A 513,621-nucleotide genomic window follows, 5' to 3' on the forward strand; every position below is an offset into this window, starting at 1 on the left:
ATCCTTGTCACCGAAGGCCCTTCATGGCCAGGCCCCTGCCCACCTTTGCTGCCCTTGCACCCCGTACTCCAACTCTCTGGAACCATTTGCAGGTGCCCCATGTGCCAAGCTAGAACACGCTACTTCCTCTTTGCAGAACGCCTCTCCTTAGTCAGCCTGGAAAATGCCACCTGCCTTTAATACCCAGTTCACTGGGATGCCTCTATCAGGACCCTCTTCCTCCTCTGCAACTCACTGTGCCCCACCCTGTGTGTATCTCCATCACAGGCCCTATAACACTTTACGTCATTTATTTGATCACAAGTCTGTCTTCCCAGCCAGACTATAAATCTCATGACACATAGTAGGCTTTCAGGATATGTCCCACGAGTGGATATTACGCACATGCGAACTCCAGGATAGGGAGACTTTGTTGTTTTGTACTCTGCTGTATCCTCAGAGCCTAAAACAGTGCTGCTGTGTAGCAGATATTCAACAAATATTTGTTGAACCTGTGAGTGAATACAAATAAAAATATACATACTAAATGTATATCATATACATATTTTCTAGAGACTGACTCTTCAGGAGTCTATGAATCTATGGGATTTTTCTTCAAAGCAAGCCCAAGGAGACATTACTATTCCTCCTTCCCCTCAATGGCCAGATACCAGCCAAGCAACCATCGGCTTCTTCCTGGGCCTCCCAGATGACTCATGAGAGCTTTCTTGGGGAGGCGTGGGAGGAGACGATGGTTGACAAAAATAACCACAGGCACTTGAAGCATCATCAAGCCTCTGTCTGTAGAATGAACAACAGGGGCAAATCCAAAGGTTTCTCCCAGGCAGGGCAAGGCAGGTACCCATCCTTCCAACACCAGTGGTTATCAAACACTTACACGGTCAGAGAGTTGGACAAACTTGGGGTAAATGAAATAAAATAGCCGCTGCTCCTGAGCAGTCAGCTGCTAGTGTTATAATGTGAACATTCTTTGTAAATTGTGAAGGAAACATTAAACATCAGTGATTATTAAGCATCATTAAGTTGATCATTCCCTATGCGTGTCTTTTTTATTTTTTACAAACAGCTCTCCCGTACATAATCTCATTTGACGGTCACAACAACCAGGAGAGGAAGGCAATCTTACAGATGAAGAAAAAGATGCAGAGAATCAATGACTTTGCTTAGAGCCTGATTTTCAAAATGGTCCAAGGACCAGCAGCATCACTATCACCTGAGAACTTGTCAGACAGGCAAATTCTGGGCCCCACCCAGATCTACCCAAATCAGAAACTCTGGGGTGAGGCCCAGCAGTGTGTTGTAACAAGCCCCCCAGGTGATTCAGATGCATGCCAAGTTTGAGAGCCACTGACTTGGAGTCAGGCAGGTAGCAAGTTATAGACCCTGGGTGGAACCAGGATATCCTTAGGCACTATCCTTCCCTGAGCTACTTGCATGTTAATAGCTAACAGTTTCCTGCTCCTGTTTGCCCCATGAAGCCCTGCACAGACCAGTTCCAGCTACATCTCCAACCTCTCTCCAGTCCACTCTCCCTCCCACTGGCCTCCTCTGTTCCTTAGACATGCCAAGGTCTCTTCTGCCCCCAGGATCTTTGCACATAGTTTCCTCCACCTGGAATGTCATCCCTCCTGGCTTGATTCTTCTCACATTAAGTCTCAAGGTGAGCATCCTCTCTTCAGATAGACCTTTCTAGGGCATCCATAACCCTGTCAGATCCCTCTATTTATTCTCATCATAGCATTTGACACCTGAAGTTACCTTGTTTGTTTGTTTACTAGAAAGTAAACTCCCTGAGGGCAGGGTCCTGTCTTTCTTATCTACTATTAGCTCTGTCTCCAGAGCCCACTACAGTGCTTAGCACATGGTAGACACTCAACAAACATTTACTGAATAAATAAACCACAAACTAGAGGTAACTTGGAAGAAGAAAAAGGCAATTTCCTCCATTCCTAGCTCCTGTAAGAAAGGCCGGTCTAGGCTATCCTTTGGGGAGGTTGAGAGGGCAGTTAACAGTTTCTCTGACTATTAGGGGAAGCTGGTGAAAACGCCCACACAGCACTTGCTTCCCAAGGACCCGCATAGCAATGAATTAAGCTGCAGTTGCCACAGATGGGGAGGGGAGGGAAGCTGGTTCTAGATGGGAAGAGTGGAGTGGTGGGACCCAGGAAAAGGTGTGGCTTCCCTAAGACCAGAAAGGGGGGCAGCTCTTTTTTTTTGTGGTAAAAAGACACACAACATGAAATCTGCCCTCTTAACAAATTTTTGTGTGTGTGTGTGAGGAAGACTGGCCCTGAGCTAACATCCATGCTGATTCTCCTCTTTTTGCTGAGGAAGACCAGCCCTGAGCTAACATCTATTGCCAATCCTCCTCCTTTTTTCCCCTTTTTCTCCCCAAAGCCCCAGTAGATAGTTGTATGTTGTAGTGGCACATCCTTCTAGTTGCTGTATATGGGACACGGCCTCAGCGTGGCCGGAGAAGCAGTGCATCGGTGTGCGCCTGGGATGCCAACCCGGGCCGCCAGTAGTGGAGTGCGCGTACTTAACTGCTAAGCCACGGGGCCAGCCCCCTCTTAAATTTTTAAGTGTACAGTACAATGTTGTTAGTATATGCACATTGTTGTACAGTAAATCTCTTGAAATTTTTCATCTTGCAGGACTGAAACTCTAATATTCACTAAACAACAACTCCCCACTTCCCTCTCCCCCAGCCTCTGGCAACCACCCTTCTACTTTCTATTTCTATGAGTTTGACTATGTTAGATACCTCCTATAGGTGGAATCATATAGTATTCGTCTTTTGTGATTGGCTTATTTTGCTTCGCACAACGTCCTCAAGGTTCATTCACGTTGTAGCATGTGTCAGGATTTCTTTCATTTTTAAAGCTGAATAATATCCTATTGTATGTATATACCACATTTTTTAAGCCATTCATCCACTGATGGACATTTAGGTTATTTCTACCTCTTGGCTATTGTGAATAATGATGCAATGAATATAGGAGTGCAAATATTTCCTCCAGATCCTATTTTCAATTCTTTGGATAAATACCCTGAAGTGGGATTGCTGGATCATATAGTAGTTGTATTTTTAATTTTTTGAGGAATTTCCATACTGTTTTCCATAGTGGCTGCACCATTTTACATTCCTACCAACAGTGTACAAAGGTTCCAATCTCTCCACATCCTCACCAACACTTGCTATTTTCTGGGTTTTTTGATGATAGCCATCCTAACAGGTGTGAGGTGATATCTCATGGTTTTGATTTGCATTTCTCTGATGATTAGTGATGCTGAGTATCTTTACATATACCTCTTGGTCATTTGTATGTCTTCTTTGGAGGAATGTCTATTCAAGTCCTTTGAAAGGGCAGCTCTTTTTTGGAGGGAAGTTTTGCAAGAGGTGGAGGCCCATTGGTGTCCCATTTACCCGGAGTGCTCTAAATGAGGGATGGTAAATGGTTGCCCAAGGAGGGAAGGAGCAGGTGACTTGCCTGGGAGCCCTAGACACAATCCTAGCGCTCAATCTTGGCGCAGAGTAAGAGCCTTCAGAGGAATCAGGCAGGCCACGTCAGCTGGAGGATCAGCCAAGACACTATGGTGATGACTCCCATATTCTGGACTGCATAACCCCCTGGGTTGCAGGTCAGTCTTAAGGAAGGCACTGCCCTGAATGTGACTAAACTCCTGTGGCTGTCTATTTTTGTTTAAAATGAGGTAAAATTCACATAACATAAAATTTACCATCTTGGCCATTTTTAAGTGCACAGTTCAGTGGTGTTAAGCACATTGACATTGTTGTGCCACCATCACCACTAGTCACCTATTCACAACTTTTTTGTCTTGCAAAACTGAAACTCGGTATCCATCAAACACTAACTCCCCACTACCCTTCTTCCCCCAGGCCCTGGTAACCACCCTTCTACTTTCTGTCTCTAGGAATTTGACTGCTCTAGGGACCTCAGGTGAGTGGAATCATACAGTCCTTTTGTGTTGGCTTATATCACCTAGTATAATGCTTCATCTGTGTTTTAGCATGTATCAAAATTTCCTTCTGTTTTAAGGCTGAATAATATTCCATTGTATGTATATACTACATTTTGTTTATCCATTCATCTGTCAATGGACACCTGGGTTACTTTGACCTTTTATGAATAGTCACCTATTACGAATAATGCTGCTATGAAGATGGATGGAGAAATATCTGCTGGAGTCCCTGCTTTCAATTCTTTTGGGTATATACCTAGACGTGGAATTGCTGGGTCATATGGTAATTCTATTTTTAATTTTTTGAGGAATTACCATACCATTTTCCATAGTGGCTGCACCATTTAACATTTCCACCAACAGTGCACGAGGGTTCCTGTTTCTCCACATCCTCATCAACACCTGTTATTTTGTGGGCTTATTTTTGATAGCAGCCATCCTAACGGGCATGAAGTAGTATCTCATTTTGGCTTTTATTTGCATTTGAAGTGATGTCCAGCATCTTTTCATTGGCCATTCATATATCTTCTTTGGGGAAATGTCTATTCAAGTCCTTTGCCCATCTATTAATCTGATCATTTGTGTTTGTGACTATCTATTAAACTTTCTATCTGGCTTTCGATTCTGCCATTCATGAAGTAGTATAGGTCAGGTATTGTGTAAAGCCAGTAACACACACAATCCATTTTATCCTCACAACAACCTTGAAATGCAGGTACAATTAGTATTCATATTTTATAGAAGAGGCCCAGAGAGGTTAAACTACTTGCCTGAGGTCACACAGCTGGTAAGTGGTTGAGCGGGAACTTGGACCAGGCCTGTGTGATTCCAAGCCCTGGTTCATAAACCTGGAACTCTCACCACCTCTCATCACCGTGCAGGTTGATGGGGAGGCTGGGACAGGGCTCTCTCACAAGTCACATGGGTCTCTCCTCTAAAGCCCAGCATGCTAAGAAGAATCCCAGGTTGGGGGTTAGGAGCCTGGGATCTGCTAGTCTCAGCCTTGCTCCAGCTGGCCAGGGGGAAGCTTCCAGCATAGTCACCCCACGGCACTTGGCCTGTGACAACATTGAGATTCAAGGGAGATTACAGATGGGAAAGTGCTTTGAAAAATCACAACATCTCAGAAAGAAGTGCAGCACTATTAGGATTCACAAGACGGGTGCATAAATTGTGCCTGTGTCTCCTGGCACCTCAGAACCTGGGATTGTCTCCTGGCCAGTTGTTCACAGAGGGTCTAGGGTGGCGCAGGTCCTGCTTTCTGGTGTATCTTTTCTCAAACACCCACAGGCGCCCAGCAGAGTGGGTGGGGAGCAGTTGCAGCCCGGTGCTGGTCTCCTTGTGGGGACTGGCCTCTATTGCCAGTGGTATTCAGGAGGCAGAGTTATCTTCTGTTACGAAAAAGACAAGAGGACAACTGTGGCAGCATACCAATGGTCTCCCAAGGATGTCCACGTCCTAATCCCCAACAATTGACTTTGTTTCCTTACATGGCAAAAGAGACATTACAGATGTGATTAAGATCTTGAGATGGGGTGATTATCCTGGAATATCTGGGAAAGCCCAATGTAATCACAAGGGTCCTTGTAAGAGGGAGGCTGGAGGGTCAGAGAGAGAGGAGATGTGAGGTCAGAGTGATGCGATTGCTGGAAGGGGACATGAGCCAAGGGAAGGAGACGGCCTCTAGAAGCTGAAAAAGGAAAGGAAACAGATCCTCCCCCAGAGCCTCCAGAAGGACTACAGCTCTGCCAAAACCTTGATTTTAGCCAGTGAGACCCATTTCGGACCCATTCCAGAACCGTAAGTTAATAAAGTTATATTCTTTTAACCCACTAAGTTTGTGGTAATTTGTTACAGCAACAATAGGAAATGAATACTCAACAGAAAATGGACAAAAGATGTGACCAGGCATTCAACAGAAAAGGAAATACATGGGCCGGTAAACAGAGACAGTCAACATGGTCAGTGGTCTTGGTCAACTTCGGGCCGAGTGGCTTAGAGTGGCCATTCTCATTCTGAAAGAGAGAAATAGGAAAGAAGGAAGGGGTGACAGGTTCCAAGCAAGTCCAAACCTAGTCTTTGTTAAGGCAGCCTAAGCTGACTAAGACACCAGTTATTGAGGAAATGCAAATTAAGGCCTCAATAAGATTCCATTTTAATTGGCAAAGTAATTGGAAAAAAATAAGAAGCCTATCAATAACAAGCATTGGAGAGGAGAAGAGGATATGGACGCGGGGGAAGGATCTCTCATAGGATCCTGAGGGTGGGCCAGTAATTTGGTGGAAAACAATCCAGCATTAATCCTAAAGTTAACCATTCCACTCCTAGAGCCATTCCAGATGTACAGCTAGAACGTACAAGAATATTCATAAGAGTACTCTTCCCAGTGGCAAAAGGCTAGAAACTTCCTGAGTGACTGTCAGTGGGAGAATGGAGAAATAAACCACGGTCCACTGTACAATGGACTATTATACAGTCAAATGAATGACCTACAGTGACATGCAGCATCAAGGATAATTCCTACCAATACAACGTTAAATGGAAAAAGTAGCTCTGAAAAAAATCCCGTAGAGCAAGATATCCTTTTATGAAGTTAAAAACAACCAAAATAAAAAATGGATACCCTTTAGGAACAGACATAAATGCAACACAACTATGTAAAGAATGTGGAAACAGAGGAAATGGGTGGGAGTTTGGCTAAAACAAGATTGGGCATGATTTGAAAAGTTACAATCTGGACAATAGAGACATGCGGGTTCGCTACGGTAGTCTCTAGAGCTTTGTGTATGTTTGAAATTTTCCATTGTGAAAGAAGTTTTAAAGTAATATAAAGAGGAAAGCAAGGAATGATGAACACAGGATTCAGGAGGCAGGAAGACGGAATGGAACCCTACAATGAAATATCAGTTATAGCCAAGGGCATGGCTTGGCTGTGTTTTGTTTTGGATGGTGAGTTCATGGGCAATTATTACATAACTAACTAAATAACTAAACTAAAGCAAGCCATGCATGGAGCCATGAAGAAATAATTGGAGAAGTAGAGGGAAGAAAAGCATGCAGTCAGCCTTGTACACAGTTCTCAGTGGCACTAGGTGGACGGAACACAGGATGTGTCCTTCTAGGGCTCTGTTTGCATGGAGAGAGCCTGGAGACCTGGATGCAAGTTCTCCTCCTGGCTGGCTCTTCCACTCCTCTCATCTGTGTTCCTGACTATCTGGGAGCATCCTCTCTGGCACAGGCCCGGGCAGGGTATCTGAGGGCTTTGGGGGTCCTGATTAAGAGCTGGTCTGATGTTTGGGATGTCACACGGGGGGTCTACCCGTCCCGGCAGACTTTCAGACTAAAACGTAGGGGTTTATATTCATCCCTGGCACATGTCATCATTCAGAAATCCTGAAGCACTTAGCTGGTAGCGAAAGAATGTACCAGGTATTGGAAGAGCTGCTTAGAGAGAAGTAGGCTAAGGGGCACCCTAGAAAGGAGGTGGGTCTTCCTCTGGGAAGAAAATGAACTAAGATACAGGAACCACTTTGTTGCTGTGTGTGTGTGTGTGTGTGTGTGTGTGTGTGTGTGTGTGTGTGTTTTCAGTGTTCCCTCAGGGTCAGTTCTTTCAGTGACGCCCTAAATTCCACTGAGTCCAGAAATGGTTCTGTCCCCTGTGCAACCTTAATGAAACCTCAGGAGAGAAAAACTCTTACTCGCTTCCTCCCCAGTCCCAGCTCACTGGGCTCTTTTCAAAGTGTGGTCCCTGGACAGACCAGACTGGCAACTTCAGGATCCCTGGAAACTCATTAGAAATGCAAATGCCCCTGATTTACGGAATCAGAAACCCTGAGGGTGGTGATGGGGGAGCTGTGTATTAACAAGCCCTCCAGGGGATTCTGATGCGTGCTCAAGTTTGAGAACCACTGGTTGAAGTACATTTTATCCCACCCCTAGACTCCTTCTGGCTTCACCTCCTTCCCTGACAGTATTCCACAGGTCACTGCTTCCAGGATTTAATGTCACCTATTTGCTCTAAGGAAATCCAACTCTGGTCATTCTAATCCCTCACTTCTTGGCTCTGATTCTTGAGCTGCCAGGAGCTGCTGGAGCAAACCTCATGGAAACAGGATGCTGTTCCGAGCTCCTGTCTCCCACCTCAGCAGAAGGCTCTCCACACCGCCCATCCTGCCTCCCCTCCCCTCCATCTGTCCCAGCAGCTCCCTCTCCCATTCCCCTCTGCTGCTGTCACATTGTCACCTCTCTCCACAAGCCTGTGCCCTGCCTTCTCCCCTGGCATTAGCAGGTGGCTGTCTATGTCACTGAAAAAAAGTAAGACCACGGGGCAAGAACTCCTCCAATTTCTCTCCCCTCTGCAAACTTATTTGCCTCTTTCCTCCTCTTTCCCGAATCAGTGCCCAAGTCTACCTGAAGCTTGTCTGAGGCTCATCCCTCCAGCTACGTTCTGGCCCACCTCCCATCCACCTCAGCAGGGGCCTCAGGCCACCTGCTCTCCCTCTCTGGAGCTCCTCCTTGCTCAAGTCCATATTCAAAGACAAACAGCAGCTACAGGACAACAACATTTTCAAACAAAAGTGTTTTAAATATATATTGAGCATCTATATTCTCTAAGGCAGCGCAGACTTGGTTTTGAATTCCAGGTCTCCAATTACTGTCAAGGAGGCATTGGCCAAATTGTTTATTTTTTCTAAACGTCAGCTTCTTCCTCTGTAAAAAGGGGTATTATAAAACTTTTTGCATAATTATTAAGGATTAAATATTGTCAATGTAAAACGTATTGCAGCAACAAGAACTTGACATATTGGATAAAAATATTTACTGTTTGATCCATAGATTAGATGTGTTTTTTTTAAGCTTTTTTTTTTTTGAAGAAGATTGGCCCTGCGCTAACATCTGTTGCAATCTTCTTTTTTTTTTTTCTTTTTCCTCCCTAAAGCCCCAGCACATAGCTGTGTATCATAGCTGCAGAGTTGTAGCTCCTCTATATGGGACACAGCCTCAGCATGGCTTGATGAGCAGTGAGTGGGTCCACGCCCAGGATCCGAACCAGCAAACCCAGGGCCACCGAAGTATAACATGTGAACTTAACCGCTGCGCCACCAGGCTTGCCCTGAGATTAGATGTTTTTATTTAAATATTTATGTAATCTGAATGATCTTTAAATTTCATTAAGCATCTTATACTTCAAATTCCTACAACATGAGCAGAAACTGAAGGGAACGTTCAAAGGAAAATCATGACGAGAATTCCTTAATTCCAGGTTTGATGGTGAGAAAAGCCCAAGGCTTCCTGTGTTACAAAAATTATTTGCTTAAAAGAGAATGACCAAAATAATAAATTCCATGATTCCCTCTTAATAAAATGTTCTATCTCCCTTGTAAAAAACAACAAACAGCGTCTTCTCTGCCTGTGCCCCTCTGGCTACTGTCCTATTCACAACCAAGTTTCTTGCAAGAACAAGCTACCTTAGCTCTCAACTCTCTTACCTGCCTCCCATTTGCTCCTTAACTCCGTGCAAACTGATTTCCTGAAGATCATCAGTAGCTTCCATGTCAACAAATCCAGCTGGCACTTTAGTGCTCTGGTTCATTCAATCATCTTACCGAGTGCCTGCCAGGGACTGAGTTCCTGGCACTAAGCTAACACATTGGAGGTAGCTAAGCATTGTTTTCATTCAACAAGTATTTTTTGAGTTCCTTCAATGTGCCAGGCGCTATGCTCTGTAGGCACTAACAGACAACCTGCCCTTGAGGAGAATATAGGCCATTACAGCAGCATCTGGCACAGGCAGTGAGACTTGAATAATACACGAGATGTACACCTCATGTTAGCAGGTGGGAGGCAAGAGAATCCCAGAAGCCATCCCTGAGGAAGTGACACCTGAATTTAGTCTAACGGATGAGGAGGGATTGACCAATGACGGGATGAAGAAGGATGCTGCAGGCAGAAGAACAGTATGTGCCAAGCAACAGTAGAAACATAGTACAAGGTATGCTATCATATTCACAGGGTACCATAGTCACAGAGGAGGGCATAGGAAACATTCAGAGAAGGCTTCCTGAGGGAGGTGACACCTAAACTGAGTCTTAAGGGATCACTAGGCATCTGTTAAGGAGGTGAAGGACATCCCAGGAAGATAATGCTGTGTGTGCAAAGGCACAAAGAATGGCATCTTGGGAGAGGTGTAAGTAACATGGGATGATGGCTGAAGTGTAGGCCAGGAGGACAGGGTAGCACCTGGGGGACATCAATGCCATGTTAAGCAGTTTGCACTGAAAGTGATAGCAACCATTGGAGAGGGGAGAGTTTGTGTGTGTGTGTGTCTCTGTCTGCTTTTCCCCTTTCAGAATGATCGCTCCAAATGCTATATGGAAGATGCATTAGAAGGGGCAAGACTGGAGGTAGAGAGACAAGTTAGAAAGAAGGCTATTGTAATGTAATGACTGGGGTGAAAAATGACAGATCCTCAACAAGGCAGTGGCTGTAGGATGTAATATTTAAACAGTAGGATCAATGATATAAAGTAATATCAACATAGGCTTTCGAGTCAGACAGACCGAAGTGTGAATCCCAGCTCTGCCCTTACTATCTGCGTGACCTTGGGCAAGTCACTTAACCTCTCTAAGATTCCATTTCCTCACCTGTGAATTCAGGACAGTAATAAAACCAACCTCACAGCTGTAGAAAGGATGAAAGAGCATAATATATGCAAGGACACAGCCCAAGACTGAGCACATGGTGAACGTGCACAAACGAGAGCTCCCGTCCTCAGCGTCATTGACTGGACTTGTTGACCAGATGCAGATACTGAGGGAGACCAGAGTGCACAACGACTCCAGGGTTTCTGGCCTGCTGTTACTAACAGAAAGCAGGGACAGGAGTAGGCAGTTTGGGAAGAAGGCCTGGAAGAGGATGCACTCATTTCTTGGGTATGAAGTGCCCACTGTTGGAAGAGCTCATCCTCCACGGGTCTCTTCACATCTTGCTGTGTGTGCCAAGAATGCAAGACTCTGAGCACTTTTTACCTGGGCCACTTCTCAGTGTTGTGTTTGTAGTGAGCAACCTTGAGGGATGAGGTATTGTTTCTCTCCACGCTTGCTTACTGCTTTTGATATAAGCAGTCGATTCCCAAGGTCGGTGTTCCTCAGCTGTGATGCAAACCCACTGCATGTGGAACATCCATCTGGGCCCATCACACTGCCCCTGTGGGACTCAGAGGCAAAGGGAACTCATGCAAATACGCTGATGCTCATGCTATGCGCTGTGCGTGCCTGGGTAATAAAGTCCTACGTCTCTGACCCAGGAGTCTCATGTCTTCTGTCAGCATCCATGAATCAGTGACAGGTTAACTTATTAGCCTATGAGATGGAAAGAGAGACTTGGAGTCATCAGTGTGTGCATGGTGGGTAATGACTGGGAAGAGGTCTGGGGCCGCACCCTGGGTGACATCAACAAGTACAGGATGGGGGTAAGGAAAGGAGCTCCCAGAGGACCTCACAAAAGAAACCTAGAGGAGAACATTTCCCTACAAGCCAAGGGAGTAGAGTTCCAACCAAAACAGAGTAGGCAACAGGATCAGATGCTGCTTAAAAGTCAAATAATATAAAGACTGAAAGTGGCCACTGAATTTAGCAACTAAGTCACTGGCAAGAGACATTTCAATGACATGGTGTGGCCAGAGCCAAACTGGAGTGGGTGACAAATGAATGGAGGTAAAGAAGGTGTGAAAATCAATATAAGGTATTTCCAAAAAGCTTAGCTGAAAAGAAAAGAGAGAGGTGGGGCATAGGTCACCAGAGGGGATAGGAGCAGATGCAAGTTTTCTTTCTAAATAGATGGAGGAGATTTGAGTAGATTACATACTGAAGAGAATAAGCCAAAAAGAGGGTAAAGTGGGGGGAAAAAAAGAGCAAGGAGAAGACGGATGGAATCAGAGCTCTGAAGACGAGGAAAGGGATGACCTTCAGATCGCAGGTGAGGGACTGGCCTGGGCCTTCTTTCACTGAGATGGCCTTTGCCTCAGCCACACACCCTCAAGCAGGCCAACCTGCCAGCTTGGGTTGTGGTCTGCCTTCAGGTGGGTGAAGCCCACTGTCCCTAGGGAGGGGCCTGGTCAGCAAGTTTCCTGGTGGCCACCCTTGCCTGGTAGTCTTGCAGACCAGAGATGAGAGGCACTGAAGTATTTCCCAGCCTCAGTTCTCTGGAGATGCCAACAGGTGTGTTCTACACACAAAGGGTCCCGGAGAGTCTGGAATGTGTTGCTCTGAGCCCTGTGAAGCCAGCTTGCAGGAAGACTGAGTGTTCTCTGCCAGCAGAGATGGGCATTTGGGAGTGGGGAGTCCAAAGGGAAGAGAAAGCCTGCTGGGGAGACACAGGGCCTCCTTCTCCTGGTACTCAGGTTGACGGAGAAAACACCTACGGAAAGACCCAATGATCATTCACAATGTAGGAAAAGGAGCTGTCCTTTGGGGAACACCTGTACTCTGCTTGGAGTTTCTGTATCCCCGTCATCTCGCTCTCCCAGTTCCTGACACAGTGTTCTCGTCCCCACATGACAGAGGAAGGAGCTGAGGACTCGCCTGATGCTCAGGGCTCAGTACACGGTCGGCTCCAGCTCTCTATGATTTGGGATCTGGCTCTCCTGCCCCTGCAGCCTGCACTGTCCTTTCCCCCTAAAGGCACCCAGGGCCTGGGTCAGAGGCCAGTGCACACAACTGCTGCCCCTCCTGCAGCCCTGCAGCTGAGACCAGAGCAGCTGCCCCAGCCTACCAGGGTGGTCTGTGGTCTGTGACAGGAAAGGTCCCTCAAGTGCCTTAGCCTTCTCTCTCGGGCCCAGGTTGGCTTTCCAAGCACCATCAGACCCCAGGGGGTCTGGTCCCTGATGGCCAGGGAGGGAGGGGGCCAGTAGGAGTGTGCATTTGGGCCTATTCGCAGGCATGCCTCTGCTTTTCTGTACCGAGATTACCCCCAGGAACCTTCTCCAGAGGTGTGAGAGGGAGAACAAGAGAAGACAGCAGTTCTTTACCTTGACGTCCAGACCCTTTGAGAGACTGACGGAATCAAGGGACTCTTTCCATAAAAGGGCACACACACAACACACAACCTTGCACATAGTTCCCGGGTTCACATACCAACCAGCACCGCCAGCACCTGCCTCCCCGCAGGCCAAGCGTCAAAGGACAGTAATCAGCCGAGAGGCTGGCTAAAATTGCTGATTCCCACGCCCCACCGCGGAAATTCTCACTCAGTGGGTCTGGGGCGAGGCCCGGGAGTCTGCGTTTTTAACCAGCGCCTCAGGTGACTTGGGCGCTGATGCTTAGCGGAGCCCACTTTGAGAAACCCCGACTCTGGGACTGAGAGACTCCCGCCCCGCCATGCTCCAAACTTCCCCCATCCGGCCGGGCGCACGGGCCTCACCCTCGCGCGCGATCGTGGAAGCATCTGGGGAACGTGGTGGGGACCGACAGCGAGGGCCCTTGGGGCCTGCCTGTCAGCCCCTGTCGTCACCGTGCCACGGCCCCGAGAGGCGCAGCGCGGCGGCCGGCAGGGGGCGCGGCGGTAGGGACGACGCCGGAAGGGGGCGCCCAGCAGCCCCTGGCCCGGAGCGGAGGGGCGGGAAGGAGGCGGGAGGGGAGGGCAGAGAAGGGAGGGAAGGAAGGAGCGAGGCGCGCGGCAGCGGCGCGGAGGCCGGGCGCGGGCGCAGGGGCGGGAGCGGGAGCCCGAGCCGGGGGCGGGGCGGCCGGGGCGGGGCCGCGGGCTGGCGGCGAGCGCCGAGGGAGCGCGCCCGGGGAGCACGGAGGGAGGAGCGAGGGGAGCGCGGGCAGCTGCCCGCTCCGGCCCCCGCGCCGCCCGCGCGCAACAGTTCCCCCAAAGTTGCAGCCCGGGAGGCGGGCGCGCCCGGGCAGCCGAGGGGCGGGCAGCCGGCCGGGGACGCGGCGTCGCGGCCCAGCGCGGACGGTGCCAGCGGGCAGCGGCGGCATGGGCACCCGGCAGACCAAGGGCAGTCTGGCGGAGAGAGCCAGCCCCGGCGCGGCGCCGGGCCCCCGCCGCGAACGGCCCGACTTCTGGGCGTCGCTGCTGCTGCGCGCCGGGGACAAGGCGGGGCGCGCGGGCGCCGGCGCGGGGCTGCCCCCCTACCACCGGCGCGTCGGCATGGTCCAGGAGCTGCTGCGGATGGTGCGCCAGGGCCGGCGGGAGGAGGCGGGGACGCTGCTGCAGCACCTGCGCCAGGTGAGCGCGGGGAGGGTGCGCGGGGGGCGCGCCTGCCTTGGGAGCGCCCCGCCTCTTCCCGAGGAGCCCAGGGACCGCCGAGGGGCACCGCCCAGAGCCCCCTCTCGCGTGGATGGAGCCTTGTCTGGCAGCAAGTGCCCTGGCGCTCCGGCTGAATTTAAGGGCCTCAGGGCAGAGCGGAGGACGGCTAGCCGGGTGAGGCCCGGGTGAGGGAGACCTGTTGGAATAATGTCCCCGCTGTCTCCCTCGCAGGCAGAGAAGGAGGCTGGTCCCGGGGATAGTTGGTGGGCGAGATGCAGGGAGGGATGCTTGGTCTCGGTCAGGGTGCTGTTCTTCCTCTCTTCCCGTTGATAGTCACCCCTGCCAAGGGTCCTCAAGGAATGCGCAGTTGTCAGCTGAACCCGGCTTCCTCAGGGGAGGTCCAAGGGCACAGCCCTAGGGCTGGTAAGTGCCAGTCCCTAGGTCTTTTGCCCACGTGGGAGGCATCCTGGATTGCGGTTCAGGTGGGAGACAGTGTTTCATCTCCCCTGACTAACTTTGACAGGTGCTCAGCCATGAGCCCCTGCTGTGCAGTGGAGAGAGGGAGAGGGGAGCTAGATGTGGTTTCCTGTGTGACTGCCCGGCTGGCAGGACCTTCAGGAGGCTGCCAGCACTCTGCCTTCGGCCTGTTCTGTCCCTATCCCACTGGTTAGGTATTGACTTTGCAGATGTGGCTGGTCCCCGCTGCTTTGGGGCTGCCCTGGGGCGGACGCTGTCATCCACCTCTCTTTGGCTTGTTTTCCTTCCTCGCTGTCTTTTGAGGGAGGGAGTGGCCTGTTCCACGCATTATGTTGAATAGGAGAGAGGCAGGAGGGTGCAAAGCTGCCCTTCTGCATTACCAAACAAGGTGTCTTGGCCCAGCTTTAGGGGGTAGCCAAGGGCAGGCCCCATATTCTTGTTAGATTGACACCATTAGTGGTGGAGTCGGCTGCGGATGGGGGAGGGGGAATCTCAGGTGGCCTTTCTAAAGTTTTCCCGTCGCTGATGAAAGAGGCTGTGGGAGCGCCTTCCTGGGAGGAGCTTCCAAAATCTAATCAGAGGCACATCCCTCCTGGATTCTGTAGCAACCCCTCCCCACTTGACATCCGGTGTGCTGTTACCCTGGAGCGTGTGTTCCCAAGGTGTGCACTGGCCAGGGAGAGGGAAGCATAGACTTGAGAACTTGGGAAGACTGGGGCTTCTGCTTGCCTCTGCTTTTCCAAACAACATCCAGAATGATGCCTGAAATGCCACTGGATCCCCAGTGGCTTTTCTGACTTGAATCTTCAAAGAAAGGTGACGTTACACACCACCCAACTTTAGCAGTGTATATTTCTTTGTCTTTCAAAAATTGGAAACCAGTGTATGGCCTCTGTGGAAACTCTTTTGCTTTCAAACAGAATAATGGATTTTCCAGACCATCATATCCCCTTTGCACCAGACAGTAAGAAGGTTTTACTGATCATGTGCTATTCCCCCAGCACCAGGGTGGGTGCTTCGGGGGATGCAGAAGAGTAGAGGAGGCTGACAGGTAGGGGTCAAGACAAGCCCTCCTTGGAGGGTGAAAAAACAAAGTGAAGCCAGAATTCTTAAGGGCCAGTTGGGTGGGGCCTGCAGGAGGAGGCAGACACCTTGAGCTCCTTAGTCCCTCTGGGGCTGAGTGTGATTCCACATCTCAGGAAGCTGAGTTTCTCCCTCATTTTTGGAGAGTAGATAAGCCCCTATGGCTCCCACAGGGTCTCTGAGACAGGGAGCATTTCCTGAGAAATGTCAGTCATGTTGGTGTCCTGACGCCCTTCTTAGTGGCAGGACTGGGAGTGCTGCTGGGGGCAGGAGGGGGTTAATCAGACTTTCCCCTTCTCTCTGAATGCAGAATAGCTTGCCCTCCAGCTCCGGGGTAGTGTGTCGGCCTCCCTTAACCTCTGGCTGGTGGGTGAGGTCTGTGGGCCTCTCTAGAGCCAAGGATGGGCCTGCTCAAGGGGCCTAGAGAGCTGCCCTGTGTTGCTTGGAACGTACAGATCAAGGCCCCTACAGGAAATGGTTGTGGGCCCTGGGCCGTGTGTGAGGAGAACACTGGGTGTCCAAATGTCCATGAGAAACAGGCGGTGTTCTAGGACCCTGAGGCTGTTCAGAGGAATGTTGAGCTGGATCTGTGCTGTGCACTGAAGTGGCTCCTTCTCCCAAACTGTGTTTTCCTTTCTAGTTTCCTTCTCTAGTCTGGAGGTGGTGATGTTCAGAAAGGGAATGAGCAGTCACTGAGAGACAGGAAAACACCCAGGGCGTCACCAGGGGTCAGACAGGGAGAGCCTCTTTCAGCAACGCAGCAGGCAGAGACGGGTGTATGCAGAGCCCAGGTGCTGAGTCCTGCTGGGAGGCTGTCCAGGATCCGCGAGGTGGGCGTCAATGAACAAAGACAGACTGAGAGTAATAGCAGCCAGGAGAGTAACAGCCACCCCCATTTGCATGTCACTGTCTCCTGTGTTTGATAATGTGTGTTTGGCTGCCGGATTTGTGTGTGTCCAGAGCCCTGGGTTGGAGGGGACTTGAGATACTCAGTCCCTGTGGTTCTTAACCTCCTTGAGTCCTTGAGCTTTTTGTGGCCACAAAAGAGCCCTAGACACTATTCCCAAACAAATGCACCAACATGCAAAATGTTGCAAGAATTTCAGAGGGTTCACAGACCCCAAGAAGAGAATATGTTCCAGTCTGGTACCGTGCCTCTCCCCCTGCTCTGTGACGTGCTACAGGCTCGGGATATGGAAACAGGGACTCTGGGACCATGTGTGGCAATTCATGGTGGCTGCTGGAGCGGCTTCTTCTGAATGCCCTTCTTTCTCATCTAAGATTTCGGGGGTGGTTTCCTTGATTGGAGACTCTCCTGCCTGTCTGTGCTTGTCACTTGCTGGAGAGGTATCTGGAGGCCTCCTAATGTTAATGATCCTCAGCTGCAGCCAGAGGTGCAGGCGGGATGCCAGGAAGCTGCCTTAAAGGAGCAGAGAGCAATCTCCTTCCGTTTAGGAGCAGTGTAATCATGAGAAGAGCCTGGGGCCAGCAGTCAGCTGTGGCGGCTTGCCTTCTGGTCTTCATTCTGCTTTGACCTTGGACCCGGAAGATAACCTCTGAGTTGTGTTTCCGCATTTCCCAAAGGGTATCTGGGATACTGAGCAGAGCAAATGCTACAAAGTATGAGAAATTGCGTTGGCTCTGCAATCAAGACACTTTCTCACAGTGACGATGATAAGAAACAGGAGGATCTGCTCTACTTTGGGCCTGGCCAGGCGATGGGTAGGGTCTTGATATCCTTTCTCAGGCTGGGGCCAGGATTTTTTTTTTTTTTTTTTTTGAGGAAGACTAGCCCTGAGCTAACATCTGTCGCCAATACTCCTCTTTTTTGCTGAGGAAGACTGGCCCTGGGCTAACATCCATGCCCATCTTCCTCTACTTTATATGGGATGCCGCCACAGCATGGCTTGGCAAGTGGTGCATCAGTGCGCGCCAGGGATCTGAACCTTGGAACCCCAGGCCGCAGAAGCTGAGCACACGCACTTAACTGCTGCGCCACTGGGCTGGCCCCTGGGCCCAGGATTTTTGGGATTCTGTCTACCTGCCCAGGGCTCAGTCTGGATCAAAAGCTCACTGCCAGTTCAGGAGCAGTCTGGGGCAGTGCTCATGGGGATAAAAGATGCCAGCTATGGATAGAAGAAGCCACTCTCCCCTCCCCTGGTCCCCATTCCTACAGGCCTCACCCTTCCCCAGATGTCTCTCCCTAAGTCTTGGGGTCAGGTTTGCCATCTTTAAGGAGCCCTGGGGAAGAAGTAACATTTAGTCATGGAGAGAGGGCAAGTGCCAGGCTACATGGAGGGTGGGGTGTCAACTCCTCAGCCCAGCGGTTTCTCTAAGTCCCAAAAATCCCAGACTGGGTTGTCAGCCAACTTCATGGAGCACCAGAATAAGGGATCAGTTTCCCTGCGATACACCAGGCTGAAGTGGCCCAGCCTCCCTACCTTCCCATAAGGAAAGTCTGAGCAGGTTGGTTTACTGCCACTCGATATGGTGCAGCCCTTTTGTGCAGAGCTGTTCCAGTGTTACCCTGCTGAGCCCCACCCAATGGTGTGGCTCGGGCATGGACTTCTGGTTCCGTCAGCTGTGGCCAGCGTGGCAGAGCTGGCTTTACACCTGGGAGCATGAGCCACATCAGCTAAAGCAAAAAATAACCCTCTGGGACCTAGGATGACTTGCCTCCCAAGGAGGGCTGGATGGATAATGGACAAGCACTTGGAGGCTCCCTGGGGACCTGGAGACTGGACAGTTCTTTCCTACCCAGAGACAGAAAGATGAGCAGAGTGACCTTTGAAAGTCACCTTTTTCCTCTAACAGCCCACCTAAGAAAATCTCTTCAGGCGAGCAGGTTGCAAAGTCACCAGACACTGAGTAGGGATTTCCCGCACCCTTGGCCCTGATCGTCTTCTTCCTCCACCTGGAATGCATTTCCTTATTTCCACGGAATGCTCCTTACCTTTCCAAGGCCACCCTCCTGGCCGTGTCAGCCCATGCCTCTGAGATCCAGTTGCCTGTTAGGGACTGCCACACTGGGTGGCATTTAATCATCTGTACACAGTTTTTCCTCTGATGTCCATTTCGTTTGTCAGACCAAGTCATATCCTTCCTGAGGGTGGAGACCCCACCACCACCGTTGTCCCTGGCATGGTATTGAACACCCACAGGCCTGCAACAATCTTTAGTGAGTCTGTGTGCTGTGAAGATGTGCATCTGTCACCGCTGGCACTGTGTGTCCTCAGAAAGCACTTGGATCCTGGCTGCGGCTGTGCATCTGGGGGCTTATTTACCAAGGTTGCCAGTACTGTCATGAGATCTGGCGAGTTTGCTTTCAGTGTGGTTGGATTCCTGGGAACCATGTCCCCGGGGCTTGGCTGTTCCTAGCAGCCTGCCAGTTGGTGGTGTTCTTGGAGAGAAGAGTGGCATGGTGCCCAGCCTCTGTGGGCACCAGGGGATCCCATCCGGCAGGTGCAGTCTGGGGCCTCTGCTGAGGTGGCGGGAGGGGAGCAGAGCCTGATGGGAGAGCCTGGCCTCCGCATTCCTGATCTGCTGCTTGTGCTGAATCATGTTTGTTCCATCCACAGTGAGAAACCTTCCTTTTTAGAATCCGCCGCTCTCTGACTGGGCTGGGCACAGGTATTTCCAGTGATAAAGATGCAGAAGGAATCTGATGCCAGGGCCTGCTTTGCTGGTTTCCAAGGTCGGGGACATGGCAGCCTCTGTGTGGCCAGGCATGACTGCAGGGCCTGGGGCTGGGCCAGCTATCCTGATTTCAGGTCTGGTGGGATGGGGGCCTTCTTTCTGGAACAAATGTCTACCTCCTTAGAGATGACCAGAAACTGCTTTGCTGTCTCTATTCATCTCCTAATATACCCTGGGCGCCACCCATGGACCGCCCCCTTGGTGGAACCCCCCTTGGTGCACTGGTGCAGCCCCCTCTCCCCTTCCCCCAATGTCATTTCGTTTCCATGTGCACTTTTTTCGGGCAGAGGCCATATGATCGTATACTGGGCACAGCAGGTTTTCAGGAAATCCTTATCGAATGGGTTTTAAACTTCTCCTCAGGCACACTTCCCCCTGGCCACTGCCCTAGGTGTCTCTCTCAGGAGCCAGTGGGGTCTGGCTCGGACTTCTCCAGTCAAGCACGGGAGCAAGTCATCCTTCCAGTAACCCTCAGAGTTGGCACCATCACTCTTGCCCATTCTCAGGGTTCTAGCGGCTGCGCTCTGCACCCACAACACCTCCTGCAGGTGAGACCCACCTTGCAGAAGGGTTATCCAGGTGATTAGGGTCTTTCTCTGGCTTCCCCAGCAGGATGCCCAAGGAATGGGGTCAACCTCGGAAGAGATCGCCTACCCAAAGTGGGGGTCTCAACCAGCCATGTTCCCCTGCCACCCTCCCGCCAAGAGCAGCGCTGTGGGTGACTAGGAGAAAAATGGCACACCCCCTCTGTGCTCCATCCCCTAGCCCCTGCTGGCTGTATCATATTCTTTCTCATTAGGAGAAACTGGAGGGGTGGGAGAGGGGCCCAGTTGTCTAAAATGGCAGACTCAGTGGCTGTATCTTGGGCTCGCTGTCACTAAAAGAGTTGGCTGTTCTCATGAGAACAGTGACCTTGGCACGTGGAGCAGGGGCAGGGGGCCTGCTCTCCTCCCCACCCCACCCACCGGCCCTGAGCAGTGCCCACGTGGCTCTCTGGGAGCATTTCCCAGCTTTTTTTTTTAACTTTTATTAGCTCAAACTCCTGGCTGCTGCAGCCATATGGAGTTCTGCCGACGGCTGCTGCTCAAAGAGATGTGGCATTTTGATGTTTCTAACTTTGTCTTAATCAGGAGAGACGCAGGAGTCCAGCTGAGGGTGGAGAGTGTCAGTGTGTTTGCCTGCAGAGGTGCCTCACTTTGGGTCTGAGGTCCGTGCCCACCTCCAGAGCTGTCCCCACCCCTGCTCTGTCCTCCAGGTCCTTGACGGTCTTTCTGCCTGTCTCCCTCCCACTTCCTGCAGCTTCTCTTTGTGTCTGTGTGTTTCTCTCTCTGTCTCTCCCTTCCCTGGGTGAGAAGCAGACTTTTCTCGTGAGTCTGCCCGACCTCCGTCAGCTTCCCTCTGCACCCCCCAGCCTCCGCAGCAGGAAGAGGGGCCTCTGGGGCCCGTGAGAACTGGAAGGAGTTGGTGGTGGTTGAGAAAAGGTCCCGGCTCGTTTTGGTTGTCTAGGTGGTGCCCCGGCACCTGGGGCGGGATGGCAGGCACTGGAGACACCCCTCCCGTCTGCGTGTTGCTTTCTGGTCCATAAAGCATGTTTTCATGTTTATTTTTCTCCTTGAATAGTCTTGTGAGGTCGGCAGGATACCGCTTCAGGTAAAAAATGGTGGGTTTTTTAAAATATTATAAAAGCAGTGTATAATCATTGTAGGAAAATGAGAAAATACAGAGGAGCCAAAATAAGACAGTAGGAATTAATTCATCTGTTCCACCATGGAGGGCCTGTTCTTCCAGGCACTGGGGACGCAGCAGGCAACCAAACAGGAAAAACGGTAGTAATAATTGTTCCCCTACCACATGGAGGGATTGTGAGCATCCAAGAGGCTTATGCGAGGGCTTGGCATGGCCCAGGGTAAGGATTCTGTGGTGGCGGTGGCTGTCTTTGCTGCAAACCAGGAGCCCTCAGTTCTGGTCCCAGCTCAGACCCCAACTTGCCCAGCTCTGTCCCTTCTCTGGCCTCAGTTTCCCCATCTGCAAAATGCAGGAGTGTGTGGTTGAGATGAACGCTGAGGTTCTCTGCCACTGCTCAGGTTGCACCGGGCTCCTGTGGCTTCAGAAACATGAGTGATCATTCATTCCCATGTGTGGTCAGTTATTCCAGGCCCTGAGCTGGATTCACATTTGTGCCCTGAGGTCACTCCTTTCTCCGCTGCTGGGACGCAGGGAGAGGGGCTTCCAGAGGGAAGCAGACCCCTAGGTCCTGGGGCTGATCCACACTCAGCCCCACACTGGCTCTCCAGGCTGCAGAGGCCAGCCTGCCTAGCTGACAGCAGTCCTAGCTAACCTACCCCTCATCTGACAGAGGAGGGTAGAAGGCCAAGTCACATAGCGTTGGGGGCAGAGGCCAGAGCAAGGAGCTTGTAGACTTTCATGTCGATCCAGGCTGCAGTGCGTGAGCAAAGAGCCTGCATTGTCCCTTGAGCCGTGGGCCCTTCACCCAGGGTGTCAGGGAGGAGAACGAGGCCTGTCTCCAGCCTTGGGCAGGCCCTCCTGGGACCCACTGCTGGCCTGACTCGTCGTGGGCTCCCTCTCCTTCCCCTCCACCCTGGGGAGGCTGCCTGGGCCCCTCTCACATCTGTGTCTCCCCTCTCCCTCTCCCGAGGCCCACCCCACTTCGTGCTTCTCACCTGTCCACAGAGATCCAGACCTCCCAGCCCAGGCAGAGCCTCGGGGGTCTTTGTCCTCAGAGCAAGAATGCTGCCCTGTGCCTTCTGCTACCTGGCCATGCTAGTACTTGGTTCTTTCATTCGGCGGACACTTCTGGGCACCTGTGGGTGGATGGCACCGGTTGGAAGAAGGGGGAAAGTAGAGCCTGCCACCGTGCTCATTACTAGACGGGATCAGAGAGGCAGCCGGTGCTGTAGATGGGTGGTGAGTGATTGTAGAGCCAGACAGAGCCACTTGGATTCTGCCTCTGCCGTTGACTCTCGCCACAGATGCAGAGTAGCCAGGCTGGGCAGAGAGCTACAGGAGTGGCAGTGGGGGACAACAGTGGAGGACATTCGCAGGTGCAAGGCACACAGCACACATGCTGGCTGCTGTGCAGACTCCTCCCCACGGGGCTCCTGAGTGGACATGGGCACTGGGCCTGGGAGCTGCGGGGAGCCAACCCTTCCCACTTCCTACTTGGGGCTTTGCCTCACTTGCGCTGAATGGCCCCTCCTAGGTGCTCGGGCCTGCCCGTCTCCTGTCCACACCTCCTGCCTGCCCTCAGCCCAGGGTTCCCCAGAGCACACCAGTGCCCTGCACGGAGTGCCGGCTCTCTCTGTGCCCACGCAGGACACCCCGCCCCCACCTCACAGCTGCTCTCCCTGTGGAGCCACCACCCACAGCTACAGGCTGCCCAAGGGGGCTTGCAGGACCGTCTCCCACTGAGGGCCACCAGGCAAGGGGTAGGACCCCAAGGAAGCCCTGCCCACTCAAGCACACCATCCATCTGCAGGGATCTGGGACTTGTGGCCTGGGAAGGCGGCAGCCTGGGACCCCAGCCCCTGCTGCCCTTACTTCTGTGCATGCAGTCACTGCCCCCAGTGCTCTGGGCTCAGGCCCCACAAAGAGGGGCAGGATTCCCTCCCATGGTGCTGGTGTAGACAGGGGCCAGGAGAGCCCACCCCACCCTGGACCTGGACCTGGACCTGTCTGGCCAGCACATGCTGTACCACAGTCAGCTGGTCCCAGCATATCTGGCGGCCCCTTGCCACCTCACACCCCTCTCCATGGCCTGGCTTGCCCCCTCTGCACCGGCCTCTGCCTTATCCGAGACCCGGCCCATGGAGCCATGGGTGCATATCGAGGAGAGGGCTGTGTGTAGATCACAGCAGGGTTGGGGAGGAGGGGACAGGAGCTGCAGGTGCTGCTGGGGAGGGAGGGCTCTGGTCAGCTGGGTGTTGTGCAGGCTCCTGTGGTCCCAGAGGAATCCCAGCGAGGAACAAAACCTGTCTTTCTGATTTTCCCTCCTGGTAAATGGTCAGATGGGAATTGCTTGGCCCACTGCCCCAGGGGCCAGTACCTGTAGCTCAAATGCAGGACCAGGACAGGCATTTCTCTCTTCCTCTGCTGAATGCCAGGCTGCCTCACCCCGCCCGGCCTGTCCTAAGGATGACACCCACCCTCAGACACCTGCTTGGGTCTGGCCATCCCTGGGAGTGTCCTCCTCCGTTGCACCTGCCGGGGCCCAGGTGTTGAAGCCTCAAGCTCCAGGATCCTGCAGTAAACTCAGCATGGCTGTGAGGTGTTTGCCAAGACTGGTTTATAATCTCTTAGTTAGGGCTCTAATGCCCTTCCTGTGGGATGTTACTTCCTCAGTAGGTACGTGAGAGAGCAAGGGCTACCGAGGAGGTGGGGGGAGGGGGGGCTCTGGGCCCACCTGTACCAGGTGCTGGGCTAGGCTTCAGGCTTTTTAATGGGCTGCCTGACCATATCATACATTGTGATCTCACTGGCCCACTCCTGGCAGTGGTCCTTGGTCCCGGCCAGCAGAGGATAGGCAGGGCTGGGGTTTGAGTGTCCTTAGAGGTCCAAGGGGCCTGGATCTGCCCCGTCTGCCTCCCGGGAGAAGTGCGAGGGAGGGAAAGGGGCTCCCTGGTTCCTTTTGGTGAGAAGCCTTCTGCAGTCAGAGCTGAGAAGCTCTAAGGCTGTGCACAGGGCCCAGAGAGGAGTCGTGGTCTGTGCAGGTCACACAGGACTAGAACCAGGTCCAGCCTCCCGAAGCCCTGTCTCACCCAATGACCCCTGGAGAAGCATCGGAAGTGAGGCCTCGGTCTGTCCCAGTGCGTAACTTGGTGCTTTCTGAGCTCCCTCAGGTGGGGCAGGTGGCTCAAGTCCCATCCTTAGGGGCACGATGAAGGAAGGGCTCTGGGAGTCCATACGTGGCGGAGAACGCCTGCCACCCCTTCTCTGTTGCATGACCTGGCAGGAGCAGGAGGTCGGGAGGGGCAGACCTCGGGAGAGGGGAAGGGTGGGAGCGTCGTGCCCCTGAGCACGTTCTCTCAGTAGCACTTTTTCAATAGTTTGTATTTTAAAGTAAGATGTTGAGACAATGGTGGCTAAGGTGAACTAATGTTGGAGGAAGCAGAGAGCAGGACCATGACCTGAAGAGAACATGGTCCCAGGAAGGGGCATGTTTCATGAGTTCATTGACCCCACATTAGAGCTTGGCCACACCTTTGCTCCTGGCAGCCTAGGGAAACCAGGGACTTTGGAGGCGTGTAGACCATTCAGTGAGTGAGTCCGGGTGACCCAAAGATGCCTTATCACCTCAGTTTCCTTCAGTGAGATGTAGGACAGCTCTTAGCCCATACAGTGCCTTTGTGAGAAATAGAAGATGACACCTTCTGGTTGGCAGAGCCAGAGTAAAGACTTGGTGAGTTCAGCCCCACCCAGACACCCTGTGCAATGCACGTCCTGCACAGCTGTACTTGGCAGCCTTGGTGAAAGTGCACAGGAGGGGCCGGCCCCGTGGCTTAGCAGTTGGGTGCGCGTGCTCTGCTGCTGGCGGCCTGGGTTCGGATCCCAGGCGCGCACGGATGCACCGCATCTCCGGCCATGCTGAGGCGGCGTCCCACGTACAGCAACTAGAAGGATGTGCAACTATGACATACAACTATCTACTGGGGCTTTGGGGAGAAAAAGGGGAAAAAATGAGGAGGATTGGCAATAGATGTTAGCTCAGGGCTGGTCTTCCTCAGCAAAAAGAGGAGGATTGGCATGGATGTTAGCTCAGGGCTGATCTTCCTCACAAAAAAAAAAAAAAAAGTACACAGGAGATCAGAGTCTTTATCAGCTGAGGCCAGTCAGGAGCCTCATGCCTTCTCCCACTCAGCTCTTGGGGCATGGCCTTCCCAGATCATCCAAGGCAGGGAAGAGTGACATGTCAGCCAGAACATGCTTTCTGCCTCTGAGCCGGATGCTTGCCCTCTTCCTCCTGAATCAGAGAGCTAAAGCAATTGGACATCTTCTTCTAGAAGGTTCTGGCTTAATATTCCTGCCTCGCTAAAGGCATCAGACAGAATCAAAGACATCCTGAGTGGGTCTGGAGTCAGGCCCAGTCGGGAGCACCAGGGGACAGCAGGGGCATCGTGGTAGCCTTCCTTGCTGGGTTCCCCGGGGCTCCGGCCCCAATGTCCCAGGGATCCAGGAATTCCCCTCAGCTTCCCAGACTGTTTACATTCCTGCCTCTACCAGTTCTGGGGGACATAAGGTCTAAATGCTTCCCACCCCCTGTAAATAACGTCCACATCTCCGGACTAAATAATTCCATTCCATTTAATTTCTTCTAGGACATGCCAGTCTTCTGAACTTTTATTATTCTTCTCAACTGCAGACCTATGTTTTCACTTTTTTCTGGAGTTGTGGAATATCGGGGTAAAAGCACTTTTAGGCAAGATCCTTGCCCCTGGGGTTTCCAGACAGCTGCCAGCCCAGAGACCATCGGGCACAGAGGGGGCCGGTTCTTGCATACGGAAACTCAAACACAACAGGTTCCAGGCCGCCTGTTCCAAGAATTCCCATCTCTCCAGAAACCGCCTGCTGGTTGAGAAGCGGCCCAGTCAAGCAGGGTGAGAACAGTGGAAATGTTTTTAGTAAGATACGTCTCAGAGAGGCTGGTCCACAAGCCAGGACCTAGAAGAAGGCACTCTGAAGGGTGTGGGGGACACGAGGGAGTGGAGGGATCAGGCCTGAAAAGAAGAGAGGGTATTGGGATGGAATTAGCAAAACTGTTTTAGAAAACTGGTGAGGGCTGGTCAGGAACCCAAAGGAGCAGGGCAGCTGGTTGGGGACGTGAGAGCAAAGCGCCCCGGCGTGTTCGCTCCGGGCTGTGCTCTTGAGGGAAGAGGCCCACGGAGTGAAATCCTGGAGGCAGAATCCGGGGACGCTGGGATGGAAAGCTCTGGGCCTTCACTGGGCCTTTGGCTGCCCTGTCACCTCTCCCACCTCCACCTCCACCGCCCCCCCCCGACCGGGTCCTCCAAAGCTGTGGACAAACTCAGTGACCTCCTAGAAGCCCCTCCCTTCCCCGAGGACACTGCCCTCACCCCTTCCTTTGCAGCCTGTAAGTCTCACCGGTTTCTTCTTCTTGCTGCTGGTTGTGGCCCTGTTCCTTCCATCTACTGGGAGAATGAGGCCCCGAGGAGGAGCAGGGCCTTGAGATGGGGAAGATTCCACCTGCTGCAAAGTCCTCAGAGAGGGCATCTGTGGCTCCTTTCCTGGGCCAGCTCCTGCCCTCCCCACCGCCCGGAGGATGACATGCAGCTCCATAGTAACAGGCCACCGAGCTCACTGATTCTGGTTTGAAAGGTCTTGGGGAAATTGGCTGAGTGTGGAGATGCAGGCAAGGCCTTGCCTGCGGCCACGGATCCTGGGGGATCTCCTCCTCGCCCCCCCCCCCGCCCCCCCCCCTGCACCACTGCCTTCCTGGAGTTGGGAGTGGGCTGGATTCCTCGTCCAGCGTGACTCATCCCTGCTCACCCAGATTCTTGGAGGCTCTCCTGGGCCTTGCCTCTGACCTAGAGATTTAAAGTGGTAAAGACCGTTCATTTGTTGTGAGGATTAATTTTGTGTCAACTTGGCTAGGCCATGGTACCCAGTTTTTGGTCAACATGAGTCTAGATGTCACTGCAAGGTATTTTTTAGATGAGATTAACATTTAAATCAGTGGACTTGGAGTAAAGCCGATGACCCTCCATAATGTGGGTGGGCCTCATCCAATCAGCTGAAGACCTTGAGAGAAAAGATTGGAGGGAATTCTGCCTCTAGAATGCCTTCAGACTTGAGACTGCAGCATCAGCTCTTCCCTGGGTCTCCAAGCCTGCCGGCCTGCCCTACAGATTTCAGACTTGCCGGATCCCACAGTCACATGAGCCAATTCCTTAAATCTCTTTCTCCCCCCGACCCCCAACAAACCTTATTGGTTCTGTTTCTCTGGAAAGCCCTGGCTAATACACTTGTCCTCCAAGGGCTGGTGGCTGGGAGAGACAGAGTTAGAAACTTCTGGGGCTCTGGGGCCCTCCTGTCCCTGCCACTTGCTCACTGTGTGAGACAACCCTCCAGTCCTCAGCTTCTCCCTCTGAGAAATGGGCTATTCCCAGGGAGTCTGTGCTACTGGAAAGCAGGTTGTCGGGGAGTCTAAGTCGTTCCTCCACCTCTTTGTTGTTACCTTCAGTTCCTTTGACAAGAGACCAAACCTTTCATTTAAAATGGACAAAATATGGGCCGGCCCCGTGGCTTAATGGTTAAGTGAGCGCGCTCCACTGCTGGCGGCCCGGGTTCGGATCCCGGGCGCGCACCGACACACCGTTTCTCCGGCCATGCTGAGGCTGCGTCCCACATACAGCAACTAGAAGGATGTGCAGCTATGACATACAACTATCTACTGGGGCTTTGGGGGAAAAATAAATAAATAAAATGGACAAAATTTACCACAGAGAGGGACAAATGGGCTTCAATGCCTTCGCCGGAAGGCATAAACAACTGATTCAGATTATTTCCCAAGCAGAGAGATCAGGAGGGCACTGAGATGGATGACAGAGTGCTGAGAATTCGTGGAATGTAGGAGCCGGTGGACCTCAGGGACCCTTTGGCCCCAGATTTCTGCGGAATCCCAGTCCCACAAGATGCTCTCGAAGGGGAAGGAGGAGCTTGGGAAATAAGTTTGGGAAACAGTGCAGATGCCACCACCCTTTCAAAGAGTCGTAAAGCACAGGGGCTAAAACGTCTGACAGGAGAAAGGAGATGGTTATGTGTTGAATTTCTTGTGTTTCAAACTTCTGTGGTCCAAGGCCCTCTTCTGCTGACCTCTCCGGCTTTCTGCCTGCTCTGTGGGAAGAATGAGCTGATGCAATCCTCTTTGGTAGGTGGGGTTGCTGAGGCGTGCAGGGGTGACTTGCCCCAGGCCACACACTGACTCAGGGACCTGGGAAGTCTCCTGCGCCCACCCTGAGCAGAGTATGCATGGAGCTGCGACCACGGGGAGCAGACCAAACCGTCCTCAGGCTTGCTATGCCTCCCAGCTGACTTTATATTTTTCTAAAGAGAAAGCATCCTTTTGGTATTTATTTGTTGCTACTGCTGTTTCTTAGGCTTTAATTAAATTACACTTGGCAACAGCCAGGCATCTGTTTCCAGAGGCCTGTTTCATGCAGAGGGTGTCATTTTTAAAGACTTCAAAGTTAAAAGACAACACACAGCCATGAAGCCCCTCGCCGAGCAAAGCTGCCGCCCCGCCCACCGCATCCTGGCAGGGAGGGCAGACCACTTGTCACAATTAAGGAGGACCAGCCTGCTGGGATGCCTGACTTCAAAACCCTGCAGGGGCCAGGTGGCCTTGGAGGAGCCGGAGAGTCACCAGGTGCCCCTGTGGGACGGCTGCCCGGAGGCCACTCCTTGCCCCTTGCCCCTTAGCCAGCTGGGCAAGTTGGGCAGGGGGCAGTAGGTGGCCAGTAATCTCCATCAGCACTCTCTTGACTCAGACCTCTGCAGAGTGGCCCTGTCCAGTAGTGTCTGGCTGGTGTTGGTTAGCTGGGTGCTCCTGGGCATCTCCTTGGGTGCCAGCTCCATGGGCCTGTGGGGGTGGCAGGCACCAAGCCAGCCTGCCCTCAAGAGGCAACGTCCAAGGCTGCGACCAGGGGCCGAGCAGTGTTCACCCTGGACACAAAAGGATGAGAAGGCCTCACCATCTAGCAGGGCTCCAGTGCTGTTGGGTGTTTCTTTTAGGGATAGGGCCGTGTAGTGGTTGCTTTTATGACTGTTGTGTGTTAGCTTTGCCCTTTCGGTGTTTTCCAAGTCTGAGTGGTGTGCCTCTGGCTCTTAGCTTCAGTAGCCCTCCCTCTCCCGGGGCGCCAAACTCCCCGGCCACAGAATAAGAGTTGCTGCTCCTGGACCTCATCTGCATAATTGTGTTCTTGAGACGTTTTTGGTGTTCTTGAGGGCGTGTTTGTACACACATGCACACACACCACACATATATACACACACCACGCATGCATACACACACACATACCCCCACACACACATGCTTACATATGCACACACATACCACCCATACAGACATGCATATACACACCGTGCATACACAGTACACACACACCACACATACATACATACATACATACACACACCACACATGCATACACACACATACACATACATACGTACACACCACACACAGTACACACACCACACATACACAGTACACACACACACCCCACACACAGTACACACACACATACACATACCACACACACACACACACACACACACACACACCCCTACACCCCAGACTACTTATGGCTACTTGGGTTTTCTCAGATACTAGTCAATATATTGAAGTGGAAATTTTAAAGCCTAGTGTTTCCCTAAGACTTTAAGTTTAACCTACAAATTTCATTATTCTGCTTATGAATCTAGTAGATTTAAACAATCACATTTAAGGGTGGGGGGTTTATGACTTCATTACCTAAATTTCTTTAAATATCTTAATGATTTTACAAATTTAACATATCCAGTTTTCTTAAGTTATAAATACCCATCCTGAAAAGCAGGACTTTGCCAAGTTCCTAAACAGTTCTTAAAATTTAACACATTAAGCTATAAATAGGGTGAATTTTAAGTTCTCTTAAATATTTCAAAAGTGTCACAAACTCAGCCAAATCCTCTTTCAACGTTTTGCTTAAAATCATAAGCCTCAAGTCAATTATTCAATTACCCGTTTTAAATTGGAATGGCACGGTTAATCTGTTGGGTACTCTGATATACCTACTTCTCTCAAACGTTACAAATGTGTGTGAAATACTAGATTGATACGTTCTTAACTTTATCTGAGGTTGATTGACTTCAGTATCTCCTGGGTTAATTGAACCCTTTCTGGGTTAAGGACACTGTCTTGAGGAAGCAGTTCGACTCTTCAGAGCAAATGAGCAGGGGCATGGTTGCTGGAGCCTTCGCACTCCCAGTGCCCACCTCCAGTGGGTGATCTCGCCCAGCCCTCTGGCACAAGTTGGTTGTTCCCTCCTTCTCCAGTCCTCAATCTCTCCCACCCCCAAACTCCTCCTCCTCCTCCCCCATCCAGGCGGCTGCATCACTGGATGAGGTTCTATTTATTGCCTGATTCACTCCGAGTTCCTTCTCTGTTCTTCCTATCCTCAGGGCCCCACGTCTTGCAGCTATTAGTGGCATCCTCTTAGATGGTGCACCCCCTCACACCCTTGGCTCCGGGATCTTGCATCCAAGGTCTTGCTAACGATGAGAATCACAGGGAGCCAGAAGGAAGATTCCTTAGTGGCTACCTTCCTTCATGGTACAGAAATCTTGCTACAACAGTGCTGAGTAATGAGCATCTCTCTACTGCTTACATACTTCCAATGACTGTGAGCTCACCACTTGTTTTTTTTATTGTGGTAAAATATACATAACATAAAATTTACCATTTTAACCACTTTTAGATGTACAGTTCAGTGGCATTAAGAACACTCACATTGTTGTGCAACCATCACCAACCTACAGAACGCTTTTCGTTTTCCCCAGCTGAAACTCTGTACCCATTAAGTCCCCATCCCCATCCTCCTAGCACCTGGCAACCATCCATCTACTTTCTGTCTCTATGAATTTGACTCCTCTGGGGAGCTCATATGAGTGGTATCATACAGTCTTTGTCCTTTTGTGTCTGGCTTATTGCACTTACCATAATGTCCTTAAGGTTCGTCTGCATTGTTGCAGGTGTCACAATTCCCTTCACTACTTGTTCTAAGATGATCTGTCTCATGGTGAGTTGAGAAGCATCTTAGGGCAGGTGGTCCTACAGGATGCATTTCTGACAAGACCAGTCTCACCTCTGGAGCAGACAGCAAAGGAACGTGTGCTGGGGATAGCTGCACCCAGAGAGGACCCAGGCTGGCGAACACAGCAAGCAGATTTCTGATAATAATGGTCCTTGGTTGCCCACCACTGTGTTCCTGGCTGAGGTCCCCACTAGCCTGAGTAAGGGAAGGGTCCCGGCCTGCATCTCCTGACCTTTTCTCCCTGGTGTATCTCCTGGGGAAAATGCCACCTGTTTTGATCTGGTGTATTAGTTTCTAGGGCTGCCATAACAAATGACCACCAACTTAGAGGCTTAGAACAACAGAAATTTATTCTCTCACAGTTCTGGAGGCCAGAAGTCCGAAATCAAGGTGTTGACAGGGCCATGCTCCCTCCAGAGGCTCTAGGGGAGATTGCGTTCTGTGCCTCTTCCAGCTTCTGGTGGTTACGGCTGCTGCATCCATCACTCCAGTCTCTGCCTCCGTCTTCATATCGCTGTCTTCTCTGTGTGTCTCTTATATGGACACCTATCTAAATCCACCTATCATTGGATTTAGAGCCCACCTGGATAATCCAGGACGATCTCATCTTGAGAACGTTAACTTAATCACATCTGCAAAGACCCTTTTTCCAAAAGGTAATATTCACAGGTCCTGGGGACTAGGATGTGGACATGTCTTTTGGGGGCGCCACCATTTAGCCCAGTGCACCCCTCATCTGTTTCTCACATTCGGTGTGTACATCTACCCCAGGTGTCCTCTCCCCCGCAGCACTTTTAAGACTTTGCCCACCTTCCTAGGAGGCCGTTGTCTTCATTTAGCAAGCAGCTGCCTAGAGTCTGCACCAGGCCCCTTCACTCGGAGCTGTTCTGGCTTCTCTTCCTGGTGGCTTTCTGGGACATTTCCCTAACAGCACCTGACAATTCCCTTCCCTCCCCTGGGAATCCGCCGGAAGGCAAGCCAGAATGTCACCCAGCCGAGGCCAATATTCTAGACTGTCCCTTCCCTCAGGAGGAGCCACCTGTGATGTTCTAGAGGCAGAGGGAAAAAAGAAGCCTTTTCCACTTCCTGCTTGCCCTCTGGACTCTAATTAATTTCCTTCTGGTGGACTGTGTTTGATTAGAACCTCATTAAGTAGCTTTGCACATTCGGGCCCTGCTGGTTTAAATATTGAAGCTGTCTGCCTGTGCCGGTTAGTGTTCAGATCTTGCTGCCTCCCTCCTTTCTTTGGCTCTGTTGTTGCAGAAGCTGTGTGGTCACGCCTGGAGGAGAGACAGGTACAAGCTGATTTCCCACGGGGCCTTCCTTCTGGGAATGGGTTTAAAACCTCGAGTGTAAAAGAGAAGGGGGTGGTTGTGGTTTAAAATAGTGTATGCCCAGCAGCCTCATGTGGCTTCCCCCACCTTTCCCCTAAAATACCTAAGAAGACACCAAAAAAGGATGAAAAACACTGAAAACAAAGACAGGTGGACAGTCTGGGAGGAACCTCCTCTCGCACTCAGACAGATGGAGCTGGTCCCGGCTTCCCCTCAGGAATCTGAGACCTCCCAAAGGAAGAGAGGAAATCCCTTTTTCCCTCAATCTGAGGGCTTCACCAATCGGGAAGTCAGGCAGTTGCCTTTGTCCCACCCGTGATCATTTTGGGGTAGAAAGAACCCTGCCTCCACCCTCCCCTTGCTGACCCCTCCTCCCGGCTCCTTTCTGCATGCATTCACAGAAAGCAGCTCTCGGAAGCCACCACCACCTGGCAGGGCAGGAGAGAGGGTAATTTGAGAGGTATGCCACCAGAAGTCCAGCATGGCCAGTGGGCTTGGCCAGGGACGGGAAAAGTCCTGGGATACGGACACTGTTGTGGCTTTCCATGGACTCCACTGTTGTGAGTATCAGAGACCCAGGCCATGGGGGTGAGTGAAGATGTCCCTTCCCAAGGTCAGAGTCACATTAGCTCAATGTCCAGGGCTGGGCCCTGAAGTGGTGGACTCAGCTCTTACCCAGAGAGGCAGCCATAGGACAAGGCCACGACTCTGGTCACCAATTCCAATGTATGGGTGTGGTTTTCCACACCAACAAGCAATTCTCTGACACCAGCAGGGCATCTTACAATTCAACTCAATTCTGACACTATCCACCTGGAGATTGTGTCAGATCTCACGTATTAAGGGCTCAGTTCCACAAGAATGCCCACTCCTCCTTCAGACTGTAATCCCAAGCACAGTTGTCACCTGTGCTTCTGACCGACCAGCAATAGATTGGAGTTTCCCATAAGCCCCTCCTTGGGTTCAATTAATTTTCTAGAGCGGCTCACAGAACTCAGGAAAACATTTCACTTACTAGATTACCGGTTTATTATAAAAGGCTATAACTCAGTAACAGCCAGATGGAAGAGATGCACAGGGCAAGGTGTGGGGAAAGAGCTTCCCCGCTCGCTGGGCATGCCACTCTCCCTGAATCTCCACGTGTGCGCCAACCTGGAAGCTCTCTGAACCGTATCCTTTTGGGGTTCTTATGGAGGCTTCATTTCGTAAGCATGATTGATTAAGTCATTGGCCATTGGTGATTGAACTCAACCCCCAGCCCCTCTCCCCTCCCCGCAGGTCAGGGGGTGGGACTGAAATTTCCAACCCTCTGATCACGTAGTTGGTTCCCCTGGCAACCAGCCCCCATCCTTAGGTGACCTAGGGGCTTTCCAAAAGCCACCTCATTAACGTAACAAGAGATGCTGTTGTCACTGTCATCACTTAGGAAATTCCAAGAGTTTAGGGGCTCTGTGCCAAAAATGGGGACAAAGACCAAATATATATTTCTTATGATAAATCATAATATCACACTAGACAGATGATGGATGGGGTCTCACTAGATCACGCCTCCCTCCTTCAAGGGTGAGCAAGTTGGGGGATAAATACTATGGGAGCTGAACCCTGACCTCTGAAAATGATCTACAGCGGGATCCAGAAGAAATGAACTTTGTGGGAAAGGAACAAAATGCCACAAAAGGAGGCCAAGCTGAGATGGGGAGAAAAAACAGAGTGAGATGAAAAGGGAGATTAATGAGGAAAATAAGAATTGCAAGGATATGAACTGCGGGCTGATTCTGAGACCTTACTGGAAGCAGCGGGAGTGGAGTTGACGCTGCAGCACGTGAGATCAGCAAAGGAGACTCTCTGCAAGGGTGTGCTATGGAAAGACCGTGAAAAAGATAAATTCAGAAGGCACTCAGAGCCAGCGTCGGTTTCCTGATGAAGAGACAGGCTGTATAAAGGTCCGTGTTTGTAGAGGAAAAGACCCCAACACTGAAGATCAATTCAAAGAAAACATGCACAACTGGACACACAGTGACAGAAATTTTTAATAACCAAGTGTGATGGGGCAGAAAAACATGGCCAGATGCACATACCCCCTTCTTTTGCTCCCTCCTGTCTCAGGAAGGTGTGTGTATTTGCCTGCCTGGTGCTGAGAGGGTTTGCGGGATAGAGATTAGAAATTGAGAGACAGTTGGGGTCATGGGAGAGATACAGCGAAGGGATTTTAGGAGTTTTGGGGAGTGTCATGAAGGGATGCCCTTTTGGTGACTTTGAGAGATTGTCATAAAGATATTAACTGCTTCTTAGGCTACTCTGTATGTTGAACTAATGGTCCTGGGAAGGGGACTGCCCAGAAGAGGCAGCTAGAGCTTAGTGACAAAGACAATCCTATGGACGCCTGGGCACAAAAAGCGGCAGAAGACAAACACCAGGCAGCCTCAGTGCTGTCTGCGGGGCTGAGTACCGAAGGCCAGCCGAGGAACGAGTAACACTGTGGCATTTGGAAGGGCCTTGCTCTCCAGCTAGGTTGTGTTCAGGTGCGACTTCAGCATAAAGGATTTTTCAGATAGGCAAGAGAGCTGAGAAAATAAACCACTCGTGTATTCCTTCTGAGGGGAAAGCTCGTTCTGGGTGAAGTTCTCCAGCACAGCAAGAGCACCAAGTACAAGTGTGTGTCTAGTCAGGAGGAAGGCCTGAGGGGTGGCAGACAGCATGCCAGCTCAGTCCCAGTGACTTGCAAATCTGTGTCCAAACCTGAATGCAAAAACAATGAGAGCAGTAACCTGGATCTAAAAATCTCCAGTTAGACCAACAAAGGCCAAGAAGGGGAGGAGCTGGCAGGCAGACAAGTGTCAGAATCCCCTGCTGACCCTTCACCCCAGCCACTGTCTAGGTCGGGGTTTGTCCCCTCAGAGTCGGTCCTGGGTCCACAATGTGCCAGCTCGCGAGTCTGGAGCCAGCCCCTTGGATTGAATGCTGCTCTTTCTCCCAGACACGGGGGCCAGCTTCCCTCTCCTGGACCCCTCAGCACCACCACACAAAGCCACACCTGCATAGTGGGGGGGCCTCACTGAGGGGTCAGGTAATGGAAGAGAAGAGAGAGAAGGCTAGCTGTGTGTCCAGTAGGAGTTCTCCAGGACCCAAAGGGAAGGCCTTGGGAAGATAAACCTTTCCCAGCAGCTCCCCAGCTCTAACCTGTTTCCCTACCCTCAGTTTGGCCCCTTTCTCTCAGAGTACCCCATTCTTCTAACCCTGAGGTTCTCAAACTTCTTTTGGTGTCAGGATTCCTTTATACTCTTTTTTTATCTTTTGTGTGTGTGTGTGAGGAAGATCAGCCCTAAGCTAACATCCAATGCCAATCCTCCTCTTTTTTTTGCTGCGGAAGATGGGCCCTGGGCTAACATCCGTGTCCGTCTTCCTCTACTTAGTGTGGGACGCCGCCACAGCAAGGCTTGACAAGGGGTGCGTCAGTGCACGCCTGGGATTCGAACCTGCGAATCCCGGGCTGCCACAGCGGAGTGCGCACACTTAACTGCTACGCCACCGGGCCGGACCTTATCTTTTTTTGTTAATTGAGATATAATTGACATAGAACATGGTGTAAGTTTAAGGTGTACAACAGGTTGATTTGATATATTTATATTGCAACGTGGTTGCCGTACATGTTAGCGTTAGCTAACACCCCTGTAGTGCTACGTAATTATCATTTCTTGTAGTGGTGGGAATAATTAAGATCCAGTTTCTTAACAAGTTTAATGTTTATAATACAGTTTTGTTGTCTGTAATCACTGTACTGTGTAGTAGATCTCCGGGATTTATTTGTCTTCTAGTTGTAAGTATGTACCCTTAAACATCTCTCCCATTCTCGCACCCCCCAGCCACTGGTAACCACCATTGCAGTCTGTTGTTTTCAAGTTTGGTTCTTTTTAGATTCCACATACAAGAGATATCATCAGTATTTATTTCTCTGTCTGATTTATCTCACTTAGCATAATGTCCTCAGGGTCCATCCATGTTGTTGAAAATGGTGGGATGTCCTTCTCTCTCATGGCTGAATAATATTCCTTTGTATGTATATACTGCATCTTCTTGATCCACTCATCCATTGACAGGCACTTAGGTTGTTTCCTTGTCTTGGCTATTGTAATAATGCGGCAGTGAACACAGAAGTTCAGATTTCTCTTCAATATCCTGTTTTCATTTCCTTTGGATATATACCCAGAAGAGGGATTGCTGGAACGTATGGTAGTTGTATATTTAATTTTTTGAGGAACGTTTATACTCTTTAAAATTATTGAGGGGGCTGGCCCCATGGCTTAGCCGTTAAGTGCGCGTGCTTCACTACTGGCGGCCCGGGTTCGGATCCCGGGCGCGCACCGTCGCACCGCTTGTCCGGCCATGCTGAGGCTGCGTCCCACATACAGCAACTAGAAGGATGTGCAACTACGACATACAACTATCTACTGGGGCTTTGGGGAGAAAAGGGGAAGAAAAAGGAGGAGGATTGGCAATAGATGTTAGCTCAGGGCCTGTCTTCCTCAGCAAAAAGAGGAGGATTGGCATGGATGTTAGCTCAGGGCTGATCTTCCTCACAAAAAAAAATAAAAAAAAATAAAAAATAAATAAAATTATTGAGGACCTCAAAGAGGTTTTCTTTATGTGGGTTATTTCTGACGAATGCTATTTACTGTATTAGAAATAAAAACAAAAATATTTTAAAGATTTATTTGTTCATTTAAAATTAACAGTAAGCTCACATGTAAAATAAATTTTTACAAAAATAACTATATTTTCCAAAAGAAAAAAAACTTTAGTGAGAAGTGTGGTGTTGTTTCACAGTGTTGTGAATCTCTTTAGTGTGTGGCTGGCTTGACAGAAGACAGCTGATTCTTGTACCTGCTGCTGTGTTCGGTCTCGTGATGGGTTGTTTTGGTTGAGGTCTACGAAGAAAATGTAGCATAACGCTGATGTGTCACTGGAAAAGAGGACTTCGCAGAGTCCTTGAAAGGGTCTCAAGGGCCCCCTTCACCCTTTGAGAAATGCTGTTCTCACCTTCCTATGTGAATCTCTACTCACTTTTTTGAAAGCCACACCCCTCACCCCAAGCCCATCATCTTTCTTCCCATCGGAACAAGTCCCCAAACCTAGTTCTTCAAATCAGGTAACATGGGGCCCCCACTTCTTCAAGATGACATGCTGGCCGTTGGCCCCCTTGGTCCCAGGAGAGTGACACTCTCCAAGCCAAGCTGCCCACAGCAGTGACTCAGGCACACCTGCTGATGTCCCTAGGTTTTCTGATGAGGAACCATCCACATACACAGTTCCTAGAGGTGATACCATTTAGACTCATAATGGGAAGCTAGGATTTTCCTCACTGCCTGGTATTTGCAAGGCAGACCAGCCCCTCCAAGGCCAAAGCCGTGGCCAGCGCAGCCTGGAGGAGCCACCTGTGGAATTGATTCTTCCTCTTCCCCTGTATACAGCAGGCCCACCCCCGCTTTGTCCCTTCCTAAGAGCTGGGGCAGAGCAGAGCGTTGGAGGCCCCTGTTGGGTAGCATCAGTAAGGCCGTCAGTGCAAAGTTGTCCCACAGTTATCCCCAATAAACTGGCTTGGAAGTGGGACCATGGCGAGGACGCTAAGGAAGCCGGAGGTGGCCGGAGCTCCTCGGGACATGAGAAGCGTCCTAAAGCAGCATGAGCATTCCGTGCGCCTAGGTGGGGTCCAAGTAAAGAAATAAAGCAATAAAATGTGCAGCAGCCTTTGTCCGGTCCCCATCTGGTTTTCCTTGTTGCAGCTCCTTGGAGCCCTGGCACCTTCGGGAGCCCCACCCCAGCTGGAATTCACAGGGAGGGCGGTGGCCATGACTCACAGTTACCCAGAGCGCAGCAAGCAGGGCCACGTCTGCCTTCCTGGGGAGACCCTCCTCCCCGCCCCCTTCCTTCCTTCCCACCTCTTGCCCCTCCCAAGCAACAACTAAATGAACCCAGACAACAGCAGCCCGGAGAGGTGGAGCCACCGTCAGCAGGCTGGGCACCCAGAGTGAGGGTGAGGGCCAGAGGACTTGGGGGGAGGGAGGCCCTGGGGAAGGACATTTTGCATCTTCCCAGACCTGCCCCAGCCCCCTGGATTAGCAACTAGGGTTTTCTTGGTCCTTCTAGGATGGGATGGCCTCTACTGGCCTGGAAAGGAAGACAGGGCAGGGCTGGTAGGAACACAAGACATGAAGCAATCATCCAGTCCAGGGTCTTCAAGCTTTTTTTTTTGGCAACAGAACTACTTTTTTTTGACTGAAGGGCGGCCAGCAGAGCTGCTCTGCTGAGAGCTGGGCCCACAGCCTGGCTGACTCTCTGGCCTCACTCTTGTCACCATCAGCCCCCAGATCCTGGAACACAGTTTGGTGTAACTACTAATGCGGTTCATCTGCCCATTTCACAGATGGGGAAACAGACCCCAAGACAGAAGTCTCTTGCCCACAGACTTAAAGTGAGTTGGGGGTTGGGTAGAGCCTAGAATCCAGTGCTTTCTCCAAGGGGCATTCAGGGACAGGGAGCAGGGGCGGCTGTAAGAGGAGACCACTAGGCACGTGTCGTGGGGCAGGGGTCCACACTGAGGAGAGTGGTACCCAGGGCGAAGTGGAGGAGGGAGGAGGCTGGCGTTAAGTCGACACCCCACAGAGGGGCAGCCCAGCCTGCACGACAGACAAGAAAGTAAATAAATCCATCTCTGTCCTCCTCCAGTGGCCACAAATCTGGCCTCTGACGTTGGGAATAACCACCCCTCCATCTCCACTCCTGGACTCTGCCTTCTGCCCCACCTCCCTGCCCCCGGGCAGGGGAGCCCCAGGGCAGGGGAGCCCCGGCCCTTTGACACATGGGCCTTCTGAGACCCTAGAACGTGAGCCCTTGACTGCCCACTTCCTACATGCCCAGCCTCCTCCTGCCCCAGGGAGGGCAGAGCTGTGGTTTTGCACATTATTGGGTGATAATTAGTGTCTTGAGGTCACGCATGTCTGCATGACCCCGATACACCCTGCTGACCGTGAGGCCAGTGTGGACTGTGCACCAAGCTCCCGTCCTGCCCTGACTCCTGGGTTTTTCTAGAGAGAGAGGTTGTGGTTTTTGTCACGTTCTCAAATGGGCCTTTGGTCCAAAAGAGGTGAAGAAGCACTGATGGGGGGAGGGGCCTTCGGTGGGGGGGCTGCGGAGGAAAGGCAGTGGGGTGGGGGCGCTGTGTTGGTGACTCTCCTCCCTGCCAGAGGCTTTACAGACGTTACCTGGTTTTATTTCTCTCACCTACCTGTGATGTAGGGTGCCTGCCCCCATTGTACGGATGGAGAAACTGAGACTCAGTGACATTAGGTGGCTTGCCCAGGACGCAGCCTGGCTGAGGGATTGAACAAGCCAGGGCAGGGACAGAGGTCCAAGGCGGTGTTGCACTTGGTTCCCCTAGGCCCTCAGCTCCAGAATGTAGCAGGCAGCACTTCAGAAGCCCCCCTTCCCCTGCATCCACACCAGACCTTGAGCCCCCGGACCTAGGGCCCCAGTAGATTATTCCAGCAGCCAGAGAGCCTGGCGCAGGGCATGGCAGCTTGCCTCTGAGGTTCATTCCTGCCGAGTGGAAAACAAAGCCCCCAAGACTGGCACCTTGGTGTCCTCGATGAAGCTTGAAACCCATTCCTTTCTAACAAGGAGGAGGGAGCAAAGTGCCCCTAACAGTCGCCGCAGGTAGGACCCGGCTGGAGCATGGGCTCAGTGAGTTTCCCTGTAGGGCAGGGGCATGGTGTCCTGGCCCCTCCAGATCCATCCAGCAAAGACCCTTTCTTTTCTCTGCTCTTAGAAATGTCAGCCACGAGGGCCGGCCCAGTGGCGCAGCAGTTAACTTCACGTGTTCTGCTTCAGTGGCCCGGGGTTCGCTGGTTCAGATCCTGGGCACGGACTGACTCACCACTCATCAAGCCACGCTGAGGTGGTGTCCCACATAGAAGAGCTAAAGGGGCCTACAACTAGGATATACAACTATGTACTGAGGACTTTGGGGAGAAAAAAGAAGAGGAAGTTTGGCAACAGATGTTAGCTCAGGGCCAATCTTCCTCAAAAAAAATAAAAACTAAAAAAAAAAAAGAAGGAAATGAAGGTACCTAAAAAAGAAAAAAGAAATGTCAGGCATCAAACCACAGGGCAGCATCCCTGCCCTCCAGCCTCTCCCCTGCCCTGCTCACCTGCCCTGGTAGAAAAGGCAGACCAGGCCCCAGGCTGAGTCAATGGCCCACCCCTCATTCCTGAAATTCTTTTTTTTTTGAACATCTTTATTACATGTGATTTTTTTCTTCCAGTGTTATTGAGATACTGTATAAGTTTAAGTGTACAGCATAATGACCTAACTTACATCTATTGCAAGATGATTAACACAATAAGTTTAGTTAACATCCATCACCTCATATAAAAATGTTTTTTCCTTGTGATGAGAAATTTTAGGATATACTCTCTTAGCAACTTTCAAATATACCATACAGCAGTGTTCACTATAGTCATCAGTTGTACATTCCATTCCTGAAATTCTGACAGTTAAAGAAGTCAACCGTTCTGGGCCTTAGTTTCTTCATCTGTAAATTGGGAATAATGATGCCCAGCCTACTTGCCTTATAGGGATTTCTAAGAATCACATGAGGAAGGCCTTTAGAAAAGCTCAGGATATCCCACCGAAATGACAGAGAGCAAACCCCTGCTAGGATGCACCTGTCACCCACACATTTCCTGTCCCCAAGTCACTGGACCCTGGCAACCCAGTCTGGGAGCCTTCCTCTCTGGGCTGTGCTGGGGCAGCAAAAATGGGTGGTGCCTGCTTTCCTTGCCTACCCTCAGTGCCCCTTTGGCCCTCATGGTGGGGTGGGGGCAGTCCCCTGGGATGGGAATGTCGTCATTGCGTGGTCTGTGCAAGGCATCACACTAGGAGCAGGAAGCACAGCCCCCACCCAAGGACTACAGAAACTGGGCAGAGGGGTTTGAGAAAAGACAGAAGGTATAGCCACGCTCTTTCACATATAGAGAGTATGAAGTTGAGTCCAACACTAGAGTAGAAAACCATGGTTCTTTACTTCTCTAAAGCAATTAACTTCATTTCCAGCTCCCACCAGCTTGGCTGGTGGGACATTCAAGCTTAGTCGTGTTTGGGGGGCCTGCCCTTTCCCTGGTCTTGTGCGAGAATCTTGGGATCTTACACAGAACATTTGGAGCAGGGCCCTTGGGTCCTAATCCGCACTGGGCACTGCTCTTGGCCAAGCCCATGGGGTCCCTTGCTGGTGGGCAGGGGTCTCTGCAGAGGCTCCTAGCTGGGGCTGTCAGTGTGTGGTGCCCCCAAACCCCTGACCCTCGTCAGGCTTGGGGAACCTCTGCCCCAGCCTCACCCAGAGCCCCTTGCCTCCATGCTCACTCGCCTGCTGTTAGGAGGACCCCACTTGATATCGTTCCTTAGGGAGCCCTGGTGGGGTTTTCTTCTGGGTGCCTGGCAACTTCTCCTTTCAGCCCCACAACTCGGAAACCCCCCAAGGCAAAGGAACACCAAGGTTGGGTCATCTATAGAAGGAGCAGTAAAAATGTCCTCAGAAGCAATAAGAAAACAAATAAATATCAATACATGATCACAAGGGAGGGGAATTTTACTATGCATGCCGTTTCCAAATTTTGCCCTGGCTGGAGAAGCAGCTATCAGCACTGTGCCAGCCCCGCTTGGCTTCATCCTCAGGGGATCCAGAGAGGCGATGGTTGGGAGGCTATCCTGGGAGAGGTCCATAAACGGGGAAGGCTGTCTCTACGGGGGCTTGTCCTGGCCCCCTGGGGGAAGTTCTGTAGATGCTTCCTTGCAGGTTGGGAAACCTTTTTGAAGGGGAAGTCCCCTCCCTTACCAGGGCTCTGGGGGAGGCTGAGCTGCCTCTAGGGGGCTGTTCGGGACATATTGGGTGGGACTCAAGGGTAGGGCGGGACCGCCCCTGACCTCTGGGCATCCTTCACTCTTGCAGGACCTAGGCATGGAGTCAACCTCGCTGGATGACGTTCTGTACCGCTACGCCAGCTTCAGGAACCTGGTGGACCCCATCACACACGACCTCATCATCAGCCTGGCCCGCTACATCCATTGCCCCAAGCCGGTAGGGCGGCTGTGGTCTAAGCCAGCCAGGTCCGGGGTGTGAGGCAGGGCCTTTCTGGGCAGAGCAGCTCAGTGCCCAGGAAGGGCTGGAGGATGAGCATCCTCATGCAAGCACTGAGGGGATGGGCCTGAGGTGCCCACCCTGTCCTGAGGCCCAGCATCCATGGCAGAGGCTGCATATGGGCACCATCAGAAGAGATTTTCTTTGGCCCCACGGGGTGGCTTAAACCTGGATTCATTGCCAACATTTAAAAATCAGAATATTTCAAAAAAAAAAATCAGAATATTTCACACAATCCCTCTATTGAAAAATGTGAAGCTCCAGCAACATGAAGCTCTCATTTCTATAGGGCTGGAGCTGAGTAGCCACCCCTATTATGTGGGGCTAGGGCCACCATGTACAGTTGTGTAGGTTGCACCCTGCACAAAGACTTGTAAACACAGAGGTGGCATGGGGTGGGGGGTGAGGGGTGGGAGACAGTTCAAATCCAGCCCTCTCTCTGCCCACCAAGCCATGGGCACTGGTGCAAGACTGTGTCCACCTAGAGGTAGACTTTTTCTCATTTGCACAAAGGTCTCATATAAGTCTAGCAGTGATCCAGCATGGTGCTCTCCAGTTTGCCTCAGTCCCCACCACTCCCAGTTGTCTTTCTCTCTGAGGCTGTGTCATTTTACACCCACCCACTTCACTCAGGTCTACTTCCTGCCTGGCTGCTGGAGCTGAGAAGGAAAAGCTCCAGGGCTCTCCGGGCTCCACAGGCACTGCTCTGCCCCTTCTGGATGGGAGGATCTGCCCCTCTTCTTGCTGGCTCCAGGGTCCAGGCTGGCTTACCCAGAGCTGCCCATGGGGACCTTGGCGGGGAAGGAGAGGGCCAGGGTGGGGCAGCTCCACACTTGAGCTTTTCTCTCTGTTTTGGTGTCTTTACTCCCATTATTCAATTTCCAGCAGCTTCCAAAAGAAGCACTTCTTCTGGCAGGGGCAAGAAGCCAGAGCAGGATGGAGGAGTGAGGGAAGCTTCTGCTCTGAGTAGGATCTAGAATAAGAGGGAGCAGGTGGTTCCCAAGCCCAGCCCTCGCTTGGCGCAGACTTTAACATGGTCGCCCAGGGTGCTGGCCCCGTGCTCTGGGGCTGAGCCTCTGTGCAGGGCTCTCTGGGGCCGAGGCTCTGAGGAGGGTTAGCTGTGGGGGGCTGGGCCAGTCGGGAGCAGGTCGGTGGTGGATGCAGCAGAAGGCGGGGATGCTGGGCTCAAATGTGCGACGGCAAGAAGCCAGTGATGAGGGTCGGTGGCCTGGGACCCTCAAGGCATGGGGAAGAGGAGCCAGTGTCAGGAGCCACAGAAACCGGCTGGAGCTGGACCCACCGTGGCTTCTCATTCAGCTGACACCTGGCTCAGCCTGGGCAAGCTGAGAGCAAGCCCTGCAGGTGTCAGACCCCGCCTTCCCTAGGGCGTGAATTGAGTCGCCCCAGGTGAGAGGGGTGATAGAGTACAGGGCACTCAAAGCAGCGAGAACATTTTATGCCCAATTTAGTGTCAATTTAGTGTCGAGGAAGACGAAGTTCGGGTAATGAAGTGATCTGAGAAAAGTCACATCCCAGGCCAGAAGCCCGGGTGTGGTTTGGGCCCCAGTGCTGCACAGGGTGCAGGCCAGTGCTCAGGGGCTAGCTCTGGGCCATCAGTGCTCACGTGGGGTTCGCAGGGCTGCGCAGGCTGGGGGTGGGGGGCCTGTGTGCGAGCAGCTCGAGCACCCGCCTCCCTCCCCACAGGAAGGGCCTGCAGGGGGTTACCTGCCCATGTCGGACCCCAGGAGACAGGACAGGGCCAAGAAGGAGAGGAGGGCCAAGGGACCCTGCCCTGCGATCCATCCTTTCCGTCTGGGTGGGGACCAGAGGGCCATACGTGGGTTGTCTCAGCTCAGGCTGCTGTAACAAATCACCACAGATGTGGTGGCTTATAAACAACAGAAATTTATTTCTCACAGTTCTGGAAGCTGGAAGTCCGAGAGCAGGGTGCCAGCGTGGTTGGGCTCTGGTGAGAGCCCTCCTCCTGGTTTGCAGATGGCCGCCTTCTCACTGTGGCCTCACATGGCAGAAGGAAAGAGAGCTGGCTCTCTGGCCTCTTGTGAACCCTCATGACCTCATCTAATCCTAATCACCTCCCAAAGGCCCCACCTCCTGACACCATCACATTGAGATTGAGGTTCAACATATGAATCTGGGGAGACATTCAGTCCATTGCACAGTGTAACCTTTCTCAGGTCACTTAATTAGCCGAATTTCAGGGGCCAGCCCTGTGGCTTAGCGGTTAAGTGTGCTCGCTACACTACTGGCAGCCGGGGTTCGGATCCCGGGTGCACACCGACGCACCGCTTCTCCGGCCATGCTGAGGCCGCGTCCCACATACAGCAACTAGCAGGATGTGCAACTATAACATACAACTGTCTACTGGAGCTTTGGGGAGAAAAAGGGAAAACAATAAAAGGAGGAGGATTGGCAATAGATGTTAGCTCAGGGCTGATCTTCCTCACCAAAAAAAAAAAAAAAAATAGCTGAACTTCATTTTCCTCAGCTCTAAAGTGAACATAACAATACTCTCTCCTGTAGAGCTGCTTTGAAAGTTCAGTGAGATGATTTACGAGAAGCACTGGTGTGTGCCTGTCACAGCTGAGTGCCCTATGCGCAGAGGCAAAGGTGGAACTAATCAGTGAGCACCAGCCACGTGCCACGCAGGTGCTCAGACCTAGCAGGTCAGCTGTGGGACACGGAGGAAAGGAAGACACAGCCCCGGGCCTCGGGCCCCGGACCCTGTGGGCTCAGAGTTTTGGACCATAATGGGCTGGCCTCCGACCCAGATTTCCAGAGCCAGCCAGAGTATGGTCAGCCGTGCTGGAGGCCCAGGGGCCTGGCCTGTCCTCTACCCATACCCAAGGCCATGTGGCAGGAGAGGCCCTTTTGAAGGACTCTCTCAGCTGTGGCTGAGGCTGTAGTCGGAGGTCCTGGCTATGGGGTCCCCAAGCTGGTGATAGGGGCAGGCCCTGCACCCACCCCAGCAACCTTAGCTGGCTCAGGGCTGGCCAAGACGTCTGCTCTTAGCTCTTTCATCTGAGAATTTCAGACCAGCCCAAGTGTGGGCCTAGACGTCATAGACAGAGATGTCAAGACCATCAGCTATGTAGGGGGATGAGGGGGTCTCCCTCAGCTTGAGATGGGGTGAAGGAAATGACCCTCTCTGGTCCAATCTCAGGGTGAAGTATCCACAAGACAGATAACCTTCCCACTGCTACGATGACCACCTCGAATGAATCCCATCTATTTTTTCAACCTACCAAACACCAAAAACCCTCTCCTGTGTCCCAGCAGAGTGTGGGCCAAGGCCCTAGAAAGAGGTGGGTCTGTGCCTGCCCCAAGAAGGAGGGACAGGCCCATGACTGTGTATTGATGAACCCCAAATCTATATCTGCAGCCTGGCTTCAAATTCTAAAGTCACCCACCTCTGGGACATTTCCACCCGAGTGTCCCTCAACTCACCACCCCTCCCCTACCCAAAACTCATTCCACTTTTAGCACCCATCATCTGTCAGGAAACTTTAGAGACTCTTTCCTTCCCTGCACCCCAGCCCCACCCCAGCACATCCATTCCATCATGTCTACAGTCAGGTTCCCCACAAGCAGACACTAAAATGAGGGTGTGCGTACAGTGATTGTTGAGGAAGTCTCCCGGGGAAACCAGGTGAGCTCGGGCGCGGTCCTGCGGAGGGCGGGCAGCTTCCACGTGGTCCCTGGGGTACTCTGTGTAAGCTTCTCCACAGGGTTGTCTCCACCCGAGGCGGAAGGGCTAGGCTTGGCAACTCCTGCTCTGGTCAAAATGGAGGCAGCCCAGGGGATGAATTCCCAGCAGTTCTGTCTCCCTGAGCTTGCCTGAGGGAGGCTGCTGCAAAGCAGAACTGGTGCCAGCTCTCCAGGCAGAAGCACATCGCAGAAGAGAGGTGCACAAAATTGGGAAAAGGGGATCCAAGGGGATTCGGATGGAGCACCGCGGGACAGTCAGCAAGTCCTGACAATCCTAGCTCCCTAATGTGTCCAGGCCATCTCCACGGCCTTCCTAGTTCCAGCCACATCCTCCTCCTCCAGGGCTACTAACTGGACTCTGGGCCTCCCCTCCTGCCTCCCTGCCCTCTATACTCTGGGAGCAGCCAGAGAGCAATCTGCAAAGGTAAATTGGATCATTTGTGTACCTCGCTGGAAAACCTTCCACGTGGTGTTGAGTTGTAGTTTAAAACCTAAACTCCTTCTCTGGCCCTGCCTGAATCTCCCATCTCATCTTATCATCTCATCTCTCCCACTCTCCACACTGCTCGCTCCCCCTCCAGCCACGTGGGCCTCCTCTCTGTTCCCAGAGCATCCAGATCCTCTCCTACCTTAGGGACTTTGCTACCTCCTCTGTTTGAGCTTCCCTCTCCTCCTTTCAGACTCAGCTGAAAGGTCACCTCTCAGAGGCCTTTGACCACGGAGGTCTCCGGATCAGCCTCTGTCTCACGCCCTGTTTATTTCTTCATTTATTTCTTCATTTCACTCCCTGGTCTCTGAAATTATCTTGCTTATTTATTTGTTGGCTAACTTACGGTCTGCTTTCCCCACTAGAATATAAACTCCAAAGGCGCAAAAGATGGCGTCTGTCTTGTTCACGGTTATGTCCTGCACCAGGCAGGGGAAGCAGGCGACCCTTTCCATTGTGAATTTTTAAGAGAGTTTAATAAGGGACTATTTCTAGGGTTGTGGGCAAGATTAAGGAAATGAACAGGGGACGTTGAGACACCCAGAGACTAGCAGCAGCAGGAAGTTGTTACTACAGAAGGGGCTCCGGGCGGAAGCTGTGTTGCTGGAGCCGGGATGAGAATGCCTCTTCCAGAACTGTGTTGTATTTTCTATTGCTGCATAACAAATTACCCCAAGCCTTAGTGGCTTAAAACAACAGACATTTATCTTTGTACAGTCTCTGTAGATCAGGAATTCTGGAGCAGCTTAGCTAAGTAGTTCTAGCTTACGGTCTCAAGACACTGGCCGAGGCTGCAAGTATCTGCAGGCTTGACAGAGGTTGGCAGGCCCACCTCCAGGATGCCACATCCATGGTTGTTGGCAGGAGGCCTCAGTTTCTTGCCATGTGCGCCTGTCCATAGGACTCACATCATAGCAGGTGGCTTATCCCAGAGCGGGCGCTCCAAGAGAGAGCAAGGCAGAAGCCACAATATCTTTTATGACCTAGCCTCAGAAGTCACACACCATCGCTGCTGCCATATTCTATTGATGGCCCAGATCAGCCCTGACACATTGTGGAGGGAGACTACACAAGGGCACAATACCAGGCGGCCAGGGTCAGTGGGGGCCGTCTTGGAGGGTGGCTCCCCCACATGCTGAAGCAGAGAAAGAATGAGAAGAATAAACCCCTCACCCCTTCTCTGCTTCTGCCCTCTGATCTCGTTCCAATTGCTCCCATTAGCTGAACCCACCTGGAAGCCAGTGGCAAGAGGGCTGGGAGATGCTGTCTGTAGAGCTCAGCCTTCCAAGCACAGAGAAGAGCAGAGAATGAACTAGCAGAGAGGGAGTAAATGGAAAACCCAGCACACAGTCGCAGTATCTGGAGCAGCGTCCTGCTGGTAGTAGGCAGGGCAGTCAATATTTGATGAATGAATGAATTTACGAACTAGGGAAGCCTTTGGGTGCAGAGCAGTGGAGGGCTATGCCTGCTTGGGTCCTGGGGGCAGCATACAAAGGTGCCTGGGGAAGTGAAGGTGGCAGGTGGGCGTCACCATCTGACAGTTGAGAGATGGAGCAGTGTGTGGGGTGGGGGTGGTGCTGAGACCCCCTCCTAGAGGGGCCTGCAGGTCTGCCTCAAGCGCCTTCCCTGACAGGTCAGTGTGAGTCCCTCAAACAGATTCTTCTCCAGGGCCTGCGGTCAGCAGCACAGGGCGGTCTGGAGGCTGCTGCTTGGACCCGCGCTCTGCCCTGCGGTGCCGAGTCACCCCGACTTGCGCCATGCGTCCCTCCCTCCTTCTTCCTTTTCCACGGTGGGAGGAAGAGCTGCAGAAAGTTGATTCCACAAACTGCCTTTGAGCCTCTGGTGTGGGTTAGGACTCTGGTGCAGGTAACAGAAGCCCACTGGGGCTGCCTCAAGCCAGGAAGAGCATTTATCCTTCGGATACTGAAGGGTCTTGTGGGGACCAAAGGAAGCCCAGCTTGAGGCGCTAGAACCGCAGGGAGACACAGTGCAGGCATCTCTCCCTGTCTGCTCTCTGCTCCCCTCGCTTCACTCTCCATTCCCTTTCCCACACCACAGGGCAGTTTACTTGTCATGGTTCATCCTTGGGAGGAGTTGGGGGTGTGTCTCCGTCTCAGGTTGGGAGTCCCAGGAAAGGGCTGATTGGCTGCGCTCTGCGGGTGCCCGTGGGGTCTGGTTACACAAAAGGACTGCTGGGCCACACCACTTGGAGAAGAAAGTTCCCAGAGGAGAGGGGCCAGCGGACCATCCGAGCGCTGGGTGCAGGGCCCACGTAACATCCGGTGCCTGTCGTCGAAGCCCTGGCCAAAGGGCACTTGGCTGCTCTGTACCTGGGAGGCAGCTGTTTTTCTACTCTGAAACCGCACAGAAACGGCACTTGCTCCTCCTTTCCCCACCTTCTCTTACTCCTCCCCGTCTGGGCCAGTCCTGCTTAGCCCTGGTCTCTGCAGGAGGAAGGTCTGGGGGGCTTCAGAAAGTGATGGAGTTGGGAAAAAATTAGATGGGCTTGCTTAAGGCTGTTCTGGTTGCAAAGGACAGAAACACCTTGAACTAACCTAAGTGAAAGCTTTGTCACCAGGAGGGCGGAGCAGAGCACAAGGCGGGATGGCAGGTCAGGAGTGCCAGCCTCAGAGCCGCACTGAGGTTTGGATCCTGATTCCTTAAGTTGCGTGGCTTGCCAGTCTATTCAGCTTCTTTATGCCTCAGTTCCCTCGTTTGTAAAGTGGGGGTGATAGTAGCGCCTGTCTCCTAGGATTATTGTGGGTTACAGGACTGTGATGAGCTCATGCATGCAACGCACAGGGGCCATGCCTAACGTCCAGGAGATGCTCTGCATGTGAGCTGTTGTTAACTTAGTCCAGACAAGCGGAGGGGGCTCTCACTTCTGGGAGGACGTTAGCTCACGTTTGGTCTCAAGTCAGCTCTGGTAGGTGACCATATCTATTGTCCCTGTTTGGCGGATGAGGAAACAGGCTCAATCCGTCTCCCAGGTGGGGGCCCCAGTGCCTGCTCAGCCTGTGCCTCACCCTGCGCACGGCTGCCCCCTTGCGGCAGTGCCAGCGCACTGCTTTGCTGCCTCTTTTCTTCTTGGTTTCTCCCTTTAAGGCCCAGCTGCCCAGGCCTAGAAGGTGGAGGGAGAGTCCCTGGCCCTGATTTTGGAAACCCTGGGAAGTGGCTGGAGGAGGAGCTGGAGCTGAGGAGCTCAGTTCTCAGCTTTGGAGCAGGTGCTGTGGGAGACTGGCAATGTTCTGTCCCGGGGTGGTCCCAGGAGTGATGGTGGGCAGACCACTGGATCCCACCCTCTGGTCCTTCTTGTCTTTAAAGTGTGTCCACCTTGGCAGCACAGGGGGACCACCGGGGGAGCTTTTAAAAATCCCTGTGCCTGAGCTGCCCACCCCATTGCTGGGGGTGGCCCAGGCAGCGGCATTTTTTAAAGCTCCCCCCACCCCGATTCCTGCATGCAAGAGTCCCAGGTGGACAGCCGCTCTCTATGGGCTGTCACCTCCCATTCTGCCTGTGGCATCCAAAGTTGGCCTTCACCCCAGCCCCACCATGACCGCCCCTCCTTGAGCCTGTGCTGGCCCAGGCCTCTTCACTGGAGTCCACCCTTCTCCTTGGCGCCCATGGCTCCGCTCTCTCCTGCTTCTCTGACTGTGCCTTCTCCACCCCTTCGTGTGCCGTGTGTCCTCCTTCTGCCCCTACGATGTTGCAGCTGTTCCCTTTGCCTTCCTCCTCAGCTCATTCCCCACTCAGGCCAGGGGGTTTAATCAGATGCTGATGAACGTGTCCAGCTCAGACCTGTCTTGAGCCCCAGCCCCATAAATCCAATTGCATCTCCCAGCTGGAGGTCCCACAGGCCCCTCAAATTCCACATGGCCCCAAATGAGCTGGTCGTTCCCTTGTCCTACCTTTCCATCCCCTTCTCCTCTGCAGCCCCTTGCCTTCTGCTCAAGGCAAGCCCAAGGTCCCAGCCCAAAGCCTAGAGCCCTCCTCATCCCCTCCCTGCCCACACCCTCTCCATTCTGTGCACTGTCAGTCGAGTGTGGTGGCCTCCACCTCTTTCAGCCCTGTCCTCAGGCCTGGCCCTGAGTCACCCTCTCTGCCTACAGTCCCCCCTTTCTCCATCTCCCAGTCAGAGGGATGGTCCCAAAATGCAAATGTGATCCTACCGTTCCCCCCCGCCAGCAACTCCCCTGCCACCCCCATGATGGAGCCCCTGCCAACTTCACCACCTGCTTCTCGTCACACACCCCCACCTGACTAGGCTCAGCAAGAAACTAAGTCTAGGAATCAGAATATATCAACTCCAGGTGTTGCAAATGCAATTGCCTGGACTGACACGTGACATTCATTTCTCTCTCGACAGGCTTAGGCAATAGGAAGATGAGTTCGTGGAGAACTAGAGACCAGAGGTTTCGTCTAAACCGATCCTACTCAGTCTCGGGCCTTCCTTTGTCTCCTGGATCCCTGCTCAGATGCTTCATCTCTTTAGTCACTCAACCTCCCTCTTCCTTCCTCCTCTCTCATCTCCCTCCCTCAGTCTCCTTCTCTTGCCTTTCTATCAGCCCTAGCCCCTGACCCTCTGAGCTTCAGTTTCTTCCTCTGTAAAATGGGGGTAAGGAAAGCATTTACTGCTCTAGGGTGTTGTGGGAATTCCATAAAGTCCTAGCATAATGTCGATGTGCAATAATCCAGGTGACAGACAATAGTGACTTGGACCAAAGTGGTGGCTGTGGAGGTGGTGAGGTGGTCAGGCCCTAGATTATCATCTGCTACATGTCTGTAACACCCCCTACACACACCCAAGCCCTTGCACAAGTTGTTTCCTGCTCACTCAGAGATGCCTCGTGTTTCCTTTCTCCATCCAAAAATCACTAACTCATCACCCCGTAAAAGCTCATCTCAGATCCGAGCCTGGGTGGCAGCAATCTTCCTTCTTTACCCTGCCCAAGTTCCGTGTGTCTGTACTGCTCTTATACAGCACAGTATGTATTTAGCGAGCATTCCTGGAGAGCTTACTATGTGCTATGTTTCACAAGTAGTTACTCTTCATCCTCACAAAATGCCTTGTGAGGTTGGTACTGTTATCTCTTCACAGACGAGAGCTGGAGGCAGAGGGATCAAGTAACTTGCTCAAGGTCACACAGAAGGTGACAAAGAGAGGATTTAAATCCACACTCTTTGGCTCCAAGTCCATGCTCTTAACTACTCAACATGCTGCTTCTCCATTAGCAGAGTGGTGGTGATGATGATGATGATGGTGGTGATGATGGTGATGATCAAGCTGGCCTTTACTGAGTGCTCACTCTGTGCCAGACACTGCTGAGCACTGGACGTGGGTTGACGGTTGAACCTCACCACGTCTGCGTCGCTATCCGCGTGTGGCTTTGCATCTGAGCCCTGGCACTTGCTGGCTACTCACTTGCCCAGGGCTCTTGGCCACTCACTCGCCCAGGGCTCAGTGACTGTTGAATTGGCTTCCCTTGGGGTGGAGTTGGAGTCCCTCTAGTCTCTCTCTGCTGCACCCTTTAACCCAGAGTATTAGTTTGCTAGGGCTGCCCTAATGAAATACCACTTAAACAACAGAAATTTATTTCCTCACAGTTCTAGAGGGTGGAAGTCCAAGATCAAGGGTTGGTTTCTTCTGAAGCCTCTCCTTGCTTGTAGATGGCTGTCTTCTGTGTCCTCACATGGTCTTTCCTCTGTACATGTCACTGTCCTATTCTCTTCTCATGAGGACACCAGTCATATTGGATTAGGGCCCACCCCAATGACCTCATTCTACCTTAATTACTCTGTGGAGGCCCTATCTCCGAATACGGTCACATCCTGAGGTATTGGGGATTGGGACTTAAGAATTCTGGGGGGAGGGCCGGCCCCGTGGCGTAGCGGTTAAGTGCGCGTGCTCCACTGCTGGCGGCGTGGGTTCGGATCCCGGGCACACACCGATGCACCACTTGTCAGGCCATGCTGTGGCGGCGTCCCATGTAAAAAAAAAAGTAGAGGAAGATGGGCACAGATGTTAGCCCAGGGCCAGTCTTCCTCAGCAAAAAGAGGAGGATTGGCATGGTTGTTAGCTCAGAGCTGATCTTCCTCCCCCAAAAAAAAAAAAAAGAATTCTGGGGGGACACAATTCAGGCCATAACATCGAGGGTTTCAAACTCAAATGCTTATGGGCCAGACAAGTAACACAGATGAATGAACTGGGCTAGGAAAGACTTTGGCCCTCTCATTATTTTATTTTCCCCCTTTTGACATGGGTAAAAGAGACATGGTAAAAATATTTCACTTTCCCCTTTACTATGTGAAGTACAAGAGCCAGGACATTTGTTCGTGGTGGATCCTCAGCTCCTAGAACAAGTGCCTGGCGCCTAGTAGTGCTCAGTAAATGTTCGTTGAGCGAGTGCATGAGCAGAATGGCCCTGGAGGCTGGGGAGTGGCAGGGACCGTGGTGAATTCTGGCTAAGGGGTCAGCTGACACTCAGCTCCAGTCAATTGTTGTCAGATCGCCTGGCATCAGATTTTTATATGAATTTCATTTTTTCAACCATAGCAGCTAATTCACAGAAACTAAAACCATTGTGCAGATCAGTTTGCAGCCACTGCTCATTTTTTCAACCATAGCAGCTAATTCACAGAAACTAAAACCATTGTGCAGATCAGTTTGCAGCCACTGCTCTCTAAGGGCACCCAGCTTGAGCCAGCAGAGCAGGCCTCCCCCGGCTCTGCCTGGGGTGCATGCTCTTCCCGTGGAGACAGGAAGCTGGAGGTGGGGGCCTGGGCTCCCCTGCCTGCTCCAGAGACTCAGGGCCCGATGCCTGTGGTTGCCTCTACAGGAAGGCGATGCGCTGGGCGCCATGGAGAAGCTGTGCCGGCAGCTGACGTACCACCTCAGTCCCCACTCCCAGTGGAGGCGGCACCGGGGGCTGGTCAAGAGGAAGCCGCAGGCCTGGTGAGTCGCGGTCGCCTGAGGTGGGTCTGCGCTGGCCAGCCCGCCTCCTCCCCCTGCCAGCCTCCTTCTACAAGGGCAGCCCAAAGCAAGTCTGTGCCAGGCTGGGCGTGCAGTGCACAGCACCCCCTCCCAGGGCAGGGGGGGTGAAGGAAAGAGCTGGAACCAGAGGGGGTTGTCTTGGAAGGCTGCCTGAAGGAGGTGAGATGGAAGGAGAATTCAAGGGCTGGGGAAAGCAGCCAGGAGGACATTCCAGGTGAGTGTCAGCCAGGAGAGAAGCTGGAGGCAGGGCCCTGGTCTGAGTTGAGAGCTGGAGAGTGTGGGCCCATTCAGATGGGGTGGGTGGGGAGAGGGTCGTGAGGAGTTTCTAATTCCTGGTGTGCTGAATGTGAGCACTCCCACTGAACCCCCCAGTTCTCCTGAATGTCCCCTAGGGGCACCCAGACCCCTGCTATGTCCCTGGCCCATGCAGCAGTGAGGACCCTCAGGGCCCCCTGAAGATTGGGGGGTGGAGGCACACGGGACACAGAACCTGTGGGCCAAGACAGTACCATAGGAAGCAAGTGGAAGGGAGCCTGGAAGGAAGGCTTTCTGGAGGAGGACGCAGCCCTGCCTTTCTTGCAAATGCCCAGGGGGCTGAGTGGCTTTGTTCTGAAAGACTGGCCCGGTCTCCATGCTGCTGGCGGCGCACCCTTCCAGGTGCTGAGACCGGGGAGGCCCCCCACCCGACAAGAAAGAGCTCTAGGTCCTCCTTCCCTTCCGGACACCCAACCCCCAAAGCCTGGAGAGGAGACGGATCCCAGAAAGACTTTCCTAGGTGGAGGAAGAGTGTGAGGTTCTCACAGCGCTAGCCAAAGAGTGGGGCTCCACCTGCACTGAAGGCAGGGCCCACGTATGGGGACAGAGCAGGACAGGAGGGAAGGGCCCATGGAACCTGGAATGCCAGGAGGAGACTGCAGGAGTTAGTTCTTTAGGATTGAAAAGCTGGAAATTTGAGCTCTGCTGGAATCTAGGGGCCTCCTCTTCTGTCTCCCCAACACACACACACACACAGTCCATTCTTCACTCAGAAGCCTCACCACCTCAGGTAGCTTCCCATTACACGTGAAAGAAATCTAAACAGAACTATATGTGATGGGCCTTCAGCCTGCTCTGGTCTCTCCTCTCCCACTTTCCCTCGCCTAGCCACACAGCCTTCCTGCTGGTTCACAGACACACCAAGCTCTTTCCAGCCTGAGGGCCTTTGCACTTGCCCCCTGCTCTGCTGGAACTTTTACCAAACTTTTCTGATGGCCTGCTTTTTCTTCCAGTGCCAGCTCAAATGTTATGTCCTCACAGAAGCCTTCCCTGAGTAGCTATGCCCTCCAAGCTCCTCTCTCACTTCACTCTCACACTTGTTTGCTATCTCCCCTCTGGTAGAATGAAAACAGGGATCTTGTCCATCTTCACCACTGTGACCCCAGTGCCTAGGACAGCGCCTGGCACACAGCAGGAGCTTAACACACACTGTTCAAGGATTGAACAAGGTAGGGGACATTGCTCTTGCCATTTGACTGGCCATGATCATGCAGCTGGTTAAATGGCGGGTCTGGGCCGGCCCCGTGGCTTAGCGGTTAAGTGCGTGCGCTCCGCTGCTGGCGGCCCAGGTTTGGATCCCGAGATCACACCGACGCGCCGCTTCTTTGGCCATGCTGGTGCCGCGTCCCACATACAGCAACTAGAAGGATGTGCGGCTATGACGTACAACTATCTACTGGGGCTTTGGGGGGAAAATAAATAAATAAAATCTTTAAAAAAAAAAAAAAAATGGCGGGGCTGAATTCAAACCCTAGGCTCAGGCTGTTAACCACCATACTACCTATTTCCAGGTGTAACAAGCCTGCTTTATTAGTGACATTGATAAGAATAACAGCCAACACTTAAATCACACTGAACAAGTGCCAGGCAGTGTTCCAGGCACTTAGATGTCATGCCTTGAGAGCTTTACCTTCAAACTCCTTGGAGTTGCCCCCCCATCAGAGGCGAGATGAGCAACTGTGGGCAGCCTTCCAGCTTCAGGAGATCCCAAGGAGAGGGACTTACCTTGTTTTGCCAAGAGGAAGTCCAAGCTGTGACCTTCAGGTGCTGATGGTTAAGGTAGGCTCTTGGAGCAGGCTGTGAGCCCCCTCTACCTTCCTCTCTCCTTCCAACGACTGGGGCCTCCGGGCTTGCCTGGGGTACCTGGAAATGCAGAGCTGTGGCCCCAGAGCAAGGAGCAGGGGAAGAAAGCAGAGCAAGGGGTGGCAGGTGGCAGGCAGTGGAAGGGGGTGGACAGCACTCAGCCTACAGGAGCCAGCAGCTCCCACGAGACTCGGAGCCCTGGTGCCTCCCCTGCCTGCTGGCCTGCAGGCTCATCTGGTGGCGAAGATGGCCTTGAAAGGGGGACCTCAGAGACCTTGCGCCGCTCGTGGGGAAGCAGTAAGCTCAGCCCAAGTGAGTAATAATGACAGCAGCAACATCGCTCACCTATACAAGGCACTGTTCTAAAGGCTTTGCATTTATTAACTTAGTTCACCTAACAACCCTGTGGTACTCAATCAGCTCCACTTCTCAGGTAAGTCACTGAGCCGCAGAGAGGTTAAGCACTAACTAAAGGTCACATGACTGGGAAGAGAAGGAGTTAAGATGCAAACTCAGGCCTTTGTGGCCCCATGTACCCTTAGTCACTGCAGAAGCACTTGGGCCTTTCCCTTGTGGGTCCTCAGGCTCTGGCCAGCTGGGTCCAGCCAGGCTGAGATGTGAGGTAGGGCCAGGGAACCAGAGGTCTCTGGTTTCTCCCATCCCTGGAGTTGCAAGGCCGAGCAGAGGCCAGCTCTTTGGTGGTGGCCACTGCTGCCTCTGGGGAAAAGGCTTGCCCCACTTTCTTGAATCTTGCTTGTCCTTTCTCCCTTCAGCCTCAAGGCTGTCCTGGCCGGGAGCCCTCCAGACAACACAGTGGACCTGTCAGGCATCCCGCTGACCTCCCGAGACCTGGAGCGGGTGACCAGCTACCTGCAGCGCTGCGGGGAGCAGGTGGATAGCGTGGAGCTGGGCTTCACAGGCCTCACAGACGACATGGTCCTGCAGCTGCTGCCAGCACTCAGCACACTACCCCCGCCTCACCACACTAGCGCTCAATGGCAACCGGTTGACCCGGGCCCTGCTGCGCGACCTCACCGACACCCTTAAGGACCCCAGCAAGTTTCCCAGTGTCACGTGGATCGACCTGGGCAACAATGTGGACATCTTCTCATTGCCCCAGCCCTTCCTGCTCAGCCTGCGCAAGCGCTCCCCAAAGCAGGGCCACCTACCCACCATCCTGGAGCTGGGCGAGGGCCCAGGCGGTGGGGAGGAGGCCCGGGATGGGACACTGGGCCAAGAGGACCCTGGAGGGGGCCCTCTGGCCCCTGCCAAAGACCACGAGGGCAAGGAGACTGTAGGTGCAGCCCAAACGTGATACACAAGTGGGGGACCTCACCAGGGAGCCCCTGTGGAGTAGGATGGCTGAGGCAGGCTAGGAGCTCCTACCAGGGGACTCAGGCTACCACCCAGAATTGGCCTGGGCAGCCCCACCCTTGGGAAGCCAGCATGTAGGATCTGGGAAAGGGGGATTGTGTAATACTTCTCTTTGGTCCTCTGCATTTCCTTGTCAATCCCATTATCTGCCTTTTGGCTCCTAAAGAGTCATCACTGGCTCAAAGGGCATCAGCCCCTAGCCACCCCCAGACTTGTGGGCACAGTGTACAGTTTGGAGATGCTGGAAGCTTCAGTTAATGTGAATCCTAAGAGCCTTCCCCCAGAAAAGGAGTGTAGTTCAGGTCCTACATCCACCCCAGGATTTCCCAATTCTGCATTACACTTGTTCTATTCAGAGCAGCAAACTCCAGCCAGATGCTAAATGTGCTCCTGCTCGAGGCAAGTTTTCCAACCTTTACCCTAACTTCTGGCTGAAGGCTGGGGTAGGGGTCTGGCTGCCCGAGACCCCAGGACCTAGTCCATATCTGGACTGAAGGCTGTCTACCTCCTCCTTGTGGAGACCCAAGTACCTTAGAACCAACTTCCCAGCCTCAGCCTTCATTTGAGGCCCACCCCTCAACCTGTGATTCCAGGGCCTGCCCAAGGGACCAGCCACCCTATACCCTTCAATATTTAGAGCATCCTAGGGTGCCTACACACAGGCACACGTGCCAAGTCCCATTCACAAACCCTGCCAGAAAATCACGAGGGTTCCAGTGTTGCTCAAGAACAGGCCTGAGTGAGTTGCTTCCTTTAAAAATTCCTCCTCATGGAGTCCCTGAAGTAATCCTTGCTATTTTGAGCACATTTCCAAAAACCTACTAAGGAAGACTCTTATAAACCCAGGACCATTCGATGAGATTAAGAGCATTTCCCCCAGTTCCTGGCAGATGTAGTGCCTCCAAGCCAAGATGGCTGGGAGAAAGGGAAAAATAAACCTGAGGTTCCCAGAGGGAGTAAGCAAGCAAGTTTTCACCCAACCTTCCCCTTGCCCAAGGCCTACCAGTTAAAAAAAAAAAAATCCCTTCTAGGCACAATAAGCCCTAGACCCAAGTACAGACAGCAAGTCCAGGGAGACTGGAAACCAGTCTTAAGCTGGAGAAAATTGGTCCAGGCGCCCAAAGTTGGTGAACCAGACCCCTCAGGCAAATGTCAGCGATGGCTAGAGAAGCACACAGCCTGACAGGCCTCTAGCCTCATGCCAGGTAAGCGAGATGCCAACACAGCAAGGCAGCGACGCATGGGCTAGGTTAAGAGCCGCACTATGGGACCTTGCCTGCTACTGCCAAAGGGTTTAGCTAGGCAGGTGTAGAACTTCAGGAGGTAGAGGAAGGCTATGGGAAGGGACAGAAACTGGAATCAAGTGCGTGGATGCCTTAAATGCTTTGGAATTTTTACCCTCAAAGTCTGAAGTTGTTACAGAGGGGAAAACAGCTTAGACTGACCATAGGGAAGCTGACAAGTACTAATACCTGGACTGCTACTATCCAACAGCAGTAATCAAATTTAACTTTTTCTTCAAATACACATTTTTAAGAACCAATACCACAGACCATCCTTTATTACAGTATTAGTTTATGGTAACTGCATGGGAATATTTCAGCAAGAAATAAGTCCCCAGCTTAAAGATAACAAATTTATACAGTATTAAATAAAAAGTACAGAAGGAAGCTCCTTTTGGGCAAGGGACAAGACTAGAAAACTCATGAACTTAACACCAAATGTGCCTGTCCCAGGAAAAGGTTGCTAAGAACAGCCTCTCTGATACTCAACACAAGGTGAGCGTGTTTCTACATCAAATGTTGAAAGCGAGGTTTTGAAGAGTCCAAACTGATGCTGGCCACTTCAAATTCTGCCCCTGCCACAGCATGGCTGACCATCGTCTGCGAAAATAACCTGCAAAGAAACTAAATGTCAATCTCACTTTCTAGTCCAAACAAGTCATTCTCAGCATAAAAGATATCTTCAGAAAACCATAAGTTCACCACCACACAATCTGCCGGTAATTCCAGCTATTTTTGGGTGATTTCATCATTTGATATCCTTTTCTGCAAATCAATTTTTAGCAAAACTGCTTATTCATTCATGCGGGGCGGGGGAGTGTCATTGTCCAGATCAAAGCTTACCTTTGCTTGGGCTGAGCTGCCCCCGCCCGTAGCTTTAAGACTCTACTGCTGATCACCATTCTTCAGCACTCAAAACATGGGGGAATGAATTAAGGCACCCCTAGACAGACAGCAGATGCCAAAGGCATAACAGTAGTCAGTTCTGATCATGACGACAGCCTCTACAAATTTACAAACTTAAGTCCATCCTAACAGGAATCCTTAAAAACCTACTGGAGGTGCTTTTTTGTAAATTAAGCCATGTGAGCCTACAAGTCCTAACTGGCTTCTTTGGGTATTGTAACCTCCATTCAATCACATTATTTTAACTATCACAAACCTAAAGCTATGATTTTCAAGGATGAAGAAAATTACCATCTCAGCAGATAGGCAATTTACTCAGGATTATAAAGCTGTTGAGATAAAAAGGAACTCCTGCATTTGCCTTGCACTTTGTTCCACTGCCATGAACCAAAAATACGTATCTCTGGGATACTGTCAATAAAGGTCAAGGGATATACTGATACCAGGTATTCGGTTAACCAGACCCAACTGCCAATATCTGACCCAACAGTAATTTCACATGATTCAACTTAACAGGTAGGCATACTCCATCACTAACTTCTCCACAGACCAAAGCTTACCTCATAGCAGGCCATGGCGCCTCACCCCAGTACTCAGCTGTTGGTGATCACACAATGGCAACCCTTCACTAATTTGCAATCTGCGTGGATATAGAAATTAAGGGTCACAGTTCACACCAGCTTACACCTGGGCACCAGCAACTCGTGAGGACATGTTGACTGCAGTCAGCCAGGAACTGTTATCGTCAGTTATCGCTTCTGACGGCACTTCCTATTAGTGGTTTCATCAGAGCAGTCAAGCACCTCACCACTCCCTGGTACTGCTCCCGAGACCTGGACATTCATTGGAATTAAACTCCAAATGCCTTAGAAGCAGCCAGGAGACATTTTAATGGAGTTTGTTTCTGAGTATAGCTGCGGCTTAAACACAGTTCTGAGCTAGGAGCAGCCATCTCCGATCTCTATTTGAGGTCCACCCTATGCAATGCGGTTGTGCGTCATTATGTTCAATGCCTTCAAAGTGCAACTGTAAGCACCAGGCAATGTCAGTGCACTCGAGGCAACAAAAACGATAGAACTCAATTACATATTCTACCTAGACGAGGTCTTACCTCAGGGTGGGATGCTGTTCCTGGTACGCTCAGCAGCGGGTCTGCCATCTGAAACACAGAGCAAGACATGCGTTTAGGGCAGATTCTGGCAGTTACATTCAACTGTCGAGGTCTCGGCGACTGCGGTCAGATAAACATAAAAGTCGTCAGTTATCGCTTCTGACGGCACTTCCTAACATTAGTATCATCAGGACAGTCAAGCACGTCTTCCTCCGAGCCCATTGCAAACCACCCCCCGCACGTGTGGCGCCCCGGGTGCAGGCAGACCCCCCACTCACCCAGTTCTCTCGGGGCTGCGCAGTCCCCGCGACGGGCCCGGGTAACGGGGGCCCGGCCTTCGAGGACCTAGGCTCCCGAGACGGCGGCGGCCCTCCCGGACGCACACACACGCGGTCCATGAGCTTCGGCCCACGGCGGCCCTGCGAGACGATCCAACACCGGCCACCGCGCCGCCCCGAAGCCCACGTGGGCGCAGGCGCCGGGAGACACGCACTTACAGAGCCGCCCGCCGCCCTCAAAGTGAGCGTCCCGAAAACATTTTTCTACAAACTAGAGGTTCTAGCTCATTTACCCTCACCGCCCGCAACTAGCCCCAGATACACACACAGCCTACCTCACCGACAACTATAATGGAAAGGTCGCTGTAGCTGGGTTCAAGGCCCTTAAGGAGCCAGAACATTCCATTCCTTATAGAAGAGAGGGTGGCACTGGCAAAGACTCACGGGAACTTCCAGCACATTTAACGTACAGACTCCACCGCACCACCCAAGGACACCCCCTCTTTTAGATCCTATGGTCTCTTCCAAGGCCCGGGGAATTCTGGGTCAAGAGTTCCAGGGCGCCTGCGCGGGGGCTTGAGCGCGGTTGCAGGAATAGGGTCCCGCCTCCGCCTGTTAGCGCCCAGGTCTTGATCAAACTACTCGTCCTTTGTGAGCTTCCGATTGCTCATCTGGTAAGTGGAGCTATCGCACCACAGAAGGTGTTTGTGAGGATCACATGATACAACACACTTGAAACCCTGCAGAGCTTGGCACGCAGCGAGCATTCATAAATAGCAGCTGCTCCTCCCCACAACTATTTCAAAATATCCATGGAGCTTCTCAAAACCCTGCTGCACTGACAGCTCGCATCACTCTTTAGAATGACTTCTAAGGAGCGAGCAGACGTCTTATCTGGATCCACTTGCTCCCCTTCTCCTCTCCTGGTTCCTCAGGACTCCTCCATCCGTGCCCCTAACTCACCAGCCATGGAAACCTCTCCTCTGAATGCTTTCCTTTCAGCATATGAGCATGCTCAGATCTTTCCGACCGAAAACATATTCAATCCATGCGTACACGTTTTATAAACACACGTTACACAAAAGGAGAGCAATTCATTTTGACTGGAGAAAACTGGAAAAGATAGTGAAACAACTTTCGAGCTGGTCTTAGAATTTGAAAGATTTTATAGGGGGGGAGGGGGAGCTTCTAGCAAGAGACAAGTCAAGGGGTCAAATACACATGAGTTCCATAAGCTTGCGTGGAGAATTTAATGAAAATGCTAAGGAGAGCGTGGGAGGCAGCAGGGGTATGGGGGAAGAGGGGTCTGGAATGCCTGGGCAAAACCATGGTGGGCTGGGGATGCCAGCTGGGGCATCCTGGGGGCACTGGGGGAGCCTCTTAAGCCTTCAGAGTACAGGGGTGACTTGTTTCTTATCTGTCTTAGGAAGGCCCCTCTGGCTGCCCCACAGAGAACAGCTTGGAGGGGTGGAACTGAGCAGGCAGCCCGGAAGGGAGAGAAAGTGACAATCCAGAGCCTGAACTAAGCCGAGGAGCTCAAAGGCTTTGAGACACATCTTGGGGTGGCTTTAAAGGGTGTCTGGAAGGTGGGGAGAGGGAGGAGAGATGGCTGTGCTTGCTGGCATCCACCGCCATACAGTGAGCATAGCACCTCAGCCTGTACCCAGGCAGAGGACAGCCCTGAGGCTGAGGGCAGCAAGTGAGGGTCTTCTGTGCCCAGGCAAGGGCGGGAGCAGCCTAGCCCCAGACACAGACATGTGCTCACAGAGACATGCAGATGTCAACCGGCCCAACGGCCCAGTAACTTTGCTCAAATAATGTCTCCAGGAGAATTAGTCACAAGACAATATTTATTTGCCACCAAAGTTCCCCAGATCCAGCAGGTAGGGCTAGAAAAATTCTGTAGCTCTGTCTGCCGGCCTCCTGCTGCATCTGGGCCATCAGTGGGACTCCAGGAGCTGGAGGGGCAGACAATCTTCCTCTGAGGCATTGTCCTCCCCTGGTTGGGAGGTCAGGACTGGTTTCTTCATGGTACCTGTAAACAGGATGAAGAGCACTGTGGCTTGGCCCTTGGGTGTGTCTCCAGGAGGCAGGTGCCAGGGAAACAGGAGGAGGCCACAGCTACGAAACCACATCATGCCCTGTGAACAGTAGGTGAACCTGGAGTCCCCAGCAATCCCTCTCCCTGCCTCCCTCCTTCCACAAGCATTTCCTGAACCCCTGCCATGTGCCAGTCAGGGGCCTCCTCCCAGGAGCTTAAAGTCACTGGAGGTGACAGGCTTTTGTGTTAGAAACCAGAACATCTGAGACTTGCTGAAGAGCTGGAGGGAAGTGAGAGTTAGGTGCTCAGGGAGCTCAGAGGAAAGAGGGGACCCAACCCGTAGAGGAGCTGGCAGATTTGGACACCCAGAGGAGCAGGAAGGGCACTTCCGATAGAGACAGAGCCAAGGAAATCAAAGAACAAGGAGCACTGTAGAGGGACCGGCTGTCACATGGAGGGAGGTGTGGGAATGAGTGGACAACAGCTTTCGGCCTTGACCTCCACACTGAGGCGTGTGGCCTTCCAGGCAGTGGGAGGCGTTGTATAGTGTGGGCCGTGTGTAATTTTTGTCTACATTAGAGAGACTGGAGTCATAAGACTGGAGCAGAAAGACTTGTCTGAAGGTCTGGATACAGGCTGAGCAGCCCTGCAGTGGTGCAGAAGTGGGAGAAATGAGGGGCAGGGGCAGAGGGGTGAGAGGCTGCCTGGCAGGTCCCGAGGATACTCAGCACCAAGGCGGGACAGAGGCAGAGAGCCTCAAGGCCTCCCACCTGGGTGAGAAGGAGGTGGGATTACATACATGTTAGCTGGTAGGGCAGCCCTAAGGCTGTTCCCGTTGGGGATGTTCACTTGGAGGCTCCAGCAGGCAGTGGGGTATGGGATTGGGGTGTGGAATGCTTGGGGCAAGATGAGGGGCAAAGTGACTTCCAGAGTCTTGGCATTCAAGCGATGGGGTCACAGGACTCGGAGGAAGGGAGACAGAGAGGGTAGGCAGGAAACCTATCGGTTTATGAGGGCCATGGTCAGGGACCCAGGAGCCTGGGAAACCAGGCTTTGGAGCAGGAGGCCAGAGGAACCTCCCTCTACAGGGGTCATAGGTAGCTGTTGTGGGGAGGGGTCAGGGCCACAGGCACAAGCAAGTGAAGTCTGTCAGAAAGAGAATGAGAAAGGAGAGGAGGAGAGCCAACGAAAGACTTGAGGTGGGGCTATTGAAGATTCCAGAAAGGGTATGCTGTGGAGAGAGCTAATCCTCGGAACATGCCTCTGGCAGGGAGGAAGGAGTCAGTCTTGGTGGGAGGCAGCAGGGTGGAGACAGGAGGGGCCATCACCACACTAGAATGGAGAGGCCGCAGGCCATGAGAGGTGCGGAAAGGCATAGGGAGCAGCTTCTCCTCAGAGGTGTGGGGGCTGGGGTCACAAAGGGGCTGGGGGCTTGTGTAGTGGGGGAAAGCTCGTGGTCAGCAAGGCTGGCCTGTCAGACACGGCAGAGCCAGTGGGGACTCAGGGAGATATCACCTAAGCTGTGGGATAGGTAGGGGGTCCTCCCTAACTTGTTCCCTTGCTGGGTCCCCAGACTCAGCCCAGGCCTGGCACTCAAGGACCGACTGAATGGGCAAAGGATGCAGCCGATTGGAACCCGGCCTGGAGGAGGTGATGGAGATGAGGAGGCGGGAGGTGAGGGCAGGGCGAAGGCTGGGCTGGAGGAGGCACTAAGAGCCCCGGAGGTTTTCCCAGATGACTGACTGCCTGAAGACAGGCCAGGGAGGAGGTGGGGGTGGAAAGGAAAAGAGAGGAGCAGCATTTTAAGGGGGGCGATCCCTTTAAATGAGTGGAGATGGGGAGTGGCCATGGAGGAGGTCCTGCCTTACTCCCTGTAGCTGTGTGACCAAGCACACACACACATGCACACACGCACACGCACACGCATACTCTCCAGGGCAGGGCTACTCACCAGGAGCACCTGGCCCTGATGGCTCCTCGCACACTGTGGGCAGCGTCTGCTCCCATGCAGCCCAGTTCACTTCCTCCACCCTGAGGGCGACAGAGCAGCTCTGAGGCTCCAGGAAGCCAATGGTGCAGAGGGGGGTGGACACAGGACAGCAAGGAGGATGGGGCTTCTCTGCCCTTCTCCACAGGACACTGGGCCACCCACCACCCCACCTGAGCCCTGTCCTTGCAGCGATCAGACTGCTGCCCCCTGGGTCAGGTGCATCCTGAGTTGCCCTGAACATCTAGAGAAGAGTTTAGATCAGGCGTGTCTCTGTGTTCCTGGGTTCTGGGGCCCTTTTGTGGCTGCTCCACATGCCCGAGACCCTCCCCTCTCCGTGTTTAACTGCTCTCTAAGGATGTGTGTTTCTGGCTGTGCATTAGTCACCGGGTTCCCTCTCCCATGGAAGAGTTTGTTCTCCGTGGAAGGGCTGTAGCCTCCGTGGTCAGGCTGGGGGTGTTGGGAGGGCAGAGCAGACCAGCCTGGGCAAGGCTAGTGTGCTGTAACCTGAGGGTCCCTCTAGCTTCTTCGCCTCCTGACTGTACCCTATTTCAGACCAGAAGGAGTAGGTCAGGGACCACCAGGGAGGAACCTTCAGTTTAAGCCAGTGGGACAGGCAGATGGCCAGACAGGCAGAGCGACAGGTAGTGGCAGCCCCGGGCCTATGAGGTCCAGCATCCCTGACCTCACCTGCCCAGGGCAGAGTCCCCTGGTGCTCCTAGGCCCTGCCTTTCCCATCGGACCTGGCTCCTGGCAGCCATCCCTGGCATTCAGGAGAGGAAGGCGGGCCTGCACTGTGGGCAGGCTCTAGGGATCCCTTGGTCAGCAAGGCCCCCAGGCCGCCCTCCCCCGCCTGCTCACTCACCTGAAGCACCAGCGCTCGTCGGGGCTCCCATCCGGCCTGGTGCCGACTGTCAGCAACACACCTGCCCGCTGCTTCTTCCTCCTGCACCACCAGTAGCCATTCTCCATCTCCAGGACAGAGATGGCTTTCTGGGGACAAAGGACACATCAGACAGAACAGCCAGGAAGATGCACCACAGCACCTTACAGTATACCCCAAAGTCCCCTAAGCACATGGATTTGAATCCGGCTCCAATGTTTGATTAGCGGTGCGATGCCTTCAACCCCTCTGACTCTGAGTTTCCCCTTATAGACGGATGGGTGCTGGGAAGTCAGCACATCATGGGTGCTCAACAGTCACTTGTTATTGCATGGTCACAGGTTCCAGAGTTCCACACCACCAGGTACACATCTTCATTTGCTCTACCCCACACACAATGTGCCTGCCCATCGGCACATGAGCAAGTTAGGTGGGACACAGAAATTTGCAGAGGAGGACATGGAGGCTCAGAGAAGGTAAGGGGCTCGCCCAAGGTCAGAAGTGAATTGAGGGGCCGGCCCCGTGGCTTAGCGGTTAAGTGCGCGCGCTCCGCTACTGGCGGCCCGGGTTCAGATCCTGGGCGTGCACCAACGCACCGCTTCTCCTGCCATGCTGAGGCGGCATCCCACATACAGCAACTAGAAGGATGTGCAACTACAACATACAACTATCTACTGGGGCTTTGGGGGAAAAAAAGGAGGAGGATTGGCAATAGATGTTAGCTCAGGGCCGGTCTTCCTCAGCAAAAAGAGGAGGATTAGCATGGATGTTAGCTCAGGGCTGATCTTCCTCACAAAAAAAAAAAAAAAGTGAATTGGTAACAGAGTCCAGCCTCCTGGGCAAGGATCTCCTCGCACCAACTACCCAGACCCACCCCAACCCTCCTCCAGTTGAGAAGCAGCTATTGCTTCCACCATAGGTAGCTGTCATATCAGCCCCCAGCTACAGGGGCCTCTGCTCCCCCAACTCTCCCAGCCTGGGCCAGCCCCAGGATTGCACATCTTGCCTGCCTCGCCACTAAACTGACCCCATGTAACATACAATGAACACAGAATGGATGCTGCATGAGGGCAGGGACTTTGTCTTGTTCTCTGCTGTGTATTTAGCACCTAGAGCTGAGCCTAGCCCCGTAGTAGACACTCAGGAGATACTTACTGATAATGACAATGATGATCACTAACACACTGAGCCTACTATGTGCCAGGCACTGTCCTAAGGGCTTTAGATCTATGAGCTTATTGGATCCTCACATCAACCCTATGAAGGAAGGAATGGATAAGGGAGACTTCAATAAGGGCCCGGGACCTACTCGGGAGGCCCAGCTCAGCTGGGTCCTGCATGCTCCTCATGGGGCCCAGAACTTGGGGAGGGAGAGGGGGGCCTCTCTGTGACACCTGCAGCTTCCAGATGCTCCAGCTGTCGGTGGCCACGCTGTTGACGGTCTCGCTCATGAGGGCGATGAGCATGTTGAGCAGCAGGACGTAGGTGAGCAGCACATAGGCCAGCAGCAGCAGCAGCACCACCTCACGGAAGCGCAGCTGGTCCTGGAAGGCCAGCTCGCCCATGCCGATGGTGAATTTGAAGAGCTCCAAGGAGGCGTCCAGGATGCCCCTGTATGGGGCCGTGCTGCCCTCCTCATCCTGTCCCGTCCCAGACCGCACTGCTTCCGTGACATTGGAGCCTGTGGGGTCCTGGGGGACCCGGGCCTCCCGGCTGAGGCTCACCAGGGCTGCGGGAGGGAGGAAGCAGAGTCCTCAGCCTGGGGAGGCCAGTGGGCAGCTTTGAGGGTATACAGGGTGGGCAAGGGATGGATGGGGCCAGAGGGGGTCTTTACCTACAGTGAAGCCGAAAAGGAAGACTAAGTAGACCAGAAGGAAGCGGAGCAGGTCCCGCAGGATGACCTAGAACACACGCCCAGGAGCTGGGTGGGTGGCTGGGCCACTGGGCATGATGCCAGACCCCCGTCTCAGCCCCTAGCATGGTTCCCATGTACACCCCCCAACGCACACACACATACACAAACGTGCATACACGAGACTGTGGAGCCACACTGAGCAGATGAGTCTTTAAAAAATCTACATCAGATCACCTTATTTTCCTGCTTAAAACCCTCCAGGGTCAAAAATTAAACACAGAATGGCCATATGATCCAGCAACTCCATGTCTGGGTCTACACCCAAAAGACCGAAAGCAGGGACTCAAAGGGATATTTGTGCACCATGTTCACAGCAGCACTATTCACAGTAGCCAAAAGGTAGAAACACTCAAGTGTCCATCACTGAATGAATGGATAAACAAAATGTGGTATATCCATACAATGGAATATTATTCAGCCTTGAAAAGGAAGGGAATGCTACAACATGGATGAACCTTGAGGACATTACACTGAGTGAAATAAGACAGACACAAAGGGACAAACACTGTATGATTCCACTTATATGAGGTCCTTAGAGTCGTCAGATTCATAGAGACAGAAAGTAGAAGGGTGGTTGTCAGGTGCTGGGGGAAGGGGGTGGGGAGTTAGTGTTGAATGGGGACAGAATTTCAGTTTGGAATGATGAAAAAGTTCTGGAGATGGATGGCGGTGATGGTTGCACAACAATGTGAATGTACTTAATACCACTGAACTGTGCACTTAAAAATGGTTAAAATGGTAAATTTTGTTATATGTATTTTACCACAATTTAAAAAAACAAAGGAAAAATCCTCCAGGGGCCTCCAGACCCCTCCCCATGGCCAAAAAAGCCCCGGTCCCCTACCTTCCCCCCAGCTTCCCTTCCCTTCCCCTTCCCCACCCTCCCTCACTCCCGCCAGCCGCCTCACTCCGGCCCAAACGCTCCAGGCTTGTTCTGGCTTCTGGTCTTTGCTGTTCCCTTTGCCTTGAATGTTCCTTTTGCCTTCTTCCTTGAGTGTAGGTGACTGAATCATTCTTTCGAGTGTCAGCTTAAACGTCACCTCTCCAGAGAGGCCTCCCAGACCATCTTATCTAAAGCACCCCCTGCCCAAGTCATTCTCCATCACACTCTCCTGTGCATTTTCTTCATAGAATTTAGCAGTCTGTAATGTTCTCATTTGTTTTCTTAGTGTTTTTGTTTCCTCCACTAGAATGTCAGCTTCAGGAGAACGAGGACTTGTCTATTTTGTTAGTGAACAAATAGTGTATTCCCAACACTTAGAACAGGGCCTGGCCCATATCTAGTATGCACTCCTAAACATGTGTTGAATAAATAAATGAATGCAGACACATACCTATGCCCGGATGTCCCAGGGCACAGGCAAACAGATGAGCTTATGTGCACAGTCTCTGCTCCTCTGGTGTGCAAGGATGCATATGCCCCCGTGGGGACACTTGCAAACACACACGTTTGCTTGCTTACCCGTGCAGAGCACAGACCCCTGAGAGCAAGTGTGTACACACCCATACTCCTGCTTACATCCAGCGAGCCTCGGGGTGCGTGGTGCACAGGCAGACACGCTCATGTCCTCCTCTGCCCAGGTTAGCTGTGGAGGAAGGCGCCTCCCTGCTGAGGCCAAAAGGAGTCCTGCTGGAGTGTGGTGTCCAGCCCTGCCCAGTCTGGCTGCATGGAGGCCACCCTATCTCTCACCTTCTGGATCATGACGCTGTAGATGCCTGTGTGCTGCAAGCCACGTGTATAGTAAAGCAGGTTCAGCCAGCACAACACCAGTGAGGACACAAGCAGCGGCAGGTACCACTCGACAGCCAGGAAACACAGCACCTGGGACAGCACTGTGAGCAGGGCCTGGACCAGGCTGCGAGGGGGCAGGGCAGGGTCAGCTTGCAGGCCGCTTGGCAAGGCTCCCCTGGCCCCCACTGGCCACTGCTGACCACCACTGCCTCTCCCACTGCAGTCTGATGGATGAGAAGTTCCCCATTTATCTGGGGCCGGACCCAATCAGGTCCTCGCCTCCATCTTGGGCAGGTCATATAACTCCTGTGGGCCTCAGTTCCCTCCTCTATAAAATGGGGTGACAGTAATAACGCCTGACTCATAGAGCGTTAGTGAGATTCGAATGAGACACGACATGTAAAGAGCTCAGACTCCGCTGGTGCATAGCAAGGGCTCGGTAAACATCACTCTCACCATCATGATCTACAACGACGGGAGCATGGAGAGCCCCAGGCTGGACGGCCCTGGACTCCTGAGTCTGGCCTGCACTCTGGTCCTAGGTGCCTGGAACTCCATGGTCCCAGGTCCTCGCCTCCGAAGCCAGCCTGGTGCCCTCTGCCACACCCGCCTTTCCCAGGCCTGAGACGGGGGAGGAAGAGTGAGGCCCCACGTACAAGAGGATTTCAAAGTAGCTGTCCATGAGCGAGATCCAGATGAACAGACGGCGCCTCCAGAAGTACCACAGCTGCGGGGAAGGGAGGGGGCAGGGGTGTACAACTTGCTCTCCAGGCACAACTCGGCCCTGCTGCCCTCAGGAGCTGGGCCAGGGATTCCTGTCATGCTCCCTGCCTGCTGGCCTGGCCGTGGGGGAGCCTGACCAGGACCACCTCGGGGACTCAGGCAGCAGCTTTGACTTTTGAGGGGGGATCATGAATCCTGCTGATAGCTGAGAAAGCTCTGGAGCCTGTTTCCAAAAAGTGCAGCCCCCCCACAGATACCCAGACAAATCCAGGGGCCTCCTGGGGATCCAGATGAAGAGCTCTGCACTACATACGGTGAGGCGAGAGCTCCTTTCCCTCCGAGGGACCACCCTGTACTCCAGCCGACCTGGATTTGGTACCCCAAGTTCTGCCCACTCTGAGAGTCTCAGGGTCAGAGTGCCCAGCCTATCTCCTGCAAGCTTGCAGCATTTTCTACTGAAGAAGCGCTGCTGGGGGAGTTGGGCTGAGACCCACCTGCCCCCACCCTTCTGTGCTCTCCAAGTGAGGAATGCCCCAGCCAAGGGACCTGGGGGCAAGGGCTTCCAGCTCGATTCCTGGGGAGCAGAGCCAGCACTGGCAAGGAATCACAGGAGCCATTTGCTACTCCATGGGCACCCCAAAAGTCACAGCAGGGAGGGCATCCAGCCCCAGAAGGCAAGGCCAGAACCCATGGCCTTCCACTGCCCTGAGGCTGATCAGTGTGGCCCTGGGTATGGGATTTGGTTTCCCCGTAGATGAAGAGGTTGTGGTTAACTCGCTCTAAGGCTCCTTACGGAAGAATTCTAGGTTTGCTTCTGGGGGGGCTGGGAGCCACGTGGGGTGGGGGAGTGGGAAGAGCCCTCACCTGGCCCACGAGGAGGTAGACCCCCCCAAGCAGGATCAGGATGTGGCCCAGTAGCAGCATGGAGTTTCCGGCTGTTCCTCTCATGAGGGAGAAGGCCTGCTGAAGAGACACTTGGGTAGGACCTAGAGGCTTGGGTCCTCTCCCAACAACTCACTCTTAGAGATAGAGCCAAGGGCCCGTTCAAAGCCTGAGCTGTGGAAAGGCCACTCAGAGCAGCAGAGGGAACATGAGCTCCAGGGCAGGATTCCAGTCTATTGAGAGGCATGCTGTGTAGTGGTTGTGAGCGTGGGGTCTGCCAGACTGTCTGGGTTCAGATCTCATCTCCACCACTTATAGCCTGTGTGACCCTGCATAAGTTACTTAACCTCTCTGTGCCTCACTTCCCTCAACTGTAAACTGGGGATGATAATAGTTCATCATCTCAGAGGGTTGTTGTGAGCAGTAAATAAATTAACATGTCAATGACTTAGAATACTTTCTCACATATGGTGTGCACTCAGTAAGTAGTAAGTACTATCATTGTTATTACTACGGTGCTGGCTTCCATACTACCTGCGGCTGTGTAAGAGCCTGGGTGTATCCCTCAGGCAGTCAAAGCCTCCGTCTTATCATCTGCAGGATGGGGGTGGTAATCCCTGCCCCTTCTTCTTCCAGGACACCTCCCCAGGATGCGCCCTCTCCCGGCCTTGCCTTCTCCAGGGCAGGCTGGTGGTGGGCCACAATGGTGAAGATGAGCATGTAGATCAAGTGACACAGGAAGTTGAAGAAGAACCTGGGCTTGAGCAGGTCCCATTTCGCCTGCAGTAGCTTGTTCAGTGGCTCCAAAACCACCATTCGGTGTCGGTGCTAGGGTGGAATGTGAGAGCCAGGGGGACATTCAACAAGCAGATATTGGGGATCCACTCATGTCGGGCTCAATGCAAGGGCTGAGGGAAACAGAAGGGAGAGGACGGGAGCCCCCAGTGACCCCTCCCCACCTGCCTCCACCCCACCCTCACCCTGGAGTGGGTGGGCTCTGGAGTGACCCAGGGCCTCTCCCTCCAATTCAGAGCAGGTGCTGGTCAACAGGCCCTCAGTGCTTGCCGCCAGGACCCTGGCATGATTCTCGTGTCGGGTGGGACCCGTGTGTAGAATGAGTGTGGGCCCAGCGGCCGGGGTCAGGACCTGCAGCCACACCCCCACTGGCACAGGAACAGGGCAGGTGTTCTCCAGCAGACAGCCCCGCATTGTGGGCCTTGCAGGGAGCTGTGCCAGGCCCCCTATGCATATCCCCGCCCCAGCAGGCTCACCGGGCTTCTGCAATGAAAGGCGATGATCTCCAGCACTGAGTTCTCCTCCCAGCTGTCCACAGAGGCCAGGTCATACAGCGACACCCGGACAGGCCCGTAGCACCACTCAGTGAACTTTCGGGAAAGGGGCTGGCATGGCCCCGGGAACTCCCGCTGCAGGATGTGTCTGAAAATCTGCAGGGTGGGCCACGTGAGCTTGGCCACCCTCCCGGCACTGACTGGAAGGCTGGGAAACACTCAGTACCCTGCAGAGCTGGCCACTGTCTGCAGAGCTGCGGCAGACACGTGCACACGCCCCATACATATGGGTTCTAGCGTGTATAAACTCTTACATATATCCACACACACTCAGGCACAGTGTAGATATTCCCACCCACCCACATATGCCCAGGCCTGCCGGCCAGCCTGGCTCTCCCTTCCCCACTCATGCTCCGAGGCCTGTTTCCTGGACTCCTCACATGGCAGAGGGAGCCCCAGCCCAGGGGTCCTTAAGGCCCCTTGACATCAGAGGCTACCAGCTACACACGTGTGTGCACTTCAGTGGTCAGAGTCCAGAGCTTTCAACAGACTAGAAAGGGTCCCTAACTCAAACAGGTTAAGAAACAATTTGGTTTCACAAATGAGGAATGGGGAGACAGAAGGGCCAGACTGGGGAGCTGCTTGCATGGGCCACACAGCCATGCGTCTAGACAACAAAGGAGGTTCCCACAGCCCAGGAACCTTGGAGGGCAGGAATAAAATAGTAAGGCTTCTATTTATGTTTATTTTTGTCTTAACCTTTAAAAATCCCTGTGTTCTAAGCATGGCGTGCTATATAAACTGCACAGGTTGGACACCCATGAATCCCCCTTATAATAAGGATCAAACAACTGGTAAGCCATTTGGAAAAAAAGTAGAGCTGGATCATGCTTACTCTTTGTACCAAAATAACTTCCAGATAAATCAAAGTTTTAGGCATTAAAAATGAAACTGTAGGGCCGGCCCCGTGGCTTAGCGGTTAAGTGCGTGTGCTCCGCTACTGGCAGCCCGGGTTCGGATCCCGGGCGTGCACCAATGCACCACTTCTCCGGCCATGCTGAGGCAGCGTCCCACATACAGCAACTAGAAGGATGTGCAATTATGACATACAACTATCTACTGGGGCTTTGGGGGGAAAAAAAAAAGGAGGAGGATTGGCAATAGATGTTAGCTCAGAGCTGGTCTTCCTCAGCAAAAAGAGGAGGATTAGCATGGATGTTAGCTCAGGGCTGATCTTCCTCACACACACACACAAAAAGATAATAAAAAAGTTTAAAAAAAAAAAAAGAAACTGTAGGGCCGGCCCCGTGGCTTAGTGGTTAAGTGCGCACGCTCCGCTGCTGGCAGCCCGGGTTCGGATCCCGGGCGCGCACCGACGCACCACTTCTCCGGCCATGCTGAGGCCTCGTCCCACATACAGCAACTAGAAGGATGTGCAGCTATGATATACAACTAACTACTGGGGCTTTGGGGGAAAAAATAAATAAATAAATAAATAAAATTATAAAATGAAACTGTAGGGCCAGCCCCGTAGCTTAGCGGTTAAGTGTGTGCGCTCTGCTGCTGGCGGCCCGGGTTCGCATCCCAGGCGCACCCACGCGCTGCTTCTCCAGCCGTGCTGGGTCTGCGTCCCACGTACAGCAACTAGAAGGATGTGCAGCTATGACATACAACTATCTACTGGGGCTTTGGGGGAAAAAAAAAATGAAACTGCAAAGGTCTGGAAGAAAATATAGACATGGAATATACATGTGTATGTGTGTGTATACACATACACATATATACAAGGTTATATATATATAACTTTGTAGAAAAATTAAGCCATAGCAAAACCAAGTAACCCTAAAGGAAAAGATAATTACACTTGTATACATAAAAATGTAAAAATTCTGTGTGGCAAAAAATACCCTCCCAAAATTTTTTTAATGTTGAACTAGGAGAAAATTTTGCAACTGTTATAGTAAACAAAATGCTAATATTATAAAGAGCACTTACCAATCAATATGAAGAAAACCTAAGAGCAAATCTAATAGCAAAATAGGCAAAGGATAGGAAAAATCTGTCTCCTAATAAAGAAACCCAGTGACTTAAAAAAAAATTCCTGCATTTTATAATGTAACATATTAGTTCAGTAGTTCACATATAATTTACCAATAAACATACATATATTAGAGGTGCATGCTGAAAGTGTTCTTACCAGTTGGAGCATTCACTTGAAAAGCGGGGAGACCACTGATCTAGACCACCACCCCAGGCTCCTTCCGCAAAAATCTCAGGGTGAGTCCTGCTGCTTCCTGGAAAGGGGGGAAGGGGGGGCCCGCCACTCACCTCGATTTTGCCCTCCTTGGCGGCCAGCTTCAGGGGCGTGAGGCCCTGCCGGTTGGGGATGTCCTCGAGCTGCACGGCGGGACAGAGGCGGGCCCCGGCTCGGAGGAGCCCGTCGTACATGTGGATCACCAGTGCGCTGTTCTCCTCTGAGTTGTCAGCGATCATCACCAAGGCGTGCAGGGCCGTGTTGCCCAGGGAGTCGGCGGCCTGCAGGTTGGCTGGCTGGTGCGGGTTCTCCAGGAGGTAGGTCACCACATCCCACTGCTTGGTGCACGCGGCCAGAGACAGGGGCAGCTCACCTGGGGGCCGAGGGGGCAGCTTGGGCCTTGGGCCTCCCAGCTTCCACGTGCCTACTCCTCAGGCTCCTTGGACAGAAAGCCAGGCCTCCTCGCAGCAGGTCAGGCACCCACAGGAGACGATGGAGCACTTACTCGGGGTCCCAGGCTCCACTTAGGGCAGCTATGCCTTCTCCTATGAGCCCGGTAAAGGTGGCCTTGCCTGGCTCTGACCCAAGAGAGAGGGGACCAAAGCTCCTACCATCTAAGGGAGCAGACAGGGGCCAGTTACCAGGGTGCCCGTCTCCCCTGCCTCTTTCTCTTTTCTTCAACAGAACCCAGGCCCACTGCCACCTGACATAGACACTCCTTTATTCAGGCTCTGTCTGGTCTGTTCTCGTCATATGCCAGTGCTAGAGGCCATCCCCCAGTCCTGGTCTGAGCTTGGGTATGTGGTGAGCCTCCTTGACCAGACAAGGATATAATGCCTCTTAAGACAAACTGCTTTTGCAGGCAGCATAGTGGTTAGGAGCACAGGCATCGGGGTCAGACAGACCTAAGTTAAGAGCCAGCTCAGCTGTCCATTAACCATGTGACCTTGGTCAAGGCCTTACCCCCTCAATTTATCCAAGAGAGGCTCCTCACCAAAATAGAAGCAAGTCCCTTGGCTCTTTTTCTGGAAGAAGTGGCCGCAGGCCCTGGCATGCACATCTGCCCCATTCTCCACCAGGAGCTTCACACACTGCAGGCTCCTCTTCTCGATGGCGATGTGCAGGGCACTGTGGCCTCGGTAGTACTCATCTGAGCATTGGGCATTGACCAGGGGCCGGGGATTGCCAGAGTCCCGGTCGATCTGCAGCAGCGGCAGGATGCAGGCGTTGGCCCCGTCCTGAAGGTTCAGCACAGCCTTCATCAGGCATGTCTTCCCTGTAGAGCCCTCTGTGGGGAGGAGGTAGGGGGAAAGGGACACTGGGGTGCTCAGGCTTGGAGTGGCTGCGCTGCCCACCAGGCTATACAGTGAGCCCAGGCTGCAAAGTATCCCTTGGGAGGATAAAAAAAGATTGCCACACCCAACTGGTGGGAGCACAGCTATGCCACGAGGTAGTTAGGCTCCAGCCAACAAGTGTTAAAATACCAACAGGTATGACTACAATTTCTGCCCTAGAAATTAAGTTTCTAAGACATAATTCATCATATGTGTAACACTGTCTATACAAGAACATTTGGAGCACTATTTGTTAAGTGGCTCCACCACTTAATGGCTCTGTTTCCTCAGGCAAGTCACTTGGCCCCACTTAACCGCAGTTTTCCTCACTGTAAAATGGGAATATTCCAGGGTTATTGTACGGATCAAATGCTTGGCACAGAGAAGGCCTGGCACACAGTATGTTGAGGCCGAAAACTACAAACAACCTAACTGGCCATCAGTAAGGAATGAGTTAACTAAATGATGGTAAATCCACACAGTGGTAAACTCTGCAGTTGTTAAAGTGACAGAATTAGAAGTCTATATACTGAAATGGAAAGTGCTACAAGATGTAGTAAGTGGGGGGAAAAAAGCACATTACAACTTAGTACAAATGACATGACCTCATTTATGTAAATATATACCTAATGTATTTAAACAGTTTGAAAAGATGTATCCCAGATCATTAAGATGACAGACTGTTTTTACTCCCAGCTTTATACATTTCATTACTATTTGAATCTTCTAGAACATACAAATGTTATTTTTTCTAATCAGCCCAAACAATTAAGATCTAAATTTAGGTTTTCGGCAAAGAGTGCTCTGAGATGGGTGAAGTGTATGGTATGTGTATTATATCTCAACAACGCTGTTGTTTAAAAAAAAGAAAAGAATGCATCGAGGACGCCCACAAGTATCCATTCGGCTGCTGCAGTGGGCTGGGGGTGGCAGAGGTGGGCTGGGATCTGGTGGGGTGGGTGGAAGCGGGAGGCACAGGCACTACCGTAAGGGGGCAGAAGGGCTGCTAGGAACACTCCACCCCTTGGCTCCTGGCCACGGTCAAGGCCCGCCCAGTCACCCAGTCTGAGGACAGGCAGCAAGATGCCTCGGTTCTGGCCCGCAGGGCAGGCCTACCTGTGTACTCTGAGTCAGTGAGGTACTTGCTGGTCCGGCGCAGATATTCTGGTAGCCCAGCCAGGTCCTCGGGGACACCCCGGGACACCACGCTGAAGAGCCGGTCACGGTCAAAGCGGTTTGGGTCTGGCTGGCTGTGGGGGATGTGGTTTGTAACTGATGCTGTACAAGAGCCACAGGCCTCCCAGGAAGCCCCCATCCCAGGAAGCCCTTTCAGGGAGTCCTGTGAGCACCGTGCAACCCCAGGCTCGGGAGCCCTATGGGAGCCTTTCTGAGGGCCTCTGCCTTCCCAGAGCTGACTGAGGACACCCCAAGTAGTCAGAGCCCCAGGAGGAGGAGGAGGAGCCTGTCCAGGGCACCAGTCCACAGCATCCTCATGACTCCCGGCATCAAAGATGTGTCTCAGCGTCAGGTGCTTATCGTTTGCTAAGTGCCTTGATGATCTCGCCACAGGCTCATGATCTCACAGGGTCTATTTCAGCACAGGAACTAGCAGTGGCTCTTGAGCTGGGGTCCAGGTCAGGACAGGGCTACAGGAGGTGCCCACAGACTGTTAGGGGCTGTATGCACCGCGGGCCTTGACAAAGGAACCAAGAAAAGCCCCTCATCCTCTCAGAAGCCATCTAGGGACTAACAATGGAACGTCTGTACCTTCGACCTTCACTTCAGCCCTGGGGTCAGGGGTCACTATTTTCTCCATTAGACAAACAAGGAGATAAAGTAACTTGCCGAAAGTCACACAGTGCAGAACTGGGGCTCTCATGGGGGCTAACTCCAGACTCTGACTCCCAACCCCCAGAGAGATTCTAAGCTGGGTAATCAGAGGTTTCTAAGAGACATGCGAACCCAGTGCTGAAACCTATGAGACACCGTCCACCAGAGTTTTACTGAGAAGCCACACTTCTGGGAAACGCACCAGAAGGGGCCTTGTAGCTCTCCAGAATCTAGCAGTGTCTGTGATGGGAAAGGAGAAGGGGTGTGGGATACCCCTCCTGGGCATGTCATTATTCACAGAGGCCAGCCTGACCCTGGGGCAGGCTCCTGGCACCACGACCAGCAGATGTGAAGGGACAAACAAATGGGGTGCTATTTGACTCCTTGAGGACCCTCAGATCCCAGCTTCACATCTGCTATGGAATGGGCCAACCGAGTAGGGGTTGGTGACGCTCTGATGAGAGGGGAGATTGTTGGGATCAGTCATGTTTGAAGCCACATCCTTGGGGCTGGCCCTGTGGCTTAGCGGTTATGTGCGCGTGCTCCGCTGCTGGCGGCCCAGGTTCGGATCCCGGGCGCGCACCGATGCACCACTTCTCCGGCCATGCTGAGGCCACGTCCCACATACAGCAACTAGAAGGATGTGCAACTACGACATACAACTATCTACTGGGGCTTTGGGGAAAAAGAAATAAATAAATAAAATTATGAAGCCACATCCTTGTGACTGATGGGGCCAGGCCCTGCTTCCTCAGTACCAGGAAGCTGCATGACTGCCTGGCCTGGCCAAATGCACCATCATCCGCCCAGCAGACCACGTGGCCACAACATGACCAAGAGCACTCTGCAGCTGACTAGGGAGCCCTGTGGGCAGTCCAGCCAGGAGAAGTGGTCATTTGGACAAAGTACTTCCTGTTGCAGGGTAGCATCATGGTCCTGGGGTAGGGAAGCCCAACAGGGGCACAGATTGAAGCACCGAAGGGCATTGAGGGGCCCATTCTGCCTGTCAGGCAGGCTACCCAGCTCCCAGAAGCCTCACAGGCATCCTCTCCTGCCCTGGCCTGAATCTGACAGCAATCCCCCAGCACAAACAGTACAGGGGTCTCTGAGGTAGGAGGCCAAACCTGGTGGCTGCCTCCCAGGTGTGAGGAGGGAGGAAGGGGCTTCCCTGGCAGAGTCCCGCCTGGCTCACAGAGATTCTTCAGCTTCATATGTCAGGCTTCACACTTGGGGGGATGCTAGGTGCACCCCACACACACACCCGCATGGCTGGAAGTCAGACTCACGGCAAGAGTGGGCTCACAGAGCCTGAACTGGTAGAGATCACAGGGAAATCAAAGCAAAGATGACTCCCAGCAGAAGTCCATCATCCTCAATCCTAAGTCCACATCCCCTGGGTGACAAGTTCAGCCTTGGAACAGAACCCAGGAGCACTCGGGACATTTCCAGATATCCTGGACTCGAGTGTGGATCCTGCTACCATTTCCCACAGGGACTGTGACATGGGTGGGGGCCAGGGCACAAAACAAGGGGGATGCAAGGGTCAGCTGAGTACTTAGAGCTGGAAGAGTATGTCCCTATGAAGAATAACATGAGTTCAGAAGGCAGAGGGCCAAGAATAGAGAAGGTTCCAGAAGGAGCAACCCCAGAGAGCAGAGCAGAGTTCAGCCTATTGGGCCCAGGAGCCATCAGAGCCAGACTGAGGACCCTGCAGGCTATGAGGAAGTGGCCCTGGGGCTGGGCTGGGCCACTGAGTCTGACGAGGTCGGCTCCCCTGGAGGGCAGGGGCCCCGGGGGCACCACCACCATTTGCTGCCTCACCTGGCACCTGCACCCTTTCTGTACTTGAGGTTCACTTTGATCTGAGGGGGGAAGTTCTGGTCCTCGCCCTGGAATGGTGACTCCATGGGGGGCGGCCCATCCCCATGGCCCAGCTTTCCTTTGTCCACTTTAGCATCCTCTTCTTGGACTTCATCCAATGTCTCAAGCCTGAAAGCGGGAGGGCTGGAGGGCGAGGTCATCCTAAGGAGGCTGCTCTGTTCAGCTCCAATCTCTGTGGAAACAGAGATGTCAGAGGCCCCTCCTTCCTCCCAGACCCAGGTCAGGGTGGGAGGTCTGGCTGGGGCCTGCAAAAATAGACGTTTAGGGGGCTGGCCTGGTGGGTAGTGGTTAAGCTCACGCACTCCGCTTAGGCGGCCCGGGGTTTTCAGTTTCAGATCCCGGGCATGGACCTACGTACGCACTGCTTATCAAGCCATGCTGTGGCAGGCGTCCCACATATAAAGCAGAGGAAGATAGGCATGGATGTTAGCCCAGGGCCAATCTTCCTCAGCGAAAAGAGGAAGTTTGGTAATGGATGTTAGCTCAGGTCTAATCTTCCTCACACACACAAAAAAGAGAGCTTTAGAAGGTGAGTACAAGTAGACCCACCCACTGTTCGAGCTGAGCCCAACAGGAGGGGGAGTGAGAGAAAGGAGGAAGGCAGAGGTGAGGAGCGGGAGGAAGGCTCCTGGCATGAGGATGGCGCCGTGTCCCAGAACAGGGAGGAACAGGGACCCAACAGGTCTGCTCTTTGACGCTGTCCCACAGGGAGGGCCCTGATAGTCCCTGACTTTCCCTCCAGGATTTCCTGATATCTGAGAGACCACAGCCCCTGGTCCAGGGTAACAAACATTTGCATTAACAGCACAACCGTTTCTCTATACAACATCTTGCCCAGTGGCCAGTATTCACAACACATAAAAGTGTAGTTTTGGGTGGGGGTGGGTCACTCAACCTGACGACAGAGGGAAACACTCTGGGGGAAACCGTTGGAAAACCACTGGTCTATCAAACCCCTCATTTTGCTGCCAGGACAACTAAGGCTCAGAAAGAGGAAGTGACTTTCCCAAGGTCACAAGTTGTTGGCAGAGCTTGGTCTAAAACCACCTCACCCTACCACGATGTTCCTCTTCAGTTCTCAAAATCTTTTCAGTCTTATTCATCTCTGAGAGCATCGAATGCCACCTCTCTGTGCCTCGGTCTCTAGAGGCTTCAGAATGGAGAGGAAGACCCCTTGCTGGCTGCCAAAGCTCCCTCTGACAGGCAGCCCCACCTCAGGCCCTAGGCAGGGCTCTGGGAGCTCAGCTGACAGCACCATCTCACCCTCACAGGAGAACTGAAACCACAACCCCCATCACATGGCAAGGGGTGAGCCCCAGGAGGCGGGCGGGGGGGGGGGGGATCTCCTATGCCCCCAGTGGGTAGGAGCAGAAAGAAGGAAAAAGAGTCAGATGGGAGGGGAGACAGCAGAGTGCGGCGAGACAGTGCAGAGAGGAACAGGGCCAAGGATGGGAAGTGGTGAGCGGCGGGATGGGGGCAGGGCCTGGGCCCACTCCTGTCCCTTCAGGCTCCCATAGCCCGGGGCCACCTGAGTGTGGCATTTTCCCAGGAAGCAAGGAAGGCCTGGACCTGGCTGACTGCCTCAGCTTGCAGTTTTGACCCATCTTTATGCCCACACCGGGGCGTCCCTCCAGGGCCACATACCATTTAGCCCAGCTTATGTCCCCAAACCCCTTTCCACCCACTCTGCCTCCCAGCTGCCCCCCAACCCACCACTCCCAAACCTCAGCAGCAAAGCTGTCTGTCCAGCCCCTACCCCCACTCCTGGACCCCGCACCCACCCTGGCGTGGGAGGAAGGGATCTGGCAGTCCGGGTAGAGGGAGCCGGCCCCCACGCAGACCCTGGCTCGGGGCTGGAAAAGCAAGGAGCCCACTCAGGTTTCCCCACCCTGATGATCCACTGTCAGGTTTGGGGGCCCGGCCCCTCAGACCCCGGAACTGCCCACCTACTTACCCCGCACGGCTGAAGCAAGGGCGTGGCGGCCTCCGGCTGCCGGCCGCTGGGTCCCCGAGCCTCCTGGGCCGCGGGGGCTGGGGAGGAAGTGCAGCCGGGAGGGGCGGCGGGCGCTGACAGCGAGGAACGGAGGAGCCGCAGAACCTCCCCAGGCTGCTCGCAGCTGCGGCTAGCGGGTCATGCGCTCTCGGTGTTCCACACCCTCAGCCCACCCGGCCAGCCGACACGGTGGGGAGCGGGCGTTGACTGTCCCCTGTCAGGACAGGTTGGCCATCAGACACCGACCATCTGGACCATTGGCCACACCCTGCTCTGGGGAGACACGCCCCGCCTCCCCACCCCCCTCCCCACCGCACCCCACCCCCACTGTCTAGCCACAGGGGCCCCAGATGGGAGTGGGGACAATCAGAAGCAACCCTTAGTGCTGGGGCCTTGCCTCAGGTGGGAGCTGGCACGGGGTGGGGTATTTTTACCCCACAACACTGACTTCTACCCCCTCCCTTTCCCCACCACAGCCTCCCAGCAGCCATGTGGCTCAGACTGGGAAGTGACTGACCCATCACATGGCAGAGATAGCTGATGTCGACGGCCCCCGGTTAGAGGAGAGGAGAGGCTCAGCCCAGCACATGCCCCTGGGAATGCACCTCGCCCACGCAACCAACAGTTTGAGGGGGATTTCCCCCCCTCCCGGGGCCTCCCCGGAGCCGCCTAGCCCTCTAGCCAGGGGCCCTGATGCTCCCAGACTCTTTAGTTAAAGACGCTTCCAGCACCAGCCAGCAGGGGGGGACATGGAGGCCGGCATGTACTGCCGGAACCAGACCTCCCCGCCCTGCCCTGGTCTGGACTCAACCTTGGGACTTGGGGACACAGCACCCAAGTAGCCCTAGGACTCCTCTCTCTCCCTCACTCCCTCAAATCCAATCCATTAGCAAACCCCGCCCCCGCTTCTACCTCCCAAATTTGTCTATATCTCTGCCTGGTCCAAGTCGTTATCATCTCTCCCCTGGGAGACTGCAGCCACCTCCAAACCAGTCTCCTTCCTTCACTCGTGCCCCACCCTCACCCTCATAATCTATTCTTACAGCATCTGGAGTGATCTTTCAAAAATAAAAACCAGATTGCCTCACTCCCTGGCTTAACCCCCCCTACTCCCAAACAATGGCTTCCCCTGGTGCTTAGAATAAAATGCAAACTCCATCCCACACCCCTGTCAGTCTGGATGCCCTTCTCCATCCTTCCACCATCATCTCTCATTGCAACCCTGTCTTGCACACTACACTCTAGACCTGCGCTGTCCAATATGGTAGTCACTAGCCACAGTGGCTATTTATTTATTTATTTATTTTTATTTTTCCCCCCAAAGCCCCAGTAGATAGTTGTATGTCATAGCTGCACGTCCTTCTAGTTGCTGTATGTGTGACGCGGCCTCAGCATGGCCAGAGAAGCGGTGCGTCAGTGCGCACCCGGATCCGAACGCCGGGCCACCAGCAGCGGAGCGTGCGCACTTAACCGCTAAGCCACGGGGCGGCTCAACAGTGGCTATTTAAATTTAAATCAGTTATAATAAAATAAAATCAAACATTCGGTTCTACAGTCACGTTAGCCACATTTCAAACGCTCAATAGTTACATGTAGTTAGTGGCTACCATGTTGGACAGCACAGTTATAAAACTTTTCCATCATCACATAGAATTCCACTGGACAGCTCTAGACTTTTTTTGTGTGTGTGTGAGGAAGATCAGCCCTGTGCTAACATCTGCCAATCCTCCTCGTTTTTTTGCTGAGGAAGACTGGCCCTGGGCTAACATCCGTGCCCATCTTCCTCCACTTTATATGGGACGCCATCACAGCATGGCTTGCCAAGCGGTGCCTCGGTGCACGCCCGGGATCTGAACTGGTGAACCCCGGGCCGCCGCAGCGGAGCGTGCTCACTTAACCACTTGCACCACCGGGCTGGCCCAGCTCTAGACTTTCTGAAGACACTTCAGTCTCTTCAATATGCCATGCTCTCTTCTATTGCCTCCAAGTTGTTACATAAGCTGTTCCATCTGCCAGGAACACCTCACACCCACACTCACCCACACCCTGCTCCACACACACAGCCCTTTCTCTAGCCAGCTCCTACCCAACCGTCACCTCTCCATTTAAACATCACTTCCTCTTGAGTAGCCTTTCCTAGACCCTGGACTGGGTCGGGGGTCCTCACTATGTGTTCCTGTGACACTTTGTACTTCTCTGATCATAACTCATTATCCATTACTGTTTGTATTTAATTGTCTGGCTTCACTTTTAACAATAACAAATGCCTACTGAGCACTCACTGTGTCAGACGTCGTGCTAAGTGCTTTACATGTAACTCTCAGAGCAACCTTATTTCACAGATGAGGAAAATAAGGCTGAGCAAAGTTAGGCACCATGTCCAAGGCCACATGGCTGGGAGGTGACAAAGCAAAGATTTAAGTCCAGAGCCACACTCTTACCCATCAAGCTCCCCAAGAGGTGAGATCTTGCTTTTTTTTGCTATATCCCCAGCACCCAGCACAGTGCCCAGAACCCAGTTGGTGCTCGAGAATGCTTTCAATGACTGGGTGGCTAATCATAATCACAATACAGAGGGTATGACTGTGTTGTTGAGAAAAAGTTGAAGAGTTAGTGGAGACCCTTAATTCCTTCAGAGTTGTCACCATATCAGGTGACAAGAACAATTGGGTAGACAACCCTAATTGCAAATGCAGTTTATAAAAAGTCCTCAGATCTTTAGACATCAGGGAAATGCAAATCCAAAACCACAATGAAATACCACTTCACGCCCACTAGGATGATTATAATCAAAAAGGCAGATAATAATAAGTATTGATGAGGATATGGAGAAATGGGAATCCTCATACACTGCTGGTAGATTGTAAAATGGTGCAGCCACTTTGGAAAACAGTCTAGCTGTTCCTCAAAAGATTAAACAGAGAGTTACTACATGACCCAGCAATTACTCCTTAGGTATGTCCTCAAAAGAAATGGAAACATATGTCCACACAAACACTTGTACACAAATGTTTACAGCAGCATTACTCATAATAGCCAAGTGAAAAAAACCCAAATGTCCATCAGCTGATGAACGGATAAATTAAATGTCTCTCCGTACAATGGAATATTATTAAGCCATAAAAAGGAACAAAGTACTGACACATGCTACAACATGGATGAACCTTGAAAGAACTAGGCTAAGCGAAAGAAGCAAGACACAAAAGATCTCATATTGTGTGATTCCACTCATATGAAATGTCCAGAATAGGTAAATCCATGGAGATAGAAAGTAGATAGCGGTTGCCTAGGGCAAAGGGATTTGGGGGAAATGGGGAGCTAAAGCGTACTGGGCTTCTTTTTGGGGTGATGAAAATGTTCTAAATTTGATTGTGATCATGGTTGCACAACTCTACAAATACACTAAAGACCATTGAATTATACACTTTAAATTGGTGAATTGTATGTGACTTATCTTTAAAAGAAAAAAAAGTGCTCTGTGTGGAGAAGAATGCCTGTGTTTTCAGCAGGAAATGGATCAAGCAGAGAAGGAAGGCTTCCTCAATCTCAATGCCACTGGAACCATATTTCAAGAAGCTTCATCCAGTCCAGTCTCCATGCAAGGAAAATCTCCCCCAAGCAGCCTTTCTGCCATATCTTTCCTATGTCTTTCATTTCACACCTAGTAACTTTTTGTAAAGGCATGTTTCTTTTATTTGAATTTATTTTCAGAATCAACTTTAATAAAAAACAAGAGAGGGGCCAGCCGGGTGGCGTAGTGGTTAAGTTCACGCACTCCACTTCAGCGGCCTGGGGTTCCCAGGTTTGGATCCCGGGCGCAGACCTACGCACCACCTATCAAGCCTTGCTGTGGCAGGCGTCCCATATAAAGTAGAGAACGATGAGCACGGATGTTAGCCCAGGGTCAATCTTCCTCAGCAAAAAGAGGATGACTGGCAACAGATGTTAGCTCAGGGCTAATCTTCCTCACCAAGGAAAAAACAAAGAGAGAGAGAGAGAGAAGTCACAAAAACATGAAGGAGAGGTATCCTTTGGAGAGGAGAACTAAGGGTCAAGGATGTGAGGGCAACTTCCTTTTCAATGTGTATCCCTTGTACTATTTGAATTTTTACCATTGGCTTTAAAACAAGAAATATGGCATCTCTTATAGTTAAAAAACATCCAGGGGCCAGCCCAGTGGCGTAGTGGTTAAGTTCGGTGGCCCGGGGTTCGCAGGTTCAGAACTGGGGCGTGGACCAATGCACCATTCATCAAGCCATGCTGTTGAGGCATCCCATATACAAAATAGAGGAAGATGGGCACAGACGTTAGCTCAGAGCCAATCTTCCTCAGCAAAAAAAAAGAGGAAGATTGGCAACGGATGTTAGCTCATGGCCAAGCTTCCTCACACACACACAAAAAATCCAACTCAAATGTGCAAGAGATGTCTAAAGCCTGTGCATAATTAACATAAATTCTAAAGAGAAGCAGGGGGTAGGGTTCAGAGTCTGGAAGGCAGGAATTGCTCTGGCTTTAGAAGGAAGGAAGGGAGGGACTTGGGGAGAGCGAGGTGGACAAGTCAGGGCCTGGGCCTAGAGCCTTTGCTTCTTCTTATACCAACTCCAAAACTTGGTCCAGAACCTGGGCTGGGCCATGTTTACTGGCCAGATGGAGCCTCCCTGAGCAGCTCTGTGTCTGAGACTGACAGAGAAGAAACAGAAATGAGCCAGCTTAGTAGGTTGGATAGACTTCCAGGAACAAGGAAGACAGAGGCCAGAGATGAGCAGTCTCATAATGGGAAGGAAAAAAATGCTAGCTGAGGTGACGCTGGTCCTCAGAGAGGCCAAGGGCGCCTCCTAGAGGAGAAGGGGACCAAAGTCCTGCTGGTGTGAGCACAGCTTGCCTGGAGGGAGAATTCTCACGCTCATGGAAAGTGAACCGCCCCTTCCCACACTAACCCAAGGAGCCCTCTGAGCCCCAGAGGCCACTGTTCAGCCAGGCCCGGATGTGCGGCCTCTTTCTCCCAGGACCCAAAATAGCCACAGCCAGGCCCCAGGCCAAATCTGAGCGCGCATGTCAAGGCCGTAGCCTCTGGGGAATTTCCCCAACCTCTGGCTGGAGCTGGGCCCAGTCCCAAGAGCCCCCGTCACTGGCTAATGGAGATCTGATTTCCCTACTGGAAAGACTGGGAGAGAGGGATGTTCCGTCATCTAGGAGACCAGAACAGAGAAAAAGGGTGGGAGAAAGATGACTCGAGATAAAGATGAGGCAGAGAAAAGAAAGCGTTGGTCACAGAGACACTATCGGGACAGAAAAGAGCGACACAGACTGAGGCCAAGAGCTCCAGAGACTGGGCAGGCCAGAACCAGCGACGGAGACGAGGAGGAAGACCAGACGCGGGCAGAATCGGTCGGGGCCAAGGACGCATCCGACGGCCCGGACTGAGACAGGACGATCCGGGCAGCACCGGAGTTCGAGCCAAAGAACCCGCGGCGGAGAACCGAGGGATGAATGCGGCCCAGGAAACCGAGCTGGGGACGCGGAGCGCCGGCCGCCGCGCCCCTCCCCCCCGCCCCCACCGCGCCCCCCCACGCCCCTTCTCGGGACTCACCCCACCGCGCCTTTCCTCACCCCCCGCACCTCCCCCGGGTCTCCCCGCCACCCCCTCAGCCGCACCCCCCCACCCCGCGGCACGCGCCTCAGCCACGCCCCCACGCCCAGTGCCGGGCTCCTCTCCCCGCCGCGCCACCCCCGGCCCCCGGGGAGGCCCCGCACCTTCCCCACCTCCCCACCTTCCCCACCTGCGCCCTCTGCCCCGCCGCGCACACGCCCTGCGGGAGCTGCGAGCGCTGCAGGTCCGTTGTGGGGCTGTTGCTCCCGGGTCACGGGTAGGAGGGCGGCAGGGCTCCCCCTGGGACGCGGCTGCCTTTCTCCTCTTGTCCCACTCCTCTCCCGAAGTCGCAGAGCAAGACAGTGAGAGTGTCAGAGCCTGTGGCCTCTGCTTCCCCTCCAAGGGATGCACCGAAGGGGTGGGAGCGCAAGTAAACCTGCGAGCGGGCGCTTGAGCCGTCGGCCAGGCGCTTTACGGGCACTTTCTTTTTTTAATCTTTACCTCCACCCTCGGAGGTAGATCCTGTTGGTATCTTCTGGGAAGCGGAGTCGGAGAGATGAAGTAACTTGCCTGCTCTAGACTACAGCACAGTTCGCGGTGGGATTTGAACCCAGGTGGTCAGATATCCCTGTGCCTTCCCATCTCTCTCTCTCTCTCTTTTTTTTTTTTGAGGAAGATAGACCCTGAGCTAACATCTGCCAATCCTCCTCTTCTTTTGCTGAGGAAGACTGGCGTGGGCTAACATCCATGCCCATCTTCCTCCACTTTATATGGGACGCCATGACAGCATGGCTTGACAAGTGGTGCATCGGTGTGCGCCCGGGATCCCAACTGGGGAACCCCGGGCCGCCCCAGCGGAGCGCGTGCACTTAACCGCTTGCGCCACCAGGCAGGCCCCCCCCATCTCTCTTTTTTTAAGTCAGGTTTATTGTGGTATAATTTATACTCTTTAACATTTTTACTCACTCTGTAATCTTTAAGGATTTACACCCTTTTTAAGCCGACAGTTCAAAGAAATTTGATGAATGTGTATATAATCGGATGAGCACCACAGCTATCAAGATATAGAGCATTTTCATCACCCCAAAATGTGCTCGAGTGCCCCTTTGCCCTCCCCTCCCCCACTGCCAGCCTCTGATAACCACTGATGTGAGTTCTGTCTTTTTAGATTTGCCATTTCCAGAATGTCATGTGAATGGAATCACACAGTATGTATCATCCCTGTGTGCCTGGCTTCTTTTAAGGTTCCATATATCTTGTTCTCGCTGCAGTTCCCCTTGGCAGTGTCTGACCCCTCTCCCAGATCCCTAGAGTTTGAGGAAAGTTTGTTGCCACTGCCTGGAGGTAGTGCAGACCTGGAAAGGAAAGGATGGGCTGGGTTTGTGTTTTGAAGGTGTCTTACTCTGTCCTGGCTGCTATAATAAAATACCACAGACTGAGTAGCTTATAAACAACAGATATTTATTTCTCATAGTTCTGGAGGCTGGGAAGTCCAAGATCAAGGCACCAGCCTGGCTGCTCTCTGGTGAGGGTCCCCTTCCTGGTGCATAGCCAGCGCCTTCTTTCTGTGTCCTCACCTGGTGGAAGGGGCGAGGGATCTCTCTGAAGACTCTTTCATAAGGGCACTAATGTCACTCGTGAGGGCTCTACCCTCATGACCTATGCACCTCCCAAAGGTCTCACCTCCTAATACCATCAGACCAGGCATTAGGATTTCAACATATGAATTTGGGGTGACACAAACATTCAGACCATAGCATGGGGGATGACAAGTTGACTGAAGAACCAAGGGCAGGAATTCAGAACAAGAGTTTAAGAAATTTCAGAAATGCCACTCAAATTTAGATTTTATCATGTAAGTAACAGAGAATGATTTAGGTTTGAGTGTTAGACGTTCCCTCAGAGCTCTAGGATCTCCAGGGCCTACCTCATTGCCACAAAAGCCTGTCTTGGACGAGAAAAGTTGTTGGCCTGTCCCCTCCAGGCCAGGGTGCCCAGGCTGAGCACTGCCTGAAGGTAGCCCTTGGGGTCAAGAGTTAGAAAGAGAGTGGGAAAACTCATGCGTCCGAGTTTTCTTCGTTTTTCTGCATTGTATGCTTTTGCCCCAGTTCCACTTTTTCTGTTCATTTTTGTGGGTCTCTGTCTTTTATGGTAGAGGCTTTCCTCAAATGTTTGGTACCAAAAATCCAGATGCATGGATGGGGCTTCACTAAGCATCCCCCAAAGGTGATGTCATGGTTCCCAAAGTTTTGAATGCAAGCATCCGCTTCCTTCCTTCTGGTCAGTGGGGTCTCATCTGGTTGTGGGTCCCCAGGGCACTAAGGTCTCAGCTTCTCTCCTGAGTTCTGAGTGGTCATCCACCGTCATTGGCGCAAACACTGCTGGCCGTGCCTCTGCTTGGTCTCCTCCCCCACTCTCTTCGTTCTTATGGGTTTACACTTTTTTTATTCTTTTTTTGTGTGAGGAAGATCGGCCCTGAGCTAACATCTGCCAATCCTCCTCTTTTTGCTGAGGAAGACTGGCCCTGGGCTAACATCCATGCCCATCTTCCTCCACTTTATATGGGACGCCGCCACAGCATGGCTTGCTAAGCGGTGCGTCGGTGCGCGCCCGGGATCCGAACTGGTGAACCCCGGGCCGCCACCGCGGAGCGCGTGCACTTAACCGCTTGCGCCACTGGGCCAGCCCCACACCTTTTTTATTCTTTTATGATCATTTTAGAAGGATTTGAGGAGGAAGCGATTTTTAAACTGGAAGCCCAACCATAACTGTAATGTTTTATTTCTTTTTTTAAGACAATCTGGAGCCAAAACAAAAAAGTGAAAAAGTTGAAGTTGAGACAATGTGCGGCCCACCCTTTGGAGGTGTTTCATTACATAAGGGGCATGAACTGGAAGGAGATGTGGGGTCAAGGCTGGGAGGATTGTTTGTTTAAAGATCAAAGATACATGAAATGAAAGATTCTATTTGTATGCTGATGGAATGATCCAGTAGTAGAGAGAGAATGATAATGCAGGGAAGGAAGCTCCCAGCAAGAACAAAGTCCTTGAGGAGGTGAGAGGATGGCGCAAGTGGAGGCGTTCATCTCTGTTTACATAAGAAAGAAGAAAGAGGGGCCGGCCCCGTGGCTTAGCGGTTAAGTGCGCACGCTCCGCTGCTGGCGGCCCGGGTTCGGATCCCGGGCGCGCACCGACGCACCGCTTGTCCGGCCATGCTGAGGCCGTGTCCCACATACAGCAACTAGAAGGATGTGCAGCTATGACATACAACTATCTACTGGGGCTTTGGGGGAAAAATAAATAAAAAAAAAATTAAAAAAAAAAAAGAAGAAAGTAAGGCAAGGCGAGTCCAAGTGTGGACAGACTTCAGGCTGGTGGGAAAATCTGACAGCCTCTATTTTCCCAAAAAAGTGTGAGGTTAAGGTCACCAGCGGAGAGTAAGGGGGAGGGTGTGGGAAGGTTGAAGAAAGAAAAGAGAGCATATCACCTCTTAGACAAATGGAGTAGAATTGCAGGACAATGTTCAGAACCCCTTTGAGTTTTGCAGTCATAAATGTAAAGTGAAACCAGTAACTGGCTGTGTGATTTTTTTCCCCTCAGCAGTTGGGTGCAGGTAGGGAGAAGGCAGGTGTCAGACTCATCCGGGCTTGGGTTTTTGCTAGGTAACTAAGAAAGAAGAGATGTATTTCCAAAAGAGGGATTATATTGATGAATCGAATCATCTCTTCCCTCCTCCACACAGAGGTGCCATCCCAGAAGTTGGGGATCATCTGCAGCTCCCCCAGGGTCCTGTATACTCCAAGGTTAAAGGAGTTCCCAACCTGTCTTGTAAGCAAGCCAAGTGCCACATGACAGCTGGTGCACAAAACTGCCTGAGAAATGCAGGGAAAATTTCAGAAAAGGAAAAAGACTAAAGGTGCTTTCCAAAGGCTGAAGTGGGGCATTAATCTTGAACTGAGAGAATGGACACTGCCAAACAAAGGGGCTCTCCTGCCTGGGGATGGGTGTGGGGGGGGGTGTTGGGGCTCTGAATTCATTTCTGTACCTCTAACCTACAGAAGTGCAAAGGCCCTTGCCTAGTATATTCCCACCTCTGAACCCACCTGGGTAAAAATTATTTTTAATTCTGACTTTATTGGTTTTATGGACGCATTTCCTCTTTTTCTTTGGTCTTAGCTATTTTTAACACAATAATAAATTTTATAAGATTTTGATTACCTTTATATATGATTACCTTTTCATCTGTTTCTTGCAGTATCTTCTGAATTTTATCTTCTTTGATTTATATACTTTGTCCAAAACTGTTTTTAATGTGGATCTTCTTAGAGCAAACTTCCTGAGGCCTTGTCTACCTGAGAATACTTTTATCATGCCCTCACGTTTAAATGATAGTCTGGCTGGATGTAAAATTCTAAGTTCTAGGATCTTTTCCTTCATTACTTTGAAACACTACTCCATTGTCTCCTTGTATCTGGTATTACTGTTGGAAGATCTAATGTCAGTAAGCTTCTTGTTCCTTTATTTGTGATCCACTTTTTCTTTCTGGAAACTTTTAGAATATTCTCTTTGTCTCTGATTATCTTAAATTTCCCCCAAATGTTTCTAACCGTAGGGTTTTTTTTTCTCTCTCCTCTTTGACGTATTCCACCTTTTTAAAAGCATTTTTTTGATGAGGAATAATTTAGGATCTGTGAAATGCACAAATCGTAAGTGTTCATGTTTCATCTTTTTTTTTCTAATTTTGAGAAGTTTATCTCTATTATTTCTTCAACTATTTCCTCCTCTCCTTTTTTTTTTAATAATTTTTATTTATTTATTTATTATCTCCCCAAAGCCCCAGTAGATAGTTGTATGTCATAGTTGCACATCCTTCTAGTTGCTGTGTGTGGGACACGGCCTCAGCATGGCGGGAGAAGCGGTGCGTCGGTGCGCGCCTGGGATTTGAACCCCGGGCCGCCAGCAGCGGAGCGCGTGCACTTAACCGCTAAGCCACGGGCCGGCCCTCCTCCTCTCCATTTTTATCTCCTTCCAGGACTCCTATTTTCTAAATGTTATGACTTCTACTTTTATCCTCCATATCTCTTAGCTTTTATATATATATATTTTATATATATATAATATATTTTTTATTATATATATTTTTATTTTATATATATATATTTTATTTTATATATATATATATTTGTTTTGTTTTGTTTTGTTTTTTTACTGCTCCAGTCAATGAAAGGGAAACTTTATTGAGGCCCCAGGGCCGCAGGGCTCAGGCAGGAGGCTGCCCTTCGGGCAAAGGAGGAGCCAGAGGCGGGGCCTTATTTGACCTTCTTGGGGCGCAGGTTGTTGGCATGGCCGCGCTTCGTCTTGCAGCAGTGGACAGCGCGGGGATGCAGGCGAGCATAACACTTGGGGCAGATCGTCTTGTCGCAGCTGTATTTCTGGTCGAGCTGACGGAGGGAAGGCTCGATGATGCCACCCCGCAGGCGAAGCACCGTGTGCAGGGTGGACTCTTTCTGGATATTGTAGTCTGAGAGAGTGCGGCCGTCCTCCAGCTGTTTGCCGGCAAAAGTCAGACACTGCTGGTCAGGTGGGATGCCCTCCTCGTCTTGGATTTTAGCTTTGACATTCTCAATAGTGTCACCAGGCTCGACCTTGAGGGTGATGGTCTTGCCCATCAGGGTCTTCACAAAGATCTGTATCTCTGTGTCCACAAGGCCGTATATTTTCTGTTTCTTTGTTCTTTCTTTTTTCCTTTGGGGAATTTATGTTATTCCAGTTCACTAATTCATTTCTCAGCTGTCTCCATTCTGCTGTTTATTCAACAGAATATTTCTGTTCTTCAGTTCAACTATTATGTATTCAACCTAGTATTTCTTATTGGTTCTTTTTGATGTTTTTGTGTTATTTTATGGTTCCAATATCTTTCTTATATATTTTAACATGTTTATTAGTCTAATTTAAAATTCTTATTCTGAAGATGATACAGTTTACAGTTTTCTTTTGAAAGTGGTGATGGCCTTAACCTGTGGGATCTGATGCTAACTCCAGATAGTGTCAGAACTGAGTTCAATTGTAGGACACCCAGCTGGTGTTGCAGAATTGCTTAGTGTAGGAAAATCCCACACACATTTGGTGACCAGAAGTGTCAGAAATGAAGTAGTGAGAGTAGAGGAGAGTCCTCTACTATATCCTCCGGGAGTATATTCTGTTCTGCCTGGCAGGCCCCAATGAGCTCGAGACGTGGGGAGTAGATGCGCTCCAGAGAGAGGCACCAAAAAAACATGGCTAGTCACTCCTCACCCCACGAAACAACTCCTCAATTCATGTTTTCATGCTTTGCTCTCTAGAGAGGAACATTGGGAGTACTCACCCCTAAAATGTCATTCCCCAACCTGGGTGTCTGGAGGGAGTGATGAGTAGGCAACTGCTGGAAGGCAGTTAGTCCCCACCTGTTCTTCTCAGCATCTCCCAAACACAGGGAGGTCTGGGCGGCCCTGATTTGTGCGCCTGGAGCAGAGATCTGGTCATTGCAGAGTTGGAGGCAGGTACTGTGTGTTCCAAGGCAATCGAGAGGGAGAAGCAGGAGCAGAACCCCACTCCTCCATTTTATTCCCAATTCAAAACAGCACACTCCCCCCATCACCCCAAGAGATTTTTCACACCTTTCCCTCTCGTGAGGAGGCGCTGGCAGTTGTGTTTGACCCTGACCTAGCATTTTATTTATCATCCCATGTTACAAGTGTCTGTTTCCATTCGATGACTATGCTTATTTGTCTGGGTAGCCTTAGCACTTTGCACAGGGTAAGAAAGACCAATTTTCTGCAAATATATGAGGCTTTAGAGTAAGGCTTAGAACAACATACTCTTTTCCTCAGGAGATGTTTGGGGCCTGGATTCACACAGAGCTGTTTGACCTCAGCTTTCCAGAACAGAAGGGGTCTTATCTGCCTGTTTCTGGGCATGCCCAAACCATTCCCCACAGAAAGTTTGTGTCTCCACCGTTTCTTCTTTACATTCTGTGGTTTGGGGTCAGCCGAGAGCCTGCGCAGATGTTATATTTACTCTGTGGTATGTCTTTAAGCACAGGCCCCCTATTTCATTATAAATTTCCATGTTAGAAGAACTGTTTCGGGCCCTGCTTGTCTGAGCCCAGTGGACAGAGCTTGGAGCCGCGCTGTGCTACTCTGGCCTCAAGTACAAATGGAGAGCCTAGAGCTGAAAGTGAAAGTGAATTATTATAGGTTGGTGAAGTCGGTCTGCAAGGGAGCAGCCACTTAGAGGAAATTATCAGCACATTACTAGAAGCTTTTGAGCAGTCTCAACCTGCATTCTTGTGGTTTTGCAGAAGAGAAGAGACAGCAGAGATATCAGCAGCTCCAGGAAGGCCGAGGCCCAGACAAGAGAAGAGGATGAGACACACTGCTGTGCACAGTCTGCAGACTCTTCCAGCCCCTGCTTGTGCCCCTTCAACCTCTATCTTCTTGTCTCTGGAGGTCTCTGTTTTTCTAAGCTCCTCTGGTCATGCCCTTGCGTGGCTCAGTGCCTTCTCCCTTCACAAGGTCATGGCTGGTGTTGGGGCAGGAGCCATATTGTTCCAGTAAACCTTGGCAAGCTGCTTCCAGAAAAAGCTGGGGGAGGAAGGAGAGGAATAGGTTTATCTAAAAGGCCATCAGGGGCCGGTCCCGTGGCTTAGCGGCACCTCCGCTACTGGCGGCCGGGGTTCGGATCCCAGGCGCGCTCCGACGCTCTGCTTGTCCAGCCATGCTGAGGCCGTGTCCCACATACAGCAACTAGAAGGATGTGCAACTGTGACATACAACTATCTACTGGGGCTTTGGGGGGAAAAAAAAAAAGGAGGAGGATTGGCAATAGATGTTAGCTCAGAGCTGGTCTTCCTCAGCAAAAAGAGGAGGATTAGCATGGATGTTAGCTCAGGGCTGATCTTCCTCACACACAAAAAAATAAAAATAAAAAGTAAAACGCCATCAGAGCTTCTGCATTGAAGTATTGGCTGCAAAAACAGAGCAAGCCTCTTCAGCTTCCAAAGGAGATTACATTCAGGCCTGATGCTCAGAAAAACAGCTTTTACAGGGGTGGGAGGGGACGGGAGCTGCTTTGCAGGAAGCCAAGGGGAAGCAGGAGGTGTTGGAGGCTGTCAGCTGATCTGCAAGGTGGGGGGTGGTAGCCTTGGTCTGTTGAAAAGCCGCTGGGCATGGTGGGGAGATGGCATTCTTCCTTGGAAGTGAGGCCTGCCTCGGATAAGCCTGAAAGGCCTTTTTCTCCTCCAAGTGCTAAAGCATCCCCTTTGCTGGATGCAACAGTCAGTATTTTTCACTCTGACTCAGGGTGAGCAGAGTGGGAGCATGACCTCCCATTCCAAAATTGGGAGCACTCCCTCCGTTCCTCAAGGCCAGCGTTTGGGACGCCTGGGTCACATATTGAAGGAGTCGAGGGGCTTGGCAGCTCTGCCTGCTGTTCCCACCACAGCCACCTGGTCCCAGAAGTTACCCTGCCCCCTCGCAGCAGCACGTTCACATGCATCCTCACAGCAGGCTCCAGAGCAAGGCTGATGGATGCCTGGCTGTGCTAAGCTTCACCTATCTTCAGGCTTCTTTTGATGCCAGCTGTTGACCTGGAGTCTACACCCTTGCTCCAGTGCCAGGAGCAGGAAGGAATGGTGCAGCTCCAGGATGACTCAAGAAGCTGGGAAACAACACCTAACTGTGCAAACATACATCTGTGTGGATGGAAAACTGCGTAAAAAGATGGGAACACGTCTTTAGGATCCTGGCAAACTACCTTAAATGCCTCATAATTATGGGGAAACTCATGAAATTCTAAAATTCAACCACTAAACAAAATTGCAATATCTGCAGCAAAGAGTAAATGTACTTAATATATAATGAGCTCTTAAAAACCAATAAGATAACTGAGCAAAGTTTTAAAAACTGAGAATATGAACAGAGTTCACAGAAGGGAAAAAAGGTGCTAAACTTCATTCATCAAATAGATGTGAATTTTTAATTATTTATTTTCTTGAATAGATAATGTCTACCCATTGTGAAAATTTAAGCAGTTCAAAAGATATTATATAATGAAAAGGATGTATCCTTTCCCACCTCCCTTCTTGGAACCAACCGTTGTTAGCAATTGCTTACGTATTCTTCTAGAATTATCATACCTGTATACAAAATCATTAAAATATAAATATCCTCCTGTTCACACAAGTGGTAACACATATACTCACTGCTATTCATGTTTAGGTTGTTTTGAGTGTATTGCTATTATTAACAATACAGCAGTGAACATCTGTGTTCATGCCTCTTTGTTCACATCTGTGAGAATATCTGAAAAAGTCCTAGAAGTGAAATTGCTGTGTCAAAGGATATGTGCATTTAAAATGTTCTTAGCGGGCCCGCCCCGTGGCTTAGCGGTTAAGTGCACACGCTCCGCTACTGGCGGCCCGGGTTCGGATCCCGGGTGCGCACCTATGCACCGCTTCTCCGGCCATGCTGAGGCCACGTCCCACATACAGCAACTAGAAGGATGTGCAACTATGACATATAACTATCTACTGGGGCTTTGGGGGAAAAAAAAAAGGATGAGGATTGGCAATAGATGTTAGCTCAGAGCCGGTCTTCCTCAGCAAAAAGAGGAGGATTAGCACGGATGTTAGCTCAGGGCTGATCTTCCTCACACAAAAAAATAAAAATAAAAAAAATAAATAAAATGTTCTTAGCTACTTACCCAATTGCCCTCCAAAGAGGTTTTACCAGTTTATGCTGACCAACAATGCATGAGGATGTATTTCTCTACTCCATTGGAAATAGTGTATTAACAGTCTTGTTTTTATCTTTGTCAAGCTGAAAGATTAAAAAATGCTATTTCATACATTTAATGGTCATTTTTCTTACTATAAGTAAAGCTGCAGATCTTTCCATGTGTTTAAGAACCATTTTTTAAAAATCTTCTGTGAATTCTCTGCTCCTATCCTTTGCCCATTTTTCTATTGGATTACTAATCTGTTTCTTGTGTATTTGTAGAAACTCCCGGTATTAAAGAAATTAGCCTTTTATATATGTTGTAAATATTTTTTCCTAGTTTGTTATTTATGTTTTGACAAATGTGTGAAGAGATGAATTTATAAAGGTGTTGATCGTCAAGTTGTTTACCCACGTGCAATTAATGTGGATTAAATAAATTATGATATATATAATAGAAGGCTATGCTGCTACGCACGTGAAGATTTATATTTATTAAAATAATATCTATGTATAATATGTAGAAAAAACAATATAAAACAGAATATTATATGATCCCCCTTTTTAAAAAAATCGATGTTATCAATTGTTACCTCTAGTTGGTAGAAATTTGGGAATTTATTCAGGTTATTTTACTTTCCCCTTTTTACATTCTAGATTATTTGAATTTTTTTTTATGATGAACATCTGTTGTGTTATTCCTTTAACAAAATAAAAAATATGAATCAAGCTATTTCCATTTTGAGAAAAATAAAGGTAAAAATTCAAACACAAAACATCAATAAGGACAAGACAAATTTACCAGTTTCATTAACAAAGGACTGCACTTTTCTCCCTAAATATTTGCACATCTCCAGAAATATTTGCACATTTGAGATGAGACATTTACAAGGTTGTTCACTGCAGCATTGTTTTAATAGTGAAAAGTAGAAAGCAATCTAAACATCCATCAGTAAGGAAGTGGGTAAAATGTATATATCCATACAATGAGATATATTGCAGCAATTCAGAAAAACCGAGGTAGATTTATATGTACTGGTGTGGAAATGTCTCCAAGCAATATGAGTATGTTCTGTATGATTCCATTTATGTATAATTTTAAAAAAATTTTATATATAATACATACATATGTAAACACATTGAAAACAATCTAGTGGTCAATACAGGTACCAAACTTTTACCTAGATTATTGTGGGAAGAGGAGGCTCTTGGGAGGAGCACTGGAAAAGGACTTTCACATTTTATTCTTACATACGTATCTATTGATTGAGTCTTTACAACTAATCATACTCATTGTTATTTAAAAAACTGATACTGGGAATATAGGAAATATGCCAAATTGAGTATACTTTGATGTAAGGTTAATGGATGCTTTCTTTTTTCTATATTTCTCAAGTTTTCTACATTGAGTATGTATTACTTTTATAATTAGGAAAGCAATAAAATTATTTTAAGGAAAAAATGGTACATCTACTATAAATTACTATGCCGACATTAACGGAATTGAAATAAATCTATATAAGGGGACATGTGTACACATATGTGTGTTTGTATTGGCACAGAAGTCCAGAGGGACACCTACAGTGTGTATCTTTACAGTGTCCTTATAAACTGATAAATGATGTTCCTATTACCTCTGATTTAATTTCATTCTACTCTTCTGCTTGCTCGTTTTCTGCTACACAGGCCTTGAACTTAAGCTTTCTCCTACCGCAGGACCTTTGTATATGATGTTCCCTTTACCTGGAACACCCTTCCCCTAGATATCATGAGGTAAGTTCCTCATTTCCTCCAGATCTTTGTCATCTTATACCTGAGGCCTTCCCTGACCACCCTAAGTCCTTTATTCTGCTTTATTTTTGCACTATAGCATTTTCATTATATAAAATATGATGTACTTACCTATTTGTCTGTCTCCTCTCCACTTTAGTGTAAGTTCCACAAGGGCAGGGACTTCGTCAGTTTTGTTCATTACTGCATTTCCAATGCTGGAAACACAGTAGACATTTAACAAATATTTGTTGAAAGAATAAACGAATGGAAAAATATTCTCATTAAATGGTTTCTTTTGGGGGTGTGAGGAGAGGTGGGAGGAGGTTTTTCACTCTTTACTCGATACTCCTTTATATCATTAGATGTAGTTTATCAAGAGCTTGTATCACGTTTGTATTTTACAAAATCAATCAGATAATTTTTTTAAATATGTCCAAATTTACTATTTTTACTAAATTTACTATTTTTACTATTTACAAGCCATAGCAAGTGCCAACTGATTAAGAACAACTTTTTTTTTTATAATTTTATTTATTTATTTTTTCCCCAAAGTCCCAGTAGATAGTTGTATGTCATAGCTGCACATCCTTCTAGTTGCTGTATGTGGGACGCCGCCTCAGCATGGCCGGAGAAGTGGTGCATCGGTGCGCGCCCGGGATCCGAACCCGGGCCACCAGCAGCGGAACGCACGCACTTAACCACTAAGCCACGGGGCCAGCCCTTAAGAACAACTTATGGAAGAAAAATTTAACCTGAAAAGAGTTTTATCCATGTCCCTATGAATTGGGAAAATATTTATGTTTATATTATATGTTCTATTATATATTTGTGTTGTTCCATTCTAGCAGCACAATATCCGGGCCCAGTTTTTGGCATGCCTCAAGTCTACAGCAGCACATTTCTTTACTTGAAGAGGCATGGAACCAAGCGCAATCAGCAGTGCTGGACAGGGGAGAGGTCATGGCTGAACAGTGTTTCTCAAAATGTGAGGGACATTCACTGATCAAAAAGGAAAGTAAAATAAAAAGTGAAATTGGAAATTAGAAAACACTGGATTAAACAACATTAAGCCAGTTCCTTTAAGGCAGAATTTCTTGGAGCCTTTAATTTGCCATTGCACATAGTATATCTCCAGGAGGGAGACAGACAATTTTCTGAGCTCTTGTGACCACAGCATCTTTTTCACAGTGGTTGTAATGTTTAGAGGACAAAGTTTGGGAAACACTGATAGCAGAAATTTCTGAAGGTAAAGGTGTTCCTTAAGAGGAGTCCTGGGGGCCGGCCCAGTGGCATAGTGGCTAATCGGCATGCTCCACTTCGGTGGCCCAGGTTCTCGGGTTCGGGTCCTGGGCACGGACATACACCACTCATCAGCCATGCTGTGGTGGCAACCCACATACAAAATAGAGGAAGATTTGCACAGATGTTAGCTCAGGGCGAATCTTCCTCAGCAAAAAAAAAAAAGAGTCCTGGTAGGTGTTGCATCATCAGAGGAGTAGGTGCTAGAATAAATTATAGGGGTTGGCTGAGACCTGCTAGCTGGAGAGTGAACTTCACTGCTCAACTTCTTTTTTGTGTACGTGTGTATGGAAGATCAGCCCTGAGCTAACATCCATGCTAATCCTCTTCTTTTTGCTGAGGAAGACCGGCTCTGAGCTAACATCTATTGCCAATCCTCCTCCTTTTTTTCCCCCAAAGCCCCAGTAGATAGTTGTATGTCATAGTTGCACATCCTTCTAGCTGCTGTATGTGGGACATGGCCTCAGCATGGCCGGAGAAGCGGTGCGTCGGTAAGCGCCTGGGATCCGAACCGGGGCTGCCAGTAGCGAAGCTCGCACTTAACCACTAAGCCATGGGGCCGGCCCAACCGCTCAACTTCTGATGACCAAAAAAAAAAAAAAAAAGATGGGAGGATAAAGCTGGCAATGAAATCAAGAAAGTATGAAAAGGAAGGAAAACGCCAAAACTTATTTCCCTATTAATATTGTTTCACTAAGTGCAAGATCCTTTCCCAGAAATCAACATTTGTCTAAAGCTTAAATTTGGAGTCAGCTGGGGCCGGCCCCGTGGCTTAGCGGTTAAGTGCAAGCGCTCCGCTACTGACTGCCCGGGTTCAGATCCCCGGTGCACACTGACGCACCGCTTCTCCGGCCATGCTGAGGCCGCGTCCCCTATACAGCAACTAGAAGGACGTGCAACTATGACATACAACTATCTACTGGGGCTTTGGGGACAAAAAAACAGGAGGACGATTGGCAATAGATGTTAGCTCAGAGCCGGTCTTCCTCAGCAAAAAGAGGAGGATTAGCATGGATGTTAGCTCAAGGCTGATCTTCCTCACACACACACAAAAAAATTTGAAGTCAGCTGGGCCCAGTTAAAAGGGAGCCGTGGCTTGCCCTGTCAGATTATTTCAAGAATAAGCAGAGTATAACTAAAATGAAGTGCACACAGTTTCAGGAAGTGTCGTCAGATGTAGTTACTAGAGGCCCTGGCAGATCCATAAAGAATGAACCAGATACTTATGCAAAATGTCTACTGTATCCAATTCGGGAGCACAGTCTGACTTCAGGACAGAATTACACTGCTGGCTCTTGGACAGGGGATGCTTGTGAACAATGCTGATACTATGTTGTCAGTAACTGCAGTCCTCCTGGAAGCCTATTGGTGGCAGATTTGAAACTATCTAGAAAGGAGTTGAAATATGTCTCCCTTCACAATCACCCCTTTACTCTCCTGAAGCAACCAATGTTAATCAGGGGCCCACCATTCTGGGTGCTTATGCACACAGACGCATTTTTTCTGTAGCATTTTTCACTGTCTTGAATATTGTTCCATGCCAGTTCCTATCTCCTTCATTCTGTTTAACTATTGCATTTTCATAATTGAACCACTCTTCTTGGATAGGTTTGTTATTACAATAAATAGGATTGTAAGCACTAACGAAGTTTTTGCCTTTTTTTAAGCACTTCACGTGTAATCCTCATAACCACTCTGAGATAGGTATAATTAACCCCATTTTTATAGATGAGGAATCTGATGTACTGACAGGATAAATTAGTTGACCAAGGTTACAAGCCAGTAAGTGGTGAAGCCAGATTTGAACTCAAGCAGACTTGTCTCCAGAGCCATACTCTGAGTCATATCAGACTGCAACATTTTCCTACAGAGGGCATATAATCTTTTAAATTGAATAGACTTAATTTTATGTAAAATCCACAGTGCTGTTCTCATTTTTTTCACTTCACTGAAACTGGAGAAAACTTCATGATGGAGTGGCATCAGGCTACATAGACCAGCACCTGGGACTTTCTGCTTTCAGTATAACAACCAAGTATTCTTTTAAAACAGCTTTGCACGCAGCTGTGAGCATTCTTTCAGGAAAGATCACAAGAAACAGATTATCAGAAACCCTTCTTTTATAAGTTCCTAAGTAGAAGGGAAACAATGAAGATTACAATTGGGGATGGTTAAGTGACAGCTTGTTCCAAAAACTCTGGGATCTCAAGGCATATAATGATGTGCAATACAAGTAGTTCTGATAAACACATGGAATTTGCTTTTCGGAGATAGCACAGGTTCAAAATAAAACGAGTTTAAAATAAATTTTTGGAAGACTGACCCACATACTTTGGACACAAGCCTACCGAGTCACAAAGGTCCCATAAGCAACCCTCTGTGGCATTGTTTCTGAGGTTTCTAACGGGTGGGCAGGTCCAGGGAGACAGTTCCTTAAATGAAGGGCAGGTGAGGTATTTGCACCACGGGCTCTAACAGTATGTATGTCTCTTCCTTCCTATGGGCTCTTCAGCTTCTGGACCAACACTGCAGTTGAGAACTATAATCCCGGCAGTTACATGAGAAGCTAACTGGACGATGAACATTAAGTGGAATAGTTAACAGGACTGAGTTATCTTGGATTCAGATGCATGAACAATCTTTGTTAACTCTCCCACCCCTTTCCAGGTCATCCCAAATCAAAGCTCCACTCCTAGTCACATTTCCCCATGGCATTGCTGGCCCCTCACGAGCATTCATGAGAAGTGAGCAGGAACCACAAACGACTCAGTTTTATTCAGTGTAGAGCAAGGTTTAAAGCCACGAGTGATAAACTCACTTCCAAAAATCAACTGAAAGCACAAGTTATTGAAGACACGTTTAGAGAGCCTTTTCCTTGCTCAAATTTCAAGTCGTGTGCAGAATGAATTTGCTGAGATCCATGAATACCTTAGGAGATCCCCATGGAAGAGATTCCCAGAGAGACTTAGAGACAGCAACAGCTGCAACTTTTGTCAAGGGATTCACAAGACGACAGACCTGGGAGCCTAAGTCAGATAAAGAAGATTTGGGAGAAATGACAACACAATTGTGCAAGTCCTATTGCCCAAACCACCACTAGTCTTAGCTATTCAGTGAAATGCTCTTCTTCTCCAGATTTATTAATCAAGGCTTTTATTTAAGTGTTAAGGAAAGTGTGGCAAAGAACAAGTATCTTTAAACCCCAGCTTTACTAGCAAAACACTTTTTTTTGAATACTCTGCAAAAAGCCTGCTTCTGCTTAACATCACTAGTTTGAGGACATCCACAAGAGGAAAGAACCTAATAAAACTTCAAGGATTTTATGAGCTGCTTAAGTCAGAGTTGATAGGATGCTTGGATTCCAGTCCTTCGGTTGCCCATAAGAACTAGGTATTCGGGGACCAGCCCGGTGGCACAAGTGGTTAAGTGCGCGCGTTCCGCTGTGGCGGCCCGGGGTTCCCTGGTTCGGATCCGGGGCACACACCAACGCACCGCATGTCAAGCTATGCTGTGGCGGCGTCCCGTATAAAGCAGAGGAAGATGGGCATGGATGTTAGCCAAGGGCCAGTCTTCCTCAGCAAAAAAAAGAGGATTGGCAGATGTTAGCACAGGGCTGATCTTGCTCACAAAAAAAAAAAGAAAAAAAGAACTAGGTATTGAGCAAGTCAACTGTACAATGTTGGGACTGGAGAGGACCTCACCTTCCAATGTAATGGTGAAACGTGTGCCCTTAAGTCTAAGGCAGGCTTGATTTTTCACTACCACCTACAAGGGTTTAATAGAAGCAGTTATTCCCCTTTCTGGTCCACTCCAAGGAGTTGAGGCATTCACTAAACAATCTAAAATTAAGTACTATCTCCAGCCTCTAACTTACCAAGAAAACCAAAGTACTTTAATTTTTATATTCAAAATTAAGTGGATTTCTGGGACAGAAGTTTAAGAAGACATTGCTAAGGCAGAGCTCCTAAAATTATGCACCATGCCATTCTCAGGTACACACAGAACATCAAAAACTATTTCTAGACATGATGCCTGGCTTTCTGCGTTCTTATAATGTACCTCTGGGTGATTAAGATGTTCTTACTCGTAAAAGCACACATGTGATCACCCGTTTTAGTACCAGAGAAGTTATTCCCTTTCTACAGGATACTTTTTGAGAAAACCAGGCGAGCTTCCAACTTCTCCCCCTTACATGCACTCTTCACACCATATCATTTTGTCCCAAGTGAGAACCACCATATTTATTGAAGTTACACTACAGGGAATTGACTGTGAGAGGGTTAAAAGGTTGAGAACTTTAAGAATAAAGGTTACCTTGTGTCCAGATTCTTAACCCCCCCCCCCCGAATTTCTTCTATTAGTATCGGAAATATCTACACCTAGCATTTACTGGTATGGCAGCGGGAAGAATTACTTGGCTTGTGTCAGGGTTGGCCAAGAATAAACTTTTCCATCAAGTCCCAAATTGGAGTTATCTCACTGACTGTTGTAATCTTACTTTTTCCCTTACACTAAGTTAAAGTTGTTAGTCATTAAGAATCAACGGTTGTTAGGGACCACCTTCATCTGCTACCTAACACATCCAAGTTAGCAAGCTGTCTTAGACTAGGATACCCTTTTATCTCTAGTTTTTTCAAGCAATCTTTCTCCCCAGCCAGCCTTCTTTCAAACTTGACCAGGGCTCCACTTGATTTTTGGCTGAGTTCACACAGACAACAGGGGATTATGGGTCTATTCCACTACTTAAACACTTCAGTGTAACCCACCAGAAAGGAAGAAAAGCACAACAGATGGTCAACTGATAATTAGGAGACTTCAAAGTGCTTACAATTCAACAGCCTTAACCAAAATTTCGTTTTGTAAGTCTTGATTAGCTTAGTTTAGCCCACCATTTGAGGTGAAGGCAGGGAAGTTTGTTTTCCTTCACTATGCCTCCGTATTGAATTTTTAATTGCTTACACTTCTGAAACGATTTGCCTTTTACACCAGAACCCTAACTTGTAAATGACCCTGAACAAACGACAAAGTTCCTACACCTTCACACGTCCAATGTTTACCCAAGTCAACTGACGTAATTTTGGTCACACTGACGTTCTCAAATCCTTTCCTTAAATACCATTTTAACCCCTTAGCAGTCCCCACATCACATAATTTCAAGACAACAGACACCAAACATGCTACCATGCAACAAAACCTTTATTAACATTTTGAACAGGTTCAGCTATTACTGAAACTGGTAACTTCTAAACTTAAATTGGGGCAAATGGCTAAAATGCAGAGTAATGCCATCACTGGGCACTATGAATGCAAGACTGAAGAACTAACAGCCACCCCTCAGACGGAGCACCAGGTGCAGGGTCGACTCTTTCTGGATGTTGTAATCAGAAAGAGTGCGGCCATCTTCCAGCTGCTTGCCCGCAAAGATGAGCCTCTGCTGGTCAGGAGGGATGCCTTCTTTATCCTGGATCTTGGCCTTCACATTCTCAATGGTGTCACTGGGCTCCACCTCCAGGGTGATGGTCTTGCCAGTCAGGGTCTTCACGAAGATCTGCATACCACCCCTAAGACGCAGAACCAGGTGCAGGGTCGACTCTTTCTGGATGTTGTAATCGGAAAGAGTGCGGCCATCTTCCAGCTGCTTGCCTGCAAAGATGAGCCTCTGCTGGTCAGGAGGGATGCCTTCTTTATCCTGGATCTTGGCCTTCACATTCTCAATGGTGTCACTGGGCTCCACCTCCAGGGTGATGGTCTTGCCGGTCAGGGTCTTCACGAAGATCTGCATACCACCCCTAAGACGCAGAACCAGATGAAGGGTCGACTCTTTCTGGATGTTGTAATCAGAAAGAGTGCGGCCATCTTCCAGCTGCTTGCCCGCAAAGATGAGCCTCTGCTGGTCAGGAGGGATGCCTTCTTTATCCTGGATCTTGGCCTTCACGTTCTCGATGGTGTCACTGGGCTCCACCTCCAGGGTGATGGTCTTGCCGGTCAGGGTCTTCACGAAGATCTGCATACCACCCCTAAGACGGAGCACCAGGTGCAGGGTCGACTCTTTCTGGATGTTGTAATCAGAAAGAGTGCGACCATCTTCCAGCTGCTTGCCCGCAAAGATGAGCCTCTGCTGGTCAGGAGGGATGCCTTCTTTATCCTGGATCTTGGCCTTCACATTCTCGATGGTGTCACTGGGCTCCACCTCCAGGGTGATGGTCTTGCCGGTCAGAGTCTTCACGAAGATTTGCATTTTGACCTATACAGTTCAAAAGACAGACAATATATCATCCCAGAATCTTTATATTACTTTATATCTAATCAATTCCTCAAAACAATCAACTCTATTCTTCCCAAACGCCTTAAACTACATTAACACCTCTCAACCCTCCCGACTTTTACTAGACTAAGCTTAAATTACTCATTGAACACAAAATTCTTCAGTCCTGGCTTCAACTTAAATAGGCTGGAGGATCAAAAGCGCTAAGGCTGATACCCAGAGCTTTCTTTCTTAACTGTTCCCGATACTCCGCTAAGTGCCCCCTCAGTAATTTTCCCAAAACCTAAGCATAAAGTACGCAAAAACCGGAAAAAAAAAAAACTCGCAAGAATAGACGGGGAAAAAAAAGCCACGTTTAAACGGAGGCGGGATGAGACGCGTTCTCCACGCTGGGACTCGAAATTAAAAGGTTCCCGAAAGCCACACTAGACTACCTCTTTTCCGCCTTCCCCGTCTGAAGCAGACACGATGGACCCTCCATCGGTTAAGCGCCCGTTGGTCTATGTCCGCGCGCGCGCCAACCGCCCCCGCTCCCCATACGTAAACAAGGCCCACTCTTCCGGAAAGGCCCGGCCGCGGCGCCGCGTCACCTCGCCTTCCCCTCCCCCACCCGTCTCACAGACGCCCACTCAGCCGCGGGAATAGCCCAGCTTGCTCACGCTTAAGCCCCCTCTCCACTCCTCCCGGATCCGGAAGGCTGCAGGCCAGTACCTGCTACCGCGAAGAACTGCGAACCCACGCAGGTCAAGCCACCTCACGAAACACACAACTCCCCTCGACACAGCCAGTCGTCTCTGAACGCTCCGCCTCGGCGCAGCTGAAATTTATGCAACGTCTGTTGCGTACTCACCACTTCCTACGTAGCCGCTGTATTCGTTCGCCGCTGAAAGTAGTTCGCTCGTCCCCCTCCTCCCGCGACTCACTTAGGCCCCTCCACTGAGCCCCAAATTCCTGAGAGTGGGAAAAAAGAATCCTAACAAATCAGCTCCCCTCTCTTCCAGACGATCCTTATCCTCCTTTAGGAAAAGGCAGGAAGATTATCAGGCGGATGAATTCGAGTTAAGGGGACCTTCCTCGAAAGCTCTGGAAACTTCGTTGCGGCGCCGGCGCTGATTGGTGAGGCGTGTGAAGGCGAGGCCGGCGCTGATTGGTGGGGGACGCGGCGACCTGGTTGTTGCTGAGCTCCTGGCTGGGGTGGTTTAGCGCCGACGTTGCTAAGTAACTGAGTGCGCGTGCGCGGCAGAAGCGCGCCTGCGCAGAAAAAGGGGTACCTCCGGCCGGAGTTGGAGGAGGGGTTCCTTGTTTCCGCCTCTAGAGCCCCGCCTGCCTCCCCCAAGCTCGTGTTTTGGGATTTTCGGCAAGCAAGCAGCGGGCTCCGCGGCGACTGTCTCGGGACGGCCGCCCCAGTCCGGGTTTGGATGGGCCCAGGAGCGGGGCGGCGCGGCATGCAGCTGTTTTTCCCAGAGTGTGGTGTGAAGCGCAAGCCCCCCATTCTCTGGGAGCTTAGAAAACGCGCGCCCTTCACACCCTGGCGGGTTTTTGTTTTTGCTATTGGTTAGAGCAGCGTTGTGGAGCTTTAATGGCGCTTCTTTGCAGTTAGAATGCTTTTATCGTTCTTGATCCTCATAAGGGCTCCGAGGAGAGTCTGTAAAGTTAGACTCTCCTGGGGGGACTCCCTGCTGTCCCCTACGGCGGAGGCTCCTCGCCTTAAACCCCAGAGCGGCGAGTCTCCGGCTCTAGGGGACTTGGTGGCCGGGCTTAGGTCTGGCTCCGGGAAAACCTGCAAATCCCTTTCCCTCCTTGCTGTTTCTCCAAACTCTGGTAGGGAAAAAGAACTGTGGATTAGGGAGCTGAAATCTCCCTTCAAGAGACGGAGAATTCATGTAACAAGAGAGTAACTAATTTTTCTCCCATTAGTGTGTTTGTTGTGCAAGCGACACTAAAGGTGGGGTTAACTAGCTAGGACACCGCGGCTGGTTTCCTACACCCCGGGTGTGGCCGCTCGTCCCGCAAGAAGATAACCCAGGGAACTTGAGTAAGGCAGGGTTGTTTGCGTCTCAGTGCCGCTCGGCCCTGTGTCTGAGTCATGGAGGTGGGGTTGTAAATAAACATGCAAATAGCTGTTTGCCACGTAATACCAACCTTCCTAAGTAAGAAGTAGTCTAAAGATTTGAACATTCATACAAATTAGCTAGATATCACTTAGAAAAGGTCGTTAGTTATTAAATTACAACATTTGAAAGCATAATATGTAACTGTTGATTAATGTTCCATATAGACAGGTATATGGTGAGTTAACACCTAGACAGCTTTAAGTTAAATTTACTAAAACTTGGTAAGATGTACGTACTTGAATAATCAGGAGATAGAAATAAACAAGTTTTTCAAGGTAATTTTGGACCTGGAGGTAGTTGATAAAATGTTTATTTTACGAAGGACACATTTTCATTTTTGTTAACCTAACAGTGAATCTGAGCTTGTTTCACCAACCAGCAGCTCCCAGTGAGTCATACATGTTGATTGGTAGAATGATCTAGAATGGAGAGCTCATGATTGATATGATGACTTCGCTGGGAGTTCCAGCAGTTGCCAGAACTGAGTCATACAGCTTCCTGGTTTAATGTTTTCCCAAAGTGGGTCATTTGGTAACCTCAACAAAGCAGAATGTTTTCAGAAGAAAAGGGCATGCTGTCCCTGTACAATAAACAAGATGAATTTTTGGTAGTCTGTTTATAAATGAAACTTTTACTAATAACATCATTTCTGATAATAAATTGTAAAAGGTAATTTGTAAACAAAGAATAGAGCAACAAAATCCCAAAGATTAGGAATTTGGTAATTTAGCATGATACCTGGCATTGTGCTCAATAAATGTTCAGTGAAGTGCAATTTTCCCTTTTGTTCAGTTGGAAAAAAAAAAAACTGTGGGCCGCCCCGTGGCGTAGCGCTTAAGTGTACAGGCTCTGCTACTGGTGGCCTGGGGTTTGGCGCACAGCTATGCACCGCTTCTCCGGCCATGCTGAGGCGGGGTCCCACATACAGCAACCAGAAGGATGTGCAACTATGACGTACAACTATCTACGGGGGCTTTGGGGGGAAAAAAAAAGGAGGAGGATTGGCAATAGATGTTAGCTCAGAGCCGGTCTAGGCACTAAAACACAAAGCAAAAATACAGTACTTATTTAATCTCCATAGGCAAATGGTTTTTGCCTAAGCAGTTCTTTTGAAAGAAACAAAGAGTAACTGATTCTGAGATTCTAAGTGATTTTACTTGGCTAGATGTCTTTTAATAAAAATCTGTGAGAAAACTATGGTTACAATCATAAATTCATAGTTGTTTCCTTACCAGCTATATTTAAAATATGGAGTTAAGGGCCGCCCCGTGGTGTAGCGGTTAAGTGCACGCGCTCCACTGCTGGCCTCCGGCTTCGGATCCCAGGTGCGCACCGATGCACCACTTGTCAGGCCATGCTGTGGCAGCGTCCCACATAAAATGGAGGAAGATGGGCACAGATGTTAGGCCAGGGCCAGTCTTCCTCAGGATTGGCATGCATGTTAGCTCAGGGCTGATCTTCCTCACACACACACAAAAATAATAAATAAATAAAATAAAATATGGAGTTAGTCTGTGGTTTGTGATTTCCTTATTTGGCTATCTAAGCAGAATTAGGAGACTAACTCCTAATTTATTACCAGCTAGTTAGAAACTTTTGATGTCGAATGCCCAAATGAACACAGAACAAGATTCTGTATTCTCCAAATTACAGAAATATGTCCATTTAAAAATAGCTATTTAGGGGGCCGGCCCGGTGGCGCAAGCGGTTAAGTGCGCGCACTCCGCTGCGGCGGCCGGGGGTTCGCTGGTTCGGATCCTGGGCGCGCACTGACGCACTGCTTGGTAAGCCATGCTGTGGCGGCGTCCCATATAAAGTGGAGGAAGATGGGCACCGATGTTAGCCCAGGGCCGTCTTCCTCAGCAAAAAAAACAGGAGGATTGGCGGATGTTAGCTCAGGGCTGATCTCCTCACCAAAAAAAAAAAAAAAAAAAAAAAAACTATTTAGGGGCCGGCCCCGTGGTGTAGCAGTTAAATGTGTGCGCTCGATGTTGGCGGCCTGGGTTCAGATCCCAGGCTCGCACCCATGCACCACTTGTCAGGCCATGCTGTGGCGGCGTCCCATGTAAAGTGGAGGAAGATAGGCACAGATGTTAGCCCAGGGCCAGTCTTCCTCAGCAAAAAGAGGAGGATTGGCGTGGATGTTAGCTCAGGGCTGATCTTCCTCACACACAGACACAAAAATAGCTACTTAAAAATGTTTTTATTGTGGGGCCGGCCCCGTGGCTTAGTGGTTAAGTGCACGCGCTCCGCTGCTGGCCACCCGGGTTCGATCCCGGGCACGCACTGACGCACCGCTTCTCCAGCCATGCTGAGGCCACGTCCCACATACAGCAACTAGAAGGATGTGCAGCTATGACCATACAACTATCTGCTGGGGCTTTGGGGGAAAAATAAATAAATAAAAATTTTAAAAAAAGATGTTTTTATTGTGAAATATAACATACATCTATGAAAGTTAGAGATAATATAACAAACGCCATATAACCACCACACAACTTTATTAAATCTTAACATTTTGCTGTTTTGCTTCAGCTTTTAAAATTATTTTATTGCAGTAAAAAATACATAATATAAAATTTACCATCTTACCATTTTTAAGTTCAGTAGTGTTAACTATATTCACATTGTTGTGTAACAGATCTCTAGAACTTTTTCATCTTGCAAAACTGAGACTCTATACCCATTGAACAGCTCCGCATTTCTCCCTACCCCCAGTCCCTGGTAACCACCATTCCACTTTCTGTTTCTATGATTTTGACTACTTTAGATACCTTATATATGTGGAATCATACAGTATTTGTCTTTTTGTGACTGGCTTATTTAACTTAGCATAATGTCTTCAAGGTTCATCCATGCATGTGACAAGATTTCCTTCTTTTTTTAAGGCTGACTAATATTCCATTATGTGTATAGACCACATTTTGTGTTACCCATTTATCTATCTATGGATATTTGGGTTGCTTCCATCTCCTAGCTATTGTGAATAATTCTGCTATGAACATGGTGTACAAATATCTGTTTGAGGTCTACTTTCAAATCTTTTGGGTATATACCCAGAAGTAGAATTGCTGGATCATATGGTAGTTCTATTTTTAATTTTTTGAGGAACCACCATACTGTTTTGCATAGCAGCTGCACTATTTTACGTTCCCATGTAAAAGCATTCATATGTATCCTTATATACATGTGTGAGAATGTCTCTAGGAAATATACTTAGGAGTATAAAGTTGTGGGATGCATCTTACACTTTACTAAACTTTGCCAAACTGCTCTCCAAGTGATTGTACTAACTTACGCTCCCATCAGCAATGTAGGAGAGTTCCCACAGTTTTATATCCTCAGCATCACTTAGTATTGTCAGACTTTTAAAATTTTGCCAATTTGATGGGAAGATTTCTTTTGGAAAACAAGATTTGCAAAGTCCCCTTCGAGTTGGTAATGGAGGGGTGTGAGGGTGTGAATGAATGTTGGGTTAGCTCCTACAAACAAGTTGCCTTTACAATTTTTGTAATTTGTTTTTAATTTAAAAATTTGGTATTTATGTCAACTTTATCAAAAATCCTTTTAGGAACCTTAAGCAGTGTGCTGCAGCAAAAAGAGCATGAGATTTGGAATCAAACACAACTGTTTCAGATTCCCAATTTGGTTTTGCACCAACCCTATGAATGTATCTATTTTACTTGACATTTTTAACCTTTGGTTTTCCTATCTGTAAAGAAAAATTGTGGACCAGATATCACCCTACCTTGTCAAATTTGTTGAGTCTTAAATCTAGGTTAATCACTTGGCACTGAGTAGATGTTAAGCAAATGTCATTTCCATCCTTTTCTCTTTGCCTTTTTGCTTAGTTTCCTTTGCTTTTTACGGAGATGCCCTTTGAAAAACTGGTATATTCTTTTTTCCAATACTTTTCTAGGGAATTCTCAAATTTAGTCAATGAACCAAGACACTGAGACTTGCTGTATCAATTTCCCAACCTGTTAGAAAATTGTATTAGGTATCCAGAACTGACTAGGCAATAGGGGTTATTATTTGAGTGGATAAATAATTTTGTACCATTCTCTTAGACTTTAAGGAGTTGTTCTTCACTTCTTTTTCTGATTACCTTCAACTACTTCCCAATTTGTTTTTTAGGGTCATAAACTTACTCTGAGATTTAAATGACATTTTAAACTTTTATTTATTGTGTTTAATATTTGCTGTCAAGTGAAAGAACAGAATAGCTAGACAAAAGATGTAGATGGTTTTACAAGTTGATATGTTATTTTTATTGGCTGTGTCACATTTAACAAGATTAGATTTATTATGGGAGCTATCTTGATAGCAGCCCTTTACCCCTCTTTTGCTGTCAAATGAAAGAACAGAATAGCTAGACACAAGATGTAGATGATTTTATAAGTTATGTTATTTTTATTGGCTGTGTCACAGTTAAACATAAATTAGATTTATTATGGGAGCTGTCTTGATAGCAGCCCTTTGCCCCTATTTTGCTGTCAGAGGGGTTGGTTAATACATCTTCTAATACATAATACAGTCTGATACCTAAAGGAATTTCCTTATCTCACCTTTGAAATGCAGCAAATATTCATAAGTCAGCCTTTATATTAATCAGTTGTCATTGGTGTACAACAGATTTGTAATCCATTGTCATAATTTTCTCCAACAAACTATTCCCGGGCACTGTATGGTCTTGAGGTTTGAATCCTGAGCCAAGAGAAAGACAGTAGGTCTGCCAGCTCATTCATTCATTCAGCAGATTTTTTTTTTTTTATGAGGAAGATCAGCCCTGAGCTAACATCCATGCCAATCCTCCTCTTTTTGCTGAGGAAGACTGGCCCTGAGCTAACATCTGTGTCTATCTTCCTCCACTTTATGTGGGATGCTGCCACAGCACGGCCTGACAAGCAGTGCGTCGGTGCGCACCCGGTATCCGAACCCGGGCCGCCTGCAGCAGAGTGTGGGCACTTAACTGCAACACCACGGGGCCGGCCCCCATTCAGCAGATATTTGATGAGCAACTTCTGGGTGTGGGAGTCATTGGGATTGCTGACTGGGACAGGGCATGCACCCCACCCAAGAGAGATCTTAGGGCCAATAAGATGGTTGTTGTGAGAACTGAGAGTATTTACTTCAAAGAGTTTTTGGAGGATTCAATCAATTAATTCATATCAAGAGTTGAGAAGAAAGGCTGGCATTTAGGGAGTGCTTGATAAATGTTCGATATTATGTGTTATCAATCTTGAAAGGCAAACGGGTTAGTGGTTAAAGTACAAACTACTCTTTCTGGGTTGAAATCCTTACTGTACCATTTACTCATTGTGTAACTGTGGGTGAATTAATTAACTTCTCTGGGCCTCAGTTTCTTCATCTCTATGGTAGAGATAGTAATAATACCTAGCTTGTAAAGTTTTTGAGGGTTAACTGAATCTGCCTCATAAGGTTGAGTTTATAGAGGTAGAGTGCTTAGAACAGTGTCTGGCACATGGGAAGCATTCACTAAATGTTAGCTATATAAAAAAGGAGCAATACATGTAGACTCCTGTGGAGACCTAGAGGAGGAAGGAGCAGTCTAGCTCCCTGGGTAGGAGAGGAACCCAAAGGTTACGATGAAGGTATTATTTAGAAACCCAATCACGAGGAGGAGTAGGATTGTCCAGGCAGGAGGGAGGAGTTGAAAAATGAGAGGGCATGGTGTGTTGAGGAAATAGTGGGTAACTATGCATGTTTGAGATTTAGGATGGCTGCATGTGGACCTAGGGTTTGAGAAATGAGGCTGGAGAAGCAGGCAGAGCTCAACTCTCTGGCAACCTCACTACCTCCAGGCATAGTGGCCGTCCCAAACTTTCCCCACTTCTGGACCTTTGCACTTGATGTTTTCTTTGCCTAGAACTCTTCCCATGACCACTTCTGTCTCATGTTTTAGGGAGTATAAATGTCACTTCCTCAGAAAGGCCTTCGCTGACATCCACTCTTGCTCCCAGACTCAATCGTAGCACCTTGGTTGTTTCTTTCATAACAATTTCATGTTTACCCAGTTCATAATTATATTGCTTATGTGGTTGTTTATCTCTTTGTTTCCCCTACTAGAATATAAATTCCGTGAGAGTACAGGCCGTGTCTCTCAGGTTATCAGCATACCTCCATACTTAGCCAGCTAGCATAGAGCCTAGGACATAATCAGCACTTAGTAAATATTTGTTGAAAGAATGAATGACTAATGAAGGACCTGCCTTGCTATGCTAAAGAATTTAGATTCTTCCTGTAGATGTTCTACGTGGGAATGACATGATCAGATTTGTATTGTAATTTTATTTATATTTATATTTTATTTATTTATTTTGTGTGTGTGTGTGTGTGAGGAAGATCAGCCCTGAGCTAACATCCATGCCACTCGTCCTCTTTTTTTGCTGAGGAAGACTGGCCCTGGGCTAACATCTGTACCCATCTTCCTCCACTTTATGTGGGACGCCGCCACAGCATGGCCTGACAAGAGGTGCATCGGTGCACGCCCAGGATCCGAAGCCTGGCCCCCAGCAGCGGAGCGCGAGCATTTAACTGCTACGCCACGGGACCGGCCCCAGATTTCTGTTGTAGAATGATAACTTGGTGACATCATAGCAGGTGAATAGAAGAGGGATGAGATTAGAGACCAGCACTCTAGATATGGTGGCAGTTGTTCAAGCAGGATATGATAAGCGTCTGTAAGTAGACCAAGTCAACAAAATCCAGCATCACTAAAGAAAGCAGAAAGAAAGAACTGATAAAATCAAATAAAAACAGAGAATTGTTTACTTGTACTTGGTCGTTTTTTCAGAAAAGATCCAAGACAACTGACTTAAATGTATATAATATAACAAAAGAAAAGAAAAGAAATAAAAGTGGATGGGGAACTTACAACAAAAAGAGAAGAGGAAAGAGAAAATAAAGTTAGGAGTGAGATTAGTATACAAAATGCTGGCTTTGAAGTCTGTTCTTTTGCTAGAGGTGGGCCATAGATTTAGTGTTTTGGTGTTTTTTTCCCCCTGGCCAGTGCAGAGAGAGACACAACCAATTACATAGTTAATAAGTCCATATTATTAAAAAATAGTATAGCCATACAATGGAATACTACTCAGCAATACAAAGAAATGTGCTAATGATACACATAACAACATGGATGAATCTCAAAATAATTATTCTGAATGAAAGAATCCAGACAAAAAAGGGTACAAACTGTATGATTCCATTCTATATAAAATTCTAAAAAGTGCAAACTAATCTATTGAGAGAAAAGTCAGATCATTGGTCAGTTGGGGATGGAGGCAGGGAGAAGGAATGAGGTGGGATGGATTATTAAAGGCAGGAGAAACTTTAGGGGTGAGGAAAATGTTTATTATCTTGATTTTGGTGATGGTTTCATGGATATAAGCATATATCCAAACTTATCAATTTATATCTTTAAATATGTGCAACTTATTGTGCATCATTTATACCTCAATAAACCTAAAAAAAAGTTAAATTAGACAAACATCTGGCAAAGTAATCCCTGACCTAGCTCAGGTAAATCTTTGATGAGCGTGAAGATATTTCAGGAAGTAAAAGTAAACTGACTTCAACAATAAAAATTTTTAAAAAGATTTTTAAAAGATAAATATCAGAGTCTCCTTTTATAAAATATAAAGATATATTTACCCAGTTTGAGATTTATTAAATAATGTTAATGTATGAGACATTAATGTCGCTCTAATAGATCCCCACTGTTTGAATTTAGTTGACCCCAAATGGAAGCTAAAGAATACATTCCTTAATTACTTTGGAATTAAGTGCTGCCCTCTGAATCCAAACAGATACATTGTCAGAAGATGTATCAGAAGGCATTAATAGTAATGAACCTGTGATGACCAAGGGTCACCCTAAGTAATGAATACCTCAAGCAGGACACACATCTTTTCCGTGTTTTCCTAATCCTGTCAGACATATAAGATATGCTCCTTTGCCATACTGTGTTGAGAGAGAGATCCTCCCAGATGCAGATTTAATTATCTCTATGGCAAGTTTTCCAGAGGCTCTTATCTGTAGGGTATGTATAGCAGATTAAAAAAATTAGCAATCAATTTACACAATTCTGAAGTAGAAAAATTGTGTATGTCATGTGTGTGTATCTGTATCTTAGGGACCAGAAAATACTAAAGGTAGGAGGAATATGAGCACATAGAACTGGTTACCATAAAGTGAAAATGATTACAATTGTGTTGATTGTTGTGCCAGGTCCTATGCTTGGTACTGTGTCCCTCAATCTTCCTAACAAAATAACTTCTCAAAGTAAATAATGTCATTATGCCCGTTTTATAAATACTTGGAAAAAAATAGATAGGTGGCCTACAGTCACGCGGCTAAAAAGTGGCAGAAGTGAGATTTCAACCCAGGTGTGCCTGACTCCAAAGCCCAAAGGCTTAATCCCTATGCTGATTGTCCCCAGTGGTCCTTTATGGTTACTAGAAATAGGCTGCAAATTTAGCGCTAAACCACCTAAGTGGCCAAAGCAAAGAGAGAAACATGATTAGACATATATCACACTGTCCCTAAGATACAGACAAATTGATTGTTCAAGAGAAACAGAACTTTTTCTGAGAGAAATGTCTGTGTAAGTTCTTAAAAAGAGTATGCTCTGTAATGAATGGATAAAGCCCTCTGTTGCATCCCTCCAGTGGAGGGAATCAAGAATTTTACTACAGTAATATGAGTAAGTTCCAGGGATCTTAATGTGGAACACGGTGACTATTGTTAACAATACTGTATTGTATACTTGAAAGTTACTGAATTGTATACTTGAAAGTTACTGAATTGTATACTTGAAAGTTGCAAAGAGAGTAGATCTTAAATCATCTTAATTTAATCATAATCATCACGGTGTATACCTTAAAGTTTTGTTGTTGTTAACGCCCTCAAGTTGATTCCAACTCCTAGCGACCCTGTGTGCAGCAGTGTGGAACCCTGCCTGGTCTTTTTGTGCCATCCTCTCACCTTCCAGTGCTGTATCAGGCAATGCTCCGCTGCTATTCATAGGGCTTTCATGGCCAATTTTTTGGAAGTGGGTGTCCAAGTCCTTCTTCCTAGTCTGTCTTAGTGTGGAAGCTCTGCTGAAACCTGTCCACCATGGGTGACCCTGCTGGTATTTGAAATACAGGTGGCATAGCTTTCAGCATCACAGCAACACACAGCCACCAGAATATGACAAACGACAGACTGAGGGGTGGTGTGGTTCTCTGACCAGGGAATGAACCCAGGCCGTGGTGTTGAGAGCGCTGAATCTTAGCCACCAGGCCACCAGGGCTGGCTTACCTTAAATTTATACAGGATTATTTGTCAATTAAATCTCAGCTAGAAAGAAAAAAATTTTTACTACCGCTGTTTCCTGTGCTGGCCCTTGATATAGACTTGTGCCCAGCTGCTCTGTAAGGGTCCAACCCAGTTTGTCCAAAATCTCAGATGATGTGGCTTGGAAGAAGGAAAAAAATATCTGGACAAATAGATGGGCCACATGCCCTCTGGTCAATCCACCATCAATACTGTGTCTCAACAGCAGTTTTTGTTAAGGATGGAACAGCAAAGAATTGCTTCAGGAACAAATCCAAATGCCCATAGATATTCAAGGCTGTCCTCAACTGCACCCCAGGCAAATATCCCCCCTAGCAGTCATCTGTGTCCCCAGCACACAGCAGGATTGAACAACTTGGTGCCTGTCCTGAAGTAGTTCATTATCCAGTTAAACAGAAAACATGTAGGGCTGGCCCCGTGACTTAGCGGTTAAGTGCGCATGCTCCTCTGCTGGCGGCCCGGGTTGGGATCGCACTGACGCACCGCTTCTCCGGCCATGCTGAGGCCGTGTCCCACATGCAGCAACTAGAAGGATGTGCAGCTATGACATACAACTAACGACTGGGGCTTTGGGGGGAAAATAAATATATAAAATCTTGAAAAAAAAAAAAAGAAAACATGTAAATAAATAACTCCAATACCATGTGAGAAACACTATAATAGAGGAGCTTATGAGAAACAATGGACACATAAAGGATGTGCTCAGCCCCAGCTAGTAGGGATGGGGGAAGTTTTCCCTGGGCAGACTCTTGGGTTGGATTAACCAGGATCCCAAGGTAGGGTTCAGACCTCCTAGCTTCGACACACAGCTCCAGTGCAGGCTGATATCCATATAGGTAGCCATGGGCTTTGAGGTCTCACTGTTTATTGGGCGATCTCCCTCATCTCACCATTGCTGGATTCCCTAGCCATGTAGAAGATGGTTTTTCTGATGCATCTTCTGCATTCAGGCCTCCCAGCCCCAAGCCAAGCACAGTGCAATGTAGAGTGTGTATGTTTCATTGCCGGAGAATCCAGGAACTCAAATCACATCACTCATTGCTGGTCACTCCTCTGCTTCCTATTATACCTAGAATAAAATTCAGATTCCTTACTGTGGCCTACAGGCCCAGCATGGTCAATGTATGCCTCCCTCTCAACTTCAACCCCTTCCACATCCCCTTCAGTCACTTTAATTCTGCCGTGACAACCTTCCTTCCACCTCCCAGACATGCCAAGCTCATGCTGGTCTCAGGGCTTGTCCTGTTCCTTCTGCTTGGCCTACTCTTCCCTTTTTCTCATCATTCAAGTTTCAACTCAGGAGTCCCCTTCTCGGAGAGGCCTTCTCTGACCACCCGGCCATACTACACTGCAATGTTCTTTTAATGTCTTCAGAGCACTTATCAATACCTGAACTTACTCAATTCATTCATTTTTTTTACCCTTTATACGGTGGAGCCCCATGAGGTCAGAGACTCTGTCTTATTCATGGCTGCCCAGAGTGCCTGGCACAGAGTGGGTGTTTAATGAGCATCTGCTGGCTGTCTGACATACCGCCTCCCAGACCAACCAACAGGAACTGTTCCTTCAGCAAATAGGTCAATGTCTGGGCTCCAACAGAGGGCGCTGTGGCACAGGAGACTGTGTGGTTCCCAACTATGCCTGGATGAGGCCTCCAACACACAAATGTTCTCCCTCAGACACCAGAGGACATCATCAGGGGCCAGTGACCCTTTTGGTGCAGAGAGTCAGTCCCTTACTCTAAGGAGACACATCCAGCTCTGGTTTCAGCAGCTGTGGCCCTTTTCTGGCTCACTGGGAGAGCAGGGCTCATTGCCCTGCTTCTAACCCTCCGAGTATACCCCAGAACAAAAAGAAAAATGAACAAATAAGATGGATAGATATTTGGGTTGTGATTCAGGAAAGAAGGGTTTAAAGCACTCTGTCCACAGTACTGAGGATGTAAAAAGCCTTGGTGACTGATTGAATGAATTAATGTGGGGTAGAGAAGTAGGAATCCGTAGGAGTCCAAGGGAACGCTCTAGGAATATAAAAAGGCCAGCTCACCAAGGGGGAAGAGTTGGGGTTCAGGCCCCAGAATGGCTCCAGAGAAACCCCAGGCACTAAGAAACAAGAAGGTGTTTCCAGAGGAAAAGGAAACTGTAGCCTGTTTTGGTTTTTTTTTTTTTTTCTTTTTTAAATAACAAAGCCAAATGTTCACTATTAGACATCTGTTGAAGTGAGGGATGAAAACAGAAATAGTTATAGCCCAATAAACCCTACCTATCAGCCCCTAAACAAGCTGGAATAAGAATAAGAAAAAAAAATGTATTAATTTGCCCAAATGAAGAAACATACCATGTTTACGGATTAAAGTACTCAATATTATTAAGATGGCAGTTCTCCCCAAATTGATCTATAGATTCAACGCAATCACTATTAAAATCCCAGCAGGCTTCTTAAAAATAGGATTTGACAAGTTGATCTTAAAATTTATATGGAGACAGAAAGGACCTAGAATAGCCAAAGCTATTCTTTGGAAAAAAATGAACAAAGTTAGAGTACTTGCCCGATTTCAAACTTACTGTAAAGACACCATAATCAAGACAGTGTGGTGCTGGCATAAGGATAGACATATCGATCAGTGTAACAGAATAGGGAGTCCAGAAATAGATCTCCCTATTTAAAGGCTGGCCAGTGGCGTAGCAGTTAAGTGCACGTGCTCCGCAGCGGTGGCCCGGGGTTGATCCCAGGAACGCACCAATGCACCACTTGTCAAGCCATGCTGTGGTGGCGTCCCACATAAAGTAGAGGAAGATGGGCACGGATGTTAGCCCAGGGCCAGTCTTCCTCAGCAGAAAGAGGAGGATTGGCGACAGATGTTAGCTCAGGGCTAATCTTCCTCACGCACACAAAAATCTTCCTATTTATTTACAACTGATTTTCACCAAAGCCACCCAGGAAATTCAGTGGGGAAAGGATAGTCTTAAATGAATGGTGCTGGAGCAATTGGATATTTGTATGCTAAATAAATAAATAGAAAATAAACCTAGATTTTTGCCTCATACCATAACACAAAAATTAACTCAAGGTGGATCATAGCCCTAAGTGTAATGAAAAACCATAAATCTAAAAGAAAACAGGGGGGCCCATGGCGTAGTGGTTAAGTACACGCGTGCCACTGCTGGCAACACAGGTTCGGATCCTGCGCGTGCACTGAGGCACTGCTTGTCGGGCCATGCTGTGGCAGCGTCCCACATAAAGTGGAGGAAGATGGGCACAGATGTTAGCCCACGGCCAGTCTTCCCTAGCAAAAAGAGGAGGATTGGCATGGATGTTAGCTCAGGGCTGATCTTCCTCACCAAAAAAAAAAAAAAAAAGAAAACCCAAAAAAAAATAATTGTGACTCTGGGTTATGTAAAGACTTCTTAATCATGACGCCACAGATCTAATCCATAAAAGAAAATATTAATAAATTGGAATTAGTTAAAATCAATCTTTCCAAACCCTCATATAGAAATATGATGGATGACATATTTGCAAATAGGACTCTAAAATCATTAAGTGCTTTAATACTATTCTCCCTGGGAAATCTTCAGGGATTGTGGCCAGTTTGGATGGCGTTTTTATTAAAATGGATAAGCACTAGCCAAATATTTCTAAGACTTTAGATGGCTGTAGCTACATGTACCCACACAGAGATCTTGCCTGGGTTTTTTCAAAAGCCTCTTGATCATTTGTCTGGTCTTGCTTCTTTCATTCAGTCAACAAATTTATTAAGTGCTTACTATGTCCCAGGAACAAGTCAAGGCCTTGAGGTCATAACACTAAACAAGACAGTCAGAGTTCCTGGTTCACGGAGCTTACTTTCTAGTAGGGAGCAGACAAAAAAACCCAAAACCTTCTTTAATCGGTTAGGTAGTGATGAGTGCTATGGAGGAGAATAAAGCAAGGGTTGCAGAGATATGCTGCAGCTATTTTAGATTGCATGATGGCCTCTCTGAAAAGGTGATTATTTGAGCAAACACCTGCTTAAAGTGAAGGAGCCTGTCAGGCAAATAAGGGGTGTAGGGAGGGGGGCAGATTCCTGCAAAAATACAGGGGAAGAATTGTTGGTTAGTTCAAGGAATGTGAAGGAAGATGTGACTGGAGCACAGGGGGAGAGGGAATAGTGGAAGATGAGCTGGGGGTGGGGGGAAGTGCAGATCATGCGTGGATTGGTTTCTAGGCAATGGTAAAGAGTTTGGATTTTATTCTAGTTTTGATGGTAAGACCCCTTGTCTGTCTTGTTTACTGTTGTATCCCCAGGGCCATGAACAGTACCTAGCACATAGATATTGAAGGGGAGGAAGACTATCCTCTACCCAGTCTGGGTCCTTTCTGGCTGGGCTACAAATTAAATTGACATGAGACTGAATAGTAGGAGAAAATCAAACAAAGCTTTATAACATGTATACATGGGAGAGACCCACTGGATAATTCAACAAGATGGTGGAGGGTCTCATCTTAAATACTATCCTTAGCTAAAGACAAAGAAGGATTTTGGGGGTCAGGGGAGTCAGCTATGGGAGATTACCAGAAAGCACAGTAAATAGGACTATGCAGATTTTCTTTTTTTTTCTCTCTTTCATTTTTTGTGAGGAAGATCAGCCCTGAGCTAACATCCATGCTGATTCTCCTCTTTTTGCTGAGGAAGACCGGCCCTGAGCTAACATCTATTGCCAATCCTCCTCCTTTTTTTTCCCCCTAAGCCCCAGTAGATAGTTGTATGTCATAGTTGCACATCCTTCTAGTTGCTGTATGTGGGACACAGCCTCAGCATGACCGGAGAAGCAGTGCGTCGGTGCACGCCCAGGATGCGAACCCAGGCCGCCAGTAGCGGAGCGTGCGCACTTAACCGCTAAGCCACGGGGCTGGCCCAAGACTATGCAGATTTAAGTCCTCCCCTTCTTCACTGATAAGAGTTTCTAGAGATAAGGTCATCCCCCCTTCTTCCTGGTACAGAGAGGGAGATACCTTTACAAATGGAGATTTCCCTTAAAAATGTAAATGTCTCTTACAAAGGATAACTTCTACTTTTACTTGGAATGGGCTGAGCAAGGACCCTCCCAGTCTATCCATACCCAGAGTTAAATTCTTTTAGTCAGTTAGTTGTGGGGGGGATGGGGAGAGGTCAAAGTTTCTTTCAGAGAAAATAATCAAGGTAAAGAGACATATTTTGAGGTGGCCAATTCAGATCTCCCACAGCATCATTTTTTTCCAAATCAATCTATAGATTTAGTGCATCTCCAATCAAAACTGCAACAGGATTTTATGGGGGATTTGAAAAGAGAACCTAAGATTTATATGGAAATGTAAAGGGCCAACAACAGTCAAGACACTCCTGAAGAACCAAGATCTTGAGCCTTTATTACATTATAAAGTAGTAATAATTAAGACAACGTGGTTGGCTCAAGATTAATGAAACAGACTAGGGAGCTCAGAGAAAGAGCCATGCATATATAAAAACCTAATATACAAGGAGTGGGGAAAGGATGGTGCTGGGACAATCAGAAAAAATGAAGAGAGATCCCTACTGTACACCACACCCAAAACTAAATTCGGGATGGATTCAGGCCTTAAATGTGAAAGGCAGCACTTTATATTTTTTAGAAGGAAATATAGGCAAATATCTTTATGACCAAGGTAAAGAGGTTTGATAAATCTTGCATAAATTTAGCTACATTATAATTAGGGACTTTTGTTCGTCAATATACCCAATAAAGACAGAGAAAAAACCAGCCGTGTGCTTGGAGAAGATACTTGCAACACATAGTTCACAAGAATTATCAGTATTTGGAGTGGGGCTGTCCAACAGAGCATTCTACAAGGATAGAAATATTCTATGTTTGCACTATCCAATAGCCACTAGCCACACATAGGTACTGAGCACTTGAAATATGGCTAGTGAAACTGAGAAACTGAATTTTAAATTGTATTTAATTTTAATTACAGTTACATGTGACTAGTGGCTACTGTATTGGATAGCAGAGACCTAGGATATATAAAGAACATAAAAGAGGAAATAGGATGGAATAAACATAAAAAATTGCTCAACCAGATTAGTAATCAGGAATATACAAATTAAAACCATGATGAGATACCATTTCACAACCCCCAGATGTGCAAAAAGTAAAAAGTCAGACAATATCAATTGTTGGATAGGATGTGGAGCAACAGGAACTCGCATCCACTGTGATGAGAGTATAAATTGTTACAACACCTTTGGAAAATAAAATTGAACATATGCGTATCCCAGAGCTAGCAATCTCACTTCAATTATTATGGAAGAAAAATTGTCCTAAACCTGGTGAGTGAGGTGATGTAATTCACAACCTCCTCTGGGAAGATAGCATTGCTGATAAAATATTTAAGCAATGTTATGATAGGTTGTAATCAAATTAAGATCTCTTCTGAGAAACTAGATACCCAACTAAGTTAACTGTCAGCTCTTAGTCAAGAGTATGAAGATTTTTAATTAGACATTGCCTTTGTATACGATCTAAACGATTACTGTGATGTTGTGATTTATGATAAGAAATTGGTCTTAGTCCTCATTCCTATCACAGAGCTCCTAAAACCCTTGAGTGATAAAGATGTCTTTTGTTATTCATGACAAGCCCCTTTCAACCACCCCGGAGTTTATGTTAATGAGGTGACTTTTGGAAAGCCCCTAAATTTGGGGCTGATTGCCATAGGAATCAAGCATATGATTAAATGCTTGGAAATTTCAGCCCTACTCTCCCACCTCCAGGGAGGGGAGAGGGGCTAGAGGTTGAATTAATCATCAATGGCCAGTGAGTTCATCAATCATGGCTATGTAATGAAGCCTCCATAAAAATCCCTAAGGTACGGGGTTCAGAGAGCCTCTGGTTGGTGAACACGTGGAGGTGGGAGAGTGGCTGGGAGAGTGGTGTGCTGAGAGGGCATGGAACCTCTGCGTTCCTTCCCACATACCATGCCCTATGCATCTCTTTCATCTGGCTGTTCCTAAGTTATATCCTTTGTAATAAACCGGTAATCTAGTAGGTAAACTGTTTTTCTGAGTTCTGTGAGCCCATCTAACAAATTAATCAAACCCCAGGAGGGGTTCGTGGGAACCTCCGATTTATACCCAGTCTGTCAGAAGCACAGGTGACAACTTGGACTTGTGATCAGCATCTAAAGTGTGTGTGAGGGGGACAGTCTTGTGGGACTGAGCCCTTAACCTGTGGGATCTGATGTTAACTCCGGGAAGATGGTATCAGAATTGAGTTAAATTGGGCCGGCCCCGTGGCTTAGCGGTTAAGTGCGCACGCTCTGCTACTGGCGGCCTGGGTTCGGATCCCGGGTGCACACCGATGCACCGCTTCTCCGGCCATGCTGAGGCCGCGTCCCACATACAGCAGCTAGAAGGATGTGCAACCATGACATACAACTATCTACTGGGGCTTTGGGGGACAAAAAGGAGGAGGATTGGCAATAGATGTTAGCTCAGAGCCAGTCTTCCTCAGCAAAAAGAGGAGGGTTAGCATGGATGTTAGCTCAGGGCTGATCTTCCTCACAAAAAAAAAAAAAAAAGAATTGAGTTAAATTGACACCCAGCTGGTGTGGGGGAATTGCTTGGTATGGAAACCCTCCCTCCCCCCCACATCTGGCGTCAACAGTAAAGGTTGAGAATAGAGGAGAAACGTGGAAGAATTTTTTCTTTTAAATTAGCTAGTCATTTTTCTCCTGTGGGAGATCAAAATTGGCCACCCCAAAATATGTCTCTTTACCTTGATTATTTTCCCTGATGGACATTTGACCTCCCCCACTAACTGCCTAAATGAATTTGAGTCTGGGTATGGATAATTTACATTTGTAAGGGAAATCTCCATTTGTAAAGGTGTCTCCCTCTCTGTACAGGGAAGAGGGGGGATGACCTTATCTCTAGAAACTCTTTTGAGTATGGAAGGAGAGGACTTAAATCTGCATACTCTTGATTACTGTGATTTCTGTCTCCCTCCTTTCTCCCTCCCCACCCCCAACATCCTCCTTTGTCTTTATCTAAATCTATTTAAGGTGAAAACCTCCGCCATTTCTTGAGAAACTCAGTTTCCCTGGTTTCTCCCATGTATACATGTTATTAAACTTTGTTTGATTTTCTCCTGCTATTCGGTCTCATTTCAATTTAATTTGTAGCCCAGCCAGAAAGGACCCAGAGTGGGTAGAGGACACTCTTCCTCCCCCAACACCCCCTTTAAGTGTTTCTGCTGTCCACTGAAATAAAATCTAGGTGATATTAGTGAAAGGAGTTTATTCAAGCATCAGCGTGAGGAGTTCAAACCCAGGGAAAACAGTTCAGCAGAGCGCTCTGATGGAACTGCTCCGAGGGGTGTGAGTTTAAGTGCAGCTTATGTCTCTTTCACAAAACAGTGCACATGCAGGGTAAAGGAAAAGAAAAAAAAAACTTACAATGACATTTCATATATGTCAAAAAAAAAAGGGACAGAGTACATCTGGGCTTTTCTCCATACAATGAAAGTAACATAAACAAAAATTCCTTGGTTATACATCAAACTAGTTCAGAGATGCTGATGTTAGCTATGTGTGGAGGGAGGCAAGGACCAGGGTCGTAAATTATTCCCTCAATCTCTAAGAAATGCAGCTGGGAAATGTGAGAGCGAGGTACCCTTTATCTTTTCTGGTTGTGGATCTGTCCAGCTGACATCTTTGGTTGTGAGGTGGGGTTGCAAGGTTTTTTTTTTTTTTTTTTTTGGTGAGGAAGATTTGCCCTGAGCTAACATCCATTGCCAATCTTCCTCTATTTTGTATATGGGACACCGCCACAGCGTGGCTTGATGAGTGGTGCGTAGGTCCGCACCTGGGATCCAAACCTGCAAACCCTGGGCCGCCAAAGCAGAGCGTGAGAACTTAACCACTATGCCACCAGGCCAGCCCCAACACTTTATGATTTTTAAACACTTTAAATCCCTTGCACATATGCACCAGGAGATATGAACAAGAATGTTTATATCAGCATTGTTCATAATAGCAAAAACTAAATATATATATATATATATATATATATATATATATATATATCAACAGTGAAATGGACATTGTGGAATGTTCATACAATGGAATCCTATTCAACAACGACCACATGTCAGCTCTACTATACACATCAACATGGATGGATGAATCACAAAAGAATAGTCTCAGAAGAATGCATACAGTATTATTTCATTTATATAGAGTTCAAAACAGCAAGACTAAATAACATAGTGTGTGTATATATAAATATATGATAAAGATTACCACAAAAGTCAGGATGGTGGTTACTTCTTAGGGGGCAGGGGGGAGGGAGATGTCAGGAAACAGCAGAGAAATTGATAAAGCTCCATTCCTTAACCTAGTTGGACATTCTTTTATTATTATTTGAACCTACATATACCCTATGTTCATTAGTTAGTATAAAAATAAAGAGCTAAAAAATCACTCTTGCTGCTCTGAGGGAGTAGACTGGGCGGAGGGGCGGAAGCAGAGAGCTCAGTTGAGAGGCATTTGCAGTAGCTGGGACTCCAGTGAGTGCCATGGATGTAGGAAGAGGTTTAGAGCAACCAAAGTCATTGCCTTTCCCTTGGGCACGAGCTCTACCACCTGCTAGCTGTGTGAGCGTTGGTGAGTTTCTCACACTCACCCTCAATTTCCTCATCAGAAAAATGTGGATAATAATAGTGGCTGCCTTGTGAGGATTATTAGACAAGGTATGCAAAGTGCCTCTCAGCACAGTGCCTGGGACTTAATAAGCACTCAGGACCACTACATAAGGCTGCTCTGGAAGAAGGGATCTTTTTTTGTGTGTGTGTGAGGAAGATTAGCCCTAAGCTAACATCCGATGCCAATCCTTCTCTTTTTGCTGAGGAAGATTGGCCCTGGGCTAACAGCCGTGCCCATCTTCCTCTCCTTTATATAGGACATCACCACAGCATGGCTCGCCAAGCAGTGCGTTGGTCCGTGCCCGGGATCCGAACCCACGAACTCCAGGCCGCTGCAGTGGAGAGCACGCACTCAACCACTACATCACTGGCCCGGCCCCAGAAGGGATCTTTTTCTAACTCATTCAGAAGCATCAGTCAGCTAGCCAAGTCCTGTTCCTCCTAGCGTGTTTCTGCCCAGAAGAGACTTCTTTTTCTGATTGGCACAAAAGTTAGGGGTGCCACTGCAAATGCTCAGAAAACAGAATTTATCACCAGCATGTTAGTAGGAGAGATGTAGGTATTGAGGCAAATATCAACAGAGAAAGAAATTAGGCCTGTCATATGAGCTGAGAAATTTGGGTGCTCCTCCCATGGTTGAGAGAGGACAGAGTGGCCAGTCCACCCTAACCTCTGTCAAACGCCTTTCCCACTTGCAGGTAGCTGGAGTTTCTGCAGGCCTTTCAAGCCTGAGGGTACAAAATGGTACCCTTAATAGTATTCTCTTTGTGGCTGTTCCTACCCGGTCTGTACGACACAGGGACTCCTGCCCCCTCCTGGCCAATGTGGATTCTGTACACTCCCAGGAGCTAAACAACACCCAATTCTATTGGCTGGGGAGCAGTACCAGGTACTATTAATCTCAAGCACAGGCAAATCATATCTGAAAAGCATACTTGCATACAAGGGCACTGTTATTTAATCTCTTATCCTTCTATATTTCTAACAATTCTGTCCCAAATCATGGGAATTTATGCTTTAGAAAAGAGCAAATCAAACACACTATGCTATTTTCAGATTTCCTTTTCTTAAAATCCTGTACAGATTTGCCAGGGTTTTTTTGTTTTCCCTTTAGAGTTGACTGTTACATCTGTTCTCCTTCTGTGAGCACATCACATACTAGATCTGTTTCTCTACATCCTGAGTTACTAGAGACCTCATCATGTTGGTTTTAGGGCCTAAGTTAGAACCAAAAATGCCCACTTAAGAAAAAATTTTTTTAAATTATGGTAAAATATACATAACAAAAAATGTACCATTTTAACCATTTTTAAGTGTACAGTTCAGTGGCATTAAGTACATTCACATTGTTGCACAACCATCACCACCATCCATCTCCAGAACTTTTTTTATCTTCCTCGACTGAAACTTGGTACCCATTAAACAATAACTCCCCATTTCCTAGCAACCACCATTCTACTTTCTGTCTCTATGAATCTGACTTCTCTCGGTACAAGAATTCCCACTTTTGATTTTCACAGGTGGGATTTGTATTGTAAATCTGCTGTCATATTTTCTTTTTTTATAATTTTATTTATTTAGTTTTTTTCCCCCAAAGCCCCCAGTTGTATGTCATAGCTGCACGTCCTTCTAGTTGCTGTATGTGGGAGGCAGCCTCAGCATGGCCGGAGAAGCGGTGCGTGGGTGCGCGCCCCGGATCTGAACCCGGGCCGCCAGTAGCAGAGCGCGCGCACTTAACCGCTAAGCCACGGGGCCGGCCCTGCTGTCATATTATGTATCTACGATGTGCAAATTATGAGGAGTTCATGCCTTTATATTTTTACTTTTGCTTTAAAATCTTGGAAGAATTTTTTTATTGTGGTAACATATACATAAAAATTTGCCATTTTAACCCTTTTTAAGTATATAATTCAGTGGCATTAGTACGTTCACAATGTTGTACAACCATTACCACTATCCATTTCCAGAACTTTTTCATCATCCCAGACAGAAACTCTATACCCATTAAACAATAAGTCCCCATCTTCCCCTCCCCTCTTAGCCCCTGGTAACCTCTATTCTACTTTCTGTCTCTATAAAGTTGAATCCAGGAAGAATTTAATGTCATTCTAGTAGGGAAAGTTGCTCATATTAGATTGGCTATAGGAGTGAATAAGTTTCCCATTGTCTACATATGACACTTTAGTTCAGAAAACAGTCTATATTCAATAGAAGTTATGATTTCTTTATTTTATTTTGTGTGTGTGTGTGTGTGAGGAAGATCAGCCCTGAGCTAACATCCATGCCAATACCTCCTCTTTTTGCTGAGGAAGACTGGCCCTGGGCTAACGTCTGTGCCCATCTTCTTCCACTTTATATGGGACGCCGCCACAGCATAGCTTGACAAGCGGTGCCTTGGTGCGCACCCGGGATCCGAACCCAGGCCGCCAGCAGCGGAGCACCAGCAGTTAACCGCTATGCCACGGGGCAAGCCCCAAAAGTTATGATTTATTAAGTCTTAACAAAACCTACCCAAACTCACGGATGCTACTAAAAGGGTACAATAGCCGGAGATGAAGAAAATGCTTTCCAATGAAGGGCCTAAGAAAGCATATAAGATCCTGTGATGAGTCTTTGAGTTCATTCTGTTTCTGTGGTTATATTTTCTTTTTCATTTATAAAGTATAAATGTGTATTTTGTTTTCTCTTTTTTTCTTTATCAGGCTTGATAAACTTAGATCAGGTGTTTATGTTTTTGACACCCAGACAGGAGAAATTTTCACCCATACACGTATCCTAGCAAAATACCTGAGCTCCATGGGTCAAGGCAGAAGCATACAAGTTTTCACACCGAAGGAAGAGGCACTTTTTCAAAAAGAAAGCAAATAAAACCAGCAGTAGAATTCTCATTTGCCACACTGAAAACTAGAAGACAGTGGAACAATATCTCCAAACTGAAGAGAGAAACTGCAGCTAACAGCCAAGAATCTTGTTCCCAGAAAAAATGTCATTCATCTTTTGGGGACAAAGAAAGATAATATTAGGCACTCAATGGCTCAACATATTGCCCATGGATCCTAGCTGAGGAAAATACTTAAAGTTCTCTAATCAGTTGATAATTATATTAGAAAAGAGATCTCAGTACAGGGCAGATGAAGAGTACACTACTTGTGAACAATTAATTTTGTAATAAATATAGTTATATATTAATGGATAATTTATTTATTCAACAATTTTGATTGCCAGGCTCAGCAGCAACTCTTGGAGCTGATAGTATGTTATGATATTAATGAGATAAGATATACATGGTGTTGATGTGGTTGAAACCTTGTTTATGACTCGTTTTACAATTTCCATGAGACTCCACTCAGTTTGTGTTACTCAATTGCCTCTGGCTAGGAGCGAAGGAATTTACCTCAGGAGGTGATCAATGAGTTTACTCTCCTGCCTACGTGTTCCTTGAGGCATATGGTACCTTGGAATGCAAAGACACATCTCATTCATCCGCCCCCATGCCATAATCTTTGAGACTAACCAGAACCCATCAACTTGCTTAACCAGATCACCTAATACTTTTTCCTTTGACATTTCTTTAGAGTAGTAAAAATGGTTAAAATCTTATATAACGGCCCCACACAGACACTTGCACTGCAGCTCTTTATTGCCCATGGGTCCTGTCCCCATGCTGAACACAAAATAAAGGTGCACGAACTAACAAGCGGCTTGTGTCTGAAAATTCTTTTTTGACTCATGACGCAGCAACCCCACATCAGTGTAAATGTTTAGTAAAGAGTCTTCAATTAGAAGACACACTTAAGAAGAGTTGAGCATGGGGGTCAATGGGAAAGTGAGGAAGTAAAATTACAATTTCTAAAATTTTCATCTAGCTGAAGGGGTCGGGGTGTGAGCAGGTAAAATGTTTTGGGAAACATGTTTATTGATCAATTTTGAAATATTACTAGAGGAATACAGGTTTCCTCATAACTATTAGGTATGGAAAGGGAAACACTAGCATTATGGAGACAAACATTAGAATTGCCAAATTAACAGGAGGGCAAAAAAGGAATGAAGAGAAACTTTTCCAAGCCAATACAAAGAAAAAAATCAACAAAGTAAGATATAAAATAGACATAAAGGAATAGATAGAATAAAGCACGAAGATTCCAGTTCAATGATAATTGCAAAGAATTCAATTCTCCTAGTTAAAAAAAAAGATAACAGATCGAGTTCTTAAAAATCCACCTATTAATTATTTGCATTTGAAAGTGTTAAGAGTTGAAAACAAAGGAATGGGTAGATATAGATTGTATAAATACAAACAAAAAGAAAGCAGGAAAGGGATCGTTTCAAGAGATAAAATTGAAATCAAGGCCGCATACATTAAAAAGTGCAAAAAGGCTATTATTTAATAAAATCACATAATATTGTACATGTATGTATAATGTAAAATAATATACATTTTTCATACTTGTAATTAAAATTTATAATTATATATAATCTACAAAGACAACCTAAGAGTCATAGATGTTTATGCTCCAAATTTGGCCAAATACATAAATAACATTCATTTACAGCATTTAACTAATTAGGCAAAAATAAAGCAAATCATAGAGGAATTATATAACAGTTTATAAGCTTGATTTAACACAAAGAGAACTTCCTAATCTACAGAGAATATATACCCTTTATGTCCATAGAAATTAATTATATATCTGGCCATAAAGAAAATGATTGGGGCTGGCCCAGTGGCATAGCGGTTGAGTTCGAACGTTCCACTTCGGCTTCCCGGGTTCCCTGGTTCGGATCCTGGGTGCGGACCTACTCACTGCTTGTCAAGCCATGCTGAGGCAGCGTCCCACATAGAAGAGCTACAACTCAACAACTATGATACACAAATATGTACTGGGGCTTTGGGGAGAAAAAAGAAAAAAAAAAACCAGGAAGATTGGCAACAGATGTTAGCACAGAGCCAATCTTCCTCAAAAGGAAAAAAACAAAAGAATAGTGGTCCCCTCTGTTTTCTTTTACCTGAGAGAAACTCTCTGGAGTGCTAAAAATGTTCTATATTTGAACTGGTGGCAGTTACATAAGCTGTACATTTAATATATGTGCATTCTGCTGTATGTAAACTATACTTCAAATAAAGAAGATGCCAAAAACTGAAACTACAGATTATCTAGAAAATTTTAAGAGAGAACACTTCATATAAAAACCTAATGGATACAGATAGAGCTACACTCAGGAAAATTTACAGTCATTAATATTTTATCACCAAAAATACTAAAAATAAAGGGACTATATTTAATTCAATAAACTAATGATAAGATAAACAAAAACAATTAATAAAGAGGAAAGTTGAAATTAAGGCAGTAGAAAACAAAAAAGTAGAAAATTAGCAAAATAAAATGTTATTTCTTTGAAGATACGGACAAAATAGAGCAACTAATAGGTTTAGAAAATGTCTGGGTTCAATCAGTGGTTCTTGTGATTTTTGTCTTTAAACCTTGGTGCTGTGTTCAACAAAACCGTAATAATGGAATTTAGTGTGGGGTTCATTCATTTATTAAATTAAAAAAAATCTGTTGACCATCGATATCCTCAAGACATTGTTTTTTAATTTGGCAGGAAAGACCCAGTTTAAGAACGATGATTTCGGCCGCTATTTGTCCAGCAGATAGCAGGTGTCTGCCCATTTACACAAATCAGCTTATTTCAGGCGCAGTGATGGTTCCTGCAATGTAGGTACGTCCTCATCTTGGAGATGAAGTTACTCCAGGCTGCCCGCTCGGATGTGGCTGTGAATTCAGGGCTGACCCAGGACTGCCCAGGTCAGGAAAGGAGAAAGAAGCCCTCGGATTCAGAGGCCACCGAGGCGCCTCCGCAGGTGCAAATGGGCTCTGGGTGTCGGGAGCGGAGGCCTCACGCGCGGTCGCGTTAGGCCTGCAGGATGGAGGCGGGCAGGTGCAGGCCCGGAGGAAGGCAGGCGAGCTGGGTCTTTCTCCAGGGCACAGCTGGGCGTCAGCCAGGTGTGGCAGACCCGGGCCGCGGCGGGCGGGCGGGCGCAGCGCCCCCTGAGCAGGCAGGTTGGTTGGCGGGCGGGGGCGCGCGCGGGGCAGAGCGGGGGCGCGCAGGGCGGCGGGAGCGCGCGGACGGCGAGGCCTGCGCGCCCGGCTGCGGGAGCCATGCGGCGGCTGAGGAACAGCGGGGCCGACAAGCTGCGTGGGCAGAAGCGGCCTGGCGCCTCCGGGGTCCCCGCGGCCGCCGCCTCGGCCACGGGCGGCAGCCGCACACGGCGCCCCACGGGCCAGGTCGGGGGCGGGAGCCGGGCGGCGGCCAGGCAGCCGTCGGCGAAGCGGCCACCGAGGCAGTCGTCGCCGCGGGCCCAGGAGGCGGGCTCCGGGGAGCCGCCGCCGGAGCTAGCGCCGCTCCCGCCGCCGCCGCCGCCGACCCCGGCTACCCCGACGTCCTCGGTGGCCACGCTGGACCTGGGCGACCAGCGGGAGCGCTGGGAGACGTTCCAGAAGCGGCAGAGGCTCACCTTCGAGGGCGCCGCCAAGCTGCTGTTGGACACCTTGTGAGTGTGGCCGGGCCGGGCGCGCAGGAGCCGGCGCCCCGCGGCCGCCCCTCGGCGCGGAGTCGGGCTTGCCGCCGGCCGGCGCGCCCCCGTCTGCGTGCGGGTCGGGGCCGAGACCCGCTTCTGCGTCTCCCCCGTAGCGTAACCCGCGCGCCTTCCCTCGGTGGAGCGGGCTCGCGCGGAGTTCTAACGGCTGCCTGGCTTGGCTGCGTGCGGGTGTGCGGCCGTGTCGGGAGAGGGGGCCTCGCCCCGGGGAGGCTGGGGTCGCCGCCCGCGAGCGTGAGGGACGCGCCGCGTCCTGGCACACAAAGGGTCTCTCCTGGCACAGCCACACTGCACGGGCCATTGTCTTTTGTCTTGGCGCCCAAAGGGTGTGGGGGCCTTTCCAGTGAAAAAAGGATAAATCCCACGACTTTCCTCACATCTGAGTCGCGTTTTACATTTGCGCACGTGGTTTTGGAGAGCGGGTAGGGGGTTGAGAAAAGCGTCAACATTTTGAACCAACTGGGAGGCGAAATCCCGTTATTCCGGGCGCTCCCGGTGAGGGAGCGGGTGGGGGCGGGGTTAGTGATCCCGCAGAGGAGCGCGCGCCCTGAGGCTTGGGATTCGGAGCGGCCGCGCGGCTCCCCGAGCCGGGAGAAGAACCTCCAGCTCCTTGGATGGCCCCGGAAGGAGTTCCGAGCGTCTGTGATATTAGGAATGAGCTCTTACCTCTGGCAAGGGCTGCCGTGTTTTCTCCAAATGTGGTAGCATCTAGATTCCTGCCCTCTAGAACAGTTGTGCTACAGAGAAATATTTTAACACTCTAGTAATATCTCTGTGTCGATTATTTTATGAATTACAAAGCGCAATCAAAATCCTGGAAAAAACAAGAACAGCCTAACAATTGCGTAACAACGTGAGGATTACTTATTTGTTTGAAAAAAAATATTTCTTTTGTCCTTATTCCAGAAGAAATTCTCTTAGGATGAGTTCTCAGAGGTGGAATATTTGGTTTTCTGTGTGCTTCACTTTTTGATTTATCATCTTGGACTATATAGGCTGAACATTTTTTTAATTCACCATCAAACATTTTTGAGCCCTATGATGTGCCAGCTACTGCTAAATGTAGGGGATATAAAAGTCCTCAGAAATATAAAACTCAAATTTAAAGTAAATCTTTACTTTAAAACAACTTAATGAGATATAATTGGCAAGACAAGAAATAACAAGTATTGGAGAGGATGTGGAGAAAAACCCTCATACACTGCTGGCTGGGAATGTAAACTGGTGCTGACACTATGGAAAATAGTATGGAGATTCTTCAAAAAATTAAGAATAGAACTACCATATGATCCAGCTATTCCACTGCTGGGTATTTATTCAAAGGACATGAAAACACTAATTCGAAAAGATATTTGCACCCTTATGTTCATTGCAACATTATTCACAAAAGCCAAGACTTGGAAACAACTTAAGTGCTCATCAGTGGATGGGTGGATAAAGATGTAGTATGTATACACAATGGAATACTAGTCAGCTGTAAAAAAGATGAAATCTTGCCATTTGTGACAACATGAATGGACCTTGAGGGTGTTACGCTAAGCGGTACAAGTCAGACAGAGAAAGTTTAATACTGTGTGATTTCACTTATAAGTGGAAGATAAAAACAACAACAAACACATAGATATAGAGATTAAATTGGTGGTTACCAGAGGAGAAGCGGGGAAGGAGGAGGATGAAAGGGGTAAAAGGGCACATGTGTATGGTGTTGGATGGTAATTAGTCTTTGGGTGGTGAACATGATGTAGTCTACACAGAAATAGAAATATAATGATGGGCCGGCCCGGCGGCTTAGCGGTTAAGTGCGCGCGCTCCGCTACTGGCGGCCCGGGTTCGGATCCCGGGCGCGCACCGACGCACTGCTTCTCCGGCCATGCTGAGGCCGCGTCCCACATACAGCAACTAGAAGGATGTGCAACTATGACATACAACTATCTACTGGGGCTTTGGGGGGAAAAAAAGGAGGAGGATTGGCAATAGATGTTAGCTCAGGGCTGGTCTTCCTCAGCAAAAAAGAGGAGGATTAGCATGGATGTTAGCTCAGGGCTGATCTTCCTCACAAAAAAAAAAAAAAAAAATATAATGATGTACACCTGAAATTTATATAATGTTATAAACCAACATTACCTCAATTAAAAAAAGCAAAAGCAGTACCTGCTAAAAAAAAATGTGATTTTTTTTTTTGCCTATCAGATTGGTGTATGTACGTTTATTAAAAAACCAAAACCCACTAAATTAACTTATATGCAAGAAAGAATGTATAACTGCACGGTTTTTGTTAAAATATTATTGTATGGAAAAAAGTCTGGAGGAATATTTAGCAAATAGTTAACTGTGGATCCCTCTGGGTATTAGCATTATAGGAGACTTTCATTTTTAACATTATCAAATATTGTAATGTTTGAATTTTTTACAATAAGCTTTATTTGTGTATGCAGAAGAAAATTTTAAATACATCAAATTAACTGATTCAACTTGTAAAGAAACATGAAAAAGCATTCAATCTTTTTTTTTTTTGTGAGGAAGATCAGCCCTGAGCTAACATCCATGCTAATCCTCCTCTTTTTGCTGAGGAAGACTGGCCCTGAGCTAACATCTATTGCCAATCCTCCTCCTTCCCCCCCCCCCCCCAAAGCCCCAGTAGATAGTTGTATGTCATAGTTGCACATCCTTCTAGTTGCTGTATGTGGGACGCGGCCTCAGCATGGCCGGAGAAGCGGTGCGTTGCTGTGCGCCCTGGATCCGAACCCGGGCCACCAGTAGCAGAGCGCAGGCACTTAACCGGCTGGCCCTAAAGCATTCAATCTTAATGACTAAATAAATGCAAATTAAAACTGCAACAAGCTGTTTTTCCTGTAATTGTTGCATGAGAAGGTGCAGTGAAATGTTTTGTCATTCATTACTGACAAGAGTGTTCAGCTCTTTTGGAAAGCAATTTGATGATATTTATCAAATCTTAATAATATTCAATTAAGGGCCTGGCTTATGTATAAGCTTTAAAAGGATTGAAGTTGTATGTAATGTGTATGTTTAGCTGTGTAAAAATTCATGTATGTGAAAAATACTGGAGGGGAATATAGCAAAATTATAAGACTCTTTGTTACTTTCTCAGAAGGCTTTTCTGAACCGCCAGACTCGGTCAGGTCCCCTTGTCTTATTTTTTCCCAGCAGCCTGTACTTCCTTTATCACAGTCATTTGAATATTATTTGGGTAATTTATTTGATGGCTGCTTAAGGTCTGTAAGGCCAGGAACCATGTCTGCTGTATCTTGTTTACTGCTTCCTCCCTGGTGCCTGTCTCATAAAAATTCCTAGTAAGTATTTGACATATAAATAATGTTTGAGTAGTGGGATTAGGACAGCACCCCTCACTTTCCAAAATTTGGAATGCTTTCTTTTGCAATTTAACAAAATGTAAGAAATGGAAAAAGAGCTCATAGATAAAGAAGGCATTGAATCCTGTCTTTTATAAAATTGACCTTACCTCCTCAAAAGCAGAAATGCACCTGGTTGTCATGTAGAGAAAACTTTTGTCCCTGTCTTGCTTCTTTCTTTCAGCAAGAGAGAGAAAGAGGGAGCTATGCAATAAGGTCCTGTCTGACTATTCAGAGATCCTTATCTTTCTGATTTTTTTGTTTCATTTAGTGAATACCAGGGCCTGGTGAAACACACCGGAGGCTGCCACTGTGGAGCGGTCCGCTTTGAAGTTTGGGCCTCGGCAGACTTGCACATTTTTGACTGCAAGTGAGTGTTTTCTCTTCCCAAATTGGCTTTAAAGGACTTAAGAGTTAAAACACAATGCTTCAAAATCGTCTGGGGAGTTGGGGTATAGATGAAATAACATCAGCCATGAGCTGATAGTTATTGGAATCAGGTGATGGGTACATAAGGATTCATTGTTCTATTCTTTCTCCTTTTGTATGTGCTTTAAGTTTTCAATACTAAAAATTTTTACAAAGAAGGGGGAGGCTAAAAATAACTAAGTCTGCCGTGTGTATGTGCGTGTGTGAGAGAGAGTGAGCTCACTCCTACAGCACAGCCCCAGGTGACACAGCAGGGTCCTCCAGCTTGTGCCTGGCAGAATCACCCCTCAGACTAATTCTGCTGGTGGATGAAGGGAGTGGTTAGCTGGAGGTGGGTCAGGCTGGGCACTGAATGAAAGCCCTTGGGCAGAGCCTTCCTAGGAGTCCAGAATTGGGGGGAGATGGAGGGTAAATAAGAGGGATGTGCACTCCTGGAAGCTCACCATTCTCCAAGCCCTCTGGTTCTGTTCTAGATGAGACAGGTGGTTCTGCCAGCATCTGCGGAGGGCCTGCTTTTTTAGTACCTTCCCAGGCATTGTGATAGAACAGGGACTACAGGCTCTGACTTCTGGACCAATAGTTGACATATAACTCATTATTCAACAGTATCCAGTCCTTTTTGCCCCTAGGTGGTGTGATACCTGGATGATGTATAAATAATAAATAAATACCATGGAATTACTCAAATGGGGAACTGACCAGGCTACTAACAGTGGAGCCCAGATTGGAGAAGCAGCGCCATGGAATAATTTGTTAGAGGATTCTATACTAAATTAGAATTTTTTAAAAGGTGGACTAAAAGAGGGGACTTAGATTTAATTCCAAAGATGGTAATTCTGAGGACCTGTTTTACATGGAGCTAGGCTTTTTGTGATGTACAGATGAGGAAAGAGGGGAACCTAAGCTTCTTTGTCCATTTTTGGTGTGGATATCCCAGAGGCATAAGATTGTAGCTATGCTTGATATTTGTTTTCTAAGTGTCTCTAGGATCCAACAGTTCCCTTCACTGTAATAAACTGGGGCGTGGGCAGGAGAAACATGGTTCTGATGGCCCTGGTTTTCTGAGGAGTGGATGGCCATGACTGCTGGCTGTGGGACCTGCAGGCGCTTCTGCACACGCAGAGCAGAGGCCCCAGGTGACCAGTCCATGTGCCTGAGCTTCTTCCCTGGATGTGGTGAAAGAGGCTTCACTTTTGGGGTCAGCTGGCTCTCAGCACATGTCAGGTTGGGCCCCTTGGGCACTCAGAGAGTGCAGACGGTTGTTCACAATTTGGGAATTGCTCTGTCTCTCTGTAGCTGCAGCATTTGCAAGAAGAAGCAGAATAGACACTTCATTGTTCCAGCTTCTCGCTTCAAGCTCTTGAAGGTTAGTGCTAAGAGCAGGGTTGAGGAGCCCCGTGTGGATGCTCCCTGTAGAGTTCCAGGGGGCAAGGAGCACAGTAGAGCCTCTCACGGGACTTCAATTTCCGTTTTCACTCAAGTTTCATGCTTATTTTTAAAAGGTTATATTTCCTCTCTATGTTTTGGATGCATATCTGATATTACTGTGGAAATATTTTCAAATATAGAGAATCAAGAAATAAGTAAGATCATCCAAATCCTATCAACCAAAGGTAACCACTGTTATATTTTGGTGTACTATTTCCTTGTGCATTATTTTATACATAGATAAATACATCTATTTATATTGCAAATGTTTTTATCAAAGTAGGATTTTGCCTTTTTTTCCTGTTTTATAACCAACTTTTATCATTTCCCAATGAAAAAGTACATGATTTGAAAATTTTAACTTTATTATTTCGGGAAATTTTTGTGCTTGGCACAAAATTTGAAAGGTATAAAATGTGTGTGTGTATGTGTGTATATATATAAAGTCTTCCCTCCACTGTCTCTCAGCCACCTAGTCTCTTCCTCCCCTACAACCATTTCCTAGTTTAGTATTATTAGTAATAATACTATTGCTTTACACTGTTACTCCTGTATTTGCAGCATATTTTCTTATATGAATATCCTAAGCAGTTTTCTATATTTGAACTTGTAGGTTGAGTGCAATTTTTTTCCGATTACAAACAACACTGTGATGAACCTCCCTGTGTATACATCTTTGACAATTTAGAAATTATTTCTTTAGGATTAATTCTCTTAGAAATAAAGTCTCTGGGCAAAGAATACGAACTTTTAAGAAAAGGCTTTTAACACACTATTGCTAATGTGAGGTGGGATGGGGCTTTAATTCCATCCTTGGTTCCTGTTGCCCCCATTGTGGTCTGACAGACCTCTCTGTGCTTTGGTGTAATGATCTGTTTCCATGTCTGTCTCCTTTACTAGATCGTGAGGGTCTCCAAGTACCACCTTTTGTCACGTCTGACCAGCTCCTGGCCTCGTAGGCTTGGCATTGAGTAGGCACTCAGTGAGTGTCTGGGAGGAAAGACTAATGGAGTGAATGAGTGCATGAGTCCTGGTCTTTCCTAGTTAGTGAGATTTAATCTCAGGTGCTTTGGGCCAGTTTGTCTTCTTTTCTTTGTCTGCCCTTTGGTCCTTCATGTGGGTGTCTGGTGGGGGAGGTGGGACAGGTGGGCAGCATACCTGTCCCTTGTCTTTCCTGTAAGCCCAGAAGAGTGCCACTGTGCTCTCCTCAGATGCCTGCTGGAGTCTGTGGCCCCAGTTCGTCTTTGCCCCTGAGTACCCATGACAGATGGTTCCTGAAGACACCACCAGGTGCAGCCATGGGCTCTTGGGTCTCGGAATTGATACTTTTTCCCTTTTTTTCCTCCTTGGGCCTGTTTATCAATGCATTTTCCTGGTGCTCTAGAGCATCATTCTCTTCTTTACACTAGCCTGTTGAAGGAGCAATTTTCTGTTTGTTTTTTTAAATTATGTACAAAATTTATTCATTTAGCAAATATTTATGGGGCGCCTACTGTGTACTAGGCACTGTTCCACTGAAACCCAGCAGTTAACGTGACAGACAAGGCCCTCAGAGCTTACAGTATGCAGAGGGGGAGACAAATAAATAAGAAAAAATCTGATAGTGCTGTTTAGAGAGTTAAAGCAGAGCAATATGATAGAATATAGCTGAGTGGCTAGTTTAGGTTGGAAAGGGAAGGTCCCTCTGGTGTTTAGATGAGGAAGATGTGGGGCTGGGGGGTGTGGGCAGTAAGAGTGTCCCTGGCAAAGGGAACGCATCATGCAAAGGGGCGCACGCTTGGTGTGTCTGAGGAGCTGCATAGTGGCTGTGCTGGCTGGAGGGTGGTCTGTGGTTGGAGGCGAGAGAGTAGACCAAGATGGGGTTAGAGGGATGGCAGGACCAGACAAGGAGATGGATTTTATTCTTTGTGGAGTGTGAAGCCCTTGGAGGGTTTTAAGCAGGGTAGTGACAAAACCCGCTTCAGTGTTTTAAAAGCTCCCTTTGGCTGCTGTGTGGAGAATGGATTATAAGGAGGTAAGTGTGGAGACAGGTTGTTGGGTGGGCCAGGTGTGGTGATGGGAGCTTGCATTAGGATGATAGTCATGGAGATGGAAAGAAAATAGATAATGGGAGATAGGTTTTGAATAGATAATTGGACATATGTTTTATTTATTTAATTTTTTGTGAGGAAGATCAGCCCTGAGCTAACATCCGTGCTAATCCTCCTCTTTTTGCTGAGGAAGACCGGCTCTGAGCTAACATCTATTGCCAATCCTCCTTTTTTTTTTTTTTCCCCAAAGTCCCAGTAGATAGTCGTATGTCATAGTTGCACATCCTTCTAGTTGCTGTATGTGGGACGCGGCCTCAGCATGGCTGGACAGGCGGTGCGTCGGTGCACGCCCGGGATCCGAACCCAGGCCGCCAGTAGCAGAGCATGCGCACTTAACTGCTAACCCAAGGGGCCGGCCTAGGACATATGTTTTAGAGAAGTGGTTTTCAGACTGTAGTATGTGCACAGTCACGTAGAGGGCATGTTAAAACAGAATGCTGGGCCCCACTCCTGATTCTCTAGGTCTGGGGTGAGGGCCTGAGAATTTATATTTCTTACACGTTCTCAGGTGATGCTGATGCTGCTGGTCTGGGGACCACACTTTGGGAGCCACTATTTTAGAGGAAGGGTGAACAGAACTCTATAAAGGATTGGGTGTGGAGAAGGGAAATGAGAGAGGAGTTACATCCACAGTGTTGGGCCTGAGCAGCTAGTGGAATGGAGATGCCAGATCCTGGGGGAGAAGCAGTTGTGGAGGGGTACTGGAATCAAGAATTCTTTTTGGAAAAAGTTCAATGAAAGATGTGTTTTGAATATTCATGTAGAGATGGGAAGTGGGCAGCTGGATATGCAAGTTTGGAGTTGTGGAGAGAAATCAGCTGGAACTATCAGTTTGGGAGTTCTTGGCATCCTGATGCTGTTTAGAGCCATGAGACTGAGTCAACTGGGTAGATGGTGTAGCCAAAAAATGGAGAGGGCCGAGGACAGCCCTGGGGCTTGCCAGCATTTATAGAGAGTTGAACAGAGGGAAGAGAAGCAAGCAGAGGGATGGCCAGTGGCGAAGGAGGAAAAAACAGCAGGAGAGTGTGGTATCCTCAGAGACAAATGTTTCAAAATGGGAGGACTGGTCCTGAGAGGTCAAGTTGAGAAGAACAAGTTAAGAATCCAGTGATCAAGAGAAATGACCATTAGATTTGTGAATATGGTGATCATTGGTGATTTCTGATTAGGCAGGAAGACAGAAGAAATGACCAGAGAGGTCAGATGATAGGCCCCAGGAAGCAGGCATTTTCACTCCCTGACATCCACAGGACATGCCATCTTGCCATGGATCAGGGAAGGCTCAAGGCTGAGTTCTCTGTGCAGTTGACCTAAGAGAAGCTATGAGCTGTTGTGCTCCATACTGACTGTCTCCCGGCAGTTTAGATGGGTCCCTGCCCTTGAGAAACCTCTAGTCTCTTGTGGGAAATTGGATTGTCCTCATAATCCTGAGAGCCCTACAAGAGGGCTTCCCCCCATTGAACCGTTTAAAAGATTTATTTTTTAAATGAAAAAAATTCCTGTAGAAAGAGAATACCTATTTGTCTGTTTTCCCTCAGGGAGCTGAGAGCATAACCACATACACCTTCAACACGCACAAAGCGCAGCATACCTTCTGTAAGAGATGTGGCGTTCAGAGCTTTTACACTCCCCGCTCAAACCCCGGAGGCTTCGGTAAGTGAAGGGAATGGGCCACAAGCTCAGGAGGGACGCGGAGAGGCCCTGGGGCTGCTCTGGGTTAAAATGCTGGTTGGAAAGATGGGCACTGGCATATTTGACTTGCCTACTGCTTGGCTTGGCCTTTTCACGTGCATGTTTTAGAAGAACGGGCTCTTCAGCAGAGCTCTTTTCAAATGATGGAATGTAAGATTGGCTATGGTCATTCGGAGACCGGCTAGATCCTGGTTCTCATTTGCTGGTGCTGCCTGAGCTGTATGTTGCTGGGACTGACACTGATGATAGAGAGAGGAGTTGGGGGGAGGTGGGCCTGTGGGGTAGAGGAGGGAATTTGAACAACGATGGTGGTTAAGGGGGTGAAGAAGGCAAGAGTGAGGAGTGTTGATAATGCCATTTAAGAAAAATTTGGTTTGTTCAAAACACAAACAACACCCAAGCCCTTCTTCAGATTCTACTTGGGTCTAGGGGGAAAAAACAACCCTTAGACAGTTGCTCACAATGACACCAGTTGCAGTGTGAACTGAGTGGAAAGTAGTGGTTGAGGATGTTCCTGAGGAATCTTGTCCCTGTATAAATGCAGCCTCCAGAGCTGCGTTGGGGCAGCTGTGACTGACTGTCTTGTGCTTTATGGTGGGGGGAGGGCAGGACATGACCCTTGCCCTCCACATCCCATTTCTTTAGCAGCTCCTGTTTGTTCCTCATCTGTCATGTGGAGAGTCCTTCCTGCCCTCCTCGAGGATCAGGAAAAGTTTTTGGAAAGAATAAAATCTTGTACAGATGGGGAAGTATTTAATTCTTAGAAAATTATCTATCTAAACCCTGGAAAAGGCCTGTGAATTCTTCAGGCTCCCGAATGGAGATTGCTCTAGGCTTGAGTCTTGCTACTCTTTGTGCTCTCAGCTTAGTTTTGAATCATGTCCAGCCTTGGCCATCCCTGGTTCAAGACGTCTGATCCCCCTGTGAGGTGAGGACAGTATGCCAGGAGGCTGACGATGTACCACTCAGAGAGCCTAGGACGTGGTGTTTACAGGTGTAGGTTTGTCCAGTAGCCAGTGCAGTATCTGGTCTCACTCTTACTTGGGACCCCCTTTCTCTGTGCCACTTCCCTCTAGGCATCGCCCCACACTGCCTGGATGAGGGCACTGTGCGGAGTGTGGTCATTGAGGAATTCAATGGCAGTGACTGGGAGAAGGCCATGAAGGAGCACAAGACCATCAAGAACATGTCTAAGGAGTGAGCTCCTGCTTCTCTCTGAAAAGAAGGGATGATTCCGGCCGGCAACTTTGCTGTCAACACTGCACCTCGATGGTGCTCAGGAATGTGGCTGACCCAGGCTGCTGGTTCCGTTGACCAGTGGCCATCTTGATCTCTGCAGTTTGCTCCGGCTACCAGTTTTTTAGGCAGCTCTTTGTCCTTCCTCAGTGCAGATTTTGATGTAGGCTAGTTGACATCCTCCTTTCTCTTCCCAACTTTTGTGTGATCTTTTAGAAAGATAAATATTTTTAACATTAAAGCAGTTACTATGGTTTTAACATTTTCTTTGCACTTTGATTTTGCTTCTGAGGCCATTTAATAGCAGATGTTTACTGAGCACTGTTAAGATGCTTGTAACCAAATTGGGAGGGAGAGATAAGACAAATGAATAGTTATTAAAAATGTAAGATTATGAATGATCACAAGCCACGTGAGTTGTAAAGATACCGTGAGCTTTAGGAGTTCAGAGGGGAGAGAGGGGGCTGGTCTTGGAAGACTTGGGGAGGGTATGATTGGAGTCTTTTTTTTTTCCTAAGGTAAATCAGCTTCTAATTACTTTTTTTTTCAAATTGCGGTAAAATACACATAACAAAATTAACCATCTTAACCAACTTTAAGTGTACAGTTCAGCAGTGTTAAGTACATTCACATGTTGTGCAGCCAATTTCCAGAACTCTTAATCTTGCAAAACTGAATCTCTATACCCATTAAACAACAACTTTGAGTCTATATTTTTAAAGGAAGTAAGATTTAGGAAGGTGGAAGAAGTAACTGTGAACAGAGGTGTGGACACATAGTAAAGACAGACTGAGTTGGAGGCTTGTGATGGGAAGAAGTAATAGAAGAGATCAGAAAAATATGTTGAAGCTGGACTCTGGACGGTCTTGGATATTAGGCTCAGGACTTTGCCCTTTATTTTACAGGCATTGGGAAGCCCTGCACAGCTTCGAACAGGATGAATAATGCCTGGCCTGTTATGCAGTCTTTTGACTGGTTCACCTTCACCCCTGCCACTGCCACCCCCCGCCCCCCCACCCTGCCTCCTTGTTTCGCGTTGCTGCCTATTACAATCAGATTAACTGTCATAAAACATTCCGTTCATTACCAAATACTGAGTGTGTACCCGATGGCAAATGCTTAATAAATATTTGCTTTTTGCTTTAGGAAAATTAATCATGAAATGATTTGTAAGGTAGACTAGTCAAGGGAAAAGAACAGGGAGGGGAAACACAGATGGACTGGTGTTCTGTGTGGTCACCACCTCTTCTGAGTTGTCTGTCTGTCAGCTGACAGCCGTGTTCAGACTTTAAGGTTGGAAGGAGCTGGTGAAAAATTATACAGGTAAAACATGCATATATTCTGATACAGGGAATGTCCCCTCTGATCTGCCCTTCCTATTGCAATATTATATTTTTAAAAAACGCATAGTTTAGGGGCTGGCCCGGTGGCGTAGTGGTTAAGTTTGTGTGCTCTGCCTTGGTGGCCAGGGGTTCACAGGTTCAGATCCTGGCTGCGGACCTATGCACCGCTTGTCAAGCCATGCTGTGGCAGGCGTCCCACATATAAAGTAGAGGAAGATGAGCGTGGATGTTAGCCCAGGGCCACTCTTCCTCAGCAAAAAGAGGAGGATTGGCGGATGTTAGCTCAGGGCTAATCTTCTTCACCAAAACAAACAAACAAAGAAAAAAACCTCATAGTTTTGTGTATCTTTTAAAAACATAAATGGCATACTGTACCTTTTGTTCTACAACTTGTATTTTTGTTTAATAACATCTTGATCTTTTCATATCAATATACATATCTTCATTATTAACAGTTACATGGAATTGCGTAGTATGGGTATAGTTTATTCATTCTTTTTTTCATAGAAATTAAGATTTCCAGTTTTTGCTTAACAATGAGTATTGACAGTGAACATCCTTTTACACGCTTCTTTATACACGTGTATTATTTGAGGATATAGAAGTGGAATTGCTGGGTTGAAGATATGTGTATTTTAAATACTAGAAATGCTAAGCTGCAGAGCTGGCCCCATGGCATAGCGATTAAGTGCACGTGCTCTGCTGCTGGTGGCCCATAGTTTGCAGGTTCTGATCCCGGGCGCACACCGATGCACTGCTTGTCAGGCCATGCTGTGGCAGTGTCCCATATAAAGTGCAGGAAAATGGGCATGGATGTTAGCCCAGGGCCAGTCTTCCTCAGCAAAAAAAGGGGAGGATTGGCATGGATGTTAGCTCAGGGGTGATCTTCCTCACAAAAAAAAAAAAAAAAAAAGCTAAGTTGCCCTTACAGAGTGTATATACTTTGTCTAAAATGTCTGTCTGCCCCGTATGTAGCAGAGTGCCCTCACCAACCCTTGATGTTATCAATATTTTTAATTGTGACCAATCTCTTGGGCAAAATTTTTCATTTTTTTAGTTTCTGTTTTCCTAATTACCTGAGATTAAGCATCTTTTTATTTATTTATTTCTTTTGGTGAGGAAGATCAGCCCTGCGCTAACATCTGCCAATCCTCCTCTTTTTTCCTGAGGAAGACTGGCCCTGGGCTAACATCCATGCGCATCTTCCTCCACTTTATATGGGATGCCGCCACAGCATGGCTTGACAAGTGGTGCTTCGGTGCACACCCGGGATCCAAACCGGCGAACCCCGGGCCGCGGGAGCGGAGCGCGCACTTAACCACTTGCACCACCGGGCCAGCCTCTATCTTTTTATGTTTTTTGACCATTTTTATTTCCTGTCCTGTCAGTTGCTTGATCATTTCCTTTGCCCATTTTTCTTTGGAGCTATTTTTTCATCTACCTATTAAAAAGTATTAGTAAATATGTGTTCCAGATACTATTATTAAAAACAAATTTTTGGAGCTCTTTATATTCAGGATATAAATCCTGTTATAAATTTTGCCAATGTTCTTTTTTAATCTGTCGCTTGCTCTAACTTGGTTTATTAAGGTTTTAGATTTTGATGGGTTCAAATTTATCAGTCTTTTTTTTTTCTTTTCTTCATGGCATTCTGACTTTTGTGTTTTCTGACTTTTTGTGATTTATGTCTTATTTGAGAATACCTTCCTTATCAAGCTTATAAACATATTTACCCGTATTTTCTTCTACTTTCATGGTTTTTTCCTTTTTACATATAGCTCTTTAATCTATCTGGATTTTTTTTTCTAAGTGGTTTTTATTTTTTATTTTTGTCAGTGGTAGGAGGTAGGGGTTAGCTCCCCACCCTCACAATGGATAATCATTGCATCAACACTTCTATTGACCAATCCATCCATTTCTTAATGATTTAAAATGCTGAGTTGACTAAATGAGGTAGTTTCTGGACACTTCATTTTGTTCTTTTAATCTATTTTCCTGTAGTTCTACAAATATCAACTGTTTTAAATCCCTAAAGCTTTATGATGTGCTTAATAAATCTGATAGGGTAAATCCCCCTCATTATTCTTTTTTGTTCATTTGGATATTGATTGAGAGCATATTGAATTTATAAATTCATTTGGGAAGAATAGGCTCCTTCACAATACTCAGTTTTATCATCTAGGAAAGTGGCACGTCTCCTCAGTTGGTTTGTTCTTTTATGCTCGTCAGTCAACTGTCACGCTGTTCTCCATATAGAAGCAGTATAAACGGCACATTTTGTGTTAGGTTTATTCCTGGCTGTCTTATTTTTTTTGTTATTCCTGTGAATGGGCTCTCTTTTTACACTTTGCAATTGGTTACTGCTGGAGGAGAGAAATGCTATTGTGCTTGGTATGTTAAACTTTTATCTGGCCACTTGTTGAATTTCCAGTGACTTTCTAAGCTAGCCCATTGAAAGTATCCCTCAGCAATGAGGTCACTAGCAGAAATTGGAACAGTTAATGGGCCCCTGAGTGGGAAATGTCCTAGCTTGAGTCTCTTTAGTCATCATCTTAGAAATTGCTGTTTTCCCTCATGCTTGGGGCTCAGAGATAGCAAGGGTGTGATACTGGCCAGGAGGAGCTCTGGCAAAGTGACTTGGAATGGCAGATGCCATCAGGAACAGCCTAGCACCTATGGAGGGAGCCCTCCACTGGGGAGCAAACCAGCTGGAGTCCATCTGCGCGGTGCCACTGCCACCTCTGGTCTCAGCCAGGAAGCTGGCTGGCACACAATATTCCCGTACACACCCTGCTGGGGAATTTTAGGGGGTATTTGGCACAACTTTTATATCTTCTGAATTCATAAAGGGAGGAAACAGTTCTAAAGACTGCAAGAACTTTCTAAAGCCAGATTCAACTAGCCATAGTTAGTGGAAATCCAAGCGCTGGGACTCTTTGAGGACTCTTTCTTTCCTGAGATTAGCCTTCATTTCTTTAAAGCTCGAGGTACAAGCACCAGTGCTTGCTTTTGTGACTAATGAAAAGTTCAAGGATGATCTGTCAACCCCCTGTTCTTCCTCCATCGCCCTTCTCAGGCAGGAAGAGAAGAGCAGCCTTGCTGATAGAACACTGCAATTGCTCAGTTCCAGGCTAACATACGGATCTGAGAGAGCACTCTTTTGCTGTTTCCTGGGGTTTCCTTCCAGAAAACAATGCTGCCACCATGTGATTACCCACATGGACTTGACCCAAATCAGTAGGAGAAATAACACTGACAGTTCTGAGCTCATGGGCTCTGATTAACTCTTTATAGATAACTAGAATTTTTTCCCTTATGACCTCACTTATCTCAAACTCCTCCCTTGTCCATTCCCTGAGGTGCACTTAATTAGACCACATGTCGTTCAGCTTTTAATTACTGTTGACTTCACTTCCCTATGGATTTTCCTTGTAATATCATCATGGGACAGGAGCCCCCCTGGCAGAGGAAGAGTGAAGGTGGTACATGCAGGATTCAGCCTTGACCAAGACTTTAACACTCTGATCAAACTAAAACTATGTCTTTGTTCCCCAACCTCTTGTGTCCCAAGAACATAAACATTCTATAGTTCTAGTAGTTTGTCTGTCTCTCCGTAGGGTTTAACTGCTTTACTTCTCATAGAATTCACTGATTCCACACGTTATCTTGCAACAACTAACCTCGATGCTTTTGTTAACCGAAATGAGCAGCTTTATGAGGCAAAGATAAGTTTTAAAGAAAAATGAGGCTTTATTAAAAGGTTTGCAAACTGGGGAAGTACACCTCACCCTGCAAGTTGATAGGTGAGCCGCGGCCTTGGTCTTTGTGTGGCTGGTTTTTAAAGGCAAAAAGTGCAGAGTGTGAAAGGCTAAAGCTGAGTCCAGTTCTGATTGGTCGCCCTTTCCAGTTACAGTGTATCTTGTGCTCAGGGCTTTCTAAATGTCTTAACTACAGGGAAAGACTACTGCATTGTCCTCCAGCCATCTGGTGACAGTTAAGGTTAAAATGTAATTTTTTATTTCTGTCCATAGTTCAGCCTTGAGGTGGTCATGGTAACCATCACGTTAACTCTGGTCTCGTTCTTACCTTTTTCTTTTATCATTTCCCTTTCTTGATCATAGGTTCCCCAGGGCAAGACCTTTGATCAGTTCAGGGAGTATTTAGTTCCCTTGATGCCCAAGGGCCCCTTTAGCTGCTTGGGTTCCATCTAGTCCCACGTGGGAGGCATCAGAGGGCAGCATGGGCTGAACGTAGGTGGTGGCTTCATCCAGCATCATGTGGGTTGCCAGTGGCGGGGTGGCATCCAGATACCACTGCAAAATGTTTAATCAGGTGAGGGGGGAACTGTCAGCAAGCTGCTCTCTTATCAGCAGTCTTCCTGTTGTTCTGCAAAACAAGCTTAGAAACTTTGGTTACTTTGTTGCCCATGTCAGCCTTGTGGGTATGAGGCATGTTTTTACCCTAATCCAGCGAAAATTTTAACTCCTTCATTCTCAGTTTCAATCCCACTGTCTTATGATCATTTCTCAATCTTGGGGAAAGGGGATGGGGGCAAAGACCTCTTTAGCTTACTTCCTGCTGTGAAACGGTGAATCTCAGGGTCAGAGGAATGAAAACTGTTCTACCTTTATTTTAAAATATTTTGGGTACCAGGTGGGGGGAGTGAGGAATGTTTACTGTGACTAATATTTTAATACTCTGATCAGTTGCTTTGGAACAACACTTAAGTTTATACTTTATAATTACATAGATGACCACACAAATTGGCAAAATAGCCCAAATTTTAGAATCCCTTCCATAATGGACTTCAATCCTTGGGGAATCCAGGCTCTAATCAAAGTTAGAGCCTGGAAACTCAAGTGAAATCTGATGAAACAAAGAAAAACAAGGTTAATGGTTGGAGCAAATTATAAATTAGTTCTTGAGCCTAGGGGATGGCCCGTCAAGAAGATTTCTAATTTTATTTGTTTATTTATTTTTCCCCCCAAAGCCCCAGTAGATAGTTGTATGTCATAGCTGCACATCCTTCTAGTTGCTGTATGTGGGACGCGGCCTCAGCATGGCCGGAGAAGCGGTGCGTCAGTGCGCGCCTGGGATCCGAACCCGGGCGGCCAGCAGCGGAGCACGTGCACTTAACCGCTAAGCCATGGGGCCGGCCCAAGAAGTTTTCTAGATGTCAGGGTTGAAGCATCTTTTGCAGTTTGAAATGTCTCTGATGATGTCATCAGGTGTTCAGGTAAACTTTTTGAGTGGCTTATACAGCAACAGGCATGAAGATTGTTTACACATAGGCCATCATGATGATCTCTCTTAAATTTATACCAAGCCATCCGGTTTTAGTTTGCAGGGCCTTGGAAAAAAAGGGTGGTTTCAGTTCTCAATGATTCCTAATGAAAAGGATGGAAAAAATTGAAAATATCAGGGGCTGGCCTGGTGGCATAGTGGTTAAGTTCATGTGTTCCACTTTGGCGGCCTGGGGTTCACTGGTTTGGATCCTAGGCGCGGACCTACTCACTGCTCATCAAGCCATGCTGAGGCGGCATGCCACATAGAAGAACTAGAAGGACCTACAACTAGGACATACGACTATGTATTAGGGCTTTGGGGAGAAAAAAAAAAAAGAAAAAGAGGAAGATTGGCAACAGACGTTAGCTCAGGGCTAATCTTCCCCCCAAGAAAAAATTTGAAAAAGTTAGTTTGGAGATCTGTACCAGATATTTGAGGAAACTAGAAGAATTCAGGATCCAGTCCAGTTTACAGGATAAAAACAAAAACCTCAAAGACAATTAACAGAACTAGAATATTATTCACCGATGTGTATTGTAGTTTTTACTGAAACATTTTCTTCTCTATAATCACCTTGACCTTTACCAAAGATAGCCAATTAAGACTCACTGGTTTATAAAATAAGTCTAGTTTTAATAAACGTGGCCCAATTGTTTACATAAGTACAGTAAGAATAGCAATTGATCATATGGGCTCTTTTAAATCTGCTTTGCTGGGACTTTTTATAAGGAATCGCAGATTGAACTTTAAAAGCCTCTTGAGGCCAAGAAAGCCAAGCCAACGACTTGTCATCAGACTCCACCAGTTATACCTATAGATTGGGTGAAAAGAACCTCCCTCTTTGAGGTTCCCAAAATATCCTGAGGTTTTTGTACCTGCCAGAGAAGTGACCTTCTTTACTCACCTGGTGAGGTTGTTAGGAACTCCGTAAGCAAAGTACCAGTCCAGTATTTCTAAGTGGCTTTATTTATTCCATACAGGCAATCCTTGTTCCTCAAAGCTGTTTGGTCATATCTGTGTTTATGGATGTTTTTCTCAAATATGACATTCCAGTCAAAGCCTTGGTAATATAACCAGTGTTCCAATTGTGTCCTGCTATAAGGAGAAGAGATTCTTTTATTTATTTATTTATTTATTTATTTATTTATTTATTTATTTATTTATTTTTGTGAGGAGATCAGCCCTGTGCTAACATCTGTCAATCCTCCTCTTTTTTTTTTTGCTGAGGAAGACTGGCCCTGGGCTAACATCCGTGCCCATCTTCCTCCACTTTATATGGGACGCTGCCACAGCATGGCTTGCCAAGTAGTGCGTTGGTGCGTGCCCGGGATCCGAACTGGCGAACCCCGGGCCACCACAGCAGAGGGCACGCACTTAACCGCTTGTGCCACCGGGCCGGCCCCAGGAGAAGAGGTTCTTACTGAATTTATGGAAACAACTATATTGCCATGAAAAGAAGGATACTCACTTATCAAAAGTTTCCAAATTGTGGAGGGATCAGGTAGGGAGAAAAAGCTAAATGCTTCAATTTTGCTTACAAATTGCTATAAGTCATAGTTAGCTTAAGAGACAAGATTTTTTTTAAATCTGGAAAAACAAAACAGAGCATCTTCCTCAGTTCATATAGTCCCACATAGTTTCTGTTTGAATCCAGTTTTTCCATTAGTTTTCTTAACTTTGTCTGATGATTGAGAATGATAGTAACCGAGTTAAAAGAAGTTTAAAAGTCCAAGAAGTTTAAAAGGTTTTTGTTAAGGTTCGTATGATTTGCCCTGTGACGTGAGTGCCTCAATCACTGGAGACTGTGGAGGGTAAACCCCAAGTGGGAAATACATTTTCTAGTAATTTCTCTGCCATTGTGAGATTATCAGCTTTGTAGCAAGGGAGGGCTTTAACCTATCTGGAAAACATACATACAATAACAGGAACATAATAACAATCCATACTAAGTAGCATTTGAATGAAATCCAGCTGCAGGTGCTCAAAGGACCCAGAGGGAAGAGTCCTGAGGCCTCTGGGGACAGAAATGGCTTTTCTTAATGCACCATGGTGGGTGAAGGAATATAAAAACAAAAAAAATAGGGTTTGCCGGGGAACTGGGAAGAACCAAGCAGCCATTTTGGGTTTCCCATAGCCCTGACTGTTTAATTTACAGCCATTGTTCACTCATCTTAATTCCTCTGATCCAGGAGCAGACTGTTGTCATGTTACAAGGACATCAAGGTGGCAAAAGTCTGGCAATGAGGGGTCTGTTTTTTTTTTTTGCAAGAGAAGAAGAATGGACTTCATTCACGTGTTATAACCTTTACAGATTTATTGTTGCTGCCTTTGCATGAAAGTCAACTAAGGGTACTTTCCTGATATTCAATGTGAGCTTCAATGATGACAGACAACATTTTATACAAGGACATATTAGATTTCCAAGAATTTTGTATAATTATGGAACTCTTAAAATATATATAAAGACATAACAAAATGTAATTTAACATACCAAATAAGTATAATTAGTTTAATATTTGCCTCTTTATAGAAGGAGAGAACAAATTCTTTGAGAAATCTCAGGGCCTATTGGAAACACCCGAAGTTCTTTTTAAGTCAAAAGAAAGATTGTACCCAGGATTTGAACCCTGGGAGAAGTTTATTAAAAATATCAAAAGGTTTTAAAACTTGATCAAAAAGGATCACAGATTTTTATTAAACAATACTTAATTATCCATTTAACCAAAGTTGCAAAGAGATTTTAAAGGCAAACACAGAAAGTTACATAGTTCTGAGCAAAACCCAGCTTTTCTAAGTAATTGAAGACTTGATAAAGACAAAACACAGCATGTGTGTTTCCTAGGCAGATTACATTAAAGGTAAAGAGACTTTGTTTAGAGTTTCTTACTAAGAGCAGACCAACAATCTGAGAAGACTTTGTCCTGAGAAAAACCAAATTTTAATTTTGTACCAGTGTACTTTTGATATTAAAATTTATTTTTAAATAAATTTGTTTTAATCTTAGCCAGCTTGACCATATACAGAACTCTTTTCTCAGGGTTTTACTTCCACAAACCTTTTGTCACTTGTTTTTTACATTTAGAATTTGTCCCCTGTCTTCTTTTTTCTTTTTCTTCTCTAGTGCTTGAGGACAAATTTATCTTTTTTAATAAAACAAACAAATATATTTCCATTCTTTATACCTTCTTAGTGAAAACATACATCCTATTGTCTACTTTTTGTATACAGTTATTTTCTCAATTTTAAAACTTATGAAGTTTATCTAGAATAGAAATGATGTGGGGCTGGCTCTGTGGCTTAGCGGTTAAGTGCACGCGCTCTGCTGCTGACAGCCTGGGTTCGGATCCCAGGCGCGTACCGACGCACCGCTTGTCCGGCCATGCTGAGGCTGCATCCCACATACAGCAACTAGAAGGATGTGCAGCTATGACATACAACTATCTACTGGGGCTTTGGGGGAAAAAAATAAATAAAGTTAAAAAAAAAATTTAAAAAAAGAAATGATGCAAGGCAGTTGTTACAGAATAATTACATATTTTACTCTTAGAGAATAGCATAATTGCCTTTGCATCACATTAAATGAATATAAACTGTGTAATATAGTTAAAATAAATTGTATGTTTTCTGGAAATTACAGTATGAGATTCACTTGTGTCTATAGGTTCAGCCTGACATTGCTCTGCCAAACCAGGAATGATAGAACAGGCAGAGGCAACGACACCCCCACATCATTGCTGAAGACAGTTGTTCTAGGTTGAGTAAGCAGAATAAAGATTTGAAAGATGGAACAACTTCTAGACTGATGGCAGAGCTACAAACATCTGGGAAGCCACTACCAGAGTTTTTGGCTCTGCAAGTAATTATAAGAAATGGGGGAAGTTCTTTTAAACAAAGATTGTTGCTTGGCTGTAAATCTGAAAAGACAAGGCAACAGAGTGGCGTGGTCTTGAGGAGTTATCATTGTGTGTGCACAGAACAGAAAGAGTGGTTGCTCTTGTATTGGTTTCTCCATCTGGCTGCATAGACCCTTCTGTTGGTCAATTTACTGTGGTGTAAGAGCAGTGGCCTTCAACATGTTGGATCATTTCATAGCAAGAAATATACCATATATTTTTGTCCAGCATATACCTACATATATAATATCATATAAGTAAGAGAAATAAAAATTTAATAAACTGACATGTATTTTTTTAATTTAAATGTTATTTATAATTTATCAGTGGTCTGTGACCATAGTTTCAAAAATAAGAAGCTACAGTAAATCCTTCCATGGTAGGAGAAAGCTCCATGAGAGTTCCATTGTTTCTCATCTTTCAAAGGGGTGCCTGCTGCTTTGCCTGCACTCTGTCTGCGTCAGTGCGCCTAGTTTGCATAGAGTTAATTTACGTTTATTACTCTAAGTGTTCTGACATTTTCGCTTTGATTCCTTTTGTATTTTTAGCTCTTTTTCCAACTCTTTTTTTATTTTAACTAATTGTAATCTTTGCTTTCCAGTGAAAACTGGGAAGCAGGCAATTGTGAACTTCTATCGTATATTAGCATCCTGTAATAGATTAGCAAACTCATTAACACATTTTATAATTTCTAGAAGCATATTTCTCTTTACAGAAAACTTTTCAATGTGGCACAATTTCAGTGTGGCACGTGTCTGTTGATAGGCCCAATATTGTTTTTCTATATAAAAATAAAAAATTAGAAAGACAAAACTAGACAAACTTATGTTTAGCAATTAACGTCTCAGTATACCATCCTAACCAGAAATGATTTAGATATTTAATGAATATCCATTATTTAGTTTAACTTACTATAAGCTTTTATCTTATTTGCATTTATTTAACCATTTGTTTTTAACAATTTTGTTTAGAGTAGACATTAAATAGTTAACCATCATCCCAAATGATTTTCCCTGCTGACAGATTCCACAATAGAAACAGCGTGAGTCCATCTGACTAGTAAACCCAGGTAGAAAAAGTTGTATGTTTCCATTATATTTATTTATTTATTTATTTATTTATTTATTTATTTATTTATTTTTAAAGGAAACCTCTCTTTTTATTTTATTTTATTTTATTTTTTTTGTGAGGAAGATCAACCCTGAGCTAACATCCATGCTTATCCTCCTCTTTTTGCTGAGGAAGACCGGCTCTACGCTAACATCTATTGCCAATCCTCCTCCTTTTGTTCCCCCAAAGCCCCAGTAGATAGTTGTATGTCATAGTTGCACATCCTTCTAGTTACTGTATGTGGGATGCGGCCTCAGCATGACCAGAGAAGTGGTACGTCGGTGCATGCCCGGGATCCAAACCTGGGCCGCCAGTAGCGGAGCACACACACTTAACCGCTAGGCCACGGGGCCGGCCCTCCATTATATTTAATACTGATAACTCTGAAGACATGCCTGTTTTTATTAAACCAGCAAACTTAAATAAGCTTTTAATTACCAGGGATCATTTTTATATCATGTTAACTTGAAAGATATCTGGGCTAGTTTTTTGTGTGTGTGAGGAAGATTAGCCCTGAGCTAACATCTGTTACCAATCCTCCTTGTTTTGCTGAGGAAGATTGGCCCTGGGCTAACATCCATGCCCATCTTCCTCTACTTTATGTGTGGGATGCCTGCCACAGCATGGGTCAATAAGCGATGTGTAGGTCCGTGCCTGGGATCTGAACCCAAGAACCCTGGGCTGCTGAAGCAAAGCGTGCAAACTTAACCACTACACCACTAGGCTGGCCCCCTGGGCTAGTTTTTATTACGTTGAGAAATAATTTACATAAGCACTTACTTCAAGCCAATTAAATAGAGCTCCTTTAGAAATATTACCATCCGGAAGCAGACAAATATATATAGAGGGAGACTTATACATATGTAAATATTTACATACAGCTAGACACAAACAGAGATCTTTAAAATTTTAGCCGTGTCTCAGGCATAAAACGCAAAAGAATAGTTGGAACCAAATTGCTCCCTGGCAGATGGACCTGCTCAGATGGCCAAAGATTTTTACTAAAAATTCTTTTCTTTTTGCTGTAAGGATCCTTTTTAGAGTTGTTTTTCAAGTCATTTTGTCTTTTAGAAGCTTCTGCATATTAACTAGAGAATGCATTCCATTGTTTCTGAAGGGTTTTGAATCCTCTCTTTTAAGGGTGACTCTTAAGGTGGACTTATTTGAAACAGAGGTTTCTTAGAATGGCCATTATAATTTTAAATTATCTCAAAAGTTTACCCATTTTCACTTGTTTAATTTTAGATCAGGAATTTCGGGAGGAGTTGAAGCAGGGCAGTTCTGACAGATCAGGGTAGAGGAGGTGGTGGTAGGAGAAGAGCTGGGGAAGGAGGAGAAACAGGTGGGTCTTTAGATTTTTTTGCTTCTGTCTGGTCATCACCAGAGTTTGAAGCTTCTAATTGATTCTTTCCTCTACTTTAGAATGCTTCTCTCTCGGAGAAGCAATAAGGATTCATTTCCCCTTTTTGGAAGCCTCTAGCTACAAATTAAAATAGGCTTCTTGTTGTCTTTGAGAGGTGTAATATCCCCCTTTTTCCAATTGACCGTGCAAATAAACCAGTTTGGTAATATCACAGGAGCCCCATTGTGGCCAATGTAATTTTAGATCATCTGTAGTAATTTGGACCCAGGTGACAAGGAACATGCAAATATTTGGTCCATAATTTTTGTACATAAAGGCTGCAGGAGTGGTGGCAGGTGGCTGGCCATTTGCTGTTTTTCTAGAGCAATCTTTAGGACACAACATGCCCACCCTGAATGGAGAAACCTCCCTGTATTGGAGAAACCTCTTGGGAGAAACCTCCCTATAAACCAGCTGCAGCTGAACTTTATAAGGGATTCCCATCCTTAGAAATTGAGGGATTCCACTCCTTAAAGAGCCTCTAGACCTCTACCAAAGCGTGGGAGGTCGAGGATGTGAGAAGGCCTTACCTTGATCGTCCTCCTGAGGCCGCTGGAGATGCGGAGGAGCAGTCAGCCGGCTGCAGGTTGTGCTGGCACGCAGTGACCAGGAGATCAGGCAGTCGCTTCACATCCCATCCCCGTCGCCAGAAATGGTAACTGAAATGAGTAGCTTTACAAGGCAAAGATAAATTTTAAAGAAAAGTGAAGCTTTATTAAAAGGTTTGCAAACGGGGGAAGTACACCTCAACCCCTAAGTTGATAGGTGAGCCCCACCTCGGTCTTTGTGTGGCTGGTTTGGAAAGGCAAAAAGTGCAGGGTTTGCAAGGCTAAGGCTGAGTCCAGTTCTGCCTGGTAGCACTTCCCAGCTACAGTGTAACTTGTGCCCAGGGCTTTCTAAATGTCCTAACTGCAGGGAAAGACTACAGCGTTGTTCTCAGGCTGTCTGCTGATGGTCAAGGTTAAAATGTGATTTTTTGTTTCTGCCCATAGTTCAGCCTTGAGGTGGTCGTGGTAACTGTCATGACTCTGGCCTCCCTCTTATCTTTTTCTTTTATCACTTTTCACCACTGATACACTAGTCCAGTGGTCTGCATGGTAAGGTGTGCATCATTCAGGAAATGCTCAAGGTGATCTGTTGATACGTGGGAAGAAAATATTCGAATTCGTATTTTATCCTTTTAAGATTTGTTTGTGTATGTTTTATAATGTATATATTAGCACTTGGAAATATATATTATTGAAAAATCAAAGTCAGGAGATGATAGCTCTAGGCTATTGATTCTCTGTTTTCCCTCAGATCAGTGCTACCCATCAAACATCTGTCTGTGCGTTCTTGTAATAGTTTGTTTCCTGAGGATAAATGCACACCTGTGGAATTACAGAGTCAAGGGATATGTTCATTTTAAAGATTCTTGACACGTTGATATCCAGAATATTCTACCATCTTATGTTTCCTCCAGCAGTATATATGTGTCCATCCTCTCACCTACAGAACACTGGGAATTATTATTTATAGAAATCTTTACACATTAGATAAGTGAAAATGGCATTTTCTTTTAATCTGTTTCTTTAATTAGTAGTGTGAGTTATTTTTTCACATTTATTGTGTTTGCATGTGTGTGTGAGAAATACATATTCACATCCTCTGCAGTCTTCATTTTCCTCCCTTCTGAGGTCCTCTGAAAACCTCTCTCACTCTCGTCCAACCACCACCTTCAGTGAAAAACGGATTTCCATTTTTGCTTTAGTGCGCATGGCCTGGCTACTGCTGAAGTGGAATCGTTTTCCCTGTTCATGGGCCATTTGGATTTCCTCTTTTGTGAATTTTTCATCCTTAATCCATTTTGAGAGGGATATTATTTTATCAATTTTTATATAAAAGGGATATTAACACATCTGTAATACATGTTACAATATTTTTAAAAACTGTTGTTGTGAATTATCTGTCTTTTCCTTTACAGCTTATGGATTTCAGCCTGGGTGGCTTGGTAAGGTCTGCCCCACTCCAAGGTGTATATGCATTTAGTCTCCCAAATTTCTTAAATGGTATTTTAATTGTTTTGATTTTTACATGTAAATCTGTAATTCATCTCGAATGTATTTTTGTATTTGGTATAAGGTAGGGAGTCTTTGTTTTCTTCCAAATGCCTGACCAACCATCCTGAAACTGTTTATTAAAAGATTTCTCCACTGAATTAAAATGTCACCTTTATCGTGTAGTAGTTCTCATATATTTTGGATCTGTTTCTGGATTTTCTTTTCTGTTCAGCATCTGTTTACTTCTGTGCCTCTATCTTACTGTTCTGATTGTAATGGCTTTGTGTTTTAATATATAGAAAGGCAGGTCTCACATCTCTATCCTTTTTAATATTTATATTTTGGCTATTGGACGTTTCTTTTTCTTTCTTTTTTTTTTTTTTGTGAGGAGATCAGCCCTGTGCTAACATCTGCCAATCTTCATCTTTTTTTTGCTGAGGAAGACTGGCCCTGGGCTAACATCCATGCCCATCTTCCTCCACTTTATATGGGACGCTGCCACAGCATGGCTTGCCAAGCAGTGCATAGGTGCGCGCCCGGGATCTGAACCGGCGAACCCAGGGCCACCGCAGCAGAGCACAGTCACTTAACCACTTGCGGCCCCGATATTTCCTTTTCTAATATATTTTTATTTTATTTTATTTTTTGCTGAGGAAGATTTGCCATGAGCTAACATCTGTTGCTAATCTCCCTCTTTTTTTTTTTTTTTTTTGCTTGAGGAAGATTAGCCCTGAACTAACATCTGTTTCAATCTTCCTCCACTTTATATGTGGGTCGCCTGCCACAGCATGGCTGACAAGTGGTGTAGGTCTGCGCCCGGGATCTGAACCCATGAACCTGGGCCACTGAAGCGGAGCATGCCAAACTTAACCACTATGCCATGGGGCCAGCCCCTCTAATATATTTTTAAAATAATTTTATCCAGGTCCAAAGACAAGCCATTGAGATTCTGACTGCAACTATATATTAACTTTGTAAGAATGGGAATTGATACATATATAAATATAACATGTAAATATGTAAATTTATAAACTGGAACTTGTATATACTATATATATTTGATATTTAATTTTTAACTTTGTAAGGATTTTTATATTAAATCTGTCTATCAAGGAATGTGGTACAGCTTTCCATTTATGCAGGTTTTATGTCTTGCATTAAACTTTTTTTTAACTTTTGAAAACTGTATTTAAAAGAAAAGCAGTGAGCACTAAAACTGGGTTAAAATACAAATAAGATTTGTGCTCTGTGGTATTCACTTTGTATTTACTAGGCTCACATGTTACTAGGCTCGCATGTCACATGAGTATTACCAGGTTCAGAGAGCAATGTCAAGTTTATCATACGTGAATTTTTATAGTGAACCTAGAACACTTTAATGTAATCTTATTTTCACGCTATTCTTTGAATTGAGATAGAATTCACATACCATAAAATTCACCCTTTTAACTCGTAGAATTCAGTAGTTTTTAGTATATTTGCAAGGTTGTCCAACCTTCACCACTATCAATTCCAGAACATTTTCATCACCCCAAAAAGAAACCCCACATTTTCATTAGCAGTCACTCCCTTTCCTCCAGCCCCCAACCCCTGGAAACCACTAATCTACTCTCTGTGTCTGTGGATTTGCCTATCTGGACATTTCATATAAATAGAATCTGACAATATGTGGCCCTTTGTGCCTTGGCTTATTTCACTTAGCACAATAGTTGCAAAGTTCATCCTGGTTGTAGCATGTGTCAGGACTTCATTTCTTTTTATGGCTGAATAATAAACAAAATGCCATATTTTGTTTATCGTTTCATAAGTTGATGGGCATCTGGGTTGTTTCCACTTTTTGGCTATTATGAATAATGCTGCTATGTACACTTGTGTACAAGTTTCTGTGTGGACATATGTTTTGTTCTCTTGGGTGTATACCTGGGAGGGGAACTGCTGGGCCATATGGTAACTGTTTAGATTACTGAGGAACAGTGAAACTGTTTTCCACAGCAGCTGCACCCTTCTACATTCCCACCAGTGATGTATGAGGGTCCCAGTTTCTCTGTATGCTCACCAACACTTATTGTTTTCTGTGTTTGTTTGAGTTATCGCCATCCTAGTGGGTGTGAAGTAGTATCTCATTGTGGGTTTGATTTGCATTCTCTTAATGACTAATGATGTTCTTGTGCCTGTTGGCCATTTGAATATCTTCTCGGAGAAATGTGTATTCAAGTCTTTTGCCTATCTTTTAATTAGGTTGTCGTTTTGTTGTTGAGTGTAAGAATTCTTTATATATTCTGGATACTAGGCCCTTATCAGATATATGATTTGCAAATACTTTTTCCCCTTTCACTTGCTTGATAGTGTCCTTTAATGCACAAAGGTTTCTATTTTTTCTTTTGTTGCTTGTGCTTTTGGTGTCATATTAAAGAAACTGTTGCCTAATCCAAAGTCACAAAGATTTACATCTGTGTTTGCATCTAAGAGTTGTATAGTTTTAGATCTCACATTTAGGTCTTTATAGTAGTTTTTGAAATCAGGATGTGCGAGTCTTCCAACTTTGTTCTTTTTTTTCTTTTGTGAGGAAGATCGGCCCTGAGCTAACATCTGCCAATCCTCCTCTTTTTTGCTGAGGAAGACTGGCCCTGGGCTAACATCCGTGCCCATCTCCCTCCACTTTATATGGGACGCCGCCACAGCATGGCTTTCCAAGCGGTGCGTCGGTGTGCGCCCGGGGTCCAAACAGGCCAACCGTGGGCCACCGCAGCGGAGCGCCAGCACTGAACCGCTTGCGCCACCGGGCCGGCCCCCAACTTTGTTCTTTTTTAAGGTTGCTTTGGCTTCTGAGTCTCTCGCATTTAATTCCACGTGAATTGTAGGATCACCTTGTCAATTTCAGCAAAAAAGATGGCTGGAATTTTAATAATGATTATAAAATTTAGATAGATTTTTTTTTTAATTTTTATTTATTTTATTTTTTTTCCCCAAAAGCCCCAGTAGATAGTTGTATGTCATAACTGCACATCCTTCTAGTTGGTGTATGTGGGACGCGGTCTCATCGTGGCCGGAGAAGCGGTGCGTGGGTGCGCGCCCAGGATCCAAACCTGAGCCACCAGCAGCGGAGCTCGCGCACTTAACCACTAAGCCACGGGGCCGGCCCTAGATAGATCTTATATCTTTTATGTTGAACTTATTGCTAGATATTTTATAGTTCTTGGTGTTGATGAGAATGGGATTTTTTACCCCGTTTTCATTTCTGTCACATTATTGTCAATTAAAGAAGCTTGGTCGGTTTTTGTAAAGATATCTATTATCCAGCTGCCTTACCAAATTCCCTCGCTTGTTATAGATTTTATTGACATCTCTTGGGATTCTAAACATAGCTGTCTCTTCCAATACTTATACCCATTATTTTATTATTCTGTCTTGTTTCATTAGCTTCCCCCTTCAGAACAACCTGGATAATAATGATGGCAGCTTGCACTCCTACCCTGTCCACTTAGTTTTACACGGCTGGATTTTGGTAAATAGTCTTTATTATACTTAAGTTGTATTCTTTTCTCTTATTTTTCTTAAAATTGTTATTAGGAATAGTGACTGAATTTTATCTTTCAGTACTTATAAATAAAAGAATATGATTTTTCTTCTTAATTTGTTGATGTGATGAATTATGTTGATGGATTTCCCAAAGTGGAACCATTCTTGCATTCCTGGAATAATACCCTACTTGGGCATGGAGTAGTAATTCTTTTGATGCCCTGCTGGATTCAGATCGCTACTGTTTTCTTTTACATTTGTGCATCTATATTCACAACTACAATTGTCAGTATTTTCTTTTTTGTGCTATGTCATGTTTTGTTGCTATGTCTATGAATTGGAGTGCTTTTCTATTTTATGGTCTAAATAACAGTGGAATTAACTTTAGATAGCTGTAAAACCATCTAGACTAGGAACCTTTTAAAAATCTATTATAATTACCTTTCTGATTGCTTCTGTGGTTACTGGATCTGTTCTCTTTTCAAGTAAGTTTTAGTCATATAAAATCCCATTAATAAGATGCCCTGCCATTGGATATAATCCACTTGTCACTGGCACCAGTTCCCTGCCTAGTCCCTAGTCTCATATGTGGGCAGGCCAAAGCTCCTACTGGGGTGTGGGGGTGGAAGAGGATTTGGAGTGACCACCTAGTTGGGACTTGCTCAGTTTAATGAGAGCATTTTTTACTTTGCAAGGATTCAACAAAAGGAGCAGTGTGCAGCTTTTCAGTGGAAGGAGACAGCCATCACGTCAACATCAGTCTGTCCTGGGGTCTAACCCCTGTACAGAGCTGGCTCATCTCCCTTTCCTCCCACCCCTGCCTAGCTTTATGCCCACCCCCACCTTGCAGGTGGTCTTGAGCATCTTGCCGCATGGGGTTTCCCTCCCTCCCTCCTAGATTTGGCCGAGAAAGCAAAACAGCTGCCTGCCTAGGAACCCTGATGGGGCAGCACCACCTTCGGGTCTTGGATGCATAAGCTTGATGCCAAGACCTTGGAAGATTAAAAAATACTGGTTTTCATTAATCTTGCAGTGATGCAATCCTGCATTTTATGGGATGGAAATGTTTGAACCCTATTTATGACATTGTGGTAGGGTTTGGCAGTAGTCCAAAATTTACTACGCAGTCATCCATTTCCTTTAGATTTTCAATTTTGTTGCCATGGACTTGTGCATCATGTCATAATTTTTTCTGTCTTTTCCATTTTTCTGGCTCTAATATCCATTCTGTTCCCAATAACAGCACTTTTGTTTTCTCTTTTTCTGAATCGGACTTGCCATGTGTTGGCTTACTTGATTTTTCAATGAAAGCTTATTATCCTTTCCACTATTTTTTGCTTCATTTATTTTTATCTTTCATCCGTATTAAATCCCTCTTCCTACTTTCTCTTGGTTTATAGTATTGATTTTCTTAAATTGAATAATGTAGTGCACTTATTTTCAATCTTTTTTTAAAAAAATAAAAGTATTTAAGACTATAAATTACCTGAATAAGGTCCCATGTAAAGTGTAATTTTTATTACTTTCTCGATAATTTGAAATTTCCTCTTTGATCTGGGGGCCATTTAAGGGGAGATTTCTTGATTTCTAAGTAGGTTTTTTTGGTTGTCATTTTATAATTTTATTGAATCTTATTTGATTATGATCAAAGAATGTGGCTTGCAAAATCTACTTTGGGGAATTTATTGAAGATTTCTCAGTGGGGGCCAGCCTGGTAGTGTAGGGGTTAAGTTTGTGTGCTCTGCTGCGGCGGCCTGGGGTTCGTGGGTTTGGATCCTGGGCACAGACCTATGCATTGCTCATCAAGCCATGCTGTGGCAGCATCCCACATACAAAATTGAGGAAGATTGTCACAAATGTTAGCTCAGGGACCATCCTCCTCAAGCAGAAGGAGGAAGAATAGCAAGAGATGTTAGCTCAGGGCCAATCTTCCTCACCAAAAAAAAAAAAAAAGGTTTCTCAGTGGCCGATAAATAATTGATTTTTGTAAATGTTCTATCACATAAAGAGTGAATGTTGACTTTAAGTTCCTTATATTATTCAAATGCTGTGTCTTTACTTTTGCCAACTTGATTTATCAAAATTCTGAAAGAATATTGAAGCCTTCCATTATTATTGTGGTTTTTATGAAGAACTTGAATTTCTGAGAGATTTTGTTTCCTATATCTGGCTGCTGTGATATTTGGTGCCTATTTTCTCACAGAGTGAACTGTTATCACTACAGAACTCCCCCCATTGTCCACGGTTTAGTGCTTTTGATGCTGGGAGGTATACTGTCACTCTTCCTTCTCCTTGCCTTCGCCTGGTAGATGGTGTATGGCTCATCCTTATTTTTAGCCTTTCTTAGTCACTTTTAGATGTCAATAGATTTTGTTTTCTTAACTCAATTTGATAAGTCTCTTTTTGATAGGGGAATTAGTCCATCTGTTATTATTATTATTTTTTTTGGTGAGGAAGATCAGCCCTGAGCTAACATCTTTGCCAATCTTCCTCTTTTTGTTTGAAGAAGATTGTCCCTGAGCTAACATCTGAGCCAGTCTTCCTCAATTTTGTATGTGGGACGCCGCCACAGCATGGCTTGACGAGTGGTGTGTAGGTCTGCCCCTGGGATCCAAACCCACGAACCCTGGGCCATCAAAGCAGAGCACGTGAACTTAACCACTATGCCACTGGGCTGGCCCCATCCATTATTTTTTTTTGAAATAACTGATACCTGATTTTATCCTTTTCATATCATTTCTATTATATTTATTACATTTTAAACTTTGTTTCCTCTTTACTTTTTTTTCTTACATTTGCAGGCTTTTAAGTTTCTCTTCATTTCCTGTTTTCCCCTTAGTTAATTTGGATTCTATGCCTTTCCTTGCTGCAGGTGGTTACCTTTCCGGTCCTGACAATCCAGACGAGCCCTGTATTTGTCTGCCACTTGTTGCCTCCACCAGGATGCGTTAGCTCCTGAACCTGCCCTCGAGTCCAGAGGCGATCTTTACAACACTCTTATCTTCTTCCCTCATTTGAAATTTAGGAATTTCACCAGCATTTTTGTGTATCTTTTTTAAAAAATCAAAGCTGGCTAAGATATGGTGGGCCCTTCTGATGTGCCAGCTCAAGTCTCTTTCCGATTAGGAAGTTCTGTATTATCCCCTGTCTGTCAGTTTTTCTCCTTCTGGAATGCCCATTATTCACGTTAGGTCTCCTAGATGTACTTTTCAAGTTCCTCTTCCACCATGATTTCCATTTATTGGCTTTTTTTTTCCTCTTTGTTCAGAGATATATCTTCTACCCGATATTCCAGATTACTAATTTGGCCACTGCTGAGAAACATCCTTTTTTGTCTGGGCCAGGGCCTGAGCTATCATAATCGTTTTTGATGACATCTCTTCCATTTATTGCTCCTTCAGTGAGGGTTGCCCCCTCCAGAGAGTGGAATTCTCCCACCCTCGGAGCCTCCGCGGGGGAGGGTTCCCCCTTTGTGCTGTGTCTGGTCGCCCTTGGTCCTGAGCAGTGGGTGGCAAAGCAGTGAGTGGTGGGTGACCCAGCAGTTTCTGCTCTTCTGGGCTGGGGGTGAGAACTGGCAAACCACCAGCCTTCTCTGAAACCACGGCGAGGGCTGTTTGCAGGTCTCTGACACTTCAGGGAGTAGGAGCAGCACCCCTATTCCCAACCAGCTGGCCTCCCAGGACTCTGGGTGAGTGGGTACAGCCCCTCCCCAGGGAATTCTTAGTTAAGTGAGATTGTGTGTTTGTGTGTGTGTGGTTTCCATTTCTTTTTTTTTTCTCCCTGCTCCTTCAAGAAACCATGAACTTCTGATCTTTGCTCCAGGCTTCAGGGCTGCTACATAGTTTTGCAGGTTAATTACACAAGGGCATGGCTAAGGGGGCTAGAGATGGCAAGCTGTGTTCCCCTTGCCACGCTGTTTGTGCTCTGGTGAGGGAGTGTGTCTGCCTGGAGGAGGGGCCACCTTCTGATAATTTGCACAAAAGGCTTTCTTCTGGCCAAGTGTCCCCAGGTCCGCATTCCACGTGTAACTCATGTAACTCACACACAGGCACTACTACGGGGCTAGTGGCAGCCATGCTGCCTTGAGGGGCATCCTTCCCTCCTGTGCCACTGTCCCTTGTTCTCTCCAGGCACCAAGGAGAACCTAGATGTGTTCTGAGTCTGCAGGCTCAGGTGCACCCACCTTTGCAGTGCTCCCTGGGCTGCTGTGCTGCTCCCAGGAGGGTGCTGGGATGGAGAGACAGGTAGGGGGAGCTTGCCCTCCAGCGACATGGACCAGAATCAAGCATAAGGCATCCAGTAAATAAAAAGGTTTATTTTGAATTTTACTCTCAGGCTTTTATTTATTTAAAAAAATAGTTGGCATGTACAGTAAAACAAAAGAAGCAGAAAATAAGTCTCAAATACCACCACTGTGAAGCAACAATATTGATAATTCTACACATCTTTCTAACCTCTAAGATTTAAGAATATTTTTGAATAGGTAATATATGCACATGGTATAAAAATCAGAAGGGACAAAAGGTATCCATTGCCCTCCTCCCACCCACTTCCCTTTTTCAGAGACAAGCACTATTGGCAGAGATATCCTATTTGTTTACACACATTTGGATGTGTGGACATATATCTTTTTCCCTCATAAATGGTTGCATTCTCTAACACAGTTTTACATCTGGCTTTTTTTCACTTAACAAAAAACCTTGGAGATCTTTCCAAATCAGTGTATTGCCTTATTAATTTTGATAGTTTCATGGTATTCTGTTTTACTGGTGTACCCACAATTTATGTAACCAATCCTTAATTGATGGAAATTTGGACTGGTTCAGTATTTTACTAATATAAAGTGTTTCACTGTCTATCCCTTACATACCTCTTTTGCACGTGGAGTAAATCTATAGTGTAAATTACTGGAAGTAGACATGCTGGATCAGAGGGTATGTAACTTTACTAGAAATTGCCAAGTTCCCCTCTACAGAAGTTGTACCATTACATGTCTACTAGCAGTGTATAAATGGCTAGCTTTTCTTTAATGAGTCATTTATTTACATAATTGAGATTATACTGGCTATACACATTTTTTTATCTTCACATTATATCAGAAGTATCCTATCACATCAAAACTATTCATAAACAGGGGGCTGGCCCCGTGGCTCAGCGGTTAAGTACGTGCTCTCCGCTACTGGCGGCCCGGGTCCGGATCCCGGGCGCACACTGATGCACTGCTTGTCTGGCCATGTGGTGTCCCACATACAGCAACTAGAAGGATGTGCAACTATGACATACAACTATCTACTGGGGCTTTGGGGAGAAAAAGGGGGGAAAAAAAAAAAAGGAGGAGGATTGGCAATAGATGTTACCTCAGAGCCGGTCTTCCTCAGCAAAAAGAGGAGGATTAGCATGGATGTTAGCTCAGGGCTGATCTTCCTCACAAAAAAAACCAAAACCAAAAACAACAACAACAAAAAACTATTCATAAACAATAACAAAAACTTTAAAGGTATAAATGTTCATTGTAGAAAGATCACCTTACTAATTAGTATTTACCTTTTGTATATATATCCTTTGATATATATATTCATTTATATACCTTTATTTGTGTGTGTATATACACACACATATATATTTATGTGTATGTATGTTTATTTAACTAAAATGAGACTGTACCATTCCTAACCTGCTTTTTAAAATTGAATATGTCATGAACATTTTTCCTTGTTATTAAATATGATTGCATCACTGGATTTTTCTAATTTTGCTATTATAAATAATGCTGTGTTAATATCTGAGTATATAATTTTGATTTTTAAAAATATTTCCTTAGGTCACAGAATATATGTGTTTTGAGCTCTTAATACATACGGCGAATTGCTGTCCAGAAAGGCTGGGTCAGTGTCTGTCTTCCTAGTAGCAGGATAGGAGTCAGCCTGTCCCACCACACTCAAACCAGTGTTAGTGACTTATTTCTTGTCACACTTTCATATGAAGGCTATTAGGAGCTATTGACAAATTTTAAGTAGACAGACAGCATAACCAGATTTGCCTTTCCGATTCCAGCTTCAGGACCTAATAGCTCTGTCAGTCTCGTGTGGCCCGTATGAGGCATTTAAGATAACGGTGACCCTCAGCAATGTGGAGCAAGTTTGGGTGGAGACCCAACAAGCAGATCTGTAACCTGTTGCTATGGAGATAGCAGTTCAGGACAGGCAGAGAGAATACTTACTGGACAATGCTCACAAGATCTTCTCTGTGTCACAACTTCGACTTAATGCTAGTCCTTCTGCTCAGCGCCCTCTTATTCTTTAGGTCTCAGAATACCAGCAGCTCATCTTTTTTTTTTTTTAATTTTTTAAATTTTTTTCCTCCAAAGCCCCAGCAGATAGTTGTATGTCATAGTTGCACATCCTTCTAGTTGCTGCATATGGGATGCGGCCTCAGCATGGCCGGAGAAGCGGTGCATCGGTGCGCGCCCGGGATCCGAACCCGGGCCTCCACCAGCAGATTGCGCGCACCTAACCGCTAAGCCACGGGGCTGGCCCCAGCAGCTCATCTTGAGTACTGCGTGCCAGATGCTTTCCTATGCGCCTTCCTGCATCATCTCCTCTGAGGTTGGTATCATTACTGTCCCCTGTTTTGCAGAGGAGAGAATTGAGGCAGAGAAAGATTAAACACCCAGCCTGTGGTTATGTTGCTGGTAATTCAGGCCTCACACCCAGAGTCACCAGTCTGCAGGGCCTGTCCTCTTCACCGCTGGGCTTCCCAGCCGTGGGCCACTTCCCTGGACCATTAGCTGGACTCTCGGAGTAGCTTCCAAGCCAGACTTCTCAGAGCGCTTTTGTTTGTAGCACAAAAACACTCAGGTTCTTGAGTGTTTAAAAAGAAAGTTCCAGATTTCTCTTCCTATTTCCTACTTCCCCCGAAAGACAGAGCTGAGACACTTGGTTGTAAGCTCCTTCAGGGCAGGCCCACATCATGCTAGTCTCTGAAGGAAATGCTGGGCAGTGACTGGACCTGGGGAGCTCCACTCAATGCCTGTGATGTTCAATAAAGCAAGTTCCCGAGATTCAAATCGTCTACGTAGGCCACAAAGATAAATCAAAGGAAGTACAGTTGGACTCGTTCAGTACAGACTGATCTGGCGGGTGAGCCTGTGTTGGTGAGCCTGCTTTGGAAACAGTGTAAACGTCCTGCATCAGGGCATCTGTGAAGTGACATCAGAGCACTTCTGCGTTCACTTGGAATAACAGCAGGCTCTGTGTCCGTGTTTGACATCCATTGTGTCATCATGTAAATTGTTTTTCACAAGAACTTGAGAAGCTAGCAGTGTAGCTATTATTATCCTGGGGTTTGATGGTTTTTGGTTTTTGTGGTTTTTTTCCCCAGAGGAAGAGACGGAAGTTTGGACAGCCCGTTGTCCTGCATGGCCTCCCTTTCATTAGAGTCTGACCATGTGGATGAGCAGAGCTCTGGGAGGCGAGCTCTGGGAGGCCACCCTATGCTGGGATCTCCTTTGGCTCAGGGAGATAAGCCAGCTCCAGCTCCAGGACAGGCCCCTGGGCTTCCTGGTCTTTCTTCTCCTTTTGTTCCTCAGGTCTGAAAACTCTTCAGGGCTTCAGAGGAAGCTCAGCGAGTTGATCCTCATGTAGCGGGAGAAGAGCACATAGAGGCGGCGGAACCAGAGGAGCTGGCTGCGGTGGCAGGACATGGCTCTCTAGAAGAATCAGAGGGCCAGTTATGGAACACTTGCACTGGAGCTGTTTCTGTTATTTTCAGTTCTGCCTTCCTCACCTTAAATCCTTCCTCCCACTGACACACCTCATGCTGTCGCCTCATCTGGCTTCTCCCTGTAACCCGAGAACCTCTCAGAATTGGCCTCTAATCACTGCCTCCCCTCTCCCATCTCCTGCTTACTCCCCTGTGATAATAGCAGATGGTGCTCATGGCAGCTAGAGCGCTCAGTCTTCATATTATCCAGATTTTAACAACCCTGTGAGTTAAGTACTATTATTATTGCTTTTTTTTTTTTTAATAGATGAGGAAACTCATCTATCTCAAATAGCTAGTAGGTAGCAAAGCTGAGATTTGACCCCAGAGTCATCCAATTGACTCTGGAGCCTACATTCTTAATCACTGTTCTCCACTACCTCGAATGTATAACACATGCTGCGATGTTTTACAGGAAGCAAGCTAGACCTCTATGGTCCAACTCCTGAATTAGGTAAGCTGGAAAGATACAGTCACTATTAGAAGAAGAAGGAAACAGAATGATACACACAGGTATGGGTTCCCCTTGCCATCTAGTGGGGAAAATGTTTATAATCTTGTTATTCAGACCTGGGGTAGTTCAGTTTTTAAACAGAATAGATCATAGATGGGCCGGCCCCGTGGCTTAGCGGTTAAGTGCGCGCGCTCCGCTACTGGAGGCCCGGGGTCGGATCCCGGGCGCGCACCGACGCACCGCTTCTCCGGCCATGCTGAGGCCGCGTCCCACATACAGCAACTAGAAGGATGTGCAATTATGACATACAACTATCTACTGGGGCTTTGGGGAAAAAAAAAAGGAGGAGGATTGGCAATAGATGTTAGCTCAGAGCCGGTCTTCCTCAGCAAAAAGAGGAGGATTAGCATGGATGTTAGCTCAGGGCTGATCTTCCTCACACACACACAAAAAAAGAATAGATCATAGCAACTGATCTAACTAGATAGAACATATATAAATCGTTCCTGCCTGTTTTTCTGTAAGTACCATAATTAAACTGCCCCTCTAAGCTAATATCATTACAAACCTTTATTAATATCATTGCAAACCTTTATGTAAAGAACTTAATTTTATATTCCTTGTTGGACCATCCATGGCTTTAGAGAGATAAATACACCTATAATAACCACAAGCATTAAATGATAAACTATCACCATAGGATATATTCAGGCAAAATATTATATAACATTGTTTCAACAGGAAATACAAGTAAATTTTTTAAATAAAAATTATTTTCAGACGCAAAATGGATGTGTCAACTCACAGAATAGCGTTAAAATTTTGAAGACCATAGTAAAAATAAAATGTTCATTTTAGAAAAACTTTGAGAGAAGAGATGATCTTTGTAGTGCAAACACACTTGATTTGTCTCCTTTAATAGTTACCAACTTACACGAGTTTACCACATCATGCTGCCCAGGTAGCCTGTTTATTTAGATCCCCTCATCTTTCAGTGACATTTTAGCACCCATTCAATAAGATGGGCACTTAGAGTAATTATATATTTATTGCCACTAATTTGGTTTTTTACAAACTTTCTTTTTCTAGTACTATTTATTCAAATTTTTCAAGTGAATACCACAAAATTTCAAAATTGTTTCTACTTTCTCTCCCCTTTTGGAGTATTTTCACTACATGTCTTTCAAAACTATGATTTTACTGGTTATACAGTACTACATCATTCACCTGCTGAATATTAGTTCCTTTTTTGGCCATTATAAATTATATTAATGAACATTCTTGTACGTAAATCATTGGACACATTTTTATTCATTTCTTTAGGATAAAATTCTAGAAATAAAAATTATTGGGTCAGCACATGTGTACGGTGACGGGTGGTAATTAGTGTTTGAGTGGTGAACATGATGTAGTCTACACAGAAATCGAAATATAATGATGTATATCTGAAATTTATATAATGTTATAAATCAGTGTTACCTCAATATAAAAAAAATTATTGGGCTAGAGTAAGTATAAATTTATTGAATTATACAAGTAATACCTGATTATTTTATAAATAGTTTTAAAAATTAAAAAAAAAATTAAACTCACCTAAAATCCCACCACCCAGAGGTAATCAAAATTCATATTTTGCATGTTTTTTGACTTTTCCATGTATATGTGTGTGTGAAAAAATGTATCACTATCTATATTGCTCTGTAACCTGTTTTGTTTTTACTTAATGTATCAAGAATATCAAAAGGTAGGGCTGGCCCCATGGCTTAGCGGTTAAGTGCCCGTGCTCCGCTACTGGCGGCCCGGGTTCGGATCCCGGGCGCTCACCGACGCACCGCTTCTCCGGCCGTGCTGAGGCCATGTCCCACATACAGAACTAGAAGGATGTGCAGCTATGACATACAACTGTCCACTGGGGCTTTGGGGAAAAAAAAAAGGAGGATTGGCGATAGATGTTAGCTCAGAGCCAGTCTTCCTCAGCAAAAAGAGGAGGATTGGCACGGATGTTAGCTCAGGGCTGATCTTCCTCATACTCACACACACAAAAAAAATATTCTCAGAAATTGTAATTACCTTTTGATATTCTTTTTTTTTTTTTTTTTGTGAGGAAGATCAGCCCTGAGCTAACATCCGTGCCAATCTTCCTCTTTTTGCTGAGGAAGACCGGCTCTGAGCTAACATCTATTGCCAATCCTCCTCCTTTTTTTTCTCCCCCAAAGCCCCAGTGGACAGTTGTATGTCATAGCTGCACATCCTTCTAGTTGCTGTATGTGGGACGCGGCCTCAGCACGGCCGGAGAAGCGGTGCGTCGGTGAGCGCCCGGGATCCGAACCCGGGCCGTCAGTAGCGGAGCACGGGCACTTAACCGCTAAGCCACGGGGCCGGCCCTGAGAATACTTCTGACATTTATTACTATTGCTTCCCAGAAGGGTGGTAGCAATTTACACACCTATTTCATTTAATGGTCCAACAATGGGTTCTATCATTTGACCCTTTACACTTTGCTAGCAAAAATGTGATCACTTTTTATTTATCTTTTATATTTAATTGTGGTAAAAAAACACATAATATAAAATTTACCATCTCACACATTCTCAAGTGTACAGTTCTGTAGTCTTAGCCATATTCACATTGTTGTGTAAAAGCTCTCTAGAACTTTTTCATTTGCAAAAATAAAACTCTATACTCACTGAACAAGAACTCCCCAGTTCCCCTTCCCCCCAGCCCTTGGCAACCACCATTTTACCTTCTGTTTCCATGATTTAGACTACTCTCGATATCTCATATAAGTAGAATCACACAGTGTTTGTCCTTTTGTACTGGCTTATTTCACTCAGCAAAATGTCCTCAGGGTTCATCCATGTTGTAGCATGTTACAGGATTTCCTTCTTTTTTTAAGGCTGAATAATATTCCATTGTATGTATAGACCACATTTTCTTTATCCATTCATCTGTCGTGGACATTTGGGCTGCTTCTACCTATTGGCTATTGTGAATAATGCTGCATTATCTCTTGTGCAAATATCTCTTTGAGTCACTGCTTTCAATTCTTTTGGATATATACCCAGAAATGGGGTTGCTGGGTCATATGGTAATTCTATCTACTTTTTATTTTCTTATTCTCAACATAATTGAGGTGTTCTGACCTGGTCAAGAAGAGGCAGTAAATTCATGCTTCCTGTTCCAAACACATAGCAATGATAGGGAAAAATGCTAAGAGGATACAAAAAAGACAAGGCTGGGTCAAAACAAAAACCAACAGCACCATGAACCTAAAGAATGAAACACAGGTGTGAGAGTGGCTAAAGCAGAGGGCTCCCTGGCTGAAGGCCCAGGAACATCATGGTGGCTGGGAGTTCTGCTTTGAAGGGGACTCACTAAAGGGACTCTGCTGGACAGGGGACCCAAACCCACTGCTTAGAGCCAGCGCCAGGGGCTCCCTCATCTGTGAAAAGAGGCTGGGAGAAAAACGTTGCCCATTATGCAGCTCGTTGCTACCCTTTTCTCCGTGGTGGACTTAAGTCAACTGGGGGTTGCACCTGGAGACAAATTGGAGTGATTCTCCTCAACTGTCTTCTCCTTAACTCAGTGGTTCTCAGAATCACCTGCCTCATGGACAGCTAAGAGTTTTTGCTACGAAGGCTCACTGCGCCTAACTTCCTCAATAAGCAAACAGCAGTCTGCCCCTGGCTCTTTACAGAGGCTCCTGGCAGGTCTGAATTCTTCTTAGACTCAAGCTGGGAGCACTACACCATGTATAACTGTAAAAATGTAAAAAACTGTAAATCAAATGTCCAACAGTAAGGGGTTTGTGGTACATTTTATGGTACATCCATACAACGGAATATAGGCAGCCATTACAACTTGAATATGTAATGACATGGGAGAAAAATGGTCATAATGTTGTTAAAGCAGGTTTTAAATAGGAGGCACTGTGTGATCCCATTTTATATATGTATATATATATATAATATTCTTTATAAGAGAAGATATAGCTTTATATAGAGGATATATGTTAATAATGATTACCTTTGAGTGGTGGGATTGCAGGTAATTTTTATTATTTTTATCGTCTTCTTGATGCTTTTATGTATTTCCAGATTTTTCTACAATGAGCATGTACTATTATTTACTTTTTTTTTTAGCATGTATTATTTTTATAATCAGAAAAAAAGGTGAAAGTCCTTGAAAATCTATGACTCCCAAGGTCTAGCTGCAGTGCTAACTCTCAGGGACAGAAGTTGAACCACTGTTCACTGTGGAAGGGCTTCGTTTGGGAGTTTTAAGGAGCTAGGGGGTCTGGGGCACAGATCTGGAGTTGGGGGGTCCAGGAATTCACAATCCTCACCTTAGCTTGTGCCACTTCTTTGCTGGTGAGCATGAAGAGGACATCCTGGGTATGAAGCAGAGAAAAGGGCAGGTCCAGAAGGGAGATATACTTGCGCAGCACATTCACAGACTGAAGCGTGAGCACAGAGCACCCTGGTGGGGGAAGGGAGATGGAAGAAGTGAAGAGTCTTGTTGCTTCCAGACAGATTTCCCCTGAGCAGGCTACCTCTCATCTGGGGTGCAGGGCAGGGCATGGAGTTGCCACATGACTCCATGGCACCAGAGCTGCTCTTTGCCCATCATTCTCGTAGACGGGAGAGTGAAAGGGCCATAGGACACCTGGCTGGCTGCCCTCTACCCGCTGTGTGCCCTAGCTAGAAAAGGGTGGGATCTGGCCACCTTGAGGCCAAGGGAATGGTGCTGGAGACAGGAATTTCTGTGTTGGGAGGTCAGAGACCTGGTTCCTGCTCTGTCGCTAAAGAACTGATAGATGGGAAAGTCCTTTAACCTCGCCGAGCCTCAGTTTTCTTGTCTGTAAAATAGTGTTGGTAAGTGTAGGCCTGCCTGTCTCGCCAGGTTGACATAAGAATCAAATAAACTATAGTCATGTTCTAAAGACCTCACAACTTGGTAACCTCAGTAAGCCTATTCAGAAACGGCACACGCTACTTATGTTTTCATTCATTTAATCATCATAATCACTCCTGAGAGAGATGTACATTATCCCCATTTGACAGACCAGAAACTGGCTCAGAAAGGTTAAGCATCAGTGTCATGCAGTAAATGGCCAAGTGGAGTCAAACACCTTCCTTTGAGTTAGGAAGAGTTTCTAACTCAAGCAGATTACCCCATCAAGCACCCATCAGTCATTTACAACCTGGCTAATTAATTGGAGGTTCGGATGTGACTTTGGATGGACAGACTGAAAGAATACCAGAGGTGGAAAAGAGCTAGCCTATGAGAATGCTAGACAGGTGAGGGGGCAAGGCCTAGTGTGATGATTAATTTTATCTGTCAACTTGATTAGGTCACAGGGTGCCCAGATATTTGGCTAAACATTATTTCTGGGTGTGTCTGTGAGGGTTTTTTCCAGATGAGATTAGCATGTGAATTGGTGGACTCAGTAAGGCAGATGGCCTTCCCCAATGTGGGTGGGCATCATCCAATCCATTGAGGGCCTGAATAGAACCAAAGGTGAAGGAAGGGGGAGTTCATTCCTTTCTGTCCTACTGCATGAGCTGGGACATCATCTTCTGTCCTCAGACTGAGATTTACATCATCAGCTCCCCTGGTTCTCAAGCCTTTGGACCAGACTGAATTATGCAACCAGCTTTCCTAGGTCGCCAGGTTGCAGAAGGCAGATCATGGCATTTCTCAGCCTCCATAATTGCATGAGCCAATTCCTTATATACAAGGATCCCATACTATAGGATCTATCTATCTATCTATCTATCTATCTATCTATCTGTCAGTCATCTATCTCCTATACCTATATCTCCTATTGGTTCTGTTTCTCTGGAGAACCCTGACTAACACACCCAGTCTCCCCTCACACCTGGAGGCTGCCTGGCTGGCAGGGTACTTCCCAATAGATACAATCTGATTTTGAGACCTGAGCTGAGTCAGGAAGAGTGTGGTCTGGCCTCCCCCTGCCAACCTCTGCTTGGCCTAGGGCAGCTCTCTGTATATTTACAAATTTCACCCTAATAAGTTTCTTAGAGTGATAGTAACTAGTAGCCTTTTTCAAAAAGGCCCAACCTTACCTTTAGGTAACTTCCCTTCTGAGTGCAGGATCCTGGAGGAGGAAAGGACAAGAGTGAGAGCCAGGAAGAATTCCTTTGTAGTTAATAGGAAGGATCTTCAGAGTAAGGCCTGCTGCACCCTATGGTCCCTCCAGGTAGGTTTCTAGGTCGTTTCTTTTGCATAAATCGCCATATAGGTTTCTGGGATTCCACACCTCTGGCTACAGCTGAAGGGACCAGGGTGGGCACCTTACCTAAGGACAGCCAATCTGGAGGCTGTCAATGGCTTATGTAGTGCCCTGGCCCAAGCTTGCCCATTAGAAATGAAGGTAACTACAGTGGACTCTTCAAAATTTTTCTCTTGAAATTGTAATTGAAATTGAAATTGTGGGTATAGTGGGAGAATATTTAAAAATATTAATTGATATTTCTTCCCTGATAGTTCCTCTCTCCTTTTTGATCTCCCCTCTCCCACCTTCTGACAATGAAGGCCTTCTGCACTCACTGCCTTAAAAGGGGGGTGAGGCAGGTCCAACAGCACTGATCTCCAAATCTCTTGCCTGCTTTGTTGTTTTGAAAGCTGAGGGATGGAGAAGGGTGGAGTAGATAGTCCCCATCCCACCCCAACACACAGACACACATATTCACATGAAAAGAGATTCTTGGGAGCAGGGTTAAAAAAGAGAAGTTGGGAGAGAATTGATAAACTTATGGACCTGACTCCCTGGTAGAGCCCTGAGAAGTAAAAAAACCTGAAAAAGGTTTCTGGGATCCTGAGATAAGAGGCGGCTTGTCTTGCACTCTGGGTAGAGTCCCAGGGATATTCTGAGTTTGAGGTGGTCAGGGTCTCCAAAGAAAGAGTTGGGAATGCAGGATCTAAGTTAAGGAGAGAGGTGAGCACTGGAGACACACGCTTGAAAATCACACTTAAAATACTAAAGCCAGGAGGAATCTGCATGGAGAGGATCTGGGGTTGGGGAGGGCGCCCTGGGAAAGAGCACTGAAGCGCCTTCTGCTGGAGGGAAGTCAGGAAGAGACTGAGAAGAGGCCAGAGAGGCCACAGAGGGAGGACAAGCTGGTGTGTGGTAAAGTTAAAGCAGCATTTCAGTGAGTGACAGGCAGGGTCAAATGCCATGGAAAGGTCAAGACAGATGAGGACCGAAATAAACCTAGGGAATTTAGCAGCCAGAAGGTGACTGTGGAGAAAACAATTTTAGTAGATTGGTGGGGAGCAGAAGGCAGGCACAGAGGGAAGGAAGGACGGAAGTGGAGGGGAATTGTGGCCTGCTCAGAGGGGCTTGAGGCCTTCTCTGTGCACAAGAGGACACGTCATCACCGTAAGTATTAGTGCCTGAGGTCGGAGGGCTGCCTAGACTGAGGAGGGCCCTGCGGCCACAAATGGAGCCGAACCCGTGGGGGGGGGCGGGGGCAAAAGAAGGGGATGCTTGAAGACAAACCTTCTCCCCTTGGCATTTCCTCTTGGAATCTAAGGGGCTGTGGCTGCAGAGGGCAGCACTAGGTGACCAGCAGAGGTCACTGAGGGCCAAGGGAGCAGAGCCGCAGGGTGGGACGGAGGCTTGGGGTCTACCATGGAGGTGGGCACCAGGCAGCTGAGCCTGCTGTGAAGCTGTGAAATGTGTTTTGGGGCCTGGGAATGGAATGCCAGCCCATGGGCTGCTGCTTCTAGGAAGTGCTTCCTGCAACCTTTGTAGCCGCTTCGTGGCCAGCAAGCATCTCCCCTCCTTCTGTGACGTTTGCTTTGGTTCTCCTGGCAGAAGTGCTCTCCTGGGAGCTTCCACAAGCAACCGTCTATGGCCACAAGAGTACAAAAGAAAGGGCCAGAAGGGCACCTGGAAAGGAAGGGAAGAGGAAGACGCGTTGTCATTGTGTGCTAGATACTGCTCTGTTAGATGCTTTGTTTCATCAAAACAACATGACAGATCAGGTGTGAATGTTCTCATCTTTCAGGTGACAAAACTAAGGCTCAAAGAGGTCAGCAATTTACTCCAGTTCACACAAACTTGCTTACTAAAGGAAAGTGGCAGTGAGGTGCCATTCAGAGCACTAGAAAAGACAGGAAACCTGAGTTCTAGTTTCTGCTTTGTCTCTTGGGAGCTACGCAGCTCTGGATAGATCACTCCTATTTCCTGACTAGATCTGTTCAGCAAGGACTGCAAGAAACCCCAATTCTGGAGCCTTCCCCTCTACCGTAAAGTTAGGTGACCACAGAGGGACCTCACTGCTGCATAAAGCTGCCGGCCACTTGGTTTCAGCTGTGGGAAGGACACAACTGACTGAGGCCGAGATAAATGGCCTACCTGGGGAGGTGGGGGAAGAGCAGGAACAAGCCCAGAACGAGGAGGAGAGGATATTTGAGGATGAGGGCCTAGCAGCAGTCAGGGCTGAGCGGATGGAGGGTGAAAGGGTAAGATTATAGAAGCAGATTTCTGCTTCTGGATGTGGTCATAGGTAGCCTCAAAACAGCTGTGGTGCCAGCAATCAGAGAACTATCTGAGAAAACCAGAAATCCAAACTACATTGGAGGACAATGCATATGGGGGATGAGGAACTACAAACAGGCAGGGATGAGAGCTCAGGGGGCTTTCCTGGAAAACAATGTAAGATGCTGGCACAGGAAGACTTTTTTAGGGATGAGAGGCTCCTGGGGGAACTGGCAACTGTGAAATTCCCCAGGAGTGTAGGTGTTGGGGGGATAAGGAAGGCTGTAAGGTCATTTTCAAAGGGGTGTGGACAGTAAGTCTAACAGATATTGGGCCTGTCAGACTATCTCAAGCACAGTGACCCTCGCTGTGCATAGAGAGGACCCAGAAGTATTAAAAGCCTGTGGCACTCCCGCCTCTTCTGAGGAAAATGGCCCCAGGCAGTTCTGGCTGCATAAAGCTGTCCCCTGGGGTTCTCTACCCTGAATGAAGCCCTCCCCAATGCCCCACTTCAGTGCTGGGGCCAGGGAGGGGGCCCAGCCACATCAGCCTCAAGCGCCCCTCCATCCTGCCTGTCGAGGTACCCTTGGGGTGTTTGATCTTCTCTCTGGTGCAGTGTAAATGCTTGGTGAAAAATGACAAGGCTCAGTGTGCATCCAGAATGAGGCGGAGCCACTGTTCCTATTCTCCACAGGACCTGCTGTGCACTCCCATCTTGGAAGCCCAAGGCCTCAGAGTAACCACATGGTTGGAAAGACCACACCTGGGCTACCTCATTTTTCCATGTATCTTCACAAAAATTGCATCTCTGACTGTAGCTGGTAGATGTGTCTTTCCTGAACCTAATTCAACTAGCAACAGGTCTCCTCTACAGGTGTGGCCTCTGGCTGGGACAAGACATGAACAGTCTTTATAGGAGAGGAGAGCATTCTTGCCTCCCCTCATTACACAGTCAAAGAAATAAGAAGAGCTGTCTGGAAAGAGTGCATAGGTAATAATTTCTAGCATCTTCCTAGCTGAAACACAATTTAGGGACAAGGCTGGAGGGTCCTAATACTGGATTGGTCTTCACATTGTAGCAGACAGACTAATGAATGGAGACCCAGGATTCCTGGATTCTCCTTCTGCCTCTGCCATTGTTCAGCCTGGTAGTGCTGGGCAAACCACTTCACTGCCTTGGTAAAATGAGGCGGGTGGACTTCATGATAGGTGAGGTCATTTCCAACTTCACATATTTCCCAGCTCCGGTCTGAGAATGTCAGCATGTTTAGAAGAAGGTTACAAAATAAGTCCTTTACTTCAAGTTGCCCTTTTCCTTCCTTAGTAGCTAGGCCAGGTCCACCACACTGCTGCCCATGGTGCCCAGGAGAAGCATTTCTCTGGAGAACAGGAACATGGTGTATGTTTGTATGACCCTGAGTAAGTCCTTCAATATCTTTGAGGTTCAATTTTTTTTTTTAACTGGTAGAATGCAAATCTATATCGGTAAAATAGGGTGACTATGAAGAACAAATGAGATATCATATTATATATGTATATCCTCCTTATCCAAAGAAATATTTGAGATAGTCCACAAAATATACAATGGAAGATAAACAACATAAATGAGAAGAGGAGGAAAAAGAAGATGAAGCCAGAAGGCACACTGATTCACAGAACTCAATCCTTCAAGTCTCATATATGTGCTTCAAGGGGTTGCAAATTTGGCCCTAAAGCTTTCTGTGGACAAAGCAAAGAAAGAAAGAAAATCAGTTACTCCATTTGCTGTATCCATGGGGTAAAAAACTCAGCCATATAGGACATGAAACAATAATAAGACTTGAGAGCGATTTCTCACAGGGAGGCCATGGTGAGATGTAGTGAGCAATATGGCCAACGCCGGCTCTCTAATATAACTCAGACGTGAGTTTCACAGGGCTCAGATGATGCGTGGGAAAGTGCTTTTGAAACCGTCCACCCTGATGAACAATCCCTCTCCCACCTCCGTCACCCAGAGAATCGTACCTCACGGCCGCATACAGAGCAACGTGATTGCTGTGACCACTCACTCCCCCGGCATCAAAAGTCACCACCTGGAGAGAAACACAGGGTTTTTTACTCACGCCTGTCCCAGTGCTTTCTCTACTGCCTTGCCTTCCTGGTAGCGTTCCCTGGGGAAAGAAAGGAGCGAGCAGAACCCTGAAACTCTTCAAATTCTGAGTGTACCTGAACTGACTTCGGAGCAGATCCGTGTGCTATTGGTTTGGTCGATTGTGTGGAGAATGTTCCATGGGTTTTACTGTTTACAGTACTCTTGTTCCTGGCCAGTGGAGCAGAGTGGAATTCAGCCATGAGAGAAACCTGGGTTCAGAATATCTTTTTTTCTTATCTGTCTGGCCAGTTATTAGCACATTTAGTTCTCCGGGCTGGCTTGTGTATGAACTTTGTTCACGTAGATGCTACCTCATTTATTTGGTCTCTTTTCCTTGTGCTATACTGAGAGCACAAAAGCTTTGAGGGACAATGTCCACCATGCCCTGGTTAAGTTCACAGAAGAAGCCTATTTACTCGTAGACTGCCTCTGTTTCCATTTTCACAGATATATCATCTGTTTATTAACTACTAGCTTAGTCTAGTTTCCAACATTTCATTTCTGCACAGACTAAAAAAAAAAAGAAAACCCAAAGAATAGTTTCAATAATAATAATAAAAGGATAGCTTGAATAATAAAAGAAATACAAGAAAGAAAACAAGGACTCAGAAAAAGGAATAGAAGTGGTTGGTTAGGGGTGTTGGAAAGAGGCAAGCTGTCCCTAAGGAAAGAAGGTGACCGTGCAGCATGGATGCAGGGACCTGGAACTGGGATTGCAACAGGCTGGGAAGGGATTCATTATTGGTCTTTCTATATTAACCATAAAATGTTGACTTCACATATAGAAAACTCTCTGTTACAATAAGAGCAGCTAATATTTATTGAGTACAGCCTGGGGGGTGGGGCTATAGATTAAAAGAAAATTTAAAGTCCTGTCAACTGATCCTGATTCAAACAAGCTGTAAAAATAAAAACAAAATAAAAATACATCTATGACATGAGACTATTGGAAATGTAAAACACTGATATTAATGAATTATTAACTGTTAGGCATTATAGTTGTTAATAAAAGACTCAATATCTTTTAGAAATGCATACTAAAATATCTAAATATGAAATATGATGCCGAGCATTTGCTTCAAAATAATACAGGAGGTGGGGGAGGTGAACAAGTGTTTAAATAAAAATAATATTGACTATGAGTTCATTATTGAGGCTGAGTGATAGGAACACGGAGGTTCATTAAACTGTTCTACTTGTGCATGCTTGATATTCTCCATAATAAAAAATTTGAAGAAAAGAGTTAAAGGCTTATAAAAAGCTAGTCATATAATGGTGGATACATGGCACTATACATTTGTTAAAACCCATAGAATGTACAAACCAAGAGTGAACCCTAATGTAAATATGGACTTTGGATGATGATGATGCATTGATGTTGGTTTACTGATTGTAACAAATTGTGGGAGACGGGGGCATGTATGTACTTTCTGCTCAATTTTGCTGTGAACCTAAGTGCTCTAAAAAATATAGTCTACTAAAAAAAAGTTAACCACATAACTCAAGTACCTGGTTCTGACCCCATCCTTCCATGCAACACAGTCGGGGAGACTTGAGTCTACTCTCATCTCTGTCACTAGATCACCCCAGCCCCTTGGTCAAGCCATAGAATTTACCACTGGAAGTTATTTCAACTTTCAATGCCTTGGTTTTCTCATCTGTGAGATCAGAAAAGTAACACCTGCCCTACTTCCCTCACTGGGTTGAGGTGAAGATAAATAAAACCACATGTTAAGAACCATCTGGCAGCAAAGGCGAGGGTGTCTCAACCCCAAGTGAGCCGCCATCAAGCAGAGCGTGAGGCTTGGGGCTGGGCCGCCACCACCATCGCAGGCGTGCTGGAGGGCACTCCCTTGCTTAGGGGATTTGGGGCCACATGGAGTTCAGCCCAATCACTTCTGAAATTCTCTAAGGTCTTTGTTTCTTCCTCATCGTGCATCTTCTTATAATCTCCCTCTTTCTTTCTGTGGCAAGGAGGGCTGAGCTGAATTGTATCCAGCTCCCTGAACATCTGCAAATTCATACATGACAACAATGGCACCTGTAGTTCTTTACAGAACGCCACCCACTACCCACCCCTCCCGTGCTAAACTGCAGAAATCTCTGTCCAAATGAAATCTTACCCAGACCCCAATAAACAAGAGATAACAGTGGGGCTGCTCTGGTTTCTCTAAGACAATGGTTCTCAACTTGGGGCAGTTTTGCCCCAGGGACATTTGGCAATGTCTGGAGATATTTTTATTGTGAGCTCTGAGGGGGGTTGCTACTGGGTAGAGACGGGTTATCTAGTGGGTAGAGGCCAGGGATGCTGCTAAACATCCTACAATGCACAGGACAGCCCCCACAACAAAGATTTATCCAGCCCCAAATGTCAATAGTGCCCTAAGGGAGCAGGGACTAGGTGTGTTTGGTTCACTGGTATATCCCCAGCTCACAATAGACAGTGAATATTACATAGCAGGTGCTCAACAAATATTTGTTGAATGAAAGATTGAGGTAGGGGCTGAGCCTAGGACTTAGTCTGCTTGATACCCAAAAACACTACCAAACCCCTAGGCTGCTTTCTGTAGAGGGCAGCATTACACTATTCAAAACACTGCCCTGTCAGTTATCCTAGGGGTTCTTGCAATGCTCCTGCAGTAAGCAGAACAAACAGCTCAGCAAGCATACAATGGAGCTGGGACCAGAGAGAACCCAGTTTCCTTCCATCACACTGTGCTAATGGCTGCAGAGCCAGCTTTGGCTTTGGACAAAGGAGAGCTTTTGGCATCATCTCAGCATAGCCCAGGTGAGAAACTTCCTTCCCATGGCTTAGCTCCGTACTCCTCACTTCTGTCTATGCTTCCCTGCTGGGACTTCATCTTCTCTAATAGCGCAGTCGATACTTCTGGTCTGCACGGGGCACCTGGGGCCCTCCCAAGATTTATGCACTCAGCTTGGTACAGGATACTGCCACCGAGTGACTTCTCACCTGCTTAGTATTAACGCCTCATCCCTGGCCCTGCAGGGACTATGGGACTGTGTGAAAGTGCATTTCACTGTGTCATGGGAGGTGAGTGGAAACCTGTGCTTAGCTTTATTATGGCCACTTATGTCCATACTGGCCACGATGTTAGCATGGCCTTATACTTCTATTATTGCACTAAGTGCAAGCCAGGAAAATTATTCCCAACTACACTGAGATAACTTGAGAGTTTCCTTGTTAACAGCAAGGTGTGTTAAAGAGCTGTTTTAAAACGATTTCCTTATTTACAGAAATTAAATCAATTCAAGATTATCCTGACAGTAAAAGTCCCCTCACTCACTTGAATGAATGTGAGCAGCTCAGACAACGGGAAAGAGAGCTCGAGGCAGGGAGATGGCAGTTAATAGTTGGGGCAGTTTGGGGATGATCACTGTCTGAGGCCTGTTCTAGTTCTCGGGGGATAGAAAGATGTCATGGTGCAGTCCTTACCTTCACGCACGTTACAGTCTAGATCGCAAGACATGGTCTGCACTTTAAAGGATAAACAGCAACACATGTCACAGGCGCGACACATAACAAATACTGTAGGAATCCCAAAAAGGGCTGAAGAAGTCAGGTAAGGCTTTTTGGAGAAGGCGGTCTTGAGGTGGCCCTGGACCATAAATCACTTTTCTGGGACACAAACTTGGGAGACTCTTCTGAGAGCAAGAATGGCACGCAGAGCTGTCTGTACCCTGAAGCTCAGAGCCGTGGCCAGCTGCAATGTGGTCTAAAAAAGAAACCTGGCCCCTCAGCAAGGACCAATCCTGTTCACCAGTGTGCTGTACTTAAGTAAGGGTCAGATCACGGAGAGCCAAATTCAGAAAGATGGGAGTTTATCCTACAAGCAGGAGTTACTGGGAAAACCAGCATTCTGAGGCACTGAAGTAGGGGAGGAGAGAAAGTATTTGGGGACTGGTCGTGGGGAAGCCACTACCAGGGAAATGGGGTCCCAAAGGGAACTGCAGCACACTTCCCAGACCCCACTCTTGGACTTTAAGCTGGCCCTAAAGACCAGCTCTGTCTACCAGTCTGGGCTGTGAAGCTCTCAGAGATTCTCACAGTGTGGGCTGGGGTGGAATGGGCAAGAGAATCCAGGCAAGCCCTGTCAGCAGGGCTGGCATTTGACTCCTAAGCCAAACCACGGTCCAAAGCCTCCGGGAAGGTAAAGCTGGGAGGTGTGAGCCTGTAGGCTGTTGGTGACCATTTCTCCAGCCAGAAAAAGAATGAAGCCAGCACATAGAGCAAGATGGAGAAGGGTCCTGGCACTTCTGCCTTTATGTAACTCCAAGAGAGCTGGTCAGATGCCCCTTCTGGCCTATGTGGACCAAGTTTCAGTTGTATTTCTACCATTAGAAAACAAAGATGGTCTGACTAATACATCAATGAAAATCTGCTCTTTAGAAAGGTCTAATAAATCCATTTACTCAGTGAATTCATCATTGATAAAAGCCTAATATGTTTCTCTGCCAGCAGGACTCATCTTTTTTTTTTTTTTTTTTTGAGGAAGATTAGCCCTGAGCTAACATCTGTTGCCAATCCTCCTCTTTTTGCTGAGGAAGACTGGCCCTGGGCTAACATCCGTGCCTATCTTTCTCTACTTTATTTGTGGGACGCCTGTCATAGCATGGCTTGATAAGCAGTGCATAGGTCCGCGCCTGAGATCTGAACCTGTGAACCCCTGGCCACTGAAGCAGAGCAGGCAAACTTAACCACTACGCCACCGGGCCAGCCCCAGGATTCATCTTTTAATGAGGATTAATCAAAACTTAAGCCAAAAGATTGGGGCTTTAAATGGTAGAATTTTAGGTATTAACCCATGAAGGCCTATTATTATTATTCTGGAGGTGGACAGAAAGCCTTCTTGGGAGGCTTAAAATCGAGCACTGACAAGGATCCCAGTAGAGCTGAGATGGGTGTTCCCAGACCTGTCCACCTCTGCAAGTAAATGTGAATCTCCACTATTGCTCTAACTGCGACGAAAATGTTCTCCCTGTAGCGGGTGTGAATTTATCCTCACGTCCCCTTACCAGGTTGATGCCATTCTCTTCTATGTGCCAGAGGAGGACGCTGGCCACATGCTCTGTGTCCCACTGCACACCTGGGTCATCTGGGAAATCCCTGGAAGGAAGAGCACAACTTGAACATCTTTTCTAATCAGGCACAAATTTTTCCCTAAGTTCTGGTAGGTGTGTGCCAGTTTTGTGATAGAAATTGTACAGGCAGGGCACTCTTAAGTATCTAGATTCCAGTGAAAGAGATAAAATTTAGAAACATGACACAACTAGAAATCAATGCACGATTCCACACAACACACTTTTGGAGCTTTGTGCTCATTGCTGAGGGGAAGAAACAGACATCAGTGAAACCAGGCTTTGTCACAAGCTGGGGAGATGTGCGTTAACAACGAACTTGGACACAGGGCAGAATGATACATACCTTTACAAGAATAATAGTAGTAATGCTTTAATACAAAGCACAAGGTATGTTATTTCACTTAACCTCACGAACATCTGCTGAAGGAGCCTTTACAGACGAAGTTAAGTAGCCTGCTTGCAAGGTTGTTGGAGTTGGATTTGAACCCAGGTTGTCCAACTGCAAAGCCAAGACGTTTTAGCACTCCGCTGGCAACATCCTCCCTCCAATGGGGCCGCGTCACATCACCCATCTCAGGAGCAAAGGTCTCTGAAGATTAATCTGCACCTTCTCTGTGTCTCCACTTGGCCACGCCACAGACCTGTCTCCTCCTTTGTCTCTTTTTTGTGTATGGATCTATGGCTTCACCTGATATGAGGTCAAGGCCTCAATTTGACCTTAATTTGAGGAAATTATTCATAGTCTTATAAATAGATATCCATCTCTCTTTGGCTCAGGTCCTGTGGCAACTCCTACAATGCTACTGAGAGGACACAGGTTCTTTTTGCTCCCCGCCAGGCAGACTGCCATAACCTCTCTATGGGCAAAGGCCATTAAGTGATCCTCTTAGGACTTTGGTCAAAGGAGAGTCACTGAAGGGTTTCCAGCAGGAAAATGACATGAACCCCAGCACTAAATAATGTAGTTATTTCCATTGCTGCACTGGCTACCTCTACCAATCCCCTAGGGTGCTTTCTGTAGAGGGCAGCTTTATACTTTTCAAAGCACTGTCCTGCTAGCCATTCCCTGTGGTTCTCATAATGCTCCTGCAGTGAGCAGGACAGATAGCTCAGCTGGTGGGGGAATGGATAGGGAGAAAGGAAGAAAGTAGGGACCAATTCAAAGCCCTGCCTTGTTTCCTGGGAACGGAGCTGAATATGGTACCCACGTGGAACATGACCTGCTGAGCTCAGACTGCTGAAGGAGAAAGAGATACAGGAATCAGGGAAAATACCTTAGAGTGAAAACAGCTACAGAGGGCCGGCCCCGTGGCTTAGCAGTTGGGTGAACGCACTCCGCTGCTGGCGGCCCTGGTTCAGATCCCAGGTGCTAACCAATGCACCGGCTTCTCCGGCCATGCTGAGGCCGCATCCCACATACAGCAACTAGAAGGATGTTCAGCTATGACATACAACTATCTACTGGACCTTTGGGGGAAACAAATAAATAAATAAAATTAAAAAAAAAAAAAGAAAACAGCTACATACATCCTCCTGGCTGGGAGAGCCACACAAATGCATCATTTTGGAAACTGAATACACCAATAATATTCACATGGATGGAGAAGCAATGTAACAGAAAGGGTAGGATGGTAGTTGGCTAAACCTACTAATTCTCTGTTCTAAAGTGCTGAAAGATGCATCCCAGAGTGGGAAAGCTCATTACTACCTTCCATTTATCTTCTGAGAACTGGAATCTGCTATTCTAGGGCACTTCACTTAGAGTGAGGTGTTACTCCACGCCCTACCTTCTGGTTCTACCCTCTGAGCACGGATAAGGAAGCCAACTATCTGGGGGGACTTTGGAATGTAAACATCCCCTCTGTAATCTGATACACCTGATATGGCAGCATTGCTCTTGTGATCAAGTCCAAACTCCTGTTGGTCAGGCATTCAAGATTTTCCCCCTTCTATCTCCTATTTTGATCCACTTTATTTCTCTTTATTTGAAAGAGCACATAAGATAACACATGTGAGAAAGCACTTAAAAAACTATAAAGGGATATGTAAATCCCTTTATATTATAACAGTCAAAGTAGTGGCTGTTATTGATGCATTTGTCTAATTTAGGCTCCTTCAAAGAAAGAAAGAGAGAGAAAGAAAGAGAGAGAGAGTGAGAAAGAAAGAGAGAAGAGAAAGAGACAAAGAAAAATGAAATCCCCCATCTTTCTGTCTTGCTCTGGAGTCCCTTGCAGGGCTCTTTGTTGATTGCCTACATCAGTGGTCAATGGTTTCAAAGTGGGGCATAGGCACCCCAGGAGATGTGTAAGACGATTCACTGAGGTAAAGCAAGAAATCACTAGAATTTCTATTTATGTGTTTTTCTATCTGTTTAAATTTCTATTTTGTAGCTATTTTATAAGGTATCATATAGTAAAGGAGTTTAACATGTACATAATTTAAATAAACAAGCCCAGAAATATTGGAAGTGCATACTCAAATTTTGTTTCTTTTTGTCAGGGGATTATGATAAAAAATGTTTGGAGATCACTGGTCTAATCTACTCACCCTACATTTTACTTTATTTTCTCCTGGATATTTAAAAACAACTTTATTGAGGTATAATTTACATAATATAAAATCCACCCATTTTAAATATACAATTTAGTGATTTTTAGTAAATGTACGGAATTTCTCCATTTTATTTTACCAGTGTTTTGCATATATTTAACTCTCGATTCTCCAACCTCAGTTCCCTGATGGCTAGATGTCCAAAAGGAAGATGGAAACCACCAGGTATTTCAGAAGGAATTTAATACAGGGAATTGTTTCCCCAATTAACGGGAAGAGCTAAGAGGCTGAACAGGAAACAATGAAACAACCCGGAGATTGGCAACAGCAAAAAGCCACTACTATGTCTAGGATGGGACACCAGAGCCAATGGATGAGAGTGATGGTGGAACTAGGCAGCAGAAGATGGAGTCATGGAAAACATTCAGATGCTGATGGAGATGCTGCCTGAGGTGGAGGGGGTGGGGGGAATACCCTGGTTTTTCACTCCTTCTACCTTCCAGTCTTCCATCATTGCAACCTATTGGTCAAATCTATCCAGGAGCCTGGACAGTGTAGTTACTGAGCAAAGGCATAGGATGTCTGGCAAGTCTTGCTCACAGCAGATGCCCAATAGAGATTTGCTTTCAATTGCTGCTCAATGCTGGCCCCAAACCTTCAAAAGACAACAGCAGTCTGACCACCTGCCTCTCAGCATCCAGTTTTCCAGCGTTATGGAAATGCAGTGGTCTGCTAGTTGCTCAGGTACAGAGGGCAGCGGGGAGCACCCTAGGGAGGACATGGAGACCACTGCTAGGCAAGCAGGATTCCAGGTTCAGGGAAAGGAGATGTGGCAAGGTTTAAAAGTCAGCTCTACCCCAGAAGCTCAAGAATGAGGTACTGCACATGATTAAGGTGGTCCAGTGTCATCAAGAGGCAATGTGATGTGGTAGAGAGATCATTAGGTAGGACGACAGAACACCAGAGTTCTAGTTCCCTACTCACCATGCGAGATGGAGCTGCATCATCAATAAACCTGGGATAATCCTGGGACTTACCTGATGACCTCCCAAGAGTCTTTCTAGCTCTGAAATCTAGGATTTCAAGTCATAAGCAATTTTTTTTATTTATTTTATTTTATTTATTTATTTTTCCCCCAAAGCCCCAGTAGATAGTTGTATGTCATAGCTGCACATCCTTCCAGATGCTGCATGTGGGACGCGGCCCCAGCATGGCCAGAGAAGCGGTGCGTGGGCGCGCGCCCGGGATCCGAACCCAGGGCCGCCAGCAGCGGAGTGCGCACACTCAACCGCTAAGCCACAGGGCCGGCCCCACATAAGCAATTTCTGAGTGAGTTTAAAACAGTGATCATGGATGGTAGTTTTTATGAAAGAATAGAGGTCTTGGATGATAAATGGCTTCAGGGTGGTCAAAACCAGGCCCCTGGGATCCTGCTCCCTTTACTTTCCCGGAGCTCTGTCAAGCTCCCAATATTTATTGACATCCTGTTTATATTTCAGTATTTGTCCATTACTCTATACCTTGCACTTAGAATAGTACCCAGCAAACAGTAAGCACTCATTAAATACTGTTTTTATCTTGTTATTTTGTAACGTTTTCCTCACTATTTCCCGAGAGGGAGGGGTTATTCATTATTATCAGGAATAATTGAGAATGATTTTAGACTAGTGTCATTCAGTAGCTAATGAAGGGCTGAGCAGATGTAGACGTTCTCTCCAACATGTCTTGTGCCATCTTGCTCTAAGTCTGTCTGTGATGGAACGCCAACGTGATCAGCATTCCCAGAGAGATGAGGACACTGACGTCAGGAAAACAGAGCCTTCTGCTCCGATGTCCCTGGAATCCTCTCTTCTTGTGGAATGCCTACCTCTGGCCTCTGATAACTTGGGATTCCCTTCCTGCTCTTCTTTCTACCTGGCCAAATCTAACACATCCTTAGGGACTTGCTTCACTGCTGCCTCCTCCATGAAGCCTTTTGGAAGGAGTTTGGGGCCAACTACAAAGTTTAGAGGGTACATTCCCCAAGACTGCCCTCATTTCTGACACCAACTACAAGTTCAAGAGTTCCCAAAACCACCCTCAGTTTTAATAATTTGCTAGAAGGACTCACAGAACTCACTGAAAGCTATTATATGCATAGTCACAGTTTTTTACAAGGAAAGGATACAGGTTAAAATCAGCCAAAGGAAGAAACGCATGGGGCAGAGTCCAGGAGGGTTCTATTTTTATTTATTTATTTATTCAATTTTTTATTTATGTATTTTTTTTGTGAGGAAGATCAGCCCTGAGCTAACATCCATGCCAATCCTCCTCTTTTTGCTGAGGAAGACCGGCCCTGAGCTAACATCTATTGCCAATCCTCCTCCTTTTTTTTTTGCCCTTTTTCTCCCCAAAGCCCCAGTAGATAGTTGTATGTCATAGTTGCACATCCTCCTAGTTGCTGTATGTGGGACGCTGCCTCAGCATCGCCAGACAAATGGTGCATCGGTGCATGCCCGGGACCTGAATCCAGGCCGCGAGCAGTGGAGCGCGCGCATTTAACCACTAAGCCAAAGGGCCGGCCCCCTGGGAGGGTTCTAAATGCAGATGATCTATTGTCTTCTCCCTGTGGAGTCAGGATACATTATTCTCCCGGCATTGATGTGTGACAATACATATGGAGTATTGCCACCAGGGAGGCTAACCTGAGTATTGGTGTTCAGAGTTTTTATTGGGGTTCCATTACTTAGGCATGACTGATGGATTGACTGATTGTCCATGTGGTTGATCTCAGCCTCCAGGTGGACTGCTACTGCATAGCTCAAAGCCCCCATCCTAAGATCCAATTTGCCTCTTCCGTCCCCCTCAAAACACAAAGATACGGCTATCAGGTATGACACACATTACCTCCCAGAAGCCAAGAGCAAAGGCTGGATCTCTCTTTGGACAGGCCAAATTCTTTGCTATGAACCTTCCTTATATTTAGGATCCTTACTGAACTTTTCTATCAGTTATGGCCTGGACCCCCCCACTTAGCACCTAATTAGATATAGTATTCTATTATTTTCTATTGTTTTGTGTGTCTCTCTACCTAAAATCAAAATATGAGAACAGCCTTGTGTCTCATTCTTCTATTTCTCACGTGGTACTTTGTACAACTCAAGTCAAAGAACAATTTATTTAAATAAACAACAACAATAAATAATTGAGCATCTGCCATGTGCAAGGCACTGTATTTAGGAGCTTAATAAGCACTAGCTGGTTGATAGAAGTAGCCTGTATTTGGTTGAGCCACAGACAGCTATACCAGCCTTCGGGGGTTGCACCACACAGGTAAGAGCTTTGGAAGACAGCAACTTTATAAAACAGACTAGAGGCAACAAATGTATGAATTGTGGAGGGGAGCAAGGTATCCCAGTGGGACCACCTCTCCTTAAGGCAGGAAAATATAAAATTTGACGCTGGGAAACTTTAAACAGATAAATGTAGAAAAAGTGACTCCTTCCAGAGCAACCTGAGTTGTTCTTTGCCTAAAGTTTAACCCTAATCAACTCAAGGCTTGGGTCCAAGTAATAACTTTTGCAGAGTTTCTTTCTTCTCTGACGGATTAACAATTCCACCTTAGGCAAACATGCTGGCAGAATGTAAAGAGAAGTGTTGTGAGTCAGCCATTGGACTCTTCCTTAAGACACAGTTGGTGAACAACCTTGGCCCCATTTTTCTTTGTTCTGTCCCTCTTCTTGCTGGCTGGAGTTTGTGCAAGACAACTAGAATTGAAGTAGCCATCTTGATCCATGAAGCAACCTTAGCATGAAAGCCAACACAACAGAGTAACAAAAATGGAGGAGCCCCGGCCCTGAGGAGTTGTGGAGTGGAGCCATCTCACCAGCCCCAGACAGTGCACCTCCTCCTGTCACAGTGATTATGGGTTTTCTGTCATTTGCTGCATAACCAAATCCTGATATACATATGCCATAATTTTTATTTTTATTTATTTATTTATTTATTTATTTATTTATTTATTTTTGCTGAGAAAGATTTGCCTTGAGCTAACATCTGTCGCCAATTTTCCTTTTTTTTTTTGGTATGTGAGCTGCTGCTACAGCATGGCCACTGACAGTTGAGTGGTTTAGGTCCGTGCCCAGGAACCGAACCCAGGCTGCTGAAGCAGAGTGCATCAAACTTAACCACTAGGCTACCAGGGCTGGCCCTACATATGCCATAATTTTTAAAGCCTCCATTTTACTAATTATTTGAGTTTTTTTTTTTTTTTTTTTTTTGGTGAGGAAGATCAGCCCTGAGCTAACATCCATGCTAATCCTCCTCTTTTTGCTGAGGAAGACCGGCTCTGAGCTAACATCTATTGCCAATCTTCCTCTTTTTTTTTTTTTTTTCCCCAAAGCCCCAGTAGATAGTTGTATGTTATAGTTGCACATCCTTCTAGCTGATGTATGTGGGACTCGGCCTCAGCATGGCCAGAGAAGCGGTGCGTCAGTGCACGCCCGGGATCCGAACCTGGGCCGCCAGTAGCGGAGCGCACGCACTTAACCGCTAAGCCATGGGGCCGGCCCTATTTGAGTTGTTTCTAATTTTTGTTACTGTAATAAGGTTGTAATGAGCATCCTTATACATAACTCTTTGTGTGCATTTCTCAATATTTCCTTGGGATAAAATCATAGAAATGTAATTTCTGAGTCAAAGGTGAAGTGGAGAGAACATGTGTAGATCTCTCTTTTTTTTAAATAGGATTTCTTTTTTTTTTAATAATTTTATTTATTTATTTACTTTTTCCCCCAAAGCCCTGGTAGACAGTTGTATGTCATAGCTGTACGTCCTTCTAGTTGCTGTATGTGGGACGCGGCCTCAGCATGGCCAGGGAAGCAGTGAGTTGGTACGCACCAGGGATTCGAACCCAGGCCACCAGCAGCAGAGTGCGTGCACTTAACCGCTAAGCCATGGGGCCGGCCCAGATCTCTCTTTTAAGAACTGTGTTATGAAGAGTAGATGGAAAGTGTGTTAACTCACAAGAAGTACAGCATCAAGGAAGTATTTTTAAAAAAGAGAGGGATACAGAAACTGAAATATAATAACGTACATCTGAAATTTACACAATGTCATAAACCAATATGACCTCCATAAAAAAAAAGAGAGATTTGTACATTTTATAGGCTGAAAGGAAAGACTAATAAGTACAACTCATATCAAGAGCTCTGTTCTTCCTAAGAATCTCAGCTGTTTTTATAGCTGCTTTCTTATCCTTATGAGCTCCCTGCAAAGTCCAGTTCATTTACTTCCTTTTACAGTGGGAAAGACCCAGTTAGAAGAGAATTATCCAGTCACATGTGGAGTTTACAGGCACTAAGGGGGCTGCCAACTAGGAATATAACAAAATATATATATTGTCAAGACTCCAATTTCATCTTGTTAACCAACCCTTCCCCTTAGAAATCATATGTATGTAATTCAAAGCCAATATGAAAGTAGAAGCCAGGCCTCAAAGAGTAGTCAAGCTTTACATTTGAAGAACACCTGTACTCTCCCTCCCTATCTGACGCAAATGGGAACCATGCGATGGATTTGCTTCAGCAATAGATCAGTATCTAAAGCAGTCCCTTTGCTGCTGTTTCTTTCCCCAAATCCAGATCTGTACAGGCCTACAGGGACTGGTAATAGAGTTATCAAGCTTAGAGTTCCTAGAAACTTCCTTTAATTATTAGCAAGGTCCTTCACGGCTTTTATTGCAATTTTAATGAAACAGTAGGGAGATCTCTCAGATGCTGATGTGCCTGGGTAAGTTTGCTAAGATGTAAAGCTGAGAAACTCTTTCTGGCTGAAACAGATGGATATGGTGGACGGAAACCAAGTTTCTGGCCAGGTTTTGCCAGAGTAAAGCAGGAGTGACAACTCTAGAAGAATTGAGGAACGAGGATAACCAGGGATTGCATCAGGCAGGGGCTGAATCACCCTTACTTTCTGTGCATCTCTCCTTTCAGAATTCCAGTCTATAGAGCCCTCTCAGCTCAGAAATGATCAAACTAAAGCCCTGATATATCTGACAAGTCATATCTTATCCTGAGACTTTCTAATTTGGAGACCTGTGGTCTTTCCACTCCTCCACTCTACATCTCAAATCAATCAGGTGGTGTTTCCTGTGAAGAAGCCAGCAACGGAGAACTGGGAATAAAAGTGAACTTCCAAAGTCATTCTCAAAGGAAGTCTGAGGACTATATAAAACATTAAAAAAGTCTATTAAAGATTGTTTAATGAAAACAGGCATTTTACAAAGGAATAAATGCAAAGAGCCAACATATATAATTTTTATTTTCAGAAAGAATCAAAGAAATGCAAAATTAAAGCAAGACGCCTGTGTGGAGAGGGCACAGGGAAAGGGGTGCTGTTCACACCGTTGGTGTGAATTTAAATTGCTACATCTCAATGAGAAGGCAGTTTGACTATATGTGATTATTTGTGCCCTTTGACCTTATCTTTCTAGAAATTTACTCTAAGGAAATAATTAGAGAAGCCTAACAGTCAAAGTAAAGTCAGCTCAGGCAGATATCACTTTCACTGCAAGTATAGGGGAAGGAGGCCCGCAGTTCTGTTGTTCTGCCACCAGGGAGCAATTTCTCTAACTTCCTGAATTGCGGCTTATGAAAAATGCTAAAGATAACACAGAGTTTTTGGGCACGTTCAAAGTAAAAGCAGAGAAAGCATAGATACACCCAAGGTAAGGAATGTTAATGCAAAACAGAAGAAACCCCTCAAGTTACTCAACTTTAATTTTGCTTCTGACTTCTCAATCTAAAAGAATGAGATTTGTATGAAAGAGGAGTAGAAAATATACTTAGAGCAATTGAATTCTGAAAACAAAATATGCCTGTGAGAGAACTTCTAAAAATAAAGGGCTCTGAATGTGTTCAAGTCTCCAGATATCCTAGCCTAGGGTTCCCAGAAAACAGAGCCTAAGAAGAGGACCTAAGCACATGTACTTTATTGGGGAGTGTGAGCCCTGGGGCAGGTGTGAGCCACAGAGGGAGGGAGAGCCAACACAAGGATGCTTTACCGACTTGGCTCCACTTATGGGCACTGGCGGTGTGATCCCACGGGGCTGTCTAAAAAGCTGTACGAAAAGCATCTTAGAACTGTCCATCTATCCAGGAGGAGAAAGAGGGAAGTATTTCTCTCCATAGGGTGTTAACTATCCAATACTTTAGTGCTGAGCGTACTTTAGTACTAAGCACACACTAGGTGCCAAGTAAGGGGCTGACGTTTAGGATACAAACATGAATACAAGTCATGATCCCTTCTCTCGGGAAGCTTAGGGCCTAGTGGGGGTGAGGTTTGGGCTGTTGCAGGACGAGAAGGAATGTGCTGGGGAAAGGAGAGAGGGGCAGGCTAGGAGGGAAGGAACGCCAGGCTGGGGCAGCAGCATGGCTTGGTCACGGCACTGCCATCAATCAGTAGCTGCTGAAGCACATGAAGCACCTCATGGAGAGGACGGCACTGAGGAGAATGCGAGTCGTATTTTAGAAGCCATCAAACACAGCAGAGGAAGCAGACTCTTGCCGGTCTTTTGCTACAATAACTACAAGCCTCACAAGGCCCTTCCCTGGGGTGTATCTAACAAAACCAGTGTTAATACTGCTGGAAAATACCCCAAACTTAGCCGTGCCCTGGACCTTCGTGTTCAGTAAACAAGCTGGGCCTCTCAGCCTGTGAGAGTTCATAAAAATAACGTTTGTTTTCCTACTGGCTGAATAGCCTCAAACTCTGACCTTTTCTACACATTCTAATGACTCACTCTGGCCGGCACTCTTTAGAACCATGTCAGGAGAGTCATGGAAATGCTTCGTGAAAAATCTTCTGCGGGGAGTCAGTCCCTTCAGTCACAAGGCCCTGGCAGGGAAAGCCCCCTTTCCCACCCTGGGAAAGCCCGTGGGCCCCCCGGTCTTCCCTCCTCCAGACCCAGCCCCGCAGGCAGTGGCTGACTACACAGTCTCTGCTGCTGGAACTGCACCAGGGTTGGGTAATAGCTTATCTCTCTGAAAACCGAGTCCCACTTTTGCACACTGCACTCTGAACTTTCATACAGACAGAGACAGCTCGCACACCCTTATTTGGTCTTGTGGCTTGTACGCCCGAGCTGGAAGGTTCAGCCTGCCCCTCCCCCACCCACCTCCAGCACATTTCTAAACTCGATTACTTCCTTTGTCATCCAAAGCAGGCAAGGGTAATTTGAGTTCACTGCTAACACTTAGGCCAGCCGTGAGCATGGAAGATGACCTAGGACCTGCGCAGTCCCAGGGGGCCTCAGACTGCTAACACTGTTGCCCGATGGGCCACTCTGGGAGGTCTCACGGTCTTGAGGCTGAGCTGGAGCGTGGCTGCTGAAGTGCAGTAGAAACCACGAGAGTGCAAAGGAAGTGGATCTAAGCTGAAGGAAGGCTGGAGACATGACTTTCTAAAGCAGGGCCAGGCAACTTCTGGGGGTGTCTCTGGTTCACCAATAACTAACCTCAGATAAACAGAGGGAAAAAAACATATGGGAAAAAATGAGAAGAAGAAAGGAAAAGATAGAAAAAGAAAGGAATGAAAAAAGAGGTATATAAAAATGATCCATTTTTATTAAGTATCTGCTCTGATAAGGGCCCCATCCTCAAGCAGTTTGGGAGCCCAGACAAAGACTATATATGTCCCAGGAGACCCTTGTCTACAAAAGGCTTCAAGCCCCCCAACTTTAATCCTAAAATGGATTTTTTCCTTTCTCACAGACATAGAAGGGATTCACAACTCCTGACTGTTAGGTATTATACTGAAATCAGTTACACTCCTGCCTATGCTCACCTTTCTCAGAAAGATGCATTTCATATTACTGCAACAAATAAAGTATGTAAAGCTTGCGAAGTTCTGTGAGAAATCTTTTTCCAAATTTGCCAATTCGTTGTCTAATGTGGCTACTGAAAAATAGAAAAGAACTTGTTTGCTGAACTCAATTCTAAGAGGTCCTAGAGTTCTGCTTCCCCCATCCCCAGCAAACAGCATGGTGTGGGAATGGGTTTGCAGTATTCTAGGGATATATGAAGACACAGAAGGAATCTCCTGAGCATTAGGCTGGGTACTATTATTTTGAATAGAGAAGAAAGGGGCAGTAGCATAATCTTCTGACTGGTCTAAGTCTTCTGGTGCCTGAAATTTTTGCTCACTGCTTTTTTTGAAAGAACCAAAATTAGGTTTACCTCAGAGAGGGGGTTCACCCCTGTTTTTGGCAAGCACTTGAAAACTGTCATGTCAAGAAACAAGATAAGACAGAAAACCAGAAAGCAGGGGCCTTGAATCCTTCTGGGCCACCCAGGGCCTTGCTCACAAGGAGCACCCACTGGAATCCTGAAGAAGGCAACTGCGGAGCTCTGGGAAAGCTTTAAGGTGGAAATGGTACTTTAATATTTAGGTTCCACTGAGCTACAAGCACTGTGAGAGATAATATAATGGATGCAAGTGGGCAGAAGGATCAGACAAGTGTTCAAATAACAAATCCATGACAAAAAAGTACTATAAGAAAAGTCAAATAAATTGCTATAGGAGTTCAGAGAAGGAAAATATAAGGTTCCATGGTATGGATCAAAAACAGTTTCATGAAGGCGGAGGCATGTGTGCTGATTAGGATGACTAGGCCTCCCGACAGGGGGCCAGAATTCCAGCTAGAGGAAAACGGCCTGAGTAAATGTGTGCAGGGGTGAATCGCGGCTGTGATTTGAGAACAGGAAGTTCAGTTTAGCTGGGGGCATAGGGTATCTGTCACCTTATGGAAGATTTCTATACAGTGAGGAGTTATGGAGAGGTTTCAACAGGGGACTGGCCAGATCAGGAATGCTTTAGGACATTAGCCTGGAAACAGTCTGAGGAATAAATCAGGGGAGTCGAGGATGGTTAGCCAGTACCTTACAGTAGTGCAGTCCAAAGGAAGTGCTATGGGAATGGAAAAGAGCAAGGAGCCAATAGCTATAACTGAAGGAGACTCTGCCAGATTCAGCAGCTAATTGGATGGTACAAACAAGGAAGAAAATGTCATCAAAGATGACTCCAGTATTAAACATGAAGGACTCCCATTTAGAAACACTACAGCTCTTTAAAGTCAAATGCTGTCACTTTACTTAGTGATCACTTGGTACAACAATCTGAGGTACCAGAATGGGCACTGAAATTGGTGTACTCAGTTACAATGAACTCATCATTCTGGTTTGTTTTAAGATCATCAAAATTAAAACAGTACCTTAAAAAAAATTCTCATCAAGAAGTTGTGCCATAGAGAAACTATCTAAAGATTGCCTCAAGAGTACAAGAACCCTAGCTTAAACAACTCTTGAGAAGGGACAGGGGAGGACAGACAGGATGGAAGATGAGACAGTGCAGTAAAATGGAAGTTGGGAGAGAGGTTAAAGGAGAGAGCAGAGCAGTCAACAGGAACAATGCTGCCCAGAGGCTGAGGAAGATGAGTCCTGAGAAAAGGCCGTTGGATTTTCCCCTTTGAGAAATCATTAGTGGCCTCTGAAAGCAATGTTAGTGAAGTGGGGTAGACAGAAGCTAAATTACAAAAATAGAAGTCAGTGAGTGGTGAGAAAGTAGCACCAATAAGTGCTTTCAAGAAGTTTGGGAGTGATAAGAAAGAGAGAGAGAATGGAAAACTAAAGAAATGGCAGTCTGGGGAAGGGTTTTTTACAATCTTAAGGATGTTTGAAGACTGAGGCAAAGAAGTCAGTAGAGTAGAGCTGATAGAGAATAAAGCTACCTGAGAGGGGCAAAATAACAGAGGCAAAAGGACATATGGGTAAAAGTACAGGGCAATTCATGGCTGTAGAAGAGGGACATATCAAGCAGGGAGCAAGAGCTATTGGTTTCAACTGGGTGAACTGTTCCTACTTCATCAGGGTGCTATGAGGATTAAATGAGATAATGTTTGAAAAACACTTAGAAAAGAGCTTAGCATGTGGTAAGTGTCCAATAAATGTTTGTTATTGAACTGATTCTTGATTGGCAGGTAACTCAATTTTGAGGAATGAAATGAGCACAAAGTGGTCAGTCGACAGGAGACAGTCCTATGTGATTAGATCAAAAATGTGAAGGAGAAGAGAGCCAGGCTATGAGGTGCCTTGAATACTCAGCTAAAGTGATTGCACTATTGGTAGGCACAACAGGGGCCTTAAAAGTCTTTTGAGGACTTCACCTGTGTTTTACGAAGGCATACTCTGGGGCAGGCTAAATGGGAGAAAAGTCTCCACAGAAGTCCAGATAGGAGATGATGAAGGCGTGAATTGAGATGGTGGGAATAAAAAGATGAAGATAAATATGAGACATGATGCCGAGTTAGACTCTACATGACTACAGGGCTGAGTAGAAGTAGGGAAGGAAGGCTGAGAGGACCTGAGTTTCCTGCCACAGCATCTTTGGGGAGGATGGTGGTGCCGGCAGCACAGATGTGAGAACCAAGACTGCCTAGAAGAGGGCTGAAGAGAGAACTTTGAAAAAGATCTACAAAGGGCTAGCAGTAAGAGGAGCCACAAAGGAGACGAGAAGTCAGTTGGAGGTTGCCTGTCTGACTTGCTCTGGATAGTACATAAACGTTTACTGAATACCACCAGCATGCGAAGGACTAGGCGAGGTGCTGGGAAGTGAGCTAGATGAGTACAGGGCCTGACAGTTTATAAAAGCAGCTTCCATGAGCAATGTCCTGGTGGCCATCCAAGTTCATGATGAGGCCCATGCAGGATGTATTCCCCTCCCTATGAAGAATTCTACCAGCTATGAGGAGGGCAGTACAGAGCCCATGGTGAGTTTAATGGCTGGCCAAGAGCAAATGAACTGCTGAGGATCCCTGAAGTAAGTGTCAAGAATGACCTGCACAGGAGTCCTGACACAACCCTGACAGAGCAGGAGGTGAACTATGAGATTAGGCTTTAAGCTTGATCAATGGATTCTGAAGGAAACGAAGTGGATTCCTATTCCAATTCAACAGTACCAATAATAATCACTAACTTGGTAATACTTCAATAAGAGTTTTTGTATAATCGGTGATTTAAAATTTTTACAAAATCTTCTCCCTGTTCAATTGCTTAATATAGATTAATATCTTTTCTAAGAATTGTAAGCCTTGAATGAGAGATTTTGCTCCTCACAGATATCTTTTGAAGTAGGCATTATTTACTATTTCTTGTTGCTGGGCCCATAGTGGAGCTGAGTCCTATGACCGGCTTGGACAACTTGCACAGCTTCCTGGTAAGTGCAAACATCAGGATATCTGCAGAAGCTGCATGTTGCATTGACCCTTTCACCCACTTAATGAGCTCTCTGGACTCCCTCAATAAGAGTGGCTCTTAACAAGAGTGGTAGTTTCCCAAATGGGGAAAACCTTCCTCCCAAATGGTATTATTGATTCATTAACCAGAGAATCTAAGAGTTAGAAGGGACTTTAGCAACCATCGAGGTAGTCCCGTTGGCTTTAGAAAGAGTCAGTCTAGGGTTCTTTTTTGAAACCAATGCTGACTTAATATGTTTGAGAGGTAAAATGGTTCCATTTTCAAGGTGTCCAGGAATGGGTATTCAGGCTACATAGAAATATATATTTTTCAAAATAGTATGAACTATCTGGTGAAATAAAACCCAGACCAATTATCATCTCTAATTCAGCATTCCATTGTGCCATCTCTCCCCAAAACTTGGGCTTTCTAAAGTTGTAAAGTACAACAATATGAATTCTTTCTATCTCCTTCCTGTACTCTCTGAGACTCTGGTAATTGGGGGCATGGAGGAGTGTAAGTCAAGGGACCCTGAGCTACTCCCCTCACAACCAAAACAAGGGAGGCCTTTCAGGGGACTGTGGGCAGGCAAGGCTGAGGGGAATTTGGGGTATGGGACATTTTCCCAGAAGACCTATCTGCTGGTGGTCAGATGGCTTCTGAAGGGCAAATTCTTCTTGAAAAGCAGTAGTGTCCAGATCAGGCCAGTTAACTACTATGGCGAGTTACAGTCCTGGTCCACTGATCAACCCCATCTCAGCAGTGCCCCCATGGATAACTGTCCCTCCCTCCTTCCATTCTCTGGGCAATATCAGAATTTCTGAGGATGAGTGTCTAAAGGTTTTCATTGCTCTAGTTCACCTGTGGCTTGCTCACTTATCACACAGAAGATGTAGCAAGGGGCACCACCAGCAGTGTACCCGAGCACCACTCTTTATTCTGCACTAGACCCAGGCCTTATTTCCCTCTTGTCATTGAAAATTCTATCACAGATCCCCTTTTTCTTCTCCCTCTTCCTCTAGCCAGTTTTAAAAACTCACCAGTATCAGTATCCAAATCCTTCTACAATTAATATTTCTTAGACATAGGCAAAGAACTAGGCATTAAATACTGGGGGCCAGCCCCGTGGCTTAGCAGTTGTGTGTGCGCGCTCCGCTACTGGCGGCCTGGATTTGGATTCCAGGCGCGCACAGGCCCACCACTTGTCCAGCCATGCTGAGGCCATGTCCCACGTACAGCAACTAGAAGGATGTGCAACTATGACATACAACTATCTACTGGGGCTTTGGGGGAAAACAAAAAAAACAGGAGGAGGACTGGCAATAGATGTTAGCTCAGGGCCGGTCTTCCTCAGCAAAAAGAAGAGGATTGGCATGGATGTTAGCTCAGGGCTGATCTTCCTCACACACACAAAAAAATAAATAAATACTGGAGCAGAAAATATACACATCTACCGGGTTAGGGATGTATAAGGAAAATATACAAGAAAGAATTCAAATCACTTCAAGATCATTCCCAATTGGGTTGATTCTATCTGGTGTGGTTACTTGAAAGTATAAACAAGGACGCACTTGAAGTGCTGGCCAGGAGCGTCTCAGTTATTATAAATGTTCTATCTGGCTTTGTAGATATTAACATACATGTTCTCAGAGATGGGATGGCGTTCATTTATTAACAACCTCTGGTACCCAGGCTCTGAAATATAAAAGCAGTCGATGTTCTTTCAGAGCAATTAAAAACTACTTCGACTTTTCTTAGGCAAGGTAGAATGCTCCTAGAATTAGCATCTAAAATGTGTCAAATTTTAGCTCGTAAAAATGAGTTCAAAATGAACTATTGTTCTGCAGCAATGTTTTCCAACTGAGGTCCACAAATCCCTGAGAGCCTGTGGCTAAATTCTCAGGGGTCCATGAGTTATTAGAAAAATGTATTTTTACTTAGATAACAATCTAAAAAATTTTATGATTATTTCATTGACAATAAAGTGGACACATTTATGTGATTTTAGCACTTATATTTACATGTGTGAGAACGCATGAACAGAAAATTAAATTAGGAAGAAGAAAAAGATCCGTACATCATCACTCAAGGTTAACAAACCCTGCTCCACAGTATTGTGGGTTGAAAACCAGCTCATGTTCTCTAGGCAGTAAAGACTATTCTATGTGCACCAGCTCTCTCCTTCCCCAGCATTATAAGACCCTTAGCCCCTCATGTGTGGTGTTAACATGGACCCAGGCAGGCACCATTTGGTAGGACCCATCCCAGGAGCAGGTAGGGCCTAGAATTACCAATGTGAAGGCATATTTTAGACTCAGCATCCAAAGGGCCTGTGCTGAATCTTAAGTATCTGTGTGCGCATCAAGCTCCAGTCTCTCCCTGAAAAACTCCTGTGGTTTTCCAGGTCTGTGGGCTGGGCTCTGCCTTGATGTGCCTGTCTGTTTCTCTACTGAGAGTGGAGCCAGCTCACTCAGTCAGGACTTCACGAGAGTCTAGTGAGATCACATGTTAAAGCCTACTGACTTGTCCCAGTTTCCTGTCCTTGAGGTTGGCTGTGGTCTAGCTCCAAACAAGAAGGTCAACTCAGAATCACCACAGGGCCAGTTGCCTGACTTTGACCATCTCCGTTAGCTAAACTCTTGCTGCAGTGTCGCACTCACTAGATGGGGCCTCCTTGGAAACAGACAGCAGTCTAGCTCAAATCTGCATTCACTCCATTGTCAGCCTCCTATAATCCGATGACTGACTTGCTGGCCTGTGCTGTTGAGGTCCCTGCACCTCTGGTAGACATATCTGTCTGATAAGACAATCTGGAGGGGAGAAAGGTGCAATGGGGACCAAATTTAGGTGTACGTACTAGGAATAAATTAATAAAACTTATAGAAAATCCTCCCTTGGGAAGTGTAGTAAAATAAAACAGAAATGTAAATGAAAATTGAAAAGTTAGAGATATACAAGAACGTGTTAAAGGATAATGCTGAGCCTGAGATCATGCTAAATGGGTCTCATTGGTCTCTTAGGCAAAAGATCTCTTTATTATATGCATCTATCTAGAAGGCACAGTCCTTTGATGCTAACAAGCCTAATCTTATGTTTACAGAGAGGCCCTAAACACTGACAGAATTAGCATTTAAAACAAAATGTGTCAAAATCTAGCTGGTAAAAACAAGTTTAAAGTGAACTGTTGCTCTGTGGCAAGGTTTTCCAACTGAGGTCTGCAAGAAGACTCTAGCCTTCCTCTTTTCTTGGCCTCACGTCTGAACTGCTTGTCCTGACCCATTTCTTACACCATGTTCCAACCTCCTCACATCTGGCCTCGTTCTCGATCTCCTATTTCTGGCCTTGCCCTGACTTTAAAGACTTGACCCCTGACACTGTCTTTCTGGCAATAACCTTGGTTCCCAACTGAGTGAGACTTGGGTTCTCCATTTGTGACGGGCTGCTTTGGAACACTTTAGGTGAACATCTTTCCTGATTAAGCCCAGCCTAGAAGCCCTGATGACCTAGGGCTTTGATCCATGCCCTGTGAGTACCAAGGTCATCGATGCAGGCCATCACTTTGCTACTGAGAAAATGAGCCTCTTCACTAGCTGGGGAAACCTAGAGACACTGCCCTCACCCAGAAGCCCTGCTCATGGTTCTGACACCCTTGTCCCAACAAGTTTCCAATGGCTCAGTTTAGCGGTAGGGCAAAGGGGAAAACTAAGGCCTTCAAAAAATATTTCTTTTTCCCCTTTAGGCAGAGTGACATTTTTGGTCTCTAGTCTGACAGCGATGGTGGAAAGATGAGTCTTTTAGTGGAGGTGATATATATACTCAGTCATTAAATCCACATATCTGGAGCCCCTCTGGCCTCCTCTCTCCCTTATCTTTGACAACCAATTGATCACCACGTCCTAGAAATGCTACCTCTGCAACAGCAGTAGAAAGCATCTCTTTCTCTCTGTCTCTTCTGCTACTCCTTTATTTCTGACTCTCATATTTCTCACCTGCTTTTGCTAACTGGTCCCACTGTACTAAGTCTGGACCCCTTCTTCCAAGCTGCTCTCTACAATGTTGTCAGAGAGAGCTTTCTAAAATGCAAATCAGATCAAGTCATTGCCCAGTTTAATATATTTCAAAGCTTCTTACAGTTTTAAGAAATTTTTGAAATTCCTTAACCTTAACCAAACACGTGATCTTTGTGATCTGCATCTGCCTAGCTAGCACACTTCATCTTCTGTCACATTCCCTCAGGCATGGTATACTCCACCTATCTGGAAGAACACACTGTGTATGGAATGAACAGGTTGATTCCTAATTGTCCTTCAAGACTCAGATCACAGCTGTCCTGTCTATGGCGTCTTTCTGACTCCTGCATCAGAGTCCACGGCACCCTTTGTGGGCTGGCCTTTGGAACAGCCCTTCTGTGCTGTCCTCACATCATTAGTTAGTTTGTTGGCCTTCTCTACCAGACTGTAAGCATCCTGAGGGCAAGAACTTGACTTTTCATTTTGTATTCCTAGGACCTAGTATTTGAGATATAGTATATGCTCAAAAAGTGACTATTAAATGAAGACTAAATGAATAAACAAATTTCAAAATTAATAAACAAACAAACTGAAACCCAAGTGCCTCTCATGAGCTCTCAAGATCCCGTTTCCTCCCAACTTCCACGCGAACCTGGCTTGATGCAGCACTGGTGTTTTGTAAATAGCCCCACTTACAAGTACAGAATGTGCATCAAACACTTAGAACACAGGCTTAGGGAGAGTGCAGAAAATGTGAACAGGACTTGAGATAAAACCTGTGGCATTTAAGGACCAAGCAGATGAAACAGAGTGGCTGAAGGTGACTGACACAAAGTGGCCAGGGAAGTAAGGAGGTAGGAGGACAGTTAGGGCCGAGTACTGTTAGGGAAGCCAAAAGTAGTTTCCAGAGGTGGGGGGAGTGATCAACATTCACCAGAGCTACTGAGAGGGCCAATAAGATTGGGACTGAAAAGCATCCCACTGATTTCACAATTAGGAAGTTACCAGTGACCCTAACAACATGGGGTTTCAATGACAGGAGAAGGAGGGAGGATGGTGAACTGGATTTTACTGCACTGGAAAATGGCTAAGAGATGAGGATGCGCAGACAGTGAATATAGATAATACTTGATAATAAGGGAAGAGAGAGAAGTAGGGCAGTAATGGGATGCGGGAGAGTTAAGTGGAGGTTTTTTTTGTTTATTTGTTTGAATGATAAGAGAATCTTGAACGGAGATGGACAGAAGCCAAAACAAGGAAATAAGAACAGATAGAGGGAAATGAAAATTTCCACTAAAGCATGCTATGGGTATAACAAATTATGTGGCATAGGTCAGGATTATTGACAAAATGTCAGTAACAAGGCTGTAAATAACAGATATCCAGGTTAGTCCTGGCAGCTAGTTCTAGGACACAAATTCTTGGTAACTATCATCTCTAAATTCTGGGAATTTGTTTCATAAGTAAGGCAATGGAGTAAGCAGCAATTTGATATTCACAACCTGTTTCAGTCTAGGGATAAAAGACAAGAGGAGACAAGCTGACTCACAGAGAGGGAATGGCATTTGGGGTTAGAGTTGCCAACACTGGATGCCAGCTAAAATTTGAATTTCAGATAAACAATGAATAATTTTTTACCATAATTATGTCCCATGTGATATTTGGGACATACTTACATTAAAAAACTATTGTTTATCTAAAATTCAAATTTAACTGGGCCTCTTGTATTTTATCTGGCAACCCTGTTTAGGGCACATACCTTTTTGCAGGCAATTATTCTGTTTACTGAATCACAAAATGTTAGTTGTGTAAAAAACAGGGATAATCTAACTCAACATACTTATTTATTTATTTTTAGTATATTTTTTTTTTCTGAGGAAGATTGGCCCTGAGCTAACATCTGTTGCCAATCTTCCTTCTTTTTTCCTTTTCTCTCCCCAAAGCCCCAGTAGATACTTCTATGTCATAGTTGTACATCCTTCTAGTTGCTCTATGTGAGATGCCACCTCAGCATTGCTTGATGAGCGGTGAGTAGGTCCGCGCCCAGGATCTGAACCGATGAACCCTGGGCCGCCGAAGCAGAACGCGCAAGCTTACCGGCTATGCCATGGGGCTGGCCCCTCAACATCCTTATTTTATTAAGAGAAGAACACAGATCAGAGCAGGGATATGCCTGCCTACTGTCACCTTGCTAAACAGGAGGTGGAGCTGGGGTCAGATCATACAGCCCCCAGGGCTGTCACAGAAGAGAAATTCCCAATTCTAAGGCTAGCTCCAGGAGACACCATGAAATTCTCTAAAATGCCTTATAATCAAATTATTTTTCATATACTTTATTTCAAAGAAGGAATACAATATATATTCTATGACTTCTTTAGGAGTTATTGAGGAAAAAAGTGTGTTGTTAAATTGAGCAATCATGCATGACATATCCCAATTACAAAAAGGTTGAGAAATAATAGTTTACTCTGGACGTGAGTCCAAGGGAGAGGTTATGTCTACTTGTTTTTGTGGGTAACAGCTAGCACGTTTGTAGGTGGGTAACTGACAACCATCTAATGAAAAAAATGCTGCATAAATTCATCTCAGGTTCTGTCTAATACTAATTGTGGGATCAGAGGATCAGTCCAGGAAACCCACATGGGCAGGATGATGAACACTAGAGTAGGGATTAAATATGTTGTAGTGGGAAGATGGAGAGTGACAATGAGGCTGCCATCTGCTTATAATTTTTTCTACATATTTCTATTACTTTATTATTTATTATTTATTTTTATTGAGGTATAATTGACATATATGATTATAATCTTACAAGTGTAGATTAGTGCTGAGGAAGACTGTTAGGACACTGATTCAGCTCTGTGACTTTGTAAAGACTGATGAATGAAATGCAAGATTAGGAAGATAATCTTGGTTGAGTACTTGGTTGAGAGATGCAGTGACTCATTCTTTAAATCAAATCCCTAGCTTTCTCTGTCTAATCAGATAGCTCAGGGGCCTGGATGAGCAAACTAAGTGCTTTGGCAACACTCAGATCACCCCTCCCCTCCACAGCCCACTCTCACCTGATCTTAACTCCCTAGATCTTATCTCCTGGCTCTGCCCCTCCAGCCCTTCCTGACTCCTGGGAGCACTAGGAGCTTGGATTCCTGCATGTTTCTGGCTCTGTGAGTGCCTCTGGCCCTGGCATCTGAAAGTCCCTGCCCTGACTTCTGCTCCTAAAGAATGCCATGCCAGCTCTACCTGGAGGCTGAGGGATTAAAAATGCCCACATGGTCACCTAACGCTCCCTTATTGTAGCTACACTCTACAGACACTTCCTCAGGGGTGCTTACTAAGGAGTAATGAGAGACATTTTGATTCTTCTTCAATTCAGCCAGAACCAATGAAAGATGTGTCTCTATGCCTTACCTTATAGATCCAAGCTTTTCCTCTGAAAAATAGTGATTTCCAAAGTTAAGGTATACATTGGATTGGAGGGTGAGAAGGAGAAGGGGATGACAAGGAGTAAGTCTGGAGTACTGCTTTGTGAAAAAAAGGAACTTCATTCTCATCTGTTAGGCAGGAGGATGCTGAGATGGGGTGAGGGCCCCTATCCAAGGAGCCACATCCGAGGACCAAGAATCAAGAACTGTTAGTTGCTTCTGTGGTCTTGTAAGAAGTAACTGAAGTCAGAGCTAAGGCTGTATTATCTTGTACACTGGGTAACGGGATGGCATACTTTGGGCTACATACAGAGGTTTCCCCCAAGAATGCCATGTGACTAGAGATCCAATAATTTTGTCCTCACTCTCACAGTCCTTTCTGCCCTTGCATTCTTATCAGAGAGCTTGCTCCTATGCCGGTACTCCTAAATAATCCCACCCTCCCGGACTACCTGACCCAAGCTTGTCTCCTTCAATCCTCTCTTGCAGGAATTTGGAGTTGCAACTCAGAGACTCTAGCTCAGAGGCTCTCAAACATTACTGTACCTTAGGATCACCTGTGGAGTGTGTAAAAAATGCAGATTCCTGATCCCTCACCCCATTAGATTTAAGAGGATTACAATAGAGTCTAGGTACCTGTGTTTTAACAAATGACCCAGGTAATTCTGCTGCACCTGGCCTGCAGATCTATCCCTCTATTTTACAAAATACCACTCTAGTTAGTCTGTTTGGATGGAGAGCAGGCATGCAAAGCCAGGGCCACGGAGGCTATATGCGTAGGCTAAAGCAGAGGAGAGGCCATGTAGTCCTACGTGTATCTTGGGCAAGTTAACCTCTCAGTCTCTTCATCTGTAAAATGGAGTAATAACAGTATCTACCTCACAGGATTGAGAATTAAACAAGTTAATAAATTTAAAGCATGTAGAATAGTATAGGATACAGAGTAAGGATATGTCAGGTATTATTATTATCGAATTGCTGATAATGTTTCACTAAAAGGGAAAAAGGAAGTGGCAACAGAAAGAAAATGGCTTGGAAGAGAGAGAAAGCTTCATTTCACACCACTATGCCGGGACTGCCACTCCCCCAGTACTCACACCACTTGGCGTGGGCCTCTGATACGTTGGGTTTCCTATCTGTGCTCTTCTGCTGCTTCTTTGCCAACCTACCTTTTCCCGCTTCATGACTCAGCTCAGGTCATGTAGAACAGTCATCATCTTTAGGAAGACTTGCCCCAAATCTCAGGTTAGGCAAAGTATCTCTCCTTTGAGATCTTTCTCTGCACTCCCCTTGTGCTCTATCTCTGCTCTTACCATGGCATGATGAAAATTAACGTCTTCCTCTCCTCACTAGACCAGGAGCTCCTTGAGGGGTGAGTCTGTTTTGGTTACCAATCTGGCGCCTGCTCTCAGCAAAGGCCTGGTGTACAGTTGGGCAAAGCAGAACCTGCCTCCACCAGCAGAGCCTGGGACACCTTCTTGACTATGGCTAGTCTTGCACAAACCTTCTAGTGCCCCAGGTTGCACCCCCTGGGCTGGCTCTCAGTGAAGGTATTGAGTCTGAACGTGGTGGTCAGAGAAAGACTAATAGCCAAATTAGAAACCACAAATTCACGTTCATTCCTAAGACCGAAAGGCCAAAGAATTCTTGCAATACGACTAGTTCCAAAAATAATTCAAAGATCTAGGAGATTCATGAACTTGGTTTCTACCACCCTCTTAAAAAAAAAAAAGGAAAAGAAAAAAGGAAGGGATTAATATTCATTGAAGAGCTACACTTGCCGGTCACTAAACGAGGCACTTCTTGATTTAGCTAACCTAAGAGGCCTATGAGGTGAGTACTACCCCCAATTTGTAGCTACAAAGCCATGAATTCTAACACACAACTGTCAGTTGCCCCACACTCCCTGGCACAATAAATGAAGCAATGGGAAATACTCAGGTCTCATCCTGGAGAGGAACAAGGTCACGTAGAACAGCACTAAGAGTTTTCTGGAAAGAGACATACAGCCAGACTCTAGCTAAACCACCTGGAGTCTTTTTATCTTGGTGTATTTTCCAAATATGCCTAATCATTTCTCTTCAGGATAAGAAGAGCCCTCTCTGAGTGAAGGGTCCCCCAATTCCCATTCCTCAGATTGAGTACTGAGGAGAAGCTGCCCAGGTTGGGATGATTCCAACAGGATTGTCAGGACTTTTACTCTTCTTAAAGTATAGGGTCTGTGATGCTCTTCAGGGCCTGGGGAGAAATTCTGGAGTCCCAAGCCCAGAAAATCTCCTTTATTTGCTGGGCTTGTTGAGCCCCGGATGTCTCTAAGAATGTTTTCTTTATTCTTGATCCTATTTAGCTCATGGAGACTAAAACATCACTGTGGGCAATCTGGAACACCTGCAAAGTCACCTCGTTAACATCTGAGGGAGCCTCCAGCCCTGAATCATCTGTCCAAATCACCTCATGACCAGAAGAACTTGCTCACTACATGCCCTTCTGCATCATCCCTGGCCCATTTATGAATGTGATCTAACTAGCGCCCCTACGGTAACACTGTTCCCTTTATTCCTAGGTGTTCTCCAAAATTCCTTCTCTGTTACCTCATAATGACACAATGTCACTTTCCTTCTCATACGGGAAAGAATAAAGAATACCACAACCCTGCAGCCAGTTGGCTAATTCCTCATGTAGGCCCTTACCTTCTTAAAAGCACTATCTCAGAAGAACTATACAAATTCAACTGAAACAATATAAAACTAAGTTTTGCTTTTTGTTCACAATGTCATGTGAAAACGGCTAGACAGATTCTCAATAGTCTTGTAAAGTATATTTGGGATGACTGGGTTCACTTAAAATGGAGGTTATGTGGCATACACAAAATTCCTTTTGAGGGTATTTCAGTGAGACATCTCAAAGAGATAGGAAGTTATCTTTCAGAGCAGCTGATCTGCCTTGGATATTAAGACACTGGGAAGAGGGGTTTTAAACAGGAGCCTCAAAATGAACATCCCCGGAAGTAGAAGCCCACACTGTAAGTACTAATATATAATTGAAAAGCTTCTTACTCTATGTGTTACTCCAGAGTGAGCAGCAGTGGGGACTTATTTATTTCACGATAGTTAATGATTCTCCTAACAAGAAGGCACATTTTTATACATTTAATAAATTATGATACAGGTATCCTATGAATAGTATGCAATACTAAAAAAAGAACTCTAATTGTGTTTGTATGTAAATATAAATTTGAAAAGTGCTGAAGGTATGGAAGTTTACACATCAAATAGTTAATAATGGGGCCAGCCCCATGGCTTAGCGGTTAAGGGCGCACGCTCCGCTACTGGCGGCCCAGGGTTCGGACCCCGAGCGCACAGCGACGCACCGCTTGTCTGGCCATGCTGAGGCTGTGTCCCACATACAGCAACTAGAAGGATGTGCAGCTATGACATACAACTATCTACTGTGGCTTTGGGGGAAAAATAAATAAATAAAATTATAAAAAAAAAAAGTTAATAATGGATTCCTTTGAGAGAAGTGGATGAAGTATGAAGAGAGAGATTCATTTTTTCACTAGCTATATTTTTGTACTGTTTTTACAATGAGCATGTATTAATATTATTTTAATAACAGCTTTATTGAGATATATGAGGGCTTCAATTTCTCTGTACCCTTGCTTACACTTGGCATTTCCCTCTTTATTTTATTTTGTTTTTTAAAATATGGTCATGGCCAGCCTGGTGGCATAGCAGTTAAGTTTGCGGGCTCCGCTTTGGCAGCCCCGGCTTTGCTGGTTCGGATCCTGGGCGCGGACTGACACGCTGCTTATCAAGCCATGCTGCGGCGGTGTCCCATATAAAGTAGAGGAAGATGGGCACCGATGTTAGCCCAGGGCCAAACTTCCTCAGCAAAAAGAGGAGGATTGGCAACAGATGTTAGCTCAGGGCTGATCTTCCTCACACAAAAAAAATATATGGTCAATCTAGTGGGTGTAAAGTGGTGTCTCATAGTGGTTTTGATTCCATTCCCATAATGATTAATGATGTTGAACATCTTTTTCTGTGCTTATTAGCCATTTGTATATCTTCTTTACAGAAGTGTCTATTCAAGTCCTTTGCTCATTTTTAAATTGGGTTGTTTGTCCGTTAGTTGATGAGTGTAGGAGTTCTTTATATATTATTTTATGTGTTATATATATTATACTATATATAATATGTAGTTTATATTACATATATCTATATATCTATATCTGGATATCAATCCCTTATCAGATTTATGATTTGCAAATATTTTCTCCCATTCTGTGAGCTGTCTTTTCACTCTCATGATAGTGCTTTTTGATGCACAAAGGCTGTTAATTTTGATGAAGTCCAATTAGTCTATTTTTTCTTTTGTTGCTTATATGTGCTTTTGGTGTCATATCTAAGAAGGCTTTGCCTACCCCAAGCTCATGAAGATTTACTCCTATATTTTCTTTTAAGAGTTTTAGCTCTTATATTTATGTCTTTTTTTTATTGTGAAATTTTTGTTTTACATTATTGTTTATCAGTCACCATATAAGTGCATCCCTCCACCCCTTGTGCCCACCCCCCACCCCCCTAGCCCCTGGTAACCACCAAACAGTTCTATCTCTGCATGTGTTGGTTTATCTTCCACATATGAGTGAAATCATGCCCTGTTTGTCTTTCTCTTTCTGGTTTATTTCACTTAACATAATACTATTGTGTTGTTTTTAATATCTCCTTTTAGGTTTGTTAATAGTTGCTTCACGTACCTTGGTGCTCCTGTATTGCGTGCATATATATTTAAAACTGATATGTCTTCTTGGTGGAGTGTCCGTTTTTTCATTATATAATGCCCCTCTTTGTCTCTCATTACCTGTTTTATCTTGAAGTCAACTTTGTCTGATATAAGTATGGCAACACCTGCTTTCTTTTGTTTGTCATTAGCTTGGAATATTGTCTTCCATCCTTTCACTCTGAGCCTGCGTTTGTCTTTAGAGCTGAGATGTGTTTCCTGGAGGCAGCATATTGTTGGGTCTTGTTTTTTAATCCATCCCACTACTCTATGTCTTTTGATTGGAGAGTTCAGTCCATTTACATTTAGGGTAATTATTGATACATGGGGGGTTGTTGTTATTTTATCACTCTTTTTCTGGTTCTTTTGAATTTCTTTTGTTTCTCCTCCCATGTGTTTCAGACTACCAATGCAGTTTGGTAGTTCTGTATGGGGGTTCTCTTAGTTTTCTCTTTCTTTATCATGTGTGATTCTGTTCTGATTATTTGGTTAGTGGTTACCATGAGGTTTGTATAAAAAATCTTGTGGATGTGATAGTCCATTTTTTGATGGCCTCTTATTCCCTTAGACTAAGTCGATTCGATCCCTTTCTTTGTCCCCTTCTATATTATTATAGTCACATCTTATTCCTTCTTGTGTTGTGAGTCCATGTTTAACATGATGAGGTTATATTTATGCTTGGTGCTTACCTTCCCTTGATCTTTGGTTTTATAATTAAGTGTTTGCTAATCTATTTTGATAGAGGACTGCAATTTTTCTGGTTTTGTTGACCTATTTTCCTCCTCATTCAAAACTCTGAATCCCCTTTCTCTTTTTTTTCCTCAGGGATGAGGGCCTTCTTGAGCATTTCTTGTAGTGGGGGTCTTGTGGCAATGAACTCCCTTAGCTTTTGTTTATCTGGGATAGTTATTATTTCTCCATCATATCTGAAGGATATTTTTGCTGGATAGAGTATTCTTGGCTGAAAGTTTTTGTCCTTTAGAATTTTGAATATATCGTTCCACTCTCTCCTAGCCTGTAAAGTTTCTGTCGAGAAATCGGCTGAGAACCTGATAGGAAATCCTTTGTATGTTATTTTGTTTTGTCTAGCTGCCCTTAATATTTTTTCTTTGTCATTGATTTTTGCCAGCTTTACTACTGTATGCCTTGGAGAGGGTCTTTTCAGGTTGATATATTTAGGAGATCTATTGATTTCATTCACTGGTATTTCCAGCTCCTTCCCCAGGTTTGGGAAGTTCTCAGATATTATTTCTTTGAACAAGTTCTATGCTCCTTTTTCCCTCTCTTCTCCCTCTGGAATACCTACAATCCTTATGTTGGATTTCCTAATTGAGTCGGATATTTCTCAGAGAGTTTGTTCATTTGTTTTTAGTCTTAGTTCTCCTTCCTCCTCCATCTGGATCACTTCCGCATTGCTGTCCTCAATATTGCTAATTCTTTCCTCCATATTGTCAGCTCTGGTGCTTAAGGCTTCCAGATTTGTCTTTATCTCCTCTATTGTGTTTTTCATCTCTAAGATTTCTGATTGGTTTTTTATATAGTTTCAATCTCTTTTGTGAAGAAACTCCTGATTTCACTGAATTGTCTGTCTGTGTTTTCTTGTATTTCATTAAGCTTTTTTATGATGGCTATTTTGAATTCTCTGTCGTTAAGGTTATTTATACATTTCTGTGCTTTCCAGGTTGGCTTCTGGGTGCTTGTAATTTTCCTTTTGGTCTGGAGAGTTAATATATTTTTGCCTGGTGCCTCTCGGTGTTGGCTTACTTTTCCTCATAGTGAAAATATATAGTCGCAGTTTCCTCTTGCTGCCGCTGGGTGGGGGTCAAGGGCCGTGTATTCTGGCCCACCTCAATCCGTGGGCACTCTTATCAGCCCCTGGCTGATTTGCAGTGTGGTTGAGTGGAGGCTGCTGGGGGGAAGCGTGGAAACAGCAGGAGCTGGAGTGCAGCTAGGCCAAAGCAGCTGGGGCTCGAGTGCGGGTGGGTTGAAGCAGCTGCAGCTGAAGTGCCGCTGGGCCAAAGAAGCCGGAACTGGAGTGCACTGGGCCAAAGAAGCTGGAACTGGAGTGTGCTGGGCCAAAGAAGCTGGAACTGGAGTGCGCTGGGCCAAAGTTGCTGGCGCCAAGTCAGCTGGAGCCTGCACACAGGCCAAGCCGAAGCAGCTGGAGCCAGGGGGAGGCAGGGTGGTCAAGCCGAAGGAGCTGGTGGTGGGGCATGTTCCAGCCGAAAGAGCTGGTGCCATGGCACAGTGGAGCTGGGGAAGCTGGGGCCGTGGCTTGGTCCAGCTGGAGCAGCTGGGGCTGTGGCGTGGTGGGGACTAAGCTGCTGCTGCCTCTGGTGCTGGGGTGCAGGCTCGCCCCACTGCTGGTCAGGCCAGGCGCCTGGGGGCCACTGCCTCTGGGGACGAGGCTGAGCTGAAGCACCGCTGTGCTGAAGCAGCAGTCAGGTGGGCCAGGTGCAGGAGGGGCGCTTACTTTCGCCTCCCCGATCTCAGAGGTTTCTCGCCTCGCTGTCACTCTCTGCTCTCCTGAGGGGCTAGCTTGTTGAAACTACCCTCACTATAGTTCCGCTCCCTCTGTAGGGGGATCCCCTTGGGCTGTGAGAGGTCTTGGAGAGCGCCGTTTTTCACTGCCGAGCCACCCCTCCCCCTCCGCTGAGAGCCGCGCGGTCTCAGTCTCTGGGTGACAGTCCTTGGGGAAGGAAGGGAGCTCCTCTTACCTCCTTCCACTTACTCTGGAGATTCCAGCATCTCAGTCCTTGGGTGTATGGCTGCCTGGGTGCCTTAGATGTCCCCTGTGTTGTGTGAATAGCTTCTGTTGGAATATGAATGTCCTTTTCGTTGTGTTCAATGGGGGAAGCTCACTTCGCCATGATGCTGACATCACTCTATTTATGTCTTTTTTTTTTTTTAAAGATTTTATTTATTTATTTTTTCTCCCCAAAGCCACAGTAGATAGTTGTATGTCATAGCTGCACATCCTTCCAGTTGCTGTATGTGGGTCACGGCCCCAGCATGGCCAGAGAAGCGGTGAGCGCCGGGGATCCGAACCCGGGCTGCCAGCAGCAGAGCGCGTGCACTTAACTGCTAAGCCATGGGGCCGGCCCTATTTATGTCTTTTTGAGATAATTTTTGTGTATAGTGTGAGGAAGGAGTCCAACTTTGTTCTTTTGCATGTGGATATCCAGTTGTCTCAATACCATTTGTTGAAAAGAGTATTCTTTCCCCCTTGAATTGTCTTGGCACCATTGTTGAAAATTAATTGACTGTGTATGTGAGGGTAGCATGTATTATTAGGAAAGGAAAGGGAAAGGGAAAGGGAAGGGAAAGGGAAAGGGAAAGGGGAAGGGGAAGGGAAAGGGAAAGGGAAAGGGAAAGGGAAGAAAGAAAGAAAAAGAACTCCCCTCCCCCCAAGTGAAGCCTATAAATTCTCCCACTACAGAAGCTGGCTAGTTAAGCTGTGGCTCAGCCTTGAGGAACTAGGCCTATCTAACCATGACAGTTTTACCAAACCAGCATTTGAGCACCACATCATGTTAAATTGCAACACACACAGGGAGCTGCAATTTTTCTCATCCCAAGGGCTCTCTGGAACATCCCACAAATGACTAAGCATTATTTCTTGGAACTTGGTGCTATGGAGAAATAATCTGAAAGATTGACCCAATAACCTTCCTTCTGGACACTGACATTATTTGTCTATAAGACTTGCATTTTAGGGAAATAACTGCCTCATATCCAAAGTTTTTGGTTGCTGGTACAATTTTTGTAGATGCTATAGACTGAATATTTGTGTCCCCTCAAGATTCACGCATTGGGGGCTGGCTCTGTGGCTTGGCGGTTAAGTGCGCGCGCTCTGATGCTGGCAGCCCGGGTTCGGATCCTGAGCACGCACCGACGCACCACTTCTCCCCCACATACAGCAACTGGAAGGATGTGCAGCTGTGACATACAACTATCTACTGGGGCTTTGGGGGGAAAAAATAAATAAATAAAATCTTAAAAAAAAAAAAGATTCATTCAATCCCTCAGTGTGATGGTATTTGGAGATGGGGCCTTTGGGAGGTGATTAGATCATGAGGAGAGAGCCTTCATGAATAGGATTAGTGCCCTTATTAATGAGACCCCAGAGAGTTCCCTTGCCCTTCTCATGTGAGGACACAGCAAGAAGATAGCCACCTATGAACCAATAAGTGGGCCCTCACCAGAGACCAAATCTGCCAACTCCTTGATCTTGGACTTTTCAGCCTCCAGTACTGTGAGAAATAAATTTCTGTTGTTTATAAGCCACCCAGTTTATGGTATTTTTGTTAATAGCAGCCCGAATGGACTACAACAGTAGAGGTAAGGGTGAGCTGGCTAAACTTATTTTGGTTAAGAAAAGAAGGTCATACTTTTGAGTTTCTTTATATCCCTATTCAGCTTTCTGATGAGAGGGCTCCAGCTTGTCACAATGGACATATTCTACTGTGGATGTCATAAAATGTAAAAGTGCTTAGTAAAATGGAAAGCACTTAAAAATATCAGATATATTGCTTATTAAGCACATGAATCTCCATTTATAGAATATCAATCATATCTAAATATGTCCTGCTCTGCTCCTGAGGAAGATCTAGGAGCTTTAGGTAAAATCACCATCTCATTTAGTCATTTTATATTTAAGAAAAAAGAAGCCCAGAGAGGGGAAATTATTGACCAAAGCACACACAGCTGGTTTGTAGCAGAACTCCAACCTGAACCTACATTTCAAGACTCCTACACCAGAGCTCTTTCCATCATACTGTACTTTACTCATTTTCTTTTCTCTGGTCTTGATTTCCTCATACTCATCCTTTTTTCAATTTGCCAGTAGTAATCTGTCTAAAATGGAAATACGGACTTCTAGTTATATTGCTAGTGACATTTTCACTTTACTCTTTTCCCTCAAACTCCACTGCAAACAACAACAAAAGAAATAAAAGTTGTAAAGCATCAACTTTGATGAAGCAAGAAAACCACCATATCAGAAAACCACAAAACATGAAACATACCTGCCTAATACTGTGAAATCTGCCCCAGAAAGAAGGGGCATACAGTCGGCCAGCATATACTGTACCTTGGACTTTCAACAGGATTTGAAAGTCCCTCAAAATCAAGCCTCACCATCCTCAGAGGCATCTAGTGATCTTTGATTAGCACCATGAGAACTAGAGATAATAGATGGTCAAGGAGAAACATACTTTGAAGGAAAATCATGTTGATAAGTTACTTCTAGTGCTTAAATTAAGCCTCCTTGCCCCAGAAGAATACCAAGAAGTGAATAAGAGGATACGTGAAAAATATAGGTGCCTCCATGGTAAAGGAAAGAGAAGATTTGATAAGTTACTGTTGAAGACAATGATTCAGCAGAAGATTCAGATGGCCCCAGAGCCATACCTGTCCTCTCCTCTGCTCCTCTAAAATTATTCTCCAGCAGGTAGCTAGTCCCACTCAAACATGTGAAACAACCTAAAAAGAACCATAGGGGACATCCCTTATGCATGGCAACCTCAAAAACAAAAGAAAGAAAGAAGAAAGGAGTAAAGAATATAAGCAAAAAGCAGATGAAAAGCCTATATAATCTCAAAATGTCTTCCAGGGTCTCAAAGAATTATCAGCAGTTTGATATTTCAAAAAAAAAAAAAAAAAAAAAAAAGAAGAAGAAGGGCTTAAAGAAGAGATTTAAGGGTTTCAAGAAGAGGTTTTTGCATAATAGAAATGGAAGTTGGTGTAGCTTGGCAAATAGGCAAGGAAAAAATAAATATACAGCTATTCAAAATAAAGTGAGAAACATGATGGAAATGTTGAAGAAATCTCAAAATTGAAAAGAACATTGCTATAGTATAGGTCATAGACAAGATATAGTTATGGAAGACAAAGAAGATCCAACATACACATAATTAGTGTTTCTGAAGAAAAGGACAAAGCTAATGGAACAGAAAGATAAAATGGGATCTACAGATTGAAAGATCTACCATGTCTTAGGAAAAATTGATTTAGAACAATCAACACCAAAACATAACAAGGTAAATTTTTGGAACTTCAAGGATAAAGAAAATCACTTCGTATCCAGGTAGAAAAAAATTTCTACAAGAGGAAAAATATCAGGTTAGTATCAGACATCTCCACAATTTATGACCAGAAGACAGTGAAGCAATGTCTACAGAGGAAAAGGAAGTATAACCGGATAATTTTGTAACCACTCAAGGTGTCCATTAAATGTAAAGACAAGAAATAGATATTCTTAAACATACGAAAATACAGCATCTATGCATGGCTCTTCAAAAACATATTGGTTGACAAATTCCTGTCAAGTCAGGAATCAATCAAAACAATGATTTGAGGGGCCGGCCCCGTGACTTAGCGGTTAAGTGTGCGCGCTCCGCTACTGGTGGCCCAGGTTCGGATCCTGGGCGCGCACCAATGCACTGCTACTCTGGCCATGCTGAGGCCGCGTCCCACATACAGCAACTAGAAGGATGTGCAACTATGACATACAACTATCTACTGGGGCTTTGGGGAGAAAAAGGAGGAGGATTGGCAATAGATGTTAGCTCAGAGCCGGTCTTCCTCAGCAAAAAGAGGAGGATTGGCGTGGATGTTAGCTCAGGGCTGATCTTCCTCACATAAAAACAAAAAAAACAATGATTTGAGAATTGTACAAACCATGGTAAAACAGACTGATTGGACTGAGGCTAATTAAACACAAGATTAAGATTAAACTGTGAAAATTCTGGTTTTTGAAAAGAATGTGTCATAAACCTTGACAAAGTAAAAGTAACAAAATAATGGGAATTTGGAGAGAACGGTTTCTGGGAAAAAGTCTAATACGCTCACTTCCTCCAGCCAGTTAGCAGAAGTAGCTAATTTGAAACATGGGTTAAAAACACTATCACGACCACCACCACCACCACCACCAAACCCTCACTATGTACAATCTCAAAACATTTCACTATCCTTTCTTCTTAATTTTGGACAGATATTTTTAGGAATTAATCCATTGTAACTGAATTAGAGGGAAACATTTATCTGAAGTTTATCTCAAGTTAAAGTTCTTTAGTTTCACTTCCATTTCTTTTCAAGTAACATTCAACCTCATTTTGTTTATTAAAACCATAGCATCTATGAAATTATTTCCACTTTTCTAAAATTATAATTACATATTCATTATATTCTGTCTGCAGATATGCATAGAAAGAAGGCTAGCACTGAATATTGAAAATGGTTATTTTCAAGTGAGAGCATCTGGATGATTTTTACTTTCTTTTTATTTTTTACAAGCATGTATTATTAAAATTAATTATTAAAAATACATATGTACACAAATGTGACCATCTTGCTCCTTTGTTCAATGTCTCGTTTTTAAAAAATATAATTGAAAACTTATGTCCACACAAAAACCTGCACATAGATATTTACAGCAGCTTAATTCATAATTGCCAAAATTTGGAAGCAACCAAGATGTCCTTCAGCAGGTGAATGGATAAATAAACTGTGGTATATGCAGACAATGGAATATTATTCAGTGCCAAAAAGAAATGAACTATCAAGCCATGAACAGGCATGGAGGAACCTTAAATGCATATTACTAAGTGAAAGAAGCCAATCTGGAAAGGCTATATACTGTATGATTCCAACTATATCACATTCTGGAAAAGGCAAAACTATGGAGACAGTAAAAAGATCAGGGGTTGGAGGTTGGAGGAGGAATGAATAGGTGGAGCACAGAGGATTTTTAGGGCAGTGAAAATACTCTATGATATTACAATGATAAATACACGTCATTACACATTTGTCCAAACCCATAGAATGTGCAACACCAAGAGTGAACCCTATGTAAACTATGGACTTTGGGTGATTATGATGTGTCCATGTAGGTTCATCAACTGTAACAAATGTGCCATTCTGGTGGGGGATGTGGATAATGGGGGAGGCTATGCACGTGTGGGGCAGGAGTTATAGGGGAAATCTTTGTACTTTCCTCTAAATTTTGCTGGGAGCCTGAAACTGCTCTAAAAAAATAAAATCTTAAAAAACAAATTTTTAAATATAATGCTGAAAAAGACACACATAATATATTTTTAAAAAATGTAGTAAAACTTTTGTTTTACAACTAGTGCATGCTCATTCTCAAAACTACGGAAAACACAAAAAAGTGTAAAGAAGAGAGTATACACTGCTTTTCAAAATTCAATATTATGAACATCTTCTTGCATTATTAAACATGCATAAAAACCTCTGAATTGTGGTTTAATGTTCTGGACCATGCCTATTTAATTAATTGCTTACTGCTACATTTAGGTTGCTACCAATTTTTTGCTATTATAAATAGAGCTGTAATGAATATTACAATATAGTCACCTTGAATCCTATTTTTGTGGTATTTGCAACCTCTTTCCAAGGAGGAGTATTAGCCACAAACACACGCTTTGTTAAGGCCACCCCTTCCTAGTCCCACTTTACTTCTTTTGCACTGACTACCCCAGTCATGTTACTTAAAGGCCCAACCTCCCTTCAGTTCTCAGAATAATCTGCCTTTGACGGAGTACTGAAGCAGCTTTCAGTTTTCATATAATAGCTCCTACCAGCTAGGTCCACTTCGGTCTCCTTTCCTGGTTGCTCTTCTAGGAAACATTCCTGTCCTTTGTCCCTTTTGGGAGGACAGAAGCCCTGACTTGCTCCTGCCAACTGGGACTGGAACTGTGCCCTGAGCCTCGGCCCAGTCACTTCTTTGTGATTTGGAGAAAAGGACTGCAGGAAGCTTTACTTCCATCTCTGACAGTGAGAGGACGCTTGGTCAGATGCACTTTGGCAGCCAGTATACAGTCTTTCTTGGTTTTTGTAAGGGGAAGGCTCTTACTGGGTCTCAATTTAATTACCAACAAGACCCCAACAGTCCCAGACTCTGCTTTGCGGCTTCTCTTTCACTGTATGATTTGGATGGATTTATTGGAGAACACAAAGACTTCCAGGAATTGCTAGTAAGCCAGGCTCCTTTATGTTTCCTGGTAGGTACTATATTCTGTTTCTTGTTCAGCTAAAATTAGTCTATAAAAGTCTTGGGCTTGTTAACATCAAACTGATGTTAAGAGAAGCACTGGGAGAAATGAGATTTTTATTATGCTGAAACTTAGGAAAACGGAGTCAAATCTACAGAATGGTAAAATAAAGAGATGTAGAAAAATCCTTCCAAACCGAAGTATTCACTTAGAACTTTCCAGAAGGTTAAAAATAACTACGCAAGTCAGGAATCTGGACTGTTTTATTTAACTAAAGAAAGTGAGGGGCCGTCCCTGTGGCTTAGTGGTTAAGCGTGCGCGCTCCGCTGCTGGCGGCCCAGGTTCAGATCCCGGGCATGCACCGACGCACCACTTCTCCAGCCATGTTGAGGCCGCGTCCCACATACAGCAACTAGAAGGATGTGCAGCTATGACATACAACTATCTACTGGGGCTTTGGGGGAAAATAAATAAATAAATAAAATTATAAAAAAAAAAGAGAGAAAGTGAAAACAGTTTCACGTAAGTCTCAGAAATTGGTGTGCTAATCAGCATTTCTGGGTAAATGAAGAAAAAGTAAGGAAAGGGGATTGGGATGCATACGCATCATTCAAGTTCTTCAAGACCACACATTTAAATGCTGGCCACAGGAAGAAAGCTTATAGTCTAAGAGAAGTCATTCATTTATTCAACAAGTATGTATGAGCAACTAGTATATAACAAGGGTTATGATAGGGGATGGGGATACAGGAATAAGAGATACAGAGAGGCTTATGGCCTAGAGTAAAAAATCAGTGTGTATGCTTGGATACAACGGAATAATGAGAGTGTAACAAAAGTGCCTAAGAAAACTGGGCAAATCAGGGGTGGTGCCACAGAGTCTAAGGTGATCCTTGGGCTGAGGTTTGAAGGATGAATAGGAGTTTGCTAGAGGGACAAGGTGAGGGGCATTGGGAAATGAGAAAGCATGCTAGAGGTAGGGACTAGCACATGCAAAGGTGTGGACACACAAGCAAGCATGGTGCATTTGAGGCCCAGCTTAAATATGAGACCGAAGATGCAGAGGAGACATAGATTGGGGTACTGGGCAGTCCTACCTATTTTTGTTACAGTAATAGATGTGGCATGTGTATAAGCAGGTGCTAGAAGATGAGGCTGAGCAGGGAGATAGGGTTCAGGCTGCGAACAGCTTTGAGACCTTGCAAGTTTTGCCAAATGATAGGTCATTGGGCCCCAAAGCACTTGAATAGGCGTGGGTTATAATTGGGGGGATCTGCTTTGCTTTATTCCATCATAATCAGGCCTCTCTTGAATTCCCATCATTTCCAATCAGAGTACTTCAGAGCAGTGTATCTGACCCTCTTCCTACTCATCCTCCAGAATGAGGCCCATAAGAAGACCACACTGTTTATAAAAAAGGTTTAAAAGCATTATTATCTTTTCAAGGAACTCTATTCTATACTTTGAATTTATCAAATCAAATATTATCAAAATCTACATAGAATTACTTCTAATTCAGCATTTACTTGCATGGATAGAAGCTGAGTAGAGAGATAAGAATGTTTTATTAGATGTGTGGGGTAGTCTTAAAATATATATATAATTTAAAAAGTAATATAGGCTTGCTAAAAAAAATCCACTTGTACAGAATTCTGTGGAATTAAAAAGTGAAAGTGTCCTTCTTCCCTGTCCCAATTAAGTAGCAGCTACTGTTAGAGTCTGGTACATATCCTTTTAGAAATTATCTATGTATACAGAAAGGCGTGTGTGCTCTGTTTTGTTTTGAAATATCAATGAAGTAATTCTATGGACTCTTCCTAATATATTAAGAAGCACAAAAGCAACAAAGGAACTAAATCTGTAGGTTGTATTATTCATTCATTTATTTACTTTTTGAGGAAGATCAGCCCTGAGCTAACATCCGTGCTAATCCTCCTCTTTTTGCTGAGGAAGACCGGCTCTGAGCTAACATCTATTGCCAATCCTCCTCCTTTTTTTTTTTTCCCCCAAAGCCCCAGTAACTAGTTGTATGTCATAGTTGCACATCCTTCTAGTTGTTGTATGTGGGACACCGCCTCAGCATGGCCGGAGAAGTGGTGCATTGGTGCGCGCCTGGGATCCGAACCCGGGCCGCCAGTAGCGGACCGTGCGCACTTAACTGCTAAGCCATGGGGCCAGCCCTGTAGGTTGCATTTTGCAATCACATTTCCCAAGTATCCTGGAGAGGGTCTCGAATCTCCCTTCTAGGCCTGAACCTTAGCATGTGCACAATGAAACAGCTTTCCACACATGCAGCAGCAATGACTGTCAGGCCAACATTTATTATTCAGCTCCTGTACCTTTAGCTGTTTTTCTTTAACATCTAGCACAGTGCCTTGCCCACTCCAGGCATTTCATAGGTATCTGTCAACAACATGCATTTTACTCTCATATGACCATTAAATTAGCAGAACCCATAGATATTAAGGAATTGGGTAAAATTACCAAAAATATCCATGCAGTTGTCTAATGTCTGAGATTATGCCTTCTTTTCTTGAGAACTGAATTTTTTCCCTCTTTAAGGGATTAGATAAGGGGTTTACTGGGGTAAGCTCCTCTGGCTAAATGCTTCCCTGGAATCCAGCAATGAACTTCAGAACGATGGGGAGAAAGAACTTACCAAATACAACATCAACTAAATGTACTCTTATACACACATTAGTCTTTCAAATACAGTAACAAAGCGTGACCTACTTTCCTGCAGAAAGTCAGGAATCAATTCCATCTTCCTTTCGGTTTTGGATTCCTAGCGCTGCCATTTATTAAATGTGTGACCTCAGAGGATTCTCTTAATCTCTCTGAGCTTTAGTTTCTTCATGTGAAACAAAGAAAGGATAGTAAAACTTAGCTTGTACAGTTAGTCTAAGAATTAAACGAGATGACCTTTGTGGGACTATGTGTCAGGCGTGAGGTATGCATAAAATACAGTGGTGGAAGCATATGCTCTGGAACCAGATTCCTCAGTTCAAATGCCAGCTCCATCACTTATTAGCTGGACGACCTCAGGCAAACTACTCAACCTCTCACAACGCCTTGGTTTCTTATCTATAACTTGGGAAAAGTAATTGAATTATTTTGAGGATTAAGTAAGATCATGAGGTTTTTGGCACTGACAATAATGTTTTAATACGTATTTACCATTATTATTATTATAAATGTAGGTCCTCCATAAAACTTTCCTTTCTCTTCTTCCCCTTCATTTTTGTCTTTGATTCATCTAAAAAACCTAAAGTAAGATTACAAAGCTCTGCCTTTTCCGGGTTATGAAATGAGAGGCTGAAAAGACTAAAGGCTGCATGTTATTAGGGACTGAATTGTGTCCTTTCAAAATTCATGTGTTAAAGCCCTAACCCCCAATGTGGCTGTATTTGGAGACAGGGTCTTTAGGAATTAATTAAGGTTAAGTGAGGTCATAACAGTAAGGCTCTAATTCCATGGCACTGGTGGCCTTATAAGAAGAGGAAGAGAGAAATTTCTCTTTCTCTGTCCCCTCCATGTGAACATACAGCGAGAAGATGCAAGCCAAGAACCAAATCTTTTCCAGAAATTGACCCTGCTGGACCTTGATCTGAGACTTCCAGCCTCCAGAACTGTCAGAAAATAAATTTCTATTGTTTAAGCCACCCAATCTATGGTATTTTGCTATATGGCACAGCCTGAGCAGATTAAGACACATGGTTTCCTTGAATCTTCAAACCAGCTTCTTGAAGTATTTATTTTTAACAAGTTTACTACCCTTACTGTAGCATTTCACAAGTAGGGGATGCTGCTGAAGCTACATGATCTTCAGGATATATAAAAAATGTAATAAATTAAGACAGATGATGAGAGTAAAGATTTTGATAACCAAGCTGAGATCTTTGGTTTGACTACAGTTCTCACAATACAGATCTGGCCCTGAAAAAACACTCTCGCATTGTTGGGCCAAAGCAGACACTGCCCTGGCAGGAGTCTGTGTGCAAATGGGGTACCTGAGCAGAAGCCCATTAACATTAACAGTAAGAACATAAGTCACAACATATACCCACAAAGTAAAACGGAAGTAAGTCATCTCTGAAAACAAATGAGCAAATAACTTCTTTCAGAAATTGACTCAAAACCACATATCTTCCACAGTTTACAGAGGAGGAAGTTTAGGAACAGAGATAAATAATTTGCCTAGGCGACACAGTTAATAACCTGATAAAGCTGGGGTTTCAGTCTGGGCAGTCTAGCTCTAGATTTGTGCTCTTGAAAGCATTACAAAATCCACTGGCATAGAAAGAGAAGAAATTCCCCCAGGATGATCCCAATGGTTTTCCCTGAGCCAAATAAAACTGAGCATAAATTGAAACTTTTTCCTTATCTCTTTGTAGGGCACCAAAATGAACAGGAGCCCCCCCAAATTGAACACAATGAATGTAAATTTCCAACAATGTCTTACATGATAAAGAATATCTTTCATAACCAGTAGACAATACAGTTAATGATGAAACACTAGATGTGTACTCAATCAAATCATTAATACAGATAAAGCTGCCTGCTCTTACCACAATTACTTAACACAGTTTAAGGAATTTCACCCAAAGTAATAAGAAGTGGAATATAAATAAGAGGCATACAATCAAAAATGGAAGGTATATTAGAATTATTTGCACATGATTTACCTATAAAACTTTAGAGAATCAAGCAAAATACCGTTAGGCTTTTTAAAGAAGTTTCATAAGTGGATAGTACAAAAGAAATACACATTAAAATCAGTAAATCTTCTACAGACTAGCAGTAGTCTTAGAAAATATATCAGAAAAAAAAGTTACTCATAATAATAAAAAAAAAATAAAGTCAATCAAAATAACCTTAGGAAGAAGTTTTTTAGAACCTAGATGAAGAAAACTATAAGAAGTCCTATCCAATGTGGCAGTAATTCATCTAGGAACCTACTTAAGGAAAGAGTCAAAACTTCAAAGATTTATTAGATTTTCAACTAGGTAATATTAGAAAAAATGAAATATTCAGTAGTAAAAGAATGTTAAATAAGTTAAAGTACATCCTTATGATCAAATCTTTATAACCATTAAAGACTTTTAAGGACTATTTAATGATATGGGAAAATGTTAAAAATACTCTCTAGCGAAAAAAAGCAGGACAAAAAGTTTTTATCATCTGATGCTAATTTTGTTTAATATCTGTGTTCTTCTCTGGGCAGGCAATTCTCATTTTCTTCACAATTTTCTTAAGTATCTCCACTGCCACTCCTCAGTTTACATGACACCAAACTTATAATTCTTCTCATCATCGTTTGTGGTTTTCTCTTCCTCCCATCGCTGACCCCCTACTCTTATCATCCTAGCTGATCCACAGGCAATTTCATCCACTCCAATGGCTTTAATCCTTCTATCTACTAAGGATGCCAAATCTGTTATTTCCCCATTACCCAATTCTCCTCCTTTGCAAACTATGCTAGCTAATCTTTATCTACCTGGATATCTATGCTTGTAATGTTTATTATCCCAAATTTCCTCTGTTCCCTGAAATTCTGCCATTTCAACCCCTTAAATAAGACTCAGATTCATCCCATAATCTACATCTTAGACGCTGCACTCTAAATTAAGACATTCTCCTTTTACCAAGACAAATACAATAATAATAACTGGTCTATAGTCTTAATCTCTTCAATCTATTCTATCACCAGAGTGATCATTCTAAACCACAAAACTGATCATCTGTCTCCACTATCCATAGTTTATGTTTCTATGTGATGTCATGAAGATTCAAACACAAAGAGATGCATGTTCTGCCAAGGCTAATTTATTCACAGGTCACCTAAACTACCCCACTCCCCTTTCCATTGGGGTGGGGGGCAAAGTAGCTAATTAAAGCAGATGTTGGAAATGGAAACTCAGGGAGAGTGACTCAGCTCATGGACAATGAATGGAGATAATTTAAGCCTAACAATCCACTGGATTTTTCTCACCAAAGTGGTCTAAATCAGCTTAGGGCCATTAATAGCTCCTTCCCATTCCCAGGTTCTGCTGTGGATCTTTTTAAGGTGCTAGGCTGTTTTCCAGGTGCTACCCACAGAACTTATTCTGTCTTTCTGGTCTGTTTTCCTTTGTTTACCTCTGCTTAACCTATCTTTTGTTCTTTGCTGTGATTTGACACTTGAAATACACCTCCTTGCTCTGCATCCTAAGAAGTCCTATACCTAGGCCCCAGCCTAGGCCAATCTCATAGGCCCTCACTAACCTAACTGAACAAAAAAATACAAGTCTATGTGGGGTATAAAGCATACAACCTTTGCAAGACAGCAAGACAAAATAAGCATTTTTTTCCTACCATAGCCATTCCTAGCACTCTTCTGCTGAAAATACTAGATACTGGCTTTCCCAGTAACTAGTAGCTACTACAGTGGTTGGGAAGGTGGTAGAGGAAGTGAGCCATGCAGGGCAGGAGACCTGAGAGAAAGTCTGCTGGGGACTTCTGGTTTTTCTCCATAATATAAATAGACATGCAGAAGAAAAATACTCTCCTTCTCGGTAGGACACAGTTGCATCTGCATATGACATCTGGAACTGTTGCAATCACCTTGTAACCTTCAGGGGAAGCATGTCGACATGATTAAAAAGCAGTTGCATAGAAAGAAGGAAAGGACTTGGGTTTTTGATGATGTTGTTGAGCCACCCTGGAAACATCTTGATTCTAGATGACTTTATATGTGAGAGGACAAATCTTACTGTTGAAGCCACCTAAATGGATCCCAGCAGATCCAGCACTCATTTGTAATTTTTTTTTGCAGGGAAAGATTCGACCTGAGCTAACACCTGTTGCCAATCTGCCAATCTTCCTCTTTTTTTTTTCTTCTCCCCAAATCCCCAGTGCATAGTTGTATATCCCAGTTGTAAGTCCTTCTAGTTCTTCTATGTGAGACACTGCCACAGCATGGCAACTGACAGACAGGTGGTGTGGTTCCACCACTGGGAAATGAACCTGGGCCACTGAAGTGGTGAGAGCGCTGAACTTTAACCACTAGACCATCAGGGCTGGCTCTCATTTGTAATTTATTAGACTCACCCATGTCTTCCTATACCAGTAACTTCCTTCCTTCATCTAATAATGCACTCGTTCTACTCTTCTAAAGCAAAAAACAAACAAAAACCAACTGGGACTAAGTTTGCTGGAATGATGTAGAAAATAAGAATAAATAAGTGGTGGGTGAGGCAGTGGGTACCTTCTTTGTGAAGAGACATGGCAACCTCTACCTTGGCAGTTCTTCCCTGGTCCTTAGTTGTGTACCTAGAATCCAGCTAACAGAAACCACTTACTAGACAAGTGAGCCGCATCTTCATCATAGACTTCCCTTGTGTGCCCCAGAATATAAGGTCATCAGTCATCTTAGAACTTGGTTAGTGTTTACCTACTTGTTGGTAAACTATTCAAATGGGGTTGAGCTCCTGGACAAACAGTGTCTGAAAATTATGATATAACTAGATACAGAATATAGTAAAGATACAACTTCTTTCTCTAGTTCTGTCCTGTAAAAACAGCAGAGCAAATTTTGTTTCTTAGGAATGAATTGAAATTACTACTTTGGCCTTTCATATCTATCTAGGGTGATCAGTTTTTTTCTTCCTTGCCTATACTTAAAGGAACTTGTGTCTTCATGATGTTTTAAGTTGTATCGTCACCTTCTTGCATATTACTCAATAATAGAAAAGGAAAACCTCAACAAAGGAAGCAAGTACAAACTAAATTAAAATAAATCCCAAAAGCTATGTTGCTGGTAAGGAGTAGATTTTTTTAAGCCTCAAAGGTTATAACCTCACAAACTCCAGTTGCCGTTATATAGATCTCTGATATATATATTTTTTTTGTGTGAGGAAGATCAGCCCTGAGCTAACATCCATGCTAATCCTCCTCTTTTTGCTGAGGAAGACTGGCTCTGAGCTAACGTCTATTGCCAATCCTCCTCCTTTTTTTCTCCAAAGCCCCAGTAGATAATTGCATGTCAGAGTTGCACATCCTTCTAACTGCTGTATGTGGGACGCGGCCTCAGCATGGCCGGAGAAGCAGTGCGTCGGTGCGTGCCCGGGATCCGAACCCGGGGCGCCAGTAGCGGAGCATGCTCACTTAACCGCTAAGCCACGGGGCCGGCCCCTAAGATCTCTGATATTTTTAAATTAAAGAGGCAGGTCAATAACAATACAATAAAATATATTTTATATTTTATATGCCAGAAAGTAGTAGGAGAAAAGCCATGTGGTATGGTGCTTGAAATTTTTTTATTACAAAAATTTTCAAACAGAAAAGTTAAAATAGTATAATGAATGCTCTTAGACCTTTCACTGAGGTTCAAATTATTAATATTTTGCCATTTTGGCTTAATCTATAAAGGTATGTATTTTTTTTCTGAATCATTTTGAAGTAAATTGCAGACATCATGATCACATTTAGCCTTGGTTTTCAATATCTGCTTTTGTGAGTATATAAAACAAAAATCTCTTTTATCCATGTTTTATGAAATCCTTAAAAAGATTATAGAAGAAAACAAATTATGTTCATGTTGTTAGAAAGCAAGACTTTCAGTGTAAGAGAAAAAGAGATTCAATTGTAAAAATCAAAGACATTAAACAAAACCCCTGAAATATTAACTCTGAATTGTAATTATTGTTATTCTTGATTTTTTTTTCTTTAAAAAGTACATATATACTAGCTCTGTCCACTATAAAGGTCAAGTATCAACGAGAAATAATGACACCCTAGCAATGAACACTTCTAGTAACCCTGGTTATGGTCTCTACATACCATAGCCTACTAAGAGAAACCAAGGCTCCTTGGAGGAATAGCTGATTTCAGGATTGGGGCAGGAAAGCATACAAGAGGGTACTGGAAAATCTTGTTGTCCTTGACAACAAGGAAATCCAAAAAGACTAAAGAGGTCATATCAAAAAGACATATGAACCAACATGAAGAAGCTCAATGGACAAAGATGAGACAACTGCAGTATCAAAGAACATAATGACTGGGGCCAGCCCGGTGGCGCAAGTGGTTAAGTGCGCACGCTCTGCTGTGGCGGCCTGGGGTTCGCCGGTTTGGATCCTGGGCGCACACTGACGCACCGCTTGTCAAGCCATGCTGTGGTGGGTGGCATCCCATATAAAGTGGAGGAAGATGGGCACGGATGTTAGCCCAGGCCCAGTCTTCCTCAGCAAAAAAGAGGAGGATTGGCATTGGATGTTAGCTCAGGGCTGGTCCTCCTCACCAAAAAAAAAAAAAAAAAAAAAGAAGATAATGACTGAAACACAAACACCAAACACATAAATTCTCATGAAATAACAAAAGTGCCCTCCCCCATCCAAGAAAAAAACAAACAACGGATTACCACTGGGGGTATGTAGGCATCAACTCCTTATTCTGAAAATGGCAATTCAAGGGAAAGAATTAAGCATTTATTCTGTCTTTTTGGATCAAACTTTATGTCAGGTAATTAAATAGTTCCAGTTGATAGGGAAAGTTCTGCTTTACAGAATTATAGCTAATACATTTGGAATACATGAGACATTTAGAAATTCACCATGTTGCAACTTCTAGTTAATTAATGATTCAGGCAATCATGAAAACACTACATGAAATGTTGATGTAGGTCTTTAAAATGAAAGGAGCAGCCATTGCCATCACTGATCAATTGCAGAATTACTGTAAGTGAGACAATCAGATAGCATGTGTCTCCTGGAATGATGCAATATGAAGTATATAGTACAGCTTATGCAGTATTTTTGTCTCCGAAAGTTACAGTTAATTTCCAGTTTGCAGGAAGTATGGGCAATAGAAGAACAACTTAGACAACACCATGATGAAGCAGACAGACAAATGGAGAATGCATGACATTCTACATGATAACTAAGTTTTTTCAATGACATGGTGGGGGAGGGAGGAAGGGACAATTAAAAGTAGAATACAAACCAACTATAACGTGTGGACCTTGTTTAGATCCTGATTTGAACAAATCAGCTGTAAAAAGACATTTTTGCGCTACTTGGAGAAACTGCAATATGGACTGGCTGTTGGAGGACACCAAGGAATTGCTGTGACTATTAATTTTGTTAGATGTGATGATAAATGCATTGTGGCTATATGTGAAAATGTCCTTCTTCTTAAGAGATGCATACCTAAGTATGTAAGGGTGAAATAACCTGATGGCTGGGTTTTCTTTAAAATACTTCACGCACATAAAGATGTTAAGTGGGATAAATGAAACAGGTATAAACAAAGGCTTGATAATTATTGAGTTTAGGTAATAAGCATATGGGGGTTCATGATACTCTATACTTTTGTGTATTTTAGAAATTTTTTATAATAATTTTTTTTTACAGATCAAAGACAAGTAGCTATCTTAACATACAAAATCTGAACAGAAGGGCCGGCCCCGTGGCTTAGTGGTTAAGTGCGCGCACTGCGCTGCTGGCGGCCCGGGTTCGGATCCCAGGCGCGCACCGACGCACTGCTTCTCCGGCCATGCTGAGGCCGCGTCCCACATACAGCAACTAGAAGGATGTGCAGCTATGACATACAACTATCTACTGGGGCTTTGGGGAAAAAATAAATAAAATTAAAAAAAAAAATCTGAACAGAAATTGAAAAAATTTATTCGCATTACACTGTTATTTAAAAACAAATGTGAAACTATTTTAAGTAGATTTCTCAAAATAAGATGTTCTTATCCACCCACATTAGTGTTTTCTGTCTTTTGAGTGTACAACTACATGTTTATTGCCAATAAGTTTTTACGTTGTTAAAAGATAAATTACCTGTTGTCAATAACCATTACACTGGAGGGTGGAATCCCCAAAACATCACAGCTCTGCAAAAGTTCTTTCTTACGAATCTCTCCTTGATTGTAGTAATTTCCTGAGGATAACAAATATATAGTGGTAGATTTCTTTAACAGTAGAGATCTATCTATTCACTCATTGTTATTTCATCTTGCTCCCTAAAGGATTTTAGCTACCTGAAAAATTTGTAGTTATGATAAAAAGTTGAAGAAAATATAAGGTTACTATCAGATACTCCTGTAAGAAGTCTACCAGTAGCACAATCATTAGAATCACCGTTTAATTCTTCCTCATCTCTACATCTATCTGTCAGTGTGTCTGCATTTCAGTCACACGCTGCAGGCAGCATCATACGTCATTAAGAGCACTGGGTTTGGAGTTAAGCAGATGCAGGATTGAACCTTGTATAACTACTCATAAAAACTGAGGTACCTAGGTACAATATTAGTTTGGGCCCTTTTCAATTGATAGTCCTCAAATATCTGTTAAACATTTACTTAAAGAGGCTGCTAATCCTGAGCATTACAGGAAAATGTGCAAGCATCAGGCAGGAAAATATCCTCCTTTGAAGAGTTTAGCAACTGGCTATCCCAGCATGACCTGGGGGATCTCGATCGCATCAGCACCCCAAATAGCTTATCTATTCTTTATTTTTCCAATATATATACTATACTTCATAAGAATAGTTCTGTTAAGTATAATACCTCTGTATCATTACAAATAATACACAGTGAAGTTTTAGTACCACTTAAACTGCACTCATCATGAGCAACTGTCTAGCTAATGCACCCCTTAATTCAACTCTCCAGCAGATAATTGCATGTGTGATTTGTGCAAGTTACTTAACTTTCCTGAGCCACAAGTTTCTCCATCCATAAAGTAGGCATAACTGCCATCTCATAAGGCCTTCCTGAGGATTACATGAGATAATACATATCAAAGCATGTAGTTTAGTACTCATTGTTAGTTTTCTCTTTCCTTTACTTTTTAATCTTTACCTTCCCCCTCATCTTCTTCCTTTCTTCCTGAATTACAATTCATCTTCATCGTCCGGATCAAATGGCATTTCCTCTGGGAAGCCTTCTCCTATTTTCCCTAGCGAGTAATCATTTCTAGTGATTTCTAGAATTGAAATCATTCTGCTCATAAGTATGAACTTTTCTGCATGATCTGATTATTAATTCCTAAATGTCATTGACCTTAAAAGTCATCGTCTCATTCAACTTGTGTCATGCTGGTGTTCAGCACACAGCAGGCACTCATGAAGGATTGAACAAAGAGGCTCGCTTACTGTTCCAGATAACTCAGAGATAAACTCTCACGTGAAACCTTTCAACTTTGGCAGGAGTACTAGTTTTGAACTGTTTGAACCCAGATAGGAGACAGTCATAAAGGGACTAACCCTAAAAAGTCTAGAGATAACAGATTTAATTTTGTATTGTCCTCATCACAACTTTTTGAGTTATCTTCTTTTTTCAAAGTCAGATAGAAACTATAGTCAATTTTGTGATGGACATTATATTTTAGGTTCCTCTCAAATCCATACACATTCTGTCTCCCATTTTGTTTCAAGGGTACTAGATCTTTGGTGATAAAGAGTCTAATGTACACTAGTGATGCAATTCCTAAGTTCAGAGGTTATGAACATCATGACTATGGTTGTCAGGAATTGCTTAGAATTGAGGCTACTGGGTTTATGAAGCTGGTTTTATTATTTTGTGTTTGAATTAAGGAATTTAAAACAGGTTAGGGAGTCAAAGGCAGAGATCATTTTAAATATTTTCATTAAGTTTGGTGAACATGTAGGCACTTCAACAGAATAAATGACTGAGATCCTTCAGTAGCTCTCAACTGAAACACTCTAGAACAGGGTCCAAGCAGGGTGGGTGCACCCTGGGATGTACAAGATAATCTATTGAGGTGGAAGAAAAGCTTTAGAATTTTTCCTTTTAATTTGTTTATCTAGTCCTTTATAAATGTCAATTTTTGTTAATATTTTATAATAGTTCAGTGGTCCATGTACTTAATATAATTATACATAAATATACATATAATAGGAGTATATGTTCAAAATTTTTTACCAACAGGAAAATGTGACCAAAAAAAGTTTAGAGATCTTTCTAGCAAACAGAAAATGGGATTAATGTAGATTTATTTAGATAGAACTACATTGTGTGTGTATGTGTAAAAGCTCATGCATAATTGCATGCTTAGTGGTCTTCCATCTTCTGATAACTTATACTTTTCAGTAATAACTAGCAATCAGAATGACATTTAATAGAAATTATAATTTTATTTATTTATTTTTTTTTCCCCCCAAAGCCCCAGTAGATAGTTGTATGTCACAGCTGCACATCCTTCTACTTGCTGTATGTGGGACACCGCCTCAGGGTGGCTGGAGAAGCGGTGCGTCGGTCTGCGCCCGGATCTGAACCTGGGCTGCCAGCAGCGAAGTATGCGCACTTAACCACTAAGCCACGGGGCCGGCCCGACATTTAGTAGAAATTAAACTCACTTTGTAAAGGCCCAAATTTATACACAATGTATATAGGCAGAAATTTTACTTTACTTTAAAAATTTTAAATTTATTTATTCTAAACAGGTAAAAGATTTACATGGTTAAAAATAAAAAGGAACAAAGCCATTTATAGCAGGAAAAAAAAGCCCCTCTTCCACTCTGTTCATCACCCAGGTCCCTACCTTGGAAATTTTAATTTGTTAGCATGAGAAGTAGATTGGGAATCAAGGCATCATAGTCCTAATACCTAGCCTTATACTAACTTCATGAATCTGAAGAAATTCCTTAAGTTCCTGGATTTCAGGAATACTAGCAAGGTTTTTCCTTGAACATGACCAAGCTAATTCTAAAATGTACTTGGAAGAATAAAAGGTCAACATTTTCACAACTATAAAATGGGGGAGTTTAGGTTCTGTACCAGTTAGGGTATGTCCAGGAAAACAGAAACGATATCAAATATTTATATCAGTAAGAATTTAATGCAAAGAATTTGATATATAACTGATGGAGTATTTGAGGGCCAAACAGGGAACAATGAAGTGACCCAGAGATTAGCGACAGCAAGAAGTAACTACCAACTCCAGGTTGGAGAGATAAAATGAGGCAGTGTTACTGGAGAAGATAAAAGGAAGCTGAACCAAGGGAGCTGGACCCTCTTCCATTAGAATACGTCCACAGAACCCAGTTGGAGAAATCATGACTTAAAATGAAACTAGAATAAAAAACGTGGACAAAGGACTTGAATAGACATTTCTCCAAAGCCAGAGAGACGGCCAATAAGCACAATGCTCAATATCACTAGTCATTAGGGAAATGCAAGACAAAACCACAATGAGATGTCATTTCACATCTACTAGGATGACTATAGCGAAAAAAAACAAAAAACAAACGGAAAACTACAAGTGCAGGCGAGGATGTGGAGAAACTGGAACACTTGTACATTGCTGGCGGGAATGTAAAATGGTGCAGCTGCTGTGGAGAACAGTTTGGTGATTCCTCAAAAATTTAAACATAGAATTACCACACAACTCAGCAATTCTACTCCTAAGTATATACTCAAAAGAACTGAAAACAGGGATTCAGACAGATACTTGTATACCCATGTTCATAGCAGCATAATTCACAATAGCCAAAAAATAGAAACAATCCAAGTGTCCAAAAATAGATGAATGGATAAACAAAATGTGGTATATACAATCAGGGTATTATTCAGCCTTAAAAAGGAATGAAGTTCTGAGACATGCTACAATACAGATGAACTTTGAACACATTATGTTAATTAAAATATCAGACATAAAAGGACAACTATTGTATGATTTCACTTATATGAAGTACCTAGAGTAGTCAAATTTATATCGTATAAATAGTGGTTGCCAGAGGCTGGGAGGAGAAAGGAATAGGGAGCTATTGCTTAATACGTGGAATTTCTGCATGGGATGATGAAAAAGTTCTGGAAATAGATAATGGTGATGGTTACATAATATTGTGAATGTACTTAATGCCACTCACTTAACTGAATACTTAAAAATGGTTAAAATGGTAAATTTTGTTATGCATATTTTACCACAGTAAAAAATATAAAAAATACATTAGATTCACACTGAATAAATATCTTTCAATTACAAGTTATTACTGTAAAATACAAATTGTCTTTAAAATTGGTAAAACAGGGCCGGCCCTGTGGCTTAGCGGTTAAGTGCACGCGCTCTGCTGCTGGCGGCCCGGGTTCGGATCCCAGGCGCGCACGCTTCTCTGGCCATGCTGAGGCCGCGTCCCACATACAGCAACTAGAAGCATATGCAGCTATGACATACAACTATCTACTGGGGCTTTGGGGGGAAACAAATAAATAAATAAAATCTTTATTAAAAAAATAAAAAATAAAATTGGTAAAACAATGTTTTAAAAGATCATTAAAATAAAAAAATTTTAAAAACACTGAGAATGTATCTATGCAGCCACGATCAAGAAACACTGCCATATACTATTATCAACCAATATATCCATACTTGTAAGTCCTATATTTTTTCATTATTCCCAAAAGGAGTGCATTAATATTGACTTTTACTAATGGAAACACTACTTTTCGTTAGTTTCTCTGATCTGTGACTTACAGATGGTCATTAACAAAGCCAAACAGATGAGAAACTGTCTTCTGAATATGACAGGCATATTTGTATCAGATGGAATGAGAAGTATGCGCTGCACGAGAACAGTGTCCAACTCAATGCAATGAGCAGTTATAACAAATATTTCCAATACGAAGCTCTTCAAAATGCATTACATTTTGTCGATTATTCCCATTCTATACTTCTATCAGGTTAGTTCCTACTGCATTTTCTTTCCCTTGCACACTTGCATCTTTCCTTTTCACTGTTCACAGTCTCTGCCACTGTGGAATTTCTCTTTGATTTCTGACATGATCTCTTCCCTAATGTTTATTAGCATTTCTTTTATGGTTTCTCATAGTTTAAGCAAGTCCTTTATTTTTACACGTAAAACTCTAACTCATTAAGTAAATAAAAGCTCTGAAAAGCGTGTAACATTCTTCAATTAAGTCAATACTCAGCAAGACATAAACATTTTTATAGACACTTATACACTATGGTAGGTTGAAAATAGGGAGTGTGTATAAAGTTACCTGGCATATAAATTCTAAGCTTAATTATAAAAGAAGTAAATATATCCCTAGAAATACATAAAATTCTTATAAACAGTTAACTTGCCAGTTAACCCATCAGCATCAACATTTATACATAGGCATTATTTTCAGTTAGTCATTACATGCCTATGTATTCTTTGGTTGGCATGATCGCATGGAAATCCTATCAACCTAAACCTCAGAGAAAAGTACGTAAGTATTAATATATATATTTACAAAATAGCACCAGAGATATGTAACATTTAAGTCATGTTCTGAAGTTTCTATAACTCCCTTCAAGAAACATAATTCATATTTTTAAATATTACTAATTTATTCCATTCTTACTCAGATGCAGTCAATACTTAAGATATTTTTTTGGAAATCTCAAATCTATTGGGTCAGAAAGAATAGCGTTAGACAGGTGAGATTAACACTTCTGAGGCTGGATCTAAATATATGTCAATAAGCAAAACTTTGAAGAATTATTCATGATTAAGGAGCAATATTGGGGCCGCCTGGTGGCGAGCGGTTGGGTTTGCACGCCCCGCTTCAGCGGCCCGGTGGCCCGGGGTTCGCAGGTTCAGATCCCAGGCGCAGATGGACACACTGCTTGTCAAGCCATGCTGTGGCAGCATCCCATATAAAGGAGAGGAAGATGGGCATGGATGTTAGCCCAGGGCCAATCTTCCTCAGCAAAAAGAGGAGGATTGGCATCAGATGTTAGCTCAGGGCTAATCTTCCCCACAAAAAAGAAAAAAGAGCAGTATTGAAAATAATTTGATTAAGTTCCGTTGTAGGAAATACGGTGAATCAGATGTCTGGAGAAACCCTCTTAGCATAGAATACCTGAACACGTGAAGTAAAAGGCAAACATGTTTTAGAATGTACGGCTGAATTAGCAGGAAAGTAAGGGCTATCTTTGGAGATCTTAAACAACAGGTATAAGCATGAATCCAGACAGGTAAGGTGGAACTGCAGCCAGGGTGCCTTGAAAGTATCTGCCTATGCCTGGTGGCCTAAGGTCAGGGCAGGAGGAGATAAAGCTTGGGCACAAATAAGGAGACCTCCAGACAAGGAGATCTCCACACAAACAGAGGACCTTCAAAAGGCAATATCTATAGTAAGTGAACTAGAAGAAAAGCACCCTCAACAGAGAAGGAGGGCTACATCTCGGTCTTAGACTTGGTTCTAGTGGAAGGAAAATAAGAAAAATGTCACCTCCTAAGAATTGTTAATTTACCTTCTCACCTTCACTTGGTGTGTGGCACACTCACCTTCACTTGGTGTGGAACATCGTAGTTTCCAAAAATAGTTACAGCAGTATTTCTAGTTCCACATGCACTTCTAGAACCTTGCTGCTTCCTATAAAGATGTGGAGTCTATTTCTTTCCTTGAACCTGCATGTGATTTGTGCCTGCCTTGACAAACAGAATGCAGTGAAAGTGATATTGCATGATTTCCAAGGCTAGTCCATAGAAGGCAATGTGGCTACCCCTAGCACAGGCTCTCTCTCAGGATACCTGCCCAGGAACCCAGCACTAGCTTGTGAGGTAGCCCAAGCTATGTGGATTTACTGCATGCGGATGTTCTGGTTGACATCTCTAGCTAAGTCAGGTGATTCCAGTCCCCAGCCTTTGGGTCCTCCAGCTGAGGTACTAAACAACGTGGGGCATAGACAACTGTGTTGTCTGAAACCACAAGAGATAAAGCATTATTATTGTTTTATTTTTTATTTTTTTGAGGAAGATTGGCCCTGAGCTAACATCTGTTGCCAATCTTCTTCCTTTTGTCCTTTTTTCTCCCCAAAGCCCCAGTAGATAGCTGCATGTCATAGTTGTACATCCTTCTAGTTGCTCTATGTGGGATACTGCCTCAGCGTGGCTTGATGAGCAGTGAGTAGCTCCATGCCCAGGATCTGAACCAGTGAACCCCAGGCCGCCAAAGCAGAGCTCTCAAACTTAACCACTACGCAGCTAGGCCAGCCCCTTATTATTGTTTTAAGCCACTAAGTTTTGAGATAGTTTGTTACACAGCATTAGACTACTAATGCACTTGGGCTTGGACCCTAAATTTATACTACCTCTGTGGCCTGAAAAATCTCAATCTGAAGTTTTAGTTTAGAGCTATCTGTGATGAGTAGTGCCCTTTGTTGCCTGGCTGAAGCAAAAGTAAATCATTAAAATATCGCAAATATGGTTCCAAGAAACAAGTGCTTACCAAAAAAAAAAATCACAAAATACACATGGAAACAAGTCATTCAGAATGAGTTACTCAAAGAGCAGAATCAGACACATAGACTGCAGTAATTGGAATTATTAGAAGCAGATATAAGGGTTTAATATATTTAAAGAAATAAGAGAATATTAAGTATGAGAAAGTAACAAGAGACTATAATATCTGCAAAAAGAACCTCTGAATATGAGAAACAGATTAAAGGATAAAATTATTAACCATCACGATACATATAAGACTTTTATTATAAAGCTATTAAGACATTTAAGAAGGCCAGTATAAACGAGGAGACACCATAAAATCATAGATGGAAAAACTTTATATTGTAAACATGTCAATTTTTCCTATATTGATCAATAAAGTCAGTGAAATTCCAATAAAAATGCCAGCAAGGTTTTTCCTTGAATGTGACCAAGTTAATTCTAAAATGTATTTGGAAGAAAAAAGGTCAAAAACAGCAAACACACCCTGAAGAACAACAAATCAGAGGGCTGGCCACACCAGATAATAGTGTTATAAAAGGTACAGTAGGGCCGGCCCAGTGGCACAAGTGGTTAAGTGCGCGCACTCCGCCGTGTGGGCCTGGGGTCCCCCGGGCGCACCAACATACTGCTTGGCAAGCCATGCTGTGGCGGTGTCCCATATAAAGTGGAGGAAGATGGGCACGAATGTTAGCCCAGGGCCAGTCTTCCTCAGAAAAAAAAAAAAAAAAGAGGAGGATTGGCAGATGTTAGCACAGGGCTGATCTCCTCACACACACAAAAAAGGTACAGTAATTAAGACAGCATGACAACTGGCACCGGGTTGTCTAACTAAAAGAACAGTGTACAGATCAGAAATACACGAAAGTCTGATATATGAGAGGCAGCAGTGCAGTCTGGAGGGAAAGAACGGGCTGATTCAGTTTTCCTGACTCCAATCATTCTCCGTATTGCCACCTGAATGAGCTTTTCAAAACACAGAACTGGTTGTGTTAATTCTCCACCAAATGTATTCAATAACACCCTCCTATCTACTATAGATTTCTCTCATATGTACATTAATAGGTATTTCAGTGGTTACATAAGTTGGAGAAATGCTGGACTAAACGAAGTTCAATAGGATTTTTTACAGCAAGACTTCTCAAAGATGTTGATATTCTAATAAGGACTGTGAACCTCTAAATGCAGGATAGCACATCTGGCTAATATCCCCAAACTTGTCAGGCCAAGGCATTTTTTTTAAATAGCACCTTGATGAACTAGTGTTTCTTGGAACATACACTGGGAATCAAAATAGATATTTCCTTAACTGACTTCGCACAAGGCAATGTGAGAGGCAGATTGGGTGCCATCATTTAGAATAGGGAAGATCCACAGGGTCCTGGCTTCTCTGCATTCCAGCTAGTCACTTTGGTCCAGTTACTTAATCTCTTTGTGATTCAGTTTCCATATTTGTAAAATGGGAATAACAAATTATATAAAAGTATAACATTTTATATATTTAATAATGCCTATCATGGGATTGCTGAGAGGATTAAATGAGCCACCAATAACAAAATTTATATATTTTTTTCATGCTTCCCCCTACCCCTTAAAACTGGAGATGTTGGGCCGGTCCCATGGCTTAGCGGTTAAGTGCGTGCGCTCCGCTGCTGGCGGCCGGGTTTGGATCCCGGGCGCGCACCGACGCACCGCTTCTCCGGCCATGCTGAGGCTGCGTCCCACATACAGCAACTAGAAGGATGTGCAGCTATGACATACAACTATCTACTGGGGCTTTGGGGGAAAAAATACATAAATAAATAAAATTATGAAAAAACAAAACAAAACTGGAGATGTAGTTAGAATAGATTTATTCATAAAGTCCAAGACTTATTGATGCTTTTACTATTGTCTAGAACGACCTGCCCCACTTCCTATACACCTACTCCTATTTTTAAAGCCAAGCTCAAAAGAAAACCTCTTTGGAGAAGTTTCCTTAACCCGAACCCTGAAAAGAGAATTCATGCTTTTTCCATTTTGTGTCCATAGCACTTTTTCCATCACACAATTACAGCTTTCATTATATTATACCACAAGTTATTAGCTTCCTGTTTTTCATGTTAGAATGTTAAGTCAGGAGTGTGCGGCATGTTTAATCCATACATTTTTGAATGAGTTGGGGATTTTAAAAGTAATTTTAAGAATTAAAAGAGAGAACAATTTATTTTTTTTTTTTAATTTTTTTCTTTCTTTCTTTCTTTTTCCCCAAAGCCCCAGTAGACAGTTGTATGTCACAGCTGCACATCCTTCCAGCTGCTGCATGTGGGACGCGGCCTCAGCATGGCCGGAGAAGCGGTGCGTCGGTGCGCGTCTGGGATCCGAACCCGGGCTGCCAGCAGGGGAGCGCGGGCACCCAACCGCTAAGACCAGGGGCCAGCCCAAAAGAGAGAACAATTTAAAAGGCAAGTTGGATTCAAAGGAAATAATGAAAGACAAGAATAAAGGTACTGAGAGTTTAATATGTGCCAAGGGCAAGTTTTATATTTTTTATTTGGCAACAATTTTGATTCCTGATCCCAACCTACTGAAAAATAAGGAAAAATCTATTGAAGAATTCACTGTATCTATAATACTTTGCAAATAAACTCCAGGCTTCTCTTGCAGATCTTGAAACAAATTTGCTTATAATTTGACTTCCACAGTTGTAGTATAAAATACGTAAAATTAAAAGCAAACAAAAAAAAACAGGAGGCTATTGCATCTGTTTACAATCAATAGCCTTAATAGCACAAACTGAGAGGAAAAGTGCTTAGACCCAAATTGGCAATAAATATGAAAAATGGCTTAATCTGGCTGGCAACAAAAGATTTTAAGGAAAAAAAATAACATTAATCAAATCAAGAAATAACATAAAAAACACTGATCAATGCTAGAGAGAGTGCTTTATTAAGACAGATACTCTGTCAGTGAGAGTGTAAATTGGTATCATGTTTTTGGGAATGCAATTTGCATGTAAAGCTTTAAAAGAGCCAATTTTAGAAATCAGTCGTAATGAAATATGATGAAATACATAGATGTTCACTGTTATTTGTAATAGAGATAAACTGGGAAAAAGCCACTAAATATACATACAGTAAGGGATGACAAACTAAATTAAAGTTTATCTCTATGAAACCACTTAAAAGGCTATATATTTAGTTCTTATTAACATGGGTAAATGTTTAAATTATAGTTTCACAAGGACACAGTCCTTACCTTGCTTGTTTTTATTGTTTTATCCTCAGGGCATAGAATAATGCCTAGCACATATATATTTTTTAATTAAAAAGTCTTTTTTATTAAGACTATTTTTTTAAAGTAGTTTTACATTCACAGCAAAATTGAGGGAAAGATACAGAGATTTCCCATATACTTCCTGAGCCCACACAGGCACAGCCTTCCCCATTATCAATGTCCCTTACCAGAGTGGTATATGTGTTACACTTGATGAAACTACATTGACACCCAAACCTATATAATCACCCAAAATCCACAGTTTACATTAGGGTTCACTCTTGGTGTTGTACATTTTATGGGTTTGGACAAATGTATAATGATAATGTAGTCATCATTATAATAAGATAGAATAGTTTCACCGCCCTAAAAATCCTCTGTGCTTCACCTATTCATTCCTCCCCCTCCAATCCCTGATCTTTTTACTGTCTCCATAGTTTCGCTTTTTCCAGAATGTCATATAGTTGGAATCATACAGTATGTAGCCTTTCCAGATTGGCTTCTTTCATTTAGTAATATGCATTTAAAGTTCCCCTATGCCTTTTCATGGCTTGATAGCTCATTTCTTTTCAGTGTTGAATAATATTCCATTATCTACTTATACCACAGTTTATTTATCCATTCATCTACTGAAGGGCATCTTGGTTGCTTCCAAGTTTTGGCAATTATGAACAAAGCTGCTGTAAACATCTGTGTGCAGGTTTTTGTGTGGACATAAGTTTTCAACTCCTTTGGGTAATTACCAAGGAGCATGATTGCTGGATGTATGGGAAGAGCATGTTTAGTTTTTTAAGAAACTGCCAAACTAACTGTCTTCCAAAGTGGCTGTATCATTTTGCATTCCCACTATCAATTAGAGTTTATGTTGCTCCATATCGTCACCAGCATTTGGTGTTGTCAGTATTCTTCTGCATTTTGGTCATTCTAACAGGTATGTAGTGCAAATAAATTTTAAATAAATATTTGCTAAATAAATGAAAAAATAATGTTAAGTGAAAAAACATAAAATTGTACAAAATGTGATTTCTGTGAAAAATCTGTACAGAAAAAGAAGTGGAACGACACACAACCAAATGGGAAAAGAGGTCATGGGCAATTTTAAAAAACAGCTTTATTGAGGTATAATTTTACATACCATAGAATTCTCCCATTGTATATGTACAGTTCCATTACTTCATGTATACAGTCATACAATTATCAACATAATACAGTACCACGGTCCATTTTTTTCTCATTTCATCTTTTCTGTATCATAAGGGAGGACTTATTCTTTGAAAGGCCCCTTCCCTGAAAGCTGGGTGGAGTTGAACTCTAAAATTACCTATAGAATTACTTTCTAGTCTAATGATCTGAGTCTCCCTCTTTAATTTGACACATGCATCCCGTTCCAGCACAAGATGGATTTCAAAAGCAGCAGGAAAGTCCTAGACCGTCGTTACAAGTAAAACTTTAAGGATTGAGCAGGCACGATACAGCCCAGATTCTGTTTGGTGGACCACAGTGAGATCATTATTCTTGGTCCTTCTCCAAATAGAAAGGTCCCCCAGAAAACTGAGTACAGTCGCAGCTTCCACTGGAAATGTGGGTACTGAAGGGAACCGAACGTGACCAGTTCTCTTGTGCTCCTCAATCCCGCCAGCGGAGAGCAGAGGGCGCCAACTGCGGACGTCCCCAGCCCACCTGGGGAGTGCCGCTCCTGGCCCCAGGCTAGGAGCACCGACATTCTGTGCCGCGCCCAGAGAAGGGCCTTCGGTGTCGTGTTCACTTAGCTGCCTACATCAGAGAGCCCTTCGAGAAGCTGACTTGGACAGGTTAGCACCTGAACCCCCCAGATCCCCAGCCGCCAGCGCCCCGCCCACCGCCTCCTACCTGCGGAGAAGCAGAGCAGGAACAGCCGGTGCCTCAGGCGGGCCAAGCCCAGCACAGTGGGGGCGAAGAACATGGCTTCATCGTCGGGGTGCGCGATCACCAGGAGGGTCCGGCTTCCGCCTCCCAGCAGGCTAGCCTGCTCCTGACTCTTCTTTCGTTCCGAGGAGTCCCAAACCCACAGGAAACCCCACGCTAGGACCGCCGCCGCCAAACACAAAAGACCCACCACTTCCATGCTCTGTAGGTGGCACTGCGCCTGTGCAATAGGGACGGCTGTCGCTGAGCCTGACTCCGGCGGGAAAACCGCACTCGCGGAAATTGCGTTCCGATTTTAAGTTCGTCCTGCCGACTTGCTCCGATGGCTTGAGGCTTTAAACGTCGGGTTCGTGTTGTGGTTTTACAGGGACGCTTTCCAACACTTCTCGATCGAGTTCTCTCCACTTTATGCAGCGTTTACGAAGTCTTGTGCCTCTCGGTTTCAGAGCTGAACCGAGCCCCCTGCCGTCCAGTTTTTTACCCTTGTCCTCCTGTTTTACAGTACAAGAGGTTTTAAGGGAAGTGTTTTAAAATAAACCCCCACATCTTGTACGAGTTCCCTCCTCTCTTCTGTTCACCATTTTGTACTCATTTCTTAAAACCCGGGACTGTCTCGTAATTTTATGGTCATACACCTCCTTATCTAGATGATACACAAACTGTTTTTCTTTCTCAATTTTGGGACGTGGAGGGTGGCTTCTGTAAAGGGAAAGCATGCGGTTACGAGAAACCGTCCAGTCATTTCACTACGAGAGTAAGGCTGAGAGTGCACTTCGTAGTCGCGAGGGCCACAGGCTCCTCTGACAAGTGACTTGGGTTAAGGACCGACATCATGGACCAACAGGCTTCGCCCGGCATTTCAGTGGCGTCTCGGTGCGAATCACAGCCGGAGCCCCGGAAAATATCTTTGGTAGGTCGACGTGCGCCCCTCCGGCTCCCAGCACTTGGGGACCCGGCTTCCCTCCCCGAAGCCCGGCCCGGGGAGGCCGGCGCCGTCCCGCCGCGCCGCGGAAGGGTCGCGGGGCCCGAGGCATGGCCTTGCGTCCTTCCCTTTCCCACGTCCCGGGAAGGCCCCGAGCGCGCGGGACCGGCCGGCTCGCGGCGGGCGCCCCAGGCCGGTGCGCGATGGCAGCGCGCTGGGTCCGGCCCGGCCCGGCGCTGCCCTGGCCCGTCTCGGTTCGAGGGGCCCGCCGCCGCCAGGCCGAGGGGAGACGTGAGGAGACCAGGCGCTAGGCGACCCAGGAAACCCGGCCGAGGTAGGGGCCACGCTCGGCCAGCGGAGGGAGTCGGTCTCCCAACTCTCCGGAAGGAGGAGGAGCCGGCGCCGGAGCCGCCTTAGCCGCGGCCGCCGGGGCTGAGGGGGAGGGAGAGGGGTTGAGTCAAGATGGCGGCCAAGGTGGCGAAGCAGCAGCGGCGGCGGCGGCGGCGGCTGCTGCAGTGAGCGCCCAGCTTTCCGCGCCGAGCGAGGTCCCGGGGTAGGGACGCGCGCCGGGGCCGCGTCCTGCTCCTCAGGCCCGGGGGCGCGCCGGCTACCACGCCCCGCCAGCTCCTGGTGAGTAGGCCCCGGCGCCCGCAGCCCCGGCCTCTGGGCCCCTGGTCGCCCGGGGGCTTCCGAGGGCTCTCAGGGTGCCGGCCGCGGGGGCAGCTTCTCGGCCGGGCGAGAGGCGTCGCGGGCCCGGCAGGTCGGGACCCGCGCCAGCCGCCCGGCCTCTTCCCCTCGGCCACCCAGGGCGAGTCGGGCGCGGCGGGGAGCTGGGCTGGGCGAGTGGAGGAGGCTTATGGAGTTTGGGGGAAGAATGGGCTGCGGCCGGGCCGGGCCGGAGAGGTGTTCTGTAGGGAGGGGGCGTGCGGAGCCCCGAGGGCCGACTGAGGGAGGCGGGGAGGGCCTGGGGACCCCGGGCGGGGCCGGCACAGGTGGCGGGCCTGGGCTCACGCTGAGGCGGAGTTGGTGGCTGTCTTGGGAGTGTGGAAGGGGTTAGGGAGGGTGACAGCGATGGACAAGTGCGTGCAGAGCAAACTGGTTCACCTTTCTAACCTAACCGCCTCGGGGTGTAATGGCGAAGGGTGAGTAGTGGTGGAGATGGTCAAGATCGGAGCCGTGTGCCTTCTGCCTTCTGTTATTGGTGTTTGAATGTGCCAGGTCGGTGAATTCTCTTTCTTGGGGGAAGAGGGGTTTGAGAAACTATAATTGAGAAATCAGTCTTAATGGAGAGGAAACTGAATTCTTCGAATTAACTCTCGGGTTAGGTATAGTCGTGCGGATGGGAATAAGTGATATTTATGAAAAATGTTTGCTCCGGAAGTGTCAGTTTTCTTTTACTGATGTTGCATGCCACAGTGCCACTTCAGTAGAGTTAACCTTGGAGAGTAGTGGTATGGGTAATTCTAATCTTTGGGATTAGTATATTTACCTGCATCAGATTTGCTTCCCTAAGTATATTGAAATTTACGTTCCTTGTGTGCACCCTGGTGAGCCTATGATGGGAGGCGGAACACTGAGTAAAGAGCAACAGGCCCGGGATTTAAAAATGCCTACGAATATTCATTCATTCGTTCAACATATCTTGATTAATAGCTGCTGCTGCTGAGTCACATGATTGTCCCTTGGACAAGTGAAGAGTTGATGGCATTATTTAATTTTTAATGGTTTTTTTGGAAAATGTTTTAATGTATCCCTTCATAAAGATACTAATTGGATGAACCAACTTACCTGGGCTCAGGAGCAGACGGATTTTCGAATCTTATTTGGACATGAGTAAAAATTACAGAAGAAATAACTTGTTGGAGAAACAAATATTGTCTTGATTTTCTCATTCTGTTAAAATCCAGTGGAAGTTTATTTATTTTAATATTTGTGGTACACAGTTGCTTTGCCTTGCTTTAAGAGCACCTATTAGTGGAAATCAAAGTTAACACACACGTTTATATATATATAAATGAAATGCACATACATACATACATGCGGATGTGATTACTTGCAATACCAAAATACTCTTTCCTTTTACAAAAGGGTTGCCATATGTTGAACTACTCCCTCAGAGAAAATATGATACAAAGAGTCCTGATTCTTTCTTTAACTATGTGTCATTTGGGAACATGATCAACCTTTCTGTCTCGTCTGTGATGGTAGGAAAACATCTGCTCTCCGAGGGTTAGCTGTTGTGAACCTAAGAAAGTTGAGTTATGAAATTACTTTAAACAGATTGAAAGGGTTATAATTCTGTGAGATAGTAACAGCTCCCTCTGCACTCCTGAAATACTTTATCTACACATCTCTTGTGACATTTACACTTTCTACCTTGTATTTAGGTATTGATGTACCTGTTTTATCTCCTCTCAAGGGCAGGATAGGCCTTTCTATGATTTTATCTTTATGTTTGAGGCAGCGTGTACGATTTTATTTTCTTTGTAGGATATTGACACTGCAAATGTTTGTTAAATGAATAAACGTTGTATTCTAATTAGAAAAATGTATTCACCTTATAACTTAGCCGAGTACACCTGTTATCCGCTGTGACAAATCTGTATAGTTGTGATTCTCTCCATGGCCTCTGAGGAGTAGGTATTTTTAACTGGATGTCTTGTTGGATTTAATCATATAGTAAAACTTAAGTATTTGGCGTGCTCACATAATTAAAAGAAAAAGCACAAAATGCTCAAAATCAACTTATGTTTCTTTGAATTTGAGTGAAAGTTTGTTCTAAGGCTAGGCAAATTGAGATTAGTCAAGTTTTTTTAGGCTTTTTTTTTTTTTTTTTTTTGAATTTGTGAAGTGGTGAGATTGTCTTGCCATTGCTGTCTGCAGTAGAAAGCAAAAGCCTTTGAATAGGCCACAGATAGATGTAGGTAAATATGAGGCTGTTTGTTACTCAGTTTTTTGTGCATTTGCTTTGTTACTCAGTTTTCATTGTATTTTGTGATCTATCTTACTTGCAATTTCAAATTCTTATTGATACCTGGGAATGATAGAGGTCTCGCATGTTTAGTTACTTCCATCTGTTCTTTTACTTCAGATATTGGGTTTTACTAGAATCCAGTTGATCAGAATTATAATGTATGGACTTATTTGTTCACTAGACATTATGTGTAGTTCATTCACTTGTTCAGCTGGTATGAAGTGCCTGTTTATGTTCAGGGCACATTACTAAATGTATGAAGGTGTAAAGTTGAGCAGATCAATTAGGTGCACAAATAACTCAGTTTATAGGTTGCCTGATATTTTGTCCTTTTCAGGTTTGAGGATGCAAAAGGTACATTTAGATAGATGGTTAAGAAAACATTTTGTTTGTTTCTTTTTCTGTTAGGACTTCTTAGGAATATTGAAAAGCTGTGAAAAGCTTCTGTCATGTAGCAATAACTCTATGTAAAGCATCTGTTGTTTATTTTGGTATTCTTGTGGTGGTGGTTTTCCTTGAACAGTTTTACTCTTCTTCCACCATTTTTTCTACTCCAGAATCTTGTGTGGTCAAAATGTTACTTGGATAGTCTTCAGATACAACATACTTTTTTTTTTTTTTTCTCCTCTTTGCATTTCAACCTGAGACCATACAAAGCCATGTGAATGTTCCTGTTGAGTTCTTCAGTTTAATTCTTCCATGTGTGCTGCTGTTACTTTTACTTAAAAGTGATCTCAAAAACAAATCTAAATTGGTTAAAATGCTAATAATTTATAGAATTATAGAATCTAATATAGATTATCTAATCTTACTTGTTTTACTGATGAATAAACTGAGGGTCACAGAAGTGAAGTGATCTGCCTAAACTGTTGCAGTTGGGCAGTAGCAGAATCCAGTCTTCTGACATCCAGTGTAGTGCTCATTCCATTACACCATATCATCCGTGGGATGATTCAATGAGATGATTGACAATTACTTGAAAATTGGGGTGGATGGGGAATGCGAGATCACTTATTCAGCTTGGGTATTGAATTCAAGGTACTTCTTAACTTTAAATTTCTACAATGAAAATGTAGTTTGAAAAAAATTAGTATTGATTTACATCAGTAATATGATGATCACTGGGAATTATTTAGTTTGCTTAATTTTTCATTGGCTATGATGAATATCTTAATTTTTCATCGGCTATGATGAATATCTTCTTAAACAAAAATGTCTTTGCGGTTATCTGGAGCTAGAGACATTTCATGAGATTTAAGTATTACAGTGATGGAGATTTTATTATGCCAATGGTTAGGTACCTCTGAGACCCAAACAGATAGGTTAAATTATTTTATAAATTAGCTATTGTTGGCTTCACTTACCTCAAACTTCTAGTTTTTTTTTTTTTTTGAGTATGAGAGACTTCAGTTGTTATATAGAATCTTAGATAAATAGCATGAGCATGAACTGTATTCTTAATGCTGTGTTGAAAAGCACATATATAATATTTTCGATAGGTACTTACGCCATAAAATTTATTTTAAGAGAAAAAGCATATTATTCTTTTTAAACTGATATCCCTCCATGAATACTGAAGCGTGGCATATTTCTTTATTCCATTTGGGCTGTTAAATAATATGCCTGTTTTGTGTTGCATTGAGAAGATTTGTTTTTTTCTCATACTGTGCTCTTTTCTGGAATGCTGTTTCCCTACCTTACTCTTCCCAACTCTACCACACCTGAATTCTGCCTATTTTTTTGAGGGTTTGATCACACATCACTTCATCCAGGAAGTTTCTCTTCTGTTCCCTTTTCCCCCAAGATGTATATTTCTCATTCTAGAAATTCTTCATGTATTACTTATGCCTCTATTATAACACCATAGTTATTTATGTACGTGTCCGTTTAATCCCCACTAGACTGTAAGCCCATTGTGGGCATGTCTGCATCTCAGTTATTTTTTAATCCTTGCCCGACCCCAACTCCCAGAATAACACTCTGCACCGAGGAAGCGTGTAGTAGAAATTTGTTGAATGCGTGAAAAAGAGCCCAGCAGCCAGGTATTTGATGCCGTTGTAGAAGTGGACTGATACACATGTGGGAACTTGATGATGAATATTTTTTGGGAATTAAAAAACAGGTAGAAATTCACCAGTGTCGGATAAAATGTCTGTAATCAGTGAATTATGAAAGCATTTCTTTAAAAAAATGTTCTGTCAGTTTACTGGGATTTTTGGGAGAAAGACATAGTAAACATGGGATTGGTTCATCTCAGACTATTTGTATTTCCAGATAATGTTAGAACAAGAATGTGTTAACTTATATATGCAGGGAATTTTGGAGTAGTTTCCGTGCTAGGAAAAGATTGTGAATTAGGAATATGAATTAGTTGGTTTACAGGATTATTATAGAATCCCTTTGAAGGGATCCCTTTGAAAGAATAGTACTGATAAGCTTTATATCAAAAATTAAATCTTTTTTTTATAATTTTATTTTTTTTATTTATTTACTTTTTTTTCCCCAAAGCCCCAGTAGATAGTTGTATGTCATAGCTGCACATCCTTCTAGTTGCTGTATGTGGGACGTGGCCTCAGCATGGCCGGAGAAGCAGTGTGTCTGTGCGCGCCCGGGATCCGAACCCGGGCCACCAGCAGCGGAGCACACGCACCCAACCGCTAAGCCATGGGGCCGGCCCCTAAAATTAAATCTTTAAGTAGATTAGTCAAGAGCAAAGGAAGAGAAAAGTCAAGATTATCAAATTATTTTGACTTTTTTCCCCCTCTCACAGTGTCTACTTAAGGAATAAAACTTCGGCTGTTCTGTTTTTTTTTCTTTGTTATACATGAATAAACTGATAATCAAACCAGAATAACTTAAGGTTACCTTTTTCTAGGAAAATTTGACTTAGATTTGTTATGAGGGTAACCTTTATGGTTACAGATTGCCTCTCTCCCCATACTTTTTTTTTTTTTTTTTTTTTTTTTGCTGAGGAAGAGTAGCCCTGGGCTAACATCTGATGCCAGTCCTCCTCTTTTTGCTGAGGAAGATTGGCCCTGGACTAACATCTGTGCCCATCTTCCTCTACTTTATATGGAACGCCACCACAGCATGGCTTGACAAGCGGTGCGTCTGTGCGCGCCCGGGATCTGATCCTGCGAACCCTGGGCCGCCGCAGCTGAGCGTGGGCACTTAACTGCTACACCACTGGGCCAGCCCTCTCCCCATACTTTTATTTAACTGACAAACTCTTTTCTTGACATTTTTGTTGTCATACACATTTCACAGTCATAGTAATCTGTTTTAGGCAGTTCATTTCCTTTGGCAATAGTATATAGATTTGTATAATTTTGAAATGTTTGTTTTAAGTAGTAATCATCATGTCTTTGAACTCCTGTTCAAAGATGTTTAACTTTGTATTACTTTTAAGTTCTTTTAATTCAGTTTTGAATTACAATAACTTTTATGTATTTGGAATGAAACCAAAACTTGTGCTTTCTAGGAGTTACAGCCTAAAATATGCACAGTGCAAATATATCCGATGTAGAGAGTGTGTAGTCCATTAAGTGTGTGTGTGTGTGTGTGTGTGTGTGTGTGTGTATGGAGGAAAGAGGGAAGGAGGGTGGTGGGGAACTGAATGGAGCAGGAGGGGATGGGTGGAAGGAGAAGGTACTCTATATTCACACAAAGCCATTTTAATGAATGAAGGAGGATATGTTATTTAAAATCTTTACTTGTCTTTCATTTATTATAAGTAATACATTATTTTACGGAAGTATGATATAGAAGTATATAAAGAAATTGGAAGTACTACTTCTTAGATGTAATCTGCTAAATATTGCATATTCTTTCAGATTTTTTCTGTAAGTGTAATTTTCTGTATTATGTGATCATAATATACTGTTCTTTTGTATATTACTGTTCCAAGTTGGTATATTTAGAGCTACTTCTGTCATTAACACTACTTAATATTCCACTTATGAAAATGCCATAATTTGTTTAATCAGTTTATGGCCACTAGTGTTTTATCAGAAAAACAAAGCTCTAGTGAATTATCTGCGTGTTTATTTTGTATACTTGTGCAAGCAGCTTTGTAGGATAGATTCCTAAAATGGAGTTGCTGTTATATGAATAGGGTAGATTTGGATAGATATTGACACAAGTGTGTGGGTATGCCCTAAACTCTGGCCAGCACTGCATATTACAAATTAAAACATTTTGACAATTTAAGAAGTAGAAAAAAAGTGATTCTAATTGGCCTTTATCAGTCGCTATTAAGGTTAAATTTTTTGTGTGTGTGTGAGGAAGGATTGGCCCTGAGCTAACATCTGCCAATCCTCCTCTTTTTTGCTGAGGAAGACTGGCCCTGGTCTAACATCCATGCCCATCTTCCTCCACTTTATATGGGACGCTGCCACAGCATGGCTTGACAAGCGGTGCGTCTTTGCGCGTCTGGGATCCGAACCGGCGAACCCCAGGCTGCCGTGGCGGAGGGCACGCACTTAACCGCTTGGGCCACTGGGCCGGCCCCAAGGTTGAATATTTTTTAATGAGGGAGTTTATTTATTTTATAAATTGCCTGATTTTGTTCTTTGGTTATTTTTGATGGGGTTACTGTTCTTTTTCAGATTGATTTGAAGAGCTCTTTACATATTAGGGTATTCACTTTTTTTTTTGCATGTACGCAACCCCTCGCCCCCTGCCCCCCCCCCCCCCCCACTATTCTTTTGTAGTATTGTGTAGTCAGGTATATCCAACCTACACTGCTGGCTGTGACCTTGGGCACATTACTTAACCTGTCTCAGCCTTAATTTCCTTATTTGTTAGAATGGAGATAATGTAAGTAACCATTTACCATAGTGGCTGGCACATAGTAAGTAAATAATAAATGTTAGCTGGCTTCATTATTAGTCTGTATTTGGCTTCTGGGTTTCATGCTGTACTTAGAAAGACCTTCCTTATTCTAAAATTTAAAATATTCACCCATCTATTAAACTGAAAAAGAAAAGTGAGAAATATTATGTATAGTATGCTACTGCTTGTTTTAAAGAGGGGAAAATAATGTATACGTATTTGCTTGTATATCATAGGATATTTCTGAAATGAAAGCCAAGAAACTGGCAACCTTGGTTGTTGGAGGGAGGAGAACTGAATGACTGAAGCACATGAGGAAGAGGAAGACTTTTGATTATATACCTTTTTGTATTTTTAAAACAAGTCCCCAGATTTTAATTTAATATACTTTTATGGTTTCTTTTTTGTTTTCTTCTTTTCCTTTTCTTTTTTTTTAACTTCTAATTTTTTTGATCCATCTGGAATTTATTTCTGGCATAGGAAGTGAGATAGAGGTATATTTTGGAGAGATATACATGTGCATGTTTTTCCCCCAGTTAGCCAGTTGTGTCAGTACCATTTAGTGAATAATCCATGCTTTGCCCCACTGATTAGATTTGCAACTTTTATTGTTTACTAAATATATTTGGAACTGTTTCTAATCTGTTTATTATGTTCTTTTGATCTCTTGTTGTATATTACCATACCCTTTAAATTACTATTGTGTTATAATTTCAGTACTGGTAGAGTTAGTCACCTGTTCATTACTCTTGTTTTTTTCAGACTTGGATAATTCTGGTCTATGTAGTCTTCCAGATGAACTTTAGAATCATTCTATGAAGTTCAAAAAGAAATATTGCTGAGATTCTTATGAGGAATACTGAATATTGATTGGGAATATTGAATTTATAGGCTAATTTTGGGAAAATTGACACCTTTGTATACTTCTTGTCCTTTTGTTCAAATAGACTCTTAGGTTCTTCAGTTGGTTTTCTTCAAATAAGTTCTGCACATTTCTTATTTCTTTTGTTCAACATATACAGTAGGGAGTCAAACAGGGAGTTTATAGTCTAATAGGAGAACACAGAGTATAATCAAGTGAAACAAACTAATCCATTTCAGATTGTGATTAATCTATAAAGAAACCAAAAAGGGTCATGTGTTTGAGAGTAACTGGTGAGAGCCTACCTTATAGGGTTGTTGGGAAAGGCCTTTCTGAAAAGATGACATTTGGGCTGAGACTGTATGTTTGACTGCATGAATGAGCCAGGAAGAGTGTTCCAGGCAGAGTAAAGAGGGACAAAGGCCTGAGGCAAGGAAGGGCTTGGCGCAGGGTGAAGGAACTGGAAGGAAGCTCCTGTTGCTGGGGTCTCCTGAGCTATTGGGAGGGGAAGCAGGCCAGATCAGGTGGGGCCTTGTGGGCCACAGTGAGTAGCTGGGATTTTATTTGAAGTGCATGGTAGCCCCTGGGGAGTCTTAAGCAGAAGAGTGACATGGTCTGATTTATGGTTTAAAAAGAACATTTGGCTTTTTGAGTGGAGAAAGTATTGAAGTGGGAAGTCCAGTTGGGAGTTTCTTGCAGCAAGAGATGAGGATGAAGGTAGTTGAGAAGCTTGAGAGCCTTGTGGGGGTGGGGTGGGGGGTGGGGTAGAAGGAAGAATAAGACTTGGTGTTGGAATAGGTGTTACTGAGAGCTAAGCACTGTTAGGTGCTGGGGAGGCCCTGTAAACAAAACAGAGATGGTTCCTGCTGTCACAGATGTGTGGTTTTATTATTTATTTATTTATTTCTTATATAGCATTCAATAAATTTTGTCAGTTGCTTTTTTTCTACTTTATTTTGGTATATACCTTAGAAATAGAGTCTGTTCATTAACCTTGTTTTATTTTGCTTCATAACCTTTAGCAGTCTCTGTTAGTGGGTCAAAGGGGAGGCAGCAGAACATGATCCTTAAGATATCTGTCTCTGAGTTAAAAAAATTACCTTGGGCAAGTTACTTAGCTTCTCTAAATAAAGCCTTAGTTAGGGACAGTAACGTAATGAGTGTTTTAGGTGAGCTCATGTACACCAAGTTCCTAGTACATAACAAAGGCTCAATAAATGGTAACTTTTTTTTTTTTTTTACTCAGGAAGACTCCCCCTGAGATAACAGCTGTTGCCAATCTTCCTCTTTTTTTTTTTGCTTGAGGAAGATTCGCCCTGAGCTAACATCTGTGCCAGTCTTCCTCTGTCTTGTATATGGGTCGCTGCCACAGCATGGTTGCTGAGTGGTATAGGTCTGCGCCTGGGAACTGAACCCTTGGCTGCTGAAGTGGAGCACACTGAACTTAAGCACTAGGCCACAGGGCCGGCCCCTAAATGGCAATTTTTTATTATTCTCCTTAGGTATTGTCATATCTGTTAATTCTGGCCAACTATCTAAAGTTAAAATTTTTCTGATCTCAATACACTGTTCTTTTTTGTGTTGAGGAGAGAATTGACAAACTAGTTGTCCACTTTGGCTTTGAAATATATTCATTCTTAGAGTTGAAGGAGTGACTTGCTCAATTCAGAGAATTAGTTCAGGACAGTGCAGGTATTCTACAAAGCTCTCAGTTGCCTTGTCTACTACTGCTGTCTTGGGAAACTTCTCTTATCTCACTTTATGTAGGCATAAAGCAGCATCGTTTTTTTGTTTTTTGTTTTTTTCATTCAAGAATTGTTTATTGAATGACTGTACTCTTAGATTAATCAAATAATTATGCCTTTATTAATGTGTTTCTTTCAATATCATACTTTATCGGGGGTGGGACAGTTTAACCTAAAGGCCTTTTTCTTCGTCTCCTACTCATCTGTCTTCTAAGTGAGATGTCAGTGTCAAAAGAGGCATTTTACAAATAAAATACCTTGTTAATGGCATTCCCCCAGCGTAGCTCCTTTTTTTTTTTTTTTTAAAGAGAAGAACAGGAGAAATTTTATTCCAATTTAGCACCACTCTGATCTCATACAAATTACGGAATTCACTTAGATAGTTTCTAGTCTTTCTCTCTCCTCTTCTGGAGGCTGGACTCTGAGATAGGCTCAGGAGGTTGACTTTCTTTAAATCATCGCCAGTCTGGAGAGTCTTAGGTGGTTGGGATACTCAGGGGTGTAGTCCTTTTTAGCCTCTCCTTGCCTAAAGTACTTTTGGAGTTGGACTGCTTTATGAGAATTAGTGTGACCTGATTTGCCTCAGTTAGTAATATTTTGGCATCTGCCGTGTCATAGAGGCCATTCTCCTCTTATCCCGTACTTTTGTATTAAAAAGTTTTATTATTAGATCATTTAAAAGAAAATTGAGTTGTGTATTTTCTAGGGTCCTTTTTCTGCTTTGGTGAAATGAGGGCTTCACCTCTGCTGTGACCCTTGGTGGATTCATTCTTGCTCATCTGAAGAGGCATCTGCAGTCCTGCCACAGTAAAGTATATTTTTAGCTTTTTTTCCAAAGTAGCTTAGGCCACCTTGAAAACCTATCCAAGTACATTTTGGTTATGCAAAGATTGTAGGCCAAAAGCCAGGAGTTCCTGGTGAGAGGGGATTGGATTTTTTTTTTTTTTTTTTTGATGATTGTATTTGAAATTTTGTTGTTGCAGGATAAGTTTCCTGTTGTGTAAATTTGTACATGTGTGTCTTTATTACTTTTATATGGGAAGATTCAAAAAGGAATTTAGATAGACCAATTTCATTTTACTATATTTCATTGCCTGTTTGCAAAATATAGGATGCTAGTTCTGGGTTTGTTTATCTGTAAAAATCAGATAAAATATGTTGTCACTTAGAACAGTGATGTCTAGTTTCAGTACATATATTATACTCATCCTAAAATATAATTATATATGTTTATGATGTAACTGGGTTGCACATAAAGCCTTGAGTAGATTTCTTAAACCTTTTGCAGAATTTTTACGTTTCATGAGTCAAGCGTGTAACTAACTGTTACATGCTGAGTTATTGAGTTTTGGTGCTAAGAACTGAACTTAAAATTTGAAACTGCCAGTGAAGGTATTCTCTTCCCCTTCAGCCTTAACTTTAAACAGGATTCTTGTATTTCAGTTGTTTTCAAACTGTAAAGTGTTCTGTGGAGGTATCTTGGTGAGCCAGGACTGGAGTGAGGGTGGAAGGCAGAACTGGGGGGAGAGAGATGGAAGATAGATTCTAGGTTCCCTATTCTCACTGATTCGGAGTATTTCTCCTTTGTGTATTTTATACATTTGGCTTTCATGTAAGATGTTTGAGGAAAGAGTGCTGGTGAAAAAACAAAAAGGTCTGAACTATTGCTGTATGTCTCATGGCTAAATTTGAGGAAGGAGGTTGTAGTGGTCCCCAAGCTGCAGTTCTTGTGACCAGAAGTAGGCCTGTCTGACCCACACATTTGGATGCTAGTAAGGGCTAATCTCTGACTTTCCTGGTGTTTTATTGCCACCTGAGTTGGGCTGATGGTACCTGACTTTATTTTATTTTTGAGATATTCAGGTTAAGTTTCATTAAAATCACGTCACAAAACTAGGACATCATGAAGGATTACTGACAAAAGGGGAACATGGACAAATCACTTCACTCATATTTGAGTGATATTGAATGCAAGTGTTGAACTCAGGCCTCACCATTGCTGAAAATTAAAAAAAAAAACAAAAAAACACACCACCATACTATATGGCATTCTCCTCCTGTAGGCCACTGGTGGAAAAAAATTTGGATGACCTTGAGCTAAGCTTTTTCCTTTTGCTTCTCCATTCCATTTATAGCTTTATTTACTTAGGATGTCTGAGTTGGGAAGAGAGCTCAGAGATAGATCACGTAAGCATTTCTTAGGGGTACAGATCAGAGTTACTTGGAAAACTTGTATAAAATATTTGTGAACATTTGTATAGTGAAATACTCTACAGCAGTAGAAAGAGAATGAAGAAGCTCTTTATGGACTCATGAGAATGATTGTTAAGTAACAAAAGCAAGATATAGAACAGTATATATTTACTATGCTACTATTTATGTAGGGGGGAAAGTGTGTGTGTGTAGGATATTTCTAAAGGATACTCTAGAAACTTGTAACTGGTTGCCTTCTGGGAGGACAACTGGGTAGCAGCTGGAAGATGAAGGTGAGAAGGAGATTTTTCTCTTTGTAGTCTGTGCTACTTTTTAAAACTCTTAAATCGTACCTACAATACCTATCTCCAAAAACCAAACAAAACAAACACCACCACCGGCAAAAACCCCACATGTTGGCTTTTCTCCTTCCACCTGGAGGAAGTCTAGGTCTGTGGGAGGCTGCCCAGGTGGTTTTAATGTACGGTCCCACTGAACATCTAGCTCCTCAGAGTAGTAGTTCACTGCTTGCTGAGAAAGCTTCAAAACATCACAGAAAACACTAGCTTCTCTCATTTTTGCTACTGACAACTTTGTGATATTGGAGAAATTATTGAATTTCTCTGTGCTTCAGATTCCTGATCTGTAAAATCATTGTTAGTTGGGTAATCTCAAAACCTCCCAGTTCTTAGATTTTCTCACTTCCATGCCTTGGGCCTTGGGGGTTGCAGGCAGGAAACAGTCTGGGGAGACAGCTGGTTCTGTCTTCTAACTCTTCCCTTGGCCATGTTCTCCTACAACAGGAGAAGTGAAATGAGTAGTAAGGATGGTATGTATGTTTATTTAAAATATTCATATGTTACGTAATAGCACATAAAATTTAAAAAATTTTTTCTCTAAGTTTCATTTTAAGGTGAAATTGAATGATAATTCTCTAGAAAATTTTATTTTTTAAACCTAGCTGGGTAAAGAATTTGTTGATTAAAAATTGGATCAAGTTGGCACACTGAATTTTTTTTTTAATTTGCTCTCTTCCCAAATCCCTTAAAATGATAGAAACAAAGACAACGGAAACTTTACTAAGACACATAAAATCTTAAATGAATGGGGATTATACACACACATACACACACGCACACAACACACACACAGTTGTTCCTCAGTATGCGGGTGCGGATTCGTTCCAGGACCCCTGCAGAGACCAAAATCCGCGGATGCTCAAGTCCCTTATGTAAAATGGCATAGTATTTGCATGTATGTAACCTATAGACATCCTCTTATATGCTTTAAATCATCTCTAGATTACTTATAATACCTAATACAATGTAAATGCTGTGTAAATAGTTGTTATACTATATTGTTTAGGGAATAATGATAAGGGAAAAAAGGCTGTACATGTTCAGTACAGATGCAACCATCGTAGGCCTTTCCATGTGCGGTTGGTTGAATCTGTGAATGCAGAACCTGTGGATACGGAGGGCTGACTGCACTATAATTTTTATCTTAATTATATATATAAATAATTCATATCCTAAAATATGAGTATATGTACACTTGTGTGTATGTATATATGTGTGTGTATATATTTATAAATGGGAATTTTACATATTTTTATATGTAATTAAGATGGGAATTATATATATTCTACACATATTTTTTCCATCATATATATAATATTCCCCATCATATATACATAAAATATTCCCATCTTAATTATACACACATTTTATTTCCCATCCTAAAACATAAACATATATAATCATGTTGTAGGATGAGAATATTCAATAGTATAAAGATATCTGTTGTTCTTCCTGTAGACAGTCTGTGAATTCATTTATATGTTCTCATCCAGAGTTTTTTAGGGAGCCTACCAAGCTAACTCTGATATTCATGTGAAAGAGAGAACATGTCTTCATGTTCAGAATAGCTCTGAAGACTTTGAAAGTAGAAGCAATAACTAAGCACAGTGAGGGGAAACTTGCCCGACCAGATATAAAAGCCTCTTAATGTTATAATAACTTAAAAAGTGTGACATTGGCCAAGGAGAAGACAAACAGTCAAATTAGTGAGTCTAGAATCATGGATATGTAGAAATATACTTTATAATAAAGATGACTTTTTTTTTTAATATTTTTTTATTGAGCTAACATTGGTTTATAACATTATATAAGTTTTTCTTTATGAGCTATTTCAGGCCCATAGAAACATGCAGAGAGTAATATAACAAATGTCCATGTACCTACCATCTGAGTTTAAGAAAACTTAATATTTTATCATACTTGCTTCAGTTTTTGTTTTAAGAAATAAAGTATTAAATATTGTGCCCCTTCTGTAGATCATTTTCCTTACTCCCTTAGATGTAACTACATATTATCCTAAAGTAGATGTATATCTTATAAATGTTTATGCTTTTATTATTTGTATATATAAATAATATATAGTGTTGTTTTCTGTGTTTCTACCATATGTTAGTATCATTCTGTAAATTTTCACTCAACTTTTTTTGTGGTTTTGAAACCTGTAGCTCTAGTTTATTCATTATAACTGGTATATGATATTTTATCATATGAATATACCACATTATGGAATTTAGGTTGTCTTCAAATTTGTGTACTGCATTGCTGCAATAAATATCCTTTTGTGTGTAAGTATGTGAGTTTCTCTAGAGTATATACTGAAATTTCTGGGTTGTAATAAGAATGGCATTTCAGATCAGTGTGGGAAGGCAGACATACAATAAGGGTTTTGTTGGGATAATTAACTATTAGTTAGTAAAAAAAATACAGCGAGACCTCTACCTTACCATTTTTTAGACAAAAAGTTTAGGTGATTAAGGAGCTAAATATAAAAAATAAATAAAACTTTAAGAAGTGTAAGAGAATGTCGAAGAACATTTTTTTAATTTAGGGTAGAGAAGGTCTTCAGAAAGATGAAACAAGTTATGAATTCTGGAAGAAAATATTTATAACATAAAGGTGAAAAAAGGATTAATATTCAGAATACAGAGAGAGAGATTTCAATCCAAACATACATGAGCAAAACCTCACGGGATCTCCCCTTGCCCATTCTCAGGCCTCGCCTTCTACCACCTTCCCCCTCACTCTCCTTAGGCTTCCTTGCTTTGCTTTAGGGCTTCTGTAGTTCCTCTCTGTGGAATGTTCTTGTCTGTTCAAGGCTAGCTAGTAGCTCTTCCTTCTCATCTTTCAAGCTTTGGCTCAAAAGTCATCTTAGAATATAATTTGTTACCCAAACTGGGGCAGTTTTGAGAAGGAAATGGAGCATAATTAATAATTACCCTGGGACAATAACTGTAAATTGGGTCTGTTTCAGGAAATCAGGATGTATGGTCATCGTAGCTGAGATTGGCTTTCTATGATCACCCCATCAGAAATGTCTCCCTTCCCCCTCCTCTCCCATCCTGCTTTATTTATAGCACTTTGTCATATTATTTCACGATTATTTTTTTATTGTCTATGTCACCTCACAATAAGATGGCATATCTTGGTCACCATTTTATGCCGATGTTTAGAACAGTGTTGGTACATAGTGGTGTATTGCTCAATAAATATTTGTTGAATATATGACATTTCTGCCTTTGGTCTTAAAATCTTGTGAAAATATGACAGACACATGAAAAATTGAATAGTAGTGGTATACACAAATTATACTTTTATAAGATAAAATATTCTCATTTATATGGACTTTTTTGTGGCATACTCGACATAAAATTTCCCATTAGCTAAACTTTTTTAAAAACAATTTTCTTAGCTCATGTATTGGATATTTAGGACAATTCCGTGAGAAACATTCTCAGGCATTCATCTTTGGGTATCTCTGTATTGAATAACCAAATGAATTCCCAGAAGTGGAATTGCTGTGGTAGAGGATATGACTATTTTCAAGGCTTATGGTGTATATTTCCATTCTTCCTTAGAAAGCAATCTATACCCATTTTACATACACACCAGTAGTGTGTAAAAGAGTGCTGTTTCCTCCAAACCCTCACCAACACTAGGCGTTATTTTTCAGTATTTTGCCAATTTGGGAAGAATGATTTTGTTTTACTTTTCTGTGATTATTGATGAAGTTGACTTATTTCATTAATTTTATTTCTTTTGTTAATCCTATATTCCTGTCATGTCTTACATTTCTGTTCTGATCATTTTCTTCTTCTTGATTTGTAAGAAATGTGTGTGTGAATGTATATATACATATATGTGTATGTGTGTGTATGTATATATATATATGTGTGTGTATATATATATATATATATACATACACACATTTGGTATATCAGAATTTTTCCATTTGTAAGAAATATGTATATTGGGTATATCAAAATTTTGCTATTGTGCTTTTTCTAGTTTGTAGTTTGCCATTTTAAGGTGTTTTTGCTGTACAGAAAAATAAAAAAATATGTTTTATAGGTCAAGGATATCAATCTTGTTTGTGCTTTTGAGATTGTACTTAAGATGTCCTTCTCTGTCCCCAGTTTATATATGTATTTCTGTTAGGCTTTTTTTTTTTTTTTTGAAGATCAGCCCTGAGCTAACATTTGATGCCAATCCTCCTCTTTTTTCTGAGGAAGATTGGCCCTGAGCTAACATCCATGCCCATCTTCCTCTACTTTATATGGGACGCTGCCACAGCATGGCTCGACCAGCAATGCATTGGTGCGCGCCCGGGATCTGAACCGGCAAACCCTGGGCCGCTGCAGCGGAGCGCGCACACTTAACCGCTTGCACCACTGGTCCGGCCCCTCTGTTAGGCTTTTTAAAAGTACTGCAAATGTTGTCTGGTCTTTTAAATGACGTCAGATTGCAAATCACTTTGAGAATGTTAGTGTCCTTAGTTTCCTTGTCTTATCCTAAGAGTTAAGGAACAAATTAAAGAGGAAAAAAAGCAAATGGTAGTTTCTGTAATGTGAACTTTCTGGGGAAAGATTTAGGACAGAAACCAAAGACTTGTTGGATGCGGTAACTCTCTAATACCATATTTCAGCAAAAAGATGTCTTTGCTTAGAAGATAATGTTATTTATCTCTAAGATTAAAGAAAAAGTGCTGCCAATTAAACCATAAAATGCCATTGATTGTAGGATGCATATTGACGTCAGAGTTTTTAAGATATGAACACGTGAGTATTAGAATCCATGAAATATGGTATATGTTAACTTGAACTACAGCAGAGTCATTTTTAAATCTTAGGGTTGCTTTGTATAGTTTTGTTTGTTTGTTTTTAGCTTGGTAATTTTTTAAAAACAACTTTAGTGAGATATAATTCATGTACCGTACAATTCACCCATTTAAAGTGCACAATTTAGAGATATGTGCAAACATCACTACAGTCAATTTTAGAAGATTTTTATCACCTCAAAAAAGAGATGCCAGGGCTGGCCCGATGGCTTAGCGGTTAGGTGCGTGCACTCCGCTGCTGGTGGCCCGGGTTCGGATCCTGGGCGCACACGGAGGCACCGCTTCTCCGGCCATGCTGGGACTGCATCCCACATACAGCAGCTGGAAGGATGTGCAGCTATGGCGTACAGCTATCTACTGGGACTTTGGGGAGGAAAAAAAGGAGGAGGATTGGCAATAGATGATAGCTCAGAGCCGGTCTTCCTCAGCAAAAAGAGGAGGATTAGCATGGATGTTAGCTCAAGACTGATCTCCCTCACAAAAAGAAAAAAGAGAGATGCCAATACAATGGAATATTATTCAGCCTTAAAAGGGAAGATAATCTTGATATATACTACCATGTGGATAAACCTTGAAGGCATGCTAAGTGAAATAAACCAGTCACAAAAGGGCAAATACTGTATGATTCCACTTGTATCAGGTACCTAGAGTAGTGAATTCATAGAAACAGAAGTAGAATGGTGGTTGCCAGGGGCTGGGGGGAGGGAGATGGGGAGTTAGTGTTTAACGAATATAGAGTGTAAGTTGAGAAAGATGAAAAGGTTTTGGAGATGGATGGTGGTGACGGTTGCACAGCAGTGTAAAAGTACATAATGCTACAGAAATATACACCTAAAAATTGCTAAAATGGTAAATTTTATCTTATTTTACCACAATAAAAGCCAAAAGAAACCCCATACACTTTTTAGCCATCACCTGCTGTTACTCCATCCCCACCCCGCCATCCCTAAGCAGCCACTAATCTACTTTTTGTCACTATAGATTTGCCTGTTCTGGACTTTCATATGAAATGAATCATACAAAAGGTGAACTTCTGATTGGCTTCTTTTACCTAACATGTTTTCAGGATTTGTCCAAGTTATAGTATGTATCAGTACTTCATTCTTTTTTATGGTGGGATAATATTCCCTTGTATGGATATACCTGATTTTATGTATCCATTCATCAGTTGATGAATATGACATTTGGGTTGTTTCCAAGGTTTGGATAGTTATTTTGGGACTTGAGATCTTATGATTCTCAGAAAAAAAGTTTATCCGTCTGTATTAAGGACTTAGTGTAAGACTATGTAGGCGATTTAACAGGTGTCTAAGGACAAGGTAAGAAGTACAGTGGCTTCTCGTGGGGACTGACCCTCGAGCCAAGAGTCAGGAGCCAAGGCAGTTCCTGCTATGTCTCAGGGGCCTACAAGGTCTCTTGGCTCCACTTCTCTCTGCATCTCAACTCTAGATTGTGTCTAGACTGGCATTCTCTGCTTCCCCTGTAACTTCTCTGGCACGTGCTTTGGCTCACCTTGACTCCTACTCTGGTCATTTTGCAACTGACTTTGCAACCCTCTCTATAGTTAATGTTCTCAATTCCATATTCCTGGAGAGGGATCTGATTGGTACATCCCTGGTCCAGTAAGGTAGTTCACTTGATACAAACATGGTGTCAAAGCCACGCCTTACCTAGGGGCAGATTCTCTGGGAGTGTGTGTGCATGGACCTGGGTGTGACTGGCCTCTCTAGGACAGTAATGCTAGTCAATCTAAAGATGACTTAATTCTCTAGGCCAGTAGTTGAACTTTTTGATCTCAAGACTCCTTTACACTCTTAAAAATTATTTAGGACTCCAAAGAGCTTTTGCTTATGTGTGTTATATATGTTGATGTTTACCATATTAGACATTAAAATGGGGAAAATTTAAAGATATTTATTCATTTAAAAGTAATATAAGCCCACTAATGTTAATATAAATGACATTTTTATAGTAAGTAACTATTTTCCCAAATAAAACAAAATTTGATGAGAAGAATGGCATTGTTTTATATTTTTTCAAACCTCTTTAATATCTGGCTTAAAAGAAGACAGCTTAATTCTCATATCTGCTTCTCATTCAGTCTTGCAATAGGTTGTTTTGATTGAAGTTTATGAAGAAAAGCTAACCTCACACAGATATGTATTTGGAAAAGGGAGGGGTACTTTAATAGCCTTTTTAGATAATTGTGGATATTCTTTGATACTGCACCCAAACCAGACAAGTGGTAATTTCTTAAAGGTTATTTGCTGTGTAAAATTTGAAACCATATCAATGAACCTTTTATATTCTATCACATTAAATGTTTATTGGTTTGTCTTGTACTTTATTTAATTGTGGTAAAAGGTCTTATACGTTGAATAAATATTTCATTTATGCATAATTTTGTAACATTCTGTTTTGGTCATTTGGAAGATATTGATTCATTGAGTTATGCAGATATTTCAAATGTTGGCACATTTCATTATGTAATATCAAAAATTTACACTTGTTAATATCACCACCAATCTCACCAGAAGAATCTTTAAATCTTGGGAAGCTGTCAAGCTCGTGGTGGCAGATACAAGTTTTTCCAAAATCGTAATTTTCACAAATACTGGCAGTTGTTTTCCTTGAAGTGATAAGGCTCACTTTGTTCTTCTTTGAAGGCTTTCGCATCCTCAGTGCCTTACTAGGCTATCATTTGGGGGCAGAATTATTTAATAAAGGCAATATTTCCTCCGCACAAATGCTTACCTTGTAAATACTCATGAATCCTTTTAACAATGGACTTTTTCACAACCCAAAAATTTACAACCATAGATTGTTTTTGTCATATATAATATTTGTTTCTCAGACATTTATCAAAAGAGAAACATTTACTGAGCAGTTGCTATGTGCCAGGTCCCAGGCTTAGATTTTATATACATGTTTTTACTTTATGTAGCTACTGATATTATTTGTGATATATTCAAAGAGCCCTTTTTAAGTGTAAAGGAAAAGACCCATTAATGTTTTTCAAACCTCAATAATTTCTTAGAAGTAAATCCATGAGAGAAAGCTTTTATTAGTAATTGTGGTTTTATTTATGTAGCTATAGTTATAATTTATTAGAAGTATACCTGGTGCTTTAGTTCTTATCGATTCTTTTTTCCTATTCTGTTTAGGTGGTTTCCTAGAAACATGGTTGTTTGTTGGACTTGATCTCACAGCCTGGTGAGGACTTCTTTACTGATAATGTCAAGTTCAGGTTATCCTCCCAACCAAGGAGCATTCAGCACAGAACAAAGTCGTTATCCTCCTCACTCTGTTCAGTACACCTTTCCCAGCACCCGTCACCAGCAGGTACGGAACAAATGCCATGCAAATTGCTTATGTAGTATTTTGTGTTTTCTTTACTTTTCCTATTTAATACATTTCTTGGTCAGAAACCGAATGTAATTGTTATATATATTTTTTAATGGAAAGAACCATTCCCAAAGCTGGGGAACCAAAGCTTGGGGATTATTTATCTCTGTCTTCTTACTATGGCTTTATGCTAGATTTCAGAGGGTGACCTTATCTCTGCTTTTGATTATAGGAGTTGTTGATAGAAAAGTATCAGTTGCATAGAGTTTCTAGGTTCAGACCTATGTTTATGATCCAAGTTCTAGTTGAGTATTAAACTGGCCAGGTAACTTGACCTCTCTTGAGTGACGGCCAGGATAGGGCCACTACCTTCTTGAAAGAGCTGATGGCAGGAAGATGAAAGAGTTTGTATGATTGATTTACCTTATGAAAAATTAAATATGAGGTGAAATTATCAGCTCAGAAAGGGACAGGGGTGTAAGAGGTTTGAAGGAAAAAAGGAAGGGGGATGAAATGGTCATCTCAGAGAAAAAGAAAGCAAACTGACTGGCAAAATACAGTTGAGTACCACTGGGTACTGCTAAGGACTCCTTTGAAATGTGGTCGTGATTACAGAGTGAAAATGGACATCCTTACCTTGTTCCTGTTTAGGGAAATGTTCAGTCTTTCGCCATTAAATATAATATTAGTTGCATGTTTTTGTAGATGCTTTTTTTCAGTTGAAGTTGCTTTCTATTGCTAGATTGAGAAATTTTTTTCTCATTATTTATTTTGTTATTTTTTATGGTTATTTTTTTAAATTCATTTTTTTATTGCAGTAACATTGGTTTGTAACATTGTGTAAATTTCAGGCATACATCATTATACTTCTATTTCTGCATTGATTACCTCATGTTCACCACCCAAATACTAATTACAATCCATCTCCACATACATATGCCTAATCATCCCTTGTGCTCTCCTCCTTCCCCTCCTCCCCTCTGGTAACCACCAATCCAATCTCTGTCTCTATGTGTTTGTTTGCTGTTGTTATTATCTACTACTTAATGAGTGAGATCATACGGTATTTGACCTTCTCCCTCTGACTTATTTCGCTTAGCAAATACCCTGAGTGTCCATCCATGTTGTCACAAGTGGCTAGATTTCATTGTTTCTTATGGCTGAGTAGTATTCCATTGTGTATATAGACTACATCTTGTTCATCCATTCGTCCCTTAATGGGCACTTAGGTTGCTTTCAAGTCTTGGCTATTGTGAATAATGATGCGATGAACACAGGGGTGCATGTATCTTTACACATTGGTGTGTTTTCATGTTCTTTGGATAAATACCCAGCAGTGGAATAGCTGGATCATATGGTAGTTCTATCCTTAATTTTTTTGAGGAATCTCCATACTGTTTCCCATAGTGGCTGCACCAATTTGCACTCCCACCAGCAGTGTATGAGAGTTCCCTTCTCTCCACATCCTCTCCAACACTTGTTATTTCCTGTCTTGTTGATTATAACCATTCTGACTGGCGTGAGGTGATATCTCATTGTAGTTTTGATTTGCATTTCCCTGATAGTTAATGATGTTGAACATCTTTTCATGTGCCTGTTGGCCATCTGTATATCTTCTTTGGAGAAATGTCTGTTCAGGTCTTTTGCTCATCTTTTAGTTGGGTTGTTAGTTTTTTTTTTGTTGAGATGTATGAGTTCTTTATATATTTTGGAGATTAACTCCCTTATCAGATGTATGGTTTGCAAATATCTTCTCCCAATTGTTAGGTTGTCTTTTCGTTTTGTTGATGGTTTCCTTTGCTGTGCAGAAGCTTTTCGGTTTGATGTAGTCCCATTTGTTCATTTTTTCTATTGTTTCTCTTGCCTGGTCCGACATGGTGCTTGAAAATGTGTTGCTGACACCAGTGTCCAAGAGCGGATGTCCTATGTTTTCTTCTAGAAATTTCATGGTTTCAGGTCTTACGTTCAGGTCTTTAATCCATTTTGAGTTAATTTTTGTTTATGGTGTAAGATAATGGTCTTTCATTTTTTTGCATGTGGCTGTCCAGTTTTCCCAACACCATTTGTTGAGGAGATGTTCCTTTTTCCATTGTATGTTCTTGGCTCCTTTGATGAAGATTAGCTGTCCATAGATGTGTGGGTTTATTTCTGGTCTCTCGATTCTGTTCCATTGATCTGTGTGTCTGTTTTTGTGCCAGTACCATGCTGTTTTGGTTGCTATAGCTTTGTAGTATATTTTGAAATCAGGGAGTGTGATACCTCCAACTTTGTTCTTTTTTCTCAGGATTCCTTTGGCTATTCAGGGTCTTTTGTTGTTCCATATAAATTTTAGGATTCTTTGTTCTATTTCTGTGAAAAATGTTGTTGGAACTTTGATAGGGATTGCATTGAATCTATAGATTGCTTTAGGAAGCATGGATATCTTAACTATGTTAATTCTTCCAATCCAAGAGTGTGGTGTATCTTTCCATTTCTTTGTGTCTTCTTCAATTTCTTTCAGCAGTGTTTTATAGTTTTCAGTGTACAGATCTTTCACCTCTTTGGTTAAGTTTATTCCTAGGTATTTTATTTTCATGCTTGGGTGTTGAATTTTGGTTGCGTGTCTTCCCTCCCCCAGTGCTGTTCATCTGATTACTAATTTCCTAGATTATTTTTGCTTCTTTGTTTTTTTAATCAACTTTGAGGTTTAGTTTATATATAATAAAATTTTATTAGATGTGTACATTTTGACAGATTCATACACCTGTAAAACTCCACCAAAATGAAGATATAAAACATTTCTATCACCCCAGAAAGTTCCTTTGTACTCCATCCAGGTCACTTCTTCTCCCCTACTTCCACAAAGTTTAGCTCCCAGGAAACCACTCATCTGCTTTCTGTGATAATAGATTATATTTATCTTGAGTTTCATATGAACTCTTTTTATCTGTGGCTTCTTTTGCTTCCCATAATATTTTTGAGATTTATCTACGTTCTAGTACATCTCAGTAGTTAATTTCTTTTTATTGCTGGGTACCCACAATTTGTTTATCTAGTCACCTATTCCAGTTTTTGGTTTTTACAAATAAAATTATTTAGAAAACATGTATCTGTGTGTTTGTTGTATCTAGATTATATAAAGAAGTATGCCTTATTTTCTTAACAGTATCCTTTGGAGAGCATGTGTTTTTAATTTTTATCAAGTCTAATTTATTAATTTTTGTCTTTTACATTTCTTGCTTTTTGTGTCATATTTAAGAAGCTTTTGCCAAACTCAAGGTCATTAAGATTTTCTCCTATATTTTTTCCTATAAGTTTTATAATTTTAGGTTTTACATTTAAGTCTATGACCTATTTTGAATTAAATTTTGTTTATGGTGTGAGGTAAGGGTTGAAGTCATTGTTTTGCATATGGGTAGTCAATTGTTCCAGAAACCATTTGTTAAAAAGATTATTTTTTCGCCACTGAATTGTTTTGGTACTTTCACTGAAAATCAATTGACCATATATGTGTGAGTGTATTTCTGTTCTCTCTATACTGTTCCATTGAAATATTTTGTCTGTCTTTACCTCACATCTATGTGATTTTCTGTGTAAACATTTAATCTTTTAATAAAGCACTTCACAGTGTCTTGATTATTATTGCTTTAAAATAAGTTGAAATTAAGTAGTGCGATTCCTTCCTGAATTGTTGTTTTGTATACTCTAGATCCCTAGTATTTCTATGTACATTTTAGAGTCAGCTTGTCAGTTTCTACAAAATAGTTTGCTGGGATTTTGATTGGTATCGTATTGAATTTAGAGATTAATTTGGGAGAGAATTGACATCTTAACTTTGAATCTTCACATCCATGAACGTGATCTATCTCTCCATTTATTTAGGTCTTCATTAATTTTTCTTGGTAATGTTTTGTACTTTTCGGCATACGGGTCGTGTACATCTTTTGTCATATTTATTCCTAAATATTTCATGTTTTTGACGCTACTGAAGTGGTATGGCTTTTTGAATTTCAGTTTTCAGTTGTTCATTGCTGCTGTGTATATTGATCTTATATCCTACACCCTTGCTTACTACTTCTAGTTGCTTTTTTATAGGTTCCACAGGATTTTTTATGTAGATGATCCTGTAATCTGAGAATAAGAAAGTTTTGCTTCTACCTTTCCGAACTGGATGGCTCTTCTCTTTCTTCCTTATTGCACTGACTAGAATCTCTAGGACAGTATTGAATAGAAGGGGTGAGAGTGGACATCCTTGCCTTGTTTCTGATCATAAGAGGAAAGCATTTAGTCTTTCACCATTAAGAATGTTGTTAGCTTGGGAAATGTTCCCTCCTCCTGTATTGTCTTAAAGTGTTTGTGTAGAATTGGTATTTTTTCTTCCTTAGGTGTTCGATAGAATTTATCAGTAGAGCCATCTGGGCCTAGAATTTTCTTTGTGAAGAATTTAAATTATGAACTCAATTTCTTTAATAGTATAATTCAGATTCTTTATTTTTTCTTGAGTCAGTTTGGGTAAATTTTGTTATTCAAGATATTAAATGTATTGACATAAGTTGTCATATATTATCATTTCAATGTCTTTGAGATCTGTTGTGATGTCATGTCTCATGTTGATAATAAGTGGGGGTGTTTTTTCCCTTTTTTTCTTTATTCATCTACCTAGAGGTTTATCAATTTAATAGATTCTTTTTTTTGAAGAACTAGCTTTGGTTTCATCCATTTTCACTATTCTTTTTTTCTATTTCACTTATTTCTGCCCCATATTATTTTCTTCCTTCTTTTATTGCCCACATATACAGTCATCCATTGGTATTCGTGGAGGATTGCTTCGAGGACCCCTGCAGATACCAAAATCCTCGGATGGTCAAGTCCCTTATGTAAAATGGTGTATTTCTGTATAACCTATGCACATCCTCCTGTATATTTTAAATCATCTCTAGATTACTTGTAATATCTAATACAATGTAAATGCAGTGTAAAAAGTTGTTATACTGTATTGTTTAGGGAATAATGACAAGAAAGAAAAGTCTGTACATGTTCAGTACAGACACAACCATTGTAGGTCTTTCGATCTGCAGTTGGTTGAATCCACAGGTGTGGAACCGTGGATATGGAGGGCTGACTGTACAGGCATACCTTGTTTTATTGTCCTTCACTTTATTGAGCTTCACAGATACTGCATTTTTTACAAGACTTTCCCCAAGCCAAAAGATTATGACTTGCTGAAGGGTCAGATGATAGTTAGCATTTTTTAGCAATAAAGTATTTTTTTTTTTTTTTTGTGAGGAAGATCAGCCCTGAGCTAACATCCATGCCAATCCTCCTCTTTTTTGCTGAGGAAGACTGTCCCTGAGCTAACATCCGTGCCCATCTTCCTCCACTTTATGTGGGACGCCACCATAGCATGGCCTGACAAGCGGTACATCGGTGCACGCCCGGGATCCGAACCCGGGCCGCCAGCAGCAGAGCGCGTGCACTTAACTGCTATGCTACGGAGCTGGCCCTAGCAATAAAGTATTTTTTAATTAAGGTAACTATGTTGTTTTTTTTTTTTTAGACATAATGCTATTGCACACTTAATAGACTATAATATATTGTAAACATAACTTTTATATGCATTGGGAAACCAAAAAGTTCATGTGACTCGCTGTATTACGACATTTGCTTTATTGCATTGGTCTGGAACCAACCTGCAATATCTCCGAGGTTTGTCTATATACCACTTCTGACACCTTTCACTCCTTTGTATCTGTTCAAGTTTCCTTTTGACACCATTTTCTTTTTTCCTGAAGAACGTCGTTTCTCTTAGTGCAGAACTTTTGCTAGTGAACTCTCTCAGCTTTTATTTACCTGAAAAAGTTTGTTTCAACTTTAATTTTGATGAATATTTTCACTGGATACAGAATTCTAGGTTGACGATTATTTTCTTTCAGCACTTTAAAAGATGTCATTTGTTGTATTCTGACTTGTATGGTTTCTGACTAGAAGTGTTTGGTCCTTCTTATCTTTGTTTATTTATATGTAAGTATCTTTTTTCCCCCTCTGGTTACTTTCTAAGATTCTTCTCTTTATCATTGGTTTTAAGTGATTTGATTATCATGTGCCTTTGTTGTGCTTTTTGAATGTAATGTTATTGTTTTTGGCATTTACTGAGCTTTCTGCTTTTATGGATTTTTAATTTTTGTAAAATTGGGGCAGTTTTCAGCCATTATTTTTTCCAATATATTTTTCTGTCTCCTTTATGCCTGGTTTCCTTCTGAGACACCAGTCACTAATATTTCGTATTATCCTATAGATCACTGGACCTCTGTTCATTTTATTCTATTTTTTATCCATTTGTTTCATTTTGCTATGACTTCATGTTCAGTGATCTTTTCTTCTGCAGTTTCCAACCTATTGTTAATTTCATCCAGTGAAATTGTCATTGCAGACTTTGGATTTTTCACTTTTGATTTGAATATGAACATTAGGAATTTTACACTTCTTAGTGCTGGCTGTTGTTGTATTCCTTTAAAGAGATTTGGATGCCTTCTGGTAGACAGTTAAGTTACTTTTGAGGTTTATTTTTAAATTCTTTTAGGGCAAATCTAGAGTAGTCTTTATTCTAGGTCTAATTTATCCTCCACTTCTACACTTGTCTCTTCTAGGGTATCCACTGAATGTCTCTTGTATTCAGTGAGGTTTCTTCCCTCTGGCTGGAGGAAATGTGAATGAGTTCTGGCCCTGTGTGAGCTCTGGGAATTGTTTGTTTTATAGTTCCTCCTAATTGTTCTTTCATCAGAAGTTGTTCTTAGCCCAACCTTTAAAGACTGGGCTATGCTTTCTGTATGCATTTACAGATTAGATTCAGCCAATGACTTAAGAGCACCCAAATTCAGATTTCAGGAAATCTTTGTCTATGTAACTCCCTCCTCTCTGGAAGTCTCTGGAAATTCTGTCCTTCTGGCTTTCTCAAACCAGTTTGGTTGCTTCAGTGAACGAGTTTGTGGGGCACTGTTTGGCTTCCCTTCCCAGGGATTGCAGTTTGGAAATCGCCTCCAGGCAGAAAGCCTGGAGTAGGGTATGGTAGGACTCACCTTATTTGTGTCATTATTTTCTGAGATCAAGTCCTGTTTAGCCTCTTGTCCAGTGTCAGAAAATAGTTCCTACATTTTGTCCAATTTTTCAGCTGTTTACTATGGGAATGTAATTCTGGACAGTGTTACCTGCTCATAGCTGTAAGCTGAAGTGCACTGTTGTTTCTTTTATTTCATTCCTCACTCTTAATTTGTCTTGCTGGGTACATACGTCCTTTAGATATTCTTTCAGAGAGAGTTGGTGGTTGGTAAATTTTCTGAGTTGAATTCTGAAAAGTTTGAAGTCCTAAAACTTGAATGATGATTTGGTTATTGAATTTATAGGTTCAAAGTGTTTTCCTCTGAACTTGGAATATGTTATTTGTCTGTTTCCTTCTATTCAGTGTGGCTGATGAGAAGTCTGCTTTTATTATGATCATTGCTACTTTGTAGGAAACCTATCTTTTATGTCTTATGACTTTTAGTAAAGTGTTTTCTTTATCTTTGGTTTTCTAAAATTTTCATGTACCAATGTGGATTAATTTTTAAAATATGCCCAACTTTTCTCCTAGGCCCTTTTTAATCTGAGGATTGTGTCTTTTCTAACTTCTGAGAAATGCTGTTCTGTTGTTTTTTTAGAATATTGTTTCTCACCTGTGGATACTGGAACTTTGTACTCTAGCTACCATTTTTAACTTTTCTTATATAGTTGCTATGTCTTTGTGCTTTACTCTGTTCTGAGAGAATTCCTCAGTTCTGTGTTAGCCTTCATTTGCCCTTCGCCTGTGTCTGTTCTACTGTTGTTTAATTTTGATGATCAACTTTTTAGTTTCTTTAATTGCTATTTGATTCTTTTTGAGGATATTGTTAATACTCCTGTGTCCTTTTTTACTTAATCTTTTTTCTGTTTCTTTGGATGTAAGTTCTTTATCTTTTGAGTTTCGGTGACCTTTCTAAAATTTTTAAATGGTTTTGACTTTTCTTCAGTGTTCTGTTTTCCTTGGTTATATTTTCAACTTTGTAGCTGATGTTTTTTCTTAGATTATGTATGAATTATGTTTTACTGTTATTTGCTTATAGTGAAGGGCTCTGGATCTCTTATCTACCCTGTGTTTCAGTCTGGACAGTTCAGTTTTCTCTGTTGATGATTTAAAAAATTTTTTTTGTTTACTTATAATTCATATAACATAAATTTTACCATTTTAAAGTGTATAATGTAGTGGTTTTTAGTATATTCACTCTGTTGGGCAACCATTACCATTATCTAATTCTGGAACTTTTCCATCACCCAAAATGAAACCCTATACCTAATAGCAGTTAATCCCAATTCATCTCTTCCCTCCATCCCCTGGCAACCACCAATCTACTTTCTGTCTCTGTTGATTTGCCTCTTATAGACACTACATATAGATGGAATCATATAATATGTAGCCTTTTATGTCTGTTTTTTTAACTTAGTATTATGTTTTCTAAGTTTCTCTGTGTTGTAGCATGGGTTAGTACTTCATTCCTTTTTAAGGCTGAATAATATTCCGTTATATAGATATACCACATTTTGTTTATCCATTCATGAGTCAATAAACATTTGGATTCTTTCTGCTTTTTGGCTATTGTGAATAATCCAGCTTTGAAAATTTGTGTACAAATTTGTGTGTGTGGACATATGTTTTCATTCCTTTGTATATATATATATACACCTAGGAGTGGAATTTCTGGGTTATTTGGTAATTCTGTGTTTGTTTCTTTATGATCATTAGTATTAGTAGATTTCTTTTGTAAAGAAGCTTTTGCCTTTTCAACAAAAAGTTGACAAAAGAAAAGTAGGAAAAGAAACATAAAAATGCCCACCTAGAGTGATGGAAAACTATTACTCTTAACTAGCAGGTTGATTCTCTGGACTTGTTTTTTCGTTTGTAAATATACATGGATTTAACTAGATGGCTTCTGTGACCCTTCCAGTTTACCCATTTTGAATTTAAGATTGGAATGCTTTTTAGGATTTTATATTGAACATATGAGTTTGAGATCTTATTACATGAAAAATATAGATTGGGAGTTATTGTAATATGTTATTAGAAGAATGAATCAAAATGAGTTGAACATGAAATTTATTTTGAATTCTTTTGAATGACACACAGTTAAAATGTTGATTGTTTTAGGTTTTAGAATTAGATCAGTGAAGGATTGGAATCATCATTGTGTTTCTTTCCATACTTAGTGGTTCATAACTGCCTTTGTGCATTTACACTTGGTTAGATTTCCTGATGCTTTTCACTTTTTGGTTAATAATTAATTTATGATTATTTTAATACTAGGACTTTGCAGTCCCTGATTATCGTTCTTCTCATCTTGAAGTCAGTCAAGCGTCACAGCTTTTGCAGCAACAGCAGCAACAGCTTCGCAGACGACCTTCCTTGCTTTCAGAATTTCACCCAGGTTCTGAAAGGTAATGGGGTTTCTTTTATGTTTCCATCTAGGACTGGACTGGTGAAGTGTGTGTATATGCTTCTTTTTAATCCATTCATCAACTGATGGATATTTGAGTTGTTTTCACTTTTACTATTATGAATAATGCTGCTATGAACATTCATGGACAAATTTTTGTGGTGACCATATATTTTTCTTTCTCTTGGTAATGTACCTAGGAATAGAATTGCTGAATCATACAGTAGTTCACTATTTGTTTACCATTTGAGAAACTACCAAACTGTTTCCAAAGTGGCCACACCGTTCTACTGGTGTTAGTTTTTAAAAGGCAAATACATTAATTTAAAATGTAAATTTCATGCTTAGCTCCACCAGGACTCCCAATATAAAATTGCATTTGTTTTCATAAAGATTTTCATAGTTCATTTAAATTTTTTTGAAATTTTAATTGTTAAATATATATTTACTATTTATGCATGAGTAATTTTGTTCTTCTAAAAAGGATTGGCAAACTGAAATGGGAAATAGTCTGATTTCTGGATGGAAAGAGAGCTTTCCATACTCAGTGTTTTTCTTAATTGTCCTGTGTCCTGGCTGCCTTACGTTCTCCTCCAGCACTGGGTATGCTTCACCTTCTGGCTTTGGTAAATCTCACAGGCAGAGTCGCTGGAGGTAAAATGTAATACTTGGAAGTTAGCTTTTGTAGGTTGTGTCCTGAACTAGGGTGCCCAGTTGAGGGGACAATGAGGGCCGAAATTCAGCTTGGGCGTTTTGCCAGGCCCTGTGTACCAGAAGGTTGCATTTGCTTATAGAAATTTCACACACAATCTCCATGCAGGCCAGCAGTGGCCCTGGTTCTAAGTGCTGTGTTGAGGGGCTTCCCTTTAACCTAATGCCAGATGCTTGTTTTTGGTAGATTACCTCTGGCTGCTTTGTGGAGGACGAATTTGAGCTGGATAGAGGAGAAGCAGAGAGAAGACGGAAGAGACCTGTAAGAGAAAGAGAGAATATGGGCGTGAGATAGGGCGATATGATTGAGATGGAGGGGAGACAGTCTTGAGTAAGTTAGGAGATAAGGCTACCAAGACCTGGCAGTTGGCAAAGGTGAGGGAGGAGATTTGGATGAATCCTAGGTTTCTAGCTTGTTGGATGGCCTCTGGTTTCATCAACTGTGATAGAGATTAAGGATAGAGCATCAAGGGTAAGAACACTTGAGTTTGGTATGAATTAAGTTTGGGAGACCCGTGAAACGTCCAGGTGGAGGTCTCCAGCATGCTGGGGGAGGGTCTGGATTTAAGATACAGATTAGCATACGTGATCTAGGAAGTGTGGAAGTTGAAAAGAGCAATAGTTTAAAGATGAATCTGGAGGATCCCCAACATCTGAAGATAACTTTGAGAGACAGAAGCCTCCAAAGGAGAGAGAGTGAAAGGAAAATGATTAAAATGGTAGTCTTCGAACTTGTTACTCATATTCCTAAAAAGAATTTTGAAAAGCTGTATTCTACCTTGTACATTTTTAAGTTGACATCTAAAATTTTTCATAAGTTTAAAAGATGAATATAATTTGTCATGTTGAAAATATCGAGATTTTAAAATAAACCTGCTGTAATATACTTTTAAAACTATCTGATGGAATCTAAATACCATACTAGTTTGATACCATCATCCACTTAAAATGATACTGTATATGAGCAAACTTGTCTTTAATAGAGCTTCTTTTTTTATTCCTTTTCTTCCTGGAACTCATACAGTCATTCTTCTTTTTTCACAAAATTTATCCTAATGTGATAAATGTGATTTTTATTATTTAAAGTCTTTTATTGATCAACCTATCATACTTATATCCAACACCAAAAATATATAAAAGTATCTATTACTTTAATAGAGCACTAAGGTGCTCTATTAAAAAAAAACTTCTGGATTGAAATATTTTTATAATGATTATTATAAGATTGATCAAAACAACCATCACTTAAGAAAATGAGAAACAAATTTATTAAATATGAGTAAAATTTCATGGAAGTGCATCCATGCATTAATGAGATAGATGGGGCTGTTTTTTGTTTATTTTTGCTGAAGGAAGATTGGCCCTGAGCTAACATCTGTGCCAGTCTCCCTCTATTTCGTGTATGGGTTGCTGCCACAGCATGGCTTTATGAGTGGTGTAGGTCTGTGCCTGGGATCTGAACCCACGAACCCGGGCCTCTGAAGTGGTGCATGCCAAACTTAACCACTATGCCACCAGGCCGGCCCATAGATGGGGCTGTTTTAAAAATATTACTCATTGATAGAATGAAGGCAGCATGTACTCTATTCTTATTTTTTATTCTGATGAAAGTACTAAGAAACTTTGTTCACAAAAATAATTTCTTATGAAGCATATGCCCCAACTCACATGCTTATCTAAGATAAAAATATCAGTTAACAGCTTAAGTTCTTCAGTTTTGTTGAAGACAAATATTTGGGAACTGTTAGTTTGCAAAAGGATTTGTTTCTTTGCTGCTCTGGAGGTGTTTACACTTTGAGGGACAGTGCTCCAGTGTAAGATCCAGGGAGGGTGAGACTTAAGCTGTTCTTTTTTAAAATGAGAGAAGGGCAATTGTGAAAGAGAAGTAGGGAAAGGAGAACCAAAGATTTATTATCTGGTAGGTCAGTTTAAGTAAAGAGTGTATGTGGAACTTCAGGATCTCTGGAAGTTGATTGTTTTAAGATTGTCTGTGCTGGTATCCCCTGTGGACAATCATTGTATATGCCAGCAAAAGACTGTTAGACTATGACAACAGGGAAGACAGTGTCCTGGAAACCAAGAGATGGTAGAGTTTCAAGAAGGAAGGAGTAAGTGAAGTATAAATTGAGCAGAGAGGTCAGCGCATGTCTAAAAATATTCTTTCTAATATTTTTGAAAACTGAAAAATAAAGTTTTCAGTATCAGGTCATTGCTGACTTGAGCAAGTGGTGAGCTATTGGAATAAAATGAAATGATGGAGAATTAAGTCAGAGTCCAGTGAGTTGAGCCAATGGGAAAAGAGTGGTGAAAAAGAATATAAATCTCCCTTTCAAGTGCTAATGTAGTAGTAATTTCCTAATAAAAAATTTTATGTCAGAATTTGAGATCTCTTTATTTCCTAGGCTAGTCTTTATTAATAATGATTCTACGAATTGAGTTGTGTGAATTTTTTTATTGTGGTAAAATATACATAACATAAAATTTACCATTTTTAAGTGTTCCAATTCAGTGGCGTTAAGTACATTTACAATTTTGTGCAACCATCACCACTATTTCTAAAACTTAATCATTACCCCAAAGAGAAGCTCTATACCTTTTAAGCAATAATTCCCCATTCTCTTTTCCTCCCAGTCTCTAGTAACCTCTAATCTACTTTGTCTCTATAAATTTGCCTATTCTAGATATTTCATATAAATGGAGTCATACAATAATTGTCCTTTTGCGTCTGGCTTATTTCATTTAGCATAATGTTTTCAAGCTTCATTCATATTGTAGCATGTGTCAGAACTTCATTCCTTTTTGTGGCTGAATAATAGTCCACTAGACATATATACCACATTTTGTTTATCCCTTCATCTTGTCAATAGATATGGGTTGTTTCCATCTTTTGGCTATTGTGAATAATGCTACTTTGAACATTGGTGTAGAACTATCTGTTTGAGTTTCTGTTTTCAGTTCTTTCAGGTACATACCTAAGTGGAATTACTGGGTCATATGGTAATTCTATGTTTAATTTTTTGAGGAACTGCCAAACTGTTTTCCACAGTGGCTGTACAATTTTACATTCCCACCAACAGTGCATGAGATTCCAATTTTTCCACATCTTTGTAAACACTTATTTTCCTTTTTTTTAGAGAAAACAATTTAAGTCACCCTACTGGGTGTGAAAAGGTATCTCATTGTGGTTTTGATTTGCATTCCCATAATGCTGAATGATGTAGAGTGTCTTTTCGTGTCCTTGTTGGCCATTTGTATATCTTGGGAGAAATGTCTATTCAAATTCTTTGCCGAATTTTTTTGGGGAGGGGTAGGTTGTTTGTCCTTTTATTGTTGAGTTGTAGGAGTTCTTTATGTATTCTGGATATTAAACCCTTATCAAATACATGATTTGCACATATTTTCTCCCATTCCGTAGGTTGTGAAAAGACAACGTGATAGTGTCCTTTGGTGTACAAAAGTTTTTAATTTTGATGAAGTCCAGTTTATCTATTTGTTCTCTTGTTGCCTGTGCTTTTGGTGTAATATCCAAGAAATCATCACCAAATCCAATGTCAGGAAGATGTCTCCCTGTTTTTTTCTGTTTTTTTTTTTTTTTTTGCAGGAGTTTTAAATTTGGGGTCTTACGTTTAAGTCTTTAATCTATTTTGAGTTAATTTTGCATATGGTGTAAGATAAGAGTCCAGCTTCATTCTTTTGCATGTGGATGTCTAGTTTCCCCAGCACCATTTATTGAAGAGATTGTTTTTTCCCCATTGAATGGTCTTGGCACTCTTGTTGAAAGTTAACTGACCATAGATGTGAGAGTTTATTTCTGGGCTCTCAGTTCTATTCCATTGGTCTCTATGTCTGCTTATGGCAGTACCACACTCTTAATTAATGTAACTTTGTAGTAAGTTTTGAAATTATGATGTATGAGTTCTCCAACTTTGAATTTTTTTTCCAAGATTGTTTTGGCTATTTGGGGTCCCTTGAGATTCCATTTGAATTTCATGATGGGTTTTTCTATTTCTCCAAAAACCACCATTGGCATTTTGATAGCAGTTACATTGAATCTGTAGATAGCTTTGTGTAGTATTGTCTTAACAACATTGAGTCTTTCAATACACGAACATGGGATGTCTTACTATTTATTTAAGTTTTTCTTAATTTCTTCCAGCAATGTTTTGTGGTTTTCGTTGTGATAACTCTTGAGCCTCCTCAAATTTATTCCTATTTTATTCTTTTGGATGCTGTTATAAATAGAATTGTTTTCTTAATTTCATTTTCAGATTGTTCATTGCTAATGTATAGAAATACAACTGATTTTTTTTGTGTGTGAGGGAGATCAGCCCTGAGCTAACATCCGTGCTAATCCTCCTCTTTTTGCTGAGGAAGACCGACTCTGAGCTAACATCTATTGCCAATCCTCCTCCTTTTTTTCTTCCCCAAAGCCCCAGTAGATAGTTGTATGTCATAGTTGCACATCCTTCTAGTTCCTGTATGTGGGACGTGGCCTCAGCATGGCTGGAGAAGCGGTGCGTCGGTGCGTGCCCGGGCTCCGAACCCCGGGCCGCCAGTAGCGGAGCGTGCGCACTTAACTGCTAAGCCAGCGGGCTGGCCCAAAATACAACTGATTTTTGCGTGTTGATTTTATATCCTGTAACTTTGCTCTATTATTAGCTCTAACTTTTTTTATGGATTCTTTAGAGTTTTCTACACATGAGTTCATGTCATCTGTGAATAGAAATACTTTACTTCTTCCTTTTCAATTGGGATGTCTTCTATTTCCTTTTCTTGCCTAATGCTTTGACAAAAACTACTAATAATTTATTGAATATCAGTGGCAAAAGCAGTCATCCATGTCTTGTTACTGAAGCTTCCTACTCCGTTATTTTTCATGACATCATTGTGAATTTTAAGAAGATAATGGGATTTTATGTCTTGAATGAGATTTTAAGTTTTTGAAGTATAATAATTTTATAGACCTCAAAATTTATTTCATCATCTGTCCTAAAAATGAAACCCAGTGATTATCTTTTCAATGAAATGTTGTTTTGTGAGACATTCATTTAAAGCTTGGTCATAAAGTAAAATGTCACTTCTGTAAATACTTTGGTAGAAAATGAAAAGTCAAATTACTGATCATCCATATGTAGTACTCTATAGAGTACATCCTGTAAAGAAGTCAAAGACAGATTCCTGACCTTCGAGACACTTATGTACTTGGGAAAACTAGATAAAATACATGTTTTGAGGGTCAGAATTATGTCTTCAAAACAATGTTGCATTTCCACTCAAGAGACTGGTCTTTAAGTCTTAATAATACCTCACAACTCAAGTCATTTATCTTTCCATGTAGCAATTGCTGGGAGATTTGTTTTTTTCTGCTTGTTTTTGTTATTAGTTGAAAATGGTAGCTCTTCTAGTCTAGATTATACTGAATTCAATTATGACATATGTTTAAAAATATTATTTTATGGATAGTCTTCAGCAACTTTAAATTTTCTGCAAATTGGAATCTTTTGTTATGTCTTGCACTTCTTTACCACCACCACTCCCACCTCCCCTGAACAAACTTTTTCTATTAGAATTAGAAGTTTAATAGTACTGTATAGTGCTGTATATATCCTTCTGGGGTCGGGGGAGAGGGGAGAGGGATTCACTTTGAACATAAGCTTTTTCATTTATTTCGAAGTCCAGCTGGGGATGGTAATAGAAAGTTGTACATCACTTAAAAATTTTCAAGTGTTTATTTTTTGTGTATGTGTTAGGCCTCAAGAAAGGAGAACTGGATATGAACAGTTTCACCCAGGCCCATCCCCAGTGGATCATGATTCACTGGAATCCAAGCGACCACGTCTGGAGCAGGTTTCTGATTCCCATTTCCAGCGTGTCAGTGCTGCGGTCTTACCTTTAGTGCACACGCTGCCAGAAGGGTTGAGGTCTTCTGCAGATGCTAAGAAGGTAAATATTTGTTCTCTTACCCTGTGGAGTTGTTGGCCTGTAATGTTTATTTAGCCATGTTCAGGCACAGCGCCTAAAAGAAAGTCCGTTTATGCTGGTCTCTGAAGGTTAGTGCTATGGAAAAGTAAAAATTTTGTTAAACAAAACTAGAAACCACAGACTTAGTGCTCAAGACTTTTCAAGTCAGTACTTTTGACTTTTTGGTAAATGAACACAATGTGAGGACTGCTGTAAAGAAAAATTGCTGTTGAATAACTCTCAAGCATTTTGTGCTGGCTTGCTGGGCTTATAAAATGTGGTCAGAGGTACTCAAGACTGCCACAGTTTGTTAAATTTAAATTAAATTTTAAATAATCCCCTAAAGTCAGTTGCAATTTGTTAATTTGCTACATGGGAGAAAACACATTTTAGGTAAGGTTTAACTGTGCTTATAATTTTTATGAAGAAAAAAAATTTTTTTCTAATTTATGTATAAAATATTCTTTAGAAAACTTGGAAATACTGAGGAAAATAGTTACCTGTAATTCTGTATCTTGGAGATGACTATTTTTAATTTGTAGCTATATCTTGTGATGTGTCAAACAATGTGTATTGTCAATTTATGAGAAGGTTTTATTAAGATCAAACTTCTTTTCCTTTTGTGTTTATTGTTATTTGCTTTTCTTTTGTGAAATGCATGTTTGTGTATTATGTCCTTAATTTGTGGCTGAGTTTATCTTTTTTAACTGCCTATTTTGCTTATCATTAAATCTGCAGATTAGGAAGTACCTGGCACTTAGTAGGTACTGAATATTTGTTTTAGGAAGAATAAACTAATTCTTTAAAACTCCTAAGAGACAAGTGTTAACTCTTTTATTGTCTGTTAATATCTCTTACACCTTCCTCCCCTTTTTCTTTTCAAATCTCTTTCTCATAAAGTTTATTTACCATTATGGCTAATTGCCTTTCCACCCTGATGTCAGATAAATAAGTACCCACATATTTCCTTTGAGTTTTTATGCAGTGAAGAGTGATTTAAAAGATAGTGAATATGTCTGCAATTTATTTTCAAATAGTTCAGCCAAAAAAGAAAAAAGATAGCTGTGTGCATACATATATATAGAGAGAGAAAGCAAATATAGCAAAATGTTAACAACTAATGAATCTAGATGAAGGATAAATGAGTATTGATTGTACTGTTCTTTCAACTTTTATGTAAATTTGAAAATTTTCAAAATAATAAGTTGGGTGGAGAAAAGCTCTTTGTGATAAGCTAGAAATCAGCTAAACTTCTGGGATTTTTGAGACCTGTCTCACCATGTGAAATATGTGTATTATTAGTCTATGGGTTTATAAGACATGTTTTGCAGCATTAAAAAAAAGAAAGAAAGAAAGAAAAAAACATACTGAATAAAAATCTTCTTCCAAGGCTGAATAAATTACCACAAATGTAGTTTATAGCTATAGAATTTTTTAGCAAAAAGGGATCTTAAAAGCTCATTCATTAGAATGTGACACGTTGGATCATAGTACAACCTATTTCCATTTTATAGTAGAGGAAACAGATGTTAACAAAAATTGTGACCTAGTTAGTGCCTCCTGAGTTGGAATGAAAACCCCTGATCCCTTGTCCTGCTTTTTTTCCCCTGAGTTGTGAAGTATGACTTTTTTTTTAGAATAAGTAGAGATTTTGAAAGAATTAGCATTTGTTCATTTTTTTAAAATGTTGTTAAATCCAGGTGTATCATTTATAGAAGAATTAGATAAGCGTGAAGGAAAAAGTTGCTTACAGTCTCATCAGTTAGAAATCATTAACTTTTTGATATTTATTCTTCCTTATTCGGGTGAATATACATATATTTTTTTTGTGAGGTGATCAGCCCTGTGCTAATATCTGCCAATCCTCCTCTTTTTTTGCTGAGGAAGACTGGCCCTGGGCTAACATCCCTGCCTATCTTCCTCCACTTTATATGGGACACCACCACAGCATGGCTTGCCAAGCAGTGCGTCAGTGCACGCCCCTGATCCAAACTGGCGAACCCCGGGCCGCCGCAGCGGAGCGCGCACACTTAACTGCTTGTGCCACCGGGCAGGCCCCTCGGGTGAATATTTTAATGTGCTCACTTTGTACACTGTGTATAACTTTGTTTTTGCTTAAATATACACGAACTTCTTTGTGTCAATAAATTTACAACTGTATTTTTAGTGGTTACTTAGTATTCCACACAGGGATATAAAGTAATTTATTTAATTGTCACACATGTAGTTTACTTTGTTCATTAGAACAATGATGTATGTTCTTTAGTCTGATTTTCTTTTTGGTATACGTTCTTATTTATTTCCTTAAGGTAAATTTCTATTAGTATAATTTTTATTTTGTGAGGAAGATCAGTCCTGAGCTAACATCCATGCCAATCCTCCTCTTTTTTTTGCTGACGAAGATTGGCCCTGGGCTAACATCCATGCCCACCTTCCTCCACTTTATATGGGATGCTGCCACAGCATGACCTGACAAGCGGTGCATTGGTGTGCGCCCAGGATCTGAACCTGGACTGCCAGCAGTAGAGTGCGCGCACTTAACCGCTATGCACCGGGGCCGGCCCCCCCTCTATTAGTATAATTAATTATACACCAGAGTTGGCATGTTTTTAAGGCTTTCATGATTGTTTCCAGATTGTCCTGCAAAAGAGTAGGACCAATTCTTATTCCTGACAACAGTGTATGAGGGTGCCCAGTTCTTTTGTACCCTTGCTGATACCACATATTTACTGTTTTTACAAAAAAAACATTGTTGAGCCAGCCCTGATGGACTAGTGCTTAAAGTTCGGCGCTCTTACTGCTTCAGCGGCCCAGGTTCGTTTCCCGGTTGTGGGACACACCACCTGCCTGTCAGTTGCCGTGTTATGGTGGCGGCTCACATAGAAGAACTTGAAGGACTTACAGCTAGCATACACAACCAAGCACTGGGGCTTTGGGGAGCAAAAACAAAAAGAGGAAGATTGGCAACAGAAGTTAGCTCAGGGTGAATCTTTCCCTGCAAAATAAATAAACAAATCATTGTTAATTTGATAATTTTTTAACTTGCAAAGCAGAAGATTGTGTTTTTTTATTTTGATCCATCAGCCTTTTCTTTTTTTTAATATGTTTTACTGTTGGCTTTCCTCATTTAGGCCCAAGATAATGTGAATACCTTTTTTTGTTTGTTTGAGGCTCTTTGTGATTTGCTAATAAATGCCATATAAGTATTTGCTATTGTTTGGCTTTTATTGTGATATAAGATGTGAGGTAGAAATCTACCTCTTTTAGATTAGCTATCAGGATGTTCCAACACAAGATTATAAGCTCCATAGAGGCTAGCGTCATGTCTGTTTTGTTCACCACTCTGCCTAGTGCCTGTCATTTAGTAGGCACTGAAGGAATTGTTTTTCTGTTAATTGTTTAACTAGAAAGGAAGTCAGTGGAAAATACTGATATATAATAGTAGTCCTTAGGGCGTGCATCAGATCACCTGAGGAGCATTTTCAAAATCTGATGAATCAAAATATAATCTGTTTTGCTATTATACATGTTCTGTAACACGTTTAGCTTTTTATATGCATATGGTAGGAGAATGACATGAATATAGCATAGAAGTCCTGGTGGTTCATAAATGATTTTTCTTTACATATTAATGTTTCAAAGCTCTCAGGATCAAGCTGTCTCATAATTAAAGAAATAGCCTTCATGATGTATGAAGACCTTACTTAAGGAGATTTGAAAATTCTGCATTTAGTCTTCATTTAGTGCAAATAGTAGCTGGCTTAGTAAATTCAAGAACTGCTCTACTTTTCACAGTGTTAAGTTATCTAGTGAAGATGTGAATGTTGAAAAGAAAGTGGAAAGACATTTTATCCTGTATTGTTTATTTTTAAAGATAGGTAAAGAAGGTTATACCCCAAATCTGATTTTTTATTTTGATGTAACATACTGTTTTCAGCAGATGACCTCAAGGATTTACATCTTAACAAAGGAAGCATGAGCTACAGGGTTTAAAGCCACCAAAGATTGACTATAGGCTGAACGCAAATGATACTGGGGCTTTAACTGTATTATTACTTGTATTAGAGTTGTTATTGCTTTTGTTAATGCTCTGCTTACAAAGTTTTACAGGTTTTAAGAAATATATATTCCTTTGTCATGATTGCATTATTATTTCCCCAGAAATTATCTGTAGTCTCAGTAATGTTACACTAAGGGCTGGTCAGCCTTAGCCACCTCATTCCGTATGGCTTTTAGGATCTTCAAAATAGTGAATGATACTTCTTAATTATAAAAGTGATATAAAATCAGTAGGGTTTGTATGTGTGTGCATGTATTTGTGTGTGTATGAAAATTGCTACTATAGGGCTCCCATATAGAGAAATAGCACACATGGCTCTGCTATGTTTTAAAACTGACTTTTTCAGTTAAGAGAATCTTGATGCTAACATTGGCTATCGGTGAAGAATAAATCGTTGTTCTTGATTTTCTTCTCTAAAGGATCCAGCATTTGGCAGCAAACATGAAGCTCCATCTTCTCCAATCTCTGGGCAACCATGTGGAGATGATCAAAATGCTTCACCTTCAAAACTTTCAAAGGAAGAATTAATACAGAGTATGGATCGTGTAGATCGAGAAATTGCGAAAGTAGAACAGCAGATCCTTAAACTGAAAAAGAAACAAGTAAGTGTTTGATTTTACTGCTTAATATATTCTAATGTGTGTTTTTCTCCCTAAAGAAGATAATGTTGAATTTTCTATATTTTTCAACTTCAAATATGCCTTGTATATTTTTGACTTGCCTTTTTTTTCCGCCCTTAGTTTTGTTAGTTTCATCCATTCATTTCCTCTGCTGCATTGTCTGATAATATGATTATATCATTTGTCCTTTTATTTTTTATCTTATTGGATGGGCTGTTTCTAGTTTGTTGATATTCTGTACTGTGGTGCTATGTTTTTCATTCACATATAAACAGATTTTCTAGGGCATATGCCCAGGAATGTCATTGCCTGGCCTGAGAGTATGCACGTCTTCGAGTATACTAGATGATAGCAAATTTGCTAAAATGGCAGTACCATTTTACATTCTCACTGGCAGTATGTACAGGTTCCAGTTTGTGTATATCCTTGCTTTCACTTGATAGTTTTTTTTAGTTGGGTGTGAAATAGTTCTCACTGTGGTTTTAATTTGCATTTCTCTGATTAGGAATGAGACAGAAGTTATTTTCGTTTGTTTATGGGTTATTTGTGTACGTTACGTGGATTGTTATTTTATCATTTTCTTATTTTTAGTATTTCCTGAAGTCTCTTGTCAGTTGTGTGTATAGTGGATCTTTCCTAATTGGTGGTTTGTCATTTTGCTTTTTTAAGGGGGGAATTTCTTTTTTATTGAGATAAAAAACATTCGTGGGGCCGGCCCGGTGGCGCAAGCGGTTAAGTGTGCGCGTTCCGCTGTGGCGGCCCGGGGTTCGCTGGTTCGGATCCCGGGCGCGCACCGACGCACTGCTTGGTAAGCCATGCTGTGGCGGCGTCCCATATAAAGTGGAGGAAGATAGGCACCGATGTTAGCCCAGGGCCGTCTTCCTCAGCAAAAAAGGAGGAGGACTGGCGGATGTTAGCTCAGGGCTGATCTCCTCACACACACACAAAAAAAACAAAAACAAAAAAAAAAAAACATTCGTATACCATAATATTCACCCTTTTAATGATTTTTATTTATTTTTTCCCCCCAAAGCCCCAGTAGATAGTTGTATGTCATAGCTGCACATCCTTCCAGTTGCTGCATGTGGGACGCAGCCTTAGCATGGCCGGAGAAGCAGTGCGTCGGTGCGCACCCGGGATCTGAACCCCGGGCCGCCAGCAGCGGAGCGCCCGCACTTAACCGCTAAGCCGCCGGGCCGGCCCCACCCTTTTAAAGTGTACAATTCAGTGGCTTTTAATGTATTCATAAAATTGTACAACTATCACCACTATATAATTCCAGAACATTTTTATCACTTCAAAAAGAAACCATATATCTATTAGCAGTTACTCTATTTCCCCCTCACCCCAGCCCCTGGCAACCACTAATCTATTCTCTGTCTGTATGGATTTGCTTATTCTGGACATTTCAGATAAGTAGATTCATATAATATGTGACCTTTTGTGTCTGGCTTCTGCTTTTTTCATTTAGCATGTTTTCAAGATTCATCCATGCTTTATCTTGTATCAGCACGTCATTGCTTTTTATGGCTGAATAAAATTCCATAGCATGAATATACTATGTTTTGTTAATCTGTTCATTAGTTGATGGACATTTGGGTTATGTTCACTTTTTGGTTGTTATGAGTAATGCTGCTGTGACATTCATGTACTAGTTTTTTTGTGGACATATTTTTTCGTTTCTCTTGGACATATATTTAGGAGTGGAATTGCCAGGGCATATGGTAAATCTCTGTTTAAATTTTTGAGGAACTGCCAAACTGTTTTCCAAAGCAGCTGTACCATTTTACATTCCTACCAGCAGTGTATGAGGGAGGGTTCCACTTTCTCTACTTCCTTGTCAACATTTGTTATTTTCTTTTTTTTAATAGCCATCCTAGTAAATGTGAAATGGTATCTCATTGTGGTTTTGATTTATATTTCCTTAATGCTAATGATAAGCATCTTTCATTTGCTTATTAGCCACTTGTATATTTTCTTTAGAGAAATGTACATTGAGATCCTTTGCCCTGTGTTTAGTTGGGTTATTTGTCTTTTTATTGTTGAGTTATAAGAGTTCTTCATGTGTTCTGGATACTCAGATATATGATTTGCAGATATTTCCTCTCATTCTGTGGATTGTCTTTTCACTCTCCTGATAGTATACTTTGATGTACAAAAGTGTTTTTTTTCTCTTGTTTGATTCATTCAGATATTTATTGAGCAGCTAGGGAGATGCAAAAGTGATTTAAAATGTGGTCAAAGAGGTGAGTCAAATGCACAAGTAATAGAAAGCAAAGTATAAGGTTGACTGACTCACAGCAGTCAAACGAAAATGCTTTAGAAAATCAAGAGTGAGATTGCTTCCAGCCTGGAAGCGGGTGTGGGTGGGTGGCAAATCAGGAAAGGGGATTGAGATGAAAATAGAAGACTTTAGTCCGGATTGTTGGTGATACTCAGTATAGACTATATTTGTCTCTCCTTTTCCTATCTCCCCGTCTTTGGGCTTAATTTACCAGGACTGTTCAATCTGCCTTTTCTAGAGTTGCCTGCATTTTTGCTTTAATGTTTTCTACAGAACTAGGTACTATCTGTGTTTTAGGATTTTTTTTCCTGTTTTTTGAAGGATTTTGACCTTATGATCTTGGTGTTGATGATTTTGAGTCTTTTCCATTCTGGTTTGATTTTTGTGCTTTTTTGGCTGCAATATCTAGTATAGATTTCTTTACTGGCACTTTTTCTTCAGTTTTCTCATCATCATCTTTATGAGCAAGTTTTACTTTTTTCTGTGGAACCCCCTTACCACTTCCAGGTGCAGATCACTTTTCAGATGTACGTAGGAGTTTCACGTCCTCCTTTTCATCTTCTGACTTGGCATCTTCCTCCGTAGCTACTAAGTGCTGTCCCTTAATATGTACAGGTCCTGAACCACATTTAGACCGCAGGTGGTGTTATTTCAAAGTCCCCGAGGGAAACCATTGGCTGTACAAATGTTTTGAAAGTTGCAGTGTTAACTTTAATTGGACTGCCTTCATAATTCATTGCCTCTGCTTCAACAATGTGCAATTCATCCTTTGTACCAGCCCCTAAACTGACTGTTCTTAAAGATAACTGGTGCTCATTTTCATCATTACCACTTTAAAGTGGTAATCTTTGTTGGCCTTTAGTTCACAACTGAAAAGATAGTTCTGGGGCTTTGGGGGGGGGGCTCACATCCATTTCCATTGAATCTTCCATGGGGTGGTGGCAGGCACTTAGGTGAGAGACAAGGCAGACGGAGATAAATGACTGTTGTAATGGAGAACAGCTGTGCAGGACCAAATCATACCAGGGCCCAAAGTTTTTAATTGTAATGAACTCTAATTTATTTTTCCTTTCATCCCGCTTGTGCTTTTGGTGTCATATCTAAGAAACCGTTGCATAATCCAGGGTTACAGAGATTTATACCTATGTTTTCTTCTTTGAATTTTATAGTTTTACATTTAGGTCTTTGAGCCTAATAGTGTTTTTTGGTGAACAGTATTTCTTTAGACTTTGTATGAGACTACCCTGGGGTCATTAAAATAGTTTATTATATTGTCTTTTTAAAAGTTACAGTTTTGCTTCTCACATTCTTCTTTTTTGTGTGTGAGGAAGATTGTCCCTGAGCTAACATCTATTGCCAATCTTCCTCTATTTTGTATGTGGGACGCTGCAACAGCATGGCTTGATGAATGATGTGTAGGTCCACACCCAGGATCCGAACCCGCGAACCCTGGGCTGCTGAAGTGGAGCGTGAGAATTTAACCAGTACGCCATTGGGCTGGCCCCTCATGTTATTCTTAATCTATCGGAAATTGATTTTTTTGTGTCTTCCTCAACATAGGGGTCAGCATTCATTTTTTTCCTATATGGATACTTAATTGAAAAGTGCATCTTTTTCCAACCGTTCTACAATTTTAGCTCTATTATAATTCAGGTTTGTATCTATATTGATTTCTGGGCTTTGCATTCTTATTTATTGGCCTCTTTTTGGTTTTGATGCAGAAATTCAATAGATAGTTTCCTAATTATTAGAGCTTTATAATAATTCTTTTTTTCCAGTAAGGCAAGCTCTACTTCTATAGGCATGTTTTAGCTATTTAAAGTTTTTTGCCATCTCATGTAACTCATAGGATCTCATTTTTTGGTTCTCTAAAACATCTTTCTGGAATTTTCATTGGAATCATATAGAATATGGAGATCAATTTGGGGAGAATGATATTTTTATGATACTGAGTCAGTTCATGAATATGGTATATCTGTCCATTTATTTAGGAGGTCTTTCATGTTTTATTACTCTCTGTTCATAAATATTTTATATGCCTGTGTTAGATTCAACTCTAGGTACTTTATATTTTTGAGGATGTTAATAATATTTTTTAAAAAATTATATTTTTCTAATTGTTGCATTCGATTCTTTTTAATTTATTTTTGTGTATGTGTGTGTATGAGGAAGATCAGCCCTGAGCTAACATCCATGCCAATCCTCCTCTTTTTGCTGAGGAAGACTGGCCCTGGGCTAACATCCGTGTCCATCTTCCTCCACTTTACATGGGAAGCCACCATAGCATGGCCTGACAAGTGGTGCCTTGGTGCGCACCCAGGATCCCAACCTGGGTTGCCAGCAGCAGAGCGCGCGCGCTTAACCACTATGTCACGGGGCCAGCCCCCGATTATTTTTTTTTAATATAGAGATCAGCAACATCCCTAAATTAGCCTTTTCATGCTAATTACTTATTTGTAGATTCTTTTGGGTTTTCTATGTAGGTCATGGTCATATCAACAGTAAAAAAAAATGACAGTTTTGTTTCTTCCTTTCCAGTTCTTAAACCTTTTCCTTTTCTATTGCCATCTGGTTAAGAGTGCAACACATGTCAAAAGTGATTATTTTGTTGTTTTCTGCTTTTAAAGGAATGCCTTTCACTTTTTACCAATGATTATGTCAGTTTCTATAGACATCCTTCATCAGGTCGGGAAATTCCCTTCTATTCTAATGTGCTAAGAGTTTGAATCATGAAGAGGTGTTGAATTTTATCAAATGCTTTTTCTGCATAAGTTTGCTGATCATATAATTTTTATCCTTTAATATATTAATATAATGAACTATAATAATTATTTTTCTAGTGTTAAATCACCTGTGGATTTCTGGGTTTAACTTAACTTAGTCATGATGTATTATCTATGTTTTATAAGTTGCTGGATTTGCTTTAACAATGTTTGTTTTGGGGTTTTTGTATGTTCTTATTTGTGAGAGAGGTTAGCCTGTAATTTTCTTTTCTTGTACTATTCTTGTCTGGTTTGGTAACATCATGCTAATATTATAACTTTTCTAAACTCTGAAATAGTTTGACTAAGATTGTAATTATTTGTTCCTTGAGTGATAGAACTTGGTAAAAGCAGCTGGACTTCTAGTGGGTCTTTTTTGAGTGTGAGAGAAGATTTTTAAAATTAGTGATTCAACTTTTTTTTTTTTTAATTCAGTTCTATTTCTTCTGGAGATAATTTTTTTCCCTCATTTTTTGGAATATAATTATATCTTCTGTATCATAAGTTTCTGCTTCTTATTTCCTTTCTTTCGTTTAATTCTCTTTTATAACTTCTTAACACATTAATTTTTTAGTTTTTTTTTCCTTTTTTCCCTCTCTGCTTCTCTCTCTCACTACATTAGCTTCATTCAACAAGTTTTAATTTGTGATACTTTTTATTATCTGTTGTCGTTTCTTTTTTGACCCCTGTATCAATTAGAAGTGTTTTTTTTAATTTCTAGGTGTATAATTTTTTCTTGACTATTTTTGGTTATTTGATTTCTACCTTTATTTTGGCCAGAGAGTATGGTCTCTAATACCTAGTCTTTTGCAATTTTTGGTTATTGAATTTTGGCCTAGTATGTTTATCAGATTTCATAAAAATACTCTGGACATACTTGAGAAGAATGTGTATTTTTTACTTTTAAAAATCATCTCTGTCTTGTGTCGTTTTTGTCTGAAACTTATCAATTAACCACTGTGATTTTGGATTTGTCTCTCTTAGTACTCAATTTTTTAAAAAATTGAGGTATAATTGACATACAACATTATATTAGTTTCAGGTGTACAACATAATGGTTAGATATTTGTGTATGTTGTGAAATGGTTAGATATTTGTATATGTTGTGAAGTGATCACTACTGTACATAGTTACAGAATTTTTTTTCTTGTAATGAGAACTTCTAAAGTCTACTCTCTTAGTAACTTTCAAATATGCAATACAGTATTATTAACTACAGTAACCATGTTATACATTACCGTCCCCATGATGTATTTATTTCATAATTGGAAAGTTTGTACCTTTTGACTCCCTTCACCCAACACCACTCGCCCGCCCCAGCCCCCTGCCTCTGGAAACAACCAGTCTGTTTTCTGCATCTATGAGCTTAGTATTTTGTTTTGTTTTGTTTTTTTAGATTCCACATATAAGTGAGATCATATGGTATTTGTCTTTCTCTGTCAGACTTATTTCACCTAGCATAATGCCCTCAAGGTCCATCCATATTGTTGCAAACAGCAAGATTTCATTTTTTTTTATGGCTGAATAATATTCCATTGCATATATACACCACATTTTTTTATCCATTCATCCGTCCATGGAAACTTAGATTGTTTCCATGTCTTGGCTGTTGTAAATAATGCTGCAATGAACATGGGGAATGCATGTGTCTTTTCGAGTTAGTGTTTTCATTTTCTTTAGATAAATACCCAGAAGTGGAGTTGCTGGATCATATGGTAGTTCTGTGTTTAATTTTTTGAGGAACCTTCATGCTATTTTCCATAGTGGCTGCACCAATTTATATTCCCACTAACAGTGCATGAGTGTTCCCCTTTCTCCTTTTCTCCACATCCTCTCCAACACTTGTTATTTCTTGTCTTTTTGATATTAGCCATTCTAACAGGTGTGAGGTGATATCTTATTGTAGTTTTGATTTGCATTTCCCTGATGATTAGTGATCTTGAGCATCTTTTCATGTACCTGTTCGCCACCTGTATGTCTTCTTTGGAAGAATGCCTATTCAGGTCCTCTGCCCATTTTTTAATCAGATTGTTTGGTTTTTTTTGCTGTTGAGTTGTGTGAGTTTTTTATATATTTTGGATATTAACCCCTTATCAGATGTATGATTTGCAGATATTTTCTCCCACTTCTCAATTTTTTTTTTTTTAATTTATTTATTCTTTTCCCCCAAAGCCCCAGTAGATAGTTGTATGTCATAACTGCACATCCTTCTAGTTGCTGTATGTGGGACACGGCCTCAGCATGGCCAGAGAAGCGCCCGGGATCTGAACCTGGGCCGCCAGCAGCAGAGCGCGCGCACTCAACCGCCAAGCCATGGGGCCGGCCCCCACTTCTCGATTTTTATCCTGTGTATTTTGAGACTGTTATTTTAGGTGAATACAAGTTTATGATTCATATTTTTCTGGTCAATGAAACCTTCTATTATAAGGTAATAGCATTCTATCTCTTGTAATGCTTTTTACCATTAGGTCTGTTTTGCCTGATATTGATGTAATTAGATCAGCATTCTTTTGATTGATATTGGTTAGTTTATCTTTTTCCTTCCTTTTGCTTTCTGTGCTCTTACATTTAAGGCGTATCACTTATACAGGTGTATTGCTGGGTTTTGTTTTTTATCCAGTCTGACAAGCTGTCTTTACACAGGATAATGTATTTCTTTTAAACTGACTATGATGATTGGTAATATCTCAATTATTTTTAACTGTTTTATTTTATGCTTTCTATTTGTCCTGTCTTTCTTATGCTGATGTTGGTATTCTTGTTTGTTTTTTCCAATCCTTATTTTAGATTATTTGTCTTGTTTACTTTTTCCTGTCCCAATAGTTTGAATTTTGTATACTATTTCTTTGTTTGTAGTGGTTTCCCCAGACCTTTTAACAGCCTATTTAACTTGAAGCCTAAAACTAATTAGTATTTTAACCATCTTCTTCTTTTTTTTTTCTTTTGGTGAGGAAGATTGGCCCTGAGCTAATATCCGTTGCCAATCCTCCTCTTTTTGCTTGAGAAAGATTGTCGCTGAGCTAACATCCGTGCCCATCTTCCTCTACTTTATATATGGGATGCCAGGGCAGCATGGCTTGATGAGCAGTGCATAGGTCCGCACCTGGGATCCGAACCTGCAAACCCCGTCTGCCAAAGTGGAGCATGTGAACTTAACCACTGCGCCACTGGGCTGGTCCCATTAACCATATTCTTTAGTAATATGAGGGCATAGAACTTCTTGATTTCTTTCTCTTTCCTCCCAGCTCGTATGCTATTGTTGTCATATATTTTAGTGCTTTTTTAAACTGCCAAAGCCATTATTGTATATAATCAGTGTTCATTTAGGTTTACCCACGTGTTTGTCATCTGACTTGCTCATCTTGCGACACAGATCTTCCATTTGGGGTACATGCTTCTGCTTGAAGAGCATCCTTTAGAATTTGCTTGAGTGGGAATCTGTTAGTTGGCAAATTCAGTATTTGTTTTGTTTTTATGACTTAAATGTTGCCGTTCATTTATGCCTGTTTATTGAAAGATACTTTTATTTGGTCAGTGGCTTTTTTTCTCTGTTTTCTGTTGGTACACTGTCTCCTGGCTTCCATTGTTAAGACATATCAGCTCTTAGTCTAATTTTTATTCTTTTGTGGGTAGTCTGAATTTTCTCTCTGGCTGCTTTCAATATCTTTTTCTGTAGGTGCTGTTGCTTTTACTGACATATTTAGGATTGGGTTTTCTTTCTTTCTTTTGTTTTAATCTATCCAGCTTGAGACTCATTGGGCCTCCTGAATGTGGTAGAGTTTTTCATCAGCTCTGGAAAATTCTAAGCCACTATCTTTTTTACAAAACCCTTTCCTACAGTTTCTTTGTTTTCTCCTTCTGAAATTCCTGTTAGATTTAACATCACTCTTGTTTTCCATGTCTTTTAATTGCTTTTCTTTCCCGTTTTTTGCTTCTTTGGGCTTCCTTGTAGGCAATTTCTTTGTCCTTGCCTTTTAGTTTTCATTTCTCTTTTTAGTTATATCTAATCTGCTGTCAAATATATATCAACTATTTCAATAATTATGTTTTTATTGCTGGAACTTCTACTTGGCTCATTTTTAAATCTTCTTGGTCATTTAAGATTCCCTTGCTTGTTTTTTTTTTAAATATGTTGACCCTTGCTTTACTTATTGAATCATATTAATTTTTTTTTCTTTTTTTGGTGAGGAAGATTGGCCCTGAGCTAACATCTGCCAATCTTCCTCTTTTTGCTGAGGAAGACTGGCCCTGGGCTAACATCCATGCCCATCTTCCTCCACTTTATATGGGACGCCGCCACAGCATGGCTTGACAAGTGGTGCGTTGGTGCGCACCTGGGATCCGAACCGGGGAATCCTGGGCTGCCGCAGCGGAGCATGTGCACTTAACCACCTGCGCCACCAGGCCGGCCCCAGATCATATTAAATTTATAATAATATGCCTGACAGTTCTTTTAAGTCTTAGTGGGTCTGTTCTGCTAGGTTGGTGTTGGTCTGGTCTGATCCTGTCTTTTCTTTAGTTTCTTCACTTGTAAAATGGTAATAATACTACTAAGCACACTAAGTCATGTGGTTGTTGTATGAGTTGGGATAATGACTATATTATATAATACATGGCACATAGTAAGTGCTCAATAACACTAACCCATTATAGTAATTAAAAATAATGGAAAATATGATCGTCATGAGATATACGGGAGCTCCAGATTTTATTGAGGAATATAAAAGACAACTTGAGTAAATAAATATACTGTAGTTGGATAGAAATATAGTGTTAAATAATGTGTGCTAATCCAATGTTAATTGATATGTTTTATACAATTTCAATAAAAATTACAACTAAATCTGTTTAATTATTTGCTGTTATTGTAAAGTTAATGTAAAAGAACAAATAGGTGAGGAAAAGTTTGTATTCTTTAATTTTTTTATTTTTTGAGGAAGATTGGCCCTGCACTAACATCTGTTGCCAATCTTCCTCTTTTTTCTTTTTTCTCCCCAAAGCCTCAGTACGTAGTTGTGTATCATAGTTGTAGAGTTGTAGCTCTTCTGTGTGGGAGCGTGCGAACTCAACTGTTAGGCCACCTTGCTGGCCTCTTTTATTTTTTTAGTCTTTCTGTTACAATGGTTTTGTCCCAGGACTACTTAGGTACTAAGAACAAAATGTGATTTCCTGAAGCTTGTTTATTTCTTTCTCTACAACTACTTCACAGGGATTGTAAAAGAAGGCCCTCTGGGCAAGGGACAGAAAGGGCATGGTTGAAGAATTTATTCCCATAAAAATGAACTCACAACTCCAAATATCTGTCTTTTGCTTGTACAGATAGCAGACTGCAAGAGTACTTTCAATTCCCAAATGGAAGTGGTCCTTGAGCTTCTCTCCTGGAGGATTTTTATCCTTTCATTTGGGTTTGGTCTGATTTATATCACTAGGAGCCTTGACTATCAGTCATTTTAGTAGTATAGATAATTTTTCCTCAAGGCTCTTAGTAGACTTAACATCTTTCCCTAATATCTTTTTTATTATCTTAGACAGTGAACTTATACTATATTCATGTTGCTCTCTGTTGAGCATTTACTAGGTATCAGGCACCAGTTTAGGTGCTGAAAAAAAAAAGCAGTGAACCAAGCAAAGTCCCTGCTTTACTTCATTAATAATTGTATGTAGTATTTACTAAACATTTTTTTTTTTTTTTTGTGAAGAAGATCAGCCCTGTGCTAACATCTGGCAATCCTCCTCTTTTTTCGCTGAGGATGACTGGCCCTGGGCTAACATCCGTGCGCATCTTCCTCCACTTTATATGGGATGCCGCCACTGCGGAACGCGCGCACTTAACTGCTTGCGCCACCGGGCCAGCCCTTTACTAAACATTTGTAGATAATCTTCTCAAAAGGCTCTGTGATAGGTAGGATTAATATTCCTACTTTACATATGAGTGGTTATATACTTGTTCAAGATTGAGGTAAGGTCCTAGAAAGGGTTGTAGGATCACACCACTTCTAAAGAGTGACGCTAAGCTGAAACCCAGGCAGAGCAATACAGATAGCTTTCTGCTTTGTAATTGCACACATCAGCAGTCCCTATTCTTGTGGTTTTGCCAGTGCCTCTTGACTACAAATATAAAGATTAGCAGGGCAGGGGTAGGGAGTGTTTGAGGGGAGCTTGATGCTGTGTTGAGTTAAGAATTAATTCTTAAATGCTGTTCTACCATACTCCCCCCACCAGACATTAACACATACTGTGTATGTATAACATATAAAAGTGTTTTTCCAGTGCCACAAAAGGTCATTGTGATAGAGATATATGGGATACCTTCATATGTTTAGTTTCTCTTATTATTTTGCTTTAAATTTATCAGAATTAAAATATAAAAGGATTTGTCTATCTAATGATGATTTATGTTGTTTAGTTACTAGTCAAAATAAATCTGATTGGATTGGTTAGAGCCCTTGGATCCATTAGACCCTGGTAGATTAAATGATTGCTCTATAGAATCAACAAAGCATTGCTCAGTAGCATGTGTTTTCTCTGCTGATTAATTACTGGTGGGGGTGACATGCACCAGATGCCTGACTCTTCCTTTCTGGGTCTCTTAGCAACAGCTTGAAGAAGAAGCAGCTAAACCCCCTGAGCCTGAGAAACCTGTGTCCCCTCCTCCTGTGGAGCAGAAGCACCGCAGTATTGTCCAAATTATTTATGATGAGAATCGGGTAAGCCCATGCCATTTCTGATGACACAGGCCTTTAAAACCACTTTACTGTGCCTTTTCTAGTTATCAGTGTGTTCTGTGGAGATGTTAATTGTGTTAAAACCTGATTTCTGTTATAATTTTTAATGTTCTTAAACTTTGATTGACTGAAGCTTCATGTTTTTTCCTTATAGATTGAAGAAAAGTTGACAGTTGTGTCTTAAATTATTTAATATTTCATTTATATCTTATATTGTATAAATATTATTTAATGAGTATTATTTTATCAGCTGAGTCTCTCTCCTGTTATATAAATACTGACAAGCAAGTTTGTAGCACGTAATACAAAACAGCCGTTTGATAGTTTTTCATTTTATAAGGACATTTAATGCCAAATACTCATAGCATTCTAATAGAGATGGGTCATTGGATGTGGAAACAACTTACATTATCAGCTTCAGAATTGATAGCTGGGCTATGGTTTGAATCTTAGTTATAAAGTGTGAAACCATTGACCTTTAGGTGGACTTTGGTTTTTTTAGGTTTATTAAAACAATTTCTTGTTTCATACTCATAATTAAAAGCGTCCATGGATTTAGGAAAGCCAGGCCTCAATTCTATGAATAATTTTGTGATGTCAAAGTTAGTTTTTGGCTGGAATTGAACCCAGGAACTAGCAGTTAAAGGGAAACTGATTTCACCTTAATACAAAGAAAACTTTCCAACAGAGCTGCTTAACACTGGGCTTCCAGAAGTCCCCAGTCCCCAAGAGAATAATGTACTTATAGTACTATGGGAGAGAATAGGCTTGTTAGCTAAAGACGATCATAAGATAGAAATTAGAATTGGTGTTTCAATTTATTTGCTTTGTAGTGAGCGGAGTTGTAAGAATCAGTACATCTTACACAGGCAGCCTATGACTTTATAATAGCCCAGATCCTAAAGGAACTTGTTCTTAGGAAAAACAACTGTGAATTAGTCATTAAATAAACATTTGTAGGAATGATCTTAGACTCGGATATACTTGTATGAGTGTATATAGATAGATAACTGAAAGTCATCAGATATATAATACTTAAGATAATGGTAAGTGTCATGGGCAGGTAAAAATGTGAGCAATTAATATTATTTTCTTGGCTGGGTTCAAAATTAGTCCAATTAATGGAATGGACAGAACAATCTACATGAAGATCTATCCAATGAGGGTGAAGGGCACTAAGGGAAGCAAGTGATGAGGACTGTCTCATGGCGTGCATAGAGGGGCAGTGACTCCATGGTCATGCAGGGATGTGGCCCACAGTCGAAACAGGTGCCCCCTCATTTAAGAGAAGCCAGGAACGTGGAGTTTTATGTGAAATCTCCTGCATTTATGTGGGCTGATTGACTTCATGGCCAGTTTGTGACCTCAGGAATAAATAGGGATTAGAGCTGATAACAGTGGAAAAGAATCTTATAAAATAAAATGTTGACTTCTTTCTTAATATAAGTTAATCTTCAAATAAATTGAATTTAATGATATTTATTAATTGGTTGAATTTCTTAATTAGCCTTGTCTTACAGGCTTAATAAACAGTTCCAATATTAGTGAACTCTGTGGTTGCCTGACTAGAATGTGAGGACTGAAAACTATTGATTAAGATCTGATAGAGAGTTTCCTTTGTGTCTAATTTTTGTATATATATGTTTTCATTAATTAGTATAGTAAATGTTTATTGATGCCCATCAACAAAACCGAAAACTCCTTCCAGACCTCTTCTTTTCATTTTAGTATTTACATATGCAATTTGTTGTGCGTTCTGTGAAGAACAGAACAACCAAACCTGAAATCTGTCTTAATATTAGACTTACAGTGAAGATTATTGTAAACTCACAGTAACTGTAGAAATCATCTTTTAAAAAATATATTCTTTTTGTATACCTGCTACTAGTCATCTGCTGTGTGGTACTTGTGCAGTCATAAAATTGTAGCAGAGGTTCCTGGAGGGCAAGCGATGAGAGCACAGATGGGCTAGACACAGGCTTTCTCACTACTCATTCTCCAATGCTTTTTCTGCCTCACTGTGCTGCCTTCTGTAAGACCTTCACTGCCTCTTTAGCTTTCTTTAATGAATGACCTTATCTGTTTTGACACCATAGATAAGGAGAGATGGGCATGACAAGAGTCCATCTCCCTCTTGTTTGGCAGCAGTCTACATTGATTGGGAATTAAGCCAAATGTGGCTTAAGAGATGAGGGCCTCTATCTTCTATAAGCCATGTTTTTTTTATTTAGAAAGTTAGTGGGAAGAAGACGACTACCCAAAAGTGGCTGTTAATTTTAAAGTTGACTTCCTGAGAGGAAAGTTGCCTTGCCTCATATTTAAACTTCAGACTAAGATTCATTTAGTCTCTATAAACAGATCTTCTCCTGGACTGTTTTTAACAGTTCAATTTGCTGTTACCCTTCCCAGTTGTAGGTTCCAAAAATATTTGTAAATCCTCTAATTTCACAATTATAATACATATAGAAAACGGGGTATATAAGTGTAGTTTTCAAAAACATCTTGTTTATGTTTTGATTGAATGATTTGCAAGTTAATGTGACACCATAGGAAAGAAAGGGATTGACAGTGGAGAGTATACTTAGTGCCGACAACCTCTGCTTTCCTAGGCCAGTGTCCTAGGAATTATCCATTTCCGTCTTTGCCACTCTGTAGATTTAGTTAATCAGTGAAGAGCATCAGCCCTACCTCCTAAGTATTAGTCTGATTAATCACTTCTCTCTTTCTCCTTTAGCAGTAGCCCTCATCTCTTGCACAGATATTGAGTTTCCTTTCTTCAGTCTTTTTCCTTTCTAACCCATCCTTCATATTTGAGTCCCCCTTGTGTGATTGTTCAGATAAAACCTTTTGATGATTTCCCACTTTCTACAGAATAGCCCAAACTTTTTATGCTTACGTCCCTACCTGCCTGGCCCTTGGCCCGATACTCCTTTCTTAGTCATATCCTACCAGAAAAGATTTTGAATGTTCCCTTGAAATTGTTAATACCTTTACCTCATGGCGTTGCCCCTGCCTTCAGGCGTTCCACTCTCTTGTCTTGTCTTGTCTGTCGAGTGCACTTGAGCTTCACAACACAGCTCAAGTATCATTTTCTCTGTGAAGCCTTTCAAGATCCCTTATCCTCCTACACCAGGAAGGGCCATCTATTCATTGTTTTCTTAATGTCTAGCAAATTCCTGGCACATAGAACATACTCAACATATGTTTGAGGAATTAATTAATTCTATCTGTAGACTTAGAATAAAAATTATAATATGGAAAAGTGAAGGTTTTAAATTAAATTTTTTTTCTTCCAAGCTATTGATAGGTTAATCTGTTCTTAGCAATCAAGCCAACGCGAAGTCAAATATTTAATAAAACTTTGCAAAACTTAAATCTTAAGATGTCTGCAAACATCTTAAATATCAGCCTTTAAGATTAACCCTGAAAAAGTTAGTGTCTCTATATAATAGGATACTAGTAAATATTTGCCATAATATAATTTTACTTCTTTGTTTCTCAGTATTATTTGTGTACAATTTCACTGACCCCTTCCTGTTCTTGGTATAGACTCTAATAGAAAGCCTTGAGAAAGCAAATTTAAAAACTGTTGAGTCTAGAAAGAGTTGCAGGTGCTAGATATTTCCCAATTTATCATCTGTGATGATGTTACAGTCATCCCTCAGTATCTGCGGAGGATTGGTTCCAGGACCCCCTGATGGATATCAAAATCCACGATGCTCAAGTCCCGTATATAAAATGGTGTAGTAGTTGCATAACCTATGCACATCCTCTCATATACTTTAAATCATCTCTAGATTACTTGTAACACCTAATAGAACGTAAATGCCGTGTAAAAAGTTGTTACACTGTATTGTTTGGGGAATAATGACAAGAGAAAAAAGTCTGTATATGTTCAGTACAGATGCAGCCATTGTAGGCCTTGTGATCTGCAGTTGGTTGATTGCACGCGTGTGGAACCCACAGATATGGAGGGCTGACTGTATTTGTATGTTATTTAATATACAGCCATGCGTCAATTAACGACGGGGATATGTTCTGAGATATGCATTGCTGGGCAATTTTGTCATTGTGCAAACATCGTAGAGTGTACTTACACAAACCTAGATGGTATAGCCTGCTACATACCTAGGCGTGTGTAGTCCGTCGTTGATTGAAATGTCATTGTGCAGTGCATGACTGTATGCCTAAAGCTAATAAATTTGACTACAGTGATAATTATATTTTGGCTTCTTGAGATTAAGTTACCTTAGAACAGTTGTTCTCAACTGGAGACCTTTTTGATTGTCATAACTTGGGGGAGGGGTGGAGTGCTACTGTCATCTAGTGGGCAGAGGCCAGGGTTACTGCTAAATATTCTACAATGCATAGGAAAGCCCCCACAACAAAGAGATATCTGGCCCAAGATGTTAATAGTACCAGCGTTGACAAATCCTGCCTTAAAACTATTTACAGAAATAGGATTTGCTGTGCAAATTTAATGGGTTTTTATAGTTTTGTATTTGACGTTTTTATGTTTATTTCTCATCTGAACATTTTAAGTTTCTTGGAGTTTAGAAAGTACATTACACTAATTTGTGCTTCCTGTGGTAGTGAAACATAGTTCTTTTCATATAATATATGCTTAAATAAATATTTGACTGATGGATTGTGATTAATAAATGAGGTGAAAAGGAGAATGTTAAGGGAATGTCTTTACACTTGGGAAATACTGGTTGATATCCATTCCCATTTGTGTGTCATATCAGAAGCCCTGGAGAGTTTCCCAGCCACAAATGCGTTGAGGTGGGAGTCTGCAGCAGGCAGTGAGCCACTGTTACTAATGAGAATGATTGGGAGCAGGAGAGAGATTTGAGAACCACTGACACATTTGCTAGTCATATAATTCCGGTTTAGACATCTTTAGTATTGAGGTTTTTATTTTGTGAGGAAGATCAGCCCTGAGCTAACATCCATGCTAACCCGTCTCTTTTTGCTGAGGAAGACTGGCTCTGAGCTAACATCTATGGCCAATCCTCCTCCTTTTTTTTTTTCTCCCCCCAAAGCCCCAGTAGATAGTTGTATGTCATAGTTGCACGTCCTTCTAGTTGCTGTATGTGGGACGCGGCCTCAGCATGGCCGGAGAAGCAGTGCATCGGTGCGTGCCTGGGATCCAAACCTGGGCCGCCAGTAGCAGAGCGCACGCACTTAACCGCCAAGCCACGGGGCCGGCCCTAGTATTGAGTTTTGTTATATTTCATTTGTCTATTAAAGGAAGATTTCTGTTAGATGCACTTTGGTCTAGATTATTTTACTTGTGAAAGTGGAATGTAGAAAATATATAATTCAATGTTTATTTACTACTGAACACTTTTGAGTAATTCAAACTAGTTGTTTCCTCTGTTGTTTGGTTATTGCTAAGATTTTCTTGTAACTAGAAAGTAAGTTTGTTATAAGCTTTTCTTCAAAGGGATCAATTTGGCTTGTTAGCGCACTAAAGATTGGCAACTTCATGATATTTTATGTTTTTTAATTTTTACTAAGGTCATTTTGAGTTGAAGTATTTAGAATGTTTGAGGGATTTGTTTCTAATACTGGATCTCTGTTCCCTCTCCCTAGAATCTGTTTGCTGTTTAATATCTGTTTGCTTTTAAGAACGTACCAATTCTTTAGGTGTTGCTTTCAATACAAATGTTAAGCTTTGACTGAATTTGGTGAGGAAGCTATGAAAATAAAATTAGAAAATATTTCAGCCTATCATATGAAAGAAGAATATTTGGAAATAAGGATAAATTCAACTGTAGTCTTTAGGTAAAATTATTAAATTGACTTTGCACTTAGGTGATGTAATCTTTTAATTATACAATATGATACTGTCTTTATCTGTAGAAAAAAGCAGAAGAAGCTCATAAAATATTTGAAGGCCTTGGCCCAAAAGTTGAACTGGTAAGTAAGAAATTTCTTTTTTCATTTCTAGTGCTTTTTCTGTAGTAATTTTTCTTAGAATAAGTTGGAATACAATCTGTTTATTTTGGGATGTAGCTGGGCAGTAAGTTAGTGATAAAGTTTAAAATAATGGTGCGCAAACATAGTTACCTTTGCAGAAGCATTATCCTGAACTTGTTTTTGCCTGAACAGCCATTTAATCACTCCAGGTAGAAGGAGGGAGAAGTAAGAACAGAAATAGAAAGTTCTTTGAATCACAGTTAGGATGATGACCGTGCTTAATCTTCTTTTGCCTTTGAAATTAAAAACCTATGAATAAATGTATTTATTATGAGATACAATGGATTTATAAACTTTCTTACAGGAGTGGCATTGTTAGGAGATGGGGTAAACAGGATTATGCAAGGAACCCAAAAGTGTGGAATTTTTGGTAGGGCGTGTATTGCGTAGATCCGTTAGTTCTTTACCTAGGCTTACATTAAAATATAAATTGTTTCTTTGTCTTTTCATAGACTTATGTACAACATTTTATATGTAAATATTTTATTTATTTTATAGCCACTCTATAACCAGCCATCAGATACTAAGGTGTACCATGAGAACATCAAGACGTAAGTATTTATCATCTTTGGAGTTCTTCAGTTAAAGACCATATATTCTATAAAGAGATCATTTTTATTTTATCTGCTGACATATTATTATAATATAGTGTAGGTGTGTTTTAGATTTGTGTAATTTACTGTTGTTTTACTATATGTTATCTTCCTCTGGCTTCTTGGGGGTTGGGGTAACAGCTTTGAGTTTCCGAGGCCAAAAAATGAAATAAATTATTGCATAAAACTAGCTGGTTTTATAATCTGCTAGTAAAAAGGTGGATACTTAACATTGAAATGGCTTACCTTGAGGCTTGAATTTTTTGCCTCCTGTTTTGTCTTTTTTTCAGTGGAGTACCTGCAAGGCGCATGATGAAGTAAGATAATGAAGCTTTTTCATTTAAGACTAGTGATGACACCGTCCCCCACCAAGCCACATCTGCCATTGCAAAGTAGAAGTGCCACGGATCATTTTATCATTATTCAAAATCCTATTCTAGGGAAATCCCTTCCATGACTCTTGCTAATGACGGTATTTGTAGACCCTTCTGCCATTTAATGTCCTGGTGCCTTGGAAGCGCTCAGTCATCTCACGTTGGTGAGGAGACTGCTCCAGAATGTAGTTGCTTAGCCTTGCTCATCCTAGATACCAGGCCTTTATGGATGCAGGTTCTGGAACAAGAAAATAAAAGAAAAGAAAACCTAATTTCTTGATCTGATTGAAGTAAGAGAGGAAGCTAGATAGGTATCTTTTTTTTTTAAATTATCATACTTGAAGAGAATTTTAGGTGAATTATTCTTAGTTTGTAACAAAAATGTGATATTTTTACTTTATGTTTTATTAACTATAGCCAGAACATTATAATTATTTACTAGTACAGTTACTAATGAGCACATTGCTATTTATATATATATATATATATTTTTTTTTTCTTTTTAAAAGATTTCTTACTGAGAGTATGTGCAATAGTTTACTACTTTGCAGAACTGGTGGCAAATATAATTTGCATGGTAGTATGCATGAAAAAAATTGAAATTTGAATAATTTTAACTTTTGTTAAGTGGTTCATAATAAAAGTCGTATACTTAGAATTTTTCTGTGAGATGCTACTATGGTCTTGACAACCCTTAAAAGTAGGTTAGGCAAAACTCATATAAAATATGCCTTGTTTTGGAACTGTTTAGCTGTTTTAACATTTTTTGAAAGGAGAATAGCAGATAAAATCTAGTTGGCTACTTTTAATGATTTTTTTTTCACAAAGCTTCAGTTATGTTTGTGTTCTGTCTTTTTACCCCCAGTATTAGCTGGAGAACAGCTCTGTCTAATTTATTTCATGTTATCTACATTGCCTACTACAATGCTTATCAGCACCCTGTCCTGAGATGGGTTACTGACTGGCTGACTTCTTCATTTAAGTTCTTAGGAAACATTTTAAACTATATTTATTGATTGTCATTTGCTTTTGCGTATGACTTAATTAGAACAAAGTGAATCTATGGTAACACTTCCACTGTATCTCACCTTGTGAAATATCGTTTACTTAGCTGCATGCATCCATATGAATTGTTCAGTAGCTATTCTTTCATCACCGTCATTTGCTTTGTATGAAATAGCAAATGTACCTTTTAATAATTCTTTTCATCTCTTGGCTACTTTTCCATATAGCCAGCTCCTGATTGTCCATGCTTATTTGAGTGGAGCCAGTGTCACTGTTAGTCCTGAGTGGCAGATAATCCAAAAACTTACTTCTACTTGCCTTGGCTTTGTATTTATATTTGAATAATCAGCTTGAAATCCTTTCTGGAAGTAGGTGGGGTATAAATATTTATATTTGAACCTGCATGTCATTGTTTTTGAAGGTCACAATGCTTCAAATTTAAAAAGTGAAACTGTTACATTAAGATATAAGAGACGTCTTCTTGTCTTGTCACATTGCCCTCCATTACTTCTTAGAGTGGATTGTGTCATTTCTGTGACTGAAGAAAATCTTCTGTTTAAAGCAGAAGTCACCTCTTTCTATGCTGGTATACATTCTCATAGAAGGGAGGTCAGTACCATACCTGAGGTAGAGAGGTAACTTGAAAAGCTTTTCCTTCTCTTCTACCTCCTCTCCTCCAAGAGTGTACAAAGATGTTTATGTTACCACAGTTCTTAAGAAGACTCAATAACTGTGTAATTATAACTTGAAAATAATATTTGTCTTATAATTGGATGTAATAATTAAAATTAACTATTTGTATAAGGTTTTGCTATGGAGCGGGAGGAATTTTAGACAGTTCTAATTATTGTAAAAGTCTTATTTTGCAGGGTGAAAAAATTAAGATTAACTTTGATTACATCATATATTCTTAAGGGATCTTTGCTTGTTTTTCAGTGTCTCTGAAAAAAAAAGTGAATGCATTATTAAATTGTGCTTTTTCTTAATGTCATACAACCATATTTTTCTCTTCTAGAAACCAGGTGATGAGGAAAAAACTCATTTTATTTTTTAAAAGAAGAAATCATGCAAGAAAACAAAGGGTGAGGTCCTATCCTTGTTAACTGAAATTTGTACAACTTTCCCATTCATGCTTATTTAGGCATTCACTGTCCCATTATTAATCAGAGTGGTTCTTGATTATATTTGAGAAAAGGTACTGATTTAGAAAGTAACTATAGATGTGACTTAAATATAAATCTAATTCTAGCAACATTTTTATATCATAATTCATGTTTAATATCATTATCAAATTAATTTCTTTGGTCATCCATATATAACATTTTCATCTAGCCAAAATAAAAAAAAATGGTGAGTAGTTATAAAAAATATGAAAGAGAAATAAGATGATCTACATTTAGTCTCTTAACCCTTAAACAAATGTGGGTAAGTTATGGTTATGTTGATTAGACATTACTGTTCTTTCAAATTCAGATAGTTTTTCATATTTATTATATGACTTGCAGTCCTAAATTTGTGTGGTTATACTCTTCATGGAAATTAAGCTACAGAAAATATAATGCCAGTATTCTTATTTTTGTAATATGTTCATACTAATTTTAGACAAACAATCCGATTCATTTAAATTCAGTTGTCTAATAAATAAATGATGTTCTTTAATTCACATCGGAAATGAGCTTTGTATTATATTTAATGACCTGGCAGTTTAATGAATTGTAAAGCGCGAGAGAGTCAGCAGCTTTTATTTGATGTATAACTTCTGGTATTCTAATTTGCCAGTCGAGTCCTTTGCATGCTATCTTAAATTACTTGTCTTGAATTTTTTATTTTTGCCAAGAACATACAAGTATTAAAAAAAATTAGCTAAAGTTTTTTTTTTCTATCCAGTAATTTTGTTGTAATTGTGGTAATTGCTAAATTTGCTATCTGGTGATAAAAACATAGAGGCACCGACTTTGTTTCGTACTTCACAGAGTATTTAGTTATAAAGTTTATATGTTCACTGATTTGTTTAATAAATATTTATTGGCTCTTTACTCTGTCCCATGTTTATTCTACAAAGGTGAGCATGATAGCCATGTGATATTAGCCCTTCTGGAGCCTAAGGTTAACTGGAGGCAGACAGGTCAGCAGGCAGTTATAGTATTGTGATCATACTGTGGTAAAGGACATACACATGACCGTGAGAGCGCACAAGAGGGACAGCTAATGCAGATATGAATCATGAAGGGAAAGTTTCACAGGAAAACTAGTACCCTGGAAGCTTAGACAAGCCGAGGGAGCAGCTTAAGTGAAGGTCTGGGAGGTAGAGGGAGGTAGCAGGTTCAGAGATGGCTGGGGCTTAGACTGAGCTGGGAGTGTGGTGAGAAATGAGGCTGCTGAAAGAAGCCAGGGCCAGATTGTCCGCAGTCCTGGAGGTCACCTAGGAGACTTTGGATTAGATCCTGAGGGCATCTTTCAGTGTTTGAACTGAGGTAGTGAAATGTTCAGGTTTGTATTTTAAGACTTTGCATTTGACTACACCATTAAGAATGCGTGGGAGACGTTTAGGAGGCTATTACTGTAATCTAGATGAGGGATGATGTTGACCTGGACTGAGGATGTAGCAGTAGAGGTGGAGAAAAAGTGAAAGATACAAAAGACACATAGGAGTTGAAAAGAATGATTGAAAAGTGGGCGTGGGGAGGTGGTAGGGAGTGTGAGGAACATAATATTGTCTTCTCTAATGCCACTTTAACAGTTTCTCACGAGTCCTTCCATGCCTTTTTCTATCCATGTGTTTTCCGACACGTATACAATTCTATGCCGATAATGGAGGGTTCTTCTTTCTTTCCTTCTCTATTTAAAAAATGAGATCCTACATTACTCATTTCTCTAAAAGCATTAATTCTTGGTTTCGTGTAGTTCACTGGATTTTTTTATCATAAAGTACAACCAATTTCTGCCTTTTCCAGACTGTCAAAAATGTTTATTATATAGCATTATTATTATTTTTTGTGTGTGTGAGGGAGATCAGCCCTGAGCAAACATCCATGCTAATCCTCCTCTTGTTGCTGAGGAAGACCGGCTCTGAGCTAACATCTATTGCCAGTTCTCCTCCTTTTTTTCTTCCCCAAAGCCCCAGTAGATAGTTGTATGTCATAGTTGCACATCCTTCTAGTTGCTCTATGTGGGACGCGGCCTCAGCATGGCCGGAGAAGCAGTGTGTTGTTGTGCGCCCGGAATCTGAACCCGGGCCGCCAGTAGTGGAGCATACGCACTTAACTGCTAAGCCACTGGGCCGCCCCTATATAGCATTATTTATAATGGCAAAAAACTGAAAGTAACCAAAACCCCCAACAATAGAGAAATGGTTAAAGTGTGAGTGTTTTCTCTGACAGATTGGAAGGATAACAACAAAATGTTAATATGGTTGCCTTTGGGTGATTGGGATTTGGAAATATTTACATGTTTCTATTTTTAATTTTCCATTTTTTGGACAATGAAGATATATATTGTTATCAGAAAAATAATAAAAGTAGCTGGTCAGTTACTAGTAGTAGCTCATCAGTTAGTTTCTTAATTTGTATAACCTTAACATTAACTAAAAAATCCAGCCAAAATGTGCTCTATATGTTGATCTTTCATAGGAAACAGAACTCCCTTTCTCTTTCCTCTTTCGGATCAAGGACAGCTTTTCATTCACAATTGAGTCATAGGCCAAATGTACTTCTGATTTAGGCTTAAGAAGTAGCATTTACTTTAAAGTATTAGGTTAGTCAGAATCAAAGAGTTTAGTTTAATTATTAATTTACTACGGGTGTTTAATAGGAGCAAAAAATCTGCCAACGTTATGATCAGCTCATGGAGGCATGGGAGAAAAAAGTGGACAGAATAGAAAATAATCCTCGGAGGAAAGCTAAAGAAAGCAAAACAAGGGAGTACTATGAAAAGCAGTTTCCGGAAATTCGGAAACAAAGAGAACAGCAAGAAAGATTTCAACGGTAAGTAGTTTGATGACTGTGCTGTGTTCCTTTGAATCACATTTTTGATCTTTCACAATATTTATTGTTACTTGAATCTGATCATTAAGAAAGCTCATAAACAACTTTTATTTTGAATATAAAACTTCATTATCAACTAGCAAAGATTATGTCTTGGTGAATTTAATATTAATTTTTTATATTTAAAAATGCTGTTGAATCTAAATTTAAGTGAATATTTTGAAATTAATTCTTCCGTTCTTGAAAATACCCATTCCTGTGGAAATGACAGTTAATAAGAATAGACTTGAATATCTCTTAGTCCTTCATTACCTACCAACATAATCAAACAGTATTAAATTGATTGCTAATTAAATTCTTTGATATTGGCAGATAGTTTCTGATTTGTTTTTACTTGTAGAGAACAAGGATTTTGCAAAGGTAAAATCTTTAGTTTTCTTCTCCACTCTCTCATGTAAGTCATGTAAGCCACTTTAATCGTGATTAAGTTTTTGTAAGGAATGATGGTTGTGTTTTTTTCCCTCCTTTAAAAAATGTTTGATGTATTTTTCTAAGTCTGCTGTTCTGTTCTCTGAAAGTCAGACAAAAGACTGCTATTTGAAATGGAAATGGCACCAGTAACTGCTTTTCCGGAAGTTTCCCATAAATAGTTCTACTATTTGAACTTGGACTTGTAACCTTTAAATCTTAATCTCAGCATTTAAATTGTTATTAATTTTATAGATGACTCAAACATATTAACTTAAAAAGTTATGCAATAGCATTTTAGTTTTCTTCTCTGACTTCTAGTTGGTTAAAAAAGTCCCATTCAGAAAAGTAATCTGTATAAAAGTAATTTAATTGACCTGTCTTCTTTATAAAAGGCCTTTAAATATATTTCTAATTTCTCCCTCATATTTAGAGTTGGGCAGAGGGGAGCTGGTCTTTCAGCCACCATTGCTAGGAGTGAGCATGAGATTTCTGAAATTATTGATGGGCTCTCTGAGCAGGAGGTAAGAAATTTACCTGATTTAATTCAAGTTAATTCATTAATTATTCAGGCATTTTAGGCTCATACCCCAGGAACTAAGGGTTTATTTGTATATAAATGAGGGAAAATTTATCGAGTTTGGACAGTTCCAAAGACTGAGGCCAACCATTCAGAGTTTTAAACAAGGCAGTCAGTTGATCATTTGGCATTTTACAGAGAGAGTTTTGGCAGCAGGGAGGCCTAGAAAGAGTCGAGGAGGCTGTTATATTGAAAAAAAGGACCTGATTCAGGGCAACAGTGGTAGGAATATATAGGAGGGAATAGGGGATAGGAGAGATTAGGTAGGATGGACAGGACATGATGGGTGGATTAAGTGTGGGGGTGAGAAAGAAGAGAAATGGAGTAGTGACTCCCTGGTTTCTAGGTTATAGGACTGAGCTGGTGGTGCTGTTGCCTAAAATAGCAAAGGAGCATGTATTTGGCAGATGTTTGTATATTCGGTTGTGGACCTGAAGTGCTGGTGGGATCTCCAGAGGGTGCTCTCTGGCCAAGTGAGCCTGGGAGAGAGATATGATATGATGTTAGTAAATCAATGTTGAGTAGAAAAAATTTCAGCCCCTAACACTGAGTCTTCTTAGCTGTATTCAAAATATCTCTTAAAGTCTGTCCAAAAGCCATGTACTATCTATTGGGTTTTGCTAGTTTTGGTTTTAACATGGCTTTTTTAAAACCTTATCTCTAAATTCTGAAGGTCTTGCTTATTTGAATGTAGTGGTCCCTTTAAGTGATGATCAAAGACGACTATTACCTTGCTATCGATTTCAAAATTTGTAGCCATAATCCCTGCAATGATGACTAAATCTGTGTTAAATTTCTTTGGTTGCTTTTTGACTGATTCCATTAGGAAATATCTGTAAGCATCCAAAACTAGTATTAACTGAGATGATTTCAAGCTAATATGTCTACCCTAAACTGTACTTTGGTACTGCAACTGATTGAGAGAACCTCATAAAATTAGAGACTTTGTAAGGACTTGACTTTAAGGCAATATCCACTTCTATGAAGAATAGTTTTAGGAGAAAACCTAGCCTTGTATTGGGGTTAATACCTGTAATTCTGGTAGAAGCTTTTTCATGGAAGTTCGTGCTTATAAACTTAGTAAATTAAACTTTGGGGAAAATAAATTGTTAGACGTAACAAAGTTTTAGTTGAAATTCTAAGGATAATAATCTTAAATATTCAATGGAAAGATTAAGTAAGATTAGCAAGATGTATTTAATACTTAAGTGAGTTTAGTTAATTTAAAATCAATGGCCTTAAGGTTTTGGTGCCTGTTGCTTGTTTTTCTATTCATTGTGCTCTAAAATGATATTAAAATTTTTTCTCTAAAATGATAAGACTTCTTAAAATGAGACTATGTTATTATAGTTAAATGCTTCATAAGGCCATTACTTTAATAAACTTGACATTACTTTGTGTCCTTTAGGCCTAAAATTCCGTTATCTGAAGTATCAGCTTCATTTAACTAAAGAACTCTTCTCAAATTGTAGTGTAGTGGATTATAAAAAAATAATATGTATACTCTCTGCCTCTGTAATTCATTCAATGAATATTTATTAGATATGGGTAATTACTATATGTTAGATGTTATGGTATATACTAGTATTATCAGTAAACTACATATGTGTTTTTTTAGTGTATATTAAGACAGTTGGTCTGTGATCTTTAAATTTTATTCTATATAAATTGCATTTTTTTTTTTTTTTTTTTTTTCAGAATAATGAGAAACAAATGCGACAGCTCTCTGTGATCCCACCTATGATGTTTGATGCAGAACAAAGACGGGTCAAGTTTATTAACATGAATGGGCTTATGGAGGACCCTATGAAGGTTTATAAAGAGAGGCAGTTTATGAATGTTTGGACTGACCATGAGAAGGAGATCTTTAAGGACAAGTAATTTAAATTTTAATTTATTCTCTAATAGAAGCTTACATGAGTTAGTAAAAGTATTTGGCATTTACTTGTAAACTGAACTGTTTCCCCTAAAACTTGGCCCCTTTTTAGCATTTGAATGGATACTGTGGAAAGTAGAGAATATAGATTTGATATGATCTTCCCATAAGTTTATAGGTGGGACTATAGGTAGTAGATAAGAACTGAGGTTATGGAGTCGTGGTACCCAAACTTGGGTGGTGTCTGAATCACCTAAGTGTGCTTTTTAAAAGTACAGATTTCTGAGCTCTACCATAGACCAGTCCAGGCAGTTCTTGGTAGATGGTGCCCAGGAATCTGTGCCCTTGAAAAGACTCCAGTTTTTCTGCAGTTGTTCCTCAGGTTGGCAGTTAGGAATCACTGGGAATTATTCTGTACATAATATTTCTATTCCCAAGGTTTTTTTCCCTTCTTTTTAAGTTGTTAAAATGTTTGTGTGTATGTGTGTGTGTTATTTTTTTTTTTACTTAGGTTTATCCAGCATCCAAAAAACTTTGGACTAATTGCATCTTACTTGGAGAGGAAGGTAAGAAGTGGTTTGCATTGAGAATGTTTATAGGTTTGTGATGGTTGCTACTTTGAAATTTTTGTGCTCTAATGCATGGAAGTAGTTAAATAGAACTGATGTTTGCAAAGGGCTTGATATAGAAAAGATTCTCATGTGACTAGTATAGTGATATTTACAATTATGTGATTACAAATCCTAAGCACAGAATACAGACTAATTTTCAGGGTTAATGAAAAACGACCTGACACTATAGTTCACTAAAAACACATAGATTACAATACATTTTGAACCTTATTAAATTTCTAATTAAAGTATCAGAGTCCTGATTTTCCCTGAATGTTTTTCACAGTGGATTGGATGGAGTGTTTTTGAGCAAAATATTTTACATATATGCAGTAAGAAAGGGAATTTAGTTATTGGTTAATAAAGTGTTTGAATGTTTCTGATAATTCCTGGTATCTTTTGCATAATTTGGATTAAGACAACTGTAATTGTTCATTAAAATAGTAGGTATAATGTATATATTTTTAGAGCCTACATATGCCTTAAGATACTAGCCATGTTTATTTCCCTTCAGTTTATACTTTTAAGAATAACAGATTTTCCTTGAAAGTGTTACTTGATTTCTTAAAAATTTTATTTCATTGGATCCTCAAAAATAATTTTTTTACTTATAGAGTGTTCCTGATTGTGTTTTATATTACTATTTAACCAAGAAAAATGAGAATTATAAAGCCCTAGTAAGAAGGAATTATGGAAAACGCAGAGGAAGAAACCAGGTGTGTTTCATTACTGTATGGAAGAAGTTTCAGGATTGGTGGAAATATGAAAATGAAAAATGTAATAACATTATTGTACTTAATAATGTGTACTTTGGGGATAGATGTTTCTATTTAATTAATTAGGATATTGTGAACGTGTTATGATTATATTAAAGTTAATATATGTTTAATGTGTTAATCTATTTTAAATGTATTTTAAGTTTCTAGTATATTACAATTAATGAGAAAAGTTTTATACTTTCATGTTATCTAAATCATGTATGTCAGTGTTAACAAAAATAATGTAATTAAATAAGAGACTCTTTAACGCCTTATTGAATATACCATCTTTAATAGTCCTTTTGTCTGAGAAGGGTAGAGAAAGGGAGAGAAATATACCATGGTCATTAGAGTAGGGGATTATTTACTGAAATACCTCGGACTTGATTTTATTTCAGATTAACTTCATTTCTAGAGTTTAGGTAGTTTAAGTCTTAAAAAGCACTTGACCTAAAAAGATAGTTTTAATGCATGCAGTGTATGTTTTCACAGTTGCAATTCGGTACTTTAAAAACTGTTTCCCCCAAAATAACTCATCAGCAGCTGTCACGGCTCATGTATGCTTTACCAGTGAGGCTGCTGGGATAATGTGATCGCCTGTTGCTCTTCACACCCAGATACAACTCACAATATGGAATTGCCAGCATGAACTCGGACAGCTGCTGTCTGTTTATTTGCATTCCTCAGCCTCTTCTGGTTTCCCTGTAACAGCCATCCTTTCTTCCATTGGTCACTCTGGTCACCAGATACAGGTTATTTGACACAGTTCGCTCATTATTTGTAACTATAACCTTTTTTGTTTTCTGGGTCATTGTTTCCTAGAAATTACTACCACCTCACAAGATGTGATTACGTATTCTTCAGAAACAGTATTTCTTGGTTAAAAAAAAAGTATAGGGAATGTTTCATGAGTCAGCGGTGTAAAATACTGCTGGAGGTTGAGTAAGCTGAGGTGACCTTGACTTACATTTTCAGTGGATTGGTGAGGGGGCCAGAAATAACATTATAGTGAGTTGAAGAGGGTATTATAGAAGGTGAGGAAATGGCAGTAGTATAAGTGTACGCTTGTTTGTGAGATTTGCTTATAAAGGGGAACAGAGAAATGGGCGGTAGGGCTGATGAGGATCAGAAGGGAGGAAAAGAGCATGCTTGTACAATGATGGGACTAATACTATAGAGACAAAGAGGTGGATGATTGTAGAGCTCCATAAAGATTTACTAACTGAAAGGGAACAAATTGAATGTCGGTGGTGAGGTAGGAAACACTGTTCCACTAAGGGAGCCAGAGCTTTCCCCTGCTTCCCACAGAGAAAGTGGAATCAAGGTCCTCTAGCTAGAGATGCTAGAGCCCATCTACGTTTTAAACAAGTTTCAGCTACAAATTTTAACAATAGCTTTATTCCTAGTTACAAACTAGAATGTATAACTTTAATTTATTTTTATTTTTAGAAATTGTGTATGTTACTGTTTAAGTTTTTCAGTCTCAGCTAATGTAAGGGGATAATTTGATGTTTATTTTACCTTACCTTTGCTGGATTAGCAGTCTTGTTGCTTGTGACGATAGGGGAGAAAGCTGTAGCAGGAAGTTTTGTGTGACAGGGAGTGTCTGTGTTACTCTGAAACATTTGTTTTCTGTCCTAAAGTTATCTAGGACACTATTTTACTCATCTCTGTGGCACACTTGTCCTTGTTAAGTTCCAGCCACTTTGCTGTTTTCTTCTGCACGTTCTTGTTCCATGTGGTTGCACACTTAGCACGTTCCAGAATGCATTTGCAGAACTGAGATTTTCCGTATGTACCCTCACTGTGACCTGAACCTTAGGATGCTTGCTTCCAGGTAGGCTCAGCTTTGGTTTGGTTAGCCTTTCCAAGAGTCTAGTCCTGCCCACCTGAGCTTTTAAGTTATTACCTTGAAGATATTTCCTCTTGTTTTCTATTTCTCTGATTGTTTCACTGGGAACTTGGGAGAGGAGGGAGTTAAATGATGGATTTATACCACCATCTCAGACCAAAAGAATCATCTCTCTGTTTCTTAATTGCTTTTATACTTCATTCCTATTGTGTCAAAATAGATGGACAGTTTTTCAGAAATTAGGTGGTGTTAGTTTAAGGGTTCTTTTTTTAAAAATTATTTTATTAAGGTCATGTTGGTTTATAACATTGCGTCATTTCAGGTGTACATTATTATGTATCAGTTCCTATATAGACTGCATCATGCTTACCACCAATAGTCTAGTTTTTATCCGTCACCGTGCATATGTGCCCCTTTACCCCTTTTGCCCACCGCCCACCTCTTTCCCTGCCAGTAACCAGTAATCTGTTCTCTTTATCCATGTGTTTATCTTCCACATATGAGTGAAATCATACGGTGTTTGTCTTTCTCTGTCTGGCTTATTTCGCTTAACATAATGCCCTCAAGGTCCCTCCATGTTGTTGCAAATGGGACAATTTTGTCTTTTTTTATGGCTGAGTAGTATTCCATTGTATATATATATATATATATACCACATCTTCTTTATCCGTTCATCAGTTGGTGGGCACGTGGGTTGCTTCCACATCTTGGCTATTGTGAATAATGCTGCAGTGAACATAGGGGTGCATAAATCTCTTTGTATTGTTGATTTCGTGTTCTTTGGATAAATACTCAGTAGTGGAATATCTGGATCATATGGTATTTCTATTTTTAATTTTTTGAGAAATCTCCATACTGTTTTCCATAGTGGTTGCACCAGTTTGCATTCCCAAAAGCAGTGTTGAAACATTTGTTATTTTTTATCTTGTTAATTATAGCCATTCTCATGAGTGTAGGGTGATATCTCATTGTAATTTTGATTTACATTCCCCTAATAATTAGTGATGTTTAACATCTTTTTATGTGCCTGTTGGTCTGTTTCCAACAGACATTTGGAAAAATGTCTGTTCATATCCTCTGCCCATGTTTTTTTTTTTTTGCTGAGGAAGCTTTGCCCTGAGCTAACATCTGTGCCAATCTAACTCTGTTTTGTATGTGGGTCGCCACCACAGCATAGCTGCCGACGAGTAGTGTATGTCCATACCCGGGAACCGAACCCAGGCTACCGAAGCAGAGTGCGCCGAACTTAACCACCAGGCCATGGGGCCAACCCATCCTCTGCCCATTTTTGGATTGGGTTATTTGTTTCAGTGTCGTTGAGTTTATGAGTTCTTTATATATTTTGGACATTAACCCCTTGTTGGATATGCGATTTGCAAATATTTTCTCCCAGTTGGTGGGTTGTCTTTTCGTTTTGTTCGTGGTTTCCTTTGCCATCCAGAAGCTTTTTAGTCTTATGTAATCACATTTGTTTATTTTTTCTTTTGTTTCCCTCGCCTGAGTAGACATGGTATTCGAAAAGAGCTGCTAAGACCCATGTCAGAGTGCACTGCCTATATTTTCTTCTGGGAGTTTTATGGTCTCAGGTCTTACATTCAAGTCTTTAATCCATTTTGAGTTAATTTTTGTGTATGGTATAAGATAATGGTCTACTTTCATTCTTTTGCCTGTGGCTGTCCAGTTTTCCCAGCATCATTTATTGAAGAGACTTTCCTTTCTCCATTGTATGTTCTTGGTTCCTTTGTCGAAAATTAGCTGTCTATAGGTGTGTGGTTTTATTTCTGGGCTTTCACTTCTGTTCTGTTGATCTGTGTGTCTGTTTTTGTGCCAGTACCATGCTGTTTTGATTACTATAGCTTTGTAGTATATTTTGAAGTCAGGGATTGTGATGTCACCAGCTTTGTTCTTTTTTCTCAAGAGTGCTTTGGCTATTCGGGGTCTTTTGTTGTTCCATACAAATTTTAGGATTCTTTGTTCTATTTTCATGAAAAATGTCATTGGGATTGGGATTGGGATTGCATTGAATCTGTAGATTGCTTTAGGTAATATGGACATTTTAACTATATTTATTCTTCCAATCCATGTGCATGGAATATCTTTCCCTTTCTTTATGTCTTCTTTGATTTCTTTCAATAATGTTTTATAGTTTTCAGTGTATACGTCTTTCACCTCCTTGGTTAAATTTATTCCTAGATATTTTATTCTTTTTGTTGCGATTGTAAATGGGATTGTATTCTTGACTTCTCTTTCTGCTAGTTTGTTATTAGTGTATAGAAATGCAACTGATTTTTGTGGTTTGATTTTATACCCTGCAACTTTGCTGTAGTTGTTGTTTCTTAGAGTTTTCTGATGGATTCTTTAGGGTTTTCTATATATAGCATCATGTCATCCACAAACAGCAAGAGTTTTACTCCTTCTTTTCCAATTTGGATACCTTTTATTTCTTTTTCTTGCCTAATTGCTCTAGCCAAACCCTCCAGTACTATGTTGAATAGGAGTGGCGAGAGTGGGCATCCTTGTCTTGTTCCTGTTCTCAGAGGGATGGGTTTCAGTTTTTCACCATTAAGTATCATGTTGGCTGTGGGTTTGTCATATATGACCTTTATTATGTTGAGGTACTTTCCTTCTATACCCATTTTATTGAGAGGGCACTCTTATATAGAACTGGATGACATTAGAGTTATACCAAATGAAAGGAGAAGCCATTGGACTTTTGAGCAGAAGAGTAATATCAGATTTTAGTTGTGACAGGATCATTCTGGCTGCTCTGTTGAGACTAGGTTGTAAGGAAGGCAAAGGAAAAAAGCAGGCAGACCAGTTAAGAGGTTATTTTAATAATCCCAGTGGCCTGGACTAGGCTGTTGTTGGGGGGTGGGAGGGAGGACTAATCAGTTTTTGGATATATTTTTGAGGATAAACTCAACAGGTTTTGCTGATGGATTGATTCAGGGGATGCGGGAAGGACAGTTATCAAAGATAACCCATGTTTCGGCTTGTGGAGTTGCCATTTACTGTGATAGGCATGACTGTGAAGTAGGAGCAAATTTGGGTGGCAAATTGGGATATGCTAAATTTCAAATACCTATTAGACGTCCAAGTGGAGATGTAAAGTAGGCAGTTAGATATATGTCTGGAGTTGAGGAAAAAGATTTGGGTTGGAAGTATAGAATTTGCTATATAGAAAAAAGTTCAGAAAGACTTTTTTTTTAAAAAGAATCTAGTTACAAGTTAAGAATTTTTAAATGTGTGTCTTGATTTTACCCTGCTGGATATAGAAATCCAACTAATTTGAAAATCACTTTATTGCTCTATTATCTAATCAGATTTGAATCAGTAGGAATTACCTCAGGTAATCCCAGAGCAATTAGGCAAATTTATTTCAAGACACTGTTGAGTTCTGCTGAAGTTTATGCTTGACCCTCTCGGTTTTTATTTGATTGCTTCTCCCATCCCCCACTCCCAACCTCTTACCCATAGGAAGTAATTTTTATTCAGCAGATGAATATATATATAGTATGCTATTGACTGAGAGATTGCAAATTTGTGAGGTTTGAGTTTAACCTGCTGTTGCCATAGGGAACCTTGCGTATTATTTACTCTGAAAATGATTTTTAAACTTAGAATCATAGAGAAATGAGACACATAATCATATTTTTGTTAGAATTGTGGTCAGAGGTTTTTGTTAGCAAAAGTTTTAACTTTTCTCAAAATTCTGTTAGATACTGCTCAAACCATTTTTACAGTTCAACTTATTAGCGTTCCATGATGAGAGTGAGTGTGGTTCTTTATAAATTTTATTGGAAGCAATGAATACATATCAAAGATTGGAAGCCAAAAGCCACTCTTCAGTGTTACTTTTTGGGATCTAGAATTATAAATAACATGCCAAGTAGTAATTTGATTCTATGTGTAACATTTTTGTTAGAAGTAAAAATTTGCTTTTACTTTGCAGCATAATCTCCTTTCTAATTAATCTGTCACTATGCAGATAGAATTACTGTGGTACCTGCTAGTGACCTATAATAAAGCAAGTCATTGTTTAGAAACCACATTCTTCATTTCCAAATTCTTGATTACTTTTCACAAGAATTTATACTCCTCCTTCATGCTGGCATCTTCCCCTTTAAATGTGCCAGTATGTTCTTATTCCCCAAAGGTAGTCAGAAAGCATATGCTCATGTTAAGTAATTTTTGAAGTTGGAAAAGTTTCTGACTAAACTGTTAGCTAGATACTAGTTAGAAAGAATGTTTTAGGTTAAAAAATTGAGTATAATAGAAAGAACTTCAGACCACAGAATGCTCTCTGCCTCTTCGTATCTATGTAACCCTAGATGTGTCCCTTCACTTGGTGAGCCTTGGTTTCCACATCTGTGAGAGTGGGAGCAGTAATATTTATCTTGCAGAGTTAACATGAGAACTAGTTATGTGTGTGAAATGCTGGAGTGTAGAGTCAAGCACATAGTGAGTGCTCAATAAATGGTAGCAGCTGTTACCTTGATTGCCTTCATGATGGTGATTTTTGGTGATTGACAGCTTTCACTCTTCAGGAAAGTAGTCTCAAATTCATTTGGTTTAAAGGCATTAGTTATTAATTTATTTTGATAAGATAGGCATAAGGTATTTTCTATTTACTGCCTGAAGTACTTTTTAAAAAAAGCACTCAGTGGCTGAAGTAGTGCTTCATTCTTTCTGCCTCTTGTACATTTTTAGTTAACTATAGCTGCTTGTCCTTAAATTTAGTTGTTTTATTTCTTGGCAACTTCATTGTCTGCTGGGTAAGAATTCGTTTATTTGTCGGTTTTCTAAAGACTTGAGCATTTTAACAAATATAAATAAAATATATATATATGAATGTGAGATATTCAGTCACATATAGTAATAATAAATCTCAGCATAAACTATTATTTGATCTTGCTGTAGTGGACCCTGCTGAAATTGACCCTGTTCTTCATTTGTCATGAAATACATATAACTTTCACTTTTTTCTTTTGATTCTTTATTTTGTTTTATAATGTGCCGTCGCATTCATAATGAATACCTTGTTGTTTGACAGAAATGTTTCATGTTATGAGAACCTCTCTAACAGAATGAAAATTTTTTCATTGACTATCAAGTGTTGGGCTTAAGCAGGGAGAAACCTGAACAAGAAGCTGTTGGGAATGCCTTTGTCTATTAGAGGACCTTTTAAAGAGTTTCTTTTTGAAACTATGGACTTCTGCTCCAGCTAGCCCACTAAAAGGGTTGAGGGATGTAACGTGTAACCTCCATCCTAGACAGTGGGGATTGGCACTTCTCTTTACAGATTGCCTGAAACAAAAGAAATTCCAACCTCTCCTTGTTAAAATTAGAGGTTATTCCTTACTCTCCTTGGTGTCAGGGGCGGTCATTACAATGAGTCTTGATGTATATCAGCCAAAGGTAAGTGCTGGTTGTGCCCTCCGGCCTCCCTAGCGCTCCCTCTCCATTCACTGCTGCCTAGCCAATGTGGGCGCCACCTGGATAGAGTGTAAGAGACTCTGCTCTGGAGGTGTCACACACTTCTACAGACACTACACAGCAACTCCGTCGATTTTTTGGATCATTTCCATGTTCTCTACAGAACTGGGAGCTGTGTTTCAAAAGGGGTCCTGCCCCCTTCTTCCTATTGACTGGTTGAAGCAAGTGCTACAGTTGCTTCTCAGTCCTCAGCACTACGGAAGGAGGGGTAAAGTCAGCTGTCGGCTGGATTTCAGGCAGCAAGGAATGTGTGGAATTGCTCACTTTCTTCAAAACCCTGGTTAGCATTAGAAGCAGAAAAGTATTAGGGAAATAACATTATATGTATTGTCCAAATCTAAGGGAACAGTGAACCTCTTTACTTACCTTGTGCTGAGTTGAGACTCCCCCATCATTTCTTAGCACTATAAACTATTTTCTTGGTTATGCAGTCCACTTGCTAGGCAAAGGGCAGAGTTTGTCATTGGTGTGCCATTTGGTTGGTTCAGAATGATAGATGGATGCTACATTTGTTCTGGGGGTTGGGCTGAAGTTATTAGCATTTGAAACAGGTCTTGTGACCACTATGGTGTGCTAGAGAGTCAGTTAGAGATGAATAAAATAAACAATCCCAGTTGTAAAGCAGGCCTAGCCATGGTTGGAAAGTATACATTTGAATATCTTCCTGATTTCTTAGTTTTCTCTAGTAATAATAAATACTCAGAAGAAAAGGAAACTGGCAGCCAGGGTGAGAAATCAGGAAAGTCAAAAGCAAGTGAGGGACTTATAGTATTGAAATGATTTAGAAGGGATTAAACTGGAATAGTAGATACAGTTCTTCTTGAGGGACTGAAAATTTCATAGAATAAATGGATCAAAGGTCGTGATGAGGACAAAAAGCAGGATCACCAACAATGAAAATGTGGGATGGATGGAGCATGAGTGGTTGTTGTAGAGAAGACTTTCAGATTTCAGGATCCGGGAGGTGAAGCAGTGTCCACTGCTGGCGATTGTGGTGACTTCACCTGTGGGGAGTTTAATGGATATGACATGAAAGTATTTCAAATGTAGGATATTATGTTGATAGAATAGGCATTGACATGCATTTTGAAATCTGAAGAATAATAGCAAGGCATAGTTAGCCATGTGATAAAATCATCTGTATGTCCTTGGGAGTATTTGAGAAGTCACTCCATAACACCAAAAGAGGAAGAAAGGCATCATAGGTAGATTTTGTGAGCTTCAAAGAAGGAAATATCTTCTAAATGTCACAGTGCAGCAATGTTCTGGAAGTGGCAGTAGGGAGCAAGAAGGATCTAGATTCTTCTTCCTTCCACCATGGATTAGAAGAAGGCATAATGTGGAATCTCTTTTGGAGAGTCCATTAAGGCGTTTACTATCTTAAGAAAAGAGCCAGATTTTATGGTGAGTAGGTAAAAGACTTTGAGATGCCGTTAAGAATTAAGGAAAATTTTACTTTGAATAAGTGAGTACTTCATGTTGTCTGGTGAAAGAAACAGGTAAGAGGACAGGCAGGGTTATTAGGAGGCAAGATAGACATTAGCCTGGATCAGAATGAAAGATTGAGGTGGGAGGGCAAAAATTTTTCAAATAACCAGAATAAAGAAATTTGGTTTTTGCTCTATCCAACACATGCAGATACTTCCATGGTCCAGATGTTCTTCTAGGAACTGGGGATGCTTAGATGATTGGTGAGATTATAACACAGTGAGCCAGACAGACACTGATAGCCAAGTACTACACCACCCTGTGAGAAGTGCTGCAAGCAGATGTGGACATGCAGGTGGAAAGGGAGGGAGACTGGGCCAGGAGCTTCTCTGTGGAAATCAAGAAAATCCTCACAGGAGGTGTAACATTTTGAACTGAATCGCAGAGGATATGCAAGGAAGGACAGAAAGGGTGTTCCAGGCAAAGGCATGAAAATGCTGGGCGTGTTTAGGTGAGTTGAGCAGCACACAATGTGGGAAAGATAGGGGGATTGGCAAGAGGGTGGATATGGGACAATAAACTGTGTGCTGTAATGATGGTTGGAGTTTAATCCTAATAGGTTAGACAGTCTTGATTTCTGAATTAAACAAAAATAATAATACTCAACACAAACTTAATTTCACTTTTTTCTTTTAGAGTCACAATTTTAGCAAATGAGACATCAAAGATAAAAGGGTCTATAATCTTATTCTTTTCCAGTCTTTGTTCATATACGTATTTACAATTACATAGTTGTAATTACAGCTTAGAAATATTTGAGTATTTCACTTCTTTTCACTTTATTATATTTTTAGTATTTTTCCAAATTGCTTCAGTCTTAATAATGACTATAGCTGTCTACTATTCCATTAAATAAATGTTTCCCCAAAAGAGTAAAAGCATAAAGATGTTTCTTATAGTTATCCATTATCTATACTGATGAAAAAATTGGCAATATATTAAGTATCTAATACTAGGGGAATTGTTTGATGAATTGTAGGTTGTCAAGTTTTAAGCTAGAATTGAAATGCTTGAGTGACGGATTAGATGTGGGAGTTACAAAGAGAGAGAACCAACCTCAGATTTTAGATTTCTAAGTGGAATGTTAACGTTTTCACCTCTTTGATGGGTCCAAACACTATGAGCATTTGTATGTTTGTGTGTGTGACCTTTTAAGCAGTATAGATAGAATAAATTAAAGAACATTAGACTAATTTTTAATACATGACCCCTAATTACATTATAAATGATTAATAAGTTAATCATTTATTAGGTTTTTTGCATAGATATTTATTATAATTCATCATTACAATTTAAGGAGCTATTTCTTTTACCTTTGAATTTTACAAATGATGGTTCATTCTAGCAGCAAATTGCCCGACCCTCTCAAGAAGAAAAAGTGGAAGAAAAAGAAGAAGATAAAGCAGAAAAAACAGAAAAAAAAGAAGAGGAAAAGAAAGATGAAGAAGAAAAAGATGAAAAAGAGGACTCTAAGTGAGTTAAAGAATTAGAGTTAAATAATTAGTTAAACATTATAGTTATTTTTAAATAATGAAATTGAATTTATTTAAGGTATAAAGTTTTAGATAAAAGAATCAATGGGATGTGTGCTTTGACCATCTAATAACTATTTGACATAATTAAGGAATGGAATATTCCAGTAACTATAACTTTTGGCTTAATGGACTTTTTTGCCAGACGTGGATACTACTTTTCAGAAGGGATAGGCTACAATAATATACACTTATCACTGAGAAATATTGAATATAATTTAATCTTTGATTTGGAAGATACCTCAGGATTTTTTTTAAACCTCAGATAGTGTCCATTTATGTAAAAATGCTGATAAATGGTTTTCATTTATATAATACCTTATATTCCAGCTTTATTGATTTTATTTATCAAATAAAATAGAGTTCCTGGTTTGTTTGTGGTTGTTGCTGTAATTCTGGTCATAAAAGTAATTTTTGTTCATTATAGAAAATCAAAATCTAAAGAAAATTAACCTGTGATTCTGCCACTGAGAGACAGCTACTGTTGAAGCCTTTGTGTACATATTATGGCAGGGTGGTGTGAGGGGCTTAGTAGCTAGGTTGATTGTTTTTCCCCTAAGGGATCACCTTTATTGAGGCATAATTTACATAGAATAAAATTTACCAGTTTTAAGTGTATACGCTGATGCCTTTCGACAAGTGTGTGCACTGGTGTAACCAACCGTTAGTTGTGATGTAGAACATTTCCATCACCTCAAAAAGTTCCCATAACCTCCTTTGCAGTAGTTTCCCTCACCCTGTTCCAAGCCTCTGGCAAATACTAATCTGTTTTGCCTTTTCTAGAATTTCATATAAATGGAATCATATAGTATGTAATCTTCTGTGTGTGGCTTCTTTTACTTAGCATAATGCCTTTGTGATCCATACAGGTTGTTGCATGTATCAGTAGTTTGTTCCTTCTTAATATTTATTGTTTTATTTCTATAATCCTCTTGGAAATACTGAAGGTTTATCTAGTTTTGTGGCAACTAAAGCAGCCCAGATCACTTGATATAGTTTTTAAAGAGTTGGATACTTGTGCCATTCTAATTTTGTACTTTAGGAAGATATCTATTTAAAAAAAATTTTTTTTTTTAGTTCAGGTAAAACATTTATATTCACGTGGTCAGTGGTTCTTCTCATATAGAATTGCCATATCTTGATTTTACTTTTTTCTTAAAATCCCTAATTTATTTAACAAGCATTTATTTATTACTGATGTGAGCTAGTCTTATGGAGGATGCAAAAATACATAAGATATGTACTATTCCCAGGTAGTTTATGATCTAGTAGGGGAAAATTACGCACGATACAAGTACTATTTAAGAAAAAGAAAAAAGCCTGGAAGAAATGAGCAGAGCTAGTAAAGTATGTTGGGAGATTGAGAAGAGGCTAAGGTTTGCTTCTGTCTGGATAGTTTGGAGGACTTTATGCAGGAGCTAGTGGGTAATGTGGATAGAATAGAGGGAAGAGCGTGAATAGATATGCTGCTTTGAGAAAGGGCAGATAATGGTTTCATTAGACTAGAACATAGGGGGCCAGAAGAAGAACTTGGAAGGTGGATTGAGGTTAGATTTTATGTAAAGCTTTAATGAAAGCTAACGTGTAGACTTCATTCAGGAGGCTGTGTGGGTCTGTTTGGCAACAGGTAGGGGTTAGAATGAATGGAATGTTTTATTGCCAGAGCTATTCTGCTGGAATATTGATCCATTAGCAGTATAGAATGGATGGATCAGAGATATAAGAGTCAGAGATATAAAAGACTGGGATTGGGGTACTAAGGCACTGAATAAGTATAGTGTAGTAGAAATAGAGATGGTGGAATTAGTGGGAGAAATATTACTGAGTTGAAATAACCAAAATTTGGCATTAGATCACATATAGGAAATAAAGAAAGAGGGAAAGAGCTAAAGATGATGTCAAATCTGTAAACCTGAGTGATTATGAACGTAGTGTTACTGTTAACAAGAAATTGGAGATTGAGGTAGAGCAAGAAGCAGGCTGGTGAGGATGGCCTTTTTTTGGGTATGTTGAGTTTGTGTAGATGGGAAATCCAGGTGGTTATTCCAGCAGGTAATTGGGAAGACAAGTCGGGATCTTAGGAGATTTAGGAGGTGGGGTATGAGTCTAAAGATATGGATTGGGAGTCATTCCAGTAGAATTGATACTAATGGGTAACCTCACAGATCTTTAAGGCCAGGGTAAGCCTTGGGAAATCCCTGTATTAAAGGATGAGAGGAAAAAGGCAATCCCCAGAAGGAGAGCCAGAGTAGCAGTAGGGATTTTAGGGAAATATGAAGTCCCAAAAGCTAAGTTGAGAAAGATGTAAAAAGAATTGTCACAGTGTCAGTTGCAGCAGAAAGAGTAATGCGACAAGAACTGAGAAAAAGTCATTTATGAGATATTGCAGTTTGTAAGTCATTGGTGACTTTTGACAAAACATCTTTGGTAAGAGGTTGTAGTAGCTAGATTGGTAAGGGAATAAAGAAGTTAAGACAGAGAGATACATGGTAGCTTTGAGAGTAATTTAGGACTGAAGGGGAAAGAATTATTCTTGAAGCATTTTTTAATTTGGGGAAAAAAACTAGAACTTGGTAAGCCATGACTGGTGTTTGCTTGAAGTAGATAAAATTTGAAAAAAGTCAACACCTTCCATTATGCAAGAATAGTTGAGTCTTTGAGTATTGCCATCTATCCATTCATTTGCAAAAATGTACGTTAAGCACCTTATTTTTAAATATTACAACCCTGGGAGATAAGTAGTACAGAGAATGGTCTTCCAGATAACATGTAGTACTATTGCTGTTAATAGTAGTGACCATTTATTGAGTTTTCCCTAAGTGCCTGAGACTATGATTTAAGCACTTTATAGTGTGAGGGAGATTTAGCCTTAATAATAACAAACACATATGATACTTAATATGTTCCAGACACTGTTCTGAACATTGTACATAAATTAACTCCTTTATCCTTGCAACAGCCCTATGAAATATACTGTCATTATCCTCATTTTACAGATGAGAAAAACTGAGGCCCATGGAGGTGAGGCAGCTTGTCCAAGGTCATCATGTAGCTAGTAAATCACAGAGTCTGGTATGAACCCGGGCAGCCTGGCTCTAGAGGCCATTCTCCTAACCACTAGGCAATTACTGCCCTGTTTGCATGTTATTAGTATTGGAGGTGATTGAGAATATTGAGCCTGGTTTAATAAAACAATGTTGTAGATTATTAGTGCAGAAAGGGTATCTGTCATGGACAGCATCTGTTTTAGCTTCTTCATTTTACAGAGGAGAAAACTCATGTGGAAGCAAAGGCAAGAAATCCAAGACTCCTGCCTTTTGGTGTACCCCACTGCCTCTGGATTGCAGGTCTAGGGGGTTTTCTGATGGCATTCATTGCTTTCTATTAGAGTGTTCTTGTATCCAAGTCAGGTGATTTGAAATGTGTTTAAATTTGAAGTCCATTAATTAATAAAAGAGGCCTTTTTGAAATATCTTAATTTGAGCCAGTCAAAGCTCTTCAAAATTGGGGCATGACAGAAAAGTTACTGAGAGATTGGATAGTTTTATTCAATTTCTATTTAAAGAATTTTCGGAGCCAGGTCTGATGGCCTAGTGGTTAAAGTTCAGTGTGCTCTGCTTCGGTGGCCTGGGTTTAGTTCCTGGCCGTGGAACCACACTGCTCGTCTGTCAGCAGCCATGCTGTGGTAGTGGTTTACATAGAAAAACTAGAAGGACTTACAAGTAGAATATACAACTATGTACTGGGGCTTTGAGGAGAGAAAATAAAAAAGAGGAAGATTGGCAGCAGATGTTAGCTCAGGGCAAATCTTTCCCTGCAAAAAAAAAGGGGGAGAGGGAGTGTATTTAAAAAAAAAAAAAAAGAAAAGAAATAGGGAAGCTATTGACCAAAAAAAAAAAGAATTTTCAAAGCTGTAACCTTTTTTGATATATGTATACTTTTAAATCACACAAAATTTTCATTTGCTTTTGTTTTCAGAGAAAATTCCAAGGAAAAGGACAAGACAGAAGGCACAGCAGAAGAAACTGAGGAGAGAGAGCAGGCCACACCCCGGGGGCGAAAGACTGCCAATAGTCAGGGCCGCCGAAAGGGCCGGATCACCAGGTCTATGACAAATGAAGCTGCAGCTGCCAGTGCTGCAGCTGCAGCGGCCACTGAGGAGCCCCCACCGCCTCTGCCGCCGCCACCAGAACCCAGTGAGTGGACGCAATTGGAGTGGACAGGCCATCATTTTGCTTGGGATTCTGTTTCAGTGCTAGGGTAGGGCAGGAGGGACCTCTGATATTGACAACCTAGAAATAATCTGAAAGTCTGGCCTTTAAATTTTTTAAACTTTAATATCAAAGTCTTTTGAAAAAGAACATCAGCCCAAATCTTGTTACCCTAATATAGCTGTTTTTCTTTTTACTTAGTTGTAATCCTAGTGTGCATGCCACTTTGTTTTTTGCTGTTTTAACTTGGCCATATATCAGGAATATTTTCTCATTTCTGATTTTTATTTTTTGATAGCTGTGAGATGTTGGCATTGTGTTCCCTGAGGCATACTTTCTTGAACCATTCTCTATAGCTGAATGATTAGGTTATCTCTTTCCCCCCTTTTAAACTAATATAGATAGCACTGTAATGAAAAAAAAAATCTTTATTCACATAGCATTTTCTTTCTATTAAATTATTTTTCATAGGCCTGAATTCTTAGACAAGGGAATACTGGGTCTAAGTGTCCAAGCATTTTTCTTTCTCACTAAGTATTGTCTCATTAGTGTATAAAGGGATTATGGTAACAATGAGTACCACTGTTGGTGGCTCAATGGTACGAAGTTTACCATAACATGAAGTATGAAGGAAAACGCAAGTTCTGGGAATGGCAAGAATGATGTAAGGGAAATAACTAGACAAGCAGATGGGGGCAGATCGTGATGGGCCTTGTTTGAAGTATATCCTGCCTTGCTTACAGAGTGGAGAGCTTACAAAGGTTTTTAAATAGAGGAGTGCTGTGATTAGATTGGTGTTTTAGAAAGATAATTCTGGTGACAGTTGTGGAGGACAGGTTAGAGAGAGTAAGGACTAGAGGAAGAGGGACCAGTTAGAAGGGCATCATTAGGCATGCAGTGGCCCAGGCAAGGAGAGGATGGATTCAGGAGATTAGAATTGACACACGTCATTGGATGTGAGTGGCAAATGGGAGGAAGGATTCAAAAATTAGTCTTAAGGATTCAAAAATTAGCCTGAGGATCCTGTTAGTAATTCGAATGACTGGGTAGATGGTAGTACTATTAATTGAGAAGAAGAATATAGCAGGAGCTCATTCCAGGCCTGATGGCCTCAATTTTCTTTCAAAAGTAAAAGAGAAAGTGTTCAGTTTGTGATCTGTCTGTGTTTACTAGATGTCAGGCATTGAAGATGAACATAAGGGCCTCCAGGAGCTAGGAGGAGGTGGGGCTTCAGAGAACAGGAGAGAACTGTGCCTGGCAAGAAGGAGGAGGGTTTTTTCTTCGTTTGACATTTCAGGAGAGAAGGGATCCAGCTCTAATAACTGGAGGGCGCTGAGTGAGGTGGGACTTCTTAGAAAATAAACTGTGTTCAAACATGAAGATATGGATGGAACTTGAAAGAACATTGAGAAAGATCGTAACACTGAGGAGTGTTGAATTTTCCCCTCTATTTTGCAGAGGAGAGGCTGATACCATCCTATTTCCATAGTTTCTTTCATCTAATGCTTTAAACAGGCTTTATGTCAGATAAATAGGTTATAGATTATATGGTTGGTGCCATATAAACCATGATTGAAGGATTTAACTTAATTTTTCTATGCCTTATTGGATTCTCTCTTATTTCAGTTTCTACAGAGCCTGTAGAAACCTCTCGATGGACAGAAGAAGAAATGGAAGTTGCTAAAAAAGGTAAATGATCGTAGTTCAGGTTCTTTAGGTTTTTTCTGTTTTTGTTTTGTTTCTTTTTTTAGGGTTATTAGTAATAAGTGAGATGGAATTAAATTTTTTTTAATTAAAAAAAAAAGAAAATTCTTCCACAATGGTAAATAGAATTTAGGAGTAAACTTGAGTTCTTTTTGATGTTGTGGTACCCTATAAGCTACCCCAATGTGCCTTGTTTAAGAGGTCTTCTTTTGAGGGATTTAAGATTCTCTCTACAGTTTTATTTTGAATGTCATTTTATTAGAAAACAAGTAGGCTGTTTTCACTTTTCCAGAATAGTTGTGATTAAATGCTATTACAGTTCTTTTGGAAGGTATTTTGATATAAAAAGTCTATATGTCTGTTATTTAAAAGTTGCATTTAGTAGAATGGTAAATACTCTCTCAGTTTGCATTTGGTAAGGTATTTGATTATAAACTACTAAGAAATTGCACTGCGATTCAGAGGAGAGAACATGACAGACAGTAGCCAGACAGTCAAAGGTTTGAATCCTTTCTGTCTCTTTCATAGCGTTGTGACCTTGATCTTACTCTGGAACATTATGGATTTTGTGTTTTTCTGTTGTTGCTTGTTAATGTAGTATAGTTTGAAATTGAACTAAAATTTCTAATAGGATAAATAATTGGTTTATAAGTAAAAAATAATTTACTTTTTAAATAAAATGATTTTGAGAAAGATTAGCTGTTTGGGGGTTATTTACCTTGTAGTTCTAAAGAGAAATTATTGTAAGTAGCTTGACCTTTTAGTGACACATTTCAGATTTATTTTCTATTTTACTGATAATGAGTGATACATTTAAGAACCATATAAACCAACTTTACCAAAAATACAACAGCTGAAAGAGTTTAGTCTTCAAAATATTTTTATTTGAAGTTTATTTGCCATTATTAGCAAATTTGTGATTTGTCATGATTACACGTATAACTTTTTAAAAGATGCACATTTATTCTCGTCTGATCATCAGAATGTCATGGTGAGGTAAGTAGATATTAGCTATATCATAGAGTGATCTTTTTTAGGTAGAACGACCTACATATGACTGTTTAGTCACCACTCTTTTCATCTCTTATTCGTATATCAGGTAGGATTTGGAAGTGATCTTCCAATTACCATTATTGAGGAAGCTACTTGTATTAACTTGAAAAACTGATGTTTTCCTGTAAATTGTTAGATTTATACTGGAAATTCCTGCTTGAATACACCTGTATCTAAAGTATATCTCTGTATAGCTCTCTATGTATATATGCATTATATACCCATATTCCTTGCACGTATGTATGTCTGTGTATGTGTGTCCATATATGTATTATTTGATTAAAGAAGTGTCAGATTGCTTAGGTTTCTGTGATACGTTGCATTACAACAGGTTTTTTATTTATTTATTTTTGTGAGGAAGATCAGCCCTGTGATAACATCTGCCAATCCTTCTCTTTTTTTGCTGAGGAAGACTGGCCCTGGGCTAACATCCGTGCCCATCTTCCTCCACTTTATATGGGACGCCACCACAGCATGGCTTGCCAGGCGGTGCGTCGGTGCGCGCCCGGGATCCGAACTGGCGAACCCTGGGCCGCCGCAGCGGAGCACGCGCACTTAACTGCTTGCGCCACCGGGCCCACCTCAACAGGTTTTTTTTTAAAAAACTGGTTAATTTTTTTTTTTTTTTTTTTTTTTTTTTTGTGAGGAGATCAGCCCTGAGCTAACATCCGCCAATCCTCCTCCTTTTTTGCTGAGGAAGACGGCCCTGGGCTAACATCGGTGCCTATCTTCCTCCACTTTATATGGGACGCCGCCACAGCATGGCTTACCAAGCAGTGCGTCGGTGCGCGCCCGGGATCTGAACCAGCGAACCCCAGGCCGCCGCAGCGGAGCGCGCGCACTTAACCGCTTGCGCCACCGGGCCGGCCCCTGGTTAATTTTTTTGAAGGCATTCCTTGATTGTGAATGAAGTGAAGACATGCTGATTATAAATGGAATCTTATATATATATCTTTACTTTGTGTTAATCATTTATATTTGATTACCTTATTAACTTTATATTGATATACTGTTTCCAATGATTTAAAAGGACCTAATCACTCAGTTTACAAGTGTTTGAGCTGTTACTATTTGGCCACCGTTGTCCTAGCCCTCTAGGAGATACATAACAAGGGTAAAGTTGAGCCCTTCTATTAATGAGCATGTTTTAAATTTGGGTGGAAAAATAACAGCTCTCAGTGAGTTTTGTATCAATACGTATTTCCATAAGTATTGAAGTATATCAATAAATAATTGAAAACACACTTTTAGTGTTAATAATTGTGAATACAGTGATTAAGTTGATTTTATTATTTCTCTTATTTCCTGTATCAGGTGACTGTTCAGTTAATGCTTGGTCTGTTTTTAAACTATAGGTCTAGTAGAACATGGTCGTAACTGGGCAGCAATTGCCAAAATGGTGGGAACTAAAAGTGAAGCTCAGTGTAAAAACTTCTATTTTAACTATAAAAGACGACACAATCTTGACAACCTCTTGCAGCAGCATAAACAGAAAGTGAGTATATTAGGGGTGGTGAAACTTTTCCTTACTGTTTTTTACTTAGTTTTTTTCTGAGCTTCAAAGATTGGTTTTGAGAGAAACTTTTTTGTATCTTGTATTTTTATTTATTGCATTTACCTGTAAAGGATATGCTAGTTTCTTGGCACAAGTTGACTGTTTCTCTATTTACTGCCCAAGGAATAAAATTTCTGTTAGTAGTAATGGGAATTCAGTACATTCAAATAACTGTAGACTGGATTTGAAAAATATAAGCATTTTGGAGTTTGAATTGAAAGCTTTAGTTGGAGTTCTGTTGACCATGTTGCATGAGTTGATTTGGTGTATTAGAAAACATTTTCTCAGAGAGTCCATGGATAAATATTAAAAACCAGAAAGTATAAGATTATTGAAAATTCTTTAACAGGGAAGTTCCAGTGTTCTCAAAGTCCAGAGAGCTCTTTTCCATGCGGTCAAAACTATTTTCATAAAAATATTAAGACGTTGTTTACTTTTTTCCACTATATTGACATTTGCATCGATGGTATCACAAAGCAGTTGTGAGTGAGAATGCTGGTGTCTTAGCATGAATCATGGCAGGGCACCACTGTGCTAAGTACTTAATGTATTCTTCATCTCCAAGCGTTTGCATTTTTTTAAAAAAATGCCAGTTTCACTTAAGAATGTCCTTGATGAAGCAATAAAAATTAGCTTTCCTAAATCTTGACCCTTAAGTGCATGTCTGTGATGAAATGGGAAGTGTGCATAAATCCCTTCCATTCTATACCAAAGTATGATGGTTCTCTCAAGGAAAAGCACTTTTGCAATTGTTGGAGTTCCAAAGCTTAGTAACTAGCTTCCTTTTTTTCATGAAATATCTTTTTTAATTGAAAGGATGACAGGCAGACAAACTATGGTTTTTCGGACTTGGATATTTGGGAGACATTTTCTCGAAAATGAATGAGCCTGTCTTTCAAAGAAGACAACCAGTAGTATTTGTTGCCACTTTTAAATTTTGAACTTTGGAGCAAAAATTAGAATTTTGGAAAATGTGAATTTCTTACCATGAGCTTAGCATCTTCTCAGTGCTCAAAAACTTTTCTGATGAGATCAGTGGTAATAACAACTGATGTGCTATTTTGGTATATTATATAATGAAATGTATCCAAATTTTAAAAATCTGTGTAGCTCAGTATTTTTCAAATGACCAATTCTGATGTCAGAATGGATGTCATATATGTATAAAAGATTCATGAAATGTTTATTTTTATTTTTATTATTATTTTTGTGTGTGTGAGGAAGACCAGCCCTGAGCTAACATCCATGCTAATCCTCCTCTATTTTTGCTGAGGAAGACTGGCCCTGAGCTAACATCTATTGCCAATCCTCCTCCTTTTTTTTTTTTCCCCCCCAAAGCTCCAGTAGATAGTTGTATGTCATAGTTGCACATCCTTCTAGTTGCTGTATGTGGGACGCCACCTCAGCGTGGCCGGGGAAGGCAGTGCGTCAGCGTGCGCCCGGGCTCCGAACCCGGGCGCCAGTAGCAGAGCGTGCGCACTTAACCGCTAAGCCACTGGGCTGGCCCATGAAATGTTTTTTAATACACCAAAGTGCAAGATAGATGAATGGACTTTAATAGAGTATAAAAAATTTATTGATATGGTTTCTTATTTCACATTGCAACTAACCTTTAAGAAATGGCTACTTGCTGAGTTTTGGTATCAAAGAATAATGTCCTTAGTCATCTGAAAAGACTATTAAAATATACTTCCCTTTTCCAACTACATGTCTCTGTGAGGCCAGATTTTTTTCATATACTTCAACCAAGACAGTATTATCTCCACAGATTAGATTACATGTAGAAGCACATTTAGAAGTGTGCTGTTTCTTATCAAGACAGACATTAAAGAGATTTACAAAAACAAAACAATGCTACTATTTCACTGTTATTTTTTTGTTTTGGAAAGTAGTTATTTTTTATTAAAAAATATCTTCTATATATTGATATGTAATGGGTTTATTGTTATTTTTAAATGAATTAGTAAATAATTTAAATGTTTCTCAGTTTTCATTTCTATTACGGTAAATTATCTATCTATCTATCTATCTATCTATCTATGTATGTATATAACTCGTGAAGAAAAACTCTTAAGGGTCTTTTGTACTTCTTAAGAGTGTTGTATCCTTAGACCAAAAAGGTTCAGAATCATTCAAGAATGATAGAATGGGTAATAAAAGGGAAAATATTTAAACTTACTAAGATTTGAGCTTACAAATAAGAGTATATGAAGTGTAACATTGACTGATTTAAAAGTTATATATGAAAGAGCTTTTAGGTTAAAAATAAGATTGCGAGAGTTAAAAATGTGCTGCAGCAAGCAAAACATAAAGGAAAGAAAATAAGAACAATCAAGACTACTGACAAGAGAGCCTTGACTTCACCAAATACCACCTAAAGTGAGACGGACAGACAGACACAGGCTGGAGACTCAGGGAAGAGTTGCACTTGGAGTCCAAAGGCAGCCTGCTGGCAGATTTCCTTCTTGCTCGACTGTGTGTTGGGGGTGGCGGCAGGGAGCCGTCAATGGGAGTTCTATTAAGGCCTTCAATTGATTGGATGAGGCTTGCCGCATCCAAAATTATGGAGGGTAATCAGCTTTACTCAGAAGTCCACTGATTTAATTGTTAATCTCATCCAGAAAACACGGTACAGAAACATCCAGGATAATGTTTGACCAAATATCTGGGTACTGTGGCCCAGCTAAGTTGACACATACAAATTAACCATCACAAACGTCTTTAAAATCATTTTAATTACAATTGAAATAATAGGGGCAGCAGGCTTCAATTGTTTATCTAGAGTGTTTTATCATTTTTAAAAGGTTCTCAAGAAAACATGACAAAATATGTAATATCTGTTAAAACACTGGAAGATATATAGGTGTTACATTTCTATATATTTGAATTATTACATTAAAAATTAATGAATACTGTTTTTTTAGTTTAAATGAATAAAAATTTTTTAAAATTAATGAGAACTATCATATAGTGAAGAAACTGCTTAGAGATGCAGTAGATTGTTGACTGTGAAGACAGCATTGTGCATAGTAGTGGTAAGACGTTGTCTCTTCTGTAGTCGTCAGTGAAAGTACCAAATAGAGTGGGTAAATATTGGCAAAGGAGGGATATGGGTTGGAACTGGAAAAATCTATATAATAGCTATTATTTGATGCTTAAAAATATAGCATTCATGGGCTCTTCTGAAAGCTTTTTAAAAACTGTGGGCAGAGGATTCTTCCGTTGCATTCCTGCTAGGAACATAGGGATGGATTTTTTTACCCTTCAGAATTTCACCTAGTTCTATGACTCTGACATTGGAAAATGATTCTTTTTTCTTTTGATTTAATTAATGCTTCAGGTTGGATCCTAAATAGCATATTCATATCATAAACTAAAGATAATAAGACTAAGAAAAAATAAGTAAAAGAATAAGAATATTGCTAATTTTTAGCAGTTGGGGTAGTAATAATTTATTTTCCTCACTATGAGGAGTCTCCCTATGAGAGGCTGACAGCTGAAGTCTGGTGAAATAGGGGCTCTAAGAGGCGTTGAACAGAGACCTGCCAAGGGCTGCGACCCTTGGGTCTGCACAGACAGGAGACCTTAAGTCTTTTATATAGCAACATAAGATTATAAATATAATAAATGGTTAATGTCTTACATTTAAATGTATACAAACATACTCTTACAGATATGTGATCCCAGTAGAAGAATGAGCAATTTTATGTAAAGACATAGTTTGCAGAAAGGAAAATCCTATTTTTTTTAAAAAAAGGAATTTGTCCTCATTGATAGTAAAAGAAATTCAGTAATACCAATGATGAGTTGTTGCCTATGAAATCACATAGTTCTTTTTTTTTTTTTTGGTGAGGAAGACCAGCCCTGAGCTAACATCCAATGCCAATCCTCCTCTTTTTTGCTGAGGAAGACTGGCCCTGGGCTAACATCCGTGCCCATCTTCCTCTACTCTATATGGAATGCCGCCACAGCATGGCTTAACAAGCGGTGCGTCAGTGTGCACCCAGGATCCGAACCGGTGAACCCCGGGCCGCCGCAGCGGAGCACACACACTTAACCACTTGTGCCACCGGGCTGGCCCCCAGAAATCACGTAATTCTTAATGCTAGCGAAGGAAGGTTATTGCAGCACTATTAACAATGTCAAAAGTCGAAAATTATCTAAATGCCTTTAAAAAGGAGAATTTTAAGTATATATTGGTACAGAGTGTTTTTATGGAATCATTAGTAAAGATAATAATCTAGAAGAATTTATAATGTAGGAGTATGTTCAGTTCATGGTTATATTAGGTTAAAAAAAGGTAGGATATGTGACTACATAGGCCCTTCCTGGTTTTGTTTACATATTTACATAAACATTTATATACATGTGTACACATATAAAAGACTGAAAGGAAATGTACCAGTATAATTAGAATCTCTAGCTGGTGGAATTATGAGCAATTATTGTTTTTTCTTAAAATAATTTTCTGTGTTTTTTACATTCTAACGCAGGTTATTTTTTTAGAAAATAAATGTATATGTTATTTTTATTAGAAAAAACATTATTTGGAGGGAGAGAAGAGCAGGAGATTTGTGACTTTTGGCTATTTGTAAATGTATGTGTATATTTGGTGAGTAGTTCAAAAATGGTTTAGATGTAACTTTTGATCAGTTTGGTGAAAGCGATCCATCTACACAAAAGGGTCAGTTAGTGGTTACCTAGAGATAACTGCACTTTAACCAGAACAGTCATTAAGCACACAGCCTTCCTGTTTAGTACGTGTGTGAGTATCAGTGTTCTATGTTATTTCAGATATAAAAAGGTTTGTTTCTTTCCTTTTAGTTATTTAAATCATAAATAATATTTTTTACTCCTTTAGACGTCACGAAAGCCTCGTGAAGAGCGAGATGTGTCTCAATGTGAAAGTGTAGCTTCCACTGTTTCTGCTCAGGAGGATGAAGATATTGAAGCTTCCAATGAAGAAGAAAATCCAGAAGACAGTGAAGGTATCTCAAAATTTTAAATTTAGTCGTGACTTCTGCTATCCCAAATATGTAACTTTTAGCTAGGTCATTTGACTATTTAGGAATTGCTTCATTAAAGAAATAGTATATCAGTGTTTTCATGGCAGAGACTTGAAACTTGAACACAATGTGTTTATTCATTCAATCAACAAATGTTTATTTATGTAGCACCCAAGAGGGACCAGGTTCTACAACCACAAGATCTTGAAAATGGCAGTCTTGCTTCAGACACTAAGTGCCAACATCAGTAATATGTCTGTGCATCTATGTCGTTGCTACATTTATTCATTTGGTTTCGTCAGTTACATTTCCCTCTTTATAAAACATTGAGTTTGATTTATTTCAGTTTTTAAAAAGACTTAACATATGTCATATTTATATTTTCATGTAAAAAGAATTAATGAGCCTAGAAGCCCCAGCAGAAACAAAGGTTAACCCAAGGAACTTAAGAAAAGAAATAAAATCCTTTTTGTCACTTGAACAAATTAATGACAACTTCCTGAAAAAGTAAATATTTTCTTGAGTTTTTCCTAAAGACAAAAGAGGTACCTAATTTATTTTAATTTACATTACTATTAAAGCTTCTGTGGATTTCTTTTGTAAATTGACTACTTCTGAAGTGGGGATTTTCACCATGATTTTAGTAGCTCTTTATGTATTATATCTTAAACATCTTCATGTTTTGTATATGCAAATATTTTTTCCATCTCAATCACTTTTGGTTTTATCGTTAATTAAATTACCAGAGTTTAAACTTTGTATGTACTTAGAGCTGTTTATATTTTCCTTTGTAGGCTCTTATATTTTGAGCTTAGGAAGTTCTACACCTTCCAGGAGTTTTAGAAATACTAAATTTTGTTTTATTTTTTTTCTACAAGTTGTTGTTGTTGGCTTTTAAACTTAAAATTTGTCTTGAAATGTATTTTGGCTTTGAACAATAAGTAAACTTTTTTTTCTGTGAAATTTTGTGAAAAATGAGGCCAGTGTTACAAGAGTAAAGAGAATATAGGAGCAAACTCACCCTGGGTAATATAAGAATGCTGCAAACAATCAAAGCCAGGATGGTGTGTTTATGGTACTTTTAAAGAAGTTATCAGAGTTTGTTAACTTTAATAGGTTGTGGCTGGTAGCTAGTAATCCTTGGGTTATAAATGTACATGAAGCCTGTATTAGTCTGCTTGGGCTGCCATAAGAGAATATCACAGGCTGGGTGGCCTAAACAACAGAAATTTATTTTCTCACAGTTCTGGAGGCTGAAAGTCCAAGATCAAGGTGCCGACTGGGTTGGTTTCTGGTGAACCTTTCTTTCTGGCTTGCAGAGGGTCACCTTCTCGTTTTGTCCTCACATGGCCTTCCTTCTGTGCACATGTGCTCCTGGTGTCTCTTTCTCTTCTTATAAGGACACCAATCCTATTGGATTAGGGCCCATCCTTATGACCTCATTTAACCTTAATTACCTTCTAAAAGGCATTGTCTTCAAATACAGTCACATTGGGGATTAGGGCTTCAACATATGAATTTTTGGGGAGACACAATTCAGTCCATAACAAAGCCCAAGCCTAATTATCATTAATATGTTTATTTCAGAATAGAGAAGCCTATCTGTGCATGGGCTAACAGATTCTCAAAAACCAAACACTAAAAAGTGACTTTTGTCCTTCTGTTTTCTTCCTGTTACTTTGTCTTAGTGTGAAGCTTTTTCAAATAAAGTTATTAAATAAGGTTATAAATAAGGTTATTAAGATAATTAAGGTTAAATGAGGTATCAAAATAATGTTTCTGTGGCTGGCCCTATGGCATAGTGGTTAAATATGGCGCGCTCCACTTTGGTAGCCCAGGTTCATGGGTTTGGATCCCAGGTGTAGACCTACACCACTCATTAGCCATGGTGAAGCAGCGACCCACATACAAAACAGAGGAAGATGGGCACAGATGTTAGCTCAGGGTGAATCTTCCTCAAGCAAAAAAAAGAGGAAGATTGGCAACAGGTATTAGCTCAGGGTGAATCTTCCTCACCAAAAAGAAAGATGCTAATAATACTAATGTTTCTGATCAAGTGTTGGGTGGCGTGGTCACATCATGCCCTTTCATACGTGTGGTTGTGTTATGACATCTGGAATAGTTTCCTATTAATAGGAAGTGAACTTGCCACTAGAATTGTGGGATCTCCCACAATTTTGACTCAACTTCATTTGGAAAGTGTCAGAGAAAAAGACAGTACAATGCAGTTTACATGACCTATGATTTCATGCTGATTGCTAAATTTAAGGAGACACTCAAGATCACTGTTTATTGTGTGGCAAGGCTCTTGCCCACGGGAGAACGAAGACACCTGCTGAAGGGAAGAGTCCCTTTGCCTATTCTCTTAAAACACACGTCTGACAGTGTGAATATCTTTCACAGTTAGAAGAGTTAAATCAGAGAGACTGGAACTTTACCAAAATTTGGATTTGCTTTTGTTTTCTTGTTCTAAATCATTCTTTGAGGTTTTTTTTTTTTTAGGGAAAAGAAAAAAAAAGAGACTCATTTTTGGCTGGTGCTTGGTGAAGCATTCATTATGCCTTGGAAATATTGTTACTCTTTTGTGGCTTGGAGGAAGAAAATAATTGAAAAAGTGCTTATGTCAACTAATGTCATCTGCTGCATAATCACTAACATGTCTTCCAGTATTTTGAAGATAAATGAATAGTTAATTTGCTCTTGAATTTGGGGCTTTCCATCTTTATATGAATAGAAATGAAGATGAAGTCAGGCTTTCTGTTAGCCTTTCAACATTTTGGTAGCATCTGTCACTATCAGTAATTGCTACCATATATTAAGACCTTACTATATGTGAGGTACTGTTCTGAGTTTTTGTTTGTCTGTCTTTTGTTTTGCTTTTTATTTTTGAGACTTGAACTCTCATTTGAACTCCAGGCTCATATCTCTAACTGCATACTTAGCATTTCCATTTGGATGCTTAAGGGCCATTGCAGACTTAACATCCAAAGCAAACTTTTGTTTACCTACCACCACAACCTAATTTTCCCTCCAGTCTTTCCCTGGGTCAGTAAGTGATACTTTTGTAATTCTCTCTCCTACCCCACATGTGGTCCATCAGCAAATGTTATCAACTTTTCTTTCAATGCGCTATCTAGAATCTCCTCACGTCTCCCTACCTCCATTGCTGCTACCCTGGTTCTGAGCCACTGTCATCTCTATTACAGTTGCCTCTTGATTGGTCTGCCTGCTGCTATTTGTTCTATTATATTTTTTTTCCCTCCACGCAACAGCCAGAGTGAACCTTATAAAATATAAAACAGATCATGTTTCTCCTCTACTCTAAATTCTGTGATAGTTTCATATCTTATTCAGAATAAAAGCCCGAAGCCTTACTGTGACTCATGAAGCACTATAGGTACTGACGCTTATATCTCTGTCACCTTTTTGCCAACCACTTTTCTGCTTGCTCACTCTGTTCTTTTTGTTGTTGTTGTTGTTGTTAACTGAGATATAATTGACATATAACATTGTATTGGTTTCAGATGAACAACGTAATATTTGTGTATTTTGCAAAATGGTCACCACAATAAGTCTAGTTAACATCCTACATCACACACAGTTACACTTTTTTGTCTTGTGATGAGAATATTTAAGATCTACTCTTTAGCAGCTTTCAATTATGCAATACAGTATTATTAATCATAGTCACCATGCTGTACGTTACATCCCCAGGACTTACTTATTTTATAACTGGATTGTTGTACCTTTTGACCTCTTTCACTCGTTTGGCCCACTTGCCACCTCCTACCTCTAGCAACCACCAGTCTGTTCTCTGTATCTCTGTGTTTGGTTTTTTGTTGTTGTTTTAGATTCCACATATAACTGAGATCATATAGTATTTGTCCTTCTCTGTCTGACTTATTTCTCTTAGCATAATGTCCCCAGGGTCTATCCATGTTGTTGCAAATGGCAAGATTTCCTTCTTTTTTTATGACTGAATAATACTTCATTTTTTGTATATATTCATTTTTTATACACACATCCCTCCCTACACACACATACATCCCACAGTTTCCATATCCATTCATCCATCGGTGGACACTTAGGTTGCTTCTGTGTCTTGACTATTGTAAATAATGCTGCAATGAATATGGGGTTGCACATATCTTTTCCAGGTAGTGTTTTTGTTTCCTTCGGATAAATACCCAGAAGTAGAATTGCTGGGTCGTATGGTAGTTCTATTTATAATTTTTTGAGGAACCTCCATCCTATTTTCCATAATGGCTGTACCACTTTACATTCCCAGCAACAGTGCACAAGGGTTCCCTTTTCTCCACATTCTCTTCAACACTTATTTCCTGTCTTTTTGATAATAGCCATTCTAACAGGTGTGAGGTGATTGCTCACTCCGTTCTAACCACACTGTCCTCTTTGCTATTCCCCAGCAAAGCAACCCCACTGCAGGGGCTTTTGCACTGGCTGATCCCTCTACCTGGAGTCCTCTTCCCCAAGATGTGCCCGTGGCTCATTCTCTCATTTCCTTCAGGCCTCTGTGCAAACATCACCTTACCTCCATAATACCCCCTACTCACGGGTTCTCCAGTTTTGTTATTTATTTGCTGCACTTATTACCACCTGTTAAATCCTGTATTTATTGTTCATTGTGTATTTCACACTAGAATGTCAGCTCCTTTAGAGCGTGGTTTTTTTATTATGTCACCAGTACCTCAACCAACCCCCCTCACAGTAGGCCTTTAGTATATATTTGAATGAATGAAAGAATGAATTTGTAGACTTTTAAAATATTATGTTATGCATTAAAAATATTTTTCCCATATGGTCATTTAAGTTTTTATTTTATTGTTTTCTATGTAAATGATATATTTATAGCTTCAGAGTTTCCTATTTTGCTTAAGATATTTCTGCATACCTCTTGAGGTTATACATATCTTGTCCTAAATTATCTTCTAAAAGTTTTAAAATCTTTATTCCATTTGAAATCATTTTTCTATGTAGTGTAAGATAGGGTCCACGTTTTTCTTCCAAAGAGCCAACTCTGAGAGAGCTAGTTTATTAAATAAATCATCCTTTACCCAATGATTTAAAATATCACCTTTTATAGTTATTAATTTCCCATGTACTTTAGGATCTATTCCTAGACATTATCTTCTCTACCACTTATTGATTTTGTCTATCACTGTGGCATTTCCAAAGATGTTGTAATACATTGGCTTTACAGTAACTTTAAATATCTGGAGAGATAAATCTCTCTCACTCTAGTACTTTTCATAATTTTCTTGGATTTTCTCAGGGACTTATTCTTTCATATAAACTGCAAATTGGTTTATCCTTTAAGAAATTTTTCTTATAAACCATTGGGATTCTCATTGAAGGTGCATATATTAATTTTAGGGAGATTTAAATTTTTATGTTGTCTCATAGTCTATTTTAAGAAAATAATCTAAAAACTTAATGCTGCAGTGAACATCTTTGTATGCTATTTATAACAGTGCCAAATTGGAAGTAGCCCAAGGATCCAGTAATAGAGGAAAAGTGAAGTAAATTTAAGACATCTTCACAACCATTCAGTCACTTTACACTTCAGCACATATTTGAGTCTACTGTGTACAGGCGCATTGCTTGTCACTAGGACTTACATGATAAGCAAAATATATGCTGCCTGCCCTTACGGTGTTCACAGCCTAGTGGAAGCAACAGCCAGGAATCAAATAATTATGAATAAATGTAAAGTTGTAACTGTAAGCAGTACATGTGCTATAAGAGCCATAGTAGCAAAATTTAACTTTGTTAAGGAAACGAGAGAGAGTTTTTTTAAGCATGTGATATTTGATCTAATATCCAAAGGAAAAGTAGGTAAAAGAGCCTTTCAGTAAGAGTGAATGGCGTGTATGAAGTCTGTGGTAGAAGACGCATGGGGCATTCACAAAACTGAAAGAAGGCCAGTGATGATGGAATACAGAGAGAATACAGGGTGCAAGGTAAAGCTGGAAGGGCTGGCAGGGGTCCACCAGCCTGGGCCTTGTAACAAGGCCATACTCAGAATTTTGGAACTTTATCCTAAGAGTTATGAAGTTCCTTGAAATGGGTTAAGAGGGAGGAAAGGACTGGTGGGGTGAGGGGAAGGAGAGAGTGTGAGTGAGTTTGGTAAGATTTGACTTGTAAAAAGCTCACTCTGGCATTGTTATAGAGAATGGTGTGAGATGAAAGGTGAGAAGAGTCGTTCTGGGACTAGAGTGGCAGGTGTGAAGTTGAACAGAAGTGGATGGATTCAAGGGGTATTTTTAGAGAGAAAATCTATGAGGCTTGCCTAGGCAGGATATGGGGATAAATGAGAGGAGGATTTAAAAGATGACTCCTGGGTTTCTGCTTTGTTTACTTGGATAGTAAATGCTAGAAAAGAACCTGATTTGGGAGTGTTGAGTACAAGTCTAGTGTTGTACATATTGAATTTGTGATTCCTTTGAGATATCTAGGTCAAGATATCAAAGCATTAAAAGTATATTGGTAAAATGATACAAACATTATAGGGAAAGACCAGTGTTACAACATCAAATTAAAAATCTATATAATGTTATTCTAGAACTTTGCTGTCCAATGTGGTGTCACTAGACACATGTGGCTGTTGAGCTCTTGAAATGTGACTAGTCCAAATTGAGATATGCTAAAAATGTAAAATATAACCACCTTTTAAAGACTTAGTACCAAAAAAAGTAAAATATCTTAAAGTTAATTTTACCTATCTCTTTTTACTTTTTTAATATGACCACAGAAAAATTAAAATTTCAGATGTAACTTGCATTATGTTCCTATTGAACAGTACTGTTCTAGGGTGTCAGCTCTCCTGGGTAAAAAGAAAAGCATAGAAACAGGCTGGTAGAAATAAACCAGAATGTTACCATTTATGGGAATGGTTTTTGTTTTTCCATCTTTCTTCTTTTTTTAAATTTCGTATAAATTATTTTTAGACATTAAAAGCTTTTATGCTTTCAATTTCAGAAGGCCAAGATATTTTGGTCTTTTTCTTTCAGACTCTATAGAAAATTTGAGCTTTCCTAATGTCTATGATACTTCAATGAGGTCATCAAAGGATTATAATTCATCCTAAACAACTGCTTTCAAGCATGGCTTCTGTCACCACCTGAATCTGAAATGTTAATTATCAGATTTTTATGCTGTATCATTATCTTTAAGGTGCTGAAAATAGTTCTGATACAGAAAGTGCTCCTTCTCCTTCACCAGTTGAAGCTGTCAAGCCCAGCGAAGATAGCACTGAAAATGCGACTTCTCGAGGAAACACTGAACCTGTGGCTGAGCTCGAGTCTACCACTGATACTGCACCCAGTGCATCTCCCTCCTCAGCAGTTCCAAGTACAAAAGCAGCTGAAAATGAAAGTGTGGAGAGCCAGGCGAATGACAGCATCACTGTTGAGACAGCAGAGCCAATGGATGTCGAACATCAGGAGCACAGTGGTGAAGTGACTTCTGTTCTTGATCTCCCCACAACTACCAAAGCAGATTCTGTAGATGTTGAAATGAGGGTACCAGAAAACAATTCATCTAAAGTTGAAGGTGATACCAAAGAAAGAGACCTGGAGGGAGCCAGTGAGAAGACAGAGCCTAGAGATGAAGATTTGGTGGTGGCTCAGCAAATAAATGCCCAAAGGCCTGAGCCCCAGTCGGACAATGATTCCAGTGCCACCTGCAGTGCCGATGAAGATGTGGATGGAGAGCCGGAGAGGCAGAGGTGAGACTTTTTCCTTAAATATTATTCTATTCTTTGCTCTCTTGGTTGCTGAGTCAATCACAGAATGGTGCTGGCTACAGAAATTACTCCTGTATAATATTGGGAAGTTAAAGGTAGTCTGTATGCTTTTAATATTGGGTTGTGGTGCTGTTCATCTGTTAAATAACCAAGGACAATTGTGTAATCATTGTTCTTTAACGAAAAAGATTATAATTTTTTTCTGTATCAGTTGTTACGTACATTCTATATAATAGCAGAAAGGGGGATTTAAAGTTGTGAACTAAACCACAGATGACTGCTGTTCTGGTGATGGAAGCAGTATGATGCGGTGGTGAAGGTCGAGGCAAGAGGCCTCGGCTCTAGCTTTATTTGATCTAAGACCAAACGGCCCCAAAGCAAGGCCTACTGTACCTGTGTATTAGGTGTAAGAAAATGCTGAGAGGAGAAACACGTTAAGTGTTCTGAAAATATTTTAGAAAGCATAATTTAAATACAAGTTAATAGTAATTGTAATCACTTTTTTATATCAGTTAAAATTTTAGATTATTTATTTTTGTAATTTAAAATATTAGGTATAATACAAATTAATTTACAAGTACTTTTAGTCATTAAATTAATAATATAAAATGTATTATATCTTTATGGTTTTTATAAAAATTACAGTAAAAAGATATACATTTTATAGGAATAGATACTACTTTATTTAATATATTTAATTTCCTGGGTGTTTCCTTTTCCTTGAAAGAAATGGAATCACCTAGAATCACAGTAGAATGTTGGATTGGTGCAAATTCTAGAAATGAATTAGACGAAAACGTCATTTCATCAGAAACCCAGTTCAACCCTGTCTTGTCGTCCTGTCCGTGTCCCACCCCACTCCCCGACCCGGACCTTTTTTAATAAGAAAGAGGCAAGTAAGCCACTCAGCAGACAGCTGAATTCTGTTCAAGGCTCAGCTTTCATGGTGTGCCTGGTGTCACTGTGCTTTCAGTCCATGTCCAGTGGGTTTTATGTCTTACCTACTCTAGGATGAGATTTGATACTAGACTGACAATATCAAACATTATAGTGATGGTTTCTCCAAAGAGATTTTTATATAGTAAATACTAGAATTTTCATCAACAAGAATTGAAATAAAATAGAAGTCCTACTCAACCATTGGTTTTCCAGAAAATTCAACCATTCAGCACTCTTTTCCCCTCATCTCACAATAATGTAGATTTTAATTGTCTCAGACTTTTACTGGAGTAAACATAAATGGATTCAAGCTGTGTAGTTCCTTTTTAAGCATTCTTTAATGAAACGTCTCATCTAAAATAAGGGTTATCTGTGTTTTACACTGTTGGTTTTGATAACTATATTTATAAATGAAGGAAAAATCAGGATGACAGTAATCTTGAAGGAGGAGCATCCTAAGAGATGATCATGACAGTAGTCTTGAAACTCAGAAATTGCTTATAAATATATGGTGGTCTCTGAATAACACTCTAAAGTCTACATCACTTACAAACTATCAAAATAACACAATTTTCTGCATATTTAATATCATCTTTATTCTTTATGTAAAATGTAAATTATTTTCTTTTATACATTCTAATTTTCTTATTAATTTATACCTTTTAAAATGTTCATCTTCCCCCAGTAACTGACCACATTGGGAAGTATGATCAAGCCCATAAGGTATGGCACTAGTGTATAATTTTGTCCCTTCATACACTGGGTGTCCTAAACTCAAGTATAGGTACTGAAAACGAGTGAAGCAGTTGGAGTGTAAGATGGCAGAGACTATGGTGAATGTCGGAGCAGTTGCCCATTTGAAAAGGCAGCTGCTATAAGTTCAGCATGTTGTTGCTATGTGGGAATGCTGGTTCTGTGTTGTCATTTCTTTCCATTTTTCATGAGAAACTGGGAGTCTGGAATTTTGGGTGAAATTCTCAATTTTAAAATGGTGGTGGTTTATTCAAATGTTTTAAAGTATACTTTGTGATCCTAGCAAAACATCCTGTAACAGGTAAGTAGTTTGTAATCTATGTTAGTGGTAAATTAGGACCTACCATTTTATAATGGCATTTGCTCAGACTGTTTCGTTGTTTAAATGCTGATGATTAAATTCAGGTAAATTTCAACCCATAAATAAGTATTAGTTTTCTTTACCTGGAAAATTAGCACTATAGATTCCCTTTTCCTTACTGTTCAAGTATCTTGTAAGGTTAATGTGATACATGTGTGTATGTACATATTAACTCAGAAGGAATTATGGTGATTGTCTAAGTCTTAAATAAATATGTATTAATTTATTTTTTTATTGCCAATTGCAGAATGTTTCCTATGGACTCAAAGCCTTCATTGTTAAACCCCACTGGATCTATACTGGTCTCATCCCCAATAAAACCAAATCCACTGGACCTGCCACAGCTTCAGCATCGAGCTGCTGTTATCCCACCAATGGTAAGTTTTCAATGTGAGTAAGAAAAGTAAAGTTGAAAAACAAAGACCTTTAGAGACATTTCTTCTCTTCTTTACTCAGTACTTGATTTTTTAAAAAATTGTGGTAAAAAACACATAAAATTTACCATCTTAACTGTTTTTAAGTATATAGATTTTAATTGTCAGTAGTGTTAAGTATATTCACGTTGTTGTGAAATAGATCTCCAGAACTTTTTTCGTCTTGCAAAACTGAAACTCTGTACCCATTAAACAATAACTCCCCTTTTCCTCCTCCCCCCAGCCCCTGGTAACCACCATTCTACTTTCTGTTTCTGTGAATTTGGCTATTTTAGATACCTCATGTAAGTGGAATCATATGATATTTGTCTTTTTGTATGGCTTATTTCACTTGACATGATGTCCTCAAGGTTCATTCATGTTGTGGCACATCAGAATCTCCTTCTTTTTTAGGCCTGATAATGTCCCATTGTATGTTTTTACCACATTTTGTTTATCCATTCATCTGTCAGATGTATTGATTTTTTGAATGGATTCATTGTAATGGTTGATCGAAATGGTTATTTCCAATTAAGGAAAAAAAACCAAAAGGGATATAATGCTCTAGCCATAAATATTAGTAAGTTCTGTTTTTGTTTTGTTTGTTTTGCCATAAGACAGTGGTAGAATAAATAATTACTAGGCTTTGAATATTTAGAATGAATTATAGCGATTATGGCTAACTTCAGTATACAATTCCAAATCTAGTTTTATTTACATTTTACCTTAATAATCTCTACAAGTCTGACTCCCTTTTGATATTGAATTCTAATCTTGAATATTTCTCTTTTACTTAGTTATGTTCTAGCTCTCTATTTCAGAGGATAAAAATTTGTTTTCTGTCTCATGATAAATGGTAAAAGTTAAAGGTGTGCTTATGATAGGCTCAAAAAAAATAATTAAATATTTGTTCATTCATTGATTTATTCAAATGAACATTTATTCAGTATCTGCCCAGTTCAAGACAACATTTTTAATGCTGTATGGAATATTTATATATCACAATCTCTGACTTAAAAAACTTTAGAGATTGGACTTGATAATAAGACAGAAAAAATCATAATAAAAATTAAAATGGATTAAAATGCAGTGCTCTATTAGGTTAAAAAAACACTATGGGCGTTTTAGAGAAAGGAGAGCTTTCTTCTTGATGAGAAACTCTTATTTCTTGATGAGAAAGTCTTATTTAAAACTCCACATAGGAAATAATATTTTGGTTGGACCAAAACAGTTCATTTGATTTATAGCAAAAGGAAAAAAAGCCATGTTTACATATACAGCAAAGCACAAAGGCAAGAAAATTATGGTGTATATTTAGGATTCAGTGAAAAATCCTACTTACAGTAGTGGAAAAAAAATATGAAAGTCTTGAGGTAATAGGTTCTAAAAAAGTCAGATCTCTACTCTTCCCAGAACTGCTTTTGTATTCATGAAGTAAAGGAATGGACTGTGTTAGGAGCTATTTATTTAGTATTGGACAAAGCAGCTTGGGTTCTTTCCTTCTTGAAGTGGGGGAGAGAGAAAATAAACAAACAAATAAAATAAACATATAATTGCAAATTGTGGTAAGTCCTATGTACTATGAAAGAAATGAACAGGCTGCAATAAAAAGGAAAATGGGGAGGGAGTTACAATATTTTATTGGATGGTTGGGGATGGCCTGTCTGAAAAAATAGCATTTTATTTCTGTCCTAAAGAGAGTTGGTATGTTCGTGAATTGGTTGTGGGAGGTGAGGATCTTGATTAGTCAAGAATGACTGCCAGGTTTCTGGCTTAGGCTGCTGAGGTTCTGTTTTCTAAGACAGAGTTCACTGAAGGAGAAGCATTGAGTTTAGAAAATGAAAAGTTCAGTTTTGAATATAAGTTTCTAGGTGCTTTGAGATGTCCAAGTGGGGTCGTTAGGTAGGCAATTTTATGAGTGTGGAACTTGGAGTATATGTCTTAGAAATAGAAATTTCTGAGTCATGAACGTATAGATGACATTTAAATCCACAGAAGTGGATGTGATTACCTGGTGAGAGGACATAGGGAGGAGGGGTATGACCCAGGGTTGAGCCACCAGGAGTTTGACCATCATAAATTAGAAGCAGACAGAAGTATTTTAATTTCTGATTTTGATTTCTCTTATCACAACTTTTGTGATTTATATTGTGTTTAGTTCTGAAAGTAACTGTTTAACATTTTGAGCATTATACTTAAAGATTACTTTGATTAAAAAAATGATAAAATCACTTCAACCAGTAATGTTACAGAAATAAGCATTACTTGCAACAGATGGTAATTATTATTATGTTGGTCATTGGCATATTTAGATTTTTTTTTCTTCCTTTAGGTGTCCTGCACCCCATGTAATATACCAATTGGAACCCCAGTGAGTGGCTATGCTCTTTACCAGCGACACATTAAAGCAATGCATGAGTCAGCACTCCTGGAAGAACAGCGGCAGAGGCAAGAACAGATAGATTTGGAATGCAGAAGTTCTGCAAGTCCATGTGGCACCTCCAAGAGTCCAAACAGAGAATGGGAAGGTAGGTAGAGCTATCACCGCAGAGAACTTTTCTGAAGGCAAACAAAGCTATACTCAAAAGTAGTGTCCTTTGTAATTTATCAACAGGTCAGTTGATTTATTACACTTGTCCCTAACAGATAAAATTTCTTTAAATTGACTTCAGTTAAACTATTAAGGAATGTTAGTATGATTGACTGCTAAAGGGTGGCAGTAACATTTTTAGTAGAGTTCTGAAAATGTGAGTTTTCTGATACTCATCTTTATGCTGGAAGACTATAAAAGCCGTGCCTTATGCTCCATTCGTATGAGTTTTCAGAGTGAGAACTGTTATCCTGTCCTCCAAGAAAATCACCTATAACAGGGTAATATTCTGATTCTGTGATAAGATGGACAACAACTTTGTGTAGTGTATACTGCCAATCAGACCCTGACTCAACCCTCACCTCAGCATTTACCAGTTGTGTGGCCCATGGGCAAGTCACTTAACCTTTCTGTGCTTTAGTTTTCTCAGCTGTAAAGTGCAAATTATCTATCTAGTTATATATTTGTCTCTATCTCTACCTTGCTGAGATTACAACCCATAAGAAAGAATGAACATTCAATATTGTTTTATAACACATGGCTCAGCATTATTTTATATATAATATAATATAATGTCTAATATATTAGTACATACTAATTAGGATTTAGTATATATGTAGTGTAATAGATACCATGAAGGTTCTATTATCATTGTTATGTCACTGTTGTTATTTCAGGTGACAGATTTGAGTTGTGCATGTTCCTTTTAGTTGGTGCATGATACACTTAGTTTCTTTTAGAAAAAGAAGAAAGGGAATGATTTCCAAATTTTAATAAATTCTTCTGGCATGATTAGAAAATGGCACATGTGTTCTGATTGATAGTTAACTTATGGACTATATGCTATGATATGCTAAGGATGTAAGAATATTAAAGTCTTCTGTGATTATGGTTTAGATTTTTGGAATGATTCTGAAGGCTCTTTGTAGTACCTTATGTAGATAAGCAGGAGCTCTTTATAGAATGCCATGCATTTCAAGGGCTATTTAATATAAAACAGGAACTGTGGTACTTAACTGATGCTGCTGACTCCCCTTCCCAGTCACACCATTAATGAGTCGTTAGTTACATGACACACAACCTCTTATGTCAGAGTTTTACATATAAGATTGTTAGTGTTTTAAATATAAATCTTATGCTAGTAAAAATGTGAACCAGAGTGATAATACCCATCAACACTGGGTATATAATAGGTGCTAAATAAATATTTCTTGAATGAAGGTAGAAACATTGGTAACTTTTGGGCTTTTGTATATTGTGTCTAGAGAATCCTTAATCCCTAACTCAGTAATGGACACGATATCTACTTAGTAATTACATGTTGAAGGAATGAATTAAATGAACTACAGACTATAAACAGACTTAGCAGAAGTGCTTGTCTTTTGAGCATTCCAATTATGAGAAAATCTATCATTATGAGAATGATAAATTATAAAATAATTTAAAAGTCTATTGATCTATTCCTTACAAAATGATGCAGAATAGATTTTGTGAGGAAAAATTAAAACCTAGAAAAAATGACATTCAAATGGTATTTGCTGAACTCATGCTACAGCTTGATATTATTCAGTTAGTAATATCTGGATCATTCTAATATGTGTATCATAGTTATTTGAGGACCTAACTTCTTTCTTGTTTTCCCTGAGGAAGATTCACCCTGAGCTAGCATCTGTTGCGAATCTTCATTTTTTTGTATGTGAGCCCCCACCACAGCATGGCCACTGGCAGACGAGTGGTGTAGGTCCATCCCCGGGAACCAAACCCGGGCTCCTGAAGTGAATCGTGCCAAACTTAACCACTAGGCCGCTGCGGCTGCCGGGGCTGGCCCCCTCAATATCTTTTCTTGATCTACTTTACAAAATGAGTTGTGTTTGGGAGCTGGGGAGACTGAACCAGGCTAGAGCCCCAAATTCTGAGACTCCAAACTCAACTGCATTTCTCTATGGTCAATCACATTAATCCGTGTGGTTTAAGTCTGAGTGGTATCCTGATTTTTATTGGTAATGCAATTGTCTTAAAACCAAACTGTAATTATATTTTTGATTAATATGACACCAAGATATTTATTAATATGACACCAATTTGGTTCAAGGTGACTCTCTATGGACTGGGATGGTTGATTACATTTTATCCCAAGGTTAAGTTTTGTTTTAGCTAATCTACCTAGTATGTTCATCCAGTAATTTATTTAACAAGTGCCTAGACTCTCTCCTAAATTTATAGCTATCCTGTAGTTCAGTGTAAAGGATAATCTCCCAAATAACATTTATATATTTACACTTAAACTGCTTGTATGTAGAATGTTTGATACAAATGTTTTCAGTGCAACATCATAGAATAGTTTATAGACTGTTAAATATAGTGAGAATGAAGATTTAGATATAAACCATCACCAAACTAGTATAGTCCACCTGAATTAGGACCATGGTTTTGACTTTTCCCTTCATGGTTTCATTTAGAAAGTAATAGGCAGCACCTGTTGTCCAGCTGTTTGCTTCTCATTTTTTCTTTTTCTTTCTTTTTGTTTTTTGGTAAGAAAGATTAGCCCTGAGCTAACATCCAATGCCAATCCTCCTCTTTTTGCCGAGGAAGATTGGCCCTGGGCTAACATCCGTGCCCATCTTCCTCTACTTTATATGGGACGCCGCTACAGCATGGCTTGACAAGCGGTGCATGCCCGGGATCCAAATCTGCGAACCCTGGGCCACCGAAGCGGAGCATGCGCACTTAACTGCTGCGCCACCGGGCCGGCCCCGCCTCATTTTTTCTTAATGTCAATGGTACAAATAATTATTGTAGATGTACCCTTTTAAAGTGGCTTAAAGCCTTTCCATCTGTAGAAATGCTTGAAAAAAACCTTAGAGAAGAATTATTTTCACTTTCCAGTAACGTTTACACAAGTTGACCCCTGCTTTAGTTTGAAGCCTTTTTCCTACAGTACAGGAACTCAAACTTAAACATGTAGAGATAGAGTAAGAACTGAACTTCTAATGCAGGTTTAACAAAATCTATTCAATAGAAATAAGAGTTAATGCTTCTATGCAACTGAATCTGGTTTGTTTATTTTGTTGTTGTTTATTTCTTTATTTTTTCAGCTCTGAGTACATGATGATTGAAATAGCTGTATTTAGAACAATCTAAATTTCTGTCTTTTCTTTTTCTTTAACACTACTATGACAAAGTGAACTTTTCCACATAATTATAAACTTACTGGAAGTGGTAAAACAATCAGATACTGAATTTATAATACACTATCATGTTAAATTCTCTAGAAAGGAAGAAGTGATGTTCTTTCGAAGTTGGTTTTTTCCATAAATTTGCACAGTATTAGGACTTAATAATTTTTAACTCGTTATATTAATATTTCAAAGACGGAAAGAGTACCATCATCTTGATGGATACCCCAGAGGCATCTGAAATTCAACACCCTGTGCTTCAGGGAAACGTTGTTGCACTGTGGTTTAGAGCTCAGGGTCAGGAATTACACTGCTTTTGAAGAACCCCTGGTAGTATGACCTTGGTTGGGCAATTTGGTGCGATTCTTCTGAGTCTCAGTTTCCTTATCTATAAAATGGTGTTAATAATCTCATTGGTCATGAGGACTAACTGAGATAATTTATGTAGTTCACAGTGCTCTGAACATAGTACATACTGCATATTAGCTGATATTACTATAATTATTTCTGGTTTTTAAGAATATCTTAGTAAACCAAAGAACATTTTATGCCGTGTGCTAATGAATCTCTATTTGAAACCAATTACAAACTTTCCACTTAATAGACCTTCCCTTTGGATAGAAACTATCCAGATGTCCACTATTACTTACTATAGTGCAGTGAGGAAAAAAGGAACCAAAAGAAATGTTTAACAATTTGAAGAGAGAAACAAATTATTATTCACAGGATAAGATTATCTGCCTAGAAAGCCTAAAAGAATCAACTGAAAAGTTATTAGAGCTAAAAGGAAAGTTCATTAAGTTTAAGGAAAAAATTTATGTACAGAAATCCACATCTTTTCTATATATCTATAGTAATCAGTTATATATATATACACCCATATATATGAAAAAGATGGTTTTCTTAGCAACAAAATACCTATGAATAATTTTTGACAAGGAATGCATAAGTCCTATATGAAAAAATCTAGGTTCCTCAATTAGAAAACTCATTATTATAAAATGTCAACTCTCTTGTATTCATAAATTTAATGCAAGTCCAGTGAAAATTCCAGTGATACTTTGTTTGGGGAGGAAGTACTCAAAATGATCTTACATAAATGTATAAGACTAGGTAAGCAAAAGAATAATAAAATGAATGGGAATTTGTTCTGGCAGATGTTAAAATGCCACAAATCTAAGTGGTTTGGGTTACAGATGATTTTCGCTTTCTTCTTTGAGCTTTTCTGATTTTCCAAAATTATGTCGATTTTGTTTTAAAAAGGAAAAAATTATATACTATATATAAAATTATATATATATATATTTTTTTTAAGATTTTATTTATTTATTTATTTTCCCCCCAAAGCCCCAGTAGATAGTTGTATGTCATAGCTGCACATCCTTCTAGTTGCTGTATGTGGGACGCAGCCTCAGCATGGCCAGAGAATCGGTGCATCGGTGCGCGCCCGGGATCCGAACCCGGGCCGCCAGCAGCGGAGCACGCGCACTTAACCGCTAAGCCACGGGGCCGGCCCTATATTTTTAAGTCTTAGTATGACCCTGCATATCTGATATGCCCTTTAAATGCTTAAAGTTTTTTTATACTTTATGTGGAGGTAAATTAAGTGGAATAATTTTCATTAGCATTATTGCAGTAAAATTCATAGTTTTCTAAGCTTGTGTAGGTTATTTGGAGTAGTTCAATCTGTGTCTTTTGAAAGTCTTCTTCTATTTCTTAATCACATTTACTTCTGTGAATATTTAACAGTGGGCTTCAACAGTCTAATTTTAAGAGTTGAAATCCTCAGAGATCTGACCTCTAATTCAGGCCAGACTTCAATTCACAGAATGGCTGGATAATATGATGTTCGCCTGGTGTGATCTTTATTGTATGTGAAAACCCTTGATTCTCCTAATGAGAGGAAAGAGAAGTTCTTTTTCCTTTAAAGGGAAAAAATACTGATTGAATTTTTGAGGATTTTATTAGGTCCTAGTGATGGTGCATACACAGAAGATTTAGATTTATAGGATTTCTTAACCTCTCTCTGGGTACTCCTTGCTAGAAATTTTAGACCTTGATATTAGTGTATAGTTGGATCTGCCCTTGGATGGTGTGGGCTTGGTCCTTTCACACTTACTATTTTAATTTGGGGTTCTTCCCTTATTTTGATAACTTTAACTTTCATAGGAAAATCAGTCGCCTATATGCCTTATGCTGAGGTCAAACGTGCTCTAGAACAGGAAGCACAGATGCACAGTACCGCAGCAAGGTCAGCATCACCGTGTAGGCTCTCTCCGAGAGAAGTCAGTAAAGCCGCTCCACAGCCTGATATGCGTGCAGCCCGCTATAGTGTCCCGCCAGGTAAATATTGTTCCTCCGTGCAGTGGCTGCTGGCCATCCACCTACGGATGTTAGACGTGGGTGCTTTAATCTCGTGAGAACTGCTCTTCCAGGACATGGCCTTGCTATTTCAAAATTACTTGCTTATTTCTCTGCATTCCATTATCAGTTGTATTCAGTTGAGATTCACTGGGCCACTGGGAGATTTGTGATCACACATGTATGCTGTGGCATTGGCTGGCTTTTCTTTTAAGAGTACATGTACTTTGTAAAAATCATGAGATTCCGCCCCCGCTCCAGAAATTCAAGTGCTTGTGAGAGCCAGAATCAGTAAATGTTTCTCAAATTATGCAAGGTGCAAAGAGGACATATAACTGGTTGTCCATCATGTCTGTATATTCTCCAAAATTGTGATACCAGCTATTCCTAAGTAGCACCCTTTTTTCTCACCTTCTTTGTGAGGTCCAAAGAATGATGGAGGGAGAAAAAAAATTATTAAAGATTGCCATCTGCATATGCTAAGCAGAAATAGTTTGAAATGAACATCAGCTTGAAAACTCTGGTTTGACAGGGAGTTGAATATTTCAACCTCACAAGTAACATTTGTGAACTTAGTATGTGTACAGGTTTATTTCAAGTGAAAGAGAAATTTAAAATAGACGTGTTCACCCTCAGCTTCATCTTGCACTTATAATTTGTGATTTAAAAATTCAGGAATGACTGAGGTAGGTAGAATGTTGCAAACTAGAAAATTGACTTTTAAATCATTTTTCTCTTCCTTTTAAAAGTCCTTCAGCCTGCTCCACATCAAGTGATAACTAATCTCCCTGAAGGGGTTCGGCTTCCTACAACTCGACCCACTAGGCCACCTCCTCCTCTCATCCCATCGTCAAAAACCACAGTGGCTTCAGAAAAACCATCTTTTATATTGGGAGGCTCCATCTCACAGGTAAAATGGCTTCTCTTCCCAGTAGATTTCCTGTTGGATGTTGCTTTCATAAAAATTTTCCCTCCTTCTCATAATAATTTGTCAGAGTCCTAATAAATAAAAACCTGTCTATGTATGAAGAGACAATGACCAGAAAATGCAGCAATCACTGTACTCCATTACACACACAGGAAGTTTGTGTGAGTTATGTGCTCAGATTGAGTGCCCATGGCACACTGTCTGGTTTAACTTATGAAAGGGGCACATGTGCCCTGAAGTTTAGTGTAGTGTAAATGAAAATGGAGTGTTTCCAAATACTAGTGTATTTGTTGACTAACTATTGTAAAGGCTCTAAATATTAAATTGTAGATGATTGGTAAGCCTTAGTTTATTCTGACTTTGACTTTGGCCATTATATCTCTTTTTTTTCCTGGTGCTTTATTTGTTTTTTTAATATGGTCTGATCTTAACAGTTCGGTTTTTTCTAATGTGCACAACCAGTGACCACATCCCTGTCGGGTTATAGAACATTTCCATCACTTTAGAGTGTTTTCTCATGCCCCTTCCCAGGCAGGCTCCTCTTCCACTGCCTGAAGCAACCACTGTTCTGCTTTCTATTGTCATAGATTAGTTTTGCCTTTTCTAGAACTTCATATAAATGGAATCATACAATGGTGCACTCTTCTGTGTCTATCTTCTTTAACTTTAGCATAGTGGTTTTAGGGATTTGTCCAAGTTTTTGTGTATCTGTAGCTTCTTCCTTTTTATTGCTGAATAATATTCCATTGTATGAACATACCAGTTTGTTTATCCATTTTCTTGTTGATGAAAACCTGAGCTGTTTCTAGCTTTTGGCTACTATGAATAAAGCTGATATGAACATTCTTGTACTGGAGCTCTTTGTAGACATATGTTTTCATTTCTCTTGTATAATTCCCTGAGAGTGGAATTTCTGGGTATATGTGTGTTTTACTTTATAATTTTCCAGAGCAGCTCTACAGTTTTACATTGCTGCCAGCAATGTATGAGCCTTCGGGTTTCTCCATTTATTGTTGTCAGTCTTTTTTATTTTAGTCATACTGGTGGGTGTATGATATTTCATTGTGGTTTTATCTTGCATCTCCCTGACAATAAATGATGTTGAGCCCTTTTTCATATACTTATTGGCCATTTGTACATCTGATTGTGAAGTGACTGTTTAAGTCTTATTATCCATTTTTATTGGGTCTTTTGTTATTAGATTGTAGAAGTTCTTTATATATTACGGATGAAAGTTCTCTGTTAGATATGTGTATTAAAATATTTTCTCTGTTTGTGGCTTGTGTGTTTTATTTTGTTACTGTTGTTTTGATGAGCAGAAGTTTTAAATTTTGATGAAGTCCATATATAAATTTTTTTTTCTCTTTTCCTTTAAGAAGTCTTTGCCTGCTCCAAGGTTGTGAAGATATTCTCCTATGTTTTCTTCTGCAAGTGTTATAGTTTTTGCTTTTACATTTAGGTCTATGATCCATGTCAAATTAATTTTCGTGTACAGTGTGTGGTCCAGATCAGCATTCATTTATCTGGATAATTTGTAGTTCCAGTAACATTCATTGAAAAGTCTTTCTCCCATTTTATTGCTTTAGTGCATTTGTCAAAAGTGATTTGACTATATATTTGGGTCTGTTTCTGGACTCCCTGTTCTGTTCCATTGATCTACCTGCCCATCCTTTTATTAGCACCGCGGTCTTGATTGCTGTAGCTTTATAGTAAGTCTTGAAATCATGTAGTATAAGTCCTGTAGTGCTTTTATTTTTCAAGATTGTTTTCACTCTTCTATATCTTTTGCATTTCCATATAAATTACAATCAGTTTGTTAACGTCTACAAAAAATTCTGCTGGGATTTTGGTTGGGATTGCATTAAATCTGTAGATTAATTTGGGATAGGAGTGACGATCTTAAACATATTGCATCTTCTAATCCATGAACATGTTTATCTTTCCATTTATTTATTTCTCTCAGCAGTGTTTTGTAGAGGTTTTGTTAGATTTATTTTCAGTTAATTGGATTATTTTTAATGTAGTTTATGTTTTTATAAATGATATTATTTTTTAAAATTTCATTTTCCAGTTCTTGCTAGTATATAGAAAAACAGTTGATTTTTTTTATCTTGACTTCGTCTCCTGCTACATTCACTTATTGCGTCTAGTAGGGTTTTTTGTTTTGTTTTTGGGTTTTGGGGGTAGATTTCTTAGCCTTTCTCTGTATGCATGTTATATGCAAATAAAGACGATTTTACTTCTTTCCAAACTTTATGCCTTTTCTTTTTCTTCTTTTATTGAACTGGCTAAGGTAGAACTTTTAGTACAATGTTTAATAGAAGTCGTGAAGAGGATATGCTTTCCTTGTTGCCCATCTTAGGAGGGAGGCATTCAGTATTTCACTGGTGGGTATGTTAACTATAGACTTTTCATAGGTGCCCTTCATCAGATTGAAGATGTTTCCGTATATTCTTAGTTTGCTGAGAGTTTTTATTTTTTTTCCTCTAGTTCTTGTACTTTTCAACTTCAGAATTTTTTATATGGTTCTTTTTTATGATTTCTTTCTCTTTGTTGTTATTCTCTATTTGGTGAGATGTCATTTTCATACTTTCCTTTAATTCTTCAGACAAGGTTCCCTATAGTTCATATTTATAATAGCTGATTTAAAGTCTTCTTCCAGCAAGTCTAAAGCCCAGGGACAGTTTTTATTCACTGCTCTTTTTTTTTCCTGTGAATGGGTCATACTTTCTTGTTTCTTTGTATGTGTTGTAATTTTTGTTTTGGACATTTTGCCTAATTTAATATGGTCACTCTGGAAATCAGATTCTGCCCTCCTCTTCCTAGGGTTTGTTGTTGTTGCTGTTTGTTTTTGTTTTTGTTTATTTGCTTAGTGACTTTTCTAAACTAATTCTGTAAAGTCTATATTCCTGTGTCATGTGTGGCCACTGAAATCTGTTTAATCAACCTAGTGGTCAGCTAATGACTAGACAAAGATTTCAATGCTTAGAATGAATAAGTTTCCCAGTCTTTACTGAGGGGCTCTCTGTGTGTTGGGGTATGCCTTCACCATTCAGCCAGGCAGCTGACAACTCCACCTTAGTCTTTACTTCCGTTACTGTCACAGAGCCTTAAGGTCAGCCAGAGGTGAGAACTTAACAGCCTTCTCATATCTTTCCTAGGCACATGTACAGCCTTACACATGCACGTGGCCTTCTGGATTCTTAGGAAATATGTTGGAGCTTTTCAAACCCCCTATGAACATCTCATTTCTTAGCTTTTTCTGTTGAGGTTTTTCGTTAGCTTTTTTGCCCCAGCTGTTATCTACTGCCTCAGGCAGTAGAGAAGTTAATCAGTTGACTCTAATTGTTTTTGACAAGCGTGCACCTCCTTCCCCAGCACATTCAGGTCCACTAAAGACAGCCTTGCAAGTGGATCTCCCAGAGAACCACTAGACAAGCCAAATAATGACAGTTATCTGGAAATACGGCTTTTAAGTCATTCGAACCCTGTTCTTTCTCCTGTGGTGGCTTCTAGGCTTTTGGTTTTCACCGCGAGTGAGAGCTGTTGATTTTCAAGGCTACCACAGAGCTTGGGGGTGTGGGGGAGTATATGGGAGTGGCCGTAGAGCAAGCTCAGATGCCGTAAAGCTCACTGTTCTTACCTAGATTCTGCTATTTTTCTTGAATAAAAGCTCCCAGATTTATGTAAGCCTTTGATTAATTCCAGAGTTCTTAAAAGGTTGATTCTTAGAATTTTTGCTTGTTTTCTGGTTGCCTTTATGGAGGAGAGTTTTTGGAAGTCCTTACTATGGCATTTTCACTGAAGTCACTATCGCATAGCATTTAAGAGGAATAAACACTGTTAATAATAATAGCTTACATTCTGAGTATACTGTTAAGTGCTTTATTTATGTAATTTGTGACTAATAAATACTATCTACATGAATTTATGGTAATTTCAGAAGGCGTATCTTGCTCCCTTTATTTATTTATTTATTTTTTTGAGGAAAATCATCCCTGAGCTAACATCCATGCTAATCCTCCTCTTTTTGCTGAGGAAGACCGGCTCTGAGCTAACATCTATTGCCAATCCTCCTCCTTTTTTTTCCCCAAAGCCCCAGTAGATAGTTGTATGTCATAGTTGCACATCCTTCTAGTTGCTGTATGTGGGATGCGGCCTCAGCATGGCCGGACAAGCGGTGCATTGGTGCGCGCCTGGAATTCGAACCCAGGCTGCCAGTAGCGGAGCGTGTGCACTTAACCACTAAGCCATGGGCCTGGCCCTCTTGCTCCCTTTAAAATTTTTTTAATTTAAGCAGTCTGTGACAAGGATTTTCTTGCTTTACAAATACCTATTCTTAATTTTGGGTTTTAGGGTATAAAATTTTTTTGTGTGTGTGAGGAAGATTAGCTTTGAGCTAACATCTGTTGCCAATCCTCTTCTTTTTGCTGAGGAAGATTGGCCCTGGGTTAACATCCGTGCCCATCTTCCTCTACTTTATATGTGGGACACCTGCCACAGCGTGGCTTGATAAGCGGTGTGTAGGTCCGTGCCCAGGATCTGAATCTGTGAACCTCAGGCTGCCAAAGTGGAGTGCATGAACTTAACCACTATGCCACCGGGCTGGCCCCAGGGGTGTACATTTTTTTTTTTTTTGTGAGGAGATCAGCGCTGTGCTAACATCTGCCAATCCTCCTCTTTTTATTCTGAGTAAGACTGGCCCTGGGCTAACATCCGTGCCCATCTTCCTCCACTTCATATGGGATGCTGCCACAGCATGGCTTGCCAAGCAGTACGTCAGTGCTTGCCCGGGATCTGAACCGGCGAACCCCGGGCCACCGCAGCAGAGTGCGCACTTAACTGCTTGCGCCACCAGGCTGGCCCCCCCCCCCCCAGGGGTGTAAATGTTTTATAAACAGAAATGTGAACATTAAATTTATAGTTGACTTTGTGACAAAACACTGTTGTTTTTGTCTTTTAAAACTATTTTTAGGGAACACCTGGCACTTATTTGACTTCTCATAATCAGGCTTCCTACACTCAAGAAACAGCTAAGCCTTCAGTGGGCTCTATCTCTCTTGGACTGCCACGGCAACAGGAATCTGCCAAATCAGGTCAGTGAGTAAAAACTCATAATGTTTCTGTATTTGTAGCATCATTGTCAGTAATTCAGCACTTGATCTCTTCACATTTCTCTTGCTTTGGTCCGTAGCTACTGTGCCCTACATCAAGCAGGAAGAATTTTCTCCCCGAAGCCAGAACTCACAACCTGAGGGTTTATTGGTCAGGGCACAACATGAAGGAGTGGTCAGAGGTAAAATATGCTGTTTGGCAGAAATATTAAACTTCTGTCCCCAATAAATTTATTAAAGTAAGTCATTAAATATTTTAATGATGGGTTAAGTTAGAGCCTTTAAAGTGTAAATTTAAGTTTTCTTTCCGTATAAAAATGGTTTTAAAACTTTGAAATTCCATATTTCAGCAATCCTTAATAATTGCAATATTACTTTAAAAGTACATTTCAATAAAACTAAAACTGTTCTTTTTGTGCTGCTGTTTCCTTCTCTTCTTACCCCTCTCCCAAGTAGGGGCTGATTTTTTTTGTTTGTTGTTTTTTGCAGGGGTAGGGAGTGTAATTTGCTAATGATTTTGTTTTTATTCAGGTACCACAGGAGCCATTCAAGAAGGAAGTATAACTCGGGGAACTCCAACCAGCAAAATTTCTGTGGAAAGCATCCCATCTCTACGGGGCTCTATCACTCAGGTTAGTTATGATCATTCCTAATATACTGGACAATAGCCAATGAGAAAACTAGAAGTAAAATCTCAAGATCTTTGGCTGTTCCAGCAATATAGTTTTGTGGTTGTGTTGTTCATTCAGACTGGGCCTTGGTGATGATAAACCCCAGATCCATAAACCATCCGCAGAACGATGTTAATGTGATCATTTTGACCACAAGCTATATTATCTATACCGTAGCTCATTTGAAAAGGTCAATTATTTGCAAATTGGCTGAAGAAACAAGTTCTAATTGATGCAGCTCTCACTGTCTTCCTGGCAAAGTTTTCACCATGGTTCAGCTTAAATAGAAATTGAGAAGAAAATCATTATAAATTATTTGCTTGCCTTTTGCCTTTTGTGAAGAGGAAGGAAGGTCTGCAGTCTTAGTATGTAAAGCTGCCTTGCTAGAATCTAATGCTAAGCTAGGAAATAAGGATGGTGTTGACAAAAGCACCAAAAATCAAGTATCTTCTTCCAATTTTAAGCTAAATAAATTGCTAATTTTGATTTACAAAAGGGTCTTCCTTTTCCTCAGTTTGATGTTAATTTTAGTTTGAAATGTAAAACATTCCTTAGCCTCTTTATTAATATAGATCTGGAAAAAGAAAGTCCTGTTTTGGGAAATCATTGTGAACTGAATCCTGTGCTTTTACATGTTGTACCTGTCACAAGTTTTCTTTTCTATTCTTCCTTGTCTTTTGTTCTCATTCCCTAGGACAGTGGTTAAAGTGTGGTCCCCAGACCAGCAGCATCAGTGTCACCTGGGAAGTTGTTAGACATATAAATTCTCAGGCCCCACCCCAGATTTACTGAAGTCTCCCCTGTGGGGGCGGGGCCCAGCAGTCTATGTTTTCCAGCCCTCCAGTGATTTTGCTGCGTGCCCGTTTGAGAACCATGCCCTAGGACCTTGCTGACCAAGTGTAGTCTGTGCGCCAGACTATCAACATCACCTGGGAGCGTGTTAGAATAACGCAGAAATTTCAGTCCCTACTCCAGACCTGTTGAATCAGAATCTCCATTTTAATACGATTCCCCAGTGTTCTTCCCTAAGGCATGGTTTATATAGAGTATCTGGCGTATAGTGATCTAGAAAGTTACATACTAACTTTTCAGATTGCTCCTTCCGCATTTGACCAAAGTATACGTTCCCCTGAAATTAGTTTTCAGAACAAGCAAACACTTTAACGTAAACAGAAGAAAAATAAATGGCCTATGTATATTATTTTTTCATCTTCATTTTCACTCTAATATCCAAACTGTAGGTAGAAAGACAGAATGAACTGGATCAAATGAGGGTAGTCTGTTTATCTGTTTATTTTCAAATCAGTTGGTCCACATGACATGAGCACTTCGGAAGTGGATGTTAAGGATTTCCAGATGTTAACTACCAAGCTAACTTAACAGCTGGATGAATAAATGTATTGCTCTCATCAGTCTTCCTGCTGTAAGCATGTGGTTTCAGATTGTCCTCACTAGAGGACACTAAATGTGTGAGTTGGCTAGGTTTGGGCCTCCTACTCCCGTTTCAACCCAAGCGGCTCACTTTTTCAAAGTATTCTACATATTAGGTTCCATGAATGATTTCCCTTGAAGGAAGTGTTCACTGCTTAATGGAAGGGTAAAAAGAACCATGGCCATAAGCAGCCCAGAAGAGGACTAATGATGGTGAAAATTCAGATGATGTGACTTAAACTAAATTCATGTCACAAAATGGAGGCATCTGAGTTTTTCTTCCCCTCCTCTTATTGTTGACCAGGGGTCTAACTCAGCAGACAGTTTGGTACTTGAAAGTTCTTTTTTTCTCTTATCACAATATGAGAGAAAGTTGTGGTACTCTAAATTTAAAGCTTAATTTATTGTCTTATTTTTATTAGAAAGTTTGTAAAAGCTTTCCTACATTTGCATGATTTTAGGCCTTAAGACAAATTTTTTTTCTAAGAGTTAAGTGCCTTCATAGAGGTTTGACTTCAAGGTGGGGAAAAAGCCGATTCAACTTATATATTAGCAGTTTAAGAAGTTTTGTGTGGCAGGGTTCAAGGGTGAAGTTACAGTATTTTTTTTATGTTTATAAAAACTTAACGTCTGATTTCCTCTCATGTGCTTGTCCTTTCTTCTTTGAAGATATGGATTGATCCAACTGTCAGTGTGGTAGTTAAATTTTCTGAGCATCTTGCATTTTCTCTAAACTCAAGTGACTCTTCCAGTGCTTGTGTTTGATCTGATGGCAGGGTACCCCGGCTCTGTCCCAGGCTGGCATACCAGCTGAGGCTTTGGTGAAGGGATCCATTTCTAGAATGCCCATCGAAGAGAGCAGTCCTGAGAAAGGCAGAGAGGAAGCTGCATCCAAAGGCCATGTTATTTATGAAGGCAAAAGTGGACACATCTTATCATATGATAGTAAGTATTGCGTTTATACACTGAAGCCAACACTGTTATGTGTGACTGAAAGCATGGGCCTTGGTTCCCCACATACTTTCTTTGGGGAAGTTCCTTCCCTGCGCCCAAGTTTCCTCTCTGTAAAAGGGGTTCATGACATACCTTCTCATGAAACTTTTGTGAAAAATTAACTGAGAGAGGCCGTGAAAAGTGATCAACAGTGCAGAGCCCATAGTAAGTGTCCCGTTGAGTGGCAGCCACTATCGTCCACTGCGGTCAGTCAATTTAGCCTAGGAAAAGAATCTTGGTTTAACTTTAATAGAATCATTTTATTTTAAAAGGATTCCTATTTTATGACTTAAGAATTAGGGAGTAGATAATAGTCTGATAATCCTGGAAAGAACATTGAATTTAAATTCACCTTAAATAGAACTATTTTAATGTCTATATGTATGTAAACATTTTCTTGAGATGTATTCTGAAGTTATGTTTTCCCAGTAATATTATTTTATAAGAATGACTTAGTTATGGTATAAAAGCCAAGTAATGGACTGGATTTGAGTTCTTATTTGCAACTGTTTTTATGATCTGAGTAGTCATTGGTCATGCTCTATCTTTCTCTTCGAATACAAAGAAATGAAGTATGTGAGCACACGGTGCCTGATGCAAAATACATGGTAACTTTATTTCCTTCCTCCTTTCTTATTTTAGTGTTTCTGAAGTATATCGATTTACATTTTGTTTCCGGGGGAAGATATTAATATACATTGCCTAAACCAGAAATCTGGATGTCATCCTTGACTCTTCTCTTTCCATATCCAATCAATCAGTCACTAAGCTGTTTCTGTTCTCTCCTAAAGTCTCTGGAATCCGTCCATTTCTTTGTATTCCCCACTACGACCATCATCTTTCATCTGGATAACTCAATAGATGCCTAACTCATCTCCTCACCTTCAGTCTTAACCCATATTCAAAACTGTATGTCATGTCACTTCCTGCTTCACTCTTCGTTGCCTTTAAGATTGTTGTTAGCCCCTTACCTTGGCTTAAATCATCCCTCCATGATCTGTTTCCAGCTTATCTCTTCAGATTGTTCCCTTCCCACTTTTCCTGTAGCCCCCTTGCATTTGCTACTGCCTACACTCTTCGGTCTGCTCCACTCTACACATTGGCTATTTACTGAGCTCAAATTCTTTTGCTGTACCAAACTGTCTTGGCTTGGGGTCTTTGTGCTCACTGTTCCCTCGGCCCGTACCACCTCTTCCTACCTCTACCTTTGACTTAAGCAACTCTATTTATCTGTCAGTTCTCAGCTTAACCATTACTTCTTGTAGGCAGCCTTACCAGAACCTTTGTTGGTTTCCCTTCCAGCATTCTCATAGTACATGGTACTTCTCTTTTCCTAGTGCTTATTGCACTTTGTAGTAATTGCCTATTAATTTATCTGTATCCGCCACTATTGAGTAAGTTTCATGAGGGGAGGGACTTAATTTGTTAACCTTATCTGCAAGCCTAGCATATGCCTGGCACTCAATAAATATATTTGAATGAGTGAAAACATTTTTATAAATATCTATAGAGATGTGTATTGTAGGTTAAGACTAGTTTATATTATTATTTTTATAAGATAGACTGTGAAATTAAGATAACTTATTTACTGTACAATAGGCTTTGGGCTCTGTCTGAGCAATTCTTGTTTCTTTATTGTGCAGATATTAAGAATGCCCGAGAAGGGACGAGGAGTCCGAGAACAGCTCATGAAATCAGTCTAAAAAGAAGCTATGAATCAGTGGAAGGAAATATAAAGCAAGGGTTGTCAATGAGAGAGTCTCCTGTATCAGCACCATTAGAGGGTAAAATGTTTCTAGAACATTATTTAGATACATTTAATTTTGTATAGTAAATTCGCATTGTTGAGTTAGGTTGTATTCAGTCTCTGTTGTTTCTACCTGAAATCTATATTTATATTAATATATAAATGAAACGTATGAATATAATGTATCAATGTATTATTGATATATAATGTTTAAAAATATATAATATATAATTAATATAAAAGATTAATGTAAGTTTAAATTTATATTCCTATCTATATATAAATCAAGTGGTACATGACAGTGGAGAGAAATAAAAATTAAACATAAATGGTCATGTTATAGGTAACTATTAGAATGCTCGTATAATTTGTATATTTTTCTTGTTTTAAGTGAGTTTACAAATGTAAAATTCATTATGATAACTTTGTTTTTATTGTGAAGTAGATAAAGTGATGTAATAGATAAAGCAAAGGCATGTGTATGAATCCCAGCTTCATCCTTTCCTAGGAATTTCTCTGTGCCTGTTTCTTCTGTAAATTAAGGATTGTATCTACCATTGCGTGAGGATTGGAGACAAGTGTCCATCTTTCTGCTGATCGTGCATTCAGTTAATGATAGTTTTGTTTTGTTATGACTCACTGTTTAAATATTAACTTGCCTCAACTGTTTAATTTTAATCTAGATGAAAGACTAAAAACAGGGTAGGACTCCTCAATCTTGGAAGTCCAATGTAATTTTGTAAGAGCTGGATTTTCTCTGTATTAAAAAAAAAGTCTCACTTCACTTTAGGGTAAATCTGTATGGTGTTATTTCCAATTCTTGATGCAGATTTATTGGCAGTATAACTTAAGAGGTTGTTTACAGCTCTTTCGTTTTTATTTGCATGTTTCATTTAATATATTTTACCTATTTTTGAGGTATCCATCTTTCACGTTTTCCCTTTCTCAGAGATATATTTTGAGGCTAAACAGTGATTTCCAGTCCCTCTGTATTTTCTCTCACCTTGGTAAAGAAGCATTGGGACCTTAGATTGAGCTTTGAGAGTGTCTTTCTTTTCTTTTTGACCTATAATAGATGTCTTCTGTGGCCATTTTCTGTTTAGGAAAAGGTTTAAAAAGGAACGAGTGCTGTCATGTTGGGTACTTCCAACTTTTATTTTTTCCATGATATTCTTCTGAATAGTTCACAAATCTAAAATATCCTTTTTTCTACAGAGCATTTATCAAAAATATTTATACTTAAGGACAGCATAAAGTACATGTGAATTGATATACACGTTATGTTTAATACTTGAATTGCTTTCTTGTTTTGAAAGGGCTGATATGCCGAGCATTACCCAGGGGGAGCCCTCATTCTGACCTCAAAGAAAGGACTGTGCTTTCTGGTTCCATAATGCAGGGTAAACGTTTTGCTCATTTTGGCTTTTATTCATGACTGCCTCACTGGCAAAATAGTTTGACATTAATTTGCAGTGCATGAAACCTGCTTTTCAAGATATTTTCCCTTTTGAAATATTAGATATTTCAGTCTTGATTATAGCTCTTCTGTCTCTGAGCTACATAGTTCTATTTGAAGATGATAGTTGGCCTGATCTTTGAATATAGAGACACCTTCATTATGTAAGAATCATTCTCTGATTGTGATAAATGATGTATTAAATCTTGAACAACCCTAAAAAAGTAATGATTGATGAATATTTATTTAAGGATCTGTTGTAAACAGAAAATTGATTAGAAACTGCAAGATGGCAAGGCATTGATTTTTTAAAATTGTGGTAAAATATATGTAGCAAAATTTACCATTTTAACAATTTTTAAGCATACGGTTCAGTGCCATTGTTATGCAACTATCAGAATTATTTTAATAAGTATGTTTCTTGAATTCTTTTTTGAAGGCACACCAAGAGCAACAACTGAAAGCTTTGAAGACGGCCTTAAATATCCCAAACAGATTAAAAGGGAGAGTCCTCCCATACGAGCATTTGAAGGTGCCATTACCAAAGGAAAACCATATGATGGCATTACTACCATCAAAGAAATGGGGCGTTCCATTCATGAGATTCCACGGCAAGATATTTTAACTCAGGAAAGCCGAAAAACTCCGGAAGTGGTCCAGAGCACAAGGCCAATAATTGAGGGTTCCATCTCCCAGGTAACTAGATTGTGGTTCTTTTTGTCAGCCATTCCACTTTGGGCTGTGATATTTATGGAGCATTTTACAAAGTGCGACTTAATTATAAGTAGTTCTTACGATGTCAGACCTCTTGGAAGTAAACATGAAAATTTTATATGTGCTTTATCGTTAGTTTTTCTTGTGTCCGTAGTATGGGGTGTATGGTGTGGGAAAGTATGCAACTCAGGGTCTGTGGACTTGTGATTGAGACATCCACACAGACAGTAAAGACTACTACAGCAAACTATAATTGCCATGAGCTAAACGTAGACCTGAGATAGAAAAATATTCAGATGCCTTGGGCTACTGTAATGTTTGTTTCTTTCCCTTTAGGGTACACCAATAAAGTTTGACAGCAACTCAGGTCAATCTGCCATCAAACACAATGTCAAATCCTTAATCACGGGGCCTAGCAAACTACCCCGTGGAATGCCTCCACTGGAAATCGTGCCAGAGAACATAAAAGTGGTAGAACGGGGAAAATATGAGGATGTGAAAGCAGGCGAGCCAGTGCGTTCCCGGCATACATCAGTGGTAAGCTCTGGCCCCTCCGTTCTTAGGTCAACACTTCATGATGCTCCCAAAGCACAGCTGAGCCCAGGGATTTATGATGACACTAGTGCACGGCGGACACCTGTGAGTTATCAAAACACCATGTCCAGAGGCTCACCCATGATGAACAGAACTTCTGATGGTATGTTACTCTTGTATCCTTGTCTGATCGTTTCTATTGTGCTTTTTCACCTCTGGCAAATAGTAAATGTTTTTTTTTAAAGAAACTCTTTTTTTAATCTTTTTTTCTTTTTTGAAGAAGAAGATTGGCCCTGAGCTAACATTTGTTGCCAATCTTCCTTCTTTTTTCCTTTTTTCTCCCCAAAGGCCCAGTAGATAGTTGTATGTCATAGTTCTACATCCTTCTAGTTGCTCTGTGTGGGATGCCGCCTCAGCATGGCTTGATGAGTGGTGAGTAGGTCCGTGCCCAGGATCCAAACCAGCAAACCCCGGGCTGCCAAAGTGGAATGCGCAAACTTAACCACTGCGTCACTGGGCCAGCCCCAATAGTAAATGTTGAATTGTTAGCTTTAGATTGTCACAAGACATGTAGGTTATGCTTGATACTACGGCTATGGAAGGCTACCACATTAAAAGTACAGGCATACCTCGTTTTATTTTGCTATGCTTTATTGCGCTTCACAGATATTGCATTTTTTACAAGACCCTCCACCAGCAAAAAGATTATGACTCACTGAAGGCTCAGATGTTGGTTAGCATTTTTTAGCAAAAAAGCTTTTTAATTAAGGTATATACATTGTTTTTTTAGACATAATGCTATTGCACAATTAATAGACTACATATAGGCTTTTTTATGCATTGGGAAACCAAGAAATTCTTGTGACTCACTTCATTGCAGGGGTCTGGACCTAAACCTGCAATATCTCTGAGGAATGCCTGTAGGCATAATTGTAGGTAAAATACCTCATATTTTAATCAAGTGCGGAGTATGGTGGAGTTCAGAAATGCTCTAGAATAAGTATATTTTTAGAGTGTATATTTATCACCTAATTCTATATGGTGTTTGAAAGTCAGTTTTGACAGCTGTTGCTTCAGCAGCAGCCTGTTGTGGTAGTTGAAAATTTAGGCTCTGAAGCAAGACTGCTTAGGCTTGAATTAAGGTTTTTCCTACTGCATGAACTTGGCCAAGTTACTTAACTTTTCTGTGCCTTAGTTTCCTCATCCCTAAAACGGTCATGTAATATTAAGACCTACCTCACTCGACTGTTGGGAAGATAAAATGAGGTAATATATTTAAAGGACTTTAAAAGAAACGAATAGTGCCTAGTATTATGAAGGACTCAATAAATGTGAACTATTACGGTTGTCGTTATCATCATAACCCCACACCTTCTTGGGGTTTACACTGCTGGCAGGTACATCAGTGAGGTAAGAGGCATTGATTTTTACCAGGTTGTCCCTGAAACAGTCTAAGGCCCTTAAAAATGTATCCACTTATCATTTAAAATTTCATTGCAGTATATATTTGTTGAGGGCTCATGTCTACAAGGTCCTGGGCACAACAAGAGTTGTAAAGGTGAAGAGTGTGTTAGGCAGTGGGAGAGGAGTAGCACAGAGAGAGGAGAAAAGGGAAGTGCCTGCTTATTGGATAGGGTGGTGAGTTGAGACCTTTGGCTCTAGTTTTGAAGAATTGCCCTGTGGAGCAAAAAGGCACTCCATATTTGAGCAGGTTGGGTCTTGGAGGGGAATGTAATAAACCAGCATGATTTCTTGGTTTTGACAGTCAAATTTGTATGATCATGGCAAAGTAGATATTATAAAAATGTTAATAATTAGATGGTGGTAATGGTTGCACAACATTGTAAAGTGTATTAGTGCTACTGAATTGTACCCTTTAAAATGACTAAAATGGTAAATTTTATGTTCTGTTTTACCACAATTATTAAAACAGTTGAGGGTGATGGCCAATAAGTGTTTGGATATGATAGGCATTGGTGGGATAATCTAACCTTTCTGAATAACATGGTTTAGAAAAGAAGAGGCTGGAGTAGGGGGGAGATTGATGTTGGTGAGGTAATGAGAAAGTGTTTGTGAAGTACAGAGCAAGGAAAAATAGTATAGCTTAATGACTGATGGGCAGCAAGGAGGCTGGGTAATATAGGCGCAAAGAGAGGAAGTTGAGATTTGGTATGTGTGGGATCAAAAGAATTTAGAATGTTCAAGTCATAAGGAAAAATCATTTATAATGGCATTTAAAGAGGCGTGTTGAACTTCATTTTTAATCTTAGCATTAGGTGGTAAAATGCTGGTGCTATGATCCAAAAGGTGGTAATCTCCAAATCTCAAAAATTTCTCCTAGTTCTTCACTGTGGCATATTTTGCAAGATTGAATGTTAAATGTTTAGTGGAAAGAGAAGATCAAAATATTGTATGAATATAGTCTGTATTTGAGTGGTTGAGAAATGGATAAATATGATCATATTAAGCAAGTTTTCTTAAGAATTGGTGGTGTTGGCTCTTTTTTTTCCAGTTACAGTTACTTCTAGCAAGTCTACCAATCATGAAAGAAAATCGACACTGACCCCTACCCAGAGGGAAAGCATACCAGCAAAGTCCCCAGTACCTGGGGTGGACCCTGTAGTAAGCCACAGCCCTTTTGATCCCCATCATAGGGGCAGCACCACAGGAGAGGTTTATCGGAGCCATCTTCCCACGCATTTGGATCCAGCCATGCCGTTTCACAGGGCTCTGGATCCTGGTAAGCACAGTGTGTATTGATAATTTATGGCAAAGAAATAATATGCCTGTATGACTTTTTAAACTTTCTATTTATTAAAGTACAATATGCACACATCATTAGTATACAGCTCAGTGAATTTTCACAAACTGTACACCCCCATGTTACCAGCACCCAAATCAAGAAACAAAATATTACCAGCACCTGTTAAAGAATTAAAAATAATAGGTATATGAAAAACCCTCTAATCGGTTGGCATTTGGTTAAGCTGATTGAAAAGGTAGGTTAATGTGACAGTTATTTTTAAATGACACAGGCATACCTTAAACATTTTAATTTACAACATAGATACTCATTTGCCAGTGTTCTGATGTAAGGCCAAGGTCCACTGAGTAAACCTCACCATTGTCTTTCTTATGTAAATGATACATTTCCAGCTTTGGTTTTTTAAGTGAAGCTAGAATTTTTTTTTTTTTTTTTTAAAGATTTTATTTATTCATTTTTTTCCCCCCAAAGCCCCAGTAGATAGTTGCATGTCATAGGTTCACATCCTTCTAGTTGCTGTACGTGGGACTCGGCCTTGGGTTGGACGGAGAAGTGGTGCCTCGGGGCACGCCCGGGATCCGAACCCGGGCCGCCAGCATCAGAGCGCGCGCACTTAACCGCCAAGCTACGGAGCCGGCCCTGAAGCTAGAATTTTAAATCACTTCAAAGCAACCTAAATATAGAATCCCTCTAGATTTTTTCCCAGTCTTTTAAAATTGTCTAGCCCATAACTGATTCAACTTCTGTATTGAGCCTTTCCAAAAGAGTCAACTTCGATTCCAGAGAAACCACTCTTTTCATTCTTTTCTCATCGATTTACTGATTATTTCTTTAAGTTACATAATTATAGTAGCAAGCATAGCTGGAAGGAACTTTTGAACAGACTCCACTGACGGTGGATAAACATAGTTCTAGTAGGTGCAGAAGTGAGTAGGTTTTCTAGAGAGCAGTCTTCACTGGCACAGTGATGCTGCCTGCCAGGGGCACAGGGCAGCTTGCTCTACAAAGGGAAAGGAGTCCCGTCAGCAGGTTGGTGGAGAGTCTCTGCTGGGTGTCGTGACCCCCTTCTGTGCCGGCTCCACCCTGTCCTCCAGGGTCCCGGTCCCTGCTCCTCTTGCCTGCTGAGCCTCACTCAATAAATGTGTTTTCTGCTCATACCCCTGTATCCTAAATTGCTTGCTCATTATATCCTTCAAGTTGAAACTGGAACACAGAGCACTTGTGTTTCAGCTTGGTCCTTAGGGAAGCGATTTTCTTTACCAGTATTTTCTTTACAAATACTAAGATTTCTAAGGGTTATTTACATTTCACAGTAGCAAGTAGCCTGTAGAAAATATTTTATCTGAAAGCTGTATCAATGCCATCAAATTGTTTGACAACATTAAGTTTTAGAGGAGCCCACACCTAGTTCTTCAAGGACTGTTTCCCAAAACTGAGGCACAAGTTCCCACAGAGTCAGCTGACAGACTTACCTGGCTGGGAGTTCTAGAGGAAGATGACGCAGACATTCCAGAAAACTTAACATTTGTTTTTCTAGGGAGAACATATGTATATATATAATAGTACACTCAAGTTCTCAGACAAAATTGAATGTTTGTACTTTCATTTAGTGTTTATCATAGTCCTTTATTTTATAGCAGTTTCATTTGCTTGTCAGTTTGGAGCTTGAGCTGGATTATAAATGTTTTGAGGATAGAGACATTATCTTCTGCTTTTTACTATACCTACCCCTTCCTAACATCTTGTGTCATGCTCTAGGGTTGCCAAACTACCAGGGCCAAATTTTGTTGCTACCTGTTGGCGTAAATAAAGTTTTATTAGAACACAGCCACGCCCATTTGTTTATATTTTGTCTGTCTGCTTTCATGCTACAGTAGCAGAGTTGAGTAGGGGTGTCTGAGACCATGTGGTCTACGCAGCCTAAAAATTTACTATCTGGCCCTTTACAGAAAAAGTTTGCTAGTCTCTGCTCTAAACACATGCACTAATTAAATGCTCCTAGACTAATCTTTTTCACTGCCAGGAAAGTAAAGTTACTATTTGTCACAAAGTGTTTTCACATATATTTCCATTTGGTTGTACTGGATGATCAGTACTACAAAAATAGTTTTATTTTCAAACACAGCTCTTGGAGACTTCAGGTAAAAATATAATGAAGTTACATAGCAACGATTGAAAATGAAACTACTTGAAAATTTTTTTAGCTACTGTTCTACTGGTAAAAAAGTTAATACTCACATTTTGTCTAGTTACTCCTTTCCCTTTTCCATTACATTTGACATTAGAATGTATATTTCATATTGCTGATATATCAAGGTATAGAATGAATCCACCTTAATCCCTATAGTGCCCCCAGCCCCACACTAAATAAAAATTGCATGTGCAATTAGCTCAACAGATGGTTTTTTCTTACTTTTCCTGTGAGTGATGTTTAGCAAATGAATTTCATCCATACTAAGCTAAATGCCTTTCTCTCATTCTCTCAATCAGCAGCTGCTGCCTACCTGTTTCAGAGACAGCTTTCACCAACTCCAGGTTACCCAAGTCAGTATCAGCTTTATGCAATGGAGAACACAAGACAGACAATCCTAAATGACTACATTACCTCACAGCAGATGCAAGTGAACTTGCGCCCCGATGTGGCCAGAGGACTCTCTCCACGAGAGCAGCAGTTGGGTCTCCCGTACCCAGCAACAAGGGGTGTGTGTCTTTGCAGTTCAGATTTCATATAATTTATTGTATGTACCCAGGGTTTCCTAGTACTCAATAAGTATTTGTTGAATGAATGATGGAAGGAAAGAAAAGAAAGCCATATCCTTTAGCCCTTGAAGGCAAACAAAGTAATGTATCAAGATGGGGTGTTTTGGTGAACACCGAACTAACTAACTAAATCAGTATGCTAGGTATTTGAAATCGTTTTACCACTTTGCTGTCTCTCTTTAATCTATCCATGCTTTTAGGTTACTGGTATGGGGCACAGTATTTCCTATCCTTCTCTAGATTTAAAGAAAGTCTTACAAAGTAATATGATCTTAAACATTTTTATTTATACTGTATACAAAGTATCATTGGGTTATAGAGAGAAAAAGTAAAAGAGCCCTGTATAGTTCCTTATCTTTCGAGTAACATAAACTTAACATAATTTTATTGTATTTGTCTTTTGAGCAGGAATCATTGACCTGACCAATATGCCTCCAGCAATTTTAGTGCCTCATCCAGGGGGAACAAGTACTCCTCCCATGGACAGAATCACTTATATTCCTGGTACACAGATTACTTTCCCTCCCCGGCCATACAACTCTGCTTCTGTGTCTCCAGGTAAGAATCTACAGTTACACACCTCTCTGATATGACCAGCGTGCTCAAGTGTTTACAGCATAGCCTTTGAAGGTATTTTGGGCACTTCTTTCCCATTTGGTCTGCTCTTCTTCATTTAATATTTAGTAATAGTTCCTATATGCCATCTGTCACTGGTCTAGAAATACCCTAAAAGCTTGTGTTATGTTCCAGTTGTCATCCAAGACTCTTAATAAAATAAACTTCCTACGTCTCAAATTTGGAGCTTTTTGAAAAATTTTCAGTCACTTAAGATAAATCTAAAAATTGTTTGATGTACCTGACCAGTTGATAGTTTTGTCTTCAAGTTGCAGATTTATGTGTTTACAGGACATTCAACACACCTTGCAGCAGCTGCAAGTGCTGAAAGAGAACGTGAACGGGAGCGAGAGAAGGAGCGGGAGCGGATTGCTGCCGCTTCCTCAGACCTCTACCTTCGGCCGGGTGAGTGGAATGGCTTTGTTCATTCTGTAGACATTTCTTGGTAATCTAGTATGATGGGGCATTGTGCTTATTGTTGTGGGGGATGACAAGGTGATCTTACAAACAAGAATTATAAGACAGAAAGTAATTACATGCCTTAAGTGAAGTACAGGTTAAAGTGCTATAGAAGTTGAAATGGTGCAGAGACACATTTTAAACAGGAACGTGAAGTTTTCTTGATGAAGCTGCCATTTTGATTTGGCCCCAGTGGTTGGCTACAGCTGGGCCTGAAGATGCTGCTGGGTACAGAGGTCATTAAAGCTGAAAGCACCCCAAGGAAAGGCTCCTAGACATGGTGACATATGTGTTGTTACGCTGGAGTTTAAAGGAAGAATGGAGGGCCGGCCCCGTGGCTTAGCGGTTAAGTGAGTGCGCTTGGCTGCTGGTGGCCTGGGTTAGGATCCTGGGCGCGCACCGACGCACTGCTTCTCTGGCCATGCTGAGGCCGCGTCCCACATACAGCAACTAGAAGGACGTGCAGCTATGACATACAACTATCTACTGGGGCTTTGGGGGAAAAAAATAAATAAATAAAATTATAAAGGAAGAACGGAAAATATGGTTAGAAGGTTGTGTGACATTTTGAATTACAAGTGACGTGCTGCCGTTCAGTGCAGGAGGCAAGTGACATGATCAGAGGGGCATTTGTACAAGAGTGGCATGAGATGGATTAGAACCCTGAAGATGGGCATGGCGTGGTGCCAGGAGGACAGTAAGACTGTGTCAATAGTTGATATGTGTTGTAATGACTGCCTGAGATAGGCTGACACTGGGACTGGCCAGAAGAGAACTCTTGGAAGAATATTGTTAAGGTGAATCCAAAGGACTTGACAATAACTGGATTTGGGGAGTGAGAAGAGACAAGAAACAAGATTGGTCTGCAGCTACGATAGAGCAGGATTAGTGAAAGCAAAGAGATAATGATTTTTATTTTGGACGTACTTAATCTGACATGTCTTTGGAACATTTGTTCTTATCCATGGTATACTTGTCTTTTCATATTCTGCTTCTGTCAGTGAAATCAAACCATTTACCATGTCCATATTGTCAGATATACAGGTCTGGCACTTAGAAGAAAAGACAGAGCTTGGAGATGGTGACTTAGGAGTCATCTGTAAGAGTTGAAACTCTGGCTTGAATGAGATTTCCAAGGGACAAGTGTGTGAAGAGAGGAGTAGGTCAATCCTTAGATGTTACTCGGAGGGATGGAATAGATGGAGGCAAAGGGAACCAGAGACATGGTCAGAGAGGTAGGTGCAGAACCGAAGGGCCTGGTGTGAGGAGGTTGTCACATTGAGATGGTCATGGGAGACAAACAGAAAAGGAGCCAAAAGCTAGTCATCATATTTGACCTAGAAATATCATTTGTGAGGATTTCTCTTAAACAATTCAATGGTTGCAAAGCTTGAAGACATTTAGATGTAACCTATTTTCTGTATATAATAAAAAAATTGATGTGTCTGACCATAGGAAATGCTTTAAGAATTGTGAGGTAGCACCACAATACTGATTATGTGTCGACTGTATAAAACCATGGAAATTGATTTAATTAAAGAAAGCTGAGTGCAAATGATACATAACTTTGGTAGGAACTATATTTTAAAAATGCTTGTGATCCCATTGATGAATAACATGCAGATTTAAGACAATAAAATACCATTTTTCTCCATCAGACATTTAAACGGTTGATAAATATTCTGTGTTTAAGTGTCTGAAGAAACTCTGCCTCTCATACATTGTCAGTGGCAGTGTAAAATAGGGATAACCTTGTTGGAGATATAAGAATTTAAATAGCAATTTCACTTCTAGGAATATCCCCTAGAGAAATACTCATACAAGCTGATGTATGGTCAGAAGGGAGAGAACTTCTGAAAAGGCTGCCCTAGGTGGAACCTGCTGTGAGAATAGGGGTGTATGCTAAAATTGCTAGCTCTGATGAGGGCAAGAACAAGTTAGAAAGTCCAAGTCAGGACACAGAACGAGAAGAGTTAGAGAAGAAAGTGATTACAGAGGGAATGTGAGAATTTGAGATCTTCTGAGTGAAGTAGTTCTGACCAAGTCCAAGTTGTGGCTTTGTTATGGGAGAGCTAAGGTTAAATTAACAAAAATTTCTCAAACATTGAAGAAGTGTAGTTAGTGGAGCTGAGCTTTTGGGGAGGGCGGTGAGAAGGATTTCCCATCAGAGAGCTTGCTGAGGGAAACAGTTCCCGGTGGAGGGCAGTAAAGGAGTGGAGCAGGAAGAACTGGTTGAATGAAACGGCCTCAAGCCCTAGTGTAGTAGGAGTATGTTATTTTCATTACGCTACTTAGCAAGTTGTACTGAATTTGGTTTTGGAAATGATAAACACACCAGAGTTTGAGGAAAAGTCTGAGAGATGAACTTTATCTGATTTGTATTAGTACTTCATTTTTGACCTTTTTGTTTCTCGCTGGAATCAAGGTAGAAACTTGTCACCAAAATGGAAATGATAGTAAATATGGCTGATGTTTTCAGTATGGTTTTCTTGCATCTTTATTGAGCAACTCTTATAGAACATATTCCTAGAAAGGCCAGAACGTGGGATATCAAGGTTCTTAACAGTCCCTAAATGTTGCTTTCTCTAGCTGCTTCCTTATGGCTTGTCTTTCTTTCTTTTTTTTTTTGGTCCCCACAGGCTCAGAACAGCCCGGCCGACCTGGCAGTCATGGATATGTTCGCTCGCCGTCCCCTTCAGTCAGAGCTCAGGAGACCATGTTGCAGCAAAGACCCAGCGTTTTCCAGGGAACCAATGGAACCAGTGTAATCACACCTTTGGATCCAAGCGCTCAGCTACGAATCATGTAAGTCTGTTGTATACATTTTGACAAAAAATCCCAGCCTCTTGCATACACACATTTTAATTTGTGACTGCAATAGTTTTAGTAATGATTTTCTACCTGCTCAGCATTTTTTGTTGTTGTTGCAGTTTATCCTTCTGTCTCCCCACCACACCCCCCAATAAAGAGTCTTTCCTTCACAGAGTTGTGGTTTGGTTTTATTTACAGGCCACTGCCTGCTGGGGGCCCTTCTATAAGCCAAGGCCTGCCAGCCTCCCGTTACAACACTGCTGCGGATGCCCTGGCTGCTCTTGTGGATGCCGCAGCTTCTGCCCCACAGATGGATGTTTCCAAAACAAAAGAGAGTAAGCATGAAGCTGCCAGGTTAGAAGAAAATTTGAGAAGCAGGTCAGCAGCAGTTAGTGAACAGCAGCAGCTAGAGCAGAAAACCCTGGAGGTGGAGAAGAGATCTGTTCAGTGTCTGTACACTTCTTCAGCCTTTCCAAGTGGCAAGCCCCAGCCTCATTCTTCAGTAGTTTATTCTGAGGCTGGGAAAGATAAAGGGCCTCCTCCAAAATCCAGATATGAGGAAGAGCTAAGGACCCGAGGGAAGACTACCATTACTGCAGCTAACTTCATAGACGTGATCATCACCCGGCAAATTGCCTCGGACAAGGATGCAAGGGAACGTGGCTCTCAAAGTTCAGACTCTTCTAGTAGCTGTATGTATCTCAATCTGAGTTTTGCAATATGATATCTAAGTAAAGAATTACTTTATTCTTTAGGTAAAGCAGAACAATTTTGTATAAAGAAAATCCTAATCTTCATAGTAAATGTAATAGAAAGGTTTTGTGGGTTGGTAGTGCAAAAATGTCTCTTCTACTATTTTTATGATTATTTAAATATCAGAGTTTCTTAAGTATACCTATTAAGGTATTTTCCATGAGAAAACCATGCTCTTTATAGAGTTAAAGTTGGAAAGTTGGTAGAGGGCAGAGCTTATTAACATTTTCAGGTGTCTGAAAGGTGACAGATATATCATCAAGCTCTGGGCTACTGAAACCTAGTTTTTCAAGAAGCTTTTTCTAGGATGTGGTTCAGTATTTAGGCCAACACCCCAAAGCCTCTTAATGTCCTTTTTTCTAAAATACAAATTTTTTAAAAGTGAGACCACCTTATTTCTTAGTAATTGGTATTTACATTGCACCTTTCTTGCAAGTTGGATTTTGATCAAGTCTGCTTAGTCACTTGGAGGTTTACCCTGTAAGTCTGTAAGAATTCACAAATCTACAGTAAAATGCTAGAAAAGTTACTTTATTTTTAACTATTGCCTAAATTCTGTATAGAATTCCTGAAGGAATAAGCAGGTATTTAAACAAGTATCTGCTAATACTTGAAGTAATTTAACCAACCTCTCTGTTATTTCCATTAATGAAATTGAGTCGAGTTGGAGATAATGAAAAAATTATATCTTGTGGAGTGGCATGCAATGTGCAGTTCTTTTTTGGTCAATATCTATCCCATTGCTGAGGTTTTTATAGAGAAAGGGGCAGCTTGGTAGTCAGTTATATAGACAAAAGATTTTCTTTAGCCTGGGATTATGAAAATCTGCAAAATAGGTATGATACATGCAGAAAATTGGTAGCAAGAAGATCTATAGTTGTCTGACTAGGCCTTTTGGAGGGAAGTCACCAGCACACCTGGTGATCCAGCATGTGGCTTAGTGGATGCTGTAGCAGAGTTCCCTAATTGCTGGATAACAATTCTCAGTTGGCGTCAAAACCAAACCTTGCTCTAGGAGTTTGACTTTCAGAAGGTCTGAAAATAGAAAGTCTGGTTTCTTTTCTGAGTGTTCCTGTTTCTGAGTGTGGTTGTCTTCTTTTATCACTGGGTAAATTACCTGCATGAAGCCCACAGGCTCTTTGTAGTTATTCAGCGTGGTTTTCAGTTTTTCTCTTCAGAGCCTCCCTCCCCCTGAAGGTGAAGCACAGCACCTTCACCTTACCCGGAAGGCTTCATGAGCAGTGTGAACACTATTTAGCATCAGACTTTCTATTGACTGATATCGGATGTGGTAAGCAGATTTAGGATGTTGGATACATAAAAAGAGATGAGTACCCGTGGATACCAAAGTTGCAAAGTAGTATAAATTACTTTGAATATAGTGATTTATTTTAGTCACCCAAAGATAATTTCCATTGCGCTTATCAGGTTTCTGTTCAGAGCATACTGGAACCCAGGTAACTGTAACTTCCATGACCTGATGTGGCGGTAGGAGGAAAGGGCTATTCAGTTGAGTACTGGAGGAACAGCTGGTGGCCTGATAGTAGAGTTCATTCCCACCTGCTATACCTGTGTCCATGACCCATTGACTGATCACACTCAGGCCCTCTGGCAGTTTTCTCACATTCTTCGGTGCAGCCTGTAAATGCAAAGAGCACTAAAGTCAGAATGTTCCTGAACTGGTGGTTACATCTGCCTCTCGCCCATCCTCAGCTCTGAGGCCATGGCAGGACTGTGAAAAGCTACCTACTGCATAGACCCTCAGTTTTCTTGGGAACTGCATTTTAGAGGGGGCCCTTCTCTAATGTGGGCATCCTCCCTTTCTGCCAACAGAGTGAATTTGCTTCTCTTCGCACATTCCTTACCATTTCTGTTTATTTTCACAATGTAACATGTTGCTAAAAGATTATTTAATTTTTGTCAGTAGTACTCCAGTGATTTGATTCATTATATAGTGTTACTTAATCTGTAGCTTTAAAATCATGATAGCAATGAAGCAGCTTTGTAGCCTCAAAGTTTTTCTAAGAGGTGACTGTCCCACAGAATTGAAATTATTGGAAACAATGAACTGTTGAGAATCTACTCTCTCATTTGTTTAATCTCTTCTGATGAATGTTTCCTGGTGATTTTCTTTTCCAGCTGCCAAAAGAATGTCACAAGTCTGTTCTCTATTCTGCCTCACCTAAAGGTCTTAGAGCTTACAAAATTTCAGAAAATCCTGTACCCTACTGAGATTAGGAACACCAAGGCAGCACTTATGGACCTTTGATACCAGTCTTTTGGGCTTGTCATTTTTTATCATTAACCTGGGGTGCCACTGAACATTTCTGAGAATAAAAAATGAAATATGCAACAAATAGGTTTGAAGAACTTGGACTTTTGAAACTTTTCAGAGGATTAGTTTTAAAAGATTCTTTTCTTTTTTTAAAGTATCTTCTCACCGGTATGAAACACCTAGCGATGCTATTGAGGTGATAAGCCCTGCCAGTTCACCTGCACTGCCCCAGGAGAAACTACAGGCCTATCAACCAGAGGTTGTCAAGGCAAATCAAGCAGAAAGTACGTCTTTTTTAGCCACCAGTTTACATGTTTTCATATTTGCATTTATCCTTTGCTTCTAATTACCTGTCTAGACCATGTTAAAAAATAACTTTTGTTAGTTTTGTTTTGGAGTAATCTTATATGAGCCTGCTTTAGAAACATCTAAAATTGCACTAATGAAAAATGATTTTTAAGCTATTATTGATTATTCTTCTGTTTATATTTTAATGATATAGAAAATAGTTGATATAAATTTTGTTTGCCTACTTACGCTCTCACGTTTTATTCTATACTAGTCCTCTGATATCTGTCAGTGAATAAGTATTTTTTTCTTCAAAATTAAGATATGAATTCTGGTTAGAGATATGTACCACATCCCTTTCACGTGTTCCTCTGAGTTATGTTTAATCTTTGATCATGAGTGAAAGGCGGGGGCATCCCTGGAGTGAGACATCTGTCTGTCCTCTATTAGATGAAGCCAGACAGTATGAAGGACCATTACATCACTATCGACCACAGCAGGAATCACCATCTCCACAGCAGCAGCTGCCCCCTTCTTCACCGGCCGAGGGGGTGGGGCAAGTGCCCAGGACCCATCGACTGATCACACTTGCCGATCACATCTGTGTAAGTTTTTCATTAATCTTACTAATTTTTCTTCTTTTGATCATGCAGAAGGCACATTTCACATAGAATCACGATAAAGATGTCTAGATTTTTTATGCTACATATTTTTGCAAGTACTTAGTGGGTTTAACCAATTCTTTCTTTTCTCATTCACAGCAAATTATCACACAAGATTTTGCTAGAAATCAAGTTTCCTCGCAGCCTCCCCAGCAGCCTCCCACTTCTACATTCCAAAATTCACCATCTGCTTTGGTGTCTACACCTGTGAGGACTAAAACATCAAATCGTTACAGCCCAGAATCCCAGTCTCAGTCTGTCCACCATCAAAGACCAGGTTCAAGGGTCTCTCCAGAAAATCTTGTGGACAAATCCAGGGGAAGGTATGGCCTTTATTTCAAACCATATGTAAATTTCACAACAGTAAAACAATTTGAATATATCTACAAGATAGGGGATTCATTTCTTACACCTAAAGCTTATCTACCTTCATTCCGTGGAAAGTGTAAATGAGGGTTTTCCCTCTGTATATTATTCTTGAAATGTCCACTGTCGGGGCAACAGGTACTATATCTTTTTAATGTGTATTCAGAAGTTCAATGCTATATTCTGTTTGTGGGTTTGCTAAGACAGTTATAAAGAATGTGTAGTTTGGTAGTAGTATAGGGACACTTTGAGTGGTCCTTCAGAATCATAAAAATGTTTTTCTCTCTCAGTGGTTTTTGTTGAGTCAGCAGAAATAGATGTTTAGGAAGCTGGCAGTAAATAATGAAAATGAAGCCAGTAGAGGCACCATGAGGGAAAACACATTTTACCTGTATGGCAGGACCATTTGGTAAAGAGCTCATTTTCTTACTCAGTGTTCTGTGGCTGCATTGTTAGAAAATTGAGGCAAGGTTTTTGATTCAAGGTGGTAGACTAAGCACTGGCACATGTTAAATTATGGTAAAGCAGTACAGACATTCATAAAATTCATAAAAATGCTGAGAATTTTTATGACTGAGGTTTGTATAAGACTGGGATATCAGCAGGTCAAAGATTGTGGCAAATATCTAGAAGACACACAGTGGACGGATAAACCAAAGTAGTGGAAGCCATAATTCAGAGAATGATAAAGAAATTTATAGCAGAGGTGATTCTCCAGCCTGCCTACCAACCCCTTAAAGTAAGAATAATGTATTTAAAAAGCTGAATGGTCTTCATTAAAAAAAAAAACTTTATTGTAGAATTTTTCAAAAATAATAAAAGTAGAGAGAAGAGTATATGTTTCTGCGTATCCATTGCTCAGTTTTGGTAATCAGCATAGGGCCAATTTTGTTTCATTTTTATCCCCACTTGCCCCATCCTCAAACTGGATTCTTTTGAAGCAAATCTCGGACATAATCATTTCAAGAAGCTGGATTATCTTAAAGATAAGACAAAAACACATTCTCTTAACTGAAAAAAAAATAAACTCAGTTACCAAAGGAGAACAGAAAACTGTATACCAGAGTCATGGTCCATTCCAGATGCAAAGTACTACATGGCAGATTTTGAGCAATTGATGGCATTTATGAAAAGAAAATCCATTTGACTTTTTCACTTGTAATTTCTACATCACTACACCTGTGCATTTGAATGAGGAATTCATTTCTTTCATTGGTTTTATAGTTTAAAATGTTCATACAATCCATAGTGTTGTAAAACACCATTAATTGATTTTTCAATCTATAAGCAAAACACAGAGGAGTTTTTCTGGAGTTCTATATAACAGGATGTAAATGCTGTAAATCACATAAAAATGGCTGAATATGCTATGTAAAGTTAAAAGAGACAAACTAAAGATTAAAATAAAATGGGCAAAAACATACAGAAAATAGTCAAGTTCTTCATCTTTCATGGAAGGGAGTTAATAGATACTGTTTCAAGTTTGATAAATCAAGAAAGGTATAAGATTATTTAGAGTTTTAGAGGTAACCACCAAAGACCTAAAAGAAAAATGGTCAAAAATGACCACTTCTAAGAATTGGATGGGGTTGATTAAAAAAGGAAGTGACAAATTATATATATAATTATAGATATGTACATATATAATTATATATTTATATATTATATATCCATACATATCTATAAATGTACATATATAATTATATATTATATATTATTATATATACATACATAGCTATAATTATTTAAATACATATATATAACTATAATAGTAATAAAAGCAGATGTTAAAGGTCACAGGTGGCTCTTAATATGTATAATCACTAAGCCAAAAACTTTTTTTGGTCTAAACAGTGTGTTTATCTCACATTATCTTTACCAACATGGTATCTAGAGGAAGAACAGTAAATTGCAGAGAACTGCTCAGCCTTAAAATGATATAACTAGAACTTTTCTTGACTCACCTGACAAACTCCTTAGGTTTCAGTTTAGTACTCAAGTCCTTTATCTTCTGACTTAATGGGAAAAGACCTGGTAAATCATGACTCAGAATCAGTAGTAAAACCCTTGAGGGCTCACCAGAGTAGCTGGCCAAGGGTAGGATGGTGGGGTTTGATGCTAAAGAACACCATGTCCTCCCGATGGAGCCTCAGCTGCGGCCTGTCCCATGGTGCTGTTTGTGATGCGACTCCCAATTTGTGATGGGACCCCCAAATGTGCTGGGAACGCGTGGATAAAGCAGCAGTAACAGACTCTTTTTGGTAACAAGGTATACAGTGAATACCTGAGGCAACTTTTTTTTTTTTGTGAGCAAGACCAGCCCTGAGCTAACATCTGATGCCAGTCCTCCTCTTTTTTGCTGAGGAAGACTGGCCCTTGGCTAACATCTGTGCCCATCTTCCTCCACTTTATATGAGATGCCGCCACAGCATGGCTTAACAAGTGGTGCATGGGTGTGCACCCGGGATCCAAACCGGCGGACCCTGGGACGCCGCAGTGGAGCACGCGCACTTAACCGCTTGCACCACCGGGCCGGCCCTGTGAGGCAACTTTTTTTATGATAGAAATTGGCAGCTTTTATTCCTTCTCTTGAATGAAGTAATGAGTTAACCAGTTTCTGTTTAGGATAAGCCATAGGTGAGCCCTCAGAGCACAATCTAATATTTCATATGTTACAATATTAGGCCTGGAAAATCCCCGGAGAGAAGTCATGTCTCTTCAGAGGCCTACGAGCCCATCTCCCCACCCCAGGTTCCAGTTGTGCTTGAGAAACAGGACAGCATGCTGCTACTGTCTCAGAGAGGAGCAGAGCCTGCAGAGCAGAGGTGAGGAGTGAGGTGCACTTGCTAGCTGACAGCTCCCATTTATAAGTGTGTGTGTGTGCACACGTGCGTGCACAGTGCCTTTCAGTTTTTAAGTCAATGCCTTTTTTCTCTTTTGGGTTATGTGTCAGGATCTGACTCTCAGAGGATCATTTAGTCTGTTTTCCTAGTTATCTAATGCTAGTGGATTTTAATGAAAAAATTGTAATATTTAAATAGATTATAGAAGAAAATTGTTCATTATTCTTCTTGAAATTACGTCCTTCTAGATTTTTTTTAAAGACTTTTTGTGTCTGTATGGTCACCCAATGATCCAGGCACCATTTGAATGCTCACCATGTACCAAGCCCTGAGGACTATATATGGAAGGGAAGTAACAGTGAGCACCTGTGCTGAACTGCTTTACATATTTTTCTTACCAGTTTCTAACCCTGACCCAACTCTAGGCATAATTAGATTTTTATTCCCATTTGGATTACATGCCTTTGATTTGGCATTTGGTCCCCTTCCTCCAGAGTGATTTCTCTAAAACTCATGTAGAATCAAGCACTAAGTCATTAGCATGGCCTTAGAGTTCCTCTATGATCAGGTTCATGCTACTCATCTCATTTCCTGCCACTTCACCCGTACGCTTCATTCTCTGTCCACATCACGTTGTTTATTGTTCCCTGAGTTCCTTTCAGTTCATACTCACGTTGTCTTCTTGGTGTGGAACACCCTCCCCTGATGCTCTGAGAGGTGAATACATGATTTGCCCATGGTCACATAAAGTCAGAGGGAGAGTCCAGCTTTAAACCAAGGTCTGTCTCACTCTACACTGTTAGTGCATTTCTTACAATGTGTTGTAAGTTATTTCCTTACTGTATATATTTATAGGCAACCAAATAGATGTTGGTACCTTTCAATGAAATGAGGAAGAAAATCCATTTTTGGAAAGGGAATGATATTAAATTTAATTATACATTACACGTTTTCCCCTAAGTTTGTGATTCTTTTGAGGACAGGGACCATGATTTATTCATTTTTCTACCTATCACCTTATTTATCTTACTTGGCATGTAGTAGGCGTTCTCATGTTTGAATGACAAATGAATGAATCCACATGATCAGATTAGGTTATCAATAGCCTTCCATATGTTCTCTGTTATCATCTCTGGCTCTAGCGAGATCCTTGTTGGTCTTGAGGAAACTTCTTCTTCTTCTTCTTTTTTTTTCTTTGGTGAGGAAAATTGGTCCTGAGCTAACATCCCTTGGCCAGTCTTCCTCTTTGTGCTGAGGAAGATTAGCCCTGAGCTAACATCCCTGTCCATCTTAATCTGTTTTTTATATGGGATGCTGCCACAGCATGGCTTGATGAGTGGTATGTAGGTCCACACCTGGGATTTGAACCTGTGAACCCCAGACCACCAAAGCACACTTAACCACTACGCCACCGGGCCGGCCCCAAAACTTCTTTTTTTTTAAATGTGTTAGTATAGGAAGCTGCCAATGAAATATGAAACCCTTTACATGAAACTCAGCTCATCTGGTAGGAGGCTTGAAATAATTCTAACAAATAGACCGTTTTATTTCGATACTGTAGCTATTTTGTTCAAGTCCAATTGTTGATTGCTTAGATGTGAGCTCTTGCTTATCTTATAGGCAAATATGCTATTAGTTTTAATTTCATTTTACTTAAACTTAATTCTGCTTTTAGTTCCCAGTTTATGTGGTAACCATAAATATATCAATGTTTGTGCCGTTCAGCAGACAGCATCATAATAAGCTATTCTGAGTTTTCCTGTTAATATTCATTTGCTGCTTATTCATTCTTTGTTAAGCATCTCTGTTCTAGATTATCCCCATTCCAGTGCTTATTTTATGGTTTCATCTTTGAGTGTTAAAGTATTTGACTATGTCCTCAAATGTGATGTAGTAACTGGCTTATGGTCACATATTGCTCCTTAGTGTTGTAACCACAAACACAAGATTGGGGAGGTACTAGTGTTCCCAAATACTGTATGACTGTTATTATTATTGATACGAAAGTCCCCAAGGTTAGGAGTGTACTCCAATCCTGTATGATGATAACAGACATAACTGTGTTCCTAACAGGAATGATTCCCGCTCACCAGGGAGTATAAGCTACTTGCCTTCATTCTTCACCAAGCTTGAAAACACATCACCCATGGTTAAATCAAAGAAGCAAGAGATTTTTCGTAAGTTGAACTCCTCTGGTGGAGGTGACTCTGATATGGGTAAGTGGGATTTCTTTCATGAACCCCAAATAAAACATACATTAATAATGATATCTCCAATGTTGCCTCTCGTGTAATCCTTGAGTTTGAAGGCTCTTATAGGCATCTATCTAACCACATCTGATCCTAAAGTTCCTTCTCAAATGTCCGCCAGAACATGAAGATTTCCTATTAGTGAGCAAGAACTTGCTACCTCCTAAAGCTGTCCATTTTCTCTGTGGACCAGTGCTGAGTCTAGGAACCTTTTTTCTTATGTGGGGCTAGATTACCTCTCATAGTTTTTTACCCACTGGTCTTCATTTTATCCATGTTGATAACCCATTTTCGGCCATCTCTACATGACATCTCTTCAGCTATTTGAAGACAAGTCATGTTCTTTGAGTCTTATCTCTATGAACGTCCCCAGTTTCAGCAGTTTTTCATCATACGGTGTGGTTCTCCCGTCTCAGTTGCTCTCCACTAAAAGCATTTTATTTAGCTTAGCCTTTCAGTAGGTCCTGAGTGGTGTGGTATGATCTGTCCTAAATTCCTCATTATTAAGGGAGTCTAAAGTTGTATTAGGATTTTTTTGGCAACCTATACACGGTTAAGTTATAGTGCACTTAGTATCAATATAAATATCAAGGTCTCTTTTGATGTGCTGCTCTTGATCCATCCCTTTCCCTTGCTATACTTTTGTATTACTAGCGCCAAGTACAGGATGAGGCTGTCTGTGCTTGCACCATTCCAACTACTTTTTCTACCCTGCCAGTGTCTTTCTGGGTCTCAGTTCGGTCATCCAGAATTCATCTGAAAATCTGATAAACTCGCCATCTAAAAATTTAATAACACCAATAATGATGGTAGCAAACAGTTATATATATAGCACTTACTATGCTCTAGCACTTACTGTGCTCTAGGCACATTCTAAGCATGTTTATATATATATATAAACTCATTTAATCCTCACAACAACCCTACATGCTACCTATTATAATTATCTCCATTTTGTAGATGAGGAAACAGAGACTCAGAAAGGTTTACTAACTGGTGTGAGTTACATAATTAGTAAGTAACAGGGCTGTGGTTCAAACTTAGGCATTCCAACTCCAGAGTCCATGCTTCTAATGAGGTACTAACTAGATTCTAACAGTTCTGTACTCATAGCATCATTACCAGATTGCTTATCCAATAGGATAAAGCTCTGTGGCATCCAGACCTTTCTTTTGGGTTGATGTGCATGCATTAATCAGAGCCTTGCTCGCATTCTGTTATGCAGTACACTCACACTATCACTCAGTCTTATCCGTCTTTTCCTCAAGTATATCCAGTGATACAGAGAGACTTTGTTGGATGCCCTGCAGAAATCTAGGTATACCACAGTCTGCCATGTTTCTGTGATCTACGATCTACTAGTCTCCTGGCCCTGTCAAAAGAAAGGAAATTGTGGGTTAGGAACTGTAAACTGCCAGGTGTATGTGTGTTTGGATCTGTGACACTTTGTGACTAATAAGGGTTGAACGTCAAAGAGAAAAAAGGATGAGCCCAGTGTCACTTACTGTTTGTGAACTTATCCTAGCTCTTAATTACCAGATTCTTTTTAAGTGGCAACAAATCATCTAAAAGATAAATATTTTAGAATGTTGACCAGAATTGCTATCAGGCTTACAGATATCCTTTCTTCTTCTTCTTCTTTTATTTTTTAATGTCATCATTACATTTTTCTGTCTCCAGTCTTCAGTGGTTTCATCTGTTATTTACACCTCCTCAAATGTCACCAACAAAAATATAGTGCTCTCATTTTCAGATTCTTTCAGAACCCAGAGATGGATCTGTTGGAGCATGGAAACATACAGATTTTAGAGCAGCCAGTTGTTTCACTTTTGTGTGGTTTGCACTCATCCTCTCTAGACTTTGTCTTGCTATTTTAGGGAAAAAAATTCTTGACAGGTAAATGCCACGTATAAATTGAATAAGCCTACTTTATAGTTTTCTTCTTTCATCTAATGTTTTCCATTGTCCTTAGGCAGTAGCTCTCTCATTCACTAAATCAACAATCATTTCTTGAGCAGGGTACTATGTTGGGTGCTTTTAGAATGACAGATGGTCTCTACTCTCTGAAAATGTATAATAAAGTAAGTACCTAACTCTAAGAGAAGATAAAATTTATTAATGTCTTAAGCTTAGCAGGTACTAACAAAATTGCTTTAGTCTGGGATTTTTTTCTTTTCTTTTTGTTTTCTGAGGAAGATTCACCCTGAGCTAACATCTGTGCCAATCTTCCTGTTTTTGTTTTTGTTTTTTGTTTTGGTGAGGAACATTAGCCCTGAGCTAACATCTATTGCCAATCCTCCTCCCTTTGGTGAGGAAGATTGGCCCTGGGCTGACATCCGTGCCCATCCTCCTCTACTTTATATGTGGGATGCCTGCCACAGCATGGCTTGATAAGCAGTGCGCAGGTCCGCGCCCGGGATCTGAACCTGCGAACCCCGAGCCACTGAAGTAGAGTGCGTGAACTTAGCCACTACGCCGGCCCTTCCTCTGTTGTTTCCTATGTGAGCTGCCGCCACAGCATAGCTGCCGAGTGGTGTAGGTCTGTGCCCCTGAACTGAACACGGGCCACCGAAGCACAGCGTGCCTAATTTAACCACTAGGCCATAGGGCCAGCCCCTGGGATTGTTTTTGATTGCAGGAACTCTTTGATTGTGGAAAGGGACAATTAAGGAATTATATTAAGGAACGAGTGTGCTCATGGGACCCGAGGGCACATTCAGTCCGCACAGGGAAGCAGAACTGAGAAATGAAAGCCATCATCAACCAAGACAGCTTCATTTCAACTCATGTCTCTCAATTCAGTGTTCCCCTCCGAGGACATCAGTGACTTGATTCTTCAAAGACCTTAAGGCTTGAAAGCTTATTTGAGCTCTCTGCAGCCTTTGACACTAGTGAACCACTTTCCTCTTCCAGAAATACTCTCCTCTCTTGGCTTTCAGATACTACTTTCTCCTGTTGTTTTCTTTACTTCTTTGGCCATTTCTTATCCTTAGAGGCACAGTCTTGCCTTGCCTGGCCCTTGAATGTTGGTTTTCCCAGTTTTCTCCTCATGCACTATAATTTCTGAGTCATTTCATCCACTCTCGGGGTTTAAACTGGGTGCTGAAAACTGCCAAACTTATATCTGGAGTTCAGCTTTTCTACTAAGCTCTGCTTATGTATCTTGGCAGACCTCATTTCTTCTTGAATATCTTACTGGCTCCTTAAATGTCTAAAATTAAATTAACATTTTTCTACCTCTCCACACAGAGAAATTTGTTCCTCCTCCTTCCCTACCACCTTTACCTTATGGTTGGCTCCACTAATTACCTTCTTGGCAATCCTCCCTATCCCTCATTCTTCACCTCCTGATGGTGCTGCTTCCTCCTGTTAAGTCTGCCTCCTAAACAGCTCTCATATATCTATCTTCCTTTCTCCTCATTTCTGAGTAATTATCGTGTTCTCGTAAGTTTGCCCATCTGTTTTAAACCGGGGGTCCTTAAACTTTAATATCCATCCATCCATCACCAGGAGTGCTTGTTAAATAGATGAATCATAGGGCCCCAGGATCTAGGAAATTGGCAGTTTTACTGAGCTGCCCAGGTGAATCAGATTTGATGGCCTCAGAAGGTACCACACTGAACTGTAAGCTCCCTAGGTAAAGGAAGGAGTGCACTGTAAGTACAGCCTCTTAGTATTATCACTGGTTGAACTATATGAAACTGTCTTCATCTGACAATTTTTGATCAACAGAAAGGTTATTTTATTATGACTGAACCGAATAATTGCTTGATAAATATTTGGAAAATGAATGAATGAGTCTTATTGCACAAACTTCTGTGATAATTACAAGGCTGTATTTATCACTTTGTGTTATTTTAGGTTCAGTTTATTTACCATAAGTGTTACCTGACCCATAAGTAAGAAGACTGTGAACTGTAGTCATTGTTTTATAGTTCTTCCTGGAGATTCTTCTCCTCCTCTTGCCAGTTTAAAGGTTCCTGATCAAGAAAGTTAGCTTCTAGGCACATGCACTCCCCATCTTCACAGATAGCTCTCATCCCTAGGTAAAAGTCCATCTTTCTGCGATCTCATCCCAAACTCCACGTTCTCCACATTCTCTGGGACATCATTTGTTTAGCCACCTATATGCTTTCTTTCAAATTCTCAGCATCAAGTTGGAAGATGTGATGAAAACACCATTTATGTTCCCAAATTCCTTCTATTTCTGGCACAATGCTTTATATAGGTAGTTGCCAGGTTGTCTCAGCTATTGTCATTCAAACTGTGCAAATTACAAATTGCACAATTAGCAGGAATGAAAGGAATCAACAGGCAGAATCTTTGTCTCATCTGGGAATGTAAGAATAGTTTCCAGTTAACCGTGGTAGGGAAATACTTTGTCATTTTCATACTTTTCATTGAGGTGTCTTTCCCCTGGATCTACTCTCAGGCCGCCTCAAACCTGCCGATGTAAGTAGGGGTCATCTTAGAGTCCAAGGTTTCTTCTCTGGCAAGCCTGGATTCCTCTTCTGAGAGCAACTTTGTCTTCCTATTTGTGCGTCTCCAGCAGTGCAAAGTTTCTTTCCCTCCTTGGGGTTATATTACACCTGTTCCTATTTTCCTTCATCACCTCATTTTTTATTTCCTGATTTCCTTTTTAAAAACGTAATTATTTCTTTTACTTTATCTTCACGTAACAGGTGAAAAATAAGGTTGCGATCATGGAAAATAAAAAGGTTAATTTTATTGTAGAACTTTTTTTTGAGACTGTCTCTCTCTTCAGTGTACATGATTTTCACATCTCAATTAACTTGAATGTTTGTTTAAATACAGCAGCTGCTCAGCCAGGAACTGAGATCTTTAATCTGCCAGCAGTCACTACCTCAGGTAAGATTCAAAATACATTATTTGTCAATATGAAATTGGTAGTGTAGCAGTCCAACAAATATGTATTAAGTATGGACTGCATATCAGGGGACTGCGCCAGTATGCAAAAATGAATAAAAGCTCATAATTTAGTCAGGGAGGACATAGTCAAGAGCAATAAAGTGAATTGAGATTCAATAAATACTTGTTGAAAAGATGAATAAAGAGAATCAAAACTATTAAAGAACAGTGTAGAAACTAGGGAACTGAAAAGAGAAGGAAACTGTTGAGTAACTTTAACACAAGTGGGGCACTGATTCATTTAGCAAAGAAAAATAGATTTCCTAGAGATATTATTTTGACTTAGATGGCTGCTCTGTGGGCTTCTCAGTGGTGTTTCAGGCAACTTGCCAGGTGCTGTGTGTATGCGGTAGCCTGAAGGACTGTAGGCAGTCTGTTCACTTGTATTTCCTGATCTACCTCTCAGAAATAAGCAGAAATGTTATGGTTGTCTCTTTCAGGCTCAGTTAGCTCTAGAGGTCATTCTTTTGCTGATCCTGCCAGTAATCTCGGTCTAGAAGATATTATCAGGAAGGCTCTCATGGGAAGCTTCGATGATAAAGTTGAGGATCATGGAGTTGTCCTCTCCCAAACTGTGGGAGTAGTGCCTGGTGGTGCCAATACCTCGGTTGTGACCAGTGGTGAGACACGGAGAGAGGAAGGGGACCCATCACCTCATTCAGGTAAAGTTTTCATTTTAGTGCCTTTCTACTGCCTTTCCCAAGAAAAAGCCAATTTATGTACCAAGTTCTGATGCATCACTAGGAGATTTCATTTATGTGCTCAGAGTCACCTCTGAGGGTTTTAGTTACTTAAAAAAAAAAATTTGTTTTAACTTGCTCAGATGTTTTAGTAAAGTGAACAGAAATGTAAAAGGATGAAAATTTTTACCCAGAATGTCACTCCTTCAGTATATGTTTTTATTTTTGTTTGCATCTAGTCCTTGTCTGTATGCATACATTGTAATTGTAATACAAGTACAATTTCAAATTCTGCTTTTGAATAAAAGTGACTTACTATCATAATAAAATTGATAGGCTCAGTATAAAAGAATTTTAAGCCATAGAAAGAGTAAGAAAAAAAAACCCTTCAGATCACATCATCCAGAAAGCTAGTGTAAGGGGCCAGCCTGGTGGCGCAGCAGTTAAGTGCGCGTGCTCTGCTGCGGCGGCCTGAGGGTTCGCAGGTTCAGATCCCAGGCGCGCACCAACGCAGCGCTTGTCAAGCCATGCTGTGGCAGCATCCCATATAAAGCAGAGGAAGATGGGCACAGATGTTAGCTCAGGGCCAATCTTCCTTGGCAAAAAAGAGGAGGATTGGCATCGGATGTTCGCTCAGGGCTGATCTTCCTCACCAAAAAAAAAAAAAAAAAAAAAGCTAGCGTTTGATAATCATCATTCCAGACACATATAAAAGGATAGATATTAGAATGAGATCATTTTAGACATCCTGTTAAAAGCTGGCAGCACACAAAAAACCATGAGTCTAAGCTTTTAATGTTTAAATATAACCTTTTTCCTTAATCTTTTGTGAACTCTTATGCTTAAAAAATTACCTGAAGGTCAGGAATATTTCAGGTTTAGTTTAGGTTTATTTTCCTCTGTAATTGTCAGGTAGAAGATCTCACTTAGGTTAAGAAAAAGATGAAAGAGATTAGGGGTTTTTATTTATTTATTTTTACCTACATATATTAATTTTAGGACAAATATAGATTCACTTCCTGCTCTGAAAGATGAGCATTTGTTTTCAAATGAGCAGAAAGCTCTTACCTTCTGGTTTTTATTGATTTTAAGTGTGTGTGTGTATTTTAAGGTTTATAATATTGGTGACTGTTACACAATTACAATTATCCTGGTTGTGTAATCTTTTTATTATGGCATTTCTTTTTGGTAAGGTTTTCACACTCTGTTTTCTCACAAAAGGGTGCTGTATTCCAAGATCTTTCATGCTCGAGAATGTCTTCTTGTTGCCTTTATATTTGAAATGACAGCTTGGCAGGTTAAAATATTCTTGACATACTTTTTTCAAAACATCCTGTAGACAGTTACATTTTTTTCTGGCATTCATTGTTGTCTAAGAAATAAGGCCAGATGTGTCATCCCCCGCCCCCCTTTTTGACAGGTGACAATTTATCTGCCTAAAGAATCCTTTTTTCCTCAATTTCAATAAATTAACCATCAGTATGTGTTGGTATTCATCATTCTGTATCAGATTTTCTTGATCACAGGAGAGCATTTGCATCTGCAGTTTGATTTCTACACTCAGGGAAATGTTCTATTAAATGTTCCTTTTAATTGTTTTCTATTTCTTTTGTTTGGCTCTCCATTTCAGAAACACAATTATCTTTTTGCTGGACAGTCTTTGTCCTCTGTTATCTTCTAATTAGGTTAGTCATCTTGATCTCTTTTTGTTTCTTATACTTTGAGTATCTCAGATTTTTCCTTTGTACTGATAATTCCCTTTTCTTTATGTCTATTCTGATCCTTGCTGTATTTTATTTTCTAAGCCTTTTCATCATTCTTCTTGGTTATCTCTTCTTTGAGCTACTTTTGTAAACTGGCTTCCTATATTTTGAAGTTTTCTTCAGTATACGAAGCACCTTTTCCACTTGTTCTATTATATTCTCTTTGTTATCACCAAGGAGTGCATTTCTTCTCTTTCCATGTAGTTCGAGGGGTAGAAGTTCTTTCTACTCATTTTTTTTTTTTTGTACCCTGAAGGATTTGGGGCAGGGTGATTTTGTTCTGCTGGAGCGGAGGAAAACGTTTGCTGGTGGACCTGGGCTCTGATCTCTTTTGAGATCTTTTTAATGTTTTGTTCTAGAGCCCAGTCAGGGGCAGCTCACTTCGGTGAACTGCTGAGGTCACCAACTAAACCGAGCCTGAAAAAACAGAAAGGGCCACCAAGATTTGCCAAACTTCTGCTGAGGTCCAGGAGTGCCATGAAGGGGCTTCTGTTCTAGTTTTTTTCCTTTGACATACTATTTCCTTGGGGTGCTGTATTAATTACTCTGTTTGCTTCTGAATTGGTGGGGGAGGAGGTAGTTAGGATTTAAGATTTTTGTCAACCTGCTTCAATTTCCTTGTAGTTTCTGTGCTCCAAGGCCAGGAAAGAAATGATGTTCCAGAAATTTTCGTTCCTTGGTTACATGTTTTTAAATTTATGGCATGAGGACATACCCCTTTTTTGTTTCAGTTGCTACAAGAAAATTCTGGCTTTCTTTTTTTTTTTTTTCTAATAATTTATTTATTTTTTCCCCCAAAGCCCCAGTAGATAGTTGTATGTCATAGTTGCACATCCTTTTAGTTGCTGTATGTGGGACTCGGCCTCAGCATGGCCAGAGAAGCGGTGTGTCAGTGCGCACCCGGGATCCAAACCCGGGCCGCCAGCAGCGGAGTGCACGCACTTAACCACTAAGCCACGGGGCCAGCCCTGGCTTTCTTTTAAATATTATATCTTTACTTCACTGGGTACTAGGATCTGGATTTTTCATGCTACCATTCTGCTTCTTTCACTTAGCATCATATAATCATCAGCATTTTGGTAGGTTTTTAAGTTGAGAACATAATTATTATATATCAGTAATTTATTTCACTTTTAGGAGTGTGCAAACCAAAGCTGATCAGCAAGTCAAACAGCAGGAAATCTAAATCTCCTATCCCTGGGCAAGGCTACTTAGGAACTGAACGGCCCTCTTCAGTCTCCTCTGTCCATTCAGAAGGGGATTACCACAGGCAGACGCCAGGTTGGGCCTGGGAAGATAGGCCCTCTTCAACAGGTGAGGAACTTACTGCTAGAAAATGAGCCTCAAAACAATTTATATCAATGCCTTGTTTCGTACTTCTAAAATCAGAAACTTTGTATGGAAAACTATACTTCCATTACTGTATCATTAATAGGTTCTACTTTCCAGAATAGAAATTGAGTGCATATAATCTTAAAAATTTTAAGAATGCAAGGTCTGATTACTATGAACAAAGGAAGAGCTATGAAAAAATCTCTCACCCATTCCCCTCAGTTCTGTATTATGGTGGTAGCCAATATCAGCTATTATTTTTTTTAATATTTATTTATTTATTTATTTATTTATTGTGAGGAAGATCAGCCCTGAGCTAACATCCATGCTAATCCTCTTTTTTGCTAAGGAAGACCGGCTCTGAGCTAACATCTATTGCCAATCCTCCTCCTTTTTTTTTTTCCCCCCAAAGCCCCAGTAGATAGTTCTATGTCATAGTTGCACATCCTTCTAGTTGCTGTATGTGGGACGCAGCCTCAGCATGGCCGGAGAAGCGGTGCGTCAGTGTGCACCCGGGATCTGAACCTGGGCCGCCAGTGGCGGAGTGCGTGCACTTAACTGCTAAGCCACGGGGCCGGCCCAATAGCTGCTATTTTTGCAAAGCAAATAAGTCTGTGGTTTCAGTTCCTGCATGAACTACCTGAAGGTAAAGTGCCACTCCCCAGGCAGCTTCACCTTTAGCCTTTCACATAGACATTCTTAGTAGAGAAGGTTCTTAGGGAAATAATAAGAAATCAAAGTCAGAAATGGGAAGAATAGTTTAAAAAGCTGCTATCTTTCTGTAGGCTCATTATGTCTGTACAAATTGCTGAAAAACAATACTCTAGGATATTTATTAAGGTTTTCCATTTTGTGCCTGTTTGTAAGCTTTTCTTTCTTTTTTTTTTTGTGAGGAGATCAGCCCTGTGCTAACATCTGCCAATCCTTTTTTTTTTGCTGAGGAAGACTGGCCCTGGGCTAATATCCGTGCCCATCTTCCTCCACTTTATATGGGACGCTGCCACAGCATGGCTTGCCAAGCAGTGCGTTGGTGGGTGCCCGGGATCCGAACTGGCGAACCCTGGGCTGCCGCAGTGGAGCGCACACACTTAACGGCTTGCGCCGCCGGGCCGGCCCCCTAGCTTTTTTTTTTGTTAACTGAATAACCATGATAATGGTAGTCTTGAAAAGGAACAGACTTTTCTTTCTTTTTTTTTAAATCAAACTGGGATATTTGCTGTGGATTAATCAAACTGGGATATTTGCTGTGGATTTAAGGGTTTCAGAGAATTATAAACTGCCCTTTTCTTCCAAGTTAAATACACATATACGTCAATGAAAAAACCTGAAATGTGCCCTCCCCCTTAAGACATATAAATTTCATATGGATATTATATCAGCATAATTTAAGGCTTTTGTTTTATAAAATTCTCACACCACACACAAAGTGGTTGTGTACTAGTTTGAAAACTTCTAGCCTAGACCAGATTGTTTCTGCTCAGATCTCTTAGGGAAAGAATTATTATTAAACCACTTCTGAAAGTAATTACTTGATGACATGTTTTCTGTTTTTAGAGTTTCTTAAGCTGTAGGAGGCTTTCTGGGGACAATGAAACAAATGTAGAAACTGGCAGAAGGTAGCAGTGCTATCAGGTTTATATATCCCTCTTCTAAATCTTGTACATTTGTAAATCTGCCCAGTGAGATCCAGCAAATGACATGCATCCTGCTGTCCCTTAACCTGCTGAAATTCCTGGGTACTTGTCTCCCTCATCCTCTGAGAATTATACTCGTACATTTATCTTTGAGTCAAGAAGTTCTTGGCGTAACCAGCCTTAGAGCTTAATATCTAGTGGTTCTACTTGGATTCTCCATGGAAACAGCTAGTTTTAGACTTAAGAATCCAGCCCTGAGCTTTCACTTCTGAGCTCAGCAACCCTCACTTCTTGTGCTTACTCATATTAGTAGTCCTTTTAGACTCTCACTGACTGCTGTTATCAATGGCTACAATCTAAGTGGTGAAACTTTGGCCTTTCTGTATTGTTCCATTTTGCTCTTAGTGTCACAAGACTTATTTTAGTAGAATAATCCTGTCCTCCTCCATCCTATGAAAGTTGGACAAAACAGCAACTATGTTCTTAACAATGAAAACCTAATTTTTCTTTTGTCAGGCTCAACTCAGTTTCCTTATAACCCTCTGACTATGCGGATGCTCAGCAGTACGCCACCAACACCAATTGCATGTGCCCCCTCTTCGGTGAACCAAGGAGCTCCTCACCAACAGAACAGGATCTGGGAGCGAGAGCCTGCCCCGCTGCTCTCAGCACAGTACGAGACGCTGTCGGACAGTGATGACTGAACTGCACAGAGAAGGGAATCTTGGCGGGGCCAGGGTGTGGGGGAGGTATCTCTAGTTGTTGGTGATTTTATTTTTAATTGCAGGTCGAAAATCTGCCCTCCTATGACTTGTGCCCAGAGACTTTTCAGGAGAGCCTGGACCATTGATGATGAAGAAATGATGGAAATTTATTTGGAGAGTCAAATGGGGGAGAACTGCCTTTGATACAGGCAGTTCAGTGAATTATAATAATAGTGGAGGGTTGAAATGTAGAGTTTTTAAAAAGTGGACAATTCCTGTTCTTACATCTGTTTGTAAAAAAAAAAAAAAAAACCATAATGTCTTTAAATCACTCTTCTGTAAATAGATTACCTTTTTGCAGTGTTTCCCCTTGCTGTAGTATCTGGTGTACTTATGTTCAAATCAGCGCATCAACTTTGGGGGTAATTTTTAAAAATCTTCTCGTCTTTTTAACCCTTGCCTTCTAAACAACCTCATACAGCCCAGTTACATAATGTTGGCTGTCACGGGCATTGTACTTTTATCCAATTTTGTTTCCTCTAAATTCAGATTCCCAGTGATGTTTAAAATCTTGTGGAAATGTTTAGATTTTTAACACAGACCCTGTCATAAAATCTGTACATTAACGTATTAGGGTCAAAAGGTAGGAGAAACAAAATTCTGCCATTTTGTAAATTTCCAATGCAGGCTTTACTTTTTTTTTTAATTAGTAGCACTGAAAAAATATTACTGCATGGGTATGTTATAGTTCAGTTTTTAAAGGCTTATTTGAGGCATACCTCACTGTTATGCACACTGGTAATTTAACCATGCCCCTAAGTATTCTTTTTCCTCCTGCATTTGATGCAGCCCAACAAAGCTTTTGTTTTGAAATAAATTTGACTACCCTGTCCATAGCTACAGCAGGTTATTTGTGATGAAGGCTCTTGGCGTCTCAGATTTCAAAGGAAAAACTTACACTTTTCTTTAGTTTGATCTATATTATTGGTTGGGTTAGAAGATAACGATCTGTGTAGAATCATGTCTTTTAGATTTGCTTTGTGCTGCATATCCTGAACTCTCATGGTGACCATCCGGTCCTTTCCCCTTCTCTACGTGCTAGTGATTACTTACTTTGATTCCTTGTGGGCAAGAACTTACTGTTGAATGTTTTCATTTCACTGAATCTCAAGGAGCAAATAATGTAAAAGACTGAATTTTAAACTAATTATACTACTAGAGGGTCAGTTTTATCTTTCATTAATAATTGCTTGTTGAATTTTTAGGTTTTTTTTTTTTTTCATACAACTTAAGCGCAACATTGACGCATCCTTCGTACAGATACTAAGCATATAGATACTAACAGTTTGGGGAGAATACCACTGATGACTAGAACAGGAGAAATAGAGATCTCTCAGGATGATAAAAATGAGCACTTTTCGGACTTCTAAGTAGACCTAAACTTTTTAACAAAAGTACTCAACCCTCTAAAGAAAGCAGGTCTGTGATAACCACTGACTGACTGCCTCCTTTGTAATGAATGTTTCATATGCGTGACCCAGACCCTCACATCACCTGTAGCATTGGTATCTAATCCCTAATATAGATGAGGACACACAGAAGTTCAGTGGTTTGCCCATCTAGTTAAATAAGCGACAAAGACAGACCATGTTTGAGGTTAAAGCCTGCGCTCCTATTACAATGCCACTCTTGTATACCTGAGGTCCTCAAAATAAACTTTAGGGGCTGGCCCGGTGGCGCAAGCAGTTAAGTGCGCGCGCTCCGCTGCGGCGGCCCGGGGTTCGCTGGTTCGGATCCCGGGCGCGCACCGACGCACTGCTTGGTAAGCCATGCTGTGGCGGTGTCCCATATAAAGTGGAGGAAGATGGGCACCGATGTTAGCCCAGGGCCGTCTTCCTCAGCAAAAAAAAAGAGGAGGATTGGCGGATGTTAGCTCAGGGCTGATCTCCTCACAAAAAAAAAAAAAAAAAAAAAAAAAAACTTTAGATCAGGTTTAGTGATCCAATTCCTACTACTTGGAAAGTTAGTATCACTTTATTATAAATATATATACATACACATAAAATTTTAACGTGAATTTAAAACAATAACTAAATGTTCTACTTAACATTTTTCTGCTGAATTTTTTTTTTAGGTACTGGTAATATTTTAGACTTCATTGATTGATAATTGTCAGCTGACCCAAAAGAGAGTATGATGGTATTTTTTATGACCCCCAAGGCTCTTGAACTATTTCAAGTCAGAATAGTTTTTGAGAACACATCAGATCAGAGCCTAACTTGTCATTTTTGTAGTTCCACTTGAGGACCCTAAAGTGAGCAGCTATTAAACCACTCACCCCATCCTCATCACAATGCATGTGTGTTTTAATTCATTTACCATCACTTGGAGAAGAGATTTCAGAATGAGAGATAAAATCCAATATCATTTCTTAGTTAAGAACAATGAAAGGACAGAATTTTCACATGGCTTACCTATGGAGCAAACAGTCTGGGAGGGGTGGAAGTCCACCTCAGCATGATTGAAATGGCAAGCACGGCACTGAGAGTGACTGATGATTTGTAGAAGTTAGCTGTAAACCAAGGCATAACACTCGGCAGCCTGAGATTTCAGCATTCTGAAGCCACATCCTTATGCATGACTTTTTAGCACCCAGCACTAAATTAAGGTCTTCCTAATATTATTCACAGAAGTATTCTGCAAGCCGTATTTCCAGTGCATGTTTATGACTGGAAGTTTCCTAACGCTTTAATTTTGGTATATGACTGATTCTGTTTAAAAAAATATTTATGCCCTGAAAACTCTAGTGACATAGTCCAGAAGTTTAAAGTATGCTATTTTTAACAATTCACTTTTGAATTCAGATCAATCAGTAAAGGGGTCAGTCCTTCTGCTTTGCTACACTGTATAACAACAGTGCAAATGAACTTTAATGAGAAAAGCTCACATGAAGAGACTGTCTTTGTGAAAACTAGTTTTTCCAACACCAGGACCATGAGCTGAATCATCATGGAGGATCAAAAATTCTTAAGTAAAACCTGGAGTGAAAAATCTTAACTTTTAGTAACCCCTGCAATTGTGAAAAGGTAAAAACGTTCTTAATGCAGAAGGTGAGTAGTTGACAATAATTTTTTTTTAAATCACCAATAAAGACCAGGTTACACTAGAATTCCATCTAATATATATTATAGTTTATCTCTCTGAGTTAGACTTGATTAAAGGAATTAGCTGGGCAGTAAATAATAGATGAGCTTAGACAAAGTAGGAAGAAATTTATATCTGCCAAATATAAAATTCTAATTTTAGTCTAATCCCTGAGGATTTGGACCTCAGGGTTTCTAGTATTTTCTTTTTATTAACTCTTTAGCAAGTTGTTTTTTATGAGAAACTCAAAGATTACGGAATACATACAATATTGTTGTAGAGTCTCTAGTTTATTATGAAAGGATTCTTTCAGTACGTACATAGGAACCAAAAATAGCAGTTTATCATTCCCACTCACAGCCCCACCCCCAAAGGCATACCAACAATAACAGTGTTCCTTCATAGTACCTAGAAAAATTGCCTTTCCCCTAGGCAAATGGCACTTTGCAAGACTGCTAAGGTAAAAACATCCATGTATGTATCTTCTATTTATATACTTGATATACTTTGAAGCAGTGTGATAAAGCCCTTTGAACATAGCAGTCTATTCCTTTAAGGTCATCTGACCAAATATGTTCTCCCATGGCTAAGAGAGAATCTCACTTGTTCTCATACTTTACAGATGAGGATGCTGAGACCCACCCTCAAAAAGCCAGGGCTAGCATCCAGCTCAGTGATTCTTCTACTGTACCAGCGGTACATATTAGAATGCTCTAGGTTGCAAAGGAAGCAGAGTGCTCAGATAGCACTGACAAGAAGAAATAATCATTCCTTTTCCCACAGTTATATATAATCAGATACATACAAAAACATACAGTTCACTTTCATTTATAATCAGGTGGGTGCTATACTTTTCAAGTGACTAATTCCCACTTTAAAACCTTATGCTGGATGCTGGTGGCAAACCAAGATATTATTTTTCCTCCTTTATGCATTAAATCCCACACTGGGGTTCATGAAATAGATTATAAGAAAAATAACTCACCATAATCCCCCTTTGCCATGAGACAGGTAGCTCTGGTCTGCCAGATATTGATAAAATCAGAGAACAGAGGGCAGCAAATCAATGGAGTAAAATCTTATGGTAGAGATGCCTGCTCAATTACCACCACTCAGCCCAGAGGAAAACTGGCCTATCTTCCTCCGTAGTTACACTTAGACCAGCGTGGCCAGCACAGCTATTACAAGTGAAAGCATCACTTGACATCCGTCCTTAGAAGTCAAATATCAGCTGGGGATGAAAGTTGTTTTCCCTTTAAAAAACAAAAGTGGCAGTGTGTATATGTGTGTGTGTATATGTATATGTGTGTGTGACACACACACACACCCACCCACCCCCTCCTTGTCCTTCAGCAAGGCTAAGCTGAGAAAACTTGAATATCAAGGACAAACTATTTAAGCCACTGATTTGGGTGCCACTGAGACTGGAATAATAGCTGTTACTGCAAATTCCCTACAACAAAAAAGGGACGTAGAGCTTGATAAAATTAAGTCAAAGGTCTACTTTTTCTTGACAGCTCAGCCAGCTCTTCCCTGATGTGCTGTATAGAAACCTCATCTCTTTTCAGTTCTGCTTGCTTCAGTGCTTCCTGGTAGATCTCTCTTGCTTGTGCATATCGTTCTACAATAACCCGGAGAGAAGGGAGGATAAGACGAAAATGTATGTTTTCAAAGTGATTCTAAAAGAGATTCTGAAGAGAAAGCACTACTATGGGTACAGGTCTGCTGTGTGCTCATTAAGGGACAGAACTGGTGCTGCCTCATTTCATCCCCATTTGACAAGCTGGATTAGAGAGGCTGTAAGCTGGCCCAAGTGTAGAGCTCCAACCCAGTGAGTGCTGTGGGACTAACTGTGCCCTTTCCAGTACACCCCTGGGGCCCTTACTCCATTAGTCAGGGACTTCACTAATGATGGTATGTCTAAGAAAGACCTATTATTCCAGGTTTCTGAAAATTTATAGGTGAGGCTCTGAGCAGGATGGCACAGTATGTCTATCAAACTGATACTACCTGTCTTACCACCTTCAGGAGTATACTGTGAGGAACAAATTAAGTGATATGTGTGAAAACATTCAGAAATCTCTGAAGCGCTACAGAAATAAGGTACGATCATTGCAAAGTTTTCTCTACCTTGATGTGGTTCATTAGGCTAATGCAGGACTATAAAAGTTAGGTGAACTGGACACAATGCTACTTCAACCAAACATGCGTTCATTTTTGTATTATTCAGCCAGCCTTTTAATTCTGGAGCTTCCCCACTGCCCCTTGCCCTCCCTAAAGCAAGTCAGTCAAACTTCATTGCTCCCTACCTCTGTGCATCAAAATTGCAGCCAGATTACTGAGCAGCATGTGTAGCTCAGGATGTTCTATCTGTCTCGCCAGATCTGATGCCCTTTGCACATAAACACAGGCCTCATCAAAGCGGCCCTGTGCATCCAGGGTGGTAGCCAGGTCACTCATCAGCACGATGGTCTATACAAAAGAAAAAACAGACAGCTTTTTCTTTAAAAACACCTACACAGATTTAACATTAATTTGGAGTTTGAGAAACTGTGAATATATATACTTCAGAATTCATCTTTCCTAGCATTCCACAAAAAGTGAGGGACATGGGCCTTTAACAAATTATGTGCATTTATCATTCACACTGTACAGTGGACAGCATTAGTTTGATCCTCTGGAAAATGATACAAATTACAAACTAGGGAACAGGATGAATATTACTTATTACTCTCATTATCAAATTAGAAGCACCAAATGAAAAATAACAGCCAAAAGAAGCTATAATATGATCCCATTTAAGGTTCAGCAATCTTGAGAAGCCAGCCTCTGGAGCCTATAAATTGTATTATTATGTCATTCCTATTGGTGACCCTGAGACTCACCAAGAAGAAGAAATATATCATTGGTTTTAGCAAGATTCCCATTAAGAGTTTTTTAAATTTTGGTACTGAGAGAGGCAGGCCCTACCTCCTTCTCCACTGGAGGCCATGCTTTAAGCCCTAGTTCTAGTTCTTGGTGATTTCAATTCCATGTTTGTCTTCCTATTATTCCTCAATGATATTTCATTAAGGGGACTCTGTAATAAGTCCTAAATCCCTTTACTGAAGATAATTCATAGCGCAATAACTTGTTCTGCCCATCCACCCCAGCCTTGGGACATGTTTAGTCCAGTTAAAATTTGTGTGTCCTATGTTGAGGGTACCAAGCACTCACAAAGTAATCCACTTCTTACCTCCAAGAACTTAATTTGAAAGAGGAGAGACGAAAAGAGATGATTTCAATTCAATGTGTTTACTGTTTTAATAGAAAGCTCTGCATAGTGTGCTTAAATTCTATGCAAGTCGTTTTTAATTTTTTTTAATGCAGTCCCTCCTTCTTTCTCCCACCTTCCCCTGGTATTTTACCTGTGTGGCAAGGGAGGCAAGGATCTTCATGTGTTAACCTGACCCTCATAAGATTCAGTATTCCAAAATACTGTGCTGTCTCCTCTGAAGCCCCAGAAGCACACGGGTGCCTGGTTAGACCTTCCTTTTAGAAAGGTTGCTCTGCTGTGTAAACCAGTACTCATGAAAAATGTTCTGGGCAGACCCAGTAATTGATCAGCTGTCTCAAATCTTTTTTTAAACAAGTAGTTGGGAGTAGGGGAGTGGTGGTAAGAAAATGAATAGACTGGGGCATGAGGAGGATAATCCTAGGACCATCTGCTAAATATCTGTTCCCAAAGAGTATGGCATTTCACACACATAAATTCTGAAAGCTTTGTTTTATAGTCCCTCTCTCTGTTTTCCTCCCTTACCTGTGGGTGTCTTTCTCCTAGCATTTCTTCAGAAATCTGCAAAGCTTTTTCATACATCCTTTGTGCCTGTGATGGCTGCTTGGAGAACAGAAGGTAGTGAGCATAGGCGTCTAAGCACATGCCAAGAAGGAGGTGGGTATTGGCTTTCTCTTTCACTGAGAAGGAAATAAGAGCATTGCTGGGATATAACAAGTACAGTATCGAAAATCAGACAGAGAATTGGCCAACCTACCCTACCTAATCATTTTTCTTGTTACAAAGACCCACAAATATTTTAACACTACAGGTCCCACTGAATGTTTCATGTTACTTAAGAAGTGCTCCTAACCTTACTTTATACTTTGTTACACAAAGGTGACAATTTAGGTGGATTAACATCTAATTGGTTCCTGGACCCAATTCCAACGTGTGTGTGGAGGCTTCCCCACACCAACAAGCAATTCTTGGACACCAGCTGGGTCCAAGAATTCAACTAAATTCTGACATTATCTACCTGGAGATAGCATCAGATTCCACAGGTTAAGGGTTCAGTCCTACAAGACTGCACTCCGCCACCCGGGCCTACCCCACCAGACATCAGTCACGAGCTCAGGTTGTTACCTGTGCTTCTGACCAACTGGGTACAGACTGGAGGTTCCCACAACCTCCTCCTTGGACTTCAGATGCCAGTCACAAGTCCAGGTTACTTCTGACTGACTGGCTATAAATCAGAGGTTTCCAAGACTCCCTCCTTGGGTTTGATTAATTTGCTACAGCGGCTCACAGAACTCAGAGAAACACTTTACTTATTAGATTACTTACTAGATTACTTACTAGATCACTATCCCTCCAAATGTTCACCAACCCAGAAGCCTTCTGAACCCTGTTCTTTTGGGTTTTTATGGGGACTTCATTACATAGGCACGATTGATTAAAACTGATTAAATCACTGGCCCTTGGTAATTGATTCAACCTCCAGCCCCTCTCCTCCCCAGAGGTCAGGCGGTGGGGCTGAAAGTTCTAACTTTTTGATCACATGGTTGCCTCCACTGGTGACTAGCCCCCATCCTTAGGTCCTTTCCAATTCACCTCATTAACATAACAAAAGACATCTTTATCACTCTCAACATTTAGGAAATTCTAAGGGTTTGGGAGCTGTAAGCCAAGAACTGTGGACAAAGACCAAATATATATGAAAAATTATATTTGGTCACCAAATATATATTTCTTATAATATCGCAATATCCAATGAAATGACGAACTTTTCCCCACATTTTAAGTAAGATTGAGTCCACACATCAATGAAAATGTGCAATATTTTTAGTTTGAAACTAATAATATTTAACAGAAACAGGTGAATATTTAACAGGTGAAGATAAACTCAAAAAAGAATAAGTTAGCAACAACAAAGTAAGTCTAGGACCAATGAAAAAGCTTTAAGGTGGAAAAAACAATGCAGTAAAAAACCAAAGAACACAGAGAATCCTAAAATGGAAAGTTACAAGCCAAATTTAAAGAACAGTTAATTCACTTTCTGAAGAAGAATAATAAAGACTCAATGATACAGCACCTGTCAACATGTTACAGAATTGACTACACAAATCTAGAGAACAGTAACCAATAGCAACTTGCACAAGTAAAGACTTGGAGAGCCAATACAAATAATGTAGAAATGATAATGAGCTAGATTACAATTGTGGAAATTCTGCCAACAGCTCAGCTGAAAGTAAATGTTTACTTAAAGGACTTAAAAAAGAGGTTACCTCAGATAATTTTAAGTAACAAAACTATTAGACACCAACTGAAAGTGTTCTGTTGGATTTATTTACCAGCAAAGCTATCATTCATATCAGTTTTCCTTCTGTATCATCAAAGTTTCAGAGAACTTATAAATCGCATACAGAATTTAAAGAAGACTATATTACCAAATAATAGTATGACCAATTATTGAAGAGAGAGTTTAAATAGAACAATGTGGTTGTGGTAGATGAAAATAACTGTTGGAATAATATCAGAGGGTAGGGCCGCCCCTGTGGCTTAGCGGTTAAGTGTGCACGCTCCGCTACTGGCGGCCCGGGTTAGGATCCCAGGCGCGCACTGACGCATCGCTTCTCCGGCCATGCTGAGGCCGCGTCCCACATACAGCAACTAGAAGGATGTGCACCTATGACATACAACTATCTACTGGGGCTTTGGGGGAAAAAACAAAGGAGGAAGATTGGCAATAGATGTTGGGTCAGAGCCGGTCTTCCTCAGCAAAAAGAGGAGGATTAGCATGGATGTTAGCTCAGGGCTGATTTTCCTCACCAAAAGGAAAAAAAAAAAAAATCTATAATATCAGAGGGTAAAAGTGAAAAACATGAAACTTTTCTTCACGTAGAAATCCAAAGTTATTTACTTTGGCTTAGTTATATATAAAAGGTAAATGATAATCATCTTAAAATCAAATTAGGAATAGTTTTAAACAGACTACCTTACAAATTTATTTTCAAAAAATATCAACAAGGGGCCGGCACCATGGCCTAGTGGTTAAGTTCAGCACACTCCACTTCAGTGGCCCAGGTTTGGTTCCCGGGGGCAGACCTACACCACTTGTCAGCAGCCATGCTGTGGCAGTGACCTACATACAAAATAGAGGAAGACTGGCACAGATATCAGCTTAGAGTGAATCTTCCTCAGCACAAAAAAAAAGAAGAAATTATTTTTATAACTATAAAAAGTATATACAAATATTTATGAATAAATATGACCAATATAAAAAGCAGAACATAAGATGGCACCAACTAAACACCACATGTAAATGTACCATATTTCTCTATTAAAAGGAAATATTGAAACAAAAAATATTTAACTATGAGCACTCTTTTTGAAAGGCTAAGCAAAAACTTATGAAAATCAAGCAGCAGTTTAATATTAACAGTATTGTGAGATAATATAATGAAGAAACACATAAGTTAAAAATGAGAAGAATGAGACAAATCTCTATGCTCCCTTCAAGTACAAACAAAAGTCCAAGAAGATAAGTAATTTGTAACAGTGAGAAGATTTAGAATACCATACAGATGCTAAAACTCATGTTCTTTGAGAACATTTAAAAACAAAAATGTTTACCATATACCAAAAACATCACAAAACATAATGTATAATTATTCCAATTCTGGAAACTGTATATGCTTAAAAAAATGACTGCTGAATCCTATTTCTGGGATTTTTATTAATTCTCTTTAAATATTTCTATATTTTAAAAAAATATGCTCTTTTTACATTTTTCAGTTAGAAAAAATGTTCAGTACTATAACTCAAAAGTACAAGAATAAAGTAACAAGTAATCCTAGTAGAAAATTATTACCCCTGATATCAGAAATGGAAATTAACTAGAATAGAAGAGAGTAAAACTTTTTAGAAAGAATAATTAATGAGGTAAAATTTCAGCTGTAATATTTTTTCACTGTTAAGAAGAAAATGTTTTAAATTCATAGCACATTCTGACCATAATAACATGAAAAACAGAAATTTTTTTAAAAAATATACTTCTCTAAAAATAGGACCAAAGGAAAAATAAAAAGGCTCCATAATAAAACCTTTAGCATATTGTCAAGTTAAGAGAAAATTTCATAGCTTTAATAAACTACCAAAAAAGAATTCCTTTTCTAGGTAATAACATTTAAAACATGGTTCCTTGAAATATTAATATAAAAACTGCTAGAAATTAGACAAGAACAAACCAGATAGCCTAATAACAGCTGAGAAATAAATTGGGATTGTTCATACAGAGCTTCCCCCACAGGATTATTTCAATAGAGGTGGGGGAGCATATTTATTTCTTCAAACTTTAATTATAAATAATTCTCTTCCAAAAATTATTTCTAATCAGAGAAAAAGATGAGCTACCTAAAATCAGTCCATGAAACAAACAAGATTTATTACAGAAATTTTTACTTAAAATACTAGCAAATGGAATTCTCAAATGCACTAAGGAGATGGCTAAGCAGCATTTATTCCAGGAATACAAGAATGGCTCAGTGTACTTAATGTATCAGTATATCAAATTAGGCTTGCATAAATGCAGACTAAAAAGGAATTTGATAAGGTACTGGAACAATTATATGCATTTATAAAAACAGGAATAGGGATGCTCCATTAATAAGAAAAAGAGCATCTCTAATTTAGGAACACTTGAGCACAGGCATCCAGCTCCCCCCCACCAACAATCATAATCTAGGAAAGTCTATGGTAGTAGTAGAAGGAGTAAAGCAGAATCTGAACTAAGGCTTTTGGTTCCAGTAATGTCACTGATAATCTGAAAACCCTTATGCTTCAAATGTCAGATAAATTATAACAAACATCCTTTTATATGCATAGCTGAGCTCCCAAGAGAAGGAAATCCCAAGGGCCAGAAATTAGGAGTAAGCTAAAATGCAAAGTGGAAAGCATGTGAGTTGATACAGCAAAAGCCCAGTTTTTGTTGGTTTTGTGTGGTGGCCTGAGTGTCTCTGTAATCTAGAATTGAGTTCTTCAACTTGTGCAAAACAGAGAACTAGATCTGAAGCCCCTTGCATAAAACCAAGATGATCGTCATAGGCTACATATGTCCCTTCCCCCAAGCCCCCTTCCGGCTACAGAGACCACAAGGAAGCTTGAATGGCCAAGCCTGGAATCTAGATGGGAAAAATGACTACCATGGAAATTTGTAATCACAGGCCTGTGCTACATGCAGTTCGATGTCTAAATTTATACCATCCATTTAGGCTTGGACCTGAGTGCCTGGAAGAAACAAAAAAAAACCATTCTGGAGTCTCATTTTACAGCTGAAACCCTGCTGAAGAGGAATTTATAATCCAAAATTAGTAAGCATGAAAATTCATCATGAGAATCAGCAGACAATAAAAAAGGAAGCCTCATCGTCAAGAATTTTAGATAAGTGAATAATCACAGAGTATAAACTAAGTTTAAAATAATTACTTGTATATCAAGTATGCTCCGCCTCAAAGCCCTGCATTTGTTCCTCCTTTGCCTGATTTTCCTCCCTCAGAGATTGGAACTTGGCTTATTACCCCCCTATTCATCAGGTTTCTTACCAATTAGGCCTTTCTTGACCCCTCTATAAAGCAGCATACTGCCCCAACATGTTCCCTATATACATATTCCCTCATATACATATTTACAGAGCAGTTAATCATCTTTGGATATATTATCTATTTACTGGATAGTGTTTATTATGTGTCTTCCTCCACTAAAAATTTAGGTCCATGAGGCAGCAACTTTGTTTTATTTATAGCTGTGTCTCAGTGGCCAGTAATGTGTCTGGCACGTAACAGGCATTCAATAAGTATTTCTTGACTGAATGGTTGCATGAATGAATAAAAAGAAAGAATTAAAAACATAAAAGTACTGAACTAAATATGGAAAAAGATATAAAGAAACTAAAAATTAATTTTAAGTATAGAATTAAACAACATTGGCACTCCATGAATCTATAAAATCTCAATATAGAGATGTCATTACAATCAGTGAGAAAAAGATGGACTAATAAACAGTCCTGAGCTAAAGCCTGTCCAGGAAGGGGAGAAAAATTATATCGCTACCTCACACCATATTAAAAAGTAAATTAAAGACTAAATGTAAAAAACTAAATAGTTAGAAGAGACTATCTTTCTGACCTTAGTAGAGTGAAGGATTTTATTAAACAAGACACAGAAAGCACAAACTATAAAGGAAAATTATCAAAATTTTACATTTTACAAAATATTACATTTAAATTTTAATCTCTGTATGTCAAATACCCTAAAGTCAAAAGACAGGGCTACAAAGAGATATGTAACCTACAAAATGTAAGATGCTCAAATACATAAAGAACCCTTACAAATCAGTAAGAAAACGACAACTGTTGAAAAAAATAAGCAGAGGATATAAACAAAATTTTCAGAGCAGGAAATCTGAATGGCCAATAAATACATGAAAAGATGTTCTGTATCTCACTAGTAATCAGAGAAATACATTGAAGCCACAAAGAAATTCCATTTCATACCCACCAGATCATCAAAAAATTTTAAGTCCAACAATAACAAAGATATAGAGGAACAAGAATGCTAAAGCTTTGCTAGTGAAACTCTAAACTGGTAAAGCCACACTGATAAGTAATTTGGTAATATCTAGTATATGCACCCTAGCAATTCCACTCTTAGGTACGTACCCTAGGGAATATCTTACATGTGTGCACAGAGACACAGGTGCAAGAATGTTCAAAGAGGTATTATTTTCCACAGTAAAACATGTAGAACCTCCATGTCCATCAACAGGAGAACAGTAGTATATTCATACAGTGAAATACTATACCATAGTCTGCAGGTGCACTGAATGAAACAATCAGGGCCACCTCTACACTGGATCACTCCTTGTGAGGATGGAAAAAAGGCTCCACCTCACTCCTCACTCCCCTACCCCAGTGGACTAAGTAGAGGAAGTCACCCCTTCTGGACAGATGTAACACAGCAGACATCAGGTTTGGCAAGCTAACAGGGCCTTTGTGCTAGGAAAACTGATGCTTTAAGTATCAACATGGATAAATCTCAACAACATAATGTTGAGTGAAAAAACATATTGCAGAAATAATTGTACAGTATACCATTCATACAAAGTTTAAAAACATATTAGCTCCATTATATATTATTTATTTTTATATATGAGTGTAATAAACAGGCATAAGAATGATAAAGACCAAAACCAAATTAAGGATAGTAATTACACCGAGCAGTAGTACACAGGGGTTTAAACTTACAAAAAAGAATTCTGAAGCACACATGGTAAAATACTTAGATTTGAAAAAACTAAGGGGAAGGTATAAAGGTATCTGTTAAAGTCTCTACACTTTATTTTTGCTTGAAATCTGAAAAAAAAATCAGAAAAAGAAAAGCAAAGAACTGACTTTTCTGAATGATAATTCATTATTGTGGAATACACACTGGAGAAATTCCCAAAATATAGAAAAGAAAACCCAGGGAGGAGAGGATAAATATAAAGGACAGAGGAGAGCGAGGCCAACATACAGGTAAATGACATTCCTGAATAAAAGACCACAGCGAGAAGAACTATAGCAATAATCAAAGATGTACTACAGAATCTCCAGAGAACTGGATCTTAAAAACGAAGGTTCACAGACCAGGCAAAAGTCATAAAGTCTTCCCCTAACTTTTTTTTTTTTTTTTTATAATTTTATTTATTTATTTATTTTTCCCTCCAAAGCCCCAGTCGATAGTTGTATGTCATAGCTGCACATCCTTCTAGTTGCTGTATGTGGGACGCGGCCTCAGCATGGCCGGAGAAGCGGTACGTCACGGCGTGCCCGGGATCCGAACCCGGGCCGCCAGCAGCGGAGCACAAGCACTTAACCGCTAAGCCACGGGGCCGGCCCACATCCCCTAACTTTATGCTAATAAAACTTCTGACTCCTACAAAGGAACCAGGCAGGAGAAAACAGGCTATCTGCAAAAGAAGGCATATAAATTGGTTTCAGAATTCTCTGCAATAAATCCCACTAGGTCTAAAATTCCAGATCACAGAGAAAAAACAAGCAGGGAAAGGGAAAGGTAGAAGAATGTTAAATTGTAGTCATCTTATCTTATAGAAGAAACTGAAAAGAGAATTTTTTTTGAGTCAAGTATGTCGTGAAGAAATTTTTAGGTTACCCCTAATAGAAATGAAAACCAGCCTTCCTTCCAAAAGATAAATGGAGGTTTAGTGAGGAAAAAATTCCTATAAGAGGGACCTGAAAACAAAAGAAATAACAAAAATGGAAAGCATTTTTTAAAATGCAAAAATTAGACCAAATATCACTTTCGATACTAATTTTACATAGGTTTTAAGATTCTCTATCACAAGACAATGATGCTCAGATTAGGTTTTAAAAAAATCCAAACATAGCCTTCCACATAAGACACACTGAAAACAAAATGACTCAGAAAAAATTTAAGAGTAACATATAGTCAACAATGTAAAACTAAAATTTGTGACAAATACCTTAAGTAGGACAAAAAAAAAGTAATTTTTCCAATGAAGGGATAATTCACAATGATGATATATATCTAGGACTGTTTAAATAGAATAGAAATATGTTTAAAAAAAATCACAGAAACAAAAATTTTGTCTAGAACAACTAGACAAAATCAGCAAGGATACAGAAGACTTGAACAATACTATAAACCAACTAGACCTAACAGACATCTATAGAAGACTCCACCCAACAACAAAGGAATACACACTCTTCTCAAATGCACATGCAACATTCTCCAGGATAAACCATATATCAGGTGATAAAACAAGTCTCAATAAATTTAAAAGGGCTGAAATCTTACAAAGCATGTCCTCTGAACACAATGGAATGAACTTAGAAATCAACAACAGAAAGAAATTTGGGAAATTCACAAATATATGGAAATTAATCAACATACTCAAAAATATCAAAAGGATCAAAGAAGAAACCACAAGAAAAATTTGAGATAAATAAAAATGAAAACAGAACATATCAAAATTTATGGGATGCAGCTAAAGCAGTAGAGGGAAATTTTTGGTTATAAATGCCTGTATTAGAAAAGAAAGATCTTGAACCAATAACCTAATCTTCCACCTAAAAACTAGAAAAAAGTGCAAACTAAACCCAAAGCAAGCAGGAAAGAGATAATAAAGATTCGAGTGGAAATAAATGAAATAGAAAAACAACAGAGAAAATGAAAGCAAAAGCTGTCTCTTTGAAAAGATCAACAAAATTGACAAAAACCAAGAAGAAACTATGAATAAAATAGTCAGGAAAGGGCCGGCCCCATGGCATATCGGTTAAGTGCGTGCACTCCGCTGCTGGCGGCCCAGGTTCGGATCCTGGGCGCGCACTGACGCACAGCTTGTCGGGCCATGCTGTGGTGGCGTCCCACATAAAGTGGAGGAAGATAGGTACAGATGTTAGCTCAGGGACAGTCTTCCTCACAAAAAAAAAAAAAAAAAAAAATAGGAAGGTTCTTCATAAATTGAGAATGGGAAACATAATATAGAGGAGCTAAACCATTTAATAAATTAGGTTAATAAATATATCACATTCCAGCAAACTCTTACATAGTACTTAATGAGTACTAGTCATAGTCCTAGAGCATTTAATTCTCATAACAACTCTATAAGGTAGGTTCCACTATTATTCTCGCTTTATTGATGAGTAAACTGAGGGGAGAAAAGTTAAGTACCTTCTCTACCGTTACACTGCTAACCAGTGGAAGAGCCAGAATTCAAACTCAGGCCCTTCAAGTACTCATGAAACCAAATATGCCATCAAAAATACTTCAACTTTGCAGAAATGTTTTGACTATCTAAAAGATGAAAATAAGTGAAAAGCAAAGAGGAAGGAATCAATGGAAAAAATCTCTTAAAGAGAGGAAATAAATCCATAAAATTAAGAACTGGGAAAGGAATATGATCTCAGATACATAAGAATACTGTAAATTATGCTTTAAAAAAATTACCTAAGGAAGTTTCTTTCAAGAACTCCAAAATTCTTTCACCCATGCATTCACTTATTCAACAGATATTGATTAATGCTGTGTTCTTGGCATTGTCCTAGGTACTGAAATCAAATCAAGAAAATGGAAAAAACTTAAATGTATGAGTAATCAAGAAGAAGAAAAAAAGTTGCCAGAGAATCAACTCTAAAGGAGATCTGGCCCCTATGGTTTCACAGATTCTACACCTTTCAAGGAATAGATCAAGGAGTAAATTCCCATGTAATATCCCGTACCTATTCAAAATAGAAAATATAGAAAGCACCCCAATTCATTTTATCATATTAATACAATGCTGCAATGACAAGCACAAGAAATAAACTATGGCTCTCACATTAGAAAATAAATGCAAAAGTTCTAAATAAAATATCAGCATTAAATATTATCTAGCAGTATACTGAACCAGTTATTAGCAAGCCTGGTTTGCTCTAGATATATAATAAAAAATCTATTCATATAATTTAGCACCAAATTAGATGTAAGACAAAGTTGTGCATCACCACTATTATTTAACGTTGTTCTGAGGTTATAGCCAATGAACTAGATTTAATAATATATAGAAGTATAACTATCTAAAAGGAAACACCATTTCCCAAATATATAATTATATATCTGGAAATAGTGTGACTATCAACTGATAGGCAAATAGTTTAGTAAAGTGTCCACTTAGAATCAAATGTAATTGGGCCGGACCCGTGGCTTAGCGGTTAAGTGCACGCACTCCGCTGCTGGCGGCCCGGGGTTCGGATCCCGGGCGCGCACGGACACACTGCTTCTCCGGCCATGCTGGGGCCGCGTCCCACATACAGCAACTACAAGGATGTGCAGCTATGACATACAACTATCCACTGGGGCTTTGGGGGAAAAATAAATAAATAAATAAAATTAAAAAAAAAAAAAAAAACAAATTGCTAAAAAAAAAAAAAAAGAATCAAATGTAACAAAATAGTTGTCACGTCTATGTGAAAAAAACTGTAACCAAGAGCCACACCCTGCTCCTCAATGGGAAGACTCAATACTGCAAAGATAGTGTAGTGAGCGACCTGAGTGACTTCTCTTACTAGCAGAGGTGCTGTTTGCCCCAGTATCCACTCTTTTCTCACATGATTCAAGCAGAGATTCTCATCCTCTGCGAGGAATGGATCCTGATCAGTTTTAGCTAATCATGGTAATCCCATTTCTCTTGCCAAGGACTGGGTTAAAAATGCCATGTAACCCAATTCCAGCTAATAAGAAGTAAGGATAAATCTACTTGGGGACTTCTAGGAAAGACTGCCTTGATTCTAAGAGAAACATCAAAGAAGTCTCCTTTTCCTCTGGACATTGCCACTTCTGGATGAGATTCCTGGGACCTGGTTTAGTCACTTTTCAACCACTAGGGGAGCATGAAGAGAAAGCCAACACTGAGAATGACAGTAAGGAGGTACGGAAAGAATCTTAGCCTTCAGGATTTCAATGAGCTGTGTATCAACTAACTCACAGCCTGCCCCTCTTGGCTGAACTGCCAGTTACGTAAGATAAGTGTCCTTACAGTTTAATTTAGTTGAAATTTTCTGCTATTTGCAGTCAAACGCTAACTTATTCAGATGGCAATCTCCCCAAACTAATTTATAAATATGATGCAGATCTAATAATTCAGTCTCAAAGCACTTTGGGGACTTGACAAAATGATCTAAAATTCACTTGAAAAATATCTAAAATGCATGTGAAAAATAAAAATAAAATGGAAAGAAATTTTGTGAAAGAAGCATGTGCAAGATATGTATTACCATATAACTCCAATATATAATACCATACAATTCAAAAATGTATACTGTCATAAGAGCCATCAGATGAATAAATAAGAATGGAAAACTCCAAAAGACACCCAAGCATATACTAATACATAATAAGTACATAATGATGATAGAATCGAATCTTTAAGAAAGTAGTTACCAACTTCACGCCAAAATAAACTGCAGATGTACTAAAAAGTTAAATGTTAAAACTGTCTAGAAATAAAGAAAAAGAGAGGCCGGCCCGGTGGCAAAACAGTTAAGTTTGCGTGCTCCACTTCAGCGGCCCGGGGTTTGGGGGTTCGGATCCGGGCGCGGATTGACAACCATTTGTCAAGCCATGCTGTGGCGGCATCCCATATAAAGTAGAGGAAGATGGGCATGGATGTTAGCCCAGGGCCAATCTTCCTCAGCAAAAAGAGGAGGATTGGCAATGGATGTTAGCTCAGGGCTAATCTTCCTCACAAAAAAAAAAAAAAGAAAGAAAGAAAAAGAAAAGAAAATTAGAAAGAAAGATGGACAAATATTTATCTGATTTCAAAGTTTAAAAAATATACCTTTCTGAGGATTATGCTCCAGAAGAGCAGGGACTTTTGCCTCACTTGCCTCTATTCAAATCCTAGAACAATACATGACATTGAATAGCTACTCAATTAATATTTATTAAAAATTAATAAAAGCAAATAAACATAAATGAATTCAGATCTAATTCCAAAAAAATTGAAGACTCGTGCAAGTCATACTCTGTGATTCATTTATGTAAATTTAAAAAAAAAACATGCAAAAACTAAACAATATCTTTGTAAGAGATACAGAGGTAAAACTAAAGAAAAGTAAATGAATGATAAAGATTCAGGAGAGTAGTATCTCTGGGGCAGGAAAGGGAATGGGACTGGGGCCAGGCACATACAGGGCTTCAAAGGTACTGTAATGTTGGATCACTGCCTGTTCTTCTCTTTATTCTTTAAACTACATAAATGTTAGTTTTACATTTCTTTTTAATTACAAAAAACAACCAACAACTCTATACACACAAATAAGGGAAAAGAAAAAAGCCAACGGGATAGAGTTAATATTCTTACAAAAAAAGCACCAATAAATGATCAACCTCACTGCTTATCAAAGAAATGCTAGTTAATGCATCAATGCTATATCATCAAGCTAACAAAGGTTATAAAAATTAATGAGTTTTGGGGAGAAGGGGCACACTGCCTTATCACAACAATAAAAACTAACGAACATTAACACTTTCTGAGTAGCTACTATGTATTAGGCATCGTTCTCAGTGCTTTACATGTATTAACTCATTCAATCCTCCTGACTCCCTCCTGTGAGAAGAGTATTACTCTGAAGCCCATTCTGAGGATCAAAAGCATGTAACGATTAATCTAACCAAAGTCACAAAGCAAATAAATTAGCAGAACCAGAAAATGTAAATTAATACAGTCCTTTCAAGGGCAATTTTGCAACAGTCATCAACAACCTTAAAAGGTACTACTTTTGACCTAAAATTTCAATGCTAAAAATCTATCTTAAAGAAACAGATCTGGACACTCCTTTATGTCCAATAACAGAAGACTGGACTACTATGCAGACATACCATTCTGGATTGAACACATGCATTTATCTCTACTCCCTTCCCAAACACCACTAAAATCAAAGTTAAAGAATGAAAAAAGATATAAAGCCATAAGGAAAAGAAAAGTAGAGAACAATCAAGGGAGATGACAGAGATCAAAAAATTGTGGGAGATGAAAAGGAGAGAAAAAAGTGGTAAGTGACTAAGCACTTGAAAGGAAGATGAAGACTGAATGCCTTCAGACCGCTATGCTAGTGAGAAGCAAGCCACTATATACACCCTAGAACCCCAGAAAAGCTTAGGAATTAAAGCAAGCAAGTACTATGCTTATGAGAAAAATTTGTCATATACATAAAAAACGAGCAACAAAAAAATCTAGTTAACTACTGACTTCAGAGAAAACAAAAGACTGTACACCAAAGAAGATATAATTATGTAATCATGTTACTTGGTTCAGCAGCTAACACTATTTATATATTCACAATAATGTAGACACAACCAAAAATTGTGCTAAATCTTCCTATAAATCAATAGATTCTAAAAATAATAAATCAAGAAACACCAATTTTATATGTTATTTAGAAACATGAAGAAAATGCCAGAAGAAATTGGTTAAGAGTTGAAAGTAACTCTAGGAAGAAGTATGGCATGGAAATGCTTTTTTAAAGTAAGTCATAATATTACTTGATTTTTTTATACTATTAGGTAATAGCAGAGTAATTTTAAAAAGAAAAAAATTTGTTGCAAATATTATAGAATATTCAGAAAGACACAAATAAAACATAAATCTCCTATAAAATCTACCAACCAGAAATAACCACTGTCTATATTTTGGTATCATTCAGCCCCTGTTCTATACCTATATTTAATTTATATATTTTAGAAAATTAGGCTCCTCCTAACTATACTGTTTTGTAATCTGCTGTCACTTAATTTTTTATGGGCCTTTCCTCAGTAATTACATATATATCTACAATATGAGGAACAAAATGAGTACCCTAGACCAAGTTTTTTTTTTTTTTTTTTAAAGATTTTATTTATTTTTATTTTTACCCCCAAAGCCCCAGTAGATAGTTGTATGTCATAGCTGTACATCCTCCTAGTTGCTGTATGTGGGACGCGGCCTCAGCACGGCTGGAGAAGCGGTGCGTCGGTGCGCGCCCGGGATCCGAACCCGGGCTGCCAGCAGCAGAGCGCACGCACCTAACCGCTAAGCCACGGGGCCGGCCCTAGACCAAGTTTTTACATGATCTGAAGTAAGACACTCTTACGATAGAGTTAGTCATGTCAATAAAAAGTACATGAATTTGATAATGGACTTGCTTTGTTCAAAACTGAGTGGGAATGTATTTCTTCAGAAAAAATAAGATTAAGAATAATGTAACATTTTCTTTACTGCATAATGTAAAATGTAAAATGTAAAAATAATGTTTATAATAGAAATTAGTTTGCTCTCTCCAACAACAATTCCTTTGCCTGGGGAAAAAAGAAGTGTTTTCACATTACTAAAAAAAAAAAAAAAAATCAAGTTACAAAGTAGTCTATATAGTATGTGTCCTAATTTGTTTCTTAAAATGTAAACAGTATAGGGGAAAACAAGCCTGGAAAGACATACACCGAAACATCAACAGTAGTTCTTTTTTAGTAGCATGATTATGGATGATCTTTATTCTCTTCTTAATGCTTTTCTAAATTTTCCTCAATGCACTGGTACTACTTTTGGAATTAGAAAAGACGGCTTTTTGGGGCCGGCCTGGTGGTGTAGTGGTTAAGTTTGCTCACTCTGCTTCGGCAGCCCAGGGTTCGCAGGTTTGGATTCCGGGCGCAGACCTACACACTGCTCATCAAGCTACGCTGTGGCAGCGTCCCATACACAAAAAAAAAAAAAGAGGAAGACTGGCAACAGATGTTAGCTCAGGGCCAATCTTCCTCACCAAAGGAAAAAAAGAAAAGACAGCTTTACACTCTTAAGAAACTGTCCAAAGTCAATGCTATAAATGAAAGATAACAAGGGTGTGGATAGTTCAAAAGTGACTTATATGATAGCTAGACTTGTTTTGACATTTTGTGAATTTCCTCAATGCATTTCCACACTGCACTGAAACTTTATTTACTTGACATTCGTTAGGTCTTTTGTTCTTTCATTCAACAATTACTAAAGACTCTATTATGTGCCAGGCACTGCTCTAGGTATTGAGGGCTTAGCAGTGAACAAAACAGATGAAGTCTCTATCCCTCTTTCATAGGGAAGACAAATACTAAAAACACTTGAACAGAAATATACTTTTAGGGGCCAGCCCAGTGGTGCAAGCAGTTAAGCATGCGCACTCTGCTGTGGCAGCCCGGGGCTCGCCGGTTCGGATCCCAGGCGTGCACCGACGCACCGCTTGTCAAGCTATGCTGTGGCGGCATCCCATAAAGTGGAGGAAGATGGGCATGGATGTTAGCCCAGGGCCAATCTTCCTCAGCAAAAAAAAAAGGAGGATTGCTAGATGTTAGCTCAGGGCCGATCTTCCTCACACACACACACACAAATATATATACTTTTAGTGGCAATACAAACACAAGCACACAACACACACACACAAACCTACTTTCAAGTGTGAAGAAAAGTAAAGACGGATGAAGGATTAGAGAGATACTAAGGTGAGAAGAGATGATTGTTTTAGTCAGGGAGGCCTTCTGAGAAAGTGACATCTGAGCAGAGAACTGAATGAAAAGAGCTAGCTATGTAAAGACATGGGAGAACAGGCTAGGTGGAGGGATTAGCAAGTAAAAAGGCCTTGAGATGGCAATGAGCTTGGAATGTACAAGAATAGTGAGAAAAAGAGCAGTGTGGTAAAAGTGGAATCAGCAAGGGGGAGAGCAGTAGTAGATGATACAGAAGAGGTGGGTGGAGGTCAGATCATGTAGGGCCTTATAGGTCCACCCAGGGATTCTGAATTTATTCTAAAGGTGACGCAGGGCCGGCCCCGTGGCTTAGCGGTTAAGTGCGCGCGCTCCGCTGCTGGCGGCCTGGGTTCGGATCCCGGGCGCGCACCAACGCACCGCTTCTCCAGCCATGCTGAGGCCGTGTCCCACATACAGCAACTAGAAAGATGTGCAACTGACATACAACTATCTACTGGGGCTTTGGGGGAAAAAATAAATGAATAAATAAAATTATTAAAGGTGACGCAAAGACACTGAGTCCTTAAAGAATCACTTCGCCTGCTGCATGGATAATAGATTGTGTAAGGGAATGAAGGGAAGCAGGAAAACCTGTGAGGAGATTATTACAGGTGTCCAGGCAAGAAACAATGATGGCCTGGACCAAAGTGGTAGGGCAAGAGGATGAGATGTGGTCTGACATGGATATATTTTGATGGTTGATCCTATATAACTTGCTGATGAATTACATATAGGGAATGAGGAAGAAATTTTAGATGATTCTTAGGTTCTTGGGGTGAATGGTGGTATCATTCACTGAAGCAGACTGGTGGAGAAACAAGTTAGCGAGTGGCAGAAATCAAGAGACCCGTTTCGGACATGTTAATTGTGAGATGACCATTAAACATTCAGGTCAAGATGTCAGGTAGACAAACTTACCTAGAGTCTGTAGTTCATGTGCAAGTTGGGGCTGAAGATGTATAAATGATATTTAAAGGTATGGGACTAAATGTCATCTCCCAGGGTGTGAGGGCAGAGAGGAAAAAGAAGACAGCCAGAGATAGCCCTGAAGTCTGCTAACTTTAGAGTTAGCAAAGGGGAAGGCAAGTGACCAGTAAGGTGTCCCAGAAGCCAAATGAATAAAGTGTTCCCAGCAGGAGATAGTAATCACCTGGGTCAGAGCTGCTAAGTATGGTAGGTAAGATAAGGTTTGAGAACTGGTGACCTTGACAAAGGGAGCTTCAGCAAAGTGACGGAGGACAAAAATTGGTTTATGTTCAAGAGAGAACTGGAAGACAACAGCATACAGACAACTCTTTTAAGGCATGTTTATTGCTTTATGGATAATAGAATTGACCACTGCATCTCTAGCATCTCGCTAGCTCTTGGCATAGATTAAGTGTGAAATAAAAGTTACTAAATCAATGTCAAATCTGAAAATTCCCAATACTTCAAACCATATCAAGAAACTCGAATGGCTGAGAGATGGACAGCTTCCTGCTCATCTCATTCTGTTCCTAGTATAATTCTTTATGCTCTTCCCTCCATGAGGATGAACTGCAAAAACATAAGCTTCTGTCTTTCATAACATGGTGTATATCTGAGATCAAAAGGTAATTAATTAGCATTGTGATTGGTAGGTGAACCAAGAGATATGAGCAAGACCTCCCCTTTTTGCTCCTCAATTTTCCAGAGGTTATATATAATAAAAGTCAACAGATAAATTATAAACATGTCACCAGGGGTTAAAAAAAATAGTGGTCAAGTCGTTTAAACAAAATATCTTATTCCAAACCCTCTGCTGAGACCTGAAAAATAGCCGCTTTAATTTCCAACATGGATAATTGTCCCTCCCCCAATTCAGATACCCTTCCCTTCATCGCAGCGTAACAGTGAAGCCTTTGTGGCAAAAAGACAATGTCCAGAAAACAGTCAGGTTTCCCTACCTGACAAAATGTCTTCTGCTAATTCCTTTTCTCTTTCAATTTTTTCCTCTAGAGTTGAAATGCAGAATTCATAGCCAGCAAGAGCAAATTCCTGTCTGTAAAGCAAAGATCAGCAATTGGCTGTTCACCATTTCACAAACTCCTCTTCTATCCTCATTTTCCCAGCTTGGGTTTGAGCATTATCAATAAAGGAAGTGTAAGATGGGAAGAGACAGTTTTGTTTCAAGTCTCTAAAAGGTGTCAATCTACCATTTCTCAAAAGGTTTTTTTTTTTAGTCACCCATTTAATGTAACAAGACATAAAAAGCTAGGAATACTGCCACAGTTTTAGTAACTGACATAACCAGCAGTTTTCATCTCCCACTAACAGTTTCAAGTAAGCCAGTTTCTCTGTTTATGAAAGTCTTACACCTGCTCAAAGTAATACTAATATGGGTGGAGGCTAGGGTGGAGGCTAAGGCCACCCAGCACTAGGATTCTAACTACTGACCTCATACAATTTCTGGAGAGTTTTATTAGCTTTCTACTTCTTCCAAGCTGTAGATCTTTGATGAAAGTTTCTTTTAAAGAAATGGAACTCCTAGCTATGGCACTAGAAGGCATTTAGCTTGACTCTAGCTCTGGACCCTCAGTCAAGTGGAAAGGACACCCAAGCAGCAGGCAGACTGACTCTGGATAGAACAAGTGTCAACTGCTGGTTTCTACAAAGAGATGCACAGAAACATGACAGAAATTCCTTCTCCATCCAGAAGCTCAGCCCTGGTTCTTGCTCTTCCGTTTTGGCTCTAGTTTTTTACCAGAAGTGGCACTACAAAGCTTACCCCTTCTCCTGGTGCTTTGCCAGGGGAGAACAGATGACCCCACAGTTTTAGTCTGTTCTCAGAAGAACCGAAGCTTCCCAAGACCCAAAGCTTGGCAGGAGGACCCTATTCAGCCAGGACATGGAGCAAGGGCAGGCTGCCCACAAGATGCTCCTAGTCAGAGCAAAATGTCTAGAAACAACTCCCCTCCTAACTAATCAGCCTTTCTAAGTCTGAAGATCTGGCCATATATTTTCTGGTCTCATGCTTCTCTTAATAAAACAAAATGAAAAAACACTTTTGAGGAGAGTATAGAGTAACTTAGAGGCTAATTATTAGTGGCTATTACACAAGCTTTCACCTCTATAAGACCATGAATGTCTTTCTCTCCAGTGTTATTAGCTTTGAGCTTCTTATCCTAGAATTTCATACCACATCAACATCTAGTCCTGTTTGTTACTCCTCCAAGGGAGACTGATCCCAGCTGCAATGCTCCTGACACGCCCAACCTCAAAGCTCCTCGAAAGACTTAAAGTCCAAGGCCCTCAGAAGCTCTAGCTTATCTGGTGTCCAACCAAATGCAGGGAGACTAAGTGGGTCCTGCTAAGAATGAAGGAGCTGGTGACTAAGGGAGCAGAGACCAGTGCCAGGACCCTTGGCCTCAACGAGCACTCTTTCTGGAGCACTAGGCTTGATGTCATTCAAAACCTCTGGTATCCAACTTCTGCAGTAACTAAAAACCTAAGGAAAAGCTACTCTTAGGTCTTCCCTTAAATTCACCCAAGGGGCCGGCCCGGTGGCACAGCAGTTAAGTGCGCATGCTCCGTTTCGGCAGCCCAAGGGTTCGCAGGTTCGGATCCCCCGTGTGCACCGACACACCACTTGTCAAGCCATGCTGTGGTGGCGTCCCATATAAAGTAGAGGAAGATGGGCACAGATGTTAGCCCAGGGCCAATCTTCCTCAGCAAAATAGAGGAGGACTGGCATCAGATGTTAGCTCAGGGCTGATCTTCCTCACAAAAGAAAAAAAAATCATCTGAAAATACAAATCTCTAGAGGAGTTCTCTGCTTACATCCTACCTGTTTCTCCTTTGAACTCCACCCAGAGAGAATGAAAGGCACCAGGCCTCACTCATCAGTATTCCTGATCTTTGGCACACATCCAAATTGTTTTCTAAAGCTTTTCCTGTGTAGCTGGCAGGTGTTTTCTTCTTTACACAAATTTAGACTCATCTAATACTTTTAAATTAGCACCGACTTCCTGTCCTACTTACCCAAAGGTCTTTTACTCCTAGATATTTCCCCTTCCAAAAAACCTAGCTACCTGATCATCTCTACATGCTTTAAAAACACTGCCCACTCAACTAGCCACTGAGACACTCCCACAGCAACTCTCTCATCATTTAACTTTATGCCTAACTTCCTGGTTTGTTGACACTTATATCAGCAAAATGGTTTCTTTAAAGTATATTATCCCCAGCAGCCTCTACATTGTTCCCTCCTCTTCAAGGAAGAGCTAAACTAAAGTTCTGCCTATAACTTCCCGCCCCACTTCAACACGGAACAGAAAACTTAATTAGCTCTGTCACAGTGAGCCAGAGGTGTGAGGGCTTTCTGCCCCACTCAGCAGGCTAATGGAAACAGCAGGGGCAAAACTGGAAAAGATGAAGATTCCAGAGATGAGGGAGGGAACACCTTGAGTGTGACATCCAATTTTTTGGAGACCCAGATGATTAGTAGTAGTAGGTAAATGAAAATTATAAAACATCCAACAGGCAAAGATTTCTGCCCACAGCCCTACCCCCTCGCTGCTGCCACACCTAGATTCTGACTATACTTACCTATTCTGAGCAGCATAGATACTGGCCAGCTTTAGAGAGATTTCAATGACTGCATTGTCTTCCTGTTGGGAGAAAGAAAAATGAAGGATATTCATGACAAGTAAAATTCCCTCAAGAATATTTCAGATCAACTTCTAGACTGACTTTGGCCTGAACGTCTTTATCCTTTAGGAGGATTTAGCCAGATTTAGCCAACTTTGAATTCCTCAGCTACCATGCTTTTGCATGAGTGAAAGACTGGCAGTTTTTATATAGGTCCTGGGGGAAAAAAAATCCACCTTTTTTGGCCAAAGCACATGTTGGGGACTGGGTGGAGTTTTCAGGAAGCAAGATTATTGTGAAAACTGCTTCAGCTACAGCCCAATCCTAGGCAACGTCCTTACCTGTTGCATGCCCCCTCCAAGCAGGTAACTCATTGTTGCTTTAAAAAGTTTTTCTGCCTAAAAGCATAAGGAAAAGACTTTTTTTGTTGAGGAAGATTGGCCCTGCGTTAACATATTTCTCTTTTTTCTCCCCAAAGCCCCAGCACATAGTTGTGTATCATAGTTGTACAGCTGTAGCTCTTCTCTGTGGGACAGCGCCTCAGCATGGCTTGACGAGCAGTGAGTAGGTCCGTGCCCAGGATCCAAACCGGCAAACTCCAGGCCACCGAAGCAGAACATGCGAACTTAATGGCTATGGCACTGGGCCGGCCCAAGATTTTTTTTTCACTTGGCCCCCAATATCTATATGACTCTGGATTCTAAGTACTAGTCTGATGCATCATTCCTTGTAAAGCACAATATACACACTCATATACACACAAAGTGCCCTTGTGATGGGAAAAAAGAATAAAATTCCAGGATCCCACGTCCTCTGGGCACCTTACAAACTATTCTGTGATGAGTAGAAACCAACTTCAGAAATTAACTTTTCATCCAAACCCACTGTGGCAGAGACTGCAAACTATTCCCTAATAGTCACTCTCCTCTCCATCTTTTTAGTTACAGAATCTCCTCAATTTTTAATAGGTCAGCATCCTTTGCAGTTTGGTGTGGTCGTATGATGAAGTTTTGGCCAAGAGATGAAGACAGAAGAAAATGTGAACAATTTTTAAATCATATTTTATAAGAAAGCTTCTTGCCCTCCATCCTCTCTTTCTTCCTTCCTGCAGGCTGGAGGTGAGCTAGCTCACCTATGTAGATGAGGACATATCTTAGAAGGAACCTGGGCTTCTGGACCATTTCATGGAGCAGAGGTACCTATCCCTCTTCAGTGTTAGCTACCTCTGGACTAACGCGTTAAAGAGAAATATACCTCCTTCTCGTTTCAGTCCCTCTATTTTGGAGTCTCTTTGCTACAGCAGCTTAGCCCATAGCCTTATTAATAAAGTTCCCTTAAGGCTACTCCTTCATAAATTCAATATTATTCAAAATATTACGAAGTAATTTACTTACTTACATCTTCAAGCTGACCCCGTATATATGCTAAGTTGGCCATCTGAAAGCAAATTACAAATTGTTTTTCAGTTTAGAGCACTGTGTTCCTACTTACTTCAAAATCTTCAAGCTAAAGATTCCTTTTTGCTTTTACCCTCTAAATAAAAAAATAGTTCAGAGAAAGAAGTATGTCACTAATCTGCTAACAGCAAAGTTCAGCAACAGTGTGAGAGTAAACACCTGGATATACATACACTCTGCTGATGACAAACCAAATCTAAATCCACTCATTGCTGAAGAAACAAATATTGTCAAATTTGATCTGGGTTTGAGACTTCTTATAAGTGACACCCCAAGGGTAATAAAAATTGAAACCAAAAGAAAACTTAGTAAAACAAAAAACCAAAGCGTTTTAGGACATCCTGAAGGTCAGGAATATAAATCAGGAGAGCTAAAAACTCTTCTCTTGCATCTATCTTTCATCATCAGGGACTCAGATTGGTTAGAAGAGTTACCAAATCATAAGTGTAAGTGATGGCCTTCTTGTTATCACTCTGATAGGCAAGACGAAGAGCGTCATGCAAAATTAGCTCAGCCTCTTCTGGCTCATCTTTCATGATGCTCAACTGAAAAGAAAAAACAAAGAAAATAATAGGAAATGAAATGTAAAGAAAGCAGATGCATGTGCTACCAGACAGAATCGGATATGCCTATACACTCCAATACATACAAGGAAGCTATTCATTCATTCATCAAATATTTACTGAATTCCTACTATGCACCAGGCATTATGTCTATAATAGTGACAGAGGTGGTCAGCTTTTGTTGCAGCTATGTGTGGCCATATGACAAAGTTCTGGCCAACAGATGCAGGCAGCAGGAATATGAGCAATCTTTATACCATATTTTATAAGGAAGCTGCTTGCCCTACATCCTCTTTCTCTCTTCCTGCAAGATGGAAATGACCCTGTAGGACAAGTAAGCTTAATTACAACTAATGATAGGAGCTATAATGAAAAACAATGGAAAGGAACAAAAAGGGGTCTCCTCTAAACGGAAGTCAGAAAAGCCTTCCAAGGGAGTGACAGTTAAACTGAAGTAGGAAGGATGAGAGTCAGCCAAATAAGGAATTATGGGGAAAAATGACCCAAACAGAGAGCAGGGAATGAGTGAAGGCCCTAGAGGCTGAAGAGAATGGTTCTTCAAGAACCATTCAAGAAATGAAAGGAAACAGATGTGAAGTGAGGATGGTGAGCCACAGGATTATTGCCAAACGGGCAAGCAAGGCAGGGTGGTGTAGACCATGTAGGGTCCTGCAGGCCATGGCATAAGAGTTTAGATTTTACCATAAATGCAGAGGGAAGTCATTCAAAATCTTTAGGCAAGGAGGTGATATGGTCTGACTTACATTTTAAAAAAATCACTCTAGCTGCTGCATGGAGAATGAATTGTAAGGGCGGAGCAACAGAGCAGACAAGACTACTAGATAGTGGGCTGCAGCAACAGTAGAGTGACAGCAGGAGAGACAGAAAAGGGGGCAGACTTGAGAAATATCTTGGATTTGGTGGCAACAGGATTTGTTGCTGGACTGTAAGTGAACTGGGAGGCGATGGTAAGGTACCACAAGTTTTAAGAATGACTGTGAGGTTTCCAGGCTGAAAAACTGGGTAGACAGTAGTAAAGAGAAGATGGTGAAGGAATGTGTCGGGGAGGCATTTAAGATCAAGAGTTTAGCTTCGGACAGGTTAAGTCCGAGAGGTAGGAGGGACCTCAAAGTGGGGACGGCATGGCAGGAGCACACTGCAGTATGGGAATATATAATTTGGACGTTGTTGGCTGGCCTGGAGGCGGTTGTTAGTACAATGGAAGAGATGCGATAACCTGGGGAGGAGAAGAAAAAATAGAAATGATTGTGGACAAAAGGAAGAGTTTAAAAAGACAGAACCAAACCGCGCATAACCAACACTAAACTGCATTTTCAGGACGCTACATACGTGCAAAATTCTCTATGCCAGTCCTTTCAGCTTGGCAGGTTCACTGATAAAAACAACTACAAAACACTTCTGCAAATTTTGTTTGGATAAAAGGCCGATGCCTGTGGTGCCATCTCCATTTCCAGCCGAGACTGCAGCGGTTTCACTGCAGGCTTTAGAGTCTGACGAGCCTAGGTGGATCCTAACCCCCGCCCCCATGACCCATCTAATTCCGGGTAGTCTACCCTCGGAGCCTCCACCGAGTCCTGGGTAAACGAGAGAGGAATGCGCATCGACAAGGCCTCCAGGCTCGCGCACCCGGGCCGCCTCACCTTGGCTCGCTTCAGCAGCTGGATGATCTCGGCCTCGGCCTCGTCCGCCGCGTCCCCGGCGGCGGCCCCGCCCGCTCCCCGCCGCTCCTCCTCCTCCTCCGCAGCGGGCCTCGAGAACCAGGAGAGGGCTGCGGGAAGGCGCTCTGAGGTCACCGGGCCCGGCCCGCGCCCCGACCCCGGCCCAGACGGCCCCGCCCCGCCCGCGCCTCTCACCTGCCAGCAGCGGCAGCAGGCCCGGACCCCGGCCGGGCGGCGCGACTCGGGAGGCCGGCACCTCCACCTCGGGCAGCCGGCCTCCTGCCGGCCCCAGGAGCGGGCGCGCCGGCCAGCCCCGGCACCGCCGCCCAGCGGTCCGCAGGAGACCTCGGCCTAGGCTCTGGGTCAGCAGTCGGTACATGCTCACGCCGCGTCCTCTGCGCACTGCAGGCCCGGCCGGAGCGCGGGACGTCCCGACCCCGGCGCCCAGCTCCCGCCGGATTGGTAGGAGGCGTCATCGTCACCGCCCGCTTGCGCGATAACGCACGTGACGTCACCGCGCCTCGCCCCGCCCCGGCTGGCGGCGGCAATTCCCCGCGCGTCTGTCGCAGCGTCGCGCCGGCTAGTCCTCCTGAGGAGGCCGCCGCCTGTAAGCGCCATGGCTGTTGCCTTGCCGGCGGTCACGTTGCCGGCTGTGGTGGAGGAACTTCTAAGCGAGATGGCCGCGGCAGTGCGGGAGAGCGCGCGAAGTACGGGCCTGAGGGCGTGTGTAGCTGCGTCGTGGGCCGCGGACTCGCCCCGCCGGGCGGGGGGCGAGAGGCCGGGGTTTCGGCCTGCGGGCGCTGGGTTGGGGCCCCGGCCCCGCGCTCTAGCCCTGGCCCCTCCGTGCTCTTTTGTGGTGTGGTTCAGTGGCCAGACCTCCTAGTCGTAAAACAAAAAAAACAAAGGATAAGAAAAGGTGGAAGTGTTGAGGGCACAGCGCGGTTCCTCCTGCGGCCCCTCCTCAGGGAGAGAGCAGGCCAGTGGGGAGCCCGGGACGGAGGTGCCGAGCGCGGCCAGAGGACGCGTGTGAAGGGGCCCCGGGCCGGAGCGCGGAGGGCCCGGAGCCCACGCGGACTTACAGAGAGGTGAAGTTCTGAATTGTTCAAGTTGCCTGCAGGCGTTTTCCCTCAGGATCTTATGTTAACTTTAAAATTAATTCTCTCATACGCCTTGTTCAGCAAGTAAATATTTTAGGGCCAGAAACCCAAAATGCATACGCAGTGACGAGTAAATCTGGATACTGTGAAAGTACCTTTTCTTTCCTCCGACCAGCAGAGGATGCTGTGAGACCGCGCTCACCAGAAGCACCGAGCTGGTCTCAAGATGTGTTCGCAGCGTACTAGTATCAAGAGGATACGTGTAATCAAAATGCACCGACTGCTTAGAACTACCCACCGGTGTAAAAGTGGCCGTTTAACAAATAGCAGATTAGGCCTCAATACGGCCACTGCTTATTCGCGTGGATGGCTCTTGTGTTGAAACGACTGCACTTTGAAAGGGTTTATCTTGACTTTTAGTGTTTTCAGAGGATTGAGAAGAGTAAGCCAACTTGTTTTTTCGTTCCAGTTCAAACTAACACAGTATACGTGCTTGGAAGATTAGGCCAGCCAGGTGTTCAAACACGTTCTGACCCCAGCGAGGCTGGGGGAAAGCCAGTCTGATGTGGCTCCCACAGTGATTGACAGAAGCGGGCCCTGTCCGAGTGGATTAATCCGTACACCGTGACAGCCTTGAGGGGTGCCGCTGGTGCTCGTGGCTCAGACCGAGGGACTGCTGCCGTTGATTGATGTTTATTTTCAGCAGAACCGCTTTCTGCTATTTTAAAGTCTTGGTTGTAGATAGTGATACACTGTTCCTGACCCCCATCCGTCGATGGTAGTTTTTTTAGATCAAGATCCTGAGTTTACACTTGTATGAGGAGGTAAAGTCTAGTTACAGCTGAGCCATGTAGGAAGCTATGATTCACTTTTCCTTTCCTGCATAACTTTTTGTTTTCCCTGGAATTAATAACTGTCGTGGTTGTGTGTGTTTGCTTGTTTAGTTTTCTACATATTTATCCGTAATTCAACCTCAAACTCTTTACCAGTGTTGTAGATCCCTACTCAAGATGTTCAAGTGAATGTTTCATCAATTTCGTTTTCCTGTAGAAGTCTCTCCTAGAGCCTTCTGAGTTACTCTGATGATGGACCAGCTGCTCTCCCCGCTATCTCCTGAGATCTCTTCACCATTATTATCCTGGGAATTTCCTTTGCCTATGTTGAGCCTTATGTTGAGTATATCCTACAATTTTCTTTTTATGAGTTTACTATCTTATTTTATAGAGCTCATACTCTAGAACCTTCCTGAAGAAGAGGACATGAGATGTACTTTTAGAGGCTTTACATGTTTGGAAAAGTTCTTTTTCTGTTCTCACACTTAATTGATAGTTTGGCTAGGTTTTGAATCATGTGTTGGAAATAATACTTCTTCAGCCATCTGAAAGCATTATTCCAGTACCTTCTAGCTTCTTAAACTTATTTTAAAAGAGTCTTTCTTATTTTAGCCCCCCTGCTTCATCCCTTGCTCCAGAGCTATCTGGTGCCACCAGTTGCTGAGGGATTTTTTTTTTTTTTTTTTGGGTGGGAGAGTGGATTCTGGAATGTAATCAGGTTGTTGCTTAGCTCTCACCATTGCTGGCTTAGGATTCAATTTTCTCAGGTCTTGTAAATTATTTTCCAGTGTATCTTAGCTGTTGTGTCTCCCTGTCTTTCTCATCCTTGGGAGTTTAGGCTTTTTAAAACAAATCCCTCTACTGTTGTTTAGTGGAATATTGGGAAGGAGTAAAATTAGGTGCACAGGCTCAATTCACCATCTTACACAAAAGTCTTTTTAGTTATAGTCTTTTTAAGATTTTTATGTCTGTGGTCACTGGTTTAACATGATTAACTTTCTTTCCATTTCCTGTTTTACAGTTCCTGATGAACATCTTTTATCGTAAGTACATATGCTGTCATATTTGTTTTTTTAACCATTAATGTATTTTAAAAGCCAAATCCTTTCAACATCAACTCTTGATTTTTGAAAATATTCTTACTAAACTAGGAACAATATTTTCTTGACATGATTGTTAAAAATCTGTCTCAAGTGAATAGCCAACACCATATTTGACAGTACAAGGCATTCCCATATTGTCCTATGCCACTTTTGTTTAACATTGTTCTAGAAGTTGTAGCTGTTACACTAACACATGAAAAATTAGAAGTATACCTGTCTGCAAGGAAAGACAGTTATTATTTGTAGATGATATAACTATTTTTTAAAAACCAAGAGGATAAAGTTATTTTTTTAAAATACAGAAATTAAAAATCATTTTCTTTCATACACAAAGTTCAAAAATATAATTACTTTCTCAATAGCAATAAAAAAGTGAAAGCTACTTAGGGATAAATGACATTTAATTGCATATATACACTTATATTTAAAAGTCCAGGAGGATATACACCAGCCTATACCAGTGATTATCTTAGGGGGAAGGAAAGAGGGGAATTTAGAAAAGAGCTCTAACCTTTTCTCTGTTTCTGAAGTTTTCTACAAAGATTATACATTACTAGAAAAAAATAGCTACTTATAAAACAAAGAAAATTGGCAAATAAAAGAATGCAAATTACTGAAAACTTTGGGAAAAAAAGATGAATCTTACTAGTGATCATAAAAATACAAATTAAAATAGTGAGATAACCTTTCCATCTATAAAACTGACTACCACAGAAAACATGTTGGTAAGAATGTTCCAGATGTTGACAGGAACGTGGAGAAAAGGATAACTGATACCCTGTTGGTAGGAGTGTAAATTGGAAGGTAATCTGGCAACAGGCAATAGACGCTTTAAAACATACACATTCCTTGACCCAGAAATATGACTTACAAGAATGTATCCCAAGGAAGTAATCATGGATGTTCATAAAGATTTTACAGTGAGCATCCAGTATTGTTTATGGTAGGAAAAAAAAAGCTTGGAAACAATCTAGTTATTCAAATTAGATTTGATAAACTCTCATCCAAAGATAGAGTTTGGGGAAGTAAAAGTAGTTCATCTTTACAATGGAATTCTTTGTAACCATTAAAAGTGATATAAAAAAATATTGCATTCAAGAGATGTTTATAATATGTTATGAAGTGTACAAAGCAGGTTGAAAAAATTCTTTTTAGATCCGTTTTTAAAGTTAATGGTGATTATCTCTGATTGATAAAGTTACCACCACGTTTTATTTCTTTATTTTTTTTGTCCATAGGCAGTCTTAATATGCTTAATGTAAAAAATTTAAAAACTCTTCCCATTTAAATAGTTTGTTGTATAAAGAGACTAGTTTCTTGGAAAGTGAAGTTGAACATTTTAATTTTGAAGGCTTAGTAGTTCTGTCTTCTTATTTTGTGTAAAAATCCTATGGGTTCTTTAAAACATTAACTCTTCAATTTTAGTTCAACCCAGCCATTTTATTTTCCAGTTTATAAAAATAACCTATACTCATTAAAAAAAATGTTCTTGGAAAATAAAGAAAACATAAAAAGCATCAACATTATACCACCCAGTGATAATCACTGTTACATTTCAGTTTATTGCCTTTTTTTAAAAATTAAACATTTTATTTTGAGATAACTGTAGATTTTCTTAAAAAATTTTTTCACATGATTGAGTTTCTAAATATACAATTTTATGCCTAAGCTTTCTCACCTAACATAAGAATTTTCCCACCTATCAAATTTTTTCTGATATATCATTTAACAGCTCGATAGCCTTTATTATTAATCCAAAAAGTACAAATTTAACACTCATCAGATGGTCAGACATGAAAAAGTCTGATAATGCTGTGTTGGTATGGATGTGGAGAAAATAGAACTCTCATTCAGTGCTGATGGGAGTGCCTTTTCCACAGTGGAAAGCTATTGGCAACACTTGTTAAAATTTAAAAATGCATATATCCTAAGACCCAGCATTTCTACTTTTACTTACATAACCAGGAAGAATTCTCATGTATGTACACCAAGGGACATGTACAGGGATAATCGAGTATTATTTATAATAGTGTGAAATGGAAACAATCAGAATGCCCATCAATAGGGTATTTAAAAAGTAAAATGTAGCATGCACATACAATGAAATATTATTCAAAAGTTAAACTTGAAAAAAATAAATATATCAGCATGCATCATTTTCAAAAGCACATTGAGTAAAAAGAACAAGTTCCCAAAAAACCCTACAATATACCTTTTATGTTTTAAAACTTATAAAACAATGCCACATGTATATGTGTGTATGTATATGTACATGTATGTATATACTATGCATAATAAAATTTAAAAACATTAATAGGAAAGAAACCAGCAAATGCACATGGTGGCCTCAGGGATGAAGGGAAGATGGGAAGAAAAATAGGAAGCACCACGAAGTATACAGAGGGCTTCTGTATCTGTAAACAACATGTTAACATTTATTCTGAGGAGTTGATTACATGGATTTTGCTGTGTTACCTTTTTTTCCCAAATTAAAATGAATTGATTTTTTTTTTTTAAATGCTGTTAGTTATCCTTTGGGTCAAGTTACCAGGGTGACTTTGAGAGTCAGGCAATCTAATCTGAAGCCTTTCTATTTCCCAGGCTAAAGTTTGTCTTTGGCTCATCAGCCGTCCAAGCCTTGGACCTAGTTGATCGGCAGTCCATCACCTTAATCTCATCGCCCAGTGGGAGGCGTGTTTACCAGGTAGAAATCTAGATGTGGGGATAGTCTCAATAGAAACCCCTTGGGACAAAATGTTTTCATGAATCTCTATGGAAGCTGGTGACCAGCTTTAAGTATTAGCTGGACTGTGAAAAACATTTGACTCAACTTAGTAAAATTAGTGTATTAGTAATAAAAGTAAAATAAATATGACCTATTAACTCTGCCTAATAGCAGTATGTAGAACCGGCAATGATGTGGAGAGGCTTTTTTCTCAGGTCGACTTTTGCTTTCCCATTGTTTGATAATAGAGGCACTTTTCCCCCCAAATAATGTATTGACATTTTCACCTTGTTCATTATCTCTTGCTTACAAGCAAAAGCCAAAATGTGTTTTGAGGCCCTTCTACATGCTTGGATTCATCTATCAGAAATGTTTTTTCAAAATTGTTGTCAAGGAGTATTTATTAAGGGTCAAACTGTGCTGAACGCAGGCAGTCTACTTGGACCTTAGTTTTTTGTTTTTTTTTTGTGAGGAAGATCAGCCCTGAGCTAACATCCATGCTAATCCTCCTCTTTTTGCTGAGGAAGACCAGCTCTGAGCTAACATCTATTGCCAGTCCTCCTCCTTTTTTTCTTCCCCAAAGCCCCAGTAGATAGTTGTATGTCATAGTTGCACATTCTTCTAGTTGCCTTATGTGGGACACGGCCTCAGCATAGCCAGAGAAGCGGTGCGTCGGTGCGCGCCCGGGATCCGAACCCCGGGCCGCCAGTAGCGGAGCGTGCGAACCTCACCACTGAGCCACGGGGCCGGCCCTTGGACCTTAGTTTTGCCCTCTAAAGCTTAAGATAGGTAGATTTGTAAAGTAACAGCCTCTTATCAGACTCTGAATTACTTCCATGTGTTATTGATAATTTTATTCAAAAGCCCAGCAAGGTATTTTGCGGGAGACTGAGATGCAGAAAAGTAAATTAACAGTCACATCTGGCAGCTGGAATTTGTAACTGCTATCCCACACTTCCTGTCTTTATATAAGCAGTGGGCCAAACTCCAACCCACCTCCACCTCCCACCCTTCACCCCCAGTTTAGCTATATGAGACAATGGTATGTGCAGCTGGGATTGAGGGAAGGGAATATTGTGAATGAAATAAAAATATTGGCAATGATCTGCAAAGTTTTGTTTCTGGCTTGTAAGGGGTAAAAAAAGCCATCAGCTCTTGTACATAATCCAGATCTTGCTGAAGACCAGAAAGGGGGAAATTTTTCAGTGTTTGGATTCTGGTTTATTTGCAATGAACTCAGCTGAAACCATGTCAGTTAATTCTTAGTGAGTGAATGACTTGAGCAAAGCTTGCTTGGGCAGATAGGTGCTTTTGCTTAGTGAATTAGCTTGCTATTCCATATTGTAGCATAACAACTGAGCTGGCAAAATCTTTGTGCATTTCTTCATTAAGGAAATGGGGTAATTAGTGTTGAATGCTGCAGTTAAAACTTTTGAATTGTATTTACTTAAAAGAGGCTGCCTATTAGAATTTTCTCATGGTGAATGTATAGATTAATAATCAGAGCTATTAAAGGATGTTGTTTGTACCTGAGGAGGTATTTGTTTTCTTTCTTAGTGTTTTTTTGTGTGTGTGAGGAAGATCAGCCCTGAGCTAACATCCATGCTAATCCTCCTCTTTTTTTTTTGCTGAGGAAGACCGGCTCTGAGCTAACATCTATTGCCAATCCTCCTCTTTTTTTTCCCCAAAGCCCAGTAGGTAGTTGTATGTCATAGTTGCACATCCTTCTAGATGCTGTATGTGGGACGCGGCCTCAGCATGGCCGGAGAAGCAGTGCCTCGGTGCGTGCCCGGGATCCGAACCCAGGCCGCCAGTAGCGGCGCGCGCGCATTTAACCGCTAAGCCACGGGGCCGGCCCCCTAGTGGTTTTTTTTGTAAGGAAGATCAGCCCTGAGCTAACATTCACACCAGTCCTCCTCTTTTTGCTGAGGAAGACTGGCCCTGAGCTAACATCCGTGCCCATCTTCCTCCACTTTATGTGGGACGCCACTACAGCATGGCCTGACAAGCTGTGCGTTGGTGTGCACCCGGGATCCGAACCCGGGCCCACCAGCAGCGGAGTGCACGCACTTAACTGCTACGCCACGGGGCTGGCCCCAGCCTGGTGTTTTTATTTTTGGTTTTTATGTAGCTAAAATACCCTAAATGAGAAGGGCCTTTGAGTTTTTCCCGTGTCTTTTAGTTTCAGAGTTTTTTGTCTCAGTTCAAGTATTAGCATAACACTTGACCTGCGCAAGCAGACTTCTAACTGTCCTCTAGTTCTGTGATCTAGTTATTAGTTAAAATATTAAAGATTTTGTTTGAAATATTTTAATTATTGTTGACTTTTTGTTCCTCCCAGGATTGCTGTAACTTGTTTAATTTTCATCATTCACATCCTGTATTATATTACATTGCTTTATTCATCATAAAAATGCTAACTTCCTAGAATTGGGGCTGTCAGCTTGGACTTGGAGGTAAATGAGGCTGTAGAAATCTTATATAGACCCTCAAATTAACCTTAATGGTTTCATTGTATAGTAAGTAAGTAAGAATTTAGCTTATTCAAAGGTTCTGTGAGAGGATAAAGGTTGAATCAGACATTGCCTTGATACCCCACTAGTTATCTTTCCATTGGTCAACCTGAAACCTTCTGATATTCTTACTGTCCTCTAGGTGTATGGTAATTATTGTAAAGTCACCATTATGCTGTTGTTACCTGAGTTGCTTTTTTATAAATGTTATTGGTTCACCTAGGAAGGGGGATGCATCAGTCACGAGAGGCTAAATTATGCTGTGGTAACAATGACCACAAAATTTCAAAGGCTTACAAAAACAAAGTTTTATATCTCATTCATGCTACATATCCATTAAGAGTCAATTGTAGCTCTGCTTCAAAACATCTTCACTGAGGGATCCCAGTTGGTGGAGCAGCCCATATCGGGAACATGGTGGATTTCGTAGCAGAGAAGAGAGGACATGGTATGCATCAATTTTTAATGTTTCTGCTTCCTCACAGTTTACTGGCCAAAGCAGGTCACATAGCCAATCTGTATTTAATAGGGCAGGAATGTATAATCCTCCTGCAGAGAGAGGCACTGAACACAGGCAATGATAAATAATACAGTTGACCACTGTGATGGATCCTAAGAGGCTTGGAACAGTCATAAAATTAACTGTACTTATGAATGGATGACCATCTAGGTGGGTCACCCTCCTCAGAACCTAACTAAAACCATAGCAGACTTCCTCCACGTGAGATTCACACAAGTCTAGTCATGAGTCTGAATATCCTCTTTCCTGCATGTTTCCTCTTTTAAAAGCTCTCTCTTTCTGGAAATAAACATCCCAGACTATGAGTGGGAGAACTGGGAGCAATTCCTGTAAGAGGAGCTCATTTTTCCATTGAAGGGTGAAGGAATGCAATTAGATGATCCCTAAGATCAATTTCCAGTCTAAACATTTCTAACTCAGATTTTTGTCTGATTATTGGGTTCATTAGTTGTCCACTGCTAGATAAGGAAGAAACAAATTCAAAATTTATCTCTTTACAGTATTTACTGCCTCAGGCAGTTGAACATTATACTTTTGGCTTAGCCAGCCTTTGAAAGGTTCAAGCAAGGGAACCTCTAGAATTTCTCCTCATCCCTAAGTCACCAAGGATTTATTCACCATAGTCCAGAGAGTATTCTGATGGATGGGGACCCCACGATAAGAAGGAACCAGTGAACCATTCAAAGTAGTGTAGAATTCCAGAGGCTTATGCCTGCTTAAATTTAAATCTAGAGAGGAGAAATACAGGAGATAACTAAAGGAAGAAGAAATCTAAAGTTTTATTCATTGGTAATAGTTTGGAGACCCAAGAATTGTTCATGTCATTGCTGGCTGTTGAGTTTTCTTCCAGAGTTAAGTGGAAGACAGTCTGCTTTAGTGCTATCCCTTCAGTTTAAGTTTTCCAGACAGACTAGAGAAATTCCTCCACTGATACTCAGTGGTATAGGTGATATGTTAAAAACACGTCAGCGTCTGGAGATTGGAAATATGTAAGATGTAATTTTTGCATACCTAATGTGTAACTGGGGCTGAAATTTTTACTGGGTATAGTAAGCATCTTCTTACCCAATCATTGGCCATTTCTGGTAATCTAGCAACCCCTGAGGAATTCTGCTGACTTGGTCAAAAAACTGTACTGATGTGGCTGCATCATGTGAATCAGTGGACATTTAACAAACAGAAGCACAATGCTTGAACACTGCTGTTCTTTGGTTGAAGCCTTACCTGTTGCTTTATTCTTTGTGGGAGAGAAAGAGGAAAGAATCCTGGGAGTGCTGACTCTCCCCCCCATCCCAAAAAGTCCTAGCCTTTTCATTTAGATTGCTATCTTAGAGCCTAAAACTAATTTGAAAGCCCTATGGCAAATTCCTAAGTGGCAATTCTTTTTACACTTCCAATTTGGAAGTTAACTGTAGGAATGAAGCTATAGGGGAAGAGGGAGAATTCCCCCCACCCCACCCTTTCCCTTAAGGTTATTATGGCCAACCAAATAATTAAAAAGGCAGGTTAACAGGAGAAAATAAAACAAAGTTTAGTAACGGGTATACATGGGAGAAACTCAGGAAAAACTAAGCAACTCAGCCATCTGGCTGAGGTTGTCATCTTAAATAGCATCTTCAGGTACAGGTAAAGGAGGATGTTGGGGGTAGTGGTTTGGGACTTCAAGGGGGAGGAAGGCAATTCACATGGAGATGGACAAGCAGATGTTTGTTAGACAGTTGTTTACTGGGCCAGCTATAGAGGATGTGGCCCAAGAGAAGAATTTAGATAAGATGGGCTTGTTGGTGCGTTTCTTATCACACCTATTTTACATTATACTATAGTTATCTCATGGTATTAGCTCCTTCCTGGAACAGGCCTTCTATGTTAAATTCTTTTAGGTGGTTAGGGCAAAGGCCAAAGTTTCTTTCAGAGTCTTTTGTTCTTAAAAATAATCAAGGCAAAGAGACACATTTTGGGGTGGCCAATTCTGATCCCTAACAGTCCTGCCTTTGAAACTAAGACATTTCACAGTCCTTTGAAACTTTTAAGAAGTTTCGTAGTCCAGAAGCTGAGTGGTAGATTGTTCTATCTCACTGAACGTTTCTTAGTTCTGATAATAGATCAGTCCAGTTAAATTCATTTTAGAAGGCGGTGATGCAGGTGGGCTTCCAAAATTAGGCTTATATCATGGAAGCAAGCAATCAGGTATTTAATAAGAAGCATTTCTATTGAAACAAAAAGAAAAACAAGGTTAATGGTTGGAGCAAATCGATTTGTAAACCAGTTTCTGACTTCAGAAGACAGCCAGTTAAGAAGATTTCTAGATGTCAGTGTTGAAGCATCTTTTGTAGCTTAAAATGTCTCTTGATGATGTCATCGAGTGTTCAGGTATCCTTTTGAGTGGCTTACACAGCATTGGGCATGCTATCGTGGTGATCTCTCAAGTTTATATCATGTTGTCCAGCTTCAGTTTGTAGGGCTTCAGGAACAAGGTTGGTTTCAGTTCTCAATGATTTCAAATAAAAATGATGGAAAAAATTGAAAATGTTTGTTTGGAGATTTGTAGCCAGATATTTTAGGAGACTAGAAGAATTCAGGATCCAGTCCAATCCAACCTCAAAGACAATTAACAGAACTAGGATCTAATATCCACAGATGTGTACTATAGTTTTACTGAAATAATTTTTCTCTTAATCACCCTCATTTTTACCAAACATAGCCAAATTAAGACTAATTGGTTTGTAAAATGAGTCTAGTTTCAATAAATTTGGCCCAATTATTTACAGAAGTACAACAAGAATAGCAATTGATCATATAGGCTCTTTTAAATCTGCTTTGCTGGAACTTTTTATAAGGAATCTCAGATTGAACTTGAAAGGCCTCTCAAGGCCAGGAAAGCCAAGCCAAGGATTTGTCATCAGGCTTCACCTGCAATATGTTAGATTTGGGTGAATTCCTCTCTTTTCAAGGTTCCCCAAAATATTTTCAGGTTCCTTGAACCTGCCAGATAAGTGACATTCCTTACTTACCCAGTAAGGGTTGTTGGGAACACTTTAGACAAGGTGTAAGGCCAGTATTTCCAGGCCAGTATTTCTGGCTTTATTCCAGAAAGTCAACCTTTATTCCTCAAAAGCTGTCGTGTCTTATCTGAGTCTGTATGTTTTTCTCAAATGTGACATTCCAGTTAAAGCTTTGGTAATATAACCAATGTTTCCAATTGTGTCCTGTTATAAGGAGAACAGATTCTTATTGAACTTATGCAAATAGCTATATTGCCATGAAATAAGAATATTCACTTACTAAGAGTTTCCAAATTCTGGAGGGATCAGGTAGAGAGAAAAAGAGACAAATGTTTCAATTCTGTTTACAGAAGTATAATTTACCAAATTGCTATGTCATAGTTAGCTTAAGAGAAGTTTTCCTTAAATCTGAAAAAAACAAAACATTTTAAAAATCAGCAATATTTCAAATGAAGTTATAAAAATTATAATCATCCTCATCAGTTCATTCAGTCCCACAGGATCAACTTTTGATCCCAATCTTTTTGTTAGTAGCTTCATGAAGTCACATGTCTCTACATCAGAGTTCAGCAATTGTTTTTTCCAGTTCAGTTTTTTGTTTTGTTTTGTTTTGTGAGGAAGATCGGCCCTGAGCTAACATCTGCCAATCCTCCTCTTTTTGCTGAGGAAGACTGGCTCTGGGCTAACATCCATGCCCATCTTCCTCCACTTGATATGGGACGCTGCCACAGCATGGCTTGATAAGCGGTGCGTCGGTGCGCGCCCAGGATCCAAACCGGTGAGCCCCCGGGCTGCCACAGCAGAGCGCGCACACTTTACCGCTTGCGCCACCAAGCCATCCCCTCCAGTTCAGTTTTGTAATCTGACAGTTTTATCAGAAATCTGCGTTCCAGAGTAAATGTCAGAGTCCTTTCCATGAATCTTCCTGAAGATGAAAACATTTGCAAAAGCATCAGAGTAAAACAATAACTGTCTATAAATGAAAAAAGACTAAAATGACAATTAACAGAGAAACTTGGTTATTTCTGTGACATAAAACACTAAGATAATAACTAGAATGATGACTGATAACCAGGACAGATCAGAATTCTAGGAATGTTGTATAATTTTTTTAGAACACTTACATCAATAACTTTTACCCACACAATATCATAAGTCCCTATGAAACAATGCTTAGTTACCCATTTAACCATGGTGACAAAGATTTCCAGGCAAATGCAGAAAATTAAATGGCTGTATGAAAAACCTTAGCACCTGTGATGAAAGACCTGATAAAACAATATAGGAAATTTATTTTGATAAAACACAAAATCCCTGCCCTTCTGGTAAACCACTCAAGGAAAAACCTTTTATAATCTCTTTACCAAGAGCAGACTGAAAGTTCAAGAAAATTATCCTTTCAAGAGAGGGGAAAAAAACAAATTCTAATTTTGCATCAATTTACATTTGATATTAAAAGTCATTTACTTAATTAAATTTATTTTAATCTTAGCCAACTTGACCATGTGCAAAACTCTTTTCCAGAATTCCTCTTCCACAAACCTTTTATAACTTTCTTTGTACCTTCAGAATTTGTCCCATGCCTTCTTTCTTCCCTTCTAGTACTTTAGGACAAATACATCTTTCTTAACCAAAGAAACAAAAATGTTTCCATTTTTTTGTACTTTCTTTACTGAAAACATACATTTTACTTTCCTTGAATATAAACATATTTTCCTTAATTTTTAGTAGCTTTAAACACATATTAGAATTTTTAACCATTAGAAACCTTAATCTCTAAGTAAAAAGTAAGTAGGCAATTATAAACTTTCTTTTACATTAGCAGTCTGTGGGTTGGCAAGTTTATAAACACTTTTTTTTAATATCGGGGAAATTTTTAACTTAAGAGGTGAATCAGAAGATTTTTATGTTCTACAACTTCAGGACAATGTATCACACCTTTAAAAGTCTGCACAGGGGGCCGGCCCCGTGGCTTAGCGGTTAGGTGCGTGCGCTCCGCTACTGGTGGCCCGGGTTCAGGTCCTGGGCGCACACCGACGCACCGCTTGTCCGGCCGTGCTGAGGCCGCGTCCCACATACAGCAACTAGACGGATGTGCAACTATGACAGACAACTATCTACTGGGGCTTTGGGGAGAAAAGGGAAAGAAAAAGGAGGAGGATTGGCAATAGATATTAGCTCAGGGCCGGTCTTCCTCAGCAAAAAGAGGAGGATTGGCATGGATGTTAGCTCAGGGCTGATCTTCCTCACAAAAAAAAAAAAAAGTGCACAAAGCATTTAACAAGAGCTCTTTGTTCTTTTTTTTTTTTTTTTAAAGATTTTATTTATTTATTTTTTCCCCCAAAGCCCCAGCAGATAGTTGTATGTCATAGCTGCACATCCTTCTAGTTGCTGTATGTGGGACGCGGCCTCAGCATGGCTGGAGAAGCGGTGCGTCGGTGCACGCCCGGGATCCGAACCCGGGCCGCCAGCAGCGGAGCGCGTGCACTTAACCGCTAAGCCACCGGGCCGGCCCGCAAGAGCTCTTTTTTCTAAGTGTACAATTTAACTCTAGACCAGTTTACCTTGTGGGGTGAGGGATGCTTCCAATATCTTCTTTATTAGCACCTGATATTAGCCTCTAGTTTTCATCTCATACGGTGCGGGCTCAGGCAACCCTATTAACTTCCTTTTTGTAAGTTTAATTAACACTATCTGAAGGGCAGATTTATATGCTGTCTTACAATCAGGCAGGGAAACGTTCCCTTTTCCCAGTGAGACACAATGTCTATCCCCACAATACAACCTCTAATACAATTGGGCAAAAAAGAGATAAAATCACTTCACATAAAGCCCATAAATAGGGGCCAGCCCCGTGGCATAGTGGTTAAGTGCGTGCGCTCTGCTGCTGGCGACTCAGGTTCGGATCCCGGGTGCGCACCGGCGCACCACTTGTCAGGCCATGCTGTGGCGGCCTCCCATATAAAGGGGAGGAAGATGGGCACGGATATTAGCCCAGGGCCAGTCTTCCTCGGCAAAATGAGGAGGATTGGCATGGATGTTAGCTCAGGGCTGCTCTTCCTCACACACACACGCTAAATAAATAAATAAATATTTTTTTTAAAAACCCATAAATATATCATTTTTTGTACAAAATTTCATCTGAATTCCATCAACTTTCTTTTTTTTTTTTTCACCCAAAGCCGCAGTAGATGGTTGTATGTCATAGTTGCACATCCTTCTAGTTGCTGTATGTGGGACGCGGCCTCAGCATGGCCGGAGAAGTGGTGCGTTGGTGCGCGCCCAGGACCCAAACCCGGGCCACCAGTAGCGGAGCGCACGCATTTAACCGCTACGCCACCGGGCCGGCCCATCCATCAACTCTTATACCTCCAATCATAGTTTTCATTAGGACTTTATCAATAGGTCTTGGTCTTATAATTTTGGACAGGGGAAGCATTCCCAGTCAGGCATTTTAAAACATACTTAGGCAAAGTTGATACAATCTCTTTATATAAAATTAGCTCAAACATTCCAACCTTCATAATCTTATCAACACTTACACTTTTACATTTTCTCAATCTAATTGTAACCTGAGTTAGGGTCTTAAGGCTAGTTACTATTTTTTTGTATTTCCTTTTTTTTTTTATTTGGCCTTTTTATAGGTACCAATAAAACAATTATGATGAGAGCTCTCACAAATTTTTCCCCCAATTTAGAAGTTTTCCCAATTCAAACGATCCATTGTCTGGCCACATTGACAAGTAGGATCTTAACAGTGACTCATACCAAAGCTTAACCATGGATGCAAGAGGCATCCCCAAAAGAGGTCCAGAGAATTCACTCCCCACAATAGCCTAAGACAGTAAAGGCCATTGTTGCACAATAAGCAATGAAGGTTGAGACGACAAAGGGCCCTTATGAAAGCAATTGGGACCCCTTATGACGAACTCCCCTGAGAGCTGGCACAGCTGGACAAGAGCATCTCCTGAAACCCCAGTCTACTCAACTGGCTGCCAAGATGTGTGCCAGTACATGTATTTTCCAGATGGCAGAAACCAGAGAGGTAACAAAGCCAAGCTCTCAAGACATAGAACAAGACAACAGAAAAAAACCTTGTAACCCACAGGCTGTGAGACCAGCCCAGACAATAGGCTTATAGAGAAGCCTGTGTCTTGCCCTATGGTTTTTCCTTTTTATGACACATGACACAAAGACAGAGATAAGGAAAAATACTATCTCTGGGAGGAAAAAGATCTGCTTAACCAGTGAGTACTCAACCAAATCCTAGAGTCGCTGAGTCCAAGATGCTAGCTTCGCCAATATTTTCTCCTGCTAATCTAAATTTAGAAAAGAAAAAAAAAAACTCACCACTCTGGCTTCCACTGGACCCTGCAGGCAGAGACCTGGGAGACTGACATGGTAAGAACTCTTCTCTCCTGCCGGCTCTTGTCAGGGGTCCAGGATCTCTCCGCTGCAGTAGTTCCAGAGAAGGCAGTTCTAGCCAGAGAAGGCAACTTGCCAGCCAGTGGGGATCCTGCCAACTGTGCCAAAACTGTTGGGAAAGAGGAATAATCTGCCCCAAGCCTTTCCCTTAAGGTTCTCATGGCTGACCAAATAATTAAAAAGGCAGGTTAACAGAAAATAAAACAAAGTTTAATAACGTATACATGGGAGAAACTCAGGAAAAACTAAGCAACTCAGCCATCTGGCTGAGGTTGTCATCTTAAATAGGATCTTCAAGTACAGGTAAAGGAGGATGTTGAGGGTAGTGGTTTGGGACCTCAAGGGGGAGAAAGGCAATTCACATGGAGATGGACAAGCAGATGTTTGTTAGACAGTTGTTTACTGGGCCAGCTATAGAGGATGTGGCCCAAGAGAAGAATTTCGACAAGGTGGGCTTGTTGGTGCCTTTCTTGTCACACCTATTTTACATTATACTATAGTCATCTCGTGGTATTAGTTCCTTCCTGGAACAGGCCTATGTTAAATTCTTTTAGGTGGTTAGGGCAAAGGCCAAAGTTTCTTTCAGAGTCTTTTGTTCTTAAAAATAATCAAGGCAAAGAGACACATTTTGGGATGGCCAATTCTGATCCCCCACAAATACCTCAACATTTTTGTTTTTGACTGCTTGGTGGTAGAGAGACTTAAGTGATTCCTCCAACAAGTTTGTCCAGTCACACTGTAGATGCATCATAATTTCCCTATACGTCTCCTTTTTGTCCCTTGACTGCCAAGAAGCCTGTTTGTTCTTGGACTGGGCCTCTTAACAACCCCTCACATATCTGTGTCCTCCTTCCATCCTGCTAGATGAAGGGGCAGATCTGGGCTTGCCTCTTTCTGAGACCTCCATCCTGAGCAGCTGAGTCATCCTTTTTGCAAGATTCTTTGCTTGATTTATTCTCCCTGCTCTCAAATGCCTTTCAAACACCTTTTCTCACTTGCTTCTGAAGACCTATCTTTCTGCTTCACTGCTTACCCTTTACCTGTTTTCATACTCTCTTTAGGTGTGTGGTGGAAGCTTTAGAAATTTACACATGTGCTGTGAAATACCAAAGGTTAAGAAACACCACAATAAAGTGTAGATGAGGGAAGCTTTCCCCTCCACCTCTTTATAGTCAGCCCTTGGAGTGGGCCCTCTGAATCACTAGGCAAAGGGACAAAATGGTTTGTGTGGATGGTTTAACTAGCTTGAAACTTCAGTTTCATTATAAAAGTCCCGACGGCAGAGCACTGAGAAGGAGGGAAGAGTCTGCTCATGGGGAAGTTGAGTCTGTTTTGTAGTTACTGTAGTTCTTCCCAGTGCAATTTGCAGAGCAACTCTGAATCATCAGATAGATAAATTCAAGGGAAGGAAGCAGTTTTCCAGCTCATCTTTTGAAGTCTGATCCCATCTGTCCTTTTCTTTCTAGGTACTTGGAAGTTCTGGTAAAACATACACATGTTTGGCTTCTTGTCATTATTGTTCATGTCCTGCATTTACCTTCTCCGTGCTACGGAAGAGTGACAGCCTACTGGTGAGGATGGGGAAGCCTCTTTTCACTGCAGTCAAATTAAGAAAGACATTGTTAGCCGTTACTGCATGGTTTAAGAGTTGTGCAAAAGGGGAATTTTACTACATGTTGAAACAAATCATAATTTATTTTCCTTGGCTTCAGTTAGTCATCTCTTTTGGGTTTACCCTCCCAAAATGCAGTGTCATTTTTAGAACTACATCAATTTCCCAACTTTTTATCTAAAAGGTCATGGATGAAGCTTTTGGGAGGGCAATAAGGCAATTCCAAAAGTTGGCACTGGGGAATTAGATGGCCCCAAAAATAAGAACTAAATTGGATGTTGGCAACTTTGCATATCCCCAGCTCCAGCCATGAGGTGTTTCTTCCCACTACCTGTAAGACAGCCTGGCACTTAGCCACACTTGACTTTCACATGAGGCAGGAGAGCACAATGATGCCTTTGCCAATTTCACAGTAGTCCAGAGCATCAAGCAGGAACAAGACATACTCACACAACTTTCCTTATTCCAAAGGAGAAAGCAATACCCACCTGAGAGCAGGTAGCTATTTTTTAAGTCTTGCCAAAGAAGACAATTATAGCATGCACTCCATTCTTCCCTTCTTTTACACTAACTTTGTAAACATCTTGGGAACTGGGTGGCAAGTTGGCTATGCCATTGTACAAGAGGCTCCATTCATAGCTTATTTGCCATAAGTTTATTTCACCTATAGAATGACAAGATTAAACCAGGCTCCCTTCAATATCTAAAGCTTGTGTTCTGTGATATAAGCTCCAAAATAGATCATCTCTCCAGAGGTGTGCACAGGCTGATATATGTGAGAGTTCTGCCACCCCACCACCCCATCCCATCATACCCCACCCCACACCCCGGGAGTATAACACAGTGGTTAAGGGAGTAGACTAGCTCTGAGGACATGGTTAAAATGGAGATAAAACACGTCCTCATGGAGTAGCTGTCAGATTTAATGAGATAATCTATGAGAAGCACTTAGCAACACAGCACCTCAAGAATGTTAGCCATTGCTATTAACAGCTTTCTGAAGGCAGAGAAGAAAGAAATAAAACTTAGGGCTAAATTGAGGAGCCTGTCTTTGTTTTCACTGTGGGTTATATACCCGGTGCCGGCTGGATCTAAACTGTTCCCCAAAAGAACAGGCAAAGTAAAACTTCCTTTGTCCCCTCTGACTTCTAGAAAGAATACATCTGTCTCATCTTATCTGCAGTTTTTAGGCAATGAGTTAAAGGCCCATAATCTGTGTGCCCACTCCTTTTCCTATTAAATGTGATCGTAGTGAGAGATCTTGGTTAGCCTGGTCCTGCTGATTTCTAATGGGTTTGTGTGTTTTGTATTCCAGTGCAAGCATCTCTTGGCAGTTTATCTTAGTCAGGTTATGAGGACCTGTCAGCAACTAAGTGTCTCTGACAAGCAATTGACTGACATATTGTTGACCGAGAAGAAAGAAGCAGCATAGAAGGTACAGATTGAGCATCATTATCTTTCAAAATAGAAGTCCCAGCAAGGAACACATTTAACCTATCGTGGTTCACATGGAAGAGAGGTGAAACAGATCTTCTAGACTTCTTGTTACTGTCCCTTTTCCCTCCTGGACTGCTGTGGGTTGGAACCCAGGATGTATACATAGTTTGAATCCTTGTACAAGTCTCCTCATGAAAGATCTGAACCAACCTCTAAGCCCCTTGGGTAAAAAATTTCCTAGATGGAATCAAGCATTTTAGACTCAAAGCCTAATATCATGTCTTGTCCACAATTAGTCAGACTGTTAAGTGACTAAGTACTACTAGTAATTTTTAGGAGGTTGGAATGGTAGAGAAAGCTGAGTAAGATAAAGTTTAGATGAATAAGTGTTAGTTCTTTTTCTTGGGTCCAGAAAATTATTCCATAGCAAAAAAGATCAAAGCAGAGATGTGGTTAAACAGCAGAGAGTATAAAAAGACTTAGGGATTCTGGTTTCAGTGAGCTTCAGATATCTGTTGGTGTTGGTGCCAACTTCAGATATCTGTGGTCGAGTAGGCTGTGTTGCTGAAAAGTTAATATCTAGAACAAAGGAAGTGCTGGTTTTGCTCTGCATGCATTTCTGAGCTTTATAACAAGCCAAGTGAAGGAAGAGACTAAAAAGCATGTCCTGAGGGAACCTAAGGATACTACCAGGGATTTCCAGTCTGAAGAAGAAAAGGCAAAGGGGTACCAAGAGGAGTGTTAGAAGGGAGAAAAATGGGAGTTGTTTGGACCCCAAGAGGGAAGAAAGGAGCAATCATAGATAAAAATGAGACAGATTTCAGCACGGACAAGAATTTCTTAATAGGTAAAGCTGAGGATCCTAGAAGGACAGAAGTTCCCTGTCTCTGTAGGGGTTCATAAATCTGCAGTGTCCTTGCAGGGATCTTACAGAAGGAATTGAAGCAGTGAACAAACAGAGGAGATGGATGATTTTTACAGCCTAGGAAACCCCAACCCTGTGCCCCTGAAACACGAGGTGCTGGTGAATGAGCGTGAAAAGGCCGCAGATGATGCAGTGTTCTGTGGCTGGCAGAGCCTTTTGTTATGTTGAGGTGGCAAATAAAATCTATTAAAGGCTTTTCTACTACTTGGGAAACTTGGGCTGGATATAAACTTATTTTTTTTTTATATATATAATTTTATTTATTTTTTCCCCCAAAGCCCCAGTAGATAGTTGTATGTCATAGCTGCACATCCTTCCAGTTGCTGTATGTGGGACACGGCCTCAGCATGGCCGGAGAAGCGGCGTGTCGGTGCGCACCTGGGATCCAAACCTGGGCCGCCAGCAGCAGAGCGCGCACACTTAACCGGCAAGCCATGGGGCCGGCCCTAAACTTATTTTTTTAAGCAGTCTTCAGGATAAAGAATAGAAGGTAGATGCAGGAGCCAGCCTCGTGGCCTACTGGTTAAGTTCGGCGTGCTCCGCTTTGGCAGCCTGGGTTCACAGGTTCGGATCTTGGGCGCGGATGTATACCAATCATCAGTCATGCTGTGGCGGCAATCCACATATAAAATAGAGGAATCTACTGGGGCTTTGGGGGAACAAATAAATAAATTAAAAATTTAAAAATAAATAAAATAGAGGAAGACTGGCACAGATGTTAGCTCAGGGCTAAACTTTCTCAGCAAAAAAAAAAAAGAAGGTAGATGCAGCTCTGTATGACAAGCCAATGCAACATCCCAAGCTTTTTTTTAAGTTTTATTTTTATTTCACTTATATACATACACAATTATCTAATTTTACTTAATAAAATTTTCACACTTTGGGTTCCAGCAACTTGACCAAACTTGAACATGGGAGAGAAGTAAAATTCACTACCTAGTTCTAGAAGGAGGACATGGAATCTGGCAGAGGAGGGATCCCATTTCTTCAGTTTCTTCGTCTAAAGTAGTTTGTTGTATATGGAAAAGAATGTTACCAAAATTGTTATCTGATGATATTCTACTTAAGGATTTATGAGATTCCCCTAAGTTATTTCTGTAAATTAACATGGCAGTTTCTAGAATGAAGAATTATACTTTTAATTTTCCTGGTCACCTTCCTAGGAACAAGTATATATTTTTAGTATGTCCAACTTTTATTTTTCCATTGCCTCTAAGTTAAATATTTGTATTATAATAGTTCACAGTGTTTCACAGCAAAATAGTTTCAGTCATTTTCTACCATGAAAGAGGCCGACTCCTAAAAAACAAAACTGTCTTTTACAATCCATTCAAGCTGTCAGCATCATACACATAGTAAGAGCAGCCAGACAGAACCATAAATAACATTTGTCAACCCTTGGAGCCTACTAATAACATATACATATTGACCAGATATGTGGTAACTCCAGGAAGTGCTCAAAAGAGGCAACCCATATGCTTGTGAGGTGTGGCTGTCTTTCACAATAAGAATCATCCAGTCATGTCCTGTCCCTTTGTTTATTGTGAATTTGTGCCTTCTCTTCGAAGAGGCCAGAGTCTAGGTCATAGGCCCACACTGAGAGCAGGCTGTGTCCCGACGTGCCCATTCCCACTCTTGAGGACATCATCTGTCTGGCAGAGAACATACCTGGAGATGATTTTGTGAAAGGTATAGCGGAAGTCTCGGTTCCGGTAGGCATAGACAATGGGATTGACAACTGAGTTGGCATGTGACAGGAGAATGGCTGTGTTCATTGCCCACTTGGGCTTTTCCTTACCCTGAGCTGGCTGAAAAAGAGTGACACAGTTGATGGCATGTACTGGTAGCCAGCACAGAGCAAAAATCCCAACAATCAAGGCCAGGGACTTGGCCGCATGGATTTCCCGCTGTAGGATGGTCCTTGAGTGGTCCATCAGCTCAGTGCGCTGAAGCTGCCTGCAGGCCACCATGAAGATCTTGATGTAGATCACCAGCATTATGAGCAGTGGGGGCAGGACACACCCAAAGAAATTGAAGTATACCATGTAGCTCATGGGGACCACATTCTCAAAAAGACACTTCACAAGGCAGCAGCTTTCATTGGTGGTTCCATCCCAGGGCTCTGTGCAGTTGTTGGTGGCACTGTCTTTACTATTCCACCCCAGGAACGGGGTCAGTCCAATGCCAAAGGCAAGGACCCATAGGACAGCAATGACTCCTCTCGCTCGAGTTCCGGTGACCAAACTCTTATACCTGGTCAAAAGAACATCATATGTTATCGTCAGTTTACAGTAGTCTGCAACCAGGGTCTGAGACCCCCCACCTCTGCTTTTGTTCCATGGCCTTTACCCTTAACAACCTCTAAGGTTCACCCTCAAAGGGCACCATGACCTTTTACCCTCCACACTAAAGACATGCACACAGGTATGAACAGCTTTGCTCTAAAAGTTCAATAAGATTTTTGTTCTCAGTAACTCACTTCTGTTTAGTGACAAGTCATAGTCCATAAGGACAAGTGGAGAAGTCTCAAAGGGTGGTTTCTAATTACCCAGGTACTGACCTTTGAGTCTAGGTCTTCTATAAGGCACTGTTCTAGGTGGTTGAGATACACCAGTGAACAGAACACACAAAGATCCTTGCTTTTAAGGGACTTAATTCTAGTAGGAGGAGACAGATAATAAACAACAAACATAAGTTAGTAAATTATATGATATGTTAGAAGGAGATATGTGCAGTACAAAAAAAGAAAAAGCAGAGTAAGGAAGATCAGGACTGGCAGGGACTGTAGATTTACAGACGTCAGTCAGGGGAGGTTTCATTGATAAGGTGACACTTGAACAAAAGCCTGAGGAGGTGAGGACTAGAGCTCTCTGGAGTCAGGCAGCACTACATGGTGGCTCTGGGCAAGAATCCTCGGGTCTCCCACAGATACACAAGAGGTTTGCCTCATACTGTGGGAAGAATCATCCCTGAATACCTCTATAAACTGGAGAGCAAGAGTTCTGGCAACATCCCTGTCTTTGCTGGCAGCAAAGTTGTTAAAAATTGGGAAATAACTTAGCAAATATTAAACAAATTTTTTTTAGTAATTTTAAACTATTAAATCTTAAAATCACTAGAAATCATTATATACATTTTAGACATTTTGCTGTAAACTAGTCCACATATAGTTTTATAGCAAAGCTGTAAACTTGACTATTAATAACTGGTCCATAATATGTATTCAATGTAATGTATGGAGTAAATGAAATAAAATCTTTCCTTAACCTCTGGGAGGAAAATTGAGAAATAATTTGATACACATTACCTTAAGACTTGTCTATGGAAAGTGTCCAATTTCCTTTGCCTGCAGGATAAAGCCCATACTTCTCAGCATGGCCCACAGAGCCCTCCAGCCCTCAGCCCCACATACCCAGTGCCTACCATTCTCAACCAATGGCTCCCTCCTGGTTCATGCTGCTCTCAAGATTGGACAGAATACCTGTTCCTGTTTCAAGGCTCACCCCCTTTCCTGATCACCGCTCAGGCAGAGGTGGCCACTCCCACTTTCTGGCCCCATACACACATCAGTCGTAGAGCTTGTTGATCTGTTACATGTGTTTTCCCCTCAACTAGAATGTCAACCTCTTAAAGACTGGGACCTTATTCTTTGTACCCATATCCCTGGGACCTAGCACAGTGCCTGGCACATAATAGGTTTTTAATAATATGGCCATTATGAATACATTCCTCATTTGTTATCTGATTTGTTATTAAACTGCTTTAAAACAAGATTCTACTTATTAGGAATACATGATGCTGTGGCCTGGACAGGCAAGAGAACTGGTAGTTTGCTGAGGAAGTTAAGTGAGATCTTGCCTTTTAATTGACAGTGATCCCTGATCTTTTCTGCTCCCTACAAAGGCAGCTCTCAGCAATAGGCAGCTCAGTTGTAGGGCCTTTACTACAGATGACCTGCTGGGCTCAGTGGCTCACTGAATTTTTTTCGGCCAATAAATCCATCAATTTCCAAACCCTTTCTGCTTCCCTCCTCATTCAGGAATGTAAAGCCACTCCTTAAAAAAATGCTATTCCTGGCCATTGCCTTGCTGGAGATGCGAAGAATGCAATTAGTCCCTGCAAGATAACAAGGCAGCCTCCTAAAGGCCAAGCACTTAGAATCACAGGACTTTAGATCCATGAGGCAACCTCCTCATCAGCCCTCCCCTTATTCCTGTTTTTCACAGGAGTCAACTGTATTGAATTCAGTACAGTTGAATACAGGCCAGCCCTGAGGGATGAATTATATTTAGGGGAAGCAAATTCTCTTGTCAGTAATGGTCTGGGGTGGATAGGTGAGGTGGTTTTGGCCAGTGAGACAAAGGGAAGTCTGCTAGGGTACTTCCAGGAAAGAGTTTACTTCTTGATAAAAGGAGAAAGACCCATGAGGAGAGCTCTTCCCCATGTCCGTCCCTTTCTGCTTTTGATGCTCTTATGGGAGGCTTTGATGCCTAGAGCTGCTACAGCCATCTTGTGACCACGAGGGACAAGCCTGAAGACAAAGCGAATGGCAGAGCAGAAGAAAGGAAAGCCCAGGTTCTTGATAACAACTTTGAACCACTACACCAGCCCTGGAACCATCATGGCTCCATATTCTAGTTCAAGAGATAATTAAATGTCTTGATTGCTTAAAGCCACTGTTACCTATAGCTAAAAGTATACTCATACCAACTGGAAGGGACTTTTATCTCTTCTAGTCCAACCTCTCTTATTTTACAAATGAGGAAACAGAAATACAAAGTCTTTGAGTAACAAAGGCAACATACAAACCAAAGACCAAAGCTAAGTTGGAACTCTCAGGCCTGTGTTCCTTGCATCACATTATGCTGCTTCTGATTTTACTTGACTTTTTTTTTAAGCAATATTAGACATGGAGTACTCTGTACACGGAGGGATCATAGTGGATAGCTTCCCACTAGAGTTCAAAACAACTGGAATCCACCCACATCTGAACTTAAAACTGCTGGATCCTGCACATGTGAAAAACTAATTTCATGCTAAATTGTCTTAGATAAGGAAAAGCAGCTGATTCCATCAGAGGAGCAGCTGGTAGCAGCTTTCTCTGTGAATCCCCCTCAGTCTTTCTTCCCTATTGGTTCATTATTTCATTCAGAGTTCTTCCTTTGTACTGTGCACTCTACTAGGCACTGGAAACATAATCACAGCCCTCACAGGCTGTAAAGCTAATGGAAGAGACAGAAAATAAGTAAACACACAAACGTGTAATTACACATCAAAATGAGTTTGGCCAAACCAAAATGAATAGGATGCAGGTAAGAGAAAAACAGGAAGACCTTGGACTTAGGCTGTCAGGGAAGGCCTCCTAAGCAGAGCTAAAGGTTAAGAAGGAGTAGAAAATTTGAAAAGTAGAAGAGCATTCCAGGCAGAGAGAACAGAATGTGTAAGGCTTCAGACAAGAAAGGATTTTACTTTCCTAAAGAAGCAAAAGGAAATGTGAATGAACCTAAAATGAGGTGCAGGGGCCAGCTTGTAGGCCCCGGGAAGGAATCTGGATTTTGATATTCAAAGTGCAGTGGGAAAATACTGAAGGCTTTTAAGCAGGGGAATGACACTGATTTATATTTTAAAAAGCTCATAGTATGGAGACTGAATTTTAGGGGAGCAAGAAGAAAAGCAGATCAGTTAGGAAACTATTTCGGTAGTTAAATCAAGAGAAAACATTGACTTGGAGCAGGGTGATAGCAAAGATGGTACAAATAAATATATACTTTCGAGTTAGAACCAGCAGGTCGTGAAGATGAATTGGATGTAGGAAAATGAAGAACCAAAGATGATTCCTAGGGTTTTTCCCTCTCATGTGTTAATATTTAATTAATTAATATTGAAACAGTATTAAAGGGAAGAGTGGGTGGCAAGGAGATTAAGATCAAGAGAATAGTGGATGTTAGTATCCTGATGGAAATGATAGTAGAGAGAAGATGCAGAAAAAAGGCAAGGTTATTGAAGAAGCTAAGAATCTGAGGAGGTTGGAGGATGTGGAATCCAGGGCTCCTCTGGAGGGACAGTTCTCCACTGTGACAGAAGGAAGAAGGAGAACAGGGCAAATGAAGGAAAGGTGAGGGTTGGGTGGTGAGAAGATAGGGCAGCATCCCCTTTGAGAGCTGCTGTTAGCTCAGACAAGCGTGAAGAAAGGCATCACCTGAGGGAGAGAAGGCTAGGATGCTTGAGTTGTCTCAGGGAGTAGAAAAGGGAGCTTGCTAGAAAAATGTAGTGGGATGGCCTCTGTGGTTTTGAGGGTGGTACGGCTTTTGTTGTTGACAAGGTGCAGACCCTGGGAGTGGAGGCTGAGGAAGAGTGAAAGACTGAGGAGATGAAAGAACTGAGACCAGGGTGCAGAACACTCAAGCTGGGCAAGTGGTGCAGTTGACAAGAATGAGGACAGCAGTAGGGGAAGTGCAGCAAGGAGTGGGAGGGGCAGTGTTTTTGGACAACGAGAACTTCAATGGTTCAGGTCTTCTGCAAGAGAGAAGGGGATACTACTCTGGGAAGGAGTGGAGAGAACCAAGAGAAAGAGCTCTAGCCCAAGTCCCCACCTAAGGTCCAGGGTGTAAGCAGCAATAAGGGAAGCAGTGTTGAGGGGAGCAGGGGGCAGGTCTTGGTCAAGGCCAGGTGGTGGAGGGAACGTTCAGAGAAGAGGTTGAGAACAGGGATTTGGTGATATCCCAGAGAGCACAGTGCTTGGAAAGGCGAGGTGGGATTTTGGGTCCACTTAGCCCAGGGGATACATAGAGCATTGTGGGGTTGAAAATTATAGTCACATGCCACATAACATTGTGCTCAACAATAGACCACATATACAACAGTGGTCCCATAAGATTAGTACCATATAGCCTAGGTATAGCCTAGCCAATATCTAGGTTTGTTTAAGTATACTCTATGGTGTTTGCACAACGATGAAATTGCCTAACGACGCATTTCTCAGAACATTTCGCCATTGTCAAGCAATGCATGACTGTAATTGAATTATTTTCTGAGGACCTGAAAATACTTGGCTAAAGCTGAAATATCCAACCTCCGTCTCTATTTTTATCTTTAATATGCCAATGGTACTTGAAACTTTAAAATAAGGGGGAAAAAGTTCATCATCCATTTCTTTGTCTAAAACAAGATCCCCTTTCTAATTTCCTCCTAACTGGCAGATAGTGCCCATTCTAGCAGCTTTCAGATCACATGACCAAACACCAAATTTTAGAGACACAGGCCTGCAGACTCGCTTCCCTAGCTGTACAAACATCAGTAACACAGAGCCTCCACTGCCTAAGCACCCAGTCTGGGAGACACTAAGCTACGTAGCTTACACGTCTCACTCAAACCATGCCTCTTGAGGTCAGAGCTGCTATTTCCAGTTTACAGATGTGAAAACTGAGGCTCAGGTTAAATTATTTGCCTGCTGCCCCTCAATTGCAGTCAGGACACAAACCCAATCTAATCTGACTCCAGTTTTGCCAAAAGCAGTCATTTTCCTGCTCAGGAACCTACAACTCTTCTCACAAATCCAAGCTCCCCCCTCTGCCTAGTTACCCAGCCATGGGTCAGCTGTTTCACTTTCTTCCCCAGACACATCTGCCCTTGGCAAAGCTGCTTGCTGGTTCCAGGGAGCCCCCTCTATGGAGCCAGCCACGTGGGAATTGAAGACTGGAGGAAGAGGCCTTTGCTCCCCTCTTGGTAGGCAGTCCTTTAAAGGAATCAGAGAACTTTCTTTATTCTGTTGGAGGACACAGCCAGGCCCACAGGAGAAGTGTGGGCTCCAAAGACAGAAGCACTTTTAGCACTGGAGCTCCAGCTCCATAATGGTACAACAGTCAGTATCCACGAGACCCATGCCTGGACCCAGGCATGGTGTAGGAGACAGCGATGCTCTAGAAAGCAGACAGCTGTCCCTGCACTGAGCAGGATGCTGGAAGGGATGACCCCTGGGGTCTCTGGCATCTCATGAAGGCTCTGGTAACCTCCTGCCATGTCCTCTCATCTCCCACTTCCAGCTGTACCTCTGTCCGTTCCCTGAATACCTGTCTGCCTCCCTGGCCCTACCCCTTGCTTGTGGACTGCACACCTTCTCTCTGTGGCTCTCAGAACATCCCTGTGTGTGTGTGTATGTGTGTGTGTGTGTGTCCCCAAAGCATTCCTGATGAAAGGCAGGGGCCGTGTCCTTTCCTACATCTGCTCCTATGCCAGTCACTGCTCTGCTGTGGAGGGCATCAGCACAGCAGTAAGGCTAAGGAAGCCAGGCGTCTGCCCCAAGTGTAGGAGAAGTAAATGAAAGGCAATGTAGAAATGAATAAAGAAAACATAGGCAGCTTTATTATTCAAAACAAGCAGGAACAATTCCAGCCCACACAAAAGGAGCGTTCTGGGCAAGTCCACACTCTGGGAAGTGGCTATGCCCCACTGCTGTTCACAGAGTTGGTCTGTGATCCACCCATTCCCCATGTAAGGGGCTCATTAGCTAAGGAGATTGATAGAATAAGTCACATGGAGGGAATCAACAAAAAGGAACAGTGTGAACACTGAGGTTATGTAATGAAAGAGGGAATCGCCAAATGCTGCATAACAAGTGCTGGCCTATTTCTGGGGCAAGGTCTCCTCCTCCTCTGGCTCTGCAGCCTTCAGCTCAGTCCAGGCTGCTTTCTCCGCCTTAGAAATCAGAATTCCCAGTTCTCAGGGTGCTCTTAGTTCAGCAGATCCCCAAGGGCAGCTACCCTGGGGAGTGATATTGAGCCTGGCCAGTCCAGCCAGGGACTGGATAGAGTCTGAGCTCTGGCATCAGAATAATGGAGATAATAGTGGCTGCAGAACCCCCTTCCATGCTTCTGCTGAGGTTTTTAACACAGCTATAATGTGTACAAAGCACTGTATAAATGCAAATTGCTAAGTAAATGCACATGGAATTCTGTCACTGCTTCTTAAAATTGTTTATTGTCTGTTTAGAGACTTTATGTTCTGTCTAGCTTACAAGTTTCATTCCTCTGTAATACAAACATTTCTGCTATAAAACAATTATACATTCTTAGAAAACATCATATTCTCAGAAATTGCACTTGAGTAATAACAAGACTTATATGAAAATGGGGTTAGGACAGACCACTCAAAACCTACAAAATTTTGTAACTAGAGCACTAAAAAAATAAGTTGGACCACCCAGACAGAGAGCAGTTCAGCAGAGCTAGAGGCTGTCACAGTGAATGTTAAAAATGCACCAAAAAAGTCTAATGGAAATCCTGGCAAAACTTTAATTAGAACAAGGCTGATAGGTGCCAAGACAATGCAGATGAAAGAGGAGTTCTGAGCTAGGGGACTGTTATTAAGTGGGGCACGAGGGCAACATGGCCTGTCACAGCTGAGACCAACAGGCTGGGATGTGGCTTTCTGAGGGAGGAAGCCCAGGTAAAAGCGCTGGTATTTTTCCTCCTTGTTCCTGGGGGCCCAAAGGGGCTCCTGCTGCACAGCAGTCAAACTGAGGGTTTTTTCCCTTCCTGCTGAAGACTGTAATGCTACTCCCACTATTCCAGCTCCTTTTGCCTGGGCAAAATCATAGATGAACCAAAGCAGTGTCTATATTGTACCAACATCCTTCCCCTATTTACCTATCACATGTGCACTAGTTCACATTACAGAAATTCACATGGAAGCAGACCCGTTTGTACTGAAATACACCACTGTGCTCCCATGGTACCCCATGATTCCCATAGCACCTCTCCCACCAACCTCCCACAAAACTACATTTTCTGTCTCCTTGCACTCAACTGTGCACTCTTTAATGGCAGAGGCTATCTTCTTGTATCCAAAACACCTTACACTGGGCCTGGCAAGCAAATGCTGGATAAAAGCCTGAATTTATAAGACAGGAACAGAACTTTGGGTTCTTAATTACATACACACCTTTAGCACTCACTTGGTAGCTCTAAACAAAACAAGGCATGGAGTACGTGAATGTGTCTTGAGTTTCAGCTTATAGTTCACAAGACATTGTATAAGAGAGAATTTTTTATGCTGAATATTTGCTTCCCATTTTTCAGATTTCTCATGGAACCAAACAGGGTTTTTAAAAAGTTGTCATGGACAGAAGAAGAAATAGAAAATTGAATAGCACAGAATAGCATTGAATAGATAATTGAAGAATACATAACCAAAAGCCTTTTCACAAAGAAAACAAGATCCAGATGACTTCACTAATGAATTCTATCAAACATTTAAGGAACAAATAAAGCCATTCTTATACAAAAAGGGTGGATACTGGGGGGCTGGCCCGGTGGCATAGCAGTTAAGTGTGCTTGCTCTGGTTCGGCGGCCCGGGGTTCACAGGTTCGGATCCCAAGCATGCACCAACACACCGCTTATTAAGCCATGCTGTGGCGGTGTTACATATAAAGTAGAGGAAGATGGTCATGGATGTTAGCCCAGGGCCAGTCTTCCTCAGCAAAAAGAGGAGGATTGGCAACGGATATTAGCTCAGGGCTAGTCTTCCTCAAAAAAACACACAAACAAAAAAAAAGAGTGCATACTGTTTGGTTCTATTTATATGAAGTTTAGGTTTGGGAGTGGGAAGGTCTCTCATTTACCATTCGTGGTAAATGTATTGAGGGCAATCTGCCTTGTCTCCAAAGTCTGAGATGTTCATAGCTCTAGGCTGCGGGGCAGTCTAAGGAAAGGACAGTGCCTGCCTACCCACTAGATAACAAGCTGTGGTCACCAGAGCTTATCTTCAGGCTAAGTTCTTCCGAGGAGGCCAGGACCCTCAGCTACTCTGACTCCTGAGGGGTTCTCATCTATTCCATCAAGTTCATACATTTCTGAATCCCAGTGGTAGACCTGGCTGAGGCCTGAGCTGAGCCCACTGCCACATGTAAAGGTGGTTGGAAGAGATGGCCTCTGTCCTTCATAGTCACCCAAAAACAATGGATGAGGAATGCAGGTAGCAGAAAAAAGTTGGCAGCACTCCCCACCGGCTTACTATGGCATGAAGAGGCAATCCAGAGTGGTCTGATAGTGATTCAACCCATTGAGATTGAGGGTGGGGGCCAGGACCAGGGCTCCCAGAGTTCAACTTCGAGACTGTTTTTTAGTGAGTCTCACATTTTGGTCTCATATTTTGCCTGGGACCTGGAGACAGCCCAAGGTTGCTGGGCTCCAGACTCTGATCTCCACGTGAAATAAGAGCTCCTGAGAGAAAGGGCCACTGCCTGAAACCAGACCAGAGAAAGATACCTTGTCCTCTCCTCCAAAAAATACCCTCCCATGGCTGGGGTTAAAACACATTGCCTCAGATATAACATTAATTGTCAAAACATATACACAAACAACCAGTTAGAAGAAGACATCAGGAGGCACATATTGGTATATCCCATTAGTGGTGATGTTAACTTTGATCACTTGGTTATCATGGTGTCTGCCACATTTCTCCACTGTAACTATTTTTCGCCTTGTAATTAGTAGGTATCTTGTGGTAGATACTTTGAGACTTCGTAAATATCTTGCTCCTCATCAAACTTTCACCAATGAGTTTTAGCACCTATTGATGATTCTTGCCTGAACCAGTTGTTAGTATGATAGTTGCCAAATGGTGATTTGCTTAACCTGGTCATTCCTACTCATTAATTAGATGGCATGCTACTGTAAGCAATTCTTTCAACTCATTATTTAAAAAAAAAATCTAGTCTGTTCATTGAGAGGGCCTAGAAGAAATGATGCTCCAGTAGCAATGAGCACACCTACCCAAATCTTGATTTCTAAATACCATTCTCCACTGAAAGGAAACAGGGCTCGTTGGAGAAATGGCTGATTCCAAAGCTGGAAAATACAGTATGAGCCTGAAAAACCTTTCTGTGCCAGAAAGTAAGGAAGTGCTCAAAAAATTGATGGGAACACTCAAACAGAAGTGAACCTGAATGGGCTCCCATTGGCCAAATTTGGACATCAAAATGAACAAGAGGAATGGATTACAACACACTGAATGAAAATAAAATTCCATAAGTCGATACAGATATCAAAAAAAAATAATTTAAGGAAGAGCAGCGAAAAGGTAAACCTCTTCTTTACAGAAGAATGCCACCTGATGAAGGTGAAAGAAATGAGAAAAAAGAAAATTACCATTTTATATGGCAATAACTGATTTAGGCAAGAAATATCAATGGAGAAAACATACCTTTACAATGACAAGTCCTGGCAGACACAGCCGTAACCAACTGATCAGATTTAACGTACCAACAGTGGGACAGATTCATATTGCATGCCTTCTTATGTGATGGCCTAAAATGGACACAACGTCATGTAGAGAGTATTCCCACCAAAAATGTTTAATCTGAATCTAACCATAAGGAAACAACCAAACTCAAATTAAGGAACATCCTGCAAAACAACCTGGACTCCTCAAAAATGTTAATGTCTTGAAAGAGCAGAAAAAAAAAAATTAAGGCTGAAGAACTATTCCAGATTAAAGAAAACTAAAGGAACAAGCCAGGGTCTAGTGGTTAAGATTCAGTGCTCTGAGCACCGCGGCCCGGGTTCCTGTCCCGGACAAGAACCACACTGCCTGTCTGTCAGTTGTCATACTGTGGCAGCTTCATGTTGCTGTGATGCTGAAAGCTATGCCACCAGTATTTCAAATACCAGTAGGGTCACCCATGGTGGACAGGTTTCAGCAGAGCTTCCAGACTAAGACAAACTAGGAAGAAGGATCTGGCCACACACTTCTGAAAAAAAATGGCCATGAAAAAACCCTCTGAATAGCAGCAGAGCATTGTCTGAAATAGCGCCAGAAGGTGAGAGGATGGCGCAGAAAGATGGCACACGGTTCCACTCTGCTGTACACAGGGCTGCTAGGAGTTAGAATCGACTCGATGGCACTAACAACAAAAAGGAACATGTTAAATGCATGCATGAGCTTTTACTGGAACCTGGATTAAAAAAAAAACTATAAAGAACATGATTGGGATAATTGGGGACATCTGACTATAGACTGTGCTGTATCAATATTAAAATTCCTGAGTAAAATTGTGAGTATGTGTGTGTATGAGACAGAGAAAGCAAATGTAGCAAAATATGAACAATTTGTACACTTAAATGAAAGAGTATATGGGAATTCATGGTATTAGTTTTGCAATTTGGAAGTTGTGCAAAAAAAATACACTACTTCAGAATGATTCATTCATTCTGAAACCACAGACCAGTCAGATGGATACAAATATGTATGTGTGTGTGTATATATGTATATATTTTAATACCAGGGACTTTTAAAAATTACAAAATGAATGCAGTGTGTGTGTGTGCTTACGTATGTATATATGTGTACACACACACATGCATATACTGCATTCGTTTTGTAATTTTTTAAAGTCCCTGCTATTGAAAAAACTAATGATTTCTGAAAACTTAGCTCCAAATTGAGGAGCTGTTGTAGCCCTCTGTAACAGTGCTAACCTCTCCCTACTGAAATCTCCGTGTTGGTTTTGTGAGTTTTTCTCTGCCTCTTCAGTTTCTCCTACCTCTCCTTCTCAGTCTCCTTGGGGCTCTTCTTCCTCCACCCTCTATCCTGAGGACACCCTCCACGGGCTGCTCATATCTAGGCAACAGGCTCATCCATCCATATCAGGGCTAATCCCCCACAGTACACACATGCACGCCCCCTACACACAAAGACACGTGTGTGTGCATGTGCATATACACGCATACTGCCAATTCCTAAATATGTCACAAGCTAGTAACTGGACCAAGTAATGGAGATAATGAGGGAACAACATGAGCCCTGCTTATAATGGAGAAGGGAAGGCAACTTGAAACAAATTATAAATAATTAAGAAAATAGCTACAAGTATGCAGAGAGCTGCAAAGGAATCCTGGGTGCTTCCCAGAGAGAGTGTCATGAAAATTAGGAAGAGGCAGCAGATAAAGAACATTCCAGGCAGAGAGAATAACATGTGCAAAGGCCTGACCTCAATAAGTTCCAGGAATTGAGGGAGGCCCTGAGAAGCCAGAACAGAGAAACAAAGGAGAGGGAGGAGGAGGAAGAGGTTGGAGGAGAAGGGACCAGAGCCAGTGAGAGAGTTGGGACCTTATCCTAAGGCACTGGGAGTATTAGGTAAAGGAAGGAGGTACAATCAGGTTTTCAATTTAGAAAATTTCTGTTATGTGAAGAATGGGCTAAAAGAGCAAGCATGGATGCAGAATGACCAGATAGGTGACTGGCATCCTGGAATAAGGCAGAAGTAAGGGATTGAAGGGAGGGTTTAAGAAGTGCAGCTGACAGAACCTGTTCTGTAATGTCTTTCAATAAAGCTTTATAGTTCTTTACATTTTAAAAAAAGCAAGATTTGGGGCCGGCCCGGTGGCGTAGCAGTTAAGTGCGTGCACTCCACTTCGGTGGCCCGAGGGTTCGCAGGTTCGGATCCCAGGTGCGCACCGACACACCACTTGTCAAGCCATGCTGTGGCGGCGTCCCATATAAAGTGGAGGAAGAGGGGCATGGATGTTAGCCCAGGGCCAATCTTCCTCGCCAAAAAAGAGAAGGATTGGCATGGGATGTTAGCTCAGGGGTGATCTTCCTCACACAGAAAAATAATAATAATAATAAAATAAATAAATTTAAAAAAGCAGATTTGGCAGTGGTGTTGCAATCAGCATTGGAAACCAAGATGTCACATACAGAAAGATGCTTTGGGAAGTTTGTGGGTGGTAGGACTGGAGCAAAACAGTAAACCAAAGAAGGTGAGGCTGAGAGAAGTGAGAGGAGCTTGAATATGTCTCAGGAGCGAAGGGAAAGAGCCTGCAGATGGAGAGGCCACCATACAGGAGGCTGGGAGTTATGAGTAGTGGTGGGCTCCCGCAAAGCAGGAGGAGCTGGGTCCGGAGCCAGGTGGAAGGACTGACCATCCCCAAACTCCCCAGCTTCCAAACTTAACCACCTACTATATTGCTCAACCTGCAGGCATCTTAAACATAACCTATGCAACGCTCTCTCAGAGCCCCCGTGTCTTTGGGATGGTGCCACCTAGCTGCCCAGAAATCTGAGAGTCATCCTGGACTCTTCCCTCCCTTACGCCCAATATCTGACCAAGTCAGCAAGTCCTCTTGAACCTGTCCCTTATGATCCCATCTTCCAGCCACAAGCACACCATTCAATATGTGGTGTCAATACAGATACACTTGCCAGTCACTCGGGCTGACTAGGCACTGCAGATTTCACACCTGTAAGTCCCACCCCGCCTAGGCCTGACCAGCCGTGTCTCTAGTCCTTGTTCACTGATTGTGGTTCCAGGGCCCATCTTTGATTCTCAGGATTCTTTCCTGTCCTGGTTTTTTGGTTGGCTATGTGGCTTTACCTGTGGCCCCTCTGCTCCAAATTCTGCCAGACCCCTTGGCTGGCATCAGACATCAACCTTCCCTGGTGTAGAAGTTTGGGTTTTACATGTCTCAAATATTTCTAGATTCTGTCACCATCTCCATGGCCTCTGCCCTAGTCATGCATTCTTCCTTCTCACCTGGATGACAACTGGCTACCCTATATAATCTTGTCCCCTTCATCCATCCTCCTTGCTGTCCACCAGAGTGACTGTTTTATAATGCAAACCTGACCATCTCGAAATCCTGATTAAAATCCTACATTGGCCTTTCACGTCCCACCTAATTATCACTTCTCAGAAAATCACATTTAAATGACAGTAGAGAAACACAAAAGGAAATAAATTCATAACCATCCCAAAAATAGAAGTGGAGGGTGACAAAACAGCAAACCAGCGATTTTGATGTGTTTCTAGAAACCAGAAGGCAGATAGGATCATGAGGATGGGGCACGGAGCTCTAAATCAGAAACAAGGACGGCAAAGACAAGAGGCTCTAGCCTAGCAGACAGCAGGTATCAGAATGGGATTTAGAAGAGGAATAGAAATCAGGGGAAAGACTGCCTTTGGACCAGCTTTGTGAGCTGCCTCACCCACCCAGTCATTGTCCCCCCATCTCCTATGGAGCTGGGCACTTATCCCCTTACCCTTCTACCCTCTCCCCAAACTGGAGCTTGAGACCTAGTGATGGAGGATGGGGTGGAACAAAGAGTTTTAATTGTATCACTCTATGCTACATGAAGGAATCTGAACCATGTGAGTCCAAAAAAGGTTTTTCAAAATAAGTTCAAAAATTATTAACCTTAAATCAAAAGTAAAAATATGAATGCTAAAATTTTTTTAAAAAATAGAAGAACTAGGGGGAAAAAAGAACTCTTCCAGAGAGAATGAAAAGCCAAAGTATTGGAAACTTACATTTAAGAGAACATTTAATAGACAAAAGATCAGTCAAGGAGAGGAAGTATCCATATATCTATTAAGAATCCCAGAAGGAAAGAATAGAGTAAATGGAGATTGGAAACAAATCAAAAAAATATTCTTTTTTAAAATTTCAGAGCTGAAGACAAACCTGTCCTCAGATTGGAAAGGTTCACTTAGAAGTGAACCTTTCCCCAGTAAAGGAGAAAAGCTGAAAGTCAATATTTAGACCCAACCTTGTGAAATTTCAGAACACCAAGCAAAAGCAAATGATTCCAAAGGCTTCCAGAGAGGAAAATACAAGTTACAAATAAGAATCACATACACATCAGACTTCTTGAGCAACACTGGGTGTTAGAGCAGTGCCTTCAAACTTCTGAACTGTATCCAGTCAAACTACCAATCATGTGTGAGAAGTAACATTTTTGGCAAAGAACCCAGAAAGATTATCTCCCGTGTCTTGAAAAAGTTACCTAAGGATGTGTATAAAAACAAACAAATATGGAATCCCAGAAAGAGGAAAGAAAACATGGAATGCAAGAAATGGTTGAACAACTCCAAGAGTACGATGAAGGAAGTCACAACACGACAGTTGTGCAGCACACTTAGAAGGCATGTTAGGACATTCAGCAATGACGATGATGAAGAAGCTGGATCATCAGAAGGGTAAGGGAAGCCATGGTCTTCCTTTAACTTTCTTTTAATTTCCAGCTGGGAAATTCATGATCCAAACATGAAGCAGACTTAAAATGTGGCATAATTTTGAGCAATGGATAGCACCTAAAAATAGAATCCATCTGACCTGCTCATAAGAACTATCTCCTTGAGAAGCATGGGTTTAGTGACAGGAGTGCACTTCCTACTCCAGTCATACTACTCCATTCTGGGGTAAGAAATATACAGGTAAAAAATTTTATAGTGCTATTTATTGGTTTCCAATTTTCAGAAACTCTACAAAGTTCAAGAAACTTTATTATATTACAGAATAGAATGTAAATGGTATTAACCTTGACAATGTGAAAGTAATGGTATTATATAACATTATATATGTTCAATACATAATTTTTGTAGGAAAAAAACACAAGAAACAGTGGTTGCCTCTGATAGGCGAATTGGGAAACCAGAGATCAGAGATGGTTGGCTTACTTTCCACAGTTTACCCTTTTATACAGTTTCAATTTCTTTACAATAGCAAGAATTACCTTTTTGAAAGTCAAACCTCTATTAGGCAATGTGCTGAAAGTAATGGTACAGTTGATAGCAGGAGGTGAGAGACCTGGAAGGGATGGTGGCAGTATACTCTTCCTCATTTTTGACAGTTAACAGATCTTGCCTACAATTGATGGAATTAGAAATAAAGGCTGAAATATGATCCACAGAAAAAAATCAAAATACAACAAAAATTTGAAGGAGCAGGGTAGGAAAGAGGGCTTGTGTGAGCCACAGTCCTCCTGTTACATGGTAGAGAGTCAACAGATTTGGTTTGAAGATGGCAGCACAAACCCAGGTGTCGCCAATGAGGTTGGAGTGACCCTTGGAAGAAATACCAACAGAAACGGTCCAGGAGGGCTGCCCCAGTGAGGGGCGAGGGAGGGGAGACTTTCGCTTTCCCTTGTGTACCCGTCTGTACTTTTGAATGTTTACTTCTGTGCATACTAGTCAATTTCTAACTCAAAAAAAACAAAAGCCTCCTTCATTGGACTTACCAGTGCCTTGAGGACAAAACCCAAACTCCTTAGCGAGCCTCCAGGCCCTCTTTGATCTGCCTGTTCTCCAAACCCCTCAACACACACACCTAAGGCTGGGAAGCCTGGACTGGAGGAGCTCTCCCCCTCTGCTCCTGCCCACATGCTCCACCTTAGCTCAAGATGCTCTTTCCTCCCATTCCTCCCCCACACAAAACTCCAAACCTAGAAATAGCACTCCTCCCTTCCCTCAGCCCAGACTGAGTTAGAAGGCCATCTGATAGTCTCTTCTCAACTTTAATTCTTTCAAAGAAGGTACATTTGCTATTTGCCATTAAGTTCCTGCTGCCAATGGCAGTGTCTCCAGCCTGTTAGCCTCAGAGATAAGAGCACAACCTGTTAATGCCCTTAGGGGAGAATAACCATGTCTAAGCCCCACTCCTGAAGGGCAGTCATGAATCTGAAGCATTAGGAGCGAGGAGGCGAGAAGAGATCCTCTACAGGTCCTTGTAGCTGTTAATCAAATTCTGTGACATTTCATGCACACTGACCAAGGTACCCCTTTCCACTTTCTCAGCCATATTACTATTTAGCTATAGTCTTCTTTGTCCCATGTAATATTTAAAAGGTCTCAATCACAATTTGCTAGCGTCCTCATTCATCCACTGCCAGAAGGGACGACTCATCAAGGGGGTGTTTTTGGATGACCACAGTGCTTGGAGCCTTTCCCTTCAGCTGTTCACATGCTGGTTAAGGGCTCTTGGGAAGACAGGCTCACCCAGTCCCAGCTTCTGTGTGACCCTGGGCTAATCATAACTCTCTGAGCCTTGGTTTCCTCATCTGTGAAGTGGGGAAGGTAATAGTATCTGCCCCATGAGGTTGTCATAAAGATTAAATGCGATTAGGCACGTAAGATGCCAGGCATACAGAAAAGGCTACAAAAGAGTGGCTGCTATTCACAATATTAAAAATTCTGATGTCCGGAGTAGCTGAGGACATAATTCCTCATACTTGTCCCTGCAGCATACATCCATGCTGTGATTACAAGCTGACAGATCAAAAGAAGGAGATACAGAGACTGGGTCCCACAGAGTAACTGATCCTGCCAGTGCCCAGCAGGGAGGGCCCCACGAGGCCAGAGACCCCATGCACACAGTCACAGAGAAAGTAGCACATCATCTGTCAGGTGAAAATGTTAATTTTTGTCCCTTTACACACAGAGGTTCTCCACATGATCAGGCAACCACCTGTGCTTTTCAGAATTCTGTGGAAACGCTGCTGACACTGCTGAGACGCAAAGCCAGACACTATTTCCCTGCCATTGCTGCTCTAGGGCAGGCTTGCCACCCCTCCAGGCACACAGAGCAGTACAGGCTGCAGCCTGATCTGCAGAGGAGCTCCTGGTCACATGGGGCTCCCACTGCCTTTTGGGTGCAGCTCCAGGCCACAGTCCCAGAGCAGGCTCAAGGTGGCCAGGCAGATCCTCCTTCCCTCACCCTTCAGGGGAAACCCTGTGCTCCCATCCACGACGCTGAGTGCTCACAGGCTCCACTTCCTTGCAGGAAGACAAGTTTCTCCTCCCTAACCTGCAGCTCCCAGGTGCTCCTGGATGACCATCCAACTGGTTGGACTCTACCCCCAGCGAGAGGAGGACCTCTAGGTATCCTCCAGATTCGATTACCCCCGTTCCAACCTGGTTCTGAGACGGTTCTTGAGGGCCTAACTAATTAGAATAGACCAGACCTCAGCTTCAGCCTGGGCAAATGTGTGCCCAGTGGGGAACTTACCTGCCCAGGAGCAAGCTCCTGGACAGGCTGGAGGTTCCCATTAGCCCTTATAGGCATGGGCTTGGACAGGAGCCAACTGCAGCACCTGCTGCTGGTTTAAAGTCATTGTTCCAGGCTAGGAGGTGGAGTTGAGAGGAGGGTATGCTAACAGAGGGTAGATAAAAGCAGTGTAGCACCGAAGTCTCTCTTCCCGGAGTCCCAGGTGACTTTTTCTCCAGTCCTGAGCGCCATCTTCCCGTCTGTAGGTAACAGGATGGCCCCAGGACTGTGCATAAGAGCCAGGACCTGCGGGCTGTGCCCCAAGGGTCTGCAGCCACTGTCCTCAGGCCAGCCCTCACCCACAGCACCTGCCAGCTTTCTGAGTGCCTCTCCACCCCGTTCTCCCTCAGGCCTGTGAGACATCCTTTCAGAAGATGGTTTCCCCCTCTTTTCTTCATTAAAACTTATTGGACCATCTTTTTTACGACATCATTTCACCAGAGGGCTCTGCTCATTACTGGGATCTGCCATCTTGGACCCTCCCTCCCTCCCTCCCATCTTTTTTGCATAGTCCCCCCAGGCATGACACACCCTAACACATACTCTTTTCACCCAGTCACTCATGTATTTATCCAAAATGTGGGTCCCTACTCCATGCCAGGCATCATGCTGAGTACTGGGTCCTGGTATATAAGGCCAAGCCCTTCCCCTCACAGAGTTCACGCTCTGGGTGGAAAGAGACTATAACCAAGTAAAGACATAATTTAATGATAGAGTCAGTGATAAATCAATGCAGTGGCTGAGAGAAGCCTCTTCAGATGGCCTAAGTGAGGAGAGGCAGTGCAAAGACTGTGTTCAGGGAAAGAACGTGGGCCGGTGTAGCTGCACTGTGGTGAGCAAGGTAGGGAGGGATGCAAGATGGAGTGGGCAGAAGACAGATCATGCAGGGCCCCGAGGCCAGAGTGGGACATTTGGATTTTACTCTAGGTGCCACTGCACAGCTTTAAGCAGGGGAATGATGTGATCTGACTTAGTTTCAAATCATTCTCCTTGGCAGCTATGTGGATAATGGTTACAGGAGAGTAGGAGATGAGGTGGGGGCTCCAGGTGGCCCAGCAGGAGCTGGTTGAGAGCTGCTGAGAGGACATGTGTGATGAGGTCCAAGAAGTGACCATCAGATTGGACCAAAGGGGGGCATTGCAGAGGTGACCTGAGAGGAGCAATTCAGTGACACTGTGGTGACAACGGAAGTGGAGGCAGTGACACTGGATGACTTGGAGACATTTACTGGGAGACAGGAATGAACCAGTAAGTGGAGGGGGTGTGTGGTTGAAGAGAGTTGATTTAAGCATATTCATATATTAATGGTAGTTTCCTGAGGCTACTGTAACAAAGTGTCCCAAACCTGGTGGCTTAAAATATTTATTCTCTCACAGTTCTGGAGGCCAGAAGCCTGAAATCAAGGTGTCAGCAGGGCCACACTCCCTCCAGAGGCTCTAGGGGAGAATCGGTTCCCTGCTTCTTCCAGCTTCTGGTGGCTGCCCCAGCATCCCGTGGCTGCAGCCGCATCACTCCAGGCTCTGCCTCCATCTTCACACAGCCTTCTCCTTTCTCTCTGCATGTCTATTTTATAAGGATGTGATTGCATTTAGGGGCTACCAGGTAATCCAGGAGAAGCTCCTTCTCTCAAGATCCATATAAGGTAATATTCATTCTTTTCCCATATAAGGTAATATTCACAGGTTCTGGGGATTAGAACATGGACATCTTTTTGGGAGGCCACCGTTCAACCCACTACAATGGGAATGATCTGGAGGAGAAAGATAACACTGATGTGGAAGAAGGGAGAACCCAAGGAGGGGAGTCTTTGGGAAGGCTGGAGGGGTAGGACCCAGGGCTGAAAATCTTTTCTAGCTTTATTTCAAAACAACATTCAAGATGAATTTTATCATATGAGAATTACAGCTCAATTGAAAAAAAAGAGGGCCGGCCCCGTGGCTTAGCGGTTAAGTGCGCGTGCTCCGCTGCTGGCGGCCCGGGTTCGGATCCCGGGCGCGCACCGACGCACTGCTTCTCTGGCCATGCTGAGGCCGTGTCCCACATACAGCAACTAGAAGGATGTGTAGCTATGACATACAACTATCTACTGGGGCTTTGGGGGGGAAAAATAAATCAATAAAATCTTTAAAGAAAAAAAGTTTTGAAAAAACACTCAGAATCCCCTGCCAACTCCCACCCTATAGTTTAGTCAGCTAAAAGGAGCTAAGTGGAGGCCACATTTTCACCCAAGGCACAGTCTTGCTAAGAAGTCTTCAATACCTACCTCACAGACCAGACATGTGACACACCAAGAAAAAGCCTCCATGTGGCAAAGGGGGCAGGGAAGGTGACAGGGTCAGGGTCCATGGACAGGTCAAACAAACATACCCCCTTCCATTCTGTTGATTGATCAAGCCAACCAGACACTCTGTGGGAACCACGCTCCTTCAGCTTCACTGGGAAAACAGCTGGCTTTTGGCCTACTGGAGACTCAAGACCACAGTGCTGGGGAAACTGAGTCCAGGAGCAGGGTAGGGAAGGCCCCCAGACAGAGGTGAATCACATAGGTCCCCCCCCTCGGCTGGGGGTGTGGCATGAAGGGGAACAGGATTAGATTAGAGAGGAGGAAGTTTCCCACTGGAAACAGCCTGAGGGTGAAGTGAGAGCCAAGGAGCAGCTGTGCCCAGACACACCCTGGCCACTGGCACACTCCACCTCCCACAGCTGGGGAGCCTGCAGACCCGGCCCTGCTGTGTGCATCTGCCCCCCTCATCACTGCCCACTCCTGATGGCACCAGTCTGCCAGGGCCAACGTCAGAAACTGAGTGGAGTTGAACTAGAGGAAATGGACTTGCTTCTGTTGTGGACACCCCTCACTCTGAAGGCCAAGGGCAGTACCTGATGTGAGCAGACACTCCTTTTCAAGTCCGGCCAAAGCTGTCATTTTTGTGCCTATCATCACCCCAGGTCTCCCCTTTCCTTCTGCACTGTAACCTTCCCCACGTTAGTAAACATCTTGGCAGCTGGGTGGCAGGTGGGGACTGCAGCCTCTGCGGCCTTGAGCTGTGCTCACAGCTGACCACATGGGCCTCACTCAGAGCCTTGGGGCACAAATGCCTTCCGAGCCCGCCGCACCACTGAACTGGATGGAACCAAGGGCAAGTCCAAGGACTGTTTTGCCCAGGTAAGAGGCATGCCTGGGCTTCTGGCCCTCATTCCTTGGACCTTACCTTCGTTATTGCTTGCCTTTGGAGGGGAGACACCTCCCAAACAGGACACTGCCAACTTTACTCCCACCTGCAGTTCCAGGACCCCAAGGAGGGCCTCAGAGCTAAGTCAGAGCTGGCCCCTGGCCCATGTCATTAAAGTGAAGGGGGGGCCTCAAGTCTCCCTGACTCCAGGAGGGTTCTCAAACTTTGGTGTGACCAGGAGTCCTTGGTTAAAGATGTGATACTGGAATCCCACACATACCCCACCCCAGAGATTCTGACTCAGTAGTGTCCAGTGGGGCCCTATAATCTGCAGTTTAGCCTGCTCACAGGGAGCCATCTTCCTCAGAAGAAGGAAGTGCTAAACAGCTGAGGGAAGAAGGTGAGCCTCAGGCGCCAGCCCCCAGGAGGGCTCAGGAGCCGGGAGGACCAGTACACCTCTCCAGCCCACCAGGGTGGGGCTTGGTGCCGGGGCAGATCAGATGCCCATACCTTCCCGGGATGGGGAGATGGGGCTGCTTGCACACAACGCTTCCAGACCTCTGAACCTTGTGGGCAGGCCAGGAGGACAGAGGTGGGATAAACTTCATGGTGACTTTCCACAGAGCGTTCTTCCTTCCCTACTCCTACATCTCACCCTCCTGTCCCTAGCAAATGCAAAGGAGAAGTTAGAGGCCCGTGATTCACATTTCTTTCCCCTTAACACACCCACACCCATTTTTTTCAAGACCCCACCCAGCACAAAACAGGACAAGAACTAACAGATTTATTTTTTTTTTTTCCCCCCAAAACCCCAGTGGATGGTTGTATGTCGTAGCTGCACATCCTTCTAGTTGCTGTATGTGGGACTCGGCCTCAGGATGAACCGAGAAGTGGTGCCTCGATGCGCACCCGGGATCCGAACCCGGGCCACCAGCATCGCAGCGCGCGCACTTAACCACCAAGCCACAGGGCCGGCCCCTGAACTAACAGATTTAAACTTTTATGGAACTTCCTGCTCCATGGGGGCACAGGAGATTCTTCCAGTAACTCCCATTGAGCTGGGGTCTCTTTGGACCTCTGCCACGGGCAAGCCCAAGGGGCTTCTCTTAGATGGGCAACTCAGGCTGGGGCTTGTGACTGCCTGCTGGATGCAAACAGGCCAAAAGGCCATCAAGTAACCAACATGAGGACCAAAAGGCAGGAAAGGGACCCTTAAGAGAGAGAAGAGTGTGCCGTGCCACCCCAAGCCTCGGAAATCCCTGGGCTCTGTCACACCCGATGGGATGCCTGAGGCCTCCTGGTCAGATGCCAAGGGCAGCAGCATGTAGAAAGGCCTAGACACACAGATCAGGCTCACAGCCCCGCCAAGCAGAAGGTTCCCCTTCCTGTTGGGAACCAGGACACAACCTACAGGGACCAGGCTCAACACGTCTACCTGCTAAAAAGGCTCCAGGAACATTCTCCCAGTCAATTCCCTCAAACACATTTCCCTTACAACCACCAATTTACTGCAGGAAGGTCTGCTTCCAGAAATGGCAATACGTTTTCTGCCCACATCCCAAACACTGATGCCGCACACAGCCCCACAAGATGGTCTGATGGAACAGTGGGAATGTGGTGCCAGCTCTGAGTCCAAGTCCTGGCTCCAACGCTCATTCCAGAGGCACCATCCTGAGCAAGATGCTTATCTCCCTGAGCCACCACCCCCTCATCTATAAGCCCCAGGTAACAGCACCTACCCTCTGGAGTTACTGCAAGGATTAGAGGACATAAGTTGAATATAAATTGCCTCACAGAGTTAGCACATAGTCAGCACTCAATAAATTAATTCCTTCCCTACTTTCCTACTCCTGTGACTCAGTTTCCTTGTCTCAGCTCCAAACCCAAAGAGATCCCAAGCTCACCCAACTCAGAAATGCCAAAGGGGTGACCAGCCCCATGGCTGAGTGGTTAAAGTTCTGTGCACTCCGCCCCTGTGGCCCGGGTTCGCGGGTTGGGTTCCTGGGCGCGGACCTACTCCACTCACCACCCCTGCTGTGGCAGTGCCCCACATACAAACTGGAAGAAGACTGGCACAGATGTTAGCTCAGGGCAAATCTTCCTCAGCAAAAAAGAAGAAAGGCCCAAGGGGCCCAGGCACCAAAGATAGTAAATATTTTCAATAAGCCCTAAGGTTCCCTGATACTCCTGTTCTCAGCTCTCAACTTTGAATCTGTTCCTTAGCTACACCTGGGGCTCCACTCTGTTGCGGGCTTCCTCCATCGCTTGAATCCTATATTTTCTCACTGCAGGAGAAACAGAGAACCCATAAATTCTCCAGTATTCTGAAATCCTGGTGGCACTTTCCCAGCCTGCTGGGACAGGGCAGCGGAGGATAAACAAGTTACACAATGGCATGAGGCTCTAAGGCTGCTCTTCTAGGCGAACAGGGAAGCACTTTAACTCATTTTAAAAGTAAATGGAGGGGCTGGCCGGTGGCTTTGCAGTTAAGTGCGCGCACTCTGCTACTGGCAGCCGGGGTTCAGATCCCAGGGGCACAGCAACACACGGCTTGTCCGGCCACGCTGAGGCGGCATCCCACATACAGCAACTAGCAGGATGTGCAACTACCACATGCAACTATCTACTGGGGCTTTGGGGAGAAAAAGGGAAAAAAAAGAGGAGGATGGGCAATAGATGTTAGCTCAGGGCCGATCTTCCTTAGCAAAAAGAGGAAGATTGGCACAGATGTTAGCTCAGGGCTGATCTTCCTCAAAAAAAAAAAAAAGTAAATGGAGGGGCCAGCCCCGTGGCGCAGCGGTTTCGGGCATGCGCTCCGCTTTGGCGGCCAGGGTTCCCGGGTTTGGATCCCTGCCGAGCACTGGCCGGACCGCTTGGCTTCGTCCCATATAAAGTAGAGGAAGATGGGCATGAATGTTAGCTCAGGGCTGATCCTCCTCACTAACTAACTAAATAAATAAATGTAAATGGAGGTGATTTGAGTCACCATTAAGACTGCAGGGACCGTAGCGTCCCCCAACTTTAACTGGTACATCCCCCCCGGATCTGCCCAGCCCTCATTTTGCAGCAGGTACATTCTGAAGTTGGGTCGTGAGTAGTGTCCATTCTGACAATGCTAAGTCCCTGCATCCAAAGTTTGCCCTGGAACCTCTCCGGCCTCCCAGACCCCCAACACTCAGGGCCGCGTCTGGCCGCTGCTCTGGACCCCGGCCTCGCTCTAGGTGGGCTGCGGGTGAGGGGTGGGAGGAAACAGCTCTGCCGCAGAAGAGGAGATGCAATCACCAAACACCCTGCGCCCGGGCCTCCACCCGCCCATCTGGGTGGCGCTTTCCCGTAGTTTCCACAGCGGGCGGGAGCCCGGGGACCTCCCTCCCCGGAACCTCTAGTGTTGTCCCCACGCAGGTCCCCTTAAAGAGACGCGCGCATCCGGGGGTGCAGAGGCCTCTCTGGGTACCGGGAACCGAGAGGGAATGGCAGCCCGGGCGCACGTGTCTCTGGGGATGGCCGGAGTCCTTCAGGCTGGGGAACTGGAGCTCAGAGCGCCCCGCGCGCCTCAGCCTCGCCTGTCTGGGGTTCCTGAGGGCAGGAACCTGGCCTGGAGCGGGCGGTCATCTGCGGGGCTGCAACAGGGCCCCGGGGTCGGGGACGCCGCGCGCCTCACCTGAGGGGGACGCGGACGGCCAGGTACCTGTCGACGGCCACGGCCAAGAGGCTGAAGATGGAACTCTGCGTGAGCACCAGCACGAAGCAGGCGAGGAAGAGGCAGCTGTGGAAGTCAGTGCAGAAGCCCAAGCTGATGGTGATGGCAAAGGGGATGGCGAACAGCCCCACGGCCACGTCCGCCGCCGCCAGGGACACTAGGAAGTAGTTGGTGGGCGTCTGCAGCGCGCTCGACTTGCCCACCGCGGCGCACACCAGCACGTTGCCCGCCACCGACAGCGCGGCGATTGCCAGCTCCAGCGCCACGTACAGCGCGTCCTGCACCTCCAGCGGCATGGCCGGGCCGGCCCGGCCACGGGCGTCGCCTACCCAGGCCGAACTGGGCGCGGAGCAGCCGCGTGAGCCCCGCGGGGCACGGCCGGAGCGCCCGGCCCGCGCGTCCGCCCGCCGCTTCTGACCCTCCAGGCTCGCGCGCTCCGGGTCCGGAATCAGGGGGTGCGGCCGCAGGGAGGCGGCGACGCCCATTGGCCGGCGTGCCCGACCGCCCCCGACCGGCGGAGCACCGCCCCCTCCCGAGCCGAGTCCGCGCCCGCGCGGGCCCCCCGGGCCTTGGCAGCGCAGGGCGGGGTGCGGGCGTCGGACCCCGAGGCGTCCTGTGCTCCCGATCCCTGCCCGACTCATGTTCCCCAACTTTCCCCAGTGCTCCGACTCGGCGGGTGTGTCCCGAGCGGTCGCACTGTCTTCCCGCCAGGGCGCTGCGGCGCGCGGGGAGCCCGGGGATTGCAAGCGGACTGTGCCCCGGGGCGCAGCCGGTCCCCGCGAGCCCACCGCGAGAGGACCCACCCAAGCCACTCCACGGCCGGCGGCGGAGTTGAGGACCTGAAGCCTTTGGGGGCTCCCCCGCCCGAACCCTGCGGGCCCCACTGGACAGGCAGGGCTCGCCTTGCAAACTGGGCGAGATGCCGCAGGGAGGGGACGGAGGGGCCCGAACTCGCAGGCGCCTCGGGCCACACGTTCCCACCTGACCTGTCCCTTCCGGCCGCGGAACCGACGGCAAGGATTGCTCTGGGACGCTGCAGCTCTGCGCCACCCCACCCTGCACCCGGCGCCGGCCGCCCCAGCCTGTCCCGCTCTTCTGCCCTCCCGGCCGCGGCTCCAGCTGTGCCTTCTCCTACCTGTGACGTGCTCCACGCCCTTCACTTCCTTGTCCACCCCCCTGAAATGCCAGTGTTCCTCAGGCCCTCTCCTTATCTTTCACGCCCTCCTGGATAAGTTCAGGCCCGCAAGGCCTCACACGTGGCCCTTACACCCTTAACTCCCAAACTTTCCCCCTGCAGCCCTAAGCGCCTCCTCGGTGCCAGACCTGAGCTCCCCACTGCCGACTGCTGGACTCCGCCAGGAGATCCTGGGGACCCCAAATCCAGCAAGTCCAAAATCAAGCGCATCTTCAACTCTGCCGTAAACCTGTGCCCTCTTCTCCTTCTGGGACTCAGTTATTGACTTTACCCTCCCCTCCCTCCCATCCTCCCCCATCCCAGGAAGTCGGCTGACACCTTCCTTCTCCATCCTTCCCGGCATCCAATCCATAGTGCCTCTGATTCTGCTTCCAGAGCTTTACTTCTCTCCACCCGGAAGTCATGTCCCAGGTGGGTCCCTCTTCACAGCTGCTCCCACCGTCCCTCCCTAGTCTCTGCTCTAGGTCCTCACTCACTGCTCCATCAAGTTTCTGTAGTCCTCACCAACACCATCATTCTAGAACACACCTGGCCCTGCCATTCCTCCACCCAAAATCCTTCTAGCAGTCACCAGACAAGATAATTAAGAATATTGTCAGGCAACGGGAAAAGATGCTTGTAAAATAACGTTAAGCAAAAAATAAAACATGGAGGTGACTGCTAGAGTAGAGGGTTTCTTTTGGGATGATGAAAATATTTTAAATGTGATGGTTCAAATGTGATGGTTGCACAGCTCTGTGAGTACACTAAAAAACTATCCAATTATACACTTTAATGAATGGATTGTACGGTGTATGAATTATAACTCAATGTAACTGTAATAACAACAAAACCCCTCAGCCTCCAACAAGCATGACCAGTAATATCTGCCTATGAAACAACAAGGCAACAAATTCTCCAGAAGCACTCACAGTAGAAGCCCTGGCTGAGTGAGGTTATTACAGAGGATTTTCCCTCTATTCTCCATGCGGTTTTGTTACTTCTACAATGAAAAAACTTGATTTTAAAATATTGGAGAGCACATGAATTCCACGCCCTGGCTATCTGAGTTCTGACATCACCTGCTCCACCACCCACGCTCCCACAACACTGAACACAAACTACTGTTACCACACGGATGATAAACTGGAACCTCAGAGATATCAAGGGACTTTCCAAGAGCACAAGGCGAGGGTAGGGCACAGCCTTGCACTGGGGGACCCTTCCCTACTTGGGTGATTCAGGGAGGGTTTCCTGGAGGAGGCTGGGCTCTGGAAAGGGAGAAGGGGGATTCCAGGCACAGAAAATGCTGGAGCTGAGCCCAGGGCCCAGAGGCTGCAGGATATGCGGGAAGCACACAGCAACCAGATGGCTTCCATCCCACTGCCTCCTCTCCCTCTGCCAACTCTCCAGCCACTACTGCTGGATAATGCTCTGATCCATCACGGCCCTGCTCAGAGACCTCCCTGGGCTGGCACCCAGCACTTCAGCAGAAAGAACCAATACTCCATCCTGGAAGTTGAAGCCTTCCCTGGTCGGGCCATCTTCCTTTCTCTACTCCCCTGGGCATGGCTGTCCTTGAGCAAGCCCCTTGCCCTCACCTCCGCCCACAGGGCTCCCCATCTGGATACCTCCCCACTACCAAGTCTTGTCCATTCTGCAAAAGCCACCTCCCCAGGAAGAACATATAACTTCTTTATTCTCTAAATTGTCCTGCACTTCTTCCTGATCACCCACTTCATCGGCGAGCAGAGATAACTTAGATTTGCCAATTTACAATATTTTAGCAAAATTATCAGGGTGAAGAGAAGTCCCAGAATGACTGCCCTGCAGCATTCCTGGATAATCAATTCAGATTGGAGCAAGAAGAATGAAGAAATGTCTCCAAGAAAGAGTAGAAAGAAGCTATATTACCTGGTATGTTTGACGTTATCAAGAGAAACCTTAAATATACCTCAAGGACTTAGCAAATAATTAGTGATAGGTACTTGGAAACTAAGCAAAAAGGAGGCAATTAGTAACTCTAGGAAAAACAGAAAGTTGAACAAGAAAGAAAATGCAGTAATAGTACATATGTGTCTCAGTGTAAACATAATCATACAGCCACAGTATTGTGACGTGGAGGTTCTTAACCAAAGTGATACTGACCCCTAAGCTGAAGAGGGTGTTTAGAAATATGTGCACATTTTTTTGGTTCCTACTTTTGTGTGGCCACTACTGACACTTTGTTGTCAGAGACCAGGGATGATAAATGTCCTTTACAATGAAGAATTGTCCCACTAAAATGCCAAAATAGCCCTTACTGAGAAATTCTGATGTAAAATTGAATATTGATTTAATAAAAAATTATGATAAAATTTTATTGAGGAACTGGCAGTGGGGAGGTGGAGAAACATGTGTGTGTGTATTTAGATGGGGCAGGGGTGGGGGTGGTTAAGAGTGCCGCTGCCTAAGTGGCAATACCAGTTGAGGCTAAAAGAGGCTTGCCAAAAACTTAAAAAGAAAAACCAGAAAATGAGATGTCCATAACGGGCTTTGAAAAGCTTTGACATGTTCCTTGGAATATACAAGGCTACATACATGTGCATATGCCCAGGAAAGACCTGAAAATACCATAATCTCTCACTTTTGGCTGATTTTGAGGCTCTATGTAGGCGGGAAGTGAAGGCTAAGGCAGAGTTTTAAACTGTCTGCCAGAGCATTGACAGCATGCCCCAACACACAGGCTGAGCCCTTCTGCAAAGGCTGGGAGACTCATGGGTTCAAGGCATTTAAAAAAATCTCTGCACAATCATTAGCTGACCACTAAACTAACTGAGCAGAGACTTCAGTTGCCACACATGACAAAGAATATGGACATTACAGAATTAGTCCAGGAAGTTCACTAATCAAACAGCAATAACAACAATAAACAACAGCAACTACATACCCTGGGGAGGGAAAGAAACTGATTTTCAGAGTTGCCCAGTTTTCAACAAAAAATTATGAGACCTACATATAGACAAGAAAATATGGTCTAAACAGTCAGTAGAAACTGTCTCTGGGGCCAGCCCCGTGGCTTAGAGGTTAAGTGCACGCACTCCGCTACTGGTGGCCCGGGTTCGGATCCCAGGGGCGCACCAATGCACTGCTTGTCCTGCCATGCTGAGGCGGCATCCCACATACAGCAACTAGAAGGATGTGCAACTATAACATACAACTATCTACTGGGGCTTTGGGGAGAAAAAGGAGGAGGATTAGCAATAGATGTTAGCTCGGGGCCAGTCTTCCTCAGCAAAAAGAGGAGGATTGGCATGGATGTTAGCTCAGGGCTAATCTTCCTCACAAAAAAAAAAAAAAGAAAAAGAAAAAAGAAACTGTCTCTGAGGAAGCCCAGATAGTGGATTCACTAGACAAAAAATTTAAATCAGCTATCATGAACATGTTCAAAGACTGAAAGAGACTCATGTCTAAAGAATTAAAGGAAAGTATGAGAATGATGTCTTACCAAATAGAGAATCTCAACAAAGAGATAGGAATTATGAAAAAGAACCAAATAGAAATTCTGGAGTTGAAAAGCACAAAAACTGAAATGAAAAATTTAGTAGAGGGGTTCAACAGCAGGTTTGAAATAAGAATCAGTGAACTGAAGAAAGGTGAATTGTAATTATCCAGTCGGAAGAACAGGAAAATAAAAGACTGAAGAAAAATGAACAGAGTCTCAGAGACCTGTGGGACACCATCAAGGGTACTAACATATGCAAAATGAGAGTCCCAGAAAGAGAGGAGAGAGAGAAAGAAGAGAAAAAAAATTTACAGAAATAATGGCAGAAAACTTCACAAATTTGATGAAAAAAATAATCTGCACATCCAAGAAACTCAATGAACTCCAAGTGGGATAAAATCAAAGAGATATACATTTAGACACAACACAGTCAAATTGTCAAATCCAAAGTCAAAGAGAGAATCTTGGAAGCAGCAAGAGAAAGATGACTCATCATGTGCAAGGAATCCTCAATAATATTAATATCTAATTTCTCATCAGAAATCATGGAGACCAGCAGGCAGTGAATAACATATTCAAAGTACTGAAAAAGAAAGACTGTTAACCAAGAATTCTATATCCAGCAAAACTATTCTTCAAAAATGAAGGTGAAATTAAGACAGTAGGTAAACAAAATTATCACTAGCAGACTTACAATAAGTACTACAATAAATGCTAAAGAGAATTACTCAGGCTGAAATGAAAAGACACTAGTCAGTAACTCAAATCTTCATGAAGAAATCAAGTATACCGATAAAGGCAACTGCATAGGTAAATATAAAAGACAGCATAAAAGAATAATTATAAATCTGTGTTGATGGGCACACAATATATAAAGATATAATTTGTATGACAATAACAGCAAAAAGGAGGGAGAAAATGGAGCTACATAGGAGCAAAGCTTTTGTATACTATTGTATACTCTAAAAATCTAATAAAAGAATTGATAAGGGAATTAAAATGGTACACTAGAAAATAGCTATTTAACAAAAAAGAAGGCAGTAATGGAGGAATAGAGGAACAAAAAAAGACATAAGACATATAGCAAACACATAGCTAAATGATAGGTGTAAATCCTACTTTATCGTGTACCACTAAATGTAAATGGATCAAACATTCTAATTAAAAGGCAGATATTGTTAGAATGGATTAAAGAAACTAGATCCAAATAGAGGTATATCTCATTTTATTGTGCGTCACGATACTGCACTTCCTAGATATTGGAAATTGAAGGTTTGTGGCAACCCTGCATCAAGCAAATCTATCAACACGATTTTTCCAACAGCATTTACTCACTTCATGTCTCTGTGTCACATTTTGGTAATTCTTGTAATATTTCAAACTTTTTCATTATTATTATGTTGGTTATGGTGATCTGTGATCATTGATCCTTGATGTTCCTATTGTAATTGTTTTGGGGTGCCACAAACTGCACCCATATAAGATAAACTTAATTGATAAATATTGTGTGTGTTCTGACTGCTCCACCCACCAGCCATTCCCCTGTCTCTCTCCCTCTCCTCAGGCCTCCCTATTCCCTGAGACACAACAATATTGAAATTAGGCCAATTAATAACCCTACAATCACCTCTAAGTGTTCAAGTGAAAGGAAGAGTCTCATGTCTCTCACTTAAAATCAAAAGCTAGAAATAATTAAGATTAGTGAGGAAGGCATGTCAAAAGCAGAGATAAGCTGAAAGCTAGGCCTTTTGCACCAATCAGCCAAGTTGTGAATGCAAAGGAAAAGTTCTTAAAGGAAATTAAAAGTGCTACTCCAGTGAACACACGAATGATAAGAAAGTAAAACAGCCTTATTGCTGATATGAAGAAAGTTTTAGTGGTCTGGATAGAAGATCAAACCAGCCACAACATTTCCTTAAGCCAAAGACTAATCCAGAGCAAGGCCTCAACTCTCTTCAATTCTCTGAAGGCTGAGAGAGGTGAGGAAGCTGCAGAACAAAAGTTGGAAGCTAGCAGAGGTTGGTTCATGAGGTTTAAGGAAAGAAGCCATCTCCATAACATAAAAGTGCCAGGTGAAGCAGCAAGTGCTGATATAGAAGCTGCAGCAAGTTATCCAGAAGATCTAGCTAAGATACTTAATGAAGGTGGCTACACTAAACAACAGATTTTCAATGTGGACAAAAGAGCTTTATATTGGAAGAAGAAGCCATCCATGACATTCATAGCTAGAGAGAAGTCAATACCTGGCTTCAAAGCTTCAAAGGACAGGCTGACTCTCTTGTTAGGGACTAATGCAGCTGGTGACTTTAAGTTGAAGCCAATGGTCATTTACCATTCTGAAAATCCTATGGCCGTAAGAATTATGCTAACTGTACTCTGCCTGTGCTCTACAAATGGAACAACGAAGCCTGGATGATATCACATCTGTTTACAACATGGTTTACTGAATAAAGCCCACTGTAAGACCTATTGCTCAGAAAAAAAGAATTCCTGTCAAAATATTACTACTCACTGACAATGCACTTGGTCACCCAAGAGCTCTGATGGAGATGTACAATGAGAATAATGTTGTTTTCATGCCTGCTAACACAACATTCATTCTGCAGCCCATGGATCGAGGAGTAATTTCAACTTTCAAGTCTTATTATTTAAGAAATACATTTTGTAAGGTTATAGCTGCCATACATAGTGATTTCTCTGAAGGATCTGGGCAAAATAAATTGAAAACCTTCTGGAAAGGATTCACCATTCTACATGCCATTAAGAACTTTCATGGGGGCCAGCCCGGTGGTGTAGTGGTTAAGTTTGCATGCTCCACTTTGGCAGCCTGGGGTTTGTGGGTTCAGATCCCGGGCGCAGAGCTACACACAGCTTATTAAGCCATGCTGTGGCAGGTGTCCCACATATAAAAAAAGTAGAGGAAGATGGGCACAGATGTTAGCCCAGGGCCAATCTTCCTCAGCAAAAAGAGGAGGATTGGCAACAGATGTTAGCTCAGGGCTAATCTTCCTCATCAAAAACAAACAAACAAACAAAAGGAACATTTGTGATTCACAGGAAGAGGTCAAAATATCAACATTTACAGGAGTTTGGAAGAAGTTGATTCCAACCCTCATGGATAACATTGAGGGGTTCAAGATTTCAGTGGAGGAAGTAACTACAGATGTGGTGGAAATAGCAAGAGAACTAGAATTAGAAGTGGAGCCTGAAGATGTGACTGAATTGCTGCAATCTCATGATAAAATTATAATGGATGAGAAATTGCTTCTTATGGAAGAGGAAAGAAAGTGGTTTTTTGAGATGGAATCTACTCCTAGTGAAGATGCTGTGAAGATCATTGAAATGACAACTAAGAATTTAGAATATTACACAAACTTAGTTGATAAAGCAGCAGGGTTTGAGAGGACTGACTCCAATTTTGAAAGAAGTTCTACTGTGGGTAAAATGCTATCAAACAGCATCACATGCTACAGAGAAATTATTCATGAAAGGAGAAGGCAATTGATGTGGTAAACTTCAGTGTTTTATTTTAAGAAATTGCCAGAGCGACCCCAACCTTCAGCAACCACCACCTTGATGAGTCAGCAGCCATCAATATCAAGGCAAGATCCTCCACCAGAAAAAAGATTACAACTCACTGAAAGTTCAGATGATGGTTAGCATTTTTTAGCAATATAGTATTTTGTAATTAAGGTATGCACATTTTTTATACATAATGCTATTGCAGATTTAATAGACTACAGTATAGTGTAAATATATCTTTTATATGCACTGGGAAACCAAAACATTTGCATAACTTGCTTTATTGTGATACTCACTTTATTGCAGTGGTCTAGAACTGAACCCACAATATCTCCAAGGTATGCCTGTATATGCTGTCTACAAGAGACACACTTTAGAGTCAAAAACACAAAAGATTGAGGGGCCGGCCCGGTGGCGCAAGCGGTTAAGTGTGCGCGCTCCGCTGCGGCGGCCCGGGGTTCGCTGGTTCGGATCCCGGGCGCGCACCAAAGTACTGCTTGGTAAGCCATGCAGTGGCGGCGTCCCATATAAAGTGGAGGAAGATAGGCACCGATGTTAGCCCAGGGCCGTCTTCCTCAGCAAAAAAAAAAAAAAGAGGAGGATTGGCGGATGTTAGCTCAGGGCTGATCTCCTCACAAAAAAAAAAAAAAAAAAACACAAAAGATTGAAAGTAGAAGGGTGGAAAAAGATACACCATGCAAAGAGTAATCAAAAGAGAACTGGAGTGCGTATACCAATATCAGACAAACAGACTTTAAGATGCAAATTGTTATTAGAGGCAAATAAGAATATTTTATAATGATAAAAGGGTCAATCCATTACAAATATATATGTACCTAATAACAGAGCCCCAGGATACATAAAGCAAAAATTGTTAGAATTGAAGGGAGAAATACAGAATTCAACAATAATAGTTAGAGACTTCAATACTCCATTTTCAATAATGGGTAGAACAACTAGACAACTAGACAGAGGATCATCTTGGAAACAGAAGACTTGAACAATACTATAAACCAACTAAACCTAATGGACATCCATAGAACACCCCACCCCAAACATCAGAATACACATTTTTCTCAAGTGTGTGTGGGACATTCTCCAAAATAGACAACATGGCAGGTCATAAAACAAGCTTCAATGAATTTTTAAATGATTGAAATCATACAAAATATGTACAACCAAAATGGAATGAAATTAGAAATCAATAACAAATGGATATTTGGGAAATTCACAGATATTTGGAAATTAAATGACACACTCATAAATAATCAAAGAGTCAAAAAAATCATAAAGGAAATTAAAAAATATTTTGAGATGTTTTGAGAAAACAAAAACACAACATACCAAAATATATGGGATACAGTGAAAGCAGTGCTTACAGGGAAATTTTTAGTTGTAAATACCTATATTAAAAAGGAAAAAAGAGCTCAAATCAATAAACAAACCTCCTATCTCAAAAAACTAGAAAAATGGGCCAGCCCCATGGCTTAGCAGTTAAGTGCATGCCCTCCGCTACTGGCAGCCTGGGTTCGGATCCCGGGCGTGCACCAACGCACCGCTTGTCCGGCCATGCTGAGGCCGCGTCCCACATACAGCAACTAGAAGGATGTGCAACTATGGCATGCAACTATCTGCTGGGGCTTTGGGGGAGGAAAAACAAAGGGAGGAAGATTGGCAATAGATGTTAGCTCAGAGCCGGTCTTCCTCAGCAAAAAGAGGAGGATTAGCATGGATGTTAGCTCAGGGCTGATCTTCCTCACAAAAAAAAAAAAGAAGAAAAAAAAAAGAAACTAGAAAAAGAAGAACAAACTAAACCTAATGTAGGCAGAAGGAAGGAAACAATAAAGACAAGAGTGGAAAATAAATGAAATAGGGAATAGAAAAACAATAGAGAAAATCAACAAAACCAAAATTTGTTTTCTGGAAAAAATCAATAAAATTGACAAATCTCTAGCTGGACTGAAAAAAAAAAGGGAGAAAGAGAGAGAAGACAAATTTACTAAAACCAGGAATGAAAAAGAGACATTACTGCCAACTATACAAAAGTAAAAAGGAGTATACAGGAATACTATGAACAATTGTATGCCAACAAATAAGATAACCTATGCGAAATAAACAAATTCCTTGAAAAATGCAAACGCCAAAACTGACTCAAGAAGAAATAAAAAATATGAATAAATCTATAACAAGTAAAGGGATGGAGTTAGTAAACAAAAAACTTTCCACAAAGAAAAGTCCAGGCCCAGATGATTTCATTGGTGAATTTTACAAAACATTTAAAGAAGAATTAATACCAATCCTCACAAACACTTGTGAAGGAGTTTCACAAGAAAGGGGAGAGAACACATCATTCTATGAAGCCAATATTATCTTGATGCCAAACCAGAGAAAGATACAACAAGAAAAGAAAACTACAGACCAATATTCCTTATGCATATAGACGCAAAAATTCTCCACCCACAACTGAATCCAGCAACATACAACAACAAAAAAATTTTTTAAACAGTTTTATTTATTTATTTGTGAGGAAGATCAGCCCTGAGCTAACAGCCATGCTAATCCTCCTCGTTTTGCTGAGGAAGACCGGCTCTGAGCTAACATTTATTGCCAATCCTCCTCCTTTTTTTTTTTATTCCTCAAAGCCCCAGCAGATAGTTGTATGTCATAGTTGCACATCCTTCTAGTTGCTGTATGTGGGACGTGGCCTCAGCATGGCCGGAGAAGCGGTGCATCGGTGGGCACCCGGGATCCAAACCCGGTCGCCAGTAGTGGAGCGCAAGCACTTAACCACTAAACTACAGGGCCAGCCCCATACAACAAAAATTATACACCATGACCAAGTGGGATTTGTCTAAGGAATGCAAGGTTGGTTTAACATACAAAAATCAATTTATGTAATATACCTTATCAGTAGAATAAAGGACAAAAATCACATGATAATATCAACAGACATAGAAAAAGTATTTAATAAAAATCTAACATCCTTTCATGATAAACAAACAATCAATAAAATAAGAATGGAAGGAAACGTCTTTGATCTGATAAAGGCCATCTATGAAAAACTCAGAGCTAACAGCATACTTACTGGTGAAAGACTGAAAGCTTTCCCTCTAAGATCAGGAACAAGACAAGGATGTTTGCTCTCAACACTTCTATTCAGCATTGTACTGGAGGTTCTAACCAGGACAATGAAGCAAAAAGGAAAATAAAAAAGAAATGAGGCATCCAGATTGGAAAGAAAGAAGTAAAACTATCTCTATTCACAAATGCCATTATCTTGTATACAGAAAACACTAAGGGATCCATAAAGAAACAAAAACTAACCAAAGAAAAACCTATTAGACAGGGCTGGCCCCGTGGCCCAAGTGGTTAAGTGTGCGCACTCCACTGCGGCGGCCTGGGGTTCGCTGGTTTGGATCCCAGGCGCGCACCGACGCACCACTTGTCAAGCCATGCCGTGGCGGCATCCCATATAAAACGGAGGAAGATGGGCATGGATGTTAGCCCAGGGCCAGTCTTCCTCAGCAAAAAGAGGAGGATTGGTAGATGTTAGCTCAGGGCCAATCTTCCTCACACACACACAAAAAAACCTATTAGAACTAATAAATGAATTCAGCAAGGTTGCAGGATACAAAATCGATATCTTGTACAAAATATAAAATCAATTGTATTTTTATTCAGTAGCAATGAACAATCCAAAAATGAAATTAAGAAAATAATCCCAGGGCTGGCCTGGTGGCATAGCAGTTAAGTGCGTGTGCTCTGCTGCAGGGACCCAGGGTTCATATCCTGGGCACACACGGACACACCGTTGTCAAGCCAAGCTGTGGCGGCATCCCACATAAAGTGGAGGAAGATGGGCATGGATGTTAGCCCAGGGCCAGTCTTCCTCAACAAAAAAAGGAGGATTGGCAGATGTTAGTTCACGGATGATCTTCCTCACAAAAAATAAAAATAAAAAAAAAGGAAATAATCCCATTTACAATAGCATTGAAAAGAATAAAATTCTTAGGATTAGATTTAACTAAGAAGTGCAAGACTCGTACAATGAAAACTGTAAAACTTCACTGAAAGAAATTAAAGAACATCTAAATAAATGAAAAGATGTTCCATGTTCATGAATTGGAAGGCTTAATATTGTTAAGATGGCAATACTACCCAAATTGATCTATAGATTCAATACAATCTCTTTCAAAATCTTTGTTGACTTCTTTGGAAAAATTAACAATCTAATCCTAAAATTTATATGAAAATGCAAGGGACCCAGAATAGCCAAAACAATCTTGAAAACAAACAAACAAAAAAAACCTGGGCCGGCGCCGTGGCATAGCGGTTAAGTGCACGTGCTCCACTGCTGGCGGCCCAGGTTCAGATCCCGGGCGCGCACTGATGCACCGCTTGTCAAGCCATGCTGTGGCGGCGTCCCATATAAAATGGAGGAAGATGGGCATGGATGTTAGCCCAGGGCCAGTCTTCCTCAGCAAAAAGAGGGGGATTGGCATGGATGTTAGCTCAGGGCTGATCTTCCTCACAAAAACGAAACAAAACAAAACCAAAGGTAGAGATCTAATACTTCCTGATTTGAAAACTTACTACAAATCTACAGTAATCAAGACAATGTGGTACTGTCATCAGGGCAGACATATTGATCAAAGAATAGATTTGAGAGTTCAGAAATAAACCCTTACATTTATGGTCAATTGATATTCAACAAAGGTCCCATGATAATTCAGTGGGGGAAAGAATAGCCTTTTCAGCAAATGTTGCTGGAACAACTGATATCCACATGCAAAAGAACGAAGTTGGACCCCTACTTCATACCATATACAAAAATTAACTCAAAATCCGTCAAAAACCTAAATGTAAGAGCTAAAACTAGGAAACTCTTAGAAAAAAACATCTTGTGACCTTGGATTAGGCAACAATTTCTTAGACATGACACCAAAAGCCCAAGCAACGAAATAAAAAATAGATAAATTGGACTTCATCAAAATTTAAAACTTTGTGCATCAAAGGGCACTATAAGAGAGAGTGAAAAGACAATCCACAAAATGGGAGAAAATATTTGCAAATCATATATCTGATAAGAGTCTAGTATCCAGAATATACAAAGAACTTTTATAACTCAATGATAAAAAGACAAAAAAATCCAATTTTTTTATCCGGCAAAGGATTTGAATAGACATTTCTCCAAAGAAGATATACCAAAACAAGTCACACAGCTTGTAACTTGATGCTGTGTAGAGGGGAAGTAGCCGAGGCAGAGAAACTGGATGAGTTCCCCAGAGCCGCCACGCACAGCGCACAGCTCGGAAGCGGCAGACCTGTCTTAAACCAGATCTGTCTGCACTCCAGTCGCCCCTCCTGGCAGTGCCCACACATGCCCTACACAGGGACAGATCTGCCTGTGGATCCTTAGTGAGGAAAAGGACACTGAGTTTTTCTCAGATGCGCTATTTCTATCTACCCAATGTTGACGGCTTTTAAGGGTACCAGCTCTCATGTTACACAGGAAAGGTGCTGGGGAGGACTTCTGAAGCAGGAGGAAGGGTTGCCCCGGGGAAGACTTCGGGCTCAGGCTCTTAGGGAAGATAAGTGGTTGAAGCACTAGGCTCCAGGGGAAAGTGCCTGGTGAGATGACATGGAAATTGAACCCAGACACCCGACTCCCCTCCTCTTCTCTTTCCCGTCTGTGTGGCCCCAAGACTGCAGAATCCTGCCCATTCTGCTCTGGATTTGGCTCAGGGTTTACCTCCAACCCAGCTGCCTTTCCTTCAATGGAGGGAAGAACGGGAACGAGGCTGAGGGTCACCAGCCAGGCCCCAGGCAGGCCAACCGCTTCTCTCTCCTGCCACGGTGAGCCTCCTGCCCCCTCAGTCTCTTCTCTGGGAAGCTTGTTCTATTTTCCACCAAATGTTTAAGCTGCAAACCCATGTCACTGTGCCCTGTCTCTGGGGACTTCTGCAGTCCTTTTATTTGAAATGAGGCACTTGTTTCTGTAGCTGATTTCAGAGACCTCAGGTGGAAAATGTCATTTTTCACCAGTGTGGTTGCAACACACATCATCTGAGGAGGCTGAATGAGTCATCAGGAAATTAGAATCCATTAATCAGCTCTTCACCACATATTTGAGCTATTCATTCTACATTTATAACTGTTACTTCACTGCTCCCATGAGAAGTGTGGGACATTACCTCCGGCCAAGTGCTCACTACCAAGAATTAAGAGCTTGCGGCAGCATTGCTCTTTGGCTCCCCAGCAATAATCCCCCTTTCTGGATTGCTAACAGGACCCCAGTCTGGCAGTAATATGCACTCCTGAGATGATCAATCATGACTGGTCTGAGCCAACCAGACAATCCCTTTTCCCTTTGCCAGTGATTGTTCTAAGGCATGGGCATGTGACCAATTCTGGCCAATAGGATGTAAGGGGAATTCTGCAGTGAGGTTTGGACTTCCTCCTCCTTCCCTTCCTGCTTTGGACACTGTTATGTGAAAACACAGTGTCTAGAGCTATGGCAGCCATCTTACAAACATGAGATGACAAATCCGATGTGAAAACCAATACATTGGAGGTGATGAGGGTAAGACAGAGGACAGAGCTTGTGTCTCTGATCACATCTTTGAATACCCCACCAAACCTCAAGAACAGCTCTCTCTGGACTCTTGTTCAATAACACTATAAATGTCCCTAAGGTGTAAGCCACTGTTGCACGTTTTCTGGGACTTGCAGCAAAGCATCCTACAGAATTCAGAGCTACACAAATATTTAGGTCAAGGAAATCTAGTTCTTGGCTCATCCATTCAGATGGAACCTCATGGAAGAGAAGGACAGCTGGGACCCCACAGCCTAGTCTCCAGGGTAGGGCCAGCTCTCCCTGCAGGACTGGGACCATCCAGTCAGCTCTTTGAACCTTCCTTTCCTCAATCATGAAATGAGAAAGTTGAATCCAGTGATCCCTGAGGTCTCTTCTCTCTCCAACCTCCTGTTAATCAGAGTCCAGGACAGAAATCCTAACTGTCGCATTGGCTACAGGAAACACAAGAGAACACAGTGGGTGGCTCCTGCCTCCAGATGTGGGCAGGCCAGGAGAAAACCAGCCTCCACTCAGCTCCTGCTCTGTTCTTCCTGGCATCTGGGGCGACAGTTTGGATTGTGGGGAAGACAAAAAATAATGAAAGGAGAATTGCCACCCCTTAAGAATAAAGGCTGTCCAGAGTTGGAAAGGAAAACTGGCCTTCCAGGTGCTCGGGCTGAAATCCAATGGTGCTGGGCCAGCCCCGTGGCTTAGTGGTTAAGTGTGCACGCTCCGCTGCTGGCAGCCCGGGTTCGGATCCCGGGCGCACACCGACGAACTGCTTCTCTGGCCATGCTGAGGCCGCGTCCCACATACAGCAACTAGAAGGCTGTGCAACTATGACATACAACTATCTACTGGGGCTTTAGGGGAAAAAAATAAATAAATAAAAATTATAAAAAAAAAAAAAAAAGAAATCCAATGGTGCTGGCCATGGCCAAGTTGGGTATGTCTGTTGTTCGTGCTTTGTTTTTATATATTGCAAAAATGATACATGCTCATGGTACAAATTTAAACTCAGAGAAATGTTTAAGATAGTAAAAACGTGCCCCTCTCCAATCTCCATAATCCTACTCTCCTACAGTTCAGTTTTGAGTATTGTGCCAGATATTTTTTTGTGCTTATACAAACATAATGCCATATATTACAGAATCAAAGATGCTAATGATGACATATCCTGTTAAAACGTGAAAAGGGTATGCAACCTGGAATTAGCAAAATGGAGCATATATATTCATACATATACAGATTTTTAAAAAACAAAAGTAGACTCACCCTACCCACACTATCAAGAAACCTATTTTTAACAACTATATCTTATGGACATCTTTCTAAGAACACATTTGCCCAGGTCTTCCTTGTAGATGCCTGCTAGTCCATATTACTGGACACATCCAATTTATTTTTTACCACTCTTCTATTCATGGAAATTCCTGGTTTATTCCCGTGATTTTCGCCGTTCCTCTTGTCCATATCTCTTCCTGAACATCCGTGAGTACTTCTGTGGGGTAGATTTCCAGTGGGAACGCTGTATCAAAATGTTTATATATTTAACATTTTTATGTTAACCTTTGACATAGTAAGTCTCCAAATCACCCTCCAGAAAGATACTACTCATTTAATCCTTCACCAACAGTGGATGAGAACATACATTTCTGCATGATTTTGCCAAGACTGAACATTATCAATATTTTTTATTTCTTTCAATCTGATAAGTGAATAGATTTATCATCATTGCTTTATTTTACATTTCTTTACTCTCTAGTGAAGTCAAGCTTCTCTGCATTTTTACTAATATGTTGCATTTTTTTCTAAGAATTGCCTGTGAGTCCCTTTTTTGACTGGATTGTCTTATCCATTTTTAGGAGCTCTTTGTACATCAGTTATAGGTAGCGAATATTGTGTATTTATTCTTTGCTATGTATTGCAAATGTTTCTCCCCCAGTCTGTTTTTAATCTTTTAACTTTGTTTATGGTGTCTCTTGTTTTACAGAAGTTTTTCATTTTAGGTGGTTAAGTGCTTAGGTCTCTCTCTCCCATTTATGGTTTCTGGGTATTGTGTCTTAGAGAGCAAGAACCTAACCAAGCTTTCTCCCCCACCTCAGCCCAAGGCGTCAACCCCCAGGTGACCGCCGACCTCCCCCTACCTGGGGGGAGGGGGGAACGACATGCCTCCTGCTCAGATCCTAAGTCCTCTTCCTAGAACTTGCACATTCCTGGACTCTGTGCTGATTCACAATCTCTTTGTCTCTCTTCCTTGCTGGTACTACACTTTTGAAAAGCACTGCATCTTCATGGCGTGTTTTAAATCTGGCAGGGCCCATCCTCCTTCGTTATTCTTATTCAGAATTTTCTCGGCCCGTTCTTCTCTGTGAGCTCAGACTCCCTTGTCACGTTCCCACTGAGCACTGTCGGGCTGGCCGTGCTGAACACACACTCAGGTGAATATTGTGGAGTTCAGCAGACACCATTTTCTCTACATGAAGAAATCTGGACATTGTAATGATAGTCCTGAGGTTTCGCACTGGAGATTGAGGTCGGGAAGATAACCATGTGCCGGGCCTGCTGTGTGTGAGCCTTCTGGCTGGTTGCTGAGCACTGCTCCACCCGATGCAAATCACCACCCTCGAGAATTCAGATGTCTCCGAGTGAGATCGGAGCAAATGAGTAAGCAAAAGTCCTTCCTGATGAAACCGGCAGACAGTTAGCCATTGATGATTAAACAGCTGGTAACTATGGGGGATGGGAATCGGCCACCTCAAAATATGTTTCTGCCTGAAAGACACTTTGACCCCCAACCCCACTAACTGACCAAAAGAGTTTGGGATAGAAGGCCTGCCCCCAGAAGAGACCTTCACCATAGATGTATCTGGGTATCTGGGAGGGTCCCTGCTAAGCCCATTCTTAGCTCTGGTTACCCTTTGTAGGAGACATTTACATTTGTAAAGGAAATCTCCATTTGTAAAGGTATCTTCTTCCCTGTACCCGGAAGGGTGGGGGATGGCCTTACCTAGAAACTTATCAGAACGGACTTGAGGACTTAAATCTGCATGATAAACTTACCCTTGTTAACTGTGCTGTTGAGGCAATGTGCTACCTGACTCCCACTGTTCCTATAAGTAACATCGCCCTGGAGCCGAGGTCACCATGGTAATGGGTGTTTGAGCTGTTTTTTCAAGAATTGGAACCCCTTGTCCACTTCGGGCTGATGGAGACCACAACCCATCAACCTGGCACACGCAGAAATACATCCAATAAGTGACCTTTTGCCTGCAAGAGGTTGGAACTCCACCCTCAGGGCACGCTAACGTGCCATTCTGTGAACATGCGTCCTAGACAGAGGCGTGAAGCCTGACTACATTTACGCAGATCGTCAACTACCTCATCTCTCCTCACCTCCAATCATTTCAGATCACCCTGCCCCCTACCCCGTAAATATCCCTGAGTCTCCATTTTCAGGAAGGCGGATTTGAGATTCATTCTCCTGTGTCCTCACTTGGCTGCCTTGTGATTAATAAACCCCCTCTCTCTGCCGCAATCTCGTCATCTCAGTGTTTGGCTTTCTGGGTGGCGGGCAAAAATGGACCTGGTTCAGTAACACTGAGAGGCACCAGAGCACAGGCCCTGCACAGGGTCGCCCCTGGGGGGAACTCATCACCTCGAGTCACCACCCACCCTGATTCCTCCTCCTGGACCAGAGCCCCTCCCAGAGCATGGAGTTAGGAGACAGATTCTGGTCCAATGTGTGGCCTGAGGCCATAGGGTAGCCTCATTTTCCCCAAGTTGACTTTTTTAAAACCATTTTAACCATTTCTAAGTGTACAGTTCAGTGGCATTAAGCACCTTCACATTGTTGTACAGCCATCACCACTATCCATCTCCAGAACTTTTTCATCTTCCCAAACTGAAACCTGTCCACATTAAACACTAACTTCCCATTCTCCTACCCCAGCCCCACAACCACCTTCTACTTTCTGTCTCTATGAGTTTGACGACTCTAGGTATCTCATATAAGTGGAACCATACAGTATTTGTCCCTTTGTGACTGGCTTACTTCACTTAGTATGATGTCCTCAAGGTTCATCCACGTTGGAGCACGTGTCAGAATTTCCTTCCTTTTTAAGGCTGAGCAAATATTGTGTGGCTAGACCGTGTTTCCACCTTCTGGCTGTGGTGAATAGTGCTCCCGGAACGGGGCGAGCACCATGGTGGCTTTTGAAACAGGATGGAAGGAGGTGAGCGCAACGCTTCTTGGCCACCTCCACAGGGGAAGGCCCAAGCAGGCCAGCCCCACAGCAGCTGCGCAGAAAACTGCCTGTTGAGTATCTTCCCCGGTGATGCGTGTGACAGCCTGGCTCATCTCGGGATCCGCCCCAGGGCTCCTGGGCTCGCCTGGGGTTCCATTTGACCGACTCCTCCAGAAAGTGCTTCTGACTCTTGGGTTTTGGCTGGATTCTACCTCATAGTCCACACTGTTGTGATCCCCATGCAGCTCAAAACATCCCCTCATCTGACTCAAATGTCCACCTGTTCCTGACCCCCAAATTTCTGCTAGGCCACTGCGAACTCATGACGTCACCAGAAAATGTCCCTAATCCTTGGCCTTTTCTCTGAACCTTGTCACCCTCTAGCTCTGAGAGAAACTCGTCCCCGCCCCCCCACCCCAGCTGCTCCCCCCACAGCTCTCTCCGGAGGGGGCAGACTTTGCCTCACACGTCCTGCATCCCAGAGGCCCCGGAGCTCACAGAGTTCCCCTCCTCACTCTCCTGGAATCTTTCTCCTCTCTCCCGCCATATTAAGGAAGCAGTTTCTCTCTGAAACTGTGCCTTCAGACCACACCACCATCTACCCTTTCTTACTGCCACCACGTGCTTCCCTTCCAGCCCCTTTGTCCACTTCCAGGAAGGTTTTGAGCACCACCCTCCCCCCAGAGTTCTCTTGTCTCTGTTTCCCAACTTCCCGGTCTGCACTCTTTCCCTCTGACCCACCTGGACCAGCTTTGCCCTGGGCATCCTGCCTTAGGGTCACTGCCAGTAACTGCTGGTCTATAGAACTGCTGCTTCAGGCGTCCCCTCTCCCACCCCTGCCTCCCCGCTTCCAGCCCATTTCCTCTGCGAGACCCCCACCTCACCGGCCTGATGTTCAGCCCCCTGAGCCTTGTACAGCCGCACCAGCTGTGAAAATAAAGCCATAGTCCACCCAGGTTGGCAAACAGCCGCTGCCCCGGGGCCTCCGAGCGTTCCCACTGCCCAGGCTTCCTGCCTCCCCACATCAGCTTCCGGGAGCCTCGTGTGGGATTTCGCAGCCTGCCCTGCTCCCCTGTGCAGCCCTGCTGACCCTCAGGGCCCTCACTGCCCAAGGACCCGCTCCTTCCACTGCTCCCTGTCCCCCAGCAGCCACACATTCTCCCCTGCTCCAGGACTGTCCCCACAAGCAGGCAAATGTGCTGTCCCCTTCCATCCTTTAAAAACAAAAGAAGGAAAATGAAAATGAAAAACCCTCCCTCACCCCACATCCCTTCCAGAGATCTCTCCTTTTCTCTGTTCCCTTTACAGCAAAACTCTAAAGCGGGGTCTTCACTGGCCTCCACTTCCTCTCTCTTCCACGTGCCTCCGTCAGCCTCGAGTCCCCGCCTCAGCCCTGAAACCATCTCTTAAAGTCGCCAGCAGCGCACATCTTGGCACACTCAGTGGTCAAGTCTCATTGCTCATCTTACTCAAGCTCTGCCCAGCGTTTGTCACAGTGCATTACTTCCTCTTTCCTGAAAGCCTGGCTTCCGAGACGTCACAGCCGGCCGCGCCCCGGCCCTCCTCCGGCCTCCCCGCCGCTCCCCAGCAGCTCCCGGGCAGAATTCTCTGGCACCTCCAGCTGCTCCGTGTTGGAGGACCCCAGAAACCGTATTCACGCGGTTTTCTCTTTTCTCCTGAACTCCAGGCTCCTCTCTCTTCCCGTCTACTCAGCTTCTACACTTGGATGTCGAACAGGCGACTCAAACCTCACTCGACTCCCCCCAGTCTCCTCCAGCTCAGCGAGTGGCGCCCGGTTCACCTGACGCTCGGTTCACACGCCCGAGGCTCACTGACTCCTCTCCTTCTCTCACACCACATCCAGTTCAAGTTTATGTCGCTCTGCTTAATTCTCTTCCTCGTGTGCCCACTGCAACCCGTCTTCCCTGCTGTCACCCTGTCTAAGCTCCCTCACTTCTCTCCTGAACCACTGCAGCAGCCTCCTCAACAGGCTTTATTATTTTTATTTCATTTTATTTTTATGCTCTTGTCCCTCTACAATCACTTTTCTGCTTGACTTCCAAAGAGAATGTTCAAGAATGTAAATTAGACCATGTTCAGAACCCTCCAACCGCTTCTGATAAGGCCTGGGAGGTTCTTACCTACCTGCCGCTTCCAGCCAGCTGCCCCATGCATTCTGCTGCTCTCACTGGCCTTCCTGCTATGCCCCCAACACACACACACACACCCCCCGCCCCCCACCCAGACACAACTAGCACGTGCCTGCCGGGGGCCCTTTGCACAGGCTCTTCCGCAACCCATCAAGCTCTCTCCCACATTTCCATATGGCTCCCTCTCATATCTTTCAGGTATCTGTTCATATTTTGTCACCCACTCAAAGAGGCTTTCTCTGACCATCCTTCCTAGAAAAGCAGCGGCCTTCACCAACACATTGGATTTTCTCCCCTGCTCTGCTTTGCTTCCTAGTGCTTATCAATACCTGTCATCTTGTATATTCCTGTTTCTTGTCTGCCTCCCCTCCCAGAATGCGAGCTCCAGAAGGGCCCAGGCCGAATCTGTCTTATTCACGATGGTATCCCCAGCCCCTGGCAGGCTGCCTGGCACAGAGTAGCCATGAGGAATATTTACAGATGAATCTCAGGGTTGTTCAGAAATGTTAGGCTGAAAGCACCGAAGTAAAGAAAACAAATACCCAGTTATCGCTTATTCAGAGGCAACTGCAACCAGCTAGTCAAATGGGAAGATTGTGAGAGTAGTTAAAAAAAATGCTTTGCAGAAAAAAATAAAGAGTTCCCACCTCCACGTCTTATCTCCAAATCCGTCTGGTTTTTATACTTTTGAAATGGGGTTTGCAATTACTAAATCAGGTCACTTATTGAAAAATGAAAAGCTAAAACGTTTTTAAAAAGAGAGGAATAGAACACGGTCAAATTCCGGTACCAGCTTCCCAGTGAACTGTCACGTCAATACCCATGGATTTCAGGGGCATTTGTGTACGAGTGACGTGGAGGCAGAGGTGTAGGACTTGAATTCTCATGCGGCATAACATTAGAGCACACTTGGGCCGCCCCGGCCCCGTGGCTTAGCGCTTAAGTGCGCGTGCTCCGCTACTGGTGGCCCAGGTTTGGATCCCGGGCGCACACTGACGCACCGCTTCTCCAGCCATGCTGAGGCCACGTCCCACATACAGCAACTAGAAGGATGTGCAACTATGACATACAACTATCTACTGGGGCTTTGGGGAAGAAAAGAAAAAAAAAGGAGGAGGATTGGCAATAGATGTTAGCTCAGAGCAGGTCTTCCTCAGCAAAAAGAGGAGGATTAGCATGGATGTTAACTCAGGGCTGATCTTCCTCCAAAAAAAAAAAATTAGAGCACACAAAATCAGTAAAGTAAATACAGAGCAGTGGAAGTTACTATGTATAAACATGGAGCTAAATATCAAAGAAACTTTGGAAAGACTGGAAAATGGCTAACGAAGTCCAGGGGGCCGGCTGGAGCAGGATACTGCTAATATGATTTCACTTTTTAACTATGAGCTTGTATTACTATGGAAAAAAGTAAATATACTTATTAAAAATGTAAACAAATCCATACCCCACATGTACACCACGATAAATTCCAAACACACCAAGGATTTAAAATACAACAATGAAAGTTCTGGAAGAAAACATTGGAGCACTCATTTATAACCTTGGAACAGAGAAGGGCTTTCCAGCTTTGACTTAAAACCCAAAGACATAAAAGAAAAGATAAAAATAAAAAACTCCTGCATGGCAAAAACAAACCACCATAAGCAAAGACAAAGAACCAGCTGGGCAAACGATTTGCCCCTCAAATCACAGACATCGTCTCTCTAACATACAAAAAGCTCCAAGACAGGATTTCTAAAGACTCAGTAAGAAATATGGGCAAAGGATATGAAAAGACAATTCACAGAAAAAGGAACATAAATGGGATTTTAGAGCATATTCAGCCTCATTCATAACAAAATGCAAATTAAAGCTAAATTCTGATACCACGTCTCACCTATCAGATCTGCAAAAATCTAAAGGTCTGATAACATGCTCTGTGGGCCAAGCTATGGGAAAGAGACACCCTCATACATTGCTGATGAGAGAACAAAGCTAGCCCAAATCCTGCAGAGGCCATTTGGCAGTTTCTAGCCAAAGCACAAATGCATACACCCTTTGACTCAGCAAGCACACATTTGAAACTTATGCAGATGATCCTGTCTATACGTGTGTACATTGATATTACAGCACTGCTGTAACTGCCAAAGACTGGGGACAACCCCAATGTTCATCCGCCGTGGGGTGACCCTATGTCCCAGTTTGCTTGGGACAGATTACACCTTTGCTCCGGTATAATTCATAATAGAGACCTGCACTTTCGCTCTTGAAAGTGCCCCAGTTTGGATGACAGACCCCACCCCCACAGGGGACTAGGTAAGTAACTGACACTACCCCCATACACCAGGCAGCAGAAACAGAGTGCAACTGCCCTCAGTATTGACAGGGAAATGTCTCCAAGGCACATTGCTAAGGGAAAAGAAAACAGACAGAACAGAACAGAAAGCAAGCTGCAGAACCAAGTACATAGCATGCCACCTTTTGGGTTAAAAAGAGGAGGAAGGTATAATAACATTTGCATTTGCTCGGATATGCAACAAGACACTCTGGAAGGATACCCACAATAACACATAACATGGCTACCAGTGTGCACGCGTGTGGGGAGGGGACAGCAGACTGAGTGCATGCGGCACTTTTCACTGAATATCTTTTCATAATTTTTTTTTTTTTTGGTGAGGAAGATTGGCCCTGAGCACACATCTGCCAATCATCCTCTTTTTGCTGAGGAAGACTGGCCCTGGGCTAACATCTGTGCCCATCTTCCTCTACTTTATATGGGACGCTGCCACAGCATGGCTTGAAAAGCGATGCGTCGGTGCACTCCCGGGATCCAAACCGGCGAACCCCGGGCCGCCGCAGCGGAGCACGTGCACTTAACCGCTTGTGCCACCGGGCTGGCCCCTCTTTTCCTAATATTTTATTTTTGAGCCAAGTAAAAATAAGTTTTTGAACCTATTCAGAGAATTAAACTTTAAGATGAGAAAGTATATACCTTGTCACAGAGGCTTCTAGGTGACTACACAATGTTGATTCCTCCCTTCCTTTTAGTAACAGAACCCCAATTTTTAGCCAGCCTTACTGCTGTTCACCTAAAAGACTACTTTTCCCAGCCTCCTTTGCAGCTAGGAGGCTGCAGAATTTAGTCCTATTTAGCCATAGGACTAAATTCTGCCCAACGAAATACAAGTGAAAGTGTTATATGGGTCATCTAGGAAGACTTAAAAAGGACAGGGCACTCTTCCTCTATCCTGTCACCTGGAACACTGTTGTGATGATGGGAACTCTGGTAGCCATATTAGATCATGAGGACAAATGCGACTCCCTTGGGGATATCAGAGCTGAAAGGGGCCTGGGTCCCTGATGACTTTATGACTCCAATATACCAGCCTTGGACTTTCCATCTCTGGACTTCTTTTTTTGTGAGAAATAAGTAAGTTTCTTATCTTGTCTAAGCATTTTTCGGGTCTCTGTTTCTTGCAGCTTAACCTCACTAATCCTAACTGATACGTAAGTGCACTAATAAAAAACTGAAAGGATGTTAATTTTGGTAATCTATTTTTGATGTAATGCCAAGAGATTTTTCTTTTCATTGTACATTTTGGTATTTTCTGTAGTGAACATGTATTTTAATAACAACTGTTACTTTAAAATAATAATATTTACACAATTATAGGAAATGGATCTTCCAGGTTCTGGTTTTGTGGTAGGAGAATTTCGGTTTCACAGGAGATGATGACGATGATGAGGGGTGACATCCCTCAAAGCCACTAACAGCAACCCCATCGCCTCTCTGTTGTTGCAGGACAGGCTGAAAGCCTGCAAGTTGGCGAAAAGCCGCTAGTTGCTTTAAATTGTAAATAGGACTAGAAGATGCTTGGAGCCAGGTCTGATCCAGATTTGCCAAATCTCCAGGTTCCCCTTGTCTGCTCCTTGCTGGCAAACAGGTTTCCATTGTCTACAGACTGCCTGAAGCAGAGAGAAATCCTCCGTGGCGTGGGGACAGGGACAATGACACTCTTGTGGGTTCCTGGCTGACTCAACTTGGAAGGATTGGAAGGCCAGCAAATGTTCTTGGAATCCAATGATGGTTTCCCATATTGCAATGTACGAACAATCTGAGAGAGGACCTTTCCAGAAACATGTTGACAGGGGCTCTGAGGAGGCCGGTTACCCCCACGCTGCCTGGTTGTCTAACCCCAGAGGCCAGCAGTTACACGGCTTGTGACTCACCCTGTGGCCCGTAGTGGTGCTTCTCCAGCTTGTCGTACACCTCCTGAGGGGCCAGGCATACCTGTGGGCTCTCAATGCCACAGGACACGTCTCTATGACATGATGAACCTTCCCGGCACGTGGATTTTACTCAAAAGCTTCTTTAGGGGAAAAGTCAACATTTTTATATTACACTATCAGTGATAAGTTATGAAGGGAATGTGGAATTCTTAACATTTTTAAGATTTCAAGTAAAAGTTTTAAGCCTTCAAAACAAAAGACCTCAGAAAAGTCTGGTAGAGCACATCTTCAAACTCTGTTCTGAGACCCTGAGGTGCTGCTTGGGTGCGCTGGTCTAGGGGAGAAGGTCCACAGCCCTGGCTTAAAGGATTTCAAGCTCGGACTAATTGAAAATATCCCTGGCACTGTAATAGATCCGGTCTTGTCTAGACCCAATTCCTTCATGAAGAAAGGGGTTTACAAAAGGTGGCTGGAGGGGGCCGGCCCAGTGGCGCAAGCGGTTAAGTGCGCGCGCTCCGCTGCGGCGGCCCAGGGTTCGCTAGTTCGGATCCCGGGCGCGCACCGACGCACTGCTTGGCAAGCCATGCTGTGGCGGCGTCCCATATAAAGTGGAGGAAGATGGGCACAGATGTTAGCCCAGGGCCGTCTTCCTCAGCAAAAAAAGAGGAGGATTGGCAGATGTTAGCACAGGGCTGATCTCCTCACACACACACAAAAAAAAGGTGGCTGGAGAAAGTGGGTCTTTCCCTTCTTGTACATCCAACTAGCTGCCACTTAGCCTCCTCCTGGCCCCAACCCCGACCCCACACCCTGACCCCGACCCCACACGGGCCTCCCTTCCTTTCCCAGCCCACATCTCCTCTGCAGTTCCTAGAGGCCGTTCCTGACCTCCCGACTTTGTGCCCCTCCAATGCCTGCACTGGACTCCCAGGCACCCATTTCACACTGAAAAGGTAGTGCCAAGACATAGCAGCCCACCAAACAGACAGGTCCCCATCCTGGGGCAGCTGTAGTCTGTGGGGGTGGGGAAGGGACAGACATTAACCCAAAAATGACACCCATGGCTGGATAGTTATACTTCTGACAATGGCCCTGGAGGAAAAGTGCAGGCTGCATTGAGAGGTTATTTCAGGGGTCACGACTTAACTGGAGTGGAGGGAATTGAGGGAATGCTTCTTGAAGGCAGTCTTATTAAGTGTGACCCCAAAGGTGAGCAGGAGGTGGGCAGGTGGAGGCAGAGATGACTCGACTGACTGTGGTGGGATCGGGAGATGCACCTTCAAAGGCTTTGGCTGGACAATTCAGGTCAGACAACCCAACCTGGCCCTGAACGTGGCCTGGACCAGGCCACTTCAGGGATCCACCGTGGTTGGATGATGGCTCACACGTCCAGAGGAGGAGGAGGAGGTGGGAAAGCCACGCTGCAATGAAATGCACGTGTTCAGAGCTGCCTCTAGCTCAGCACCTGCATTAGCTGCCCAGGGAACAGAGAAGAAAATCATCCTCCCTCTGAAGACCAAGAAAGGACAGAACTGCACGCCAGTGGTGGACCAGGGCCCGTCTGGTTTGGCTCGCTCAGGGTTTAAAATTCCCTTAGGTGGAGCCCCTCCAGGCAGTGGCAGCCCTCCCTTCCCGAGGGCTCAGCACTGCTGGGGTCTCAGGCCGCCCACGGCCACACCTGCAGCCACCTGCCTGCCTTGAGGCTCCTAGGAGGCTGCCGGATGGAGCAAATAAAATGCAGGACACCCAGTGAATCTGAATTTCAGATAAGCCACAAATACTTAAAAAATATAAGTATGTCCTAAATATCGCAGGAAATGTACTTATGCTAAGAAATTATCCATTGTTTATCTGAAATTCAAACCTAACAGAGCGTCCTGTATTTTATCCCGTGACCCTCCTTGGCCCTCATCAGGGCAGAAGACATTCTTCTGAAGGTCTGGCACCCCAAGACGCCCTGGCCGCGCAGCCTTCCTGGAGGAGCAACAGAACAGGCACCCAGGCTCACCTCCGTGTCCTCACCGAGGGAAGGTTTAAGCTAAGACTTGAAGGGGCCTGTGGCTGTAGACAGGCAGCCCACAGAGGAGGCTGAGGAGGAGGAAACCCAGGCGGGTAGAGGCCGGGAGTGGAGGGGGAGGCAGAGCTGGGTGAGGGCTGGGGACTGACTCCTGGCCGCTGCGGCGAGGGGGCAGCGGCGCCCGCACAGCTCCCTCCCTCTTTCCTGGACTGGGGACCAGCAGTCACCGAGCCCTGGAGAGCAAGGGCTCGGGGCAGGAGCTAGAGGCCAGACGCTGGAGGCACCCACACCCGCGAGGGCTGCCCTCTTTCCAAGTGCTGTGGAAGAGAGCAGAGTAATCCCCGGATCACGTGCTGCCCACCCTGGAAGGTGGTCCGGGACATGGAGACCCTCCCCATGCAGCCAGCGCGGGCGGGACTGGGCAGGCCCCCTCCCCGGGCGGAAGGGCCCCCTCCCGCCTGGCACCGAGCCCCACGGACGGGCCCCGCCCTCGCCCTCGCCCTCGCCCGCCGTCCGCTGTGGGGTTGGGTCTGGCCAGCAGGCCCCGCCGGGGGGGCCGGGACCACGGGGCGCCAACACCGCGGCCCGGCCAGGTACAGGCTGTGGGCAGCAGGTCGCCTGGCCCCTCCGGGCCCCCCTGAAAGTGGCCCCCAGCTCCTGGGCCGTCGTGAGGAAAGGGGACGTTCCCGAGCAGGGTCAGCCCGCGCCTGGCAGGGGAGCCCGGACACGGCCGCGTTCCTGCTCCTCGCGCTTCCCTCCTCCAGGCCGCTGCCCTGTGGGAACCCCGCGAGGACACAGCCCTTGGGGATCCGAGATGCCAAAAGGCGTCACTGTCCCCACAGGAATGCCTTCTTCTCGAGGCTACGTGCCGGGACCTTGGCACGCTGTGGCGGACACCACTGGGCACCCACTCAGTGCCCCCCAATATTCCAGGCTAAGAGAACTCCAGCTTTGTTCAGGCGTGGGGGCCCCGCGTCAGGGACGGGCCCCTCCCCCATCCTAGAACAAGTCGCCGCCCATCACTTCGTTCCCTTTCCCGGCGATTGGTCGGGCGGGGGCGTGTGACACCATTTTGGCCAATGGGATGCAATCTGAGGGGGTTGGAGGCGGGTTCCGGGAAAGGCTTTTGACCCGCCTTTGAATACAGATGTTCTGAACGTTAAGTGTCTTGACCCTTGGTCAGTCCGCGATGAGAAAAAGAAATGTATGCACAAACACCCTTTTGGCTAAGATGCATTTGACGTCTGGTTGCAGGAACTCATTTCTAATCTACACCGGACAGGAATTTGGTTATTTTTCAAATAAGAAATCACAGCAAGTGCGTGGAATAGCGTCACCCTGAGGAGAAGCAACGCTCTCGAGTAGCTCCCCCTTCTCCGCGACAGGTGGCCGATGGTGGTGTGTCAAATGGCGGCTGGAAGTACAGGCTTTGGTGCCAGACTGCTTGGGTTCATTAAATTTTTGCTTTGCCTTGTCCAAGCTGAGTTATTTTGGGCAAATTTATTTAACCTTTCTGTGCCTCAGAATCCCATCTGTGCAACAGCCTAGTATTTAGCTCATTCAGTGGTGTCCCAAGCCCTTAGGATCAGGGACGTGCTTAGCCCCTCACCGGCACTGGGGTTTCCAGCTACAGCAGCACAAGGCTCTATCACTCATGAAGTTGGGCTTGAGTAGGAGAAGCCGGGTTCCCATCCCATGGAACACTACAGCACATGGCCCGCCCCTGTCACCACTGCCTTTGGAGGGAGACAGCTCTAGTCTGCAAGAGGCTTGGCTGTTTCTTGTACAGGCTGGTGGTATTCAGTACCGTGTGACACCCCACCCCGATGACTAGTCAGGGATAGACACCTGACCTAAGGGGAGCTAACCATTGGCTGGTTAGTGACCTGTGAAAGGATCTGGTGTGAAAAACAGTACCCCAACAGGCAGTACCGGGAGGCCCAACGGTAGGCCAATCTGATTCTTTAGCTTGATAATTATAACTAGGAAATATAGAAAGGACACAAAAGATGGGAGGACACAAACGATGACTGTGACGGGTAGAGCAATGGCCCCCAAAGGTGTCCACACCCCAGTCCCTGGAACCTGTGTATATGTTGCCTTATAAGGCCAAAGGGACTGTATGGATGGGACTAAAGGGTACAGGCCTTGACATGAGGAGAATAGCTTGACTACCCAGATAGGCCCAATCACATAGGTCCTTAAATCAGAGAGCTCTCCCAGTGCAGAGAGTCAGAGAGAGATGTGACTGAGAAGAATGGTCAGAGAGATGCAACGCTGCTGGCTTTGAGGATGGAGGAAAGGGGCCAGGAGCCAAGGAATGTGGATGACCTTGAGAAAGTGAAAAAGGCAAGGTAATGGATTCTCCCCTAGAGCCGCCAGAAAGGAACGCAGCCCTGCTGACACCTCAATTTTAACCCAGGAAGGCGAGTGTCAGACTTCTGACCTCCTGAGCTATAAGATAATAAATCTGTGTTGTTTGGAGCCACTAAGTTTGTGGTCGTTTGTTACAGCGGCCAAAGGAGACTAACAGGAGAGTGCAGCAAGGGCATGTCGTCAGGAAGGCAGCACTAGAGGGGACCCTGACCCCAGCCTTAATGGGGTGGGGGTGTCACAAAATAAGTGCTTCCTTGGGCCCCGACAGACCTGAACTTAGGGAATTGCCTCTTTTTAAGGCGTTAGGATCTGAAGTCAGCATGGAAGTTGGAAGTCTTTCTTTGTCAAACTTACCCTTGAAAATGCCTTAAGAAGATACCATCTTTTTTTTTTTTTTTTTGTGAGGAAGATCAGCCCTGAGCTAACATCCATGCTAATCCTCCTCTTTTTGCTGAGGAAGACCAGCTCTGAGCTAACATCTATTGCCAATCTTCCTCCTTCCCCCCACCCCAAAGCCCCAGTAGATAGTTGTATGTCATAGTTGCACATCCCTCTAGTTGCTGTATGTGGGACGCGGCCTCAGCACGGCCAGAGAAGCAGTGCGTCGGTGCGTGCCCGGGATCCGAACCTGGGCCGCCAGTAGTGGAACGTGCGCACTTAAACCGCTAAGCCATGGGGCCGGCCCAAGAAGATACCATCTTAAACATCTACAAATTCTCTCTCAAACGAACCCAACACCGTCAAGTTTTCCTCCAGTGATGGGTTGAGCACCTGATGAAGTAGTTGGCTTGCAGTGAGGGGCCATGCTGTTCCCAAACAACAAACACATATAGCCTTAAACACTGAAACCGTACTCTGTCATGAGACACTCACACGATGAGGGACCTACGGGAACCGAGACAGTCGAAGGGAGCAAGACACGTCCCAGGCCTCAAGCTTGCTCTGGGGCACGTGATCATCGACTGGCATGGCAGGTGGCAACAGTCACACTTTTGTTCATCTTATTTTTTTCCCAACCATAGGAGGTCGACTTTGCGGGAGTTAAATGTGAGTTCAAAATGCCTCTCCAGGACTGAGTGAGGCTCTTCCTCTGCCACAAGCATCCCCAAGCCTGGGAAGACCTGCTTGAGTCTGTTCCTGGCAACGGGAAGAGCCCAGTGAGGTCCTCCCGCCCCGAGAAGGTCTGAGACTCTGCCTCCGGCCTGCCCTCAACTTTGTCCTCCCAGGGCAAGGTTCCTTCTCCAGCCAGATGTGTCTTCTAGGACACGACTTTTCAAAAGGTGGCCAAGCCTTCTGAGGTCACGTGCAACATAAAGGAAAGCTGTAGCTAACTTTTCCCATGTTCCATTTTCTATTTAGCTTCATTTTTCTGATACGAGGGTCATGATATGGTTTAACGAGTAGTATAAATAGTAACCCAGATGGACAAATGGGAGGGGTGAAGCACTCTGTGGCCAACCCTGCAAGATGTCCAGGCCAAATCTATTTATAGCTTATTTTTTATAATCTAGAACTCTGAGCTTTTGGTAGAGAAGGTGAGTTAAGTCAGATTGCATTCATGTAAGGGGTTGGGGGGCTGAGCTTCTGCTTGGAAACGTATCGCGTCATTTTATTGACGATAACAGAAGTAATGTTAGCAAAGAAAGAAGGAATAATGACGGAAGTCTTTGGAAGGTCAGGTTTCAGTTTTCTCCCCAAGGGTCTTTCCCATTTGCAGTTCTGGGATTTTTATCCTCAAGCTGGAAAATGCTGGAAACAACTGTTCACAAGACCAACCATAGCACTGAAACCAGGCTGGACGCTGAGGCGTCAGCTCCTCGGAGTTTAATGAGGAACTCCAAGTGGGCGTGGGACTTCGTGGTAGCTGGATGTCTCTGCCAATTAATCAAAAACGATTTATCCAGCAAAGATTACGTAGAAGGGTGAGGCATCGTGAGCAAATAAATATGCGGCTCTGCCTTCAGGGAGCCTAGGGACATGTGACATAGGAACAGAAGTCAGGGAGCTGAGGGACATGTGACATAGGAACAGGAGAAGCATCCAGAGCACTGAGTCAAGGGGGAGCCGGCTGTGCGCCAATGGAGCCCAGGGTGAGCTGGGGCCCTACGGTCTGGAGTTCCCAGGCCTCTGTGGCAGCAGGGAGCCACGGACCACAGGCTGTGTGACAACTGACACCACAGCGAGCACTCACTGTGTGTCAGACACCATTGGGAGCCACTTGCCTGATACTGATTCAATATATACGGGCTATGACAACACACAGGGCACGCATGTCTGGGGATGTGCTTCATTCACAGAGGGGTCCAGGCCCACAGAACAGGAGCTTTCCTGATGGGCCCCAAGCTATGGAAGGGATCAATTTGCAAGTGCTGAGACACTGGCCATCCATCAAATGCCCGTCCGTGTGTGTGTGTGTGTGTGTGTGTGTGTGTGTGTGCATACACACTGGACAGCTGAATAACTGAAGACAGCTGCAGGTATAAGATGCTGAACCTGGTTCCTCCTGGTCAGCTTCTCCTGTCACCTGGCAGCCAGAGAGGACAGTGAGTGGTGGCTGCCACCCTGGCTCCGTGCGTGTTAGGCCCTCATCAGAGACTGTGCTATTCTGAGAAGAGGAAGAGTCCTTCGGGAGAAAAAGGCCAGCGACAGAGCTGCCTTGGGAGGAGGGGAGAGGTGAAGATGCTAGGACGGGCAGGGCTGGCCGCCTAGGACACCAGTGAATGGTGGCCTCGGAGTGACGCCTCAAGAACCGCACGTCACCGGATGAACTGGCACACACAGCGTACTGCTGTCAGAACACGCTGGCGTCCCATCCTTTAAAATTCACACTAACTCTGCCTCCTCAATCCTGGCATAATCCCCTCCTGCTTAACACCCCGAGCGTGCGGTTTCCAGGACCTCGGTGCGCAGAGCAGACACACGGAGCGGAGCAGCCTGTGGTGCGGGCGCCTGGTGTGTGCACCTCTGCACAGCGCTGCACAGCTCTGCAGCAGCCTGTCAGCCCCGAAGGGG

The 513,621-nt window shown here is 42.7% G+C and overlaps 9 protein-coding genes, 1 long non-coding RNA gene, 3 other non-coding genes and 1 pseudogene across 34 annotated transcripts; 4 read left to right on the forward strand and 10 right to left on the reverse strand.

The window, feature by feature from the left end:
* Window positions 1-13,838: 13,838 nt before the first annotated feature.
* Window positions 13,839-59,257, forward strand: LRRC75A (leucine rich repeat containing 75A). The gene is given in 5 exon segments (XM_058559590.1): window positions 13,839-14,217; window positions 42,658-42,786; window positions 53,896-54,011; window positions 56,942-57,137; window positions 57,139-59,257. Coding segments are annotated over 5 exon segments (1,038 nt in total). The 5' UTR covers window positions 13,839-13,965; the 3' UTR covers window positions 57,484-59,257.
* Window positions 59,258-59,505: 248 nt separating this feature from the next.
* LOC131417995 (small nucleolar RNA SNORD65) lies at window positions 59,506-59,579 on the reverse strand. The gene has a single exon (XR_009222794.1). It is a non-coding gene; the product is annotated as a small nucleolar RNA SNORD65 (small nucleolar RNA).
* Window positions 59,580-60,454: 875 nt separating this feature from the next.
* Window positions 60,455-60,525, reverse strand: LOC131418048 (small nucleolar RNA SNORD49). Its single transcript, XR_009222843.1, has one exon. It is a non-coding gene; the product is annotated as a small nucleolar RNA SNORD49 (small nucleolar RNA).
* A 441-nt stretch (window positions 60,526-60,966) lies between these two features.
* LOC131418049 (small nucleolar RNA SNORD49) lies at window positions 60,967-61,037 on the reverse strand. Its single transcript, XR_009222844.1, has one exon. It is a non-coding gene; the product is annotated as a small nucleolar RNA SNORD49 (small nucleolar RNA).
* A 1,913-nt stretch (window positions 61,038-62,950) lies between these two features.
* TRPV2 (transient receptor potential cation channel subfamily V member 2) lies at window positions 62,951-87,900 on the reverse strand. 6 transcript variants are annotated; one of them, XM_058559607.1, is made up of 16 exons: window positions 87,645-87,900; window positions 81,826-82,078; window positions 79,812-80,043; window positions 77,277-77,410; window positions 75,821-76,114; window positions 74,901-75,199; window positions 72,555-72,728; window positions 71,956-72,111; window positions 71,266-71,364; window positions 70,335-70,405; window positions 69,637-69,802; window positions 67,866-67,932; window positions 67,426-67,760; window positions 66,014-66,141; window positions 65,113-65,192; window positions 62,951-63,155 (listed from the first exon to the last, which is right to left on the reverse strand). In XM_058559607.1, exons 3-16 carry the CDS (start codon window positions 80,009-80,011, stop codon window positions 63,061-63,063), a joined length of 2,298 nt encoding a protein of 765 aa, XP_058415590.1. In that variant the 5' UTR covers window positions 80,012-80,043; window positions 81,826-82,078; window positions 87,645-87,900; the 3' UTR covers window positions 62,951-63,060. The 6 variants fall into 6 exon arrangements, with proteins under 6 accessions (XP_058415590.1, XP_058415591.1, XP_058415588.1 ...); XM_058559608.1 differs by lacking the exon at window positions 87,645-87,900 and having other exon boundaries at window positions 71,266-71,361; window positions 81,826-82,113; XM_058559605.1 differs by lacking the exon at window positions 87,645-87,900 and having other exon boundaries at window positions 81,826-82,113.
* Window positions 87,901-92,747: 4,847 nt separating this feature from the next.
* On the reverse strand, window positions 92,748-106,552 carry UBB (ubiquitin B). The gene is given in 2 exon segments (XM_058559615.1): window positions 92,748-93,148; window positions 105,606-106,552. Coding segments are annotated over 2 exon segments (1,299 nt in total). The 5' UTR covers window positions 106,519-106,552; the 3' UTR covers window positions 92,748-92,762.
* Window positions 106,553-133,856: 27,304 nt separating this feature from the next.
* Window positions 133,857-144,826, forward strand: CENPV (centromere protein V). Its single transcript, XM_058559612.1, has 5 exons — window positions 133,857-134,273; window positions 137,961-138,059; window positions 139,415-139,484; window positions 143,175-143,289; window positions 144,405-144,826. Exons 1-5 carry the CDS (start codon window positions 133,882-133,884, stop codon window positions 144,527-144,529), a joined length of 801 nt encoding a protein of 266 aa, XP_058415595.1. The 5' UTR covers window positions 133,857-133,881; the 3' UTR covers window positions 144,530-144,826.
* Window positions 144,827-149,518: 4,692 nt separating this feature from the next.
* Window positions 149,519-159,008, reverse strand: LOC131416872 (uncharacterized). The gene is made up of 3 exons (XR_009222641.1): window positions 158,129-159,008; window positions 152,098-152,288; window positions 149,519-150,220 (listed from the first exon to the last, which is right to left on the reverse strand). It is a non-coding gene; the product is annotated as an uncharacterized LOC131416872 (long non-coding RNA).
* An 8,443-nt stretch (window positions 159,009-167,451) lies between these two features.
* PIGL (phosphatidylinositol glycan anchor biosynthesis class L) lies at window positions 167,452-246,810 on the reverse strand. Of its 2 annotated transcripts, XM_058559613.1 has the most exons (7): window positions 246,508-246,810; window positions 233,985-234,084; window positions 187,046-187,136; window positions 181,885-181,952; window positions 177,461-177,492; window positions 175,717-175,850; window positions 167,452-170,864 (listed from the first exon to the last, which is right to left on the reverse strand). In XM_058559613.1, exons 1-7 carry the CDS (start codon window positions 246,740-246,742, stop codon window positions 170,766-170,768), a joined length of 759 nt encoding a protein of 252 aa, XP_058415596.1. In that variant the 5' UTR covers window positions 246,743-246,810; the 3' UTR covers window positions 167,452-170,765. The 2 variants fall into 2 exon arrangements, with proteins under 2 accessions (XP_058415596.1, XP_058415597.1); XM_058559614.1 differs by lacking the exon at window positions 177,461-177,492 and having other exon boundaries at window positions 170,793-170,864.
* Window positions 246,811-246,991: 181 nt separating this feature from the next.
* On the forward strand, window positions 246,992-403,351 carry NCOR1 (nuclear receptor corepressor 1). 13 transcript variants are annotated; one of them, XM_058559604.1, is made up of 46 exons: window positions 247,942-248,095; window positions 268,430-268,607; window positions 277,960-278,090; window positions 284,551-284,743; window positions 289,241-289,423; window positions 301,081-301,194; window positions 307,081-307,137; window positions 307,696-307,748; window positions 310,185-310,251; window positions 312,980-313,152; window positions 314,054-314,144; window positions 315,899-316,077; window positions 316,588-316,642; window positions 317,302-317,403; window positions 327,630-327,754; window positions 331,792-332,009; window positions 333,651-333,713; window positions 336,137-336,276; window positions 341,198-341,324; window positions 348,585-349,089; window positions 351,408-351,537; window positions 353,906-354,101; window positions 360,450-360,610; window positions 365,604-365,724; window positions 365,823-365,924; window positions 366,274-366,374; window positions 368,621-368,789; window positions 370,481-370,621; window positions 371,901-371,984; window positions 372,480-372,736; window positions 373,091-373,451; window positions 375,801-376,028; window positions 378,543-378,752; window positions 379,221-379,370; window positions 379,719-379,832; window positions 382,526-382,691; window positions 382,896-383,389; window positions 385,881-386,009; window positions 386,464-386,618; window positions 386,775-386,998; window positions 389,726-389,866; window positions 391,958-392,100; window positions 396,949-397,002; window positions 397,503-397,724; window positions 400,643-400,819; window positions 402,988-403,351. In XM_058559604.1, the coding sequence occupies exons 2-46, from the start codon at window positions 268,500-268,502 to the stop codon at window positions 403,173-403,175; spliced, it is 7,302 nt and encodes a 2,433-aa protein (XP_058415587.1). In that variant the 5' UTR covers window positions 247,942-248,095; window positions 268,430-268,499; the 3' UTR covers window positions 403,176-403,351. The 13 variants fall into 13 exon arrangements, with proteins under 13 accessions (XP_058415575.1, XP_058415574.1, XP_058415585.1 ...); XM_058559592.1 differs by lacking the exons at window positions 247,942-248,095; window positions 386,464-386,618; window positions 386,775-386,998; ... (4 more) ...; window positions 400,643-400,819; window positions 402,988-403,351 and adding exons at window positions 246,992-247,453; window positions 308,081-308,107; window positions 359,509-359,682 and having other exon boundaries at window positions 327,627-327,754; window positions 348,537-349,089; window positions 385,881-386,086; XM_058559591.1 differs by lacking the exons at window positions 386,464-386,618; window positions 386,775-386,998; window positions 389,726-389,866; ... (3 more) ...; window positions 400,643-400,819; window positions 402,988-403,351 and adding exons at window positions 308,081-308,107; window positions 359,509-359,682 and having other exon boundaries at window positions 247,941-248,095; window positions 327,627-327,754; window positions 348,537-349,089; window positions 385,881-386,086.
* Window positions 291,946-292,657, reverse strand: LOC131417985 (nucleophosmin-like; annotated as a pseudogene).
* A 3,741-nt stretch (window positions 403,352-407,092) lies between the features above and the next one.
* TTC19 (tetratricopeptide repeat domain 19) lies at window positions 407,093-434,363 on the reverse strand. 3 transcript variants are annotated; one of them, XM_058559617.1, is made up of 10 exons: window positions 434,163-434,363; window positions 433,950-434,077; window positions 432,160-432,270; window positions 431,667-431,705; window positions 430,610-430,666; window positions 430,227-430,288; window positions 427,586-427,680; window positions 410,119-410,273; window positions 408,629-408,791; window positions 407,093-407,572 (listed from the first exon to the last, which is right to left on the reverse strand). In XM_058559617.1, the coding sequence occupies exons 1-10, from the start codon at window positions 434,344-434,346 to the stop codon at window positions 407,547-407,549; spliced, it is 1,020 nt and encodes a 339-aa protein (XP_058415600.1). In that variant the 5' UTR covers window positions 434,347-434,363; the 3' UTR covers window positions 407,093-407,546. The 3 variants fall into 3 exon arrangements, with proteins under 3 accessions (XP_058415600.1, XP_058415599.1, XP_058415601.1); XM_058559616.1 differs by lacking the exon at window positions 407,093-407,572 and adding an exon at window positions 407,639-407,940 and having other exon boundaries at window positions 434,163-434,361; XM_058559618.1 differs by lacking the exons at window positions 407,093-407,572; window positions 433,950-434,077 and adding an exon at window positions 407,639-407,940 and having other exon boundaries at window positions 434,163-434,187.
* A 167-nt stretch (window positions 434,364-434,530) lies between these two features.
* Window positions 434,531-454,372, forward strand: ZSWIM7 (zinc finger SWIM-type containing 7). Of its 2 annotated transcripts, none has more exons than XM_058559622.1 (5): window positions 434,531-434,674; window positions 436,919-436,940; window positions 439,602-439,704; window positions 451,652-451,756; window positions 453,113-454,372. In XM_058559622.1, the coding sequence occupies exons 1-5, from the start codon at window positions 434,584-434,586 to the stop codon at window positions 453,227-453,229; spliced, it is 438 nt and encodes a 145-aa protein (XP_058415605.1). In that variant the 5' UTR covers window positions 434,531-434,583; the 3' UTR covers window positions 453,230-454,372. The 2 variants fall into 2 exon arrangements, with proteins under 2 accessions (XP_058415605.1, XP_058415604.1); XM_058559621.1 differs by having other exon boundaries at window positions 434,533-434,674; window positions 435,243-436,940.
* A 573-nt stretch (window positions 454,373-454,945) lies between these two features.
* ADORA2B (adenosine A2b receptor) lies at window positions 454,946-481,216 on the reverse strand. Its single transcript, XM_058559620.1, has 2 exons — window positions 480,812-481,216; window positions 454,946-456,412 (listed from the first exon to the last, which is right to left on the reverse strand). The coding sequence occupies exons 1-2, from the start codon at window positions 481,144-481,146 to the stop codon at window positions 455,743-455,745; spliced, it is 1,005 nt and encodes a 334-aa protein (XP_058415603.1). The 5' UTR covers window positions 481,147-481,216; the 3' UTR covers window positions 454,946-455,742.
* Between the last annotated feature and the right edge of the window lie 32,405 nt (window positions 481,217-513,621).

Source organism: Diceros bicornis, chromosome 18 (assembly GCF_020826845.1).
Source record: "Diceros bicornis minor isolate mBicDic1 chromosome 18, mDicBic1.mat.cur, whole genome shotgun sequence".
Classification (NCBI taxonomy): Eukaryota; Metazoa; Chordata; class Mammalia; order Perissodactyla; family Rhinocerotidae; genus Diceros; species Diceros bicornis.

Bases quoted from the DNA above. Each gene is read 5' to 3' on its own strand.
- TTC19 (XM_058559616.1), bottom strand. From the start codon at position 434,346: ATGTACCGACTGCTGACCCAGAGCCTAGGCCGAGGTCTCCTGCGGACC. The intron at 432,271-433,949 runs GTGAGGCGGCCC...TTTTCTTTTCAG, and splicing joins AGCTGCTGAAGCGAGCCAAG to TTGAGCATCATGAAAGATGA. The intron at 408,792-410,118 runs GTAAGGGAGGAA...TCTTTTGTATAG, and splicing joins TAGGAGAAAGACACCCACAG to ACCATCGTGCTGATGAGTGA.
- ZSWIM7 (XM_058559622.1), top strand. From the start codon at position 434,584: ATGGCTGTTGCCTTGCCGGCGGTCACGTTGCCGGCTGTGGTGGAGGAA. The intron at 436,941-439,601 runs GTAAGTACATAT...TCTATTTCCCAG, and splicing joins CCTGATGAACATCTTTTATC to GCTAAAGTTTGTCTTTGGCT. The intron at 451,757-453,112 runs GTGAGGATGGGG...TTTGTATTCCAG, and splicing joins GGAAGAGTGACAGCCTACTG to TGCAAGCATCTCTTGGCAGT.
- NCOR1 (XM_058559604.1), top strand. From the start codon at position 268,500: ATGTCAAGTTCAGGTTATCCTCCCAACCAAGGAGCATTCAGCACAGAA. The intron at 351,538-353,905 runs GTAAGTTTTCAA...TTCTTCCTTTAG, and splicing joins CTGCTGTTATCCCACCAATG to GTGTCCTGCACCCCATGTAA. The intron at 392,101-396,948 runs GTAAGTGGGATT...GTTTAAATACAG, and splicing joins TGGAGGTGACTCTGATATGG to CAGCTGCTCAGCCAGGAACT.
- TRPV2 (XM_058559607.1), bottom strand. From the start codon at position 80,011: ATGACCTCGCCCTCCAGCCCTCCCGCTTTCAGGCTTGAGACATTGGAT. The intron at 72,112-72,554 runs GTGAGCCTGCTG...ATTCCACCCTAG, and splicing joins CCTTTCATTGCAGAAGCCCG to CACCGACACCGAATGGTGGT. The intron at 67,933-69,636 runs GTGAGAGATAGG...CGTGTGTTCTAG, and splicing joins ACAGCGTCATGATCCAGAAG to GTCATCCTGCGGGACCTGCT.
- ADORA2B (XM_058559620.1), bottom strand. From the start codon at position 481,146: ATGCCGCTGGAGGTGCAGGACGCGCTGTACGTGGCGCTGGAGCTGGCA. The intron at 456,413-480,811 runs GTGAGGCGCGCG...TCTTTTGACCAG, and splicing joins GCCGTCCGCGTCCCCCTCAG to GTATAAGAGTTTGGTCACCG.
- CENPV (XM_058559612.1), top strand. From the start codon at position 133,882: ATGCGGCGGCTGAGGAACAGCGGGGCCGACAAGCTGCGTGGGCAGAAG. The intron at 138,060-139,414 runs GTGAGTGTTTTC...GTCTCTCTGTAG, and splicing joins TTGCACATTTTTGACTGCAA to CTGCAGCATTTGCAAGAAGA. The intron at 139,485-143,174 runs GTTAGTGCTAAG...GTTTTCCCTCAG, and splicing joins CTCGCTTCAAGCTCTTGAAG to GGAGCTGAGAGCATAACCAC.
- PIGL (XM_058559613.1), bottom strand. From the start codon at position 246,742: ATGGAAGTGGTGGGTCTTTTGTGTTTGGCGGCGGCGGTCCTAGCGTGG. The intron at 177,493-181,884 runs GTACGATTCTCT...TTCCTCCTCCAG, and splicing joins GCTCTGTATGCGGCCGTGAG to GATCCTGCACTCAGAAGGGA. The intron at 170,865-175,716 runs GTGAGGATTGTG...TGATTCTTCTAG, and splicing joins AAGAAGTGGCACAAGCTAAG to AGAGCCATGTCCTGCCACCG.